This window comes from Thamnophis elegans, chromosome 4 (assembly GCF_009769535.1).
Source record: "Thamnophis elegans isolate rThaEle1 chromosome 4, rThaEle1.pri, whole genome shotgun sequence".
NCBI classification, from domain to species: domain Eukaryota; kingdom Metazoa; phylum Chordata; class Lepidosauria; order Squamata; family Colubridae; genus Thamnophis; species Thamnophis elegans.
Genome location: NC_045544.1, coordinates 127,144,431 through 127,651,177, shown reverse-complemented (window position 1 = coordinate 127,651,177; position 506,747 = coordinate 127,144,431). Strand labels below are relative to the sequence as shown.

Genomic DNA, 506,747 nt, shown 5'->3' with positions numbered 1-506,747 from the left:
CAGGAACAACTTGGTGATATGTGATAAGGAAAGGAAATTGTTCTAGAAGCAGGCGCCAGAATTTACCTAACATACTTTTCGTGTCCCCCCAGACTGTGTGGCTGAGATTGTAACTCATGTGACTTTCCTCTGATTAAGCTCCCTCAAATTGAATGAGGCTTCTTCTATCTGTTGGGGTTAAACCAAATTGATTGGAAATGAAGCAGAGGTGGGCCAATGTTAGAGTTGACCTCAGTTTATTTCTGGGGTGGTGTTGGGGGGGCATAATGTAATATGGAGACACAGCGTGTTTGACTAGTTTAGGAGACATACTGTACATTGTGTTTAGGAGACATATATTGTGTGAATTATCCATAATTCTATGAAATAAACTGTATGAACATAGTTCTCGGGGAGCCATACGCAAGAGTGTAGCTACAGTACTACTTCTCCCTTGTTTGCATTTCCCTTAACTTTCCTAGCACACATATGTGTGGTGGGAATGCACAGATGCATAAATTGGAGTGAATTCCACTGAGTGAATTCACTTGTATGAATTGGAAGGGACCTCATAAGTCATCCAGCCTGACTCCTTGCTCCGTGCAAGAAGCCACAAAATCCTTTATGCTAAGCTTCTCGTTTGAAATCTGCAGCAAGGAGTAGTCCATCATTGGTCTTGGTAGACCATTGGACCAATAAGCAGGTTGTACTGTGGGTGTGTATGTGTGTGGTCTGTGCGCATATAAAGTCAAGCTTAGTTTGTGGTGAGTTTGTGTATGTATATATAGAAAAAATAAAAAACCACCATGTAATTTTCCTGGCAACGCTGCAGAAATGGTTTTGCTGTTTGCCTTCTGTGTGTTCACATACACATATCTGCATATATAGAAAATGTTGTACTTCAAATTTTTCACATGAACTGTGAACCTGTGCTACCCTATTCAGAACACCCCAACTCTCCTTTAGGTAGCCAGATCATCAAAATAAATCTGTGTTATTTTTTTATTATTATTCTAGTTTTTAAATATAAGAGATTTCTATCGTTCTTTGCAGGGATGTGGTAGCTCAGCGGCTATGACGCTGAGCTTGTTGGTCAGAAAGGTCGGCAGTTCGGTGGTTTGAATCCCTCGTGCCGCATAACGGAGCGAGCTCCCGTTACTTGTCCCAGCTTCTGCCAACTTAGCAATTTGAAAGCACGTAAAAAATGCAAGTAGGGAAAATAGGGACCACCTTTGGTGGGAAGGTAACAGCGTTCTGTGTGCCTTTGGCATTTAGTCATGCTGGCCACATGACCATGGAGACATCTTCGGACAGCGCTGGCTCTTCGGCTTTGAAATGGAGATGAGCACCTCCCCCTAGAGTTGAGAATGACTAGTACATATGTGCGAGGGGAACTTTTACATTTACCTTTACCTTATCCTTCTCTGCACAACCACCTGAAAGTAGTTTAGAAAAACTTAGAGAATTTGTAGCGTGACTGCAGCAGCAAAAAAAAATAATAAAAAAAAATAGAAGTAATAAAGGTGAACAACAAAATAATAGCTTAATATAGCCAATTACCAACAGGTAGTCCTTACTTACCACATTTCATTTAATGACCATTTGAAGTTCCAACGGTTCCAACGGCCTTGAAAAACTGTATGACTGTTTTTCACACTTATGACGATTGCAGCCTCCCCGTGATCACGTGATTAAAAATTCAGAAACTTGGCAACTGACTCATATTTACGACGGTTGCTGTATCCTGGGCTCGCGCAATCCCCTTTTGCAAATCTTCTGACCAGCAAAAATCATTGGCGAAGCCAAATTCGCTTAGCAACTGGAGTGGTTTCCTTAACAGAGGTGGCAAGAAAGGTCGTGAAATGGGGCAAAATTCGCTTAACGACTCCATTGTGGTCGTAAGTCGAGGACTACCTGTAATAGAAATGATTTAATGTAGGGGCAACAACGTTTAAGGGATGAAGAGGGGTCCGAAAATGAAGACGATGCACCTGGCAAGCATTTTCCCCTTTTTATATTTAGAGATGAAAATTGAAGCATGTTGCAAACCCGGCTGAGAATCCTTAGCGTGTGTGTGTTTGCCTAGCAACTAAAATCCCACAAACTGGTGCCAATATTGGAGCACTCAAAAAAGCCTTTTGTGTTGTTTCAGAACAATTTGGCTCAGCAGGAAGGCATGAATTGACCAGTGGCCAGTCAAACATGCAAATTAGGCATCCAACATGAAGTTCTTGGATTATGTTGTTTGGCCAGCAATTACAAGCATCCTTCCTCCCAAAGGTGTTTTTTTTTCCCCCCAAAGAGGCCACTGGACTTTCTTGTTTTTCTTTGAAGACGTTTCGCTTCTCATCCAAGAAGCTTCTTCAGCTCTTGGACTAAAAAAGGTCAAGTTTGTTTTGCTTCTCATCCAAGCTGTGAGCCGAGGTGGCGCAGTGGTTAAATGCAGCACTGCAGGCTACTTCAGCTGACTGCAGTTCTGCAGTTCGGCTGTTTAAATCTCACCGGCTCAGGGTTGACTCAGCCTTCCATCCTTCCGAGGTGGGTAAAATGGGGACCCAGATTGTGGGGGCGATATGCTGACTCTGTAAACTGAAAGCCCTATGAAGCGGTATATAAGTCTAACTGCTATTGCTATTGCTAAGCTGCCCCCGGAGCTTCGTATAATCCCCGACCTCCAGTCCTTCCGACACTCCCTAAAAAGTTAGCTTTTCCAGCAAGCCAACCTGGCCTGAACAAAATAAAATAAATGATTGATTATTGTTAATTTTAATTGAATTTTTAAAATGTTATTGTTAATCTTAATTGGGTTTGTTTTTTGGATACTCTATCTAAAAATTTTTTAACTTTTGTAATATGTGGTTTTTTTTAATGTTGTACACTGCCCTGAGTCCTTTGGGAGAAGGGCGGCATATAAATCCAACAAACAAACAAACAAATAAACAAACAAACAAGAAGCTTCTTCGGTTCTGAAGTGAAGAGCTGGAGGAGCTTCTTGGATAAGAAGCAGAGTGTCTTCAAAGAAAAAACAAGAAAGTCTCCAGTTGCCCCCTGAAAAAAAACCCTTTGGGACAACCATGACCTGGATGACTGAGAATATCCAAGGACTATTACCTTGAATGAGCCAAGGTGGCGCAGTGGTTAAATGCAGCACTGCAGGCTACTGCTAGATCAGCAGGTCAGCGGTTCAAATCTCACCGGCTCAGGGTTGACTCAGCCTTCCATCCTTCCGAGGTGGGTAAAATGAGGACCCAGATTGTTGGGGGCAATATGCTGACTCTCTGTAAACCGCTTAGAGAGGCCTGAAAGGCCTATGAAGCGGTATATAAGTCTACTGCTATTGCTATTGCTATTGCTACCTTGTAATGTAATTCAGAAGGGGGAAGGCAAAAGACAGACAGGAGAATGATAGAACCAAATTTTAAGAAGGTGATGTAGCTGAGAGAAGTGCAATGAGAAAGTTGATGGAGTTCCTGCTCAGTTAGCTCTTCGGTTGATACCCACAATTCCTTTCACAGCAATAAAGATGTTTCCAAAAGATTTTAGGTAATGGGGTACATTTTATACAGAAAGAAGCTGATGTTGTTGGTCATAATCATAGTTATCATATTTGGTGGCATTTATCTACAAGCCTTCCATCAAGGCTTCCGGATGTTACAGTTTAAACTACTAACACAAATTGCTTGCTTTGCGCTGGGCTTTTCTGGAAACTCAGGATAATGTCTATTTCTGGGTTTCGTTCTGTTACAGGTCCCTCGGGGGAAATAACCTCTCTCATTTACCCTGGAGGAGAGGTGGTAGCTTATATCAAATTATCTGAAAAAGTGATTCTCTGAGTGATGGACTAATTACCAAGGGCTCCAAGTAATAGATCCACTGTAAGCAAGAACTCCGAGGCAGGTAGATTCCTCAGAGAGTAGCTTTATTGGAAATATCAAATTGGCACATATCTGGTAAAAAAACCAAGTTTGGGAGACCCTGTGGTTTTCACCTAATTAAAAATAAAAGTTTTCCCCCCTCAAACCAGAGGTGGCGTTCAGCCGGTTTGGAAAGGTTCGCCCGAACTGGTAGCGGAAATCCTGGGTGGGCTTCCCAGTGGTGGGATACGACTGGTACTCTCCAGTATGGGCGTACCGGTGCCTGCTGCGAACACCAGGTATCATTCCACCCTCCTTACCAGTATTTGAGGTTTTTGGGGTATTTGCACATGCAACTGGATCTGGAACCCACCACTGGCCTGCCCACACGCCCCAACTCTATGCTATCCTATTTAGGCACGTTTTTTCAGGCTGAGCACATACACAGAAGGCACAAAGAGAGCGTGGTGAACCAATGGTAACAAAATGTGAAACCTACCACTGCCTCAAACCCAAACAATCAGTCAAATGGGCCAATCAAGGCATCATCCACTGGTCTGGTGGCATCAATCCTCCTTCCAGGTGTGAGAACGTCCTTGGTTCCCAAGAGAAAGTATTTTGTTTTGACTACATAGCCCCAGCTATCTCTAATCCCCCCTCCCTAACCCTCACTCCAGTGTGGCAGCACTGAAGCTCCTCAAAGATGGCTTCAGCCAAGTCAGCTCCAAGGTTGACACTAACCTTCCTAAAGATATTAAAATAAAGGCTGTCAATTAAAGTTTAAATAAATGGCATTTTCCACACAGTGAGTCCATGCTTAATGATAGTAATTGGATTGGAATTTCCGTCACTGAGGGGTGCGGTTGTGAAATGCAATGTTCCTATGACCATGCCGCTGTGTGACAGCAATTCTGGTAGTCCCAACTGCCATCTTTAAGTGAGGACCACATGGGTCATTAAGGAAGGACTTTGTGTGATCATGACTTCTGACTTCCTGCGGGTTTCCCCAGTGACTTTGCTTATGGGAAGGTGGCAGGGTAGGTCACAAACCACAATGGCATGACTGTGGGATGCTCTGATGGCTAAAAATCCAGGCTTGTTGCCAAGTACCCAGATCATGATCACATGACTGTGGGGCACTGTGATGGCCAGGACTTCAAGGACTGGCTGTAAGTACCATTCAGCACTGTCATAAATTCAAATGGTTGTTGAATGAGTGCTCATTCAACCAGAATAACCTGCATCAGATTATACGCATGCAAAATAGGCAGGATTTAGATCACATCATAAGAAACCATCAGGTGGCTCAGTAGCTAAGACACTCAGCTTGTCAATCAGAAAGATCAGCGATTCGAATCCCTAGCGTTGCGTAACAGAGTGAGCTCCCGTTAGTTGTCCCAGCTTCTGCCAACCTAGCAGTTCGAAAACATGTAAAAATGCAAGTAGAAAAATAGGAACCACCTTTGGTGGGAAGGTAACAGCATTCCGTGCCCCTTAGGGGTTTAGTCATGCCAGCCACATGACCACAGAGATGTCTTCGGAGAGCACTGGCTCTTCGGCTTTGAAATGGAGATGAGCACCACCCCCTAGAGTTGGGAACGACTAGTACATATATGCAAGGGGAACCTCTACCTTTTATACCCAGTCTTGATTTTTGATGACCCACCACTGTAGATAGTGCTGAAGATCAGACAGATATTTTTCAAGCATAGTTGTATCCTACAGTGGATCTTCCAAACGTAGCTCTGAGTTGGAATAAAGGGCATATCCCTCCCCTCCAAAAAAGCATTTAGCATTTCAGTAGCATCCTGCAGTCTACATTCCAAAAAGCAGATGGGACCAATTGCAAATCTGATTTTCTGTGCAACTAAATTGAACATAAATCAAATTAATTAAATGCAATTTCCTTGATTACTTTGCATGCATTGGCTAATTTTTACCTGTTGGATTTAAGAACTACAATTTTAGGTGGCAACCTTTGGATCAGGTTGTGGAAGTCCGATGCTTTGGGGAGCCTTAAGCAACCAAGACCTCTTCTGGTTGTCTAGTTCTAAGTGACACCCAGAGAGGATGGAGGAAAGCCTCCCAAAATACATTCTTGGCATTTTTCTTAGCAGTATTTAAATTCCCCTTTCCACTCCCTGCCCTCTTCCTCCTCCAGAATAAATCCAGAGTGATAAATAAGGTCAGAACCACAACTCTGGACTGGGGAGTCAATTAACCTGAATCATTTGTGAATTGTGCCTTTTGGATTCACAAACGGAGAACTGGGTCTGCACAAGAAACTAGGTTAGCCTCAATATAGTATTGAGTATATCCTACGAACCAGGTTATCATCTTGGGATGCACTATAGTTTATTCATTTGGGCAGAACGTGTTATGTCAGGCTTGTCCCAAAGATGTTTTTTTCTTCTTCTTCAAAAGACAAACTCGACTGTTGTTGTTGTTTTAATTTTTATTTTTCAAGAAGACGATGCCATCCCACTTCCCATCCAGGAAACCTCATCAGTTGTGACTGGATGAACTTATCCATCCATCCCTGCACCATTTGAGTCACGGCTGATGAAGCTTCTTGAATGAGAAGAGAAACAACTTTTTAAAAAAAATTAGTTATTCATTTTAGTTTGTCAAACACGTAAAAGGCAACACGTAGTAAGTATAAGTGTAAATATGAACAAGTAAATGGGTACGAATAAATGGAGACAGTAGGACAGGGACGGTAGACACCCTGGTGCCCTTACAGACCTCTTAGGAATGGCAGGCAACTATTTATCTCCCTGCCAGTCTGGTGTGCGAGAGAGAGACTGTTTGTCGGGGCTGCTGGTGCTCCTAATAAAGGACTCATGGATTTAACTACAGAGGGTTTGTGGTGTTTGGAGAGCTGGGTCAGAACCAGTGGTGGGTTTCAAAATTTTTTAGAACCTCTTCTGTAGGGGTGGCCTGCTTTGTGGGAGTGGCTTGCTGGCCATGTGACTGGGTGGGAGTCGCTTGCCAGCCATGTGACCGAGTGGGAGTGGCTTGGCAGTCATGTGACTGGGTGGGCGTGGCCAACTTGTAAAATGTGGTGAAACTCACTTAACAACGCGCCTGCTTAGCAACCAAAATGTTGGCAGAAACTCTGGCATTTGAAGCACGCAAGTCTTAAAGCTGTCAAGTTACAAGACCCTTGCACCCCTAACCCTTTAGAAAAAAAACCCAGGGATGTTCAAACTTGACAGCTTTAAGACTTGTGTGCTTCAACTCCCAGAATTCCTCCTCTCGCTCTTCATCTTGATGATGTGCAGACGGGCGGGGGGAGGAAGCAGGAACCGGTCCTAAACAGCATGGTAGATTTGTGGAACCTCTTCTATAGAAGAGGTTAGAACTGGCAGGAACCCATCCCTGGTCAGAACAGACCATTGTGGATGCTGCAACCATCATAAGCACTGGGGTCGCTTGTAAGTCACCTTCTTCAGTGCTGTTGTAACTTCAGACAGTCACTAAATGAATGATTGTTAAGTTGAAAATTGCCCGTATTCCGAATCAGGTTTTTAGCAGTTACAGTACTCCCAGCGATTTTATGCCATTGCTAATGTTTACTTTAACATTAAAGTAATTGGATATCAAACCATCTTATGCTCATATAAACATAATCTTTGGTAGGGTCTTCTGTGTTTATCCTCAGTTTTCTACTTAGCACTCAGATGGATTGACAGTCCCTACCACCATTTCCTTGGTATTAAGGCTGCACCTAAGAATATTATGTCAGCTATCGGAGCACAATTGGAGAGGGAAATGTTTTCTAACTGTTCATTCAGCCCTGACCATTTCTAAATCGATCACAGGCTGACGAAGTTGAACCCCTTTGGGGAGAGGCGCTATTTTCACTAATAGGAGATAATCCTGGGTTGATGGAAACCATGCTTTAAATCAAGGCTCTCCAAAACTTGGCAACTTTGAGACTTGTAGACTTCAACTCCCAGAATTCCCCAGCCATCATTGTCAAGTTTGGAGACCCCCCTGCTTTAAGCTGAAGTAACCTCGTGTTTCTTTGCTTTACTTCCATCCAACCTCCCATTTAAATAAACAAACAAACAAACAAATCAATCAGTGAATAAATAGCCAGAGGTTTTTCAGCCGGTTCTCTCCAGTTCGGGTAAACTGGTAACGGCGGCTGCGGGAGATTAAGATTAAGATTTAATTTATTTGTATGCCGCCCTTCTCCGGGAGGGACTCAGGGCGGCGAACAACTCAAAAGGGGGAAAGGGGATACAAACACAATACACGTAATTAAAATACACAAGAGTCATACAGCCATACAAGTCGAGAGGGGAGGGGAACTCATCAACCCCAGGCCTGCCGGCACAGCCAGGTTTTGACGGCTTTCCGGAAGGCCTGGAGAGAGGTGAGGGTCCGAATCTCCGCGGGGAGTTCATTCCAAAGGGCCGGAGCTGCAACAGAGAAGGCCCTCCCCCGGGTAGTAGCCAGATGGCATTGGCTGGTAGACGGAACCCGGAGGAGGCCAACTCTGTGCGATCTAACGGGTCTGTGGGAGGTTCTGCCCACCCGACCTGACCTAATGCGTGAGCACTGCGCCTGCGCAGAAGGCGGTGTGCATGCGCAGACGCGGCGTGTGCAAGCAAAAATTAGCACTCCAAGGAAAACAGAGTAATAAAATAACTTATCATAGCACATTGGTTTTTCCCCCCCATTCTCTAGGATTTTAGAGTGCTATTTTGCCAGATATAGAAACTTGGGCAGGCCCCCAGGGTACCCTTTGTGCCTTAGTGCACTGAAAGAGTATTGTAGAGTTTTTATACGATGGGAAATTGTAGATTATATATTCTGAAGAATGTCATGATCAGTAGCCTCTGGTCAGTTTGTTACGCTTTAACCTTATAGTAATTCCGTGGTTGTTGGGTGTGTGATACGTTTCATTTTTCAGATGGCAGAGACTAGATGACAATGAGAAATTTCAACAATTCCTATAAGTTGATGAGACATAGCAGAAAAAAAAGAAAAGAAAATTGATTTGGGCTTGACTCTTGGTGATTACCGTATTTTTTGTAGTATAAGACGCAACTTTTTCCTCCAGAAAAGAGGGTGAAAATGTGGGTGCATCTTATACACTGAATACAGCATTTTTTGCCCCCTGAAACCACGCCCCCTTCACAAAAATGGATGTGCAGAGGATTTGAGAGGCCTGCAAATTGCTCCTGGGGGCTGAGGAGGGTAAAAACGAGCAAAAATGGACCGTTTTTTTGCTTGTTTTTGCCCCCCTAGTCCCCAAGAGCACTCTACAAGCCTCCTAAAGGCTATGCATGCCCTTTTATTGGCACAAAATGGACCCGCTTGTGTGAAAAAAGGGCCGGTTTTTGCTCATTTTTGCCCCCAGCCCCCAGGAGCTCTTTGCACACCTCTCAAACTCTCTGCATGCCCCATTTTTCACAAAAAATGAGGCGTGCAGAGAGTTTGGGAGATCTGCAGAGTGCAAAAAAAATGTTTTTAAAATTTACTTCTTCAAAATCTCGGTGTGTCTTATACTCCGGTGCATCTTATACACCGAAAAATATGGTACATTCAATCAAGAGATGTGTCTTTTTCCCCCCTCTTTTTTTTTTACTTCCAATTTTAGCAATTCTGGGATTCCCAGGCCATCTAAACATAACCAAAGTCAACCCTACCAAAACAAGAGAATATTTGTAGCTCAGAGTTGAAATGAGGAAATCCTTGGTGTTCTGTGAGTTGGATTGTTTCCCTGCAGATGTTTCATTACCAAACCAGGTTACATCATCAGGAGCACTGATGGTGTTACCTAGTTTGGTAAGGAAACACCTGCAAAAAAACAACAACCCACAACCTCTCTCAGAAGCTATCAAGGATCCCCTCTCAGAGTCAACCTTACTCAGCTTGAGTTTCCTGCACCTCCATGGGCTCCATGTCTTTGTGTTCTGCAGTGAAGCTTCAGGCCTATTTTCATATGTTCATGTTCTGTTGAATGTATGGAGGGGGGGGGGGAGAAATGGGAAACTGCCTTCTCTGTCATGCAGGAAGTTTTATCTCTGAATTAGCTTGTTCGAAGGTTCTAGCAGGGAACTCAGCTATTGTATACTTTTCTTGACCAAAGATTGGTACATTCTTTCTGTTTGGGATGGCCATCTTCCATTGAACATAGATCTTTTAGAGGGATAAAATAGTGGTGGGATTCAAACACTTTTACCACTGTTCTGTGGCGTGGTGTGGCTTGGTGGGCATGGCAGGGGAATGGAGATTTTACAGTGGTGTAAAATCTCCATTCCCTCCCCACTCCAGGGGATGGATACTGTAAAATCTCCATTCCCTTCCCACTCCAGGGGAAGGATACTGCAAAATTTCTATTCCCTCCCCACTCCAGGGGAAGGATACTGCAAAATCTCCATTCCCTCCTCACTCCAGGGGAAGGATACTGCAAAATCTCCATTCTTATCCCACTCCAAGGGAAGAGAATACTGTACAATCTCCATTTCTAACCCACTGCAGGGGAAGGATACTGTAAAATCTCCATTCCCTCCCCATCCGACTAACCTGCTTTCCAGCTCCGTTCTGGAAAGCAGGTTAGTGGGGTGAAGAAAAAGAAGACCCAGCTGATTAGCTGGGATTCCGATCAGCTGGGACTCGAGAGGCAGTGAATAGATGGGGGCGGAGCCAACCAGAGGTGGTATTTGCCGCTTCTCTGAACTACTCAAAATTTCTGCTGCCGGTGCACAAGAACCAGTCAGAACTGGCTGAATACCACTTCTGGACATAGTTGGAATGGTGAGGAAGGGGACACCTGCCTAGCCAGATAGATCAGCTGAATGGGATTTTTGAAGCCAGATCCCTCTTTATCTCCGGTAGATGTACCAATCTTCGATCCAAGGTATGCGGTAGCTGAAGTCTCCTGCTGGAACTTCCAAACAAGCTCAAGATCCTATCTCTGAATGAAATCTACAGACAACCCACACACATCTCCTTGTGGGTTTCTTCAACGTGAGGATAAAAGTTTGGAGATTGAATTCTTTGACAGGATGCGCTATCCTAGCCCTCTTCCTCTCCAAGAAAAGGCAACCAAAAGGGCTTTTATCATTTAAATTCTTTGATATATTTTTTTTGAGAAGATGCTCATTTCTTTCCATCTTGGCATTCTTTCAAATAAAAAAAAAGTTGCTTCACAGATAGACTTTGTGACAATCCCCAGTGCAAAGAAATCAATTCATAAAGGTGTAAATTTTAAAATTGCTACTGTCCCTTGCATGCTCCTTTTTTAATGAAAAAAATATTTTAATATATAAGACACATTCTATATTATTGCACTGTACAGAATATATAAAGGGAAGATACTGCCATATATCCTATTTAACCAAACAGCACTGTAAAGATCTTATCTGTATAAAATGAAGAGAAATACAAAAGTCTAATTTTAACCACTGTTTATGCAATAGTAATAAAGTTGCTTTCCTCTTTTGAGTTGGTGTCATGCTTTTTGCTCTCAGCAGCCGTTTCCAGTAAAGGCTGGAATAAGAGTTGGTCCCTAATGGCCTTTTGGAAGTTTTGGGATCTGAATTTTGCCAAGGAAAGGGGGGAAATCCAGCAATGTTTCAAGGGCAGGAAATCCCCTCACCAGTTGACAATTAGGCTACAATAAAAAAGAGAGAACGAAGAATATGAAAGTTTATATTTCTAATCCCCATCAGATGGAACAGTCATTCAGTCAGTCTGTCTGTCTATAACATCTATCTATCTATCTATCTATCTATCTATCTATCTATCTATCTATCTATCTATCTATCTATCTATCTATCTATCTATCTATCCATTTGTCTATAATCTTTCATCTATCTATCATCCATCTATCTATCTAACTCTCTATCTATGTATCTATCTATCCATCCATCCAGCCATCCAGCCAGCCAGCCAGCCATCCATCCATCCATCCATCCATCCATCCATCCATCCATCCATCTATCTATCTATCTATCTATCTATCTATCTATCTATCTACTTATCATCTATCATCTAGCTACTAATAATCTCTCTGTCTGCCTGTCTATCTAATCAATCTTCTGTCTGTCTGTCTCTCTGTCTCTCTGTCTGTCTACCTACCGACTCATCTGTCTGTCTGTCTCATCTGTCTATCATCTATCTATATATCTATCATCTATCTATCATCTGTCTGTCTGTCTGTCTGTCATTCTATCTATCTATCCATCCAATTATCTATTTTTCTATCTATCTATTTGTCTGTAATCTCTCATCTATCTATCTATCTGTCTCTCTCTCTCTCTCTCTCTCTCTCTCTGTCTGTCTGCCTACCTACCTACCTACCTATCATCTATCTATCTATCTATCTATCTATCTATCTATCTATCTATCTATCTATCTATCTATCTATCTATCTATCTATCTACTTATCATCTATCATCTAGCTACTAATAATCTCTCTGTCTGCCTGTCTATCTAATCAATCTTCTGTCTGTCTGTCTCTCTGTCTCTCTGTCTGTCTACCTACCGACTCATCTGTCTGTCTGTCTCATCTGTCTATCATCTATCTATATATCTATCATCTATCTATCATCTGTCTGTCTGTCTGTCATTCTATCTATCTATCCATCCAATTATCTATTTTTCTATCTATCTATTTGTCTGTAATCTCTCATCTATCTATCTATCTGTCTCTCTCTCTCTCTCTCTCTCTGTCTGTCTGTCTGCCTACCTACCTACCTACCTACCTATCATCTATCTATCTGTCTGTCTGTCTGTCTGTCTGTCTGTCTACCTACCTACCTACCTACCTACCTATCATCCATCCATCCATCCATCCATCCATCTATCTATCTATCTATCTATCTATCTATCTATCTATCTATCTATCTATCTATCTATCTATCATCTAGCTAACTAGATGTCTATCTACCTATCCATTTATCAATCTATTGATCTGTCCCCCCTATCATTCTTCCCATCTATCTATCCCATCCATCCATCTCTATCTTATCTATCATCTGTCTAAAATTCAAATTCAAATTCAAATTTAGTGAATTTATATGCCGTCCAATCCTGAAGGACTCCGGGCGGCTTAGAGAAATAAAACACTAAAACAATAAAAACTAAAAAATAGAGAAGAAAAGCAGATTAAAAAAGAAACACTTCATGCACTCAATCTAGTCAGGGCTGGACCTCATTCATGAGGTCAACAGCCCCAGGCCTGCCGGAATAGCCAGGTTTTAGTGGCCTTTTGGAAGGCTGAGAGAGTGGGAAGGGTCCGGATCTCTGGGGGTAGATCGTTCCATAGGGTCGGAGCAGCTACAGAGAAGGCCCTCTCCCGGGGAGTCGCCAGACGACATTGTCTGGTCGACGGCACCTGGAGAAGGCCCATCCTGTGTGATCTTATACGCCATTGGGAGGTATGTGGCAGAAGACAGTCTCGCAGATATCCGGGTCCTAGGCCATGTAGGGCTTTAAAGGTGATAACCAGCACCTTGAAGCGTGTTTGGAGACCAATGGGGAGCCAGTACAGCTCACGGAGGATAGGTGTAACATGGGTGTATCTCGGTATACCCAATATCACTCACGTGGCTGCATTCTGGACCAGTTGTAGTCTCCGAACACTTTTCAGGGGCAGCCCCATGTAGAGCACGTTGCAGTAGTCAAGTCTTGAGGTGACGAGGGTGTGAGTGACCATTTGAAGTGCTTCCCGGTCCAGGTAGGGCCGCAACTGGTGCACCATGCGAACCTGGGCAAAAGCCCCCCTGGTCACAGCTGACAAATGATGTTCTAGAGTCAGCTGCGGATCCAGGAGGACACCCAAGTTGCGGACCCTCTCTGAGGGGTGTAAAGTTTCACCCACCAGGCTTAGAGATGGAATATCTGGACTGTCCTTGGGGGGCAACATCCATAGCCACTCGGTCTTGTCAGGATTGAGTGCAAGCTTGTTCACTCCCATCCAGGCCCTGACAGCTTCCAGACACTGGCACATCACTTCCACCACTACACTGAGTTGGCACGGGGTGGATAGATACAGCTGGGTATCATCCACATATTGATGGTATTTAATCCCGTGCTGGGGAATGATCTCGCCCAGTGGCTTCATGTAGATATTAAATAGGAGGGGGGACAAGACCAAACCCTGCGGCACCCTATATTTAAGGGGCCTAGGGGTCGACCTCTGTCCTCCAACCAACACCGAGTGCGACCTGCCCGAGAGGTAAGAGGAGAACCACCATAAAACGGTGCCTCCCACTCCCACCTCTTCCAGCCGTCGCAGAAGGATACCATGGTCGATGGTATCGAAGGCCGCTGAGAGGTCAAGGAGCACCAGGATAGAGGAATGTCCTCTATCCCTGGCCCGCCAGAGATCATCGGTCAGTGCGACCAAAGTGGTTTTGGTGCAATAGCCAGGCCTGAAACCAGACTGAAAGGGATCTAGATAATCTGCTTCATCCAAGATCTGTCGGAGTTGAAAGGCCACCACCTTCTCAACAACCTTCCCTAAAAAAGGGAGGTTGGAGACTGGATGATAGTTTTTGAGGATAGCTGGGTCCAGAGAAAGCTTCTTAAGGAGGGGTCTTACCACCGCTTCCTTCAAAGGTTGCGGGAAAGATCCCTCCTGCAGAGAGGTGTTCGCGATCCTCTGGAGCCAGCCTCGTGTTACCTTCCTGCTGGTCGAGACCAACCAGGAGGGACACGGATCCAGCAAACAGGTGGACGCACTCATCGCTCCCATGGCCTTGTCCACTTCCTCAGGGGTGACAAGCTGGAACTCACTCCAAGAAATCTGATCAAGGCCCTCCCTCGGCATCTCCGCTGGTACTGTCCAAGTAGAGTCAAGGTCCTTCCGAATCTGAGTGACTTTGTCTGACAGAAACTGAACAAATTCCTCAGCCTTTCCCTACAAGGGTTCCCCCGCATCCCTCCCTTTCAGGAGGGAGCGGATTATCCTAAACAGGGCAGCTGGGCGAGATTCTGTGGACGCAATAAGAGCGGAAAAATGAATACATTTTGCCGCCCGTATCGCCACTAAATAAGTCCTAATAAAGGCTCTTAGTTGTGTTCGGTTGGATTCAGAGTTACTCGCCCTCCAGCGTTGCTCTAGGCGTCTCTTTTGGCGCTTCATGTCCCGGATTTCCTCGGTAAACCAAGGTGCCCTCCTGGATCCACTGCCACGAAGAGGCCGCAAAAGCGCAATCCGATCTAGTGCCTCAGCCGCCGCTGTATTACAAGCAGCGACCAAGGACTCTATGAGATTGTGGGCAAGGTAGTCAGGTATCTCTCCAAGCTCCGTCTGAAATCCCAATCGGTCCATCAGGCGCCTGGGGCAGAACCATTTAATAGGCTCCACCTCCCTGCAGTGGGGGAGTGGCTTCCGAAAATCAAGCCTCAGCAGGAAGTGATCTGACCATGACAAGGGCGAGATCTCTATACCCTTCAGTTCCAGATCACATCTCCACTGCCCTGAGAGAAACACAAGGTCGAGCGTGTGTCCTGCTGTATGAGTCGGACCCTGAATTACCTGGGTAAAGTCCATGGTTGTCATGGGAGCCATGAACTCCTCAGCCCCATCTGAGCGTTCGCCGAGAGATGGCAGGTTGAAGTCCCCCAGTACTTGAGTCTGGGGAACTCAACTGCCAGTCCGGCTACTGACTCTAGGAGCGCAGGCAGGGCTGTTGTGACGCAGCTCGAAGGTAGGTACGTCAAAAACAAGCCCACTTGACCACCTAGGTCCAACTTCACAAGAAGGGACTCACACCCGACAGTCTCTGAAGCAGGGATCCTGTGAGGAACTAATGACTCTCGGATAATAGCTGCCACTCCCCCACCCCTTTTCTAGTGTCACAGTTGGTGGAGCAGCCTGAAACCCTTCTGGCACATTTCTGAGAGGGGGACTCCTCCCTCGTGGCCCAGCCAGGTTTCAGTAATACATGCCAGGTCTGCCCCCTCGTCTAATATTAAGTCCCGGACGAGGGGAGCTTTATGAATCACAGACCTGGCATTTAGCAACAGCAACCTGAGACCAGGGCCCTGACTTCTCTTGTCACCAGGTCCTTGAGTTGAGCTTTCAGGGCCGGAACAAGGGATCGCTGTGACGTAGCGAACCCTCCTTCCCCGGTAATGGCTAGCCCTGTAGCTTCCGTCGTACCTGCCCCTCCTGGTTGTAACCGAGATGCTCAGGCCCGTCCCCGTCCCCGTAGGCCTCTCCTCCCCTCCTACGGCCCCTGTTCTTCTCGGCAGGCCATTCATACCATGCACTCTAGGACGAGAGGCGGATCCGGGGGCCCCACCCACTTCTGCTGCTTCACTCAGTGGAGGGGGCTCCAGGCCACGCTCTCAGTCCCCTCATATATACCAGACAGGCATTCTCCGCATACATACCCCACTATGACGTTAAAAGCATATAATAGTAGAATGAAACAAAGGTAGAAAATTTAAATTAAGTTAAAAAACGTGGGATCATTCATCTACATGCATACACACACACTCCACATACAGAAAGATTTGCGCAGATATTAATATCGTGCAAGCGGTTCATAAAGTTTGAATGGCTGGGAACCAGCGGTGGTATAGGGGGAGAGTGTCTCGTCTTCCCTCTTCTCCTGCGGACCTGGAACGGTTGTAGTAAAGGGGTCCAAAGTCTGGGGTGGCTGAGGTGAATTGAAAGGGGGTGGGATACATTGGTTGAAAAAGTGTTAAGTCCCCACCCGTATCTTCGCCATCTTCCGTCGCTCCCTTCCACTGAAAGAGTGTAACAGGGAGCAAGCTGCAGGCGTCGCCAACATGCCAAAGGACCCCCACACTCGCTGTAGGTGCCCCCGCCTATCCAAAATCCATAGCGCCAAAGTGAGGTGAGTTAAGTAATGGTGCTATCTGAGGTGATACTCCTGGGGCAGCAGCGGGTGGAAGTGGTCGTGATAGCTGGGGCTGAGATGGCAAGTCCAGGAGCCCAGAGGCCACGAATTGGAAAGAGCCAGATGTCACATAAAAGAAGTAAGAGGAGGCTCCATAGCAGTGAGGGCAAGGCGGAGGGGAGGCCACACCGAAGGGAAGGCCGAGTCGAATGGAGAGGAGGGGAGCGCCCGGAAGGGCCGCGGTGGCGGCAGGTAGAGCCAGCCATCCGATTCGCCCAGTACTAGCACAGGCTGACCTCCCCCTCCTTGAGGTGATGATAGTTCAGTATAGCTCCAGGGGCTCCCCATGGTTGAGAAAACGAGGTTGGAAGATGCCGAGACCGCCGAAAAATGCCAGAAAACGCCACCATCATTGCGACGCCACCATCCTTGCTGCCGAGCAATATGAGAGCCGCCGAGGGCGACCACATGAGCCGGGGGCCACCCAAAAGTGGTGACCCCCCAGGTGATTGCCTCTTCGGGTCCCCCAAATCGCAGTCTTCCACAGGAACCCCTTCCAGATTAGTTCGGTAAAGTTTCCAGCGCTTTTCGCCTTCCTAAGCCGGAGCGAAAAAGCCTGGCGGCCATTCTCATCTCGCACATGCGCCTATCTATGTATCTATCTATCTTCTATTTATCACTGACTTATTTGGCTACCTAGCTGTCTATCTATCATCTTTTATATCTGTCTATCTGCCTATCTATCTATCAATCTATTCATCTATCTGTCTATCCATCTACCCAGCTATCCGTCCGTCCGTCCGTCCATCCATCCATCCATCCATCCATCCAGCTAGCTAGCTAGCTAGCTAGCTAGCTATCTTCTATTTATAGGTCAAATCTATTTGTAAGCTCCCTGCCAATCAAATCCATCAAACAGACTGATGGGGTTGCCAGTTCTTGTATATCAAACAGTATTCAGCTGAGATGCAGCCCTCTAGGTATTTTTAAATATGTATTTTTTAAATAGGATTGTCAGGCACCCAACTACAAAAATAAAAACATAAATGTTCTCTAGGTTTTATTGAAGTCAGTCCCAGTTTGGAAAGAAATTCCCAAGGCATTTAAAACTACACCGTAAATGAGAACGATGGCATTGCTCACTCCTTCCACCTTCTGTCTTCCTGTTGGAAATGAGCACTTAATGTGACTTACGTCACCGAAGGAACAAAACCAAAATGCAAAAAGTACAAACGAGCAATTAAAATGCAAATTGCACGAACATTTATACTTAAAGGTTCAGCTAAAAAGATGTATCTTAATTGATTTCTAAAGACAGAGAAAGCAGGAGCTACCAAATGTGCACCAGCTAAACAAGAGAATTGCTTCCCATGGGCCCTGTAAGCAGTTCTGCATCATCAGCAACACTTCAGAGGGCTTCTCCTGCTATTTCAGAATTTGGTCTTAACCTTCGAATCCTTAAATAGCTTTGGACTTACCATAAATATACACTGACTGGGACTGGTTGGGAGAAACAGATGGCAAAATGTGTGTCATCCTTGCAAACCAATTCTGCCCCATGTGCTGTGTGTGTGTGTGTGTGTGTGTGTGTGTGTGTCTGTGTGTGTGTGTGTGTAGAATGAATTCATCAGCAATAGTAATAGCACTTAGCAATAGCACTTAGACTTATATACCGCTTTACAGCCCTCTCTAAGCGGTTTACAGAGTCAGCCTATTGTCCCCCAACAATTTCAGTCCTCATTTTACCCACCTTGGAAGGATGAAAGGCTGGGTCAACCTTGAGTCTAGTGAGATTTGAACTGCCAAATTGCAGGCAGCCGGCAGTCAGAAGAAGTAGCCTGCTGTGCTGCATTCTAACCACTCAGATGGGAATTTTTTTCCTCTTGGAATCTAAAGTTTTGCTGCTTCCTGGGAAAGATGATTAAAAGAAATGTTTGAGATCTTAGTGTAGGAGGAGAAGAAGAAGCAGAGCCTGGGGGTGGAGTCAAGAGAGGAATCAGCCTGGAATCACTACATTATGTCATAAGAAAATTCCAATAGGAAACAAAGACAACAACACAAGCAATAATTCTTACTTTAGGATTGGAGGTTTATTGTTTCTAGTAATTTGGAACATTAGAAATGAATAGATATAAAAGCAGTAATACTTTTATATTAACAATCCATTGCAATGGGATCCAATGACACATAGCAGATCCTACAAGGAGTGCTATAAATCAGAGGGCCCTGAGCTGATCTCGAACTCTATCCTTTATACTTTTCTTCTAACCACATACATGCTTCACATTCATTAACTGTCAATTTCTGTAAACACCTGTGTATATTTGGAGCTCTCAGCCATGTGTTACTTTCAGTTCCTCATTTCCAACAGTTTCATTCTTCCTGTTTTAAATGTATACATACAAGTGCATACTTTGCATAAAACATATTTCACAGTTAGCAATGGCCCAGCACATTGGTGGGATTCAGCCAGCTCGCATCTATTCGGGAGAACCGGTTCTTAACTTTCTAAGAGGTTCAGAGAACCGGTTGTTGGAAGAAATCTCATATTTTTTCCCCACTTTACAGGGCTAATCCTGTAAGGAAGGCAGGAAGGAAACATTCTAGTGTTGTTTCTAGCCTCATCTTTATTGACCTGCTTATAGAAACTGCCTCTCCAGTTAACCCTTATTACATTGTAACAGCTAAGACGAAGAGCCCATCGACCTGAGTAATGTTGAGTTGGCCATGCCCACACAGTCACATGACCACTAAGCCCCGCCTACCCACCTGGCCATTAGGACAGAGAACCGGTTGTTAAATTATTTGAATCCCACCACTGGCCCAGCAGGATTACAAATAGTTCGGGTACATTTTGAAACCATCCCAGCTGAAAACTTTGGTTCATATCTCTTTCTTCTGGGGCTTTCTACCACCCATAAGACTTAGTATTTTTCGGAGTATAAGACACACTTTTTTCCCTCAAAAAAGAGAGTGAAAATCTAGGTGTGTCTTAATACACTGAATGCAGCATTTTTAGCTTCCCGAAACACCACCCCCTTTGCAAAAATGGCCATGCATAGCCTTTAGGCTTCCAGAGTGCTCCTGGGGGATGGAGAGGGCAAAAAGGAGCTGTTTTTTTTTTGCCATTTTGCCCCCACCCCCACCCCCAGCCCCCAGGAGCACTCTACAAGCCTTCTAAAGGCTATTCATGCCCCTTTTTTGACCAAAAATGGTCCGGTTTTCATGAAAAATGGGCCATTTTGGAGAGGTCTGCAGAGTGCAAAAACTTTTTTAAAAAATTTGCCTCTTCAAAATCTTGGTGCATCTTATACTCCAGTGCATCTTATACTCTGAAAAATATGGTATTGAATCTAATAGATCAATAAGCTATATATTTTTACTCACACAGTTGCCACAAGCAATACATTCATTCCTTTGCATTCTGTTAACTCTTATCTAGTGCCAGTTAAGTGTTGACCATTAGTTGACTATGTTCATGTGCATAAGATATGAGCAATATATCGGCTTAACTGTAATTTAATGTGTGGTCCTGATTCTTTGGACCTGAGATTGAGTTTCATTGCTCTACTTTGGCCAAAGGAGTTCAGTTCCCCTCCATGCATGAACAGGGATTATTGCTCTGGTGGGCTGCAGGAATGTTGCTTGAGGTTCCAAGTTCCATTTCTTCATCCCACCAGAGGAATTCAGCTTTCCTTAATAGCCAGGACTTTCAATTAGCTCCCAGAGACAAGAGATCTTGGAAGGTAACAAAAGCTTGCAATCTTCCTAGCAGCTTTTTCATTGCCTTTTGGGCTAGGGGCTGTCTAACTCCCGGCCCATGAGCTGGATGCGTCATCCTCTGGCCATGACCACACCCGGTTCAGCAAATACGTCATGTGACAATGTGAGTTTGACACACTTTGTGATGACACGGGGCATGGTGTGAAGGCAACCCAGCCAGAGAACCGCTATGAGTCCAGTTCTCTCCCACAAACCTGCAGCAGCCTCTGGCTGCAGATATTCCAGTCCAATCCCTGTAAGCAGAATGACTGCAATCAATCACTCTGGCAGGGCAAGATAATGAGTCCCAGAAGCAAAGACTAATTCCAGCAAGACAAGATAAGTGCACAGAGGTACAGAAATAATTCAAACAGTCAGGAGGAATGCCAGAAATGCAGAAACTCTCAACACTAGATGAATTCAGTGTTAGTTCCCAACAAACAGATAGAGCCGAGGTGGCGCAGTGGTTAAATGCAGCACTGCAGGCTACTTCAGCTGACTGCAGTTCTGCAGTTCGGCTGTTCAAATCTCACCAACTCAGGGTTGACTCAGCCTTCCATCCTTCCGAGGTGGGTAAAATGAGGACCCGGATTGTTGTTGGGGACAATATGCTGACTCTGTAAACCGCTTAGAGAGGGCTGAAAGCCCTATGAAGCGGTATATAAGTCTAACTGCTATTGCTATTGCCAAACAGCACCCCTTTTAACTATCCTTTAAACTCCATCCCCAGGTGTGCCTTGTGAAGGGAATTGGGGCCCTTTTCTTTGTCGTAAGCCATGCAACCCATGTTGCCCTCTTCTGTGTTCTTCCCTAGGATGAGGAAGGGGTGGGCCTTGGTATTCATCTGAACCCCCTCTCCCTTATTCTACTTCTCCCCTGCTCTGCCCAGCCTGAGTTTGCCCTTCTACAGTTTCCTCCACAGCCAACGGAACCACTCTCCCGCTCTCTGTCAGCTGTTCATCTTCCATCTCAGAGTCAAACTCCAAGAACACACTTGTTCTAGGGAAACGATCAGAGAAAATTGCAAATATTGATCACATGATCACCAGGCATAAGTGTGAATAGATGGCCAAGCACCCAACTATCAATCTTGATTGTGAGGGCAGAGAAGAGGCAGGATTTTTTTTTTTATGATGGCTATAAAGCCTTCTTTCCAAGGCCATTGTAACCAAATGGTCATTTAACAACTGGCTGTAAGTTGAGCACTTCTTGTATTCAGCACTAGAAGCAGTTCATAGAAATGGGGGTTATCTCATTGGAATCCTGGAGAAATTAATCAGCTGCGAGAGAAAGAGACATCCTGGTGATTGCTTTTTTTATTTATTAAAAAAATAGAGTTATAAAGTTTATTTAAACCAGGGAGATATAACTTGAGCTTGCAACGGCTCTCAGAACTTTGATAACCATCCTTAGAGAACAACAAAAGTTGTTGCCAAACGGTATTTAATATATTTAGCCAAGAAATGAATTGTAGCTGTAATGCAAATTCTACCTCTGGCGTCATGACATTGCAAACAAATATTTCAAGGATGGGAGCTTCCATTACGATATCGCAAAACGTATTTTCTCATTCTGATGAAAACCCTGCTGCAGACCCCTATGTAGTATAAGAAGTCCTCAAGGTATGACCACAATCAGGAGCTCAGTTTCAGTTGCTAAACGGGGTGGCTGTTAAGTGAGTCACACCTGATTTCATGGTCTTTTATGCCATAATTGTTAAGTGAATCTCTGCAGTCATTAAATGAATCCCCTGGTTGTCAAGAGAATCCAACTTTTCTCACTGACTTCTTATCAGAAGGTGGCTGGGAAGCTGACAAGTTGGGACCATCTGACCCTGGGATGCTACATCCATCAAAGTCAATACATGCTGTTTGTAAAGCAGCCGAATCCTGATCCTGTGACAATGGGATGCTGCAATGGTTGTGGTGGGTTTCAAATGTTTTTAGAACCTATTCTGTAGACACCTATTTGTTTTCTAGGAGTGGCTTGGTGATCACGTGACCGGGTGGGAGTGGCTTGGCAGTCATGTGATGGGTGGGAGTGGCTTGGCAGTCATGTGACCGGGTGGGAATGGCCAAGTTGATGTCACTGAATTCTTTGCCCCAATGAATGACCTACAAAAAGAAGATATAAAAAAAGGAAATTTATTATTTTGTGCACTTACTACCATGAGGACCCAGACTGTGGGGGCGATATGCTGACTCTGTAAACCACTTAGAGAGGGCTGAAAGCCCTATGAAGCGGTATATAAGTCTAACTGCTATTGCTATGTTCCCCTGAAAATAAGACAGGGTCTTTGACCCCCGAAATAAGCACTTGGGCTTATTTTTGGGGAGGTCTTATTATTTTTGAGGTGCAGGAGGCAGCGAGCGTGGTCACCTCATGGCTGCTGCTGTGTTGCAATATTTTCGGGGAGGGCTTATTTTGGGGGGAGGGCTTATTTTAGTGCATGCGCTCAAAAGCCTAATTGGGCTTATTATCCAGGGAGGTCTTGTTTACAGGGAAATAGGGTACTTAAATAAGAATAAAATTAGTACACAAAACAATAAAACAGCTTCTTACAGAAGGAAGATGACTGTCCTTGCCGGTCTGCAACATCACCGACCATACTTGCTCCAATGAATGGCCTGCACAAAGAAGAGATACAGAAATGAACTCTTCAATTGCATGCACTTCATTAGGATGAAACCAGCACACAAAACAATAAAACAGTTTTTACAGAGGAAAGATGGCTGTCCTTGCCGGTCTTCAGCATCACTGACCACCTTACACATACTCTTTCAGCCTCTCTTTCTCTCTTCCCTCTTCCTGGATTCACTCCAAAGTTTTTAAAATTCCCAGTCTGTACACACACACACACACACACACACACACTTCCAGCCTCTCTCCCTCTACCCTCTTCCCCAATATTCTCCCCCGCCCAGCCACTCACTGGTTCTTTCTTCTTCTGGTTCTTCTTCTGAGAACTTTTTGGTAGCAAAGGAAGTGGGTGGGCGGGAAAAGCATGGTGCAGATGAGTGGGGCAAGTGAACGAGCAGTGACCAGGCAGGGGGGAGTGAGCGGGGGGGGCAGGCCAGGGGAGGGACTATTCCAGTCTCCGGAGGGGCCTCCAGAGACCCTGGTATGGGAACAGATGCAAAATTCTTTCAACTGGTACTAACGTAACGGACCGGACCGGCTGAAACCCACCTCTGTTTATAAAAACGAGGAGTGATTGTAAGTAATATTTTCCATGCTGTTGTAACTTTGAACAGTCACTAAATGCATGGTTGTAAGTTGAGGAGCACTTGCCTATCTTTTCTATAGCCACTTCCTTCCCCAATTGCACTTCCAATTAATGGAGCTCTGATTTTCCTTTACTTTCACCCCTGCTGTGCAATGATCTTCTCTATTTTTCTGTCTTTTTTTAATGCCTTAATAACTTTTTGATTACAATAATTGATGCCCTCTTTGCCTCACCACTGAATTGATGAATTTCCTTTCTTTTAGCTAGCACAATTTTCTCCTGCTAATGAATTTTGTTCTTATGGCAAAGCTGCCCAACCCATCCTCTTTAATTGGCAATCCAAGCCAGAGATTTGAAAGGGGAAAGAGCAATGGAGTTTGTGTTCAAGGAAAGATCATAGAATAACATGGTTGGGTGGGACCTTGGAGGTCTTCTAGTCTATCTAGCCCTCTGCTCAAGCAGGAGACTCTATTCATTCTAGACAAGTGTCGTCTCTTTTTGAAAACCTCAACTCGCCTACAACTTCTGAATGCAAGTTATTGCCATGACTGATCGTTCTCATTGTCAGAAAATTTCTCTTTTCTCAGAAACATTTGATATAGCACACACCAGGACACAAACATACACAAACTCAGGTCGGGAGGGGGAAGAGAGAGTTAAAAAGGGGTGAAAGAAAAAAAATATTTCTGACTTCCATACCGGTGCAAATATATAATAATCTCTTACTTGTTTCAATTTAGAAACGAAAATATCACATAGACAATACACCCTAAAAAAAAACCTTATGTCACATTCTGGCGTTCACGTTGCATACAAACAGAGATTCAATTTGTTTGGTGAAAAACTTTTATCTCTATCTAAGAAACTACGTGATAACCAGCACTAAATGACTATGATACAAAGGTAATCAAATCCAAGTCAGTTCTAACCAAGTTAACACCAACACATATTGGGTTTCTGTCTGGATGGTCTCTTGTGACGAGCCGATAGACAGAGAATGGAAACAGTAGGCTTCCTCCCATATTTGGGCATACCAGGGGTTATGACACTAAATATATACCTATTTCCCTGGCTCAGCTGATAAAGGAGGAGAACCTTGTGGCTTAGTGGTTAACACATCTGCCTAATATGTAATACAGCCCAGGTTCGAATCCCAGTAAGGGTATGGCTAGCTGATGAGAGCTAAATAGCTTGAAATAGATCTATACTAGTCTCTCTTTATTTATTTATCAGCACAAATACAACACACACACACATACACACACACACACACACAGAGATCATTACCCCGACCAGCTTCACGCACAACTCCACCCAGATGACACCCACCCACCATCACCAATCACCATGACCCACACCCTCAGCCACACCCCCACTCAGTGTCATCAAGCCTCTTTCCTGGTTAGCCGCATCCGAGCAAAAGAGTTACATCTGAGTAGGCAGTTGCACCCGAGTAGAAGAGCCACATTCATCTACAGGCTCAATCGACATCAGAGAGGCAACCTCAACGTGGCAGCGTTAGTGGCATGTAAGCATGGCGATAGATAGGGTCCCCCTGGATGGCAGCCTGAGGGCTGACACCTTAGAACTAAATGACAAAATAACATTTTAAATGTAAGCGTAAACAAGGGTTGAAATGCTCTGAAGTCTGGTATCAGTTCACTTCACAAGTGCATGCTCACTTCACATGCATGTGCCCCACAGGCGCTACCACACAGCGCTGGAAAAGGAGAATTAAGAAGCCATTTCTGAGTCTGCAAAGGTAAGTAGAACCATAAGGGGGGGGGGACAGCTGTGCCCCACAATTTAGGTTCGCCAGAAAGCAGGATTTTCTGCTTTCTGGCAAATATAAATCATGCGGCACAACTGATTGTTGCAGAGCTGATCGTCAGAACTTTAAAAAAATGCTACAGGTTTGGGCAAACCGGTAGCTCCAGTGATCAGCTGTGTGACAATCAGCTGTGCCGCGCGATTTCTAATCATGCTGCTTAGCTAATCGTCACACAGCTGATCGCCGGAGCTACCGCTTCGCCTGAATCTGTAGCATTTTTTTTACTACCAGTTCGGGCTAACCGTTCCGAACTGGTAGCATTTAACCCCCAGCATAAATCTAACAACCAGGCTAAAAGAACAGGATACTGGGAATTCTAGTTCTACTCTGTGCATAAAAAACAACTAGGTGATTTGGGGCCAGTTCTTCTCTCTCAATCCAAGTCACCTCACAAAGTTGTTGTGGGGAAAATAGGCAGAGGAAGATGTATTGGATATGTTTGCTACTGTTGGAAGGAAAACCCATCTGGTTCAGTTCCAAGCCAGGAGAAAGGTACTGGAAACAAAATGGAGGCTGGAGGCTGATTGGAAAGAAAGGTTCTCTTTATTGATGAACCACCATCCACATGTGATTCTGGGACAGCTGACAAAATAGAGTTTAGAGGGGAGGGTTTTTATACCTTCTGGATTCCTATGAGGGTCGTTTGGGGGTCATAGCTGGCTCTATAGGCAAAAGAAGAAATGCAAATCCTAGGTGTTTGTCTGAGCTAATTTTGTCCACCTTTTCTTTCCTCCTTATCTGAGTTTCTGTCTTGACCAAGTCTTTCTGAATGGATTGCCAAATCTGCATTTCTAAAAGCTGGCCTCCTCAGTCTCTGCTTGGGGCAGGGAAACTGCGGCTGGTTTCTGCCTCCTTTAAAAAAAAAATTCATTTCTTCTTTAGGGGAAATATAATAGTCTGCCTTTTTTATATATTTCCCAAACATTTCATTCTTCTGGGGGGGGGGGGGGGGGGGGCTTTCCACACCACCTTGAGTTATTTGTAAAAATAATAAAGGCAGGATACAAATAAATAAAATATACGATTATAGAAATATAACACAGAGACATAATTAAATGCATGCTATTTCTATAATCATAACAAATCTATCAAATCTTGAACCCAGAACTTAATTTTTACCTTTCTCAAACAAGAAGTCCAAAGTGGTCCTCATGGAGAAACAAAACAATTGCATGCAAATAACAAACTATACTATAGTCAGATCATCACCAAGCATAGACTGCAATCTCTTTCAAATAGAGAAGGACAGGATGAACCACCAGAGGGCAGAGTAAGTCCATCAATAGTCAACATGAGTTCCGTTAGAAAAAAAAGAGATACTATACATTCTTCCCACAAATGTTGAAAGAGGCTATATATGACCGAATCATTTTTGTTAATGTGATCCAAAATCATCCCATTTATTACTTTTAAATGTTTATATTCTGCATTCTCGGCGTTTATATTGTTGTACTCACTGATGTACAGAATGGAGAGGGATGAAGGAATCATAACAACTTATAACGATCTTGTGGTTTTCACAAGGACATCTCCCACTATTGTTGGTGTCCATCTTCTTTCTTTGCATGTTTCTTTTTTTATCCTATAAGCCAGTGGTCCCCAGCCTTTCTGGCATCAAAGACCAGTTTTGTGGAAGACATTTTTTCCACGGAGGGGAAGAGGAGGGAGAGGAGAAGCATGGAACTTAGATCTCTTTCGTGCACAATTTTGCTTATCCACCACTCACCTCCACCTTTGAGGCCTGGTTCCTAACAGGCCACAAACTGGTACCAGTCCATCAGTGGTGAGTTTCAAAAATTGTTCGAACCTACTCTGTGGGTGTGGCCTCCTTTGTGGGAGTGGCTTGCCACCCATGTGACCAGATGGGAGTGGCTTGCCGCCCATGTGACCGGATATGAAGATGCCGATGAGAAACCCACCCCTGGTCCCTACCCTATTTAATGTGTAAATCTGTAAACACAGACCCCTGCTATATGCCACTAGGATGAAGCTGGGAAATATTACCTTCAGTCTGATTTGGTTTCATTCTTCATCTCATTGTCTCAAAGCCAACTGAATGACAGCAGATCACAGAAAGCATGGTATACAATTATTGCCTTGGCCAAGAATATACACCAGTGGTTCCCAAACTTATTCAGTCCACTGCCTTCTTGGTGCTACAAACTGATCCTCAGTGCCCCCCCCCCCCGTGGTGGAATTCAATTTTTTTTACTACTAGTTCTGTGGGTGTGGCTTTGTGGGCGTGGCTGAGGGGGTCATGTGACTGGGTGGTTTGCACGACGGAAGGAAGATAGTAACAGTAAAATTCAAAACTAACAATTAGTTGCACATTTATTCAAAATCCAATTTAAAAACCTTTTTAGTTAGTGTTTATTCAACAAAATTGTTGAACATGATCCAGTGATACCAGGTTTTCAAAGTCTGATAGTCATTTATTAAGAATCTGCATAACAAGTAACTTAGTAAACGCAGTAAAATTTAGTAACTACTTCACTATTCAGTAAATTCTTAATGTGATTGATGGGCTTGATGAAGGGATACCAGAAAAAAAAAAAGTCTTTTCAAAGGAAGTGGCAATCAGCTATTTCCCAAACTGTAGGCAGAACTCCAGGATGTGGGACCCGGAGGATCCCCGTTTTTAAAAACCTGGTTACAGGCAGAGGAAGAGCTCAAGACTCTGATCCTCTCTTTGTCTGCACAAGCCACAGGGGGAACTTGTGGTACCCAAAACTAGAACTCCTGATTTCCAGATTTAAACCTTAAATATTGAAATGGCCCATTTCTTCCTGACTTCCAATGAAACCATTCCATTTACTGTCACGCAAATCTCCCTTGCGGCTACGGCGGATTCCTTCCCCCCCCCCCCATGTATTTCCCACCCGCCTCCTCAGCTTCCCTGCTGTATTTATGATTGGCAGGGCACTCTTCTCTCTTGCCAAGGACTGGGGCCAGGGAGCAGCCCAAGCACCGGCGGCAGGAAGGGCAGTGGCAGAAAAATCTGGGCCAGAGGTTTTGGGGGGGCGGAGGGAGGGAAGATGTGGTTTTAAAAGAGAATAAAGCTCTGTCACCATGGAGGAAGGCCTCTCCCTGCAGCCCCTTTGCATGCTTGCTTTCCCTCAAAACCTGCTCCGCCTCACCTTTGGCCTGCTCCGCACTTAATGAAACCGGCGGGGTCTGGGCCGAAGCAGCCGGGGATGCTGCAGGCTTGACATGCGGTGGGCCGAGGCGGGTGGGTGGGAGAGAAACAGAGGCTTGGAGAGGACAGGCGGTGCCCTCCTTCCACGCTGCGGGCTGGCAAGTGCTGCTGGTCCCGCGCAGGCCAACAGAGAAAGAGAGGCAGCCTGTCCTCTGCCTCCTCTTGCAAAGAGACTCAGCAGCCCTCCTCTCATTCTCCCCCCCTCTCTCTCTGTCTCTCTCTCCCTCTCTCTCTCTCTCTCCTTCCTGGGTTTAGGAGCCTGCCTCTCTGCTCTCCCACTTCCGGGCTGCAAAGCAGACGGGAGGCCGATAGGCTCGGGCTTTGGTGCCTCAACTCACCAAAGGAAGCTCGGCTCCTACAGGGACCCTGGATCGCTTTTTTCAAACTGGGTTTTAAAAAAATAAATAAATCAGGGAGGAGGGGCACAAAACGGAATAGCCAGGCAAAGCCCTTGCTTTGTGGGTAAGGATTTCGAGAGGAGCTCCCAAGCAGGAAGAAGGAGCCTTGGGAAAGAAACGAGTTGGCTTCTCTGCTTTGCTTTTAAATGCACCCATAGGTGTGCGTTTCTCCGTTTTCTTCCCTATCGCTGGTATGAGGCTCTCGCTGGAGGTTGGCTATCCCCTTCTATGGCCCTGTCATTCCAAGTAGAGTCTTGCGCCCTGCGAGGGGGTCACCCCCAGCACTCCTCTGCCACCTTCCTTGCCTCTTAGCGCCCCCTGCTGCCCCCCTTGCCTCTTAGTGCCCCTCTAAGTCATCACACCACCCCCAGGGGGCGGTACCGCCCACTTTGGGAACCACTGATATACACAGAAGGGTGTGGTGAGCAAGTGTGAAGATAATAGGAGATTATTAATCAGTTTAATGTGTTGATTCTAGGGATTTTGGTGGCTTGGAGAGAGATGTTACATTTAAGTACCGTATTTTTCGGAGTATAAGACGCACCTTTTCCCCCCAAAAAAGAGGCTGAAAATCTGGGGGCGTCTTATACACTGAATACAGCATTTTTTGTCTCCTGAGACTCCGCCCCTTTCACCAAAATGGCTGTGCAGGGCATGGATAGCTTTTAGGAAGCTTTTAGAGAGCTCCTGGGGGCTGGGAAGGGCAGAAATGACCAACAAACGGCCCATTTTTCGCTCAATTTTACACACACCCCAGCCCCCAGGAGCACTCTATAAGCTTCCTAAAGCTATCCATGCCATTTTCTTTTTTTCTTTTTTTTACAAAAAATGGCCCCATTTTCGCGAAAAATGGCCTGTTTTTTTGCTCGTTTTTGTCCCCCCCCCGGAGCACTCTGCAAGCCCCCTAAAGGCTATCCATGCCTTTTTTTGAGAAACAAATGGGCCTGTTTTTGCAAAAACGGGCCGTTTTGGGGAGGTTTGCAGAGTGCAAAAAATGTTTTTTAATTTGCCTTTTCAAAACCTTATACTCCGATGTGTCTTATGCTCCAAAAAATACAGTATTTGTATCTTGTACACATTTAGGTTCTAGCATAAAAGTTCCTGGAAACATGTTCCATCTATTTAAAGTAGTCATTCATGACTCTAGGGGGCGGTGCTCCTCTCCGTTTCAAAGCCAAAGAGCCAGTACTGTCCAAAGACGTCTCTGTGGTCATGTGGCCGGCATGACTAAATGCTGAAGGCCACAGAATGCTGTTACCTTCCCATCAAAGCTGGTCCCTATTTTTATACTTGCATTTTTACATGCTTTCGAAACGCTAGGTAGGCAGAAGCTGGGACAAATAATGGGAGCTCACTCTGTTACGCAGTGCTAGGGATTCGAACTGCCAAACTGCCAACCTTTCTGATCAACAAGCTCAGCATCTTAGCCATTGAGCCACCACATCCCTCTCATCTTTACCTTCATCTATTTACTACTGAAAATCTTCTATTGGTCCGTGTGTAACCTTTGTCGGGGCAAAATAGTGCATCATAAGGCAACAGTTTTTGAACCAAAGTAGCTCAGATGGACCAACTTAAAGAATGCATGCAAAATCAGGAACCCATGGAATTGAAATTTGGCAAATTTTATGAAACATGTTATGACATAAGCATTATCCAAAAACATTTGTAATAAAACATTTCCTGTGGTCAATTCCTGTGGCTACTTTCAAGCCAGAGACTGCTCAGAAAAATCTCCTTGCATTTTAAAGAACATTTTCAAGGAAAGAAATATATTTAGAAGTTCTGCCATTGGAGGCATTGAGAAATCTAGTAAAGAAGCAAATCTGAAACAATGGTCCAATGAGTCACACATTGTTTAGTTACAATTAATAAGTCCAGCTTCTCTAAACCCCCCAGCTCATAATCTAATGGACAACCATTTAAATATGAGCCAGCCATGTGCAGCAGCTGCCAAAAAAGCCAACACAGTTCTAGGCTTCATAAACAGAGGGATAGAATTAAGATCACGTGAAGAGTTAATACCACTTTACAATGCCTTGGTCAGGCCACACTTGGAATACTGCATTCAGTTTTGGTCACCACGATGTAGAAAAGATGTGGAGACTCTAGAAAGAGTGCAGAGAAGAGCAACAAAGATGATTAGGAGACTGGAGACTAAAATATATGAAGAACGGTTGCAGGAACTGGGTATGTCTAGTTTAATGAAAAGAAGGACTAGGGGAGACATGATAGCAGTGTTCCAATATCTCAGGGGTTGCCCCAAAGAAGAGGGAGTCAAACTATTCTCCAAGGCACCTGAGGGTAGGACAGGAAGCAATGGGTGGAAACTAATCAAGGAGAGAAGCAACTTAGAACTGAGAAATTTCCTGACAGTTAGAACAATTAATCAGTGAAACAGCTTGCCTCCAGAAGGTGTGAATTCCCCAACACTGGAAGTCTTTAAGAAGATGTTGGATAGCCATTTGTCTGGAACGGAATAGGGTTTCCTGCCTAGGCAGGGGGTTGGACTAGAAGACTTCCAAGGTCCCTTCCAAATCTGCTATTGTATTGTATTGTAATTTTCATTTAAATTCATAGTAGAAATTGGGTTGTCAGTATCTCACAGCCTGTGGTATATGAGTCACTGCACAATTTCTGGCTAATAGCCCTTGGAGCAACGGTTGCTACTGAATTAAATCTGATTTTTTCCTCCTCTTTTTTTCTTTTTTCTTTTTTTGAAACATAGAATAAATTTTCAGTGACTTGATGGAGGCACGAAGAGAGAAAACCTGTTTCACAGAGGCCAGTGAAATTAAGTAAGTGTGGGTGGATTCATGATAAGTGTACCTTAACCTAAAAAAATATATTCATCGGAAATAAATGTAATGCTGAAAGTTCTGAATTAAATCTTTCTTCGCAAGTTGGAAAACAACAAACTGACTCACCCTTTCCTTCCTTAAAGGTAAAGTTGGCCCTGTCCAGTCATGCTTGACTCTGGGGCAGGGGCCTCCAACCTTGGCAACTTCAAGACTTGTGGACTTCAACTGATACGATAACAGTCTTCCAATATCTCAGGGGTTGCCATAAAGAAGAGGGAGTCAAACTATTTTCCAAGGCACGTGAGGGTAGAACAAGAAGCAATGGGTGGAAACTAATCAAGGAGAGAAGCAACTTAGAACAGAGGAGAAATTTCCTGACAGTGAGAATAATTAATCAGTGGAACAGTTTGCCTCCAGAAGTTGTGAATGCCCCAACACTGGAAGTCTTTAAGAAGATGTTGGATAGCCATTTGTCTGAAATGGTATAGGGTTTCCTGCCTTGGCAGAGGGTTGGACTAGAAGACCTCCAAGGTCCCTTCCAACTCTGCTATTGTATTATTGTATTAACTCCCAGAGTTCCTCTGCCAGCTTTGCTGGCTCAGCAAAGCTGTCTGAGGAACTCTGGGAGTTGAAGTCCACAAGGTCCCACAAGGGCGTTTCCAACTGTGTTATTCTTTTTTCTGTTGTATCTTTACCTTTGTTTTGTCTTTCTTTCTTTATTTCTTTCTTTCTTTCTTTCTTTCTTTCTTTCTTTCTTTCTTGCTTGCTTGCTTGCTTGCTTGCTTGCTTGCTTGCTTGCTTGCTTGCTTGCTTGCTTGCTTGCCTGCCTGCCTGCCTGCTTGCTTTCTGTCGGTCTTCCTTTCTATCTATCTGTCTGTCTGTCTGTTTTTCTGTCTTTCTTTCTTTCTTTTGAATCCTTCCATTCAGAAATTAAGATTTGATTACATGGTTTCAAAGCCAAATCAGAGCAAGAGCAAAAGCTAGAACAGAGTGAGAGCTGTAGGCAGTGGCGGGATTCAACATTTTTACTACCAGTTCCGTGGGCATGGCTTTTTGGGTGTGGTGTGGCTTTGTGGGCGTGGCTTTGTGGACGTGGCAGGGGAAGGTTACTGCAAAATCCCCATTCCCTCCCGATCAACTGGAACTTGGGATGCAGAGAATAGATGGGGGTGGAGCCAGTCAGAGGTGGTATTTACCGCTTCTCCGAACTACTCAAAATTTCCGCTACCGGTTCTCCAGAACTGGTGGGAACCTGCTGAATATCACCTCTGGCTATAGGGTTTAATATTATAATTATAATAACATTATAATTTAAGGGAAAAGACCTCTCTTGATCCAAGAGCCGAGGTGGCGCAGTGGTTAAATGCAGCACTGCAGGCTACTGCTAGATCAGCAGTTCAGCGGTTCAAATCTCACCGGCTCAGGGTTGACTCAGCTTTCCATCCTTCCGAGGTGGGTAAAATGAGGACCCAGATTGTTGGGGGCAATATGCTGACTCTCTGTAAACCGCTTAGAGAGGGCTGAAAGCCCTATGAAGCGGTATATAAGTCTACTGCTATTGCTATTTTCTCCGCACTGTGCATAATTTTAGTTTTATCATCCACGTAGTCCCCTGTACATAGAATTTTTCCTAAAGATCTCAAAGGTTAAGGAATTTTTCCACATTATTCCAAATACAGTCAACGCATAGGTTTGTGTAAGGGCACCAGAACACTGAGCATAGAATAATTAAGGTTGTAATGGGCTTAGAGGTCTTCTAGTCCAATCCTCTAGTCAGGCAGGAAGCTTAATATAGCATACTTAATCCTCCAGAGAATGAAAGAATGCAAATGAGATCCAGGCAGAAGAACAACATCATGGCTTCAAACCTAAGGGATTGGTTTGGGCAAAACTCAGCCGCATTTTTCATGTGGCTGTTGACAAAAATAGGATTGCCAACATGATCGCCAACATCCGATGAAGGATATGCCAGAAGAAGGAGGAGCGGGAGGAGGGAGCATTTATCTTTTTCACACTAGATGCACAGTGATGTCCAAGACAAAAATCCAGGCCCTGTATTGACTGGGGATAATGGTATTTGCAGTCTAAGACTTGGGACAGCAGATCTACCTCTCCGTACCAATTTCTGGAAAACGTGAGTGGAAAATCAGAATGCCAAATTAGTGTGAGTCAGCCAAAAGGCTTGTTTTGTTCACAGAAAAAACTGTGCTAAATCCATGATTCCCCTCCCCCCATTTAGCTCTTCACTAGATCAGATGCAAGAGATAAAATGTGTGCTACTTTTCCATTCATCTCATAACCTTTTCTTTTCTCTCTCTCTCTGTGTTGAAAGAAATGTCCTTCTGGGTTCGGCTCCAAGTGTGGGAAAAGACACTGGAGACATGGAGGCTGCTTGGAAAGATGGTTTTAATGGTGGACAGGACCACATGGCTTGAGCCCTGAACAGAAAAGGGGATCACATGCTTCAATGTTGGTGGAGAAAAAGAGAAGGGAGGCTGAGATGCTGAAAGTTGCTGGTTTTATGCCCTCTCTGGCCTTTGATCTTGAGCTTGTATTCTGATTGTTTGTCAGATTCCCATGGGGCCATGCAGGGGCAACTCTCTAGGCTGTGTTTTGAATCCAGGTTTGGTTGAGTTCTCAGATGCCATGTGGTGAGTTGGGTAAAGGGCCAATATTATCATGCCTTAATCCCATTCCCTGGAGCTGAAAGGGAGAACTCTTTATTATGTAAAGGGACTGGCTTGAGTTTCTTAATGGCCCATTGACAAAGGGGGTGGGGACAGGAAGCTACAGGGAGCTATTCTGTCTTTAAAACATCTTTCTTCCCTTTCACATCCAGGGAAATATTCTGCCTTTTCAATATTTCCTAGGATATTTCATTTTTCTGGGAGAGGGATGGGTTTTAACTTCCTACAGATGTTTCAGATGTATGCACAAATGTAGAATCTGCAGACTATGTTCTTTTAGAGCAGACCAAGCAGGGATGGTGCCTTTTCCAGTTTAGGGATGTATCAATCTAAGAAAATCCACCTCATTTATTTCTCAGATTGCACGGCAGGGTTCAGTGGTATCTGATTTTAATATTTTTTTTAAAAAACCACCAGCCAAAATTCAGTGCTCCTTACCTGCCTTTCATATTTTGGACTCTGCACAAAGTTTCTTCCTTCCTCACTGAAAATGCTCACATGGTCAGTGTGATATAGATATCTAATATGGGTATTACGAGCCTTTATGATGGCACAATGGTTAGAATTGCATTATTGCAGGCTAACTCACTGCTAACAGTCAGGAGTTTGATCCTGACTGACTCAAGGTTGACTTAACCCTCCATCCTTCCGAGACTGGTAAAATGACGACCCACATTGTGGGTGGCAATAGCACTTAGACTTATATACTGCTTCATAGTGCTTTACAGAGAGTGGTGTGGTGGTCTAGAGGTATAGTTCTTGCCTCACAATCAGGAGGCTGTGAGTTCAATCCTAGGTAGAGTCAGATATTTCTTTCTCTGGGCACAATGAGAATATATCTGCTGAAAAAACTCCGCATTGACGACAGGAAGGGCATCCGGCCAGTAAACACTCAGCTCCATTCAGTTGCCCAAGACTCCACCCTGCAAGGGATTATGGGGTCTTTAAAAGAAGATGATGATAGCACATTACAGCCGTCTCTAAGGGAGAGGGCTGTAAAGCACTATAAAGTGGTATCTAAGTCTAAGTGCTATTGCTAAGTGCCATCGGTAAATTTGATTTTACAGACCTTCCTATACAACAGAGGTGGGTTCCTACCAGTTCGTACCTATTCGGTAGAACCAATTTGTCAAATCTACCGAACCAGTTAGAAGAGGTTCCACCAGTGGACCCGGAAAGCAGGCCACACCTACAGAAGAGGTTCCAAAATTTTTTGAAACCCACCACTGGTCCTTGGATATGATTATTCTACACTATCATGCTCCTATTTATAAAACTCAGTGCCTCTGTGAAAGGGAAGGATGACTACTGCGTTTGTGGTGCAATCAGAACATTGCGGGTGTTGAAGTTGTTTTAACGCAAACCAAAGAAGTTGGTTTTAAAAAAGAAGTTTACATCATATTCTTATGCATGCCAGGGCTGTGTGTGAGGTAATTTAAGGTGGTTCTGACAAGTGTCGTCGGCATCTTCATATCCGGTCACATGGGTGGCAAGCCACTCCCATCTGGTCACATGGGCGACAAGCCACTCCCACAAAGGAGGCCACATCCACAGAGTAGGTTTGAACAATTTTTGAAACCCACCACTGCTATACAGCATATAAATTCCTGCCTGTCTTGTACATTTGCCAGAGTGAATCAGAGGATCTCCTCCTCCTGAGGATCTGTTGAGAATCTCCTTGATCTAATCCTTCCATCTTCCCCAAGGCCCATCCTAAATTCATCTAGTAATCTACTGTCGGAACAGGATGGCTCGATCTTGCAAACTGATCCACTGGATATATACTTTTTTTTTTCCACAGGAGTGCAGCAAGTGGGTGAATGTTTCACTCACTGAATGGCACTCAGAATAAAACATCCAAAGTCAGCTTACACTCAGTTTCAGAGACCATGGATTTCAGTAGGTTTTCTGCAAGTACAAATGAGTTCAGCTCCAGCTTAACATTCAGCCCAGCTTTTGGGGGGTTGGACATCAGCTCTGGTTTGAAATGAAGAACTGAAATTCAAAGAGGGTGAGATTGAACCACAAATCAGTTCAGTTCTGGACATGTCAATATTGGATTTGAAGACAGATATCCTTGAGCTACGGGCCAACTATGACAGCAGAGCGGTGGTGGGATTCAGCCAGTCCGCACCTATTCGAGAGAACAGGTCGTTAACTTTCTAAGCAGTTCGGAGAACTGGTTGTTGGAAGAAATCTCCTTTTGTTCTTTTCCACTTTACAGGGCTAATCCTGTAAGGAAGGCAGGAGGGAAACATTCTGGTGTTGTTTCTAGCCTGATCTTTATTGCCCTGCTTACAGAAACTGCCTCTCCGGTTAACCCTCATTACATTGTAACAGCTAAGGTGAAGCGCCCATCGACTTGAGTGACCTTGACTTGGCCAAGCCCACCCAGTCACATGACCTCCGAACCCAGATGGTCATTAGGGCAGAGAACCAGATGTTAAATTATTTGAATCCCACCACTGCAGCAGAGGTGGAAAAAAGTAGCATCGTGGAAGCAATATTGAGATGCAATCTCCTCCTCTTTGGTAGATGCTTGTAGTCATACCGACAACATCTGCAAGGAAGCATCAAAATAAAATAGGATAAAATAAGAAAAAGGGGTAAACTTTTTAGAGAACATGCAAATGACCTATAGCCATGAAGTGGCGCACAGAGCCACCTCTCTGGGCACGCCAGCTGTTGCCCATTGCCCAGCGTCCATGTGTATGGTTCCAGCGCGCACAGACACACCAGCCAGCTGGTCTTCACACATGGAGGAGTGCCGGCCAGCTGGTCTTTGCGTGCGCATGCTCAATAGAAACTGGAAGACTGGGGAACGGCTCTTCTGCTTTCCGTCACTCCCATGCATGCATACCAGGGACCTGCTCTTCCAGTTTCCAGTGCTCCCTCTTCACCTATGCCCTGGCACATGTTCGTCAACATTGACCTATAGGCATTAATCATACAAATGAAAAAGCACTCATTTTATTTTAATATTTTATATTTTATTAGTTGTATCACCCACCCATTCCTTACTATTTTTAGAAATAACTCAAGGCAGCCGTGTCCAATTTCTGGCCAGAGGGGGGGGGGGGGTTCAGGGAGGCCTGCTAGGCCCAAAATGGGTCACATGCGAAGGTGCAGGGGGAGTGTGAGGGGCTGTGCACATGCCACAGGGGCAGGGCACATGGGGGGGTCGAACGTGCATTTCATTATGGGTGTGGGCCTGCGCGCATGCTCTGTTTTGCATGTGCATGTGCTCTCGACCCGCGACAACAAAAAGATTAGCCATCACTGGTATTGTTAAGTCCTTGACTTACAACCTAGCGGCTAGCAACAGCCAAGCCGCGTCCTGATTGGATAAGATTGGCTAAGCGCGCGCCGCTAGGGGCACTCCTATTGGCCTCCCTGCTTGACAGCTTCGTATAAATAGCTGTCAAGCAGGGAACGTGCTGAACTGCCTATGTACATAGTTATCTGTGCTGTTCTATGGAATAAAGAGCTGTTGGTTTACCTCAGTCTGCCTCCCGCCTTGTCCTTCGTCCGGACTGCTAAAGGTATATCCTATTCTGAAAAAAGAAAGAAGAAAATTACAAACTGTCAAAACCAGAATGCTCTATAGTTGCCAGTGTTAGGCATTCCCCCCCCCCCCTCTTGAAGTAGTTTGTAGGAAATTAGCTTACACTCTGGAGATTTTGCTCAAGTGCAGATAATTATCTTTCCCCCCCATGCTGGGATAAATTTGTGGGAAACAAACAAGCAGACATCTAATGGTCTTGACTGCTAAAAGCAATCATTTTCCTTCAGATGGATTAATATTGCTCTCCTACCAACATCGGGAATTGTTTTAAATCTCATTTATGTTATGCAAAGTCATTTTTGTCTCGACGTTTTAGAAATTGAAAAATTTTCTGCAATGCTGGTGTGTGTATGTGAGTGTGTTGACATATAGGCTATTGCTGGATTCCTCATAGCATGATGAATCACAATACGGTGTGCTTTACGTTTTATGCACTTTATGTGTGCGAGAAAGTATCTTCAAGTGTCTCAAGTATCTCCAAGTACCTCAACTACCCAGTCCATGTGGCTAGTGAATCCATGTGGCTAGGTTTTTCATGTTGTGTCAACTTGCTAGTTGTGGTTTATTTAATAAACCATGATTAATAAACCCCCAAAAATCTATGGTTTAGCATGTTGCCCAAAGATAGTTAGGATTACTAACAATAGCAATGGTACTTAGATTTATATACTGCTTCACAGTGATTTACAGCCCTAAGTGGTTTAAAGAGTCAGCCTATTCCCCCCAACAATCTGGGTCCTCATTTTACCAATCTCAGAAGGATGGAAGGCTGACTTTGAAAACTAATCAGGATCGAACTCCTGGCAGTGGGCAGAGTTACCTTGCAATACTGCATTCTAATCACTGTGCCATGAGGGCTCCTACTATCTGTCCTTACTTTCACTTTTCAAGAGCAATTATACATGGAGTTCTACATTGATAATGATTTTCAGTCAAAAAGGTGTAGTTGATGCTGTATGACGTTTGGGTAGTTTTTGGTAATAGTAGATTATGGCAAGAGTAAATTGTGGCATAAGTGGGTGTTTTCTCAATGAAAATCAGTGATTGGGCCTGTTGAAAATCTCTACTTTAACTCAAAGTAATCATCAACATTGAAAGTTAACCTCAAAACAAATCAGAGGTCTTCAGACCTACAATTGCATTGCAAAGTCTCCAAGAACCAATCCGCTCATTCCATTGAGGTAGTTTCACAAGACTGTACTTTAACTCACCATCCAAGCCTACTCAATGTGGCGAATACATACTGTGCGATCCCAGAAAACTAAGATTGAGGGATAATTTGAAGGATAGAATAGAATAACAGAGGGACTTAGAGGTCTCCTAGTCCAACCCCCTGCTCAAGCAGGGGACCCCCGTGCCATTCTGAACAAATGGCAGTCCAATCTCATCTTAAAATCCTCCAGTGATGGAGTTCCCACAAATTCTAGAAGCAAAGCATTCCACTGATAGTTTGTTCTCAGCATCGTATTAACAGAGTTGGAAAGGACCTTATAGGTCATCTAGTCCAATCCCAAGCCCAAGCAGGAGACCCTGTACCATTTCTGACAAATGGCAATCCAATCTCTTCTTGACAGTCTCAAGTGATGAAGCTCCCACAACTTCTGAAGTTGCCTTTCTCACTGTCAGAAAGTTCTTCCTTATGTCTAGGTCGAATCTCTCCTTGTTCAGTTTCCATCCATTATTCCTTGTCTGGCCTTCAGGTGTTTTGGAAAACAGCTTGACCCGCCCCCCTCCTCTCTGTGGCAGCACCTCAAATATTGGAAGACTGCTATCATGTCTCCCCTGGTCCTTCTCTTCACTAGACTAGCCATGCCCAGTTCCCTCAACTGTTCATTGTATGAATGAACTATGCAGAGGTCTCCAGAGGAAGAGGAGCCGAAGAAGCTTCTTGGATGAGAAGCGAAATGTCTTCTCACCCAAAAGTCCAGTTGCCTCTTGAAAAAGCAACTTTGAGATGTTTAAAGATAAATCAGCTAAATGTTGGAAATGCCACCAGATTCCTGGGTCATATTATCATATGCGATGGACATTTGTAGAAGCAAAAAATATTGAACAAAAATACACATGTGGTTGGAAAAGATGATAAAATGGCACATTGATTTAAAACCAGAAATATCTTTTGTTGGGGATTTTGCCTGAAACCTATAGTAAAGGAAATGCATATTTAATTATACATGTATTAACTGCAGCTAGAATTGTATTTGCACCAAATTGGAAAAGTGATGAGATCCCTACTGATGAGAATGTAATTAGGAAAATATTAGAATGTGCAGAAATGAACAGATTAACACTTGCTAGAAAGGAGAAAGAACAAACTGAATATTATATGGCATGGAAGCTATTTTATGGATGATTGGAGAATAAAAACAGAAGTGAGAAATAAATGGGGATCAGTGAAATAAAAAAATAGATGTTGATAGGGATGTAAACAATATGATGATTATATTGTATAGAATTATTATATTTTCATTAGTATATATGTTAAGAGGAGAAATGAATAGAGCTATAATGCTGATTATTATTATTGTCAACCCTGACTGCTCTTTAGAAGATTAGATCCTGAAGATGAAACTCAAATACTTTGGCCACCTAATGAGAAGGTAGGACTCACTGGAGAAGAGCCTAATGCTGGGAAAGATTGAGGGTAAAAGAAGAAGGGACGGCAGAGAATGAGGTGGCTGGATGGAGTCACTGAAGCAATAGGCATGAACTTAAATGGACTCCAGAGGATGGTAGAGGATAGGAAGGCCTGGAGGAACATTGTCCATGCGGTTCTGATGGATTGGACACGACTTTGCAACTAACAACAGCAACAAATTATTATTGTAAGATTAGAGAATTATTATCAATGTAAGGAATACTGTAAATTTTGACTAATTGCACAGAGACATTTGTACCCAGACAACGCACTGTTTAATGGAAGATGAAATGTTTAAATAAAAAAAAGCTTTAAAAAGAAAAAAGAAAAAGCATCTTTGGGACAACCATGACCTGGATGACTGACAATCTCCATAGACATTTGCTGTCATGTCAGCGAGTCACCTCTGTGTTTCTATGACTGTGCACATATTTAAAATGAAAGTTTGAAAAGGCTGAATTGAATCTGCTCCTGCCTTCTCCATCTCGGTATTGGCGCACTAAACCTGCACAAACATAAAATATTAATGCACTAGGACTAAATAATTAAAATTATATCTTTCCCTTCTTTTCTAAGGAGCATAAATTAAAAATAAAAATTGTCAATGGAGGCTGTCTGGAAAGCTTCCAGGCTGAGCATCTTGGTGGTGCAAAACCGTGGTGTTTCTTTGGAGTCCTTGGTGCTCTTTGATACTGGTTGTTGTCTAGCAGACGTTTCATTACCCAATTAGGTAACATCATCAGTGCTAGAAGGGAGTGGGGTTTACTCTCTATTTATATACATTATGCCTTGTTAGTATCAGTGGGAGTGTTCTTGGTGACTAATTGATTAGGCTGTTATTTACTGTTACCTTGTTTGTCTGAGTTTGTAGTTCCTTGATTAAGTGGCATAGTGGCGCAGTGGTTAGAATCCAGTATTGCAGGCTAGCTCTGCTCATATTGCCAGGAATTCGATTCCTTCAATCCTTACTCAGACTTCCATCCTTCCGAGGTCCGTAAAATGAGGACTCAGATTGTTGTGGGCAAATATGCTGACTATGTCAACTCCTTAGAAAGGACCATAAAGCACTGTGAAGCTGTATGTAAGTCTAAGTGCTATTGCTGTTATGGCATTGTTTACTGTTTGATGGTCTGGTATTAATCATGGTGCTAATCTCTGGTTATCTGGGTATTGACTGCAGTGATAGGATAGGATAGGATAGCATAGCATAGCATAGAATACAATATAATACAATACAATATAATAGTTGGAAGGGCCTTGGAGGTCTTCTAGTCCAACCCCCTACACCACTTCAGACAAATGGTATCCAAAATCTTCTTAAAAGCTTCCAGTGTTGGAACATTCACATCTTCTGGAGGCAAGCTGTTCCACTGATTAATTATTCTAAATGTCAGGAAATTTCTTCTTAATTCTAGATTGCTTCTCTCCTTGATTAGTTTCCATCCACGGCTTCTTGTCCTGCCCTCAGATGCCTTGGAGAATAGTTTGACTCCTTCTTCTTTGTGGCAGCCCCTGGGATATTGGAAGACTGCTATCGTGTCTCCCCTAGTCCTTCTTTTCATTAAACTAGACATACCCAGTTCCTGCAACCGTTCTTTATATGCTTCCTTTAATTGACACCACCACACAGCTTGTCAATGCAGTGCTCAAATGCTCCTTCACAGAACATTTCAAACTAGATTTTATTGAACCAACTTTCTGAATTGGCATAATATATAGAAGTATAAACTAAACAAGCAAGTTCAACCTATAAAACATACTGAGAGTGAGAGAGAGAAGGGGGGAGGGTGGAAAATAGCTTTACACTAACCCAGTTTAGCCTCCTTTGTGGTGAATGCAATTGATGGGTCTTTACCAGATCTGGTTAAGGACGCCTGTGTGAAATAGTGAAAGCCATTTTTCACTCGGTGCTGACAGTAGGGCTCCTCAGAGCAAACTGAGAATCAATGCCTCAGCAAAATAACTAATTTCCTCAAGCATTTCGCAATAAATCAATAGCTCATATTTTTGTCTGGTAAGATTAGTCGATTTGCTAGCAGGATTCTAATACAGTTATCCCAACTCAGCCCGTTCCATCATCTTTTTTCCTCCATCCACACACTTGTACATTTCTGCCCCAAAGCTCTGTGCTATTAGAATTATAGCAATTTCCAGAACTTTTTTCCCCAGAAGGCCTGCAGTTACTTTCAGCCAATGCATCTATCGTGACTAAAAATAATGGCTACCAACTTCTTATGATCTCCTGCATTGCTTGTGAAGTCTAAGAAGATGGCAGTGGTGAGGGGACAAATTTGTTCCATGCAAATTTTGTATATGGAGATTCTCATTCATCCAGGTCATGCTCCCTTTATGGCCCACCCCTGGCCACCTCCTTCCTGGGGACTACCTTAAAGGGACAGGCTGCAGCAGCTCCGCTGTGATTGGAGGGAGAAAACTTTGGATTCTTTCTCCTGCACTTGTTGAATTCTGTGGCAGAGAGAATCCAAACTTTTCTCCCTCCATTCACTGCGGAGCTGCTACAGCAGAGATGGGTTCCTACCAGTTTGCACCCGTTCGGTAGAATCGGTTCGTCAAATCTACCAAACCGGTTAGAAGAGGTTCCACCAGAAAGCAGGCCACACCTACAGAAGAGGTTCCAAAAAATTTTGAAACCCACCACACACACTCACTCACACACACACACACACACACACACACACACACACACACACAGACTCACACAGAGAGAGAAAGAAAAGAAAGGAAGAAAGAAATAAGTAAAAAAAGAAAAAAGAAAGAAAAAGTGAGAGAGAGAGATGAAAGAAAAAAAGGAAAAAGGGACAGAGAGACAAAAGGAAGGAGAGAGGGAGAGAGAGAGAAAAAAAACACATGGCTGGCAAGCCCCTCCCACCAGGTCACATGGCCGGCAAGCCACTCTCACAAAGGAGGCCACACACACAGAGTAGGTTCGAAATTTTTTTTGAAACCCACCACTGTGCTGCAGCCTGTCTCTTTAAGGTACTTTGACTCCCGGGAGGGAGGGGCCAGGGGGGACCATAAAGAGAGCAGCAGCTCCTCTGTGAATGGAGGGAGAAATGTTTGGCTTCTCTCTGCCACAGCATTCACCGTGAGTCTTTCTCATGCTCATACACACATTTTTTCCTACTGGGTTCTGTGGGCGTGACTTGGTGGTGGGAAGTCATGTGACTAAGTGGGCATGAGTGACATCGAGTTGGCCATGTCCACTCAGTCACAGGACACCCCCACACACACACGCACACCAAGCCACGGCCACAGAACGGATAGGGAAAAAAATTGAATGTCACCCCTGCTACACACCCCTAGGATTAAACCTGCTTTGCATCTGAAATCAGCAAAAATCACCCTCATGTTCTCATCTAGTTGATCTTATTTGGTTTTGGAAACTTCAGATCTGGCTTAATGACATCTGTCCCAACTTGGTCAATTAGAAAAGAAAGGCTCTCAAATCCATTGCTAATGAAAGTACACTTTACTAAAGTCAAGTGGTTATAGAGTAGCAAAGCCAGATCGGAAGTTTCGTACCCAAAGCAGCTGATTAAATTTTCCCTTCTCCCCACCTTTCCCCTCGTTATCCTTTAACTGTCCAATTACATTCAACCAAATTGCTTTCGTAACAGTATCTGGCTTGGGAGGCTGGATGGCTTCACATTTCATTCCATGACCTCAGAGAATAAATAGTTTTGATTTCCCCTTATCCTAGTCTCCCTTCTACCTCCCTGCAGCTCCCCCCCCCCCCCGGTTGTCAATGGCAGGCTGGCATCTGGCAAAGCATGAATAGTGTAGCAGCCTTGACATTGAGTGATTTCAGAGCTCATTAGTAATTGGATGAAGATGATCAGAGAATTCCAGAGCTGTAGTTACGGGGAAGATGAATAATATCCTGGACAAAAGCACTAGTAAATTCCTTTTGTAATACTGCCAAGATACAATCACTATCACACCAAATCACCTTGAAGATTTCTTTACTCCATAGTGTCCAGATTGCACAGTTAATAGATTTTGGTTCATAACTGTTTCTCATTGTAGGCACTTTATATGTACAAGCCTAAGCCATGGACAAGACAAATAACAAATAAGAGGGAGCAATATTTTCATAGCTAGGACATACACTTACTGATTTTGAAAAGGATGAAGATAGTGCAAAGTAGATTCATATATGGAGATAAATTGTTATTCCAAGGTTGAAATCCAATGCACACATCATTTAAATGGTGCTCTTCTGGGAAAAGCAACATTATGCAAAGTACAGAAAATTGAGATGTCACCATAAGGGTCCATAAACATTTAATTTGACACACACACACACACACACGCTTCCATCATATCTTTGGTCAATTTAAAGTTTCTCATAGTGTAATACATTTTGGTAATATCAGTGTAAAGAATACGCTGGTTTCCTTTATCTCTTTTGCAGAATGTCCTGAACATTTCTTAAATGGAGCAAGAAGTGATTATATTTACCTTATTAAATGCCTCAATGGAGCACTGAATCTCTCTTTTTCTCTTTTATGTTAAATGCATGCCTGGTGTACTTGTAATAGTACAACTTCTATTCTGCCAATTGTGGTGGATTCACCAAGTCAATGTTAACTCTTAGGGATCATATGGATAGATTTTCTCCAGGGTAAACTCTGCTCAAGCTGGTACCTCAGTGATGCACCTATCAATGCTATAACTACTGTAGGTCTATTCACATCATTGCTGCTTATTGAAATCCCTTTCCTTCCATCTTTCCAAGCATCAGAGTCTACTCCAGAGACCCAGGTCTTTGCAAAAGGGGTCCAAAGTAGGATCATTTGAACTTGGTCATTTGTGACAAGTGACAACTCAGGGTTGGTTTGTTCAATGATCCATTGATTTGTCCTTTTAGCTATCCATGATATTCTCAGGAATCTTATGCAACATTTGTTAGTTGTTTAGCCCTAACCCTAACCCAATCCTAAGAGCCAAGGTGGCGCAGTGGTTAGGGTGCAGTACTGCAGGCCACTTCAGCTGACTGTTCTCTGCAGTTCAGCGGTTCAAATCTCACCGGCTCAAGGTTGACTCAACCTTCCATCCTTCCGAGGTGGGTGAAATGAGGACCCAGACTGTGGGGGCGATATGCTGACTCTGTAAACCGCTTAGAGAGGGCTGAAAGCTCTATGAAGCGGTATATAAGTCTAACGGCTATTGCTATTGCTAACCCTCACAGTACCCTACCCTTACCCCTAACCCCAACCCCAACCCCAACCAAACCTACCCTACCCCTACCACTAACCCCAACCCCAACCAAACCTAACCCTAACCCCAACCCCAACCCTAACCGAACCCTAACCTAATCCCAACCCCAACCCAAACTAAACCTAACCCTAACTCAAGCCTAACCTAACTTAATCCAAACCCAAATCCAATTCCAATTCCCAATTCCAACTCCAAACCCAATCCCAATCCCAATCCTAACCTAAAACCAACCCCAACTCCAAACCTAATCCTAACCCAAACCCAACACTAACATAAATACTAATCCTACAAATAGCAGGTACTTTATTTAAAGGCATGTCTTACCTGCACATTCAGATTTCTTTCCTAACCTGATTTTTTTTTAAAAAAAAATATATTTTATTCAATTTTCACATTCCATTTGCAATCATTTATATACAGGGTATTTACTATAAGAAAAGAAAAAAAAGAAAAAGGGAATAAAACGAACAAGTAAAAAGGAAACACAACTCATCATTCACAACCCCACCTAACCTTTCATCCTCCATACACCCCATCTACCCCCTCCAACTTTCCTTTCTCCCTCTAACACTCCCCTCCTACTTCCCTTTCCCCTCAAACCTTCCTTCTCCCCTTACTCCCCGGACACCCTCCTTACATTCCCCTTACTCCTTCCTTACTCCTCCCTCTTCTTTCCCTCTACCTCCCTCCTTGGTGTATGCCTTTATTCGAGTGTTGTTTGATCTGATAAAAGTAAAATAAACCAAGGAAAAAAAAATTAAAAAAAGGAAAAAAAAAAAAAAAGAACCACCGTATATAAATACATTCTTGTTATTAAGACTATGTTAACACCCCCCCACCCCACCCCCCACAATCCCCATCCCTAATCCTCCCGACTTCCCAGGGCCCACACCTGGCACTACCTTCTGTCTAAAATATCTTGTATACATATGGATTAAAAAATAAAAGTAATATATCAAAAGAAAAAAAAAAAAGCAGAGAAAAAAAAGGAGAAAATAAAAGATAAAAGATAAAAAAAGGAAAAAAAAGAAAAAAAAAAACCACTCTTTGCGTTGATCTCAGCCCCCCATCTTTATCTATGCTTAAATAGTATAAATCATTCTATCTATATTTTATTCTCGTCTCTTACTTCTTTGCTATTTACCCCAACCTTCTGTAGATTCTCCCGTTCCTCTTCCTAAACCTTATGATCCCTTCCAATAAAATTTAAGCAACGTGGTTCATGCCATATATTCAAATATAACTTTACAGACAAGTAATCAAACTTTCCCTTCTAGTAAAATTTAAACAGCGTAAATGATCTTTCTTTACCCCCTTTTCAAACAGTAATTCAAAATAATCTAACCAAACTTCCCCTTCTTAGTAAAGTTAAGCAGCGTAGATCAGATATTACTTTACACAGGAATCAATTTCTATCTTAAGATAATTCCAACCGACTTCCTCTTCTAATAGGATTTAAATAACTTAGTTCATTCCACATGCATTTTACCCTCATCCCTCACTTGTCTGATATTTACCACTATCAAATTTATACTAGCATTTGTTTAAAATATAACTCAGAGCGATTTAAGTAGCATGGATCATTCCACATATTCAAATAATACTTTCAGCAAGAGTCAGTTAACCTTCTATTTTAAGGTAGTCCCTTCTAACAAAGTTTAAACAGCATAAATCATTCCGCATTCTTTTTACACTTATCTTAAGATAATCCCAAGCGGCTTTCTGTTCTAATAAGCTTTAAACAACGTAAATTTTACCCTCATCCCTTGCTTGTCTGATGTTTACCACAAATAACGTAGTTCATTCCACATGCATTTTACCCTCATCCCTTACTTGTCTGATATTTACCACTATCAAATTTATACTAGCATTTGTTTAAAATGTAACTCAGAGCGATTTCAACCAACTTTCCCTTCAAATAAAAGTTAAATAGCATGGATCATATTCAAATAATACTTTCAGCAAGAGTCAGTTAACCTTCTATTTTAAAATAGTCCCATCTAACAAAGTTTAAACAACATAAATCATTCCGCATTCTTTTTACATTTATCTTAAGATAATCCCAACCGGCTTTCTGTTCTAATAAGCTTTAAACAACGTAAATTTTACCCTCATCCCTTGCTTGCCTGATGTTTACCACTATCAAATTTATGCTAACGTTAATTTAAAATCTAGCTCAAAGTAGTTTCACCCAGCTTTCCCTTCTGATAAAAATTAGTCCGCTTTTTCTACCGGAGGTCTCAAAACCCCATTCAGTCCTCAACTTTAGCAAGCATTTTGAAGTGTCTAAATTCTCGATCTCCGTTTTTCTGCTTCTCCGAGGGAGGAGGGGCTACCCCCTCCATCTTGCAGCCACATGGCCAGCCGCTTGCCTTCTCCTTCCGCTTGTCTCTCCTCTCTTCCAAGCGCGTCAGGAAGTCCCGCCTTCAGAATCCTACAATAGAAATCTTGAGCCTCCGAAACAGAGTTAAGACGAAATCTTTGATTCTCAAATGTAACCGTGATACCGGCAGGGGCCTCCCATCTGTATCGAATCTGTTGACTCCTAAGCTCCTTAGTTAAAAAGGTGTAGTCCCTTCTTGCCTTCAGCATCTGAAAAGGAATATCTTTGAAAACAATCAGGTCCTGGCCGTCAACTCGGAAACTGTTATTATGAAACTTTTGCACAATCGCATTTCTAGATTCTTTTGTAGAGAAATGTATAATTATGTCCCTCGGGAGCTGTCGCTGTTCCGCTATCAATGAGTTCTGGCGATAGATTTTCCGAATCTGCCAATCAAAGTTAAGTCCCGGGCTTCCCAGCGCATGGCTGAAGGCTTCAGCAAAGGTCTGTTTCAAATTCTCTTGCTCCTTTTCACGGAATCCTCTGACTCTTATTGCAAATGCCTTCCTATTAAAATTTATCATCATAAGCTGTTCTTCGTTATCTCTAATTTTTTGTTGTAAAATTTGAATATTGGTAGTCAAATTAAAATTAGCCTTCTCCAGACTTTCCAATTTGTTCTCTATTTCAGCAGAGTAATCTGACAGGGCAGACACGGCTGCAAACGTATTCGCCTTCATTTGATTAACTTTAGATTTTAGATCATCATAAAGTTCCAATACAAATTCCTTAATTTCTTGCTTAAAGGCATTAAACATTTTAAAGAGATATTCCTGTGTTAAAAATTCTCCAGTAGAGGGCGTAGGAGACAAAGGCTGTGTTTCCAGAAAAAATTCTTTAAATTCTTTAGACACATTTGTAGCAAGACGCTTCTTTGATCTGGGTGCCATAATAAATAAACAAGTAAGCAGCGCTTCTCTCCCCTCTATTTCCAAAGAAGAAGAGTTTATTTTGTTAAGGAGCGGTCTGCAGGAAGATAAACCCGGCTAAGTACATCCAGTAATCATCCACGGAGAGAAATCGCCATTTTGAGGTCTATTTAGACAAAGAAGTCTCTAAGACGAATGGTGCTGGTATTTAAGATAGTAATAAAAGCATAAATCTCACAGGGGTGGTACCCTCCCGTATCAATTCTAGCTTGAAAAAACTTTGTTTTGTCCTGGGGGGGGCTAGCCTGTCTGGGGCTGCCCAAAAAAAAAGGCAGCTGAGAAGAAATGGCTGGAGATAAAAGCTCCGCTTCGGCTGGATCTAATCTCTTTCCACAGCCAAAAAAAGAAAAAGGCTGTGGCTTACGAATAGACCCTAGCCTACGGAGCTATCCTCCCTGCCCCTTTCTTAGCCAAAAAGGGGTGCTATCTATGATCTTATTTAGATATACAAACCAGATCTCTGAGGAGCTCGGTGGAGCCCTCCTCGGCAACAGGCCACGCCCCCAGGAAGTCCCCTAACCTGATTTTCTTAACAACTGCATTGAATAACTTTATTACTATGGTAAAAAGCTCACACAATTGGGCAAAACTCACTTAACAACTGCCTTGCTTAACTATGGAAATTTGGGACTCAACTGAGGTCATAAATTGAGGACTATCTGTGTAATACTGGTAAAAAAAGAAACCTGTGTGTGAAGCTTGGATATTCAGGTACACTCTTCTTTTTTGGGAAAACACCTTAAAGGGATCCTTACAGTGACATGGTCCATCTGTTTCAGAAATGTAATGTTTACAGTTAGCTTGTTTGTTTTCTTGCAGACATTTCATTACCCAAACTGAGTAACATCATCAGTGCTAGTGGCTAGAACTGACCAGTGAGTAGAACCGATGATGTTATTTAGTTTGGGTAATGAAACGCCTGCAAGAAAACACTCAAGTTCAGAAAGCGTGAAGGAGTCCTCATAAGGACTTGTGCCATCAGAATGCAACAGACACTGTTTCTATAAAATATAAAATATCAGATGAGCATGTGTATGATTCATCGGCAATTAGTAAGACAAATACAACTTGTTTCAGTCATGGCATTCGTTTGATACTACAGAGTCAAGTTTGAAGAAATGTAACTTACATACTTAACCAAGAATGCTTTTAAAGATTTTTTTTTCAAGAAACAGTTTTACAAATTCTGGAAGCATGCCAGAGCAAATGAGAACAAGATCTACAAGATATTTTGATGCACCTCTAAAAATTCTCCCTCAAGTGTTGAAGGACAGTTCTTCACCTAGCTTGATGACAATGCCGTAGTGTCTTTTATGGAAGGTAAAAGTCACATATGTGCCTAGACTCTAGGGGCCGGTGCTCATCTCCATTTCAAAGCCGAAGAGACAGCGCTGTCCAAAGACATCTCTGTGGTCATGTGGTCAGCATGACTAAATGCTGAAGGAACACAGAACACTGTTACCTTCCCACCAAAGGTGGTCCCTATTTTTCTACTTGCATTTTTGCGTACTTTCGAACTTCTAGGTTGGCAGAAGCTGGGACAAATAACAGGAGCTCACTCCATTACACGGTTCTAGGGATTCGAACCACCCAACTACCAACCTTCTGATCGACAAGCTCAGCATCTTAGCAACTGACCCATCTCTTTATGGAAAAGAGACAACAAAACACAACTAAAGTGCGCCATAGACAAACGATGATGCAACAAGGTGACAATTGTGCACTTCATCTCATTTCTTGCAGTCATTTCAAAAGAAAAATATATCCGCAACCACTGCAAAAACCTATTACTAGTTGGAGAAGTCCAGAACAAGGGGTGAAATTCATTAAAGGGTGAACAAAGGTTGCAGGAAATTTGATTGGAAAATAAATAGTTCAAGTATCATGAGTCAAATAAAGTTATTACTTGTCTGATGTAATTTATTTGATGATTGATAAACACTTGCCTAGCACCATTCAAGAGTTCATGGAAAAAAATCAGTGATAAATTCATCAAAGTCATTTTTAATTTCATTTGAGTGCAAGACTGGCAGTCAGTTAGCTTGTAGTTAGTCATCAGGTCTCCTAACTAAAGTGTTCTTTAGTTTGGAGAGCTAGTATGGTTGAGGAGCTGGCTTAGAAATCAGGAGACTCTGAGTTTTTTGGCTTCCTTACACATGAAAGCTGGGTGGGTGATTTTGGGACAGTCATTGCCTCTCACCCAACCCACCTCACAAGGTTTTTGTATGAAGATTCAGAATACTGCATTCAGTTTTGGTCACCATGATGTAGAAAAGATGTGGCGACTCTAGAAAGAGTGCAGAGAAGAGCAACAAAGATGATTAGGGGACTGGAGACTAAAACATATGAAGAACGGTTGCAGGAACTGGGTATGTCTAGTTTAATGAAAAGAAGGACTAGGGGAGACATGATCGCAGTGTTCCAATATCTCAGGGGCTGCCACAAAGAAGAGGGAATCAAACTATTCTCCAAAGCACCTGAAGGCAGAGCAAGAAGCAATGGGTGGAAACTAATCAAGGAGAGAAGCAACTTAGAATTGAGGAGAAATTTTCTGACAGTGAGAACAATTAATCAGTGGGACAGCTTGCCTCCAGAGGTTGTGAATGCTCCAATACTGGAAGTCTTTAAGAAGATGTTAGATAGCCATTTGTCTGAAACGGTATAGGGTTTCCTGCCCAGGTAGGGGGTTGGACTAGAAGACCTCCAAGGTCCCTTCCAACTCTGCTATTGTATTGTATTGTAATATCCACCACTTTGAGTTGACCAGACAATATTTTTTTTTAAGGTAGAATAAATAACACTACAAAGAGCTTCAAGTGAAAGTAAAATGACTTGGCAAAAGAAAACAAAGATAGTTACCAACAGTAATGGGCACCTTAGTTGCAATCCCAAAACATCTGGAGTACCACTTGAATACTACCGGCACTGACAAAATCACCATCAGTCAATTGCATAAGGAAGGCAGCTTTACTTGGAATGGCTTACGTTTTTGTCTGAAATGGTATAAGGTTTCTTGCCTAAGCAGGAGGTTGGGCTTGAAGACCTCCGAGGTACCTTCCAACTCTGTTGTTCTATTCTGTTCTACACCCTGTGATGATACTTTTAACAGCATCAAAGAACAACGATGTTATCCTACATCCTTGGGAAGGACTTAATCTTTCTTCTTCTATTATCTATTTAATTTTTAAAATCATATATATATATATATATGTGTTCCAGGATAACTCTGGAGTGCCTGGAGCAATTTCAACCAACTTGGTAAACAGATGACTTACCCACTGGAAACAAATACTGGCGGGGGGAGTAAGACGGGGGTGTATGTGTGCATGTGTCTCTGTGTGTCTGTGTGTGTACCAGCATAACTCTGGAATGCCTGGGCCGTTAAGGAGAGCAAGTGCAGTGTCCTAGAATGGCAATTCTTTCTGGTGTCAGTTCCTTCACAGCATTCTCTGAAAATCCAGCCGTGACGTTTGCCTTCCAGTGGACCAATGCGCCTAATGGATTTGGGGCAAAGTGCCAAGATTGTAGACAGGGTGGGAAAGAGGAGCACATGGGAGTGGGGAGGGAAAGGGCAGGAATGATGGGCATGGGAGTAGGGGAAAGAAAGGTCCCTCTTAATGGCACCCTGTCAGACAAATGCTTCGATGTCTATAAATACCCGGGCAATGCCAGGTTATCAACTAGTAGGTGGATTATAATGCCAAATACAGTCGAAACATCTGGCTGTCTGTGCAACCAACAATAATCATAAACTTTTGAAGATTGTCAGGGGAAGACCCATATGCTTTGGCTGGAATTGCACAAAATGCAATTTAACAATTTGTATGTGGTGTTTCCCTCTCTGTATTTAAGAGGCTAGGGTGACATCTTATCAGCAGAAACTCAAAGTAAATTTCATCTGAAATTGGAGGACCAAAGCCAAAATATGTCTCTCTGCCCTTAGGAAGGAATGTGAAGATCAAGCAGCATGAAGGGGAGAATTTCCCATAACCCAATTTACGAGTGGAGATCACACAATCTGCTTTAACCAACTTTATCTGAGCACTGCTGAGGACAACCATGAGATTCTGCCCATGAAGGCGGATACAAGCCACCTTTCTGAAGTCATATAATAAATGCTGATCAGTAATATATCAAATGCCCATCATCTTATTTTGGATAACATGGGCTAGATTTTCTGCTCATTGTGAAAAATACACAGTTAACAAAATAAAGGTCAGTGCATGTCAGCTTTGGGGTTGGTTACTTCTGAGCTCTCATTTAAAAATGCAAGCGCTGATTTACACCAGCATTTGCAAATACCTTCTATTAAGAAAGCTTATTCAATTTCAAGGGTCCTGATAGTTTGGCAGTCTTGGTTCAGGTATTTTTTCCTCTCCTTCATATGTCATCCTTCTCTTTAGGGCAGTGGTGGGTAACCTTTTTGTCATCACATGCAACCATAATGCAATATGCACGTGACACCCTCCCTGCATACGTCACGCCCCCCTGTGCATGTGATGCCCCTCATGCTCCATTTTGGGTCTAGTAGGCCTCCCTGCAGCCTCCTAGGAGCAAAAACTGGCCAAAGGGGGGAGCACCACGCCCTCTGTTAGGTAAGCTCCCTGTTGGAAGAGCGAGTACGTTCAGTGAAGCGTTGCGAGAGTATTGTTGGAGAACACACAAACCAGCCTACAGAGACACTGCAGTTTAAATAGGCTTTTACTTTCGTGGAAATAGAGATATCAAAGTCCATCAAACAGTCCAAGTCATACACAGATAAGACAGTCAGTCATCAATGTCCTTCAGTTAAGGGATAAACCAAATAACATAGTCCAGTATCATATAATCAGTTCAGCACTCAAAGTTTGCTAGCAGTTGCAAAACTTACAATAGCTCACGGCACTTTCTAACAGCCAGCTTCCAAAACACTCAGATCAGATCAGCCCAGCATCTAATAAAAACAGAGAGCTAACAGTCATTCTGGTTCCCTCTTATGGCCAATTGAGGAAAAACAGCAACCAATCACATTTTACAGTATGATTTAAAGAAACAGGTATAGCATTGTTACATGATTTATATATTGCCAACCCAACCATTAGATTATATTCCTAACACACACACCCACTCCACCCCAGCATATGCACGTCCAACCCTCCACCTTTGTACATGTGCACACAACCCCCTGGTCCACATGTGTGCGTGTATCCCGCATGCATCCCAAAAATCAGCTAGCTGGCAGGAGACACGTGCATGAGTGGTGGAGCTGATCTATAGCGATGGCTCGCATATCCACAGAGAGGGCTCTGCGTGCCACCTGTGGCACATGTGCCATAGGTTCGCCATAACGGCTTTAGAGTATTGTTGGAAGGATATTAAAAAAAAAATCAAGATGACATCTATGATCATACATAGCCCATTCCTCTTTAGCCTGCTGTCAGGCCTGCAGTCATATTCCTTTTAGGATCTTTGGCCTGCTACACTCTCTCTTATTTTTCTATGTTGTTTTATTAGTGGCGAATTGGGAGGGGGAATAGTAAGGAGTAGAATGTGTTGTTGTCAAAATAAAACATTCCTTTCAAAAAGCCCAAGGTCATCTTTTGTCTCTGCACCTCTGTGTCTGACGGGAACTAGATGGGTGGAAATGCCAGCGTGGCAGTGGAAGATTGGACCATGTGATGGACTTGTGGGTGTGGGGGCAAGATCATGAACTTTCAAATGGGTGGGGAAAGCCGAGAAGCTTTCAGATTCGGGTTTTCCACAGATGTCTTAAGACACCAACATGTCTTAATCTCTTAATAAATTGGAACTTTGAGGAAAGATCTGCCTTGAACTCCTTTGGGTGATATTTGGTACCCTGCGTTGTGAATGAGGCACACATATATATCAGTGACGTGCGGTCAGCTTTATGGGTAGTGAGGCACTTTTTAGACTTGTGGACTTCAATTCCCAGAATTCCACAGCCAGGCATGCTCAGTTCCGATTTAAAGTGACAGCATTTCCCCCCCTTGCAAAATAAGTTTTCCCTTTTTTCCCCTTCTCCATCCCCCTCCTTCCTCCCTCTCTCCCTCCCTCCCCCTCTCTCAAACAGACACAGGAACACAGAGAAATTGGATCCCTCTCTCACTCACTCTCAAACAAACACAAACACAGAAGTTGGATTGGATATATTTTCCAAAGGCTTGAAAGCAGCTCCTCTGCCATACCCCCCCTTCCCCTGCTGCCTTCCAATCAAACTTTTTGAATCCCTCCCCCCTCCCCACACATGCACCTTTTCCAGCTGTTTCAGAGATGATTTCAACTCTGCTTCTGCCTGCCCTGCCCTCATGAAAGGCCAGAGCACTGAGTCAGACTGAGCTAGTTGCTCCCAGAGAACGCTAAAAAGCCTCTAAAAATGCCCTCTACAGGAGGCGAAAGAACATGTGCTTCCTTTGCATACAAAAATTTTGCTTAACTCTTAAAAGGTGAAAAATTGCTTATGCACAGGAGGCCCCTATCTCTCTGGCCTCCTCCTATAGTTAACACTAAGCACTGTTCCAAGTCATTGTGTGGTAGCAACTACCTTGGCTTTAATTATTTTTAAAAAATTCTTTAAAATTCTTTCCTTTTCCTCATGATTGGTGAGGCCACACCTCCCCTGCCTCTAGTGACTGCACGTCCCTGATATATATCATTAGTCAGGGGTTCAATCACATGGCATGGCTGCCATCTTTCTTTTTTTCCGCTTTCCCAGGAGATACGATTGCTGGCTTCTCAGAGTAAACATGATGTCAGTCATTGATCAAAGGAAGAATGGCTTCTGGATATGTTGACGTGTGCGATTACAGACTATCAGAAGCTGCTTAGAAGAAAATTGGGTCAAAAATAAGATACAAATCTCCCAAGTAAACACAAGAGAAGCAGCAGAGAACTAACTGTGCATTAGGGAAAACAGATCAGCTGAAATCCATCTTGTTTTATGATCTACTGCTGAGTTTTTGCCTCGATTTTTAATTTTAAAAATCCATGAGGAATATCATGAGTGTCTTTAAAGGCAATGAGTGAAGTGACTGGGTTATTTTTCCCCCTTGCTACCTGCTTTTTTTAAAAAAAAAATTTTTTAGCCAAGTTATAATATACGACCGCATTGGCAGATAATGTCACATTTTTGCAACGGGTATTATAAGGTTGAACACATCAGGGACACGCTATTGCTCAAGAATGCAAGACCCCAGCTTAGCTATCTCATACAGAAAATAACATGAGATGTTACTTTATAGATTGTTGGAAGAAATATCCTTCTGGGTTCAGATGCAAGTGGAGGAAAAAAAACACTGGAAACACAGCAGCTGCTTGGAAAGATGGTTTTTAATGGCAGACAGGATCACATGGCTTGAGATGCTGGAGGGGAAAAGGGCAGAGATGCTGAGAGTGCCCTGGTTTTATGCCCTCTCTGGGCATTTGAATTTGAACTTGTATTCTGATTGGTTGTCAGATTCCCATGGGACCATGCAGAGGCAACTCTGTAGGCTGTCCTGAGTCCCAGGCTGGGTTGAGCCTTGCTGGATCATGATGCAATGAAAGGGCTTTGGGATTGCTATTATGGCTCTGCCTGAAGGAGATAGATCTTTGTTATGTAGAATAGACTGGCTCAGGCCTTAATGGGCCATTGACAAGGGGGAGGGGTGAGTTTATCCCTCCATTTTAGGGGAAATATTCTGCCCTTTAAATATTTCCTAAGATATCTTCACAGTTTTTATAGGCTGCATATGGCTGCCATTCATGCCTTGGAGAAGGTGGGGGGTGGAGGGGAGAGATAGATATTTGGAATGAAGGAGAAATAAGGAAAGATTATTTCAAGTAGAATTCCAAATACTGTCAATATTTGATATTTTTGAGAAGCTGCCATGATCCCAGTGCTAGAATAATTAAACTGTCCTGTTAAAAATTGAAATATTGGTGGAGGTTCTGAGCAGTACCCAACATGGGATTATTTCTGTTGGTGATGTAAATTATTTGAGAGGTCATTGATTTACGTAAAGGTATAGTAAAAGTTCCCTTCGCACATATATGCTAGTCGTTCCTGACTCTAGGGGGCAAAGCTCATCTCTGTTTCAAAGCCGAAGAGCCAGCGCTGTCCAAAGACGTCTCCATGGTCATGTGGCTGGCATGACTAAACGCCAAAGGCTCACGGAATGCTGTTACCTTCCCACCAAAGGTGGTTCCTATTTTCTACTTGCACTTTTTACATGCTTTTGAACTGGTATGGTTGGCAGAAGCTGGGACAAGTAACGGGAGCTCACTCCGTTACGCAGTGCTAGGGATTCGAACCGCCAAACTGTCAACCTTTCTGATCGACAAGCTCAGTGTCTTAGCCAGTAAACCACTGCGTCCCTATTGATTTATCATCCAATGCTATAAATCACTGACATTGTTTTGGGACAATATTTTAAGGTGCATAAATGGGGACATGCTTTAGTATTAAATATGCTAATTTCTTGTTAAATTATGTCCCAAATCTTTGGAATTTGACTATTTTTAAGCAGTTATGATTCTATCAGGCCTAGGGTATTGTTAAGAGAATTAGTTTGAGAAATTGGAGAAATAGTACCCTGTTTCCCCAAAAATTAGCCCTCTCCAGATTATAAACCCAATCGGGCTTTTGAGCGCATGCACTAAAATAAACCCTCCCCCCAAAATAAGTCCTCCCTGAAAATATTGCAACACAACAGCAGCAATGAAGTGATCATGCTTATCACCTCCTGGACCTCAAAAATAAAAGGACTTCCCTGAAAATAAGGCCAAGGGCTTATTTCGAGGGTCAAAAGAAAATAAGACCCTGTTTTATTTTTGAGGAAACACGGTAATATTCCTAATATTAAGGGTTAGATTCAAATGATATATAACATAAGCAGTATTTTTGCAAAGATAATTGTAGATAATAATCCAGAAATGACTCAAAATCTTTGGCACAAACATTTATGATATTTTATGTCATACAATAATTAATTATTATTTCTTCCCCTGCGATAGATTTAGAAATCTCTTGGGCATTTGATTAAGAGGTGACGGATCTCAATAATTATCCCTTTTAGTTTGTTTTATTATGGTTTTGTAGTTTTGGGTGGGTTTTTCCCTTCTTTTGGTACTCTTTCTATTTCTTTTCTATCTCTTTCTTTAAAAGTGGCTCAGAAATAAATATGAATAAATTAATAAAAGCATTTTAAAAATCTCTCCCCCACCCCACCCCAAACTCTTGCGGAATTTCCATCCAGCTTAGGAACAAATTCACATAGTTTGTCAACTTCTTAGTCAAAAAACCGACAGCCAGGCAAACAGGGGATGAGAGATAAGGCCTCAGGGCTATGTTTTGATGAGATACTTTGTCTAGACAAGCAATTTGTGTGTCACTGTGCTGACATGCTCTGCCTCAGGATAGCAACCCCTCAAAAGTTGGCTCTTGTGTGCCAAGTCAACCAGCAATGCTTCGAGGTGTGCACAGAAGCATTTTTCTCATTCTAAGACAAACAACACCCAGGGCTGCTCCATTTTCATATTTGGCAGCCGAGGGCCATTTCACTTCACCAAAGTACTTCAAAAGAGGAACTCTGACATTTCATCAAGGAAACATGGCCTGGTGAAGTTCCTCACATTCCAACTCCGAGCAGATCATTCTCACAGTGTTGCCTTCTCCCACAATCTTTTTAAAACCCAAACCATCAAATCTTTCCTTTTTTTGTTTTCTGAAGGTACGGGTAGTCCTCAACTTATGACCGTAATGGAGCTGCCCATTGTGGCCCTAAAGCAGGGGTGTCAAACTCGATTTCATTGAGGGCCACATCAGGGTTTTGTTTGACCTCGCAGGAGTGGGGGGGGCAGAGTGAGCATGGCCAGGGTGGGTGTGGCTAGCCTGATGTTACTCGTGTCAGAGGTGCCTGTGGGAGCCCAAGCGCTCTGCCAGAGGAAACGGGCTCTCGAGCTCCGTTTTCAGCTGTGACAGCCTCTTACAACTTCCGGCCAGCAAAATGGAGCCTGGAAGGGCTGCATATGATGCTCCTAAGTTCCATTTTCACTGGTAGAGGCACTTTGGGCCAGTCTTTTGCTGTTTCCAGGGTGGCCTCGCAAGCCCGATCTAAGCACTCCACAAGCCGATCATCCTCCCATATTTGGGCATACCAGGGGTTGTGACTTTAAATATATACCTTTCACCCTGGCCTGGCTGATAAGGAGTCGAGCTCTGTAGCTCAATGGTTAACACATCTGCCTAAGAGGCAATAGAGCACAGGTTCGATTCCCAGCAAGGGTATGGCTAGCTGATGAGAGCTAAATAGCTTGAAATAGATCTATACTAGTCCCCCTTTATTTATTTATCAGCACAAATATAACAAATGTAACAAAAAGGCAACAGTAAAAAATATTGGGTTTCTGTCTGGATGGTCTCTTGTGACGAGCTGAAGGACAGAGAATGGAAGTGTGATCTTCCTCCCATATTTGGGCATACCAGGGGTTGTGCCATAAAGAAGAGGAAGTCAAATTATTCTCCAAGGCACTTGAGGATAGAACAAGAAGCAATGGGTGGAAACTAATCAAAGAGAGAAGCAACTTAGAACTGAGGAGAAATTTCCTGACCGTTAGAACAATTAATCAGTGGAACAGCTTGTCTCCAGAAGTTGTGAATGCCCCAACAATGGAAGTCTTCAAGATGTTGGATAGCCATCTGTCTGAAACGATATAGGGTTTGCTGCCTAGGCAGGGGGTTGGACTAGAAGATCTCCAAGGTCCCTTCCAACTCTGCTATTGTGTTGTGTTGTATTGTATTGTATTGTATTGTATTGTATTGTATTGTATTGTATTGTAAATATATTTGACTTGATAATCTGTGATTTCATATAAATGGTAAGTGATGACTATGGAAAAGGATGCACAAAAACTTTGTAACCAATCGACACACTGTATGTAATTGAAGATTGTTTTATGTTTTGTTTGTCTATGTCTGTGTAAAAATAAAAACTTTTATTTTAAAAAAGAAGAAGTTTGGAATCAGGTCATAAGTCCCTTTTTCAGGTTCCATCATGACTTTGAATAGTCATTAAGCAGCACTAAGATCATAAGCCAAGGCCTGCCTGCATTTGCAAGTGTTCGAAGGCTCATGTAAACACAATAAATACCACAAAATTGTCAGCTGTTCCTGGGAGGTTTACAAAACAGGGTAGTGCTTCTATCTGAGTGAGTTCCCTTTATATTTTGATAAATGAAAAAGGTGAATTGGGTCCCCCTGTCAGATGAAAAACAAATTAGGAATTGGAGAACAAATCGGAATGTCATAGAGTTGCCAGAATTCTGGAGTTTGGCAGAAAATCGGTTCCTACTTCTGAATCCTTTCTCTTCTTTATTTTTAGCTTCTTGTATCTCATTTTGATTTTCCCTGCCGCTGCGTCTTCTAATTCCTCATCTGTTTCTTGGATATCACGTTCTTCTTTCCCCCTGAATTGTTGAGTGACTTCTTCTACACTCATTTCTCTGTCTTTAAACAATCCCCTTGTCTCCTTATTGTTCTTTAGAGATTCATGCACATTTTTTAACATCAAGACAGAAAATCAAAAGGTGAAAACAGTGAAACCGAATAAGTCATAGCCTAGTTAATTTATCTGTTGGTTGTTTTCAAGGGTGGGCTTCAAAAATTGTAGCAAGGGGTTGTCTTCCCGGTTGCTGGGTGGGCGGCACCATGGATAAGGTGACCAGATTTTCAGATTGGTAAAGAGGGACACCTTTCACCAGGGGAGGGGGGGGGGGCTTGATTAAAAATTTTATATGGAGCAACAAAAATTTTCATACAACGCAAAAATAGTATTGTAATATTTTTTTTATTTCAACATAACTACAATTTACAAATATAAATTGTAACTGTTGCCAAACATCAAAATTTTGATCACGTGACCATGAGGATGCTGCAATGGTCGCTAAGTGTGAAAATGGTCGCTGTGTGAAAATGGTTGCTAAGTGTGAAAAATGGTCATCAGTCACTTTTTTCAATGCCATTGTAACTTTGGTCACTAAGCCCATTATACCACCTTTCTTGCCACAGTTCTTAAGTGAATAACTGCAGCTGGTATTTTGTATTTTGGATAGAATCTTTTTTTAAATAGTCTAAGACAATTTAAAAAAAGAATCCACACAGAATGATTGAAGTAAAACTATTTTTAAAAATTCTATGCACAATATATTTCAAAGTATTGTGCATAGAATTTTTAAAAATGGTTTCACTTCAATTTATTTTGGATAGAATCTTTTTTTAAATAGTCTAAGACAATTTTAAAAAAAGAATCCACACAGAATAAAACCATTTTAAAAAATCCTATGCACAATAAATAAAATATTATTTTAAAATACATTAAAAAAATAAAAGAAAAAAACCCAGCTCACTTACCAGCAGGCAGGAACTCCAAGTCAATCCAGAATGATGTAGATGTTAATACAAAGAACTGAACAAATTAAAATGGTGAAATTAGTCAGGGAAATATTTTTCAAAGAAACTTTGCCACCATTTTTTCCACACAAGCTGACCTCCAACCTCTGTGCCCCTCCCCTCCAGAAAATCCAGGAAGGAACACTCGCGACTTCTCTAGCCAAGTATTTCCTGGAGCTCTATGGTACTGGGTCATTTTTTTTAATAAAAGGAGGTAAAAGGGGGGGGGGTTCGTTTTCTTGCTTTAATGTTTTATCTTCAATGAAAGTACTGAGACAGAGAGAGAGGTTAGACAGAGTGTCTTTTGTCTTGCCCCGGTTAGGATTTCTTAAGCAAATCCACTGGGCTTTCAACATGAAGCCAGAAAATCAGGACTTTTTTAAAACGCCCTGGAACACTGGACAAATTGTTATAAATCGTGACTGTCCTGCCAAAATCGGGACGTCTGGTCACCTTAGCCATGGTGGGCATGGCCTAGTCAGCCTCCTGCACCATGGTGGGGGGGATGCTTTTGCCCACTCCGGGCTCTGGAGGCTTTCCTTGAGCCTCTGGAAGGGCGAAAACAGCCTTCCCAGGTTCTGGTGGCTGAACTTCCAGTAGGCCCATTTTTTTGCCTTCACTGAGCCTTCTTGCGCGCCCTGCATTTACTTGCATCCAAAATGGGCCATGTGGGGACCCCTGGGAGGGGCGGGGTGGGCAGGGCAAGCCAGGAGTGGGGTTTGGGGGTTTTCCGAACTGCACAGAATCTTAGCTAGAGGTTCTCCCGAACCCCTGCCAACCCCCAGCAGACCACCCTGTTTTCAGATTATTATCAGGGGAAATTTTAGGGTGCTTTTATCAGCGGTTAGCCACCCAGAGTTGCTATAGTGAGGTAGGAAGCCACACCAACATAAATAAATAAATTCTACATTTGTGCTACTATCGGTTATCCTTGTTTAGCAACTTCCTTCTACAGCAACTATTCACAATTATAGTGGTGATGGCAACTTCGGGACCAATCTTGAATTTATGACCCACACAGGCTGTAAACCAAAGGAAAGCCAAAGTTAGCTCATCAGAACAGTCAGTTTCACTTAAGGATCACTTTGCTTAATGACCAGGTTGCTGGTGGTTGCTAAATGAGGACTACCTGTAATTTTTCCATGTTGCTCAGGAAAAGGGGGGAAAGGAGAGCTTGTCATTCATCCGTGAGAGCAGAAAACAATGGCGAGTTCAGCAAATCATGGCTCAAACAAGTTGTGGCTTAATCTGAGCTGTGAATCATTAGAGCAACTAAAGTTGCTAGTCCCTACTTCTAACTGGTCATTTTGTGGGGGACCCAAAAGACAGATTTGGAATAAATATGGAATATTTTCAAGTCGATTGTGAACATACCCCAAAAAAGTTGAGAACCTAGAAAGACTGCACAGGACAACCGCAAAGATGATAAGGAGTATGTAGTGCTAAACTATATGATGAATGACTGAGGGAAGTAGGTATACCTAGTTTCTAGGACTTGAGTAACATGATAGCAGTCTTCCAAGACTTGAGGGGCTGTCATAGAGAAAAGGGGGACAACCTATTCTTCAAAGCACCAGAAAATAGGACAAGAAGTAAGAGATTGAAGATTATTAAAGAGAGATCCAACCTACAACTATGGAGATATTTCCTGAGAATGAGGACAATTAATCAATTGAGTAGCACTTTACTGTGGGTGCTCCATCACTGCAAATAACCTGTTTTCCTGAATATAAGACCTCCCTGGATAATAAGCCCTATCAGGCTTTAGAGTGCATGCGCTAAAATAAGCCCTGCCTGGAAATATTGCAACACAGCAGCAGCCATGAAGTGACCACGCTCGCGGCCTCCCACACCTCAAAAATAATAAGACTTCCCCAAAAATAAGGCCGAGTGTTTATTTCAGGGGTCAAAAGAAAATAAGATCCTGTCTTATTTTGGGGAAAACATGGGTATGAAGAAGAGATTAGACAGCCGTTTGTTTGTCTGGAATGACATAGGGCAGAGGTGTCCAATCTCCTGCTCAAGCCGGAGACCCTATATCAGGGGTATCAAACTTGTGACCCGTGGGCTATATGCATCACGTCTTTCCCACCCCATTTTAACAAAAAAAAAGGGGGGGGAGTCTTGATACATTACATGATGACAATGTGACACTGCAAGTTTGACACCTCTGATATAGGGTCTCCTGCTTGAGCAGGAGATTAGACTAGAAGACCTCCAAAGACCCTTCCAATCCTATTATTCTATGTTCTATGTGTGGCCCAGAGCGAGACTCCCTATGCCACCCCTGACTAATAGGTGTCTAATCTTTGTTTGAAAACCCCTAGCAATGTCTCCACTGTTGTAGGAGGCCCTTTGTTCCATTTTGTAACATGGTTGGAAAATTCCTCTTTATTTACATCATGTCAGGTAATTGAGGATTTAATAGCTGCCAGCTGATGTACGCTTGTAATCTGTAAACTGATGCAATGAGGATGATTCAGCAATTCAGGCATAGCCTCTTTAAGACCCTGGCAGGTCTCTCTCTCTCTCTCTCTCTCTCTCTCTCTCTCTCTATATATATATATATATATATATATATATATATATATATGTGTGTGTGTGTGTGTGTGTGTGTGTGTGTGTGTGTGTGTGTGTGTGTGTACGTATATGTATATGTATATGTATATGTATATGTATATGTATATATATATGTAGCCATTAGAGGATGTTTCTGTCTCTCGTTGTGTATCTCATTTCTCTCCTTGTGTCTGAGCTGAGTGGTAAGGAATTTATCTATCACAAGTGTTTGCCTGTATATATATGTACATATAAACCACTATTAATTGTCTAAAGGCTCTGTGTGCTGTGTGCTGTGTGCTGTATTTTGCTCCTGGGTTTATCTCATAATAAAAGTCATGCTGCCAAAACTCTGACACATCAACAGAGTGTGTGTGTGTGTGTGTGTGTGTGTGTGTGTGTGTGTGTGTGTGTCTTTAAGCCCAAATGGCAAAAGTCAAAATGAGTATGAACTACAGTACCAATCTTGTAGTATGCATTCATCTCTGTGTAAGGGGAATGGACACAATCCAATTTCTGTAGGCAATTCTATTCTGCTCCCTTGTCACACTCATCCCTCTAAATTGATTATCTTTACAGCAACTACTCTTTTAAGTGTGTGACTTTGTGACCGGGGAGGCTAATAAGCTCACCAACATAACTCCTAATGGACTATATACCTAATCTATATTCCGGATTCATTTGTCGCATTGTAAATCAGGCTCATTTGTCTGAGATACAGTGCCAGAGAGCACTAAACACACATCACTGTTGTTTCATTGTTCTTATTAATTAGATTTATATTTTGCCTTTCCTCCTGGAATGCCAATTGGCATCCGTAGAACTCCTTTCTTCCCTCCTTCCCCCCCCCAAAAAAAAGTAATCCAGGAAGAAAGGTTGGGCTGAACCCAGGGATGGGTTCTAGCTGGCGTTACTGTCGGCTCGCTCATGTGTGCACTGGGTGCGCAGGTGCAGTTCAATGGAAATTGTTTTGCGCATGTGCAGAACTCCAAAAAAAAGATGGCGGCAGCAACAGCGGCAACTGGGGAACTGGTTTGGGGGCATGGCCAGCCTGGGTCACAGCTGGTTCTGTGACCCAGGCTGGCATATCACTACTAGTTCAGCTGAACTGGGCTGAACCGTAGGAACCCACCTCTGGCTGAACCAATGTTTCTGAACGATGGCAACTTTAAGACATGTGGACTTCTGCCTGCTGAGTGGGAGACTCTGGGAATTGAAGTCCACACATCCTCAAGTGGCCAAGGCTGAAAAAGACTGGACTGAACAATAGGAACTGATCCATGGTTTCCCAGTGAGCCTCCAGGTGTGATGGTGACTTCTCAGAAGCACCTGAGGGCAGGACAAGAAGCAACGGATGAAGCTAACCAAAGAGAGAAGTAACCTAGAACTAAGGAGAAACTTCATAATAGGACAATTACCCAGTAGAACATCTTGCTTTCAGAAGTTGTGGAGGCTCCATCGTAGGAGGTTTCTAAGAAGAGATTGGACAGCCATTTGTCCAGAATGGTATAGGACAGTGATGGCTAACCTTTTTTGTCCTTGCATGCTGAAAGCGCGTGCGAGCAGCAGAGCCCGCGTAGGTGCCCCCACACATAATGCAATGCGGGTGTGAAACCCCCATGCTCCACCCCCTGCGCATGCGGGTGTGACCCCCGTATTCCCCCTGTCCCCTTGCGCAAGCACACACAACCCCCCCATGACCTGTTTTGGGCCTAGCAGGCCTCCCTGAAGCCTCCTGGGACCAGAAATGGGGCACCGGGGGGTGCTGCAATCCCTGTGCTCCCCATGCATGTCTACACGTCTCCCACATACACCGTGCCCCCCCATGCATGCGCAGCAGAAACCTAAAAATCAGCTGGCCAGTGGGAGATACGCATGCATGCGCAGTGGAGCAGAGGTGGGGCGATGGCTCCACGTACCCACAGAGAATCTCTGTGTGCCATAGGTTTGCCATCATGGGTATAGGGCCTCCTGCCTGACAGTGGGTTGGACTAGAAGACCTCCAAGGTCCTTTCTAACTCTGCTATTCTGTTATACTCTTACCTTCAACGAAGTCTTCTCAGTCATTAACAGTATGCTCCAGTGGCTTTCAGCTCAGAGAAGCGTATACTTTTGAAGTAGAATCTCACAAATCATATCACTTGATCCCCATTTTTTAATGTGGCCTTTTGGCACACTTTGGTTTCTCCAGACGTAAGCTCCGTATGAATGAAACTGATTGGAATTTCTTCTCGAATCTCAAAGAAGATTCCAACTACAGCGAGGAAAAGAATTAGGAAAGAATTCCTAATTCCTCATTAGAAGCCCTGGTGGCACAGTGGTTAAAGTGTGGTATTTCAGACAAACTTTGCCCACAGTCTGGAGTTCAATCTTGATCAGTTCCCAGTTGACCCAGCCTTCCTTCCTTCAGAGGTCAGTAAAAAGAGGACCCAGATTGTTGAGGGCAATATGCAAACACTGCTTCTATTTTGTAAACCGCCCAGAAAGTTCTGTAAATCGCTATGGGGTAGTAAAAGTAAAGGTTCCCCTCACACATGTGTGCTAGTCATTCCCGACTCTAGGGGGTGGTGCTCATCTCTGTTTCAAAGCTGAAGAGCCAGCGCTGTCCAAAGACGTCTCCGTGGTCATGTGGCTGGCATGACTAAACTCCGAAGGCATACGGAACACTGTTACCTTCCCACCAAAGGCAGTTCCTATTTTTCTATATGTGTTTTTGCATGCTTTCGAACTGCTAGGTTGGCAGAAGCTGGGACAAGTAACAGGAGCTCACTCTGTTACGTGACACTAGGGATTCAAACTGCTGAACTGCTGACCTTTCTGATCGACAACCTCTGTGTCTTTGTCATTGAACCACCACATCCCTCATTATGGGGTAGTATATAAGCCTAAAATGTTACTGTTATTACTAATTCTTTCTGAGGCTCTGCCTTGGGCCAGATTAAGGCCAATTGATGACCTAATCACCTAGAATTGGTGTTCCTCAACCCAACGAAACTCTCTTTCTCCACCCCCATCTATATTTTGGACTCAAATTTAATTTATTAGACCATTGCAACACTTCCTCCTGTCCCCCTTCCCAAGGTTATTCTTACAGCCCATCAACCTCCCCACCATTTTAATTTTTATTTATGTGCATGTTGGATTGGTATTTGGAACACAGCCGTGTTAAGACTTCTTCATTTATATTTCATTTGTATTTTGTCTTTTGTTGTGGCGACATGCCTCAATGTCAAATAGATAGAAAGGTGGGGTGCAAAGACTATTATTATCATTATCATCATTACCATAATTAATATTCCTTATAACCTCTGAAATTGCCACTGAGGAGAGAGAGAGATTGGATTTCTTGTATCGTGAGCCATTATGTCAAATCCTTTTACGGCAGAGATGGTGGGAAATGGGTTTAGTTCACAGTCATGAATTTAGCTCATTTCAGTTCCTCAATAAATATACAAATTAAATCGCAATTATTCTTTCTTGTCATATTTTTCTGCATACTTTGATCCCAAAATGGAGATTTTAAGGGAATGTGTTTACATAAACACGTATGTTACTGCATTTATAAATGAAAAATAAAGTTCTTCTCTCTTTTTTACACACACACACACACACACACACACACACACACACTGATTTGGGGAGTGAGATATGTATGAATTTAGGGGAAAAAAATCAAAATAACTATGAAAATTGGTGGGATAAAGAAAGAAAAAATGAACAAGTTTAACTGGAGGGATTTGTCTCCTGTAACCACATCTAGGGCATTGGAGTAATATTTATCTACCGTATTTTCCAACGTATAAGATGACTTTTTAACCTCAAAAATTGTTTAAAAAATCAGAGGGTGACACATATGCCGTGTATAAGAAAGGCCATATCAAAAAACGAAAACAAAAGAAAAAGTAACATCGCCAAGCAAAAAGCCACGCCGCCACCAGCGCAGAGACCGGCCTTTCAATCGATAACCTCGGCGCTCCTCGCCTGGGCACGTGGATGGATGAGCACTGGGATGGCTTAGTAAGGTCTGGCTCCTTTTATGTCCTGTGGATTTCAACTCCCGAGTTGAGCAAGCTGGCTCATGGCTGGCCCAGCAGTTGAAGTCCACAGGTCACGAAGGGGGTCATAGTTGCCCACTCCTTCTTAAACTTGGCAACTTTTAAGATACATGGACTTCAGCTCCCAGAATTCCACATCCCAGCATGCTTTTGAATGAAAACCTCCTATAGCAGTGTTTCTCAACCTTAGCAACTTGAAGATGTCTGGACTTCAACTCCCAGAATTCCCCAGCCAGCGAATGCTGGCTGGGGAATTCTGGGAGTTGAAGTCCGGACATCTTCAAGTTGCCAAGGTTGAGAAACACTGTCCTATAGGAACCTTCACTTTTACTAAGCTTATTTCAGTAGCTTGCCTACAATTATCTGTAATTGAGCTTTTTCAGCTTCCTGCCCCTGTTCTCTAGCCTGCATTCCCTGAAACATTGGGAGCTTGACATCTTTATTAGCTTTATGAAGCACCTGCAAAATATCTTTTTATATGAGCTTTTAAAAGTTAATGGTGACATTTTAAACTTTTTTTAAAAAAAATGTTTTAATTGCTTCTCTTAAATGGAGGTTTTTGTGTGTTGGTTTTCAATCCGTTATCCCTATCATCTATTCAATGGCTTTGGTTGCTGGTGCTACAGGTATATCAAATCAGATAATATACAGGTACTCCGTGATTTACAGCTGAGGTAACTGAGCTTGAAATAATGGGTGTAAATTGTGTCGAGGGGTCACCACGCCCAATTTTACAACCTATTTTGCGACAGTCAATAATGAATGGGGCAGACATTAAGCAAACCCATTCTACTGCCTTCTCTCCCCCCTCCCCAGAAAACACAAGTAAATGGTGGTTTGTTGCCCAAAGCATTGTAAATTGTGGTCATGTGCAAACAACCGCAAATGCAGGCTAGTTGCCAAGTGACCAAAATATGTTCATGTGACCCTGTGGTATGTTTTCTTTGTTTGTATACTGTTTTTGAGTGTGGCCAGGTTGAAAGCAGGTTGTAAGTTGTTCTGGAGCGATTGGAAATAAGTCAAGAACTATCTATAAGGTAAAGTTTCCCCTGGCACATATGTGCTAGTCATTCCTGACTCTAGTGGGCAGTACTCATCTTCGTTTCAAAGCCAAAGAACCAGCGCTGTCCAAAGATGTCTCCGTGGTCATGTGGCCGGCATGACTAAATGCCAAAGGCACACAGAATGCTGTTACCTTCCCACCAAAAGGTGGTTCCTATTTTTCTACTTGCATTTTTGCATGCTTTCAAACTGCTAGGTTGGCAGAAGCTGGGACAAGTAATGGGAGCTCACTCCATTATGTGGCGCTAGGGATTCGAACCACCAAACTGCCAACATTTGTGATCGACAAGCTCAGCATCGTAGTCACTAAGCCACCATGTCCCTGTACTATCTCTAGTACAAGATAAAATGTTGAATTGTGCCAAAATGTTATCTTGTCTAATGCCCTGATTTCCTGTGCAACCAATAATGTATTAGAAATGTTTAGCAGTTAGCAGAATGTCTCCGTTGATGCTCTGTTTCCAATGGTATTTAACACAGTAAGTCATCTGAATATGGACATTCCTTTTACGCCATCAAAGCTAATAGCTCTTGATAGACCTTGAACATATCCTATGGTGATTGGTTTTGAAAATTAAAGAATTTAATTAAACAAATTGAACAACAGCTGCATTCACAGCCATTTAACCTGATTACTGAATTAACCCAGTTTTCTGAGTTTGTAGAATTCATTGCACAGAAATCAACCAAGCAGGATGCACATCGGGTTACGCCATAAAGAAACTAAAAAAGATCAATACAATCCATTCTTAGCATATTAAAAGGTAAAGGCTACCCTCGCACATATGTGCTAGTCATTCCCGACTCTAGGTGGTGGTGCTCATCTCCGTTTCAAAGCCAAAGATCCAGCACTGTCCAAAGATTTCTCCGTGGTCATGTGGCCGGCATGACTCAATGCCGAAGGGGCACAGAATGCTGTTACCTTCCCACCAAAGGTGGTATTTTTACGTGCTTTAGAACTGCTAGGTTGGCAGAAGCTGGGACAAGGAACAGGAGCTCATTCCGTTACGCGGCACTAGGGATTCAAACCCCTGAACTGCTGACCTTTCTGATTGACAAGCTCAGCGTCTTAGCCACTGGGTCACTGCATCCCTTCCTCTTAGCATATTATCCAGATGCAAACTCTTCAGTGTTTAAATATCCTGACTAAATACAGTATATCATGTGAAAACTCGCTTTCACCCAGAATTTTAGATCTTGGAGAAAGAAAGAAAAAATGTTTTAAAGAAGTTTTTTTTTCCGTTTCTTCCACCAACTGTGCTGAATTTAAATCAGCCAATGGTTAAGGAGGCCCATCAACACATGCCAAAATCATGACAAGGGATTGCGCTCCAAGTGAGAAACAGTGTGAGTTTTTGTTTGTTTCTAAGCACATTTTCATAGGATTTTTTTTCTTTAAATTAAGATTGCATATTTCACATTCTACATACACCGAAGCAAAAATAATCCCTTTGCTTATAGGGAACTTGGGAGAAATACAGTTCCTCATGAAAACATGAGGATCATCGACTAATAATTGGAAACAGTGTACTCTCTTTTTAAGAATGACAAAGGGCAGGGAATTTGATCCTTAGAAAGCACTAATTGCAATTCTGTTGGCTATAAAAATACACACACATATGTGTGTGTTTGTGTTTGTGTGTGTGTGTGTTGTGTCACAACCCCTGGTATGCCCAAATATGGGAGGGAGCATATTGCTTCTCTTTTCTGTCTATCAGCTCACTCTAGGAGCCATCCAGACAGAAAGCCATTTTTTTAATGTTGCCTTTGTTACATTTGTGTTGCAACTGTGCTGATAAATAAATAAAGGGAGACTAGTATAGATCTATTTCAAGCTATTCAGCTCTCATTAGCTAGCCATACCCTTACTGGGAATCGAACTTATAAAATCAGCTAACATCTGGCCCAGGATATGTTCTAGCAAGGCAGAACCTGTCTCATTTATCAATTTGTTAAAATCGATTATTTGCATAAATTTTCAAACATAACTTTCTGTAAATATTCAATATTATTACATACATTTTCTCCCGAAGTACCAGCTTTTTAATGGAAATTCCCTCAAAGATTTTTTTTTTTTTGGTAAACACAGGCTCTTTGTGATGAAAATTTTCCCCTTTCCACTCTTATTTTTTTAAAATCTACACTTCTCTACCATATTGACTGATTATGTACCATCAAAGTCATTTTGGACTCCTAGCATCCACACAAATAGAATTTTTTCCATAACCATCTTTTTTTTTTAAGCCTATTATTTAGGCTCTCATATTTCTTACACAACTCCACTGTGATGTATACAATTTCAGAAACGATCCTTCATAGCTGTATCTTTCACAAACAAATTGGTTTAATGTGTGTGGGGGAAATTTCCATGGGGGTAATACAGAGTTTAGGGTCCATTCGCTGCAATGGCAGAGTCCATGTTCTTGTGTTGCTGCATATCTCTTCTTTTAAAGCTCCCTGGTGGGTTGCATTGACATCCCTGGTACTCCATGACATTTCAGGAGCATTCTGGCTCTTCTTTGAATGAGTCACATGAAGTCGAGAACAACGTGGTGTGCTTGGTGTGAAGAACGCATTCTTCAAAAAGTTTATAAAATGTCCTTTCAGAACGCCAGAGCACTTGAAACTTCCAAAATGAGACTGTGATAGACATCTCATGCTACCTTCATGGAAGATGACTGGCTTTTTAAAACAAAAATCTTTTGACATGGTATTCCATATTCATATATTATCTCATTTCCCAAGATTGTGTGCATTCAAAAAGAAGAATATCAAAAGTTTCATCTCTGAACCTCAAATATAATTTGCTGGTCCTGCATATCTGGAGTGGGGATTTGCATTATTATTATTTTTTTAAATGTTTGTAAGTTTTCATTACTGTCCTTAAGTCATGATGCTCCTTGAGCCTCCAGGATAATGACAGCTGTAGATCAGGAATGTTTTCATTCTGTCCGTCAGTAAAGTTTGGCAGAGAGATAACCGAAGATCAAATAAATAAAATGTAAAAAAAAAGCCAACAACAACAACTCAAAACACCTTCCCTTATGAGTCTTCCCTGATATTGTGAATGAGAGTGGAAGGCTTGAATGTCACCCCTGGTGAGAACTCAGTCTGAAGAAATCTTGAACGTTGGATAAGAAGCTCTCTACTTGATGAAATGTTTAATTGTCCACCTTTGACCTGTGCAGCTGCGGAGAATAAGATCCATACCTGACGTGCCTTTATTTTCAACTTCCAAACAGCGTCCTGTCCCTTTGTTTAGGATTGCACCATGCTAGATTACGTTTAAGAGAGAGAGAGAGAGAGAAAGAGAGAAATAAATTAGTGTTTACATCCATCACCTTTTAATGGATCAGATTACAATTCTCATGCCAGTTGGGATTTTTTAATGATATTGTTCTATAGCTGTGGCAGAAAACCTATGGCACACATGCCACAGGTGGCACACAGTGCCCTCTCTGTGGGTATGTGAGCCAGTGCCCCAATTCAGTTTTGCCGCACATGCACGCATGCCTCCTGACAGCCGGCTGGTGATCTGGTCTCTGCCGTTCATGTGGGGGACACGGGCGGGAGTGGGTGGGATGCACATGCATGCGCAGGGGCATGCACCCCCCACATGCATGCACAGGGGGTGCATGTGGAAGCACATACATGCATGGGATGGGGTGCATGCCTGGGGCCCACACATGCATTGCATTTTGGGGGTTCTGGCACGTGCACTTTGGGCACTCGGTCCGGAAAAGGTTAGTCATCACTGTCCTATAGCTTCAGGCTAAAAACATACCAGGTTTGACTTGCTATAACTGGATTTACCATTAGATGGCAGCAAAGGGATATAACATTCTAATCCTTTGCTGCCACTAGAGGCAATTTTTGGTTTCGCAGCCAGACTTGCTAGCCCTAAGCAATGGCTGAATATCACTTCTGATCATCATCACCAACAACAAAATATGTCCCTGCATATGTTGTTATTTCATACTACAGCCAAATAATCTAGGCAGGACAGTTATACTGTATATCTGAGAGAAGGGAGGAGCACACCTGCTTTACTTTCAAATGTTTCAGCTTCAACCCTTGGCATGTTTGGTTAATGTTGGAAAATCTCTCCAATGCAAGCAAGGTAGGAAATTAGGAAGCTTCCAGAATTCTAACGTGTGTGTGTGTGTGTGTGAGAGAGAGAGAGAGAGAGAGAGGGAGAGGGAGAGGGAGAGGGAGAGGGAGAGGGAGAGAGATGCCCAAGCTTATTTTGCACCAAGGCAACAAAAGAGAATTCTCAGATTCCACATACTAACTGAAGATAGCCCGACTCCAAACAAGCTCCCATAGTATCATATAATGTACTTCATAATAATGCATTAGAATAGCTGGACCAGTGGTTTGATTTAGCGCAGGGCTGTTTCATATATTATGAAACAGCTATGGAAACATCACTGCATTAAAATTAAAATTAATACAGTCAAGACAGTTTGGAATCAGCTGAAATCCTCTGTTTAGTTTTAGGTAGGTGTAATTTCAGTGGCTTACAAGCATCAGTGCAGAAAAGATAACTGAAAATTGTTTGGTGCATATTCCATTCATTGTTAATTTTGGCTCTTCTCACAAAGTGGTGGCTGTTTGTTTTTGTTTTGAAATGTCATCTGTTTTAGCCTCACTTTTATCAAAACTAGGTAACAAAATGTGTATTCAAAACTGCCTCTTTACTGAATGTTGATAGGAGAGAATGGGAGATGGCTTTCAGCTCATTGCTAGAAAGGATCCAACATTTTAAGGAAGATATATAATTTTAATGAGATGGCCAGGTAGTCTTCCAGCCCTTTCTTCTCCTTTAAATTAAAACACCCTTTGCAATCAGTGATCAAACCCAGTTTGGAGATGATGAAGGACCAATTTGGCAACACTACTACTCCTGGGTCCATTGTCTCAAAGGTGCTTTAACAGATTAACAGAGTTTGAAGGAACCTTGTAGGTCATCTAATCCACCACCCCCGCCCCATCCAAGCAGGAAACCCTACACCATTTTTGACAGATGGCAGTCCAGTCTCTTCTTGAAAGCCTCCAGTGATGAAGCTCCAAAGGAAAGGTGTCCCATTGGTTGATTGTTCTCACGGTCAGAAGATTTCTTCTTATTTCCAGGTTGAATCTCTCCTTGATCAGTTTCCATCCATTATTCCTTGTGTGGCCTTCAGATTCTTTGGAGAATAGTTTGACCCCTTCCTCTCTGTGGCAGCCCCTCAAATATTAGAACATTGCTATCATGTCTTCCCTGGTCCTTCTCTTCACTAGACTATGCCCAGTTCCTGCAATCGTTCATCGTATATTTTAATCTCCAGTCTCCTAATCATCTTGGTTGCTCTTCTCTGTACTCTTTCTAGAGTCTCCACATCTTTTCTATAGTGTGGTGACCAAAACTGGATGCGGTATTCTAGGCATGGACTTATTAAGGCTTTATAGAGTGGTATATTAAGGCTTTTTTCAAAAGACAATTCAACTATGTTTTTGTCTTTGAGAAAGTAGACATCCAAGAAGCTTAATCAGTTCTGACGGGATGATGGGGTGGATGAAATAATTACTTCTGACATCCCAAATGTCCATCCAGTCAGAACTGATGAATCTTCCTGGATGGGAAGCGAAACCTCTTTTTCTTCCTCAAAGGGAAAAAAAAAACCCATAGCCCAATTGCCTTTAAAAAAAAACTTTTGAAATAACCATGCATTGGATGACTGAGAATCCCCATAGACACCAAGCCCCATTCTAAAAGTATTTCAGAAACAGTTGGCTGGAAAAAAAATGAAGATTAGAAAGCTTAGGGTATGGATCTTCTGAGAATAAGCATCATTATTTTTTTTTTAACAATCTTTGCAGAAAATCCGTAAAGGTCATCAAACCTTTCCTTGTGATTTTATTGGAAGAGGGCAGAGGTGGATTGTTCCCTGTTCTGCCCAGTTCAACTGAACCGATAGTGGAATTCAGGCCTGGGTTGCAGAACCGGTAGTGACCCAGGCCTGCCACGCCCCCAAACTGGTTCCTTCACCACTGCTGGGCTGCTGCCATTTTGAATTTTAGTGACTGCACATGCGCAGTTCACTGTAAATTGTTCACTTATAAAGCCCTTCATGGTATTGGACCTGGGTACTTGAGAGACCGCCTGCTGCCAATTACCTCCAATAGACCGATTAGATCCCACAGATTAGGCCTCCTCCGGATTCCATCCGCCGGCCAATGCTGACTGGCGACTACCCGGAGGAGAGCCTTCTCTGTGGCTGCTCCGACCCTCTGGAACGAGCTCCCCGTGGAGATTTGAACTCTCACCACCCTCCAGGCCTTCCGCAAAGCCCTTAAAACCTGGCTGTTCCGACAGGCCTGGGGCTAAAGAGCTTTTGCCCCCCCCTCGAATGGTATGATTGTTGTGTGCTTTTAAATTGTGTATTGTTTTGTTTGTCTTTTTATCCCTTATCTGTATCCCCTTCCCTGACTTGGATTGTGAGCCGCCCTGAGTCCCCTCCGGGGAAAAGGGCGGCATATAAGTGCAATAAATTCAATTCAATTCAATTCAATTTACATTGAACAGTGCACAGCAGGTTGTGAACTGGTAGTAAAACTGGCAGAAACCCACCACTGGAAGAGGATGACTTACAGAAGGGAAGATCTGGCTAGGGTTATAGTTATTCATATGCTCCAGCTGCAGGAGTGATTTTGAACACGGACTGTTGCTTTAAAAAAAAAAAAGGCTCACCACAAACAATTCATATGAAAATAATTGCAAAAAAAAAAGAAGCACGAACCTGTATAAAACTCCAACGCTTGTGGAGGCTGCTCTTGACTTTCTCGCAGTCAAGCAGCTGAGGGAGTTTACTCTTCACGTTATCCACCAGGCAGCGGGTATCTGGGAGCAAGATGGTGGTCCCAAGAGCTCCTAAATGCAGAAATCCTTCTTTGGTGTAGCGAGCAAGCTAGGGAAGGAAGAGGGAGAAAAAGCCAGGTTTAGAGAGATGAATGTTATCCACTGCAGAACCAAATACGGTCTGGTAGTGAAAGATAATATGGATTATTAGGATCTTAAATGATGTTTTGCTCTGGTGAAACACCATCTCAAGGAATACGCAAAGCTCTGGGCAAAGGTTCAGAGAAGCTGTGGAGAAGATCTAGAGAAAGACGATAAGGATAATCAGGGGATTGAGCCTTACAAAGAGTGATGGGTATGGTTAGACTTCAGTGTGTGGTGATTCAGTGTGTCTGATGATCCCTCCTTCAACATGAAAACTAGAGAGGCAGAAAGTTTGATTGTCCTTTCACTGAAAAACAGTGGAGAAACACCATTTCAAGGAATGGGACTCAAAAGAAAACTTCCATATATTGAAAGGAATATATAGTACAAGTATCTACCAAGTATCTAAACATTCCTGATCTACAGCTGTAATTATCCTGGAGGCTCAAGGAGCATCATGATTTAAGGACAGTAATGAAAACTTACAAACATTTCAAAATAATAATAATAATAATGCAAATCCCCACTCCAGATATACAGGACCAGCAAATTATATTTGAGGTTCAGAGATGAAACTTTTGATATTCTTCTTTTTGAATGCACACAATCTTGGTAGATACCCTTTCTCTCCCTAAAAGAACATGGAGATGTTGGTGCATTTTATGGACCCAATACAGCCATTTTTGGCCTCCTGAAGCCCCACCCCCACATCCCATTTTTGTTTTGGTGAAAAACGAGCGAAAAATGAGCCATTTTTCACCAAAACGGGGATGTTTTTGCCTTACCCCAGGTTTAGGTTTATTCGATTTATATGCCGCCCTTCTCCCAAGGACTCAGGGCGGCGTACAACATTAAAAGAAACACATAATACGAAAGTTAAAAAGAGATTAAATAGGATATCCCAAACCCAATTAAAATTGACAATGACATTTTTTTAAAAGAATTCAAATTAAAATTAACAGTAATCAATAATTTGTTTTGTTTTGTTCAGGCCAGGCTGGCCCAGCCCTGCTGAAGCCTACAGAGTGCTCCTGGGGATGGGGAGGACAAAACCTTTTTTTTTTTCTTATTTACCTCTTCAAAATCTTGGTGCGTCTTATAGTCCGAAAAATATGGTACTTTTTTTTTTTTTTAACAAATGTGGAATTCCATACAAAAGACATCCAGCACAGTGTTAAACCAGGGATGGGAAACTTGTATTGGCAGATACTGCTGAATTAAAATTCTCATTTTTTTTTCAACTTTGAATATGCTGATTGTGGTTATTGGGAGTTGTATACTGAAGGACTACTGGTTCGGGTTTTTTTTGACAATCAGTATGTAATAAAAGAGATAGAGAGTTAATCCAGTGATTCTTACCATGACAAATTCAGCATGTCCTTTTAGAAGTTGGGTTAATTAATGGAGAATGGAAGGACAGAGAGTTTCACAACTATAGGACATAGAACCCAACTTTTAAAAAAACACACACACACACATAAATTTAAGATCTGGGATTAATATCAGTCATTTGTCCCAGGAAAAAAAATGGTTGGAAAAGTCTTTAAAGTGCAAATATTAAGGATACAAGAATGGCTAACCAATGTTTAAAAAAGAGCTACAATTTCTGAAATACAGAGAATGCAAGAGTTGCCTTAACACAGATGGATGAAAGATCCTGTTTTGGAGAACCATAAAGAGCCTCGGTGGCACAGTGGTTAGAATGGAGTATTGCAGGCTACTTCTGCTGATCAACGGCTGCCAGCAGTTTGGCAGATCGAATCTCACCAGGCTCAAGGTTCACTCAGCCTTCCATCCTTCTGAGGTGGGTCAAATGAGGACCCAGATTGTTGGGGGCAATATGCTGACTCTGTAAACCGCATAGAGAGGGCTGTAAAGCACTGGGAAGCGGTATATAAGTCTAAGTGCTATTGCTATCTTCAGCCTTCCATCCTTCTGAGATTGGTAAAATGAGGGCCCAGATTGCTGGGGGCAATATGCTCATTAAACCGCTTAGAGAGAGCTGTAAAGCACTGTGAAGCGATACATGTCTAAATGCTATTGCTATTGCTATCTTCAGCCTTCCTTCTGAAGTGGGTAAAATGAGGACCCAGATTGTTGGGGGCAATATGCTGACTCTGTAAACCGCATAGAGAGGGCTGTAAAGCACTGGGAAGCGGTATATAAGTCTAAGTGCTATTGCTATCTTCAGCCTTCCTTCTGAGGTGGGTAAAATGAGGACCCAGATTGTTGGGGGCAATATGCTCATTAAACCGCTTAGAGAGGGCTGTAAAGCACTGTGAAGCGGTATATAAGTCTAAATGCTATTGCGATTGCTATCTTCAGCCTTCCATCCTTCTGAGGTCAGTAAAATGAGGACCCAGATTATTGGGGACAAGAGGCTGACTCTGTAAACCGCTTAGAGAGGGCTGTAAAGCACTGGGAACCAGTATATAAGTCTAAATGCTATTGCTATCTTTCTGAACTTTGTCTCAGCAATTTCCTGAGTTAGTTTCTAAGCAGGATAAAGTTTCTCAAACTTGGCAACTTTATGATATGTGTACCTCAGCTCCCAGAACCCCTCAGCTAAATGAGAGACCCAGGCCTAGATTAATCTCTCCTCTAACTTTCAAAACTCTTGTGAAGATTTCAATATAATGTATGGGATTTGGGGGACACAGTAGGTGGTATTGTATGAAATATTCTGCTTCTGTAGACTGCTAACTCAGCCAAGAGATAGCAGGGACAAGCTTGCCTTATCGTTTTTCAACTCTGCATCTATTATAGAGGAGCCCCTCTTCGTGCCCTAGAGAAATGCAATTAATCTTAATTAACGTTAAATTGACACCGGCTGGAAAATTCTGCGAAATACAAGAAGCTCAGAAATACAGTTGGCGCACTGCTAACTCCATTTGATCGCTTTTGCTGGAAATTAACACCGAACATCCATCTTCCTTCATTATGGTTTTGGTCGGGGTCTGTGTGCTCACAGTGGGAGAAAGTTAATTATATTCCCTCACTCTCATTTTTTTTCTTCTTCTTTAAGGCTTGCTAAGTGAGGAATGGCCTGTAGCAAGTCCGAACTAGAGAATATCGCTTTAGCATGGCTCCAAACCCTGTCGTTATAAAGTCACCGTAATTTAGAGTGCAGTTGGGTGCCCTGGAAAGGAATTTCTGAAATTAAGCTGTTGTATATTAACTTGCAATATTTTGATATGATTTATTTTTGTTTATTAATCAGGTTTACCTGGCAGCTCATCACGAGGAAAGTGGAAGACTCAATTATATGAGTTAAAAAATGCATTGCCAATTAGAGCTCTTTCCCCCCTCCCACTAAATATAAACACTGTGTGTGTTACTTTCCAAGAGACAATTAAGGTAAAGGTGTAGAAAGTAAAAATCCACTCTTCTCCTAGAAAAATATGGGAAATATTGAAAAGGCAGAATATTATATTTTCCTGGATAAGAAATGGAGAAATTTGTTTTTTGGCAGGAAACAGACTCACTCTTAATAGCCCCCACCTTTGTCAATGGGCCATTAAAATTCCTGAGCCAGTCTATTCTACATAACAAATATCTCTCCCTTCAGCTCCACGGTGATGGGATTAAGGCATGATAGTATTAGCCTTTTACCCATCTCACCAAAGGGCACCTGGGAAGAAGCAATGCTTAGCCAAGCTTGGGACTCAAAAGACACACAACCTACAAAGTTAGCTAAGCCCCTGGGAGTCTGACAACCAATCAGAATACCTTTCTTGGTATTACATGGGGCAGCCCATGAAGAGTGTTCGGAGACTCCAGCTGGTCCAGAATGCAGCCGTGCGAGCGATTGTGGATGCACCCCGGTACACCCACGTTACACCTATCCTCCGCGAGCTGCACTGGCTGCCTATTGGTCTCCGGATACGCTTCAGGGTGCTAGTTATTACTTATAAAGCCCTACATGGTATTGGACCTGGGTACTTGAGAGACCGCCTTCTGCCGATTACCTCCCACAGACCCATTTGATCCCACAGATTAGGCCTCCTCCGTATTCCATCTGCCAGCCAAAGTCGGCTGGCAACTACTTGGAGGAGGGCCTTCTCTGTGGCTGCCCCGGCCCTTTGGAACGAGCTCCCCGTGGAGATTCGGACCCTCTCCACCCTTCAGGCCTTCCGGACGGCCGTGAAGACCTGGCTGTCCCAGCAAGCCTGGGGTTGAGTTCCCCCCCCTACTCGAATTTGCTGTGTCTGTTGTGCTTTTAAATTGTTCGTATTGTCTGATTGTCTTTGTCTTACTTTTTGTAATTTCCCCTCCCTTGGCTTTGTTCAGCCACCCTGAGTCCCTTCAAAGAATAGGGCGGCCTACAAATTGAATAAACTCCAAACTCTTACACAGGAACAGGCAAAAGAGAGTTGGGCCCAATAGAGAGTATAAAAAACTCAGGAACTCTCAGCAAGCCCCTTTTTTCTTTCTTTTGTTCTTCACCCAACATCTGGAAGCATGGGATCCCCCTTTTCTGTTCAGGAATTCAAGCCATGCGATCCTATTCATCAACTAAACCCAGAAGAACATTTCTTCCAACAAATGTAAAGGTTCCCCTTGCACAAATGTGTTAGTTGTTCCTGACTCTAGGGAGCGGGGCTCATCTCCGTTTCAAAGCCGAAGAGCCAGCGCTGTCTGAAGACATCTCTGTGGTCATGTGGCTGGCATGACTAAATGCCGAAGGTGCACGGAACGCTGTTACCTTCCCATCAAAGGTGTTCTCTATTTTTCTACTTGCATTTTTACATGCTTTCGAACTGCTAGATTGGCAGAAGCTGGGACAAGTAACGGGAGCTCACTCCATTATGCGGCGCTTGGGATTCTGAAGAGACAATTAGCTGAATTTAAAGAAACAAATTGTATGTTTCCATAAAAACCCATGCACTTCACGTACAGTAGCACAATGTTGCAGATTCAATTCTGAAAAGAATGCAGAAAAGTATGAACGCAGCAACTCTTGTTGACTCATTAAGACAGATGGATTTATTTCTAGGAGCTACACAAAGCTGCATATGTGTGCTCTAATAAGACTTTGGCAGATTCTGCATTTTGCACTCTCTACACTGCAAAGCACTTTCCCCCCATCCAGAATTGAATCTCAAGAACTGTGCAGACCAAAACATTATCTAAATTAGAAAAGGCCGATGAGGCCAATGGGAACAATCAACTCAGAGATGGCTTCCCGTAGTGGTCAGGGCAGGTTTGTCCCCCCCCTTCCATGCTGCTTTCTGGATAGTGGAATGTGGAAAAGAACAAAACAGAATGGAGCAGAATGGAACAGAGTTGAAAGGGACCTTGATTGTCTTCTAATCCAACTGCCTGCTCAAGTATGAGACCCTATATCAGTGATGGCTAACCTTTTTCGTCACCGAGTGCCAACCTGTGTGTCAGAAATGGTACGCGAGACCATCCTACGAGGAATGCGTGGCCTCACTGGCCTTTGCACGCAAGGGAGCACTGAAATCAGGAAGAGCAGTGTTCTGTCGTGCATGCTTGCCCTGGCACCTGAACCTCTGGTTTCCAGCATGGGCGTGTGCCTGAAAACAGTTGCACAGGCGCTCAATGGAAACCCAGAAGTCTGGGTGCTTGTGCGCGCATGCACAAAGGAATGCTGCTCTTCTGGGTTTTGGTGCTCCTGCGCACATAAAGGCCAGCTGGCCGGCACACATGTGTGCACAGGAATGGGGAGAAGGGGCCAGCCAGGCCACGCATTCCTGCACGGGATGGCTCTGCGTGCTGTTTCCGGCACACGTGCCATAAGTTTGCCACCACGGCCCTATATCTTTCCAGACAAATAAATGGCTGTCCAATTTCTTCTTGAAAACTTCCAGTGTGAGCATCCACAGCTTCTGGAGGCAAACTGTTCCACAGATTAATTGTTCTCACTGGCAGGAAATTTCTCCTTAATTCTAGGTTAGATCTTTCTCTTTGACAATCTTCCATCTGTTACTTCTTGTCCTCAGGTGCTTTGGAGAAAAGGTCAAACCCTTTTCAAATATTGGAAGACTGCTGGCATTGCCACCCCTAATTCTTCTCTTTGTTAGACTAAACACGGGATGGCTAACCTTTTTTTTTTTTTTAAATGTATTTTATTCATTTTTCACATTCCATTTGCAATCACTTATATACAGGGTATTTACTATAAGAAAAGAAAAAAAGAAAAAGGGAATAAAACGAACAAATAAAAAGGAAACACAACTCATCATTCACAACCCCACCTAACCCTTCCATCCTCCATACACCCCATCTACCCCCTCCAACTTTCCTTTCTCCCTCTAACACTCCCCTCCTACTTCCCTTTCCCCACAAACCTTTCTCCCCTTACTCCCCAGACACCCTCCTTACATTCCCCTTACTCCTTCCTTACTCCTCCCTCTTCTTTCCCTCTACCTCCCTCCTTGGTGTATGCCTTTATTCGAGTGTTGTTTGATAAAATGAACCAAGGGAAAAAATAAAAATAAAAGAAAGAAAAAACCACCGTATATAAATACATTCTTATTCTTATTAAGACTATTTTAACACCCCCCACCCCCCCCCAGAAATCCCCATCCCCAATCCTCCCGACTTCCCAGGGCCCACACCTGGCACTACCTTCTGTCTAAAATATCTTGTATACATATGGATTAAAAAATAAAAGTAATATGTCAAAAGAAAGAAAAACAGAAAAAAAAAGAAGAGAGAAAAAAAAAGAGAAAAGAAAAAAGAAGAAAAAAAGAAAAAAAAGCCACTCTTTGTGTTGATCTCAGCCCCCCATCTTTATCTATGCTTAAATAGTATAAATCATTCTATCTATATTTTATTCTCGTCTCTTACTTCTTTGCTATTTACCCCAACCTTCTGTAGACTCTCGCGTTCCTCTTCCTAAACCTCATGATCCCTTCCGATAAGATTTAAGCAACGTGGTTCATGCCACATATTCAAATATGACTTTACAGAAGAGTAATCAAACTTTCCCTTCTAGTAAAATTTAAACAGCATAAGTGATCTTTCTTAACCTCCTTTTCAAACAGTAATTCAAAATAATCTAGCCAAGCTTCCCCTTCTTAGTAAAATTAAGCAGCGTAGATCAAATATTACTTTACACAGAAATCAATTTCTATCTTAAGATAATTCCAACCGACTTTCTCTTCTGATAGGATTTAAATAACGTAGTTCATTCCACATGCATTTTACCCTCATCCCTTACTTGTCTAATATTTACCACTATCAAATTTATACTAGCATTTGTTTAAAATCTAACTCAAAGCAATTTCAACCAACTTTCCCTTCTAATAAAAGTTAAATAGCATGGATCATTCCACATATTCAAACAATACTTTCAGCAAGAGTCAGTTAACCTTCTGTTTTAAAATAGTCCCTTCTAACAAAGTTTAAACAACATAAATCATTCCGCATTCTTTTTACACTTATCTTAAGATAATCCCAACCGGCTTTCTGTTCTAATAAGCCTTAAACAACGTAAATCATTCCACATATATTTTACCCTCATCCCTTGCTTGTCTGATGTTTACCACTATCAAATTTATGCTAATGTTAATTTAAAATCTAGCTCAAAGTAGTTTCACCCAGCTTTCCCTTCTAATAAGAATTAGTCTGCTTTTTCTACCGGAGAGAGGTCTCAAACCCCCATTCAGTCCTCAACTTTGGCGAGTATTTTAAAATGTCTAAATTCTCGATCTCCGTTTTTCTGCTTCTCCGAGGGAGGAAGGGCTACCCCCTCCATCTTGCAACCACATGGCCTGCCGTTTGCCTTCTCCTTCCGCTTGTCTCTCCTCTCTTCCAAGCGAGTCAGGAAGTCCCGCCTTCAGAATCCTGCAATAGAAATCTTGAGCCTCCGAAACAGAGTTAAGACGAAATCTTTGATTCTCAAATGTAACCGTGATGCCGGCATGGGCCTCCCATCTGTATCGAATCTGTTGACTCCTAAGCTCCTTAGTTAAAAAGGTGTAGTCCCTTCTTGCCTTTAACATCTGGAAAGGTATTTCTTTGAAGACAATCAAGTTCTGGCCATCAACTCGGAGACTGTTATTATAAAACTTTTGCACAATCGCATTTCTAGATTCTTTTGTAGAGAAATGTATAATTATGTCCCTCGGGAGCTGTCGCTGTTCCGCTATCAATGAGTTCTGGCGATAGATTTTCCGAATCTGCCAATCAAAGTTAAGTCCCGGGCTTCCCACCGCATAGCTGAAGGCTTCAGCAAAGGTCTGTTTCAAATTCTCTTGCTCCTTTTCACGGAATCCTCTGACTCTTATTGCAAATGCCTTCCTATTAAAATTTATCATCATGAGCTGTTCTTCATTGTCTCTAATTTTTTGTTGTAAAATTTGAATATTGGTAGTCAAATTAAAATTAGCCTTCTCCAAACTTTCCAATTTGTTCTCTATTTCAGCAGAGTAATCTGACAGGGCAGACACGGCTGCAAACGTATTCGCCTTCATTTGATTAACTTTAGACTTTAAATCATCATATAGTTCCAATACAAATTCCTTAATTTCTTGTTTAAAGGCATTAAACATTTTAAAGAAATATTCCTGTGTTAGAAATTCTCCAGTAGAGGGCATAGGAGACAAAGGCTGTGGTTCCAGTAAAAATTCTTTAAATTCTTTAGACACATTTGTAGCAAGACGCTTCTTTGACCTGGGTGCCATAATAAATAAACAAGTAAGCAGCGCTTTGCTCCCCTCTATTTCCAAAGAAGAAGAGTTTATTTTGTTAAGGAGCGGTCTGCAGGAAGGTAAAACCGGCTAAGTACATCCACTATCAATCATCCACGGAGAGAAATCGCCATTTTGAAGTCCATTTAGACAAAGAAGTCTCTAAGACAAATAGTGCTGGTATTTAAGATAGTAATAAAAGCATAAATCTCACAGGGGTGGGACCCGCCCGTATCAATTCTAGCTTGAAAAAACTTTGTTTTGTCCTGGGGGGGGCTAGCCTGTCTGGGGCTGCCAAAAAAAAAAGGCAGCTGAGAAGAACTGGCTGGAGATAAAAGCTCTGCTCCGGCTGGATCTAATCTCTGTCCACAGCCAAAAAAAAGAAAAAGGCTGTGGCTTACGAATAGACCCTCGCCTACAGAGCTACTCCCTGCCCCTTTTTTTGCCAAAAAGGGGTGCTATCTATGATCTTATTTAGATATACAGACCAGATCTCTGAGGAGCTCGGTGGAGCTTTCCTCGGCAACAGGCCACGCCCCCAGGAAGTCGGGATGGCTAACCTTTTTGTCGTTGCAGGCCGAACACGTGTGCGGGGCAGGCCCATAATGCAATATGCGTGCCCCATGCCCTGCGTATGCGTTTGTAAACCCGTCACATGTGTCTTGACCCCTAAGCATGCACACATGACCCCCCCGTGACCCCCGCTCTCTCCACCATACCCGCTGCACATTTGCACATGACCTCCATGTTTGCGGAGCCCCCCCTCACCCATTTTTTACTTCCAGGTTGGTGCAGGAGGCTCTCCAGGCTTAAAATGGGGCACCAAGGGCCCCGTTTTGGGTCTGGAAGTTATCCTGAACCAACCTGGAAACCAAAATGGGGTACGGGGGCACAGCGCAACGCCCCAAGATGCAATGTGAAGACCCGACCATATATGTGCCTCGTCACCCCGTACATGTGCACAGGCATCTCCCACATGCGCCCCGCTTCCCACATATGCACAGCAGAGACCTGAAAACCTGCTGGCCGGCAGGAGACACATTAAAAAGGAAAGCAGGCAAGATCTGATCTGAGTTCATGCTTGAAATTTCATCTTTTGTGCCAATATGTACTGAAGCTGGATGGAGTTCCAGCAAAGAAGATGCAATTCTCTAGTTTACTGTTTTGGGGCGAGTGTGTAAACATTTAGAGGGGAAAATGTTAAACCTATTTAAGATTTACACCAGGGGTCCCCAAACTTGGCAACTTTAAGACTTGTGGACTTCAACTCCCAGAATTCTCCAGCCAGCATAGTCCACGAGTCTTAAAGTTGCCAAGACCTCTTGAAGACCTCTGATTTACACTATTGAGTTTTTCTTTGAATTGTCAGCGAACTATGCTAATGATTTTTGGCACCGGCAGAAAAAATGTAAGTGGGTGGGTGTTGTCTACCCTTTGTTATTCTCACAAGGTTCTCTCAAAATGAAATTCAATGGAGAATAGAGTAAGGTTCTACATTTAGGCAAGAAAAACAAAATGCAGAGGTACAGTATAGGTGGTACCTTGCTCAATGTAACTGAGAATGGGACCTTGGAGTCCTAGTGAACAACCATTTAAATAGGAGCCAACAGTGTGCAGCAGCTGCCAAAAAAGCCAACACAGTTCTAGGCTGCATAAACAAAGGGATAGAATCAAGATCACATGAAGGGTTAATACTTTATAATGACTTGGTAAAGCCACACTTTGAATATTGCATTCAGTTTTGGTCGCCACAATGTAAGAAAGATGTGGAAACTAACTCTAGAAAGAGTGCAGAGAAGAGCAACAAAGAGGATTAGGGGACTGGAGGCTAAAACATGAAGAACAGTTGCAGGAACTGGATGTGTCTAGTTTAATGAAAAGAAGGACTAGGGGAGCCATGATAGCAGTGTTCTGATATCTCAGGGGCTGCCACAAAGAAGAGGGAGTCAAGCTATTCTCCAAAGCACCCAAGGGTAGGACAAGAAGCAATGAGTGGAAACTAATCAAGGAGAGAAGCAAGTTAGAACTAAGGAGAGTGTTCCTGACAGTTAGAACAATTAATCAATGGAATAACTTGCCTCCAAAAGTTGTGAATGCTCCAACACTGGAAGTTTTTAAGAATAGCAATAGCAGTTAGACTTATATACCGCTTCATAGGACTTTCAGCCCTCTCTAAGTGGTTTACAGAGTCAGCATATCGCCCCCACAGTCTGGGCCCTCATTTCCCCCACCTCGGAAGGATGGAAGACTGAGTCAACCTTGAGCCGGTGAGATTAGAACCGCTGAACTGCAGATAACAGTCAGCTGAAGTGGCCTGCAGTACTGCACCCTAACCACTGCGCCACCTCGGATTATCCAAGATGTTGGATAATCATTTGTCTGTAATAGTGTACGGTTTCCTGTTTGGGAGCGGGTTGGACTAGAAGACCTCCAAGGTTCCTTCCAACTCTGTTATTCTATTCTAGTCTAACAAAATGATTAGAATGCTCTTTGGCACCCTACTCAAGGTATGATTGAGAAAGTCAAAATGGCGGTCGTATCCGTGTGATGGAAACTTGGATCATGTTCTCCTGGGTACCACGTTCACCTTTTCTATCACAGACATTCATTTCCCTAAGGATTTGGAGATTTTTTTGGCTTTTCTTCAACATTTTTCATATTTGTTTAAGCCAGTGATAGGATTTTAACCGCCGGAGCGAGGCTAAGCATGCAAACCAGAATGCAATTTATAGCTCGAGATGGATGGCTCCAAGATTGAATATTCTTGTTAATCTCTCGTTTCATCGACAGGTATTTATTATAAGGAATCAAATTAAAATGGGTGAAATTTCTGCCTCTCCCCACCCCCCAGCCTATCTGTCAGAAGAACTTAGGTTTTTACAGCTTCTATGCAAATCAATACGCACCTTGATTTGCTGTTGTGTTTGTTTTTAAAGACACGATACAAATGAATAGAAGATAAGCGAGGCTGGGGGTTGGAGGGAGAAAATGATGCTTCATGCTATCTAACAATGAAAAGAAATGGAAAAAGAAGGTGGGAGGGAGAGGGGGGGACGACAGATCAGGGAAAGGGAAACAGCTTTGGGCTTCTTTGACAGATGGGTTGAAAGAAGCAAGGTGCAGCTCCAAATTTTAATTCAAGAAATCAAGCCGTAGAAGAAAAGTTGTTTTGTTAAAAACAGTGACTAGGGGCGGAGAGCGGGAGGAACTAACCATACAAACAGGCTCAGTATAACAAATAATTTCTTTGGGGCATTCAGCTACAAATGCAGAATAAGCAAACAGCATGGAAATTATTCTTATTTCCCTTTCAACCGAGATATTTCAAAGCTAGGATGCGAGGCTTCTGTGGCAGCCCTGTAGAGCTGGGTTAAGGCCCTCCCAGTCCCTGCTCTGTTCTCCATCTTCTCCAGCGGATGAATGAATTTAAGGGGAATGTTTCAATGGGTTCAGAAAAGCCCAAGTAATCGGGGCTTGATGGTAAGATTGTGTATGCGGTGGTGTGGTGTTGTTCTTCGGATTCCAAAGGGAAAAGATGGAAGGGCAGGCATGACACATCCATCCACAACTCCTTAAATGAATAACAGAATAACAGAGTTAGAAGCAGTGGTGGGATTCAATTTGGCATGGTTTGATGGGCGTGGCAGGGGAAGGATACTGTAAAATCTCCATTCCCTCCCCATTCCAGGGGAAGGATACTGCAAAATCTCCATTCTCTCCCCACTCCAGGGGAAGGATACTGTAAAATCTCCATTCCCTCCCCGTTACAGGGGAAGGATACTGTAAAATATCCATTCCCTCTCCACTCCAGGGGAAGGATACTGCAAAATCTCAATTCCATCTCCACTCCAAGGGAAGGATACTGTAAAATCTCCATTCCCTCCCCACTCCAGGGGAAAGATACTGCAAAATCTCCATTCCCTCCCTGTTCCAGGGGAAGGTTACTGCAAAATCCCCATTTCCTCCCGATCAGCTGGGACTCAGGAGGCAGAGAATAGATGGGGGCGGGGCTAGTCAGAGGTGATATTTACTGGTTCTCCGAACTACTCAAATTTTCTGGTATCAGTTCTCCAGAACTGATCAGAACCTGCTGAATACCACCTCTGGATGGAAGGGAACTTGAAGGTCTTCTAGTGCATCTTCTTACTGACCTGTCCTGAAGCTGTGGAAAGCAGCCATGTGATGCTAGGAAAAGACACAGTTGACCTGTGGACTGCAACTTCCAGAATTCCTCAGCCAACTATGCTGGCTGGGGAATTCTAGGAGATGAAGTCCACACGTCTTAAAGTTGCCAAGATTGGACATCCCTAGTGTAGTGGTTAAGGCACCAGAATAGAAACCAGGAGATGATCAGTTTTAATCCAGTCTTAGCCATGAAAGCCATCTGGGTGATCTTGGGTCAGTCACTCTCTCTCAACCCAATCCATCTCATACGTTTGTTGTGGGGAAAACAAGAGGAGGAAGGAGTATTATGTATGTTTGCCGCCTTGAGTTGTTTATAAAAATAATAATATTTTTTATTAATAAAAAAATTATTTATTTATTTATTTTTAATTAATAAATAAATAAAATTAAAATAAATAATACATTTGTTGACCATATTTGATAACTGGCCCAATCCTACAGCTCGGTGCTATGTACAGCAAAGTCCAAAACAACATGCCAACACCTCCAAATTTGTGCAAACAAATGTACAGATGAATACCCACAACTCATTCCATCAAGCCAAAGGCATGGTGGAAAAAGAAGCTTTTAATAATCTCTTGAAAAATAAGATGGGAAGGCATCAGCCAAGACCTTGAGGAAGACTGTAAGGTCAGCAGAGAGAAGATCTTCCATCTCTTCCAGATCCTATAAAGCTCACAAGGAGGAGAGATTTTCAGCAGGTCCACTTGAGATGAGCAGATCAATGTCATCATGGACCATGAATCTTTGAATTCAAAGAGCATCATGGACCTGTATTTCAAATAAACTTTCAAAGAGAAATCCAAAGATCTCAAATCGTATAAGGTCTCCTGCTTGAGCAGGGGGTTGGACTTAGCTCCATGGTCCCTTCCAACTCTATTCTGGTTGATTGATTGATTGAAACCACATGGATACTTCATGAAGACCTAAATGGGATTCAAGGAACCATGAAATTTGCTTCACTTTCCAATTTTTTCTCCTTAACGGTTAGGAGTCAATGACTTTTTAGGTGATCATCACTCAATTTCAAGTAGTATTCTAAATGCGAAAGTCAACACATTTCAATATTCCTGAACATGTGTTCTTATTTGAGCAGAGAGAGATCCTTCCAGACTTCTTAGAGTTTTAAATTGCTTTTAAATTAGATAGGCAGTGCTCAGCATGGACTATCATCTCATCTATTTTTGTGACCCCAGGATAACAAGAAAGGGAGCTGGAACTTATTCTGAGCTTCCTTCTTTGTTCCCAACTGTAACATTTGAAACAACAATTGCAATACTTAATCTCACTTGAATTTAGGACACAACTCTAGAACTCGACTGTCTTGTTCCGGGTAGGAGATTTTTTAAAAATACTGTATTTTTCAGAGTATAAAATGCTCCAAAGTATAAGATGCACTTAGATTTTGGGGAGGAAAACAAGGGGAAAATATCTGCCTCTGCCTCTCAGCAATTTACCTCCTTGCAACAAACAGTACAGACAATATACACAGTTTGCAGTGTTATGTTTCAGACTATACTTGTACAGATGCTGTTAAAATTGATGTGCTTTCTGGAAGTATAGTTATTCTATGCTATTTAAAAGAATAGCACTTTTTAAAAGAATAGCAGGGGGCCTCTTCAAATCAAGCATTTATTTTAAAAAGCTTCTTCCTTATTGGTAAGTTGTCTGGAATAATAATAAAGCAGTCTTTAAAAAATAAGTCTAATAATTTGAACATTCTATAGGTATTTATAGTTGTTGACTTACCTTCTTGAAGCAAACAGCCTGATTAGCACAAGAAAAAAAATATCTGTCTCCCAGCAATTTGCCACCTGGAGCAAACAGCAACTTTCACTTTCAATTCCTCCCAATCATCAGCTGTTACAGGCTGCAGGGATTGCTATAGCTTATTGAAGCCTCCACAAGCCCCCCCCCCTTTGCTGCAAAGAGGTAAATTGCTGGGAGGCAGAGGCCAAAGAGTTGGGGGTGGTGGGTGGGGCTACATTCAGTGTATAAGACGCACCCAAATTTTCACCCTCTTTGCGGGGGGGGGGGCGGAAAGGTGCATCTTATACTCCGAAAAATACGGTAGTCATTTTGAGTTTGCTACATTTCAAGCTTACAATGTTTTGTACATTTCTAATTACAGGGCTAAGGGATGCAATGGCTCAGTGGCTAAGATGGTGAGCTTGTTGATCAGAAAGGTCGGCAGTTGGGCGGTTCGAATCCCTAGCGCCGCGTAATGGAGTGAGCTCCCATTACTTTTCCCAGCTTCTGCCAACCTAGCAGTTCAAAAGCATGTAAAAATGCAAGTAGAAAAATAGGAACGACCTTTGGTGGGAAGGTCACAGCGTTCTGTGCACCTTCGCTGTTTAGTCATGCCAGCCACATGACCACAGAGATGTCTTTGAACAGTGCTGGCTCTTCGGCTTTGAAACAGAGATGAGCACCACCCCCTAGAGTCAGGAACAAGTAGCACATTGTGCGATGGGAACCTTTATCTTTTAATTACAGGGCTATGCAATTGCCAGCCTTGCTTGCAAGCAAATTTGAAGAAAGCTGTTAGTGTACTTCAGCATTTCTGAACCCCAGCAACTTTAAGATGTGTGGACTTCAATACCCAGAATTCTCCAGCCAGCATGTTGAAGTCCACACGTCTTAAATTGGTTGGGGTTCAGAAATACTGGTCTAGTTCATCAGCTACAGCTACTCCTCAACTTATGACAACAACCGGGACTAGAATTGCTATGGCTCTTAAGTGAGCCACACCCAATTTTGCAACCTTCTTTTTTGCCAGAGTTGTGAAGCAAATCACTGCAGATGTTAAATGAAATATGCAGTTGTTAAGGAAATCTGGTTCTCCCACTAACTTGTCAGAAGCTGTCTGAGAAGGTTGGCAATTGCAAGACGCAAGGATGCTGCAACCATCATAAATACGTGCTGCTTGCCAAGGGCCTGAATTTAATCACATGACTGTGCAGATGCTGTGATGGTCCTGAGTGCAAGAACCAGTTGTTAGTCTTTTTTTTTCCAGTGCCATTGTAACTTCAAATCAATCAATGGCCATAATTGGAAGGCTACCTGTCTTCCAGTCTTCCATTATTTCCAAGCTCTGTTCATTAAGGAACCAGAGGAAGAAGAAGACTTGTGAGGGATTAAAAGAGCTGGTTGACAGCCCCTTTGCAAATTACATCTCATCCATCAGTGCTCCCTATGGTGCTGGACTGGGAAGATTTTCATAACTGATACTATGTACCAAGGGTGGGTTCCTGCCAGTTCTAACCTCTTCTATAGAAGAGGTTCCACAAATCTACAGTGCCGTTTAGAACCGGTTTCAGCTCCCTCCCCCTGCCCGTCCGCACATCATCAAAATGAATAGTGAGGGGAGGAATTCTGGAGCTGTCAAGTTTGAACACCCCTGGGTTTTTTAACCTAAAGGTTTAGGGATGCAAGGGTCTTGTAATTTGACAGCTTTAAGACTTGTATGCTTCAAATGCCAGAGTTTTTGAGCCAACATTTTGGTTGCTAAGCAAGAGCGTTGTTAAGTGAGTTTCACCACATTTTACAAGTTGGCCATGCCCATCCAGTCATCTGCCTGGCAAGCCACTCACACCCAGTCACAGGGCCAGCAAGCCACGCCCACAAAGCAGGCCACACCTACAGAAGAGGTTCTAAAAAAATTTGAAACCCACCACTGCTATGTACGCTACATGGGGCTATCCTGAAAGGATGACTGGAAAAACCTCTATTGGAGCAAATTGTGGTGTCTGCTAAACTATCCTTGCCATTTCTTTCCCCAAGGTCCTCCCAAAACAGCAGCCGGCTGTCACTCTGAAGGGTCCTGGTGTGTGTGTGTGGGGGGGAAGCAATTCTTGGAATAATAATTCCCGTATGAAAGACCTACATAACTATAACACATTTATGGAAGAATTTCACTTTAGAAAAGTCACCAGGCAAAGGATCTGCCACATGAAGAAAGAAAAAGAGCAGAACACAAGCTGTATTCACGTGTAGAAACTACACAGTAGTTGCCCTTTGGGGGAAAGAGAGAGAAAACAAAACAGCCCCTTGGAGATAGAAGTGCAAACGCAGAAATACTTTTGACATTCCTGAATGTCAAACAGGAAAGAGCTCCATAAACGGAGATGCTTCTTTCCCAAAAACATCCTTGAAAGGGATGCACAAACCCCATATCAAAAAGGAACACTTTCCTTATTCCATTGAAGGAGATCGAGTTACTGATCCCAATTCTCCAGGTTCTTGTCTGGAGATTATGTCCATGGTTGCATCCTTCGATACCCACCATTTCCCTTTCCCCAGTCTACTTCTAATTTTTTGTTATTTAAATACAATGAAAAGGAAGCTGACATGCTATAACGTTAAAGGCTGAATCTGAAATATACTTAATGTACTCATCCTTAAGATCTGCGGTGGCGCAGTGGTTAGAATGCAGTATTACAGGCTAACTCTGCCATAGCCTGCCCATAGTCAGGAGTTCGATCCGGACCGCTCGAGATTGATTCAACCTTCCACCCTTCCTTTGGTAAAATGAGGACCCAGATTGTTGGGGGCAATATGCTGACTCTGTAAACTGCATAAAGGTAAAGGTTCCCCTCACACATATGTGATAGTTGTTCCCAACTCTAGGGGGCGATGCTCAGCTCTGTTTCAAAGCCGAAGAGCCAGTGCTGTCCGAAGACATCTCCATGGTCATGTGGCTGGCATGACTAAATGCTGAAGCTACATGGAACGCTCTTACCTTCCCACCAAAGGTGGTCCCTATTTTTCTACTTGCATTTTTACATGCTTTCAAACTGCTAGGTTGGCAGAAACTGGGACAAGTAATGGGAGCTCACTCCGTTACACGGCACTAGGGATTTGAACCGTCGAACTGCCAACCTTTCTGCTCGAAAAGCTCTGCATCTTAGTCACTGAGCTACCACGTCCATTGTAAACTGCATAGAGAGTGCTATAACGCACTATGGGGTAGTATATAAGTCTAAGTACTATTGCTACCTTCCATTTTGGTAATTCTGAATTTATTGATCCCTAGATCCCTAGGTTTGTCTATATTTTAGAAGTCAACTAGTCCAACTTCCTGCTCAGCGCAGAATTTACTAGGGCTTCTTCACTAGTACATTAGTACAATTACTAATGTACAATTAGTACATTACTTTTGCAGCATCTTTGTTGAAACCACACCACGATAACCAAGTTGAATTCTAACCTGTGGCCCCCAGCCATGGCATGGGTAGAGGATCGCTGTGTGATTTTCCTGTGGCCCTTGATCAAGGCAGACATCTTTTATCTTGTTGTTCCTCAGCTGTAAAAAAAAACCAAAAACCAAAACAGAATGAGTTTTTGCAAGGCTAAGATAAAGACATTTTGACAAGTGCTTTCTCACAAATATTTTATAATTCCCAGAAGATTTATTGATTTGAGATGTGTTCGAATATTAGTAGTTTGCATTGGTAGCTGGGCTGCTGGTTTGAGCGCCAAGCTTGGCAATTTGGTTGCAAACATTTCATCATCATGCGAGGAGATATTGTCAGTGAGCCTTGAATTATGCTTGTCTGCCAGAACACGGGCCTTTAAATACCTTTTTATGAGATGCAAATTTGTCTGAATGTTGTTTGTTACTTCTGAGTCATGGTTTGATTGTGGATTGGCTGTTGTGATGGTTTAAGTACCACCTGTGTGATGTAAGTAGTGTCTGTGTGATGTAAAACAAACAACACTAATTTACATCACACAGACGGTACTTAAAACCAAAGACCGACACAACAATGGGGATCAGGCTGGGGAGGGGAGTGGGGACACATGCAGTCTGAAAATCAATTCCCACTGTCCTAAAATATAATCCACACTGTTTACAAAAGTAGCAATGGAAAGAATCCCAGGTCAAACAAAGCTGGACTAACATTAAGAGTAACATATTTAATCCATTCTTTATCATAGCCAAACTTACTGTGGGCTTTCCTCCCCCCAAATTACTATTAATGTATCCACCAGATATCAAGAATTATCTACCCTGATACACAGGTAATAGAAAGAAATACATTATTGTTATCTTTACAGGAAGAGTCTCCTAGGAATCTTTCTCGTTTTCTCTCCTAGCATTTTTTTCTCCTCTCTGCCAAACATTTATCTTTTTAAAGAAGTGATGGGAGATTAAAAATGATTTTTTTTCTCTTTCTGAAATGGTAAAACCTAATACCTCATCCTCATCTTCCTCCTTCTCTAGGTAGAATGGAAACTTGATATACTGTAAAGAAATAGCCGAATGTTCATTCATAAGTGATTGGTTTGGTCCGGAATAGACTAGCAATTGAAAATGAATTACGGGTGAATTATTTCTGTCTGTTTCCTTAGGCCAGGGATGGGGAATCTTTTTGTAAAGGGGTGCCAAAATTATGCCCGCGTGTCCACACCCCAATTCAATGCGCCCCATCCACTTGTGCATGCACGTGTGACTCCCGCGTATGCATGCACAACATCCCCCCTCCCATGCAGTGTGGGAGTTTTCACCATCCCCAGGCAAAAACAGCTGGCTGGTTATGCACATGTGCGCCGGAGCTAATGGCTCATGTGCCAGCAAATATGGCTCCTCATGCCACCTGTGGCATGTGGGCCATAGGTTCACCATCACAGCCTTAGGCCCTCTGCCAGCTTGTCAAGCCAATGGCCAGCAAGTGAGGGCTTCTGCAAACTTCCCAGATGCTGCTATGCAATGGCTTTCCACTGCACATTGAAGAAGTGGAGATACCTGCCCTGTTCATATACAGAAAAGGCAGGAGTTTTCAATTAAGGAGAACATTGTGAATGTCCATCACCAACACTATTAAGATAGCCCACCCATAACTTACTTTTACTTTCGAGACCTATCAGATCTCATAGATTAGGCCTCCTCCGAGTGCCATCTGCCAGCCAGTGCTGGCTGGCCACTACGCGGAGGAGAGCCTTTTCAGTAGCAGCTCCGACCCTTTGGAACGATCTCCCCGTGGAGATTCGTACCCTCACCACCCTTCAGACCTTCCGCGCAGCCCTCAAGAGCTGGCTATCCCGTCAGGCCTGGGGGTAAAGATTTGATTCGCCCCCACCCGAATGCTGAATGAATGTTGTGTATTCTTTTAATTACATGTTATGTTATATGTTACTGTTTGTATCCCCTCCCATATAAGTTGTTAGCCGCCCTGAGTCCCCTCAGGGAAAAGGGCGGCCTATAAATAAACTTATTCCATTCCATTCCATTCCATTCCAACAGTTGTTTCCTAGAGCTGTTTCGCCTATTAAAATATATTAACAGAGTAACAGAATTGGTAGGGACCTTGTAGGTCATCCAGTCCAATCCCCTACTCAAGCAGGAGACCCGACATCATTTCTGACAAATGGCAGTCCAACCTCTTCTTGAAAGTCTCAAGGGATGAAGCTCCCACAACATTTGGAGGCAACTTCTGCTCCATTGGTTGATTGTTCTCACTGTCAGAAAATTTCTCCTTATTTCCAGGTTGAATCTCTCCTTGATCAATTTCCATCCATTATTCCTTGTCTAGCCTTCAGGTGCCTTGGAAAATGATCCCTTCCTCTCTGTGGTAGCCCCTCAAATACTGGAAGACTGCTATCATGTCTCCCCTGGTCCTTCTCTTCACTAGACTAGACTAGCCATGCCCAGTTCCTTCCTGTAACTGTTCTCCATATGTTTTAGTCTCCAGTCCTCTAATCATCCTGGTCACCAAAGCTCTATATAACTAAATTTAGGAAGTGACTGTTTAAAGTAGAATTGCGTAAAACCTAAATTTGGAAATTCAATGTGAAAATCACTTGGTTGAATGAAGAAGAATCAAAGCAACTTTCCAAATGGACTGAGAGCTGGAATCATTTAGATTGGCAAATCAATTTGAATGCTTAAATCAAATCAACCAGGCCATCCAACCTGAATTGAGATTAGAATTAGGCAGCACCCTATCCATACATCTAAAGCCAATTCAGATCATGCTGCCTAAAACCAATAGTAGACCAGGAATGGGAAACTCATGTCCCACCAGATGTGATTGGTCTATAATTCAAAGTACCTGAGGGTAGGACAAGAAGCAATGGGTGGAAAGTAATCAAGGAGAGAAGCAACTTAGAACTAAGGAGAACATTCTTGACAGAACAATTAATGAGTGGAACAACTTGCCTCCAGAAGTTGTGAATGCTCCAACACTGAAGGTTTTTAAGAAGATATTGGATAACCATTTGTCTGAAGTGGTGTAGGGTTTCCTGCCTAAGTAGGTGGTTGGATTAGAAGACCACCAAGGTCCCTTCCAATCTGTTATTCTATTCTATTTTGTTCTGTTCTGTTCTATTCTATTCCCTTCAGCCTTGGCTATGAAACTAATGTTAACAGTTGACAAGACATATAGCCTGATGAATATTGCAAATCAATAAAGGGCATAAAGCCTTCCTAATCAAATGAGAATCCAGAGGATTGGAAGACTAAACAAATACAAGAAATAGGAAAGAAACAACAGAAGACATCCACTCATCCTTCTATAATTAGGGCAGAAAAAATATAACACACATTTCATACCTGATGTGATTCATCATAAAGTAGAATGGATCAGGAATCAAAGTGCACTTATAGCCAACTGTTTTTTTGTTTTATTTTTTTGTGAATTCTACAACTAATTTCTCTCCACTCAATTTCTGGCAAAGGAGAATGTTCTCTCCTCATCAGGTCCAATGACTGACATTATTTAGAGAGGCAGAACAGGGACCAGGGTAAGGCTATCAGATGCTACCACCACTTTGATTTGATAACAATGAGATGGTAGATGGCCACCTATTTTGAGCCGTTTCTTCAAAGAGAGAGCCTCAAATGCAATTGTTACATTGGTGGTCCACGTTCACAATAAGGAGGACCTTACTATGCACGTAAGAAATGTGTTTTGCAAGCAAAGGACCCCAGCTTTAATCTTTCCATTGAAAAAAAAAAAGGATCACAATTAGCCCAGCTGGGAAATTGCTTAGGGCTCATTCTATTGCAGCCATAATGACCATGGCTGGTGGTAAAGAAGTTGCCAAGCTCAAAAAACAATTTGAAAATCACTTGCTTGAATGAAGAATCAAAACAATTTTCCAAATGGACTGACAGTTGAAATCAATTAGATTTCCAAATCAATTTGGGTGGTTAAATCAAATCAAGCAGGGCTGTCAGGGTTCCCACAGATGAGAGCCAAGCTTCAAAAGAAATCCAGTTATTTATTAGAAGCAACATGTCGGCAGGTACCCAAGTGAAGCCAGCTCTGACCCCCACATAATTTACAGCCCAATTATGACCCTGTTTTCCCCTCCCCCCCCAGGGTGTATCACAAATCACATTCTCCAATGGAGCACTTTCACGGCCTTCCTCCGGCTGCTGTGGGTAACCTGGGATAAAGAGCCAAGGTGACGCAGTGGTTAGGGTGCAGTACTGCAGGCCAGTTCAGCTGACTGTGATCTGCAGTTCAGCGGTTCAAATCTCACCGGCTTAAGGTCGACTCAGCCTTCCATCCTTCCGAGGTGGGTGAAATGAGGACCCAGACTGTGGGGGCAAGTTGCTGACTCAATTTGCTAAAAAATTTGTAAACCGCTTAGAGAGGGCTGAAAGCCCTATTAAGCGGTATAGAAGTCTAATAAATAAATAAATAAATAATAAATAAATAAATAAATAATAAATAAATAAATAAATAAATAAATAAATAAATAAATAAATAAATAAATAAATAAATAAATAAATAAATAAATAAATAAATCCTTAAGAGAGATAAGTCTGGAATGTGTGTCTGTCTTTTGCTGCTGTGCTATTTCATTGGGCGAGTTGACAAGGCCATCCAAATTGAACTGAGATTAGAAATAGATGGCACCTAGTCCCTATTATCTAAAACCAATTCAGATTTAGCTTGGGGGGTGCCTACACCAGGACCCACCAGATGTGATTAATCTATAAGTCCTATCAGTTCTGGCTATGATAACTAACGTTAAGAAATGACATCATCTTGATAAAGAGTCACGAAAGTTTCTCAAGTAGAAAGCTGAAGTGTACAGCAATGGTGCAAATCTTGATGGCATCTACTGCAACTGATAACCAACAAAGACAATATTCAAGAAGAATAGTAACTGAGCTCCCCAAACCCCCTGAAAGATACTAACTCTCCTGGTGTAGACTATTCTGGATTAAATGGAACATGACGAAATGAAACTGATTCCAGAGATATTTGTGATCTTCTGTTCTGAAGGCAAGAATTACATTGGATAGCCATTGGGGTTGGCTGAAGGAGTTTCAATTCCAGTTTGGAGTAAAACTGGCTGATTCTAGCTACTCCCTGCAGATCTCATTAGAAAATGGTTGGAGGAGAGACATAAAATGTACTCTAAATTCACAGTCAATCCCTACATATTCCATGTGGTAAGTTCCTTCTTAATTACCTCTCCATAGGCAATGGTGTTATTGTATCTTCTCATTTCTGGGTAAACGTGATCCAGGTACCACTGGAAACTCTTGCATTTCAAACTTTTTCTTAATGCTTTTCGCTCCGAAACATCCCCGATATCAATTCCTGGGTTCTGAAAGACAGGTATATGGTTACATCATCACTTTCCCTTGTTGCTATGCTCTGAATGTCAGGGTTACAAATAGCATCCTCAAACAAATCACATTCTAAGGCAAGCAGTTCCTCAAAGTTGCAATTTATTAAAAGAGCCATGTTGGCACATCTGGGAAAACCCGAATCTGGAAGCTTCCAGGTTTTCCCACTCAGTTGAAAGTTCAAGATCCTGCCCCAACACCCTCAAATCCATCACATTGTCCAATCTTCCACTGCCACGGTGACAGATTCTACCCATCCAGTTCCGGCCAGGTGCAGAGACAAAAGATGACCTTGAGTTTCTAAGAAGAATGTTATTATGGCTGCATATCACCCAATTCCAAATAATCCCCCCTCCCATTTTCCCACAGTAGAAAGTGTGCCAAGCCTGATGTCCAAAAAGAAAAGATCGCTTGCAGGCATGACACATAGCTTATGATGTCACCCTTGAGGCAGTGGTGGGATTCAATTTTTTTTATTACCAGTTCTGTGGGCGTTGCTTGGTGGGCATGGCGTGGCTTGGTGGGCGTGGCAGGGGAAGAGCCGAGGTGGCACAGTGGTTAGAGTGCAGTACTGCAGCCACTTCAGCTGACTGTTAGTTGCAGTTTGGCAGTTCAAATCTCACCGGCTCAAGGTTGACTCAGCCTTCCATCCTTCCGAGGTGGGTAAAATGAGGACCCAGACTGTGGGGGCAATATGCTGACTCTGTAAACCGCTTAGAGAGGGCTGAAAGCCCTATGAAGCGGTATATAAGTCAAACTGCTAGGACAGTGTAAAATCTCCATTCCCACCCCACTCCAGGGGAAGGTTATTGCATAATCCCCATTCCCTCTCAATCAGCTGGGATTTGGAGGCAGAGAATAGATTGGAGCGGGACCAGTCAGAGGTGGTAATTACCGGTTCTCCAAACTACTCAAAATTTCCGCTATCAGTTCTCCAGAACTAATCAGAACCTGCTGAATACCACCTCTGCCTTGAGGTCTCTCTCTTCTTTTCACATAGGAAATTCCTAAGAAACGTACAACAAGTTTGGCAATACATCTGGAGTTAGGCAGCCCAACAGCCTCTTTATAAAGTGTGAGTAATCTTTGGCCTAAAAATCACCCCCGGTATTAAATTCCCATTCATCCCAGCCAATACAGCTTGTCATGGTCGTTGTCATATTGGTGTCAGAAGATGCAACGAGGAACTTCCAGGTTGAAAGGATTAACTGGTGACATCACCATTGCCTGGGGGATGCCCAGTTGGGGACTCCTTTCACACCCCTATTAATAAGCCCACCAAAATGGTACCCATTTATCTGCTCGCATTTGCATACCTTTGAACTGCTAGGTCAGCAGGAGCAGGAGGAAATGATAGGAACTCACCCTACCACACAGCAGTACTCGAGTCTCAAACATGGGCTTGCTGATTGTCAACTCAGCATTCTAACCATGTGAGCCACTGCGCTCCTACCAATACAGCTAAGGATATGGAGTATAATTCATTGGCAAAGCCTCTGCTTTATATCTAGAACGGGGGTGTCAAAATGGCAGCCTGTGGGCTGGATGCACCATGCGCAGGCCACGCCCACCCCAGCTCCGTGAATGGGAAAAATGTTGCAAAATGTCATGTAACGGTAACGTGATGCAGCAAGTTTGACACCCGTGATCTAGACGTTCAAACCCCATCATCTCCAACTAAGAGTAGCAAAATGTTTTCCTGAAATCTTTATGAATGGTAATAGATGAAACATTCTGAAATCAGCACACTACCTTTTGATTTTCAAATCAAAGGAAAAGTCTGCTCTGATTTTTTCTGGAACTTGGGATAACTCAAAGCAACTTAGTCCTATGGTCAGAAGAGGTTATGATTCCAATCTCTGAAAGCCACCTTTTTCTGGAATGCAGGCTTGGGACATATAAAAAGGTAACCTTCTCAGCATTAATATCTGCTGATTTAATGAGATATCCAGAATGTTACATTTATAATTTTAAGAAGCCTGGTTAGCTTGTTCTTTAATGAGAGTTTGTGTCTCCAACCTGTCATCGTCATCATTGTCACCTTCAATGCCCTCATCGTCATCATCATGATCACTATTTTCATACATATATGCATACCGATCATGCTATTTTTTCAAAGTAAGCAAAGTTAGGCAAAGCAGAGAAAAGGATTAGGAAGTCATGAAGACAAACGATAAGAAAGAAGAAAGAGAACTCTAACTAAATTTATATCAATGCCATCACCGCATCCTTCTATATCTGTCTATCTTTGCAAGCAATCTTTGCTTCTGAAGAATGTTGGAGACTGCAAATTCCTCCTACTAGCTGTGATCTGGGCAACCAGATGTTGGCTTGAAAGATTAGAGTAGAGATTCTACCTTGCACACAAAATTATGGTATGCTTGGGGCAAAACGTACCCTTTAATTAAGGGTATTTAAAATAGCCTACCTCTTCTCTATCTAACAGAAATGCTGAAGAGTTATGCGAAAATCTTGATTGACTGAAGCCCTGATAGGCAGTGGAAGTCAATATTCATGGAAGCTTTTGCCGTTGATATTTTTTAATTGTTGTGGTAGTTACTATTGTTAAGGGAGATGACTGACGTGAGACCAAACTATTATGCTCCCATAAATTGCATTTTCATTCTTTCTACTGCCAGTGTTCAGAAACGAATGCCATGGAATGAATTTGCAGCCCCAAACAACACCATCTATCTAAATGTTTATGGAAATCTCATATTTCATAAGTGCAAGGGGGGAAAAATCTGAAAAGGGAAAAGAAAAACTCGGAAATTTTTGGAGGACTAAAATGTGAACAACAGAGACTGGGCCATCTCATACAATGAGAAATACTATGGAAAGAAGTAATTAAACACTTGATGGGGTGGAGAAAGTTTTAAAAATCCCTTATAAAGGGCAAAAGTTGGTTAAGGAGTTTTTCCACATTTAGCTGAAAGTCCCAGTTATAATTTTCTATTTTTCAATCACAATTACCTTTAACACATTTCTGAGACATTGGGTTCATATATATATATATATATATATATATATATATATATATATATATATGTGTGTGTGTGTGTGTGTGTGTGTGTGTGTGTGTGTGTGTGTGTGTGTGTGTGTGTGTTTTATTTGTGCTGATAAATAAATAAAGGGAGACTAGTATAGATCTATTTCAAGCTATTTAGCTCTCATCAGCTAGCCATACCCTTACTGGGATTCGAACCTGTGCTGTATCTTAGGCAAACGTCTTAGCCATTATGCCACAGGTCTCCTCCTTATCAGCTGAAGCCAGGGAAGAAGGTATATATTTAGTGTCACAACCCCTGGTAAGCCCCAATTATGGGAGGAAGCTAACTGCTTTCATCCTCCCATATTTGGGCATACCAGGGGTTGTGACACTAAATACATACATACATACATACATACATACATACATACATACATACACACACACACCCACACACACACACATATATATATATATACACACACACACACACATATATATATATATATATATTTTAAAAAGCAAAATAGGTTTTCTCAATTTTGATACTATCCATACTATCCAGTCTGAAAAGAAATATATTTCAGGGTAGTGAATGTTTGTGAATATTTGGAATTATAGCTTCTGTTGTCCGGGAGATTTGATTCGGGATCCACGTTTCTTTCTTTCTTTCTTTCTTTCTTTCTTTCTTTCTTTCTTTCTTTCTTTCTTTCTTTCTTTCTTTCTTTCTCCCCCTCCCTCTTTCTCTCTGTCTCTCTCTCTTTCTCTTTCCTTCTCTCTTCTTTCTTTCTTTCTTCATTTCTATTGAGTTCAACCTATGCTTGATTAGCAGCTTAAAAAACACACAAAGCTTATCTTTCAAGATGACAACTCTCAAGGCAAAGAACAAAGATAAAAGCAAAAAAAAATCAATAAAACACACCAAAGGAGATGATAACCAGAAAAACAAAGACCGAAATCAGTGAAACTAAGCGTGCCAGAGAAGAAAGAAATAAGTTTTTAAGCCCGATTAAAAGTCCAAGATCTCATTTCTAACAAGGCTGAATAAACAATTGGCTTCTGTATTGATGATGTATCTTCACTAGTAAAACTCTCCCCACTTCGCTATCAACCTGATAATTAAATTAGTATTGCTTTTTTTTAATGAAAAGGAATGTCACAATGGATGGCTTTAAAAGCTAAAGGTTCCCCTTGCACATATGTGCTAGTCATTCCCGACTCTAGGGGGCGGTGCTCATCTTCATTTCAAAGCCGAAGAGCCAGCGCTGTCCAAAGATGTCTCTGTTGTCATGTGGCCGGCATGACTAAACGTCGAAGGTGCACGGAACACTGTTACCTTCCCACCAAAGTGGTTCCTATTTTTCTACTTGCATTTTTTATGTGCTTTCGAATTGCTAGGTTGGCAGAAGCTGGAACAAGTAACGGGAGCTCACTCTGTTTGGCGGCAATAGGGATTTGAACTGCCAAACTGCCTTTCTGATCGACAAGCTCAGCATCTTAGCCACTGAGCCACCGCGCCCCTTCTAGCCTGCTTTAGCCAATCTCAAAAAACAAAAAACAAAAAACCAAATCCTGAGTAATGTTAGATCTGGTTAGAACTTGGAGGGAGAACATTAGGAAGTCCAGATCTGTAGCCCAGATGGTAAAGTGAAAATATCTGGAAAATTGAAAAAAAATGGCAATATTCTAGCCTACCGTAATTAAGAAAATAATATATATGGAAGTCAGCACCTAGATGACTTTGACTAAGCTTGGAAAGAGAAAACGGTGTTAGACTTTATTAGCATTAGAATGAGAGACCTTCAGGTGATACATTGGGAGGTTAAAAAGAAATCATTAAAAAGGCAATTGCGAAGCACTGTTCCACATTGTTTCCAAGAAAATAACACGGACATATCCATGAAATCCTCAGGAGCTGGAATTCAATTTAAGTTTTCCTTACTTACATTGAGAAAAAAAAGAAAGAAAATCATAGGGGTATGGATGGGTTTCCTCTTGTAACCAAGCACCACACTTCAGATATATTTGTTTGCTTTTAGGTTTTATTTCTCAAAATGTCGTTATTGGAATGAGGGTTGAGAAAAATAGCAATTTAAAGCCTGCCTGCAGATCCTGGGAGCATATTTAAAGCAAGAGATTTGTAAGAAGCCTTTCAGAGACTTAACCATTTAAAACCCAAAGGTGTTTTTTCAAAAAGCCACTGGACTTCCTTTGTTTTTCCTTGAAGATGTTTCACTTCTCATCCAAGAAGATTCTTCAGTTTCTGAAGAATCTTCTTGGATGTGAAGTGAAACGTCTTTTTTTTTTTTTATCATTCAAATGTTTTATTTTCATTTTTTCATTTTCATTTCATACAGTCACATATATACTGTGCATGATTGGGGCCATATAACATTGGGCAATAAACACAGCCATCCTTGTACTCCCCAAAATACAAAACCAATATACCACTTCAACCCTCCATACACCCTTTCTTACTCCCCCCTCCAACTTTCCTTTCTCCCCTCCAACATTCCCTTCTCCTACTTCCCCTCCCCCTCTATCACTCCTTTCTCCCCCTCCCTTCCATCTCACCCTCCTTCCGATCCTCTCTCCCACCCTCTCTACCCCTCCCTCTTCTTTCCCTCTGCTCCTCGCTTCGGTGTATTTCTACTATCTATCGATATATTCAGCTTCTTATTTTTATACTAAAATTAAAAAAAAGCAACAGTATACAAGTGCAATCATGTTACTTTAAAATCTGGTACATACTATATTTCCCCCCTCCCCCCCTCCCCCCTATGACCCCACCTCCCTTCCCCCTTCCCGACTTCCCAGAGCCCGTACACGGTATAGCTTTTTATCAAACACAGTCTAAGATGTATTAAAACCAAGAAAGTTGGGGGGAAAAAATAATAATAAAGAAAAAAAGGGGGGGAAAGAAAAAAGAAAGAGAAGAAAAAAAGTCAGTAAAATCTCTGCGTTGAACTCAGCTTCTTACCATTACACAAACTTTAAGCAGTTTACATTGTTCCTAATCTTAATTGTTTGATTACCTGCAGGATTTCCCCAGAAGTTATTTGTTGATTCAGCTTTTGCCTGTACTCTTCTCTAGCTAGGGGCCTTATCTCTTTATCTAAGTATCTGTCTGTTTCTGAACCCTTAATTTTGTCCCCTTTGTGCCTCCTTCCTCTATAACACAATTTAGATAGATTTCAAATTTTTCTTTTGGTATCCTCTTCCAACTCTTTTCGTTTTTACCCTTGTTTCTGTCTATATATTTTTTTTGTATTCATCAGTACTCCTCTCGTATATGCTTTACTTACATCTCCTACAAATTCCCTGAATATGAAGTGAAACGTCTTGAAGGGAAAAAAAACACCAAAGGAAGTCCAATTGCCTTTTGAAAAAACATCTGTGGGTTAACCATGACCTGAATGGCTGAGAATTTCCATAGACATAACCATTTTAGCATTCTTTAGGTGGGAGGCTGATAGTAAACAATTTCAGCCATCAAAATTCACTGGTATGAAGTAGCTTGGGCTCCAGAATCTGTATCAGGAGTGTCAAACTCAAGGCCTGCAGGCAGCACCCAGCCTGCGGGGTACTTTGATCTGGCGCATACGGCTACCTTGGAAACAACGAAATATTGTTCTGTGGTGCCTCTGCCAGCAAAAGCAGAACTTGGGAGGGTTGCACGCAGCCATCCGAGGCTCCATTTTCGGCTGGGACAGCCTCGTGTAGCCCTCTTCCAGCAGAAATGAAGCTCAGGGGGGCCACGCCCAGCTGCCCTGATCTCCATTTTTTGCTGGCAGATGCCTGCAGAAGGCTGTCCCAGCCGAAAACAGGGCCCAGGAGCCCATTTTCACTGGCAGAGCACTCGAGCCACCACCCTGATACGAGTGATGTCATGCTGGCCATGCCCACCCTAGCCACACCCACCCCAGCCTCTTGAAGTCAAATACAACCCTGATGCAGCCCTCAATGAAATTGAGTTTGATACCCCTGATCTATATGAATGGTCACTTATCTATATGAATGGTCACTTACGGCCAGTGGGGTCACATTGCTCATCTCTGTCAAAAATGGACCTTTCCAATTAAACGGGGAGAAAACTGGCACTCAGGTGGGTTCTGTCAGGTGCAAGAAACCAGGAGCCAGCATTGAGATCAAAAAGTACTGCAAGTTTATTCCATGCCACCTGTACACAAGAATCTGATCTACTAACGTCAAGGCGAATTGGCACCAGATGAGAGTCAATAGACTTAAAGGGGGCAGGATTTAAGTCTCTGATAGGGGTGTAGATTCCAAACGATGCATTTGACCCTGCCCTCAGGCTCCCTCTGGTCATCTCCTACAGGTTCCTGTAAAATGTTCATGTGGAAATTATGTACTTCCAAATGAAAAAGCAAAATCTGAAATTAAGCCGAGGTCCATTTTCCAGCCCATCACAGTTCCTAGAATTCGGTCCATATGAAACCACTGGCATTGTTATGACCTTATCTGGGAGCTTCCAATGTTACTTTAGCACCATAATAACCATGTTTGGAAACTTCCATCTCTGTACCTCCTCATCTTTTTGTCTTTTCCTTTTCCATTCAGAATGTAAACAAAGAAGAGAAAGGAATAAAAATCAGAGTGGCTTCTGGTGCATAAGCGCTAAGAGTTGGGTCGGGACAAATATTTCTTTTCTGACTGGAGCAAAGATCACACTTTCTTCACCCCATTTGACAAGTTGAAAGCAGGCAGATTGGCAACTTGTGATGAAATCACTTGTTCCAGCAATGTCTGAAGAGAAGGTCAAGGTCTCCTCCCTCTCATATAAGTGGGGAAAAGAAGAGCTGGAGCAGGAGTAATTCAAAAGAGGAGGAATTAGATTTCTCTAGCCTCTTTGTATGAGAGATCTACCGTGTGGTTTATGTAGTGTGTGTGTGTTTGTATGAATGGGATGCCAACAGAAGGCTGAAAGATTCTCTGCTATAGGCATTAGTCCCTCACGGATTCACATCAAGAACATTAGGAGAAAAGGGAGATGATTGAGACCTAAGTTCCGTATTTTACAGAGTATAAGACGGACCTTTCAACCCCCCCCCAAAAAGAGGATGAAAATCTGGGTGTGTCTTATACACTGAATACAGCATTTTTGCCTCACGAAACCCTGCCCCCTTTGCAAAAATTGACATGCAGAGGGTTTGGGAGGCCTGCAAAGTGCTCCTGGGGGCTGGGGAGGGCAAAAATGAGTGAAAAACAGGCCAGCTTTTGCTTGCTTTTGTCCCCCCCCCCAGCCCCCAGGAGCACTTTGCAGGCCTCTCAAACTCACTGCATGCCCCGTTTTTCACAAAAAAAATCAGGCATGCAGAGGGTTTGGGAGTTCTGCAGAATGCAAAAACTTTTTTTAAAATTTACCTCTTCAAAATCTTGGTGTGTCTTATACTCCAGTGCATCTTATAGTCTGAAAAATATGGTATATTGACTCACCTCCAATGGCAGGTTCCATGCGATGTATACATGGGACTTGTAATCATCCATCCAGACCTCGGCCACCCGCAGTGCATTCCTCTTGGTGTAGAAGCCAATGTTATTGTTGTACGGCTTTTTCTTGCGCTCAATGTGGGCCACTCGAGAGCAAGGGAGAACCTCCATGCTGCCACCACACAGCCATACCTGGGAAGATTGCAACAAGGGAGAAAAGACAACAACAGAAAGTCAGTAACTGGAAACAATCCATCTTCACACACATCCTAATCTCCGTCACTATCCTCCAAGGTGCTACCTTTCAGATCCATTTTATTTCCCTATGACAGGGTGTCAAACTCAAGGCCCGTGGGCTGGACACGACCTATGGGGTGCTTATATCTGGCCCGCAGGGCTGCCCTGGAAACAGCAAAGTACCGGCCCACAGTGAAAACGGAGGTTGGGAGGGGCGTGTGCAGCCTCCCTGGGCCCCATTTTCACTGGCAGAGGGCTACAGAAGGCCTCACAACCAAAAACAGAGATGGGAGGGGGCTGCATATGGTCCCCCCACTCTCCATTTTTGCTGGCAGAGGGCTGCAGAATGCCATTGCAGCTGGCCATGCCCTCTCCCCCCCAAGGTCAAATAGAACTCTGATGCAACCCTCTGTGAAATCGAGTTTGACACCCCTGCCCTAGGACAGGGGTCAGCAACCCATGGCTCTGGAGCCGCATGTGGGTCTTTCGTCCCTCTGCTGCAGCTCCCTGTCGCCGGACGGCTCCACAATTGATAGGGCTTTCGGTTAGGACAGGTAAAGGAGAAAAGATGCTGTGCTAGAAGGAGACTCTATGCTGAGGGAACCGGACTTCCGGTTGGCTCCAGAATTGAATGGGGGGCTTCTGGTTAGCACCTTTGCGGATCTTTGGGTGTTTAAGGTTGCCAACAGCTGCCTTAGGACATCTGGAAGATTTGCATTAAACAAGGTGTATCCAACAAGACACGGTGGCACAAAAAGGAGAAATATATATGGTGATTTCCTATCTGAGCTCTATTCTTTTGTACTTGCATTGGTTTATTTCCCCCAATAAATTTATCAAGGACTATATTGAACAAGTAAAACCAATGCAACAATGTAGTAGAGAAATACAGTGCATTAAAATTATTTAAAAATTTAAAAAGTGAAGAAGGGGAAAAAACATCAAATGTGTTAAGACACTGGACTAGAAACCAGAAGGAGCAGAGGAATGGGGTGCCTAAAGGTAGCGTATTGTCTCCAACATTGTATTAAATCTATAAGAATGATCAACATTCTTATAGAATGCTGTATCCCCAACAATGCACAACTATTCACCTGCAGCACAGCAGTGGCTGCACCAGGATCAGCTTTTGATGAATAGCTGGGGAACTCTGGTAGAACTTGAGGAATTAGGATGACATTGTACCATCAACCACTTGAAGCCCAACCCAAAGAAGTTCCAAGTGTCTGCTTTCCACCTTCAACATTGAGATTCAAGGGAAGAGTTGGATGTTATGTGGCATGGGGACCAATTACAGCACTGTTGAATACCAAACTATCACGGTGGAACACTGGATGGGATGCTCTCTATTAAGCAGCATTGCCAATAACCAAGTCTAAACTCAGCTTGAGATCATGTCAAGCCAGCCTCCCTCAGCAACTAAGAAAGAAACCACTTAACTCCATTTTGCAGAATTAAGAGTACTTTTACTGGTTATGAAAATATAGCAGCTAAGCAAAGCAAGATCTGAGGAAAAAGCGCGCAAAATCATACATATCAATATGTGACCAAACCCCCTCCCCTTGGTAACCCTGTCCCACTGTCCAATCAGCAAATCCCTTAGATGTCATGTGAGTTCCATCTTCAAGGAGCATCATCAGGTTAGTATGCAGGATGGTTGGCCTTGACCAACACCAAGCACTATCTCCAGCATGCGCAGTAGATGGTGAGAACAAAACTCCCTTTTTACAATCTTTCCTGTACTTAAAACTTCCCCTCCAAAATACCAGCCCCCCTCCCTGTTTCAATGGCAGCCGAAAGCAAATAGCGAAACAGAGGCTGACAGATCAGCTGTACATTGGGAGCTCAGCCATCCATGTTGCGCACATCAGTTTTGGTCCTAAGTGTCTCGATAGAAGGGCATGCTGTTGGTCTGCAAATAATAATTTTCTAGAGCCATGATGTCGAAGCTATGGCAGGCGTGGCATAGGTGTCATGCAGTGTCCTCTCTGCGGGCATGCCAGCCATTACCCCAGCCCAACTTCACCATGCATGCGGGTGCACCTCCCACCAGCCAGCTGGTCTTTGGGTCTCCATCACGCAAGCGCAGGGCACATGTGGGGGATGCATACACGGAGAGTACCTGCATTGCATTTTGGGGGTTTGCATACATGCACATCCCCATTCTGTTTTGTGCCTGGAAGGCTTCCTGCACCAACCTGGAAGCCAAAAATGGGCAAAGGGGGGGGGGGGGGGGTTCATGCGCAGGGGGTGTGCTCACATTGCATTTTGGTGGTTTGGGTGGGTGCTTTGGGCACTTGGCACCAATAAGGTTAATTATCACTGCTCTAGAGAGATTACAATTTTAGGGAGGGGGTCTTTTGGCCTTTCCTTCAATGCTGCTCCAGAGTGGGATGCATCTGCAAACACAAAACAAGTTGATGTTGCCATCAATAAAGCAGGACATTTAGTGAAATGCTGCCTCTAACGCAGGAGTTCGCAACTTGTGGGCCATGGCCTGTTGGCAACTGGGATGGATGAGTGGCTGGCCAGCGCACACTTGTGCAGGCACACTGGGCTAGTGTCGTGCGGGCACTAGTGTCACCATGAGCATTGCACGGGTGAAAGCATCACGTGGGTGCTAGCATCACCACACGCATCACACAGGTGTGCATGGCCTTGTTTGCATCACTAGCACACTCAGGGCCCCATTTGCGCAGGCGCACACAAAGGTGCCTACCCCTCGCCTCCTTCCTAGTCGCCAACCCGGAAAGGTTGGGGAACTCTGCTCTAACCTACACCAACTGAGAACTTATAGCCTCTCGTGGGAATTGCCCCACCTAAGATCAAGAAAGTAGTAACAGCAGACACCTAGAGAACAAAGCAAGAAAATGATGAAGTTGTACTTTATGGCAAGATTCCCAAGGGTACATAAGAGCAAAACAGAATTGAAAGCTGGAGGAAGGAGACCATTCTCCAAGGAGCAAGGAGGAGACGGCTGAAGAACCTGACCTCAGTTATATACTACCCTCCCTGAATAGGCTGAGGGTTGGAGAGCCTAAATGTAAGACTAATATGCTCAATTGGAGGCTGTCAGCAGATAACAATATGCTGTGTGAATGTGGAGAGGCTTACAGCCCAGCCCATCTTCTGCTATGTCAGTTACTGCCAAAAAGATGTACTGACAATGGTTTATTTTTGGCCAACGACAAAGGCAAGAAGGTGGCTTCATTTTGGCAATCTAAAGTTTAATCTGGATATCGAGAAGGAGGAGGAGGAGGACGGGAGGAGGAGGAGGAGATGGAGGTGGAGGAGGAAGAGGAGGAGGAGGAGGAGGAGGAGGAGGAGGAGGAGGAGAGGAAGAAGAAGAAGAAGAAGAAGAAGAAGAAGAAGAAGAAGAAGAAGAAGAAGAAAGAAGGGGAAGAAGAAGAAGAAGAAGAAGAGACAAGAAGAAGAAACAAGAAGAAACAAGAAACAGGGAGACTTTATTGGCTATGAAAACCTGCTGGATGACTCTGGAACAATCATGCTCTCTCTCAGCCCAGTTCACTTCACAGGGTTGTCATTGTGGAAGAAATAGGAGGAGGAAGGAGTATTAGGTATGTTTGTCAGTTTGAGTTATTTATAAAAATGATAGGGGTGACATAAAAAAAAATCTAAAAAAGAGACAAAAATAGAAATTTTCCTTTCATCCCCGCTAAGTATTATACACATCACAAATTATTAGGTCTTTTAAAATACAGTCAAACATTTCTGCATTCCATAGCTCAGCCAATTTTTTATAAGCCCACCTCTAAATCTTCATGTTTTCTCATTTATCAGTGAAAGCCCAGTAAAGGTTATCAAAAAATAACACCTTAAGTATTTATGATATATAAATACTTCTATTTAGATAAATTCCCCCTAACCCCTCTCTTTAAATAATCAAAGCCCAATTCATCATCTAGTCCCAATCAAAAGAATCCATTAAATATCAGCAGAAATAGCAACCCATTATTTATCTGAAAAAAGAACATAAGTATTACAAATTATATCCAATACCCCCAAGTAAACATTACCATAAATAATAATCATCATCCAATCTGTAAAAAAGAGACATCACCAGCAATAACAGTCCATTATTTTAACCATGATCAAATAAATCAGTGTTGTATTTTCCTTCTTTTTCCCACAAAAGAAGTTCTAACATGTTTCTCCTAGTTTCTTTATCGCTTCTTTCAAAATTCTTATCATCTTTCTGTAGTTCCAATATATTAACTCCAGCAAATCCTTTCTGTGCTTTTAAATCATCAGCAAATTACATTTGTAGATCCATTATTCCCACCTCTTTCTTATGGGTTATAATTCTCAAATCCTTAAAATCATTTCAGTTTTATTCAATGGAGCTTCTTCCTTTTCAGTAGCATATTTTAGTTCTATTATAAAGTTAAATAACTTAAAAACCTCTTATACCCAAATATCAAGCAATTCCTTTAGGGATGCCATCTGGTCCCCTCAAGTATTGAGCTTTCAAAGTCATCTTTTCCGCTTAAATATGTACAAAACAAATTTTCCCACAAGAAAGCATCCTTTTAATTAACAACAAAGTTCTTCTTTAATTCAAATCCAACTAACCTTTAGTCTGTTTAAAACTTTCCAAAATCAACACTATTATCACCTTCTTGCTGAACATTTTTGAAAAAATCCCTATTAGCACATTTAGTTACTTTCTTTCTAAATGGATTGAAGAACTCAACCAGTTAATGCCAAACTTATGATTATGAATGTTTCTCAATATTTAACATACAAAAAGTATTATAAAATTATCAAAGAGAAAGCAGAGACATCACTCTGCCAACAAAAGTGCCTATAGTCAAGGCGATGGTTTTCCCAGTTGTAATGTATAGCTGTGAAAGTTGGACCATAAGGAAGGCTGAGCGCCAAAGAATGGAGGCCTTTGAACTCTTGTGCTGGAGAGCCAAGGTGGCGCAGTGGTTAAATGCAGCACTGCAGGCTACTTCAGCTGACTGTAGTTCTACAGTTCAGCTGTTCAAATCTCACCGGCTCAGGGTTGACTCAGCCTTCCATCCTTCCGAGGTGGGTAAAATGAGGACCCGGATTGTTGTTGGGGGCAATATGCTGACTCTGTAAACCGCTTAGAGAGGGCTGAAAGCCCTATGAAGCGGTATATAAGTCTAACTGCTATTGCTATTACTCCTGCGAGTCCCTTGGACTGCAAGGTGATCAAACCGGTCAGTCCTAGAGATCAACCCTGACTGCTCTTTAGAAGGCCAGATCCTGAAGAGGAAACTCAAATACTTTGGCCACCTAATGAGAAGGACGGACTCCCTGGAGAAGAGCCTCATGCTGGGAAAGATGGAGGGCAAAAGAAGAAGGGGTTGACAGAATGAAGTGGCTGGATGCAGTCACCGAAGCAGTAGGCATAAGCTTAAATGGACTCCAGTGGATGGTTGAGGACAGGAAGGCCTGGAGTAACGTTGTCCATGGGGTCATGATGGGTCGGACATGACTTCACAACTAACAACAACAACAAAGTATTATAAATAAAACACAAAGGGATTGAAAAGATGAGGTATGGTCAAATATCAAGTCAAAAAGGGCTACGTTAACAGCTATGAGCATGAAGAAATCATGCTCCTGGCTGATTACAAGTTAGCTCAAAAACATCAGTTTCTGCTGTCTGCCCAAAAAATCCAGCTGTTTTATGTACATTTGGGTGATCTCAAGATCTCTCCTTGGTCCAGAGAGAATTTTTGGCAGCCTGGACCTAGCATCCAGGTTCCTTTTGGCTGTAATGTCTCCTATGATCCACAACAGATCAATTTCCCATTCATCACCAAAAGTGATTCCCTTTTCTACTTGGACTGAGACCACCTATGCAAGTATGTACAGTGCCGTGTTTTCATTGCAACACCAAATACCTAGTTTAAGTGACTTACACAGAGGGGATGAAAAAAGAGAAGAAATCATTCTCAGTAGAACATGGTCAGAATGCACAAAAGCTAATATGGCATTCCCGAGACCCCGTCAGACCGCCTGTTCAATGAGGGACCTACAAAATGAGATGTACCCCCGCTTAAATATTAGGGCTGTACAACACTTCAAATTCATGATCAAATAGAAAAGGGCACGGCAGATTTAAGGTGTTGCCAACAGGTGTGCCAAACCTCCAGTGAAATTCAATTGAGTGCAATATCTATGGAGATTGAATGTTGAATGTTGAATGTTGATTTTATTTATATGCTGCCCTTTTCCCCCGAAGGGGACTCAGGGCGGCTCACAACTCAACCAGGGAAGGGGGATACAAACAAAAAATTAAAAACGATTCTCAGTCATCCAGATCACGATTGTCCCAAAGTTGCTTTTTCAAGAGGCAATTGGACATTCTGGTTTTTCTTTGAAGACATTTTGCTTCTCATCCAAGAAGCTTCTTCAGCTCTTGAATAAGAAGCAAAATATCTTCAAAGAAAAACCAGAAAGTTCTGTTGCCCCTTGAAAAAGCACCTTTGGGACAACCAATTGAATCAAGTTACAAAGAATTTGCTTATACCTAGTAGACAAAATCTTACCAGATTACAGCTATAACCTTCTCACTCTAGGAGGTGGCCAGGTGAGCCTCAGGGAGGGGTCAAATGCATCATCAGTCACAAGTCTCTTTGTGCCCACAAGAGATCTAAGTCCAGGCATCTTGAATTCCTCTGATTCTTATCTCCCACTCATTTCCCTTGATTGTTAGTAGTTCAAATTCTTGTAAAGAGCATAAGCTTGCAATAAACCTTTATATTCATTTGAACTTCCTGGACTTCTGATATTCCCATGCTTGATACCTAATAGATATATCCTGGGAGATTCAGGCTACTCTGAACTTTTTCCTCCCTTCACCCCTCTCCTGCATAGTTCAGGACTATGCAGTCTCCTGTATGGGGCTCCTCTCTGGGAATGTGCAGTGACATTGATGACATTTCCCCTATCTCAGAAGTCCTCAACCCCTGAGCTGTGACCCAGTGCCATGCCGTGGCCTATTCAGAACTAGGCCATGGTGGGCCATGGTGGGCTGGCATCAGTGATGGGATTCAGCCAGTTCGTACCTATTCGGGAGAACCGGTTGGTAACTTTCTAAGTAGTTCAGAGAACCGATTGTTGGAAGAAATCTCCTTTTATTTTTTTCCACTTTACAGGGCTAATCCTGTAAGGAAGGCAGGAAGGAAACATTCTGGTGTTGTTTCTAGCCTCATCTTTGTTGACCTGCTTACAGAAATTGTCTCTCAGGTTAACCCTGATTACATTGTAACAGCTAAGGCGAAGTGCCCATTGACCTGAGTGACCTTGTGTTGGCCACACCCACCCAGTCACATGACCACTGAGCCTCCACCTACCCAGATGGTCATTAGGGCAGAGAACCGGTTGTTAAATTATTTGAAACCCACCACTGGCTGGCATGCACAGGTGTGTAAAGCTCAACCTGTGTGCACATGCACAGCTCAACGTGCACAAGTGGCAGGTTGGTGTGCAGATGCGTGCTGAGCTCGACTTGCAGTCCAGCTTCATGTGCATACACATGTACACCAGCCCACCGCTCACCCAAGTTGAGCTGCTTGCGTGTGCACGCCGTGCCTCCCACTTGCATGACCTGGTTCTTCTCTCTCCCCTAGCTAGGCCACCAAGCCACAAAGGTTGGGGACCACTGCCCTATCTCCTTCTTCAACCACACATTTCATTACAGGGTTTATGCTCCAAAGGGCCCTTTTGGAAATCAAATCAGGCACTGTGTGGCTCTATTAGCTCTCCTCCAAAAGAGAATGCATTGCTTTTAGACAGCATCTGCCCCACTATTGAACAGATGTGATCATTAAAGACCATTGCTTGATGTTACCCCCAACTCTGTCCCCCTGTGGTGTCCATCCTTTAATGGATCCTGAACAAATGAACAATGGAAAATAAATCTGCCCTTTCTTCCATCTGACAGCCCTTCAGATGTTTTAAGACAGCTCTCATAGCATCCCTTAATCCTGTCTTCTCAAGTGTAGTACAAAGCCAGCTCTTTCCACCATTCTCCCTTTGATTGATTTTAAACACTTTAGCATCCTGGATGCTTATCTCCGGACCTTCAGAAGTAATCACTGAACGTCACATCTTCAAGTAACTTTGATCCCTTAGCTAGTGACTAGCCCAGTTGAGGTAACAAACTACACCACTATAGCTGGGCCAATATTCATTTCAGAACTTCTGCTAGAAAGCGATTCCGTCAATATAATAATCTGGTCCAAAGCAAAGTTCTGAATGCAGCTGAAAAATAAAATTGAATCAGATGACTCCAGATTGAATTGAAATGCTACATGTCTTTGCTGTAGTGGCAAATATCTGCAGCTCAGGTATAAGATGTGGGTAAAAATTCATTCTCTGAGCTTCTGGATTGGTTTCTGAATGTTTCTTTACCAGGGGAAGTCCGTGTCAGTGCTCTGTTTATAAGGGCTTAGGTGCGGGTGTATCAAGTCCGTCCTGCACCTGAGCCCTTATAAACAGAGCACTGACACTCACATCCCCTAACCTCCACTGAAGATGTTCCTTAGCCTGGTAATGAAACGTTTGCAAACCAACCTACAAACTTGGAGAATGAACCTTTATCCAGGGGTGGGCTTCAAAAATTTCAGCAACAGGTCCTCTGCCCAGTTGCTGAGTGGGCGTGGCTATGGTGGGTGTGGCCTAGTCAGTCTCCTACACCATGGTGGGAGGGTTTATCTTCCCCAGGCTCCAGATGCTTTCCTTTAGCCTCTGGGAGGGCAAAAACTGCCTCCCCTGGGCTCCGGAAGCCCTCTGGAAGCCAGCCTTCCAGAACTTCCGGGAGGCCTGTTTTTATTTGTTTGTTGGTTTGTTTGTTTGTCCACAAGTACAAGGAAACAAGTATCAGTATAGAGATAGACAAGGACACATGAAAAATGGCACAAATAAATGAATATAAGCAAAACATAGCCATAAACACATAAAATTAGTACATATAAATGGGGACAATAGGACAGGGATGGTAGGCATGCTGGTGCACTTATGCACACCCCCTTAGGGACGTCTTAAGAAATGTGTAAGATCCACGGTAGACAGTTTAAGTTAATAGATATGGGTTTTTTTCCCCTGTTAGCTATGCGTTCTCCCGAATCCGGGCGAACCCGTAGCAGCCCATCCCTGCCTTTATCCTCATACTAAATACTCCTGTCATTATTTTGATGGACTCTTGTGTACACGCAAAAAAGAATCCAAGCAGAATTCTTGGAACTGACTTGCAAATCTGAACTGGACTGTCTGAATCAACAGGGAAATTTCAATTGGACTGATGTGATTTTTCAAATTGAGACACCAACGCAATTGTGGATGATTCACGCCTCCCCAATCTCCACCAGACATAATGGGAAGGAAGATAATCTTTTTCCTCACCTAGAATACCCCGAGACGCAACAGCACTCCTATTTTCGTCCGTGTAAGTGTGATTTGCAGCATGTATTATGAAAGGTGCCATCAGCCAGACAGTGTCGGCTAGCGACCCCCAGGGGGAGAGCCTTCTCTGTGGGAGCACCTTCCCTCTGGAATGAGCTGCCCCCAGAGCTTCGTATAATCCCCGACCTCCAGCCCTTCCGACACACCCTAAAAAGTTGGCTTTTCCAGCAAGCCAGCCTGGCCTGAACAAAACAAAATAAATTATTGATTATTGTTAATTTTAATTGAATTTTTTTTAAAAAAATGTTATTGTTAATCTTAATTGGGTTTGTTTTGGATATTCTATTTAATTTTTTTTAACTTTTGTAATATGTGTTTTTTTAATGTTGTACGCCACCCTGAGTCCTTGGGAGAAGGGCGGCATATAAATCCAATAAACCAAACCAACCAATGAAAGGTTTGTTTGCAACGACGTGGAACTAAACTGTGTTCTGTGATGCGGTCGGGAAGGAGGGGGCTTTGAGCAAAATATTCTGGAGAGGATCCATGCACACATCCATATGCACACATAAGTGGTCCTCGACTCACAACATTTTATTTAGTGACCATTCAAAGTTGCAACGGAACAGAAAAACAGTCACACGACCATTGCAGCATTTCCATCATCACATGATCAAAATCCAGATGCTTGACAATTGGTTCATATTTATGACGGTTGCAATGTCCCGGGGTCACTTTATCATCTTTTGTGACCTTCTGACAAACAGTCAGGGAAGCCAGATTCCTAACTTACTAACTTAACACCTGCAGTGTAGAGATGGGTTCCTACCGGTTCTGACTGGTTCAGCCAAGTAGGTAGTAACTCGGCCTGCTGTGCCCCCGAACTGCTTCTCTTGGTGGTGCTGTAGGCACCGACATCTTGTGTTTTGCTTCTGCCCATGAGCTGAAGCAATTTTTTAGTGCTGCACATACGCGCATCAGGTGCACGCACAGGCGCAAAGCGTGTCCCTGAGTGAACCAGCAATAGCAGCAGCCGGAACACACCCCTGCTGCAGTGATTAACTTAACAACGGTGGCAAGAAAAGTCATCAAATGGGGCAAAACTCACTTAACAAAAAACTCACTTAGCAACAAACTATTCTCCAAAGCACCAGAGGGTAGAACAAGAAACAATGGGTGGAAACTAATCAAGGAGAGAAGCAACTTAGAACTGAGGAGAAATTTCCTGACAGTCAGAACAATTAATCAGTGGAAGAGCTTGCCTCCAGAAGTTGTGAATGCCCCAACACTGGAAGTCTTTAAGAAGATGCTGGATAGCCATTTGTCTGAAACGGTATAGGGTTTCCTGTCTAGGCAGGGGGCTGGACTAGAAGACCTCCAAGGTCCCTTCCAACTCTGCTATTGTAATGTATTGTATAATTAATTTGGAGCCCGATCCATACACAAAAACACAGACTGGCTATTTTACCCATTTACCTCCATTTTATCTCCCCTGCCCATTTTCTCTTGCTAATGTTCATTTCTCTCTACACACTCTCCCCTACTTTTTTCCCCTTCTTTCTTGTTATCAGCTATGGACACAGGGCTCTTATAGTGCTATCTCTCCTCTTTAACTTTTTAAAAGGAATCGAACTCCAATACTCTTGAACTGACTGAGTGAACAAATTGTTTCTTGCAAAAGCCCACTCCCCATTCATTCCTCTTTTGTTTCCTCTGGGAGAGGCCAATCACCTCCAAGGTGTGGCTTTACTCTTACGCCGACCCTGCTTTCTTAGGTGTTCCTGTCTTCTGGCAGTTCTGCTCATGGGCACACTGGGAACAGGCTTCACTGTTCCTCTGCCTCACTGCTGTCTCACTCCCTCTCTGCCTCAGATGCAGAGCCCTCGTCTGATCTTTCCTCAACCCTCAGGACTGGCCCATGTTTCTCCCCAATCGCTTCACTCTCTGACTCTGCTGCTAGCTCCGCTGGCCACCAGAGGGCCAAAACAGTGGGGAAAAGAGTTGCAGGATTGCACACTGCATCCAAGCCTTCCACTCCTTCCCAAGAAATAAATTGCTGTCATTCCTTTAACTACAAAGCAGGAACAAAGAACTCACCTTTTGGATCCTGAAGGACTCAGCCTCAAGGTGTGTTGGTGGAAGATAAGAACAAGCAGGAACAAATACAGCCAAGCTGACTCTGACAATTACATGGCCTCAAATATGTATGAAATTAAATGCAGAAGTCACTGGGGAGATAACACAAATGCTATAAATGGGGGGGGGGAGGAGGAGGAGGAGGAGGAGGAGGAGGAGGAAGGACTGAATGTCCAATAAATTTGACTTGTTCAGATCAGGCCTATACAAGTGATGATATACGGGTATTCATTGACTTAGGACCTTAATGGAGTCTGCCCATTTCGGTCATAAATTGTGAGGGTCGTAAACCAGATTTTATTATTATTTTTTTGCAGCAGATGTTAAGCGATTCACCATGGGCATTAAAAGAATTTGCAGTTATTAAGCAAACTCATAGTTTGCCATGGAGTGATTTTGCTGAAAACCAGAAATAAAGGCCAGTTTTGGGTTGTTGTTTTTTAAATGAAAATAGTCAAGAAGAAAATTTGGAGATTCTCTACCCCAGTCCAGCTACAGGAACATAGGAAGTGTTCTAATAAAGTAAGATTTTAAGAAAGAAGATATTGAATATGTATCTTCCAACATAAGGTGGCTCAGTGGCTAAGACACTGAGCTTGTCAAGCAGAAAGGTCAGCAGTTTGAATCCCTAGTGCCATGTAACGGAGTGAGCTCCCGTTACTTGTCCCAGCTTCTGCCAACCTTGCAGTTCGAAAGCACATAAAAAATGCAAGTAGAAAAATAGGGACCACCTTTGGTAGGAAGGTAACAGCATTCTGTGCACATTCGGCATTTAGTCATGCCGGCCACATGACCACGGAGACATCTTCAGACAGCGCTGGCTCTTTGGCTTTGAAACGGAGCTGAGCACCGCCCCCTAGAGTTGGGAATGACTAGCACATACGTATGTACGAGGGGAACCTTTACCTTTATCTTCCAATATTAAAATTTCTACCCTGTCTATAATAACAGTGAATTGTAGCTCCCATCTTTCTAGCCTATGGCCATTTACCTAATGGCTAGTGTGCTCTGGATGAATCTGGACATAGATTTAATTCATTAAGACAGGTTACTCTACCCACAACATTCAAGGCTGACATCTCCATTCTACTCTCCATTTTATCAGTAAGAATATTACAAAATTGTCTGTCCTTGAAAAAAAAAACCCAAGAGATCTATTTCCTACCCACCATCCTTCTGCATAATCACATTCCCCCCCCCCTAGAAAATCCTAAGAATAGGAACTAAGACCTTGGGAGGCTTTTGTTATTGTTGTTAATTAGTTAGTTAATTAATTTTATAGCACCCTAAATTGAAGAAATGTGTAGAGCTAGGGTAGGAATAAGCATAGGAAAGAGAGATAGCTTTTGCATCTCCTTTAGTGAGAATCTCATCTTCTTCCACGCATAAAATGATAATTTCTTCTCATGAAGCAAAAGCCTTAAATTTGCCACAAACCAGGGGTGAAATGCTACCAGTTCGGATCAGTTCGCCTGAACCGGTAGTAAAAAAATACTACCGGTTCAGGTGAACCGGTATTTCCTATGATCAGCTGTGATGCACGATTTATATTAGCTGGAATCATCGGATTTCTGCTTTCTAGTTAATCTAAATCGCGTGGCACAGCGGATTCACCCCCCTCGCTGTTCTAGCACACTCGGTAGCTGGCTCCGCCCATCCGCCCAGACATCATCCTGTCCCACCCTCGCTGTTCTAGCGTGCTCGGTAGCAGGCTCCGCCCACCTACCCAGACATCATCATGTCCTGACTTTGATGTTCTGCGCATGCACAGAAGGTCCTGTGCATGCACGGTGACCCGTGTGAGCAAAGCGACCGTGCACACATTCACATTTGCGAACCGATAGCAAAGGTAAGTTGATTTCACCCCTGCCCCAAATCTTTCGTACAGGTGTCAGGGCCAAAAACCATTGGCCTAATTTGAAAAGTCTTTTCTCTCAGAAAAGCAAATTTTCCTGCCTGGTGGCGTCAGCAGATAAAAAACAGCAACGAAAGAGAGAAGATGGAAGTCAGTTTAAGAAATGGAAAGGACAGAGGAGGGGGGAATGAAGAATAGAGGGGGGGGAGAGAAAGAGTGTCAGGGATAATGGATAACCCCATCAGTGTGAGCAAGCAAATGGATATGTCAGAGACGGAGCGAATACTTAACAGATCTGCAGATGATATAAAATTGAGGGGAACAGCCCACACCACCCAAGACAGAAATAACATTGCAAATGACCCAGATAGAATACAGAAATGAGCAGGAAGAACAGAAGGACATTTTCACAGAAGGAAGTGCAAAGTTCTTCACTGACAGAAGAAAAGTGAAATGCACAGACATCAGATGGCTTAGTAAATGGGGTCCAAGGAAGAGGTCACGGACTAGTAGTTGATGATGTCATTGCAAAGCAAGCAAATTCATTTGGGCGGGGGGGGGGGGGAGATGGATCAACAGAAGTATGCTTTTCAGCTCACGGGAAGCAATCCAAGGAAATCCAGGACTTACGACCACAATTGAACCCAATGTAGGGCAGTGATCAAGTCAGCCTTGCCCCATTTTACGACCTTTCTTGCCACCCTTGTTAAGTGAATCGCTGCAGTTGTTAAGTTAGTAACATGGTGGTAAAGGGAACCTGGCTTCCCCATTGATTTTTGCTTGACAGAAGGTTGCAAAGAGGGATCACGTGATCTTGGGAAACATGTGCAACGGGGTGGGGAGAGCAAGGGGGTCGCATGCTCATTGCATTATGGATGCGCATGCATGTGCACTTTCAACATGCAATGACAAAAAGGTTAGCCATCGCTGATATAGGGCAGTGGTGGGTTCCGCGAGCCTCCACGATGCTCCAGCTGCTCGGTGGAGCATAACACAGGCACTGTATGTGCCATGTGCATGTGCAGAAGCTCTGAAGACTTTAAAGAAAGGTAAGGAGTGCGGGCGGGCGGGTGGGCCCTCTGGAGCAGTAACCGGTGCTCCGGGCAGTAACGCTCATACCGGGGCGTACTGCCTGCAACCCACCACTGCTATAGGGTTTCCTGCTTGATCAGGGGGTTGCACTAGAAGACCTCCAAAGTCCCTTCCAACTCTGTTATTCTTTCATTGATCTTGAAAGTGGATCCTGCACCTGCAGGGATAATGCTAGAAAGATGATGATGATGACGTAGCTGATTGAAATTTTTGTAGCCCAGATCTGATAGGCCTAAATGAAGTTGTCACGTGAAGTGAAATGTTCCCATGAAATGGGACCATTTAGGCCTGAGCAGACAAGTCGCAAAAGAGGTGCAGGGGTGTTTTTCAGGAACTGGAAAGGATGGCTCATAAAAGCCAATGTCTGGTCATAATTATTCCAGAAAATGGGACACCGACTAATGAGTTTTAAAGGGAAAGCGAAGTCCCACTGGGAATTAAAACCCAAACCCTTTGCTACCAAGTAAAAACGGTTCAACATTGCAACCAATTATCCAGCAAAGTAGTCAGCTCTTCATGTTCAGGTTGACACCAGGCACTTATCTGAATTGGATGCTTTGATTTAGATTTCCTCCCTGAGTAAAAGATGGGGCTCAATGGCTCTTAAACACCTCTCCTTTATCTCATGTTATTATCCAGCCACTGCTTTCCAGCCTTGGCTGACACATAGGTCTCTTTAGGTAAATCCCAAGGGAATGGATCATATTGTTGAACGGGATCTTGGAGGTCATTTACCCCAATCCAATGCTCTAAGTGGGATCCACAAGAGCAGCAGGCCTTATAGAAGACTAGCTGTCCTCCGTTTGACGGCCTCTAAGGGAAGAAAAAAAAATGCACCACTTCATTTGATAGTCGATTTCACTGGCTGATACAGATTGTCTTCAATTTACCATCACAATGAAGACCAGAATTTCTGATGATAAGCAAGGCAATTGTTAAGAGATGTTATTACCTTTTTTTTGCCATGGCTGTTAAGCAAATCCCCGCAGTTATTTAAATGAATATCATGGTCCTTAAGTGGATCTGGCTCCCCCCCCCCCCCCCGTTGACTTTGCCTGTCAGAAGCTGGCTGGGATGATCACAACTGGGGATCACAATTGATCCAGAGATGTTGGAATTGCTCTGAATATAGGCCAGTTGCCAAGAGCACAAATTTTGATCACGTGTCTGCGGGAATTTTGTAATTGTCATTAGTGTGAGGACTGCTCATAAATCACTTCTTTCGGTGCCACTATAAGCTTAAACAGTCGCTAAATGACTGTTATAAGTCAAGGACTATCTGTTGTTCATATAGTGCTGGCTTCTCTTGAGCTTGAACCTCCTTCTATTTTTTAACCCATTTATTCTGGCTGTGCTCCCTGGATCTGTAGAAAATGTCTACTCCCTTTCCTGAGCTGTGGTGGTGGAGTGGTAAGAATGCAGGGCTAACTCATTGCTCACGCCAACAGTTCGATCCTGATGAGCTCAAGGTTGACTCAGCCTTCCATCCTTCCGGGGTGGGTAAAATGAGGACCCAAATTGTTGGGTGCAATAGGCTGACTCTGTAAACCGCTTAGAGGAGGTTGCAAAGCACTGTGAAGTGGTATATAGGTCTAAGTGCTGATGCTATTGCTCTGTATGGAGAACTAGGCAGGCAGGAACTGAAGGGACGCAGGTTGCAGTAACAAACAACCTTTACTGTAACAGCTAACAATGCAAAGTGCAAGGCAACTCCCGAACCGGCAACAAACAATGTTGGCTATCTGACAGCTCTTTATCTAATAGCTGTGAGAAGGCTGAACCAATCAGAAGGCTGCATTTCCCTGCTGAAAGGCTGCTTGCATCTTAGCCAATCAGGGGAGTCCTGCAGCCGGCAATGCTTTTGACAGCGTCGTACGTCCAAGGACTTAACGCCTATTGCTGAGCAACGAGCTTTAAATGTTTGAAGAATGAAATCATACCTCCCATCAACCATCTTTTCTTTAAAGTAAAAGCTGTTTACATTCTTTCACTCTTTGTTCCTTGGTTCTCCAACCAAATGGCATCCTGGTTGTCCTACTCCAAAGTCCTCAATTTTGTCACTTCTCTTTTTGAACTCTAGTGACCAGCAGTGGACTTAAGTATTCTTAAGTTGAATCTGACCAGGCAGAATAGAATAATTACTTCTTATATTCTAGACCTGGGATGACATTTACCCTTTTAGCAGCTGGTTCACACTGGTGGCTCATGTCCAACATGACAAGAACACCTACAACCTTTACACAAGTCCTGCTGGCAAACCAAGTTTCTCCTTTTTTGTATTGTCATTTTTTTTCTACCTGGATAGCAACAAACAACGTTGGCTATCTGACAGCTCTTTATCTAATAGCTGTGAGAAGGCTGAACCAATCAGAAGGCTGCCTTTCCCTGATGAAAGGCTGCTTGCATCTTAGCCAATCAGGGGAGTCCTGCAATGCTTTTGACAGCGTCTTACGTCCAAGGACTTAACGCCTATTGCTGAGCAACTTTCTCCTATTGTATTTCATACTATTCAATTTAGCCTATTGTTCAAGCCTACTTAGATCTTTCTGAATCTTTTCTCTTTCTTTTAAAGCATTAACCACCAGCTTTGTATCATCTCCACATTCAATTGGCATTCCTCATCCAAACCACTGATTACAATGTTGAACAGCAAAGGACCCAGGATAGAGCCTTGTGGCACTCCATTCATCAGTTCCTGCCAAGTTGGTCAGATCACTAACAAGTATTCATTAGGTGTGATGATTGAGTAGTTGTGAGCCCATCCAACAGTAGCATCATCCAGCCCATTTTATACGGTGCTGGTGTAAATTATTGTGTATCCCATGGACAGCCAGAGCCACCAACAATGCCCATAGTTTACCATTTTATACGGTGCTGGTGTAAATTATTGTGTATCCCATGGACAGCCAGATCCACCTACAGAGAGATGCTGAATCATATAAAACCAGAATCATCACTAAAAGCCCAAATCACATGACCACATCTGATTGACTTTGGCCATGTCATGTGTGCAAATTCACTGGAGAAGTCAATAATGCTAAAAACGGTTAGGGAATCAAAAAAGAAGGGGCAAGCAAAGAACTCACTAGCTTGATACCATCAAAGCTAATACAAAGATGAACACCCAATAAGTGAAAGAAGCTATGCTTGATAGGATAACATGGGGAGCACTTACCTATAAAGTCATCAAGAGTCAGACACAACTGAACAGTTAAAACTGCTACCTATCTCCCCTCTTGTAGAATCATCTCTTGCCAAAAGTAAAATCACTATCTTTTGAGCATGGTCACTCAACAGCAAGACATGGTGAAGCGGGCACAGCAGGGTCTGCATTTTCTGTTTCATATGAGAAAAATACATCTCCCTTCCCCTGTCCTTACCACTTTCTATAGAGGGATGATCGAGAGCATCCTGTCATATGGCGCTACTGGTTTGGAAGCATTACTGCTTGAGATAAGAAGGTGGTGCAGAGAGTGGTGAGGACAGCAGAAAAGATCATTGGCAGTTTACTCCCTACCATCCAAGACATAGCATATAAGTGATGCTTGAGCGGGGTCTACAGGATTGTCTGGGATGCTGCACATCCTCTTCATGAGCTGTTTTCCTTGTTGCCTTCTGGGAGTGGGCTTCGTGGCATCCAAAGTAGAAGATCCAGATTCAGACACAATTTAGTTCCATATAATATCAACTTTGTGATCTGCTAAGCTTCCTCTTCTATGTATTCAAAATGGACAGTAATTAACATTTTTATATATGGGTGTAGGGATATATATGTATGTATATAGCATGTCTATATGTGTGCTATGTAAATGTACATAACGTGACAGCAGGCAACAGAATTTCATTTTTAATATGTGCCAGAGTGCCCACAGTTAAAAAAACATGACAATAATGGTTATCTTATCTTTTCTATTAATATTTGGAAAGTTTGTGAAAACTTCATGATGTAGGAAAACACTCAGAGACTGAGATGTTGATGGTGTGCCTATTTACTGGTAGTTGTGTGTTTTTATCCATCAGTGGAGAGGAATTCCCACCACAAGAGGAAAGTAGACTGTAGCATTGTTCCCCCTTTGGAACGAGCTCCCCATGGAGATTCGTACTCTCACCACCGTCCAGGCCTTCCGCATAGCCCTTAAGACCTGGCTAGCCCGTCAGGCCTGGGGACAAAGATAGCCGCCCCTCCCGAATGATGAATGAATGTTGCCTATTATTTTTACTTATGTGTGTCTACGTTATTGTTTGTATTCCCCTTCCTGATTTTATGTGAGCCGCCCTGAGTCCCCTCAGGGAAAAGGGCGGCCTATAAATGTTAATAAACTCAAACTCAAACTCAAAGGTGTTTTTTTCAAGAGGCAACTGGACTTCCTGGTTTTTCTTTGAAGATGTTTCGCTTCTCATCCAAGAAGCTTCTTCAGCTCTGACTGGATGGTGGGGAATGGAAGGATTTATACTCCTTGCAGATGGCTGGTCATTTGCATCCTTTTAGCAGATCGTTAAGGCCTCTTGGAGGTTTATCTGTGTCATCAGGATCATCTGAGTGGTATAAATGGATGTGGAGCCTTCTTGGAACTGCTGAAAGGACTGTGTTGTAGATTGGAGATAGATGATGTTGTATCCCTCTCCTTCTGTTGAGAAAGGGGTGTTCAATTTTGACATAGATGGCCTCTTTGACCCCTCTTTCAAACCAGTGGTCCTCTCTGTCCAAAATCTCCAATCTATCTCTAGCCTACAATACAGTCCTTTCAGCAGTTCCAAGAAGGGTCAACACCAATTTGCACCACTCAGGTGACCCTGATGAAACCAGAAAGCCCAGTTGCCATTTGAGAAAAAAAAGGAACCTTTGGGACAACCATGGCTTGGATTACTGAGAATCTCCACAGATGTTTAGCATTGCACTGTTTCGTCTCCATAGGATTTCTGTGCTAAGCTTTCCTCCTTCTTTCCTTTTTATCTATCACCTCCTCTAATGATATGTGAAAATGACCTTGGGAGACTGGAAGAAAAGCTGCACAGGAGACAAGCTCTCCACTGATGGTGTAGATCCCACTGATAGTTGTGTGTCCTTATCGTTATTGTGTACTTAGATTGTGTCTATCTATATGCTTCTTTTGTGTGGTTATCTATTTCTGCTTGTGTAAGCTGCTTAAACTCATTTTGAATTCAGTGGCAAGCAGGCAGGCAGGACTGATTCTCGGTAAGCTGCGCTCTACTCTCCCTTTGAAAACATCCAGTAAATGGGAACTCCCTACCTTTGTGGGTAATTGGCTCCACCATTCAATTGTTTGTTGATTTACTTATTTATCAAACTGATCAAAAGGGGATTCTGGGTGGTGTACATCAACTGTAACTTGTCAGGCCTGGAAGCCATATTGGGCATTGGATCTTCAGGCCTGCCACATTTAGTGTTGTGGGAAACTGGGAGGGGGGGGATTGTATGAAGCTGGGGAGATATATAGTCATGATAACACTCCTTTCTCTGAGAGTCAAGGCCACTCTGCCCTGCACCCGGAGGGGTGTGACTGGGAAGCATCTCCAGTTGGGATGGTGCATTGATTGTACCATGTGATGGACATGTGGTTGCTGAGGCAGGGAATTGGACTTTCTTTTGGGTGGGGAAAACCTGGAAGCTTTCAGATTCGGGTTTTCCCAGTTGTGCCAATATGGCATCTCTAATAAAATGGAACTTTGAGGAATGCCTAGCCTTGAAGGCTTCTTTTGTTGGGGGCATTACTTGGAACCCTGAGACAACTATTCGTATCATTAAGAATTTTTTTCCTAACTTTCAACCAGAATTTATAACTTAAATAAATTATTCCTTATCCTGTTCTCTGGGATGACAGGAATCTTGGTCTTCTTCTTTGCGTCTAGCTTTCAAATGTTCAAAGTGTTTTCAGGTGTTCAGGTACATTGCAATAAACAAGGACATACAGTACATTCAATTTTTCAGCTACTAAGATTGTTGGACGAACAGGCACAAAAACAGCCAGGGAAGTGATTGAAGCCTGGGAAACAGGATTCTCATCAGTCAACAGGAGTGCTGATTTACCACCGGCTTATCAAATACTTAGGAGGTGAAGTCTTGGCAGAACAAAGAAACAATGATGCAATAGCCAGCCATCAACACCTCAACCAGCATCTAAAAAGCCACACATAACAGGCATCATATAAATGCCACACATAGAATAGCCCAAAGCACACACTCTGCTAGAGAGAAGTTTCCTGAGGATGAATTGTGGAATTCAAATATTTTTACTCCTGGTTTTGTGGGTGTGGCTTGGTGGGCGTGGTAGGAGAAGGATACTGCAAAATCTTCATTCCCTCCCCACTCCAGGGGAAGGATATTACAAAATCTACATTCCCTTCCCACTCCTGGGAGAAGGATACTGCAGCATCCCCATTCCCTCCCCACCCCACTAACCTGCTTTCCAGTTCTGTTCTCCTGTGCAGGGCAACAAAAGAAGATCCAGGTAATCAGCTGGGACTCAGGAGGCATCGAATAGATGGGGGAAGAGCCAGCCAGAGGTGATATTTTCTGGTTCTCCGAACTACTCAAAATTTCCACTACCGGTTTGCCAGAACCGGTCAGAACCGGCTGAATATCATCTCTGCTAAGCATGTACTCCAGCACGAGGATGAAAGCTTGGAAGACTAATCCTCTAGTCCAGTGGTCTCCAACCTTGGCAACTTTAAGGCCTGTGGACTTCAATTCCTAGAGTTCCTCAGCCAGCAAAGCTGGCTGAGGAACTCTGGGAGTTGAGGTCCACAAGTCTTAAAGTTGCCAAGGTTGGAGACCACTGCTCTAGTCCACGTGAGTGAACCGGTTCGGATCGTATTCAAAGTGTGCTGTTATATTCCCCACAATCTGCTCTAGATTAAACCTAACCACTTATTTCAATATTTTTGATTTTCTTCCTGCCTTCCTCTAAAACTTGTTTGCCTGAATCCTTTTAAATGGATTTTTAAAAGAAATATACTCCCCCCCCCCCGCTTTTCTGTCTTTTCCATTCTGAATTCCCTTTCTTCCAAATAACAAATGAAAGAAATTTAAAAGAGTGGAATTATGGCCACGTCTGCCCTTTGAAGTCATCCTGACAAGAAGCACCTCCAGATATACTAGCTCTAACATTGTAAGGTTACATTAACCGAATCATGCAAATCTGAAAGTACATCTCTCCACTCTTGCCTCTACAGTCCAACAAATTAGAGATGGTCCTTCTAAGATACTTGTCAGCCCCCCCCCCCCCCGGTCCTTCTGCATACTTATCTGACCTTTGTTGTCTATTGTGCAGTTCTTTCTCCTGTCCCCCACAGCCATTTCCACATACCATTACAGGATGTGATAGACAGAAACAAGAGAAGGAAGGAAGCATAGCACAGAAAATCCTAGGTTGACTAAACAATAGTGGCACCAGAGGTTTTGTTCTGACCCAGCTCCCCAACCACGACAAACCCTCTGAAGCGAACTCAAAGATTTCTTTATTAGCAGTGTCAGCAGCTCCAGCAAAAAGTTTCTCTTTCAACACAGGCTAACCAGTCCATCCGTCTGGAAGATGAATAGTTGTCTGCCACTTCTATTCATCTCTGCCCGCTGTCTTATATCCTCAGAGCTAAGGTGGGGCTTCATTAGCAGCAGTGGCTCTTCCTTCCCAAGGATCGGCCCATAGATTTCCACTGCTCTCCTCTCCTCTGCCTTTGGCACATCTGCACAACAGGCTCTGGACCCAGCCGTTTTTCCTCTTCCTCACCAGGCTCTCTCTCTCTCTCTCTCTCTCTCTCTCTCTCTCTCTCTCTCTCTCTCTCTCTCTCTCTCCCTCTCTCCCTCCCCCTCCCTCCCTCCCTCTCTCTGCCAACAGTTAGACTTATATACTGCTTCATAGTGCTTTACAGCCCTCTCTATGTGGTTTACAGAGTCAGCCTATTGCCCCCAAAAATCTGGGTCCTCATTTTACCCACCTCAGAAGGATGGAAGGCTGAGTCAACCTTGAGCCTGGTGAGATTCGATTTGCCAAACTGCTGGCAGCAGTCAGTCAGCAGAAGTAGCCTGTGATACTGCACTTTAACCACTGCGCCACCGCGACTCTTAATCGCTGTGATTAACATAGCAATGCTATAATCTCCAGGTGATAGACCTTGACTTACAACAGTTCATTTAGTGACCATTCAAAATTACAATGGTACTGAAAAAAAATGACTTAACACCATTTTTCACACTTACGACCGTTGCAGCATCTCCGCAATCACGTGATCAAAATTCAGGTGCTTGACAACTGATTCATATTTATGACCGTTGCACTGTCCAGTGGCCGTGTGATCCCCTTTTGTGACCTTCTGACAAGCAAAGTCAATGGGGAAGCCAGATTCGCTTAACAACCGTGGTAATGTCTTAACAGCTGCAGTGATTCCCTTAACAAACGGTGGCACGAAAGGAAATGAATACAGAATGAGTTTGATCACAATTTTTTTCTTTACTTCTCAGTCAAAACGGGCACGCACAGAGAGACGTGACTTTGGGAAAATAAGTTGTCACAGTTCAAAGAAGAAAGTGTAAAAACTTATATGTAGATTTTGATCCACTTTCTGAAAAAGGGGGTAGAGAAAAGAATTAGAACAAATGTGTACGTGAAAGTCATTTTAAACACAATCTGAATGAGTTAAACAGATCTCATTTCTGTTATGCACATTTAAATAAATTATGCTCCAATATTATTTTTCTAATTTTTAGGGGAGGGGGGGAAACAACAAAAACAGGAGCACATCTGAGACACTTTTACATGTTCATTACGAAACATCGTTCCAGGCATTCTGTTTTCCTAAATAAGGCAAAGCAATTCTTTTGAAGTTCTTGTCTTAAAAAAAAATGTGGTTGAAACCTCTTAGTTATCTATTTTGGAATGCAAATTTATCCAGTTCATAATGCTTGGATGTATTATGGATTAAGCATAACTTCCCTGAAAACCCATCAGATCAGGATGATGGGGGGGGTGTCACCGCATTTCATTTTTAGTTGCCTTTCCTATCATGTATATTAAAAATGAACTCAGTTCGTCGAATGGCAAGTGATACATAGCCAAAGCAATTTGCTCAACCGTCAGTTATCAAATCTGTTTACCCTAATGCAGAATGTTGTGTGAACCCACTCTTGTTTCTAACTTTTGAAACGGCTGGTTAAAGAAAAAAAGCTTTCTGAAGCCATGCCTAGGAAGCCGGGAAAGAATACAAGTACAAATCCATTCTCTAAGTGAGGGGTGTCAAACTTAAGGCCTGCGGACTGGATCCAGCCGACGGGGTACCTAGATCTGGTCCACAGTGTCACTCTGGAAACACCGAAGCACCGACCCATAGTGCCTCTGCCAATGAAAACGGAGGTCGGGAGGGCGGCGCACGGCTCTCCCCTGCTCCGTTTTTGCTGGCAGAAGGCTGCAGGAAACTGTCATGTCCAGGGGTGGGATTCAGCTGGTTCTGGCCAGTTCGGGCGAACCGGATGTTAATTTTAATCTGGTTCGCTGAACCAGTAGTTGTAAGGACTGGCTAACTCTGCCCACCCTGCCCCGCCCCTCCTTCACACAGCCCATTTTGGATGAGAGGTAAGTACAGGGCCCGTGTGGAGGCTCGGGAGGGCAAAAAACGGGTCTACCGGAAGTACTGGAAGTCTGGAAATGGGCCTGTTTCCAGCCTCCGGAGAGCCTCCGGAGCCTGGGGGAAGCTGTTTTTGCCCTTCCGGTGGCTCAAGGAAAGCCTATGGAGCCCAGGGAAGGAAAAAATTCCTCCCACCACCATGGTGCAGGAAGCCAACTAGGCCATGTCCACCCAGCAACCGGGCAGAGAATCGGTTGCTAAAATTTTTCAATCCCACCCCTGGTCATGTCCCCCCAGCCCACCCAGGCCACCACAAGTAACCCTGAGACAAGTGATGTTGAGCTGGCCATGCCCATCCTGGCCATGCCCCTCCCCAGACCCCCAAGTTTAAACACAATCCTGATGTGGTTCTCAATGAAATCAAGTTTGACACCCCTGCTCTAAGTCTCTTCTGGACCATCCATAGTTAGAAGATTTTCAGAAGAAGCCAGGAGGCCTAATCTGTGGGATCTAATCGGTCTAGTGGAGGTAATTGGCAGCAGGGGGTCTCTCAAGTACCCAGGTCCAATACCATGAAGGGCTTTATAAGTGACGACTAGCGCCTTGAAGCATATCCGGAGACCAATAGGCAGCCAGTGCAGCTCGCGGAGGATAGGTGTTACGTGGGTGAACCGAGGTACACCCACGATCGCTCGTGCAGCTGCATTCTGGACAAGCTGAAGTCTCCGAATACTCTTCAAGGGCTGCCCCATGTAGAGCACGTTGCAGTAGTCCAGTCTAGAGGTCACTAGGGCACGAGTGACTGTTGTGAGGGCCTCCCGGTTCAGGTAGGGATGCAACTGGTGCACCAGGCGAACCTGGGCAAATGCCCCCCTGGTCACAGCCGACAAGTGGTGTTCAAAAGTCAGCTGTGGGTCCAGGAGGACTCCCAAATTGTGAACCCTGTCTGAGGGGCGTACTGTTTGACCCCCCAGCCTGAGAGATGGAACACTTGGCGAATTAGTAGGAGGGAAACACACCAGCCACTCGGTCTTATCTGGATTGAGTACAAGCTTGTTAAGCCCCATCCAGTCCCTAACAGCCTCGAGGCACTGGCACATCACGTCAACCGCTTCATTGAGTTGGCACGGGGCGGACAGATACAGTTGCGTATCGTCCGCATACTGATGGTATTTTATCCCATGCCGTCGAATGATCTCACCCAACGGCTTCATGTAGATATTAAACAGGAGGGGGGACAGGACCGAACCCTGCGGCACCCCATAATTCAGGGGCCTAGGGGTCGATCTCTGCCCTCCGACTAACACCGACTGCGACCTGTCCGAGAGGTAAGAGGAGAACCACCGTAGGACAGTGCCTCTCACCCCCACCTCCCGCAGTCGTCGCAGAAGGATACCATGGTCGATGGTATCGAAGGCCGCTGAGAGGTCAAGGAGCACTAGGACGGAGGCATGACCTCCATCCCTGGCTCTCCAGAGATCATCAATCAATGCGACCAAAGCGGTTTCCGTGCTGTAGCCAGGCCTAAATCCCTGATTGCTGATTTTTTAAATCAGGTCCAACCCCCAGTTAAGCCAAATGTATGTGTGTGTTTTTAAACTGTGTATGTTTCTTTCCCCTATGTGTTATTTTATTTTATTTCGTATTTGTAAGCCGCCCGGAGTCCTCCGGGATCGGGTGGCATATAAGCTCATTAAATTGCTAATTGCTAATTGGGTAGAACAAGTAGCCATGGATGGAAACTAATAAAGGAGAGAAGCAACCTAGAACTAAAACATATGAATAATGGTTGCAGGAACTGGGTATATCTAGTTTAATGAAAAGAAGGACTAGGGGAGACATGATAGCAGTCTTCCAATATCTCAGGGGCTGCGACAAAGAAGAGGGAGTCAAGCTATTCTCCAAAGCATTGGAGGGCAGAACAAGAAGCAATGGGTGGAAACTAATCAAGGAGAGAAGCAACTTAGAACTGAGGAGAAATTTCCTGACAGAACAATTAATCAGTGAGTGGAACGGCTTGCCTCCAGAAGTTGTGAATGCCCAACACTGGAAGTCTTTAAGAAGATGTTGGATAGCCATTTGTCTGAAACGGTATAGGGTTTCCTGCCTAGGCAAGGGGTTGGACTAGAAGATCTCCAAGATCCCTTCCAACTCTGCTATTGTATTGTATTGTATAGAACCAAGTAAAAATTTCCTGACAGTTAGAGCAACTAATCAATGGAACAACTTGCTTCCAGAAGTTGTAAATGTTCCAACACTGGATGTTTTCATGAACAGATTGGACAACCATTTGTCTGAAATGGTAGAGTTCCCTGTCTGAGCAGGAGGTTGGACTAGAAGACCTCCAAGATCCCTTTCAACTGTTATTCTATTCTATTCTAGTCTAGTCTAGTCTAATCTAATCTGAAGGTCTCAAAAGCTGATCATATGACCCCAGGACACTGCAACCATCATATATATGAGTCAGTTGCCTAGCGTCTGAATTTTGATTATGTGACCATGAAGATGATGGCCGTAAGTAAGAAAAATGATCACAAATCACTTTTTTCAGTGCCACTGTAACTTTGAACAGTCACTAAATGGATGGCTATAAATTAAGACTATCTATAATTGTGTTCCGAAAGAGAAAGGGAGAGCAGACTAGTTTGCATTGAATGCAAACTGAACAATTTAAGTATATAGGAGCTGTGCTGGCACAGTGGTTAGAATGTGTTATTGCAGGTTAACTCTGCTGACTGCCATCAGTTCAATTCTCACCAGGCTCAAGGTTGACTTAGCCTTCCATCATTCCGAGGTCAGTAAAAGAGGACTCAGATTATTGGGGCAATGCACTGACTCTGTAAACTGCTTAGAGAGGGCTGTAAAGCACTGTGAAGTGGTATATAAATCTAAATGCTATTGCTATATAAATATCAGTAAAGATAAAAAAATATTCACTGAGTTGAAAAAAATATCTAACTTCATAGTCAACTCCTTGTGGTTTTTACTTAGCAAGAGAATAAAGATGAATTCTTACTGCATTTTGGGAAGACATTATTTTCAGTTTCTGTAGCCCAAGTGTTTCCTGATTATTTCCCATCCAAATCCTAAACATGTTTGATCCTGCTTAGCTTTCTTAGATAATCAAGACTATCTATAGCCTATTGCCATGCAGCTAGACTGAATGTTTAAGCTTCGACTACTTAGCTGGTGTTTCTTCTCACCTGTACATTGAGGTGATAGGGGGCTTTTTAAAATAAAAGGGGGGGGGAGAAAAAAACGGGAATGTGAATGTGTATGTGTTTGTGTATTACAGCATGTTGTCCAAAAAATCAACTTGTCAAAATATTTTTAGCATATTCTCTGTGGCTTGTTAATTATACCAGATGTCTCTTGCAGAGAGCGAGATACACATATCACTTCCCTCCACACTTATTCCATGGCTGCAATAAGCAGACGCCTTTTTCTTCTAATCATCCATTAAGTATGAGCAAAATCAAGAGAGAAATCCAAAGTAACACCTGTTAAATATAGGAGACATTACGAAGGCCACAGCTATGAAACAATTGTTAAATCACAGGGCACAGGGCAAACAAACAGAAATTGTATCTGAGAAGGACGGGCATTTCAATTACTTTTTTCTCCTGGGTTTCAGAGGGTAATCTTGGAACAGATCTGCCATATTTGTCTAGCCTATTGTCTAACTGATTTGCACATCAAGGGCAAGAACAGGCTCTGATATACAAGAAGACACAAACATGTGGAGGTGACTCCTTGTCTTGATGGATTGATTAGCACTACTCATGTCCCTGGAATGGTAACACAAATAGACCAACAAAATACTCTTCTTCTAAGTTTGAAACAGCTTTACTTATTCAGAGTTGGTGCAGCAACCATCTGTTGCTGTGCAGCAACAGATGGAGACTGAAATATTTGAAGTGACCTGACCTTTAGATGAGGGGTCACCAACCTTTCGGACTTAAGGGACCACTAAATTCATAATTTTAAATCTCATGGACCATTGATATGATCTGCCTAATGACCGGCTGGGTGGGTATGGCTAGGTGGTCATGTGACTGGGTGGATGTGGCCAACTCAATGTCACTCATGTTGAAGGGCACCTTGCTGGCCTCTACTTGCTCCTCCCCTCCCAGCCACTCCTTGCCTCCCTGCCTGGGCTCCTTAGGGCCCCAACAGGAAGCAGCTGTTGGAGCTAAGCAGCCACCATGAGGAAGAGTTGGCACAACAGCTGGCTCAGTTCAAATTGGATCTGACTGAGAAGGAAGCTCAACAGAAGCACCTCACTGAGGACTACGAGCATAGGCTTTCTGAGCAGAGGGAAGACCTGAGGGAGTGCAAGACCAGGCACTGGCACCCGGAAGCTCAGCGGGCCGAGATAGTCAACAGTTCCAGTCCATGATGCATTCCCACCGGAACAAGGCCCTCCGGCTCTTTGCCACCAGCAGCACTTCCCTCCAGCCTTCGCGCAAAGCCCCACACCAGGAGGCTGAAGCAGACCCTGTCAGAATTTCTGCATACACAAAAAGATACAGAAGGGGGAGACTCTCTGCAGCAACACAAGCATTCATTGCATGGGTCTGTCCCAGAGGCCGTAGTTTGAGGACCCCTGATTTAGTGCAATATAAAAAATGCAAATAATTTTTCTGCGGACCACCAAAATTTTCTCACGGACCATCAGTGGTCCACGGACCCACCAGTTGATGACCACTGCTATAGATGATGGAGGTTTTGAAATGAATCCCTTGCTTCATTGCTTATTTATCTTGGGGACACAAAAATGTCTTGAGGAGGAGGAGGAGCAAAAGAAGGAGAAGAAGGAAGAGGAGAAGCAGAAGAAGAGAAGGAGAAGAAGGGGAAGGAGGAGGAGAAGGAGAATAATTCCATCATCATCTTCCCTTGTGTCAGAATGGAAGGGTGAGGGCTGCTACAGAAATGTGATCACAATTTGAGCACTTGGCAACTGATGGTTATAGCATGCTACAGTTACAAGATCACAAATTAAGACCTTCCCAACTGGCATCCAATGATGAGCAGATCCACTTAATGATTGCAATAGAAAAGGTCTGTAGAGATTCTCAGTCCTCCAGGTCATGGTTGTCCCGGTTCCACCACAAATGCGCGTACAACAAAAGCGCGCCTGACTAAACCGCGGTGTCTAAAGCGTGGTGACAAAACCGCGCGATGAATGAGCGACTAATTAGCCCTAAAGCGCGCCGACAAAAGCGCGCCGACAAAAGCGCGCCGACAAAAGCGCGCCGACAGAAGCGCGCTGTAACGTAACCCTCAACCTAACCCTCAACCTAACCCTCAACCTAACCCTAAACCTAACCCTAACCCTAACCCTAACCCTAAACCTAACCCTAAACCTAAATGTAAATCTTACCTTAAATGAAATTGTGCTTCTGTCGGCGCGCTGTTTTTGGCGCGCTGTTTTTGGTGCGCTTTTGAAATCGCGGTTTTAGCGCCACGGTGTTGTCGGCGCGCTTATGACGTTCGCGCTTTTGACGGGTCACGGGTTGTCCCAAAGATATTTTTTTTCCCCAGGAGGCAACTGGATTTTTTTTCTTTGAAGACCTTTCGCTTCTCATCCAAGAAGCTTCTTCAGCTCACTCAACCACTATCCTGTCAGAGCCGAAGAAGCTTCTTGGATGAGAAGCGAAAGGTCTTCAAAGAAAAAACAAGGAAGTCCAGTTGCCTCCTGAAAAAAACAAAGCATCTTTGGGACAACAGAAAATGGGTTTATAGTGTTCTTTTTTCAATTATCCCCTCTCAAAGCAAAATCCCTGTGGGGTAGGTTAATCTGAGAGACACTGACTGGTCAAACGTCATCTAGGGCAGTGTTTCTCAACCTTGGTGACTTTAAGTCCTATGGACTTCAACTCCCAGAATCCCCCAGCCAGCATAGCTGGCTGAGGAATTCTGGGAGTTGAAGTCCACAGGACTTAATGTTGCCAAGGTTGAGAAACACTGATCTAGGGCAGTGTTTCTCAACCTTGGGAACTTGAAGATGTCCAGACTTCAACTCCCAGAATTCCCCAGCCAGCATTCGCTGGCTGGGGAATTCTGGAAGTTGAAGTCCGGACATCTTCAAGTTCCCAAGGTTGAGAAACACTGATCTAGGGAGCTTCTATAACTGAGTGAGAACTACAGCCAGGCTGCCCCCAGTTCGAATCTAACACTACCAGTACACCAGGCTGGCTGTGTACTATAACCACAGATTTTTTTTTATTGCTTATTATTCTGCAATGAAAGACAAGATACTTTTATGCTGCCTCGTTAACCAAGTACATTGCAACAACATCACCCCTGTGGCATTTGATTTTCACCTGTGTTTTCTTCTCTGGGAAAGAAATTGAACTTTCTTCTCTTTCACACAAAGTGTGGATATTAAAAGAAAATGTGTTCAAGAATTTTGACACAGCTCTGATTTGAAAGCTACTGCTCCATCCTTTGATAGTTCTTTATCTTTTTGCCACTTTCATAATCCTCAAAACCTTTTCATGGGCCCTCAAGATGCTTCCAAACATTTTCACCAACTGAAGTTTATAATGCGCAGGAATGGAGAAATCATTAAACACCTCAGAAGCAGTTATTTAAGCTGCTCATTAATTTAATTACTTCAAAATTAAATAAACTTTCAAATGTATTAGGTCCTATAGTCTATCACCTTCCACTTTTTCAAGTGGATACTCAATAAGGACTAATATAAACTGGCTAAGTATAATTGTAAGAAGGTATGTGTAAAACCTACTGTTCCACAGAATGTTCTGGAAACCTCTGGGATTTTCCGGAACATTCCATTTTCCTCAGGCCTCATTAGTCTAGCCATTCCAGTTACAGTAATTAACATTTTGACCCGGGATAGAATACTTTGCAAAACTTTCAGTTCAGAAAATTAGCTTCACAAAAAATACTGGACCATCTCAGGATCATTTTGGTCTACAAGACAAATAGAAGATTGGAGATTGTCCTGCATGGCAGGAATTACAGATATTTAATCTTACTCTTTAAAAAGGCTGTATTTCTGATAAAGTATGCTCTCAAAGAGCAAATTATACCACGCTATAGGCTGAATTTGGGCTATAGGTTAAATTTGGAGGTTGAAAAGAATCCCTAAAGAAAGCAGTGGAAAATGTCTGCCAAGAAAACTTTGTGTTCATGAAATAATCAAGCTTGATCAGGATTACAAGTAGTCCTCAATGTATGACATTGTCCATTATGGTCATAAGTGGTGATGGTCATAAAATGGATCACCATGTAACTGGACCCATTTTTTCGCAATTTTTTTTTATTTTTAAACATAAAAAACAACATAAAAATGCTCATCCATTACATACAGCCTGTCATTTGGTTACAAGTGTTTTTGCGTCCATATTCTCAATTACATTTACAATCACAGATTTTCTGTCTAATATACCTAGATACCTCACTTTCATTATACAACATATATTCAATTACGACTAATATTTCTTTCTTTTCAATAAACCTAATTCCTTAACATTCTTGATTGTCTGTTTAATAACAATTTACCTTTATATAATCTCTTGTCCCAAGGGAGGTTTTCTAAGCCAAACCCCTGCTCAGGCAGGAGACCCTATACCCGTGATGGCGAACTTGTGGCATGCGGTGCCCGCTCTGGGGCACATGAGCTGTCACCCCAGCTCAGATCCACTGCACATGTACCTTCCGCCAGCCAGCAGATTTTCAGGTCTCTGCTGTACATGCACGGGGGGGGGGGGCATGTGGGAGATATGTGTGCATGCATGGAAAGCAGGTTGGTCACACACGCGTGTGTGGGGACAGGGTAAGCATGGGAGTGTAACGTTCCCCCTCACAGCCCATTTTTGGTCCCAGGAGGCTTCAGGGAGGCTTGCTAGGGGATGTTGCACGTACATGTATGGGAGGGTGTGGGAATGCAGGGGGGTCGTGCATGCATGCGCAGGGAGACGGGGTATACGGGGGCTGAGACACAAGCATTGCATTATGGGTGTGGGCTTGTACACGTGCGCTGTCACGCGCATGCCTTTGGCACACAACGACAAAAAGATTATCTATCACTGCCCTGTACGATTTCAGACAAGTGGCTGTCCAGTCTGTTCTTAAAAACCTCCAGTGTTGAAGCACCCTCAACTTCTGAAGGGAAGCTGTTGCACTGGTTTATTGTCCTCACTGTTAGGAAGTTTCTCCTTAACTCCAGGTTTCTTCTCTCCTTGATTAGTTTCCATCCATTGGTTCTTGTCTTGCCTTCTGGTGCTCTGGAAAATACGCTATATTGCCAAAATTATTCGCTCACCCATCCAAATAATCAGAATCAGGTGTTCCAATCACTTCCATGGCCACAAGTATATAAAATCAAGTACCTATCCATGCAGACTGTTTTTACAAACATTGGTGAAAGAATGGGTCGCTCTCAGGAGCTCAGTGAACTCCAGCATGGAATTGTGATAGGATGCCACCTGTGCAACAAATCCAGTCGTGAAATTCCCTCGCTCCTAAATATTCCACAGTCAACTGTCAGCTGTATTATAAGAAGGTGGAAGTGTTTGGGAATGACAGAAACTCAGCCATGAAGTGGAAGGCCACGTAAACTCATCCAACATCAGTGTGTGATCTCACAAATGCGCTTTTGGAAGAATGGTCAAAAATTCCCATAAACAGTGGTTAAAATCCAAAAAATCAAAGAGAAAAATGAATATAAAGAAATTAAAATTGATGATATTTATGGTGATTGGTTTGTTTCTGAAAACGGAAAGAGTGGAATACTGAAAGAGGAATTAAATGGGAAGATACAGAAGAGGAAAGAGGAAGAGGAAAAAATAAAAGAATTTATGGACTTAAAGAGAGAAATCTTATTAGCAATAGTTTTGATAACACCACCAATAATCAAAGATAAGGTGATTAAGGAAACAGAAGAAGGGCATCAAAATTACATGAGAGATTTTATAAGCAAAGAGTTGCTGAGAGAAGTCCATACAAAGTTGATTAAGGAGATGATTACAGGACTGATGCCACAAATGGCAGAAGATATTTTGTTACTGGAAAGATACAGGTTGATAGATGGAAGAGTATAATTTAAAACTAGCTAAACTTAGCGAAATTTAGTGATAATAGATATAGTTAAATAAATAATTGATAATGATAATAATGTATACAATGTGTGGTGTTATGATAAGTAATAACTGGATATGAATATTGAATGGTACCCATGAAAGGAAGATTAGAAACCCTTTTGGATTATATATAAAGGTTAATAATAATTTTAAAAAAAGAATTAAGATAGATTCAGTTAAGTCTCGATTACTAAGGGGAAAATGATATGATGCAGGATATAGTTAAATAAAGGAGGGATAATGATAATAACGTATATATACATATATACATATATACATATATACATATATACATATATACATATATACATATATACATATATACATATATACATATATACATATATACATATATACATATATACATATATACATATATACATATATACATATATACATATATACATATATACATATATACATATATACATATATACATATATACATATATACATATATACATATATACATATATACATATATACATACATACATACATACATATATATATATATATATATATATATGTTTTTTTTTATTTGTGCTGATAAATAAATAAAGGGAGACTAGTATAGATCTAGGGCGCAGTGGTTAAATGCAGCACTGCAGGCTACTGCTAGATCAGCAGTTCAGCGGTTCAAATCTCACCGGCTCAGGGTTGACTCAGCCTTCCATCCTTCCGAGGTGGGTAAAATGAGGACCCAGATTGTTGGGGGCAATATGCTGACTCTCTGTAAACCGCTTAGAGAGGGCTGAAAGCCCTATGAAGCGGTATATAAGTCTACTGCTATTGCTATTGCTATTTCAAGCTATTTAGCTCTCATCAGCTAGCCATACCCTTACTGGGATTTGAACCTGGGCTATATTGCATACTAGGCATACTAGGCAGAGATCTTAGCCATTAGGCCACAGGCTCTTATCCGTTATCAGCGAAGCCAGGGTGAAAGGTATCTATTAGATTTTTACAACCCCTGGTAAGCCCCAATTATGGGAGGAAGCTAACTGCTTCCATCATCTGTCAATCGGCTCGTCACAAGAGTCCATCACGACAGAAACCCAATATTTTTTTTACTGTTGCCTTTGTTATATTTGTGTTGTAACACTTGTGTTGTACTACTCCTGGAAACACCAAACCTGAAATAGTCAGCAGCAGCCTGAAGATGACGAATGTGACTTCGTCGAAACGTCGCCAAGACATCTCCAATTCTACGCGGGAGAAAACCCGAACAACTAGAGACCTACATATATATATATATATATATATATATATATATATATATATATATATATATATATATATATATATATATATATTGTGTGTGTGTGTGTGTGTGTGTATGTGTACAACATAAGGAAATGAGATGTAAATTGTAAACAGTGATTTGGAAAGAAGGATAGAAAACTTCGTTATTAAATATTATGGATATTTAGCTAGAATAGGACATAAGGATTTAGTGTCATTGGAGGATTTTAGAAATAGTAAATGAAATGCCAGTATGTGGTTATGTATTAAATCTTGATATATTTTATGATGAAGGATGTTTAAACTACTATAGTCAAATGAAAATGGAGGTATGATGACGGTAATATGTATAAATATCTGAGTTAAAATACTTGAGTTAATATGAATTATGCTTGATGACTGTGGAAGAGATGCACAAAAGTCTTTTGTAACCAACTGATACACTTTCTACGGTATGCAAAAAAGGAAGATTTTATGTATTGTGTTTGTTTTGAAAATTAAAAATTAAAAAAAACTTTTAAAAAAATTTCCCATAAACACACTCCTAAACCTTGTGGATAGCCTTCCCAGAAGAGTTTAAGCTTTTATAGCTGCAAAGGGTGGATTGACATCATATTGAACCATATGGATTAGGAATGGGATGTCACTTACAGTAAGTTCATATGCGAGTAAAGACAGGTGAGGGAATACTTTTGTCAGTAGAGTGTAAGTTGACCCCCTCCTCTTCTTTGTGGCAGCCCCTCAGATACTGGAATACTGCTATCATGCCCCCCCCCCCAGTCCTTCTTTTCTCTAGACTGGCCGTATCCAAATCCTGCAACCGTTCTAATCTTTTAATCCGCATGCCTTTAATCATTTTAGTTGCTCTTCTCTGCACTTCCAATTTCTCTAAAGTTGCTTGCCCTGACAAAGCACCTTCTCTTTCTCTTTCTCTTTTTACATTTTGGATTCCTTTACTGTTTCTCACAATGGTGTTGTACAACATGGTTTATTTTGGAAGGTGACTGGCTGTTCAAATTTCTCCAAGTACGCCACAGCAACAAGATATTGTCCCTCCTGCTGACCCTCCTTGAAGTGGAGAAAGCCAGAGGGGTGGAAACTGCTGGAGGAAGGCTTGTAAAATAAAAGAGACACGCCATTCACCGATTTATACCCTCTAACCACTTCTGTAACGAGGTAAGTGTAATGTAGCATAAACCCTATGCGGATGAAGATTTTAACTGCATTCTCCGGGAAAGGGGGGGGGGGGAGGCAAACCTATTGTCTTTTCATCAAATCGAATGAGAATGTTATGTACTGAAAAATAAACAAAAGGATGCCGTTAGAAACTAGTTACTTCAAATAGTGGAGTCCTTTGCGTGAAATAGAGCACGTGGCCACTGTAAATCCAACAGAGGCTACAAATATCTCGCCGGAAGGCTTTCTGGAGCGGTAGCAACAGACCTTCCATTTTCAAGAGAATGGAAATGCTTGCAGCAAGAAAGCATTCAATTAGAGGGTTCGAATTACATCTCCCTCCACCCCATATATCTGCATGCAGATTGCACTTTAATTTCCGCTTGCAATTAGCAGGGTATAACGACAAGGAGATTCAGATCCAGGTTTCTGAAAGCCTATCGCATTTTTTTTATAGAGAGAGCCTGTGTTCGCACCCTGCTTTGCGAGAAAGGGCAGCATCCATCCATCAGACAGCCCCTCTGCTTCAACGAAAGGACACCAACGGTGGCATTTAAACCTGAGAATTGCAAGGAAGGGTAGAAGAAAATGGGAATGCTCAGCAAGATATAATCAAGAGTCAGGGGGCGGTTTGGACAAGCAGAATGTTCTGGCTGACAGGACCAGAACGAATTGTTTTGATTGCGTGGAATTTATTTCCCTTCTTCTTATCTTGCAAAGTGGCAGAGCCAGAGTAAGAATTCCTCTTAGTACTAATTATCAGGCACGAGGTTTCTTATCAGCTCCATTTACTGTGTCATTTTTCCCCCCACCATCATGCAAATTTCTGAACTTATGAATGGGCTTTAGAAAGAGACTATATCCATGATGGCGAACCTATGGCACGCGTGCCACAGGTGGCATACGGAGCGATATTTCCTGCCACGGCAGCCCTCAGCTCCGGTGCACATGTGCATGCTGGCCAGCTGATTTTTGGCCTTCTGGAGGGCCGGTGGAGGCTGTTTTCACCCTCCCCGGGCTTCAGGAAAAACTCCGGAACCCGGGGAGGTCGAAAACCAGGCCCAGCGTGCCAATTTTCGGCCTTCCGGAGGGCTGTTGGGCCATTTTTCACCCTCCCCAGGCTTTGGAGGCTTTCCTGAAGCTTGGGGAGGGCGAAAACAGCCTCCCCGAGGGCAAGGGAGGCTGTTTTCACCCTCCCCAGGCTTCAAGAAAGACTCCGGAGCCCGGGGAGGTCAGAAACCAGGCCCAGCGTGCCAATTTTCAGCCTTCTGGAGGGCTGTTGGGCCATTTTTCACCGTCCCCAGGCTTCAGGAAAGCCTTCGGAGCCTGGGGAAGGCAAAAGCTCCCCCCCACGTGTGTGTGTCACGTGTGCATGTGCAGGCAGGTGGGCATGATACGTGCATGATAGTGTGTACAAACACAATTTTGGCTAACCTTTAGAAAAAGTTTAGCCATCACTGGCCTGTATTGTGCAATCGTTTTCCTTTAATGAAGGACAAAACAGGAAATGTTCCATAATGCAATTTTCATAGCCTCAAAGGTCTGAACCCACAGATATCTCCCCCTCCCCAAATTTGGCCATGCTAACCCTGCACCAAGCAACCTAGTTCAATGGCAGCTAGTCTTTTCCACAAAGAAGAGGAGGGCAAGAAACAATGGACGGAAACTAGTCAAGGAGAGAAGCAACCTAGAACTGAGGAGAAATTTGCTAACAGTGAGAACAATTAAATAGTGGAACAGCTTCCCTTCAGAAGCTGTGGCTGCTCCATCACTGGACACTTTTAAGAAGAAATTAGACAGCCAATTCTAGGGAATGTTATAGGGCAGTGTTAGTGAACCCTTTCGGTACTGAGTGAGGTAAAGGGAGCGCGGGCACGGTGCAGCACTGGAAACTGGAAGAGCAACTTCCTGATGTGCACATACAGGAGCGCCGGAAACTGGAAGAGTTGCTGGTGGCAAAGAGCCAGAGGGCTTTGTTCCAGTAGGACTGTATCATGACCTGGAACAGGCTGACCCTCTTAGCCCACTGAGCCTCCAGGCGTCAGTATCTGGCTTTGCACTCCCACAGGTCTTCCCTCTGCTTGGAAAGCCTATACTTGTAGTCCTCAGTGAGGTGCTTCTGCTGAGTGTCCTCCTCGGTCGGATCCAATTTGAACTGAGCCAGCTGTTTTGCCAACTCTTTCTCATGGTGGCTGCTTAGCTCCAACAACTGCTTCCTGTTGGGGTCCTAAGGAGCCCAGGCAGGAAGTCGAGGAAGGGCTGGCAGGGGAGGGGTGAGTAGAAGCCAGCGAGGTGTCCCTCAATGTGAGTGACATCAAGTAGGCCACCACCCAGCCAGTCATTAGGCAGATCATATTAGGGGTCAGCGGGATTTATAATTATGAATTTAGTGAATACATTCTCACAAAAGAAATAAAAGATAAAGGATAATCGATTATTATTTGGCATGGAATATGTGGTATAAATGGCTAGAGGAAAGATATAAGGAATAAGAAAGCATTAAGGAAAGAAAGATTAAGAAATCAGAAAACAATTACAAAGCCGCATAAATGAGCAAAATAGAAAATGTAAGATGCATTGTATATGAAATAGTACACTGAGGGATTAATATATATAAAAGAAATATATGTACACATAGATAGATATAAGATGTATTTTATATAAATTAGAACATTAGTAGACTAAGATATATACAGGAAGTATAAATACATATGTATGGCATAAGAGGTATTGTAGATAAATTAATATATTAATAGACTATCATGTATAAACAAAATATATGTACACATGTATGGACCAAAATGGTATAATGGAGGTATACTGATGTGGAAATGTTGCAAAGATGATAATTGTGTTAAAAAAACTGGAAAAAAAACCTGTTCAATAAATTTTAAAAAAATAAATAAATTATGAATTTAGTGGTCCCTGAGGTCCAAAAAGTTGGGGACCCCTGGTCTAAATAACCTCCAAAATCCCTTCCAACTCTGTTATTCTGTTAACTACTTGTATGCTTCCTTTTCTGCAAGTGAAAAGATTGGCGATTGGCTCTGCGCATTTCCTTAAGAAAGACCTTAGAATGTTGCTACAGAGATTTCTACTGTGGCTGAATGTAAGGAAAAAAAAACCCAGTGAGAATAGGAGATGAATATTGCATGTATTTTGAGGAGATTGATTTTCTCATTTTTCCTTCCCATTATTTCTACAACCGTTACCACCTGCTTGAACAATACATAAGAGCGGCTGATGTTGTGAAGGTTTATCTGGCTTCCCCACTATAATGGCTCTTGAGATATTAGGCACTTCCTCAAGAAAATTGACAAGACTCTGAGTCTTTTAACCTAGTTACTAAGTTTATATGCTGCCAGAGTAACAAGCAAAGAGATCTGAGTGGGATTGTGGTTGGCTGGGTTAAGAATCTCGGGGGAACAAAACTAAGGAGTAATAAAGGAGATGAATTAAGTGTCCAAGACTGATAATTCATTGGCTTAAAGAAATGAAATACATGCACAATGTAAGGAGAAGAAAGGAAGGAGAGAAGATATATTTTTTTTAAAAAAAGAAGAAAATTCTGCCCCTAATTCTAATAACATCAGTATATCACCCCCAGTACAACTTGAATTCTGTAAAAGCTTTTAAAAAGTTTTTTTTAAAAGCTCTCCACCATGTTTGAATTATATGAGGTCAGGCTTAGTTCAATCCAAAAGAGAGAAGATTGGGATTGCTTAGAAGAAAGAAAAAAAGAAAGAAAGAAAGAAAGAGGGAAGGAGGGAGAGGAGGGGAGAGGTGAGGAAGGAGAGAGGAGGGGGAGGGGAAGAGAAGGGGAGAAGGAAAGGAAAGGAAAAAGGAAAGGAAAGGAGAAAGGAAAGGAAAGGAAGGAAAGGAAAGGAAAGGAAAGGAAGGAAAGGAAAGGAAAGGAAAGGAAAGGAGAAAACAACAGCACCAACCCCAATATATTTCTTTTCTTTATTATAATAGTGTAGTGAACTATTAGTGAAAACCCTGAGATATTTCAGGGAAATCTTGAGATATTTCAGAAGGAACATTTCTGTCATTACAGTCCTTAATAAAATCAGATGAGAATTAAAGTGTAAAAGAGATTACAACTGATAAAGAATCATATCATGGTCCCCTACATAATCAAGTTTAACATACATCAACTGTTATCAAATCCTGTTGTGAGGACAGCTCAGAAGGATGTGAGGGCTGAGGGTTGGGGAAAGGAAGAATGGTACCCATCCAGGATACAGAGAGTAATATTTTGCTTTGTCATTGAAAAGTAAAATTGGGGAGTCACTGAAATTGGGAAGGCTTTGAAGAGCAAGAGGGGAGGGAAATTTTACAGGAGGAAGCTGCCCAGATTTCATTGGCATTTCCAACTAGTAGCATTGGCTGGATGTAGAGTTAGTCCTTGTTTAGCAATCATAATTGGGACCCGCAACTTGGTCATTAACCACCCATCTCTTTGAAGGTGATTCAGAAATGTGACACGTAAATAAATAAACAAAGTTAAGTTATTGCTGCATGAAACTGTGATTGTACTTCACGATCTGACTTCTTCCCTTTGATTACAGATCTGCAAATATTGTAAATGGGAGGATTGGTCGCAAAAATAGTTAAATACTTATAAAGGTATACTTCTTCATCACCATTGTAATTGTGAACGATTGCCAAACAAAGCAGTCACTAAATGAGAACTACCTGGGCAAGAGCGTGGCTGCAACTGTTGAACTGAAGCCTCATCATTATTTTTTATAACGCATAAAAATATATTATAATGTATAATATCCATGTTTTATAATGTATATTATTTTTACATGCATTGTAATGCATTTAAAAATGAAGTGGCACTTCAATAATTGACAAACATAAACACACACATCAACACAAATACACATGCACGGATGCGTCCGCGCACGCACACACACACACACACACACAAACACACAACAATCCCCTGTTTGCACCTCTAGCAGGAAATAGCCAGGTTTGAGCCAAGGAAGATAAGCAGAGGAAACAATTTTTTTATTATTATTTGAACAAAACGTGGAGTTGGATATTGGGCTGAAAATTTCAGCCTAGCTTTTTTTTCTATTTCGGCTCATTCATTATAGAGAATCCTTTTCTTTCTTTCTTTTTTCTATTGTTCTTTTCAAGCAGCATTGTGCAAGAGCCTGGGAAATAAAATGAATTTTGAATTTCATCAAGAACATTGGGATGAAAGTTGGACGTGATGATCAAGCATTTTAATTATGCCATATTTTTTTCCAGAGCCGAATGTGTGTGCGTGCGTGTGTGCGCATGTTCCTGAGCAATAAACCTAGTTGTGTATCTGTGTGTGCACAGAAACTGATTCCCTGACAAAGCATGCAGCTGTTCAAATACCCCCAGAGCATCACTAACAGAGTCTATGAAGGAACAAAATCAGCAATGGATATCGTGGGCAACATTGCTCACAGCAGTCATTAAACTATTTTATCTGGGAAAATGCAAAATACATGTTTACTTTATCTGGTCCTTAACTCAGATAATGTGCATCTGGAAAAATTACCAGCCCTGAATGCATGACAAATATTCTTCCTTGCTCCTCTTGAATCCCGTACTTCAGATGCTAATCTGTGGTTAGTTCCTGCTTAATAAGGAAGCAACCAGGGGTGGTATTCACTTACTTTCCTTACTGGTTTGCAAATGTGAGGGCACGCGCCCCGTCAATGCATGCGCATGGCCTTCCATGCATGTGCTTTGTTCGTGTGTGTGGCTTGCATGCATGCGCACGGCTTAAATACGTGCCTAAATAGGACGGCATAGAGATGGGGCAGGTGAGTGAGCCCACATGCGATTTCCACTATCCATTCGGGTGGAACCAGTCCAAACCAGCCGAATACCACCTCTGCATGCAATGATATGTGTGAATTTAAGAGAGAGACAGGGAGAGAAAAGGAGTGTTCACAAAGTCAAATAATACACTTAATTAAAGATCGATCAGATGACTTTATTCTTGTCTGGTTTGTGCTTAGGTTTCGGAGGTTGGTTTTGATGATTTAGGGCAAACCCAACCTTTGGAATTCGTTCATGGTTCAATATGGTATATTACACAAACCCAGAAAAAAACAGTTTTAGCATGCAAATTAAATGTTTATCCCCATGGAGCCAAAGAATTCTAAGCTGTAAAATGTAAGATGCATTTTCACAGCAGCATGCCAGACACCCCCATTGTTCGTACAATTATTATTGTTAATATCTGTTTTATAAAACTTTTAATGTGGAAGTTTTTAAACTTAAGGGCTCAGACTTAGAAGACTTACACTTAGAATAACTTTATTGTCACTTTGAATGTACACTAATTGGCATACATTAAAATGAAGGGCCACCAATTCTAATATATACTACATAAACATGACAAGATAGATCAATAGATAAAATAAATGCATACATACATAAATAAACACACACACATACGTAATTATGCATGTACCCACATATATTACATGACACAGAGAAATAACACAATCTAGTTTGGATGTATACATGTAGATGGCAAGAGAAACAAATCTTGCAAGTTTACCAGACGGATGGCATAGGGAACAGAGCTGTTACAGAATCTTGTTGTCCTGCTAGAAATACTTTGAACCCTTCTCCCAGAGGGAGCAATGGAAACAATAGCAATAGCAATAGCAGTTAGACTTATATACCGCTTCATAGGGCTTTCAGCCCTCTCTAAGCGGTTTACAGAGTCAGCATATTGCCCCCAACAACAATCCGGGTCCTCATTTTACCCACCTCGGAAGGATGGAAGGCTGAGTCAACCCTGAGCCGGTGAGATTTGAACAGCCGAACTGCAGAACTGCAGTCAGCTGAAGTAGCCTGCAGTGCTGCATTTAACCACAGACCATGAAATGTGTGTGTGGGGGTTTCTAACAATGCTTTGAGCTCTAAGTACATAGCACTTATAAGCAGTATCCCGAATAGCAGGAAGCAAACGTTCTATAATCTTCTCGGTTGTCCTTACCACTCTCTGTAGGGACTTTCTATCTGAGGCACGGCTGCCACCAAACCAAAAGTGATGCATTCGTTAAAACGCTCTCAATCGTGCCTCTTTAAAAAGTGGCCAGGAAAAAGTGGCAAGCTACAGGGCTACCAAAATAGTAATGCTTGATGATATCATGACACGAATGATCCCAAAATTACATCACAAGGTCTGATATCAGGTATCAAGTATCACTATCATGTGAAGTGAGGGATCTTGCAGTCTCAGCTAAATATGAGTCAGCAGTGTGCAGCAGCAGCCAAAAAAGCCAATGCAATCCTAAACTGCATCAACAGAGGGATACAATCATGATCTAGTGAGGTACTAATTCCACTCTATAAAGCCTTAGGAAGACTACACCTAGAATATTGCACCCAGTTTTGGTTACCACACTATAAAAAAGATATTGAGACTCTAGAAAAAGTGCAGAGAAGAGCAACCAGGATGATTAGGGGACTGGAGACTAAAACATATGAAGAATGATTACAGGAACTGGGCATGGCTAGTCTAGTGAAGAGAAGGACCAGGGGAAACATGATAGCAGTCTTCCAATATTTGAAGGGCTGCCACAGAGAGGAAGGGGTCAACCTTTTCTCCAAAGCATCTGAAGGCCAGACAAGGAATAATGGATGGAAACTGGCCAAGGAGAGAGTCAACCTAGAAATAAGGAGAAATTTTCTGACAGTGAGAACAATCAACCAAAGGAACAGAAGTTGCCTTCAGAGGTTGTGGGAGCTGCATCACTGGAGGCTTTCAAGAAGAGATTGGACTGCCATCTGTCAGAAATGGTGTGGAGTCCCTTGCTTGGGGGGTGGGTGGGTTGGACTAGGTGACCTACAAGATCCCTTCCAACTCTGTTAATCTAATGTAATCTAATCTAGTGTTAGTATTGCTTTATACTGCACTGTTAAGACCACACTTGGAATACTGCATCCAGTTTTGGTTGCCACAATGGGCAAGGAAAATGGCTTAGAAGAGACCCTTCCCAGTTTCTCAGACTGTGGGAGAAATTTTCTTTCAGACTTGCAAGAGAGTCTATTAATATGGCTTTGACAAATAAAGTAGACTTTGTTTATCTATTCACATTTCCCGTCTGGTCTACCTGGCAATGCTGACATCAGTCTTGCAAGTCTGAAAGTACAATTCTCCCACTTATTCTCCGAGAAAGAGAAAGAGAGGAAAGTGATTTTTGAATTCATAGTGTAAGTCATATTTAATGAAAGAAAATATATTCTATGAAGGATTAAAGTCTCAACGCAGGCTTAGCAACACAGCATTCTTCACACTGTTTAACAGTTTCCCATCTCCTATTGATTGCGGGGAAATGCTTCTAAGCATTTTTAAACTGTGAAATCTTGAGAGAGATTTGGCTGCGTTGCCTGACAGCACCAAAGGCCTCTCTGAACTCATGTGACAATTGCAAAATCGCCTTAGATTACTGTTGTGGGCTCAGTGGTGAGATTGTATGTGTCAGAGCCAGGGGAGAAAAAACTGTTCTAGTAAAATGGGATTTTTTGATTATTAGAAAGATTGAGCAAAATATAACAATATTTTTTCAAAAAATAAAATAATCATTTTTCTCTTGATTACTTCATTAGATATCTTATTTTTGTAATTCCTGTTACTTGCTGGCTGGGATTTCTGAGGGAGTTCTATCATCTTAAAGGTGTTGAGATTGAGAAACGGTGGACTAGACAGCAGAATAACAGAGTTGGAAGGGACTTTGAAGGTCTTCTAGTCCAACCCCCTGTTCGAGCAGGAGATCCTATACAAGTGATGGCTAACCTTTTTGTCGTCACACACTGAAAGCCCTCACACCCATAATGCAGTGCGTGCGCGCCCCACCCATGCGCCCCACCCCCTGGCTTGTGTATACGATACCCCTGCTTGCTCCCTGCTCTCTGCGCATGTGCTTCCCCCCACATGTGCATGTGACCACGCATGCATGCCCTGATCCCTGTGCATGAGCACATGCTCCCCTACTCCCATGCATGCCCTTGAATCTCCCGCATGCACAGCAGAGACCTAAATACCAGCTGGGTGGCAGGAGGTGCACAGTGGAGCTGAGCTGGGACAACGGCTCGCGTGCCTGCAGTGAGGCCTCTGCGTGCCACCTATGGCACACATTCCATAGGTTCGCTATCACGTCCCTATACCCTTCCAGGCAAATGGCTGTCCAAACTCTTCTTAAAAAACCCCAATGATGGAGCACCCACAACTTCTGGACGCAGGTTGTTACACTGGCTAATGGTTCTAACTGTATGGGCTCTTCTGAACTCTACAATTTGTTATTTCGTCTCATCCATTTGTCTGCTTGCTTGTGTATTTATTTATCTGAAGCACCTATATGCCCCTCCCCATACAAACAACATCACTCTGGGCAGTGTCCAGTGTCCAGTAATCACCAAAAATACAAAGGACAATCATCTACAACATTAAAGGTAAAGGTTCCCCTTGCACACATGTGCTTGTCGTTCCCAACTCTGGGGGGCGGTGCTCATCTCCCTTTCAAAGTTGAAGAGCCAGCGCTGTCCGAAGACGTCTCCGTGGTCATGTGCATTTTTACATGCTTTCAAACTGCTAGGTTGGCAGAAGCTGGGACAAGTAACGAGAGCTCACTCTGTTACAAGGCACTAGGGATTCGAACCGCCAAACTGTTGACCTTTCTGATCGACAAGCTCAGCGTCTTAGCCACTGAGCCACCGCGTCCCAATCTACAACATTAACCATTTGCTAAAACAATGAAATAGCTACCAGTTCTTTGGGGCCTGGTCAGCGGTGGGTTTCTCGCCCCGTTCCAACCGGTTCGGCTGGAATGGGGCCGGCGGCGTCCTCGCGCACATGCATGCATGCGCACGGTGCACGCATGCATACTAGCATCTGTGCGATGCTCCAGCTGCTCCTGGAGGATCGTGCAGGCGCTGTATGCGTCCTGCGCATGCGTGTAAGCGCAGAACTCGTCAAAACCGGGTAAGAAATGCGGGTGCGCTGGTGGGCCCTTCGCCGTTCCCGGAAGTTACTTACTTCCGGGTTCGCCGACCAACCGGTTCGCAGGGACCGCCACGAACTGGTTGAAACCCACCCCTGGGCCTGGTCTATTTGTTTCCAAGGGAAGGCTTCCAGTCTGAGGAGATGCTTACATTACAGACCAGAACACAATAAAGAAGTTATATTGAACTCTGCATGTGTGGCTTTGGTTGTTTGTGCCTGTCATATCTGTTTTTCACAATCGGGCTAAACAGCTGGCATCAAATTCCCTCCAGAATTTACATGGGAGACTGTGGGCTGAGACTGGCAAGAGTTTATTGAAGCAGCATCAAGGCATCTCGGAATAAGCAAATACTGCAAACCGAACCTCTGACATTTCCCGAGCTTTGGAGTGTGCTTTTTATTGTTAGTGATTCACAGTAACCTTTGAGATTGCACAGTAATATAACACTTTCCAACTGCTGGCAGAAAGATAGATAGTCTGCCTAAGATCTAACAAGAAAAGCCCTGTCTATCCCATAACATTTATTTTTCTTCTCTTCTTATAACTGCAGCTCAGCGAGATCTGTGCTAGTTGTACGTCTACACAACCCACACTTGAATTTGGCACATTTTAAAAATGAGTTTTCCATGCCTTCTTTTTGTAGCCAATTAAGGATCATAGAAAAAGCTTGTGCCGTTTCAGCTTGCCAAAGTTACTACAGCTTCATAACTGCCTTTCAGAGTGGGATATTCTTCCATGGATTTATTTGGTTTATACGTCCAAGTGGACTGATCTCACCTGTACTTACTGAGCTAATATGCAGCTTGGTTTGTTGTTCTATTTCAAATTTTGCATTTGCCTATATATTGCAATATACACTATATTGCCAAAAGTATTCGCTCACCCATCCAAATAATCAGAATCAGGTGTTCCAATCACTTCCATGGCCACAGGGGTATAGAATCAAGTACCTAGGCATGCAGACTGTTTTTACAAACATTGGTGAAAGAATGGGTCACTCTCAGGAGCTCAGTGAACTCCAGCGTGGAACTGTGATAGGATGCCACCTGTGCAACAAATCCAGTTGTGAAGTTCCCTCGCTCCTAAATATTCCACAGTCAACTGTCAGCTGTATTATAAGAACGTGGAGGTGTTTGGGAACGACAGCAACTCTGCCACGAAGTGGTAGGCCACGTAAACTCATCCAACATCAGTGTGTGACCTCACAAATGCGCTTCTGGAAGAATCGTCAAAAACTCCCATAAACACACTCCTAAACCTTGTGGACAGCCTTCCCAGAAGAGTTGAAGCTGTTATAGCTACAAAGGATGGACTGACGTCATATTGAACCCTATGGATTAGGAATGGGATGTCACTTACAGTAAGTTCATATGCGAGTAAAGGCAGGTGAGCGAATACTTTTGGAAATATAGTGTATGCGCCCAAACAACATACAAAGGGCAGGAATTTCAGAAGCATACAGTAGCTATATGGATCTGGATTGGATCTGATTCAGAGGTGAGTTGCTGCCGGTTTGGCCCGGTTCGGCCGAATCGGTAGTGGAAGTCAGGCCAGGGTCGCAGAATCGGCAGTGACGCAGGCCTACCATGACCCTCAACCGGTTCCCTCACTGGGCCACCGCCATTTTGGATTTCAGTGACTGCATGTGTGCAGGTCACTGTAAATTGCTCTGCGCATGCTTGCAGAACAAGTTACATTGAACAGCGCACGTGCTCACAAAGTGCGCGATTTGCGAACCGGTAGTAAAACCAGCATCAACCCACCCCTGATCTTATTAGTAGTTGGATAGGAGATCACCAGAAATTCCCAGGGCTGGGGATGCCCTGGGATCATCCTATGCTAAACTGTGAAATTTAAGGGAGAAATGTTGCCAAGAAAATTTCATGAATGGACCAATAAAAAATCAAGCTTGACTTATTAAAAAAAGGTACAGGAATCCCTGCAGATTTTACTCTGCAAGCCATTGCCAATTTAGGGGACAGTGCTTATCTTCATTTCAAGGGCATTGAGCCAGCACTGTCCAAAGAAATTTCTGTGGTCATGTGGTCAGTATGATATCACAGAGCCCTGTTACCTCCTCCCCCCCGGAAGTGGTGCCTATTTATCTACTCCAGTAGTGGGTTTCTGCCGGTTCACACCGGATTGGGAGAACTGGATGGTGAAATGGACCCAGAAGTAACTTCCAGAATGCCTGCCCGGAGTTTTCTCCTGGATTCCCCTCTGTCTTGCCTCCTCCGATCTCCCAAAGTTCTTTCCCCAGCGTGTGATAGCTTTCTACTGGATTCCCCTCTGTCGTGCCTTCTCCGATCTCCCTAACTTCGGCCCTTAATCCTCCAGTTGTCTATTTTTGGGAGGTTTTCCCCTCTCTTCCTCCCCGCCCTTTCATAGGAGTTCCAAAAATTGTTGCCACATGGCTTGGGGGTGGTGTTCATGTGACTGAGTGTGCATGAGTGATGTCAAGTTGGCCATACCTGCCCGGTCACATGACTGCCAAGCCACACCCACAAAGTAGGCCACACCCACAGAACAGGTTCTAAAAAAAACTGAAACCCACCACTGATCTACTCGCATCTGCATGTTTTTGAACTGCTAGGTTGCCAGGAGGTGAGGTGAAGATGGGAACTCACCCCATCTTGTGTTGCTTGGGTCTCGAACCTGAGCTGCAGGCTTTCTAACCGACAAGCCCAGCATTTTAACTGCTGAGCCATCACATCGCCCTAAGCTTGACTTACAGGAGACTTTATTTTCTACTCAAGAAAAATTAACCACCGACAACAAATGGACCTACAAATTAATGCATCTAGATTAAATATCTTTAGAAATACATAAAGATATATTAAGATGGACAGACAAACATAGTTTCAACTGGGAAACTGTCAGCATCCTAGATCAAGTTAAATCCAAAGATGCTCAGGAATTAATGGGAATATGGAGGTTAGGCAAATCAATCTTCAGTAGACACATAGAGATAAATGACGTTTACAGAGCATTCAGAAAGGCAATAAAAAAGCTAAGAAGGAAACAAAGGGATCACAACACCAAAACCCAGATAATCAGGGATAAACACCAGACAAACAATCAAGCAGAAAACAATATCCAAACCAAGGAGCTACCAAATAGAAAACTAGACATTCAGCAATTTTGGCAGGACAAGCCACATAAACAGGGGGCAAACCCCACATTCATTAGCACTGATGGTGTTACCTAGTTGTATAGCAAAACATCTGCAAGCAAACAACCAAGCTGAGAGAACTTCACAGAGAATATGTACAAAGTTTTATGAGGTTGCTCCCCTCCCCCTCCCCCGTAAACCAACACAAACCATTGCAGAACCAGAACTAGGCATGTTTAAGAATGAATGTAAGTCTAAAATCATCATGTCTAGCAAATATCTTGATTTGGCCTCCTTAGATTTCATTTTGCCTATTCATGAAGTAGCGATCTATCCATTGTCATCAGTTTAATGATAAACTGGAAGTTAAAAATAGCAAGTGCCATTTTGGAAATTCTTTTTTTTTCTTTTCTTGCTTGTTAGTTAAACTATTTCTAACATTTGGAGACTCTCAGAGGCTGATGGAAGAGGACTGAAAGTATTGCTACTCCATACAATTTTCTGCTTTGGAAAAGAGACCAAGTCAAGCTGAAAAATCTCCATCCTTTTTTTAAATTATTCATAAACATTTTGAACACAGTGTATTATTGTCAGGGTGTATCATTTACAAAAGACAAACAAAGAGAAAACACAAAATATTAACATATATACTGGTAAAAATAGTAATAATATAACAGAATAGTTTTGGCTCAATTTCTTCTTTAGCTTATTCATAATTAACAGAATTAACTATATTAGCATATTTATAATTATAAACCATCTTTATATTTAATTCTTACATAGCACTGATTTTTCTTCATCTAATTTCTACCTCTTATCTCTAACCATTTATAAAATCTATTCTATGTCAAGTAATATCCTGTGTCTTCTTTGTCTTTTATTTTTAAAGTCAATCTATCCATCTCTGCACAGTCTAATATTTTCTGAATTACATCCTCATCTGATAGACTGTTCTCATTTTTCCAATATTGTGCAAATACACTCCTTGCTGCTCTCAGTACTTGCAAAACTAAATATATAGTCCCTTTATCATAACCCCCTGGCATTATACCCAACAAAAATATTTCTGGTTTCAGATCTATATTTGCTTAATCATCTTTTCCAACAAAGTATGTATTTTCTTCCAATATTTTCTTGCTTTCATACAAGTCCACTACATATGATAATAAGTAGCTGGGGTCTGATTTCATTGCCAACATTTGGCAGACATATTGCTAGATATTTTTGCCAATCTTGCTGGTGGCAAATGCCACCTATAATATATATATTTGTTTTCGTAAATTTTCACGGGTACAGGTATGCAGGTTTTGGTGTATTCGGGTCTTTTCCCATGTAAGATTGAGATTGTCTTGGCAATGTTTCTCAATCTCAATCTCAATGTTACACGGGAAAAGACCCGAATACAACAAGACCAGCATACCTACACCCGTGAAAATCTACGAAAACCAATATAATTTAGATATGTAGGCAGGAGGTAATTATGGAAGCTATTGAAATAGAGAAACACCCCCACAATATGAATAAACATGATGATACCTCCCACCTACCAAACATCTGGAAACCAGCCCTAGTCAACAAACACACCCCACCTACCACCCAGGCTGTTACAACACGAAACAATAGACACACAGCCAGCACCAATCAGCACCAATCTACCAGTCATGATACAACCACACAACCAATCATTCCACTTACTGAAACAAAGCCAGCACTCCACACACACACACTTCACCAAGATTTATAGAAAGACGGCAGCTCCGATCACACTTTAAGCCCAAAACCCAGCCTGAAGATGGCGAGTGAGACCTCATTGCCAAGACAATCTCAATCTTACACGGGAAAAGACCCGAAAACAACAAGACCAGCGTGTGTGTATGTGTGTGTGTGTGTGTGTGTGTAAAAATCAGTTTTTCATCTGTCCCTAATAAAATCTTATCAAGTGTTGTTGGTTCTTCATAAAAAACCCATATTTTTACATCTTTGTTATATCTTGATTGTATTTGCAGATACGGCCACCAAGCTAAGTCCACCCTTTGGTTTTGTAATTGTTGCCTAGTTTTAAGTTCACCATTCTCATTTAAAATGTCTTTATAAAATACATTTTTTCCAAGTTAATAAGATTTGGGTATATCAAGGCTTCCATTGTGCAGAGCCAGACTGGTATTTTCATATAGTTTTGTAATTTAATATTTTCCCGTACATTAAGCAAAGCGTGTGTGTGAGGAATTGAACTAAATTGCATAGTGTCTTTGAAAATATCTATGTATCATACTACTTCCGTACCATAAAAAAGCATGCCATCCTAATTGAAGATCATGTCCCTCCATCCTAAGATCTCTTGCAGTGCAGCTCCTTTGCATTAAAGATATACGGGCATCCACCAAGTCTGAGCTCTTCGTTTATCTTGTTAACATTGATTGTTCTCTGTCTTTAATACCTTGATAAAATTTACACATCATGCTGAAGTCATGGTTAGCTTGACCCTAATGTATTAAAAATGGATTTGTCTCGCTTCACATCCTATACAAACAAGAATGACCAGGTACATAAAACACATTAAATCAAAACCAAATAAAATCACAACCGCCGTGTGCCCACAGCACACCAAAACCAACCAACCTCATCTCTCAATCTCTTCTCCTTGTAGCTTTTTATCCTGAATCCTCAACAGAAGCTGAAGAAGAACAGGAAGAGCAGAAAAGGAATAAAAAGGAAATTGATGGAAGACACACATACACACACCCATTGATGACATGCTCACCCGTGAGAAAGTGGAGCCTGGAATCAAGTATATCAGGTCCAACCAAGACATGGAAGGGTCTCTAGAAGCTTTCTCCACTCAACCTGGAGAGATGCCAGCATCTTAAGAGGCGGAAAGCCAAGGAAAAATCGTAACTGAGTTCTCAAAAAGCCTGGTGTCAGGCTTGGAAGACATATTTTACAATGGGCCTCAAGCCTGCCACATATTCTACTGTGGGAAATTGGGAGGGGGGATTGTATGGGGCATGAGAGCTGTGTAGTCATAACAACATTCTTTCTCAGAGAGTCAAGGTCATTTGCCTCTGCACTTGGAGGGGCATTGCTGGGATGAATCTCCTTGCGGAACAATGACTGATTCAGGGGTGGGTTTTGGCAGTCACTACTGCCAGTTTGCTCATGGATGCACCGTGCATGCTGCACATGCTTGATGCGCACTGTGCCCACATGCATAGTACAATAAAAGTTGCTCTGAGCATGCACCTGGAGAATGGCTTGTGACAATTCCTATTGTGAAACCTTAATTATTGTCAGGTTGCTTCCTAACACTGTACCCCACCTATCTGGACTTACAGCTAGTCCTTACTTAACAACTGCCTCAACCCTGAACTACTACGCAACCATTCGCAGTTATGATGGTGATGAAAAAGTTATGATGGTGATGACTGGTGATGCCACCAGTCCTTGCATTTACAACCTTTGCAGATCTGTAAAGCTGAAATGAGATTCTAAGTGCTCTCTGAGTTTGGTGGTTTTCTTGCAGACATTTCATTACCAAACTAGGTAACATCAACAGTACACACAGCGGTAATGAAATCTGCAAGAAAACCATCAAGCTCAGAGAGATCCCATAGCTCAACCCTGAACTATAAATATCTCTTCTATCAATAGGATCCTAAACACTGTCGCAGTTTCACTTATTGACTGCTTCACTTAATGACCAAGTTACCAGTCCCGAGTGTCGAGGATAAACAAGGACTACCAGTACTCTCTTCATTGCCTGGCCCTGTTCACAGCCTGCTTGGTAACAAAACTTAAATCTATGAACTTAAACTCGATTTATGACCTAGAAGATTAGCTTGACATTTTAATTGCTGTTAAAGACAGATAACCACTGTTGCTTGCAAGGCCTGAACTCATTTTCAGCCTGACGGGTGGGAGTAAGTTTGAGAGCAGAGGCTGGAAGTAGGTTGCATTCATTTTGCTTATTTTACGAGTGGGAAAAAATCAGTAAAACTCATGTCACTGAAGATGAATGTTTGCTGCATTGATAGCCTGATTGGGAAGCTTTTTTCCTGGGGTGCAAATGGGGTGTAATTAGCCACAGATCGCATTCAAGGGTACTGATTGTAACAGCGTAATCTAATGATATCAAATTGCAGAAGTGAAGGGCACAGGAGGCTATGGATGGCTATCAAGGAAGCTATTTCTATTATTGTTCTGACCTGGCTTTTAGTGTTGGGTTCCAACCAGTTCGGACTGGTTCGGCTGAACCGGTAGTGGTTTGGCGGCCAGGATCCCTGGAACCAGCAGCGACCCAGGCCTGCCACACCCCTGAACCAGTTCTCCAGGCACCACCATAGACGCCACCATCTTGGTTTTTGCTTCTGTGCATGCTCAGAGCAATTTTCATTGGGACCAAAAGCGGGATGTGGGGGCAATGCCATACCCCCCCGCACCTCATTTGGACCTAGTAGGTTTCCCTACAGCCTCATGGGACCAAAAACGGGCCATGAGGGGAGCTCTGCACCCTCCTCCCACTCCCCCTCCCCCCATGCATGCACGTGCTCCCCCTGCAACCCCACATGCATGTGTGTGCCTCTCCCACATGCGCACCCCCCACGCATGCGCAGCAGAGACCCAATAATCAGCTGGCCAGTGGGAGGTGCATGCATGTGCGGTAGAGCTGAGCTGGGGTGACAGCTTGCATGCCCGCAGAGAGGGCTCTGCGTGCCACCTGTGTCACGAGTGCCATAGGTTTGTTATCACGGCTCTGGTAATATGTCAGTCAAAGTACATCAGTCCCTAACAACAGACTGGAGAGAAGAAAGAGGGAGAAACAAGGACCAGTAAAGAAATGAAAACCATGATTGCAACAGGATCTGGGCAACAACATTATCTTGGCTGTGTTGGTAGAAGGTCAAGTAAGGATCTCACAGGAACAATCAAACAATAGATTAATCTTATACTGCTAACCTTAGTTAATTTGTTTGTGACTGAGAATGCAGACGGAGCTCATTTGTTTAACTTATGGTTCAATGACTTGAACCATAAATAATTTGAACAACCCCCCCCCCCAAAAAAATGAGTTACTCCCACATACTGCTTACAAGAGGTTCTCTGCATACTGCCACACTATTGCAGCCTGTTGCTGCCTACTGTCTTCAGGGATGGCGCACGACAGGTGAAGTAAAAACATTTGAAATGAAACAAATTTCTCATCTGTTTATTTCTCCTTGAGGTGTGCAAAAGGTCTCACCAATTGCTCACCAATATGTGGGGTGGAAGGGAGAGCGTACTTTCTAATCATACCCCTGAATGCTCAAGGAAATTTAATTGGGCTTTTCTGATTAGAAGAACACACAAATCTTGTAGAAGACCAAAGTGAACCTTAGATTCCGAGTGAAGGAAACTGTGAGCGTTTATTATCTTTTACTTCTTTGGAGTGCTAGCTAATTAATTCTTACGATTTAGAGAATGATACCGATTTGATCTCAGACAGAACTTGATACCAGCTAATATTTCTCTAGAGATGTTCACATGTATATCAACGATCTGTATTTATGCAGAGACACTATCAATTTCTTTGGGAAGTTTAGGACTTGTGACTCTTGAGAAGCAATCTAAAAAAAAATCCACTCTTTTTATTTTTAAAGATAGAGTAAACATTGAAGCACTAGGAGGCAAGACTTAATCGTAATATTTTTTTTACGGAAAGAAGCCACTTATTTACAGAAAGGACAGTCCAGGAGGAAGAATCAGATTTCAATTTGCAAGCTCTTACTAAGTTACCTCAGGAAGAAGAATCACTTTGTTTTAATCATCTCACCAACCTTAATTCCAAGCTCAATGTTCTCTCCACCATAAACGTCCATCCCTGGGTCGAGAAGACCAATTTCCCCAAAGAACTTCCGGTTCACCACAAAAGAACATCCAATCATAGCTGGCGTCCTGAGGAAGAAGTAGAAGAGAAGTAAGAAGTGCGTTGTTATTGTGGTCTGATTATATCTTGAGCAGGGGTGGGTTTCAACCGGTTCGCGGCGGTCCCTGCGAACCGGTTGGTCGGCGAACCCGGAAGTAAGTAATTTCCGGGAACAGCGAAGGGCGCACCCGCCCGTCCGCGCTCCTTACCCGGTTTTGACGAGTTCTGCACTTCCACGCATGCGCAGGACGCATATAGCGCCTGCGCAATCCTCCAGGAGCAGCTGGAGCATCGCACAGACACTAGTACGCATGCGTGCACCGCGCGCATGCACGAGAACACCGCCGGCCCGTTCCAACCGAACCGGTTGGAACGGGGCGAGAAACCCACCCCTGATCTTGAGCCACAGTGGCATGGTGGTTAGAGTGCAATACTTCAGGCTACTTCTGCTGACTGCCAGCTGCCTGCAATTTGGCAATTCAAGGTTGATTCAGCCTTCCATCCTTCCGAGGTAGGTAAAATAAGGACCCAAATTTCCAGGGAAAAAATGCTTACTCTGTAAATCGCTTAGAGAGGGCTGTAAAACACTGTAAAGCAGTATATAAGTCTAAGTGCTATTGCTACTGCTATCTTTCCCAAAAGATAGAGGTCTAATTGTTCTAGCAATAGACCTTAGACTTATATATTTCTTCACAGTGCTTTACAGCCTTCTCTAAGTGGTTTACAGAGTCAGCACATTGCCCCCAACAATCTGGGTCCTCATTTTACCAACCTCAAAAGGATGGAAGGCTGAGTCAAACCTTGAGCCGGTCAGGAACAAACTGCTGGCAGTCGGCAGAATTAGCCTGCAATGCTGCATTCTAACCACTGCCCCATCACAATATGGACACCTATTGTGATAGAAGTTTAAATCAGCATTAGACAATCTGATGGTTGTGAGCGTCGTTGTGCCTGCAGACCTCCTCCCTTGGTGCATAAGAAGCTCCCTGCTAATTTGGGAAAGATTCTTCTACTTAAGATTCTTTTAATTAATCTAATTACATTCTTCTAATTAAAAAAAAGGAATGGACAATGTGCCAGCTTTTAACAGTAGCTCTATTTGCTAGGATGCCTCTGGGGTTGATGGAGATGGCATGAGGACGCTCTGAGCACTTCGCAGAGCTCAACGCTCTGTTTTGAAAAGCATCCAACCCAAGAAAAGACAAAATTAAATTTGAATGGGGCAGTTCATTCCTGAAGGTCTTGTGGAGATGACAACATGTTGACCCGTTGGCCTTCAACTAACTACCGTGCTTTGTAACTGGCAGTCTCCATCAAATCAGCTATTTTGTGATTAGCGGTGATATGCCTACAAATTCCAAATTTACCCTCCCAGCTCCTCCACCACCACCACCACATTCTTTTAATCTACTCTGGGTAATTGATTCTTTTGTTCTACTGTTATCCTGAAAGTATTTCTTTTCATGCTCGGTGGATATCAAGCTTCCAGAAAACGAACGCTCATGTGCCCCGATTTTTGTCAAGGGTCTCTTTTGTTGTTCAAAGATTATCTTAGACACAGACACGTTAACAATTTACTAGGTCTGGATGAAGCTCTGATTCGCTCGAGTCATCCTTTTGAACTGGGCACCCCAATTAATTTGACGCATTGAATGGAACCGCCGAGCCAATACATTCTTCTGCACGCTCACAGGTGCGTCTTGTAATGGTATCAGGAGGATGTGGACTGAATCAAATTATTTGTTTGATTTCTCCCCTGCGTTTCCTTCAGAAGCACAGAGCCACCTCTACAGGTAGTCCTTGACTTAGAACAGTTCATTTAATGACCATTCAAAGTTACAGCGTCATTGGAAAAAAAGTGACTTATGACTGTTTTTCACGCTTAGGATCATTCTTCATGGTCACCTGACCAAAATTCAAATGCTTAGCAACCGACTCATATTTATGATGGTTCTGGTGTCCTAGGGTCATGTCACGTTTTACGACCTTGTGAAAAAGCAAAGCCATTGGGGAAGCCAGATTCACTTCACACCTATGTTACTAACTTAACAACTATAGTGATTCACTTAACAAGGGTGGCAAGAAAGGTCATAAAATGGGGCAAAACTCACTTAGCAACAAAAAGTATGGTCATAAGTTGAGGACTACCCATACACATTAGCACTCCCTACTTTTATTTTCCCCAACAACATTCCTCTGACATGGACAGGCCTAAAGAAATGCAACAGATCCAGCCATTGGTTGAACCTAAGTCTACCCATTCTTAATTTGACACCTTCAAAAGTGAGCCATATCAACTCTTAGAATAACAGAGTTGGAAGGGACCTTGGAGGTCTTCTAGTCCAACCCCCTGCTTAGGCAGGAAACCCTACACCACTTCAGACAAATGGTTATCCAACATCTTCTTTAAAACTTCCAGTGTTGGAGCATTCACAAATTCTGGAGGCAAGTTGTTCCACTGATTAATTGTTGCAACTGTCAGGAAATTTCTCCTTAGTTCTAGATTGTTTCTTGAGTTAAAACAGAGGGTGTCTGCTTCAACTCTTTTCCTAAGGCTGAATTAGAACCAGGAAAACTATTTGAGCACTATAGGTAGTCCTTGACTTGCAACCACAACCAGAACCAGAATTTCAGTTACTAAGCAAAGCATTTGTTTGCCACAATTAAGCAAAAATGGGTGGAGCTGCCCCACATGCCCCTTACCGGCTTACCTCAGGGCCCTGCAAACAGGGGCGTCCATTCCCCAACATGTGCCTTGCCTCGCAGCCGCAGTATCAACATACCGCTTGGCCTCCTGCTCCATTGAGGTTGATTTTTTTGTCAAAAAAAGGGTGTGGATAGCCTTTAAACTTATAGAGTGCTGCTGGGGGCTGCGGGGGGCAAAATGGGCCATTTTTTGCTCATTTCTGCCCTCCCCAGCCTCCAGGAGCTCTCTATGCACGGCCATTTTGGTAAAGCTATGCACAGCCATTTTGGTAAAGCTATGCATGGCCATTTTGGTAGCAATAGCAATAGCAGTTAGACTTATATACCACTTCATAGGGCTTTCAGCCCTCTCTAAGCGGTTTACAGAGTCAGCATATTGCCCCCAACAACAATCCGTGTCCTCATTTTACCCACCTCGGAAGGATGGAAGGCTGAGTCAACCCTGAGCCAGTGAGATTTGAACAGTGGAACTGCAGACCTGCAGTCAGCTGAAGTAGCCTGCAGTGCTGCATTTAACCACTGCGCCACCTCGGCTCTGGTAAAGCTATGCATGGCCATTTTGGTGAAGGGGGTGGAGTTTCAGCAGGCCAAAAATGCTGTATTTAGTGTATAAGACGCACCCAGATTTTCAGCCTCTTTTTTGGGGGAAAAAGGTATGTCTTATACTCCGAAAAATACAGTATGTATATTGGTAAATATATACTTTCTTTTGAGAGCAGGCAGCAGAATTTCATTTTTAATGTGGGCCAGTGTGCTCACAATAAAAAAAATGTCAATAAAGGTAATCTTATCTTAAACACATGCCAGTTGCCAAGCATCCAAATTTTGATCATCAGGATGCTGCAACTGTTCTATTGCGAGTACCGGCTGTAAGTCCCTTTTCTCAGTACCATTGCCTCGCAAAGAGTTGCTAAAGGAATTATTATAAGCCAAGGACTGCCTGCGCTGGGAATGGAAAAAAAACAAACCGAGTTTGCAACCGGCAGTATGATAACATCATACACCCGAAGCCCAGGCCTGGGAAGCAATGCATCAAGATCAGATCAGATAGAAATTTAAGGATTGCAACTAGTTTACAAGCATGTTCACGGTCAGTTGCCCTGCGGCAAAATCACATTTGTCCCAGCAACTGAATAGGTCAAAGAAAGGCTAAGATGACAGGGAAAAAAGAATGTATACTACTCGCTACTGGCAAAGGATAAAAGAATAAGTTCTTTTAAGGATATAAGTTCACAGTTCTTTGCTGGAAGACTCATCATCCAGTGTCTCAATTTGTTGTGACGTTGAGATTTTGGAAAAAGTGCAGAGAGGAGCAACTAAGATGATTAAGGGAATGGAGACCAAAACATATGAAGAATGGTTGCAGGAATTGGGTATGGCTAGTCTAGAGAAAAGAAGGACTAGGGGTGACGTAATAGCTGTGTACCAGTATTTGAGGGGCTGCCACAAAGAGGAAGGGGTCAACTTATTTTCCAAAGCACCGGAAGCCAAGACAAGAAACAATGGATGGAAACTGATCAAGGAGAGAATCAATCTGGAATTAAGGAGAAACTTCCTAACAGTGAGAACCATTAACCAGTGGGACAGCTTCCTTCAGAAGTTGTGGGTGCTTCATCACTGGAGGTTTTTAACAAGAGAGGTCTGAAATGCTATAGAGCATTTCCTGCTTGAGCAGGGGGCTGGACTAGAAGACCTCCAAGGTCCCTTCCAACTCTATTCTGATTCATTGATTGATTGAATCTGAAGATGAATTCTTCAGGCTCAATTCAGCTGAATAAACTATGGACAGGAGGGATGTCGGTTGGTATGATGCAGGTTTGTTTCAGATTTTGAAATTAATCAAGTTGCTACTCTCAAGTGTCTTGTGTTCCTCATTGCATAAGAATGGGCTACCTTTCCTGACATCAGCAGCACTCCTCAATATCACCAAGAACTCAGATGAAAGTGAAAGGAAGAGTTGTCCCCTTGGAGTCGAATTCCCATTCCCAACTCTTTTCACTGAAGCACAAATGGCTGATAAACTACTTAAGAATATATACTGATGAATCTCTCTTTGAAAAGCAGTAAAAGATAAACGTAAAGGTTCACCTCTCACATATGTGCTAGTCGTTCCTGACTCTAGGGGGCAGTGCTCATCCGTTTCAAAGACGGAGCCAGTGCTGTCCGAAGACATTTCCGTGGTCATGTGGCCAGCATGACTAAATGCCGAAGGCGTACAGAACGCTGTTACCTTCCCACCAAAGGTGCTTCCTTTGCATTTTTACGTGCTTTTGAACTGCTAGGTTGGCAGAAGCTGGGACACGTAACGGGAGCTCACTCAGTTACGTGGCACTAGGGATTTGAACCGCCAACCTTCTGTTCAACAAGCTCAGTGTCTTAGCCATTGAGCCACCACGTCCCCTAAAAGCAGTAACCGTATTAATTCAGGTAGGTTCTTTATTATTTTCAGATTTTAAGGACAAACCAGTTCATCCGGAATTTATATTGAATACAGTTATTGTAATGGTATATGAGAAAGACCTTGGCAGACAGGGCAAATATATGCTGTTTAGAACTAAGGAGACCTAGAACAACGTAAAACTAAGGAGAAATTTCCTGACAGTGAGAAGAATAAACCAGTGGAATGACTTGCCTCCAGAAGTTGTGGGTGCTCCAACACTGGAGGTTTTTCAAAAGTGATTGGACAACAACTTGCGTGAAATAGTGTAGGGTTTCCTGTCTGACCAGGGGGTTGGACTAGAAGAACTCCCAGATCTCTTTCAACTCTGTTATTCTGCTATTCTGCCTAAGGGAAGTCAGATAAGAGACAGCAGAGCCCAGAGCTGGATAAAGGGCAGGGCAGGGGACTCAGAAGACACCCTCCCTAGTTTCTTAAGCTGTATAGGAGACTTGTGGGAGAACCTTGAGGGTAGAGCAAGAAGCAATGGGTGGAAACTAATCAAGGAGAGAAGCAACTTAGAACTGAGGAGAAATTTCCTGACAGTTAAAACCATTAATCAGTGGAACAGCTTGCCTCCAGAGGTTGTGAATGCCCCAACACTGGAAGTCTTTAAGAAGGTGTTGGATAGCCATTTGTCTGAAATGGTAGAGGGTTTCCTGCCTAGGCAGGGGGTTGGACTAGAAGACCTCCAAGGTCCCTTCCAACTCTGCTATTGTAATGTATTGTATTAATTTTTCTTTCAAACTTCAAACTTCAAACTTCAAATTTTTTTAATGTGGCTTTACAATGATGTAGAATTAGCTTATCTGATAGGGTTTCCTATCTGGTCTACTTAGTAAGAATGACATCTATCTTGGTGTTTTCAAGGTCTTTTTCATAGTTACAGAGGTTTGTCATAACACCAATGAGTCACTAAGCGAGCGGTTGTAACTCGAGGACTAGCTGTACAAAGGACTTTTTTTTCAATCCATGTTTTTATTTTATTTTCCCTTTGGGATCAGAGGGCTTCATTCGGTGCCGCTAATATATTTGAGAAATATGTTCGTGGATACAAATCTGGAGCTTAGCTTCAGAGAGAAATATAAAAACCCTTGACTCATTTCCCAAACTCCGCCGTGTGCTATTTAAGAATTCCGCTTCACTGTTTATAAGTTGTAATGGCTAACAACCATTTAGCTGGTGCAATTCATCTCCGAAAGATAATAATGTTGAAAACGCCTGGTTCTTGAACAGCTCCATTATTTGTGATTACGAGGAAAAAGTAAGATAAAAGGGGAACGATACTTGCTTTCGGTTTAATACAGCTTTATTGAGAATTTTAAGCACGAGAAGGTGTCTAACCGAGACTAAAAAAACACAAAAAAGAGTAGCAATCACAATACCTTTTAGGCTTATAGAGCACCGTGTAGCACGTTGGAGCACTTTTTGAATGTTTATAATGTAAACATTCATTTTGGGTCCTTGTCTATGGAGATTCTCAATCATCCAGGTCATGGTTGTCCCAAAGATGCCTTTTTTTTTTCTCAAGAGGCAATGGGACTTTCTGGTTTTGCTTTGAAGATGTTTTGCTCAGAGCTGGTATTCAGCCGGATCAGACTAGTTCTACTGAACTGGTAGTAATGATTCTGTGCAGTTCAGAGAACCGGCAAATCGCACCGCCGGCTGGCCCAGCCCAGCCCACCCTATATATCTTGCCTGTCAGGCCTGCAGCTATTTTTTATTGTGGGTCTTTGGCCTGCCACACTTTCAATTATTCTACTATGCATTTTCTATTGTGGGAAAATCGGAGGGGGGATTGTATGGAGTGAGATGCTATGTAGCCATAACAAAATTCTTTCTAGAAAGCCAAGGTCATCCTTTGTCTCTGCACCTCTGCACCTGACCGGAACTGGGTGGGTGGAACTGCCAGGATGGCCATGGGAGATTGGATCATGTGATGGATTTGTGGGTGTGGGGGCAAGATCTTGAACTTTCAACTGGTTGGGGAAAACCGGGAAACTTTCAGATTCGGGTTTTCCCAGATGTGCCAACCTGGCTCTTTTAATAAATTGAAACTTTGAGCAATACTTTGCCTCGGACTCTGGTTTACTTTTGGATGCAATTTGGAACCCTGACATTGCCTTTCCCACACGGCCCAGCTAATCTCTGCACTTTGTCTCCGTGCCTCATCTGCTCTGTTCACCAATGGTTAGCATGCCTCCTGCTTGCCCTTCGCCTGGTTTCAGGGCACAAGGATGTGCCATTACCTGGCTCTGGCTTTGCTCCGGAGCATCTGCCCACTCACCATTCTCCTCAGCCTGGTTGGGGAATGTGCCATTCCCCCACTCCAGCCTTGCCCTGAATCTCCGTTCACATGCCACCACTCCCCTCTGGTCTCTATGGCTTCCCTCGCCTGAAGCAATTTATTCAGCTGTGACCTGCTGCGCTAGGCCGCAACACTGAGCTAAAGAGAGGCTCTGCAAACTTTCTTCTAAGTGATAGAAAGTCCAGATCAAAATAAACCCACCAGCGCAAAATATTGTGCACCTTCCTCCATTTCTCATTAACAGAATAACAGGGTTGGAAGGGACCTTTGAGGTCTTCTAGTCCAACTCCCTGCTCAAGCAGGAAATTCAATACCATTTCAGACAAATGGTTGTCCAGTCTCTTTTTAAAAACCTCCAGTGTTGGAACACCCACAACTTCTGGAGGCAAGTCATTCCGCTGGTTAATTGTTCTCACTGCCAGGAAAATTCTCCTTAATTCTAGGTTGCTTCTCTCCTTGATTCATTTCCATCCATTGCTTCCTGTCCTGACTTCAGGTGCTTTGGAGAATATGTTGGCCCTCTCTTCTTTGTGCCAGCCCCTTAGATTAGACCTTTCACAAAAGGGTCTGAGTCAGACTCAAAGCAGGTATCTATTTTAAACAGAGGAGAGATGGGGTGGGTGCAGGGGTGGGTTTCAACCGGTTCACGGCGGTCCCTGCGAACCGGTTGGTCGGCAAACCCGGAAGTAAGTAACTTCCGGGAACAGCGAAGGGCCCACCCGTCCGCGCTCCTTACCCAGTTTTGACGAGTTCTGCGCTTCCACGCATCCGCAGGACGCATACAGCGCCTGCGTGATCCTCCAGGAGCAGCTGGAGCATCGCACAGATGCTAGTACGCATGCGTGCACCGCGCGCGTGCACGAGGACACCACCGGCCCCGTTCCAACCAAACCGGTTGGAACGGGCGAGAAACCCACCCCTGGGTGGGTGGGAGGAGGCAGAGGAGAAGAGCTAAGTTTTATTATCATTTTCATTGCCCTTGATTCAAAGTCTCACCATCACAAGGAAGGAGGTGGGGAATTGAAAGGAAAGAAATTCTATTAAGACTTTGATGCTTAATGCCACATCTCTCCCACACGCACTCACATTTGCAAAAACACACTGGATGTATAAATCCTTGTTGCTGTGCTCCGATAACCTAGCTTAATTGTCTGTTTCAAATGGGCTTTCTTTTCTTACTCCCACCAACAGTTTAGGTATCTGAGAAACTAATTAAAAACGGGAGAGATTGCATAAAAAAGAGCCCGTTAGATTAAGTGTCTCTTCCACCCTCAATTCTGCAGGAGTTTAACAAGCCTTAAGAGCTTAAAAAAGGAAAAAAGAAAGAAAGCAAAGGATGAAACAGAAGCCTTTCAATCTAATGCTTACTGCTAAAATTATTATGTTTTTCTATATGAAGAAGCTTTCAAGCTCTTTAGATCCTCAGCTTGTTTATAAACCATATTTGAATATTGCTCTCCCAGAAGTCAAGATGCATTTGACCATGTATTTTCTAAAGTTCGGTTCTGGCACAAGCCAAGATCAAGCTGCAAAAAGATCGACCAGTTTCCAAGCAAGATGAAAACCTCCTTATTGGCTTCATGCTGAAAATCTAGATCAAGGGTGAGAAATTTATAGCTTCAGGGTTGTAAGCAGCCCTTGCATTAATGTTAATCTGCATTTCCTGCGTCGGATGTGGAGAGCACATCTTTCTCTTTCTCTCCTGGCCACTTTTTACAGAGGCACGATTGAAGGTGTTATAACAAACTGCATCACTGTTTTGTTTGGTGGCAGCAATGCCTCAGATAGAAAGTCCCTACAGAGAGTGAAGGACAGCCAAGGAGATTATAGGAAGCTCACTTCCTGTCATTCAGAATACTGCTTATAAGCACTATGTGCTTAGAGCTTGAAACGTTCTTAGAGATCCCACACACCCACTTTATGATCTGCTTATGTTTCTCCCCACTAGGAGGAGGTTTCAAACAGGGACGTGCAGTCAGGGGAGGCAGGGCCTCACCACTGTCATCCTGAAAATAAAAATAAAAATTAAAAGGAAAAAGTCTGAGGTAGTTGCTGCCAGAGTCACAGTGGATGACTCTGCTTAGTGCTTAACTGCAGGAGGAGGTGAGAGAACCACGTGCCTCCTTTACTCTATCTTTATGATCACTTGAGCAGAGTTAAGCAAGGGTTAAAAGGCGAAAAATTCCTTATGCAAAGGAGGCACGTGGTTCTCTCGCTTCCTCCTGCAGAGGGCACTTTTTTTAGAGGCTTTTTTAAACAGTTAAGCAGAGTCATCCATTGGAGGCTCTCGCAGCAGCTGCTGTTGCCTTTTTCTTTTTACATTTTTACATTTTCATCGTGGCAGACAAGAGGAGAGTTGAAATCCTCTGTGACACAGCTCGAAAAGGTATGTGGGCCGGACAGAGGGAGGGGGAGGAATTCAAAATTATTGTAATTTGTAAGTAATTTTTTATTGTAAGTAATTTGTCTGTGTGTGTGTGTGTGTGTGTGCGCATGTGTTTGTTTCTTCACTTCACTCAAACAAACTCTCTCAATTTGAGAGAGAATTTGTTTGAGAAGAGGGGGAAGGGGGAGAGGCAGGGAGGGCAGCCTTGTTTGAGAAGAGAGGGGCAGCCGCCTCTGCTGGTGGGCTGGCGCTTTCTTTCTTTTGCCTGCTGTGCTCCCACTCCCTTTCTCCTCTCTCCACCACCGGGAGCCCCATCATGCTCCCCTCTCCCTTTCCTCCTCCTCCTCTCCCCTTTCTTCGCCGGCTGCTGCCTCGCCCCCCGCCTCCTCCATCCCCACCGCTGTGTCCGACAGAGGCATCTCACATCTATGGCGGACATAAACGCGAGACGCCTTTGGCGGGGACAGCGGCGGGGACGCTGCTTCTTGCCACTGCCCCAATCCGCCGCCTCGCCCCCCCCGCCTCCTCTGTCCCTGCCGCTGTGTCCGACAGAGGCATCTCATGTCTATGGCGGACATAAACGTGAGACGCCTCTGTTGCGGACAGCAGGGTTTGTCAAAAACAGATCATGCCAGACTAATCTTATTGCATTCTTTGATAATGTGACAAAATTAGTGGACCAGAGGAATGCCGTCGATATAGTTTACTTGGACTTCAGTAAGGCATTTGATAAGGTAGACCATAACCTACTACTAGATAAAGTAGAAGAATATGAATTAGACAGCATCACCACCAGATGGATTCGTAACTGGCTGACCAATCGCACTCAACATGTAGTCCTCAATGGAACTGAATCTACATGTAGGGAAGTATGCAGTGGAGTACCCCAAGGCTCTGTTTTAGGCCCAGTACTCTTCAACATCTTCATCAATGATTTGGATGAGGGAATAAATGGAGAACTCATCAAATTTGCAGATGACACCAAACTGGCAGAAATAGCCAACACTCCAGAAGACAGGCTTAAGATACAGAAGGATCTTGACAAACTTGAACATTGGGCACTATCTAATAAAATGAAATTCAATGGTGAAAAGAGTAAGGTTCTACATTTAGGCAAGAAAAACGAAATCCACAGGTACAGTATAGGTGGTACCTTGCTCAGTAGTAGTAACTGTGAAAGGGATCTTGGAGTCCCAGTGGACAACCATTTAAATATGAGCCAGCCGTGTGCAGCAGCTGCGAAAAAAGCCAACACAGTTCTAGGCTGCATAAACAGAGGGATAGAATCAAGATCACGTGAAGTGTTAATACCACTTTATAATGCCTTGGTAAGACCACACTTGGAATACTGCATTCAGTTTTGGTCACCACGATGTAGAAAAGATGTGGAGACTCTAGAAAGAATGCAGAGAAGAGCAACAGAGATGATTAGGGGACTGGGGACTAAAACATATGAAGAACAGTTGCAGGAACTGGGTATGTCTAGTTTAATGAAAAGAAGGACTAGGGGAGACATGATAGCAGTCTTCCAATATCTCAGGGGCTGCCACAAAGAAGAGAGAGTCAAACTATTCTCCAAGGCACCTGAGGGTAGAACAAGAAGCAATGGGTGGAAACTAATCAAGGAGAGAAGCAACTTAGAACTGAGGAGAAATTTCCTGATTTTGTATTATTTATTTATTTATTTATTTTTATTTATTTTGTCATGTTTATGTAGTGTACATTGGGGGTGGCAACAAAATTTCATTTAAATGTATGCCAATTAGTGTACATTCCAAGTGACAGTAAAATTATTCTAGTCTAGTCTAAAAATAATCAAAATTCTTCAGCCTTAGGTCTATGCAGCATTTTGGATTCAATGTCAAAAAAAAAGTGCTTTGTATCATACATGTAGCCCTTGACTTATGACCACAATTGAGTCCCAAATTTCTGTTGTTAAGCAAGACAGCTGTTAAGCGATGTTGGCCCCGTTTTACGACCTTTTTGTAACCACAATTGTTAAGTGAATCACTGTAGTTGTTAAGTCACATGGTTGTTAAGTGAATCTGGCTTCCCTATTGACTTTGCTTGCCAGAAGGTTGCAAAAGGGGACAATAGCAATAGCAGTAGACTTATATACCGCTTCATAGGCCTTTCAGGCCTCTCTAAGCGGTTTACAGAGAGTCAGCATATTGCCCCCAACAATCTGGGTCCTCATTTTACCCACCTCGGAAGGATGGAAGGCTGAGTCAACCCTGAGCCGGTGAGATTTGAACCGCTGACCTGCTGATCTAGCAGTAGCCTGCAGTGCTGCATTTAACCACTGCACCACCTTGGCTCTAAGAACATTGCAACCACTGCGCCACCTTGGACCCCAGAACATTGCAACCGTCATAACGTGAGCTTGTTGCTACGTGTCTGGATTTTGATGATGTGACCATGGAGATGCTGCAACAGACATAAGTGTGAAAAAAAAATCATAAGTCATTTTTTTTCAGTGCCCTTGTGGCTTTGACTGGTCGCTAAATGAACGGTTGTAAGTTGAGAACTACCTGCATTGAGGTGCTCAGGTCACGCTTGTATGCAGCTCTATAAAACAGAGGTATTCCCCCCCCCCTGGGGTTTTACAGCTGATCTTTGCAGCTTCAGTGCAATTCTAGGAAAAGATGGGTTGCAGGTCATTGTACATGCCAAAGAACAATGTAGCCTTTGAATCTGACTTGCTGCCCAACCCACCTCTGCATCTCCCAATCTTGGCAAAAAAAACTCCAGTCCATTCCATTCTTTATGAAGGAAGAGGTGGAGGAAAGAAGGAAAAGAATCAAAGGAGGTCACAAAACAGCAGAGGGAAAAGGGATATCAGAAGAATCAGGAGCATTTTTGGCTCCACCCAGAGTGGTATTCAGCCGGTTTGGGCTGGTTTGAATGAACTGGTAGGTCCAACGATCAGCTGGCCCCACCCACCCACCCACTCCCACCCTATCCTGTTCTTTATTTCCAACTTTCTAGCTCATCTCAATGGCATGGCACAGTTGATTCCCCCATACCCAGTTGTTTCACTTACCTTTGCTGACTTGGAAGCTAAGCAGTTGAGCTTCTAAATGCTCCATTTTCAGCACTGCGCACAAGCACTTTAGGCACGCATAGTGTGCGTGTGTGTGCAAAGTGCACGCTCACTGAACCAGTTGTTAAACTGGCAGCATCTCACTACTGGCTCCACCCTTTTTTTTTTTTTTTTGCTTAAGCCCAGCCTTCCATTGCTCCTTACGGATATTTTCCGAGAATTGCAATTCTCAACAGAAAACAAAAAGAGAAAGCTGGGCCCATTGGTGGCCTAGATAATTCAAAGCAGGCTCAGAGGTCCAATTTTCTACTACGTAGTGCAATAAACAGCGCTGAGGGACACAAGATATTGCAAAACAAGTTTCAGATCAAAATGTGTTTCCTAGCCTTACTTCCACTTAACGTCCCTGATGCTATCACCCTTTGTAAGGATACAAATGCTCAGGAAGATGAAGAACCAGCATGGAGACATAAAATAAGTTTTTGGGGGTTGATCACGTGAGGCATTAGTGATCACGTGAAGTGTTAGTAGAAGAACAGTTGCAAGAACTGGACATGGCTAGTCTAGTGAAGAGAAGGACCAGGGGAGACACGATAGCAGTCTTCCAATATTTGAGGGAGGAGGGGGAGAGGGATAATATTGAGCCCCTTCTCTGCCAGCGTATGGGAAGATGGCAAAAACACAGGCTTTTCACTAAGCTTACCATAAGGTAAAGGTTCCCCTTACAAATATGTGTTAGTCGTTCCTGACTCTAGGGGGCGGTGCTCATCTCTGTTTCAAAGCTGAAAAGCCAGCACTGTCCGAAGACGTCTCCATGATCATGTGGCTGGCATGATTAAATGCCAAAGGCGCATGGAACGCTGTTACCTTCCCACCAAAGGTGGTCCCTATTTTTCTACTTGCATTTTCACAAGCTTTTGAACTGCTAGGTTGGCAGAAGCTGGGATAAGTAACAGGAGCTCACTCCATTACATGGCACTAGGGATTCGAACTGCTGAACTGCCAAACTTTCTGATCGACAAGCTCAGTGACTTAGCCACTGAGCCACCGCGTTCCAATAAGCTTACCATAATGGAGCTTATTTTAACTAACTTGGTTTTAACTGTCCTTACATGATGTTATCGGGCAGTTTTATTGTATTTATTGTTTCAAGCTAGCTTGACATCCAAAGATGGGGTGTCAACTTAAGAACAACCCCAATGCATTCTACCTTTCCCATTTCTTTTTCCCCATCATATTCTCTTCTTTTTCACTTGTAGTATTTATATTTCTTAACGTGTATAATATTCAGTTTGGCAGTTCACATCTAGCCTTAGATAGCATGTAAGAAAACCAGAGGACATTTTCTTTTCCAAACTATCTCTTCCTTGATCTCAGCATTCAGTTGCGTGACAAGGCAGGGAACATATGCCTCCTGTCGTCTGAGAGATGTTTGTGTGTGTCTGTGTCTGTTTGTGTATGTATTATTTCTCCCTACATACACACACAGAGTCCCACAGAGCTACTTATCTCAGCCTGCAGCTCAGGGGTGGGGGACAAAGCGAGAGGAAAAGGGACACATGTAACCTTCTCCAGCTTTGCACCCAGTTGGAAATCAGCAATTAATCACCTTTTGAACATTTGGAGACATATGAGTTTAATAAAAGCCAGGAGGGAGGGCAGGAGAGAGAAAATGTACCGGGCGCAGAGACCAATTACTCTGTGAGTCTCTTCCTTTCCTTCGTAATTCATATTAGAAGAAAAGTGCATTTTGGCACTAATTTCAGAACAGGCATTCAGAGCTATGATATAAAAGCCCACATCTTCCATTCAAAAGCCAAGATTGCTCTCCAGATGTTTTGGATGACCAATCCCATCATCCCTTGCCACCGGGATCGGAGTCTATGCAAAAGATTTTCAGTGGGGCCACAGAGCTCATCCTCCGATTACATCATCTAGAACAGGGGTGACAAACTCAAGGCCCGCGGGTCAGATCCGGCCTGTGGCGCCATCCTGAAAAATGTAAGGGACCAGCCTGCGTCACTTTGGCCAATGAGAAGAGGAAACATCGAGCAATGCCCAGTGAGTAATGTCAGGCTGGCCATGCCTACCCAATCAGCCACTCCTGTTCTGACCAAGGCTTCCCAAGAGCATGAAACAAACTCCTTGCCTCGACAAAAAACCCTTTTATTAATTTACTTTGAATTCTGCTCATTCACATCCAGCAAAGGAGGATTTACAGTCACAGACCTTATCTGGCTTGGAGAGCTGACAGGCCGATATCTGCAAAACTTGGCAAGGAGTCTCGGAGAGTCATGAACCAATTAAGCGAACTAATTGTCTCCTGCAAACTCCACTCCCATTTCGCTCCTCTTTTATTTCCTCTGGGAGGGGCCATTCATGGTCTGGCCTTACTTCCAAATAGACCCCTGTTCTTTAGTTGTTCCTTTCGTCTTGCAACTCTGCAAATGCACACACTGGGAAGAGGCTCCAGCTGTTCGTCTGCCTCACTGATGTCTGACTCTGAAGGCAACCAATAACTGGCATACGACTCTGTCCCCCTCTCTGCCTCTAATACAGAGCCCTTATCAGAGCCTTCCCCAGACTCCAGGACTGGCCCATGTTCCCCCCCAACCTCAATGCCCACCCGGCTCCCCAAGGTCAACCACGGCCCTGATGTGGCCCTCAATGTAATTGAGTTTGACACCCCTGAATTAAACTCTGCCTTTGCTTTTCTGAAATTTTCCACCCAAGTGCAAAACTTCGAATGCAGAGTTCTATTTCAATTCTTCACTTGAAAGAAGCCTCCTAAGGCTGCTGATCACAGGGTTGAGCTGCCTCTTCTACTTGATTCAGATTTAATGCTCCCCTCTCAGAGTGATTAAGATCATTCTCTCCTTGCCCATCTTCCCACATTTATCTTCTCAGCAAATCTATATTAAGATGTAGCTCGGTCTCATTTTATTATTGAAGTTTATGGATGAATAGGGATTTGGACTCATATATAGTATTCACATCACCAATTCAGCAATCACAGTGCTATTCTGCCCACTGCATTGGATTTATGACAATTTGCCATGGCCATTTTTGCTAATTTGGCCCGCAATACTTGCAGATAATTTTGCATACTCCAACTTTCTTTTCTGGGAATTCAACCTTCCAATCATGATTACGGTGGTGCAGTGGTTAGAGTGCAGTACTGCGGGCTTCTTCTACTGACTACCAGCTGCCTGAAATTTGGCAGTTCAAATCTCACCAAGTTCAGGGTTGACTCAGCCTTCCATCCTTCCGAGGTGGGTAAAATGAGGACCCAGATTGTTGGGGGCAATAGGCTGACTCTGTAAACCCCTTAGAGAGGACTGTAAAGCACTGTAAAATGATATATAAGTCTACATGCTATTGCTATGTTGCATTATTTTATGATATTTTGTTTATGGGCTATTATGTTTTGTATCAGCTTGTTCATCAACAAATGAGTAAGAACAGTGATATGAACAAAGCATCTCTCTCTTTAGGTTCTCAGACTCGAGAGACAAGGTGTGATATGTCATCCCCTTACACCTCTTACTATTGATCAACAAATGTCAAAAATGTTTCAGGAATATATTAGCGGTCCCTGTTTAATGACCACTCATCTATGGAGATTCTCAGTCATCCAGGTCATGGTTGTCCCAAAGGTGTTTTTTCAAGAGGCAACTGAACTTTCTGGTTTTTCTTTGAAGACGTTTTGCTTCTCATCCAAGAAGCTTCTTCAGCTCTGACTGGATGTTGGGGAATGGATTACAAACATAAATGTAAATCCTTCCATTCCTCACCATTCAATCAGAGCTAAAGAAGCTTCTTGGATGAGAAGTGAAACGTCTTCAAAAGAAAAACCAGAAAGTCCAATTGCCTCTTGGAAAAGCACCTAACACTCCTTTAGCAACTGCTCAACATTATGTCAATGTTGACCAAGTGTTTCCTATGATCTTTCCTTGTATATGAGTTGGTTGCAGTGTCCCAATTATGTGGTCCCTCTTTGTGAATTCTTTTCAGGCTTCCTATAAGCAACGATTGTATTACGGTATTGGCTGCTCTTAAAAGAAAAATTGGGTTCTGTAGGCATTCTTAGGCCATCCATCCAGGGTCAAAATTGAAAGCTACTCTAGGCAAAGAGGAAGAAAGGAAGACTTGACCTTTGCCTGCTCGTCAACTAACCAAGCTCCCAAAATTGTGTCGATAGCAATGATGCAAAAGCATAACACTGCAACATTAAACCTCAGGGTCAAATGCAAAGCAGGGTGTGATTCAGCCGGTTCGGACCAGTTTGGGTGAATCGGTTGTTCTGGTGAGCAGCTGGCCCCTCCCACCCGCCCCTGCCCTTTCCTGTCGTATATTTCCAAGTTTTTTTTTTAGCTCACCTGATTTGCATGGCACAGCGGATTGCCTCGCGTCAGCTGTTTTACTCACTGGCACTAACAAAGAAGGTAAGTTTTTAAGCTTAGAATGGGCAGTTTTTGAACGCTGTGCGCGTGTGCTCACTGAACCGGTTGTTAAACTGGTTGCATCCCACTACTGATGCAAAGAGTAGAGAGGGGCACGAGAAGAGAATGTTGACTGGAGGAATTCTGAGAGTTGAAATCTGCATGGATTAAAGTTGGTGAGATCACGAAACTCTGCAATCTAATCTCAGGAAGCTCAGATATTACTAGAGAGAACTATCCAGTGGTCTAGATTAGAACCAGAGGTGGTAATTCAGCAGGTTCTGACCAGTACTGGAGAACCGGTAGAGGAAAATTTGAGTAGTTTGGAGAATCGGTAAATACCACCTCTGACTGGCCCCGCTCCCATCTATTCTCTGCCTCCTGAGTCCCAGCTGATTGGGAGGGAATGGGGATTTTGCAGTATCCTTCCCCTGCTACGCCCATCAAGCCACGCCCACAGAACCGGTAGGTAAAAAAAAAAAGAATCCTACCACTGATTAGAACATGTGAAACTTTTCAGGAACAGCTTCAACCAAACATCCCAAAGATGCTTTTCAAAAGGCAGCTGAACTTCCTTGTTTTTTCCCCCCTTGAAAACATTTCGCTTCTCATCCAAGAAGCTTCTTCAGTTCTGTTACTGAACTGAAGTGACCGAAGAAGCTTCTTAGATGAGAAGCAAAATGTTTTCAAGAAAGAAAGAAAAACACCAAGAAAGTTCAGTTGCCTTTTGAAAAGCACCTTTGGGACACCATGACCTGAATCTCCATACATCTTCAACCCAATGCATTTTTCCCAGGACTGTGGAAATAATTATTATTCAATTGTATCACAGCGGACAGTTGTTTCGCCGGATTTGGCATTGGTTACTAGTCGGGCCCCACCCAGGGGCCTAGGACGTCGTAACGTATTTTCGTAATATGCGTGCAGATCCAAGCTTTTTGCATTTGACTGATGGTGATTTTGTCAATTTTTAACTGTTTTAAATGTAATTCCAGTGCTTTTGGAATAGCACCCCGTGTGCCAATTACCACTGGAATTACCACTGCTGGTTTGTGCCATAGTCATTGAATTTCGATTTTTAAGTCCTGGTATTTTGTGATTTTTTCATGTTCCTTCTCGGCAACCCAGCTATCACCTGGTATTGCGATGTCTATGATTGTGACCTTATTTTTCTCAACCAGTGTGATGTCTGGTGTATTATGCGCCAGTATTTTGTCCGTTTGTATACGGAAGTCCCACAAGATCTTGACCATCTGATTTTCGGTGACTTTTTCAGGCTGATATTCCCACCAGTTTGTTGCTGTTTTAATATTATAATTTTTGCACAAATTCCAATGGATCATTTGTGCTACTGAATTGTGCCGCAATTTATAATCAGTCTGCACGATTTTTTTACAGCAGCTGAGTATGTGATCAACAGTTTCATCAGCTTCTTTGCAAAGTCTGCATTTGGCATCATCAGAGGATTTTTCGACTTTGGCCTTAATGGCATTTGTGTGGATAGCTTGTTCTTGCGCAGCCAGGATTAGTGACTCTGTTTCTTTCTTTAATCTACCTGTTGTTAACCATAACCAAGTTTGTTCACTGTCCAATTTATCTTTTATTTTTTCCAGAAATTGGCCATGCAGTGCTTTCTTCTGCCAACTCTCCATTCTTGATTTTATCACATCTTTTCTGTATTCTTGTTTCGTCTGTTGGGCATTCAGTAGATTTTTGTTCTTTACTTCGATTAATAGATGTTCTTGACTTTCTTTTAAATAATCAGCCAGTGCATGTTTTTCTTCTTCAACTGTTTGCTTCACTTGTAATAATCCTCTGCCACCTGATTTTCGGGGCAGATATAGTCTATCAGTATCACCACGTGGATGTAAACTGTAGTGCATTGTCATTAGTTTCCTGGTTTTTCGGTCCAAAATGTCCAAATCAGCTTGTGTCCAGTTAACTATACCAGCTGTGTATCTTATAACTGGTATTGCCCAGGTATTTATGGCCTTGATTGTATTTCCACCATTCAATTTAGATTTCAAAATTTTCTTAACTCTGTTGGTGTACTTTCGCCTGACAATAGTTTTTACTTCTCCATGCTTGATGTTATCCAACTGCAGAATGCCTAAGTATTTGTAGGCTTCATTTTCTTTGCATTTAATTAATTGGCCATTGGGCATTTCAATTCCCTCACATGCAGTGATTTTGCCCCTTTTTATGGATACAGTGGCGCACTTTTCCATGCCAAACGGCATTGAAATATCTGTGCTGAATACTCGGACTGTGTTTGTCAATGATTGGATTTCTATTTCTGACTTTCCATAGAGTTTCAAATCATCCATATATAGTAAATGCGAAATTTTTTCAGCTTCTTTGGCTGTTTGGTAGCCTAATTTCATTTTTTTTTTTAAGATTACTGATAGTGGGATCATTGCGATGATGAAGAGAAGAGGTGAAAGTGAATCACCCTGGAAAATTCCTCGCTTGATATTAACCATTCCGTAGATCTCATTCCCTACTGCCAACTCAGTTCTCCATTATTTCATCGCCTTTTCAGTAAAGGATGTAATATTTTTGCTAATGCCAGTTGTTTGTAAGCATTTTATGATCCAACTATGTGGCAGTGAGTCAAATGCCTTTTTGTAATCAATCCAGACCATATTCAAGTTCGTTTTTCTGTTCTTACAATTTTCTAATATCATTTTATCAATTAGGAGCTGATCTTTTGTGCCCCTGCTCCTTCTTTTGTTGCCTTTTTGCTCTATTGGCAAGATGTTGTTTGTTTCCAAATAATCCATCATGTTATCTGCAATAATGCCTGTGAGTAAATTGAAGGTTGTTGGCAAGCATGTTATTGGTCTGTAGTTTTCAGGTGTTGTTCCTTTAGTTGCATCTTTCTGAATCAAGTATGTTTTTCCAGTTGTCAACCATTCATCAATTTGGCCTTTTTGTAAAATTTCATTCAGTTGCCTGGCCAATATTGCATGTAAACTGGTCAGATATTTGAGCCAGAAACCATGTAATTGGTCCCTTCCAGGTGATGTCCAATTCTTTACCTTTTTTACTCGATTTTTGACCATCTCAGTTGTTATTTCTAATACTTGCATTTGTTTGTTGCCAATGTTTTTCTCAAAGTCATGTATCCACTTTGCTTCCTTATTGTAGTCCTTTGCATTTTCCCACAATTCTTTCCAGAATTCAACTGTGGCCTGTTTTTCTGGTTTTTCACTTTTGGTGTCACCATTCACATTAAGACTTTGATAAAAACACCGTTGGTCTGATCGAAATTGCTGATTTGGACGATTTGTGCCTCATATCTTTCAATTTTTCTAGCTGTTGCTGTTATCTGCTGTTTTACAATCTCTACAGCTTCATTGATGTTTCTTGTATCCAATCTATATCTTTTGATTAGCTGATCTATGATTTTGTTGTTTTTAAGCTGTTGCTCATGCATAATTATTACATTATTTTATTTTACTGCCTTGAGGTTATTTTTGATTCCTATCTGGGTGATCACCTGGACAAGTCCCTGCAATTTTTTAGGCAAGATTTTAGAAATGGTTGGCTTCCTTCTTAGGATGGAGTGTGTTTGGCCCAATGTACCAGAAGTGGCTCTATGCCCAAGGCAGGATTGGAACTCATGGCCTTCCAATTTTTACCCTGGTGTATAACCACTACACCTAACTGGCTCCGTTCATCTCAATAAAAGCTTGCTAGAGAAAACTGTTTGAGACCCCTTCTTGGAAAATAATTACTTTTGATTTTAGCTACTTGCCAACAACCTGACAGTGAGATAATATCATTATTTGGATGTGGGTGTTTATACTTATGACCACAGTTGAGCTCAAAATTTCTGTTGCTAAGTGGGACACTTGTTAACTATGTTTTGCCTCCTTTTGCAACCTTTTTGGCCACCGTTGTTAAGTGAATCCTTGTTAAGTTAGTAGCACAGTTGTTTAGCGAATCTGGCTTCTCTATTGACTTTGCTTATCAGAAAGTCACAAAAAAAAAGTGATCCCATGATCCCATGACACTGCAACTCTCATAAATATGAGACAGTTGCCAAGCCTCCGAATTTTGATCACTTGACCATGGGGATGCTGTAGTGGTCATAAGTTTGAAAAATGGTCACAAGTCAGTTTTTTCAGTGCCGTTGTAACTTTGATTGGTCACTAAATGAACTGTCATAAATTGAGGTGTGTGTGTGTGTGTGTACACCTACGTAAGTAGGTAAATTATATGTTGGTGAGAGATAGTTCAGAATAGTAGTTAAAAGCACTGGGCTAAAAATTATTTATAATTGGTTATTATATATAATCTCTGGAACATTTATTATTCTGAGCACCAATTTTTGCACCTCTCTCTCTCTCCTTCCAACTTAGTGAAAGATATAGGTCGCCTTTGATATGCCCTTTGTAGAACATTATCAACCACTCCTCCAACATTTATTTTCTTCCTGAAATGCCACCTATATTTATAACTCTGGTTTGGTTCTGCAACCCAACAAGACAGACACAGACTTCAGAGGATAATTAGAACTGTAGAAAAAAACAGTTGCTACCAACCTGCCTTCCATCGAGGACCTGTATACTACACAAGTCAAAAAGAGGGCTGTGAAAATAACTACAGACCCCTCACATCCTGGACATAAATTGTCTCAATTCCTACCCTCAAAACAACTGCACACCAGAACAACTAGACACAATACATTTTTTCCTGAACGCCATCACTCTGCTAAACAAATAATTCCCTCACCACTGTCAAACTATTCACTACAGCTGTGTTGCTATTACTATAAGTCTTCTCATCGTTCCTATCACCCATCTCCTCCCATTTATGACTGCAGGACTAATTTTGTTGCTTGTATCCTTATGATTGATATTGATTGTTTCCTAGTATGATTTGATAGCTTATTAGTAACCTTGACTATCACTAAGTGTTGTTTTTATTCTTGATGAATGTATTTTATTCCTCTTATGCACCAAAGACAAATTCCTTGTGTGTCCAATCACACTTGGCCAATAAATAATTATATTCTATTCCATTCCACTCCACTCCACTCTACTCCACTCTACTCTATTCTATTTCAAATTGTGTCATCAGTAAATCTCGTTGCTGTTGTTATTCAAGAGAAAGCCATGAAGGTATTCTGGCACTTTGGAGAAAGGCACTCTTATTTCTGAGATCTTAGAAAATATGGAGCATTTAAACAACCTAAAGACTGAGGAGGCATGCTACGGCTTGAGATACTTTGGTTGGCACCATTTCCTTTATTCTTGAATCAACCATAGGCATCAATTATTGATGTTCCAAGCCAGAGTCATAACTGGGCATGTATGTCAGCAATCTTTGGTTTCTGTCTCTTTCCCTTTACATTCCTCTAGGGAGGAACCTCCATTGTCAGAGTGACAACTGATGCGATGATGATGAATTCCAACTGATCCATGCAAGGAACATATGTCTAGTCTAACAAAAAGAAAGGCTAGGGATGACATGATAGCAATCTTCCAGGACTTGAGGGGCTGTCATAGAGAAGAGGAGCTTGACCTATTCTCCAAAACACAAAGCCAGGACAAGAAGAGATGGAGGGAAACTGATCATCTACTTCGAAATAAGGTGAAATTTCCTGACAAGTGAGGACAATCCATCAGTGGGATGACTTGCCTGGAATTGTAGGTGCTCCATTGCTGGAAGGTTTCAAGAAGAGACATTTTTCTGAAATAGTGTAGGGTCTCCTGCTTGAGCGGTGGGGACTAGAAGCCTTCCAAGGGCCCTTCCAACCCTAATATTCTATGTTCTATGATGTCCATGTGGTACTATATTGTTCATGCTGCCAATTACCTCCCACAGACCCGTTAGATCGCACAGGGTCGGCCTCCTCCGGGTTCCGTCTACCAGCCAATGCCATCTGGCTACTACCCGGGGGAGGGCCTTCTCTGTTGCAGCTCCGGCCCTTTGGAATGAACTCCCCGCGGAGATTCGGACCCTCACCCCTCTCCAGGCCTTCCGGAAAGCCGTCAAAACCTGGCTGTGCCGGCAGGCCTGGGGTTGATGAGTTCCCCTCCCCTCTCGACTTGTATGGCCCGTATGACTCTTGTGTATTTTAATTATATGTATTGTGTTTGTATCCCCTTTCCCCTTTTGAGTTGTTCGCCGCCCTGAGTCCCTCCCGGAGAAGGGCGGCATACAAATAAATTAAATCTGAATCTGAATTGGAATCAGAGCTTTAGGAAGCCCATGCTGGTTTCCACAACGGAGCATGCTGTCTTTTCTATTTCTTTTGAGCCAAACTGGAAACCCAGCAGAGATATGCTGGGCAAGGCTAAACAGCAGAAGCAGATTGAGATGAAGGGAGAGAAGACATAAATCCTTTAATTATTTATTATGTCTTGTATGTCTAATTAAATGAAAAAAAGGACTAGGGGAGACATGTTCCGATATCTCAGGGGTTGCCACAAAGAAGAGGGAGTCAAGCTATTCTCCAAAGCGCAGGACAAGAAGTGATGGGTGGAAACTAATCAAGGAGAGAAGCAACTTAGAACTAAGGAGAAATTTCCTGACAGTTAGAACAATTAATCAGTGGAAAAACTTGCCTCCAGAAGTTGTGAATTCTCCAACACTGGAAGTCTTTAAGAAGATGTTGGATAACCATTTGTCTGAAGTGGTGTAGCATTTTCTGCCTAAGCAGAAGGTTGGACTAGAGGACCTCCAAGGTCCCTTCCAACTCTGTTATTCTAATTATTACTTTGGCATACATACTATCATGCAAAATCACCTTAAGAATTTGCCAATTCGGACATATTCTCTCCCTCCCTCCCTCCACCCACTCTCTCACCCTCCATCTATCCCTCCCTCTCCCCCCCGCTCCCTCTCTCTTTCTTCCCTTATCATGCCTTCCCTATTTTACATTTCTGGGAAGCAGTGCATTCATAATTCCTTTTCACGATTCCAGATTGTGATGCTTGGTTTCTATTCTTAGTAATGAATACAAACTGGAAAGAACTGGAGAAAGAGAGAAAGACTCCCACGGCCTCCAGAAATGAAGAAGCAAGTTATAGCTCTGTTTGTTTTTTTTCCTTCTCCAAAAGGTACAGTGGTGTGGCTGTTTTTTTGCCTTGGGCCCCCATGGATGATGTGGCACCTTTTGTTTCCTACCACAGTGCATTTGTGAATCTCTACTCCATGGTTTAAAATGAAGCCGCTCCAGATTACCTTGAGACAACAGAGTCAAAGTGATCTAGGAGTGTACTTGTAGACTAGGAGGCTTACAAAAAACAAGGAGAAGAAAATCACTTGTGAGCAGTGAGTTGTGGTTGTTCCAAAAATGGCACCCATTTCATTAGAGGTTCCATGCTCTGGAGCTTACCTTAGAGAAGTAGGGCAAGCGGTCCCACCCATCTGTGACCCTGAGCCACATGGCACCATCCCAGAAGCAAGTGCCATTTTTGGAATGGGGATCCCAAGGCACAGAAAGCAGAGTCCCAAAGGTGCTTAAACAAGGACTGCTAATATATTATCGGTCCTTGTTTAATAACCACTCGTCTATGGAGATTCTCAGTCATCCAGGCCATGGTTGTCCCAAAGCTGCTTTTCCAAGAGGCAACTGGACTTTCTGTTTTTTCTTTGAAGATGTTTCACTTCCCATCCAAGAAGCTTCTTCAGCTCTGATATGTGAGCTTCCAAATAAAACAGGGGTGTCCACGGGACAGGTGTGGAAATAGCAAAGGACCGGCCTGTGGTGCCCCTGCTAGTGAAAATGTTTTGGCTGGCAGGGTGCTGCAGGAGGTACCCATCCCACCTGCCATCCGTCCTGTCTCCTCCCCCACCCAGCTGGCCCTCAAAGGAGAACTACAATGCTGACCCGGCCCCTGCAGAAATCCAATTTGACAACCCTGATATATGAGACTCGATTTCAATTTGGATCTCTCCACTGCCAGCTCACTACATAATACAATACAATACAAGAGCAGAGTTGGACGGGGCCTTGGAGGTCTTCTAGTCCAACCCCCTGCCTAGGCAGCAAACCTTATACCATTTCAGACAGATGGCTATCCAACATCTTCTTAAAGACTTCCAGTGTTGGGGCATTCACAATTTCTGGAGGCAACTTCTGTTCCACTGATTAATTGTTCTATCTGTCAGGGAATATCTCTTCAGTTCTAAGTTGCTTCTCTCCTTGATTATTTTCCACCCATTCCTTCTTGTTCTACCCTCAGGTGTTTTGGAGAATAGTTTGACTCCCTCTTCTTTGTGGCAACCCCTGAGATATTGGAACACTGCTATCATGTCTCCCCTAGTCCTTCTTTTCATTAAACTAGACATACCCAGTTCCTGCAACCGTTCTTCATATGTTTTAGTCTCCAGTTCCCTAATCATCTTTGTTGCTCTTCTCTGCACTCTTTCTAAAGTCTCCACATCTTTTCTACATCGTGGTGACCAAAACTATATGCAGAATTCCAAGTGTGGCCTTACCAAGGCATTATAAAGTTGTATTAACACTTCATGTGATCTTGATTCTTAATTACTGATTCTTAAATACATCTTAATTACTGCATCACACTGGCTTGCCACTCCAAAATTGGGGAGCAGCTGAAAAAGTTTTTTGATGAGAAATGAAACGTCTTCAAAGAAAAACCAGAAAGTCCAAGTTGCCTCTTGAAAAAAAGAGAAAAAGCCCCTTTGGGACAACTGTGACCTGGATGGTTGAGAATCTCCATAGAAACAGAGCACAGGGTGCTTCGGGGGGGAGGGGGGGTTGTTGGATTCAGGGCTGGGCTTCAAAAATTGCAGCAACAGGTTCACTGTCCCATTGCTGGGTAGCCATGGCCTAGTTGGGCTCCTGCACTATGGTAGTTGGGAGTTTTTCACCTTCCCCAGGATCCAGACTGTGGGGGCGATATGCTGACTCTGTAAACCGCTTAGAGAGGGCTGAAAGCCCTATGAAGCGGTATATAAGTCTAACTGCTATTGCTATTGCTATTGCTATCCGGAGGTTTTTCTCGAGCCTCCGGGAGGGCAAAAACTGCTTCCCCCAGGCTCTGGAGGCCCTCTGGAGACTGGAAACAGGCCCGTTTCCAGACTTCCAGAACCAGAGGTGGGTTTCTGCCATTTCGGCCCAGATTGGGCAAACCGGTAGTGGCAGCGGTGCACACAAGCGAATTGTTAGTAACAAAAATGGAAAACCCACCACTGTCTAGAACCTCCGGTAGGCCTGTTTCTCCCCTCTCCGAGCCTCTGCGTGGGACATGCACTTACCTGGCATGATGAACGGGATGTCTGGAGACTCCTGGGTGGGGAAGGGCAGGAGGGGCATGGGGTCTCGGAGTGGACCTGGCCAGCCATGGGTGGCATTTGGGGGTTTGCTGAACTGGGCAGAATCCTAGCTAGACGGATCACCTGAACCTGTGCATACTACCAGCAGTCCACCCCTGGTTGGGTTGGGTCCTCTTAGCAAGTCCCACAACCTTCCAGGCATCAGGGACCACTTCTGTGGAGAGAGGTTTTTCTGCAAACTGGATGGGGTGTGTGTTTTTCCTGTGCTGCCTGCATCCCATGGATGGGGCTTTGCTTGTTTGTGAAGCCCAGTTTCTGGCATGCCACAGACTAGTGTTGCTCCACGGACCAGAAGTTCCCCCCCCCTCTGCTTTTAACAACCCACACAATCACTTAACAGTGGATCAAAGAGAGCAGTGGCAATCATGCTTAACCACCATAACAACTTGTGACTGAAACAGGCAGGCTCCATTATGGTTGTGGGTTGAGAAATATCGTTTCCCCCTGAAAATAAGACCCTGTTTGACAGGGTCTTATTTCCTTTTAACCCCTGAAATAAGCACTTGGCCTTATTTTCAGGGAGGTCTTATTATTTTTGAGGTGCAGGAGGCCCCTTAACCTTGGCCCACAGACCACAGATCAGCTGATCCAGAGAGGGACGGAAGTTTGGTCTCTGTTTCTGGCACACTCTTGGCAGCCCCAGTGTTGCTGGGCCTGCCCCTCTTTGACGGCCACCACTAAGAGAAGGGGCACAGTAGGTAGGGTTTACGGGAGTGGCCTCTGTGAGGCTGTTCCATGTGGATGGCAGTTGCATGTGGGGCATAAGGGGCATTTAAACACATGTGTTTACATATTTTAGTGGAGGGCTTATTTTCGGGGGTGGGCTTATTTTAGCACATGCGCTCAAAAGCCTGATTGGGCTTATTATCCAGGGAGGTCTTATTTTGGGGAAAACTGGGTACCTGTAAAAAATGTGGGATATTATGAAAATGTTAAACGTACTTTTCTTCTTTGTTTCCCTTCTTACCAAGCATCTCTCCAAATCTTCCTTGCCCTCTAATAACAGACTAATCTCCTGCACACCTCAGGCTTGAAATGATGCCTGTGAAATGCATGCAAATGTATGGATTAGGTATGCCAGGAGATGCGAAACCTACAATCCAAGAGCATTATGAGCTGCCTGGACCCCATTTTTGTGCTTCTGGCCTTTTTTGGCAAAATTTGTCAAGCTGACTGCAAACACTAGCGAAATGTTTTCCAACAGTTGGGAGTGTGAAAGATCTGAAAATAAATAAATTAAGTGCAATCCTTAACAAGAAAAAAAAAACAGTGTGCAGCTCTTTTTTAAAAAGGAAAACCTGGATGTATTTGTTTGACAAATGTATAGCCTAGTTTTAATTCAGGAGCTTAAAAAAGTAGAAGCTTTCTCAAGCTTGACAATTTTAAGTTGTGTGGACTTCAACTCCCAGAATTACCCGAGGCAGCCATATTGGCTGGGGTGTTCTGGGAATTGAAGTCCTCGCATCTTAAAGTTGGTAAGGTTGAGAATCACTGTAATAGACAGAATGCTCTTCTGCTATCTCTTATTTTTCCCCACAACAATTTTATGAGCCAGATTGAGGTGAAAGAAGGTAAAAGTTAGATGAGCTTCCATTTATAAGAATCAATTTGAATTTGGATCGCTCTATTGCCAACTCACTACAGCTTAATCACTGCATCACGCTGGCTTTCTCCGCCTCAAAATGGGGAAGGAAACAGAAAATCTTAATCCAAATTACACAGATGGTATTGCCAAGCTCCTTTGCATAATCCCGTACCAGGGGTGGGTTTCTCACCCCGTTCCAACCGGTTCGGTTGGAACAGGGCCAGTGGTGTCCTCGTGCACGCGCGTGGTGCATCCATGCGTACTAGCGTCTGTGCAAGGCTCCAGCTGCTCCTGGAGGATCACGCAGGCGCTGTATGCGTCCTGCGCATGCGTGGAAGCGCAGAACTCGTCAAAACCGGGTAAGGAGCGTGGGCGGGCGGGTGGGCCCTTCGCCGTTCCCGGAAGTTACTTACTTCCGGGTTCGCCGACCAACCGGTTCGCAGGGACCACCGCGAACCGGTTGAAACCCACCCCTGTCCCATACCCAGAGATGGTATTCAGCTGGTTCTCTCCGGTTTGGGTGAACCAATAGCGGTGGCTTCCGGAAGCTCTGCCCACCCATCATGATGTAATATCCGAGCACTGTGCATGCACAGAATGCAGTGTGCATACGCAGACGAGGCACGTGGGAGTGAAGCGAATTCGAGCTGAAGAAGCTTCTTCAGCCAAACGTCTTCAAGGATAAACAAAGAAAATCCAGTTGCCTTTTGAAAAAAAGCACCTTTGGAACAATTATGACCTGGGTGACCGAGAATCTCCATAAACATGAAACATCTGCAAGGGAAAAAAATCAAGCTCAGAGAGCACCAAGGACCCCACAATTCAACCCTGAGCCCCAAATATTATTTTCCATTGAAAGCATTCATGACAGATGCCCATCCATTGAAAGGAACTCATCTCTTCCTCATCCATTGGTTCCACTGTAGAATTGCATTTAATGTTATTTTTTTTCCCTTTCTGCCTTTCTGTAACTTCATTATTCCGCCGTTTGCCTTCAGGAATGATAAAGTGGACTCAACTTTCTTCTCGATGACCTGCTGGTCTTCTCTTCTCAAAGCTAAACATACCATTTCTCTCCATAAGATTTCATTTCTACTCCCCTGATAATTCTTATTGACCTTTGCTGAACCTGATTTCCCCCCCACTAAAACCTTCTTATGAATGCCCAGAACTGGACACATGACTCATAAAGGAGGGGGGGTGAGGTTCTGACCTCCTCAGCAGGAGCTGAGATATACATATCCACCCCCTGAAGCTGTCCAATTTATTCAAAAAGCTTTTTGTGCAACAATTTAAGTTTTCTCTTTAATAAGCTTATCCTCAAGGGAAAAAAATGTCGATTTTCAAACAGCCATCTGCATAATTTGAGTGCATGAATGCCTCAGTGGAGGCATCTTGTCAACTGGCTGGGGTTATGTGCCAAGGAGAGGAGAGAAAGCTGAACTTTTTTTTTTAAAAAAAGGTGGCTTTAAAAAGAAAACAGAGTAAAAAATAAGACCATTAGTGAATAAGTAAGGATAAGACCACTGTAAAAATAAAACTGTCTAAGGGATTCCCCCCCCCCAGATCAGATCAAAAGTTGATTTCATCCACTCTCGAATGTCTTCAATGCAGAGGTGGTATTCAGCAGGTTCTGACCAGTTCTGGAGAACCATTAGCAGAAATTTTGAGTAGTTCAGAGAATGGGTAAATACCACTTGTGGCTGGCCCCGTCTCCATCTGTTATCTGCCTCCCAAGTCCCAGCTGATTGGGAGGAAATAGGGATTTTGCAGTAACCTTCCCCTGCCATGCCCACCAAGCCACACCTACCAAGCCACGCCCACAGAACTGGTAATAAATTTTTTGCAATCCCACCACCGCTACAATGGTCAACCAGAATTTGATGGAAGCATCAGCAAGAAACAAAGACAATAAATTGTATCTCAGTCATGCATCACTGCAACTATGAATGTTACCACAGCAACTTGTGTGGAACACAGATTCCAATTTAATTTGATGGATTCCCATCAGAAAATCACTCTTGTTTGGTCTTTGGCATTATCATTCGAACCAAATCAGCAAGTTAGGTTGATGCAGGCAAAGCCTTCATCCAAACCCATCGGGAGGCTTCCAGTTTGATACAGATGATTCCCCTTTAAATTGAATCTCCAAATCAAATATCCACAAATGTCTGAAAATATGTAAAGATCACAACCTCGTCAGTTCCTTCTATCGTGATCTAGTGTGGTGCCTTTTTAAAGCATCAAGTTCTCATCCTGGGCCTCTGGTATGTAGACCTCGGTTGCATCCACAGAGGGATTTCATCAAGGTCATAGCAACTGATAGTACTGTTCCATACTGCACTGGTGAGGCACACTTGGAATACTGCATCCAACTCTGGCCACCATTATATAAAAAAGATGCTGAGGTTCTAGAAAGAATGCAGAGAAGACCAGCAAAGATGATAAGGGGACTGGAAGTTAAACCATCAGATGAATGGCTAAGGGAACTTGGTAGGTTTAGCCTAACAACGAGAATGCTTAGAGGTCACATGCAGGGCCGGATTTAGATGAAAAGAGGCCCTAGGCTATTCCACTTATGAGGCTCTTTCACCTCCCATTTTTAAGTTTGTAAATTACATGAGAGACAATAAAATACATCATTACTGTGATATATCAATATATATCAATATATATAGCTGGCCTCCCGACGGAGGGCGGCTCTGCTCTGCGGCAAAGGCAGCGAGGCCAGCCGCCTCCCCTGCTGCGCTCAGCTGCCCGGCTTGGTCCCCTCGCCCTCACCTGCCTGGCTGCTGGTGGGCTCCGTGTCGACGGGGAGGCTACTGGGAGCGGCCGCGCCTCTCGCCCGACTGCCGGTGCTGGGAACGTGGGCGGGCTCCCCAACTGCTGCAGCATTGGAACGAACTTAAACAATACATTTTTATGTTTGTTTATTAGTCATATGCATAGAATTTCTCCTTATTTTCGGTTCAGTGTTTTAGTGTTCACTGTTTTTAGAATAGTGTAATTTTAATTTTGCTAACAATTTGAATGTAGGCCCCTCTTGATCTTGAGGCCCTAGGCTGAAGCCTAGTTAGCCTATAGGAAAATCCGGCCCTGGTCACATGATAGCTGACTTCCAATGTTTGAAGGCCTGTCACAAGGAAGAGTGTGTCAATTTCAGGGGTGAAATCCAGCAGGTTCTGACAGGTTCTGGAGAACCGATAGCAGAAATTTTGAGTAGTTCGGAGAACCGGCAAATGCCACCTCTGGCTGGCCCCTGGAGTGGGGTGGGAATGGAGATTTTACAGTATCCTTCCCCTGGAATGGGGTGGGAATGGAGATTTTACAGTATCCTTCCCCTGGAGTGGGGTAGGAATGGAGATTTTACAGTAACCTTCCCCTGGAATGGGGAGGGAATGGAGATTTTACAGTATCCTTCTGCTGGAGTGGGGAGGGAATGGAGATTTTGCAGTGCCCACTAAGCCACACCCTCCAAGCGACACAACACCCACCAAGCCACGCCCACAGAATCAGTAGTAAAAAATATTGAATTTTACCACTGGTCAATTTATTCACAAAAGCCCCTGAGTGCAGGACAAGAAGAAATGGGTAGAAGGAGTGAGGGAGATCCAACCTGGAAATAAGAAGGAATTTCCTGACAGTGAGAATGATTAATAGCACTTAGCAATTGCACTTAGACTTATATACTGCTTTATAGTGCTTTATAGCCCTCTCTAAGCCCCCCAACAATCTGGGTCCTCATTTTACCCACCTCGGAAGGTGGGAAGGCTGAGTCAGCTTTGAGCCTGGTGGGATTCGAACTGCAGTGGATAGAGATTGAACAGCCTGCATTCCAGAGTTGTGGGTGCTCCATCGCTGGAAGTTTTCAAGGAAAGATTGAACAGCCACTTGTCCAGGATGGTGTAGAATCTCCTGCCTTGGGCAGGTCTTTGGAGTAGAAGGTCTCCAAGGTCCCCTCCAACCAGGGTTGCTAATTCTTATACTACTGTTTCGGGCACCCTCCCATGCTGGCTCTCACACATGTGTGATGCTTCTGCGCATGCACAGTAGCTTCTACGCAGGTGCAGAAGCATCCGGGTGGGTTGGTGGAACCTCCTGCCACTGCTACAACTTGTTTGGCAGCAATCCACCACTGCCTTCAACACGGTGATTCTATGATTCTAAGATGGTTTTCAGCATTACAGTTTTGGTTCTAGAGTTTCTCTGAATAATCAGAACTAAAATTATCAAGTCCTGGGTCTTTTTAATATGAAAGTGAAGGGAAAGTCTTTCCCCAATTTCTAGGCAGCTATGATACTTTTAAAAACTTCCAAACTGGTGCATATCAGGGGCTTTTGAAGAGTAACATGACTTCATGCAACCATCTCCAAACCCAAACTTCAAAAACCAGAAAAAAATCCATCTAGTGGATCATAGCAATAGCACTTAGACTTATATACCACTTCACAGTGCTTTACAGCCCTCTCTAAGCGGTTTACAGAGTCACCCTATTGCCCCCAATAAACAGGTTCCTCATTTTACTGACCTCAGAAGGATGGAAGGCTGAGTCAACCTTGAGCGAGTAAGAATCAAACTGCCGAACTGCAGACAGTCGGCAGTCAGCAGAAGTAGCCTGCAGTACTCCATTTTAACCACTGTGCCGCCATGGCTCATCAATGATAAGTCATATCACTCAGGGCTCAAAGTTAAAACAAACAAGCTCTTTATAATTCCCCAGAAGGAGAACAGACTTAGAGTTAATTCGCTGAGCAAAATTGAAGAGGGAAGCCAATCTTATCAAAACAGAGAAAGGGGATGAAAACCAGGGGATTTTTGTATAAAAGCATAGACGGATGAAAGTTCTCTGCCATCCCTACTTAATCCAGAATTTGATTAAAAAAAAAAACATTACTGCCAATTGTTATCACAGTGCTGCTGTTCCTTGCCAGGGAGGCTGGGAGAATTAGATAGGATGAAATTGGCTGAATGTGACCGAAAGAGAAGATGACCACATGTTTCCTACTCTGCTCAGAATAAATTAGTTATCGAGCTCCAGAATGGAAGACAAAGGCTGGACAAGGCATATATCCGTTTCAAAGTCCTGTTGTTTTTAAAAATATAAAACAATGTTATATAATATACTCATTGCAACTCTGGCAATTAGCTAGGGAAGAAATATCAATACATTTCATCTACTTGAGCAAATGTCTAATTTTGGAATTCAGTCTAGCACTATTTTGAACCACTACCTAACCAACACATACTTCATCCATAATGGACAAAGATACAAACAGATAGAAGGAACACCCATGGGATCACCACTCTCACCTGTCATCGCAAACTTATACATGGAACATTTTGAAACTAACGCCTTAGATAAATCTGAACACAAACCCAAACTCTGGCTTCGATATGGACAACTTCCTCACACATCTCAACAGCCTACAGCCCAAAATACAATTCACTATGGAAATAGAAGCAAACAACCAACTTCCCTTTCTGGACGTCCTAATCTAAAAAAAACCCAATGGCTCCCTAGGACACACCATCTACCGGAAAGAAACACACACCAACCGCTACTTAAATGCACAATCCCATCACCACCCTGCACAGATCAACTCTGTAGCCAAGACCCTCATCTTCAGAACCAAACGCCTAGATGGCAAAGACCATCTGAAAACTGAATTACACACTCTCACAAGCGTATTACTATCCAATGGATTCCAAAGAAAAACAATTACCAACCTAATCCAAAGGGAGATTCCCCCCAAAAACCAAGACATAGAACATGACAATGGCATCGCCCTCCTCCCTTACATCAAAGGCACCACAGATAAAATCAGCAAAATTCTCCACAAACACGATATCAAGAAAGCCTTCAACACTGACCAAAAAATAGCCAACATCTTAAGAAACCCCCAAGACAAAATCCAGCTAGAAAACCAAGGAGTCTATGAAATACCATGCAAAATCTGCCCTGCAACATACATAGGACAAACGAACAGGAAATAAATGCACGCATCGCAGAACACAAGAACGCAGTAAGAAAAAAAGAAAAAAACTTCCTCCCTTTTCCAGCACCTTAAAGCTACAGGACATGAAATTAATTTTGAAGGAATCAGGTTAATCTCCAAAACTGAACACTTTAACAAGAGAATAATTATGGAAGCCATTGAAATACAGAAACACCCCCACAACATGAATAAATATGACAATACCTCCCATCTACCAGACATCTGGAAACCAGTCCTAGTCAACAAATGAACCCCACCCACCATCCAGGTCGTTACAACACAAAAGAACAACGGACACACAGCCAGCACCTCAGCCACATAGGATGATACGAAACAGCCAACCAATCTACAAACATCAACTCCATCTACCAATCAGGATGCAACTACACAGCCAATCAACCACTTACAGCAACAAAGCCAGCACTCCACACACCCCCACCAAGATTTATAGAAAGACGGGAGTTCTGACCACGCCTTACTCGCACAAGTACGAAACTGAAAACAACAGCCTGAAGATGGCGAGTGGGGTCTCGCCGAAACGTTGCCAAGACAATCTCAATCTTACATGGGAAAAGGCCTGAATACAACAAGACCAGCATACCTATACCGGTGAAAATCTATGAATATATATCAGTGCATACACGTGCACACCTAAGTGCGCACACAGCTCTTGCGTGAGTGGGTAGGCTGGCACGCACACACACAACTCAACTTACACAAGCAGGAGACCTGCACACATGTGCAAGTGTCCAGCAGCCTGCCACTTGCACAACTTAGCCAGCCACTCACATGGCCCAATAGTTGAGGATCCCTGGAGTAGAAGACATACTTTGTCACACAATAATGACGCTGTGTGCTAGACTCACTGGCTCAAAATGAGCTAGTCTCCATGGTTGAGGCGAGAGTAAAATCTGTTAGAATGCAACAACTTAATTATTATATTTAAATTAGCTTTAAAATCTTAATCTGTGTAGTTTTACTAATAATTATTTTTCTACTTGTTTTGTAATTGGTAAGCCACCCAGGTTCAAGCTATAGAAGAGTTAGGTTGCATAAAAGTCTAATAAATAAATAAATACCACAGTGAATTAGAAGTATAGATTATTTTCCATGGTTTATTTTATTTATATATTTATCTAATTTATGGAGCCACCCATATCACGAAGAAATGACTCTGGATGGCACACAACAAAACATATAACTACGTAACGTCCCTCCATGCATCTGAATCCAGTGGTGGCACATTGGTTAGAATGCAGTATTATAGGCTACATTTCACTGCCAGGAGTTTGATCCTGATTGGCTCAAGGTTGACTCAGCCTTCCATCCTTCCGAGGTGGGTAAAATGATGACCCAGATTGTTGGGGGCAACAGGTTGACTCTGTCAACCACTTAGAGAGGGCTGTAAAGCATTGTGAAGCAGTATATAAGTCTAAGTGCCATTGCTAATACCTTGAAATATTTATAGCAGAACAGAATCTCATTTAGATAAACTATTCTACTCTTTTTCACTATGGATCAAAGGCAACATTTCCACCAGTCTAGAAATGCAACAGTCCTCAATACATTCATGGTGTACCTTATAATTGCAGATGGGAATTTACCTCCATTTGATGATTTCTGTTGAGAGCACAACATCCTAACCCATTAAAGCAATTGTCTGGAACAATTTATCAAAGTCACGGCATGAGTTTCTTGCTCAAGTATGAATTTTGCTACCATTATTTTCAGGGGGCAAAATCAAACAGGTTGGGTGAAACAAAAAAAGAAAGTTCCTCGAATAAAGGCTCATTTCCCCAAGAATTTTAGTTCGTGAAATATTGAATGAAACCCTTCTGCCCTATTGATTTATTTCAATACACAGAGGAGCAAGGAGGAAGACGAGATTGGATCATGGTACTTTCAGCAGTTTTAAAGCAATATTAACAACTGGCTCCATACTTGAACATGAATTTCTCCATTTTATTCCCCAACTGTGAAGTAAAAAGCCATTCTATTCTTCTGTTCCCTCAAGCCATCTTATGCGAAGCAAAACAAACTCTTTTTCAGTCTAGAGCACAGCGAGAAAAATGTTGTTTCATCAATAGCTAACCTCTAATTCAGCATCTTTTATTTTAATTTACTGTAAGAGCCGAGGTGGCGCAGTGGTTAAATGCAGCACTGCAGGCTACTTCAGCTGACTGTAGTTCTGCAGTTCGGCTGTTCAAATCTCACCGGCTCAGGGTTGACTCAGCCTTCCATCCTTCCGAGGTGGGTAAAATGAGGACCCGGATTGTTGTTGGGGGCAATATGCTGACTCTGTAAACCGCTTAGAGAGGGCTGAAAGCCCTATGAAGCGGTATATAAGTCTAACTGCTATTGCTATTGCTATTTTTCGTAATATATGACGCTATGAAGTATAAGACACACCTAGCTTTTGGGGAGGAAAACAAGAAAAAAAATCTGCCTCCCAACAATTTCTCTCCTTGCAGCAAACAGCAAACAGCCTGTTTCAGTTTCAGCACAGCCTGATGCGCTGTTTGCTGTTTTCTGCAAGGAGGCAAATTGCTGGGAGGCAGAGGCCAAAGGGTGGGGGTCGGCGGGTGAGCGAGACTGCCTTTGGTGAATAAGACGCACCCAAACTGCATATCTTAAGGACCATTCAAACGAGAGATATAAACTGGAGTGGAAAAGATGGATTGATAATACTCAAAACAAATACGGGACCAAGAAACTCCAGATAGCTTATGATTAGAGATCAGGAATTATAAATTATCTAGAGTTAGTCCAGCAAGGAGGAGCTAGAGTTCAATGGAAATACGTTGTTCACCACCTTTTTTGTTTGTTTTTTTTTCTTAAACTGTATTTTAGATTCTTTTTGCTAAAGATTTATACCCTGTATTGGTACTGGAACGAACTCCCCGTGGAGATTCGGACCCTCACCACCCTCCAGTCCTTCCGCGCTGCCTTAAAGATCTGGCTGTCCCGGCTGGCCTGGGGTTAAGATTCTAACCGCACTCGAATTGTGTGACTGTTGTGTTTTTTTTAATATGTTGTATTGCTTTTATGTTGGAAATTGTTTGTCCTCCCCCCCCCTTTTTGAACTGTGAGCCGCCCTGAGTCCCCCCAGGGAAAAGGGCGGCATACAAATAAAGGGAAATGAAATGAATGGTTCTGGGAAGTTGGGGGGGAGGGGGAAGGTTGGGGCGGTTTGGGTGGGGAGGGTGGGGGGTGGGAACTAAACACGTGTTTTTTTTCCCAAGAATGTTTAATAAAAAGATTTATTAAAAAAAATTAGCAAGATCAGAAGCATGCCATATTGCCACAATTCTAACTACTGCCCCCCCCTAAGAATGGGTCTCAGTGACACTTGGTTGCAAATAGCAAAATAAATAAATAAATCTGGTTGCTTAAAAAAGGGACGGATAAGGTAGCAATGTTTTAACAGAATAAAGCATTTTTCAGCAAAAAAGACGCACCCCAATTTTCACCCTCTTTTACTCCAAAAAATATTGATTGAAGGAATCAGACCTTCAAAGAACAAGAAAGGTGGACACCATCAAAGCGGACACCAGCCAGAACACAGAAGAACTCAAAGAAGTAGTGCAAGATTGGAAGATATGGGGAGACCTGGCCCACAGAATTGCTAAGAGTTGGACATGACTGAATGGATGATACCACCACCACCACCACCACCATCATCATCATCATCATCACCTTGATTAATTAAAGTTATATTCTGCCCATATCTCACAGTTACATGACTCTATGGATTTTATGAAGGATGTTGCACCTTGTCACTTCCTGACATTAGAACCATTATTCAGCACATGTATTCTTCTCACGAGTAGCTTGGAGTTATTTAAAATACTTACAGCTATCAGTTCTAGGCTAAGCATTAGATGGCAGCAATTTTTTTCTGTAACCTTTTTTTGCTGCTACCACATGAAATTTTGTTCCCCAAATCTCATAAGACTAGACATTTTGCTAATCAGGCATTGTGTCTCTGGCTCTGGATCAACCATATGATGTCATTTCTTGAGTGGGGCATTCTCTTTAGTAAAGTCCTAGGAGGGATTATGTCAGAGTGTACATAGTGTAACTACTATTTTTAGACAACCCAGGAGCAAAATACAGTACGCAGAGGCAATCAATCTATCTTCAACTATAACACAGAAGGAGACACGGAGGGAGATAGACGCCCTCACATGGCCTCCCTTATATAGACAACTTCTTAAAGTGGCAGTAACCCTGCTGACTCATTCTCATTTCTCATCTCGGTTTAAAGCCTTACAGCAGCTGGTCAGCTATTAAATCATCATTACCTTAACAAATTATAATATTATTATTAAATAATTTAATTTCATAGTCCTTCCACAATGATCCAGATAAAATCCCTTTCTTCTCTAATGTCTTATTCAGCTGAGGTTCAGCCCTACTATAAGAAGGGTGGGCAAAGTTTGAAGAATCAAGGCTGTAAGTCAACCTCCCACCTTTCTGATGGACCAGATGACAGATGTCACCAGAGATGTGGGAATATCTGGCTATCTTGGGATGTTGGGGGACATTTTCCAAGGGAAAAAAACATGCCAATGTTGCAATCACTCCATATAAGCAAAATTAGAACCAAATGAACAAACAAATTGCACAGCCAACTTTGAGTTTTGGCAGTACAATCACAGGATGCTTTGGAGAGCTATCAATGGGGTGTTATGGGATCAGGTTGACCTTGTATTTACCCCTGCACTAATGTCCTATGATTATTTCAGCACAAATGAATTTTGGAATTCCTGGCGCTCTCTGATCTTGGTTGATTGTTTGCAGACATTTCGTCAACTAATGAAGTACAGATAGTCCTCAACTTACAGCAGTCCATTTATAACATCACTGAAAAAAGCGACTTATGACCACCTTTCACACTTACGACCGTTGCAGCATCCCCGTGCTCACATGATCAAAATTCATACAGTCGGCAACAGACTCAAATTTACGACAATTGCAGTGTCCCAGGATCATGTGATCCTCTTTTGTGACCTTCTGACAAGCAAAGTCAATGGGGAAGCCAGATTCACTTAAGAACTGTGTTCCTAACTCAACAACTACAGTGATTCACTTAACAACGGTGGCAAGAAGAGTTGTAAAATGGAGCCAAACTCACTTAACAAATGTCTTAAGCAATATAAATTTTGGGCTCAATTGTAGTCATAGGTCGAGGGCTACCAGGGATGGTATTCACTTACTTTCCCTACTGGTTTGCAAATGTGAGTGCGCGTGCAAGCGCTCGACCTTCCTCGCATGCGCTTTGATCACGCTTGCAACTTGCATGCACGTGCATGGCTTGAAAATGTGCCTAAATAGGACGGCATCGAGCTGGGGCGGATGGGCCCACCTGCAATTTCCACTACTGGTTCGGGTGAACCGGTCCAAACCGGCTGAATATTCCCTATAACATTCCACATAACATCCTGAGGATGTTATTGCCCATCATGTTGGGTAATGAAACATCTTCAAGCAAACAACCAAATTCAAAGTACACCAAGACTTCCACGGCTTGAGATATTTTCTTCTATTGGAACAAATTAAGTTCTCCAGTAGCTCAGGCGGAATTCATAATAAATTATTCCTCCCACGAGGCTTTGATTTCCCAAAATTTTTTGCCTCCTGTCCTGATAAATCAGTGCCTCATCTTGTCAAATTATTGGCAATGTACTAGAAGCGTCTTACCATTTCAGAATGTTTCTTTTGTTTATGAATATAAACATGTTAGTTTCTTTATGTTCCTGTGTCTGGAATTCATTGCTTTAACCTCTGTTGCATTGGCTTTTCTTTCAACATGGAATAAGGCTCCTTGAGTTCACAATGGCAGCCTTACTACATCTGTTATGGAGAAGCTTAACACAACTTTAACACAACTTTAACACTCCAAAGGAGAAATGGAGAAAAATAGTAAAGCAGCTCCAACAGCCTCCAGCAGATGTCTGAAGTCTTTAGAAATTGATATTTCGTGCCCATTAAGAAATCCGGGCCACCTTCAGCTCCAGTTGATGGGATTAAGAAGGGCAGGACATGACATTAAGACATAACAGGATTAACCCACCACCAATCAAATAATAAACGCACACAAAGCAAAACTCAAAATTTCAAAATACTGTAAAGGGTATAAAAATACTTGCACTCCTCAAGCTAATTTGTCAGCTGTCCTGGAACAGCATGTTGCAGTTGGATTTGCTCATCAATAAACTTTCTTTCTTAAGCAGCCTCCATTTTATTCACAGCTTGGAACTGGAACTGGATTTCTCTTCCTACAGGCAGAGGTGGGATTCAGCCAGTTCGTGCGGGTTTGTGTGAACCGGATGTTAATTTTGCATCCAGTTCGTCGAACCAGTTGTTGAAAGGACTGGATGGCCCCACCCACCCTGCCCCGCACTCCCAGGAGTCTCCACATGGCCCGTTCATCATGCCAGGTAAATGCAGGGCCCACACGGAGGCTCTGGGAGAGGAAAAAAACAGGCCTCCTGGAAGTCCAGAAGCAGGCCTGTTTCCAACCTCTGGAGGGCCTCCAAAGGGCTTCCGGAGCCCGGGGAGGGCATTTTTGCCCTCCTAGAGGCTCAGGGAAAGCTTCCGGAGCCTGTGGAGCAGGGGTGGGTTTCAGGTGGTTCGCGGCGGTCCCCACGAACCGGTTGGTCGGCGAACCCGTAAGTAAGTAACTTCCGGGAATGCTGAAGGATCCACCCGCCCGCCCGCGTTTCTTACCCGGTTTTGACAAGTTCTGCGCTTCCACGCATGCGCAGAACGCATACAGCGCCTGCGCGATCCTCCAGGAGCAGCTGGAGCATCGCACAGGTGCTAGTACGCATGCGTGCACTGCGCACGTGCACGAGGACGCCGCCGGCCCCGTTCCAACCGAACCGGTTGGAATGGGGCGAGAAACCCACCCCTGCTGTGGAGGGTGAAAAATTGGCTTACCAGAAGTACGGAAATGGGCCCATTTCCAGCCTCTGGAGGAAAGCCTCCAGCGCTCTGGGAGGGTGAAAATGCCAACCCCCTCACCATGGTGCAGGAGGCTGGGTAGGCCACGCACACCATGACCACACCCACCCAGCTACCAGGCAGAGAACCGATTGCTAACATGTTTCATTCTCACCCCTGCCTATAGGTAATAACTGGCGAGGTGGTAAGACCTTGGACAAGGTGATCTAGCTGGGGTCTATTTATGAAACCATTTCCTGAATCCTTATCAGTCTGCAAACTGTAGAAACACCTGTATCTCAAAATAGGATAGCAATAGCAATAGCAGTTAGACTTATATACCGCTTCATAGGGCTTTCAGCCCTCTCTAAGCGGTTTACAGAGTCAGCATATCGCCCCCACAGTCTGGGTCCTCATTTCACCCACCTCGGAAGGATGGAAGGCTGAGTCAACCTTGAGCCGGTGAGATTAGAATCGCTGAACTGCAGATAACAGTCAGCTGAAGTGGCCTGCAGTACTGCACCCTAACCACTACGCCACCTTGGCTCCGTTTCATACCTGAAGCTCTGAAGATAATTAGGGGACTGGAGGCTAAAACATATAAAGAACGGTAGCTGGAATTGGGTATGTCTAGTTTAAAGAAAACTAGGGGAGACATGATAGCAGTGTTCCAACATCTCAGGGGTTGCCACAAAGAAGAGGGAGTCAAACTATTCTCCAAGGCACCTGAGGGTAGAACAAGAAGCAATGGGTGGAAACTAATCAAGGAGAGAAGCAACTTAGAACTAAGGAGAAATTCCCTGTCAGTTAGAACAATTAATCAGTGGAACAACTTGCCTCCAGAAATTGTGAATGCCCCAACACTGGAAGTCTTTAAGAAGATGTTGGATAACCATTTGTCTGAAACGGTATAGGGTTTCCTGCCTAGGCAGGCGGTTGGACTAGAAGACCTCCAATGTCCCTTCCAACTCTGCTATTGTATTGTATATAGCGGTCACAGGTTCTAATGCACCAGACTTCCAAACCACTGCCAGCTGCAATCTGAGTCTCACATTCCAACTGCAATGGTCCAAATAAGCCTACTCTGGAGCAAGAGAGAAATTTAGCTCCTGCTGGCAATCAGCAGAAGAGCTGTCTCAGATTAATGCATCTGCTTTAAGAATACAAATTTGAATCTCCCTGAATAACAGAATCCGTAGCCAACCTCCACACGTTTCCCTGCCCGAAAACCCAGGAGATCTGATTTTGAACTGACAAAAAGATGATTTTTTTAAAAAAAATATGGTCAGGAAAAAAAAAAATAAGCACAGTGACTCATGCATTATACATCACAAACAGCTTGTGCTTCTCTGTATTCATTACATTATTCCCAGTCATTCACACTCGTACTGAAGTTCGATCGAGCCTCAGATGGGGCCGTGCAACCTTCATTTATAAACTGATATGGGAGGGGACGCCAGGAAGCTAAGTTATAATTATGCGGTATTGTTCCTGACTGTATCTATGTCCATGTCTAAGAGAGTGGGTTCGTTGTATTTTCTCCATGGGAAAGAGGCTGCAGAGAAGCCAAGAATTACAGGAAGTCCTCGACCTTTGTGTTGTGTTGGCCGCCAGCCCCTCCAGCAGCTGAATGAGATGACGTGGAGGTGTGGGAGTCAGGGTCACCATCAAGGCAACCTGGGAGCTTGGGGAGGGGAAGAGGGAATGGAGCTGGCAGAGAGAGAGACAAAGGTGGAGCCCGGGCCATCCATCAGCCCTCGGATGGAGAGTCCAGCATTGCTATATTAATCACCGTAGTTAAGAGCTGAGAGAGCCGAGGTGGCGCAGTGGTTAAATGCAGCACTGCAGGCTACTTCAGCTGACTACAGTTCAGCAGCTCGGCTGTTCAAATCTCACCGGCTCAGGGTTGACTCAGCCTTCCATCCTTCCGAGGTGGGTAAAATGAGGACCCGGATTGTTGGGGGCAATATGCTGACTCTGTAAACCGCTTATAGAGGGCTGAAAGCTCTATGAAGCGGTATATAAGTCTAACTGCTATTGCTATTGCTATCACCAGCTGTCAGCAATTTGGCAGATCGAATCTCACCAGGTTCAAGGTTGACTCAGCCTTCCATCCTTCCGAGGTGGGTAAAATGAGGACTCAGACTATTAAGGGCAATATGTGGACTCTGTAAATCGTTTAGATTTGTGAAGCGGTATATAAATCTAAGTGCTATTGCTATTGCTACACAAAACTGGTGTGTCTGGCAGCTGCCAGCCCCTCCAGCAGCTGAATCAGAGGAGGAGGAATCGTGGGAATCAGGGTCAGCATCAAGGCAACCTGAGAGCTCCAAGGGAGGGAGAGGGAGAGGCAATGGAGCTGGCAAAGAGAGAGACAGGCAGAGCCTGGGCCATCTGTCAGCCCTCAAATGGAGAGTCAACAGCTCCCAGGTCTGGAGGTGGCTAATGAGAAAGAGGAGGAACAGCTGGTTCCAGTACCTGACACACAGATGCGCAGAAGGCAGAGGGGAGGAGAGCAGTGGAAATCTATGGGCCGATCCTTAGGATGGAAGAGCCACCGCTGCTAGTGAAGCTCCACTCTAGCTCTGGGGATAAAAGGCAGGGGTTGGAGATGAATAGGTGTGGCAGACAATTATTCATTTTCCAGCCAGCTGGACTTTTTTTAGCCTGGGGTGAGAGACAAACTTTTTGCCAGGGCTGCGGACGCTCCTAATAAAGGAATCGTTTGAGTTCAAGTCAGAGGGTTTGTCTTGTTTGGGGAGCTGGCTCAGAATATTATGACAATAATTGAGCCCAGAATTATGATTGTTAAGTCATTGTGGTGGTAAATTATTATTATTATTATTATTATTATTATTATTATTATTATTATTATTATACAATTGTATCACAGCGGCCAGTTGTTTCGCCGGATTTGGCATTGGTTACTAGTCGGGCCTCACCCAGGGGCCTAGGACGTCGTAACGTATTTTCTTAATATGCGTGCAGATCCAAGCAGTGCGGCTTTTTGCATTTGACTGATGGTGATTTTGTCAATTTTTAACTGTTTTAAATGTAATTCCAGTGCTTTTGGAATAGCACCCAGTGTGCCAATTACCACTGGAATTACCACTGCTGGTTTGTGCCATAGTCGTTGAATTTCGATTTTTAAGTCCTGGTATCTTGCGATTTTTTCATGTTCCTTCTCGGCGACCCTGCTATCACCTGGTATTGCGATGTCTATGATTGTGACCTTATTTTTCTCAACCAGTGTGATGTCTGGTGTATTATGCGCCAGTATTTTGTCAGTTTGTAATTATTATTATTATTATTATTATTATTATTATTATTATTATTATTTGTTTGTTTTGTATGCCGCCCACTCCCGGAGGACTCCGGGCGGCTTACAAAAGACAAGGGAAAGCGGGGAACAAGACAAAGACAACATATTAAAAACAAGCCAACATTCACAATTTCTATGGAGGTAGATGCTTCTCAGCTCCCCCCAGCCTGCTGGAACAGCCAGGACTTGGTGGCTTTGTGGAAGGCCGGGAGGGTAGTAAGGGTCCGGATCTCAACAGGGAGCTCGTTCCAGAGGGCCGGAGCTGCAACAGAGAAGGCTCTCCCCCGGGGAGTCGCCAGCCAACATTGGCTGGCAGATGGAATCCGGAGGAGACCCAACCTGTGCGATCTAATTGGTCTGAGAGAGGTAATCGGCAGGAGGCGGTCTCTCAGGTGCCCTACAGAGGTAGAGGCATTACATGACTGGACAGAATTTTCTGCATATTTTTCACGGGTTGTTAAGTGAACCCCGTGGTTGTTAAGCAAATCCATTTTACCCAATGGGCGTATTTTTTTTTTTTGCATGAAACTAAAAATAAATAACAGAAACCATCTCACAAAATGTTGAAAATCATGGTCATGTGATCACAGGACACTGCAAACAGCCATAAAAGTTAAGTCGGTTGCCAAGTGTCCAAAATAAAATTATGTGATTGGGGAGGGATGCAGCTTTTACAATGCTGAAATCGAGTCTTAAGTAGTTTTTAGTCTTAAGTCTTTCAAGGATTTTTTTCCCTTAGTGAATGATCACTAAGCAACTGGTAACAAACTGAGGACTACCTGTATTGAAACCTCCAGTTTGGCAGTTCAAATCTCACCAGGCTCAAGGTTGACTCAGCCTTCCATCCTTCTGAGGTCGGTGAAATGAGGACCCCGATTGTTGGGGGCAAGAGGCTGACTCTGCAAACCGCTTAAAGAGGGCTATAAAGCACTGTGAAGCAGTATATAAGTCTAAGTGCTATTGCTATTGCTAGCCACAACTTCTAGAGGCAACTCACTCCACTGATTAATAGTTCTTACTGTAAGGAAATCTCTCCTTAGTTTTGGAGAAACGTACCTTCTCTCCTTGATTAGTTTCCACCCATTGCTTCTTCTCCTACCGTCAGGTGCCTTGGGGAATAGTTTGATTCCCTCTTCTTTGTGGCAACCCCTGAGATATTGGAACACTGCTATAATATCTCCTTTATTTCCTTCTTTTCATTAAACTAGACATACCCAGTTCCTGCAACCGCTCTTCATATGTTTTAGCCTCCAGCCCCCTAATCATCCTTGTTGCTCTTCTCTGCACTCCTTCTAGAGCAATGTTGGTGAACCTTCTTGGCACCAAGTGCTGAAATGGGAGTACATGTGCTGGAAACCGGAAGAGCAGCCGCCTGGTGTGCATGCCCATGCTGGGAAGACAAACTTCCATTTTCCAGTGCACATATGTAAACCGGCCACCTGGTCTCCCGGTTTCTAGTGTGCATGCACATGTGAAGACCAGCTGCCTGGTGTGCATACATATGCTGGAAACCGGAAGAACATCTTCCCAGTGTGTGCATGCACACCAGGTGGCTGCTCTTCCGGTTTCCGGTGCTCCCGCCCACGTGAAGACCAGCTGCCTGGCGTGCCGGAACCCGGAAAAGCAATAGACAAGGACTCGCGTGCCCGGAGAGATGGCTCTGCGTGCCACTTCCGGCACGCATGCCATAGGTTCACCATCATGGTTCTAGAATCTCGACATCTTTTTTACATTGTGGGAACCAAAATTGGATACAGTATTCCAGGTGCAGCCTTACCAAGGCCTTATAAAGGGCTATTACGAGCCGAGGTGGCACAGTGGTTGGAGTGCAGTACTGCAGGCTACTTCAGCTGACTGCTAGCTGCAGTTTGGCAGTCCAAATCTCACCGGCTCAAGGTTGACTCAGCCTTCCATCCTTCCAAGGTGGGTAAAATGAATAGCCAGATTGTTGGGGGCAAATATGCTATCTCTGTACACCGCTTAGAGAGGGCTGTAAAAGCACTATGAAGTGGTATACATGTCTATTGTTAATAAGTGCTATTGCTATGTGTTATTGCTATTAACACGTGATTTTAATTCTATCCCGCTGTTAATGTAGCCTAGGACTGTGTTGGCTCTTATTGCAAGTTGCAACAAACTCCTGGCTCATATTTAAGTGATTGTCCACTTGGACTTTCTTTGATACTAAAGGGTGCACTCTACAGATTCTATAAAATGTGCTTTTCCCAATCATTAGAAAGAATAGGGCTCCTCTACAAGCATTATTACTTATTACTTTAAGTAAGCCGCAGTTTCAGCTGTAGTTATTATAAGCCATGTCAGGGACAAACATGTCTAAATCTTTGTAATGTAGTTTATATCTCACTTGGATGGGACCAGTATGTAAAGACCAGCGGGAGACGAAATGTTAAACACAACTTTAAGACATGTTTTATGTATATTGCAGCACTACTACCATCATGCCATATCTATTTCCATCTTATTATACAGTGTGAGCTCTCAAAAGATTTCATGAGGAAATTTAAGCTTATTGCACCTCGCAAAACGGAGCAAAAAAATATATGATAATGTTGCCTTATTTTCCGATAAAAATGCCACAAGTTATTTATCCAACCCCGGTATTATGCATGCATGGCCTCAGCTAAGAAGTAAATCTTTCAAAAAGGGGGACCAGAGAAAGAGGAGAGCGTGCATGCATGGAACAAAAGTAGATTAATTGAATCCCGAGAATGGGGAGCCTCATTTCAAGCCTTATTTACTATGCTAGCATAATAAATTGGGAGGTAATGTTAGCTCATCTGTCAGCATTTGTTTGCTGAAAAAGCTAAGGCCTCGCCATTCTAAAGGGGATTGGCTGGCAAACATTTCAAAATCCAGGAAGATTTTGGTGCCTTCTATGCAAGACACTCAATAAAACTCTGCCCATAATTTGGTGACAAACTGCCTATTTTTTAACAGTGCAATGAGAGAGAGAGAGAGAGAGAGAGAGAGAGAGAGAGACAGAGACAGAGACAGAGACAGAGACAGAGACAGAGAGACAGAGAGAGAGAGAGAGAGAGAGAGAGAGAGAGAGAGAGAAACAGAAAGACACATACACACAGAGAAAGAGAAAGAGAGAGAGAAAGAGAGAAGTAGAGAGATAGAGAAAGAGAGACAGAGATTTTACTGGAAGAAAAGAGAAAGGGGGAGGGGAAAGGGGAGATGGAGAGAAGAGAGGGAAAAGGGAGAGGGGGAGGGGAAAGGGAGACTTGGGAATAAGTCACAGGTGGAAGGTGAATGGCCCCTCCCAAAGGAAATAAAAGAGAAGCGAAAGGGGAATGGGCTTTTGTTCATCTAGTCGTTAGATTCATTTCAGGAGTGTGAAGATCTGTCCGTGAATCTCAGAGACTCTGTGCCCAGTCTTTCCTTCCACAGTACCTCATTTGGAAAATATTCATATGGCAGCTTTCCAAGATAGATAAGGTCCGTGGTCATAAATATTCCTTTGAAAGACTGTTTGCCTTGCTGAATGTGAATGGGAGGAATTCACATTAGTTTAATAAAAGGGTTTTTGTCAAGACCAGGACGCTGCCTTGTGCTTTTGGGGGAAGCTTAGGTCAGAACACCTGGTGCCTTAACCACTAGAGCAGTGGCCCCCCAACCTTTTGGGTACCAAGGACCAGTTCAATGAAGAGTAGTTTTTTCACAGACCAGGATGAGGTGGGGTGTAGTTTTGCTGGTCTACAGACCAGGGAATGTGGACCCCCCGCCCTGCAGTAAACTGGCTTTTCGAAGGCTGTAGGATAAAGTTTCTCAAACTTGTGCCAACTTTAAGACGTGTGGACTTCAACTCCCAGAATTCCCCAGCCAGCTTAGGAACACCAAAGAAGACATCAAATCCCCAGCATTTCTTATGGCAACCTGAGCAGTTCTTGGGCAGGGTTCAGAAATGCCTCTAATTATGTTGATGTTTACCTCTGCATGGGAAGCCTCTCAGAAATGTAACCAGTGTGCTAGCTGTATGTGTTCACTCATATGGGACGTTTACTTAGTGTGGCTCAAAATTCCTTGCCTCGAAATTTCCCTCTAGGTTTAGTGGTGCTGCTTGACTTCAGCACGATCGTGAGGCTGCAGAAACACATTTGATCTCTGCCATCATTACCAATTTAAGTTCCCCCGGTTTTATAAAGAACCTGACAACAACGGATATCAGTTGTGTTTCGGGATCTCACTTGAAACGTCTGTTTATCATCCTGGAATTCCCCGATGAGATTCTCTGGAGGTCATGGGCTCAAAAACAATTTTTCTTCCAATTTCCAGCCTACTAAATGTAAAAGTAAAGAAAGGGGGTGTTTTTTTGCATGGGAGGGGTGTGTGGAGACTATTTTTGTGCTCCCTAGGAAGAAAAAAGAAGGATGGCTTTAACTGGAAATTAAAGCTATGTACAAACAGGATCTGGAAGCAGGCAGATTTTATTAAGAAAACTTGCAAGAACTAATGCAGGCAGTGACCAGGCATCAACAACATGACTAGGGGAAGGAAGGAAGGAAGGAAGGAAGGAAGGAAGGAAGGAAGGAAGGAAGGAAGGAAGGAAGGAGAAAGGAAGAAAGAAAGAACAAAAGAAAGTGTGAGGGAGAGAGAAAAAGAAAGAAAGAGGGAGAGAGAAAGAAAGGAAAGAAGGAGGGAATGAGAGAAAGAAATAGAAAGAAAGAAAAGAGACAGAGAGAAAGTGTAGGAAGTTATCACCCAGCCCGCTCCCAGAAAAATGAAATATCCTAGGAAATTGTGAAAAGGCAGAATATAAATTTGTCTGGATGTAAAAAGGAAGAAACATGTTTCAAAAAGTCAAAGTAACTCTCCCTGCAGCTTCCTTCCCCCACCCACTTTGTCCATCAGCCATTAAAGCCTAAGCTGGTCCACTTTACATAATAAAGAGTTCTCCCCTTCAGCTCCAGAGAGATGAGATTAAGGCATGATAATATTGGCCCTTTACTCAACTGACCACATGGCACTCAATCAAACCTGGATTCAAAATTCAGCCTAGAGAGTTGCCCCTGCATGGCCCCATGTGAGTCTGACAACCAATCAGAATACATTTCTTGCACAGGAGCAGGAGGCAGATAGGTGGGGCCGAACAGATTATAAAAAGCCCTGCAAGCCCCTCCCTCAAGCCTTCTTCTTCTTCACCCAACACCTGGAAGCATGTGATCACCCTTTTTTCCCAGGACCTCAAGCCATGCGGTCCTGTCCACCATTAAAACCATCTTTCTAAGCAGCCTCCATGTTTCCAGTGTCTTTTTCCCCACTTGGAACTGAACCCAGAAGGACATTTCTTCCAACAAAAGAAAAAAGAGGAAGAGAAAGCAAGAGAAAAAAAGAAAAAGAAAGAAGGAAAGAAGGAAAAGAGACAGAGAGAAAGAAAGAAAAGAGACAAAGAGAGAGAGAAAAAAAGAGAGAGAAAAGAAAGAGGAAGAAAGAGGGCAAGAGAAAGAAAGAAAGAAAAAGAAAGAATGAAAGAAAGAAAAAACAGAGAGAGAGAAAGAAAGAAAGAAAGAAAGAAAGAAAGAAAGAAAGAAAGAAAGAAAGAAAGAGGCAGGGAGGGAGGGAAGGAGGGAGGGAGGGAAGAATTAACCATTAAGGAAAGACTTGGAAAAGAGTTTACAGATAGACCTCACATTATATGAATAATCACATAAACTTCACTGTTTGAAGTTACGACAGACACTCCCCTCCCGCAAAGATGTTCATTTTACTTTACTTTACACAGAGCTGGCTCGGGAATTCTGGGAGTTGAAGACCACAGATCATAACGGGGCCATAGCTGATCACCCCTGCACAGAAAGTCAGCAGTAAACTCCTTGTTTTCCCTGGATGAACCATGGAAAATAGCAAACATGATTACGTTCCTGTTTTATATATTTATTTTCCACGTCTCCTGAAATCTACTTTCATCTCCCGACGATCATGCTGGTAATTTTATTTTAAAAAGGTCATGCCAAAGTGAACTGCAGACTGACGGAAGAGAATTGTCTCAGTAATAATTCACCAACAGTAATAAAAAAGAATAAGAAATGTGGTAAGCCTATTCTTGGAAAAACAGATGTTTTGTCTTTAAAAAAATAATGGCCTCCCATCAGAATACTTGATACTAGGTCTGCGTGATTTCCATCAGGTTTTGATATAGCTTTTCTGCTAAAATGAGGAAAAAACCATAACCACTGTAATTCCCAGAACATCTTAACAACAACAACATTTAAGTATGGCTGGAATCTTATAGAACAGTGAGATCCTTGGTCCTGTTTGAGCTTGGCTGTTTCCTTGCAGGCATTTCAAGAAAATAGCTAAGTTCAGAGGGCACCAAAGACTCCACATTTCAACCCTGAGCTACAAATATTCTCTTCTATTGCAGAAGTGGTATTCAGCCAGTTCCGACAGGCTCTGGAGAACCGGTAACGGAAATTTTGAGTAGTTTAGAGCAGCGGTTCTTAACCTTTTTGAAAGAATCGCCCCCTTGAGCCATTGAGGAAGTTATCATCAACCCCCCCCCCAACATAACCTCTCAATCACAACACAAGGAAACAATTCTTCAATTTATGCAAACACATTTTTTGTCTTCTTTAAAATTGTCATCAGGACATATCGATGCAAATAATTTATTTCAAGTCTCTTTCCCATATCTCAACTGTGTGAAAAATCCTGATGCCACCTATCGCTTTACTCCCAAACTTTGTGATACATGTATTTCATTATTATCTTATTTATTCGATGACCACTGAAAACAAAATTCAATTGCAAGAAAATGAAATGCCTGGGGAAAAAAAAGATCTTTGAAATGAAAGGCACTAACTGCAAATTAAATTTTCGACTGCACTGGAACACTATAAAACACACGTGGATGCCGATAAACCTAGTTTCAACAGTTACGTTGACATTACAGCTGACATCACAGGGACAGCCACTCAGCAGGCGATGTTTCGAAAGAAGCGCTCCACCCCTCCATCACTGCCCATTCTGGCCAATGGCGCGCCACTGTATGGGTAGAGTGATGGAGGCTGCTGCCCAACGCGCATGAAGATGAGTGATGCGTATTCACATATGTACGGCGTTCTGTACTGAAGCTAGCTGGAGGAACATTTTAAAACACAGTTACATCCACTAATAGCGAGCGATCTGATGTTTTTGTACGACAGATATACAGTGGTTCACTGTACAAAAAAAAGTCTCAAAAGTGTCCCCAAAACTTCTCGCTCCATCGCCCCCATATCACCCCCCTTCCGTTCCCTCGCCCCCATGTCACCCCTTTTCGTTCCATCGCCCCCTGAAAAATGAAATCACCCCCTGGGGGGGGCGATATCGCCCAGTTTAAGAACCACTGGTTTAGAGAACTGGCAAATAGGTTGGTTCTGCCCACACTGCTTCTCAGCCTCCCAGCTGATCTTCTTTTGTTGCCCTGAATAGGAGAACAGAGCTGGAAAGCAGGTGATTGGGGTGGGGAGGAAATGGGGATTTTGCAGTATCCTTCCCCTGCCACACCCACCATGCCATGCCCACAAAGCCACACCCACAGAACTGGTAGTAAAAATAATTGAATCCCACCACTGTTCTCTTGGTATCTTATAGAACAGTGAATATTGTTCTGTCTTGTGTACACATATAAACACATATCAACTGGTTTAATAGCAGTAACTGTGGACTTCCGGGGGGCGTGGCCTGTTGCCGAGGAGGGCTCAACCGAGCTCCTCTCAGAGATCTGGTCTGTATATCTAAATAAGATCATAGATATCACCCCTTTTTGGCTAAGAAAGGGGCAGGGAGTAGCTCTGTATGCTAGGGTCTATTCGTAATCCACAGCCTTTCTCTTTTTTTTTGGCTGTGGACAGAGATTAGATCCAGCGGGAGCGGAGCTTTTATCTCCAGCCAGTTCTTCTCAGCTGCCTTTTTTGGCAGCCCCAGACAGGCGAGCCCCCCCCAGGACAAAGCAAAGTTTTTTCAAGCCAGGATTAATACGGGCGGGTCCCACTCCTGTGAGATTTATGCTTTTATTACTATCTTAAATACCAGCACCACTTGCCTTAGAGACTTCTTTGTCTAAACGGACTTCAAAATGGCGATTTCTCTCCGTTGGTGATTGATAGGGGATGTACTTAGCCGGTTTTACCTTCCTGCAGATCGCTCCTTAACAAAATAAATTCTTTTTCTTTGGAAACAGAGGGGAGCGAAAGCGCTGCTTATTTGCTTATTTATTATGGCACCCAGGTCAAAGAAGCGTCTTGCTACAAATGTGCCTAAAGAATCTAAAGAATTTATACTGGAATCACAGCCTTTGTCTCCTATGCCCTCTACTGGAGAATTTTTAACACAGGAATTTTTCTTTCAAATATTTAATGATTTTAAACAAGAAATCAAGGAATTTGTATTGGAATTATATGATGATTTAAAGTCTAAAATTGACCAAATGAAGGCGAATACGTTCGCAGCCGTGTCTGCCCTGTCAGATTATTCTGCTGAAATAGAGAATAAATTGGAAAGCTTGGAGAAGGCTAATTTTAATTTGACTACTAATACTCAAATATTACAACAAAAAATTAGAGACACCGAAGAACAGCTCGTGATGATAAATTTTAATAGGAAGGCATTTGCAATAAGAGTTAGAGGACTCCGCGAAAAGGAGCAAGAGAATCTGAAACAGACCTTTGCTGAAGCCTTTAGCCATGCGGTGGGAAGCCCGGGACTTAACTTTGATTGGCAGATTCGGAAAATTTATCGCCAGAACTCGTTGGTAGTAGAACAGCGACAGCTCCCGAGGGACATAATTATATATTTCTCCACAAAAGAATCCAGAAACGCGATCGTGCAAAAGCTTCATAATAACAGTCTCCGAGTTGATGACCAGGACCTGATTGTCTTCAAAGAAATCCCTTTCCAGATGTTGAGAGCAAGAAGAGACTATGCCTTTTTAACTAAAGAACTTAGAAATCAACAGATTCGGTACAGATGGGAGGCCCCAGCCGGCATTACTGTCACATTTGAGAATCAAAGATTTCGTCTTAACTCTGTTTCGGAGGCCCGAGATTTCTATTGTAGGACTTTGAAGGCGGGACTTCCTGACTCACTTGGAAAAGAGGAGAGACAAGCGGAAGGAGAAGGCAAGCGGCAGGCCGCGTGGCTGCAAGATGGAGGGGGTAGCCTTTCCTCCCTCGGAGAAGCAGAAAAGCGGAGATCGAGGATTTAGACATTTTAAAATATTTGCCAAAGTTGTGGACCGAATGGGGGTTTGCGACCTCTCTCCGGTAGAAAAAGCGGATTAATTCTTATTAGAAGGGAAAGTTTGGTGAAATTACTTTGAGCTAGATCTTAAACTGATGTCTGCATAAATTTGATAGTGGTAAATATCAGACAAGCAAGGGATGAGGGTAAAATATATGCGGAATGATTTACGTTGTTTAAACCCTATTAGAAGAGAAAGCCGGTTGGGATTATCTTAAGATAGATGTAAAATGAATGTGGAATGAATTATGTTGTTTAAATTTTGTTAGAAGGGACTACCTTAAAACAGAAGGTTAACTGACTTTTGTTGAAAGTATTATTTGAATATGTGGAATGATCCATGCTATTTAATTCTTATTAGAAGGGAAAGTTGGGTGAAATTACTTTGAGCTAGATCTTAAACTAATGTCTGCATAAATCTGATAGTGGTAAATATCAAACAAGCAAGGGATGATGGTAAAATGCATGCGGAATGATTTACGTTGTTTAAATCCTATTAGAAGAGAAAGTCGGTTGGGATTATCTTAAGATAGAATGTAAACTGATTTTTGTGTAAAGTAATACTTGACCCACGCTGCTTAAACTTTACTAAGAAGGGAAAGCTTGGTTAGATTATTTTGAATTATTGTTTGAAAATGAGGTTAAGAAAGATTATTTACGCTGTTTAAATTTTATTAGAAGGGAAAGTTTGATTATTCTTCTGTAAAGTAATATTTGAATATGTGGCATGAACCACGTTGCTTAAATTTTATCGGAAGGGATTATTTTTGGTTAGATTGTATATTGATGCCTACACAAATCTGTATAAATGTTTATCTGAATATAAGGTTTAGGAAGAGGAACGGGAGAGTCTACAGAAGGTTGGGGTAAATAACAAAGAAGTAAGAGACGAGAATAAAATATAGATAGAATGACTTATACTATTTAAGCATAGATAAAGATGGGGGGCTGAGCTCAACACAAAGAGTGGTTTTTTTTTTCTTTTCTCTTTTCTTTTCTTTCTTTTTTCTTGTTTTTCTTTCCTTTAATATATTATTTTTATTTTTAATCCATACGTACACAAGATACTTTAGACAGAAGGTAGTGCCAGGTGTGGGCCCTGGGAAGTCGGGAGGATTAGAGATGGGGATTTGTGGGGGGTGGGTGGGTGGGTGTTAATATAGTCTCAATAAGAACAAGAATGTACTTATATACGGTTGGTTTTTTGTTGTTGTTGTTGTTGTTGTTGTTTTCTTTTTTTCTTTTCTCTCTCTTTTCTTTCTTTATATTTTTTTTTCTTTCTCCTTGGTTTATTTTACTTTTTAACACTCGAATAAAGGCATACACCAAGGAGGGAGGTAGAGGGAAAGAAGAGGGAGGAGTAAGGAAGGAGTAAGGGGAATGCAAGGAGGGCGTGTGGGGAGTAAGGGGAGAAGGAAGGTTTGAGGGGAAAGGGAAGTAGGAGGGGAGTGTTAGAGGGAGAAGGGAAAGTTGGAGGGGGTAGATGGGGTGTATGGAGGATGGAAGTGTTAGGTGGGGTTGTGAATGATGAGTAGTGTTTTCTTTGTATTTTGTTTTATTTCATTTTTTTTCTTTTCTTATAGCAAATACCCTGTATATAAGTGATTGCAAAATGGATGTGAAAATGAATAAAATATATTTAAAAAAAAAATAGCAGTAACTGTGAAAGGATCTTGGAGTCTTATGGGACAAATATGCTAAATATGAGCAGCGGCAGCCCAAAAATCCAATGCAATTCTAAATTGCATTAACCAAGAGATACAATCAAGATCAAGTGAGGTACTAATACCACTCTATAAAGCCTTAATAAGACCACACCTAGAGTGCTGCATCCAGTTTTGGTCACCACACTATAAAAAGATGTCTAGAAAAAGTGCAGAGAAGAGCAACCAGGATGATTAGAGGACTGGAGACTGAAACATATGAAGAACGGTTGCAGGAACTGGGCATGGCTAGTCTAGTGAAGAGAAGGACCAGGGGAGACATGATAGCGGTCTTCCAATATTTGAATGGAGGTCACATAGAGGAAGGGGTCAAACTATTTTCCAAAGCACCCGAAGGCCAGACAAGGAATAATGGATGGAAGCTGACCAAGGAGAGATTCGACCTAGAAATAAAGAGGAACTTTCTGCCAGTGAGAGCAATCAACCCATGGAACAGAAGTTCCCTTCATACGTTGTGGGGGCTTCATCACTTGAGACTTTCAAGAAGAGATTGGACTGCCATTTGTCAAAAATGGTGTAGGGTCTCCTGCTTGAGTGGGGGGTTGGACTAGAAGACCTATAAGGTCTCTTCTAACTTGGTTAATCTTAATCTTAATCTATTAGATTTATAGGCCGCCCAATCCTGGAGGACTCTCTTAATCTGTGTCTTTTTTTAAAAAACCAAGCACAAAGTTCAACTGAATGGAAGTCTTAAGGGTTATTCACTTCTAGATCACCCCTCACCAGTCTAATACTAGAACTGCACACATGTAGTTCTTATTTCATCCAAATTCTTCCTCCTTTCTTTTGGCTTTGATGTTCGCAAACCCTTCCCAGGCTCAGTTGGAACAGTCATTCTGAGACGAGTAAAACTCCGGCCAAGCATCTGCTTTCTGAGTTTCGATATTTGTATGCCAGGACTTGTGTAATATTGATTGCAATCTGGCTTTTCTCCCATGGCCCTTTTACATACATGAATTATGAGCATCCCTTTTTCCCCTCCAGACAGTTATATGTAGTGGCATAATTCAGGGGGAAAGGATGCTGAGATTAGAAGGGAGGATTGCTCCCTTTGGTGTCACTTGTCTTGTTTTTGCAGCTTCCCATCATCACGCTGGCAGCTACCACTGTCTCCATGGACCTCTCTCTTGATCTCCAGCATGATTCCAGCCCCAACTGGCCATATAAAGGAATATTTAATTTTTAGCTTCATAGTTGTGTTCTGATTGTTTATTTATAAACCTCCCATTTCCCCTTGGAAAGACCCATAGGTGAACATATCCAGGGGTGGGCTTCAAAAATTGCATCGTCAGGTTCACTGCCTCTTGCTGGGTGAGTGTTAGAGGTGGGTTCCTACCAGTTTGGACCAGTTTGGCCGAGTAGGTAGCAACTTGGCCTGCCACGCCTCCTAACCGGTTCTCTCGGCGGCACCATGGGTGCCGCCATCTTGTTTTTTGCTTCTGCGCATGAGCATAAGCATTTTTAGTACTGCACATGTGTGCATAGCATGCATCAAGTGCTCCCCCCCACGTGTGCAGTGCGTCCCTTAGCGAACCAGCAGTAGCAGCAGCCAGAACCCACCCCTGGTGGGGGTGGCCATGGTGGGCGTGGAATAGTCAGCTTCCTGCACCACGGTGTGTGTGGGGCATTTTTCGCCCTCCCCAGGCTCCAGAGGCTTTCCTCGAGCATCCGGGAGGGTGAAAACTGCTTCCCCTGGGCTCCAGAGGCCCTCCGGAACTTCCGGGATGCCTGTTTTCCTCCCCTCCCCGAGCCTCCATGTGGGCCCTGCACTTATGTGGCCTGATGAATGGGCTGCGTGGAGACTCTGGAAGGGGTGGGGTCAAGTGGGATGGGCAGGGCAGGATGGGGTGAGAGGGTCCAGCCAGGCAGGATGGGCAGGGCAGGATGGGGTGGGAGGGTCCAGCCAGGCGTGGCATTGGGGGTTTGCCAAATTGGGTGGAATCCTAGCTAGAAGATTGCCCGAACCCATATGAACCCCCAGCAGCTCATCTCTGGATATATTTTAACTGGAACCCGGATATTTGTTAAACATTTAAACAAACACTTTATGAAATAGCATAAATTGCTAGGCAACAGGTCAGAATAATCTTAAAAACAATATAATCTACTATCCACATTCCTAAATGTTTCTGGAAGAACCCCAGGAACGAAAAAAGCACTCCTTTCTTTAGCTTCCCCATTTTAGCCTAGTGATTAAGGCCCAAAGCTAGGAACTAGAAGGCTCTGAGTTCTAATCTAGGCTTAGGTACAAAAGCCAGCTGGATGTCTTTGGGCCTGTCCTTTTCTCTCAGTTCAACTCACATGAGGAAAGAGCATTATGTATGTTCTCTGTCTTGCGTTATTTATAAACAATAAAAGTGGGATTTAAAAAAAGATTCAAATAAATGAATAATTTGGTATCAGCAGACATGGTGTCTCTCCATTATTGGAGATAATGTATAGTCTGCATGTCTGGTAGCCATCAATGTCTCCATAAATTTGCCCTTGTAGATCTGTCTTAATTCCCTTGTGACACCATCCCATTTGGAGCCGTAAACTAAGTAACGAGCTGGCCAAATTTTAGGGTGAAGCTCAACTACTCAGGGTGATGAAAACTAGAAACAACAGTGAATAATTTTTCAAAGCTCTCTTTAAGAAGCCAGTGGCTTAAAAGAGTTAGATAATTGATTCCCCATTGTTTCAGATGTTAGTGGGCTTTGATTACAAGAAAAAGATTGACTTCAACAGCACAATTGTTTTGGGCTACAAGCAGGTGGACAGTTGGGATATTTCAGTGATTGTGGACTCTCCATTGGAGATCATTAAACCTCCATTTTATCGACGTGAAGGTCAGTTAAACTGATTTGTGGCTACTCATGCCTATGCAGTGGGACGCGGTGGCTCAGTGGCTAAGACGCTGAGCTTGTCGATCAGAAAGGTCGGCAGTTTGGCGGTTCAAATCCCTAATGCCGCGTAACTGAGTGAGCTCCCGTTACTTGTCTCAGCTTCTGACAACTCAGCAGTTCCAAAGCATGTAAAGTAGAAAAATAGGTACCACCTTTGGTGGGAAGGTAACAGCGTTCTGTGCGCTTTCGGCGTTTAGTCATGCCGGCCATATGACCATGGAGAAGTCTTCAGACAGCTCTTCAGCTTTGAAATAGATATGAGCTCCACCCCCAGAGTAGGGAACGATTAGCACATATGTGCGAGGGGAACCTTTACCTTTTATGCCTATGCACAGGATAGTCTCAAGTAACAGTTAGCACCTGCTTGAGTTAGGTAAGGGTCAATAAAATTCAAGGAGAGTTGGGCCTATTGCACTAGAGCCGAGGTGGCGCAGTGGTTAAATGTAGCACTGCAGGCTACTTCAGCTGACTGCAGTTCTGCAGTTCGGCTGTTCAAATCTCACTGGCTCAGGGTTGACTCAGCCTTCCATCCTTCTGAGGTGGGTAAAATGAGGACCCAGAATGTGGGGGCGATATGCTGACTCTGTAAACTGCTTAGAGAGGGCTGAAAGCCCTATGAAGCGGTATATAAGTCTAACTGCTATTGCTATTGCTATTGTGGCTATGTAAGGATTTTAGGTTGATCCCTCGTTTGACTCTGCCCCTTGATTCCGCCAATCCTTTCCCTACACATTCAACATCATTAAGCATGGAATGGATGGCCACCTATCATTTCAACAATGCATGATCTGGTGATCTTTGAGGTTTTTTCCCCAACTTTGCGAATCATACTGATGGTCTCTAAGTCCTTTGCTTTTCTTCCCTGATCAGTACACAGATGTTCCTGATTATCCCACTTTCAATCTAGTTATTTTTATCCCAGTGATCAAGCAAGCAGTTTTCTAACCCCCACCTCAAGTTCACTTTTTCATGAAGCATTACAGTTTCATTTGATTCTGGGCAATGAGAGAGAGAGGGAGAGGGAGAGACAGCGACAGCGACAGAGACAGAGACAAAGACAGACAGAGAGAGGGAGGGAGGGAGGGAGATACACAGAGAGAGAGAGAAAGAGAGAGAGACGGAGGGAGGGAGGGAGGGAGACAGAGAGACAGAGAGAGGGAGGGAAAGTGGGAGGGAGAGAGAGAGGAGAGAGAGAAAAGAAGAGAAGAGAAGAGAAGAGAAGAGAAGAGAAGAGATGTCTGTCCTTCATTCAAAGAGAGCAGACTGTATGGACAGCAAGCCTGATGGAATGTCTTTCAAATATACCAAGCCTGTCTGGGGAGTTATTCTTCTATTTTCTACTATGACGATTTTGACTGCAAACCCAATTCTGCTCTGTGATATTATCTTGTCTCCTTCCAAGCTATGGCTTTGTAGATTTTATTTCATCCCCCTTCCTGCACTTTGGTGAAAGTCTACCGGGCTTCTGATCTAGTTCCAGTGACTTTTGGGAGGTCACTTCAGGTCAAGTTGGACATCTTTGCAACAATTTTTCTCCCACAAGACAATGATCAGTAACCTCTTTTGCTACAGGTGTGTATTATTCCTCTGCTGTGGCATCTATTTGCACAGGTGGAAAGGAAGATAATTTTAGGTGGAAATTAGAGGATGGGAAAATAATGGTCTTCTTAGAAATGTGGTGCCCAATATCCATCTTTAGGAGCAGATGTAGAATGGCACTTAGAAGTAAAGTCTCCTTCAAGTAAAGACGATGTAATGATGTAAAAAAAAGATATTCAGACTCTACGACCATGATGGTGAAACTATGGCACGCATGGCACAGATGGCATGTGGAGGCCTCTCTGTCGGCACACGAGCCGTCACCCCAGCTCAGCTCCACCGCACATGCATGTGCTCCTGCCAGCCAGCTGATTTACAGGTCTCTGCCACACATGCAGGAGAAGTGTGCACATGCGTGGGGGGGAGTGGGCAGTCACATGCACATGTGCAGAGGGAAGGCGGAGGTGCCTCCCCTGTGTGCCCATTTTTGATCTCAGGAGGCTTTGAGGATGCCTGCTAGGCCCAAAAAGGGGTGGGGTGGGGTGGTGCTGGGTGCCCCCCGGCGCCCCTTTTCTGGTCCCAGGAGGCTCCAAATAGGCCTGCTACAGGCATGGGTTCCTATCAGTTCTAACTTCTTCTATAGAAGAGGTTCCACAAATCTACAGTGCCATTTAGAACCAGTTCCAACTCCGTCCCCCCGCCCGTCTGCACATCATCAAGATGAAGAGCGAGAGGAGGGATTCTGGGAGTTGAAGTCCACAAGTCTTAAAGCTGTCAAGTTTGAACACCCCTGGGTTTTTTTTTTCCTAAAGGGTTAGGAGTGCAAGGGTCTTGTAACTTGACAGCTTTAAGACTTGCGTGCTTCAAATGCCAGAGTTCCTGAGCCAACATATTGGTTGTTAAGCAAGAGCATTGTTAAGTGAGTTTCACCACATTTTACAAGTTGGCCATGCCCACCCAGTCACATGGCTGCCAAGCCACTCCCACCCAGGCACATGGCTGGCAAGCCACTCCCATTCGGTCACATGGCCAGCAAGCCACTCCCACAAAGCAGGCCACACCTACAGAAGAGGTTCTAAAAAAATTTGAAACCCACCACTGGCCTGCTAGGCCGAAAATGGAGCACGAGGAAATTGTGCGACCATGCAGATTGGGGCAGGGCACGAAAGGGGTGGGGCTATTAGCATGCAAGGACAAAAAGGTTAGCCATCATTGCTCTAGAAAGAGTGTAGAGAAAAGCAACAAAGATGATTAGGGGACTGAAGGCTAAACATATAAAGAACGGTTGCTGAAATTGGGTGTGTATCAGACCTGGAAGCCATCTTTTGCATTGGGCCTTAAGGCCTGCCACATTTTTTTACTGTGGGAAAACAGGAGGGGGGGATTATATAGCATATAGGAGATATGTGGTCAAAATAACATTCTTTTCTCAGAGAGTCAAGGCCACCTTGCCCTGCAGCTGCGATGGCGTGACTGGGAGGCATCTCCAGTTGGGACGATGCCTGATTGGGCCATGTGACGACATGAGGGTGCTGGGCAGGGACTTGAACTTTCACTTGGGTGGGGAAAACTTGGAAACATCCAGATTCGGGTTTGCCCAGATGTGCCAATATGACACCTCTATTAAAATGGATCTGAGAAAACTCAAGTCTCGGCGTCTTCTTTCTTTAGGAGAACTCTGACAGTGTGTTTAGTTTAAGAAAAGAAGGACTAGGGGGTGACATGGTAACACTGTTCCAATATTTAAAGGGTTGCCACAAAGAAGAGGGAGTCAAGGTGTTATCCAAAGCACCTGAAGGCAGGACAAGAAGCAATGGGTGGAAGCTAATCAAGGAGAGAAGCAGCCTAGAACTAAGGAGAAATTTCCTGACAGTTAGAACAATTAATCGGTGGAACAACTTGCTTCCAGAAGTTGTGAATGCCCCAACACTGGAAGTTTTTAAGAAGATGTTGGACAATCATTTGTCTGAAATGTAGTTTCCTGTCTGAGCAAAGAGTTGGTCTAGAAGACCTCCAAGGTCCCTTCCAGCTGTGTTATTCTGTTAATTTATGCTCAGATTCAGCTTGATGGCTTTATGGAGAACCTTTCAAGGTCAACCAGACAGGGAAACCAAAAATTATGAAATGTTAATGCTACTTTTATTACAAAGTTACAGGAATGGAATCTTGCAAGTCTGAATGCCCGTCTTCCCTCCCTCCATCCCTTTATCCACAAGAGAAACAGGGAAGGTCAAGCTTGAGACATTTTCTCAAATTACGTTTCTGCCTCAGACTCAAATTTCTTTCCTCTACCCATTGTCTTGGTTGCAGCTCTTCCTTCAGTTCCTTAAAGTATTCTTTCTGCCCATTATCCCGCTGTGGTTTTATTAATAATACCACGGAGTGGTTTGCCAATCCATTTTTCAGGCATACAATTGTTCCCAACTTTCCAATTTTTTTATTCTAATAAAAAAGGGGAATTATGACACAAAGGACCAGAGAAAATCAACAACCACAAAATATAGGTAAAGTAAAAACCAATCAATGGCAATTAACACAATAAACCTATGGACAAATGCCTAAACGAAGAGCCATGTGAAAAGCTAAATGTAGCTAATGTACAAGATGTACCTTAGCTACATTTTATTCCAACGAGAATAAAATGGACAAAGGATCGGGGCCATTCATTAAGTCGCAGCACAAAATATTTTTTCAAGCCTATACTTAAGAATATAGTCAACCTTCATTCATCGAGTAGTAAATTGGGGCCAGATAAGGGTCAACTGAATTCAAGGGGGTTGGATTTGATGATGACAACCTATATATATGTATGGGTACAATATAAGGAAACTGGATGAAAATTGCCAACAGTGATCTGGAAAGGAGGATTAGAAAAGTTTGTTACTAAATATTATGGATGTTTAGCTAGAATAGGACATAAGGATTCAGTGTTATTGGAGGATTTTAGAAATAGTAATTGAAAGGCCAGTATGTGGTTATGTATTAAATTTCGGTATATTTTATGATGAAGGATGTTTAAATAATTATAGTCAAATTAAAAATGGAGGTATAAGGGTAACATGTATAAATATCTGAGTTAAAATACTTGAGTTAATATGAATTATGCTTGATGACTGAGGAAAAGATGCACGAAAGTCTTTTGTAACCAACTGATACACTTTCTACAGTATGTAAAGAAGGAAGATTATATGTGTTGTGTTTGTTTTGAAAATAAAAAATAAATACATTCTAAATTAAAAAAAGGTGGGTTGGATTTGGATTGTTTGTGGGAATGTAAGGTCTCTGAGCTGATGACATGCTTAACTCCAGCCCCTAACTCCGCCTGCTCTTCTACAAACACCCACATTTAAGTATCCACAATGCCTCTTGAGCAAGTTAAATATTTGTCTGAAGAGTTCTAGAAACATTTGACAATTTGCTTTACTTATGGTTTGTTATCCATAGCAGTCAAATGTCATTGGGTTTTTTTTTTCCTAACTCTTAAGACAAGGTATATTGATAAATTAATAAGAATACAACAGGAATGAGAAAGAGTAGTGTGGTGGCCTAACAATCAGGAGGCTGTGAGTTCGATCCTAGGTAATGGCAGAATTTCTCTCTCTGGGCGCAAAGAGAAAATATCTGTTGTGAACTCCACATAGGTGTCAAGAACGGCATCCTGCCAGTAAATGTTCAGCTCCATTCAGTCACCCCGGTTCCACCCGAATGCAAGGGATAACAGGGTTGTTAAGAGAAAACAAAAAGGCAAGATATAGACAATATTTTTGGACTGCTGGGTATCTTGAGAATTTTGAGAGAAATCCATGAACACTACAATACATTGCCTGCAATGGTGAACGTAAGGAGGCATGAAGCATCATTTCTTAAAATACAACATGATGACTTGGTTTTCTATCATCATTTCTAGCCTTCCAGTCTGTTATCTGGTGAAAAGTGGGAATATTTTCCCACCATAGGGCTTCAGTTGCCCACTATCTTTTATTTTTAATATATATATCTATATCTATGGGAGTATGTAGGATCTCTAGAGGCATTCTTGCAATGAATTTCTTTTTATGTTGGAGAAAAATCAATCAGACAAAAAAAAGTGAGAATATTGTAGATCCAATTACTAAGATTTAGTTTGTTTACAGTTAAAAATCAGAATAAGGAGGAGGAGGAAGAGGAAGTTTTGATGATTAGTGGGGATATGAAGACTATATAGAACCAAAGTAAATACCTAGCAACACCATATTGCTCACCCCTTTTATAAGAAAAGCCACCCAATAAATGCAATAAGAACAATCAAAAAATAAAAACTGGTGTCTCTTCTAGATATTTTCGTTTGTTTGTTTATTTCCAGTCAACAATTCAAAGTTCTGCTCACCGGTTCAGAAGGAGAGGCTTTTAATATGATAAATTGGCCAAGTTCTAATGCCAGCATCAGGTTAAGATGTTGATTTATGTGACATTATATTCCACTCTGAAAAAATCCTCCAAAAAGAAAAAGAAAACATTGTGAATGCCTAACATCTTGCAATTCAGAACCCACCTGATAGGTAAGGAAGGGTCTCCTGCATCCCACCAATCCTTTGGCGGACTAATATACATGCACCACAGCTCCCAGCTGTATCCATGGGCTGAATTTTCATAGCGCTGCACCTCAAAGGTGTCCTGCTTGATATTGTCAATGGATGGGAGGATGACCCTTTTTCGGTTCTCCTGGATTCTTGAAAGAACTGGCTCTGCCCTGGAAGAGAACAACCAAACCATTAGTTTGGAAAGATTCCAGGCAATTACATTCCAAGAAACACACAACTGATTAGATTGGTTTTCATAATTTGATACCTTGTGGTACATGCAATCTTTTTTTTATAAGGAATCAAAATTCTAGTCCACCTACCCATGTTTTCCCAAAAATAAGACAGGGTCGTATTTTCTTTTGACCCCCAAAATAAGCACTTGACCTTATTGTCGGGGAGGTCTTATTATTTTTGAGGTGCAGGAGGCAGCGAGCGTGGTCACCTCATGGCTGCTGCTGTGTTACAATATTTTCGGGGAGGGCTTATTTTCATGGGAGGGCTTATTTTAGCACATGTGCTCAAAAGCCCAAGTGGGATTGTTATCCAGGGTGATCTTATTTTTTTTTGGGGGGGGGGGATACCATACATTCTATGCTATTATAGTCGGTCGCACAGTTAGCCAGATGTTGAGACTGAATTTGGCATTTTTATCCACCTATCAAGCTCCCAAATCCTAATAAGTCTACTGCTACTGCTATTGCTATAATAAACTGTAAACTCCCAAGGATTTAAGAAAGATAGCTGATGTTGTTAAAGGTGCATTAAAGATGTAAGCTGCTCCAAGTAAAGCTGCCTTCTGCAATTGACTGATGATGATTATGTCAATGCCAATGGTGTTCAAGTGGTGCTCCAGTTGTTTTGGGATTGCACCCAAGGAGCCTATTACTATTGCTATTATTTCTATCCTCATCATCATTATCCTCCTCCTGATCACCATTTTATATCCTACCTTTTCATTGGACTCCTAACGTAACTTTCAAATATCTTCATTCGTTTTATGCTCACTGCAACAACACAGAGCATTGGATTGAGGGAGAGCGAGTCACCCAAAGACACCTGTGTTAAGGGTAGACTTGAACCTGGGTCTTCTCTATCTTATTCCAGCACTCTAACCGTTAGAACACATTGTCTCTCTATTCTATTATATTCCCGAGTAGAAGAAACTAGGGGTTGGATCAGGATCCAGCTTGTACTGTATCATTTAACTATTGGTTATTTCAATATATTTTCCCAAAGATAAAAAGCAAGCATCTTTAGGGGGGGGGGGGGGGGCGCTGAGAGCTTTGTGCGTGGAAATTACTGGCCTTTATAAAAATAAAGTGGAGTTAAAGCCCAATAAAATAAACCACTCCAGAAAACAGTATATGGATATTTATTCAGTCTTGGCTTATGTTAAGTCAATAAATCCTTTAACAATTGCACCGGCTTAGACAGCATCAAGGAACTTCACCTTGTGAAAAGAGCATGCAATGGCGAGGCAGCTATCTCAAGGTTATTCAAGTACGTCTTTCCTTATCCCCATTCAAAAGGCAGGAAAGATTTCACACAGGCTGACAACAAAGATTGTGGAAGGGAGGGAGATCAATTGAATCCATCAACGGGGATTTTAGGCTGCAATCCGAGGTAGATGCCTGAAGGTAAGTTTCCATTAAATTCTGTAGGACTTGCCTTTCAGTAGTCCTGGAAAGAAATTAACTGTACCTTTGCCAATCTGTGCTCCCACTTCTGACGCAGGTTGACTAAAACATTCCCTGAATGGGAAATTAGCACTGCGAGTGACACAGTTCCAATGTCATGCAAGCTTTCAAAATTTGGATGCTTCTCCTGACATTTAAATTGCAAACACTAATCACGGTCCCTTTATATTCTCCTCAGAATCAAGTATAATATGAGATTAGGAGTTTCTCTTTGAATCTCTAACATGCCAGCTTCCAAATGTGGCAATACAATGCTTCCTTTGCTTGTCTTGGAAGGGGGAACAAACATTTCCCTCAAAAAAATAAAATATATCACAGCATTGTTATGGTAATAGCATAGCAATAGCATAGAAATTTAGGGTTATATATTGCCCCATAGTGCTTTACAGCGCTCTCTGAGTGGTTTAAAATGTAGAAGCATTATTTGCATGTTGCATATTGCAATTTACTACATATTGCATTTCCTTGACCTCAGAAGGATGGAAGGCAGAGTCGACATTGAGCTGGTCAGGATCGAACTCCAGACTATGGGCAGAGTTGGCCCGCAATACGGCACTTTAACCACTGTGCCACCAAGATTATGTGAGTAACACGGTCTAATCTCTATCCATTGTGCTCAATCTCTATCCATTGAGCCACGGTGGTGCAGTGGTTAGAGTGCAGTACTGCAGGCTACTTCTGCTGACTGCCGGCTACCTGAAATTTGGCAGTTCAAATCTCACCAGGCTCAAGGTTGACTCAGCCTTCCATTCTTCCAAAGGTGGGATTAAAATGAAGACCCAAACTGTTGGGGCAAATAGGTTGACTCTGTAAACAGCTTAGAGAGGGCTGTGAAACTCTGTAAAGTGGTATATAAGTCGAAGTGCTATTGCTATTGTAATTCTCTACAACCTCCCACAGTATTAAATGCTATCTTCTTTGGTCAAAAGCCTGCCTGTGCCTAAATTCAATATGTCATCTTTATTTTATTTTTTTACCAATTTTTTATACCACCCATCACACTTGCATGCCTCTGGGCAATTTGCAGATAAAACAGTAAAATGATATAAATGCTATTGTTAAAAAAAGAAGTTAAAAACTCAATTAAAACAAAGTTAAAAGGGACAATTGTAAAATTAAAAGCCAGAAGGAGCTTTTTCATCCCTCCAACCAACCCCAGGGGTGCAAGGAATTCTGGGATTCTGAGGCCAGTCAGCAGAGCCAGGACAAAATGCTTTTCCAGAAGCCCAGGATGGTGAGGGCCTTTTGTCTCTGGGGTCAAGCAGAAAGCAAGTCACTGTGCAGCAGAAAGCAGAGAAATCTTTCTTTGTAGACCCCATCAATCAAAGTTCTTTAACCAATGGGCTCTATAATGTGCCTTCCCTGCCTGTTGGGGTGCAAAGGGTAGATGAAATTGCCTTAGCCATGAAAGCTGGCAGGCGACTTTGGGCCAGTCACCAGGAGACTATGAATTCTAGTCCCGCCTTCACCATGAAAGTTAGCTGGTGACTTTGGGCGAATCACCAGGAGACTGTGAGTTCTAGTCCTGCCTTTGGCATGAAAGCTAACTGGTGACTTTGGGCCAATCACCAAGAGACTGTGAGTTCTAGTCCCGCCTTTGGCATGAAAACTGGCAGGTGACTTTGGGCCAGTCACCAGGAGACTATGAATTCTAGTCCCGCCTTCACCATGAAAGTTAGCTGATGACTTTAGGCCAATCACCAGGAGACTGTGAGTTCTAGTCCCGCCTTTGGCATGAAAGCTAACTGGTGACTTTGGGCCAATCACCAGGAGACTGTGAGTTCTAGTCCCGCCTTTGGCATGAAAACTGGCAGGTGACTTTGGGCCAATCACCAGGAGACTATGAATTCTAGTCCCGCCTTCACCATGAAAGTTAGCTGGTGACTTTGGGCCAATCACCAGGAGACTGTGAGTTCTAGTCCCGCCTTTGGCATGAAAGCTAACTGGTGACTTTGGGCCAATTACCAGGAGACTGTGAGTTCTAGTCCCGCCTTTGGCATGAAAACTGGCAGGTGACTTTGGGCAGTCACCAGGAGACTATGAATTCTAGTCCCGCATTCACCATGAAAGTTAGCTGGTGACTTTGGGCCAATCACCAGTAGACTGTGAGTTCTAGTCCCGCCTTTGGCATGAAAGCTAACTGGTGACTTTGGGCCAATCACCAGGAGACTGTGAGTTCTAATCCCGCCTTTGGCATGAAAGCTAACTGGTAACTTTAGTTCAATCACCAGGAGACTGTGGGTTCTAGTCCCGCCTTTGGCATGAAAGCTGGCTGGTAATTTTGGGCCAATCAATAGCGGACTGTGAGTTCTAGTCCCTCCTTAGGCATGAAAGCCAGCTGGGCCAGCCACTCTCTCTCAGCCCAACCACATCAAATGGTTGTTGATGTGCAGAATATAGGAGGAGGAGGAAGGTGTGTTGGGTACGTTCCCGGCCTTGAGTTATTTGTAAAAATAACTAAGATGGGATTCATATAAAATAAAAGAATAAAAAATAATAAAATATTTTTTTTAAGAAAATGGGATGAGGGGGTTCCTTAGATAACCTGGTCCCATGCCATAAAGGACTTTAAAAGTGTGACCAACACTTTAAATTGGACCCATAAACAAATTGGAGCTCAATGTTCCAAAGGTGTTACATGTGCAACCCTAGGGGCACCCAAAATTGCTTCTGCCACCACATTCTGCACCGGCTGCAGCTTCTGAATATTCTTTCAAGGCTACCCCTATGTAGAGTGCATTTCAGTACAGGTGGTCCTTGATCTATGACCAAAACTGAGCCCAAGATTTCTTTTGTTAAACAAGATAGCTGTTTGATAAGTTTTGCCCTATCTTACAATTTTTCTTGCTGCCGTTGTTAAACGAACCGCTATGGTTATTAAGTTAGTAATGCCGTGGTTAAGTGAATTCAGCTTCCTGATTGATTTTGATGGTCAGAAGGTTGCAAAAGATGGTCACGTGGCCCCCAGGACACTGCAACCGTCATAAATAAGAGTCAGTTATCAAGTATTTGAATTTTGATCACTTAACGATGGGGTTGCTCAGTGGCTTAGTGGCCTAGAGGTGGAGCTCACAATTGCCTCACAATCTGGAGGCTGTGAGTTCGATCCTAGGTAGAGACAGATATTTCTCTCTCTGGGTACGATGAGAACATATCTGCCAAATATAACCCCACACTGGTGACAGGGAAGGGCATCTGGCCAGTAAACACTCAGCTCCATTCAGTTGCCCAGGCTCCACCTTATGGGATCATTAAAAGATGACAATGAACTATGGGGATGCTGCAAGAGTTGTGAAAAACAGTTGTAAGTTACATTTTTCAGTGATGTTGTAACTTTAATGGTCACGAAACGAAGGATTTTAAGTATCAGCTTTGAAAGCCATATTAGCTTCGGAAACTTCCATGCTGCCACATTCTTGTGCCTGGGAAAGTAGAAGGGGGGGGTGGGTTAGTAGAGGGAATGTAGTTAGACATAATAGCATTCTTCTTTTTGGTCAAGATCATGGTACTCCTGAATCTGGAGGGCTGGTTGAAATGATGTCTTGAGTTGGGACGGATTGTGATTGGACCATTGATGAACTGATGGGGGCAGGGGCTGGGTTTGGGCTTTTGACTTACTGAGGGAAAACCCAGAACTCTCAGATTTGGGTTTTAGCAATAGCAATAGCAGTAGACTTATATACCGCTTCATAGGCCTTTCAGGTCTCTCTAAGCGGTTTACAGAGAGTCAGCATATTGCCCCCAACAATCTGGGTCCTCATTTTACCCACCTCGGAAGGATGGAAGGCTGAGTCAACCCTGAGCCGGTGAGATTTGAACCGCTGACCTGCTGATCTAGCAGTAGCCTGCAGTGCTGCATTTAACCACTGTGCCACCTTTTCCCAGATATGCCAGTATAGCTACTCTAATAAAAGGGAAGTTTGAGAAAATGGTTGTCTCGGAGTTTTTAATTTGGAGTTGGGTTCTTCTGGCACACTGACAATAACTTGAGGATACGGGAGATGCCCAGAGCATGAGTGATTGAAAGTAGAGTTAATGCTATTGTCATAGGAAAATTCCAATAGGAAACAAAGGCAACAACACAAGCAAAAATTCTTACTTTAAAATCAGAGGTTTATTGTTTCTAATAATTTGGAACATTAGAAATGAATAGATATAAACGATATAATAGCAGTAATACACTGCATTAACATATTAATGCAGAGGGCCAATGAGATATAGCAAGTCCTACAAGGACTGCTACAAATGAAAAAAATGAAATTCAATGGTGAAAAGAGTAAGGTTCCACATTTAGGCAACAGAAACGAAATGCACAGGTACAGTATAGGTGGTACCTTGCTCATCAGTAGTAACTGTGAGAGGGATCTTGGAGTCCTAGTGGACAATCATTTAAATATGAGCCAGCCGTGTGCAGCAGCTGCCAAAAAAGCCAACACAGTTCTAGGCTGCATAAACAGAGGGATCGAATAAAGATCATGTGAAGTGTTAATAACACTTTATAATGCCTTGGTAAGGCCACACTTGGAATACAGCATTCAGTTTTGGTCACCATGATGTAGAAAAGATGTGGAGACTCTAGAAAGAGTACAGAGAAGAGCAACAAAGATGATTAGGGGACTGGAGACTAAAACATATGAAGAACGGTTGCAGGAACTGGGTATGTCTAGTTTAATAGAAAGAAGAAATAAGGGAGACATGATAGCAGTCTTCCAATATCTCAGGGGTTGCCACAAAGAAGAGGAAGTCAAACTATTTTCCAAGGCAGCTGAGGGTAGAACAAGAAGCAATGGGTGGAAACTAATCAAGGAGAGAAGCAACTTAGAACTGAGGAGAAATTTCCTGACAGTTAGAACAATTAATCAGTGGAACAACTTGCCTCCAGAAGTTGTGAATGCCCCAACACTGGAAGTCTTTAAGAAGATTTTGGATAGCCATTTGTCTGAAACGGTATAGGGTTTCCTGCCTAGGCAGAGGGTTGGACTAGAAGACCTCCAAGGTCCCTTCCAACTCTGCTATTGTATTGTAAATCAAAGAGTGCTGAGCCGATCTTGAACCCTATCTTTTACACTGTTCTTCTAACCACATACATGCTTCACAACCTCACTAACTGTCACTATCTGTGAACACCTGTGTAACATTACTTTCAATCCCTCATTTCCAACAGTTTCATTCTTCCTGTTTTAAACGAATCCAGACAAGGGCATATTTTGCAAAAAAAAAAAGAAAGAAAGAAAGAAAGAAAGAAAGAAAGAAAGAAAGAAAGAAAGAAAGAAAGAAAGAAAGAAAGAAACATATTTTGCAGTTAGCAACGGTTCAGCAGGATTACAAATATTTCTGGTAAATTTTGAAATCATCCTAGCTGAAAACTTTGGTTCATATCTCTTCTGGGGCTTTCTATCATCCACAGGACTTATTGAATCTAATAGCTCAATAAGCTATATTTCTTGATTCTCACACTATGAAATCATCCACATAATGTGATCCTGGTACCAACCTGCTTTCTTAAGCAACAGACTCTCAGCATAGTCAAAAGCAGAGACAACTGCTTAATACCTTCTCTGTTGAAGGTCTTTTCAGATGACCTTTTCGTAAACAGCAGTATATATGCAGCCTTTTCGGCTGCATATATAACACCCAGCTCTGAAGAATGAGCCACCCGAGAAGGATAAGAGCAGTTAAGCTCGACCTATAAATGCCAGGGTTGAAAAGATGCCTTTGAAACGTATCTTTGGGGTTCATTGTTCAAAAGGAAAACCCATAAACCCATTTGAAATCCATCCCCCCACTCCCATCTGTTTTGCAGATATTTCTACCATTTTCCTCCTGGGAGCAATAGCTTCTTCTTTCCATGGCACAGGATGAATTGTGCACGAGACTCTCCTGTCACATCTATATCAAGCAGAAAGCGGAAGAGCAACAAATTTTATTTCTAAAAAATAAAATCGAGTTTACCACGAGAGGAGGAAGAAATGGGAAAACCCATTAATTCTTAGTCCATTCACAGAATAGAATTTAACTCTACCGATACTCTTCCATAGATATCTTTGGCATAAAAGGAGCTTTTAAGAAGAGGAGTTTAAAGTGGTTTTGTTAAAAGTAATCATGGTTAATTGGATTCCTCCTGGGTTTAGAGCTGGCAAAAATAAAATTCAAGGCCCTACTCAGCCATAGGACTTTTGGGGTGACCTAGACCCAATCCATCTATTCCAGGCCAGGCTGCTTCACAAGGAAAAGTAAGAAGGAGAAATGTTAAATTCCTGGAAGCGTGGAAGGAAGGAACTACAACAGATAAATAAATGGCAAAATGAAGTCTATTTGTACTCTAAAGAATCAAAAGTGCTCTATAAGATCCACCTCAATGAAGGAGAGAAGAAAGGAGGGAAGGAAGGAGGGAATGTAGGAGAGAAGGAAGGGGGGAAGGAAGGAGGAAAGGAAGGGGGAAAGGAAGGAGAGGAGGAGAGAAGAAAGGAGGGAAGGAAGGAGGGAAGGAAGGAGGGAAGGAAGGAGGGAAGGAGGTGGGAAGGAGAGAAGGAGAGAAGAAAGGGGGAGGGAAGGAGGGAGGGAAGGAAGGAGGGAAGGAGAGTAGGAGAGAAGAAAGGAGGGAAGGAAGGAGGGAAGGAAGGAAGAAGAAGTAGGAATGTTGTAAGATAAGATGGAGTTATGGGATGGTAAGAAAGCAATTTCAAGTATATTGTCAACTGTAGGGGAAAAATTGTTATAAATACATATTATTAATAACAGTTATGAGATCATATAATTGTGAATGTATATATGAAATTAATAAAATTTTCAAAAAAAAAAGATCCACCTCAATCTTGCTTCCTTGCTACAGAACTTCTTTCAAATGACGTTAATAAAAATAAAAAGCATTTATTATAATCTCAGGAGAAAGGAAGAGATGCCCACACAAACTGTATGTAAGCCAATGCAAATTATTTTGAAAGGGAAGGAGTAGCAGACCCTAGGGTAGGAGTTAAAAGAGGGATCAGCCTAGGCTCCTTTATATAACCATAAGCAAACTAAGTGCAGGGATGTGATGGCTCAGTGGCTAAGATGCTGAGCTTGTCGATTAGAAAGGTTGGCAGTTCAGCGGTTCGAATCCCTAGCCCTGCGTAATGGAGTGAGCTCCCGTTACTTCTCCCAGCTTCTGCCAACCTAGCAGTTTGAAAGCATGTGAAAATGCAAGTAGAAAAAATAGGGACCACCTTTGGTGGGAAGATAACAACGTTCCGTGCGCCTTTGCCGTTTAGTCATGCCAGCCACATCCACGGAGACATCTTCGGACAGCGCTGGCTCTTCAGCTTTGAAACAGAGATGAACACCGCCCCCTAGAGTTGGGAACGACTAGCACACATGTGCGAGGGGATCCTTTACCTTGAAACTAAGTGCACCATCCCATACTTTTGACCCCTATTTAACCCCAAGCAAGTGTTAATTGTGAGTAATAAATTAGTTCAATGATTAATGACAGGCATGAAAGATCAGATCCACAACTGATGGTCCAATTAAACTGATTTATTACTAATCATGCCTATGCACAAGAATCTTCTCAATTAATAGTTAGCACCTGCTTGGAGTTAAATTAGTTAAGTTGAATTCAATGGAATTCAAAAGGAATTGGACTAAGTTCACTTGTGGCTATGTAGGGAGTCCAAACTGATCCCTCCTTTGACTCTGCCCCCAGGTTTTGCCTCTCCTTCTCCTACACATTTTCAACTGTTGGTGTTTAGTACCTTTGTAGGAGGCTGGTAAACCACCTACTGTATTTTTCGGGGTATAAGATGCACCTTTTCCCCCCAAAAAAGAGGGTGAAAAACTGGGTGCATCTTATACACTGAATACAGCATTTTTGGCCTCCTGAAACCCTGCCCCATACATTCCATTTTTTGCAAAAATGGATGCGCAGAGGGTTTGAGAGGCCTCTAGAGTGCTGCTGGGGGCTGGGGAGGGGAAAATGAGTGAAAGGGGGCAGTTTTTCACAAAATAGGGGTGTTTTTGCTCTCCCAAGCCACCAGGAGCACTCTGCAAGCCTTCCAAACTCTCTGCATGCCCCATTTTTTGCAATAAATGGGCCATTTTTTGCTCATTTTTTCCCTCCCCAGCACCCTGGAACACTCTACAGGCCGCCCAAACCTTCTGCAGACTCATTTCTTTCCTCCCAAACCCCCCACATGTCACGTTTTTGCGTGACCCGACAAATGCGCGAACGACAAAAGCGCGCCGGCAGAAGCGTGATTTAAGTTAAGGTAAGGTTTAGGTTTAGGTTTAGGGTTAGGGTTAGGGTTAGGGTTAGGTTTAGGGTTAGGGTTACAGCGCGCTTCTGTCGGCACGCTGTTGTTGGCGCGCTTCAGTGCTCATTCGTCGGCGTGGTTTTGTCAGCGTGGTTTTGTCACTGCGGTTTAGTCAGGCGCGCTTTTGTCGTTCGCACATTTGTGGTAGAACCACGTTTTTGCCCTCCCCAGTCCCCAGGTGCACTTTGCAGGGCTCCCAACATGAAAGCCCCATTTTTCATGTCCCATTTTTCACAAAAAAATGGCCATGCAGAGGGTTTGGGAGGCCTGCAAAGTGCTCCTGGGGTCAGGGAGGGAAAAAACTTTTTATTAAAAATGTACCTCTTCAAAATCTTGGTGCATCTTATAGTCTGAAAAATATGGCAGTTAGAATATTGGCAAGACATGATCTTTAGGTGATGTGAGAAGAAAAACCTCCATGGGACCTTGCCATCCATGCCACTCACTAAACCTGACCTTCTCTGACACATCAGTGAACCCCAAACAATAAAACCAAAAATTGCTTAAGACTTTCCACTGTTTCTGGCACCTAGGCTGAAATGAAGCATGCCTTTAGCTAGAAAATTGGAACACCCCAGCAACTGAATTAAAACTAAGGAAAATCCTTCAAGGTATGAAAATCTTTTGTAAACCCAACAGGCTCCCCTCAACTTCAAATCCGTCACTTCAGTAAAAGGAAAAAGATTGCAAAACCCCGCAGGGTGAGAATTTCCTCTCTACTGGACCCAGCATATTTCCAGATTGGGAGAACAGTCTACATTCACATATTGCTACAACAGAAGATGGAACTTTCCATAAATGTGGACCAAACTTTTGTTTCAATTTGTGGCCACCTTCAATTGCTAAGCTGTCTGTTTTGCTGTCAAATAAATGTCCCCTCTGCTTCAAGCAATTGTCCTGTTTTGTTTGAAAACCAGGCTCAGAATGGGTCATAATTTTTTTTCTAATAGTTACTTACGGTACTTATTTAGTTCTGCCCTTAAATCAGTCTTCCTTATTAGTGAGAGCTTGGACAATTCCAAGCAATTTTCTTGGCAACATTTTGGGAAGTGATTGCCAAGTGGTTGTCTTCTTCTTAGGATTGAGAGAGTGGGGTTGGCTCAAGTCACTAAGCTGGCATTGTGTCAAAGATAGGATTATAACTTGCAGCCTCCTGCAAACTGAAGACTAGTGCCTTTAACCACTACACCAAAACGGGGCATCTACTATTAATTATAAGAGTTACAGGTTGCTTCATGCAAACCCATAACTAAAATCTAAGCAGTTTAAATACTTCAATACTATGCATTGTATAACAGAAATATAAACACCAAATCAATATGTCAATCAATAGCCAATAACAGCAGCAACTTCCTCTCATCGACTAGGAAGAATATTCTCACAGTAGTAAAGTCCACCCTTGTTACCCAAAGAAAGAAAGAAGAAGAAGAAAGCATTTGTAAAGCACTTAAAGCTGATCTTGGTAAAGGTAAAGGTTCCCCTTGCATATATGTGCTAGTTGTTCCCGACTCTAGGGGGCAGTGCTCAGCTCCATTTCAAAGCCAAAGAGCCAGCGCTGTCCAAAGACATCTCTGTGATCATGTAGCTGGCATGGCTAAACGCTCATGGAACGCTGTTACCTTCCCATTAAAGGTGATCCCCATTTTTCTACTTGCATTTTTTACATGCTTTCCAAATGCTAGGTTGGCAAAAGCTGGGACAGGTAATGGGAGCTCATTCTGTTACGCGGTGCTAGGGATTTGAACCGCCGAACTGCCAACCTTTCTGATCAACAAGCTCAGCATCTTACCCACTGAGCCACCATATCCCCTGATCTTGGAGACAGAGTGAAATGAGCAAACCATTAAAGGGAGGACTTGCAAGACTTCTACACCGGGATCTGCTCATTGCTTGAACGCTGCCTATTGTTGAAGGCCCTTGTTCTTACTCAGAATACTAGCTGTGGTTAGGATACTGAGAGAAATGAGAGGGGGTGGCTGCCCATCATGGAACCCTTTATTTACTTGCTTAATTTACATGCTGCCCATGTCCCTGTCCAAGGTACTGAAACTGAAATATGATCTTGAAATTGAATCTTTTCCAAACTGTGATCAAGGGCAATAGGATTTCAAGGAATCAAGTATTCGAAACTCATAAGATTGGCCCTGGAATGCTGTTGGTCTAAGGCAGAGGTAAGCAACTCGTAGCTCTGAAGTCACGTGTGGCTCTTTCATCCCTCTGCGGCAGCTCCCTATCACTTGTCGGCTCCACAATTGATAGGGTTAGGGTTAGGGTTAGGGTTAGGGTTAGAGACTCTATTGTGGGGGAGCTGTCCATTCAGCTCCAGAATTGAAGGGGGGGGCTTTTGGTTAGGACCTTTGTGGCTCTTTGAGTGTTTAAAGTTGCTACCCCCTGGTCTAAGGAATTCATGAATCAAAGCAGTTTAATGCTGATGTTACCATGCCCACCATGAACTGAAATAGGCACAAGAGTCATTAAAATCCAAGCCAGGATATTTCTTAAAGCATCTCCATTCTCCTGGGAGTAAGCATTATTGAGATGTAATTTCCTCCTAGAATTTCTCTAACCATATTCTCTACGTCATATCTAATACCACATCTTTCCTAACAGAACAATTCATCAGTGGAACAACTTGCTTCAGAGGTTGTGGGTGCTCCAACACTGGAAGTTTTTAAGAAGAGATTGGACAACCACTTACCTGAAATGTTACAAAGTTTTTTGCTTGAGCAGGGGGTTGGGCTAGAAGACCTCCAAGTTCCCCTCCAACTCTGTTATTCGGGTATTCTGGCACATGCCTCTTATATGCTTCTCCATTATCTATTTTCTTTTCAAAACAGTGAAATATAAATGTTGGGGGTCACAGGCACCTTTGGAATTTTTAGTCAAGTGTGGGTGTTTTCGCAAAGTGGTTGCCATGGTGATTGTGCCCAGGAATAGAATGATATACAACAGGTAACCTGATGTATAACTATTTGGTGCTCCCTAAAAGCACGAGGCATCCAGTTTCTCCTTGATCCCGTAACTAAGTAGGATGGCACTCTGCTGAGTGCAGATGATTGGACCCAACACTTTCCCTTACAACCCTTGAGGAACAAATAAGGACATTTGAATGGCTTCTTCTTGTGTGCCAAGTACAACCTTACCTACAACAGGAACACAGACTAGAACACAGAATTACAGAATAGGAAGGGGCTTTGGAGATCTTTGCGTCCAACCCCTGTTTAAACAGGAGAACCTGCACCATTCAGGACAAATAACTGCCCAATCTCTTCTTAATAACCTCCCATGATGGATCACCCACAACTTCTGCAAGAAAGCCATTCCATTGATTAATTGTTCTTACTGTCAGGATATGTCTCCTTAATTCTAGATTGGATCGCTCTTTGATAAGCTTCCACCCATTACTTCTTGTTTTGCCCTCAGTTGCTTTGGAAAATTAGCTGAGTCCCTCTCCTCTGGGACAGTCCCTCACATATTGAAAGACTGCTAGCATGTCACACCTAGTTTTTCTCTTCATTGGACTAGACACACTCAATTCCTGTAGCCATTCATTGTATGCCTTAGCCTCCAGCCTCCTAATCATCTTTGTTTTTCCTCTTTGTACTCTTTCTAGGTTCTCAACATCTCTTTTTATATCATGATGGCCAACACTGGACAGAGTGTTTCAAGCATGGTCTTACTGGTGCAGTTGAAACAGTACTAAAATTTCATGTTGATACTTGATACCTGATATCAGATACTGTGGTGCAATTTTTTGATTTGTGTGATGATGTAATCAAATGTTATAATTTTGACAGCCCTGTAGCTTGCCACAGATGCTGCTGGGCTTGTTCTAATTTGAAAGTTAAAAGTCCAATCTCTTCTTAGGTAAAGGTTCCCCTTGCACATATGTGCTAGTCATTCCCGACTCTAGGGGGTGGTGCTCATCTCCGTTTCAAAGCCGAAGAGTCAGCATTGTCTGAAGACGTCTCCATGGTCATGTGGTCAGCATGACTAAATCTTGGAAGCTGCATTTCTTTCCCCAGCCCATACGCTTCATTATGAAATTGCTGTTAAAAAGGGGTGGGAAGTAGGGGGAGTCCAACTTTGTCCTGATCAATATGCAACATTTTTTTTTAGGTCAGGCACAGTGACTTGCTTCCATTTCAGTTGCTGCTTCCTTCCTGCCTCCTATTCCAGTCAACTGCACCCTCTTCCTCTAACAGCTTCTCCGAAAACGCTGGGATTCTCCGCTCTTGCATTAAATCCGATTTTACACATTTTATTGAATTGAATTGAATTGAATTGATTTTATTTGTAGGCCGCCCTTTTCCCTGAGGGGACTCAGGGCGGCTCACAGAAACCAGGGAGAGGGGAATACAATACAATACAGTACTAAGACAACAACACATAATAAAAATGATACACAACATGCATACAACATTCGGGCGGGGTAATGGTCCTTATCCCCAGGCCTGACGGGCGAGCCAGTTCTTCAAGGCTGTGCGGAAGGCCTGGACGGTGGAGAGGGTACGAATCTCTACGGGGAGCTCGTTCCAAAGGGTCGGGGCCGCTACTGAGAAGGCCCTCCTCCTTGTGGTTGCCAGCCGACATTGGCTGGCCGATGGGATGCGGAGGAGGCCTAACCTATGAGATCTTATAGGCCGTAGGGAGGTAATTGGCAGAAGGCGGTCTCTCAAGTATCCCGATCCACTGCCATGTAGGGCTTTATGGGTGGTCAATAGCACCTTGAAGCGCATCCGGAGATCGACAGGTAGCCAGCGCAGCTCGCGGAGGATAGGTGTAATGCGGGTGAATCGGGGTGCACCCGCAATCACTCGCGCGGCTGCGTTCTGCACTAGCTGAAGTCGCCGGATGCTCTTCAAGGGCAGCCCCATGTAGAGCACATTGCAGTATTCCAGCCTAGAAATCACGAGGGCCCGAGTGACTGTTGTGAGGGCCTCCCGGTTCAGGTAGGGTCGCAACTGGCGCACCAGGCGTACCTGGGCGAATGCCCCCCTGGTCACAGCCGCTATATGATGGTCGAATGACAGCTGTGAATCCAGGAGGACTCCCAAGTTGCGAACCCTCTCTGAGGGGTGTAGAATTTGACCCCCCAGCCTGAGTGTTGGATTAGTGGCCGAATTTTTGGGAGGAAAACACAACAGCCACTCGGTCTTTTCTGGGTTGAGCACAAGCTTGTTAATCCTCATCCAGTCCATGACGGCTTCGAGCCCCCGGTCCATCACGGCAACCGCTTCATTGATTTGGCACGGGGCGGACAGATACAATTGAGTATCGTCCGCATATTGATGGTATCTAATCCCGTGCCTACGGATGATCTCTCCCAGCGGTTTCATGTAGATGTTAAATAGTAGGGGGGATAAGACCGAACCCTGCGGCACCCCATATTTCAGGGGCCTTGGGGACGATCTCTGCCCTCCCACTAACACCGACTGCGACCTGTCCGAGAGGTAGGAGGAGAACCACCGTAACACGGTGCCTCCCACTCCCACCTCCCGCAGTCTTCGCAGAAGGATACCATGGTCGATGGTATCGAAAGCCGCTGAGAGGTCAAGGAGGACCAGGATGGAGGGATGTCCTTCATCTCTGGCTCTCCAGAGATCATCCATCAATGCGACCAAGGCGGTTTCAGTGCTGTAACCGGGTCTGAAGCCTGACTGGAAGGGGTCTAGGTAGTCTGCTTCCTCCAAGGACCGTTGGAGCTGGAAGGCCACCACCTTCTCAACAACCTTCCCCAGGAAGGGGAGGTTGGAGACCGGGCGGTAGTTATTAAGGACAGCTGGATCAAGAGATGGCTTCTTCAGGAGGGGTCTCACCACCGCCGCCTTCAGTGCGGCGGGGAAGTTCCCCTCCCGAAGGGAGGCGGTTACAACCGCCTGGATCCAGCCTCGTGTCACCTCACTACAGTTGGAAACCAGCCATGAGGGACACGGATCCAAAGCACAGGTGGAGGAACTCACAGCTCTCATGGCCTTGTCCACATCCCCGGGGGTAACCTCCTGAAACTCAACCCAGAGCTGTTGTACTTGGTCCCCCTGAGTCTCGGCTGGAACTGCAGATGTGGAGTCCAAGTCCGTCCGAAACCGAGCAATTTTGTCCGCTAAGAATTGGGCATATTCTTCAGCTCTGCCCTGCAAGGGTTCCCCCGCCTCCCTTTTGTTCAGCAGGGAGCGGGTTATCCTAAACAGGGCAGCTGGGCGGGACTCAGCGGACGCAACCAGGGAGGCTATATGTGATCTTTTAGCTGCCCTAAGTGCCCTAGTATATTCCCTGGTGCAGGTGGTTACCATTGCTCGGTTCGATGCGGACTTATCGGACCTCCAGCGGTGCTCCAGGCATCTCCTCCGGCGCTTCATCTCCCGGAGCTCCTCCTTTATGACTTGCCATAGTGAAAGAATCTAAAATAGTCAGGAAACCTATGATGGGCTTGAGATGAAAGCTTAAGGGGGCGGGGGGAGACGAAGGCTTTCTATTCAGAATCCTTGAACTGCTTTGTCAATGTCATTTTTGTGCCATTCTTAAACACCTCTCATTTGATTCATCGTTAGGCCAACTTTTTAAAGAAGGGGCATCTGCGATTCTCAAAATACAGAAGAAACTATGTCTAGCTTCCAAGAGTAATATTTTTCTTTCAGAGTCAAATTATTGCCATAGAGATCTGACCTGGGGTGCCAGCAGAGAGGGCTCTTGTGCCACTTCTGGTATGTGTGCCGTAGGTTTACCATCACAGGTATAGGGTTTCCTGTCAAAGCAGAGGTTGGACTAGAAGACCATCAAGGTCCCTTCCAGCTCTGTTATTCTATTCTATTCTAGCCTATCCTATCCCTATCCGATTCTTATCCTATCCTATTCCTATCCCTATCCCTATCCCTATCCCTATCCCTATCCTATCCTATCCTATCCTATCCTATCCTATCCTATCCTATCCTATCCTATCCTATCCTATCCATCTTATTCCTATTCTCTCTTATCTTATCCTATCCTATCCCTATCCTATCCTATCCCTATCCTATTCCTAGTCTATCTTATCCTATCCCTATCCCTATCCCTATCCCTATCCCTATCCCTATCCCTATCCCTATCCCTATCCCTATCCCTATCCCTATCCCTATCCTATTGATTGACTCCCTTTTCTTTTGGCAGCCTCTAAAATGATAAGTCTTCCAATATCTCAGGAGCTGCCACAAAGAAGAGGGAGTCAAGCTATTCTCCAAAGCACTTTAGGGCAGGACAAGAAGCAATGGACAGAAATTAATCAAGGAGAGAAGCAACTTAGAACTAAGGAGAAATTTCCTGATAGTTAGAACAATTAATCAGTGGAACACCTTGCCTCCAGAAGTTGTGAATGCTCCAACACTGAAAGTTTTTAAGAAGATGTTGCATAACCATTTGTCTGAAGTGGTGTAGGGTTTCCTACCCGAGCAGGGGGTTCGACTAGAAGAATGGAATAACAGTTATTCTATTCTATTCTATTCTATTCTAAATTGTAACCCTGCTATTGTTCCTTTCATTAAACTAGACATACCCAATTCCTGCAACCATTCTTTATTTATATATGTTTTAGCCTCAAATCCCCTAATTATCTTTGTTGCTCTTCTCTGCACTTTTTCTAGAGTCTCAGCATCTTTTTTTATATCATGACAGCCCAAATTGGATTCAGTATTACCAAATTTTAAACATTGGGGATTTTTTATTTTTATTTTGCTTTCTTTTGTTTTGTGCAATATTGCTCATTCCTTGCATTGGAAAGTCTTACAAACAGAGAAGGCAAAGCATAAACACAAGTAAACACACTCTACAGCGGTTACCTTTTGTCAAGATATTGTCTGGTCACATTTGAAAGATGGCCTGCTATTTGGCTTCCTTTTTGTCCCCTTCGATTAAATAAAAAAAAAAGAATTGTGAAATAGATGAGGCGCTTCTGTTGAACCAAAAACAGCCCAGCTGAAGGCAAGACAAGTAGAAACGACCTAAGGGTGAAGAATTAAAATTGCACATCTTACATGGTCACCTACCAGCCTGCGGTGAATTCCACATGAGCATCAAAGAAGCCCGTGATATGCCCTGAAGCCACTTTCCAGCCTTCAATGCGAGCTCGGATCAAGCCTTCCCTTTTCTGGTTACGGACTACCTTCACAAGGCCTGGATATCTCTTGTTGACATATTCTTCCAGTGGTGCCTTCAATTCTTCTAGAAGGAGAAGTGAAAACAATGAACAAATACAAGAAGCTTGGGTGCCTAGTTCACAGTATACAGCCAAAGATCTTCTCTCTTTTTTTGACATTTTCCAAATCCACTATGATAGCAATAGCACTTAGACTTATATACCACCCCATGGTGCTTTACAGGACTCACAAGGTGGTTTATAAATGCCAGCATATTGCCCACAACAATCTGGATCCTCCTTTTACCGACCTGGGAAAGATGGAAGGCTGAGTCAACCTTGAGTGTGTCAGGATCAAACTCCTGGCAGTGGGCAAAATTAGGCTGCGATACAGCATTCTAACCAATGCGCCACCTTGGCTCTCAACTAATATAAATCTATAGGATGGTTTCTTATCCTTTTGAGAAAGGAAACAAAGGAATCTGTTGGCATATATCCTTTAGATTTATATACGAGTGATCACTTTGGTAGACCCTGTGGCTCCCCTTGAGTTGATAACACATATACACCAGGGGTGGGTTCCTGAACCGGTTAGTACTGGTTTGCTGCACGCGTGCCGGTCGCGTGTTACTTGCACATGCACATTTGACTAAAAATTGCTCTGCGCATGCAGAGAACTATGCCAGCAATGGCAGAAGACAACGGAGAACCGGTTCTGGGGAGTGTCAAGCCTGAGTCACTGGCAGTTCTGCAACCCAGGCCTGAATTCCACTACCGGTTCGGACAAACTGGGCTGAACCAGCAGCAACCCACCTCTGATATACACACATTGTCCTCCCTAGTTGAATGCTGATTTATATATTACAACCAGTGGTGGGAATCAAAATATTTTATTACTAGTTGTGTGGGTGTGGCTTGGTGGGTGTGGCATGGCTTGGTGGGTGTGGCTTGGTGGACATGACAGCGGAAGGATACTGTAAAATCTCCATTCCCTCCCACTCCAGGGGAAAGTTACTGCAAAATCCCCATTCCCTCTCAATCAGCTGGGACTTGGGAAGCAGAGAATAGATGGGGACGGGGCCAGTCAGAAGTGGTATTTACTAGTTCTCCAAACTATTCAAAATTTCCACTACCAGTTCTCCAGAACAGGTCAGAACCTGCTGAATACCACCTCTGATTACAACAATATTAGCTTCCTGTCCCTTGCAAAACAGGCCCAAAGAATTTTAAATGCCCAAACTACTAATTCTATTGTTAACCTGTCATCTATATATTGTATTAATAACAAAATAGTTATCAGGAAAAACAGCAGCAATAAAAAAGATGAAATTAAAATCCCAAACCCTTCTGTTAAGAAACTGCTATTGTAATCAACTGGTTGAAAATTTATCATGGCTTTTTAACTATCCCAAAACATCCCCAAAATTAATTCTATTAATTTGTCCTGTATCAAATAGCCGTATTTGATTCTTAATATTGTCTCTTATCAGTTGTTGTTTGATTAAATGCAATGGGTCCAATCTCCAAGGTCAGGTTTAGGTTTAGGTTTAGGTTTAGGTTTTATTATTTATAGGCCGCCCTTTTCCCTGAGGGGACTCAGGGCGGCTTACAATATATAGGGAGGGGAGTACAAGACAGTAAGACATAAGACAATACATAAGTAAAAATAGTACACAACATTCATCATTCAGGTGGGGACGGATTACGATCTTTATCCCCAGGCCTGACGGGATAGCCAGGTCTTGAGGGCTGTGCGGAAGGTCTGGACGGTGATGAGGGTACGAATCTCCACGGGGAGATCGTTCCAAAGGGTCGGAGCTACTACTGAAAAGGCTCTCCTCCGTGTAGTTGCCAGTCGACACTGACTGGCGGATGGAACTCCGAGGAGGCCTAATTCGGAGGCAGTCTATCTTTCCAATTTGTTTTAATTGCACATCGAATGAAATGCTTCTCTCTTCTCATCTCTCTCCACACCTTTTTCCCCCCCATCATGCAACAATCTCAGGATACTGCTAGTGGCCAGCAGCTGCTGTCTAATGATTTAGACATCACATCAAATCCAATTTAATGGCACCGAGTTCTATTTATGATTTCTAGTTCTGGTTAGTTGCCCAGTGACATGCTTTGCTGATCTTGGACATACCATAGTTTGGAGCACTAATTCGATGAGATCACAATAGCTGTACTGAAATTTCTGAAATAAATTGAAATGTCATCTTCTTACAGGATTTGGACATCAATTTAGAAACATGTGAAGGCAACGAGGTAGAATACAGATAGCAACTTACAACAATCGGCTGGAAAAATAACACAGTGGTTGGCAAAATGTTAAATTAACAGATGACCTCGTTTGACACTAAATCAAAAGGATTTAACCTATACATATGTTGGATGAGTTAAAATTAATATATGGACTGAATATAATATCTACGAAATGTAAGGAGATTCCACCGTATTGCACATTAATGTGGAATTTACAAACATGACTTTTCTTGAACTTAGTAAAGTCTCATTCTGTTCAAAGATCAAGGATTTGATGAGCTGATCGTAATCAATTATAATAGTGATGTCCGTTTGATGTTGCAGCAAGAACGGCTGGAAAATAGCGGAAATCTGCTGAGCTTTGTGAAATCTAGCTGGCAACTGCTGTTGGGAGACCCTAAAGGGTCAAAACCACCTTGGAAGGGTGGTGAAGAAAGGAGAGGCACTTTGTTGACCTTGAGGAACTCACAATTTCCTCATTAGGTCCAAAGAAAGCTCTCCCCAACGGCAGCAGGGACAACAACCATTTTTGGCAAGTCACAAGCTGTGACAACCGGGACAATAACAAATAAGAAACAATAGCAATAGCACTTAGACTTATATACTTCTTCACAGTGCTTTACAGCCCTCTAAACAGCCCTACAGCTGTTTAGAAAGCATATACCCGAGTTGGTATCACAGCAATTGCAATAAAGTTGCCACATGGACCAAAACGTGATTTTCATTCAATAGCTTGGAAATATGTTTCTAATTTGAGAGAGTCTATAAATCAAAGGAAGCTTTTGTTCCAGGCATTCCACTCTTTTCATTCTTTGACTTTCTCTACATGTTGAACACTTCTCTCTTTTTTTGAGCTCCTAGTCGCAAAACTGGTATTCCAAAGACAACTGGACTACTTTCGATTTTCCTTGAAGATGGTTAGATGTTTTGCTTCTCATCCAAGAAACTTCTTCAGTTCTGAAGTGAAGAACTAAAGAAGCTTCTTGGATGAGAAGCTAAACATCCTCAAGGAAAAACAAAGGAAGTCCAGTTGCCTTTTGAGAAAGCACCTTTGGGGCAACTAAATGACTGAGAATCCTGATAGACATGAATCTGCTAGAAGAAAGAAGAGGGGTAAATGGATGGAGGATGAGAAGGGGAAAGGGAAATGGAAGAAGAGAGTGGGAGGATGGGAAGAAGAAAGGAAAGGGGCAAAGGAAATAAATCTCTTAGTTTGACATTAAATATGTGGGAAACATGATTTCCTAGCCATTTCTGATCCCTGCCCAAAGGAGAAACAAAGATCCTTAAATGTTCAGATGTAAAATATGGGAGAAATCACCATAGAACTAGTGACATTTAGATTCACATCATGGCAGACAGCCAGCTGCCATAAAGACTGTTCTGAAATGAGAAATAAAAAAATTGAAATGAGATTATTGGAGAAAGGCCATTAGAATGGAGGTTTTTTTTTTTAATGACTCAGATTCCACTGCCACACCTGGTCAAGTTAATTTCACTCCGGTTTTATGTTTTCCATCTTCCTTGGAATGCTAGGCTCAAGGTCAAAGGTTCCTCCAAGTTAAAAAGATTGGCTAGCATGGGACAGAAAACATCTCTGCTTGAGAAAGAGGACAACTCTTTCAGTTTAACACCTGAGTTTCCACACTGCACTATGTATCATGGTTTGCTTAAGCATGGTTGATTAGTAGACATTAGAAAGACATCCTCGGCTTCGGGGGGAGGAGCCTGCCGCCGTCGGGAGCTCAACGAAGCTCCTGTCAGGATTCTGGTTCGTATATCTTATAAGATCTATAGATATCTCCCCTTTCTGGCAGAAAGGGGCAGGGAGAAGGTCAGTCGTTAGGATCTCTTTGTAATTCATAGCTTTTTTTTGCTGTGAATGGAGAAGAGGTTCAACATTAGCTGAGCCTTTACTCCGGCCAGTTTTCCGCGCTGCCTTTTTTGCAGCCCTAGGCAGATTGCCCCCCCCCCCCCCAGGACAAAGCTAAGCTATTTAAAAGTCAATCCGGGCGGGGACCATTCCTGAGGAATTTCTTCTATTACTATCTAAAATACCAGCTTCAATTTCGCAAAAGGCTCCCTTTCTTTTTTAGCTGCGTCACAAGATGGCGATCTCGTAGCTTTTGTGTTTGATGTGACGTACTTAGTCAGCCCTACCCTCCTGAAGGCTTCTCCGTACTAATTGCTAAAAGATTAACTGAGGGGAGCAGAGACTTTGATTTTTGGCTCGCTTGATTGCTTGTCTTTTATTTTTACTCTGGAATGGCTCCCAAATCTAAACAGAAGCGCTTCCTTAATAACATATCTCCAAAAACTGCTATGAAGCCGCTACCCTTGCCTCCTACACCCTCCACGGGAGATTTGTTAACACAAGAATTTCTTCTCAAAACGCTTAATGATTTCAAACAGGAAATTAATCAACTGATATCGGATTTATATGATCAATTTGATGCTAAAATTGCTCAGGCAAAGAAGGATATGATCGGAGTAATGACAGTCATGACAGATTATATTGCTGAAACGGAGGACAAATTGGAACTTTTGGAAGAAACTAATCTTAATTTGATATCCAAAATTCAAACGTTACAACAGGAAATTGAAAATGCTCAAAAACAACTTGTCATGATAAATTATAATAAGACTGCCTTTGCAATTAGAGTTAGAGGATTGCGTGAAAACCAACAGGAGAATTTGAAACAGATCTTCTTTGAGGCTATCAGCCGCTTGGTGGGAAGTCCGGGATTTAACTTTGATTGGCAGATTCAAAGAATTTACCGCCAGAATTCGTGGGTAGCAAAACAGCGACAGCTTCCGAGGGACATAATTATATACTTTACCACAAGGGAATCCAGAAATGAGATAATACAGAGGCTTTACAGCAAGAGGTTGAGAATTGATGGACAGGACTTGATTGTTTTTAAAGAGATACCATCTCAAATATTAAGAACAAGGAGAGAGTACGCTTTCTTAACCGAAGAACTCAGAAATTCTCAGATTCCATACAAATGGGAAGTCCCAGCTGGTATTACAGTTACATTTGGCAACCAAAAACACCGCATTAATTCTGTCTGTGAAGCCCGAGAATTTTACTACGAGACCCTGAAGGCGGGACTTCCTGATTCATCCGGACCTGGAGAGAGACAAGGAGAAGGAGAAGACAAACAGCGAGACACGTGGCTACAAGGCGGAGGGTGTTGCTTTCCTCTTCCGGAAGGGCAGAAGACTAAAGAATAAAGACTTAGTGATGTTCTTAAAGCTTTATGATTTCCGTCTGGGATAAAATGGGAAAGTTGTATATCGATGATGAGACATGGAGACTGAAAGAAGCGTTGCTGATTGTGGACACATATTGTATATAAGATTTGTCTGAACTCTAACTCAAATTGCACATGAATTATTTTCCTAGGCGAGGAGAGCGGAGATTGCGATCTTTTTGAGTTGTGGTCTGGGACGAACGGAGTTGGGAGGCGCGTGGGAGAGGGAAGGGTAGCGAAAGCTTAATTAGACTACCTGGGGCTAGAATGCAAGCTGATGTTTGTTTGAGTTGCTATTTCAATATAAGGTCAAGAAAGATTGGTCGGAGAGTCTTCAGGAAAGTGGAGTAAATATGGGAGGAGCAATGGATGCGGATAAAATATATATGTGGATATGGATAAAGGCAGGGTGGAAGGTAAAAAAATTTACATGTGGAGGTGGGTAAGGATAGAAAGGGAGGTGTTGGAAATGAAAAATGAAAGAAGTACTTGAGTTTAATGGTTTTATAGAAAGGTTTGGATATTCGGATAAAAAGAGATAAATTAAAGGTCTGAATAGATAGACAAAGCAATGAGACTTTTAGTTGGGGAATCCTAATTGATCAACTTACCTGGCTCTAATACAGTTTGAAACCCTGCAAGTAGTAAAATAACCGAAATTTGGAATGAGCTACATTGTTTAAGATTTACAGATAATGGGAAGCTGTGTTAACGTAGTGGGTTTATTGACCCTTCTTGTTTCTCCTTTCTTTTTGTGTGTGTGTGTGTTTTTTTTTTTATTTTGTATTTTTTACTATTCTCTTTTTTTTTCTTTGGCTTTACTTTTATTTTATTTTTTTAATTTTAAAGTTAGCTGGCCTTATTATACTCAAATGCTTGTTAAAGAATTATGCCGGGTATGGGACCTGCGAAGCCGTAAGGGGGTTAGGGAGGGGGGATTATAGGGGGGAGGGGGGAGGGTGGAATTACAGTTTCAATTCTTAGAACAATAAGAATTCACTTGTATACTGTGGCTCGTTTTTCTTTTTTCTTTTTTTCTTTTTCTCTTTTTTTTTTTTTTTTTTTTTAAAAAAACAAACTGAAATGTATGGATACACCAAAGCGAGGAGAAGAGGGAAAGAGGAGGGAGAAGTAAAGAGGGAGTGAGAGGGAATGTAAGGAGGGTGAGATGGAGGGAGGGGGAGATGTCTGAGGGGGAAGGGAAGTAGAAGAGGGGAATGCTGGAGGGGTGAAATGAAAGTTGGAGGGGGAGAAGAGAGGGTGTATGGGGGAATGAAGTGTCATGTTGGGGTTTTTTTTTTCTCTTTTTTTTTACGCACAGTATATAAGTGATTGTATAAAATGAAAATGAAATGAAATAAATAAAATGTATTGAAAAAAAAAAAAAGAAAGACATCCTCAAGTCAATTTCAACTCCTGGGAGTTACATGGATGTGTTGATATAGTTGTCTTGACAATAACATGGAAGTGGTTTGATATTGCCATTTTCTTATATTTATATTTATAAAAGGGAAGCAGTATGCTCCCTCCCATATTTGGGCATACCAGGTGCCTTGACAAAACATCTAATCATTCCCCTGGCTCAGCTGATAAGGGAGTAGAGCTTGTGGCTTAGAGGTTATTATAACTGCCTAACATGTAAAATAGCCCAAGTTCAAATCCCAGTAAGGGTATGGCTATGCATGCATGCATGCATGCATACATACATACATACATACATACATACATACATACATACATACATACATTTTTGATTTTTTTCTACACCCCAAGAATTTCCTAGTGGTCTTCCTTCCAAGGAAGCATCCAACCCTTTTTACCTTCTGAGCCCAAGCAGGTGAGCCAAATGCTTTTACCTGATAAAATGTAAAAAAATCTACCCAATGTTTATGGGAATTCTCAGATTCTATTTGTTTGCACGATGTAAGACATTATATCCCTTCTACTTCCGTGAGCAGAACCACAGGGGAATCACCTCCACATGGCTATCTCCAAGTTCATACATAATAAAAACCATTACAGCATTTCTTGCTATAAAGCCTTACCATTCTTGAATAATCTGTCTGCCCCCGCTCTCCCTCCCTCCCTCCTCCCCCCCTTTCTAAATGTCTATGGAGATTCTCATCATCCAGGTCCTGGGTGTCTCAAAAGTGCTTTTTCAAGAGGCAACTGGACTGTCTTGTTTTGCCTTGAAGATGTTTCACTTCTCATCCAAGAAGCTTCTTCAGGTCTGAGTGGATGGTAGAATCCTTCCATTCCCCACCATCCCACTGGAGCTGAAGAAACATCTTGGCTGAGAAGTGAAATTTCTTCAAAGAAAAACAGTCCAGTTGCCTCTTGAAAAAGCACCATTGGGACTCCAGTTATGGACCATTCACAACTTCTAAAAGCAAGCCATTCCCATGGTTAATTGTTCTAACTCTCAGGAAATTTCTCCTTAGTTCTAGATTGCTTTTCTCCTTGGCTAGTTTCCATCCATTGCTTATTATGCCCCTTTCCTAGTTTTCCCAGTAATAAAATATGACAGTGAGAGTTGGACCTTAAGGAAGGCTGAGAGCCAAAAAAAACTTGATGCTTTCAAATTGTGGTGCTGGAGAAGACTCTCGAGAGTCTCTTGGACTTCAAGGAGATCAAATCAGTCAATCCTAAAGGACATCAAACAAAACCTGAAGCTGAAGCTCAAATACTTTGGCCACCTAAGGAGAAGGGAGGACTCATTGGAAAAGACCCTGATGTTGAGAAAGATGGAAGACAAAAGGAGAAATAGACAGCAGAAAATGAGATGGTTAGATAGGGTCATTGATACAATGAACATGAATTTGAGAAAACACCAGGAGACAGTGGAGGACAATGGGGCCTGGTCTATTGTCGTCCATGGGGTCGCAAAGAGTCAGACATTACTTTTAGCAAATGAAGAACAACAAATTCCCCTTTCCTGTTCCACTCTGTCCAAATTGAGGTGGAGTGGGGGCGGGGAATGATCTGGGATTCAGCTTTTCAGAAAATGTACAAGCACGCATCCATTTTTGCCATTTCATTAAAATTCAATTAAGTTTCAGTAAAGTGGAGAAGAAAAGGAGGAAAAGACTCTTATTATAGTCATTTTATGAGAGCCGTCGCCAATAAAAGAAATCTCACTCGTGTGTTTCAAATGAGTTTAATTGATTGTTTTGTGAAACCTGAACACATTTACAAAGGAATAAAATGAGAAATATATAGCAGTCTCCTTCAGAGTTCAGGTGGAATTCCGGTCATTAACTTGCTTAAATGATGAGATCTTTTCTCTTCCTTTCATCAGATGGGATCCACAAGCCAGCAGTGGATCAGATTTGGATCAGAGGTTCAGTACAAAACAAGAACAAAAGCAATTGGCATTGCGGAAAGGCTGACAAAATGGCTGTCATGGGAAAGGAGTCCAGTTAGAAAATGGCTGCCTTATGGAGTGTCATATCCCTATTGATCAGGAGACAAACACTTGATCATAAGGATGTTTTTCACCAACTGAGTACATTTCGGAACTTTTAATTCAGTGGAAAATACTTTTCCCCCCCTTTCACACCATTTTCCTTTTACTTTCTACCATCCCAGCGGGGTGACTTCATGGAGACCAGATACGCTGCAGGATGCTATGAAGGCTTGACAAGATGTCAGCTTCTATTTAATTTTACATGTCTTTAAAAAAAACATGATTCAAAAAAGACTAATTAGAAGAATATTAAAAAGTTAGGAGGGGAGCCTGTCAGTGGGCATATAAGGCACATTGCCTATCTAAACATTTCCTGTCTTCAAACCTCATGTTTGTGTACAATGCAGTGAATTAAGCCACAATGGTACAGTGCAGGGTTGGGTTCTAGCCATTGTTACTGCTGGTTCTCTCGTGGGCAGGCTTTGCGTGCATGCGCAGTTCAACAAAACTTGTTCTGCGCATGCTCGGAACTCAAAAACAAGATGGCAGTGGCGACTGCAGCAGCTGGGAAACCGGCTCGGAGATATTGCCAACCTGGGTTGCTGCCGGTTCTGTGACCCAGGCCACCATGCCACTACCAGTTCAGCCAAACCGGTTGAAACCCACCACTGGTACAGTGGTTAAAATGCAGTTCTGCAGACTAACTCACTGCTTACTCGATCCTGACCAGCTCAAGGTTGACTCAGCCTTCCATCCTTCCAAGGTCAATAAAATGAGGAGCTAGATTATTGGAGGCAAATATGCTGACTATGTAAACTGCTTAGAGAGGGCTGTAAAAGCACTATGAAGGGGCATATAAGTCTAAGTGTTATTGCTGATGCATTGTAAATTGTAAATATTTTCTTTATCAAATTTAGATATATGTAGACGTTGCAATTATGCAACACAATGCATATAAAGTCAAGCTAAAGCTGGTTGGAACCCATATTCCAATATGGATCTTATATTTTCCACTTCTACTTCATATGTCAGAGAAAGAAAATCTATAAAATTGCAGGGCAATACAGGAAGCCCTTGACTTATGACCACATTTGAGCCCAAAACATCTATTGCTAAGCAAGACACTTGTTGAGTTGGGCCATCTTAACCATCCTCCTTGCCACAGTGGTTAAATGAATCACTATTGCCATGTTAGTAACATGGTCGTTAAGTGAATCGGGCTTCCCTGTTGACTTTGCTTGTCAGATGGCAACCAAGGGTGATCGTGTGACCCTAGGACACTGCAGCCATCATAAATGCATGCCAGTTGCCAAGTGTCCAAATTTAGATCACAAGACCACAGGGATGCTGTGAAAAATGGTCATAAGCAGAGGTGGTATTCTACAAGTTAGGGCTGGCTTGCCAGAACCAGCAGTGAAAATTACTAGTGGCTCCACCCACCTGCCCCAGCTCTATGGCATCCCATTTGGGCCATTTTTTTGCCAAAAGCGCATGCGTGCATGCTCACATTTGCAAACCGGTAGGGAAGGTATACCACCCCTGTTTTCAATGCTGTTGTAACTTTGAATAGTCCCTAAATTAATGGCCATAAGTCTAGGATTACCTGTATATTCCATCCCGGAAGGTATACTCTAAGAAAAATAAAAAAAACTCTGAAGCCGCCTAGATTTGTGTTCTGATCCCCCAGCCTGTGAATAAACTAGAACATAGGCTTGGCTGTTTGCCACTGTTCAATTCACTGTTCAAGAGCCGAGGTGGCGCAGTGGTTAGGGTGCAGTACTGCAGCCCACTTCAGCTGACTGTTATCTGCAGTTCGGCGGTTCTAATCTCACCGGCTCAAGGTTGACTCAGCCTTCCATCCTTCCGAGGTGGGTGAAATGAGGACCCAGACTGTGGGGGTGATATGCTGACTCTGTAAACCACTTAGAGAGGGCTGAAAGCCCCATGAAGCAGTATATAAGTCTAACTGCTATTGCTAATTACTGAGATAATGAATCCTTTGGCTGAGGGCCCAGGCAACTCACGTTCAGTAGAGTAGCTCTGCAGCAACCCAGATAGTTCAAACGAACAGACACGGCTAGAATACACAGATAGATTTTCTTAACTACTAATTCGAACAGTTGTTTCCTGCAAAAGTCCCCTCCCAATGCCTCACTTATAAACTCTCTTGGGAGGGGCCAATCAACAACCACCTGTGCTTAATCATCTTCTGTGAGTCTGCCTACGGAGTTGCTGCTTCCGTTTCTCAGCCCTTCTCAATCTAGCATCAGGGACAAACTGCCTTTGATCCTCCCCATTGCTCCATGCCTCAGGCGCCTCCTGGTGGCTAACCAGCCTCTCTGGTCCCTGCTCTGAGTCTGAAACCCTAAACCCTGCCCAGGGTCCTCCACATCGTCCAGGGCAGACTCATATGGTTCCTCGCTATCCGAGTCCATCAGCAGCTCAACCGGATCCTGCTGGGCCACAACAGATTTGTATCTGACATTTCATACAAATCAGAATTTCCATCCATGGAAAATGGGGGAAAAGAGGTTTTTAACTTGTTTGTCAACCCTGAAGCGAGCCTGGCTGAAGTCAACTTGGAGGCTTCATGGCTGCCACAAAGCAGAGGGGAAGAAACGGAGGGGGGGGATTTTAGATAGCTCGGCTTGGCTATCAAAATAAAAAACAATATTTCTTGTGGGAACCAAGGTCATTCCAACAGGGGTCCGAGAAGAGGAGGAGTCGGTTTTCACCAGTTGTGCCAACATGATGTATCCAATAAATTGTTCTTTGAGGATTCTATCTGCCTTGGAGTTCCGCTTTCAATGGGTGCATTACTTGGAACATTGACACTGATCTTAATAGAAACCATAAGTACTTGTCTGTGGAACAGTTGTGTTTCCCTGGAAATATTTTAACTAGGTCGCATCTGTTAGGGAAGTAACAATCAGCACAAGACTGAATTCAATTAATTTAGAATTCCTTACTCTTTTTATCCCTGTGCATATGTTTAGGATATAAGGAGCTTGGAGGATATTAATGTTCAAAAATATTTCTGCTTTACCAAGAAGTTCTAAAATAGGGTATGATCAGCCAAAAGCTCATGTAAGACGTTTGTATCAAATTCAAAAACTGTTTTGTAATGATTGCTGTCCTCTAAGTACAGTATGGGATGCGGTGGCTCAGTGCCTAAGATGCTGAGCTTGTCGATCAGAAAGGTCAGCAGTTTGGCGGTTTGAATCCCTAGCACCGCATAACAGAATGAGCTCCCATTACATCCCAGCTTCTGCCAACCTAGCTGTTCAAAAGCACTTAAAATGCAAGTAGAAAAATAGGAACCACCTTTGGTGGGAAGGTAACAGCCGGCCACATGACCATGGAGGCTTCTTCGGACAGTGCTGGCTCTTTGGCTTTGAAACGGAGATGAGCACCGCCCCCTAGAGTCAGGAATGACTAGCACATATGTGTGAGGGGAACCTTTACCTTTTTAAGTACAGTATGTATCATTTCCTTGTACTCTATTCCTTTTTTGCTCTTCTTGCCTGGCTCAATAGTAGTAACTGCAAGATGGATCTTGGAGTTCTAGTGGACAGTCACTTAAGTAAGAGCCACCAGTGTGCTGCAGCAGCCAAAAAAGCCAATGCAATCCTAGGTTGCATTAACAGAGGGATAGAATTAAGATCACATAAAGTGTTAATATCACTTTATAAAACCACACATGAACAGAAACAAAATTATGTCTGGTTTTGCTCACCATGATGCAAAAAAAGATGTTGAAACTGTAAAAAGAGTGCAGAGAAGAGCAACCAAGATGATTAGAGGCTGAACATACGAAGAACGGTTGCAAGAACTGGGTATGTCTAGTTTAACAAAAAGAAGGATTAGGAGTGACATGATAGCAGTGTTCTAAGAGGCTGCCACAAAGAAGAGGGGGTAACCTATTCTCCAATGCACCAGAAGGCAGGACAAGAAGCAATGGATGGAGAGAACCAATCTAGAACTAAGGAGGAATTTCCTGACAGTTTGAACAATTAATCAACTTCAGAAGTTGTGAATGCTCCAACACTGGAGGTTTTTAAGAAGAGATTGGACAACAATTTGTCTGGAGGGATATAGGCCTGGTTCAGCTGAACTGGTAGTGGAATTCAGGCCTAGGTCGCAGAACCGGCAGCGATCCAGGCCTGCCGTGCCTCTGAACCATTTCCCTCGCCACTGCTGGGCCACTGCCATTTTTGTTTTTAGTGACTGTGCTTGCAGGAGTTTGCTTCCAGGCTGGCCCCATGGTCCAGATCTAAGCACCCAGTGGGCTGGATCCAACCCCCAGGCCATGAGTTCAACAGCCCTGGTCTGTCATATTTATAGCAGTACTAATCTCTTGCCTATGGTTTTCATTCCTTCTACAAGGTTTCTTTGATTTCCTCTGGAAAAATTTAGCATCTTGTAGTCAGAAGTGCCGGGTTTTTTTGTGTGAATTTCACATTTCTTACCCATATTCTTTCCCATGTGTCCAACATTATTGGTTCTTCAATATTTTGAGCCCACTTTATCATACAATATTTAACTAGTTCAGAAGTGCTGGGGTTTTTTAATGGCTAAGCAAACGAATTGTCTCCTGCAAACACCCCTCCCCTTTCGCTCCTCTTTTATTTCCTCTGGGAGAGGCCATTCATTGTTCACCTGTGGCCTTACTGCCAAATCAACCCCTGTTCCTTAGCTGTTCCCTTTGTCTGACAACTCTGCACATGCACACACTGGGAACAGGCTCCAGCTGTTCTTCTGCCTCACTGATGTTTGATTCTGAAGGCAGCTGATAACTGGCATACCGATCTGGGTCCCTCTCTGCCTCCGACACAGAGCCCTCATCAGAGCCTTCCCCAGACTCCAGGACTGGCCCATGTTCCTCCCCAACATCCTCACTCTCCAAATCTGCTGCCAGCTCCACTGGCCTCTGGCGGGCCACAACAACTGCCAACTTTGGCTAATAAATATGCTTGCAAGAGTCACCTGCTTTTGACATAAGCAGCAAAACAGCTACACGAAAAAAAAAAAAAGATGTTTTGAGGTGAGACTGAGAAAATGTCAGGTATAAAAGACTGAACAGCTACTGCTTCTGCTTTGTATGTCTCTTCTTCAGAATACACATCCAGTTCTCTTTGGGGCAAGTTGTGTTTTCATCATACCCAGGGATAGGCATACTGCATTTTGAAATGGAAAGAGAAGAGCTGAATGTGATGTATTTTTTATACTTTAGAAGATCTAATTCTGGCAGAATTAGGCATGTACCTTTGAGATGCATTGAAGAGATTGAGGCTTAATACTAGGCAGAACTTCAAAATGCTCAGCGAGATCAAACCCGACCTTCTGTTGGGATGGGAGACTATCGGCAAATCTCAGGGCGGTAAACTAGACTGGAAGGTTTCAGAAGAAAAAACTCTTAAGAAGGCAACATCTTATAGAGATTCTCGGTCAGCCAGGTCATGTTTGTCCCAAAGCTGCTTTTTCAAAAGGCAACTGTACTTTGCTTTTCCTTGAAGACATTTTGCTTTTCATCCAAGAAGCTTCTGACTTAATAGTAGAGGACGGAAGGATTTATATTGCTTACAGTCATCGGGTCATCACACAGGGGTGGGCTGTGGGGATTCACAGGGGTTCGGGAGAACCTCTAGCTAAGATTCTGTGCAGTTCAGAGAACTTCCAAGTCCCACCCCTCATTGGCCCCACCCACCCCACCCCTCCCAGGAATCCAGTGGCGGGATTCAGCCAGCCCACATCTATTCGGGAGAACCGGTTCTTAACTTTCTAAGAGGTTCAGAGAACTGGTTGTTGGAAGAAACCTTCTTTTGGTTTTTCCCCACTTTGTAGGGCTAACACTGTAAAGAAGGCAGGAAGGAAACATTCTGGTGTTGTTTCTAGCCTAATCTTTCTTGCCCTGCTTACAGAAACTGTCTCTCCGGTTAACCCTTATTACATTGTAACAGCTAAGACGAAGAGCCCATCGACCTGAGTGATGTTGAGTTGGCCACGCCCACATGGTCACATGACCACTAAGCCCCACCCACCCACCTGATCATTAGGACAGAGAACTGGTCATTAAATTATTTGAATCCCACCACTGCAGGAATCCCCACGCGGCCCATTTTGGATGCAGGTAAGTGCAGGGTGCACATGGAGGTTGGGGGAGGGTGAAAAATGGGCCGACCGGAAGTTTGGGAAAATGCGCTCACTTCCGGCCTCCAGAGGGCCTCCAGAGCCTGGGGAAGCCATTTTCGCCCTCCCAGAGGCTAAAGGAAAGCCTCCAAAGCCCAGGGAGGGCAACCCCCCCCCTATCGTGGTGCAGGAGGCCAACTAGGCCATGCCCATCTAGCAACCAGGCAGAGAACCCATTGCTAAAATTTTTGAAGCCCACCCCTGGTCATTAGCACTCTTTCTGAGAGTCGTTTAGGCCACCTGGAGGTTTATCTGTGCACTCGGGGTTACCTGAATAGTGCAAATGGGTGTGGAGCCTTCTTGGAACTGCTGAAAGGACTGTGTTGTAAGCAGAAGATAGTGGTGGTGGGGGGGGGGGTCATTGCCTGAGAAGGCAATGACAAATCTCTTCCATGGCTGCCAGTAAAATGAGCCAGGTGTTTCCCATGAAGCCATCCGATACCATCTTAACCAGACCACTGGTCAACCTTTCCTTCTCATTAAGCTATTGCTGGTTTCCTATTGATATAAGACAATCCCTATAATGTTTGAGAGAGCAGGCATGTAGGAGAGGCTGAAGCGCTGGTGTGCTGATAAATATTTAACAGCCTGGCCCCCTCTGTGGATGCCGCAGTGCTAGTTGCCAAGCATGTGCTTTGCGTTTGCAGCTCAACTCTGCTGTTGGCTGCTCAAAAACTTCCAAAAACACTCGGCTCACACCAGCTGATTCCAGCACACCATTGGGCTGCAGACTTCAGGGGCTTCTAAAACATAATTTGCCTTCCTCAAGAAACAAGGAGAACATCTACAATTGCAGAGACCAGAGCAAAAAAAGAGGGCTGTGAAAATATTTTAGAGACCCCTCACATCCTGGACATAAATTGTTTCAACTCCTACCCTTAAAACGACGCTATAGGGCATTGCACACCAGAACAACTAGACACAAGGACACTTTTCCCCCCAAATGCCATCACTCTGCTAAACAAATAATTCCCTCACCACTGTCAAACCATTCACTAAGGCTGCATTATTATTACTAATAGTCTTCTCATTGTTCCTATCACCCATCTCCTCCCACTTATGACTGCAGGACTGTAACATTGTTGTAACATTGTTGCTTGTATCCTTACGATTTATATTGATATTGTTTCCTGATTGGATCACCTCCTCTCGACCCATAAGATCGCATAGATTAGGCCTCCTCCGAGTGCCATCTGCCAGCCAGTGCCGGCTGGCAACTACGCGGAGGAGAGCCTTTTCAGTAGCAGCTCCGACCCTTTGGAACGATCTCCCCGTGGAGATTCGTACCCTCACCACCCTTCAGACCTTCCGCACAGCCCTCAAGATCTGGCTATCCCGCCAGGCCTGGGGGTAAAGACCATAGTCCGCCCCCACCCGAATGTTGTATGAATGTTGCTTGGTTTTAATTATATATTGTGTTTTTATGTTATTGTATGTCTTCCCCTCCCATACAAGTTGTTAGCCGCCCTGAGTCCCCTCAGGGAAAAGGGCGGCCTATAAATAAACTCAACTGAACTGAACTGAACTGAACTATTTGTACCCTGTGACTATCATTAAGTGTTGCACCTTTATGATTCTTGATGAATGTATGTTTTCTTTTTATGTATACTGAGAGCATCCGCACCAAAGACAAATTCCTTGTGTGTTCAATCACACTTGGCCAATAAAGAATTCTATTCTATTCTAGTCTAAAATATATATATATAGCAGCTACCTATCAAACAGCTTTGACTGTTATCTTATCACAGCTGACTGTTTTTCATTCAAGCTTTTCCAAGCATCAAAGTCAAGTGATTGGAAACTCTCTTCTAGAGTAGCAAGAAGCTGCAAAGAGGGGAGATGGGCGGCATAAAAAATTAATAAATACTTACATAAGACTATAACAGGAGTGTAAAAAGTAAAACCAAGTGAAGCGATAGACCCTTGTCTATTCCAAGCTGGAACTTGTCAGAAAAGGGTTTTTTTTTCTCCTAGAAAAGAAAAGATATTGGGTTCCCACCCCCCGCCCTTAGTCGGCTTCATTCCAGGAAAAGATGGCCATTTTGCAGAATTTTCTCCTAATTTGTCTCCCTTCCCTTTTCATTTCCCTCCTATTTTCTCCTTTCCTGATAGAATCAAGATCACATGAAGTGTTAATACCACTTTATAATAATGCCTTGGTAAGACCCCACTTGGACTACTATATCCAGTTCTGTTAACCACAATATAAAAAAATGTTGAGACTCTAGGAAGAGTGCAGAGAAGAGCAACAAGGATGATTAAGGGGCTGGAGGATAAAACATGAAGAATGCTTACAAAAATTAGATCTGTCTAGTCTAATGAAAAGAAGGAGGAGAGGAGACATAGCAATAGCACTTAGACTTATATAGCAATAGCAATAGCAGTTAGACTTATATACCGCTTCATAGGGCTTTCAGTCCTCTCTAAGCGGTTTACAGAGTCAGCATATTGCCCCCAACAACAATCTGGGTCCTCATTTTACCCACCTCGGAAGGATGGAAGGCTGAGTCAACCCTGAGCCGGTGCGATTTGAACAGCCGAACTGCTGGCAGCTGGTGATCAGCGGAAGTAGTCTGCATTTGACCACTGCACCACTTCGGCTCTTACATGATAGCAGTGTTCCAATATTTGGGGGTTCCTTACAAAGGCGAGATGGGTCAAACTATTTTCCAAAGCACCAAAAAGCAAGATAAGAAACAATACATAGAAATTTACCAAGGAGAGAACCTAGAACTTAGAAGAAAATTCCTAATGGTGAGAGCAGTCAACCAATGGAATAGTTTCCCTTCAGAAGCTGTAGATGCTCCATCACTGGAGGCTTTCAAAAAGAGTCTGGACAACTATTTGTCTGAAATGGTACAGGGTGTCCTGCTTGAGTATGGGGTTGGACTAGAAGACCTCCAAGGTCCCTTCCCGATTCTTTATTCTATATTATATGTTCTATCTGATTCCTGGCAAAAAATAAAAAACCTGCTTAAAAGGTAAAGGTTCCTCTTGCACATATGTGCTAGTCATTCCCGACTCTAGGGGGCGTTGCTCATCACCGTTTTAAACAGCCAGCGTTATCTGAAGACATCTCCATGGTCATGTGGCCGGCATGACTAAACGCCAAAGGTGCACAGAATGCTGTTACCATCCCACCAAAGGCGGTTCCTATTTTTCTACTTGCATTTTTACGTGCTTTCCAACTGCTAGGTTGGCAGAAGCTAGGACAAGTAGTGGGAGATCACTCCGTTACGTGGCACTAGGGATTCAAACCACCGAACTGCTGACCTTTCTGATCGACAAGCTCAGCGTCCTAGCCACTGAACCATCCTACCACGTCCCTACAAAACCCAGCTTAGGCTGATGCAAAGCTTTCATTCAAAGGTTTCATTTGAAGGCAATTTAATTGTCTTTTCCAATGGAATCTTCATCTGAAATGCCTTAATCAATTCAATGCATTGAGCAGAACCAGTTGCCAAGAAATGTTCTTAAAGGCTCAATGCTTGCACTGAACTGAGGCTTTCAATAGAATCAGTTAAAAGTGTTCAAAGCAAAGATTCCGATTACTATAATTATAATTTAAGTAATGATAATTTTGCCATTCTTCTATTGAAGGTGGTGGGACCAATTTCTCCATCAAATTGAACATGAATAGCAAAAGCAAGAAATGTTGTGTGCTTCCTCATCTAGGGAAGATCTATTGAGAATTGTTCCCCTTGGGGAGAACATGGAAATAGACTAGAGACAGAATCGAATTCACATGAAGTACTAGTGCCACTTTATAAAGCCTTAGTAAGACCATACTTGGAATACTGCATCCAGTTTTGGTCACCATGTTATAAAAAAGATATGGAGACCAGTAGTGGGTTTCAATTTATTTTATTACCAGTTTGCTTGTGTGCGCGCATGCGCAGAAGTGTCCGGGCAGGTGGGTGGAGCCTCCCGCCAACGCGACTACTGGTTCGCCCTATCCAGGCTGAACCAGCAGAAACGCACTTCTGGTGGAGACTCTAGAAAGAGTGCAGAGAAGAGCATCAAAGATGATTAGGGGGCTGGAGGCTAAAACATATGAAGAACAATTACAGGAACTGGGCATGTCTAGCCTAGTGAAAAGAAGGACTAGAAATGTTCCAATATTTAAGAGGCTGCCACAAAGAAGAGGGGTCAACCTATTTTCCAAAGCGCCAAAAGGCAAGACAAGAAGCAATGGATGGAAATTAATCAAAGAGAGCAACAACCTAAGGAGAAGTTTCCTAACCGTGAGAACAGTTAACCAGTGGAACTAGCTTCCCTTCAGAAGTTGTGGGAGCTCCATCACTGGAGACTTTCAAAGAAGAGACTGGATAGCCACTTGCCTGGAATGGTATAAGGCAGTGATGGTAAGCCTTTTTGGCACCAAGTGCCCAAACTGGAATGGGTGTGCATGCACGTTCGTGCGTATGCCGGAATGCCAGTAACTCAAAGACCAGCAGGCCTGTGCGCATGCACACACCTTCCAGCTGGTCTTCAGGTTTCCGCCAGGCACATGTGCACCAACCAGCTGGTCTTACTTGTGCACCGGAGCACCAGAAACGCAAAGACCAGCTGGACGGAGCATTCATGCCTGGTTTTGGCTGTTTTCCAGCGCTCCAGCGCCCATGAAGACCAGCTAGCCAGCACCCTGGAAAGCAGAAGAGCAGCTGGTGATGGTGCTCGTGCCCACAGAGAGAGTTCTGTGTGCCACCTCTGGTACCTGTACCGTAGACTTGTCATCCCAGGTATACGGTCTCCTACAATTCTTGAGTGGGGAGTTGGGCTAGAAGACCTCCAAGGCCTCTGTTATTCTGTTATATGTGGTTATTACTTTCTCTGTGGTGGCTCACTCGTATCATGAAACACATTTCCTGCAGAGATAAGTGCTCACATCCCTCCTTACATGCCACGAGCAAGTAAAATTGGTGCAATGCCACCATGCTTTTGGTATTAGTTTACTGTGGTTAGTTGACTGTGGTATTAGTTGACTTAGTACAGGACGTTTGATTATAGTACTCCAGCAAGCTAAAGATATTGTTCAAATAAATAAACATTGAGCATTTTGTAAGTCTCCTGCCTGCTTGGTCTTCCCCTGACCTAAAAAATTGAGCTCCATACCTTCATCGCTGTTGTCATCTACAAGGATGATCTCTTTCAAGAGGTGAGCTGGAGTGTGATTTAAAGCGCTGTGAACTGAACGCAGGATGACGGAAAGCGCCTCGTTGACAAAGATAAAAATAATAGAAATCTGTGGGAGATCCTTTGCATACTTCAGCTCTTTACACCTAGAGAGACAGAGGGAGGAAGAAAGATTAGCCGAAAACTTACAAAAATTACAAAAACAAAGAAGTAGGATCCATAGTAACCATACCTGCCTCACTTGGAGGGGAGGAGGAGGAGGAGAAGAAGGAAGAGCTGGAGCAGGAGGAACAGGAGTGGAGGAGCAGGAATGGAGGAGCAGGGAGAAACAGGAGAAAGAGCAGGGAAGGGGAAGGAGCAGCAGCAGCAAGAGGTGGAGGAGGAGGAAAAGGAGGAGGAGGGGGAGGGGGAGGAAGAGCAAGAGCAAAAGGAGGGGAGTAGGGGGAGGAGCTGCAACAGCAAGAGGAGGAGGAGGAGGGGAGGAGGAGAGGAGGGGGAGAAGCAGCAGCAAGAGGAGGAAGAAGAGGGGGGAGGGGAGGAAGAGGTGGAGGAGGAAGAGCAAGAGCAGGAGGAAAAGGAGGAGGAGGGGGAAGAGGAGGAAAAGCAGGAGGACAAGGAGGGGATCAGCAGCAGCAAGAGGAGGAGGAGGAAGGAAGGAGGAGGAGAAAGAGGGGGAGGAGGAGCAAGAGCAGGAGGACAAGGAAGAGGAGGAGGAGGATGGAAGGAGGGGAGGGGGAGAGGAGGAGCAGGGGAGGGAGAGCAGGAGGAGGAGGGAGAGCAGGAGGAGGAGGGGAGGGGGAGAGGAGGAGCAGGGGAGGGAGAGCAGGAGGAGGAGCAGGAGACTGAATTGAAACACAAGTAATCCTTGTTTTACAGCAATTCATTTAGTGCCCATTTGAAGTTACAACAGGATTGAAAAAAGTGACTTATTAGCCTTTTTTCATACTTACAACCACTACAGCATCCCCAGAGTCATGTCATCATAATTCAGATACTTGTCAACTGACTTGTATTTATGACGGTTGCAGTGTCTCAGGGTCATGTGATCCCCTTTTGTGACCTTCTGACAAGCAAAGTCAAGGAGGAAGCCAGATTCACTTAACAACTCTGTTACTAACTGATCAACTGCAGTGATTCACTTAACAACTGTGGCAAAAAAGTTTGTAAAATGAGAAAAGCAAACTTAACAACTGCCTTGCTTAGCAACAGAAATTTTGGGCTCAATTGTGGTTGTAAGTTGAGGACTACCTCCATTCCAATTCAATCCGTGACATACAACCGGTGTCCCAAACCCTTAGGAAGATTTGCAACCATCAAAGTATCAAATTCAGTCAGAACTATCTGGTAGACAATGCATAAATAACAATAGTATTAATAGAACAAAAGAATCCCAGGCCTGAAATAGACATATTTAAATTTGGAAATATTACGCGGCTGCCAAAAAGTTATTATAAAACTGCTCACTATGCTTGGGTGTTTACTACAGGTTTTCTAAGCCAGTGTAATTGACAGTGGAAAGGGAACTTCAAGTCAACATCCTCCCATCTTATGTAACTTTGTTTCTGAACCAGCCCTGCACTGGTCAGGCCTTCATATAACAAAGACTTTCTCTTCAAAGGACACAATCCAGTATACAACTGCTGAAGAAAAAGTAAATTCTATGTTTGGAATAATCAAGAACAGAAGGGAATAGCAATTACATTTAGACTTACATAGACTTTTTATGGAAGGCTGAGTCAACCTTGAGCCTGGTGAGATTCAAACTGCCAAATTGCAGGCAGCCGAAAGTCAGCAGAAATAGCCTGCAGTACCACATTCTCACCACTGCGCCACCATGGAAAGGTGGAATTATCACTATAATTATGTCCTTATACATATCAGTAATGAGACCACCCTAGCATTCTGTCCAATGTACCCCCAGAAAGATATTTTAGAGGAAAAAGATCATGTGATCATCTTTTGTGATTTTCTGACAAAGTCAAAGGGGAAGCCAGATTAACTTGACCATGTTACTAACTAAATCATTGCAGGGATTCACAGGGAAGGATGGTAAAACGAGGTAAAACTCCCTTAACTCCCTTAATCCCTACTGGATCAAAAAATGAACAAACAATCTCAATACATAATCATACACATACTCCCTGCAGCCAGGATTGCCTTCGCACAAAACTGAAAAAAAAAATCAATACACCCTCAGATGAAACTACAATCAGGAAAATACTCAAATGAGCAGAAATGGATAAAATGACAATAGAACTAAAAGAAAGAGAAGAATCGGATTTCTATAAAGTATGGAATAAAATGTACAAGTGGCTAGAAATCGGAAGCCAAGACAGAAAATAGAGAATACAAATATATGGAGATATAAATAATGAATACTATTATAAGTGTTAATATTATGTTTGTTACATTATAGGACAGGGTTATAGCGAGAGGAAGGCAATGCAGAAGGGAGAATTATAAAAGCTAAGAAGGAAAGCCAATATAGAAAGCTGTAAAATTACTGTATATTGTTATGTATGTTCTGTGTTTTGTCTTATTGTGGTTTTTTTTCTTTGCTGCGGCTTTCCTATTGTTTTTAAAAATCAAAACATTTAATAAAAAATTTTTTTAAAAAAAACCTCTTGCTTATGGCAGCAGAAATTTGAGCTAATTGTGGTCATAAGTTGAAGACGGCCTATAATTGTAAGACAATAAACAGTCAAGTATCAGCAAGGTACAAAGCAGTGATGGGTTTCAAAAATTGTTCGAACCTATTCTGTGGGTGTGGCCTCCTTTGTGGGAGTGGCTTGCCACCCATGTGACTGGATGGGAGTGGCTTGCCGCCCATGTGACCGGATATGAAGATGCCGACGACACTTGTCAGAACCACCTTAAATTACCTCACACACAGCACTGGCATGCATAGGAATATGATGTAAACTTCTTTTTTAAAAGGCATCTTTGGTTTGCGTTAAAACAACTTCAACACACGCAATGTTCTGATTGCACCACAAACGCAGTAGTCATCCTTACCTTTCACAGAGGCACTGAGTTTTATAAATAGGAGCGTGATAGTGTAGAATAATCATATCCAAGGACCAGTGGTGGGTTTCAAAAAAATTTGGAACCTCTTCTGTAGGCCTGCTTTCCGGGTCCACTGGTGGAACCTCTTCCAACCGGTTCGGTAGATTTGACGAACCGGTTCTACCGAATAGGTGCGAACTGGTAGGAACCCACCTCTGCTGTCCACCATGAATTTGGCTGGTCCCCTTTCATAATCAGTTCAATTGGTGACATCAATGTTTTCATTTTAAAATGGCCATAGCAAAAATCCTATTATTTATTCCTGGACTGAATTCTCTGCAGTCTATTCTATTTCCATATTAATCTCCATCAAGGGGGAAAAAAAACCCACTTGGATGGAATTCTAAAAAGCATTTTAAAAGCATTTTCCTTTTAAGATACGCACTTTTAAAATGCATTTCGCTGCTCTGTTTCAACCAAGAGTGGCATCAAAATATCCACGTGTGAAAAGCCCAATGGGGAACTAAGTTTCTTTCTGCACATTAATCCATGAAGAACAGATCAGGACAATTCACATTGGAATTCGCATTATAGGTTATTCTTCAAGCATCCTTCTTTTGCACTTCAGTGGCAAGGAACAAAGAAAGTTATCCAGCCAACTGATATTTTATTTATTTTTCTGAACTGCAAGCCAAGGTGATCTTGTTAGATTGCAATCTCAAAATAAATTCTTAGATCCAAATGCAGATACAGTTATGTCCACTCCATCATACATGCTCCATTGGAATAAACAGGAATAGCCATAAGCAGAGACAAGGAATTTATCTATAAGGTAAAGGTAAAGGTAAAGGTTCCCCTCACTCATTAGGATTTTAGGATTTGGATTTATTTCATTTATATGCCACCCTTTTCCCCAAAGGGGACTCAGGGCAGCTCACAACTCAGTCAAGGGAAAGGAGGTACAAACAGGGGATAAAAAAGACAAACAAACAATACACAATTTAAAACACACAACAACCATACCATACGAGAAGGGGGGCAGAAGTTCTTTAGCCCCAGGCCTGATGGAATAGCCAGGTTTTAAGGGCTTTGCGGAAGGCCTGGAGGGTGGTGAGGGTTCGAATCTCCACGGGGAGTTCGTTCCAGAGAATTGGAGCAGCCACAGAGAAGGCTCTCCTCCGGGTAGTCGCCAGTCGGCATTGGCCGGCGGATGGAATTCGGAGGAAGCCTAATCTGTGGGATCTGATCGGTCTATTGGAGGTAATTGGCAGCAGGCGGTCTCTCAAGTACCCAGGTCCAATACCATGAAGGGCTTTATAAGTGACGACTAGCGCCTTGAAGCGTATCCGAAGACCAATAGGCAGCCAATGCAGCTTGCGGAGGATAGGTGTTACGTGGGTGAACCGAGGTGCACCCACGATCACTCGCGCAGCTGCATTCTCGACAAGCTGAAGTCTCCGAATGCTCTTCAAGGGCTGCCCCATGTAGAGCACGTTGCAGTAGTCCAATCTAGAGGTCACAAGGGCACGAGTGACTGTTGTGAGGGCCTCCCGGTTCAGGTAGGGCGCACCAGGCGAACCTGGGCAAATGCCCCCCTCGTCACAGCCGACAAGTGGTGTTCAAAAGTCAGCTGTGGGTCCAGGAGGACTCCCAAATTGTGAACCCTGTCTGAGGGGCATACTGTTTGACCCCCCAGCCTGAGAGATGGAAAACTTGGCCAATTAGTAGGAGGGAAACACACCAGCCACTCGGTCTTATCCGGATTGAGTACAAGCTTGTTAACCCCCATCCAGACCCTAACAGCCTCGAGGCACTGGCACATCACGTCAACTGCTTCACTGAGTTGGCACGGGGCGGACAGATACAACTGTGCATCATCCGCATACTGATGGTATTTTACCCCGTGCCGTCGAATGATCTCACCCAGCAGCTTCATGTAGATATTAAACAGGAGGGGGGAGAGGACCGAACCCTGCAACACCCCATAGTTCAGGGGCCTAGGGGTCGATCTCTGCCCTCCAACCAACACCGACTGCGACCTGTCCGAGAGGTAAGAGGAGAACCACCGTAGAACAGTGCCTCTCACCCCCACCTCCCGCAGTCGTCGCAGAAGGATACCATGGTCAATGGTATCGAAGGCCGCTGAGAGGTCAAGGAGCACTAGGACGGAGGCATGACCTCCATCCCTGGCTCTCCAGAGATCATCGATCAGCGCGACCAAAGCGGTTTCCGTGCTGTAGCCAGGCCTAAATCCCGACTGGAAGGGATCTAGTGCTAGTCGTTCATATGTGCTAGTCGTTCCCAGTTCTAGGAGGCGGTACTCCTTTCCATTTCGAAGCCGAAGAACCGGCACTGTCCAAAGACTTCTCCGTGGTCATGTGACCGGCATGACCGAAGGTGTGCGGAACGCTGTTACCTTCCCACCAAAGGTGGTTCCTATTTTTCTACTTGCATTTTTATATGCTTTCAAACTGCTAGGTTGGCAGAAGGTGGGACAAGTAATGGGAGCTCACTCCGCTATGCGGTGCTAGGGATTTGAACCATCCAACTGCTGACCTTTCTGATCGACAAGCTCAGCGTCTTAGCGAATGAGCCACCATGTCCCTTCTATATATTTATATATTTATCTGTACTGCATTCTAAAGCAGGGATGGATAATCCACAGAAGACCATTTATGGCATCCAACTGACTTCACGCTGGGAATAAATTTAGAATGGCATGGCCTTGGTTTAGGGAACTAGGAAGATGACCTTGGAGAACTTATTCAGAAATCAGGTCAAAAATGAAGGCAAAATGTGCAGAACCACGTCCTGAGCTGACGGAGAAGGGAAAATAACAGCACTAGCTCTTCGCTGATTCCCTGGGTTATGAGAGGGAGGGGTGGAAAAACACAACCAGGTTTGCAAGCTTCTGATATTATAGGCAATCTCAGTGAAATCTGGTTCTTGTTTTCTTGAGAAGTCTGTTTTCTGATCTGGACAAACTTGAGAGGCTGACATGAGGAGAGAAAGGTTGCTTGAAGCTTGCAGAGACATTGAACTCATTAAACACACACACATATATACAAAGACAAATGCCAAATGGCAATAGCATTAAGTCCTATTATAGCTACAGCACAGATTATATACTGCTTCACAGTGCTTTACAGCCCTCTCTGAATAGTTTTACCCAGTCAGTATATTGCCCCCAACCATATAGGTCAGTGATGGCAAAACTTTATTTTTCCTCGGGTGCCAAAAGTACAGGTGCACACGATAGTGTATGCCAACACCCATAATGCAATGACCCCCACAGGCTCCACTTCCATGCATACATGCACAACACACCCCATGCTCCCCCCCGCACATGTGCACACAACCCCCATTTTGGTGCTAGCAGGACTCCCTGAAGCCTCCTGGAATCAAAAATGTGGGCGTCCCGCCAACCTCCATGTATGCGCACACAATCCCCCACTCTCCCAAGTGTCTCCCAGCAGAGACCCAAAAATCAGCTGGCCATCAGGAGGCACGCACATGTGAGTGGAGATGACCTGGGCGACAACTCACGTGCCCACAGAAATGGCTCCACATGCCACCTGTGGCACACATGCCATAGGTTCGTAATCAAAGATATAGGTCCTCATTTTACCAACCTCGGAAGGCTGGCAGGCTGAGTCAACCTTGAGCCACTGAACATTGAGCTGGCTGGGGAATTTTCGGAGTTGCAGTCCACCAGGCTTAAAGTTGCCAAGGTTGGAGACCCCTGGTTTAGATAATGTTTTCTTCATCAGTCTAGGAACCACTTATTTACAGTACCAATAGCTGTGTGTGAGAAGTGGAATGATGTCTATTAAGTTAGCCCTTGCAGCAACATTCATCCCAAATGTTCCCCTGGTTTTGAAATCAAATTAGTACCAAAATCAGTGTGCCCACTCAAACAGAGCTACGTGAGTTGGTCAATAGGAAGGGCATCAATAAACAAACAAAAAAACATACACTGTACTACATGCATGAATATTTCATTGATTGATTGATCAAATTTGCTTGCCAGCCATCTCATTGCAAGGCGATGCATTCACTGCTGCAAAATTTACTCTTATTTAGATATATGGCCTGCCCTTCAGATATTTCATAAGAGCCGATTGCCACAAACGGTTAGAAGAGCTATCAATCAAATAATAGAAGTAGCTTGAAGCAGAAAGGACTTCTGAGGAAGAATGGTGAAGACAGCGTTGTGAAAATCAGGGCTGATGCTTGTGGCTAAGGACAGGGAACTGACGAGTAGATTAGATCTTTTGACCCTCACTGGACAAAGAGAGGATACTAGATTACCAAGATGTGCTCTTTATAGCAATAGCACTTAAGACATATATACCACCCCATAGTGCTTTACATCGTTTTCAGGGTGGTTTACAATGTCAGCGTATTGCCCCCAAAAATCTGGGTCCTCATTTTACTGACCTCAGAAGATTGAGTCAACCTTGAGCCTGTCAGGATCAAACTTCAGGCTGTAGACCAGTGGTGGGATTCAGCCAGTTTGCACCTATTCGGGAGAACCGGTTGGTAACTTTCTAAGCAGTTTGGAGAACCGATTGTTGAAAGAAATCTCCTTTTGTTTTTTCTCACTTTACAGGGATAATCCTGTAAGGAAGGCAGGAAGGAAACATTCTAGTGTTGTTTCTAGCCTAATCTTTATTGCCCTTCTTACAGAAATTGCCTCTCTGGTTAACCCTTATTACATTGTCACAGCTAAGGTGAAGCGCCCATCAACGTGAGTGATGTTGAGTTGGCCATGCCCACCCAGTAACATGACCACCAAGCCCCACCTATCCTGCTGGTCATTAGGGCAGAGAACTGGTTGTTAAATTATTTGAATCCCACCACTGCTGTAGACAGACACTTGCCACAGCCACAAACAGAACCTTCCAAAAGTTTACACTTCCCTTGCTAATCACTTTCATAAACCATCTATTAATTGCTTTAAAGAAGTTAGATACCTGCAAAATGACAAGGCTGAGTGGGTGCCTTCAGTCCTGGATGCAAGAAAATGAAGGTGTATCTTCAAAACAATTAAGAATTTAAAAATAATAGCACAAAGCAAGACAAAGTTCTGGCTACAGAAAATTTTAAACAGATTAATGGCTCAGAAAATATTCAAATATTGGGTGAGATATTGAATATCTCTGAGAACGAGATGGATGATATCTAAAGTTGATAAATAACTTTGAATATGAAGTCTTTGAAATTAATCGTAAAGAAGAAGTGCATTCTTGTGGGAAAGAAAAACAGTTTTTTGATACTGGAGACATAAGATAAGCAATTTATAAAGGCATTATAAGACATTTTTGAGGAACTGCACTGGGACTTTGAATCAATAATGTCAGCTGTGTTCCCAGAAGAGGTTGTTACAGAAAAAGCATATTGGAGAGCAACATGGAAAAGAATCGAAACAAGAATTTGTCATTAAACATTTTTTTAAAAAAATGGATGAGGTTTTAAAGATTGAGAAGGAAATAAAAAATGACAATTGCAGACAGCAATTGGAATAATTTCTTCTTGCTGGACTTAACGAAAGATGCTGTTTAAGTTTTGGAGAGAGAAAAATGAAGGAAGGATCCGCAATCATCTGAATAGATTAAGAGCAAGATTGTTTTACGTCAAAAGAAGAAACCCAAAACTGATTTATGCGATTAGGGTAAAAATGGGATGTCATTTGGGATGGTTCTTTCTGTCTTAGCTGACATCTGGCCTGGGATAAAAAATGTACACTGGATTTGCTTAACATAGTGTTTACTTTAGAGATCCTAATCTGATAGCATTGAAATTGGCTTTGTATCTAATTAAATCTTTCCACTTAAAGTAAAGGGTATTTGTCAGCTTGTTCTCTTGAAAGGAGGAAATGTCCTTCTATCATATTACATTTAATCTTTTGTTCATGCTAGGATGCTGGAACCACTTCTTGCCTTCTAATTGTGGATTTGCTTAGACTGTAGTTAAGAGTTGAGATGTGAAATGCTGAGCTTTATGTTTGTTAATTGCGGTTATTATTTTAGGGCTCTGGACTTTTTGCTGACACCTGGAGTGGAGAGGATGCTACTGATTGGATTTGCCTACAGTTAAGAGATGAGTTAAGGGATCAAGAGCTTAATATCTGTTAATTAAGAGACAATAAAGAGATAGCGGAATTGTTTTTTATTTGTTGTAATGACTGGGTAGTTGCTTTCCTGGGTATTTTTCCCTTTGATTTTGTTTTCTGGTGACTTTTTTACTTCTTTTGTTACTTAGTTTGCATTATCTTTTATTATTTAATGAAAATTTTAAATAGAATTATTTTTTTAACACTTGTAAATTACCAGGTGATGCTAGGATTCTGTCTGTCTATCTATCTATCTGTCTGACTATCTATATCAAAAGCTGGACAATTAACCGTCTGGTCAGTAGTTGTCATAATACAATTAATCTGAATTAGTTTAGTCTAGTCCTGTATTTTACAGGAATTAATGAATTGAATAAGAGAATCTGCACAACTCCCCTTGCCAACCAGATCCGGTTAACTGTGGTTAAAAGTAGAATTTAGGTCTTGCTTCAACTTGCTTCACTTTCCGAAAATTCACTTCAAGAGATTCCAAAAGACCTGCAAAATACCAGGCCACAGGCAATCCATGTCCTAAAGGTCAGAGGAATCCCCTAAGAGACAATAACAACCACAGAATCCTCTTAAAATGAAAAAAAAAACTTTTTAAATGTCAGGAAGAACTGAAGAGAGCTGCAGCTCTCTTTGATATCTTTATATCTTTGATAGCCCTTTACCTGGGAAGAGGGAAGAATTCATGTTTGGCTATTCGGATATATGGCAGTGAGGCAGGGGCTCAAAAATGTCAGCAACGTGTTCTCTACCTGGTTGCTGGATGGGCGTGGCCATGATGGGTGTGGCCTAGTCAGCCTCCTGCACCATGGTGGGGGGAGTTACCTTCCCCAGGCTCCGGAGGCTTTCCTTGAACCTCTGGGAGGGTAAAAACTGTCTCCCCTGGGCTCCAGAGGCCCTCACGGAGGCTTGGGGAGGGAGGAAAATGGGCCTCCCAGAAGTTCCAGAAAACATCTCCGGCTGTCAGGTCTGCAGTTATATCCCTTTTAGGATCTTTGGCCTGCCACACTTTCTCTTATTTCATTATGCTGTTTCATTAGTGTAGTAGTTGGGAGGGGGGAATAGAAAGGAGTAGAATTGTGGAATGTGTTGTTGTCATTCTTTTCTAGAAGCCCAAGGTCATCTTTTGTCTCCGCACCTCCGCACCTGATCGGAACCAGCTGGGAGGAGATGCCAGCATGGAAGAAGAAGATTGGACCATGTGATGAATTTGTGGGTGTGGGGACAAGATCATGAACTTTCAATTGGGTGGGAATCCTAGGTAACTTCCAAAATTGGGATTCCACAGATGTGCTAAGATGTCTGACTTATTAAATTGGAACTTTAAGGATCATTTTGCCTTGGACTCTGATTTAATTCTGCATGATACTTGGAACACTGATACCGGACTTCTGGCAAGCCCGTTTTCCCACTCCCCGAGTCTCTAGGTGGGCCCTGCACTTATATTACATCCAAAATGGACCATATGGAGAGTCCTGGGAGGAGAGGGGAGGAGTTGGGGAGGTGGGGAAGGGCAGGGTATGTGGGGCCAGCTAGGGGTGGGATTTGGAGGTTCTCCAAAGTGGCCATAACATTAGCTATGGGTTTTCCCAAACCCGTAGCAGCCCACCCCTGCAGTGAGGGAGAGAGGGTTGATAAGAAAATATTGTATTTTTCACTAGCCAAAACTACCCCAGTTCCATTAAAGGACCGTAGAGGGGACTCAGCCTGGAAAATGGGTCAAGTACTAGAAAATAAGAGACAGTCCATACAAATAAATCATCAGTCTAGAGGGGTCCACTCTACGACACCGTCTTCTGCCGCATACCTCCCTAAGACCGATAAGATCGCACAGGATGGGCCTTCTCCAGGTGCCATCAGCTGGACAATGCCGGCTGGCGATGCCTCGGAGTAGGGCCTTCTCTGTTGCCGCTCCGGCCCTATGGAATGAGCTACCCCAGAGATCCAGACCCTACCGACTCTCTTGGCCTTCCGTAAAGCTATCAAAACCTGGCTTTTCCGGCAGGCCTGGGGCTGTTGACCTCTTGATTGAGGTCCAGCCCTGCTTAGACTGGGTGCATGTTGTGTTTCTTTTAATTTGTTGTGTCTTATTTGTTTTAATCCTTTTTAATATTTCTTATTCCTGTAAGCCGCCCGGAGTCCTCCGGGATTGGGCGGCCTATAAATTCAAGAAATGGAAATGGAAATGGAATGGGGTAGAGTTTTACCTGGATGAACTGAAATGTTGTAATAATTATGAAGGGTTGGATTATTCAAGGCTCTGCATCTGGCTAGATATTATAAAAAGCAAGAAAAGAAGGACATTTTAAAATGTTAAAGCTAAGCATTTGAAACTTTGAAACCTCAAAGGAATGCGAGGGCATTTCAAGAAACGCAGGCTGATAAATTAGTCAAACTGGATATAGGCAGGTTTGACAATCTGAAGTCATGAATAACCAGAACTGCAAACTGTAATTCATTCTTCGCCAGAATAACACACAAAACCTGGCAAATGTAGATACAAGGAAGACCATTTTATATAAAAGCAAGAAACAAAATAAGCAAACAAAAAAACCAGGAACGTTCCTAATAAATAGGCAAACATGATGTAGATAACACAATAATATATCATTTTCCCCCCACACATTTTTCCCCCAGCAGTTTTTCTTTGTAACCTGACAGCTTCAATATTTGGCTAATGAATGATGATAACTGTACTGAAATCTCAGCGACAGTATTGTTCCATCAATGCTTTCTCCTTGACACTCGGCACATTTCAAGAACTTGTGGGCTTAAATTTCAAAGCAACTTGCCTTCCTCTGAAAAGCAACAAAGATGGTTGGGGATGGGAGTCTAAAACATATTTTTTTAAAAAATGGTTCCTGGAATTGGGTATGTCTAATTTAATGAAAAGAAGGAATAGGGGAGGCATGATAGCAATGTTCCAATATCTCAGGGACTTCCACAAAGAAGAGGGAGTCAACTTATTCTCCAAAGCAGTGGTCTCCAACCTTGGCAACTTTGAGACTTGTCCACAGGTCTTAAAGTTGCCAAGGTTGGAGACCACTGCTCCAAAGCACCTGAGGGCAGGACAAGAAGTGACAGATGGAAACTAATCAAGAAGAAAAGCAACCTAGAATTAAGCAGACATTTTCTGACACCTAGAACAATTAATCAGTGGAATGACTTGCTTCTAAAAGTTGTGGGTGCTCCAACACTGGAGGTTTTTAAGAAGAGATTGGACAACCAGTTGCCTGAAATAGTATTGGGCCCCCTTCCTGAGGGGTGGGTTGGACTAGAAGATCTCCAAGGTCCCTCCCAACCAGAAGTGGTATTCAGCAGGTTCTGATCAGTTCTGGAGAACCAGTAGTGGAAATTCTGAGTAGTTCGGAGAACCAGTAAATACCACCTCTGGCTGGCCATGCCCCCATCTATTCTCTGCCTCCCAAGTCCCAGCTGATCGGGAGGGAATGGAGATTTTACAGTATCCTTCCCCTGCCACGCCCACCAAGCCACACCTACAGAACCAGTAGTAAAAAAAATTGAATCCCACCACTGCTTCCAACTCTGTTATTCTGCTAAAGAATACTAGACACTTATATGTGTATATGAAGGAAATGCTCCTTTGAGCCCAGTTGGAACCTTCAAATCATAGATATGTCTATATAATCTTTGACAACAATGGGGTTTGTCATTTCCTTCTTCCATTTATGTATTTGGTTGTGTGTGTGTGTGTGTGTGTGTGTGTGTATTTGTATCTACATCTATTCTTAGTTTTCAATCCAGATTTCAGGTGAACTCCTATTCAAGTTCTAGGATCTCCCAGTAGTCTCCCATCCGAAAATAAATCGCTCAGAATCAGCTTCCTGCCTGAGAAGGGGGTTGGACTAGAAGACCTTCAAGGACCCTTTCAACTCTCTTATTCTGGTCCCAGAGATAGATGCACAGCCACTGGTGGTATGCTGCCAGTTTAACAACCAATTCAGTGAGTGTGCGCTTTGTATGCACATGCGCCTAAAACGTTTGTGCGCAGTGCGGAAAATGGAGCATTTAGAAGCTCAGCTGCTTACCTTCCAAGTCAGCAAGAGTAAGTAAAACAGTGAGGAGGGGAAGTCAGGTGTGCCGCATGATTGAGATGAGCTAGAAAGCAGGAAATACGAAACAGGATAGGTCAGGGGTGGGCGGGCGGGGCCAGCTGATCGTTGGCGCTACCAGTTTACCCGAACTGGTTCCTCCCCCGAGGAACCGTCTGGCGGCTCCTCGGGGGAGAGCTTCTCTGTAGCTGCCCCGACCCTATGGAACGATCTATCCCCTGAGATCCGGACCCTCCCCACTCTCTCAGCCTTCTGAAAGTCTGTTAAGACCTGGCTGTTCCGGCAGGCCTGGGGCTGCTGATCTCTGATTGAGCTTCAGCCCCATTAAGATCGAGTGCATGGTATGTCTTTTTAATCTGCTTTGTTTTGTATTTTTAAAATTTTTTAAATATTTTTTAACTGTTTTTATGTAAGCCGCCCGGAGTCCTTCGGGATTGGGCAGCATACAAATCCATTAAAATTGAAATTGGACTGGTCCGAACCGGCTGAATACAACCTCTCGGCATAGCAGGCCTGAACTGGGTCTCTTTTCAAAATGGTTTAAGCTGATGGAAAGACTCTAGAGCACTTACTTACGTGCTGAGGCTTCCCTCCCTTCCACTTCCACTAAAGCTAGCCAGGCTATTTCACCCCCAATGCCAGCAGCAGAGACAGCTCTGTTTTAGTAAGTTAATAAATTTCTTTAATGCCTCCCTCTTGCAGTGCTCTCTGGTAGTAACATTGAGGGGGATGAAGGGCACAAAGGCGTGAGCTGAGAATTCTTAAGTACTTGCCATTTGAAGAGAGAGGTGTTTTACTGTCTTAACTCCCTACTTCCTTCCCGCAAGTGGCTTAGAAAAGAGAAGAAACCCTTTTTATCAATACAGGTAGTCCTCAGTTTATGACTGTCAATTTCAAAGTGTGGTTTTGCTTGCAGCCACTGCCAGTTTTCAGCTTGCCACAACAATAAGAGGGGGGGAAGAGCCACCTCTGGAATGCCAGTTCCAGACAGCAGCAAGAAATCGTCTTGTGGGTACCAAGGTCATTTAACATCTAAAGACTTAGACCATTTCCATAACAATACCTGGCTGTCTAATTGGACAATGTGACCTATACTAATAGAGGGAGGAAGAGTCTATTCTTTAATTGGAAGAGCCGAGGTGGCGCAGTGGTTAGGGTGCAGTACTGCAGGCCACTTCAGCTGACTGTTATCTGCAGTTCAGCGGTTCAAAACTCACCGGCTCAAGGTTGACTCAGCCTTCCATCCTTCCGAGGTGGGTGAAATGAGGACCCAGACTGTGGGGGCAATATGCTGACTCTGTAAACTGCTTAGAGAGGGCTGAAAGCCCTATGAAGCGGTATATAAGTCTAACTGCTATTGCTATTGCTAATTATATGAAAACCGCAAGAATTAGTTAGAGCTGGTTTTGCTTTCAATCTGTGCTGATATAATGTACTCAATAAAGTTTTGGATTCAGAGGTGATAAGCCGCCAGGGAAAGCCAAGGGAAATCATCAAAACTTTAAAGAAGCGAAAGTTAGAAAATTTTGGGCATGTGATGCGACATCCGGAAAAATATGACATATTAAACTTAATCCTGCAAGGAAAGATTGAAGGCGAATGAGGTCCAGGCAGAAGAAGAGCATCATGGCTTCAAAATCTAAGGGATTGGTTTGAACAAAACAACAGCACTTTTTCGTGTGGCTGTTGATAAAAATAGGATCACCAACATGATCGCCAACATCCGATGATGGATATGGCACAAGAAAAAGAATTCAGAGATTGGAACGTTCTTGACACCGACATTTCTGTTGCTAAACGAAACATTTCATTTTGCCTCATTTCACGACTTCACTTGCCTCAATTGTTAAGTTAATCACTGCAATTGTTAAGTGAATCACATGGTTGTTAAGTGAATCTGGCTTCCCCATGGACTTTGCTTGTCAGAAGGTCACATAGGGTGATCCCATGACACAACAGCTGCCATAAATATGAAGCAGTTCCCAAGTATCTGAATTTTGATCACGCGGCCATGGGGATACTGCAATGGTCGTAAGTGTGAAAGACAGCCATAAGTCCATTTTTTTCAGTGCCGGTGTAACTTTGAACGATCACTAAATGAAAGGTTGTAAGTCAAGGTCTATCTGCAGGGTGACAAAATCAGAGAGCCAGTTTGGTGTAGCGGGTAAGGCATCATGCTAGAAAATGGGATAATGTGACTTTGAGTTCTGCTTTAAGCATGAAGCCATCTTGGTGACCTTGGCCCATCCGTCTTACTCAGTCCTAGGAAGGAGCAGGCAAGGCCAAACCAATGGTGGGTTCCTATCAGTATGGACCGGTTCAGCCGAACCGGTAGTAACTTGGTGCGCTGGGTCGTTGGAACCAGCAGCAACCCAGGGCTGTCATGCCCATAAACCAGTTCTCCCACATCGTGACCATCTTGAATTTTGGTTCTGCGCATGCGCAGAACAAATTTCACTGCAGAAATGTAATTTTTCCCCTTTTCTAATGTTTTGGCTCATGTGCAGACCTTTTTAGTTGCAAATGCACACGCACACAGAGCAATTTTTTTCATGCGCTGAACCAGCAGTAATGCCGGCAGCAACCTACCCATGGGCCAAACTACTTCTGAAACCTTGCCAAGAAAAGTGCAGGGACCTGTGCAGGCAATTGTCAAGTTAACACTCATTTGAAGCTACCAAAAAACAAAACAAGTGTGCTTGGGAGAAGCTCAGTGCCCCAAAACAGGGGTCCCCAACCTTTCAGACCTCAGGGACCACTAAATTCATAATTTTAAATCCCACGGACCATTAATATGATCTGCCTAATGACCGGCTGGGTGGGTGTGTCAAGGTGGTCATCTGACTGGGTGGGTGTGGCTAACTCGATGTCACTCACGTCAAGGGTTGCCATGCCGGCCTCTACCAGCCACTCCTCGCCTGTCCGCCTGGGTTCCTTAGGGCCCCAACAGGAATCAGTTGCTGGAGCTAAGCAGCCACCATGAGAAAGAGTTGGCAAAACAGCTGGCTCAGTTCCAATTGGATCTGACCAAGAAGGATGCTCAGCAGAAGCACCTCACTGAGAAAGTCCAAGGCCAGGTGCCAGCGCCTGGAGGCTCAGTGGGCTGAATTGATCAGCCAGTTCCAGACCACGATGCAGTCCCACTGGAACTAGGCTCTTTGGCTCTTCACCACCAGCTGTGCTTCCCTCCAGCTTTCGCCCAAAGCCCTGCACCAGGAGGCTGAAGCAGACCCCTAGTCAGAATTCCTCCCCCCCTCCAACCCACACCAAGGACCCCAAATGGGTAGAGTTTTTGCAGCAACACAAGTGTTCATTGCATGTATCCAGCCATGGGGTTGTAATTTGAGGAGCCCTGATTCAGTGCATTATAAAAAATGCAAATATTTTTTTCTGCAGACCACCAAAATTTTCTCATGGACCACCGGTTGAGGACCGCTGCCCTATAATGTTGATGATTCATTCGTCCACAGAGATATCTCTCTTACAATCATTGCAAGGATATCCCGCTCCTTATAATGTCAACCTCGTTGTAATAAAATTTTCATCGTCATGCTTGATGATGAGCTTGCTCTGCATTTGGACTGCTAATTCTGTGCACAGAGCTTTCTCTGCAATCTGTTTCTTCAGAAGATCAACATATTGGGACACCGAGAAAGGCTTGAAGTGCCACCTAGGGGTGGGGGCCATTGCACAACTTTATCATTTTCTTTTTTAATTCAGAATGTCTGGTCCACAATTGGATGCTCTTTTATATTCTAGCTTACTAGTAGAACATATGCCTTCAGAGCTAAAAGTTAACAGAGTAACAGAATTGGAAGGGACCTTGGAGGCCTTTTAATCCAATCATCTGCTCAAGCAGGAGACCCTGTACCATTTGAGACAAGTGGTGGTCCAATCTCTCCTTAAAAACCTTCAGTGATGGATGTCTATGGAGATTCTCAGTCATCCAGGTCATGGTTGTCCCAATGATGCTTTTTCAAGAGGCAACTGGACTTTCTAGTCTTTCTTTGAAACGTTTCACTTCTCAGCCAAGAAGTTTCTTGGCTAAGAAGTGAAATGTCTTCAAAGAAAAACTAGAAAGTCCAGTTGCCTCTTGAAAAAGCATCATTGGGACTCCAGTGATGGAACATTCACAACTTCTGAAAGCAAGCCATTCCAATAGTTAATTGTTCTAACTCTCAGGAAATTTCTCCTTAGTTCTAGATTGCTTTTCTCCTTGTTAGTTTCCATCCATTGCTTCTTGTTCTGCTTTCAATTGTTTTGGAGAATAAGTTGACCCCCTTTTCTTTATGGCAGTCTCTCAAATATTTAATAGTTCAATTCCCACATCTCATGTAAAATTGGGAAAGGCCCAATTTAAGTTAGAACTGACAACATCAAGATTCCAATCAAGGTCAGTAGTTTAGAGCTCAGCCACCCACTTAATTCTGGCATTTCTCTTTAGAACATGAAGACTAGAAGCTTGTTTTGTCCTCTGGGTAGAAAAGCAAAAGATTATAAGCAGGGAAAAAAAATTCTACCTGGAACTGCCCATCAGAGACATGATCTAGAACTGTCATACGAATATAGGTTAGCAGCATAAACTAGCAATCAATTCTTTAGGTATAGTTTTTCTGTAGTTTTCACTTTAAAATGGTGAAATTGAAAGTGATTGATGACAGTTGTGGTTAAATGGGGAAAGCCCGAGAAACAGAACTTGCAGTCTGCATGGTGGAAAATATAGGTTGCCTAGCCTTAGCCTGAAAGTTGGACCATAAGAAAGGCTGAGCATCAAAGATTTGAAGCCTTTGAACTATGGTGCTGAAGAAGACTCTTGCACGACCCTTGGATTGCAAGGTGAACAAACAAGTCAGTCCTAGAGGAGATCAACCCTGACTACCCTTTAGAAGGCCAGAGCATGAAGAGGAAACTCAAGTACTTTGGCCACCTAATGAGAAGGAAGGACTCACTGCAGAAGAGCCTCATGCTGGGAAAGATTGAGGGCAAAAAAAGAAGAGAATGACAGAGAATGAAGTGGCTGGATGGAATCATCGATGCAATAGGCGTGAGCTTAAATGGACTCCAGGGAATGGTAGAGGACAGGAAGGCCTGGAGGAACATTGTCCATGGGGTCGCCAGGGGTCGGACACGACTTCACAACTAACAACAACAAGCCTTAGACTGAGCAATTCTGAAGTACCTTAATATATGTTCACATAACATATAATACCACGTTATTCAAAAAACAACCCCTAAAATAACCAAATAGCATGGATTCCCACAGCATGCTGTTATCAAAATATAAATTTTATAAGCAACTAAGTAGAAGCCCCCTTCCTATGTTCCAATCTTGCATGTTAGATTAAGAGCTATAATGGAATGAATGGTGTCTATCACCCTAGAATGGGCACCCATTTCCAACTCATAATCTATTAATCCCTCATTAGAAGCAAAAATACCCATAATTCAAAACCAAATGCAGGATACAAATGTACATAAAAATTCTAGCCTATTAGTCCCAGAGGTGCTTTTTCAGGAGGCAACTGGATTTTCTTGTTTTACTTTTTGAAGACGTTTCACTTCTCATCCAAGAAGCTGCTTCAGCTCTGACAGGATAGTGGGGAATGGAAGGATTTATATTCCTTGCAGACAGCTGGTCATTTGCATCCTTTTACATCTTCAAAGAAAAAAAAACAAGAAAGTCCAGTTGCCTCCTGAAAAAGCACCTTTGGGACAACCTTGACCTGGATGACTGAGAATCTCTACAGACTTTTAGCCCTACAATTTGGGATGAACACCCTTTGAATGGTATGGGAGCAGGAATGGATTTCCAGAGAAAAAAAATGCAGATTACAGGAACCAGGAGTACTACTCAGATGAACCTGAGGACACAGATCAACCTCCAAGTGGCCTCAATGACCCTCTAAAAGGATGCAAATGACCAGCTGTCTCCAAGGAATATAAATCCTTCCATTCCTCTCTATCCTGTCAGAGCTGAAGAAGCTTCTTGGATGAGAAGTGAAATGTCTTCAAAAGAAAAAAACAAGAAAGTCCAGTTGCCTCCTGAAAAAGCATCTTTGAGACAACCATGACTTGGATGACTGAGAATCTCTACAGACCTCTAGCCTAATGAACAATAATAATAATAATAATAATAATAATAATAATAATAATAATAATAATAATAAATCTTTACTTCTGGGATTTGACTAAGGGTTAACATCATCAAATGTTGAATGTATTACTGATCACAGTGGTAGAATTGGAACTGCCAAACTAGCTAAGAGTAAACAACAGTCCAATCAAGGAACCACCAACACCACTCCTATAACACTGACAAGGCAAGTCGCTAGTATATAAAATGAAAGCAAACCCACTTCTTACTAGCACTGATCAAGAAAACCACCAAGGTCAGAGAGCACCAAAGACTCCGCAGTTGGCATACTTAATTATTTGAGTGAAAGACCTAATGAGTTGCCTTCATTCTTCCTAAGTCTGGTTAGAGATGGAAGAGGAGAGGGCACCTTAATCCATTTTGCATGTTTTGCTGTTTTGTTGGGTTATGATACAATGTACTGTAAGGTAAAGGTAAAGGTTCCCCCACACATGCATGTTAGTTGTTTCCGGTTCTAGGGGTGGTGCTCATCTCCATTTCTAAGCTGAAGAGACATCTCGTGGTCATCTGGCCAACATGAATCAATGTCGAAGGCACGCTGTTACCTTCCCACCAAAGGTGGCCCCTATTATTCTACTTGCATTTTTACATGCTTCCGAACTGCTAGGTTGGAAGAAGTTGGGACAAATAATGGGAGCTCACCCTGCTATGCAGCACTAGGGATTTGAACCGCTTAACTGCTGACCTTCTGATTGACAGGTTCAGCAACTTAGCCAATGAGCCACCATGTCTCCTAATGTACTGTAACAACAACAGAAACATAGGAACAAATTTCAAGTTTGTAAGCTTTACAGTTCTAGAGATTTGTGATGAATGAGTGGTATTTTCCTTTGATAGATAGATAGATAGATAGATAGATAGATAGATAGATAGATAGATAGATAGATAGATAGATAGATAGATGATGATAGATGATAGATAGATAGATAGATAGATAGATAGATAGATAGATAGATAGATAGATAGATAGATAGATAGATGATAGATGATAGATAGATAGATAGATAGATAGATAGATAGATAGATAGATAGATAGATAGATAGATAGATGATGATAGATGATAGATAGATAGATAGATAGATAGATAGATAGATAGATAGATAGATAGATAGATAGGTAGGTAGGTAGGTAGGTAGGTAGGTAGGTAGGTAGGTAGGTAGATAGATGATAGATAGATGATAGGTAGGTAGGTAGGTAGGTAGGTAGATGATAGATAGATAGATAGATAGATAGATAGATAGATAGATGATGATAGATATAGATAGATAGATAGATAGATAGATAGATAGATAGATAGATGATAGATAGATAGATAGATAGATAGATAGATAGATAGATAGATAGATAGATAGATAGATAGATAGAAGATTGTATAGCAAGAATGATCAGAGAGAGATGTTTCAGGACCCTGGACAGGTCCCATGGAAAAAACCAATTGGCCCCAAGTGGAAACTGTTAATAGTCTCCAGATGGCTCCTAACAGATAACTTATTTCAGCTCATCATTCACTCAGTAACAAAACCTCTCTATGCAAGTTGCAAAATAATTTTAAGAAATTCTTTTAAAGAGCCCTCTAACATATGATCTATACTTACATCTGATAATGTTCTAGTTTGTTAATGAAACATCTGCAAGAAAACAATCGAGCTCAAAGAGCACCAGGGACCTCACAGTTCAATCCTGAACTACACACATTCTTTTCTATCAGTACAGATGTCAAACCTGTGGCCCACCTCAATCAACCTCTTTGCTTCAATAACAGGGAAACATCTACACATGTGCTGAGGCTCTGTTGCAGTGGGGAACCAAATGAAGCAGCTGCTACTTTCCATTGAATCAAAGGAAGGTGTGGCTGTATTTCACTTTACTGATTCATTTTGAAGGAATGTTTTCAGTCAAAGTTCAAGTGAAACGATGTGCCCCTCCATAGATTTTCCAAAACTGGAGATTTCAGCCATTATGTTAATTACCTCCTCTAGACTGATTAGATCCCACAGATTAGGCCTCCTCCGAATTCCATCCGCCGGCCAGTGTTGACTGGCGACTACCCAGAGGAGGGCCTTCTCTGTGGCCGCTCCGACCCTCTGGAACGAACTCCCTGTGGAGATTCGAACCCTTACCACCCTCCAGGCCTTCTGCAAAGCCTTTAAAACCTGGCTGTTCCAACAGGCCTGGGGCTAAAGAACTGTTGCCCCCGTCTCGAATGGTATGACTGTTGTGTGTTTTAAATTATGTATTGTTGCGTGTTGCTTTAATTTTTGTCTGTATCCCCCTCCCTTGGTTGAGTTGTGAGCCGCCCTGAGTCCCCTTGGGGGGGGGGAAAGGGCGGCATATAAATAAAATAAACATTCAACATTCAACATTCAATTGGCTTTCAGCAATTGGAAAAACTTTTCTATAGGAAAATGGAGAAAAAAAGGGAAAAAGGGGAGGGGGGAAGGAAAACAACTCACAGCTGTAGAGCATTCAATGGAAGTAGTAATCTTTCCATTCCCCACTATCCTATCACAAGCTTCTTGGATGAGAAATGAAGCGTCTTCAAAAACAACAAGAAGAAAGTCCAGTTGCCTCCTTAAAAACCACCTTTGGGACAGTTGTAGAGCACTTTTCTAGAGAAATATTTTCCACTTCACAACATTGTCTCCCATAGAAGCATGCCTTAGCATCAGAAAATGCCCAAACTCGGCAACAAATAAAACACACAGAACAAGAAATAGTGGTGAATATATATGTAGCTCAGGTGTAGGATGAAGGTGAAGCTTTGTTCTCCAAACTTGTGGGTTGGTTTCTGAATGTAGCAATAGCAATAGCAGTTAGACATATAGTGCTTCATAGGGCTTTCAGCCCTCTCTAAGCGGTTTACAGAGTCAGCATTTTGCCCCCAACAACAATCCGGGTCCTCATTTTACCCACCTCGGAAGGATGGAAGGCTGAGTCAACCCTGAGCCGGTGAGATTTGAACAGCCGAACTGCAGAACTGCAGTCAGCTGAAGTAGCCTGCAGTGCTGCATTTAACCACTGCGCACCTCGCAACCTGTTTCAGGATGTTGGCAAGGTAGGTAATGCCACAATCCCAAATCCTTAATCTCTACCCACACCAACACCAAACAGCACCAGTTTGATTGGAGAAACACAACAATCATTGGCTACTCTACCACCCGTCATGCTTGTGAGTTCATCGAAGCCCGGCACTCCACAACCAATTCTACCAACAGACACATTGGCCTACAACCAGCCTACAAAACCCTCAGAATCCAAATCAACCTCACAGCCAACCAGAGACGACACCAACCCTCCACCAAGTCATGCAAACCACCACCCCCACAACCACCACTTCACCTCCCAATGACCCTCACCTGATGTGAAAAAAATGAAGAACGGTTGCAGGGACTGGGGATGTCTAGTTTAATGAAAAGAAGGACCAGGGGAGACATGATAGCAGTGTTCCAATATCTCAGGGGTTGCCACAAAGAAGAGGGAGTCAAACTATTCTCCAAAAGCACCTGAGGGTAAGTCTAGAAGCAATGGGTGGAAACTAATGAAGGAGAGAAGCAACCTAGAACTAAGGAGGAATTTCCTGACAGTTAGAACAATTAATCAGTGGAACAGCTTGCCTCCAGAAGTTGTGAATGCTCCAACACTGGAAGTTTTTAAGAAGATGTTGGATAACCATCTGTCTGAAGTGGTGTAGGGTTTCCTGCCTGATCAGGGGGTTGGACTAGAAGACCTCCAATTCTGCTATTCTATTCTATTCTATTCTATTCTATTCTATTTTAACCTCCCTATCACAAGACCCATCACAAGACTCATGGAAGATGCACACCTGACCCATCCCAAGACCCATCCCAAGACCCTCACTTGACACACCCACACACAATCCATTGTAAGACCTACTAGCCACACAAAGCCCTTATAAAGAAAAGAACACTGACACCGACATCCCCTAAACTCCACTAAAGATGTCACCTAACCTGGTAACAAAACGTTCAGAAACCAACCCACAAACTCAGAAAACGAACAGTCACCCTTGCACAAGCCTTTGGTTTCTCTTACTCGGTAGAAAATGACCTTTTTCAATCTTCCAATTCCCCCTGAGAGTATAAGTTATTGCCCTGATTAGAGCAGATTAGTTGAAGAATGCTTGATTAGATCCCTTTGAAACAAACCCTACGATCAAGCAGAAAATTAATTGAGCTGCATGTGATTATGTGGGACTTCGGAGAAGGTATTACCCACAGCAGAGAGACAAAGACAGGGGAGATCTTGCAAGCTGCATGAATTCCGCTCCTCCCTTCTGCTCCCCCAAACTTTCGAAAGAACAACAAGCTTTGATTTAGGTGCGTATTTTTTTCCCCCTTTGTGCTTTGCTTCCTTTTTTTTTTTTTTTTTTTTTTTACATCTGCAGTCCTTCAAAGAGATTTATCAATAGGAAGTCAGTTTATGCCTAATTTATGAAGCACTAGGCAAGCAACCTTCTGGCTGAGCAAATACGGTCCTTTCTGAAAATACCTGTTCGTAGAAATCTTTGATCCAGCAGACGTAAAGCGGAGGGGATTTCACTGTTTATGCTGGGCATTATTAATTTATTTCCCCATGAGTAGTAAAATAGCACGACCAGAAGAACACAACTTTTTTAGGCCAAGGCTTGTACTTGGCCTTCGACTGTTGCACACGGTCTACTTTCTCCAAAGTGAGGTGGGGAGCCAAGAAAACAGGTGGGCCAAGAGCTTAGTTTGACCAATCTTTGATTCGCTTTACGGGAACTCAATCTGGATGACATTTCTTGACTTTATACATAGACACCCTTCAGATATCTGAAAGCAGCTGCTATATAGTACTAGTAGTAAAGTAGAGATCAGTGATGGGATTCAGCCAGTTCGCAACTATTCGGGAGAACTGGTTGCTAACTTTCTAAGCAGGCTAGAGAACTGGCTGTTGAAAGAAATATCCTTTTGTTTTTTCCCACTTTACAGGGCTAACAGTGTAAAGAAGGCAGGAAGGAAACATTCTGGTGTTGTTTCTAGCCTGATCTGTATTGCTCTACTTACAGAAACTGCCTCTCCGGTTAACCCTCATTACATTGTAACAGCTCAGGCGAAGCGCCCATCGACCTAAGTGATGTTGAGTTGGCCACGCCCACACAGTCACATGACCACCAAGCCACGCCTACCCAGCTGGTCATTAGGGCAGAGAACCGGTTGTTAAATTATTTGAATCCCACCACTGGTAGAGATAGTCCTTGACATGACCATAATGGAGCCTGTCCACTATAATAATAAGTTCAGTGGTGGGATTGAAAAATTTTAGCAACCAATTCTCTGCCCAGTTGCTGGGTGGGTATGGACGTGGAGGCGTGGCCTAGTCGGCTTCCTGCATCACAATGAGGGGGGATGTTTTCACCCTCCCCAGGCTCTGGAGGCTTTCTTTGAGCCTCCAGGAGGGCGAAAATAGCCACATCCTGACTCCAGAGGCTAGAAACAGGCCCATTTCCAAACTTCTGGAACTTCCAGGAGGTCCGTTTTCCTCCCTCCCAGAGCAATAGCAATAGCAGTTAGACTTATATACCGCTTAATAGGGCTTTCAGCCCTCTCTAAGCAGTTTACAGAGTCAGCATATCGCCCCCACAGTCTGGGTCCTCATTTCACCCACCTCGGAAGGATGGAAGGCTGAGTCAACCTTGAGCCGGTGAGATTTGAACCGCTGAACTGCAGATAGCAGTCAGCTGAAGTGGCCTGCAGTACTGCACTCTAACCACTGCGCCACCTTGGCTCTATAAAGCATCTGTGCAGGCTGCTTGGAGACTCCTGGGAAGGACGGGGTGGGTGGGCGGGGTCAGCCATTCCTTGCAACTACCAGTTCAGCAAACCAGATTAAAATTAACATCGGGTTGGCTCGAATCGGTCCGAACTGGCTGAATCCCACCCCTGTATAAGTCATAATGGTCATAAAACGTATGACCATAATGGGACCTTTCCAATATAATCATAAGTCATAATGGTCATAAAACATATCTTCACAGGACTGACATGGTAATATTTTTTTTTGGCAGTTGTTAAATTAATTGCCATAATTTTTAGGTTTGACATCATTAAGTGAAAACCATGGTCATTATTGTAACTTAAGAATGAAGACAGAGGCTCTGGTTCGGTAACGCTGTAACCAATTTAATATAACAGTAACTATTAACAAATTATCTAAGGAAGACCGGCTGTGAGCACGGTAGAAACAATTGTAACAAAGATTAGACCGGTAGTCTGTGGAGAAGAAGCAGCGAAGCAGTTCCAGGTAGACTGGTATGTTCGGCTGCCAGTTGAAGAATCAGTTGACAGTTGGAAGAGCCTGCCTTTATATACCAGCAGCTCGGCAACTGACAGGCGCGTCTGATTGGCTAAGACGCGCCTGGCTGCTACCGAGCTGTCCTTCGTAACTGCGAGGACTTTCTTTCAGTATACAACAGTCATTAATGAATCTATTCTTTGCTATGGGGCATTTTTGCTAAAACCTGGAAATAAATGTTGGTTTTAGGAAAGAAAATGTTGTAAATGTTGGTCATATGACTAAATATGAGCAGCCAGAATTGGATGCAGTTTTCTCGGTAGATCTGGTAGACAGTGAGTTCAAGTCCTGCCTTACCTATGGAAACCACCTAGGTAACTTTGGGCCAGTCAACTCTCTCTCTCTCTCAACGTAACCCACATCATGTTGTGGGGAAAAATAGGGGGAGGAAGGTGGGTTAGGTATGCTCACAGCCTTGAGTTCAGGGATGAAATGCTACCGTTCACCTGAACTGGTAGTAAAAAAATGCTTTAAAAAGTAAAAAAAAAGTTCCAACGATCAACTGTATGACAACTAGCTGTGTCTGATTATCTGTGAGGTTCCTGCTTGTTGTAGGGGCCATTTTGTGTGAAGTCCAGCCGCTTTTACATTGTGTGTCAGTCAGTTGTGCAGCTTTTGTGTTATTTTTGTGTAAAGTGTGATAGTTGGTTTTTGAGCTCTCTGTGACTCTGTGAGGTTCCTGCTTGTTGCAGGGGCCATTTTGTGTGAAGTCTGGCTGCTTTTACATTGTGTGTGAGTCAGTTGTGCAGCCACGTCCACCCGGTCACATGACCACTAAGCCACACCCACCCAGCCATATGACAACCAAGCCACGCCAAAGCCACGCTCACAGAACCAGTAGGGAAAATTTTTGAATTTCACCACTGCTTGAGTTATTTGTAAAAATAATAAAGGCAGGATACAAATGAAGAAATACATTTTTAAAAGTCTTGAATCTGTTTGTGAATTGCCTAGTGTGCCCATTACTGAAAGTAATTCTGGATCCCCTGCTAATTCAGCGATCCAAAACCCCATTAGATTAAATTCCTTTGACTTGTCTCCATTTTAATCAGAAGCTAAAGCACTTCAGTTAATTGTTGTCATTGCTGTTGTCTTCTGCTTCCATAAAATCCACAATCAGAAATCCTAGTTGCTTTTTGCCAAATAGCAAAAACTGGCATTCTGAAGGTGGACAGCAAAAGAGAGCCAAACGAATAGATTGGAAAGAAAATAAACTATTAAGTGTGCTAGAGACTTTTGCTCCCTCCAGAGACTCCTGTAGGAGAAAGGGGGGGGGGGGGTAAAAGACAAGTCAAAATTATGATTGCCACTGTACAAAATCCTGTCTTTTCTTTAATGAATATTGCATGCGCAAAATGTTAATGAATATTGTATGTGCAAAATGCAAGATGTTAAAAAAAAAGAGGAAAGGGTGGGTGGTTTAATCTTGGAATTGCAACTGCTAGGTTGACTTTTTAAATTTCACCCCTCCCCCACCCCTGGAATGCCTCCAACTTGAACAGTGATGTCAGATGAAGTGTTCTGACCAAGGCTTCCCAAGAACATGTAGCAAACTGCTGGTCCCCTTTTATTAATTTACTGTGAATTCTACTCATTCACATCCAGCAAAGTCTTTCAAGGAAAGATTTACAATCACAGACCTTATCTGGCTTGGAGAGCTGATAGGCCGATATCTGCAAAACCTGGCAAGGAGTCTCACAAACCAATTAAGCGAACTAATTGTCTCCTGCAAACTCCACTCCCCTTTCGCGCCTCTTTTATTTCCTCTGGGAGGGGCCATTCATCGTCCACCTGTTGCTTTACTCCCAAGTCAATCCCTGTTCTTTAGCTATTCCCTTTGTCTGGCAACTCTGCGCATGTGCACACTGGGAACAGGTGCCAGCTGTCCCTCTGCCTCACTGATGTGTGACTCTGAAGGCAGCTGATAATTGGCATACGGCACTGGCTCCCTCTCTGCCTCCGACACAGAGCCCCCATCAGAGCCTTCCCCAGACTCCAGGACTTGCCCATGTTCCTCTCTCCCAACCTCTTCACTGTCCGAATCTGCTGCCAGCTCCTCTGGCCACTGGCAGGCCACAACATGAAGCTTCAAGATGGAAAAGACTGCGTTTATGAACAGATTTTGATAAAGAGTGTTATTCAAGTTGAGGCTACAGAAAATGTTGACGACAGGCAGAGGTGGGAAAGACGCAAATGGCAGCAGGGGAAAAATCCTTAAGTGTGTTCCCCTATCAGGCTAGAGTAGGTTTAACTGGATTCAGCATGGTGTGAGAACCAGGGGTATTTACAAAGAAGATACAAAAGAAAGGCAAGATGAGTGCACAAAATCCCTATCCAAACTCCACGCTTGTGATTTGATAGCAATAGCACTTTGACTTATACACCACTTCACAGTGCTTTTACAGCCCTCTTTAAGCAGTTTACAGTCAGCCTATTGCCCCCAGCAATCTGGGTCCTCATTTTACCCACCTCCCACCGTCCAGTGTGGTCCCACAGAGTTGGCCTCCTCAGGGTGCCGTTGGCCAGTCAGTGTCGGCTAGCGACCCCCAGGGGAAGAGCCTTCTCTGTGGGAGCGCCTTCCCTCTGGAATGAGCTGCCCCCGGAGCTTCGTATTATCCCTGACCTCTGGTCCTTCCGACGCACCCTAAAAAGTTGGCTTTTCCAACAAGCCAGTCTGGCCTGAATAGAATAAAATATAGGATTAATTTGGTTCTTAATTTTAATTTAATTTTTAAATTTTTATTGTAAATATCAATTGGTTTTTTTTTTTGATACTTTATTTAATGTCCCTTTTAATTTTTGTAATATGTGTTTTCTTTTATGTTGTACGCCACCCTGAGTCCTTGGGAGAAAGGCGGCATATAAATCCAACAAGCCTAAACCTAAACCTCAGAAGGATGGAAAGCTGAGTCAACCTTGAGCCTGGTGAGATTTGAACTGCCAAATTGCAGGCAGCCAGAAGTCAGCAGAGGTAGCCTGCAGTACTGCATTCTAACCACTGTGTCACTGTGGCTCAATGATGTTGCAGCCACCATCTTGCCTATGTGTCGTCAGGTACAAACAATCAGAGCTGTCAGATTGCAGCACAGATGGTCCAACTTCAACCCCTCCTGAATTCTGTTGACTGAACCTTGGGTGCTTGGCAACCAGGCTACATTTACAGTTGTTTGTAGCATCCCACAATCATGTGACTGTGTTTTGCAACTGTTTTGCCAGAAAAAAACAGTTTTCTTCTAGTTTTCAGCAAAACAACACCCATAATGAACACCCATTGGTTCACTTAACATGGCATTTCTTTAACAGCCACCACAAAAAAAAAGATAGTAAAATTGGATAGGTCATCGGTTTTACAACCATCACAACATATGGCCATAGGGGAGTAGTGCTGTGGCCTAGAGGTGGATCTCTCGCCTCACAATTGGGAGGCTGTGAGTTCAATCCTAGGTAGAGGCAGATATTTCTCTCTCTGGGCACACTGAGAATATATCTGCTGAAAAAACTCTGCATTGGCAACAGGAAGGGCAGTAAACACTTTGCTAGCTCCATTCAGCTGCCCAGGCTCCACCCTGCAAGGGATTATGGGGTCACTGAACAATGGTGATGATGATGACAACATATGGCCATAATGGGCAAGTTCTACTACGGTCATAAATCAAGGCTAATCTATATTTATGTAGCGTATATGCTGAATATACACCGTGGGAGCCTGGGTTGGAAGAAGTGGGACATGTTTTTTTTAATAAATGATGGAGGAAAAAAACCATCAATATTCTGTGTTATGCTGATGACACTACTTTGGTAGCTGAAAATACAAATGATCTGCAAACTCTAATAATGGAAGTCAAGGAGCACAGCAAAAAGAGTGACTGTGATTAAATATAAGGAAGATCAAATTTATAACAACAGGGACAGCAACTAGAACTCATAATGAAGATCTTGAAATGATGGATAGGTTTTGCTTTGGGAGGAATCCGCTATCATCACTAAACCTGCAATCAAGAAAGAGGTTGCAGACTAATACTTCAGTTGTAAAAGTCTTGAAAGATACTCAGGTACCACGACAGATATATACAGTATGTATGTATGTATGTATGTATGTATGTATGTATGTATGTATGTATGTACGTACGTACGTACGTACGTATGTACGTACATACCCTGTTTCCATGAAAATAAGACCTCCACGGATAATAATCCCAATCGGGCTTTTGGATGCATACGCTAAAATTAGCCCTCCCCACAGAAAATAAGCCCTCCCCCAAAATATTGCCACACAGCAGCAGCCATGAGGTGACCATGCTCACCGCCTCCTGCACCCTAAAAATAATAGGACCTTCCTGAAAATAAGGCCAAGCGCTTATTTTGGAGGTCAAAAAAAAGTAAGACTCTGTCTATAGATATAGATATAGATATATAGATATAGATATAGATATAGATATAGATATAGATATAGATATAGATATAGATATAGATATAGATATAGATATAGATATAGATATAGATATAGATATAGATATAGATATAGATATAGATATAGATATAGATATAGATAGATATAGTATGTATGTAGGTATGTAGGTATGTATATGTATATCTATCTATCATCCATCCATCCATCATCCATCCATCCATCCATCCATCCATCCATCCATCCATCCATCCATCCATCCATCCATCCATCTATCTATCTATCTATCTATCTATCTATCTATCTATCTATCTATGGCATCTGAGTATTATACATAAGAAAAAAGAAAAAACTTCCTTCCTTTTCTAGCACCTTAAAGCTACAGGACATGAAATTAATTTTGAAGGAACCAGGTTAATCTCCAAAACTGAACACTTCAACAAGAGAATAATTATGGAAGCTATCGAAATAGAGAAACACCCCCACAACATGAATAAATATGACGATACCTCCCACCTACCAGACATCTGGAAACCAGCCCTAGTCGACAAACAAGCCCCACCCACCACCCAGGCCTACAACACAAAACAACAACGGACATACAGCCAGCACCAATCAGCACCAATCTACCAATCATGATACAACCACACAACCAATCATTCCACTTACTGAAACAACGCCAGCACTCCACACACCCCATCCAAGTTATATAGAAAGATGGCAGCTCCGACCACGCTTTAAGCCCAAAACCCAGCCTGAAGATGGCGAGTGAGACCTCGCCGAAATGTTGCAAAGCCAATCTCAATCTTACACGTGTAGATCCTTAGTGACTAGTGTTGTGGCCCACCAGCTGCCAGCAGAGCTGACATCAAACTCTAGACAATGAGGAGGTTGGGGAGGAATGTGGACCAGTTCTGGAGTCTGGGGAAGGCTCCAATGGATGCTCTGTATCAGATGTAGAGATAGAGCCAGGGCCATCCGACATTTCCTAGCCACCGGAGAGGCAACTGCCTTTGGAGCTTGATATGAGTGAGGAGGAAGAACAGCTGGGGCCTGTTCCAGATGCACATATGTGCAGAGTAGTTAGAAGAGGTGAGCAATGGAGGACAAGGGGTCAATTCAGGAAGCAAAGCACATGTGGATACTGAATGGCCCTTCCCTGGCTAGGGAATAAATAGAAGGAAAAGGGAGTGGTGTCATGGGAGACAACAGTTCATATTTCTGAAGATTTTGCTCATTGTGTTTCATGCCACAAAGATTGCTTGCCAGAACTTAATCTGCAGCCTTTCAGCTGGGAGCTCACGACCTTGAAATTATTGCAAGGATCTGATAAGGTCTGTTACCGCAGTTAACTTCTTGAAGGACTATTGCCTGGACTTTTCGGTGGGTGAATGCAATTAATTCACAAGAGGTGAATAAAGAGAGGTTTTTTGTAACAAGGAGTCTGTTTCTTGCTTCTTCTAAGACTGGGTCAGAACAACTAGATAGACTTTCTCTAGGATGATGTGTCTCGAAAGTGGCCCTTAAGGTTCCCCAAAAGTGCAGCCATTGCAGCTGCATTTGGGTCCATCTATCTTGCTCTTGGTTCTTCTCTTTCATTCTAAGATAAATATGAGCCAACAGTTTGTGGCAGTAGCCAAAAAAAGGTCAATGAAACCCTAGGCTGCATTAATAGAGGGATAGAATCAAGATCACATGAAGTTTTAGTGCTGCTTCACAAAGCCTTAGTAAGACCACACTTGGAATACTACATCCAGTTCTGGTCATTACAAAATAAAAAAGATGTGAAAATTCTGGAAAGAGTATAAAGAGTTTGGTGCAAAATCAGTACATCAGTTACTCAGTCTAGCTTTAATCTTTGGTTCACATTTTGGACACATCACATTGTGAACATCAGAGACTGAGCAGCATATGCGAACAAGGCAAGAGGGTTTGATTAGGAAAAAATGAATATTGCTTCACATGTGGAAAATATGAAAGGTGTGTTGGATACGTTTTTCTTCCACTGTATTTATTTGTAAAAATAATAAAGGCAGAATACAAATAAGTAAAAATGTGTTTAGAAGAAAACCCAGATCTAAATCATTTACTACTTTGTAGTATTTATTAATTAAATTTATATAGGATAGGATAGGATAGAATAGGATGGAATAGAATAGAATAGAATAGAATAGTTGGAAGGGACCAGGAGGTCCAACCCCCTGCTTAGGCAGGAAATCCTGTACCATTTCACACAAATGGGTGTCCAATATCTTCTTAAAAACTCCAATGTTGGAGCATTCAAAACTTCTGGAGGCAAGCTGTTCCACTGATTAATTGTTCTAATTGTCAGGAAATTTCTCCTTAGTTCTAAGTTGCTTCTCTCCTTGATTAGTTTCCACCCATTGCTTCTTCTTGTCCTGCCCTCAAGTGCTTTGGAGAATAGCTTGACTCCCTCTTCTTTGTGGCAACCCCTGAGATATCGGAAGACTGCTATCATGTCTCCCCTAGTCCTTCTTTTCATTAAACTAGACATACCCAGTTCCTGCAATCGTTCTTCATATGTTTTAGCCTCCAGTCCCCTAATATACTACCCACCATGCTATCAAGCAACTATTTTGTAATATCCTTCATATTTGTTTTCGTTATATAAAGTTACCTTCCCCACATAATTCAGTCTCCCTGTGATAAATTGCATTGCTGTACAACTGCTCGCTTTCCTATTTGAAAACCTATTTCAACCTATTTCCTTCTCGATGAAAGAAAAGCCATTCATGTCTTCCCACTATATTGAAATTGCCAATTCAATATATGCCAGCTGCATCAGAGCAGAATGTGCATCCCACACACGGCTGGAATCAACACAGAGGCCTTCCCAGAATGTAGAGATGAGATGCATATCCGAAAAGGGATAAAATAAAGTGGAGAGGGAGACTTTGAGACAGATAAATATCCCTGCATATCAACCACCAGGCCAATTACACCGAAACAGTTGTGTGCCATACTACCCACCTAGAACAATCAAAACTCAAAGACCCATTTGCTTCAAACATCTGTCTCCAAAGCAGAGATGCACCTGCTACAGTATAAGCAGGACCGGTGATGAAATGGATTATTTTTCAAGTTAGGCAGTTATGCCCTTTCCTAGGGAATTTCACTGCATTTCCTTCCCTCCTACCAGTTCATGACTCACTTTCCCCATAATCTGTTCATATATACCGTGATTCCTAATCGCCCACAATTGTCTGAGGATTGCTTTGGAGTCTCCAACGGGCGTTGCTTTACATGTCTATTTTACAAACTACGTTATCATTTTATTTTTTACAAACTGTCATAAAAATATCCCGATAAAAAACAAAGGGAAACCACAAACAATCACAAACAATAACTCTTACTTTCAGATCAGAGGTTGATTGTTTCATGAGGAATTTGGAACATGACTAGCCAACATAACATTACTTACTGTATTTTTTGGAGTATAAGACGCACCGGAGTATAAGACACACCAAGATTTTAAAGAGTTTTTTAAAAAACAGTTTTTGCACTCTGTAGACCTCCCCAAAACAGCCCGTTTTTCATGAGAACGGGCCCATTTTTTTTAAAAAAAGGGCATGCATAGCCTTTAGGAGGCTTGTAGAGTGCTCCAAGGGTGGCAAAAATGAGCAAAAAATGGCCCATTTTTCATGAAAACAGGCCCATTTTTGACAAAAACGGGCATGCATTGCCCTTAGGAGGCTTATAGAGTGCTCCTGGGGGCTAGGGGAGGCAAAATTGAGCAGAAAATGGCGCATTTTTCACTCATTTCTGCCCTCCCCAGCCCCCAGGAGCACTCTATAAACATGCTAACCTCCTAAAGCAGTGGGTCTCAACCTTCCTAATGTCGCTACCCTTTAATACAGTTCCTCATGTTGTGGTGACCCCAACCATAAGATTATTTTATGTTTTCCATATTTTTTCAAAAATATGTGTTTTCCAATGGTCTTAGGCGACTCCTGTGAAAGGGTTGTTCGATCCCCAAAGGGGTCCCGGCCCACATGTTGAGAACCACTGTCCTAAAGGTTATGGATGGCCATTTTGGTGAAGGGGGCGGGGTTTGGGGAGGCAACAAATGCTGCATTCAGTGTATAAGACGCACCCAGATTTTTAGCCTCTTTTTTGAGGGAAAAAATGCATCTTATACTCCGAAAAATACGGTATATTAACAATGTATTGCAATAAGGTCTATTGACATAGCTGAATCCAGCAAGGATTAGCTATGGCCAGTGGCCCTGAACTCTTCCCAAGACATTCTTTTTATACTTTTCTGTATACATTTCACAACTTACTACCCTGTTCTGTCTTACCAACAGATAGTCTCCACATACACCCATGTACATTTGAAGTTCTCAGACCCTTGTTACTTTTAGGTCCTCATTTCCCACCATCTCATTCTTCCTGCTCTAAATATATCCATACAAGTACAAACTTTGCAGAAAAAAGCAGCACAAAATCCATTTAGCACATTTGAAATACATCTGGTACATTTTGCAATTATGTTAGCTTAAAACTTTGGTTCAGTGAGGCCTGCAAGTTCACTCCTCGGCCTTATTACCTGCAACTTTCCAATTGATATTCCCCCCCCCCCTCACAAAAACCTTCACATTCTCCCAATCCTCACACACACAACGGATGCCATTTCGGATGCGTTACCAATGGTACTCATGTTATGAACGCTTGAAACTGAAAGGATGAGATCGGCTGTTAAGCACAGCACCGATTCAAACAATGAGATGTGCCTGTGCATTAATCTCACCTTTGGGGAGATGATCGACACAGGGAAAAGGGGAAAAAAAAGACCAGAATGACAGCCACTCAAGACTCAGCTTGAAGGAGAAGAGAGGCTGCCGGTGTCATTTTAAAACATTCATGAGGTTAGACAAAATTTCTTCTTTTCCCACTTTTGAAGGAAAGAAATTGTGATTCAAGGCCCATGTTGTTATGCTAAGATGAAGTATTTAGATGCCTGGAGCAAAGTACTTCTCTTGATCAATCAGCAACGTTAAGATCCACTGGTAAGACTGTTTGACATCCTTGGATAGGTTGTTGAGACTGGGGCTCTCCAAGGACATCTCAACCGGTTTTTCTGAGACCCAGTAGACACTTCCTTCAGGAGCCTTTACCCTGTTTCACTTTGAGAGAAGCTTCTGAACTACCAAAAGCCACACCAAGAAGCTGCGGATGCTCCTTCTGCATCTAATGATCTTTGTGTCAGGCCTGCAACCAGGGTTCGTTTTCGGATCTTTGTCCTGCCACACTTCTATCTACTATGCTGTTTCTGTAGTGGGGAAATGGGAGGGGGGATTGTATGGAGTGAGATGCTATGTAGCCATAACAAAATACTTTCTAGAAAGCCAAGATCATCCTTTGTCTTTGCAACTCTGCACCTGACTGGAACTGGATGGGTGGGACTGCCAGCATGACAGTGGAAGATTGGGCCATGTGATGGAATTATGGGTGTGGGAGACAAGATCTTGAACTTTCAACTGGGTGAGGAAAAACGGGAAGCTTTCAGATTCAGGTTTCCCCAAATGTTCCAACATGTCTCTCTTATTAAATTGGAACTTTGAGCAATGCTTTGCCTTGGACTCTGATTTAATTTTGGATGTTATCTGGGACTGTCATGCCTTTGTGCCCATTGCTATAGATCAGTGATGGCAAACCTTTTTAGCACTGAGTGCCGAAAAGATTGTGCGAAAACGTCATGTGCATGCTCGCTCATCGGGGCCGACTTCCCGGGTTCTAGCGCACATGCACATCCAATTATTAGCTGGCTGGCATGCATGCACAGACCAGCTTTCAGCACTGCTGCGTGCACAGAGGGATCACACTCCAGAAAAGCCAAACTTCTGGGTTCTGTCATTCATGTGTACACAATATTCAGTTGGCCGGGACGCATGTAAACACCGGTTTTCAGCACTGCCGTGCACACAAAGAACAGCTGATTGTTGCATGTGCATGCATGCCAGAAGCCCGGAAGGCAAAAAGGCAAGGCCGCACATGCTGGGCATCATGGTTTCGCATGCCACTTTGGGTATGCGTGCTTTAGGTCCAGCTTCATAGCTATAGAGACTAACTACTACTAATGTGGATTTTCCAAAAATGCACTAGATTGGGAAGCCACAAAGCAGATGTGACTCTCTTCAGTTACTTTACTGATTTGTAATACTTATATCCAGTTCCTATCCCAGCTGTCAGTTCCCCATGATGAGAGCAGGAGAGGGGGGGCTTACTTACTTAGTTGGACGATAATCTGGTATGGTGCGGTCCAACGATATTTTCTCACTGAGATAGGAATTGTATCCATATTTTTCGTGGGGTCCCTTGGCTTTTTCTTCCTCCTCTGGAGAAAGAGTGGCAGGCAAGCCACCTTTGCCACGACCACCGTAGCCTTCAATAAGCCCCAAGGATTTTGACAGACCTAGAAGAAGAAAAAAACAAGGAAGAGACACACAAGAGTCAGTCTTGATAGATTTAAAACCAGAACTGTTCCTATTAGGAATAATAAAAGAAAAAATATAGTAAAGGAGTGACATATTTAATGCTGCATGTGATAACCACAGCAAGATTGGTGTACGTGCAAAACTGGAAAAATTTTGAGATGCCCCCCACCGAAGAAGTCATAAAGAAAAATGTGATCTGTGCAGAAATGGACTGACTGACACTAGAAATCAAAAATGGAGCTACTCCCAAGCGTCAGGAACAATTACGCAATTACAGGAGGTAATTACACTCAGCTGGTGGTCATTAGGCTCCTCTCCAGACTATAAAAAGGCTACTTGTGCACACGCCCCTCTTTGCAGAAGTCAACACAGAATCGAATGTCAGAGAACTTTGTATGAGCTTGGCAGGCTGGATTGCTGCCAAGCCTTATCTGTGTTTATTGCTGCCCAAGCTTGTCTGTGTTGAGTTGCTGCCTGTTTGGACCTGTTTGTCTGGACCTGTTTGTCTGTTAATTAAATGCTGTAATTTATCTCTGGCTCGGAGTGTGCTTTGGTGTGGAATGAGGGGGGTCAGAACAGATAAATATATAAAGGAGGATCAAGGATATGTTAATAAGTTTAACGTAGCTATGTACGATAAGTAGAAACTGTATTTGTTGTTATGTTAAAATAAAATGACAAAGCCAGAAAGGTCGCTCCATGTCCAATGTTTTTAATGTTTATTCAATAAAATAATTTTTAAAAAAAGAGTCTTGAAAGGAGACGTTAGAAGCTATGATTTCCATCTTGCCTTGAAACACATCAACAGATATAGAAAATCACCATCAACGTATCCTGGCTGTACTGCTAGTGCATCCAAAAAGGAAGGAAAGAGATACTAGTCTACCCATCTTTTAAATGAATGAACAGAATATTGAAGATAGAATACTGTTGGAAGGGACCTTGAAGGTCTTCTAATCCACCCTCCTGCTCAAACACGAGATCCTATACCTTTCCAGATAAATGACTGTCCAATCTCTTCCTGAAAACTTCCAGTGATGGAGAACCCACAACTTCTGAAGAAAAGCCATCCCACTGATTAATTGTTCTCACTGTTGGGAAGTTTCTCCTTAGTTCTAGATTGGATTTTCTCTTTAATGATCTTCCACCTATTACTTCGTGTCCTGCCTTCAGATGCTGACCAGGTATGTATGGTCTTTATTTCTTTCTTTTTTAATTTTAATATATTTTATTCAGAATTTTTGAATAAGCTAAAAACAAATGCAAGCGATAATTACTATTTAGTTTCTCATGAAATGGAACAAGCAGTATCACTGTAAATATTGTACACAGAATTCATTCTTGATCTAATCTGACAGAGCTTTTCATAAACCCTAACATTAGGGTTAGAGCCGAGGTGGCTCAGTGGTTAAATGCAGCACCGCAGGCTACTTCAGCTGACTGCAGTTCTGCAGTTCGGCTGTTCAAATCTCACCGGCTCAGGGTTGACTCAGCCTTCCATCCTTCCGAGGTGGGTAAAATGAGGACCCGGATTGTTGTTGGGGGCAATATGCTGACTCTGTAAACCGCTTAGAGAGGGCTGAAAGCCCTATGAAGCGGTATATAAATCTAACTGCTATTGCTATTGCTATTGCTATTGCTATTGCTATTGCTATTGCTAATACAATACAATACAATACAATACAATACAATACCAGAGTTGGAAGGGACCTTGGAGGTCTTCTAGTCCAATCCTCTACCTAGGCAGGAAACCCTATACCGTTCCAGACAAGAATCGAGCTATTGTTACATTTGGAACAATGGTGGGTTTCCATTTTTTTTTTTACTACTGATTTGCGCTCGTGATGCTTCTGCGTATGCGCAGAAGTGTCCGGGTAGGTGGGCGGAACCTCCTGTTGCCACCACTACCGGTTTGCCTGATCCAGGATGAAACAGCAGAAATTCACCTCTGATTTGGAAACGGCTCAAGAATAAAAATGGAAATGCACTTTAACATTTAAAAGTAAAACTTTAAGGAAGGCACACTTATCAGAAGAATCCAATGCTCTTCCCTTATAAGGTAAAGGTTCCCTCTCGCACATATGTGCTAGTCATTCCCGACTCTAGGGGGCAGTGCTTATCTCCGTTTCAAAGCCAAAGAGCCAGCACTGTCCAAAGACATCTCGATAGTCATGTGTCCGGCATGACTAAACGCAGAAGAGGCACAGAACACTGTTACTTTCCCACCAAAGGTGGTCCCTATTTTTCTACTTTCATTTTTACATGCTTTTGAACAGCTAGGTTGGCAGAAGCTGGGACAAGTAATGGGAGCTCACTCCATTACACGGCGCTAGGGATTCGAACCGCCGAACTGTTGACCTTTCTGATCGACAAGCTCAGAGTCATAGCCATTGAGCCACTATAGATATATGCCTTTTCCTGAAAGGAAAAAAAAACAAGAAAAAAATGGTCTATTTCTGAGTTCTAGTCCTCCAGACCGTATCAATTTTACATAGTGTTTTCTATTGCCGCTGAAAAGATTCTCTACAACAGTGTTTCTCAACCTTGGCAACTTGAAGATGTCCGGACTTCAACTCCCAGAATTCCCCAGCCAGCGAATGCATTCGCTGGCTGGGTAATTCTGGGAGTTGAAGTCCGGACATCTTCAAGTTGCCAAGGTTGAGAAACACTGCTCTACAAACAACAACAGGAAAAGGGAAGTGTCTATTAGCTTTGCTTCTAAGATAAGTTTACTTGGAAATTATAAGAAGTGAACAAGGGACCTTTATCTATGCATTATTAAACTATATTCCTGCAGAGTGACATTCAGGGGAACGTTGAAAGTCTAAGGCTAACATGACATCTCAAGATGGCACAGTGGGAAGGATTTATTCTATGAATCATTAATAAACCTAATTCCTCCTTTCGATCTTGTGTCTGAGTCACAGGTAAGCCGAATTTTATTTAGCCTCTGTATCACCACCAGTTAAATTTCCCACTACACCTTACCATTGGAATCACAGTAAGACAAATTCCATCTAGGCCGACTCACAAATAAGTCAAGTTCCCACCTAAACTCTCCATCATTAGCAGGCCAAATTTCCCCATGCCCATTTAGCTACTCGATCATGGAGCTGCCAGATCCTGCCCCCTTGCCAAACACGGGCCAATTGACTTTTTATTCTAAAGAAAAAAATAAGTAGGTAGCTGCCAAGTAAATATCCATTTTCTCAATCTGAACGGTGAATAAGCTAAATTGAATGCCGATTTAAAGGCCAATTTCGGCTTCCATTAAAGCACACACGCACATTCAGGCACAGTGCTAGTCTCAGGCCTTCTGGAAATGAAACGAATTTTCCTTTCACCTCTTAAAAGCCAAGCCGCAAGAGTGAATACCCCCATCCAGAAGAGGGAGAGAGAGAAAAAAAATCTTAACCCAAGCATGTCAGGAAAAGAGAGACAAAGTAATTTTTATGGCATGCTTCACTGTGCATTATAGAAAGCTGTAGCACCTGACATTTTTACATTTATTTTTAGGAGGGATTCACACCTCTCTCATTGTCAGGCGCTACCGAGCTCTTTGATGGATGATTTTTATTCCTAGCCGTGATATTTATTTTCCCACCTTTATGGTTCAAGAGATTCAGACACCCCCTAGGCAGGCCTTTTGTGTAGATGCTTCATTTGAGTAGACGGTGACCAAGAAACAAAAGAGCTTGACAAAACAAAACAACTTAATTCGATGAGCCATCGGTTCCATGCTCCCAAATCCAGTTCCCAAAGTTTCTCTTCTCCATCAAGATATGGATTGGAAAGCATTCTACAGTATCATCTTGGCTGACCAACCGCACTCAACGTGTAGTCCTCACTGGAACTGCATCTACATGGAGGGAAGTATGCAGTGGAGTACCCCAAGGCTGTTTTAGGCCCAGTACACTTCAACATCTTCATCAATGATCTGGATGTGGGGATAAATGGGGAACTCATCAAATATGCAGATGACACCAAACTGGCAGGAATAGCCAACACTCCAAAGACAGGCTTAAGATATAGAAGGATCTTGACAGACTTGAACTTTGGGCGCTATCTAATAAAATGAAATTCAATGGTGAAAAGAGTAAGGTTCTACATTTAGGCAAGGAAAACAAAATGCACAAGTACCGTATGTGTGGTACCTTGCTCAATAGTAGTAACTGTGAGAGGGATCTTGGAATCCTAGTGGACAACCATTTAAATATGAGCCAGCCGTGCACAGCAGCTGCCAAAAAAGTCAACACTAGGCTGCATAAACAGAGGGATAGAATCAAGATCACGTGAAGTGTTAATACCATTTTATAATGCTTTGGTAAGGCCACACATGGAATGCTGCATTCAGTTTTGGTCGCCACGATGTAAAAAAGATGTGGAGACTCTAAAAAAAAGTGCAGAGAAGAGCAACAAAGATGATTAGGGGACTGGAGGCCAAAACATATGAAGAATGGTTGCAGGAACTGGGTATGTCTAGTTTAATGAAAAGAAGGATCAGGGGAGACATGTTAGCAGTGTTCCAATATCTCAGGGGCTGAGATATTGGAAAGAAAGAAGAGGGAGTCAAGCTATTCTCCAAGGCACCTGAGGGTAGAACAAGAAGCAATGGGTGGAAACTAATCAAGGAGAGAAGCAACTTAGAACTGAGGAGATATTTCATGACGGTTAGAACAATTAATCAGTAGAACAACTTGCCTCCAACACTGAATGCTCCAACATTGGAAGTTTTTAAGAAGATGTTGGATAACCATTTGTCTGAAATGGTATAGGGTTTCCTACCTAAGCAGGGGTTTGGACTAAAAGACCACCAAGGTCCCTTCCAACTCTGTTATTCTATTCTATTCTATTCTATTCTATCCAGGGAGACAGGTGAGACTTCCTAATGATGCTCACATAGAAAAACAAGGGAGCTTCTAAATAAAAGATAAGTTGGAGAGATGGAGTTTTAATAGATGGAGAGAAATATTCTTTAATAATTTAGTTTGTGCGTGTCACAGATTCTAGAAGTCAAGAATACAGTATCTCTTTTGCATGGTCTATAGATATTGCTAATGTCTAAGTGTCTATGGAAGGCTGAATTGTCAGAGTGCCAGGCTTCTAGAAAATTCCCTGGCGTTTTTGGACTTGTCCTAGTCTAGGACTGTCACATTTTCCCAATTGAAACGATGGTTAAATCTGTCTATGTGTTGCAAAATTAAACAATTTTCCTCATGTTTCTGACTGCCACTTGGTGTTCATGAATGCGTTTTGCCAGTCTTCTGTCTGTTTCTCCTACATATAAAAGATTTATCCAAGGAATGGTCTATTGTAGAAAATGAAGTCTAGCTAATTACACATGGATGGGACACAGTGACTCAGTGGCTAAGATGCTGAGCTTGTCGATCAGAAAAGTTGGCAATTCAGCGGTTCGAATCCCTAGCGCCGCATAACAGAGTGAGCTCCCATTACTTGTCCCAGCTTCTGCCAACCTAGCAGTTCGAAAGCATGTAAAAATGCAAGTAAAGAAATAGGGACCACCTTTTGGTGGGAAGGTAACAGTGTTCTGTGCATCTTCGGTATTTAGTCATGCTGGCCACATGACCGTGTAGACGTCTTTGGACAGTGCTGGCTCTTTGGCTTTGAAACGGAGATGAGCACTGCCCCCTAGAGTCAGGAACGACTAGCACATACGTGTGAGGGGAACTTTTACTTTAATTACACATCCACAATTCCTTAGGACAGTGGTCCCCAGCCTGGCACAGATGAGGGGGTATATGAGTGGCAAATGCCTCTCACACATGCACAGCTCTATTTGCACATGAAGCTCACATTGAAGTTCCACTCACATGAGTGGAGAGCATTTCAGCAGAGGGCACTTGTGGTAACCTGTGGGCTGCTGGCCTCCAGCAGCTGAATCAGAGGAGGGAAGGGAGGCGTGGGAGTCAGGGTCAGCATCAGGGCAATCTGGGAGCTCCGAGGGGGAAGATGGAATGGAGTTGGCAGAGAGAGAGAGACAGAGGCAGATCCTGGGCCTTCAATCAGCCCTCAGATGGAGAGTCAACAGCCCCCAGATCTTGAGGTGGCTGAAGAAGAGGAGCAGGAACAGCTGGGTCCAGTGCCTGACACGCAGATGTGCAGAAGGCAGAGGAGAGGAGAGCAGTGGAAATCTATGGGCCGATCCTGGGGAAGGAAGAGCCACCGCTGCTAATAAGGCCCCACCGTAGCTCTGGGTATAAAAGGCAGGGGGCGGAGATGAATAGATTCTATCATCTAGCAACTGATATTCAAAGGTATATTATTTTGAATATTAGAGGGAGTGGCACAGTGGCCTAGAGGTGGAGCTCTCACCTCACCATCAGGAGGCTGTGAGTTTGATCCTAGGTAGAGGCAGATATTTCTCTCTCTGGGTACACTGAGAATATATCTGCTGAACAAAACTCCGCGCTGGCAACAGGAAAGGCATCTGGCCATTAAGTCAATCTGCTAGCTCCATTCAGTTGCCCATAATCCACCCCACAAGGGATTATGGAATCATTAAATTAAGAAGGTTATTACTTTGAATATTAGAGGAAATATTATTGCCATCCTAGCTAGTAATCATTTATGCTCCACCTACTCCTTCTTCAATGCAATATCCCGCATATAATTTGTACAAATATGGACATATAAAGCGGGAAAGTGCGCAAACAATAGTATATTCATTAAAAATAATAAGAATGACATTATAACTGAAAATATTGCTTGCAAAAAATATGCAGGAAAAGAGTGCTCAGTGTCTTTTTAAAAGTATTTGGGGGGGGGGATTTCTGTTGATGTATCCAAGGGTTCAATACCATGTACATACATGCTATTCCTAAGAGAAATTAATGGAGAAAGAACAGAGAAAAGGAAAGAAGGAAGAGATTGAGGGAGGGAGAAAGATAACTGTAGATGACTTGCCTCCAGAAATTGTGGATATTCCAACACTGGAAGGTTTTAAGAAGAGATTGAACAACCATTTGCCTGAAACGGTATAGGACAGGGGTATCTACCTCCAAGGCCCGCAGGCCAGATCCAGCTAATAGGGTGCTTAGATCTGGCCTGTGGGCCCACTCTGAAACAGAGAAGGACCAGCCTGTGGTGCCTCTGCCAGTGAAAACAGGCCACACACAGCCTCCTCAAGTTCCATTTTTGCTGGCAAAGGGCTGCAGGAGGTCGTCATGGCTGAAAACAGAGCCCAGGCAGGCCGTGTGCAGCTTCCCCGAGCTCCATTTTTGCTGGCAAAGGGCTGCAGGAGGCCATTGTGGCCGAAAACAGAGCCCAGGGGGGCCGTGTGCAGTCTCCCCCGAGCTCCATATTTGCTGGCAAAAGTCTGCAGGAGGCTGTCACAGCCAAAAACAGAGCCCAGGCGGGCCGTGTGCAGCCTCCCCGAGCACGGTTTTCATTGGCAGAGGGCTGCAGGAGGCTCTCATGGTTAAAAATGGAGCCTCGATGAGTGACATAGAGCTGGCCATGCCCCCTGGTCATGCCCCCCCCCCAGGTCAAACACAACCCTGATGCAACCCTCAACGAAATTGAGTTTGACACCCCTGGTATAGGTTTCCTGCCTGAACAGGAGGTTGAACTAAAGACCTCCAAGGTCCCTTCCATCTCTGTTTTTCTGTTACAAACAAAACAAGGAACAGTTAAGTTTAATAATTTAAAAAAATCTTCTGGAAGTGAGTAAAAAAAAAGGGGGGGAAGTTCCAGCAGTGTGGAGGAAATTAAAAATGGGAATGATAATGATATTTTGATGATTAGAATGGAAATGAATGCCATAAATAGTAATGTTTTTTTTAAAAATTATGAAATGGAAGTCACAGATGCGGTGAGAACATTGGGAAATGGGATAGGACCACCATGTAGATGTTGAAACTGGGGAAATATTAAAATATAAATGAGGCTTCATAGGGAGACTGTATGGCTTGCTTATAATATCAGCATGAAAATGGCATCTTTGTTTGACAATTGAAAGAACACTACTATTTTCTCCCTATGAAAGGGAGAAGATTATAAGAAGGTGAATATGAAAACCAAAGAATTGTTAAGTTGTTTAGTGCACCTGGGAAGACTGATACAACTGGGATTGGAACAGTATGAAAGTGACAATGAACAAAATTTGGGAAATAAAGCTTTATGCTTTGGTGGGGTGTGGGTGGATCCTGCTTTTTTCCTCTCCAGTTGGTCACTGGGAAATGTATAAAAATGAGAAACAATTTGTTCATCTTTGATTTAAAGGAAGCATATAATAAAGTGAATAGGTATGAATCATGGGGTGTTTTACATGACGACTGAGGTATCTGATGAAAATAATATGCTGTAAGAAATCCTGTAGAAAAACAAGGAGATTCTCAGTCAATGGTTACAGTTCAGGCAGGGAATAGCAGGATTGGAAGGCAATTAGCAATTAGCAATTTAATAAAGTTATATGCTGCCCAATCCCGTAGGACTCTGGGCGGCTTACAGGAGCAAAAATAAAAGTTAAAGTTAAAATAAAGAAGAGCTACAATTTAAAAAACAACACACCAGACATTCTGTTTAAGTGGGGCTGGACCTTGATCAACAGCCCCAAGCCTGCCGGAACAGCCAGGTTTTCGTGGCTTTTTGGAAGGCCGAGAGAGTGGGAAGGGTCCGGATATCTACGGGTAAATCGTTCTACAGGGCCAGAGAAGCTACAGAGAAGGCCCTCCCCTGAGGGGCCGCCAGCCGGCATTGTCCGGTCGACGGCACCCGGAGAAGGCCCAACCTGTGAGATCTTATTGGTCGTTGGGAGGTATGTGGCAGGAGGCGATCTCTCAAATATCCAGATCCTAAGCCACGTAGGGCTTTAAAAGTAATGACTAGCACCTTGAAGCACGTTCGGAGACCAATAGGGACCTTGGAGATCTTCTAGCTCAACATCTGCTCAGATTTGGCTCAGATTTGGCCCATGATGTGATTGGATCCGGCCTACAGGGCCGTCCTGGAAAATGTAAGGGGGCGTGTCATTACCCAATGCAAAGAAGAAACATCGGGTCAGCGTGGCTTCAGCCCGGTCTACCCAATGCAAAGAGGAAACATGCCAGCAGTTTGGGGAGTGCTGTCAAGCTGTCCACGCCCAACCAGTCAGCCATGCCCAACCAGTCAGCCATGCCTGCCTGGCCCCCCAAGGACAACCACAGCCCTGATATGGCCCTCAATGAAATTGTTGTGGCCCGCCAGTGGCCATCGGAGCTGGTGGCAGACTTAGACAGTGGGGAGGTTGGGGAGGAACATGGGCCAGTCCTGGAGTCTGGGGAAGGCTCTGATGAGGGCTCTGCATCGGAAACAGAGATGAGGCCAGGGCCGTCCAACAGTTATCAGCTGCCTTTGGAGTTGGAGATCCGTGGGACAGAAGAACAGCTGGAATCTGTTCCCAATGTGTGCATGTACAGAGCTGCCAGGAGAAGGGAACAGTTAAGGAACAAGGGCCGACTCAGGAGTAAAGGCACAGGTGGACGGTGAATGGCCCCTACAAGACGGAATAAAGAAGAGTGAAAGGGGAGTGGAGTTTGCAGGATACAATTTGTCTGTTTCATTAGAGAGAAGATTTGTTTGTGACTCTCAGAGACTCCTTGCCAATTATTTTCTTCTACAGTGTTGGGAAGATATCGGCCTGGCAGCTCTCCAAGCCCGATAAGGTCTGTGGTTGTAAATTCGCCCTTGAAAGACTGTTTGTCGGGACTTTGCTGGATGTGAATGAGAGGAATTCACATTAGCTTAATAAAAAGGGGTTTTGTTGGGACAAGGAGTCTGCTTCGTGATTTTGTGAAGCCTAGGTCAGAAGGTCAGAACAGAAATTGCGTTTGACACCCCTGTGCTATACCATACCAGACAACTGGTGATCCAGTCTCTTCTTAAAAGCATCCAGTGATATTAAACTTTAAACTTTAATAAAATTTGTATGCTGTCCACTCCCTAGGGACTCTGGGCGGCTCACAACAAGTAAAAAGCATTTAAAACATTTAAAAAATACAAAATTAAAATCAGTCCAACATCCATTCCATCAGTGGGGCTGGGATTTCATCAACAGCCCCAGGCCTGCCGGAACAGCCAGGTCTTAGTCACTTTATGGAAGGCTGGGAGAGTAGTGAGGGTCCGGATCTCAGCAGGTAGCTTGTTCCACAAGGCCGGTGCAGCGACTGAGAAGGCCCTCCCTTGGGGAGCCGCCAGCCGGCATTGTCCGGTCGACGGCACCCGGAGGAGGCCCAACCTGTGTGATCTTATTGGTCGTTGGGAGATAAATGGCAGGAGGTGGTCTCTCAGGTAGCCAGGTCCAATACCATGTAGGGCTTTAAAAGTAACGACTAGCACCTTGAAGTGGGTCCGGAGACCAATAGGAAGCCAGTGCAGCTTGCGGAGGATAGGTATAACATGGGTGTACACCCATTATCACTCGCGCGGCTGCATTCTGGACCAGTTGAAGTCTTCGGACACTCTTCAGGGGCAGCCCCATGTAGAGTGTGTTACAGTAATCCAGTCTTGGGGTGACGAGGGCGTGGGTGACCATTCGAAGTGCCTCCCGGTCCAAATAGGGCCGCAACTGGTGCACCAGGCGAACCTGGGCAAAGGGCCCCCCTGGTCACAGCCGACAAATGATGTTCTAATGTCAGCTGTGGATCCAGGAGGACACCCAGATTGTGGACCCTCTCCAAGGGGTGAATGATTTCACCCCCCAGGCTGAGAGGTGGAATGTCACAACCATCTTTGGGAGGCAGCATCAATAGCCACTCGGTTTTGTCTGGATTGAGTGCAAGCTTGTTCACTCCCATCCAGACCCTGACAGCCTCCAGGCACTGGCACATCACTATAGCAAGCTAAGGAAGTGTAATATTCCCTTAGAAATCCAGTGGGTATAGTAGTTCAAGGTGTTAGACTCAAGCTGAAAGATTATAAGCTTCAATCTTTTCTTTAACATAGAGGCCTTAGTTAAGCAACTTTTGACCAGTCACTCTCAGGACAGTTGCAATGGTAAAACACTTCCAAAAGAAAAAAAGAAAAGAAAATTATATACTTGCCAGGAGTCAAGGCTGATCTGAAGTACTGCCCATCAAATCTTTAGATATGCAATGCAGTTATAGTAAATACATGAGGTATTGTTACATGAAGGGACATGGTGGCTCAGTGGCTATGAGGCTGAGCTTGTCAGTCGAAAGGTCGGCAGTTCAGCGGTTCTAATCCCTAGTGCCCCATAATGGAGTGAGCTCCTGTTACTTGTCCCAGCTTCTGCCAATTGAGCAGTTCAAAAGCGTGTAAAGATGCAAGTAGAAAAATAGGAACCACCTTTGGTGGGAAGGTAACAGCATTCCATGCGTCGTTGGCATTTAGTCATGCCAGCCACATGACCATGGAGACGTCTTCGGACAGCACTGGCTCTTCAGCTTTCAAATGGAGATGAGCACCTCCCCCTAGAGTCGGGAATGACTAGCACATATGTGCGAGGGAAACCTTTACCTATTGTTACACTTGTGGTAAAACAAGAGGAAGTCAGGTAAAAAACATGTATAGTTACTGAATGAATAATGGGCTGAATCCAAAGAGATGGATTCAGTATGCTTACGTAGTTTAGTCTTATAGAGTTTAGCAGTAGGCACCCTCCATACAGATGAGAGCTGCATTCACTATGAGATTTCCCCCTCCCCCACGGGATCATCCTCCCGCCCCCACAAATGATTTAACTAATGCAAACCTTGGCATTTTATGGCTGGTGAGCCACATCCAGCTCTTTGGCTGTCTCTGTCCAGCCCACAGCATTGGCAGTATCAGCACTGGGGGAGGAGGGGGTGTTGGTCATTGGATGGTGTCAGCAGGATGTGGTGCAGCATCAGTGTGGGGTGGCAGAGCAATGGAAGCCCTGCACAACAGTTCTAGTTTCTCAAGTGGCCTCTTGGGAAAATTAATTGCCCACCTCTGGATAATGTGTCCTTGTAAGAAAACATTCATAGCAAGCTTGAATTGACCCTGAGTAGCAACAAGGACAAGAATCGGTAAACCAGATTGTTTCTATTTACTGATGATATCTCAAAGACAGTATAGCATGCCGACCTAGTGGAAAGGGATAAATAACAAGAAGGTCACCCTGATGGATTTATCTGAAACTGTCCAATGTCATGCTGTAATTCATACTGGCTCTATCTTCTCTTTGTCTTGGTTTTGCAATATAGTGAGCCAAAGGTATATAATGGCACTTACAGCAATAGCACCTATATGTCAACCAAAGTCATGTCAGGCCTGCAACCATCTTTTCTTTTGGATCTTTGGCCTACCACACTTTCTATATCTATATATTCTATTATTCTACTATGCATTTTCTATTGTGGGGAAATGGAAGGTTGTTTTTTTTTTTTTTACGAAGTTAGATGATACATAGCCATAACAAAATTCTTTCTAGAAAGCCAAGGCCATCCTTTGTCTCTGCACCTCTGCACCTGACCAGAACTGGATGGGTGGAAGATTGGACCACGTGATGGACTTATGGGTGTGGGGGCAAGATCTTGAACTTTCAACTGGGTGGGGGAAACTGGGAAGCTTTCAGATTCGGGTTTTCCCAGATGTGCCAACATGGCTCTCTTAATAAATTGGAACTTTGAGCAATACTTTGCCTCGGACTCTGATTTAATTTTGGATACTATTTGGAACCCCGAGAGCTGTACAGGACTCTGGGATGGTTTATTGTGTCAGCAGACTGTCCCCAACTATCTGAGTCCTCATTTTACTCACTTCAGAAGGATGGAAGGCTGAATCAACTTTGAAGGATCAAACTCCAGGCCGTGGGCAGAGTTTGCCTGCAATGCTGCGTTCTCACCACTGTGCCTACAGTGGTTAGAATGCAGTATTGTGGGCAAACTCTGCCATTTACACTGTTTATATTGCAGGCATATACAGTGTACACTGCAGGCAAAGTTGGCAGCCACCAGGACTCTTCTAAGCCATGGTTATACTTTTGCTCAGGGCTGCTCAGCAAGCTGCCACTGCTTTGCTGAAAACTCAGTGTACGCTGTCTTTGTTTGCATGTTTAATACATTCACATGTGGTATCTTCAAAGTGATGTGGTTGCTTTAGGGTTTCACCGCAACAAAAGAAATAATAAATGAGAGAGTCAAACTTCAAAATCAGTTTATGAAGGAAGAGGGAAGGTGTCCAGAGGAACTTGAAAATTAAGAAAACCATAACTGATTAGATTCTGGGTAGAATCTGACACAGAGCTGAAAAACTGACTGTCAGCCTCTGTTTTGCTGCTTGCTTCCGGCTGCCATTGAAACGGGGAGGAGCGGGGCATGGTATTTGGGTGGGGAAATTGTTCAGTGCTGGAGTGACTGTAAAAAGGGAGTTGTTCTCACCATCTACTGCGCATGCTGCAGATAGAGGAGTTGCCGCCAAGGCCAACTGTCCGGCATACCAACCTGATGATGATTTTTGAAGATGTCTCCCACAGGACACCTGTGGAGTGTATGGATTGGACAATGGGCTGGGGTTACCAGGGGGAGGGGATTGGGTCACATAATGATATCTATGATTACCCGCGCTTTTGCCTCAGATCTTGCTTTGCCTAGCTACTATCTACTCAGGACCAATAAAAGTACTCTTAATTCTGCAAAATGGAGTTGAGTGGTTTCTTTCTTGGTTACTGAGGGAAGCAGCCCTAACACTGACAGAACAAAAAGTCAATGCATGAAGCAATAGATAGACTCAAGTAAACAAGAATGGTTTACAACAGGGGTGTCAAACTTGACTTCACTGAGGGCCACATCAGGGTTGTGTTAGACCTCCGGGTGACCGGGAGGGGCATGGCCAGGATGGGCATGGTGTGGCCATCTTGACATCACTCGTGTCAGGAACACCTGTGGTGTCCCAGGCAGTGCTGGGGGAACACGACGGCTTCCTGCAGCCCCCTGCCAGCGGAAATGGAGCATGCAGCCCTCCTGAGCTCCATTTTTGCTGGCAGAGGCACTGTGAGGCGATCCGTCACTGTTTCCAGGGCCACACCGCGGGCCCGTGACCCGACAAAAGGGCAAATGTCAAAACTGCGCCCGACTGAACCGCGTTGCTAAAACCACGATGTCATCAACGCGGCGACAACAGCGCGGCGATAACAGCGCGGAGGCAGAAGGGTGCTTTACAACAGCACTTATAACTTAAGGTAAAGGTTAAGTTTAGGTTTAGGGTTAGGTTTAGGGTTAGGTTAAGGGTTAGGTTTAGGGTTAGGTTTAGGTTTAGGTTAAGGGTTAGGTTTAGGGTTAGTTTAAGGGTTAGATTAAGGGTTAGGTTTAGGGTTAGGTTAAGGGTTAGATTAAGGGTTAGGTTTAGGCTTAGGTTTAGCGTTACGTTTAGGGTTACGTTTAGGGTTAGGGGTTAGGTTTAGGGTTAGGGTTAGGTTTAGTTTTACAGTGAGCTTCTGTCGCCACGCTGTTGTCGGTGCGATTCAGCGCTCATTTATCGGAGCGCTTTAGAACACACGGTTTTGTCACCGCGGTTTAGTCGGGCGCGGTTTTGTCATTCGCCCTTTTGTCGGTGAACCCCGTGGGCTAGATCTAAGCACCCTGTGGGCTGGATCCAGCCACAGGCCTTGGGTTTGACACCCCTGGTTTATAAGGAAAAATATCTGAAGAAATATAACGAATAGTGATGGACAGTATTTGCAAGCTAGGGTCATTATATTTGTTTCCTTTTTCCTTATCTCATGCCTTTAAATATTTGTCTTATTGTTTCTTACATTTTAATGCACTTGGCATAACATTCTTTGCACCCCAAAAAGAGAGTAGCATGATGAGAAGGTATGTATGTAAAATTGTTTACTTGTAGGGGATTTTGGAAATTTGACCAAGGTCAGAATTCAGCCCTAAGATGACTGGTTGCCTTCACCATCCTATGGATTACTGTGTGTGAGTTGGAAGGCCATATAAATTTAATAAATAAATAAAATAAATCAGTACTTGAGCCCATTCATCGCCCTCCTTTATCTCTGTAACGTTTTTTCCATAGCCTACTTTAAGGTAAAGATAAAAGTTCCCTCGAACATGTGTGCTTGTCATTTCTGGCTCTAGGGGGTGGTGCTCATCTCCGTTTCAAAACTGAAGTGCCAGCACTGTCCAAAGATGCCTCCGGGGTCATGTGGCCAGCATGACTAAACACCAAAGGCGCATGGAGTGCTGTTACCTTCCCACCAAAGGTGGTTCCTATTTTTCTACTTGCATCTTTGCATGCTTTCAAACTGCTAGGTTGGCAGAAGCTGGGACAAGTAACAGGAGCTCACTCCACTACATGGCGCTAGGGATTCGAACCGCCAAACTGCTGACCTTCTGATTGACAAGCTCAGCATCTTAGCCACTGAGCTCCCACGTGCTATAGCCTACTTGACATTTGTTCAGAATGAAGCCACCTACTAACTCTTGAAATACCTGCTCTACATTTAATCAATTATGCCAAACGAGTAATCTCGCTTTAGAGGAAACAGCCGCAATGCATCACGTACAATGCAGTGATGTGCATCACATATGATTCAAAGGAAGCCTATCATGAAGTGGTCCCTTTAAAGAGAGCCCCCCTCCTCTCTTTCTCTCTCCCCCCACCCCCCATTATCTCCATGTCACCTAAAGCGACTGTCATAAAAATGAAAGCTATCTCATGCACGATGTGACAACTCAGCTCGACAAATTTCCATTCTTTGCAGCCCGTCTTCATTCCTTCTTTGCAGGTCTCCTAACTCACTCACCGCTAGCGCAGCTTGTCAGAAAGGATCTGCCAAGACTGCAAAGTAAGGATAGTACGTTTAACTGCCCAACTTTAAGTTTGACTGAAGCCCCCTCAAAAAAGCAGGTTTGAAACCAACTGACAAGTTGCCTTTGCAGAACCAGCTTTGAGAAGGAGAACTGATCATTAAGTCTGGCCTGCAGGAAAATATCTGAAGCACCAGTAACTTCACCCATTCAGGTGTGAAGTCATGCGAACTCCTTGCCTTTCCGCTTCCTGGAATGATCTGAACATCTAGGGAAGCTTTTAAGAATGCTTTTGAAACATCTTCAGCACACAGAAGGAAATAAGGCCAAGGTTGATGGCTTGATAATAGACACTTGTCTTCTTCTACCAAAATAAAGGGAAAGAGGAGGGGTTTTTTTTTGCAAAGAGAACAGGCAGACCAACAACACAGAACGGACTCTGCTAAAAACAGCACAGTTGGAAAGTGTTGCTTTTGTTGAGTTACTTATTAGAAGCATTTTTTTTTGGGGGGGGGGGAGTTAACATTCTTCAGAAGGGGAGTGCCATGAATCATTTCTTCCTAGAGGTGAGATGGAATGATGGCCCAAAGTCACCTACCAGCAACTGGCACTTTTGTGGGTAACATTCTTCACAAGTAATTTTCCATTAATGCTTCAACACTGGAAGTTTTTAAGAAGAGATTGGATAACCTGAAATTGTCTGAAAGGGTATAGGGCAGTGATGGCTAACCTTTTTTCTAAAGTTGTGCCAAAACTGTGCACGAGTGACCCCTGTTTGTGTGTGTGGGATTTTCGCTCTCCCCAGGCTGAGTAGGTGGAAACTGCCTCTCCCGACCCTCCAGAAGACTGAAAATCAGCTGGCCGATGTGCTTGTGCATACCAGAGCTGAGGGTTACCATGCCAGCAAATATGGCTCCGCGTGCCACCTGTGGCACACGTGCCATAGGCTTGCCATCATGGGTATAGGGTTTCCTGCTGAGTAGGGCATTGGACTAAAAAGCCTCCAAGGTACCTTCCAACTGTTCTATTCTATTCTATTCCATTCCATTCCATTCCATTCTACTCTATCCCTATCCCATCCCTATTCTAGAAGACCTCCAAGGTCCCTTCCAACTATTAGTCTATTCTATTCTACTCTACTCTACTCTACCCTACCCTACCCTACCCTACCCTACTCTACTCATTCTATTTTATTCCTAGAGGTGAGACAAAATGATCACCTACCTACCTGGCTATATACCTAAGGCAGGACCAGAATTCACAACCTTTCCACTTGTAGTCCAGCACCTTGGTCACTAAACCAAAATATTTTTTGGTTCCTCCAGTCAGTGTTGACTGCTAGTAACTGCCTAGACAACTCCTTGAAGTTTTCTTAGCAAGTGGTTTACCATTATCTCTTTCCTAGGGGGGAGGGGGGAGGGAGGGAGGGAGGGAGAGAGATTGGCCCAAAGTCATCCAGATGGCTTCATGCCTAAGGCAGCTCTAGAATTCACGTTCTCCCAGCTTCTCTGCCCACAGCACCAAACTGCCTCTCGAGGTTCTGATACACTACACAAAACACATCTATGACAAATTGAATAGAAAATAAAGAAGTGAACATTTTGGATTCAAAGGCAAAAAGCTGCTTCACACATAGCTGTTCCTGTGGAGCATTCATGGGTGTTTTGTGGCCAGAAACTCAATAAAGCGGCAGTGCCATTCCTGGGTTCATGTCAAATAACCTCAAAAATGATACACCTGCTTTAATGAGTTGCCAGCAAGCCAACAAGTGTGAACTTTATGAGTGCTCTGAAACACCATTTTCCCTTTAACTACAAAATTCTGCACAAACCTAAGAGAAAACATTTGGGAGGAATGAAGAATCACAATATATGAGTACCACGTCTTGGTGAATTGTTATTCTTTTTTTCCTAAAAGAAAATACTTCATTTGGGCTTTGCTTTTAAAGCCGTACGTTTCCAATCCCATTTATTATTATTATTTATTAGTTATTAGTTTGTCCAACATGTACGAGATAGCAGGGATAAGTATGAACATGGACATGAACAAGGAAATGGGCACAAATAAATGGGACAGTAGGACAGGGATGGTAGGCATACTGGTGCGCTTATGCACGCCCCCTTTATGGACCTCTTAGGAATGGTTGCAGGGTAGACAGAAGCTGTGGGGAGTTTGAGGATGTAACAATGGAGTCAGGTAGAGCATTCCAGGCATTGACCACTCTGTTGCTGAAGTCGTATTTTCTGCAATCGAGTTTGGAATGGTTTTACTTTGAGTTTGTATCAATTGTTTTTTCCATAAACAAAGCAGTAGTGAAATCCTTGGAAAATTAAAAGAGCCAAGGTGGCGCAGTGGTTAGGGTGCAGTACTGCAGGCCACTTCAGCTGACTGTTATCTGCAGTTCAGCAGTTCTAATCTCACCGGCTCAAGGTTGACTCAGCCTTCCATCCTTCTGAGGTGGGTAAAATGAGGACCCAGACTGTGGGGGCGATATGCTGACCCTGTAAAATGTTTAGAGAGGGCTGAAAGCCCTATGAAGCGGTATATAAGTCTAACTGCTATTGCTATTGCTAAAATAAAATTTTGGGGGTCAAAGAGCCAAGGTGGCGCAGTGGTTAAATGCAGCACTGCAGGCTACTGCTAGATCAGCAGGTCAGCGGTTCAAATCTCACCGGCTCAGGGTTGACTCAGCCTTCCTATCCTTCCGAGGTGGGTAAAATGAGGACCCAGATTGTTGGGGGCAATATGCTGACTCTCTGTAAACCGCTTAGAGAGGCCTGAAAGGCCTATGAAGCAGTATATAAGTCTACTGCTATTTTTCCTGCAGAAGAAAAAAAATAGGACCCATCCTACAACCTACAATGTAAGGACTGTAACAACCACTGTGTAGGACAAACATACCAAGATTAACACTAGACCAACAATCGAGAAGTTAAGAAACTGCCAATGAAGAAATGACCAATGCAGACAAACAAGATAACAATAAAAACAGCCTAATCAAGGAAGCACCAAGAGATCTCCCGCCAACTCTGAAAGGGCAAGGCACTAGTGCAGTGACAACCTTTTCTGGACCGAATGCCCAAAGTGTGTGAACCCCCCAAAATGCAATGTGCGTGCAGGCCCCACACATGTGCCCCGCTGCATTCATACGCGATCCCCAGTGATGGGTTTCCAATTTTGTTACTACCGGTTTGGGCATGCTCGCGCACGGGCAATACTTCTGCAGATTTGTAGAAGCATCCGGGCGGGTGGGCAGAGCCTTCCGCTGCCGCTACTACCTGTTCGGCAAATCTGGGCCAAACCGGCAGCAACCCACCTCTGGAGATTCCCCATGCATGCATGATCCCTGCATGTGCCCCATCTCCCCATGTGTGTGTGTGCCCCCCCACATGTGCCCTGACCCCCCCATATGTGCCCTGCCCCCTGTCAGTGGTGGTTATAAACAGTACGCCCCGGTACGGGTGCTCCCAAGGGCCCACCCGCCCACCCGTGGTCCATATCAGTATTTGAGGTTTTTGGGGCTTCCGCGCATGCACATGGAGCGTACGGTATCTGCACGACAGTCCGCTCAGCAGCTGGAGCATCGCAGAGGCATCACGGAGCATCGCAGGCGGTAAGTACGCACTGCCCCCTGTGCATGCACGGCAAAGTACCCCCCACTGCCCCCTGCGCATACACGGCAGAGACCCGAAGACCAGTTGGCCGGCAGGGGGCATGTGTACATGTGCGGTGGAGCTGACCTGGGGCAACGGCTTACGTGCCCACAGAGAGGGCGCTGCGTGCCACTTCTGGCATGTGTTTCATAGGTTCGCCATCATAGCACTAGAGTATAAAAATAAGAGCAAACCCTGCTCCCTTCTAGCACTTATGATATTACCTAGTCAGATAATGAGATGCCTGCAAGAAAATCACCAAGCTCAGAAAAGCTCCGGGCCCCACCAAATACTTATTTTTCTTTTTATACTGCCAGTTTTTATGTATTGAGTTTTCACACCTCCATATTGCCACTGATTCATAGAAAAATGTTCTGTTTAGTAACGTTGGCCAACGTCTATCTTATCCAGCTGAGACATTCTTCAGCCTTTGTTTCTCCTGCAGCGCAGATTAAGATGTACCCATCCTTGAACCCCTTAAGCTAAGACTGTTTGCAGAGGAGCTTAGGCAAAAAAGTACCCTAGCTTTCCAGTCTGCACACGTTCGCTCATAAAATGCTGATCAAGTCAGTTCAGCTACCAAATGTGGATCGAATGGAGTCCTCGGGCATCTACCCATCACTTGTGGATGAACTGTGGATGAACTGTGGCAAAATGGGAAGCTGGGAGGCTGTGTTTATTTCAACATGGGCTAATTGCAAGGATCTGAAAAACTGCTGGAAGTGAAAAAGGGAATTTTTGTTTTTTAAAAAAATCAAATGTATGTTTTCCAACAGCTGAACTGCCACCAGGGAAATGTAAATTAAAAAGAAACCATCTGCCTTGCCCTGTTGTTTTGGGCCAAAGTGAAAAAGAAGGGTTCTAACTTGGCCCAAATATTTTGGCCACCTAAGGAGAAGGAAGGACTCCCTGGAGAAGAGCCTGATGCTGGGAAAAATTGAGGGCAAAAGAAGAAGGGGACGACAGAGGATGAGGTGGCTGGATGGAGTCACAGAAGCAGTCGGCGTGAGCTTAAATGGACTCCAGAGGATGGTAGAGGGCAGGAAGCAGAGGTGGGATTCAGCAGGTTCTGACCAGTTCTGGAGAACCAGTAGTGGAAATTTTGAGTAGTTTGGAGAACTGGTAAATACCACCTCTGGCTGGGCCCACCCCCATCTATTCTCTGCCTCCCGAGTCCCAGCTGATCAGGAGGGAATGGAGATTTTGTAATAACCTTCCCCGGAGTAGGGAGGAAATGGGGATTTTGCAATATTTTTCTCCTGCCACGCCTACCAAGCCACGCCCACCAAGCCACGCCCACAGAACCGGTAGTAAAATAATTTGAATCCCACTACTGACAGGAAGGCCTGGAGGAATATTATCGATGGGGTCACGATGGGTCGGAAATGACTTGGCAACATACAAGAACAACTTGGTGAGTTTTCAGACTGCTATATCAAAAGTCTGGTTTTATATTTCCCAGGTTGTTGTTGTTGTTTTTAAGCTGGGAGTTCTCTTGAAACCAAATGATCAAGGTAGGAACAGTTTCTCTCCAAAAGCTTTTTAGCAACGATGCTTGAAAAGTTCTTTGCAAATAAATAGCTCATACAGTATAACGCAGACGCGAAGAGCTTTTGCAGAACAGAGCAGGTATCGTTTACCCCCATTATGGAAAGTGCACAAGATAAGCTTGGGGAAGAAGCATTTAAATTTTGTTCTGTCAGTGCACTGACCTACCGAAGCTATTGCGAAGGGAAATGGAATAGTGCATTGAGTTGGATGAATGTCAGCACCTAGTCGAAGGCATTTGAGAATCAGCAGAAGGTGAAGCGAGAGCATTCATAGGAAGGACCAGAGACCAAATTGGATTCTGAGCATCTACGTCAAGTATTACACTTTGGGTCAAGGAAGGTTAATGTTGTATTGAACTTTTCATTTGCATTTTACTCCTTTTTTTTTGCCAGTTCCATGGAAAAGAATATTTTGGGTTTTTTAAAGAGAATTTTGTTGAGGTTTTCAAGGACTGGAGTGGGTTGTTCTTCCATTTCTTGAAGTGTAAAGCCACCAGAGACTTCATAACATGTAAATATGTAAAACCTGTTCTCCAGCATTCTGCAGCTTTCCTGGTTTCTCACAAATCCATTCATTATAAGGAGAACTAGATGAAAGGGGACATTTCCTCCTATTGTACTTGAAAATTTTGTTGGATAAGTTCTCCTTCTCCTGGAGAAATTGATCATCTTTTCTACAAAAAAAAAACTTGGGACAAAATTTTAGAAGACCATGTGTCACAAATGAAGGCAAATATACATGAGCCAGGATAATGTTGCAGGATCTCAGGGGCGGTAACAAAGAAGAAGAAGTCAAGCACCCGAGGGCAGGATAAGAAGCAATGGGTGGAAACTAATCAAGGTAATTAGAACATCTAATTCTAGAGAACCTAGAACTAAGGGGAAATTTTCTGACAGTTACAACAATTAATAATTAGTGGAACAGCTTGCCTCCAGAAGTTGTGAATGCCCCAACACTGGAAGTCTTTAAAAAGATGTTGGATAGCCATTTGTCTGAAACGGTATAGGATTTCCTACCTAAGCAGGAGGTTGGACTAGAAGACCTCCAAGATCCCTTCCAACTCTGCTATTGTACTCTATTCAATCTGGGTGGCTCACTGGAACCAGAGGTTTAATCTTCTAAGCTGTCGGACTTGTGCTGGAGCTGAGCTTCAGGAAGGCACAGTCTGGAAAGAGAGAGAATTTGACTGAGGATGGGCTCCAGCATGAGTTTAAAAGCTCAGAAGACTAAACCTCTTGTCCTGTTGGCTGATCCAGATTGGATTCTGCAAAATTATGTGCATCCACATTCAATCCTAAGGGGAAGAGATAGTGGGAGATGTTTTCCCCATTGGGCTTTTTAGATGAGAAAGTATAAGCAACTAGGGAGTAATGGTATGTGAGTGTGACCTTGGGAGACAGAGCCAAAGACTGGACAACAGCATATAAGAAATATATCGAGCTCCCCGTGGAGATTCGAACCCTCACCACCCTCCAGGCCTTCCGCAAAGCCCTTAAAACCTGGCTGTTCCGACAGGCCTGGGGCTGAAGAGTTTTTGCCCCCCTTCTCGAATGGTATGGTTGTTGTGTGTTTTTAAATTTTGTATTGTTATGTCTTGTCTTTTTTATTCCCCTGTCTGTACCCCCTTCCCTGATTGAATTGTGAGCCGCCCTGAGTCCCCTTCGGGGAAAAGGGCAGCATATAAATGAAATAAATCCAATCCAAAATCCAATATCAGCTCACAGAAGAAGGGGAAACATCTCAGAAAGGACTCTTCTAGTTTTCTAGAATGGAAAGGAGGAATATTTTCAACCTTACATAATTTTGTTAAGGTAACCTTACAATATACTTGGTTTCCCTGAAAATAATACCACCCCGAATAATAAGCCCAATCAGGTTTTTGAGTGCATGCGTTCCAAAATAAAATATTGCAACACAGCAGCAGCCATGAGGTGACCACGCTCGCCACCTCCTGCACCTCAAGAATAATAAGACCTCCCCAAAAATAAGGCGAAGCACTTATTTCGGGGGGTCAAAAGAAAATAAGATCCTGTCTTATTTTCGGTGAAACACAGAAGGTAATCTTCATCTTGCAACAATTTGTTTAGTGACTGTTCAAAATTACCATGGCATTGACAAAAGTGACTTATATGAACATTTTTCACACTTATACCTGTTGTAGCATCCCCATAGTCACATTATCAAAATTCAGATGCTTGGCAATTGACTCATATTTATGATGATTGTAGTGATCCGGGGTGATGTGATCATTTTTTGCACACTTCTAAAAAGCAAAGTCAATGGGGAAGCCAGATTCACTTAACAACCTGTTACTAACTTAACAACTGCAGTGATTCATTTAACAACTGTGGCAAGAAAGGTGGTAAATTGGAGCAAATCTCACTTAGTAACTGTCTCACTTAGCAGCAGACATTTTGAGCTCAATTTTGGTCATACGTCAAGGACTACCTGTAAAGTAATAGCAATAGCAATAGCAGTTAGACTTATATACCGCTTCATAGGGCCTTCAGCCCTCTCTAAGCGGTTTACAGAGTCAGCATATTGCCCCCAACAACAATCCGGGTCCTCATTTTACTCACTTCGGAAGGATGGAAGGCTGAGTCAACCCTGAGCCGGTGAGATTTGAACAGCCGAACTGCAGAACTGCAGTCAGCTGAAGTAGCCTGCAGTGCTGCATTTAACCACTGCGCCACCTCGGCTCAGCCCTAACTAGTTAGAGCTAGTTACCCCACTTTTAATGTTACCCCTGGTAGCATGGATTATCCCTAGTGATCCCTCATCCCCATGGACTACCTCATAGGGCTAACACAGGAAGAGTACAGAATGAAGGGAAGGTATTTCTGAGTAACAAGCACCAATAAAACATCATGTCTAAATTCACAGAAGTTCATAAACATCAGTTCAAATGAAATGCTCAAGCATTTTGAATTAAATGGAAAACAGAATGTTTATTGGTGGGAAAGACAATTTGCAGAAACTGTAAGGCAGATTTTAGCATCATATGTAGCTGGACTGTTAATGAGATTAACTTTTTCAGAACAGGAAGTACAAACAGCCAGAGTGGGTCTGGTAGGCTTACTCTTTGGAGGAGAAAGGAGTGAGAGAGAAAGAGAGAGAGAGACAGAGAGACAGAGACAGACAGACAGAGACAGACAGACAGACAGAGAGACTAAAATGTTCATAACAGAATATTCAACAGAAAAGTGGAGGGCTGGGCAACTATAGCACTTTCTGGAAACTTGTAACAAGTGAGAAAGGTTTTTTTAATCCCCCCCCCCCCAAAAAAATCTAATGGATAAAATAGGAAAACAAAATGTGTTTTCCAAGAAAACTCTAGAGAAATTGAAGAGCTATTCATGGACTCTAACCAGATAATTGTCACACACACACAAAACCAAGAAGTGAATCTTCCAAGCAATTCCAAGTTTCTTTATTGTTCCAAACCTATAGACAGAATCTTGCCCAACTCAAGCAAACAACGGCCCACATTAAACCTACACTCTGAGAACTTTTAGGGAAGGGCTGCCTTCATCCTCTTTCTCTCCCACAAACTATCTGAACTGAATTGTCACTCCTCTCGAATGCAGCCCCTCCCTCCTGGGAATCTACTTCCTTACTACCGCCCAACACAAAATATACAGAACCAACACTTACGCTTCTCAACTTGAAAGCCCTCTACGTCCTTCTCCGATTTATCCCTCCATTTTTATGCTCTTTTACATGCTTGATCAAGAGCTTTACTCTTGCAGCCTAAGAGACAAATTTGCCCAAGGCATGCATGTGTGTATTTGTGTGCACATACACGCACCTAATATTGTTTTCATGTGTTGCCTTTAAAGACTTCATGTTAATTTAACCATCTCTGGAGTATAGATAAAACCCTCTCCTTTTTCCAGGTGGCAGAATTCCCTTATTTGCTGTTTTCTTAAAGAGATAATCTTGTAGTTGTGAAATTAATTAAGGCTGGTTGTCTTTGAAAGCTATTACCTAATTTCTCAACCTCAGCAATTTTAAGATACATGGACTTCCGCCACTTGGAGCATTCAGTTTTGGTCGCCACGATGTAGAAAAGATGTGGAGATTCTAGAACGAGTGCAGAGAAGAGCAACAAAGATGATTAGGGGACTGGAGACTAAAACATATGAAGAACGTTTGCAGGAATTGGGTATGTCTAGTTTAATAGAAAGAAGGACTAGGGGAGACATGATAGGAGAGTTCCAATATCTCAGGAGTTGCCACAAAGAAGAGGAAGTCAAACTATTCTCCAAGGCACCTGAGGGTAGAACAAGAAGCAATGGGTGGAAACTAATCAAGGAGAGAAGCAACTTAGAACTGAGGAGAAATTTCCTGACAGTGAGAACAATTAATCAGTGGAACAAGTTGCCTCCAGAAGTTGTGAATGCCCCAACACTGGAAGTCTTTAAGAAGATGTTGGATAACCATTGTCTGAAACAGTATAGGGTTTCCTGCCTGGGCAAGGGGTTGGACTAGAAAACCTCCAAGGTCCCTTCCAACTCTGCTATTGTATTGTATTGTATTGTATTGTATTGTATTGTATTGTATTGTATTGTATTGTATTGTATTGTATTGTATTGTATTGTATTGTAGCATTTGGGATATGAATGAGCATCTGGAAGAGTAAAGACATCAGCTTCACAACCCAAGGCAAATTAGTTAATGCAATAATTTTCCCCAATTGTTATTTATGGCTGTGAAATTTGGACTCTGAAAAAGGCAGCTAGGAAGAGGTTGGGCACCTTTGAACTGTGGTGCTGGAGGTGATTATTATGCATCCCAAAGACAAAAGGCTTGTAGTGATTCACAGTCATCCATGTCATGGTTGTCCCAAAGGTGCTTTTTCAGGAGGCAACTCGACGATCTTGTTTTTCTTTGAAGAACTTTCGCTTCTCATCCAGGAAGCTTCTTCAGCTTTGAAGAACTGGATCCCCACCATTCAGTCAGAGCTGAAGAAGCTTCTTGGATGAAAATGAAACGTCTTCAAAGAAAAACAAGAAAGTCCAGTTGCCTCCTGAAAAAGCACCGTTGGGACATCCCATAGATAGCAAAAATAATAAAGAAGTCCTAGACCAAACCTCATCAAAAGTATCCCTCGAAGCCAAGATCACGAAACAGAGGCTGTCATATATGTCATAAGAGCTGACTCTACAAAGAAAAGTTTATAGCAAACATTGTTGTGGCCTGCAGATTCGGACAGTGAGGAGGTTGGAGAGGAACATGGACCTGGAGTCTGGGGAAGGCTCTGATGAGGCCTCTGTGTCAGGAGCAGAGAGAAGGCCAGAGTCGTATACCAGGTATCGGCTGCCTTCAGAGTCAGACATCAGTGAAACAGACAGCCTGTTCCCAGTGTGTGCATGCGCAGAATTGCCAGACAAAGGGAACATCTAAAGAACAGGGGTCGGCTTGGGAGTAAGGCCACAGGTGGACGATGAATGGCCCCTCCGAAAGGAAATAAAAGAGGAGCGAAAGGTGAGTGGAGTTTTCAGGAGACAATTAGTTCATTTAATTAGTTCGTGACTCTCCGAGACTCCTTGCAAAGTTTTGCAGATATCGGCCTGGCAGCTCTCCAAACCAGATAAGGTCTGTGACTGTAAATCCTCCTTTGAAAGACTTTGTCTGATGTGAATGAGAAGAATTCATAGTAAATTAATAAAAGGAGTTTTTGTCGGGACAAGGAATCTGCTTCATGGTCTTAGGAAGCCTCGGTCAAAACAAATATCTTGTTGTAAAGCTGTGATGGCACAGTAGTTAGAATGCAGTATTGCAGGCTAATTCCGTCCACATTGCCAGGAGTTCGATTCCTTCGGTCCAGACTGAGGTTGACTCAGCCTTCCATCCTTCCAAGGTCAGTAAAATAAGGAACAAAATTGTTGCGGACAATATGCTGACTCTGTAAACTGCTTAGAGGGGGCTTTAAAACACTGCGAATTGCTATATAAGTCTAAGTGCTATTATAACTATAGCACAGACTTTTATACTGCTTCAGTGCTTTACAGCCCTCTCTAAGCAGTTTATAGAGTCAGCATATTGCCCCCAACAATGTGGGTCCTCATTTTACCCACCCGGAAGGATGGAAGCAGTGGTGGGATTCAGCCAGTTCACACCTATTCGGGAGAACCGGTTGTTAACTTTTTAAGCAGTTCGGAGAACTGGTTGTTGGAAGAAACCGCATTTTGTTTTTTTCCACTTTAGCAATAGCAGTTAGACTTATATACCACTTCATAGGGCTTTCAGCCCTCTCTAAGCGGTTTACAGAGTCAGCATATTGCCCCCAACAACAATCCGGGTCCTCATTTTACCCACCTCGGAAGGATGGAAGGCTGAGTCAACCCTGAGCCGGTGAGATTTGAACAGCCGAACTGCAGAAGTGCAGTCAGCTGAAGTAGCCTGCAGTGCTGCATTTAACCACTGCACCACCTCGGCTCTTTACAGGGCTAATCCTATAAGGAAGGCAGGAAGGAAACATTCTGGTGTGGTTTCTAGCCTAATCTTTATTGCCCTGCTTACAAGAAACTGCCTCTCCGGTTAACCCTCATTACACTGTAACAGCTAAGGCGAAGTGCCCATCGACGTGAGTGACGTTGAGTTGGCCACGCCCACCCAGTCACATGACCACCGAGCCCCGCCTACCCAGCCGGTCATTAGGGCAGAGAACCAGTTGTTAAATTATTTTAATCCCATCACTGGATGGAAGGCTGAGTCAACCTTGAGCCTGGTGAGTTTCGGTCTGCCAAATTGCAGGCAGCGGGCAGTCGCAGAAGTAGCCTGCAGTACTGAACTCTAACCACTGCGCCACCACAGCTCCTTGATATTGCTATAATCTGCTTGCTGTTTATTACATTTACATTTCTTCCTTCGTGCACGAAGCTCAGGATGACATTCTCCTTCACAGTAAAGCACGGGGAAGCGATTAAGTGCTATTGCTTTTGCTTTTAGCGAAGTAGAAGATGTCTCTAGACATTGCGAACATAAACAGATGAACAACATTAAAATGAACTTGATTTTATTTTCGGCAAGCAAAAGTAGGTGAAGTCTATTCAGTCAGCACAAACAAGACCTGGCATTGACTTCCACTCAGAATAGGAGGTTTTCCTTCCAAAACAGTAATTTAAAGAAAAGAAATAAAATCACCAGACTAACAAAATACAGCCTCAGCATTATTTCCTAGGGTTATGTGGTGAAGTAAATAATAGATTTAATGGGTTAGATTTGATAAATGGAGTGCTTAAGTAACTCTGGTATAAAATGTGTGGACAATATTAAAAGAAGAAGCAAACAAAAAAATATATATCCTCAAATGCAAAGAACAGAAGAAAGCAAAATGTTTCTTTGCTGATCTGCTGAAAATAATGAAAAAAAAAAAAAACACTGAAAAGTAGAAGGCAACAGAGCCTGAGGTAAAATTGCTAATTAAGTACTGAATTTTAGAAAAATAGTAAGAAAAGGAACACCCTCTGAATAAAGAACATAAGGATAACAGTGACAATAATAGAAGGATGACGGACAGGAGAAAGAGATTTATTTCAGAAATTTATGGACATTAAGGGTGAGTCGTGTGGTGGGCTAGAGGACAGATGGTGCGCTCACCTCACAATCAGAAAGCTGTGAGTTTGATCCTAGGTAAGGGCAGATATTTCTCTCTCTGGGTGCAATGAGTAATTGTCTGCTATGAACTCCTAATAGGCGCCAGGAAGGGCATCCGGCCAGTAAACACTCAGCTCCAGTCAGTTACCCCAAGTCCACCCTAATGACGGAATTACAGGGTTGATAAAAGAAAAAGGGAAATAGAAATCAAGGGTGTGAAGAAGAGTATTATAAATGTTAGGCAAGGCAAAGAAGCACCAGACAAGGAAGAGAAGATATAGATAGATAGATAGATAGATAGATAGATAGATAGATAGATAGATAGATAGATAGATGGATGGATGGATGGATGGATGGATGGATGGATGGATGGATGGATGGATGGATGGATGGATGGATGGATGGATAGATAGATAAAGATAGAGAGATAGAGATAGAGAGATAGAGATAGAGAGATAGATAGAGAGAGGGGGGGGAGGTATTCAGCTGGTTCAGACCAGTTCAAATGAATCAGTAGTGGAAATTTTCAGTAATTCGGAAAACCTGCAAATACCACCTTTGGTTGGCCCCGCCCTCCCGCCACCGCCATTCCCTTTCCTTATTACCTTGTTTTTTAGCTCAGTTGATTCACGTAGCAGAGCAGATTGCCATGCCTCCGCTGAGCTAAAAAACAACTCAGCTCACCAGCACTGACACCAGGGGGAGGGGGGTGTCTTTGAGTACTGTCCATGCACACAAAACACGCTTTAGGCGTGCGCACAAGTGAGCACGGGCACAAAGTGCTCTCTCATAGAACCGGTGGGAAAAGATATGGAATCCCACCACTGGGTGGGTGGGTGGGTGGGTGGGTAGGCAGGTAGGTAGGTAGGTAGGTGGATAGATGATAGATAGATAGATAGATAGATAGATAGATAGATAGATAGATAGATAGATAGATAGACAGACAGACAGACAGACAGACAGACAGACAGACAGACAGACAGACATGGATGGATGGATGGATGGATGGATGGATGGATGGATGGATGGATATAGATATAGAGATATAGAGATATAGAGATATAGAGATAGAGATAGAGATAGAGATAGAGATAGAGATAGAGATAGAGATAGAGATAGAGATGATAGAGATAGAGATAGAGATAGAGATAGAGATAGAGATAGAGATAGAGATAGAGATAGAGATAGAGATAGATATGATCTGTACATTAAAAACCCCAAAATTCCTGATAGGCATGAAGGCTTGATCATGGAACTAGAGTCAGGTATTGTGGAAACTACAATTAAATGCATTCTAAAACATATTGCTAGCAACAAAGAAATAGAAGTTGATGAAAATATCAATGAAACCGTTTAAAATCTTGCACAATGATGTGATTAAAGTGATACATGTGGTTTGTACTAGACAAAACATTAAAGGGCAGAATATATGTATGTATGTATGTATGTATGTATGTACGTACGTACGTACGTACGTACGTACGCACGCACACACACACACACACACACACCTTTGACAGCCAAAGTGGATCATGTCAAGGCCGTAGTTTTTCCAGCTGTAACAGAGGGATGTGAAAGCTGAATCATCAAAAGGATGAAAAAAAAAGAAAAAAAGGACACAAGGCTATGACTTGTGAAAGTAGAGAAAATTGCTGAGACATCCTTAGACTACTAGAACAACAAGTCATTCAGTGCTGGAGGAAGTAAAATCAGACTGCTAACTGGAACCACTAATAAAACAAAAGCTGAGATATTTGGGACATTTAATCAAAGGGCCAGTGTGATCAGAGATGATCTTGGTGTTTGAAAAATATCAAAGGCAATCAAAGATAAGGGGTCAAAGAAGATAGCAAGATCCTAACTACTGATTCAGGCAAGAGTTTGCAAGGATTCAGTGACTGACCAGTGGTAAAGGTAATACTCATCCGATCAAAGAGATTTCAAATCCTTAAATGTCTGAACAAAAATAATGGCAATCACAACAGTGAAGGGATTATCCAGATTTGGTGCCCCAGTAGGTAGGTTTAGTTTCAGGAACTGTAAGAAGTTAGCACCCAGCCCTCTCCTAGAAAAATGAAATATCCTGGGAAATATGAAAAAGGCAGAATATTATATTTCCCTGGATCAGAAATGGAGAAACATGGTTTTAGGTAGGAAACAGACTCACTCTTAATAGTCCCCACCTTTCTCAATGGGCCATTAGGGGCCCTGAGCTAGTTTACTCTACATAACAAAGATAAGATTAGCCTTCTACAGAAACTCACCACATGGCATCTGGGAACTCAACCAAACCTGGACTCAAAACACAGCCTAGAGAGTTGCTCCTGCATAGCCCCATGGGAGTCTGACAACCAATCAGAATACATTTCTTACACAGGAACAGGAAACAGAGAGGTGGAGCCGAACAGAGAGTATAAAGCCAGGAACTTTCAGTCCTTCTCTCCCTTTTTTCTTCTTCACCCAACATCTTGAAACATGCAATCCCCTTTTCCCCCAGGACCTCAAACTATGTGATCCTGTCCAACATTAAACCATCTTTCCAAGCAGCCTCTATGTTTCCAGTCTCTTTTTCCCCACTTGGAACTGAACCCAGAAGGACATTTCTTCCAACAGAACTAAAGGTACTTCAGTGAAAAAGATATCACATGCAATTCAGTGGATCATCAGAAGGCAGAGCTGGAACAGGAAGCCCTCTTGACGTTTTTCTATCCAACAACTTTTCTATTAATGCCAAAGTTGACTCACAAGGCACGTCTTTCTCCTTGCAACTTGACAAAAAACTAAGTGAGGGCAAGAATGAGGATGACTGAGATGCATGGGAGGGAAAAAAAAAGGAATTTACGTGAGCCATTTGCAGCTTGAGAAGATCTTGCAAAACTTCAAGGTCATATGCTGAAGGCTTTCGAAAGGCACAGACTGTTTTCCCAAAACAAAATATTTAACCTGGATTGGTGGACAGTTGACCATGGGCAGCCTGGAGGAAGAAAAGGGTTGGGTTTTTTTTTATTACTATGCTGCATTTTGTGCCAAATGTTTAGAATTATCTGCTTCTGTCCCTATATGGATCTATCAGTAAAGTTTTACTCTTGGTAACAAAAAATGTCTCAGGAGTTTCTTTTGCTGCACATGCCAACGGGACGCTTGACAATTAAAGTCAGAGGAAAATTGATCATAGCAGATCCTGAAGGGAGCATTAAGGTCTGCGCTATTGAGAAGGTGTGACATTTCTTTCATTCTGCTTTAACTCTGAAGTGTCAAGAAACTCTTAAACATTAAAGGAAATGGAAAACACCTTACTTACCTCTTGGAATTTAGAAATTTCCATCTGAGCCTCTATGGATTTTTCCTCCCCTAGACAGAACATATTAATTGGTTGACTGGTTTTTTTTCTCTCCTAAGTAAATTTTATTTCCTTCCTTCCTTCCTTCCTTCCTTCCTTCCTTCCTTCCTTCCTTCCTTCCTTCCTTATTTTTTACTTACTTGTATCCTAGAGCCATGGTGGCACAGTGGTTAGAATGCAGTACTGCAGATTACTCCTGATGACTGCCGGTGGCCTGCGATTTGGCATTTTGAATCTCACCAGGCTCAAGGTTGTCTCAGCCTTCCATCCTTCCAAGGGGGGTAAAATGAGGACTCAAATTTTGGGGGGCAATATGTTGACTCTGTAAACCGCTTAGAGAGGGCTGTAAAGCACTGTAAAGTGGTATTATAAGTCTAAGTGCTATTGCTATCCTGCCTTTATTATTTTTATAAATAACTCAAAGTGGCAAACATATCCAACACACCTTCTGCCTTCTGTGGTTCCCCACTACAACAACCCTGTGAGGTGAGTTGGGCTGTGAGATAGAAGGACTGCCCCAAAAGTCACCCACCTGGCTTTCCTCGCTAAGGTTGGACTTGAACTCCCACTTTCTAGCTCGGCGCCTTAACCACTAAACCAAACTGGCTGTAAATATCATTTCCTGTTGCATTCATCCACCCGAGATCTCCTGGGAGGAAAACGTCAATATTTGCTCCCACCAGAGTTTGTTGCCCATGTCTTTTTTCACCCTGGTTGGGTTTCATTTCCTTTTCAATGCGGGAACGTTTTTGATACTCTTTGTAAAAGCTACTACATGCATGAAGGTGACTTTGGCAAAGGTTATTTGGAAATTACTGCAATTCAAGAAAAAAAGAAAAAAAAAAACAATTGCTACCAACCTCCCTTCCATTGAGGACCTGTACACTGCACGAGTCAAAAAGAGGGCTGTGAAAATATCTGCAGACCCTTCGCATCCTGGACATAAATTATTTCAACTCCTACCCTCAAAACGACGCTATAGAGCACTGCACACCAAGACAACTAGGCACAAGGACAGTTTTCCCCTGAATGCCATCACTCTGCTAAACATATAATTCCCTCACCACTGTCAAACCATTCGCTAAGGCTGCATTACTATTACTATTAGTCTTCTCATTGTGTTGCAGCAGATTGAGGTTTGTAATCTACTTACGAAAGACCAGGACTCGATTCCACGAAGGTGAGAGAAACAGGTTTATTTGCTGCATCGAGTTCAGCGTGTTCACACACCAAAATCTGAACTGCCTGGGCTCTGCCCAGGATGCTACTTTTATGCCGTGTTCCACACTGTGCATTCTCAAAGCGTTTCCATACACGAGACAAGCATGACATTTCGAAAAGGAGAAGTTCATTTGGAATGTTACAGAGAAGTACATAGGAAAAATACAAAAAAGAGAAGTTTCTATAATGTCTTAAGCTGTCAGCAGTTTTTACCTCTGTTCTATCTCTCACCCACGCCTGGCTTCCTGTGCCCCTCCTTTACAGGGTCTTGCCGCACTGTTCAGCCCTATTTTTAATACTTATGAGGAAGTTGGAGAGAAAGTTCACTCCAGCTAAAAGTCAACTTTGGAACTCCAGGGCACTAGAATGAAAAGCCAAGCTAATATGAATTTATAAGGTCCATTCTATTAAGACCACCTAACCTGGCCAGCCACTGGTGGGTTTACCTGTGCACCCCCTCCTGCATCAATTGTTCCTATCACCCATCTCCTTCCACTTATGATTGCAGGACTGTAACTTTGTTGCTTGTATCCTTATGATTTATATTAATATTGATGGTTCCGATTGCTTATTTGTACCTATGGCTATCATTAAGTGTTGTACCTTATGATTCTTGACAAATGTATCTTGTCTTTTTATGTACACTGAGACCATTTGCATCAAAGACAAATTCCTTGTGTGTCCGATCACACCAATAAAGAATTCTATTCTATTCAACCTAAGCCACCAAAAAGCAGAGGGGGGAGGGGGAGGGAGGGGGAGAGAGAGAGTGGGGGAGGGAGTAAGTCCTTCCCCCAGATGACGCAATATCTCTCCCCTTAAACCACACTTCTGAAAGACAGCCTGATAACTAGAGGTTAAAGAAAGAAAGAAAATTATCATCAATCAATCAATCAATCTACTCATAACGCTGCTTTACCCACACAATTCTTCTCTCTCCACTACCTGTAACAAATTAATTCACAGAAAAGGAATCTCAATCTCCTTTAAGGCAAAGGAAAGACTTACTGCTCATGGAAGGAATGGGCTTTGAAGCAGTGAATCTACCACTATCAAAAAACAAGGACCTCTGCCAGGATATACCAGTACAATGCCTCGATAAACAAGCCCTGGTGGCACAGGGGTTAGAATGCAGTATTACAGGCTGACTCTGCCCACAGCCAGAAGTTCAATCCTGACCAGCTCAAGTTGGACTCAACCTTCCATCCTTCCGAGGTTGGTTAAATGCGGACCAGTGGTGGGTTGCAGGCGGTATGTCCCAGTATGGGCATACCGATGCCTGCCAAGAGCACTGGGGACCGTTCCAGTATGGTGCTCTGGAGGGCCTACCTGCTCAGCCAAACTCCTTACCTGTATTTGAGCTCTTCAGCACTTCAGTGCATGCGCACGGGGCATACGGCGCCTGCACAATGCTCCGCACAGCAGCTGGAGTGTCACGGAGGCGTTGCGGAGTTGTCGCAGAGGCGTCATGGAGGTAGGGATGCATGCATGCACTGCACATGGGTGTGTGTATGCTGCACATGTGCATGTGGGAGACGCTGGGCCCCGTTGCACAGTATCGGTTGCACCGCACTCCAGAACCCACCACTGATGCGGACCCAGATTGTTGGAGGCAATAGGGTGACTCTATAAACTGCTATGAAGCGGCATATAAGTTTAAGTACTATTTCTATATTCGGCTTCAGTGGTGGGATTCCATTTTTTTACATCGGTTCTGTGGGCGTGGCTTTGTGGGTATGGTGTGGGTTTGTGGCCGTGGGTTTGTGGGGGTGGCAGGGGAAGGATACTGCAAAATCCCCATTCCCTTCCTACCCCACTAACCTGTTTTCCCACTCCGTTCTCCTGTTCAGGGGAACAAAAGAAGATCAGCTGGGAGGCAGCAGGAGTGGGGCCAGCCTATTTGCCAGTTCTCCAAACTACTCAAAATTTCCGCTACCGGTTTTCCAGAACCTGTCAGAATTGACTGAATACCACCTCTATTCTGCTTGCCTTTTACCAACGTTATATTTTTCCGTTCAGGCACAAAGCTCAGGATGACTTTTTCCTCTCCCTTTGCCCCCTTGATTCTCATAATACCCCTGTAATTTAGGTTGGGCTGAAAAATTGTGACTGGACCTGGACCTCCTGGGGAGTTTCATAATTCATGGAGGATTATCAAGATTGTGTATGGAGTGAATTGACCCAGACAATGTATTGTTCACCAAGTGTTTTGAAGGAAAATGTAAAAATAATAATAATTCATGGAGGATCTCACTCCAAAGAGATGGACCATGCACATGTGGCTCCCAGCCATTTTTGTGACCTCAGTTTCCCTTCCAGTGCGTCAAATTGCATCTGTTAAATTTTTGCCTTTGTTTCTGTAAAGCTATTTTTCTCCAGGTTTTGGTCATGCTCACTCCTTCTAAAAAAAATGATGTGTCTTTCTCTAGTGTCATTGAGTCACTGGTAACATTCTGTGATGGGCTGTGGGAATGCAGATAAAAGGAGATAGACAGAAACAAGAAGCACAGTCTAGACCAGTGTTGGCAAACCTTTTTGGCAGTGAGTGCCGAAATGGGAGTGCACAGGTCAGAAACCGAAAGAGCAGTGTGCATGCACATGCCAGGAAGATGCTCTTCTGGTTTCCGACACATGCATGTACACGGCCACCTGGTTTTCTGGTTTCAGGCATGGATGTGCATGCAAAGACCAGCTGGCCAGCGTGCATGTGCATGCCGGAAACTGGAAGAGCAGCCACCTGGCGCTCATGTGTGCGCTGGGAAGATGATCTTTCAGTTTCCAGCATGTGCATACACACCGGCCACATGGTCTTTTGGTTTCTGGTGCATATGCACACACCGGAAACCAGAAGATCATCTTCCTGGCATACGCATTAACCCCGGGTGGCTGCTTTTCCAGTTTTCGGCATTCCTGCACAAGTGAAGACCAGCTGTCCGACACACCGGAACCCAGAAGAGCAACAGGCAACGGCTCGCATGCCTGGAGAGATGGCTCTGCATTCCATTTCCAGCATGCATGCCATAGGTTCACCATCATGGGCTTAGATAATAGTCAGAGAAGAGCTATCTCTGCTCACAAATGGAATGTGAATGGAAAACAAATCTCAACAAGAACTCTCCCTAGCTCTCTGGGATGTGAAGGTGGGGAGAGGGGAAGAGCTTTCAGACTTGCAAGATTCTCTTACTGAAACCTTATGATAAAGGTAACAGTAATACTTATTGTTTGGGTTTCATGATGTGGACTACCTAGAAAATCTGAGATACTCCTTATGATTCCTGGAGGTCTATAACAATTCACCATGATCAACTCGCCATGGCCAACCTGCCATGGCCAACTCACCACAGCCAACTTGCCATGGCCAACTCATTGCAGGACAACTCACCATGGCCAACTTGCCATGGCCAACTCACCATGGCCAACTCACCATGGTCAACTCACCATGGCTAACACCATGGCCAACTCACCACAGCCAACTCATTGCAGCACAACTCACCATGGCCAACTCACCATGGCCAACTCACCACAGCCAACTTGCCATGGCCAACTCATTGCAGGACAACTCACCATGGCCAACTTGCCATTGCCAACTTATTGCAGGACAATTCACCATGGCCAACTCACCATGGCCAACTCACCATGGCCAACTCACCATGGCCAACTCACCATGGCCAACTCACCATGGCCAACTCACCATGGCCAACTCACCACAGCCAACTTGCCATGGCCAACTCATTGCAGGACAACTCACCATGGCCAACTCGCCATGGCCAACTTGCCATGGCCAACTTGCCATTGTCAACGTATTGCAGGACAACTCACCATGGCCAACTCACCATGGCCAACTCACCATGGCCAACTCACCACAGCCAACTTGCCATGGCCAACTCACCACAGCCAACTTGCCATGGCCAACTCATTGCAGGACAACTCACTATGGCCAATTCTCCATGGCCAACTCACTATGGCCACTTGCCATGGCCAACTCCTTGCAGGACAACTCACCATGGCCAACTCTCCATGGTGGCCAACTCACTATGGCCACTTGCCATGGCCAACTCCTTGCAGGACAACTCACCATGGCCAACTCTCCATGGCCAACTCACTATGGCCACTTGCCATGGCCAACTCCTTGCAGGACAACTCATCATGGCCATCACGCCATAGGACAACTCCCCCTTCAGGACAGAATGAATTCTGAATGGCACAAATTAAAATAGTTTTTAATTGTTTAAAATCAGGTTCCATGGAGAGAGGGTTTTCCACGGACTGGAGGGGGCATAGTTTCACATGCTGCCTTCATTCCGTAGATGTGGCTTCGCTTGTTTGGGGACCTGGTTACTGACATGCCACGGACCAGTGCCGGACCACAGCCCCTGTACTATAGCCAGCAGTGGGTTGGTGCCAGCAGTACTTCTGGTTCAGCGTGCAAAAAATGTGCTTGTTTTGCTCGGTGTACGGCAAACACGCACCTGCACATTTCCAACTAAAAATGTCTGTGCATGCGTAAAACATTAGAAAATGAAAAAAAATACATTGTTCTGCAGTGAAAATTGTTCTGGAGATGCACAGAACCATAAATCAAGACGGTGCCACTGTAGGAGAACCGGTTCAGGGGTGTGGCAGGCCTAGGTCGCTGCCAGTTCCAGTGACTCAGGTTGCCAAGTTACTACAGGTTGGGCCGAACAGGCCCAAACTGGTAGGAACCCACCTCTGACTATAGCTCCCGGTTCCCATCTTGGCTGCTACAGTTGCACCACCCAGTTGAAATGAAATGTTCTGTACATAAAATAGAAAACAATTTTATCCCATTGTGATTAAGCAGCATGCGGAAATGGGTAAAAATGAGAAGGCGCCTTCATGCACACATTTAATCTATCCCTTTTAAAAAAAAAAAAAAATCCCTACCCAAAATAAGGAGTACATTCAATCACATAAGCTTTTAGGACAGACAGATCTGGCCTCTAATTTCAAACCACTTTGGTGTGTTTCCGCGGCTCTCTTATTTTGTTTAACCCACAAACATCTACTCTTTGTATATCTGTACTTTGATCCTAAATGGTTCTTTTTAAGTTGCTTGTAAGCCATATTCCTCTGAAATTTCACTCTGAAGCTTCTGCTGGTTTCTCTTGGCCACTGACTCCTTTTAATTACACAGCAGACGTTTCTCGAATTAAAAGCCATTGATCTTGCCAACGTCTATATCCATTCAACAGCAGGGAAATGAGATTGGGATGGGAGCATTTTCTGATTCCAGCAAGAATTATTGGATAGTTTCTTACCGATTCAAGCCTACTGCAGTCCTTGGCATCAATTCCACTGGCTCATTAACCATGGTTACAACCTATTGTTTTGGAACTGACAGGTAACGCTAACAGGATGATTTTTTTAAACAAACAAACAAAAAAAAACAACCAGTATATGAAGGAACATGAAATCCTTCTCACTTCTTAAAGTCCTTCCTGGTATCCCATGATGCCTTGCGCTTGAAGATAATTGGTGAGGCTTTATTACATCAATGGCCCTGGGTTGAAGGGGAAACAGCAACCTTCTTGTAAGTAAGCCCTAGCTCCTGAGAGCATGTAACTCTGATATCTCAGGGCTGCTAAGCTCAAAAGCTGCTCTTTTGAGAGGGTAGATGTGAAGCTTGGAGAAAAAGGTGGAGAAAGAGATGGTAGAGAGGACGATGACCAAGTGAAGCCTCAAGAGGAAGCACCAGCTGGAAGTACCCTTACAAGGCCTGTATAAGCAGATTTCCCCCATCCTTCTGGAGTGTTTATCTGGGACCCAGTTCATCTTTCAGGCCCAGAATAGAGCAGGTCCTTCATCCTGGAAAGCGTTACTTACAAGAAAAGAAGGAGCTAGAGATTTCCCAAGCAAGGATTTGCCTTTACGCCAAGGCTAGAACACCCATTGAATCTCCCGATGCAAAGGAGGAATAACAAGCCTCAGATCACTCTGCTGCTTTTCCTGTTTTCTCTCTTGGTGTTTTGAGTTCTTGGTTTGGACCGCTGACACTCCGAAGAGGCTTTGAGGTCAACTCCTGACCCTCAATTCTGAAGAGTCTGGAGAGAATACACTACATCAGGTTTTCTACATAGTTAGGGTCCAGTGTTTGCTTGTTTATATTACTCCCAAGTCAGCTCCACACCTCTCTGCCTGCGAGGGACTTTGCCACACTGGTATCAGAAGTGAGCTGCAGAAGAGGCCTGGTTAGTGCAATCAACTGACCGTCGGAAAGAATGCCAGAGAGAATCCCTCCGGATGCTAAATTAGGACATTGTGTACCAGGTGACCAAACCCCAGCTTACTCTAAATTAGTTCAGGAACAGAATCTTGCCACGAGTGAGAAGATGGACAGAGAAGATGTAGCAGTTAACTCAAATCAGGATGACGTCTTCTCTGATGAGTCAACTCAAGGTCCACTTTTAAAGGAGTCGGCACCTACAGACCAGGCTATAGGCATAATAGATCCCATCACAGCCATTCTGGATGCCCTGAACTACCAGAAACAAGCTCTGGATGATGCAGAACAGCACTGGCAGGAGCGAGCAGGCCAAGATCAGCCGGAGAGGGAAAGATATGCCCGAGAGGAAGGGGACCACCATGAGCAAAGGTACCCGAAAGAGATGTCAGCTAGTTCAGAGCCCTGCAGATGGGATGCTTCTTCCTTAACCCTTCCTACTGTTCCTCTTCCACAGCCCCACAGAGAAATAAGGCTAGTGAAGATGAGGGAGAATGAGGATGTGAACTCTTATTTAGCAAAGTTTGAAAGAGTAGCTACTGCATGTCACTGGCCAAAAGATGAATGGGTGTCACGTCTGGTTCCCTATCTGACTAAGAAGGCCTTGAAATCTTTTAAACATCTTTCACCCCAAGAATCTGCTGACTATAATCTGGTTCAGGCTACAATTCAACAGCGGGTTCATCTCCACTCTGCGGCCTACTGGAAACTGTTTCGAACATACAGATTCAAAGAAGAGGAAGGACCTCAAGAAGCCTTGAATCAGCTCACAGAGTTTGCCAGGAGGTGGCTGTCTCCTGAAATGAGGACCTCCCAAGAGGTTTTTGACCGTGTAGTTTTAGAGCAGTTTGTTTCCATCCTTCCCGAAGCAGTACAGCACTGGGTTCTAGAACACCAACCAGACAATTGTAATCAAGCTTTAGAACTGGCAGAGAACTATTTACTGGCTCACCACATTTCCAGATACCCTGAAACTAGGAAAAGAAACAAGGGCTTCCCAAAAGAGAAAGCCCCACTTGAGAAGATAGCTGGCTACTGGCTAAAAAGCAGGCAGAAAGTCCAGCCAGCCAGAACTACCAAATACCATCCTGGTGGTAAGGAGGGGCCCTGGGCCATAAACTGTGCAACCTGGTTGACCAAGGGCCTTCCTAAAAGCAGTACAGCGAAAGATATTGGTGGTCATACTTTAATGACTGCTGAAGAGGACCCTAAAAGCAGTAGACCAAGAGTAGGAGAGCCACAGGAGTGTTCTCATTGTCATACAGGAGGACATCAGCCTAAGCAGTGTCCCCTGGCCACATATGAAGTGGTGGAGGAGATGCCTGGAGTTACCATAACTAAACTACAACTGACAACTGCAGTGGTCAATGGCCAATCACTGAAAGCAGTCCTTGATACAGGATGTTCCCACAGTTTGATTAAAAGTGCACATGTATGCCCCCAGATGTATATCCCAAGTCAACAACTCTTTGTTTTGGGAGCTGATGGTGAATCCAAACCTCTTGCTGTGGCTAAGATCCCAATAGAAGTTGGAGGGAGAGCTTTTTCTCTCCGTGTGGGAGTGAATCCCATATTACCTTATGACATGATCCTGGGGCAAGACGTCCCGAACCTGAAGGAACTCTTGGAGGCAAACCCTGCTCTCGTCACTCAGGATCAATCTCAAATGCAACAGTTGTGGGAAAGGCCACCTGATCCTCAGGGGACCCTGAGTGAGGCCCCAGGGAAAACTAAGAAACCTAACGTTCAAAAGAAGAAGAAGAAGAAGAAAGAGGAGAGTCTGTGTATGGAGACCCAAGTCAACTATCCTAAAGAAAGAACAGAAGCTGAGTGGGAACTTCCTGAAAATATAGGACAGCTTCAGGCATCTGATCCTTCTCTACGGAAGATACTTTCACAAATGGGGAGTCTATTGCCAGGTGGTAAAAGGGTCACCCAAAGGAATGACATCCTGTATGTCACTGACAAATGTGGTTCTAGATTAGTTGTGCCCGTGGCATGCAGATCTCTAATCATGAGAATCAGCCACACTATACCCTGGACCGGACACCAGGAACATCAGCAAACATATGCCAGAATTGCACGTGTCTTTTGGTGGCCAGGAATGTATGCCGATACTCGCCAGTTTTGTGCATGTTGTAAAGAATGCCAAAAGTTAGATCTGCTCAAGGATCCAAAGAACAGTCCATTGTTCCCTCCTCCCATGGTGGGTATTCCCTTCAGCACGATAGCTATGGACATAATAGGTCCGTTAGCAAAAAGTCAACGAGGCCATAGATTTATCCTTGTAGCGTGTGACTATGCCACAAGTTACCCTGAAGCATTTGCCCTCAGAACAAATACCAGCCAGGAGATTGCCTCAGCCTTAGTAGAATTGTTCTCTAGAATCGGAATCCCTGGTGAGATAGTTATAGATCATGAGAAAAGCATTACAAGACAAGCTATGAATCTCCTTTATAAAAAATTGGGAATTAAGAGAATCAAATTTTTTCCTTATCACCCTCAATCTGATGGTTTAATGGAACGATTCAACCAAACCCTGAAACAAATGCTGAGAAAATACATTTCAGAGACAGGTTCTGACTGGGATAGGTGGCTCCTGGTCTTATTGTTTGCTTATCGGGAGCTATCTCAGGCGTCTATGGAATTCTCTCCTTATGAGTTGTTATGTGGTCCAAAAGTCAGAAGACCCCTTCAAATGGTTAGGGATATTTGGGAAGGAAAGGCCAATTCTCTTTCAAGAAACATTAGTTATATCCTGCAACTGGGGGACAAGCTAAACCAAATAAGGGAGCTGGCTTCAGACAACATTAGGCACTCTCGAGTGCATAAAAAAGTATACTATGACCAGCGCACTATCTTGCGAGAATTTCATCCAGGACAGAGAGTGTTACTCTTCCTCCCTTCCACTGCAAGCAATTTGCTCGCTCAGTGGCAAGGGCCTTTTTCAGTGCTTCGACGCATAGGACTGGTCAGTTACGAAATCCTGATGCCTGGACACTGTCCCTCAAAGCAAATCTGGCATATCAATCTGGTTAAAAAATGGACGGAGCCTGCAAGCCAACCTGGTTCCAGTTTGATGACTCATCAGATTCCTGAGCAGGTTGAAGAGGATGATGGAGTGCTCTCCGTTCCTACAGAGGCAGGTGATCAGTTCACATCACTGGAAAAAATCTATTCTTCTCCAACACAAGCTAAAAGCAAGCCAGATGCTGGAGAAGAGACTTCCCCCAGGCCCTGTGCTTTACTTCAAGCAGGAGATGAAGTGATCCAAGCAACCGAAAAACAAGGATGGCTGGTGCCTGCCTATCCAAGGAGATGAAGTGATCCAAGCAACCCAAAAACAAAAGGATGGCTGGTGCCTGCCTATCCAAGGAGATGAAGTGATCCAAGCAACCCAAAAACAAAAGGATGGCTGGTGCCTGCCTATCCAAGGAGATGAAGTGATCCAAGCAACCCAAAAACAAAAGGATGGCTGGTGCCTGCCTACCCAATGGAGGATCTGAAGCCCTAGAAAGCCCGTTCCAAAAGGCTACCTGAGGCCCAAGTAGGATGAAATATGGTGAAGGGAAAACACCAGCATCCTCATCACTAAGCCACAGCTCCTGATTGACAAGTGCCTATGGATGCAGGGCTGGCTAAACTTAAAGTTTTCTCTGTTGAAAAAGCAGATGTGGTGATTTGCTGGAACCCAGCTTGTCTTTCAGGCCCGTAAGCAGATCCCTCCTATTGGAGAGCCTTATTAGAAGAAAAGAAAAAGGCAGAGACTTCCCAAGAAGGGAATTGCCTTTATTCTGAGGCTGAAATATGCAGAGAGTCTCCTGGTACAAAGGAAGAATAGCATCCTTCAAACTGCTGCCACCTGCCCTATTTTCTCCCTTGGTTTAATATTGCTCTATATTTTGAGAAATTACTTTTGAGTTCTTGGTTTGGACTGCTGACCTTCTCCAAAGTGTCTTTGTGTTCATCTTCTGACCCTGAAGGCTTAAGAGTCTGAAGGGAATAAACTACAGCAGTTTTTTCCATATATTTCGGATTCGATGTTTCTTTTCTATTGCTCCCAAGTTAGATCGCCACCACTTGGTCCACAAGGGATTTTGCCACAGGGCCCTTCTGTATCATTTAGGCATGCATCAGTTAGCACAGTGTAGGATGTACAGCCAATAAGAGTTTGGGAAGCATATTCTCTATTGCTTCAACTTGGCAGTGGGTACGGTAATCAAATTCTTTACATTTTCAACCACCCTGTGCCCCTTTTTCATTTCTCTGACTGGACAAGATTTGGCAACTACACCATTGTTTGGACAACATGGCCAATTAGGGAGGAGTAATTTGACTTACAATTGCCCCGGTATCATTTTGGATTAGTGGATTCAAAAAAACGGACTGGGCCAGTTAAGTAACCAAATGAATCATGTTCTATGGATTGATCAATAAGTACTGTATTTTTCAGAGTATAAGACGCACCATTTTCCCTCAAAAAAGAGGCTGAAAATCTGGGTGCATCTTATACACTGAATACAGCATTTTTGGCCTCCTGAAACCCTGCCCTCCTTGCAAAAATGGCCATGCATAGCCTTTAGAAGGCTTCCAGAGTGTTCCTGAGGGCTGGGGGGGGGGGGCAGAAATGACCAAAAAACAGGCCATATTTTTGCTCATTTTTGCCCCACCCCCAGCCCCCAGGAGCACTCTACAAGCCTCCTAAAGGCTATGCATGCCTCTCTTTTTTTGACAAAAAAACGGGCCCGTTTTTGCGAAAAATGGGCCATTTTTGGGAGGCCTGCAGAGTGCAAAAACTTTTTTTTTTAATTTGCCTCTTCAAAATCTTGGTGCGTCTTATACCTCTGGTGTGTCTTAAACTCCGAAAAATATGGTAATCGAGAAAAGATTTCCTCCGATTTCCTTAATCTTGGGATGAAGATAAGAATGAGCTTCTTGAATCCAAAGAACCAAATTCTGGCCCTGATTCCTATTGAAAGCCTTATTTTCAGATGGGAGGGCTTCGTTTCCCAGAATTCCTAGCTATCAGAAACATTACTGAGATTTCTGGATAGTAAAGTCATATGAAAAGCATTGGAAGGCCACAATTAGCTATTTCAGTGTAACCTTCCAATAGCCCCTTGTCCTAATTGGGCTACTTCACGCTGAGTGGACTTAGGTGAAACCTCAGCCTTTTTTCTATAAATGCCTGTGCCAAAAAATAGATAGATGTTAGAACTATGTTTGCGACAGTAGTACCTTCAAATTTCACCATTACTGAAAACACTTCTATGCCCTTAGAATCTGACTCTTGGTTCCTAACAGATTTTCTTGGTTGAAAACCTGTTTACCTCCTTCACTTCAATGTGATGCAAAGTTGTGCTATAAAAACACCATCATCAATACGTTCTGTCATCTCCCATCATAAAATAATATCAAAAACATGACTCCAGAAAGCCAGGATTAAGTGACAGGACTTTGAAAACAGAATCCTCTTTCATGGGATCATAATCTCTCTCTCTCTCACTCTCTCTCTCACTTTCTCTCTCTCTCTCTCTCTCTCCCTCCCTCCCTCCCTCTCTGTCAGCACATCTTCATTAGGTAATTAGGAAAGAAGACCACGAGACTCCATAGATAGAAATCAAGTGTACTTTTACTAATTATAAATGATTAAAGGCATAGCGAAGCGAAGACTGATTATTTAGGCGCGAAAGCAATTGATATATAGAATAGCCCATTCCCCACCCTTGGCATCACAGTTACAGTCCAATCATAATTCTCCCAAGTGTCAGGTGTGAGATAACTTCAAAAGGCATCACGAAGATGGAATGTCGGTGCCGTTAGTCTTGGCGGGAACCTCCTATGCATGCGTAGTCCGTCAGGCAGCTGAGCTCCAGAATCTTCCTCCAGCACAATTAGTAAACCCCTCCCAAATACCATGCCCTCCCTCCCCATTTCATGGCAGCCGAAGCAGCAGCAAAGCAGAAGCTGACATCCTCTCTCTCCCTCCCTCCCTCTCTCTCTCCCCCTCCCTGTCCCCCTCCCTGTCCCCCTCCCTCCCTCCCTGCCTACACACACACACACACATATATACACACGTATGTATGTATGTATGTATGTATGTATGTATGTATGTATGTATATGCAGATATGCTCATCCATAGATAAATGCTCCTGAATTTCTGAAATTACATTTCTGCCCTGGACTCAGATTTCATTTAGTTGATCATTTGCCTTGGTTGCAGCTCTTCCTCCTGTTCCTCAAAGCTGCCCCAATTCTCCATTATAAATACAGGGGAACCTGTATCAACTGCTTTCCAACTCATTGAATTGGGTACTCAACACATTTATAACAGAATAATGGAGTTGGAAGGAATCTTGGAGGTTTTCTAGTCCAACCCCTTGCTCAAGTGGGAAATCCTATACCAGTGATGGCTAACCTTTTTTTGGCTCATGTGCCAAAAGCACAGGGAGGGGGGAAGGGGTTATACATGGGTGTGCCACACCCATAATGCTATGTGTGTGACCCAGCATACTTTTTTCGCCCTCCCCAGGCTCCAAAGGCTTTCTAGGAATCTGGGGAGGGCAAAATCAGCCTCCTCTGCCCCACCAAGGTCCCCTGGGGGCTTCAGGAGCTTCTCTGAAGGCTCCGGAGGATGAAAAACGGCCCTACGAGCAAACTGGAAGTCTGTTCCTGAACTTCCGGTTTGCCCATAGGACCAGTTTTTTGCGTTCTGGAAGGTGAAAAACAGTCTCAAAAGAAGGCTGAAGTCAGCTGGCCAGCATGTGCATGCGCACTGGAGCTGATAGGGCAATGCCTCGCATGCCCTAACAAATGGCTACGGGTGCAACAGGTTCACCATCCTGGCCCTATACCATTTCAGACAAACGGTTGTCCAATCTTTTTGCATTTTGATGTGAAAATTTTATCCCAGGACTCATTGTTTGTTTAGTACTTAATGCACAAGCTAGAACATGTCCACGTTGGCTGCCTTTTGACTCACTACATTATTTCTTAAGGGAAAAATTGTTTGGTACTCACCATTTTTGATATTCATAGCACCTCCCGGAACCAATTAACGATGAGTACCAAGGTACCACTGTAGGCATTTACGGGGCACCGAATAGGCATAAAGCTATTTCTTATATATTGCAGTTATTGATATTTTTTCCTTGGGTTGTTGAGTGCTGGGAATCGGTCATGTTTCAGTCCTAGCTGAAACAATATGAGAAGAAGAGAAGGCTATTTGAAACCAATAGATGACATTTTGTGACAGTGGAGGTTCATTCTCTGAGCTGTTTTATGAATGTTTCATTACTAGGCTAGTTATCATCTCCAGCGGAATTTAGGGAATATCAGTGTTGGTGTTTTTCTGCTCATAAAGGGTTCCATGTGGTCAGAAGCTGTTGCGATGGGAGGTGAGGCTGTAGTGATGGATTTTGTGATGGCATTTTGTCTAAATATACAGTATTTTTCAGAGTAAAAGACACACTTTTCCTCCCCCAAAGAGTGGGTGGAAATGTCTGTGTGTCTTATACTCAAATATTGCAGGGGGTGGTGGTTGGTGTGGCCCCCAATCAGCTGTTCTAGAATGGGCTGCGGTGACAGCGAATTGGCGAGTGGCAGAGAAGCAGCGGCGGCAGTGGTGGCGGCAGAAGTGAATGGGCCGCGGTAAACAGGTGGAATGGAATGGAATGGAATTTTATTATTTATATGCCGCCCTTCTCCGGGAGGACTCAGGGCGGCAAACAATTCAGAAGGGGAAAAGGGGGAACATAAAAAATGAAATACAAATAATAAAAATAAGCAACAGCCGCACAACCATACATGTCGAGAGGGGAGGGAACTCATCACCCCCAGGCCTGCCGGCAAAGCCAGGTTTTGACGGCTTTTCGGAAGGCCTGGAGAGAGGTGAGGGTCCGAATCCCTGCGGGGAGTTCATTCCAGAGGGCCAGAGCTGCCACAGAGAAGGCCCTCCCCCGGGTAATAGCCAGGTGGCATTGGCTGGTAGATGGCACCCGGAGGAGGCCAACCCTGTGAGATCTAATGGGTCTGTGGGAGGTAATTGGCAGCAGGCAGTCTCTCAAGTACCCAGATCCAATACCATGAAGGGCTTTATAAGTTACGACTAGCACCTTGAAGCTTATCCAGAGACTGATCGGTAACCAGTGCAGCTCGCGGAGGATAGGTGTAACGTGGGTGTACCGAGGTGCACCCACAATCGCTCGCGCGGCTGCGTTCTGGACGAGTTGAAGTCTCCGAATACTCTTCAAGGGCTGCCCCATGTAGAGCGCTGCCCCAGGTGGTGCTGAATGGGCAGCAGCGAATGGCCCATGGCAAATGGGCTGTGCCAAATGGGCCGTGGCAAACAGGCCACTGTAAATGGCTGGTGGTGGCAGTGAATGGGCTATGGCGAAAGGGAATGGGCTGCAGTGAATGGCCCGCGGGGGCAGCGAAGGGACCACGGGGGCAGCGAATGGGCCATGGCAAATAGGCCATGATGAATACCGGATGTTTGCTGGGAGGCAGAGGCAGATTTTCTCCTTGTTTTCCTCTCCAAAAGCTAGGTCTGTCTTATAGTCCAGAGCATCTTATAGTCCAGAAAATATGGTATCTCAAATGATGGAAGCTCCATTATTATTCTAGTAAAAGAAATGTCTGTGTATCTTATACTCTGAATATTGCAGGGGGTGGGGTTTGTGTGGCACCAATCAGCTCTTCTAGAATGGGCTGCGGCGACAACGAATGGGCAGTGGCAGCAAACAGGTGGTGGTGGTGGCAGTGAATGCGCCGTGCCGAACAGGTGGTGCTGAACAGGCAGTGGCGAATGAACCATGGCAAATTGGCTGCACCGAACGGGCCGCAACAAACAGGGCATTGTGAACAGGTGGTGGTGGTGGTGGTGAATGGGCTGCAGCGAAAGGGATGCGATAAACGAGCTGCGGCGGCAGCAAATGGGCTGTGGCAAATAAGCCATGATGAATACTGGATGTATGCTGGGAAGCAGAAGCAGATTTTTTTTCCCCTGTTTTCCTCCTCAAAAGCTAGTATTTTATAGTCCAAAAGATATGGTATTTCAAATGATGGAAGTTCCATTGTTGTTCTAGTAAAAAAAAATACTCTCATTGAGCAAACTGAAGCCATAAGAGTTAACAGCTTAAGAAAACTTTACTGACTGTTCTTGATGGATGCCAAATTCAGATCACTTTGTTGAATTGTCTGTTATGCAAACATTTCAATCAGTAGAGAGAAGCAGAGCACTTTATATATTTTCTGAACATGGCTCCTTGTGGTTTCTATCGTATTCTCTTCCACTGAGCTGTTACAGATGATGCCCTGAGGTTAAGAAAATCCATTTGACTAGATTTTATCCAGCATATCATTTAATTGTTTTGTTTTGCCTCCTTCAGAGGCATCCTCTGATTATTAAATTGGATGTTTTACACTACTGGAAACCTAAACAACATATGTTGTATATTTGATGGCAAGGAAGATACACATGGAACACACTGGATAATGTTTTCAATTATTTCTCCCGCTCTCATTTTGGTTGGCTTTACACCCTATGAGGCAAACTTGGTTTGACTTGATCTGTACAGGTTGTCCTTCACTTATGACCATAATGGGTGCTGCCCAACAGGGTTGTAACTCATGACAGTCATAAAACAGATGGGTCATTGTGATGAGTCATGTTCAAAAAATTTTGAAGTGGTCATTAAGCAAATCACCTGGGTTATTAAGGAAATCCACAGTTATTAAATGAACTGATGGCTTGCTATCAGTGTGGTTTGCCAAAACCCAGAAGTCAATGCTAGTTTTTTTTGTAAAACCGTTGTAAAACAAAGGCAGGTTGGATGTGTTCGTCACCTTGAGTGACTTGTAAAAATAATAATGATGGGACACAAATCTCTCTCTCTCTCTCTCTCTCTCTCTCTCTCTCTCTCTCTCTCTCCCTCCCTCCCTCTCTCTCTCCCTCCCTCCCTCCCTCTCTCTCCATACATACATACACACACACATACACACACACATACACGCATACATGCAAACTTGAAATTCAGCATGTATGTTCCTCTTGGCTTCTAGGTGCTTGCTAAGAAAGCATTTTTCGAAATGACCATCAGATCATCAGTATTTCTTATACAGTATTATATTAACACACATCGATGCTAAGGAGTGAGACGTTCTACTCCCTCTACCCACCTGAAAGGAACTCTGTTCCAAATGCCAGTTGCCTAATATGGGTGTGGCCAGTATGTGACTCATCCGGCCTGCGGGCTGGAAGTTTAGACATCCTACTCCCTCTCCCCATCTGAAAAAAAAAACTGTTCCAGCTGCCAGTTGCCTTATATTAACATGCTCTGATGCTAAGCAGTTGCACATTCTACACTAACGTTCAAGCTTTAAGTGTCAATGTATCAAGCCCCCATCACATAGTTTTGTAGTGAAGCATGGATATCCAGATAGTCAATAGATAAAGCACAGCTACCTAATCATGAGACACTGTGAACATCCATACGTGCTGTCCGGTTGAGAGGTGCTCCATATGCAGTCATGTAACCATGAGTGGGGAAAAGGATTCTCAGAACTTCAAATCCTGAGAGTCAAAGAAATGAGTGGTATAATGAAATTTGGAGTACGGCAACAAATGATAAATTAACAACAGAAATTAAATTTTAAAAAGGGATGATTAAGGTAAACAATTATAATGAAATATGGGGGGATTTTATAAAATCAGTGTTGGTGGAAGGCAAAGGGAATAAACCTACTCAAGAATATGTGTTGTTTTGGAGGGGATAAGGGCACAATTGGAATATATTGTATATCTTTTATTTGTTTTAGAAGAAGATATATAAGTAGGGGGGGGGCTCTGTAATATTTGTATTTTTTTTGTTTCTTCTCTTTTTTGTGTATATTATGTTTGTGTTATTTAGCAATAACAATAGCACTTAGACCTATATACTGCTTTATAGTCCTCTCTAAGTGGTTTACAGAGTCAGGATATCACCCCTAACAATCTGGGTCCTCATTTTACCCACCTTGGAAGAATGAAAGGCTGAATCAACCTTGAGCCTGGTGGGATTTGAACTACCAAATTGAAGGCAGCCGGCAGTCAGCAGAAGTAGCCTGCAGTACTCCACTCTAACCACTGCGCCATCACAGCTCAGTATTCAAAATAAAAAAAATATTTTTTTTAAAAAAAGAACTTCAAATCCTGATTATAAGTACCGCTGGCAAGTCTGCCAGAACCTCAAACAGTCACTAAGCAACTGGTTGTAAGTTGAGACTATCTGTAATAGCAATAGCAATAGCAGTAGACTTATATACCGCTTCATAGGGCTTTCAGCCCTCTCTAAGCAGTTTACAGAGAGTCAGCATATTGCCCCCAACAATCTGGGTCCTCATTTTACCCACCTCGGAAGGATGGAAGGCTGAGTCAACCCTGAGCCGGTGAGATTTGAACCGCTGAACTGCTGATCTAGCAGTAGCCTGCAGTGCTGCATTTAACCACTGCGCCACCTCGGCTCTTACAATGTGAACCCAGCCAATATATTTTGTAAATCATGGGATACATTTTAACATTGAACTTAATGTATGAACCAGTGGTGGGATTCAAATAATTTAACAACCAGTTCTCTGCCCTTAAAACCAGCTGGGTAGGCAGGGCTCAGTGGTCATGTGACTGGGTGGGCGTGGTCAACTCAACATCACTCACGTCTATGGGCGCTTCACCTTAGCTGTTACAATGTAATAAGGGTTAGCTGGAGAGGCAGTTTCTGTAAGCAGGGCAACAAAGATTAGGCTAGAAACAACACCAGAATGTTTCCTTCCTGCCTTCCTTACAGGATTAGCCTGTAAAGTGGAGAAAAACAAAAGGCGATTTCTTCCAACAACCGGTTCTCCAAACTGCTTAGAAAGTTAACAACTGGTTCTCCCGAATAGGTGCAAACTGGCTGAATCCCACCACTGGTATGAACCCAAAATCTTGTGGCTTCTTTGATAACCAAGGGTTGAAAAAGCCAAGGTATATAAACTCAGCTCCTCTAAGCTTTTACATAGGTTGTGAAAATATTCTTTCTAAATACATTTATATGAATTTATCTATTGGCATCTCATAAACAGATTAAGACTAATTCACCCTCACCCTTCAGTAATTGGGAGTTTAATATTTTTGGGATGGTGAAGATCACCGTGGAGAGAGCGCAATTGGGTGGGGAACTAATACAAAGATATTTATCACTCCTTCTGCTTTCTGTATTTCTAGCCCAGTGATGGAGAATGTTTTTCTGCTTGGGTGTCAAAAGGGCGCATGTGTGTGTGCATGAGTGCCCACACCCATAATGCAATGCCCCCAGCGCATGCACACAAGCTTCACTGAAGCCTCTGGTCATTCGGTAGGTTTTTCACCATCCACAGGCTCTGGAGGCATCCCTGAAGCCTGGGGAGGGCGAAAATAGCCTCCCCCCCACCAGAGGTGGGTTGCTAATTCTTTTACTACCAGTTCGGGCGTGCTCCCGTGCTTGCTCCCACACGTGCATGACACTTCTGTGCATGTGTAGAAGCTTCTGTGCATGCTCAGAAGCGTCCAAGTGTGTCGGCGGAGCCTCCCGCCACCACTACGACACGATCTGGGCCAGACCAGGAGCAACCCTTCTCTGCCCCGGCCCTCCTAAGGGCCGAAAATCAGCTGGCCAGCACACATATGTGCGCTGGAGCTGATATAGGGCAAACCCTCAGATATGGCTCAATGTGCCACATGTGGCATGCGTGCCATAGGTTCGCCATCACGATTCTACCCTATCTTGGCTCAATATCCCTTCAGACAAAGGGCCTTCTTCTGTCTATAGAGCTCAGCCTTTCATCCATTCTTCCTTTTGGATGTTAGGACGCCACATAATACGGTTATTGTTTCCGCATTCCTTCAGCTTCTATTGTGACTGCAAAGGCAGGTCAGGAAGACAAACTAGAACACAATTCATGATTTTCTTCATATCCATTTGCTGAGAAGATGCTGACTTCTGCTGCCTCTTTGTTACTGTAGCTTCTCTGATGTTTCTAATCAAAGGGAATGACTGATGAGAAGAAGAAAGCAGCCAGGGATGGTGGTAAGCAGTAGCACCATCAGCTACTGATGATAGTGACAACCTTCTCTCTCTTTCCTCTTTATCTTATTAGGAAAGTTCTTTGAAAGAACATCAGTTCATAAGGAATTTGAAATGCTGGTACACCCTCCTCAAACAAGTCAGGCAGTACCTAAAAATTGCACAAGTGGTGAAAAATGTGAATTAACTAAGTGTCAGGCCTGGAAACCATCTTTTCCATTTGGACCTCCAGGCCTGCCACAATTTTCTACTGCGGGAAAATGGGAGGGAGGATTATGCAGAGCGTGGGTGATATATAGTCAAAATAAGATTCTTTCTTAGAAAGTCAAGGCCATCTTGCCCTGAAGCTGAGATGACGTGACTGGGAGGCATCTCCATTAGGACGGTGCCTGATTGGATCATGTGGCGGACATGTGAGTGCTGGGAAGGGACTTGAACTTTCTTTTGGGTGGGGAAAACCTGGAAACTTTCAGATTCTAGAGCTGAGGTGGCGCAGTGGTTAAATGCAGCACTGCAGGCTACTTCAGCTGACTGCAGTTCAGCAGTTCAGCTGTTCAAATCCCACCAGGCTCAAGGTTGACTCAGCCTTCCATCCTTCCGAGGTGGGTAAAATGAGGACCCGGATTGTTGTTGGGGGCAACATGCTGACTCTGTAAACCGCTTAGAGAGGGCTGAAAGCCCTATGAAGCGGTATATAAGTCTAACTGCCATTGCTATTGCTAGATTCGGGTTTTCCCAGATGTGCCAATATGACATCTCTAATAAAATGGAACTTTGAGGAAACTCAGGCTTCGGAGTCTTATTTTGTTGGGGGTGTTACTTGGAAAAAGTTGGCTTTTTCAGCAAGCCGGCCTGGCCTGAATAGAATAAATTAAATTAACAACTTTAAATTGTTAATTTTAATTTAATCCTAGATTTGATTTAAATTGTCAATTGAAGGTTATTCGATTTCCTATTTAATCTTTTTTAACTTTTGTCATATGTGTTTTTATGTTGTAAGCCGCCCTGAGCCCTTTGGGAGAAGGGCAGCATATAAGTCCAATGAAACCTAACCAAATCCGTGGCACGACATAACCGCGGTAGACTAAAACGCGCCGACAACACCGCGGCGCTAAAACCGCGATGTCAAAAGCACGCCCACAACAGCACGCCTACAACAGCGCGCCGACAGAAGCGCGATTTAACTTAAGGTAAGGTTTAGGGTTAGGTTTAGGGTTAGGTTTAGGGTTAGGTTTAGGGTTAGGTTTAGGGTTAGGTTTAGGGTAGGTTTAGGGTTAGGTTTAGGGTAGGTTTAGGGTTAGGTTTAGGGTTAGGTTAAGGGTTAGGGTTAGGTTTAGGGTTAGGTTTAGGGTTAGGTTAAGGGTTAGGGTTAGGTTTAGGGTTAGGTTTAGGGTTAGGTTTAGGGTTAGGTTTAGGGTTAGGTTTAGGGTTAGGTTTAGGGTAGGTTTAGCGTTAGGTTTAGGCATAGGTTTAGGGTTATTTTTAGGGTTATGTTACAGCGCGCTTCTATCGGCGCGCTGTTGTCGGCGCGCTGTTGTCGCGCGGTTTTGACGGTGCGGTTTTGTCACCGCGCTTTAGTCACACGCATTTTAGTCTACCATGGTTTTGTGGTGGAACCACCAAATCAAACCCTGACATTAAGCCGAATTTCCTTTAAGAGCTATATCTGCTCCCCCAAACTCCAGGGTGCTGTCCGGAGTCGTGAGCTCCAGCGTCGACCCTACCCCGGGTGACGCAAAGACTCAGGGAACATGGGAGGGGGAGAAGACACTAAGAATATTCCAATTCACCCTTTTGTAGCAAAAAAATAAGAATTTGGCCTATGTGACATTTCCACTTGAAGATTCAGGGGGAAGATGACCCAGCTGAATCATTCCTTTGAGTCAAGTCTTTGATGACTCCATTCAGCTCAGTTGCCTTGGAAATGATCCAACAATTTGATGGACTTCCAATATGGATATGGTGGTGGCTCCTTGGTATGGAGTTAGGGAGTTGAGTTGAGTTGATTTGTCAAATCAGGCGCTTGAATTGGATCTTCAAGGATCCTCACAGCCATCCTGAGAATATGAGATATTTATTATCTACCATTCAAATGATAGTTAGCCTTTTAAGTAGGTGACATCTTCAACGGAACAAGTCTCAACAGCAGATGGCAAGGGAACTTTGGCAAAGAAGCTTAGGTGAGACCACTAAGGAATACTAACTGGAGGTCAAAACATAGTCCAGATGAAGGCAATGGGTAACCCTCTATTTTTTGACAAGAAAACTGTAAGGACAGGTTCTGAAGATGAGCTTACCCTTTATCTCAACAGGGTGGGGGGATGTGCTGCTATTTTTACCTGGAAAAAAATATGACTTGGCTTTTGAGTCACATGACTTTAGGGTGAAGCTGCAGGAAAGAAACATGGATCTAAGTGAGCACTGATTTAATTAAAAATGAATGGGTTGAGCGTATTTAGTTCCTGTGAGTTGAATAGTTTGCACTGACATACAACTTTTCAATAACTCGTGGAGATATGTTCTATGTGCCACATTCAAACACAAGAACACTGGCTAGAGTCACTGCCACAAAGAAGAAAGGGGGAGGGGTTTCAACCTCCAAAGCACCCAAGGACAGGTCAAGAAGCAATGGATGGAAACTAATCAAGGAGAAGCAACTTGGAATTAAGGAGAAACCTCCTAACAGTGAGAACCATTAACCAGTGAAACAAGCTTGCCTTGAGAAGTTGTGGGTGTCATCACTGGAGGCTTTTAAGAAAAGCCTAGAGAGCCACTTGTCTGGAATGATATGTTTCCCTGCTTGAGCAAGACATTGGACTAGAAGAACTCTGAAGTCCCTACTAACTCTGTTATTTTATGAAGGTCCTAATTTGTGAATCTCTGCAATAAAGACCTGTTCTTCAGTATCATTTCAAATAGATTACCCATCCTCTGCAAACTATCTAGATATTCCAAGGCCTAAATGTCTAGATATTCAAAAGTCTATGAACCGCAATGGTGCAGTGGTTATCATGCAGTACTGCAGGCTACTTCTGCTGCCTGCACGCTGCCTGCAATTTGGCAGTTCAAATCTCACCAGGCTCAAGGTTGACTCAGCCTTCCATCCTTCCGAGTTGGGTAAAATGAGGACTCAGATTGTTGGGAGCAATATGCTGACTCTGTAAGCCACTTAGAGGGGGCTTAAAGCGCTATATAAGTCTAAGTGCTATTGCTATTTGGATCGGGCATAAGGGTTTATAGAGGCAAAACATGGCAGAATTCACAAAGAAATTGAGAAAATATGTATTGCATTGCTTCTTAAGGACTCCAAGTCTTCTATCAGCTTTCCAGGTTTTTGGGGGGCTCTCTGACCAATCAAATAATTTGGGCAAAATTCCCTGACTTGTTTGTCTGTGACAAGGATGACAGATCCAACAAAAAGGGCATGTTGTCAGTCCCATTTTTGAATGAATGTCAATCAGGCGAGAGAGAAATTCTCTGATGATGGGCACCATGACAACCCCAAAAGCTTGGAAGAATAAACCTTTGGTCCCAGTGACTGACTCAGATTGGATCCTGCAACGTTATCCTAGAACAGTGATAGCTAACTTTTTTGTCGAGGCATGCCAAAAGCAGGGGGAGCATAGGGGGGGCACGCAGGAGTGTGCCCACAGCCATAATGCAATGCCCTTCCACACACACATGCATGCACAACCCCCTGGAAAGCCTCCTGAAGCCTCCGGAGAACAAAAAAACAACCCAACACACAAACTGGAAATCCGTTCCCAAACTTCCGCTTTGTGCATTGGGCTGTTTTTCACCCTCCGGAGGCTTCAGGGAATCCTCTGGAGGGCAAAAAAATGGTCAAAAATCAAGGCAGAAGATCAGCTGGCCAGCACGTGCTGGAGCTAACAGGGCAATGCCTTGCATGCCCTCAGAAATGGATCCACGTGCCACCTGTGGTGCGCGTGCCACAGGTTCACTATCATGGTCGTAGAACATGTATATTGTTGATCTCTTCCCCGAAGTCAGATTGATCCCAATATTTTTGGCCTTCTGGAAGAGTCTGAAGACGTGTCTTTGCCTTGTGACCTGGAGATACAGTGAAGATGTCAGAGATTCTGCTAAGTGGTTATATAGTTAATAAAATGAATAGTGTTTTCCTACAGATTCATATTTTTAAGGTTTTGTGCTTGTGTTTTTACGATTTTGTGGTTTATATTAGCAGTAGCAATAGCACTTAGACTTATAAACCACTTCACAGTATTTTACACCCCTCTCTAAGCAATTTACAAAGTCAGTATATTCCCCCAAACAATTTGGGTCCTTGTTTTTCTGCAATTTCCGCAGAAATTGCTGGCAAGCTGAGTTCAGCCTTTTTTAAAGCAATTTTTTGCCTTCCCCAGGCTCCAGAGGCTTTATAGAAAGACTCCCCACCCAGAGGTCCCCCCAGAGGCTTCAGGAGCTTCCCTGAAGCCTCCAGAGCACAAAAAATCGGCCCTACGGGCAAACTGGAAGTTTGGGAACGGACTTCCAGTTTGCTTGTAGGACCGGTTTAAGCCCTCCTGAACCCTCAGGAGCCTTCCAGAGGCTTCCTTGAAGGCTCCGGAGGACTAAAAACAGCCCTACAAGCAAACTGGAAGTGACTTCTGGTTTGCTCATAAGGTCGTTTTACCCTCTGGAGACTTCAAGGAAGGCTCCTGAAGGTTCAGGAGGGCTTAAACAAGTCCTACGAGCAAACTGGAAGTCCATTCCCAAACTTGCGATTTGCTCGTAGGGCCAGTTTTTTTGTGCTCTGGAGGCTTCAGGGAAGCTCCTGAAGCCTCCGGAGGGCTTCCAGGGGGTGGGGGAGGCTGTTTTCACCCTCCCCAGGCTCCTATAAAGCCTCTGAAGCCTGGGAAGGGTGAAAAAAGCATGCAAAAAATGAGGGGCCGTGCCTGTCATGCGCGCATGTGCACTGGGGTGTGTGTCATACATTGCATTATGGGTGCAACATGCCCATGCACGACATCCCCTGGGTGCCCCTTGCTTAGGGCATGCGAACCGAAAAAGATTTGCCATCGCTGTTTTACAATATCCTTCCCCTGCCACGCCCATGCCCACAACACCACACCACACCCACCAAGCCCACAGAACCGGTAATAAAACATTTTTGAATCCCACCACTGCGTTGGAAGGCTGAGTCAACCTTGAGCCATGAGAATCAAACTGTTGGCAGTCGGCAGAATTAGCCTGCAATACTGCATTGTAACTACTGAGGATATATATATGTCCTGGACTTTAGTGGGGGTTTCTTTTTGGATTAGGTTGGTGATCTTATTTCTTTGGAATCCATTGGATGTCAGTACGTTGGTGAGAGTGTGTAGTTCGGTTTTTAGGTGTTGTTCATCAGCTAGGCGTTTTGTTCTGGAGATGAGTGTCTTGGCTACGGAATTGATCTGGGCTGGGTGGTGGTGTGAGAGTGCGTGCAGATAGCGGTTAGTGTGTGTTTTCTTCTGGTAGATGGTGTGTCCTAGGGAGCCGTTAGATTTCCTGTAGACTAAGACGTCCAGGAAGGGGAGTTGGTTGTTTACTTCTGTTTCCATGGTGAACTGTATTTTGGGGTGTAGGCTGTTGAGGTGTGTAAGGAAGATGTCCAGTTGTTCTTTCCCATGTGGCCAGATTATGAAAGTGTCGTCTACATATCTGAGCCAGAGTTTAGGTTTGTGATCAGATTTTTCTAGAGCTTGGGTTTCAAAGTTTTCTATGTAGAGGTCGGCAATGACAGGTGAGAGGGGTGATCCCATGGGTGCTCCTTCAACACTTCAACAACCGTATAATCAGGGAAGCAATCGAAATAGAAAAATACCCACATAGCATGAACAGGCGAGACGACACCTCCCGCCTGCCAGCCCTTTGGAAACCCGCCCTCATCAACAAACGAATCCCAAACATGAAGAATGAGACCAGGCCCACACTCACAATAGCCACACAGAACACTACCAAAAAACATCCACAAAGAAAACAACCAAAAACACAAACTGATGAGGAGGCACGACCCAGAACCAGAAGCCAGACTGCTAAAGCACAATCAGCCTCTTCAAAACCCCTCCTACCCTCACAGGAAACACAACCCCCCAAACAATCAGAACAGAACACCCCTCCACCAAATAAGGACACACTTCCACCTAATCAAGACACACCCAAGCCCCCATTCAATCAGTTTTAATCCCCTACTGGCAGTTAAAACTTAATCCCCTACTGGCAGTTAAAATTTAATCCCCTACCAGCAGTTATAAGGAACAAAACAGCCAAGATCCCACACTACTCCTGGAAACACCAAACCTGAAGTAGTCAGCAGCAGCCTGAAGATGACGAATGTGACTTCGTCGAAACGTCGCCAAGACATCTCCAATTCTACGCGGGAGAAAACCCGAACAACTAGAGACCTACATACTAACACCCGCGAAAACCTCAGAAAACAAATATCGAACCTCTACGGGGAGGAAACCCACCATCTGACCAGGACCTATGAAAAACGTGAAGTCCAAAGAGCTTCCATTCTATGTGACCTCACATTCCTACGCAACTGCCGGGATGAAAACCTAATCCCCACACAATTCCAATTGAAATCCCACTCCAACTCTGCAGCCACCAAACGCATCCTGAAAAGAACAGAATTGGCCCTAATCAGAAATGAACTTCACAGGAAAAGATTCCTCCTAGACCGAATCAACAAAGATCTCCTCACTCTCCACCTCGAACTCAGCAACCAGATCCACCCCACACTTTGGGACAAATCGAAACAACTCGCCACCTGGAGAGCTGAAACAAAGACCACCCTCAAGACAGAAACACACACCAACAAACTCCGAAGACTAAAAGAACGCCAGAAACCAACCCCCCCGCACACACAACCACACATGAAACAAACAGTGCATAACATCTCAGATAGGACCCTCACCAAAGCCGAAACCAATGTCCTTTCAAAAGGATTCAACTTTGCAGTCGCCCCCAAATACATCCCCACTGAAACCATTATATGCGGAGTTGAAACCAGCCTGACCAAAATCAACCCTGACGACGCTAACAGAATCAGATCCGAAATCACCAACATCCTCTGCACCAGCAAGCCACCCAAAAGCAACTTACCCAAAGAAGAACAGACAGCACTACATAATCTGAAAGAAGACACCAGCATAATAATCTTACCAGCAGACAAGGGCAATGCCACGGTGGTTATGAACACTTCTGACTACCAAACCAAATTAACCAACCTACTCCAAGACTCCATATACAAACCCCTAAACACGGACCCCACCACCTACCTGGAAAAAACCACTAGAACCAAAATAAAAGCCTCCCCCATCAGTGAAGAGATCCAGCAAAGAATCATTCCCAGAGAAAAATCATCCAGATGTCCCAAGCTCTATGGTCTACCCAAGATACACAAAGAAGGAACTCCACTTAGACCAATAGTCAGCTCCATAGGCTCACCTTTACAAAATCTAGCCAAATTTCTTGCCAAACAACTACAGCCCTATGCAGATTCCATCACCTCACATGTAAAAAACTCTTTCCACTTCATAGAAATCATAAAAAAAAACAAAAGTTACAGCCCAGTGACCTACTCGTGAGCTTTGATGTCGTATCACTCTTCACCCAAGTACCAATCAAAGAAGCCTTAGCAGCCATCCAAAACAAATACAACCCCCCCAAACACATCCTGGATCTAACCAACCACTGCCTATCTAACACATACTTTATTCACAATGGACAAAGATACAAACAGATGGAAGGAGCACCCATGGGATCACCCCTCTCACCTGTCATTGCCGACCTCTACATGGAAAACTTTGAAACCCAAGCTCTAGAAAAATCTGATCACAAACCTAAACTCTGGCTCAGATATGTAGACGACACTTTCATAATCTGGCCACATGGGAAAGAACAACTGGACATCTTCCTTACACACCTCAACAGCCTACACCCCAAAATACAGTTCACCATGGAAACAGAAGTAAACAACCAACTCCCCTTCCTGGACGTCTTAGTCTACAGGAAATCTAATGGCTCCCTAGGACACACCATCTACCAGAAGAAAACACACACTAACCGCTATCTGCACGCACTCTCACACCACCACCCAGCCCAGATCAATTCCGTAGCCAAGACACTCATCTCCAGAACAAAACGCCTAGCTGATGAACAACACCTAAAAACCGAACTACACACTCTCACCAACGTACTGACATCCAATGGATTCCAAAGAAATAAGATCACCAACCTAATCCAAAAAGAAACCCCCACTAAAGTCCAGGACAGAGAACAAGAAAATGGAAAAGCCCTCCTCCCATACATAAAAGGCACCACAGACAAAATCAGCAAAATCCTCCGCAAACACAACATCAAGACAGCATTCTGCACAGACCGGAAAATATCCACCATCCTAAGAAACCCCAAAGACAAAATTGAATTAGAAAATCAAGGAGTATATGAAATCCCATGGACTACTTGCCCCGCCACATACATCGGACAGACCAACAGAAGAATAAGTGCACGCATTGAAGAACACAAAAATGCAATCAAAAAAGAAGAACCAACTTCTTCCCTGGTCCAACACCTCAAAGCCACAGGACATAAAATTGACTTCAATAAGACAAGAACCATCGCCAAGGCCAAACACTTCAACAACCGTATAATCAGGGAAGCAATCGAAATAGAAAAACACCCACATAGCATGAACAGGCGAGACGACACCTCCCGCCTGCCAGCCCTTTGGAAACCCGCCCTCATCAACAAACGAATCCCAAACATGAAGAATGAGACCAGGCCCACACTCACAATAGCCACACAGAACACTACCAAAAAACATCCACAAAGAAAACAACCAAAAACACAAACTGATGAGGAGGCACGACCCAGAACCAGAAGCCAGACTGCTAAAGCACAATCAGCCTCTTCAAAACCCCTCCTACCCTCACAGGAAACACAACCCCCCAAACAATCAGAACAGAACACCCCTCCACCAAATAAGGACACACTTCCACCTAATCAAGACACACCCAAGCCCCCATTCAATCAGTTTTAATCCCCTACTGGCAGTTAAAACTTAATCCCCTACTGGCAGTTAAAATTTAATCCCCTACCAGCAGTTATAAGGAACAAAACAGCCAAGATCCCACACTACTCCTGGAAACACCAAACCTGAAGTAGTCAGCAGCAGCCTGAAGATGACGAATGTGACTTCGTCGAAACGTCGCCAAGACATCTCCAATTCTACGCGGGAGAAAACCCGAACAACTAGAGACCTACATACATACATACATACATACATACATACATACATACATACATACATACATACATATATATATATGTTGTATTTGTGCTGATAAATAAATAAAGGCTAAAATAAAGGATAAATAAATAAAAATAAAATAAATAAATAAAAATCAGCACAAATACAACAAATGTAACAAAAAGGCAAAAGGTGACAAGCCGAAGGACAGAGAATGGAAGTAGTGATCTTCCTCCCATATTTGGGCATACCGGGGGTTGTAAATATCTATATCTATATCTATATCTATATCTATATCTGCATCTGCATCTGCATCTGCATCTGCATCTGCATCTGCATCTGCATCTGCATCTGCATCTATATCTATATCTATATCTATTATATCTATATCTATATCTATCTGTATATGTGTATTTATATCTATATCTATATCTATATCTATATCTATATCTACTATATCTATATCTATATCTATATCTATATCTATATCTATATCTATATCTATATCTATATCTATATCTATATCTATATCTATATCTATATCTATATCTATATCTATATCTATATCTATCTATATCTATATCTATATCTATATCTATATCTATATCTATATCTATATCTATATCTATATCTATATCTATATCTATATCTATATCTATATCTATATCTAATCTATATCATCTATCTATCTATCTATCTATCTATCTATCTATCTATCTATCTATCTATCTATCTATCTATCTATCTATCTATCTATCTATCTATCTATATATATATATATATATATATATATATATATATATATATATTTGGGGGGGGGTGGAGCTTTTTTCCAGAATTCAAATTTTTTGAATTTTGTAAGCCACCCATAGTCACAATAGGTTTCCTTGGTGGTAGCCCCTTCTCTATGACACATCATTTTCCCTGAGGTATAATTGGGCCCCAGCCTGTTTCTTTTCCGAAAGATCATCGTAAGTGGAGGGCTACCTGCAATGGGATGTAATGGGACACAGTGGCACAGTGGCTAAGATGCTGAGCTTGTTGATCAGAAGGTCAGCAGTTCAGCGGTTCGAATCCCTAGTGCCACATAACAGAGTGCGCTCCCGTTACTTGTCCCAGCTTCTGCCAACCTAGCAGTTCGAAAGCATGTAAAAATGCAAGTAGAAAAATAGAGACCACCTTTGGTGGGAAGGTATCAGCGTTCTGCTCGCCTTCAGCATTTAGTCATGCCAGTCACATGACCACGGAGACGTCTTCAGAGAGCGCTGGCTCTTCAGCTTTGAAACAAGTATGAGCACCACCCTCTAGAGTCAGGAACGACTAGCACGCCTGTATGAGGGGAACCTTTACCTACAATGGAAGTGATTTGAATGCAGTGATAATCCCTGAGCCTTGTGTCATCCCCTCAGCACAAAGCAAAAGGATAAGAAAGAGACCCAAGGCATTGAGTCAAATTTATTACACAAACTTAGCATTCAGCAACCTGTAAGCAGTGATTTTGCTGTCAAGAGAGCTCTTAACACATCCCCTGCTTGCCTGCATCCAAAGAATATTCAATTTGAGTGAATAACAGAACATTCCGTAATAGTGTTAACATGCATCTCTACTTTCCCAGAAATGCTATTTATTAAAACCTTCTTTAATCTACAAAATGCCCACTAGTCGCATTTTATTTCATAAAATGATCCACCACTCCAACAGCATTTGATTTATAAATCACAGTGGTGCTGCTGCCTAATAAGGATAAGCATCGTCACGGCATTCCTCAGAATCCCACCCCCACTATCCAACTTTAAAATAAGTTTTCAATTTTTTAGAATGGAATAGAATAGAGCTGGTGATGGCGAACCATTTCAGCATTGACTGTCATCAATCTTCTTCATTCCCGCAAGAGATCTAAGTTCAGTCCACCTTTTAATTCTGTTGATTCTTATCCACCACCAATTTGCCTTGACTGTTAGTAGTTCAGGTTCTTGTAGAGAGTGTTAGCATGCAATCAACCTGTTTTCCTTTGAACCATTTTGACTCCTGATGTTCTACACTTGACAAGTCACATACAATAGAACCCCACATTTATGACTGTTGCAGCATCTCTGTGGTCATGTGATCAAAATTCAGGTGCTTGGCAACCAGCATCTGATCCCCATTTGCGACCTTCTTGGTGGGCTTCCAACACACAAAATCAGCAGGAACCCCGGACTTCCATAATGCATGATTTGCTTAAGGACTGCAGGGATTTTTGCTTAACAACCATAGCACAAAAGGTCTTAAAACCAGGCACGAGTCACTTAGCTACCATCTTGCTTAGCAACAGAAGGTATGGTCCCAATTGTGGTTATAAATTGAGGGCTAACTGTACACTGCTAAAGAATAAAGATATGCAATGTTTTAGCTTCCATTCCAAAAAAGGTCCTTCAAAACTTGTGGGAGTGCGAACATAGCAACTCTTCAAAACAGCTTTTCCCCTCTGGGTTTGTGCACAGACTCTTTTAAAAATTGCAGACAAGTGATATGTTTGCACACCCACACTCTCTAATACATCTTTTTGCACAATTCTGCTACAGAACTTGTGGGAACTTGATTCCAGATTATGGAACAAGCAGAAAAGCAACATATTTATGGAGTATAAGATGCACCTTCCTCCCCCAAAGAGGGTGAAAATTTGGGTGCATCTTTTACACTGAATATAGTATTTTTGACCTTCCCAAACTCTACCCCCCTTTACAAAAATGGATGTGCAGAAGGTTTGGGAGGCCTGCAAAGTGCTCCTGGGGGCTGGGGAGGACATAAACAAGCAAAAAACAGGCCATTTTTTGCTCATTTTTGCCCCCTCCCCCCAGCCTCCAGGAACACTCTACAAGCCTCCTAAAAGCTAAGCATGCCCTTTTTGTTTGCAAATAACAGACCCATTTTCATGAAAAATTGAGCATTTTGTGCTTGTTTTTGTCCCCCCAGTCCCCAGGAGCACTTTGCAGGCCTCTCAAACTCTCTGCATGCCAATTGTGAGGTGAGAGCCCCACCTCTAAGCCACCGCACCACTCTGATTCCTGCAATACTATCCTAGGACACCTATAGAAGCCTTTATTTGTAATACCAACCTACTTCTTATTTGTTATTTTTCAGTCAATCTTTTCATTTCCTTTTTACAGCAGATGCAGTTTCATTGAGAACATGAATACGTTGAGTAGATCATTGCTTAAGCTAACCCACAATCTGCCTCTGGCAAGCCCACGAGCAAGGTTTATCTTCCCCTTTCTCGGAACTAACATTACCTTTGAACACTGTGAAGTCTTTTAAGTCTCTAGACCAAATGTCCCAGAAAAAGTGTTCCCTCCACAAATATTCCTCCAAACTAAGTCTATCTTTGAACGAGATAATACCCTATCTAGCAATAACTATGGAGCATTGATACTTCAAGTGAATATGTGCAATCCTCTTGTGAAGCCCATCTACATCAATGGACTCTGACATATTCTACCAAAAGGAATATCTCCAAAAAATGCCATCTGCAAAAGGAAAGTGAAAGGAATGGCTGTGGCAGAACATTACTGAACTACAAACTATAAAGCCACATTATGCTCTAACCTGCCATGCAAATCTGGTCCTGTTCTTAGTTTATGACTGTTTGTTATGAGAAAGCAGAAATGGAGTACACCAAGTAAATATGTCAAGCTGAATTTACTTATTACCGACAGCTATTTGTGCAGCGGTAGGCAGTGTGCAATAGACAGAGATAAAATTATCCATAAAAGCAATCTAACTTTAAAACAGAACATGTTCTTGCTGTACTTGAAATCCTCCTGTCTAAATGCCCTACAAATGAAAACTGTCTCCAGTTTTCCAGAGGTTAACGAGCCAACCTGATCAACAACAGCGCTTGTACTTTCTCCATTGAGCTCTCCAAGGTCCTGAACTCTTCCTCCCCATTCCCCCTCCCTCCTCTTGTGCTTTCCCCCATGTTAGCAAATCATAAAACCAGACAATCATAGAATTGCAGAATTGAATGAATTACAAGGGTCTTCTCTAAGGCAGTGTTTCCCAACCTTCTGGGAGTCGGGAATTCTGGGAGTTGAAGTCCACATCTCTTAAAGATGCCACAATTGAGAAACACTGGTCCAAGCCAATCCTCTGTGATCTGTAGGTGGTTATCCAGTTCTTCTCATTAAAAAAATATCCAGAGATGAAGAAACCACAATTTCTGACTCTTCTACTGTTGTACTAAACTTGTAATCATGAAGTTTTCCTTATCCGTTTCCTTATCTGTGATATTTAAACTGATATGGCTAAGGGGTGTTTTTTAAAAAATAGTATAAGACTATTTTGAAGGCTGTTCATGGCATAACTGTCAGGCTTCGAAATAATACACCCATAACAAGCAAAACTTCAGGGCAGATGGATTCCTCAAATAATAGTTTGATTGGGTATATCATATTGGCACAGTTCTGGTGAAAACTGAAGGTTCCCGTGGTTTTCACCTAATTAAAGTAAAAGTTTTTCCCCTTCCCCAAACAAGCAGTCACATGGTCGAATCAAAGTGCTGTCCGGTTGCCTGGTAACATCACTCCTCTTCTCTCAGGCCATGTGTTAGAATGTCCTTGGTTCCCAGGGGAAAGCATTTTATTTTGGCTACAACACCCCAGCTATCTCTATTCTTCTGTCCCTATCCCTCAGCTCCAGTGCGGCAACACTGCAGCTTCAAAATGACTTCAGTCAGGTCAGCTTCAGTGTTGACAATAACTGTTCAAAAATCCACAACTGCAGATTTCATTTTGATCATGGCAGTGTTCCCGGTCCCTATTACGGTGGATGAAATGTGGCTCTCAAGATATCAGTAAGTTACAACTCCCCAAGTTCCCAGCAAGCCTGGCCAAGAATTAGGATTTCCCTAAGGATGTAGAACCTACCACAATTAACTTGGAGGAAATAATGCTTCACAGCTACACAGTGTTGCACATCACATCTGCCTCCATCAGAGAGGCTGAAATGTATTGGTCAGCTTAAATGTTTCATAATATTTATCTTCCTAAACTGGAGGGAAATAAAACCGTTCATGACTGAGAGGCTGAGAGATCAAGTTTCTCTCTCCAGTCAAGAAAATTAACATCATAAAAGATCTCAACCATCATGTTTGTTACTATAACAAAAACACATTGCTAAGCTGGTGGAAGTTAGGAAACTGTCAGCAGTTTTTATTATTATTTTTTTCATCGCTTTTTTTTTTTAAGCCAAAACAATTAGATTTGCTGGGAGTGGAAATCAGGCATGTGCGACATCCCACCAGAGAATAAATGGTGTGCTACATGCACACAAATGCACAAGAGGGCATAAATGCAAAAATGTTTTTGCCATGGCATAAAAAATTAAAGAAAATAAAAATGAAGGTTATAATAAGTATAGCCTTTTTTTGAAAATACTGATTGCAATAGGAATATCACTTTTTAATAGAGGAAATCCAGATCTTTTCATAAACGAATTCATTGTTGCAATTAAAGGCCTGGAGATTAAAACACACGAAGAACAGTTGCAGGATTTGGGTTTGGCTAGTCTAGAGAAAAGAAGGACAAAGTGGGAACATGATAACAGTATTCCAGTATTTGAGGGACTGCCACAAAGAGGGGATCAACTTATTTTCCAAGAAAGTATCAGAAGGCAGGACAAGAAACAACGAATGGAAACTAATCAAGGAGAGAAACAACGTGGAATTAAGGAGAAACTTCCTAACAGGGAGAATAATTAACCAATGGAACATCTTGCCTTCAGAAATTGTGGGTGCTTCATCACTGGAAGATTTTAAGAAGAGACTGGACAGTCACTTGTCTGAAATAGTATAGGGTCTCCTGATTGAGCAGGGGGCTGGCCTAGAAGACCTTCAAGGTCCCTTCCAGCTGTATTCTAAAACATATGAAGAACAATTGTAGGATTTGGGTTTGGCTAGTCTAGAGAAAAGGAGGAGTAGGGTAGACATGATAGCAGTATTCCAGGATTTGAGAGGCTGCCACAAAGAAGAGGGAGTCAATTTATTTTCCAAAGCATCAGAAGGCAAGACAAGAACCAATAGATGGAAACTAAATCAAGGAGAGAAGCAACTTGGAATTAAGGAGAAACTTCCTAACAGGGAGAACAATTAACCAGTGGAATATCTAGCCTTCAGAAGTTGTGGGTGCTTCATCACTGGAGGTTTTTAAGAAGAGACTAGACAGCCATTTGTCTGAAATGATATAGGGTCTCTTTCTTGAGCAGAGGGCTGGACTGGAAGACCTTGAAGGTCCCTTCCAGCTCTATTCTATTTTTACATCTGTACAAGTCATTTCAACACAGGTCAGAGATGCTAAATACTGTATATTGCATAGGCCAATGCGATCACCACATTCTTAGAATTGAGATTAGAAATGGCCAGGCTGGACAGTCCAGGAACCTCATGCTATAATTCCCACAAGCTTCAGCATGGTGATGTTATGTGAAGGAAACTAGAGGAGGAGATTTCTTAGATTATTTATTTATCCCCATCCCCCAATAGAAAAGAACCATCACAAGTTGGACAAGAGTCATGGCTGATCTATTATGGTGCAGAGGGAGGTATGCATAGTCCTCAACTTCACAATCACAGTTGAACCCAAAATTTCTGTGGCTAAGCAAGACGGAGGTTAAGTGAGCTTTGCCCCATTTTACGACCTTTCTTGCCACCTCTGTTGAGTGAATCGCTACTGTTGTTAAGTTTGCAACATGGTTGTTAAGTGAACCTGGTTTCCTGATTGATTTTGCTTGTCAGAAGGTCACAAAATGTGACCGCATGACCCTGTGACAACTGCAATCGTCACAAATGTGAGCCAATTGCCAAACGTCTGAATTTTGATCACACCAGTATGTGTTATGTCAATTGCAGTGACTCACTTAACCAGGAAAACTCACCAATTGCCTCACAGCAACAGAAATGTTGGACTCTTTTTGCCTTAAAAAGGATAAGGATAACAACGATTTTATGTATACTTGATAGAGGACTGGTGATATAATGTATAACCTTAAGAACATATTACAATGATATCTTGTTGTTGATAAATAATTTTAATAAGGGAAGAACTAAAAATGGGTATATATATATATATATTCAGCGACTATTTAGAATATTTTGTTGAAAAATGAAGGAATAAGATTTCCGTTTGAAGGTATGAGGTACAAGGATAACAATGAACATAAGCACACCTGATAGTTGATTGGTGGAATTATGTATAATGGAAAATAGTGATATATAAATATAAATGGTTGGTAAAAAAAAATCTTTTCTTTCACGTGGGGATTATATAAAGGTATAGTGTTATCAAATAGATAATCAAGAATGATTTATTGGGAAAAAAATAATACTAATCATAATTGAATATACACTGTACAATGAAAGTGACGTATTTAGTTATACTAGATGAAAAATCTGAGATGGTAAATGTTATTCGAGAATATGGCTGTTAAAACACCTATAACCAAAAGACATGCTGTATGTGATGATGCTTTTTTTTGTTGTTGTTTTGTTTTTTTATTTTTATGTATGTGTTGTCTATGTAATAAAAATAAAAATTTATATATATAAAAAAAGAAATGTTGGACTCAATTTTGGTCATAAATCAAGGATTACTGTATTTTTGGACTATAAGATGCACCTTTTTCCCTCAAAAAAAGGGGGGTGAAAATTTGGGTGCATCTTATACACTGAATACAGCATTTTTCGGCCTCCCAAAACCCTGCCCCCTTTGCAAAAATGGCTGTGCATTTCCTTTAGGAGGCTTCCAGAGTGCTGCTGGGGCTGGGGAGGGCCAAAATAAGAGAAAAACATGCTGGTTTTGCTCATGTTTGCCCCCCCCCAGCCCCCAGGAGCACTCTACAAGCCTCCTAAAGGCTGTTCGTGCCCCTTTTCTGACAAAAAACAGACCCATTTTTTGTGAAAAACAGGACATTTTGGGGAGGTCTGCAGAGTGCAAAAACTTTTTTTTTTATTTGCCTCTTCAAAATCTTGGTGTGTCTTATACTCCAGTGCGTCTTATATCCGAAAAATACGGTAATAAGTATAAACATGATTTTGAATACATGAAATGGATAGAAAAACAAGGGAACATTAGGACAGGGACGGTAGGCACCTTGGTGCGCTTATGCACGTCCCCTTACTTTATTTTATTTTATTTATTTTGAGTAAAAATAAATAAATCAACTCCTGGGAGGCAAAGACATGAAAAGCAATATAGCTAATTTCAGTTAAATGTACAGATGGTTTCAGACCAAATATAATTTTTAATATGAAGGCTGAGTTTGGGTATTGGGTATACAGTGGATAATCCTAATATCAATCTAATAAATAGCTTTTTGATAGATTTAGCCATTCCTGGTGATCATCGGAACATAAAATACTAAATGGTCCAACAGTTAGCTTGAGAAGTTCTTGAAGCAATAAAAGGTTTATGATCAATGTCTCTTAGACCAAGCAGTTTTAATACCAGAATTTCATAAAAATGTCTTTTTGCAGAAAATTTTTCACACCAGACAGTTTTTTTTTAAATCTAATTTTTGTCTCATAAAGATGATGGAGCTTTTCTTTTTAATTAAAGAAAGCTTAAAATCTGGAGAAATATGGTACTGTAGTCAGGAAGCAGAGGAGACCTGCCTTGAATGGGAAAATATCATTTGTGGGTCTTTACATAGGCCAGGCTATCATGAAATCTGTCTTCCAATGTCTCAAAGTTTTCTTCCCATCTGGAAAAAAAGCTCTCTTATTCAAGAGCCAATATTTGTAGCTCAGGGTTGAATTGAGTAGCTTTTGGTACTCTCTAAGCCTGGTGGTTGTTCTTGATTAGTAAAAAAAAAATACCCCAGTCAAGGAACTGCCAACTCAGCCAAACAATCTTCTTCTTTCTATATATATGAATGTATGTTTCAGCATAACTCTGGAGCGCCTCGAGCAATTTCAACCAAACTTGGTACACAGATTACTTCTTACCTCTGGAAACAAATACTATGGAGGTAAGACGCCCCTAGAATCCCTCAGTTTGTGTGTTTTGCTAAGATACACCCTGTTGTGCCTTAAAATGGCTTCTACTGTACTGCCTTAAAATGGCTTCTACTGTACAACGCTGTGGAGTTGCCATGATAACGGTTTCACTGAATTCCACAAGGGGGTTCCCTCTGGTAAGGGGGAAAATCCAGCGTTAGAAATTGCGGTGACGTTCGTGGAAGGAGGGTTGGGATAAATAAATACCCTGGCAGCACCGGGTTATCAGCTACACAAACAATAAACAACAGCCTAATCAAAGAACCACCACTCCCACTAACAGGGTGTGGAGCCTTCTTGGAACTGTTGAAAGGACTGTTTTAGATTGGAGATAGATGATCTTGTATTCTCCCCCACCCCTCTGTTAACAGAGGGCTGTTCAATTTTGACATAAGTGGCCTCTTTGACCCGTCTTTCAAAGCAGCAATATGCCGTCCAAAATATGGGCATTGTTGTCTTCAAAAGAGTGGCCTGTGCCATACAACACAGTCCTTTCAACAGTTCCAAGAATGCTCTACACCAGTGATGGTGACCCTTTTCGGCACCAAGAGCCAAAAAGGTCACATGTGAAACATCACATTCGTCAGGGCCACGCTCCGGAAAAGCTGAACTTCCATGTTCTAGTGCGCATGTGTCCCCGACAATCCGCTGGCTGACACGCATGCACAGGGCAATTTTCGGCACTACTGCACGCACGAAGAGTCCATGCTCCGTAAAAGCCGAGGTTCCAGGTTTTGGCCTGCATGCTCACCTGACAATCAGCTGGCCAGCGTGCAAGCACTCGCAAGTCTTCAGCACTGCCACATGCACGAAGGACAGCTGATCATCGCAAACTAGAAACCCAGAAGACAAACAGGCAAGGTTGCACGTGCCGGGCGACATTGCTTCATGTGCCATTTTGGGTATGCGTGCCATAGGTTCACCATCACGGCTCAACACCAATTTGCACCACTCAGGTAACCCTGAGGACACAGATAAGGTCCAGGTGACCTTAAGGACCAACTAAAAGGATGCAAATGACCAGCTGTCTGCAAGGAGTATAAATCCTTCCATTCTCCACCATCCAGTCAGAGCCGAAGAAGCTTCTTGGATGAGAAGTGAAATGTCTTCAAAGAAAAACCTGAAAGTCCAGTTGCCTCTTGAAAAAAAACACGTTGGGGACAACCATGACCTGAATGACTGAGGATCTCCATAGACATTTAGCCTTGATGATGGTACCTAGTTAACATAATGAAACCTCTTTAAGAAAACAATGAAGCTCAGAGAGCATCAAGGACCCAGCTATTCTTAGAATGCTTGAGAATTTCTTTAAATTTTTTTCCTGGTGCAGGAATGGCATTTGAGATGACTTGCGTTGCCAAAGTTGATTTTAAAAAGGAGCTACAGCTGGAAATGTATTTTTTCTGTGACATGATTGTTTATTATTCTGTCATTTCATTGAATAGTTGCACTTTCTAGATGGGAAAAAAAAACGGTGGGAAGTGTTCCCTCACGAGCAACTCTATTGGGATGTAGGAAGCCAGCAGCTGGAAACTGCTGGAGAGAATATTGTACAATGCGAAACAAGATGTGCACATATTTACTCTTCCTTTCTGTGAAGGTGGTAGACTTAGATGTCTCTCAGGCATTTGTTGCTTCCTGAGGATTTTCTGAGGGAGTGTGGGGAATTTCTGGTGAGGCACGGAGGAGTCATGGTATGATTGCTAAGATCTTTTGAGCTTGTGGAATCCAAAGATATTCTTATCATAGAATAACAGAGGAAGGAACTTTGGAGGTCTTCTAGTCCAACCTGCTGCCTAGGCAGGAAACCCTACACCATTTCAGACAAAAGGTTATCCAACATCTTCTTTAAAAATTCCAGTGTTCACAACTTCTGGGGGAAAGTTGTTCCACTGACTGATTGTTCTAACTGTCAGAAAATTTCTTCTAAATTCTAGGCTGGTTCTTTCCTTGATTAGTTTCCACCCATTGCTTCTTGTCCTTCCCTCTGGTGCTTTGGAGAATAGCTTGACTCCCTCTTCTTTGTGGCAACCCCTGAGATATTGGAACACTGCTATCCTGTCTCCCTTAATCCTTCTTTTCATCAAACTAGACATACCCAATTCTTGTAGATAGATACTTTGGAGTATGAGCTCTGTTAGTTGAGAACTTGGGTCCATATTCTAACCCTAATAAATGGTTATGAGGACATGAGTTATCACTGTCAGGGCATCTGGATCAGGGGTGGGTTCCTGCCCGCATTACTACTGGTTTGGCACACAAAAAAGTTTCATGGTGGAAAGGGACCAAATAAAGAGTGAGTTTCCCCTCTCTTATGGGCCTTTGTGTGAAAGAAGTAAGGGCTTCCTCAGTGTTTAGAGAAATGCTTAGCATTCATCAAGGAGGACATCTGGACAAAGTGCAGCTGGCTTGTGGCCAAACCAACAATGGGGAAATAAGCAGATATAGATGATGCATTGCTGTGAGGTTCGCTTCAGCAGGTAGCTACTGTGACCTACTTCCTGCAGAATAGGGTATCTTTTTCCCCAAATTAAAACAGAGAAGCTTGGTCAATGGAAGAAACTTCAGGCAATTAATTTTCTTCTAGGAAACATTGGTTCACTTGTGTACAGCAAGCCTAGTGCCCTGCAATTCTTCTGTATTACAAGCCCGATGATATCTGTTTACGCACATGCTATATTTGGGCAGCTTCACAAGCTGACTTTTTGAAATAAAACAGTCGGTTCTTGATGGTTTCAAGTTGACGTGAGTGGTTCTTTCTCTGAAATGAACGTTGAAATTTCAGTTTAGTTGCTGACACTCTGTTTCATCACACGCCCATGACTGTTTTTACAGAGTAATCCAATTATAGAGCCTATCTCCACCTAAACCTCACATCAAAAATCTCTTTGAAATGAGAAAATATCTCTGCCTGTTGATGATAAAGCCATGAGCTCCTGCTATTCAAAGGGGAGAGGAAAATATTGTGTTGAGTGGGCATCTCACACTTGTAGTTTGGATTGGAAACATTTAGACGTGAGACTCCAGGAGCTCAAATTAATAGTTTTTATTGAAAAGGAAGCTAACTTCTTAATACAAGCATTCCAGCAAATACCTTACAGGTAGTCCTAAACTAAGAGATGGCTAAGATGCTGAGTTTGTCAATCAGAAAGGTCGACAGTTCGAATCCCTAGTACCGCGTAATGGAGTGAGCTCCCATTACTTATCCCAGCTTCTGCAAACCTAGCAGTTCAAAAGCATGTAAAAAGAAAAATAGGAACCACCTTTGGTAGAACGTAGCAGCATTCTGTGTGCCTTTAGCATTTAGTCATGCTGGCCACATGACCTTGGAGATGTCTTTGGACAACGTTGGCTCTTCGACTTTGAAATAGAGATGAGCACCTTCCCCTAGAATCAGGAACAACTAACACAAATGTGCAAGGGGAACCTTTACCTGTACCTTTTTTAGTCCTCAACTTACAACTAAAATTGGAATAAGAATTTCCATTGCTAAACAAGGCAGTTATTGAATCATCCCCAATTTTTGGTCCTTCTTTGTCATGATTCTTAAGCAAACTATTGCAGTTTTAAGTGAATTATTCAATCATTAAGTGAATAATTAATTCACTTCATTGACTTTTGTTAGGTAAGCTCCCCGTTGGGAGAGCGAGTGCGTTCAGAGAAGCATTGTGAGAGTTGTGTTGGAAAACACACAAACCAGCATACAAAGACCCTGCAGTTTAAATAGGCTTTTACTTTCATGGAAATAGAGGTATCAGAGTCCATCAAACAGTCCAAGTCATACACGGATAAGACAGTCAGTCATCAATGTCTTTCAGTTAAGGGATAATCCAAATAACATAGTCCATAAACCTACTAACAGTCCAGTATTCAAAGTTTGCTAGCAGTGGCAAAACTTACAATAGCACTTTCTAACAGCCAGCTTCCAAAACACTCAGATCAGATCAGCCCAGCATCTAACAAAAACAGAGAGCTAACAGTCATTCTGGCTTCTTCTTATGGCCGATTGAGGAAAACAGCAACCAATTACATTTTACAGTATGATTTAAAGAAACAGGTACAACATTGTTACATGATTTATATATTGCCAACCCAACCGTTAGATTATATTCCTAACAACTTTGTTTGTCCAAAAATGGTTGGATAAGTTGCAAATGGTGAGCATGTGATCTCAGGATCTACAACCTTTGTAAATACATGTCAGTTACCAAGTGCCTGAATTTTAATCATGTAACCATGAGAATGCTGTGATGTGTAAGGACTGATTACACACACACACACACACACACACACACACACACACAAAATTAGCAGAACTCCTTTCAGTTTTCTCCTGTTATTTTTGTCTAAATGGCAGAGAAAACGTATGATCTGCATATTTCCTGTTTTGAGAACAATCACTTCAATCAGTAGAACAGGGGTGTCCAACCTTTGCAACTTTAAGATCTGTGGACTTCAACTCAGATACCCAGATTAAGTCTAGTGTAAGAGCCAGTGCAGAAAGTTGTTTGTCAAGGGTGTTGTCTGCTTTGTGCATACTGTCATTGATGACTGCTGATCACTTGGTTGGACCCTGGGGGATCAAACTGGTTTGCTTTGGCCCACATATTGGGGCAAAGGAACACCATAGCACGCTCTTGTGTTCGCTGTCTCCAAGAAGACTGCCTCTTCTGCCTCGACTCCTTAGATACGTTGGTGTGAACTTCACTTTCCATAATTCCCAAACTAATATGGCATTTCTAAGAATTCTGGAAGTTATTCAGTAAGTACAAAATACAGAATAAGGGAGTTGGAAGAGGCCTTTGAGGTCTTGAAATGAAATTTCATTAATGAAATTAATGAAACTATCTGAGATGGCAAAACTGAACAGAGTGGAGTGGAGTGGAGTGGAGTGGAGTGGAGTGGAGTGGAGTGGAGTGGAGTGGAGTGGAGTAGAGTAGAGTAGAGTAGAGTAAAGTGGAACGGAACAGAATAGAATAGAATAGAATAGAATAACAGAGTTGGAAAGGATCTTGGAAGTTTTCTAGTCCAACCCTCACCTCAAGTAGGAGAACCTATACTGTTCCAGACAAATGGCTGTCTAATGTCATCTTCAAACCTTCACTAGCACCTACAACTTCTGAAGGCAAACCGTTCCACTGATTAATGGTTCTCATTGTCAGGCAATTTCTCTCTAGTTCTAGCTTACATCTCTCTTTGTTAAGCTTCCATCCATTGCTTCCTGTCCTGCCCTCAGGTGCTTTGGAGAATAAGTCATCCCCCTCTTTTCTGTAACAGCCCCTCAGGTACTGGAAGACTGCTATCATAACAGCCCTGGTCCTTCTCTTTGTTAAACTAGACATACCCAATTCCTGCAACCGTTCATCATACAGTTTAGCCTCCAGTCCCCTAATCATCTTTCTTGCTCTTCTCTGCACTCTTTCTACAGTTTCAACATCTTTTTTGTATCGTGGTAATAAAGCTGGATGCAGCATTAGCCTTCCATCTTATATCAAACTCCAGGCCAGGGATGGCTAACCTTTTCCAGACTGAATGCCAAAGCGCGCATGCGCAAATGTGTGCATGTGCCCAAAGCCCCAAATTCAATGCATGCATGGCACCTGTTAATGCACCCCATCTCCCGCACACGCTCCCCCTGCACCCAACCCCCTCTTACATGTGTGAATCTATGGCATGCGTGCCAGGGACAAGCTGGCTGGCGGGAGGCATGCGTGCATGTGTGGCAGAGCTGAACTGGGTGACAGCTCATGTGCCATGAGAGAAGGTGCCACATGCCACCTCTGGCACGCATGCCATAGATTCACCATCTAGTCTCTAGGCAGAGGTGGGTTCCAGCAGCCGCTACTGCCAGTTTGCTCATGGCTGTGCAGCACGCACATGTATGCGCAGTACTATAAAAATGCTTCTGCGCATCTGCAAAAGCCAAAAACAAGATGGGGAGAACCAGTTCATGGGCGTGGCAGGCCTGGGTCGCCGCTGGTTACAGCGACCCAGGCCGCCAAATCATTACCAGTTCAACTGAACCGATAGGAACCCACCACTGCTCTAGGCGGCTCCCAACCAAATTGTAAACCCCATAGCCATTCTGTTTCCCACCTCTTGCCAGTTCATTTCTGTCCGGGATCAACCATTCAGTGGTTGATTGTTCCCAAACAGAAAGACTTATTAGCCGTTGCTAAATTTATCTAATTTAGCGGCTGCGTCAATATTGTGAAGTTTTTTGTTTTTCTAGAGGGTGGTATATTTTACTGTGATTATTAAAATAGTCAAACCTCCCTCTCTACCAAACACTGCAGAAATGTTGATTGTTTGAGAAGAGGAGGGAGGGAAATTAGAAGCAAAGTGGCCGGAGGTGGTTGTTTTGAACATTTTATTCAGGCACAAGAAAGAGCAGAAAACAAAAGAGGGAAGAATGGAGCACATCCCATTTCCAGCAAAATGATAGCGTGGAAGGAATGGATTTACTCAAAACCCATTAGCAGTCCATTTATAGCACATTTTTCTTCCAGTTCCTAAATGTTCAGATTGCCAGTTATTAGCAGACATTGTGGAAAGTAAAGAGAGTTGAGAGTAAACATATTTATTCTTGGGTAACTTTAAACCACGCCGGTCCTGCCTTCCCATCATCCATACCCTGAACATTTCCAGCGTGCAGGACCAGAAGGTTCAGGCATTTCTCACCACTAAAAGCATCACACTGACAGATAAGTGATAATAATGACCGAATAATAGAACTAAATAGAAGCGAAATGCAATCAGGTTCGGCCGTTAAGATCAACCCATTGACCGCTGTCACCCCCGAGATTTGCCTGTGAAATCCAAATCACGTGGACCAATGCAGATCACTTAAGTGCTGATTTTGCATGGGCTTGCACGGGCTTATAATATGATGCTCCCTGAAGTCCAATTAAGAGCATGAGCTAGTATCACAGGTGAACCAATTTTCTCCTCCTTGGCCAAATATAAATCAAGATCCCTATTTTGTTTTACTGCTAACGCTTTGTGTTTATTTGTTTGTTTGTTTTTCCCATTCCTGTTGCTGTTGCGATCGGGAAAAAAATACTTCTTGTGGCCTTCTAGCAGCCATCGGAGCTGGCAATATAGTCAGACAGTGAGGAGGTTGGGGAGGAGCATGGGCCACTCCTGGAGGCTGGGGAAGGCTCGGACAAGGGCTCTGCATCGGAGGCAGAGAGAGGCCAGACCATCTGGCAGTTATCAGGTGCCTACGGAGCTAGAAAGCAATGAAGCAGAGGAACAGCTGGAGCCTGTTTCCAGTGTGTGCATGCACAGAGTTGCCAGAAGAAAAGAACAGCTAAGAAATCAGGATTGACTTGGGAGTAAAGCCACAGGTGGACAGTCAATGGCCCCTCCCATAGGAAATAAAAGAGGAGTGAAAGGGGAGTGGGCTTTTTCAGGAAACAATTCGTTTGTTCCTTCATTCATTTCAGGAGTGTGAAGATCTGTCCATGAATCTCAGAGACTCTGTGCCAAGTCTTTCCTTGCACAGCAGTGCCTTTGGAAAATATTTACATGGCAGCTTTCCAAGCTAGAGAAGGTCCATGGTCATAAATTCACCTTTGAAGAGTGTTTGCCAGGACTTTGCTGAATGTGAATAAGAGGAATTCACATTCGTTTAATAAAAGGTGTTTTGTGGGGAACCAGGAATCTGCTTCCTGCTTTTTGGGGAAGCCTAGGTCAGAACAATACTTTCCAAAGCAAGTGGGAGGCCTTGCGACATCAAAGACATTATAAACATGCCATCTGCCAAAAGAAAATCAACTCCTTAATCCTGTGATTGCCACTTAAAATAAGTCTCTTGACTTCAACAGGACTTGCTCCCAGCTAAAGGAAAATAGAAGACAGCTTTCATGTACTAATGGAGACAGAATCATGCATCCAGGCAAGCTTGTCCACCAATAATGATGAATGGCACTTTGTAAGATTGTACCCAATTTTGGAATCCGTTTGTAAAAGAACCTTTGGATAACAAAGGGGTGCAAATATAGCTTTAAATACATAAAGCATCTGCGTCTTCTCCTGATGTTACACATTTTCACAGAACAAAGGAAGGGCTGTTTTAAGATGTGCTATTGAAGCAGAAAGAATAGCAGAGCCTGGGGGCAGAGTCAAGAGAGGTATCAGCCTAGAGTCTCTAAGTTCCCATAAGTGGCCTAAGAACATCCCCTCTTGAATTCTGTTAAAAACTCCCCCCCATGTAGGGAGGGTCATGCATGCATGTGCAGGGTGGGTCGGGCCCGCATGGACAGGGGGGTGGGCATGCATGCGTGCATGTGTGATAGCGCACACACAATTTTGGCACACCTTTAGAAAAAGGTTAGCCATCACTGTCCTATATTGTTATGAGCTCTTACTCATAGGACTGCAGCCAAGAAATTAAAAGACGCTTGCTCCTGGGGAGAAAAGCTATGGTAAATCTAGACAGCATACTAAAAAGCAGAGACATCACCCTGCCAACAAAAGTGTGTATAGTCAAGACTATGGTTTTCCCAGTTGCAATGTATGGCTGTGAAAGTTGGACCATAAGGAAGGTCCAACCTTCCAAAGGTTCCAACCTTTGGAAGGTTGGAGCACCAAAGAATGGAGGCCTTTGAACTATGGTGCTGCAGAAGACTCATGCGGGTCCCTTGGACTGCAAGGTGATCAAACCAGTCAGTCCTAGAGGAGATCAACCCTGACTGCTCTTTAGAAGGCCAGATCCTGAAGAGGAAACTCAAATACGTTGGCCACCTAATGAGAAGGAAGGACTCACTGGAGAAGAGCCTCATGCTGGGAAAGATTGAGGGCAGAAAAAGAAAAGGACGACAGAGAATGAGGTGGCTTGATGGGGTCACCAAAGCAGTAGGCATGAGCTTAAATTGACTCCAGAGGATGGTAGAGGATAGGAAGGCTGGAGGAACATTGTCCATGGGGTCGTGATGGGTCAGACATGACTTCGCAACTAACAACAACAACTTTAATCTGTAAAGGTCACAGTACGATATATATCACTTTCATTAACATTCCTATGTAACCTTTCTGGAGATATGTCATCCATAATCTTGTTTATTGTAGTGTTTTTTCCCATTCTTTTGGCCAAGAACCCTGTAATCCCTGAAGTTGTTCATGCCAATAATAGTGACTTCATATTATCTGTTTCCAACAACTTTGGTTTCTTATATAAAGTGGGCACTTTCCCAGAACATGTGCAAAAGCCAAGGCAAGCTAATAAAAACAAGCATATGATAACAAAAGCAATTATCTCTGTAAGGAAGAGCAAATGATAATAGCACAGATCTTCTTCTAGTTTCTTGATCACTGCAGGCCTTTTAGAAAAGCCGCATTTTAACTATTCATCAGAAGACTAAACGAGAACTATCTGCACTTCATGATGTTTTCCTAGGTAGGGGTGATTTTCAGTAAACTCCCTAATTTCTCTGAAGCAAGCAGGCAGACATGACTTAAGATAAATCATGATTTCTCAGCCTCAACTATTTTAAGATGCATGGATTTCAACTTCCAAAATTCATGCTAGCTAAGGAATCTTAGAAGTTGGTCCACACATCTTAAAGATGCTAAGGTTGAGAAAAACTGAGATTAGATGAGCTATAAACTATCCAAGTCACAAGTTTCTGTATATAGAGTTTGTTTCAGAAATCAAATCCAGAAAGCACACACAGGTAACTGATTCAGCAGGATTCCTTAACTTCTCTTTATATATAATGTAAAACATGAGACATATATACAATACCAAGTGTGGTTCTTCCAATGTGGTTGAAGGCAGAAATTGGTTTCAGTTCCAGTAGCAGACCAGTATATTAAGCTTTAGCACAGACTCAGAGCTACAGAGCTAAGCCACAACTAGACTCCTAGCTGTCTCCAGCAAATACTATTTCAGTTTCCAAACAGTCCCCATTGGCTGATCTGTTACCATGTCTATCCAAACAGTCCCCATTGGATGACCTGTTGTCATGTCTCTGTTCCAGTTCATGAATAGACACTGATATGTACCCGTATGGTGAATGATGGAAGGAACTAGATATGTCTAGTCTAATGAAGAGAAGGACCATGGTTGATATAATAGCAGTCTTCCAGTATCTGAGGGCCTGTCCCATAAAAGAGGGGTTGACTTATTCTCCAAAGCATCAAAGGCCAGCACAAGAAATAACAGGTGGAAGTTTATGTAAGAAAGATCCAACCTAGAACTAAGGAGAAATTTCTTGACAGTGGGAACCATTAATCGATGGAACAGCCTACCCCCAGAAATTGTAATGTTCCATCACTGGAGGTTTTCAAGAAGAGACTAGACAGCCCCAAAGTGCTGTTCTAAAGGGCAACTGGACTTTCTTGGTATTTTCTTTGAAAACAATTCGCTTCTCATCCAAGAAGTTTCTCATCCAAAAACTAAAGAAGCTTCTTAGGCCCGTAGCGGAACATGAACAGCTATTTGTCTGGAATAAGAGAGGGTCTCCGGCTTGAGCAGGGGGTTGGACTAGACTAGGAAAAAAATCTGCCTACCAGGTATTCACCTGGCTAGTGTCATTAGTCTGGTCAGCTTCAGCACATAAGTTTGCTGGTTTTGAGCATGCGCACAAGTGCACTTTTTATCCCTAGTTGAGGATAAAAAACAGCTTCTAAAGCACAGCTGATCGTTGGAGAGAGAAGCAATGAGAAAAGCAGACAAAGCATGGAAGATCCCTTCACTCATTAGTGCCTCATTAGGGCTGGGAAAAAAGCTTCAAAAAAGCAACCAGATTTTTCGGAGTATAAGACGCTCCAGAATATAAGACTTACCTTAGTTTTGGGGGAGAAAAATAATAATAAGAAAAATTCTGCCTCTGCCTACCAGCAACTATGGTATTCAGCTGACACATGGTAACAAGGTCAGCCAATGAATAGACATAGGAACTAAGTCAGCCAATGTGGGCTATTTGGACTCTGAAACAGTATTTGTTGTGTTAGCAACAAGAAGATGGGAAGGAGCCTGGCTTAGCTGAGAACTGAAAGTGAAACTGCTTGTGTTTTGCTTGTATTTACTGCTACCTTGGAAAACCTGCTTTTGGTAATGTATTGCACATTATTATTGTACAATTGTATCACAGCGGCCAGTTGTTTCGCCGGATTTGGCATTGGTTACTAGTCGGGCCCCACCCAGGGGCCTAGGACGTCGTAACGTATTTTCGTAATATGCGTGCAGATCCAAGCAGTGCGGCTTTTTGCATTTGACTGATGGTGATTTTGTCAATTTTTAACTGTTTTAAATGTAATTCCAGGGCTTTTGGAATAGCACCCAGTGTGCCAATTACCACTGGAATTACCACTGCTGGTTTGTGCCATAGTCGTTGAATTTCGATTTTTAAGTCCTGGTATCTTGCGATTTTTTCATGTTCCTTCTCGGCGACCCTGCTATCACCTGGTATTGCGATGTCTATGATTGTGACCTTATTTTTCTCAACCAGTGTGATGTCTGGTGTATTATGCGCCAGTATTTTGTCGGTCTCAATGTATTGCACATTATTATTATTATTATTATTATTATTATTATTATTATTATTATTATTATTATTATTATTATTATTATACAATTGTATCACAGCGGCCAGTTGTTTCGCCGGATTTGGCATTGGTTACTAGTCGGGCCCCACCCAGGGGCCTAGGACGTCGTAATGTATTTTCGTAATATGCGTGCAGATCCAAGCAGTGCGGCTTTTTGCATTTGACTGATGGTGATTTTGTCAATTTTTAACTGTTTTAAATGTAATTCCAGTGCTTTTGGAATAGCACCCTTATTATTATTATTATTATTATTATTATTATTATTATTATTATTATTATTATTATTATTTTGAATCCTGCTGAATCAGTAACTGTGCTTTCTGAATGTGATTGCTGCTACAAACTCGGACCAGCCAGGTCAGCTTTAGCACTTATTGCAGCCTGATTCAGTACAGCTGATTGGCAGGTAGATCAGATTGCCAGAATACCCCCAATCAGCTGTTCCAGACTGCAGGGATTGCCTCAGACCATCCCTGCTTTCATGCCTCACATTTTTGGCCTCTGCTGGAGGTGGGTGGAGCTACATTCAGTGTATAAGACACATCCAAATTTACATCCGCTTTTTGAGTGGAAAAAGATGTGTCTTATACTCCGAAAAATATGGTACATTTGGAGTATAAGACGCATCCAAATTTTCAGCCTCATTTAGGGGGAGGAGTGCATCTTGTACTCTGAAAAATACGGTAAGTTGATTTCACCCCTGTGTGAATGGTCACTAAATGAACTATCGTAAGTGGGGGAACTACCTATATAAGTATTATTAAAGCCAAGATTGGGTGACACATACATTTAAGAAGTATAAATAAATTAATAAATTAATTAGTAAGTAAAATAAGTAAAGTAAAATAAGTAAAATAAGTAAAATAAGTAAAAAAGTAAATAAATAATACACACGTTAGAACTCTAGAGTTTTGGGATACAATTGTGAGCCATCTGAAGCCCAGGTTCACATTCAGTGAAGTGGTAGTAATACTACTCGCAGCAGCTGGGATTAAACTACACCTTCTATTTTATTCCTGACAATGTACTTATGCATTTTTAAAGCTACTTGCATTACCTTTAAAATATGCATACCTCAGAGAACAATGATAATAAAAGTGGTGCCAACAGCATTGTAAACACATAATAACAGAAGCCTTTATTTAAGCAATATAAATGCAGATTACTCCAGTCCATGTTTACTGTCCATATGAGTAGAACTACAGTGTACTTTGAACCGTTCTTCCCATTTTAAATGCAGACTTGGGGGAAAAATATTTTAAAAATCCACATCCGTTTTCACTCATAAATATCCCTGGCTTTTTTTATATATACCTTTTGCATTAATATATGTGGATTAAAAATAACTTGTTCCATGACTTTATTTCTTTCCTTTCTTTATATTCTCCTGAAATCACTTTTGTTTATTTTTGTTTATATCTGACTCAGTGCAGGTTAGAATAGAATATAATAGAATATAATAGAATAGAATAGAATAGAATAGAATAGAATGGAATAGAATAGAATAGAATAGAATAGAATAGCAGAGTTGGAAAGGACCTTGGAGATCTTCTAGTCCAACCCCCTGCCTAGGCAGGAAACCTACACCACTTCAGACAAATGGTTATCCAACATCTTCTTAAAAACCTCCAGTGTTGGAGCATTCACAACTTCTGGAGGAAAGTTGTTCCACTGATTAATTGTTCTAATGGTCCAGAAATTTCTTCTCAGTTCTAGGTTGCTTCTCTCCTTGATTAGTTTCCACCCATTGCTTCTTCTCCTGCCCTCTGGTGCTTTGGAGAATAGCTTGACTTCCCTCTTCTCCCAACAGGCCTGGGAATAAGCTTCTAATTTGCCCCACCCGAGTGTTGAGTGTTGAATGCAAGTTGTGTTTTTATTATTTTACTTTGTTCACATACTGTTTATTTTTGAATTGCACCCCCTCCCTAATGATTGTAAGCCGCCCTGAGTCCCCTCAGGGAAAAGGGCGGCCTATAAATCCTAATAAATACTAAAATACTAAAATACTTTGTGGCAGTCCGTCAAATATTGGAACACTGCCATCATGTCACCCTTAGTCCTTCTTTTCATTAAACTAGACATATCCAGTTCCTGCACCCGTTCTTCATATGTTTTAGCCTCCAGTCCCCTAATCATCTTTGTTGCTCTTCTCTGCACTCTTTCCAGAGTCTCCACATCTTTTCTACATTGTGGCAACCAAAACTGAATTCAGGATTCTAAGTGTGGCCTTACCAAGGCATTATAAAGTGGTATTAACACTTCACGTGATCTTGATGTGAGACAGTTCAGTCAATTTTGCCCCGTTTTACAACCTTTCTTGCCACAGTTCTTAAGCGAATCCTTGCAGTTGTTAAATTAGTACCGTGATGGCTGTTAAGTGAACCTGGCTTCCCCACTAACTTGTCTTGTCAGAAGGTCGCAAAAGGGGATCACATGACCATGGACAAAGCCAAGGTCATAAATGCGAGTCAGTTGCCAAGCATCTGAACTTCGATCACATGACCATGGGGATGCTGCAACAGTTGTAAGAGTGACAATTCACTTGAGTGTCTCACTTAGCGACAGAAATTTTGGGCTCAGTTGTGGTCATAAGTCAAGGACGCATACGCATCTCTGAATACCAAGTGCCTGTTTCTTGGTCTTTCCTTCCAATTTTTTTGCCATAAGATTTATCCAGATGAATGGATTAGAATAGCCATCATTCCATATTAGATCCATTAGCAATGAGATGAGTGCATTTATTCGTAGTACATTTACAGAGTATTATTTATGGCATGCGTAAATAGACAGGTTTATATAGGCTATTCAATCTCTAGGCTAGATCTGACATTCCAGGGAAGGAGAAATTTCATTGGCCCCTGATTATCCCATCCCAGCTCAATCCTTATTCTGGAGTGTTGTTTAAACAAAACTGGAGTTCTGAATCTTTTTAAAAAATAATTCCCGTTGCATCATTTTTCTTTTAAGGATAGAATTCATTTCTTATAATTCTTTATACATTTCTTTTCTCTGCTCCTTGATTGAGAATTCAGTACCGGTAGTGCTCAACTGACTACCCCCAATTGGGAGCAGAGTTTCTGCTGCTAACAACATGGTTGTTAAGTGAGCCATTCCCGATTTTATGCCATTGTTGTTGTAAAGACGATCAATGAAAGATGAGCCAGCCATGGGAGGCAGCAGCCATAAATGCTAATACAATCCTTGGTTGTATAAACAGAGGCATAGAATCAAAATCATGTGAAGTATTAGCACAGCTTTATAAAGCCTTACTAAGATCACTCCTGGAATACTGCATCCAGCTTTGGTCACCACACTGCAAAAAAAGATGTTGAGACTTTGGAAAAAGTTCAGGGCAGAGCAACTAAGACAATTAAAGGTCTGGAGACTAAAACATATGAGGAACGGTTGTAAGAATTGGGTACGGCTAGTCTAGAGAATAGGACTAGCGGTGACATGATAGCAGTATTCCAGTACATGAGAAGTTGCCATAAAGAGAGGAGGTCAAATTATTTTCCAAAGAACCAAAGGGCAGGACAAGAAACAATGGTTGGAAACTAATCAAGCAGAGAAACAAGCTGGAATTAAGGAGAAACTTGCTAACAGTGAGGACAATTAACCAGTGGAACAGCTTGCCTCCAGAAGTTGCAGATGTTCCATCACTGGAGGTTTTTTAGAAGAGACTGGGCAGCCACTTGTCTGAAATTGTGATGGCGAACCTATGGCATGCCTGCAACAGGTAGCATGCAGAGCCCTCTCTGCGGGCATGCAAACCATCGCCCCAGCACAGCTCTACCGCACATGTGCGCACACCTCCTGCTGGCTAGCTGGTTTTGGGGTCTCTACCACACACCCACAGGGTGCATTCAGGGTGCCACGTGCATGCACAGGGGGCCACAGGGTCGTACATGCATTGCATTATGAGTGCAGGTGCAAATGCATGCTTTCGGCACACAACGACAAAAAAAGGTTAGCCATCCCTGGTGTAGGGTATCCTGCTTGAGCAGGGGGTTGGATTGGAAGACCTCCAAAGTCCCTTCCAGCTCTATTCTGATTGATTGATTGAATCATTGCAGTTGTTAAGTAAATTGTGCAGCTATTGAAATAATCTGACTTCCCCTCATTGTCTTCACTTGTTGGAAGCTGGCTGAGGAGGTCACAAATAGTGATCACATGAGCCCAGGATGCTGCAACTCTTGTTGCAGATACATGGGAATTGCCAAGTACATGAATTTTGATCATGTGACCATGGGAATGCTCAAGTGGTTGGAAGTGCAAGGACTGGTCCTAAGTTACTTTTTTTCAGTGTCCTGGTAACTCTGAATGGTCAGTAAATGAATGGTTGTAAACAGTGGTGGGTTTCAAAAATTTTTAGAACCTCTTCTGCAAGTGTGGCCTGCTTTGTGGGAGTGGCTTGCCAGCCATGTGACTGGGTGGGAGTGGCTTGCCGGCCATGTGACTGGGTGGGAGTGGCCTGCCGGCCATGTGACTGGGTGGGAGTAGTTTGTGGCCATGTGACTGGGTGGGCATGGCCAACTTGTAAAATGTGGTGAAAGTCACTTAACAACACTCTTGCTTAGCAACCAAAATGTTGGCTCAGAAACTCTGGCATTTGAAGCATGCAAGACTTAAAGCTGTCAAGTTACAAGACCCTTGCACCCCTTAACCTTTAGAAAAAAAAACCCAGGGGAGTTCAAACTTGACAGCTTTCAGACTTGTGGACTTCAACTCCCAGAATTCCTCCTCTCGCACTTCATCTTGATGATGTGTGGATGGGCGGGGGGAGGGAGCTGGAATCGGTTCTAAACGGCACGGTAGATTTGTGGAACCTCTTCTATAATTTAGAACTGGCAGGAACCCGCCCCTGGTTGTAAATGACAGACTAGCTTGTAGAGTCTCTCACTGCAATGCAGATGGATTTCCTTTCATCTTTCATCTTCTGGTTAGCCAACATTTTAGAATTTTTCTAAAGGAACTCAGCGCCTTTAGAATGGGGTCACATAGTTCGCTGGGAAGAACTACTATTTCTGAGACTTCTAAAACAGAACTTTTTTATTTTTCTTTAAAAAAAACACAAATATGTCATTTGTCAATCATTAAAACATTGAAGTACAATTTATTTTTGGTTGTGTGTACCCCTCCCTCCCTCCACCCCCCACCCCCCCTCCTCCTTCCCCCCCCCCGACTTCCCAGAACCCGTACCCGGTATGGATTTTTAACTAACACAGTCTAAAATCTATTGAGAAAAAGGAAATAAAGAAATTAATGACATTCTAGATTGACCTTAGCTTCTTCTTACTGAACTAACTTTTAACAGTTTAAATCATTTCTGATCTTAAGCATAGGCTAACTGGAATTTCTTAGTCCCGTATTAATTTTGTATATAGTCAATCCATTTTTTCCAGTCTCGTTTATATCTCTCATTTGAATGATCTTTGAGATATGCCGATATTTTAGCCATTTCAGCTAAGTTTGTTACTTTCAATGTCCATTCTTGGATTGTAGGCAAGTCTTCCTTCTTCCAATATTGCGCCACCAACAGTCTTGCTGCAGTTATCAGGTGCAAAGTCAAATTGGTCTCTACCACTGTAAAGTCAGTACATATACCTAGTAAAAATAACTGAGGACTAAACTTTATCCTTCTTTTAAAAACATTTTGCATGACCCACCATATTTTTATCCAAAATGCCTTAACCTTTTGGCAAGTCCACCATATATGATAATATGTAGCATCGAGAGAACCACACCTCCAACATTTAGGCTGTACATTCGGATACATAGAAGCCAACTTTTTAGGATCTAAATGCCATCTATAGAACATCTTGTAAAAATTTTCTCTCAGATTTTGAGCTTGTGTAAATTTCACATTTCTTACCCAGATTCTTTCCCATGTATCCAACATTATTGGTTCCTCAATATTTTGAGCCCATTTTATCATACAATCTTTAACTAATTCTGTTTCTGAATCCATCTGTATTAATACATTATATATCCTCTTTATATGCATTAAGCTTTGATCTCTTATTTGTTTAAACAGATTATCCTCAACTTGAATAAAACCAATTTTTTGATCTATTTTCCACCTAGCCTGTAATTGCCCATACTGGAACCATGTTTGAACTACCTTCTCCTCTTTTAATACCTCTAAAGATTTTAATTGTAATACCCCCCTTTCCGAGGTAAGAAGCTGTCTGTAAGTAATTCTGTCCTGTTTTTGTGCTGTATTCATATTTTCAATTGCGTGTCTAGGAATTGCCCACATGGGTATCTTGTCATTTAATTTATATTGGTATTTCTTCCAGACCCGCAATAAAGCATTTCTTAAAATATGACTTTTAAAGTTCTTATCCAATTTTTTGTTGAATAACAGGTAAGCATGCCAACCAAATAGCAGATCGTGTCCCTCAATGTTCAATATTCTATCATTGGTTAAGTGAATCCAATCACTAATTACAGATAATGCCACTGCATCATAATATAGTTTTAAATTAGGTAGTTTCAATCCTCCTCTCTCACGTGCATCTTGCATTATTTTCATCTTTACCCTCGGCTTCTTTCCTGCCCACACAAATTTGTTAATACCCTTCTGCCATTCTAAAAGGTTCGCATCTTTTTTTAGTATAGGTAACATTTGGAAGAGAAATAAAAATTTTGGTAGAATGTTCATTTTCACTGCCGCTATCCTACCCAGCAAAGATAGGTGCAATTTCTCCCATTTTTTCATCTCTGTCTGTATGCTATGCCAAAGTGGTTCATAATTATGCTTATATAATTTCCCATTTGAAGTTAAAATGTTAACTCCAAGATATTTGACTTTTTTAACTACCTCACATCCTAGCATCACTCCTAATTCTTCCTTTTGTTTAATATTCATATTTATAGCTAATATTTTGGTTTTTCCTAAGTTTATTTTAAAGCCCGACACTTGACCATATTGATTAATCATATTCATTAAAACCATACTGGATTCCTGCGGTTGTTCCAATATTATAACCAAATCATCCGCAAAAGCGCGGACTCTATATTCTTGCTGCCTAATCTTGATCCCTTTTAAACCATCCAAGCCCCGTATTTTATTCAACAATACTTCCAAAGTTATAATAAACAATAATGGGGACAAAGGACAGCCCTGTCTTGTACCTTTTCCAATTTGAAAAGAGTCTGTTAGACTTCCATTGACTATGATTTGTGCTGTTTGCTGTTGGTATATTGCTTTAATTGACTGTAAAAAATTATCTCCTATCTGCATTTTTTGCAATATCATCAACAGAAATTGCCAGTTAACTCGATCAAAGGCCTTCTCAGCATCCAAAAATATAAACGCAGCAGGGATCTGGTTGTTCTTTCCCAAATATTCTAATGCATTAATAATTAATCTAACATTACTTTTCATCTGTCTCCCTTGTATAAAACCTGTTTGGTCCGTATGTATCAATTGTTGAGTGACCAACATTAACCTATTTGCTAATATTTTAGTAAAAATTTTATAATCTACATTCAGTAATGAAATAGGTCTATAATTTTTGGGTTGAGTAGTATCCTGATCTTCTTTGGGTATCAAAGATATAAACGCTGTCTTCCAAGATGGAGGGACTTTACCTTCCGTTTGAATCATATTAAATAATTCTCTAAGAGGTTCTACCATTTCTAACTGTAAGTTTTTATAGTAAACCGCTGTCAAGCCATCTGTACCTGGTGCTTTCCCTGACTTTAATTGCTTAATTACCTGCAGGATTTCCCCCGAGGTTATTGGTTGATTCAATTTTTGCCTGTGTTCTTCTCTAACTGAAGGTATTTTCTCTTTGTCTAAATATTTATCTATGTCTAAACCATTAATTTTATCCCCTTTATACAGTTCTGTAAAAAATTCCCAGAAAGCCTTTTGAATCTCTTCCTGTTGAAACACCTCCTTCCCTCTGTAAATCAGTTTAGATATATTTCGAGTTTTCCTTTTTTTCCTAATCTGATAAGCTAACCATCTGCCAGGTTTGTTTGCATTACAAAAAGTATTGTGTTTTGCATATAATAGATTAGTAGCCACCTGGTCAGAGATCAACATGTCAAATTGAGATTTTAATATGTTAATAGCTTCCTTAACCTTTGTATCATCTGGGTTCATTGTTAACTCCAGCTCTTTTCTCTTAATTTCCTCTTCCAGTTCTGTTCGTTTTAACCCTTGCTTATTTCTATGTGTTTTATTTATATTCATCAAAACTCCTCTCATATACGCTTTGCTTGCGTCCCATACAAATTCCATAGATGTACCCTTATTCATATTCAAAACAAAATATTCAGATAATAATTTTTTACAATCATTAATATACTTTTCATATCTAAATAAGTTTTCATTCAATCTCCAAGACCTTCTTGCCTGCACTACCCTTCCCAACTCCATCCAAACTGGGTTGTGGTCCGAAAGGACCCTAGCTGCAATCTTTGTTTTCTTGACCCTAGAAAGCAAATCATTAGTGGTTAGGATAAAATCAATCCTTGAAAGGGATTGATGCCTGTCCGAGAAGAAAGTGAAGTCATATTCCTCTGCATTTCTTTCTCGCCAAATGTCTCTCAATTCAAAATCATCCATAATGTCAAAGAAAGATTTGGGTAACTTTGCTCGCATCTTGGTATTTAGGCGGGAAATCTTCTTATCTCTCTTAGTATCTATCACTCCATTCCAGTCACCCAATAGTATACAGGAACTATAGTCCCACTGTACTAATTTAGCATGAAGATTTCTATAGAATCTATCTTGCTGTTGATTGGGAGCATAAATTCCCAAAAGTAATGTCTTTTTCCCTTCTAAGATTAAGTCTAAAGCAATATATCTTCCGAAGGGATCTGCTTCTATTAATTCAGCTTTCATATCTTTTCTTAAGTATACAACTATACCATTCTTCTTTTCCATAGCAGAAGCTGCAAAATGTTGACCAAGTTTTGAGTTGATCAAATATTTTTGATCAGTTGACTTGATATGAGTTTCTTGCAAACAAATTACATCGTTCTTAAACTGTTTGAGATAATGAAATATTTTCTTCCTCTTCTGTGGAGAGTTCAGTCCGTTGACATTCCATGTTAAAATCTTAGTTGTCATCTTTGGTTGGTTGAAGCATTTTTAGAGCTTCCTGCACAGCCTGTTTAACCTTAGGTCTAGCTCCTCCCATTGCTTCCAGATTTGTTGTTGTAGATCCTTGATCGATGGCCGATGATTGTTGATGCTGTTGCTTTTTAGCTTGTTTCTCCATACGTCTAGTAGTCATGCGGCTAGGTCTTGGTTCCATAGCACCTTGCACTTCTAGAGAAGAGAGATGCTCCATCTTGTCTGGTGGTTGTGTAGTTTGCTGTCTATCCTGTCCTTCTTGTGGTCTTTCTCTAGGTCCAGATGGTGCAGGGTGTCCGGCCTTCAATATATTATAATAAAAATCTTGGGCTTTCCATACAGAGTTGAGGCGGTATCTTTGCTTATCAAATGTAAATATGATGCCAAATGGTGCATCCCATCTATACTGTATCTGACGATTTCTGAGTTCTTCGACCAAAAAAGTGTAGTCCCTCCTGGCTCTTAACATTTGAGGTGGTATCTCTTTCAAAACAGCCAGGTCTTGACCGCCAATTTGAAGCTTAGTATTATAAGATGCTTGCAGTACCATATTTCTAAACTCTCTTGTAGTAAAATATATAACGATGTCTCGAGGAAGCTGCTTCTGCTTTGCCAGCCAGGAGTTAACGCGGTAAGCTTTGTCAATTCGCCAGTCTTGATTGGTCCCTGGTCTTCCCATCAGGCGGTCAAAGGCTTCCAATAGGATCTGTTTCAGGTTCTCCTGTTTCTCCTCACGCAGCCCCCTTACTCTTAATGCGAACTCCATTTGTCGGTACTGTATCATAATAATTTCTTTTTCAGCTTTTTCCACTTTTTGTTCCACCACCTCTGTTTTCAATGTCAAGTTAGCATTGGCATCATTAAGAACCTCTAGAGTATCTTCCACTCCAGAAATATGTTCTGTTAATACAGTTACAAGACTCAGCACGTCATCTCTAATTTTATCAATCTTAGCATCAAATTTCTCATACAGCTCCTGTTTAAGTCCATTTATTTCACTTTGAAAATGACAGACTAGCTTGTAGAGTCTCTCACTGCAATGCAGATGGATTTCCTTTCATCTTTCATCTTCTGGTTAGCCAACATTTTAGAATTTTTCTAAAGGAACTCAGCGCCTTTAGAATGGGGTCACATAGTTCGCTGGGAAGAACTACTATTTCTGAGACTTCTACAAGTAGTGGAATAGGGTGGTTATTTGTATGTGGATGTAGAAAAATGTGATATTCCTTGTTCAAGATACATATGACCACTTGTTCTGGTGTGGCTTATCCTGTGGTCTCCCAAGCAAAATTCCAATCCTTCGATTGAGTCTTGCACCACCCATCATGGACATCTCTTGTCCATAGTCCTGTCCCCCCATATCTTGCCACATGTCCAAGTGGCAGTAAAGTTCTATGATTTAGGAATGGGATGGGATAGTATGGAGTGGAGTGGAGTGGAATGGAATGGAATAGAATAGAATAGAATAGAATAGAATAGAATATGGAAATGATCCTGGAGGTCTTCTAGTCCACCCCCCTGTTCAAGGAGGAGACCCTATACTATTTCAGACAAGTGGCCATCCAGTCTCTTCTTAAAAACCTCCAGTGATGGAGCACCCATGATTTCTGAAGGCAAGATGTTCCACTGGTTAATTGTCCTCACTGTTAGGAAGTTTCTCCTTCATTCCAGGTTGCTTCTCTGCTTGATTAGTTTCCAACCATTGTTTCTTGTCCTGCCCTCTGGTGCTTTGAAGAATAATTTGACCCCCTCTTATTTGTGGCAGCCATTCATTTCTAGCATTCAACATGTTGGGGCTGGAATGCTACTTTCACAATTGGACAGGGACAATGTTTAAATATAGTTCGCCACCCTGAGGACCAGATCCTCCAGGGTTCCAGCCAGGGTGGGCTACTATGGGTTCACCTGGGATTGGGAGAACTCATAGCTAACATTATGGCTGGTTCGGAGAACCTATAAATCCCACCCCTGGCTGGCCCCGCTCACCCCACACCTCCCCTCACAGGAGTTTTGGATGCGAGGTAAGTGCAGGGCCAATGCAGAGGCTTGGAGAGGGGGAAAAACAGGCTCCCTGGAAGTTCTGGAAGGCCAGAAACAGGCCCATTTCTGGCCTCTGGAGGGCCTCTGGAGCCCAAGAAGGCAGTTTTCACCCTCCCAGAGACTTGAGGAAAGCCTCTGCAGCCTGGGGAAGGCAAAAAGCCCCCCCACTGCTATGGTGCAGGAGGTTGACTAGGCCATGCCCCCCAGCAACTGAGCAGAGAACCTGTTGCTGAAATTTTGGAAGCCCATCCCTGGTTCTCAAGTAATACGTCTCCCTCCCTTGCTGTCTACATTAGTCAGCGGTGCGTTTGAGCATCGCGCTGTGTCCTGGATACCCCACCTCAGGAAAAATGCAGACGAACTGGAGCAGCTTCAAGGATAACAAGGAGGATGAAAATAAAGCAGAAAGCAAAGGAAAAGAGCATGAAATAATTGGAAGTTTTTAATGTTGGGAAGATACGACCGATGGGGAGATGACAGCACTTGTCAATCCTGAAAGCAAGTGGCACAGGAGAAGGTCAGGACCTGTTCTCCTTTGTGACAAACCACAGGACACAAAATAATGAACACGAGTAACAGAAGTCAGATTCTGATTGAACGTCAGAAAAGCCTTCCTAATAATAAGCGCTGTTCATCGGTGGAACCTGTTACCCATTGTGACGCTGTTTCTCCTTCACTATATTCAAAGGGAGGCTTGGGCAGCCGGGTACCACAAATGCTTTAATTTGGTTTCCTGCGTAGAAGGAGATTGGACTCAGTAGCCCATAGGGTTCTTTCCAACTTAAAGATTCTGCGCTACACACATCAAAAGAGCTGGCTCCCGTTGCATAAATCCATTGAAGGCGATACGCTTAACCAGAAGAGGTCAGAATGGGAGTCTTCATTCACATTATTATAGGATGCCAGTGGCTTCCTTTCTTGTTCAACTTGGCACAACATTATTCAATGATGCTTTTATGCCAAACGGTGCCAGTAAATCAAGAATTCTTTTTTCCTGTTATAGTGCCAGGAGGCTGTTCTTCTTTAACCACCTGGAAGAAGGGGTCGAATGGCAGAGCGGAAAAAAAAAAGACTAACGTCGCTCAGAGGCTTATCCTACAATGCAGCCCAGAGCCAAGCATTCAGCCAATGGATTTGAGGCATTGTTTTTTTCCCTTCACTCCCACTGCATCCGCCTGCCAGCTTCATCAAAATTGCTCTCCTTTGGCATCAAAGAGGTCACGGCGTTCATATTTTGTTAAAAAGGGAAACATGAAAAATGTCCAACCCAACAGTGCCCTCAATCTGCAATGCTTAATTAATAATGTGGAGGAGAGAAAACTTTAAAGGGAATTAAATTGAGGCCAAACTGAAGCTGAGGAGGTGGGGGGGGAGTGGAGCTATTCAGATGCTGCCATTAAACATTAAAAATAATGTAAAGGAAGCTATATATATATATGCAGCTAAGCTCCGAGACATTAAAAGGTCCAAATGCATCCTTGAGGAATCTGGCATGCTGTGTTTAATATGTCAAAGATTGACGAATGAATTTACAGCGTTCTTCTGCATCACTTGGAGGGGGGGAAAGCTTCCTTGCTTATTTAGAAAGGTTGCAAAATTCCCCTGGAAGCATCTGTGCCCAGGCCAGTTCAGCTGATGAAGAGCCACAATTTTCAGAGCCAGTAGATACCAATAGCTGAGCTCTACCTTGCTCTGCATTTCTTACCACAGGGCATCTGGGATGATAAACTGTTTATAACTATCCAGGTTCTTTCCCAGACTTTTTTTAGAATAAGATATCAATGCCAGAACCTGGAACTGTTTGGTTTAAAAACCTTGTAGTCTAACAACATCCACCTGGAGCTGTCTATGGTGCTGAATGAAGTTTTGGTCTTTCTGTAACCACGTTGGGACCATCATCTAAAATAGCAATAGCAATAGTGCTTATGTTTACTGTATTTTTCCATGTATAAGATGCTAGTTTTTCTTTAAAATATTTACTTGAAAATGGAATTATACACAGGATGCAGGATGAGCCTCTATCTTATATGCAGCTCTATCATTCCTCTCTCTATTGTAGTCATTTCCTGTATCACATTGCCACTCTAGGTTTCATCTCTATTGTTCCTATGGTGCATTTCCTGCTCTTGTGTATTACTCACTCTAACAAAATGGCTTCTGCACAGTGATGGCTGGTAGTGTGCTTACTACAAGAGGCTATATGAAACATAGGGGCGTCTTATACAGGAGGGGGCATTTTATAGATGGAAAAATATAGTACATACTACTTATAGCGTGTTACTGCCCTCTCTAAGCTGTTTACAAAGTCAGCATATTCTCTCTGACAATAATTTTACCAATCTCGGAAGGCTAAGTGAACCTTGAGTTGAAGAAGCTTCTGGGATGAAGAGCGAAACGTCTTTAAAGAAAAAAGCAGAAAGTCCAGTTGCCTCTTGAAAAAGCACCTTTGGGACAACCATGACCTGGATGACTGAGAATCTCCATAGACATTCAAGTTTGAGCTGCTCAGGATCGAACTGCTGTTTCTGGTGTAGTTCCTACTGCTCAGTATTTTTATAGAGATAAGTGAACTGGTGGTAAAACATATCTACCATGCTGAGTTTTTAAAATTAAAAATAGAATAAAATAGTGTCAACATACTCAGGGAATCTGTCTGTCTGTCTGTCCATCTGTCTGTCCATCCATCCATCCATCCACCCACCCACCCACCCACCCACCCACCTACCTACCTACCTACCTACCTACCTCTATCTGTCTAATCTCATCACCTAAATGATACCCTTGCTCCCAACATGTTTAATCCTTGTATGGTCCCAGGGTCTTCATTCTCTTTCATATTTAGATGCAGTATTTGGGGAAAATGCATCTGAATTATTCCATCAATATCCACAGCCATCACTTTATCAAATAAATTTATCAAATATAAAATTAGCACAAGAGGAACTGTGTTCATTTGGCTTTGTCTTCTTTTGAGTACAAGAGTACTTCAGAAAAAGGGTCAGGAAGAGCAACTTGGATTAGCATACATCTTTAAACAAATACAGTGTAAAAGTAGTCCAACTTTTATGTAGGTTGCCTGGTTCTGATAATCAGTCCTCTTTTCAAAGGTGACTTAGTTTTTGTTCCTTCCTTTATTTCCTTAAAGCTAGAGAAATGTAGAAATGTCCCATTTGTAGGTGTTTTAGATGTGGAGCAACCTACAATTTTGAAATATATAGGCTAAGTTTTGTTTATTAATTTATGAAAGGAGTTTTGTTTTATTTGGTGCTGTAGCACATTTTGCACTTACAGCAAAAAAAAAACTACATTGAAATAGAATCACATTTTTAAAAAAAAAAATCCTGCAGTGATGAAGAATCCACAACCACCAATAGACTATTTCATTGTTGCTAACATCAGGAATGCTTTTCCTTAAATGAAATCCAGGTAGCTGTAGCTACAATTACATCTCTTATCTCACAGTCTACAGGAGTAGATTTCTCCCTGTGCCGTCACCTCTTCCTTCCCAGATTTCAGGCTTTTGATTCATTTCACAGGTGTGAAGAGCTTGCTTGGAATTTTGAGAGATGCTTGGACCTTCTCGCAAATTGCCTACCATGTGAGCTTCCTCATGGCAACCACAAGGGACCAAACTAATCGCAAACACTGATTTGTACGGTTGTTCTCTTCCAGTCTATTTTTCCCCCTCCTCATCTGGATCTATGTCTTCAAAACAAAGACCAGAGAAATTCAGATTTACAGGTTAACAGAGTTGTAGGTCATCTAATCTAACCCCTCATCCAAGCAGGAGACCCTACACCATTTCCGACAAATGGCAGTCCAATCTCTTCTTGATAGCCTGCAGTGATGAAGCTCCCACAACTTCCGAAGGCAACTTCTATCCCATCGGTTGATTGTTCTCACTCACTCTTTCAAACAACATATCAGATTCTAGTCACCCATCCATCATTTTATTTCCAAGAACAGCCTTAAGGGATCTACTGGAGTTTCAAAACAATAAAGGCAGGGCTAAAAGCCAGAATCTTGCATTCCTGGACAGCCTCCCAATTTTTAAAAATTAGAATGATTTTTTTTTTATGTGAAAAGATCGGTGATACACAAAGGCTGGTAGGAAGAAGCAAGGTGCTTGGGGGAATAGTGCTGCCTATGATCGATATATTGAAATCCAACTACTAACATTGGTGTGTGCGGGTTTTTTTTTTACAAAAAGTATGAGAAGCAGGATTAGTCTTTGAGAAAAAGCAAAACACGCATTAGCTTTATGGGATTGATTCAAATGTGACAATGTGAGCGAAATTTCAACATCTCCTGAGGTTTTTATCAGGCCGGAGCAGTGATTCACAGCCTTGGCAAATTTAAGATGTGTGAACTTGGACTCCCAGAATTCCCCAGCTGGCATGAGAAATTGGTAGGGTTGAGGATAAAGAAAAAGAGAGAGGGAAAACAGGAGTTGTAGGCTTCAATTTCATATGGATGTATTTGGAGATACAGCTCCAGGAAGTCAAAGGGATGAATTTCCAAGGTGACATGTACAGGTTGTAACTGGAGAGTGGCTTTAAAACTGAAAATATATTCTATGAGAAAACACTGTCTGGTGGCTATCACATTAAGCCATAATAAAGAGTTCATTTTGGGGTTAGTTTAACCTGGTGAGTGAAAACCAGAATTTACAGTTTAACAGGCTGTACGAAAGCATCCACTTTAAATGTATTTCATAAACCACATTTGTAAAAGCCACGGCTTGACACCACAAGTGAACCCAGCCAAGCTCACTTTTCAAGAGGACAGCATAGCATTTTATGCAAAATTCAGTCCTGTAGATGCATTTCTAAGTCGGAAAAGATGTAGCCAGAGGGTTTTAAAGCGATCCTTAGGGAAATTGTTTGTATGGGATTCCACTTTCCCTTTGATGGGCAAAGCTGAACAGCACTAAAGAATATGAAATAATATTTACTGGCAAGCAGAAGGAGTCCATTATGAAAAAGAATGACAAGGACATCATAAGAAAAATCAGTAATTAAAATGCAGATTTGGTTTGTTTGAAGTCCTGGGTGTTGTAGAGAGTGCTTTAGACAGACAATAGTGCTTTTAAAAAGATGGTTTGTAAGCAGAGTGTGAATGACAATAAGAAATGTGTATATAAATATGATTTCAAGACATCTTGTGTGAATGAGATCTGTGAGAGAATTCAATCCTTTTCTTCTGGTAGATGTGGTTGGCAATTTCAAGTGCCCTCAAAAGAAGGAAATGGGACCAAAAAAGGAGATGAGAGGAAGATGAAAAATTCCATACATGTAACTGTACGTAGCTATGGGTACAGATGTAAAAATGAGAGTGATAATGCAGTGGTCAGCAATCCTTTTTGTCTTTATCCAACAATCTCCCTCAATGGCCAAATATGCCACTCCTCTTCCACACAGATGTTGAGACTCTAGAAAGAGTGCAGAGAAGAGCAACAAAGATAATTGGAGGACTGGAAGCTAAAACAAATGAAGAACGGTTGCAGGAACTGGGTATGTCTAGTTTAATGGAAAGAAGGGTTAGGGGAGACATGATAGCAGTGTCCCAATATCTCAGGGGTTGCCACAAAGAAGAGGGAGTCAAACTATTCTCTAAGGCATCTGAGGGTAGAACAAGAAGCAATGGGTGGAAACTAATCAAAGAGAGAAGCAACCTAGAACTAAGGAGAAATTTCCTGACAATTAGAACAATTAATCATTGGAACAACTTGTCCCCAGAAGTTGTAAATACTCCAACACTGGAAGTTTTTAAGAAGAGATTGGATAACCATTTGTCTGAAGTAATGTAGGGTTTCCTGCCTAGGCAGGGGATTGAACTAGAAGACCACTTATTCTATTTTATTCTCTTCTATTCTACTCTCACCAAAGAGCATGAGCTGTCAATGCTCACCTCTTTTATGCAATTGCAAAATCACTCAAAAATGTAGTATTTAATAACTTTGCAATTTCACATAAATTACAGAAAGGCACCCTTGTGTTTGACACTTGGTGACAGTGTAGTAGAAATGGCTGGCTTCCTTTCTTTTAAGATTTTTTATTAACTTTATTATTTTCCACTCTGGTCAATCAGTCCTATGCTCTTACATGATCTCCATCCTAAAACTAATGTGCTAATGGTCTAGGTGCTATTGCTATTGGCCCATTAAGCTTCTGAGATCAATCAAGGTTGGCTAGTTAGTACCACCTATTGAGGCAAAAACTACATATAGGTAGTCCTCAACTTACAACAGCAATTGAGACCAGAATTTCCATTGCTAAGTGATGCAATCGTAAAGTGAGGTATGCAAGAGGCACTAATCATGAAGGGAATTCCAAACACCAACATTCAGTGCCATTGCAACATCAAACAGTTTGCTGGTTTGCTTATAAATCTATCTGCATTTAAGGTCAGTAATCATTTTGGGCTATAAGAAACACCACATTGTCAACCCTTGCTATTGTCTAAACAGAAGTGGAAGACAATGAATGGAAAGCAAGTCAAAAAGAAAAAAACCATAGCAATTAAAGTATTGAAGCGTGCAAGAGATGACGGATAGATGATTTCTCTTTTTTGTTGTTATTTTGGTTTGCTTTGCTTTTCCTCTCTCTCTCTCTCTCCTTTCTTTTTTTTTAGGTAGGTAACATCACTAGAAGTTAGATAGGATGGAAAGAAAATGTTTATTAACAAAGGGTGACATGATGAAAAGTTAGTATAAGAGATGGAAATAAGAGAAAAGGGGAATATTAGTGTATATACCCTGTTTCCCTGAAAATAAGACCTCTCCAGATAATAATTCCAATCGGGCTTTCGAGTGCATGTGCTAAAATAAGTCCTCCCCTAAAATAATAGCAATAGCAATACAGTTAGACTTATATACTGCTTCATAGGGCTTTCAGCCCTCTCTAAGCGGTTTACAGAGTCAGCATATTGCCCCCAACAACAATCTGGGTTCTCATTTTACCCACCTCGGAAGGATGGAAGGCTGAGTCAACCCTGAGCTGGTGAGATTTGAATAGCCGAACTGCAGAACTGCAGTCAGCTGAAGTAGCCCGCAGTGCTGCATTTAACCACTGCGCCACCTCGACTCTTCTAAGCCCTCCCCTAAAATATTTAAATACATGTGCAGCCAGTTTCCGCCATTTCTTGGTGGAGGGAAAGGGGGGAACATGCCCCATGCACCCCACATGCAACTGCCATCCACATGGAATGGCCTTATGGCTGTTCCTCCAAATCCTAGCTGGTGCGCCCCTGCTCTTAGTGGTAGCCGCAAAAAGAGTGGCAGGCCCAGAAACGCTAGTGCTGGCAAGAGCGTGCCAGAAACAGAGACAGAATTTCCGTCCCTCTCTGGATCAGCTGATCTGCGCGCTGCAGGCCGAGGTAAGGGGCCTCTTGCACCACAAAAGTAATAAGACCTCCCCAAATATAAGGCCAAGCGCTTACTTTGTCTTATTTTGGGGGAAACACGGTACTTTTATATCATAAAATAAGAGTAATAATGAGAGAAAACATGGAATAAATGAATGACAAACTGTAACTTAATATAAATAAGTATTATTATTATTATTATTGTACAATTGTATCACAGCGGCCAGTTGTTTCGCCGGATTTGGCATTGGTTACTAGTTGGGCCCCACCCAGGGGCCTAGGACGTCGTAACGTATTTTCGTAATATGCGTGCAGATCCAAGCAGTGCGGCTTTTTGCATTTGACTGATGGTGATTTTGTCAATTTTTAACTGTTTTAAATGTAATTCCAGTGCTTTTGGAATAGCACCCAGTGTGCCAATTACCACTGGAATTACCACTGATGGTTTGTGCCATAGTCGTTGAATTTCGATTTTTAAGTCCTGGTATCTTGCGATTTTTTCATGTTCCTTCTCGGCGACCCTGCTATCACCTGGTATTGCGATGTCTATGATTGTGACCTTATTTTTCTCAACCAGTGTGATGTCTGGTGTATTATGCGCCAGTATTTTGTCGGTTTGTATACGGAAATCCCACAAGATCTTGACCATCTGATTTTCGGTGACTTTTTCAGGCTGATGTTCCCACCAGTTTGTTGCTGTTTTAATATTATAATTTTTGCACAAATTCCAATGGATCATTTGTGCTACTGAATTGTGCCGCAATTTATAATCAGTCTGCGTGATTTTTTTACAGCAGCTGAGTATGTGATCAACAGTTTCATCAGCTTCTTTGCAAAGTCTGCATTTGGCATCATCAGAGGATTTTTCGATTTTGGCCTTAATGGCATTTGTGCGGATAGCTTGTTCTTGCGCAGCCAGGATTAGTGACTCTGTTTCTTTCTTTAATGTACCTGTTTTTAACCATAACCAAGTTTGTTCACTGTCCACTTTATCTTTTATTTTTTCCAGAAATTGACCATGCAGTGCTTTGTTCTGCCAACTCTCCATTCTTGATTTTATCACATCTTTTCTGTATTCTTGTTTTGTCTGTTGGGCCTTCAGTAGATTTTTGTTCTTTACTTCGATTAATAGATGTTCTTGAGTGTCTTTTAAATAATCAGCCAGTGCATGTTTTTCTTCTTCAACTGTTTGCTTCACTTGTAATAATCCTCTGCCACCTGATTTTCGGGGCAGATATAGTCTATCAGTATCACCACGTGGATGTAAACTGTAGTGCATTGTCATTAGTTTCCTGGTTTTTCGGTCCAAAAGGTCCAAATCAGCTTGTGTCCAGTTAACTATGCCAGCTGTGTATCTTATAACTGGTATTGCCCAGGTATTTATGGCCTTGATTGTATTTCCACCATTCAATTTAGATTTCAAAATTTTCCTAACTCTGTTGGTGTACTCTCGCCTGACAATAGTTTTTACTTCTCCATGCTTGATGTTATCCAACTGCAGAATGCCTAAGTATTTGTAGGCTTCATTTTCTTTGCATTTAATTAATTGGCCATTGGGCATTTCAATTCCCTCAGATGCAGTGATTTTGCCCCTTTTTATGGATACAGTGGCGCATTTTTCCATGCCAAACTGCATTGAAATATCGGTGCTGAATACTCGGACTGTATTTGTCAATGATTGGATTTCTATTTCTGACTTTCCATAGAGTTTCAAATCATCCATATATAGTAAATGCGAAATTTTTTCAGCTTTTTTGGCTGTTTGGTAGCCTAATTTCATTTTTTTTAAGATTACTGATAGTGGGATCATTGCGATGATGAAGAGAAGAGGTGAAAGTGAATCACCCTGGAAAATTCCTCGCTTGATATTAACCATTCCGTAGCTCTCATTCCCTACTGCCAACTCAGTTCTCCATTGTTTCATTGCCTTTTCAGTAAAGGATGTAATATTTTTGCTAATGCCAGTTGTTTCTAAGCATTTTATGATCCAACTATGTGGCAGTGAGTCAAATGCCTTTTTGTAATCAATCCAGACCATATTCAAGTTCGTTTTTCTGTTCTTACAATTTTCTAATATCATTTTATCAATTAGAAGCTGATCTTTTGTGCCCCTGCTCCTTCTTTTGTTGCCTTTTTGCTCTACTGGCAAGATGTTGTTTGTTTCCAAATAATCCATCATGTTATCTGCAATAATGCCTGTGAGTAATTTGAAGGTTGTTGGTAAGCATGTTATTGGTCTATAGTTTTCAGGTGTTGTTCCTTTAGTTGGATCTTTCTGAATCAAGTATGTTTTTCCAGTTGTCAACCATTCATCAATTTGGCCCTTTTGTAAAATTTCATTCAGTTGCCTGGCCAATATTGCATGTAAACTGGTCAGATATTTGAGCCAGAAACCATGTAATTGGTCCTTTCCAGGTGATGTCCAATTCTTTACCTTTTTAACTCGATTTTTGATCATCTCAGTTGTTATTTCTAATACTTGCATTTGTTTGTTGCCAATGCTTTTCTCAAAGTCATGTATCCACTTTGCTTCCTTGTTGTAGTCCTTTGCATTTTCCCACAATTCTTTCCAGAATTCAACTGTGGCCTGCTTTTCTGGTTTTTCACTTTTGGTGTCACCATTCACATTAAGACTTTGATAAAAACGCCGTTGGTCTGATCGAAATTGCTGATTTTGTTTATATTGGATGATTCGTGCCTCATATCTTTCAATTTTTCTAGCTGTTGCTGTTATCTGCTGTTTTACAATCTCTACAGCTTCATTGATGTTTCTTGTATCCAATCTATATCTTCTGATTAGCCGATCTATGATTTTGTTGTTTTTAAGCCGTTGCTCATGCATGTTCTTTAAGTTACTAGCATCTGCCCTTAATTTTTTGATTTTTTGTTCTAGACGGATTTTCCACTTTGGCTTTGATGCTTTTTCTGTTGTGTGACTAGGTAGTTTAATTTTAATGCCTAGTTCGTTAGTGACTATTACAGCTGCGCTGTACATTAACTGGTTTGTTTCCAAGATGGATCCCGGTTCAATTGTTGAAAACACTGCATTAACCATTTTCATGATAGGGGCCAAAATTTTCTTAGGCACAGTTTTTAGTGATGGTAAACGTTGCCTTTCCTCATTAAGCAGAAAATGCTCCATGATCTTATCCTTCAATTCTTTTTGTTTTTGAGTTAGTTCATCAGTTGGTTCAGTGATAACTGGTTCTAGTGGTGGTGATGTTATTTCCTCCCTGAGAGCTTCTTCTGGGAGTTCTACTATAGTGTCTTTAGTTGTGTCTTGAATATCAGTTATTTCCGCTTGTGATATTGTTTTTTGGGTTTTGCAATTTGCCTGAATTTCCTCATGTTCAACTTCACTAAACACTTTATTCCGTATAATAAATCGCCTTTGATCTGCTAGTCGTTGTTCACTAACATTTGAATCTGGATATTGTTGTTTCCATAATTCATACATTCGCTTTAAATATCCTCTTTTTTCTGGCTCTGAGTTGTAGTAACAGGCCATTATGGCACGGTTTTCATCTGCACTATATTTTTGTCGTTTTGTTGGCTGGTCCACTTGTAGCCCACTTGTCGACGGATGTCCAGGGACCCCAACATCCGCCGCGGCCCTTGTTAACCCGCGCGACGACCGATGCGGTATGGAATTCTTATTCGTTTTTTTCACCATATTGTATGGGTTGGCGGGGTTTTTTTTACGGGACCAGATGCCAACCTGACCCCAACCCTCTTCCTTTCTCATCCGGGCTTGGGACCGGCAACGGCAGAGTTGTTGTTGTTGTTGTTGTTGTTGTTGTTGTTGTTATTATTATTATTATTATTATTATTATTATTATTATTATTAATATATAAGTTGGTTGAAAGTAATAACTATGACTAATGTTACTAGTTTTATTTGTATTAGAATGTATGACACCCAGGTGCCACATTGTTCACACATTGATAAGTTTGTAAAAAAAAAAACAACTTAAAAATAGTGGGAAACAATATCAACACAAAAAGGTTCACTGTCCCATCCAGGTACAAAGGCTTCTAATTCCATTCCTGAAGAAGATTAAGACTTTGGCATTTCCTTCAAAGGAAAAGAGACATTCAAATGAATTCTTAGAAATGGAAATGAAGGCAATGTTGTCTTTCCAGCCTTAAATTACAAAGGGCCAAGGGATTTATATGAAAGTTGAGTATTTCACTACGTAAGCCTCTCCCCAGGGATCTGCAAACAGACTGTCTGGCTTCCTATATTTCCACTGAATTCCCAGAAAAGAATTCTGGTCAGGAGACAAACCCTCTCACAACACTTTCTCAGAGGTTGTATTCAGCCAGTTTTGACAGGTTCTGGAGAACTGGTAGCGGAAATTTTGAGTAGTTCAGAGAACCAGCAAATAGGCTGGCCACGCCCTCGCTGCCTCCTAGCCTCCCAGCTGTTCTTCTTTTCTTGCCCCGAACTGGAGAACAGAGCTGGAAAACAAGTTAGTAGGGAGGAGAGGGAATGGTGATTTTACAATAACCTTGCCCTGGAGTGGAGAGGGAATGGAGATTTTGCAGTATCCTTCCCCTGTCACACCCACCAAACCATTCCACACCCACAGAACCAGTAGTAAAAAAAATTTGAATCCCACCACTGAATACTGATTTCACTTCCAAGCGGAAAGACTCTTTTTTTGAGAAATTGCCGAAGAATTCCACCTTTCCCCTGAAATTGAGGAAAAAAACATCCACTTAACATCTCTTTTTTTCTTTCCTTTTTCTTCTTGCGTTTTTAAATTATGTTTCTGAAACATAGTACAGGTAGTCCTCAACCTATGACCACAATTGAGCCCAAACTCTCTGTTCTTAAGTGAGACCTTTGTTAAGGGAGTTTTGTCTCATTTTGCAACCTTTCTTGCCACAGTTATTAAGTGAATCAATGCAGTTAGTAACTCAGTTGGGAAGTGAATCTGGCTTCCCAACTGACTTTCCTTGTCAAAAAGTTGCAAAAGGTGATCATATGACTTTGGGACACAGCTATGGTCATAAATATGAGCCCCGGTGGCACAGTGGTTAGAGTGCAGTACTGCAGGCTGCTTCAGCTGACTGCCGGCTGCAGTTTAGCAGTTCGAATCTCAACAGGCTCAAGGTTGACTCAGCCTTCCATCCTTCTGAGGTGGGTAAAATGAGGACCCAGATTGTTGGGGGCAATAGGTTGACTCTGTAAACTGCTTAGGGAGGGCTGTAAAAGCACTGTGAAGCAGTATATAAGTCTAAGTGCTAGTGCTATTGCTAAGTATGAACCAGCTGCCAAGCATCTGAATTTTGTTCACATGATCTTGAGGATGCTACAAAGGTTGTAACTATGAAAAATGGTCATAAGTCACTTTTGTTGGTGCCATTGTAACTTTGAACAGTCACTAAATGAACTGCTGTAAGTCAAGGAGTACCTGTACAGTACTGGAATATTTTGTACAACACCACAATGTCATAATATTTTATGTACACTAATAACAATATTATGCTTATGGATTAGAGAAGAAGTAAAATTATATGATATCATCGAGACTAAAAGAATTTCAATGGAAATGGGTTGGTCACAGAGCAAGACGTACTGATGCCAGGTGGACCAAGGCAGTCATAAAATGGATCCCACTTGATAAAAAGGGTCCAGGAAAGAGACCTAAAAGAAGATGGATCATTAGCAAGTATTGTGGTCCCAATTAGCAAAAGAATGCTCAAGACTGTATTGGTTGGAAACATGACCATGGAAACCCCATGGACAACATTCCTCCCGGCCTTCCTGTCCTCTACCATCCTCTGGAGTCCATTTACTCTCACGTCTACTGCTTCAGGGATTCCATCCAGCCACCTCATTCTCTGTCGTCCTCTTCTTCTTTTGCCCTCAATTGTTCCCAGCATTAGGCTCTTCTCCAGTGAGTCCTTCCTTCTCATTAGGTGGCCAAAGTACTTGAGTTTCATCTTCAGGATCTGGCCTTCAGTCAGGGTTGATCTCCTCTAGGACTGACTGGCTGGATCGCCTTGCAGTCCAAGGGACTCGCAGGAGTCTTTTCCAGCACCATAGTCCAAATGACTCAATTCTTTGGTGCTCAGCCTTTCTTATGGTCCAACCTTCACAGCCATACATTGCAACTTGGAAAGCCATAGCCTTGACTATACACACTTTTGTTGGCAGGGTGATGTCTCTGCTTTTTAGTAGGCTGTCTAGATTTAGTATGCTGTCTAGAAATTATGCCAAGCTTTCCTAAAGAAGGCAAAAGGAAAACATAACAGAACCACCTCTCTAGAAGCAAAACAAGATAGGACAACTAAAGAAACTTAACAACTCAACAAAGAATCAAACCAATTTCATGACTAAACTATATCTACAGGTAGCCATTGACTTACAGCTATTTGAACATTTAATGACCTTTGAAGCTTTAATGGCCTCAGAAAGGATGCCATATGGCCTATAAAGCAGTCATCATAAAATGTCATGCTATCCCCTGTGGTTACATGATCGGATTTCAGGTGCTTGGCAACCTAGCATTTACAACTGGTTGCAGTGTCCCATGGCCACATGACTGTGATTTGCAATGACTGTAGCCAGTTTATTTATTTTTTTTGCCAGTTCAGGAGAATGGATTTCAGAAGTGGTATTCAGCCAGTTCTGACCAGTTCTGGTGAACTGGTAGCAGAAACTTTGAGTAGTCTGGAGAACCGGGAAATACCACCTCTGGCTGGCCCTGCCCCCATCTATTTGGTGCCTCCTGAGTCCCACTGATCGGCTGGGTCTTCTTCTGTTGTCTTGGACAGGAGAATGGAGCTGAAAAGCAGGTTAGATGGGTGGGGAGGAAATGGGGATTTTACCGTATCCTTCCCCTGGAGTGGGGTGGAAATGGAGATCTTACGGTATCCTTGCCCCGGGGAGGAGTGGGAAGACAATGGGAATTTTGAAGTATCCTTCCCCTGCCACGCCCACCAAGCCAGACCCACCAAGCCATGCCATGCCCATAGAACTGATAGTAATACTTTTTCAATCCTACCACTGATGGATTTGTTTATTGATCATATGATTCAGACTTACAACCACATGAATTGCTTAATAATTACCATAAAAAGATTGAAAAATCAGGGCCAGTCCCAGGAATGCCTTGACCTTCATCCACAACAACTGGTGACTGAAATTCTGGTCCTAATTGTGGTCAATTGAGGATTACCTATAGTTCTATTTATCTCAATCTCTTAAACAGTCCAACTATCTTCATTTGCAACACTATTTTTACACAAAGAATTAAACAAGGGTTCACACACTCATGCTGTCTAGTCTAGCCTCTCACTTAAAAGGTGAGGTAAAGGTTCCTCTCACACATATGTGCTAGTTGTTCCCAACTCTAGGGGACGGTGCTCATCTCCGTTTCAAAGCCAAAGAGCCCCAGCGCTTTCCAAAGACATCTCTGTGGTCATGTGGCCAGCATGACTAAAGGCGCACAGAACACTGTTACCTTCCCACCAAAGGTGGTTCCTATTTTTCTACTTGCATTTTTACGTGCTTTCGAACTGCTGGGATGGCAGAAGCTGGGACAAGTAACAGGAGCTCACTCCGTTACATGGTGCTAGGGATTCGAACCGCCGAACTGCCAACCTTTCTGATCGACAATCTCAGCATCTTAGCCACTGAGCCCCCGCATCCCTCTCACTTAGCACAAAGCTAATTCAAAGAGTCAACTTGTCTGCAGAAAGATTTCAAACGGCTACTTATCCAGATTTTTAGCTGGCTGTCCCTTCAGGTTGCAAACTGGCCCAGAAATGGATGACATCGCCAGATCTCGCTGCTTTAGCAGAGTAAGGAAGATACTCAGAGATGATTCACACCTTGGTCACTGTCTCTTTGCACTTCTACCGTCAGGCAGAAGACATCAAAGTATAGCCAGCCGAACAAACAGGTTTAAAGATAGTTTTTATCCCTGGGCTGTGAGACTTTTAAATACAACCACAATTACTCTATGCACTCCACTTTTTTTGTTTCTGTTATAATTATAATTTTGTTGTATTTTTTTTTTGTTATAATTTTGCACCAGTGAGGTTAAAACCAATTTCGTTGTATTTAAGTACAATAAAGATTATATACTTAAGTACAGAAGACGACATTTGAGCCTCTTTTGGCTGCAGAGTTTTCTGCAATAGCCTTGAAGTATCATTTTAAATTACCTCAAATGTCTGGGGAGCAATTCTGTGGCAGCCTCTTTATCATACCGTCAGGAAGCTCCCTCTGTAGATTCCAATAATAAACACAATGGGTGGACTTTTTCAGCAGGTTCAGATACAGTGAGGGCGGGGGGGGGGGGGGAAAGGCTGTGGAAAATAAAAGAGCTTAGCACAGCACGATTCGGTTCCCTTACAATGGACAGCAATTTGTTCAGTTGGAAATTCTTTTTCCTATTTTTTTTTTCATTTTGGTGGCTTCATTATTCTCGTCCGTAAGAATCTGGCATGAAAGATTTTTGGATCCTTGGACACAGATTTTTTTTTTTTTGAGAGGCCTGAGAACAAATTTGCACTTCTCCAAAAGTTGTTGGCAAATCTGAAATTATTCTCTCTTTCGGAGAGAATAATCTGCAAAAATGACACTCCCTCACCTCTCCACTCGTGATCAGAGGGAAGAATTTTGTGAAGGGCTATATAGAGAACTATAGATGGATGGGTAGGTAATAGAATGGAATAACAGAGTTGGGAGGGACCTTGGAGGTCTTCTAGTCCAACCCACTGCTTAGGCAAGAAACCCGACACCACTTCAGACAAATGGTTGTCCAATATATTCTTAAAACTTCCAGTGTTGGAGCATTCACAACTTCTGGAGGCAATGTCAGGCCTGCAGCCATCTTTTTTTTTTGGGGGGGGGGATCTTTGGCCTGCCACACTTTATATTATTCTACTATGCATTTTCTATTGTGGGAAAATCGGAGGGGGGATTGTAAGGAGTGAGATGCGATGCAGCCATAACAACATTCTTTCTAGAAAGCCAAGGTCATCCTTTGTCTCTGCACCTCTGCACCTGACCGGAACTTGATGGGTGAAACTCCCAGCATGGCAGTGGGAGATTGGACCATGTGATGGACTTGTGCGTGTGAGGGGCAAGATCTTGAACTTTCAACTGGGTGGGAAAACCGGGAAGCTTTCAGATTCGGGTTTTCCCAGATGTGCCAACATGGCCCTCTTAATAAATTGGAACTTTGAGGAATACTTTGCCTTGATTTACTTTTGGATGCTATTTGGAACCCTGACAGGCAAGTTGTTCCACTGATTAATTGTTCTAACTGTCAGGAAATTTCTCCTTAGCTCTAAGTTGCTCCTCTCTTTGATTGGTTTCCATAGGAACTAATCTTTCCATAGACAGACAGACTGACTGACAGACACAGGTCGTTCTCAACGTACAACAGTTCATTTAGTGACTCTTTGAAATTACCACAGAACTGAACAAAGTGACTTATGACCGTTTTTCACACTTAAGACTGTTGTAGCATCCTCATAACCATGTGATCAAAATTTGGATGCTTAGCAAATGACTCATATTTGTGACGGTTGCGGTGTCCCAGCGTCACACGATCCTCTTTTGCGACCTTCTGACAAGCAAAGTCAAGGGGGAAGTCAGATTCACTTAACAACCATGTTACTAACTTAACAATGGCAGTGATTCATTTAACAACTGGGCAAGTAAGGTTGTAAAATGGGGCAAAATTTACTTAACTGTCTCGCTTAGCAACAGAAATTTTGAGCTTAACTGTGGTCATAAGTTAAGGACTCTCTGTAGATAGATAGGATCCCCTAACAATTTAATATTATTGGAAAAAATATGTTATTTATTTATCAAATTAGGTACCTCCCATTTCCCACTCAGATATATTCCTCCTTTTCTCTTCTGAGTCTTTGTTTCCATTAAACACCAAACTATTAACAAAATTATATACGTTGTCGAGTTTGAAGGTCTACTAGCCATAGAATAGTTGATCAGCTGATTCATATAAGAGAAAAAAAATAACATTACGGGGAAAAAATGTTAGCCATGGCAAGAGGATAACTATCTTAGTTTTGATAGCCAAAATTATGAGTCCAGTGTCACATTTTCCAAATAAGAAATTTGCTAAAAGACATAAGCTTTTGTAATCTACAGGTCACTTCAACAGATGAAGAGACTGGCTAAAGAATATCAGGGTCATAATCTCACTGTAGATAGTGGAGAACCCAATGAAGTTAAAATTGAAATTGTTTTTGCAAGTGCCTAATACCCATCTAAGTAGAAGTAGAGTTTTTAGAGATGGAAGCAGGGGTGAAATCCAACAGGTTCTGACATGTTCTGAAGAACCGGTAGTGGAAATTATGAGTAGTTCAGAGAACTGGTAGTAGAAATCATGAGTAGTTCAGAGAACTGGTAGTGGAAATTATGAGTAGTTTTGAGAACCAGTAGCAGAAATTTTGAGGAGTTTGAAGAACTGGCAAATGCCACCTCTAGTTGGTCCCAGAGTGGGGTTGGAATTGAGATTTTGCAGTATCCTTCCCCTGCCATGCCCACCAAGCCATGTCCACAGAACCGGTAGCAAAAAAAAAATGATTTTCACCACTGGATGGAAACTTATTTTTTACCAAAGTTTTGGTCACCACAATACAAAAAAAATATCGAGACTCAAGAAAGAGTGTAGAGAAGAGCAACAAAGATGATTAGGAGACTGGAGGCTAAAACATATGAAGAATAGTATCTCAGGGGCTGCTATCCTATCCTATTCCTATTATATCTTATCCTATCCTATCCCTATCCTATCCTATTCTATCCTATTGATTGACTCCCTTTTCTTTTGGCAGCCTCTAAAATATGATAAGTCTTCCAATATCTCAGGGGCCGCCACAAAGAAGAGGGAGTCAAACTATTCTCCAAAGCACCTCAGGGTAGGAGAAGAAGCAATGGGTGGAAACTAATCAAGGAGAAAAGCAACTTAGAACTAAGGAGAAATTTCCTGACAGTTAGAACAATTTATCAGTGGAACAACTTGTCCCCAGAAGTTGTGAATGCTCCAACACTGGAAGTTGGAAGAAATATTGGAACACTGTCATCATGTCATCCCTAGTCATCCCTTTCATTAGACTAGACATACCCAGTTCATTGTCTGTCCCCATTGCAAATAGTAAGTAAGGACCACCTGCATTGAGTTTCAGCAGTAATACATACCTTCACAGACATTTCTAGAGTTCACAGATTTTTTTTTTTAAAATAAGGCATCAGTTCTGAGATATCATTATGTCGATAACACAGTTCCTGTTCCTATTACTGTGCTATATACTTGAGAGCAGTTTTGCTTCAAGATAATTTAAAATCAGTTTCAACAAACCATAACATGCAGCGGAATTATTCTCAAATCAACCCAGGGTTTTCATTCAAGGCACAAATGATCAGGCTCAAATTATCCTGCTTCAGACATATTATATAAAGACCCAGCTCTCTGGAGAAGGCTCTAATGCTGGAATAGATGGAGAAGAAGAGAATGACTAGGGACAAAGAGGAGAGATTGAGCTACAATGGAGACAGTAGCACCCTTGAAAGACCGGATTAGGACAAATGGTCATAGGGAAGGTCTACCTATGTGGTCCATAAGAGTCATCACCAACTTGATGGCACATACTGTATTTTTCGGAGTATAAGACGCACATTTTTCCCTCAAAAAAGAGGGTGAAAATCTGGGTGCGTCTTATACACTGAATACAGCATTTTATGGTATTGGACCTGGGTAGTTGAGAGACCACCTGCTGCCAATTACCTCCCAAAGACCCATTAGATCACACAGATTAGGCCTCCTCCGGGTTCCGTGTACTAGCCAATGTCATCTGGCTACTACCCGGGGGAGGGCCTTCTCTGTGGCGGCTCCAGCCCTTTGGAACGAGCTCCCCGCAGAGATTAGGACCCTCACCTCGGTGTTAGTCGGAGGGCAGAGATCGACCCCTAGGCCCCTAACATATGGGGTGCCGCAGGGTTCGGTCTTGTCCCCCCTACTTTTTAACATCTACATGAAACCGCTGGGCGAGATCATTCGGCGGCACGGGATAAAATACCACCAGTATGCGGACGATACTCAGTTGTATCTGTCCGCCCCGTGCCAACTCAATGAAGCGGTGGATGTGATGAACCAGGGCCTTGAAGCTGTTAGGGACCGCATGAGGGCTAACAAGCTTGTGCTCAACCCAGATAAGACCGAGTGGCTGTTGTGTTTCCCTCCCACTAATTCGGCAAGTATTCCATCTCTCAGGCTGGGGGGTCAAACACTACGCCCCTCAGACAGGGTCCGCAACTTGGGAGTCCTCCTGGACCCACAGCTGACTTTTGAACACCATTTGTCAGCTGTGACCAGGGGGGCATTTGCCCAGGTTCGCCTGGTGCACCAGTTGCGCCCCTACCTGAACCGGGAGGCTCTCACAACAGTCACTCGTGCCCTTGTGACCTCTAGGCTGGAGTACTGCAATGTGCTCTACATGGGGCTGCCCTTGAAGAGTATTCGGCGACTTCAGCTAGTCCAGAATGCGGCCGCGCGAGCGATTGTGGGTGCACCTCGTTTCACCCACATAACACCTATCCTCCGCGAGCTGCACTGGCTACCTGTCGATCTCCGGGTACGCTTCAAGGTGCTACTTGTCACCTACAAAGCCCTTCATGGTAGTGGATCTGGGTACTTGAGAGACCGCCTACTGCCAATCACCTCCACTCGACCAATTAGATCTCATAGATTAGGCCTCCTCCGAGTGCCATCTGCCGGTCAATGTCGACTGGCAACCACGCGGAGGAGAGCCTTCTCGGTGGCAGCTCCGACGCTATGGAACGATCTCCCCGTGGAGATTCGTACCCTCACCACCCTCCAGACCTTCCACACAGCCCTTAAAATCTGGCTATCCCATCAGGCCTGGGGTTAAAGACCGTAACCCACCCGAATAGTATGAATGTTGTGCTTTTAATGATGTACTGTCTTATGTGTTAATTGTTTGTTTCCCCCCCCCTTTTTTGAGTTGTGAGCCGCCCTGAGTCCCCCCAGGGAAAAGGGCGGCATATAAATAAACTACTAAGACTAAGACTAAGACCTCTCTCCAGGCCTTCCGAAAAGCCGTTAAAACCTGGCTGTGTCAGCAGGCCTGGGGTCGATGAGTTTCCCTTCCCCTCTCAAAGCGTGTGGCTGTTGGTTGTTTTAAATTCCCCTGTACTTTTTGTTGTAGTTTTTGTCTTTCCCTTCCCCTCCTTTGGGTTTGTACGCCGCCCTGAGTCCCGCTGGGAATAGGGCAGCATATAAATAAAATGAACCTTAAACCTTAAACCTTTATGCCTCCCGAAACCCCGCACTCTTTGTAAAAATGGCTCTGCATAGCCTTTAGGAGGCTTCCAGAGTGCTCCTGAGGGCTGGGGAGAGCAAAAATGAGTGGAAAATGGGCTGTTTTTTGTTTGTTTTTGCCCCCCCCCCCAGGCCCTAGGAGCACTCTATAAGACTCCTAAAGGCTACACATGCCCCTTTTTGACAAAAATGGGGCTGTTTTCACAAAAACAGGCCATTTTTTGCTTGTTTCCCTGCCCCCATCTCCAGGAGCACTCTACAAGCCTCCTAAAGGCTATCCATGCCATTTTTTGGCAAAAAACAAGCCATTTTTGGGAGGTCTGCAGAGTGCAAAAACTTTTTTTTAATTTGCCTCTTCAAAATCTTGGTGCATCTTATACTCTGAAAAATATGGTATTCATTCAGTGTAAAGAAGAAGGAGGACAAGCACCAAGGTGGATAGACTTAGTTACAGTGGTGATGTGCATGACTAGAAATCCTGAACGACCCGAAGAAACCAGAACAGAATAACAGGGTTGAAAGGGACCTTTGAGGTCCTCTAGTCCAACCTCATGCTCAAGCAGGAAACCCTATAACATATGACAAATGACTGTCAAACTCTTAAAAAATCTTGAGGGAACACCCACAATTTTTGAATAATTAATCTTTCCACCATTTAATTGTTCTTACTGTTGATAAATATCTCTTTAGTTTTAGCTTGATTGTTTAGTTTCCAACCATTGCTTCTTGCCCTGCCCCTCTGATGCTTTGAAGAATAGCTTCACTCCCCCTTCTTTGTGGCAGCCCCTCAAATATTGGAAGACTGCTATCATGTAAATCCTAGTCTTTCTTTTCATTAAACTAGACATACTCAGTTCCTGCAACCATTCTTCATCGGTTTTAATCTCCAGTCCCCTAGTCATCTATGTTGATCTTATCTACCCCTTTCTAGAATTCAAATGAGGGTTATAAGTCTATGGAGATTCTCAGTCATCTAGACCATGGTTGTCTAAAGAGCAGTAAGGGTTGATTTCCTTACTGCAAAGATGAAGAGCCTCCAAATGGTGTGGAAGTATGAATAGATTTCCAGGGGTAAAAATTGCAAACTACAGGAATCATTTGGACTATTCTGGTGACTCTGAAAACACAGATAAACCTCTACATGCCTCAATGACCCTCTAAAACTGTGTTTCTCAACCTTGGCCACTTGAAGATGTCCGGACTTCAACTCCCAGAATTCCCCAGCCAGCATTCGCTGGCTGGGGAATTCTGGGAGTTGAAGTCCGGACATCTTCAAGTGGCCAAGGTTGAGAAACACTGCTCTAAAAGGATGCAAATGACCAGCTGTCTGCAAGGAATATTAATCCTTCCATTCTCCACCATCCAGTCAGAGCTGAAGAAACTTCTTGGATAAGAAGGGAAATGTCTTCAAAAGAAAAAAAAATAGGAAAGTCCAGTTAAAACACCTTTAAGTGTGGGTTATATTGTCATGGAGAAAATCTATATGATCATTAAGAATTGATACCAGCTTGATGGCATATAACCAAACCACTGATTAATTAGTTAATTAATTCAATTGAAACAGATGAGAGCCAGTGTGGTTAGGGTTTAAGGTATCATCCCAGCACTGGTGAGGCCTGGGTACAAATACACCTTCAGTCCCAGAAACCTCTGAGGTGGGTTGGGCTCAGAAGGAGCGACTGGCCCAAAGTCACTCAGCTGGATGCATTTCTAGAAGTCAGAGTCTCCTGGTTCTTAAGACAGCACCAGCGGTGGGATTCAAAACATTTTATTACCAGTTCTGTGGACGTGGAGTGGTGGGCATGGCGTGGCTTGGTGGGCGTGGCAGGGGAAGGATGCTGTAAAATCCCCATTCCCTCCCAATCAGCTGGGACTCGGGAGGCAGCAAAGAGATGGGGCGGGGCCAGCCAGAGGTGACATTTACCGGTTCTCCGAACTACTCAAAATTTCCACTACCGGTCCTCCAGAACTGGTCAGAACCTGCTGAATGCCACCTCTGAACAGCACCTTAAGCACTACACCAGGCTGGCTCTTCTCTACTTTTAATTCACCATTTTTTTAAAAACCTTTCAAACTGCTCTGTGCATTTGAATTTTTCCTCACGACTTTGAATGGGTGACTGAATAGAAAATGGGATAGAAATCAAACGAATGCTGCTTCCCTATCAGGTTTGTTTATTGGCAAGAATAGAAAATGGAAATGTTAGGGCAAAATGGGTTTCTTACTTATGATTTCTTACTTTTGACTAATTGGAAATTGCCACCAGCAATGTTCTCTTTAAGCCACACAATGATCAGGACTGCTCTCCAATAAACAAACCTCAATGCTCCTATCCATGGAAGATTCTGGAAATGTTCAAGATATTTGAACAGCATGAAATGCTTGCCATGGGTCTTAAGTGGCTCTCCATTTTGATAAGCAGATGGTTTTCACTGGGTCAAAAAGCCTGATTGATACCTGAGCAAAAGGACCCTTTGATAAACATTTCCTAGATAGTAGATCTCTTATTTATTTATTTATTTATTTATTTATTTGTTGATAACCTGGCATTGCCCGGGTATTTATTTATAGGGGGAAAATGTCTGGATCAAACATAATTTCTTATGTTGAATTTTCCCCCTTACCAGAGGGAGCCCCCTTGTGGAGTACGGTGAAGCCATTACCATGGCAACTCTACTGTGCTGTACAGTAGAAGCCATTTTATGGCACAACAGGCTGTATCTTAACAGAACACACACTCCGAGGGGTTTTAGGGGTGTCTTACCCCCACAGTATTTGTTTCCAGATAGTAAGTCATCTGTGTATCAAGTTTGGTTGAAATTGCTCGAGGCGTTCCAGAGGCTAGAACATATACAAACACACACACAATTAGATAGATAGATGATTGATAGATAGATAGATAGATAGATAGATAGATAGATAGATAGATAGATAGATTTGTTTGTTTGTTTGTTTGTTTGTTTGTTTGTTTGTTTACTTATTTAATATGCTGCCCATGTCACTACTCAAAGTGATTTTGGGGCACCATGTTTCTGAGGGAGGTTTTCTATCCCAATTGAAAAGAAAAGATAAGTCTAAAAAAATTCATCAGGCAAGGCAAAGACAGAGAAAGAAACTAAAAAAGAAGCTATCATTGTGAGGTGGACCGAAATTATTTTATGCGACCTACTTCTTAAAGCACAGAGGTCCAAAAGATTGGTCAAACACTCTTTAGTCTTCATTCTGCACTTTCCTCTGTATTTTCCAGTGCTGAATTTATAAAATATCAATATACTGGAGGAAATAAATATGTTTCCAGAGAGAATGCATATCTACCCATCCCTCTAAACCCTCAGAGCATTGTTTCTCAACCTTAGTAACTTTTAAGATAAATGGACTTCAACTCCCAGAATTCCCCAGCCACCCTTACTGGTTATAGAAGTTGAATTCCACTCATCCTAAAGTTGCTAAGGTCAAGAAACATGGCTTTAGAGGAAAATACTGAGAGGGGAAAAAAGAAAAGTTTATTGGAGAAAAGGGGACACAGTGGCATGGAGGCTTAGTGACACTGGGACTGCTGGCCAGAAATGGTCTTCATCCATGGGAGATGGAGTGAGCCTATTCTTCCCCCAAGAGTGAGGAGGGAATGGGGATTTTGCAGTATCCTTCCCCCAGGAGTGGAGAGGGAATGGAAATTTTACAGTATCCTTTCCCTCCCATGTCCACTAAGCCACACCCACAGAAACAGTAGTAAAAAATTATGAATTTCACCACTGCTTTAACAGAGGCGGAGATGAGTCCTTAAAGCTTAGCCTTTCCAAATTAAACAATGACTTCAAAATGGAAAACAATCTCATCACAAGATACAACCTATAGAAATTTTCTTGTACTAGATATCTGCAGACTTTCAATCAAGTCGCAAAGACAGCTTGTAAGACCCAAGTCGAATCCCATATAAGCCAATTTATTTCCCCAACAATTGTGTCCTTGGAGGTTTTGAAATGAAGCCAAGCAGAGCCAGCCAATTTTCCAGAAAGGGCTCCTTCGTAAGGGTCTGAGAAGCTCTTAGACAGATAACAGTCCCTGGAGGACTTTAAAAACAGTTTTTATATAGCACAATATACCCATTTGGGTTGACAAAATGCCACCGATGTAGCTATAATATATTCCGTGACTCAAAAAGTAAAATATATGACAATTTAACATGATGGTCTTGCTCACAAAACAGTGATGGCAATGACTCAATTCCCACAACATGCTGACTAGACTAGCTAATACTATCTGGCTTTAGCCTAACATGTAAAATAAGCCTTTAAGTCTTGCCTTGCCTTGCCTTGCCTTGCCTTCTCTTCTCTTGTCATTCCTCCGAGTCACCCCATTGGGCTTCTGCCTAAGGCAGGACTAGAACTCACGGTCTCCTGGTTTCTAGCATGATGCTTTAACCACTAACTACACCAAGATGGCTCCCTAGTGGTCTTACCACATCTCTCAAAAACCAAGCTGTGCTTGCAAGAATTCCCATACTGGGAATAAAACATTCTGATATTCTACAAAACCTTCTGGTTCTCTTCTGGAATACATCCATCGAGCCATTCTGGAGCTGGCTTGGTAGTTTTCTGGAATTAAAATTTCCAAAAAATGGAGAATTCTTCAGTGCTACAGCCATGTTCCAACCTCAAAACTGAATGCTCTAGAACAGTGTTTTTCAAATGCATGTTGGCAGGAAATTCTGGGAGTTAACGTCCGCCATGTTTAAAGTTGCTAAGGCTGAGAAATTCTGCCCCAGAGAATTGTCAAATGCAGGAAATTAGGCAGTTCAAATGAATAGGGGTTTATGCTAATACTCTCTAGAAGAATCTGAACTACTAATGGTCAAAGCAAATTGGCGGTAGATAAGAATCAACAGAACTCAAGCAGGGCTAGACTTAAAATTGGGCTTTATGCCTTGTGGGCACAAGGTGACTCAAGACTGATGATGCACTTGACCCCTCCCTCAGGTTCAGCCTAGTCATCTCCTATAACAGTGATGGCAAACCTTTTCAGGCACACAAGTGCCGAAAAGGGAGCACTTTGGGCGCACTTGTCTGTGCGCGACCAGAAAGAAGAGCTGCCCAGGGGGGAATTTACATGCCAGAAAATGAACTTTCAGTTACTGCTGTGCATGCGCACATGTCAATCAGCTGGCCGGCACCCATGCACACTTCGGAAAATGGAAGACCAGCTGTTCCAGTTTCCAGCACTGCTGCACAAAGACCAGATGATCATCATGTGTCCGTGCACACCAGAAACCCAGAAGAGGAACAGGTGATGCCACGCATACCAAGTGACATGTGTCTGCGTGCCACTTCAGGCACATGTGCCATAAGTTTGCCATCATGGTCCTGTAAGAACATTGGAATGTACCATCCCCATAATTGTCAGTTTTGCACACAATTAATGGCTAATGAGGTGCCAGATTTTTTGGAGAAATATGCTGACACTGTAAACTGTTTAGAGAGGGTTGTAAAGGACTCTGAAGCGGTATATAAGTCTAAGTGCTATTGCTATCATCCTAATTAGTCTATTTTGGGACTTCATCTTTTACAATCTATATACTTTTCTAAGGATATTATTTTTTTTAGAAAGGTAAACCTTGGAACTTTGGAAACCCATATGATATTTGCCTCCTATATAAGTGTTTACCGCTCAAGCACCAGAAATAAAAGGAAAGAACCATTCCCAACACTACAGGTATTAATTCATCCCAGATTAAAGAAAGAAAAAGCTGCCTACAAGTTATTATTCACAGTTCAAATAGAATCTTTTCAGCCAACAAAAGGTGTACTGAAGTAATCTGTGCCTAAGTAAGTCCTTCAGTTTCCTGCAGAGTCTTCCTCTGAGAAACAGAATTCTGTTTTTTGTCTTGATTATGAACCTGTTTTAAAATTTCTTTTAACGTGTCTTAATGCAATAATTCAAACATATACAGGTAAAGGTTCCTGTCACACATATGTGCCAGTCATTCCCAACTCTAGGGGACAGTGTGGTCATCTCTGTTTCAAAGCTGAAGAGCCAGCACTGTCCAAAGATGTCTCTGGGGTCATGTGGCCAGCATGACTAAACGCCAAAGACGCACGGAACGCTGTTACCTTCCCACCAAAGGTGGTTCCTATTTTTCTACTTGCATTTTTACGTGCTTTTGAACTGCTAGGTTGGCAGAAGCTGGGACAAGTAACGGGAGCTCATGCCGTTAGGCAGCGCTAGGGATTCGAACCTCCAAACTGCCAACTTTTCTGATCGACAAGCTCAGCGTCTTAGTCACTGAGCCACTGCGTCCCAATTCAAACATATGCTAGATAACAAAAAAGAAACGTGGAAAACATTGATTCTCTTCCACTCTCTAATAGTTGTCCATATTTTTGCAATATATAAGTCTAAGTGTAAGTGCAAAACTTCAAGCAAACCTAGCCCAGACAAACTCCTAGGATTTGCACATGGCCCAATGGCAGTCTGACAACAGCCAATAGAATACATGTTCTTGCCCAGGAACCCTTATTGCATTGTAACAGCTAAGGCGAAGCGCCCATCGACCTGAGTGATGTCGTGTTGGCCATGTCCACACGGTCACATGACCACTGAGCCAAGCCTTCCCAGCTGGTCATTAGGGCAGAGAACCAGTTGTTACATTATTTGAATCTCACCACTGCACGCCCCCAAAAGTTTCCTAAATCCATAGGATCTGGCAGCCTATAAATCCAAATAAATACATCAAAGTACAATAGGATTGGTAATAAACGGAGTAAATAAATAAATAAAATCTATATGTTAAGCTTGGGAAGTCTGATATGTTCCTTTTTGGCAACTCCAGGCTTCATTTTTATTTTAATTGTATTTTGCTGCAGCTGTCCATTTCTTTATTCCTCTCCCCTGGATGTCATAATAAATATGACAGCGTACGGAAAAAATATCAAATTAGTGAACTGCAGTCCACCTGACCTCACCTGCACTGGGCCAAATTTTTATGGTGTTTTGCACGATGCGTTTTAATGCAAATTTGCATCGCAGATGCAACAGCATCGACACGCCAATTAGGCAAAGGATGGAAATGTCATCTCTTGTGTCCTTTGCAACATGACACCATCACGCTAATGACATAAATCTGAATATGCAATGCTGCCATGATTTTATGGCTAGCCCCTTGTGTTCCCCCCCATCTCAAATCATCTTATAATTGAAAATGGGGTTGCTTTGATCTGTTTGCATTGTGTTATTCTCCTCTTTGACCTTGTTGGGCCGGCAACAAGAAAGTCTTGAAAAAGGGAGTCTTCTATAAGAGCAGGTTTTATAGCTGCCATTTCTTGTGTTCAGACTGAGGTTTAATTATTGTTATAAAATCCAGAAGGGATGTAAGTGTAGGTCAAAAAGTGGTTGGCATTTTATTCTACCTCACAGGGCTTTAGATACCTTCTATCAGGTGTGAAAGAATCAGGACCACGTTAAATGTCAGTTAAGTTCATTTACAGCTCATGATTATACACAAGAATCTTGCAAACTAACACAGCTAAATTGGCACTAGATAAGAGTTAATGAAATAGAAGATGGGTTGGACTCAGAGGTGGGTTCCTACCAGTTCGCACCTATTCGGTAGAACTGGTTCGTCAAATCTACCGAACCGGTTAGAAGAGGTTCCACCAGTGGACCCGGAAAGCAGGCCACACCTACAGAAGAGGTTCCAAAATTTTTTGAAACCCACCACTGGTCCTTGGATATGATTATTCTACACTATCATGCTCCTATTTATAAAACTCACTGCCTCTGTGAAAGGTAAGGATGACGACTGTGTTTGTGGTGCAATCAGAACATTGCGTGTGTTGAAGTTGTTTTAACGCAAACCAAAGAAGTTGGTTTTAAAAAACAAGTATACATCATATTCTTATGCATGCCAGTGCTGTGTGTGAGGTAATTTAAGGTGGTTCTGACAAGTGTCGTCGGCATCTTCATATCCGGTCACATGGGTGGCAAGCCACTCCCATCCGGTCACATGGGCAGCAAGCCAGTCCCACAAAGGAGGCCACACCCACAGAGTAGGTTCGAACAATTTTTGAAACCCACCACTGGTTGGACTAGACTAGGGGTGTCAAACTCAAGGCCTGCAGGCTGGATCCAGCCTGCGGGGTGCTTAAATCTAGCCTGCGGGGCTGGCCTAGAAAGAGCAAAGGACCAGCCTACGGTGCCTCTGGTAGCCAAAATGGGGCATAGGGGGTGCACATGGCTCCCTCGTGCCCTGTTTCTGGCCTGGACAGCCTCCTGCAGCATTCTGCCAGCTAAAACGGGGCACGGGGGGAATGCACAGGCCTCCTGCAGCCTGTTTTTGCTGCCAAAGTTCTGCAGGAGACCTTCTAGGTCAAAAACGCGAGCAGCCCCTCCATGCCCCATTTTTGCCGGCAGAGTGCTGCAGAAGGATGTCCAGGCCAAAAACGGGGCATGGGAGGGCCATGCACAGCCCACTTTTTGGCCAGCAGGGTGCTGCAGGAGGCGGTCATCCCATCTCCCCCCACCCCCAGGCCGGCCTGTGGAAGGGAAGTACAATGCTGATCTGGCCCTCAAAGAAATTCAGTTTGATACCTCTGGACTAAACCAGTTTGTGGGAACACAATGACTCCAGGCTGATTTCCCTCTTGACTCCACCTGTCGGTTCTGCCTGTCCTTCTCCTAATCCCTTCCTCCATTACTCACAGCCTGGGCTGAGTATATTTTTACTTGCCTCTCACTTTGTCATGTTGATAGCGTTTTTGCTTCCTGATCTGAAAATAAGCAAAACATAGGGGAATTTCTCTAAGGATTCATTTGAAACGTAGCGAAGAAAGCTGCAAATCTCTGGAGAGACCAAGGGTATCTCATTACCGTGGCACAGGCAAGATTTCTTTGCCCTTATTTTGACGTTTCCACTTTCAAGGAAGAAGAAATCAGAAGCCGTTCCTTTTCGGTTCAGTTCATATGGTAAAACCAGGGGAAGAATTAATTTAATGCACAGCATTAGTATCGTCACTTAATCCAAGACTTGACATACAGAGAGCCACAATTACAACTGTTGCATCTTCCACTGGATGCATCCAAATTTAGCCCCTGTTTTACAAAGGGGTGCCTTTCAGTGAGTGTTGACTACTTAACAATTGCCTGGACAAGTCCCTGCAGTTTCCTTGGCAAGGTTTCAGACATGGTTTGCCACTGCTTGCTTCCTAAGGCTGAGAGAGTCTCACCCAGTGCTCTTCATGTCAAAGGCAGGAACTGAACAGAAATGCATAATGAATCTCACACCTACAGAGAGTGTGCTGAACGTGCAAGAATCTGGGCTGGGGACGGCTGGTTATGGAACAATTTATACCTGGGTAAGCCAGCAGATGCTTATTCAGCTGGCTTGTTTGCTTGTATGCATTTTTTACCAGTTTTCCTCCTAATCGGAAGAGAAAATATGGGATAAGATTCCATCTGTGCATGCCTTTGCCCTTTATTCAATACAGAACAGAGCAGAGCGGAACAGAACAGAACAAAAGAATTGGAAGGGACCCTGGAGGCCTTCTAGTCCAACCCCCTACTCAGGCAGGAAGCCATACACCCTTTCAGACAAATGGTTGTCCAACATCTTCTTAAAAACCTCCAGTGTTGGAACATTCACAACTTCTGGAGGCAAGTAGTTCCACTGATTATTTGTTCTAACTGTCAGGAAATTAGTTCTAGGCTGATTCTCTCCTTGATTAGTTTCCATCCATTGCCTCTTGTCCTGCCTTCTGGAGAATAAGTTGACTTCTTTGTCCCTTAGCTATCAGAATACTGTTATTATGTCATCCTGGTCCATCTTTTCATTAAACTAAACATACCCAATTCCTGCAGCTGTTCTTTATATGTCCCCTAATCATCTTTGTTGCTCTTCTCTGCACTCTTTCTAGAGTCTCAATATCTTTTTTACATCATGGTGACCAAAACTGGACGCAGTATTTCAAGTGTGGTTTTACCAAGGCATTATAAAGGTAAAGGTTCCCCTTGCACATATGTGCTAGTTGTTCCCGATAGTTGTTGCACATGCATGCTTGTCATTTCTAGCTCTAGGAGGGCAGTGCTCATCTCTGTTTCAAAGCCAAAGAGCCAGTGCTGTCTGAAGACGTCTCTGTGGTTATGTGGCCAGCATGACTAAATGCCAATGACCCAAGGAACGCTGTTATCTTCCCACCAAAGGTGGTTCCTACTTTTCTACTTCCACTTTTACATGCTTTTGAACTGCTAGGTTGGCAGAAGCTGGAACAAGTAATGGGAGCTCACTCCGTTATGCAGATTTTACATAGATACCAAGACATTATAGAGTGGTATTAACACTTCACGTGATCTTGAACTGGGTGGGACTAGATTACTTAGGTTTTTCCAGCCCAACTTTCCTCACAGTGTTGGGATACCTTATATGTTTCAGCTCAGAGAAAAAAGTTTTCATGAAGTGTTTGGACGGCTGCTATTACAAAACAGAAAGCTCTTAGAGGATGTTCCGAGGATGCATTTCTAAAAAAAATTTATGCAACGATACACCCTTTTTTAGAGTGTAGGATGAACATTTCCTTCTCACCTTCTCTTCTAAACTTTTCACTTACAGCCAGGAATGAATATTTTCTTTTAAAAACAACATGCAACAATTACCCACCGAAAAATATTTGGGGAGAGGTAGGGGTTGGAGTTCAGTTGATTCCTGATGACTGTTGGACTGGTCTTTGCAAGATTTCAGAAGTTGTTTGCCATTGCCTGCTTCCCAGGGTTGAGAGAAAGTGACTGGCCCCAAATCACCCACCAGGCTTTATGCCTAAAGTAGGACTAGAACTCACAGACTCCCAGTTTCTAACCTGGTGCCTTAACCACTACACCAATCTGTCTCTCACTTCTATTGTAATAGGACCATTTTCCCATTTGATTGTAGATCACTCCCTTTTTTTTTTAGTTGCCTGAGAAAACGAATACAGTTAGTCATCAACTTACAGACATAATTGAACCCAAAATTTCTGTTGCTAAGTGAGAAATTTGTTAAGTGAGTTTTGCCCCATTTTATGATTTTTCTTGCCATGTTTGTTAAGAGAATCACTGCAGTCGTTAACTTACTAACATGGTTGTTAAGTGAATCTGTTTTCCCCATTGACTTAGCTTGTCAGAAGGTCACAAAAGGGGATCACATCACCCCGAGACACTGCAACCGTCATAAATGTGAGTCCAACTGTAAATCACATAACCAGTCCCAATGTTCAGTACATTGGCTTTGTTTTGAATTCATGTTTTGATTTTTCTCTGTGAGCTCAAAATATCGTATAAGGTATCTCAACTCTGTTGGCTCATTAAGTTGGGCTGAAAAAAGTGAGTGGCCCAGATGCTGCAATGGTCATAAGTGTTAAAAATGGTCATAAATCACTTTTTTCACTGCCTTTGTAACTTTGAGCCAAGGTGGCGCAGTGGTTAAATGCAGCACTGCAGGCTGACTGCTAGATCAGCAGTTCAGCGGTTCAAATCTCACCGGCTCAGGGTTGACTCAGCCTTCCATCCTTCCGAGGTGGGTAAAATGAGGACCCGGATTGTTGTTGGGGGCAATATGCTGACTCTGTAAACCGCTTAGAGTGGCCTGAAAGGCCTATGAAGCGGTATATAAGTCTACTGTTATTATTATTATTATTATTATTTGAGCAGTCACTAAGCGAACTGTTGTAAGTCAAGGACTACCTGTACAGTCATACCTCAGTACTTGAATTCTGAAGTTTGTCGAATTTGGTACTCCATTTATTTTGATGTGAAAAGGTTGCCTTGGTACTCGTCATTTGTTTGGTACTTTATGCACAAGCTAGAACATATTGGTGTTGGCTGCCAAATGACTCACTACTCTTTTCAGCCAAAATGAAGAATGATGCATGTTTGGTACTTGTAGGTTTTAGTGCTCATCGAACCTCCCAGAACCAAAGTACCACTGTATAGTTAATCTTCAATTTTATGCACTGTTTTTGAACAAAACTCCATTCAATTAAGAATATATGGTTTTGAACTACATATGTTTCAGATTGGATTGGCAAACACCTAAAACCAGTGTAATAGGATTCTTAATTGTGTTAAATTGCTGCTTGACATCACCATTACAACTACTGCCATTACTACTTGTTAGATTTATATCCTGTTTTTGCTTGAAGAGTTTAAGGTGGTTTACAATAAGATGCCCCTACATTGTATCCCCAAAACAATTCTAATAGGCAGACTGAGATTAAATCACCTGGCATATTTTGATGATTGGTGTAGAACAGGGAGAGTGGGGACATATGTGGGTAATTGACCATTGTTTGCTACCACTTTGAAATGAGATAAGGAAAAGGAGCACCTAGCCCACTGCCCAAACCAATAGAGGGAAAGAGAGAGAGAGAGATTTTATTGGATGGATGGATGGATGGATGGATGGATGGATGGATGGGACGGGATGGGACGGGACGGGACAGACAGACAGACAGATAAATAGATAATGATGAGAAAGACAGAGACAAAGACAGAGAGACAGGGATGAGAAGAGAGAGAGAGAGGGAGGGAGAGAGAGAGAGATTTTATTGGATGGATGGATGGATGGATGGATGGATGGATGGATGGGGTGGGAGGGATGGGATGGGACGAATGGGATGGGATGGGATGGATAGTTAGACAGACAGACAGACAGATAAAGAGAGACAGAGACGAGAAGAGAGATAGAGAAAGAGAAAGAGAGCGATATATATATATATTTTATTGGATGGATGGATGGATGGATGGATGGATGGATGGATGGGGTGGGAGGGATGGGATGGGATGGATGGGATGGGATGGATAGACAGACAGACAGACAGATAATGATGAGAGAGACAGAGACAAAGACAGAGAGACAGAGATGAGGCAGAGAAAATGAGAGAGAGAGAGAGAGAGAGAGAGAATGATGATGAGAGACAGAGACAGATACAAAGACAGAGAGACAGAGACGAGAAGAGAGAGAGAGGGGGGGAGACAGACAGACAGACATAGGCTTAGAAAATAATACATTCTAGCAGGAGTCCAGTTCCCATTAGGGCTCATCCTTGCCCAGATCTTCTGTTGGATCAACTTTGTACCCATTCAAAGAGGAATTTGTAGTGGAATTATTTAACAGCTGTGAAAGGGACTGTTCAGTACATTGACTTTGTTTTGAATTCATGTTTTGATTTTTCTCTGTGAGCTCAAAATATCGTATAAGGTGTCTCAACTCTGTTGGCTCATTAAGTTGGGCTGAAAAAAGTGAGTGGCCCAGTCCCACCCACTTAGCTTGAGTCCACATCCAACATCTTAACCAGCAGTTCATTCCAATAATTGCAAGCAAGAGCAAGCTGTTCTAACGACGCATGGAGTGAAAAACTGAAAACATTCTAACAGGTTCAGGAAAATGCCATCTTATCTATTTTTAAATACATAATCCGAGCCCTCCGAAACCTGAGCGGGCGTATTCTATTCCCATTTGTCTAGACAGTCATTTTAGAAAATACATTAAGTTCAGGGCACAGCTAGTTGACAGTCCCAACTGCTGCATTAACGAGCTTGAACGGCTGTTCGTTTATTTATTTCCTCCCCCCCCCATCCCTCTCTCTCTCTCTCTCCCAAAATGTCATTTATAGAACATTATTGCTGATAAAAAAAAATATTAAACCTCTTGGCATGCTGCCATTGTCAGCTGAAAATAACGTTCATCCCTTCCATTTAGCAAGGATAATTGGAAAGTTGTGGGTTCCAGTTGTGTTTTAGGGAGACCAAAATGGGAGCAGGGGAAGAACTCATAAGCCCAACCCTACTGTAGGATTGTGAGAGCGATAAAGCTGTTAAACAGTGGGTGACTAAACTTTTCTCATTTCACAATGTCAGGCTTCCAACTAACACCCACAACCAATGAAGACTCCGAAGCCAACAGTTCCTCAAAGTTCCATTTTTTTAGAGATGTCATCTTGGCACAGCCCTTGTCACCTCAAGGCTGGATTATTGCAACGCGCTCTACATGGGGCTACCCTTGAAAAGCGTTCAGAGACTGCAGTTAGTCAAATCTACCGAATCGGTTAGAAGAGGAAAGCAGGCCACACCTATAGAAGAAAGAAAGAAAGAAAGAAAGAAAGAAAGAAAGAAAGAAAGAAAGAAAGAAAGAAAGAAAGAAAAAAAGAAAGAAAGAGGGGGAAGAAAGAAAGAAAGAAAGAAAGAAAGAAAGAAAGAAAGAAAGAAAGAAAGAAACAGGAAGGAAGGAAGGAAGGAAGGATGGACAAACGAACGAACGAACGAACGAAAAAATGAACAGGCTATGTATGGTCATAATTTCCTATCCTTGAATTAGGGATGTATTGTAGTTACTACTCTCTGGATCAGAAAAGACTAACTAACACTTTGAGAGTATGTGATTAAAACATACAAATTTTTTTGTAAACCTGGGACCAGGAGCATTTCATGAGATAAGAATCCAAAGGACTTATTATCAAAACATAAAAACAAAAGGACATTTTCCTGCAACGTTCTCTCCTGAGTCTGATTTTTATGGTACAGTTCTCTGAACATTTCCTAAACTAAGTATATTAAGATGCAACAAATGGAGGGGGGAAGAAACACCCTGCATGCAGTAATAAGAAAGAAATTGTACCTTTGCATTGTATAAAGCAACACTGTTTTTTTAAAAAGTATTTTTGAACATCTTTCTTTTTCTTTCTTTCTCTCTCCTTTCTTTTTCTTTCTTTCTCTCTCTCTCTCTTTCTTTCTTTCTTTCTTTCTTCTGTCTCTTTCTATCTACCAGTATCTGTCTGTCTGTCTTTCTGTCTACCTATCATCTACTACTAAAGTTCTACATTAGAAAAATATTAGAGAGATTGTTTCTTTTGTAGACAAAAGAAACCTATGCAAAATCTATGCAAAAGTAATAAAAATGAAATAAGTAGGGGGGGGGGGGAAGCGAAAAACAAGAGAAGTTAAAATTTGGCCTTGGAGTAGAGGCATGCATCCAAAAATCATAGAACTGCACATGGACAAAAACTGCACTTAATTTTGGTTTAATGAGTGCAATTGTCTTTTAATCTAATACAATTAAAATAACTCTGTGTGCATTTCAGAATCCTAGTCTGTTTATTCCCAGGCTTTTTCCACTGAAAGAATAATAATTCTGCATCCTTGTATTTTGTGTTTCACGTGGAATTCCCATGGATGATGTACTTGTACTCTGGGATCTAACTCAATTGTTTGCTGCAATTGCTATGCCACAGCATGGAGAAAATTGAACTATAGATGCATTGCAATACAATGGATATATTCATTGGAATCATCCGTAAATAACTTTGAAAGTCCAGGACTTAGCAATAGCAATAACAATAGCAATAGCAGTTAGACTTATATACCGCTTCATAGGGCTTTCAACCCTCTCTAAGCGGTTTACAGAGTCAGCATATCACCCCCAACAATCCGGGTCCTCATTTTACCCACCTCAGAAGGATGGAAGGCTGAGTCAACCTTTTTTTAAAAAAAAATTTATTTTATTTTATTTTATCAATTTCATATATACATTCACAATTATATGATCTCATAACTGTTATTAATAATATGTATTTATAACAATTTTTCCCTACTGTTGACAATATACTTGAAGATTGCTTTTTTATCATTCCATAGATCCATCTTATCTTACAACGGTCCTACTTCTTCCCTCCCTCTTTCCTTCCCTCGTTTCTTCTCTCCTACTCCCCTTCCTTCCCTCCCTCCTTCCCCTTCCCTCCTTCTCTCCTTCCCTCCTTCCTTCCCTCCTTCCTTCCTTCCCTCCTTTCTTTTCTCCTTCTCTCCTTCCTTTCCCCCTTCCTTTCCTCCTTCCTTCCCCCCTTCCTTCTCTCCTACATTCCCTCCTTCCTTCCCTCCTTCCTTCCCTCCTTTCTTCTCTCCTTCCTTCCTTCCCTCCTTTCTTCTCTCCTTCTCTCCTTCCTTCCCTCCTTCCTTCCCTCCTTGCTTCCCTCCCTCCTTCCCTCCCTCCTTCCTACCCCCCTTTCTTCTCTTTCTTCTCTCCTGGCTGAGTCAACCTTGAGCCGGTGAGATTTGAACAGCTGAACTGCAGAACTGCAGTCAGCTGAAGTAGCCTGCAGTGCTGCACTCTAACCACTGTGCCACCTCGGCTGTAGGCCTTAGTGTCTATGGAGATTCTCAGTCATCCAAGTCATGGTTGTCCCAAAGGTGCTTTTTCAAAAGGCAACGAGACTTTCTTAGTTTTGCTTGAAGACATTTTGCTTCTCATCCAAGAAGCTTCTTCAATTTAGATAGCTGGCTGCTGGATGGACGGACGGACGGACGGACTTCTTGGATGACAAGCCAAACGTCTTCAAGGAAAACCAAGAAAGTCCAGTTGCCTCTTGAAAAAAGCACCTTTGGGACTTAGGACTTAGATATTTTGCTGGCAGGCTCTTTTCAGCACTGTCCATTGCAGGATATCTGTGGACAGCTCCCTAATCTTCAGCTGTTGCCAAGATTTTCAGCTGATCTTCAACCTGGAGCCCCCGGGTTCCAATGACACCTCTATTAATTCTTGCTAGGATTTCTGTCCTACTTAATATTAATGGTTTTTTTGGGGTGGGGGGGTTGCAAGCAAAACATGTGAAGCAAACAAAATAAGTTGGAGGCAATCTAACACTTATTCTAGTAAGGTAGACCTCGACTTAACAAGAACACGGCTCTCCAAAATGTTTAAAAATCTGGCCCCAAATTGTTGGAAGTGTAAAAAAACACCAGGCACTTTTTATCATATGTGGTGGACGTGCAATGAGGCAAAAAAATATTGGAAAATGATTCAATCATGGTTAGAACAAATGGTGGGAGTCCAAATCTTGTTTAAATCGGAAATTTTTCTCCTAGGTATAATACTGGAGGGGTTTAAGAAAGATACACTTTATTTAATTATACATGTACTAACTGCAACATGCATAACTTATGCACAATATTGGAAAAAAGAAAATAGACCATCAGAGCTAGATATAATCAGAAAAGTGTTGGCCTGTGCGGAAGCAAATAGGCTCACTCTTGAACTTAAAAATAAAGGGGAATCAGAATATTTTGAAGTCTGGAACAGATTTTATGACTGGTATAAGACAAGGTGGCAAGAGTGGAACAAACTGTATATATTGTGATTGGACAGAAAGATAGACAATGTATTAAGTAGGCTAATTGTTAATGGTTGAGACTAGCTGTATATAATGTGAATGTATGGTCACTTTGACTTCACGGTACTGCATTGTTTTAAATGTAAAAATAATAAAAAAATATATTGGGGAAAAAAGAGTTCATTTAATGACTGTTCGACGATTCAGCAGCACTGAAAAAAGCAAAATATGACCATTGTTCACACTTATGACCACTTCAGCCTCCCCCAAGGTCACATGATCAAAATTCAGAGCCTTGGCAACTGTCTCATATTTATGATGGTTGCAGTGTCCCAGGATTAGATTCCCTTTTTGCAAAGTCAATGGGGAAGCCAGATTCACTTAACAACCAGGTTACTAACATCTCAACTGCAGTGATTCACTTAACGACTATGGTAAGAAAGGTCATAAAATGGGCCAAAACTCATTTATCAAATGTCTCACTTAATAGCTGAAATTTTGGGCTCAATGGTGCTCATACATTGAGGAATACCTGTACCACACAATGACCAAAAACAACCATCTTGCTAGATTCTTGGTCTATCCTAATTATGACTTAATAAGTCATCATAAGTTATTTTCCCCCCAATACACAACTGTAAACTGTAGGCTCTGGATGTATGTTGCCATATCCAATGTACAACTGTGTAACTAACTTAACAATTGCAGTAATTTACTGAACAACTGTGACAAGAAAGGTTGTAAAATGGGGCAAAGCTCACTTAACAATTGTCTTACTTAACAACAGAAATGTTGGGGTTAATTAAGATTGTAAGTTGAGGACTACTTGCAATGCCTTTGAGTCCTACATTAACGTCCTTAATTTTTTTTTTTTTTGCTTTATTTTTAACGATAGATAGTTGCAACAACACAATGTTTTGTTGAAACATATATCCATCTGCCCAGAAAAAAATGAGAATTCTTAAGTTGGCAGAGAGCATTCTGGACACAAGGGAAGAAATATGAGACAAGGGAAGGATTTCCCAATTTCTCTTCTAGTAAATAAGCTATTTTCTACTAGTCAAGGCCACCATGGTAACAATTTTTATAACTGGGCAAGCTATCACCCATGCTGCCCATTTTGTGAAAGCGCCCCATGTTATTATTTTGCAAATTTACAGTGTGTCAACCCACCATAAAAGTTTGCTGAGTTTGGATCAGAATGAAATTTATTCTGCATACCTCTCTTGTAGCTGTACAGCTCTCACTGTCGCCCCACTGATCAAAATCACTTTATAGGAAAGATGAGTAGTTTAAAATTTTAATCAATTAATAAACAATAGGAACAGTTTTCTGTTGCACCTATAGCTAAGCAGGGTGCAATGATAAGATGAGAAAAACCCACTATTGTAATATTCTATATTCAACATTAAAAACAAGCTCATAGACTAAGAACACTTAAACTTATATATCGCTTCATAGTGCTTTTACTACCCTCTCCAAGCAATTTACAGAGTCAGCCTATTGCCCCCAATAATCTGGGTCCTCATTTTACCAACCTCGGAAGGATGGAAGGCTGAGTCAACCTTGAGCCGCTCAGAATCGAACTCCAGGTTGTGGGCAGAGTTAGCCTGCAATACTGTATCCTTACAACTCTCTAAGCAATTTACAGAGTCAGCCTATTGCCCCCAATAATCTGGGTCCTCATTTTACCGACCTCGGAAGGATGGAAGGCTGAGTCAACCTTGAGCCGCTCAGAATCGAACTCCAGGTTGTGGGCAGAGTTAGCCTGCAATACTGTATCCTTACAACTCTCTAAGCAATTTACAGAGTCAGCCTATTGCCCCCAATAATCTGGGTCCTCATTTTACCGACCTCGGAAGGATGGAAGGCTGAGTCAACCTTGAGCCGCTCAGAATCGAACTCCAGGTTGTGGGCAGAGTTAGCCTGCAATACTGTATCCTTACAACCTAACACTATCCTGAGTGTTATTAGTGAGTCCTGACAGTGAGTAGTGAGTTAGCCTGCAATACTGCATTTTAACCGCTGTGCCACTACAAAACCAAGTGTCATTCTAGGCAATCAATCCTGAAGAACCAGAGTCAGGTTAGAAAAAAACAAAATTCTCAACCATGGCCTGGATATTCTCATAGGCAACTAAATCAATCAATCCTGTCCCAGTAATTGAATCCAATGCACAGGCTGATGAGTCACCAGCAGGTCTTTCAAATAATTGTATAAGCACTTACAGAGTACAATGTGTCAACCCTTGCAATTTATAATGGCATCTTTCATTAATACTCAACCAATGCACAGCAATAAAGAGAGAGATACGGTAGGAGGGAAATAATCACAAGAGACATAAAATCATAGCATTGGAAGGGAGGTTGGAGGTCTTCCAGTCCAACCCTCTTTCCAGGGCTGGAATCCTCAGAACATCCCAGAGATCTATGTCTATGCAGATTCTCAGTCACGGTGGTCCCAAAGGTGCTTCTTCAAGAGGCAACTGGACTCTCTTATTATTCTTTGAAGATGTTTCGCTTCTCATCCAAGAAGCTTCTTGGATGAGAAGCGAAACTTCTTCAAAGGACGTCAAGAAGTCCAGTTGCCTTTTGAAAAAGCACCTTTGGGATCCCCAAGAAATGTTACCCAACCCATCGCTTGAGAATCTCCAGTGATGAAGCATCGGAACTCTAGAAGGCAAATTGTTTCACGGCTTAATGGTTCTCAGGGTCAGGAAATTCTTTCTTGTTTTGATTTTGAATCCCTCTTTATCCAATTTTCATCCATTGCTGCTCTCAGGTTGACTAAATTTTCTTGAGATTCTTCTTGCTGTTTCTGTAGCAGTTATGATTGCTATCGGATGCATGATGCCAAACGATCAGAGGTCACCCTCAAAATATATGCAAAGACCATTCACAGACGACTAAAAGACTTTAAACATTATTTTTAATTGTAAAAACTGATGCACAAAAGTTTGTAACCAAATGACATGCTTGACGAAATTGAAGAAAGTTTTTTATATGTGTTGTTTTGTTTTTGTTAGTTTTAAAAATAAAAAATATATATTTAAAAAAACAAAAGACTTTCAAAACATCAGATGGGGAGATGCTGACGTACTCGCCCCAAACCTGAAAATGCTGGAGATCCCTTCCAGCCCTCTAGTCTACATGGCAGGAGAGGATCTAATATCAATGCTAAACTGCTACTCTCAGGAACTATGGAAAATAAATCCACTTCCTGTCTTTGTTTTAAGTGATGAAAGACTAACTGATGAAAGAATGCCTACCTCAGCCTTCCTTAGGGTAAATATATCCAGTTCCTTTCATTCTTTTTGGTTATTAGACAGAGATCTCCAACTTTGATGGCTTTAAGACCTGTGGACTTCAGTGTTGGCTGGGGAATTCTGGGCGTTGTAGTCCACAGGTCTTAAAATTGCCATTGTTGCACACCCTTGGCCTAGACATTTATGTAGAATTGTATTATACAATCAAATGATAATATGAAGTAGTCAGGCCACAGCAGAGGTGGGTTGCTGCTGATTCAGCCCAGATCGGCCAAACTGGTAGTAGTGGTGGCAGGAGGCTCCACCCACCCGCTTCTGTGCATGCGCAGAAGCGTCGTGCACAAGGAAGCGTGCCTGAACCAGTAGTAAAAAAATTAGCAACCCACCTCTGGGCCACAGCCAGTTACAACAATCCAAGCAAGACACAACCACAGTGTGAACCAACTGCTTAGCCATTTCACTACTGAGGAACCAACAGATCTTACACATCTGTCTTAAATAATGGAAGTTAGATTTTGATTGTTTCCTCCTATCATCAATTTAGATTCATGGGTTCATCACATCCAAGGAACTGTGTTTCTCTTATCATCCAGTGCTCAAGCTCTATAAGTGTATATAACATTAAAAAAAATTGAGAAAAGGCCCATGGTTTTTAAAAAATGACTCCTCCTGTTTCATAAGCCATAAGCATTTTTCTTTTGATACAATTTCTTTCTACAACTCAACTCTCTGCAAGACAATCATTAATTTTACATCAGGCCTGGCAACATAGCACATCAACCTTTTGGCTGACAACTTAACTTCTTTTATCCCTAGAATCTGGAGTCTCTACAATATCTACAGAATTGATTTCATCTGCCTTCAGGCTCTTTTCAGCCTGCCTTGTATATTTATATATATAAATAAAATTATCTCTCTTCTCTTCTTCCTCATCTCCCATTCCTTAGCTAATCAAGAGAAAAATCATAGGATTTCTCCCCGCCCACACACACACACACTTCTCTCTCATTCTGGCTTTAGTGATGACTTGATTCTCCATCCTATATTTTGAGTGTCTTTTTTCCAAGTTTGCACACCATCTTTTCTGCTCTTGTGAAGATTTGCGAGACGCTCCCTCTTAAACTGTTCAGGAAATTGTTAAAGACATGGCCCTTCTCCCAAGTCTTGGAGACAGTGTGATTCTATTGTCTCCTCTTAGTTACAGCTGGCTTACAGCTGGCATTCTGTTCCTCCAATCGGTTGCATCTTTTCTTATATCTATATGCTGGCCTAGAAAGCATGTCTCAACATTCCGACTGACAAACCCAATGAAAGCAGGCAGGGTGGAGACGATCCTATCTCTGAAGGCAAAACTTTAATGAGTACACCATTTCGGCGCTGATGAGGGCAAAACCAGATCTAGCTGATTCCTGTGCAAACCCACGTAATTAAAGTATAGGATTCTCCATTTCCCTATTAGAGCAGGTCACATTGTCCAATTGAGTCTCACTGTACTGTTATGAGAAAAGGTCTTTGGCTTTGGCAAACACCTGCCAGAGTGTCCTTGGCTCTCAAAGTTGTTGTCTTGATGTCTGGAGTCTACATTCCATCTCTCCCTTCCCTCCCCCCTGGTTCGTTGGCAAGCAGAAAAGTGATAATGGTTGCAACAACAAAAGCACACTTGGAACATGATAGCAGGAGTCTGTGAGTTCTAGTTCTACCAATAAAGGAGAATATTTGTAGCTCAGGGTTGAAATGTAAGGTCTGCAAGAAATAAAAACAAGCTCAGAGAGCACCAAGAACTCCTCAGTTCGAGTCTTGCCAGCTGAGTGATCTTGGGTCAGTCACTCCCTCTCAGCCCAACCCACCTCACAAGGTCATGGTGAGAAAAGGAGGAAGAGGAAGGAATATTAAGTACGTTTGCCACTTTGAGTTACTTACAAAGTAATAAAAGTTGGATAAAAATCTCATACGAAATTAAAAATAAAATCCCAAGGGGGAAAAAAGAATGGATCTCAGTAAGACAAGTAAGTGAATCATTCAGTTTCATTTCCATATTATATTTATTTATACCAATGACATTTCATTTTTACTTATTTTTTGTTGCTTTTTAAATGAGATTATTGTGAAGCTTTTTGGGAAACGGTGGGAATGTTGCTTATGAAGCAGCACATCTAAACAGATGCTCTCCGTGTTACAATGTTTTGATGAAAGTTTAATTTGTAGCATGTTTTTCCATATTTTAGTCAGCCTTCTGACATATTTATTTAGTTACTTGTTATAATCTTATTCTGACTCATTTTAAAAGGACACTAATTCTTAAAGGAGAGGTGTCAAAAATAAAGAAATCTAACCCTAGCTTCAGTTTAACCTATAAGTGGCATTCATTTTTGCTCTTACGTGGAAAAGACAATAATTAGGCATCACCATAACAGCATAATAGGCAGGCGGTGAGTCAGTGGCTAAGATGCTGAGCTTATCAATTAGAAAGATCAGCAGTTCAGCGGTTCGAATTCCTAGCACCACGTAATGGAGTGAGCTCCCGTTACTTGTCCCAGCTTCTGTCAACCTAGCAGTTTGAAAGCATGTAAAAATGCAAGTAGAAAAATAGGAACCAATTTTAGTGGGAAGGTAACCGTGTTCCGTGTACCTTCAGTGTTTAATCATGCTGGCCACATGACCACGGAGACACTGGCTCTTCGACTTTGAAACTGAGATGAGCATCGCCCCCTAGAGTTAGGAATGACTAGCACATATGTGCGAGGGGAACTGTTACCTTTACCTTAAAATAGCAAGAGATGTTAAGTATGTCAGCTGATTCTTCCATTCATCCTCAAGAATCTAAGTTTAGCCCTTAACACACCCGGATGAACCAAGCATCCATCTTGTTCTGCTAGACCTCATGGTTTTGCTGACTAGAAGCAACATGAAATCTTAACAGTATTTCAACCACAATAAATAGGTTTAGGAAGCATGGAAGTAGCAAAACGGAAACATTTTCAAGATTAGTATAATTGTCTCCCAGAGCATCAAAGTAACCGATCGACTTTGCTTCCTCTGATAAAGGAAAACTGATAGAGTGTACAGATAGTCCTCAAGTTATGACTGTAATGGAGCCTGCCTATCAGAGGTTCTACAGGTTCTGACCAGTTCTGGAGAACCAGTAGTGGAAATTTTGAGTAGTTCGGAAAACCATTAAATACCACCTCTGACTGGCATCACCCCCATCTATTCTCTGCCTCCTGGATCCCAGCTGATCAGGAAGGAATAGAGATTTTACAGTATCCTTCCCCTGCCATGCCCACCAAGCCATGCCACGCCCACCAAGCCACAGAACCAGTAGTAAAAAAAAATTGAATCCCACCACTGCTGCCTATCGTGGTTGAAACTAATGACAGTCATAAAATCGGTTGGTCATGTACAGAATAATAAATAACAGAGTTGGAAGAGACCGTGGAAGTCTTCTAATCCAAAACTCTATTCAGGCAGGAAACCTTACATCATTTCAGACAAATGGCTGTCCAGTTTCTTTTTAAAAACTTCCAGTGTTGGAGCATTTACAACTTCCGGAGGAAAGTTTTTCCACTGATTAATTGTTCTAACTGTCAGGAAATTTCTCCTCAGTTCTAGGTTGCTTCTCTCCTTGATTACTTTCCATCCATTGCCCCTTGTCCTGCCCTCAGGTGCTTTGCAGAATAGCTTCACTCCCTCTTCTTTGTGGTAGCCCCTTAGACTGTGACTGAATCATTGTTATGATCTTCTTCTTTGGCAGGCATTAAGTGAACCCAGGGCCATTAAGTGAATTAAATGAACCAATGGTTTGCTAGGGATGCAGTTTTGCTGAAAAACCAGAAATAGCTGCCAGTTCCCACTAAAGTTAAATATTTATAGCTCGGGATGAAATGAGGACTCCTTGGTGCTCTCTGAGTTTGGTTATTTTCTTGCAGATGTTTCATTACTCAAAGTAGATAATGGCTGACACTCATGATGTTATCAAGCTTGGGTAATTAAACATCTACAAGGAAACAACCAAGCTCAAGAGACCATCAAGGACTACCACCACCCCCAGACAGGGTTTTTTTTCCTGCAAAAACTCTGTAAAATGCGTGTCCATGAGACACTGAAAATGGTCAGAAAGGCCAAGTGCCTGAAATGTGGTCATGTGACTGCAATCCCAACAACAACAACAACAACAACAGCCATCAGACCTACCCCTTAAGCAGGGGTGAAAACTTTATTTATTTGTCTGAAACGGTATAGGGTTTCCTGCCTAGGCAGGGGGTTGAACTAGAAGACCTCCAAGGTCCCTTCCAACTCTGGTATTGTATTGTATTGTGTTGTGTTGTGTTGTGTTGTGTTGTGTTGTAAAAGAAAGGGAAAACAAGCAGAGCTTCTACCAAACTCTAGATTCCTTCTTCACTTTTTTAACCATATCCTATGGACATCCTGTATCAAAAGAGAGGGGGGGGCTCAATGGATATGTATGGAGATGAGAGAGAGGGGTTAGGAGAGAGAGACAGAGAGGAAGAGATAGGGAGATGAGAGAGAGAGATAGTGACAGAGACCGAGAAAGAGATGAGAGAGACGGAGAGATAGATGAAAGAGACAGAGAGATAGAGAGATGAGACAGAGAAAAAGGTGAGAGAGATGAGAGATGAGAGAGAGATCAGAGACAGAGAAACAGAGAGAGTAAAAGGTGAGAGAGATGAGAGAGAGGAAGAGATAGAGAGATCAGAGAGAGAGAGAGAGAGAGACAGAGACAGAGGTGAGAGAGATGAGAGAGAAACACAGACAGACAGACAGAGAGGGAGGGATGGAGAGAGATGAGAGAGATGAGAGAAAGAGATAGTGACAGAGACAGAGAAAGAGGTGAGAGAGAGGGGGTGGGGAGGCAGGCAGGTAGGCAGGCCTCTGATTGATAAACTAGCCTTTGAGCCGGTTAAGGCACCAGGCTAGAAAGCAGGAGACTGTGAGTTCAAGTCCCATCTTATCCATGAAAGCCAGCTGAGTGACTTTGGGCCAATCATTCTCTTTCAGTCCAACCCACCTCACAGAGTTGTTGTTGTGGAGAACATAGTAGGAGGTAGATGTATTGGGCAAATTTGTCACCTTGAATTATTTGTAAAAAAAATAATAAAGGCATGATACAAACATTATACACTGTGTATAATGTGGGAGTATGAAGAAGTCAAAGAATAATCAGGATAAAGCAAGGGAAATGGTTTGCTACTTTAAGTAAAAGCCAGGCCCTGCATTTCAGGCTGAATATCTTTTATTAAATCCCTGTACTGTACATTCACCAGGTTGAACCCCAACCTCTTCTCGTTTCAATGGAGATTGTTCCCCGCTTTTTCCTCAAAAACGTAATTGTGACATTTTTATTAAGGCTTCGCTTTGTTTGGTTGCCAGGGTTTAACAACGGTGTTCCAGAGTGGAGTATTAGCTCCTTTGAATATAAAACAAATAAAAGCAAGATAGAAATATATGCAGTGGTGAAAAACGGGGGCTGGGGAGGGGATGGCAATTTATTCTTCATCAGGCATGTCTTGGGGTAACTCAAGTGAGGTTTTGTACTTCAGAAATAAAGCAGATGCTTAAAAAAAAAAGCAGGAGCTCAAGGCCAACTACCCAGTTTTTTAAATGGAGCAGGATTCCCTGGGGGAGGGGAAAAACCAGCTATAAAGCATACAGTTTAATCAAAAGCTTCATTACGGTCATAGACCAGTATAAGAAAAATAAAATGCAATTAGTAATTTTAAAAATTATAAAATACACCAGGTTAAAAAGCATTTTAAAAACAAAAACAGATATACAAATATTATATATATATATGTGTATGTGTGTGTGTGTGTGTGTTGTATTTGTGCTGATAAATAAATAAAGGGAGACTAGTATAGATCTATTTCAAGCTATTTAGCTCTCATCAGCTAGCCATACCCTTACTGGGATTAGAACCTGTGCTGTATTGCATTTTAGATAGATGTGTTAACCACTAAGCCACAGGGTTCTTCTCCTTATCAGCTGAGCCAGGGAATAGGTATGAATTTAGAGTCACAAACCCTGGTATGCCCAAATATGGGAGGAAGTTTACTATATTTATAAAAATATAGGGTTTCTGTCTGGATGGTCTCTTGTGACGAGCCGATAGACAGAGAATGGAAGCAGTAAACTTACCGGGGTTGTGATTATATATACATATATACATATACATATACATATACATATACATATACATATACATATACATATACATATACATATACATATACATATACATATACATACATACATACATACATACATACATACATACATATATATATATATATATATATTTGTGTGTGTGTGTGTGTATGAAAAAGAGTAAAAGCATTAATTAAGTAGAAGAACATATAAAAGTTAATACATGGCTATCTAATCTATCACAGCATAAGGCACTCTTAAGTAACAAATTAGTTGCCTGTTGAGACAAGTTTGAAGCACAGGTCATCCATCATCTGATGGATTTTAATTGCTGCTGTGCAGAATTGCTAGCAGGATTGTATGTTGTAGCAGGTTTAATGTCTGCAAGCATCAGGGAGACATAACATTGTCCTGCATGCCCTGAGTATTGGTGAGATAAGGCTAGTATGAATATCTTTGTGATACACACACTTGTTCTATTGGTTCTGTATGAACAGAATCATGGGGGCATTGCCTCTCTGAGTAGCGAATTTTTATATGTCAGCCTTCAAGATCATATGGCATCCTCTTTTGGTACCACACAAATCCAACTATTCATAACTCATATATCTGAATTGGGTGGATAGATGGGATAGATAAATGATAAGTAGAAGAATTTTTGATAGAGGAGAAGAGAAGGGAAGGGAAGGGAAGGGAAGGGAAGGGAAAAGAAGAGAAGAGAAGAGAAGAGAAGAGAAGAGAAGAGAAGAGAAGAGAAGAGAAAGAAGAGAGGAAAAACTCTGAATGCTGGAGGTAGTTAGCTAATAAGGGCACATACATATTCCATCTAGACTTCTATTAGAAGCCAATTCAACTGAAGGTCCAAACAAGATTAATTGTTAATTTAAATCCAACCTGCCCAAATGGATATATTCAATTCAAGTTGAACTTCTTCAGACTTCTTTTGGAGTATCCATTTATTTTTTATAATCCAGCATGATTCATAGAATCATAGTGATGTGAAGATTCCAATCAAAGTAATTTTGAGAATCCCACTTGAAACAATTGGATAGTTCAGATCAGAATGACCCCTATTAGTAACTCCACCTCTATTAAACAATTAATCAAATAGAATTGGAAGGGACCTTAGAGGTCTTCCAGTCCAACCCCCATCTTATGTTAAATCCCATCTCGATTACCTTCAATAAGAGAATGGAAAAATAGTTCACTTTTTAAAACAAAAACAAAAACAGCTGCCTTATAAGTTGCCACAATATAGGTCAACCATCAGTTGTGAGTCCACTGTTTCCTGCCTTTGCAGTTCTAAGTCTATTTTTCCTTTGCAAAAAGATTTCCAGAAAACAAAATTGCAAAATCAGAAGAAACTTTCCCGAGATGCTGATTTGACTCTTTAGCCAGTCAATTCTTTCATTGCAACAATCATATATTATGCTCACAGGATGTTTTTTTTTTTTTAATTTAAGGCACAAGTCATTGGTGTTGATTGTGTCACTCGAAGCCGCATTACCTTTAAGTTCTACAAAGAAAAAGCTATCAAGAGAACACATGGAGGTCCACACATCAATGTGCAAATTTGTTGGGAACACTTAAAATGTACTTTGTGTCTTTTCAAGTCAACTTTTCAATTAGAATTTTCACCCAGAGGCTTGATAACTTCCAACCATGCTCCAACCCAAATGGCAGATTTAAAACTCCTTCTTTACACCTCAGAAGTGGTATACTGCTTGAGATTTCAGTAGACAATAGTAGGTGTACCAAACGAAAAAAGATGTGTGATTTGAGGAGCTGATTAACAAATCCGTGCAAAAAAAATGCACCTCAATTCAATAGAATTTCTGAATTCACCTCCTTGAATCAGATTCTAGATTTACATCAAGTTGTTTGTTCAAACTAAATGTCTCCAAAACAATCCTGTGATTGAATAGTCTTTGGTGGATGGAGACAGACAGACAAGTATTCCATCTCACCCCTATGGGTGGTCTTGACTTCCTCAATCTTGGGTCCTCTACCACAGACCTGGGAGTTTGAGGGTTCTGTGTAGGACCTTAGCTCAGTGATGGCAAGCCATTTTTGCCTTGGGTACATACCATAGGTGGGTTCCCAGCAGTTTGCACTATTTGGTAGAACTAGTTCATCAAATCTACAAAACTGGTTAGAAGAGGTTCGACCAGTGGACCCGGAAAGCAGGCCACACCTACAGAAGAGGTTCCAAAATTTTTTGAAAACCACCACTGGTCCTTGGATATGATTATTCTACACTATCATGGTCATATTTATAAAACTCAGTGCCTCTGTGAAAGGTAAGGATGACTACTGCGTTTGTGGTGCAATCAGAACATTGCGTGTGTCGAAGTTGTTTTAACACAAACCAAAGATGCCTTTTAAAAAACAAGTATACATCATATTCTTATGCATGCCAGTGCTGTGTGTGAGGTAATTTAAGGTGGTTCTGACAAGTGTCGTCGGCATCTTCATATCCGGTCACATGGGCGGCAAGCCACTCCCATCTGGTCACATGGGCAGCAAGCCACTCCCACAAAGGAGGTCACTCCCACAGAGTAGGTTTGAACAATTTTTGAAACCCACCACTGGTACATACCCTCATAATTTAATACCCCTCGCACCGTGCCCCCTGTGTGCACAGCTTTCTTGGAGCCTGGGGAGGGCGAAAACAGCCTTCCCCTCCCCTCCGGAGGCCGAAAATGGCCCGTTTTCTGACTTCTGGTGAGTCCTATAGGTCTATTTTTCGCCTTCCCCAGGCTCCAGAGGCTTTCTAGGAGCCTAGGGAGGGCGAAAAACAGCCCAACACACAAACCAGAAGTTTAGGAACAGACTTCCAATTTGCATGTTGGGCCATTTTTCTCTCTCTGGTGGCTTCAGGAGGCTTCCCTGAAGCCTTCAGAGGGCAAAAAACAGCCCAACGCACAAATCAGAAGTCAGTTCCCAAACGTCCGGTTTGCACGTTGGGCGGGAGATTTTTTGCCCTCCAGAGGGTTTAGGGAAGCCTCCGGAAGGAGAAAAATGGCCAAAAATCAGTTGGCCATGTGCACTGGAGCTGACCAGGGCAATGCCTTGCATGCCCTCAGAAATGTCTCTGCATGCTACCTGTGGCACACATATCATAGGTTGATCATTATGGCCTTAGCTGGTCCTAGTATTGCATTCATCTAGACAGGGTTCTGAAATTGTTCTTGGGACCTGTTGGAGCCCCTTTCCCAGTTTAGGAGTCATAGATTCAACCACTGGGACCACTTTGGCCTTGACTTTCCACATCTTCTCTAGTTCCTCCTTCAGGGCCTTGTACTTCACTAGCTTCTCAGACACCTTCTTGAGGCTGCTGTCACTTGGCACCATTACATCTAGACCCACAGCTGTCTTCTGGTTCTTGTCTACTAACCACGATGTCCAGTTGACTGGCCAGTACTTACGTGTTTGTTTGGATCTGGAATCCCTACAGGATCTTAGCCCCATTGTTCTCCCTAACCTTCTGTGGAACCTTCCAGCTGTACTTGGGAAGGTCTAGCCCATATTCTATGCAGATGTTCCTGTATATCATTCAATGTTATGCTATTGATGCCTGGATCTTACACCCCACTAATTGGTTGTGCTATATGTCTGTGTGTGTTTATGTGTGTGCGTGTACATGTATATGTGTATGTACAGGTAGTTGTTGTGGCCCGCCAGCAGCCAGCAGAACTGGCAGCAGAGTCGGACAGTGAGGTGGTTGGGGAGGGGCATGGGCCAGTCCTGGAGGATGGGGAAGGCTGAGACGAGAGCTCTGCATCAGAGGCAGAGACAGGGCCAAGGCCGTCTGGCAGTGATCAGGTGCCTATGGAATTAGACAGCCAGGGGTGAGTTGCTACCAGCATCGGCATGCAAAAAATGCTCCGCACGCATGTGTATTTGCACCTAAAAAGGTTCTGTGCATGTGCACAACATTAGAAAAGGAGGGGAAATTAAATTTTTGTAATGAAGATTGTTCTGTGCATTCGAAGAACCAAAAACCAAAATGGCCTCTCCGCTGATGGAACCGACCTACTTGGCTGAAGCAGTCCAAACCAGTAGAAACCCACCTCTGTAGACAGCAGTGAGGCAGAGGAACAGCTAGAGTCTGTTCCCAGTGTGCATATGTGCAGGTCTTCCAGAAGAAAAGAACAACTCAGAAATCAGGATAGACTTCAGAGTAAAGCCACAGGTGGAAGGTGAATGGCCCCTCCCATAGGAAATAAAAGAGGAGCGGAAGGGGAGTGGGCTTTTGCAGGAAACAATTCATTCATTCGTTTCAGGAGTGGGAAGATCTGTCCGTGAATCCCAGAGACTCTGTGCCAAGTCTTTCCTTGCGCTGCACTGCTTTTGGAAAATATTTACCTGGCAGATTTCCAAGCTAGATAAGTCCTGTAGTCATAAATATTCCTTTGAAAGACTGTTTGCCAGGCCTTTGCTGAATGTGAATGAGGGGAATTCACATTCATTTAATAAAAGTGATTTTGTCGGGACCAGTACTCTGCCTCATGCTTTTTTGGGAAGCCTAGGTCAGAACAGTAGTCTCCAACTTACAACCATTCATTTACTGACCAAAGTTACAATAGCATTGGAAATATGACCATTTTTCCCACTTACGACCATTGCAGCATCCCCATGGTTACGTGATCAAAATTTGGACTTTGGGCAACTGACACATATTTATGATGGTTGCAGTGTCCTGGGGTCAGGAGATTCCCCTTTGTGATCTTCTGACAAGTAAAATCAATGGGGAAGCTCAACTCATATAATGACCATGTTTATTAACTTAACAACTGCGGCAAGAAAGATCATAAAATAGGGCAAAATTCTTTAACACCTGTCTCATTTCAGCCATAAAACTTTGGGGCTCCATTGTGATCACAAGTAAAGGACTTCCTGTCCAAGGAAGGCTTTTTAATTCTCTAACTGAATTGTTTTCCCAAATCAAATTAAGCCATTGATTTTGAAAGTCTGAATCAAATCAATTCTTACAATCAAATCACACCAATTTGTACGTCTCTAGGAAACAGCAGCTTCAACAGTGCAACTTTGGAAGAACCAAAATCTTTAGCTAACTTATTTACAAATATGTAGTGACTACATAAAAGGGACGAAGTGGCTCAGTTGGCTAAGATGCTGAGCTTGTTGATCAGAAAGGTCGGCAGCTCAGCGGTTCGAATCCCTAGCGCCGCGTAACAGAGTGAGCTCCCTTGCTTCTCCCAGTTTCTACCAATGTAGCAGATCGAAAGCACATAAAAAATGCAAGTAGAAAAATAGGAACCACCTTTGGTGGGAAGGTAACAGCATTCTGTGCACCTTCAGCATTGAGTCATGCCAGCCACATGACCACGCAGACGTCTTCGGACAGCGCTGGCTCTTTGGCTTTGAAACGGGGATGAGCACTGTTCCCTAGAGCCGGGAACGACTAGCACATATGTGTGAGGCAATGGTGGGTTGCCAATTTTTTTACTACCAGTTCAGGCGCACTCAAAACTCTTCTGCTCATGCGCAGAAGCATCCAGTGGGAGGGCAGTGCCTCCTGCCACCACTACTACCGGTTCGACCGATCCGGGCCAGAGCAACCCGCCTCTGGTGCCAGGGAACCAGGGGTGGGTTCCTGCTAGTTCTAACCTCTTCTATAGAAGAGGTTCCACAAATCTATAGTGCCATTTAGAACTGGTTCCAGCTCCCTCCCCCCGCCCGTCCACACATCATCAAGATAAAGAGTGAGAGGAGGAATTCTGGGAGTTGAAGTCCACAAGTCTTAAAGCTGTCAAGTTTGAACACCCCCGGGTTTTTTTTTTCTAAAGGTTAAGGGGTGCAAGGGTCTTGTAACTTGACAGCTTTAAGACTTGCCTGCTTCAAATGCCAGAGTTTCTGAACCAACATTTTGGTTGCTAAGCAAGAGCGTTAAGTGAGTTTCACCACATTTTACAAGTTGGCCACGCCCACCCAGTCACATTGCTGACAAGCCACTCCCACCCGGTCACATGGCTGGCAAGCCACTCCCACAAAGCAGGCCACATCTACAGAAGAGGCTCTAAAAATTTTGAAACCCACCACTGCAGGGAACCTAACCTAACCTAAAGTGACTGCATACGGATGAGAATGGAGGCTTAGAGCTTTTCCATTCCTGCCCAATACTTCTGCCTACAGCCGTATTTGGGCGCACTTGTGCTATGATCGCCTCATTCTCTGGCTTAATCTTCCAAATTACTTGATCATTGAGGTCTGACTACTCAAACCTTATTTAAACAAATAGAAGCTGTAGGCTTTCGGCCATTGACTTTATAGTTATAGCTCAGCTAATTCAATGGCCTTGAGGCATCTTCCATAAAAAGCAAACATCAGAAGCTCATGAGGAGAGAAGGAGATGGAGGATGTGGAGAGAGGCATGTCTGTCGTATGGAGAGAAGACTACAATACGGCCCTGAAGAAAGTTTTGCTGGAGAAGGTCATTTCTAAATCCTGGAGTTTGCAAGGCCAGCCATCGCAACGTAGAAACCAAATCATATGTAACCTCAAGGTAGGCCCAGTGAACGGTCACTAAACAAACTGTTGTACGTCGAGGACTACCTGCATTAATAGCCTGTGTAGGAAGTTAGCACCCACCCCTCTCCTAGGGAAATGAAATATTTTATGAAATATTAAAAGGGCAGAATATTTTCCTAAAAGGGAGGCAGAAACTTAGCCCCCCACACACACACACACCTCTGTCAATGAACCATTAAGGTCTGGGCCAGTCTAGTCTACATGTTCTGACCCCCCCCCCCTCCGTACGGTGAGTCACGATGACACAAGATAACCGCTAGACAATTTATTCACAGTAAATTAACACACCGACAAGACTTTGGCAGCAACCCAGTCTTCCACAGATAAGAAATACACACAAGAGCTTCTCCAGCTTTAGTATAATAGTTGTGTCCTGCAAACAGCCTCCTCCCAAAGGTTGTTAACTTTCTAAGCAGTTCGGAGAACCGGTTGTTGGAAGAATTCTCATTTTGTTTTTTCCCCACTTTACAGGGCTAATCCTGTAAGGAAGGCAGGAAGGAAACGTTCTGGTGTTGTTTCTAGCCTGATCTTTATTTCCCTGCTTATAGAAACTGCCTCTCCAGTTAACCCTTATTACCATTGTAACAGCTAAGGTGAAGCGCCCATCGACCTGAGTGACCTTGACTTGGCCACACCCACATGGTCACATGACCACCGAGCCCTGCCTACCTAACTGGTCATTAAGTCAGAGAACCGGCTGTTAAATTATTTGAATCCCACCACTGCTACAGACCCTCTGAGATGGTTTGCTTTTCAAGCCAAAAGATGAAGGTTATAGTTCAGCTCTGAAGATGGTTGTCTAAAACGTGGGTTGCTTTTCCAAGTTGACCCTACACAACCTGGGGAAAAAAGCCAGCACTGTGTTTTATAGGCCTTAGGCCGGAACACGATGTGTAGATTTAAAGCCATGCCCTGTCAATTTAACAGAGAGATCTTTATTACCGGTCTGAGGCCTATTATGATGAGTTTCTCCATCTCAAAACTGCACCACTCAGCACGCTACATAATTTAGGTAAATGCAGCGTGTACCTTTCTAACTCTCACCAAAGGATGTCGGTTATGCTTGCCTTCTTTCCTCTCTGCAAGTCACCTCCTGTAAATAAATAAATAAATAAAAGCTGCGGCTGCACACAGAATCGCCCACAAGCAAGACACCTCTGGATTAAATAGCTCGCCTTTCCCCCAAACCAGGGATCAGCAACCTGCGGCTCTGGAGGCTCTTTCGTTCCTCTGCTGCGGCTCCCACCACAATTTTGAGAGGAGCTTCCAGTTAGAGGGGAGGGGAAGTAGGGTACGCCAGGAGGAGACTCTATGGCAAGGGGTGGGTTTTCCGGTCAGCTCCACAATTGATAGGGCTTTCGATTAGGAGAGGTAGAGGGAAAAAGAACGCCGGGCTAGGAGAAGATTATGGTGGGGAAACCGGACTTCCGGCCGGCCGTGACCCGTCAAAACTGCGCTTGACTAAGCCGCGCCTGATTAAACCGCATCGCTGATGTCATCAACAGGGCGACAACAGCCAGCGCGGAGAAAGAAGGGCGCTTTAAATAGCGCTTTGAAAGCAAGCCGATTCAACTTAAGGTAAGGGTTAGGTTTAGGGTTAGCTTTAGGGTTAGCTTTAGGATTAGGTTAAGAGTTAGGGTTAGGTTTAGGGTTAGGTTAAGGGTTAGGTTTAGGGTTAAGTTAAGGGTTAGGATTAGGTTTAGGGTTAGGTTAAGGGTTAGGTTTAGGGTTAGGTTTAGGGTTAGGTTTAGGGTTAGGTTAAGGGTTAGGTTTAGGGTTAGGTTTAGGATTAGGTTTAGGGGGGTTAGGTTTAGGTTTAGGGGTTAATTTTAGGTTTAGGGTTTACAGCGTGCTTCTGTCTCCGTGCTGTTGTCACCCTGTTGATGACATCAGCGACGCGGTTTAGTCGGGCGCGGTTTAGTCGAGCGCGGTTTTGTGGTGGAACCCCGGCTGGCTCTGGAATTGAATGAGGGGCTTCCGGTTAGGACCTTTGTGGCTCTTTGAGTGTTTAAGGTTGTCAACCCCTGCCCCAAACAATGGTTTTTTGTCCCCCACTAACCTGAGTGAAGTCAATTTGCAAGGTATACAACCCATCAGATGTTTATGCTGAGGGAGACACCATAGGTCAGGGGTGTCAAACTCGATTTCATTGAGGGCCCATCAGGGTTATGTTTGACCCCAGAGGGCGGGGGGGGTCATCGCCAGGAGGCATGGCCATGGTGGGCGTGGTCAACTCGACGTCACTTATGTTGGGGGTACCTCCAGTGGCCAAGTGCTAAGGCAGGATTTCCCCCAGACCCTCACTCATTCTCATTATAATCTCCTTCCTTCCTTCCTTTTCTTCTTTTTCCTTCCCTCTTCATTTTTTCTCTTCTTTCTTCCCCTCTTTCCTTATTTTTTTCCTTCCTTGCTCTCTTTCCATCTTCCTTCTTTTTCTTTGCCTTTCTTCTTTCCCTTCTCTTTTCCCGCTCCTTCTTGCATGCTCAAATTCAAAAGGGGAAGCATTCATCCTCTTGTTTTGTTTTTAAGCCTGTTTTTGCTGGCAGAGTCACCGCAGGCTGGTCCTTTGCTGTTTTCGAGGCAGGTCCCGAGAGTCAGATCTAAGCACCCCATGGGCCGGATCTCGCCCAGGGGCCTTAGGTTTGACACACCTGCTGTAGGTGATTTAAAGGCATGCTCCTATGTTGAATCAGAGAAGAGTCTATTAAAAGTCAGAAAATAAATGTTCTTCAAGTCACATTCCACACCTGATGATGTCATGAAGTTTTCTTGGCAACAGTATGAAACTGCATTCTTTCAGGGTTTGTTTATTTTTGTCAACTTCCCACTTTATGCTATAGTCCAAAATTTCCTTAGGTCTACCATCCAACAATTAATTATTGAAGTCCAAAGCTGCTTGACTGTTCAGCCCAGTTCAACTAGAGTTGCCACTTGCTATCAGCAAAATCTCAAGACTGCCCACTATAGGCATAGGCTAGGAATAGCAATAGCAGTTAGACTTATATACCACTTCGTAGCACTTTGCATCCCTCTCTGGACAGTTTTACAATGTCAGTTTATTGCCCCCAACAATCTGGATCCTCATTTTACCGACCTTGGAAGGATGGGAGGCTGAATCAACCTTGAGCTGGTCAGAATCGAACTGCTGGCAGTGAGCTGAGTCAGTCTGCAATACTGCATTCTAACCAATGTGCCACCATGGCTCCTACATGGGCAAAAGCTTATACTTTCAAGTTAGTTGGGTATTAAATCATTATTAGTCCAGCAATCTGGGCCAATGACAAAGTAATCCTCAACTTATAACTGTTTGTTTAGCAACCGTTCAATCTTACAATGTCACTGAAAAAGATTACTTATGAGAGGTATTTACACTGAGGACTGTGGTAGAATCCCTCAGTGTTCTCATTTAAAGCCAAATTTGAAAAGTCCTAAGTTTTCACAGACAGTGTGATGATAAAAGAAACAGACATTGTGATCTCCGGAACTTTAAAACTTTCAAATATACTGCTCGCTAAATTTTCGTTCGCCATTGCTAACAGCGTAAAAGCCATTAAAGAGATACCTGCCTTTATACGATCTTAATCAATTTGGCCATTGCGCAAGTGATAGGCCCTAACGAAAGCTTAGTGGGCAATAAATTTTTAAGTTCCGGAGATCACAACGTCTGTTTCTTTTATAACTACACCTGGAACTCGTATTTTTAGGACAATTCACACACTGGATCTGCACACACTGATACCAGGGGTGGATTGCTGCCAGCATTACTGCTGGTTCAGTGCTCAAAAAATGCTCCCCACACGTGCACTTTTGCACCTAAAAAGGTCTGTGCATGCGTACGTTAGAAAGAGAGAAAAAAAATACATTTTTGCAACGAATATTGTTCTGTGCATGCGCAGAACTGAAAATCAAGATGGCGGCACTGACAATAGAACAGGTTCAGGGGCACGGCAGGCCGAGTTACTATCTACTCAGCCGAACCGGTCCAAAGTGGTAGTAACTCACCTCTGGCTTATACATTACAACAGTGTTTCTCAACCTTGGCAACTTGAAGATGTCCGGACTTCAACTCCCAGCATTCGCTGGCTGGGGAATTCTGGGAGTTGAAGTCCAGACATCTTCAAGTTGCCAAGGTTGAGAAACACTGCATTACAACATCCTCATTCTTGGGAGGAGCTCAATACGTACAAAGGCCAACACTAGCTAAATAACTGGCAACATATATAATTGATATGATAATATCATCACCTGAATTGGTAGGACCAGAAAATAGACAATGTACAGGTAATCCTCAACTTACGGCCACAATTAAGCCCAACATTTCTGTGGTTGGGTGAGACATGTGTTAAGTGAGTTTTGCCCCATTTTACAACTTTTCTTGCCACTGTTGTTAAGCGAATCACTGCAGTTGATAAGTTAGTCACCCGGTTGTTAAGTGAATCTGGCTTCCCCGTTGACTTTGCTTGTCAGAAGGTCGCAAAAAGGGGATCACCTAACCCTTGGGACACAGCAAAGGTCACAAATATGAACCAGTTGCCAAGTGTCTGAATTTTGATCACAGGACCAAGGGGATGCTGCAACGGTTGTAAGTGTGAAAAAATGGTCATAAGTCACATTTTCAGTGCCGTTGTGTCTTTGAATGGTCACTAAACAAACTTTTGTAAGTCAAGGACTGCCTGTAATAGAAAATGGAGAAGCTAAAATGCTCCAGGACTTTAGAATTTAAACAGACAAGCATTAGCCACACAACACTCCAGATTTAATCATTGTTGATGAGAAAGAGGCAAAATAAACCTGGATGGTGGACATTGAAATAGCTGGAGACAGAGGAAGAGGAGAGGAAGAACCGGAGAAAATCACAAGACGTAAAATCACAAATCACAAACCCTGCAAATAGAAGTGTGGCAAATGAAAGCAAGGTTAGTCCAAATAGTACTAACTCGAGTGCAATCCCAAAATATTTGGAGCACCATTTGAACATTATTGGGGATTGACCAAATCACCAAAAGCCAATTGCGAAACACAACTTTATTTGAAACAGTTTACAACCTGTGGCAGCACCTTTAACACCATCAAAAAGCAACATTTTCCTATCTCAGGTCCTTGGGAAGGATTGGAATAAAAATCGCTGTGTGTGTGTGTGTTTCTGTGTGTGTGTTTCTCTCTCTCTGTGTGTGTGTGTGTGTGTCTGGAATGCCTTGAGCAATTTCAACCAAACTTGGTACATAGATGACTTACTCTCTGGGAAAAAAAATACTGTAGGGGTAAGACACCCCTAACACCCCTCGGGGTGTGTGTTCTGTTAAGATACAACCTGTTGTGCCTTAAAATGGATTCTACTGTACTGCCATAAAATGGCTTCTACTATAGCAATAGCAATAGCAATAGCAGTTAGACTTATATACCGCTTCATAGGGCTTTCAGCCCTCTCTAAGCGGTTTACAGAGTCAGCATATTGCCCCCAACAATCCGGGTCCTCACTGTCCTACTATACAGTGCAGTGGAGTTGCCATGGTAACGGCTTCACAGTACTCCCCAAGGGGGCTCCCTCTGGTAAGGGGGAAAATCCAACACTAGAAATTACGTTTGGTCCGGACATTTTCCCCCCTTTAAATAAATACCTAGGCAACACCGAATTATCATCTAGTACAGTGGTAGTCAACCTGGTCCCTACTGCCCACTAGTGGGCGTTCCAGCTGTCATGGTGGGCGGTAGGGGTTTGCTGTAACTCTGCTTTATAAATTTTATAAAGTAAAGTTACTTCCCTACTTTATAAATCATCATTTCTGTGGAACCGGTGGGCGGTTAGAAAATTTTACTACTAACAGAGACACAAAAGTGGGCGGTAGGTATAAAAAGGTTGATTACCCCTGGTTTAGTAGGTGAATAAAAATGCCAAATATAATCTGGCTGACTTTGCGATCAACCAATAATAATTTAACCTGTATGCTACCTCACAAGAATCAAACTAAGTGATCACAATAAAGTCAACCCAAATAAAGCACGAAGTGAGGAGCCTTACTCTCCCTCACCAAAGGTCTGGGTGAATGCAGTCATAATGCCCTTTGCAGATTATACGATTTAAGGACTTGTTCCAGCAATTTCATCCTGCACCCTCACAACCAAGGTATGACGTGGCTAATGTGGATCATAAGATTGCAGCCACTAGAAATCTAATGGTCCATGGGGTAAATAATTTTTGTGCCTCATTGTGGAGATGAATAGTGGCCACATCATGCAAGATCAGACTGCTGTAACAACGTCTTAAGTTTAAGTCATTTAACCAGCACGGGGGATTTTGCTGTTTGGGGAAAAGCTTATCTATACCATTTTCATGCTGTAGAAAGTTGTCACCTACTCAGAGTTTAACAGTTTAACAACCGGTTCATTGAGCGCGCGCTTTGCACCACACACTTGCTTCACTTGCGCATGCGTCTGGATGCGCACTGTGCGCAGTTTAGAGAAGACGTATCTTCCGGATAACTGCTTGGGAAGGAAAACAGTTGAGGCGCATTATTCTAGTCTGCTGCGCGACTCAGTTGAGCAGATAAAGGTAGGTGAAGCGCAGGGGCAGGCAGGTGGACCCACCTGCTCGTGGGAGCAAACTGGTTCGCTCCCAGCTGATCTTCGGAGCTACTGGTTCGCCCGAACTGGTCCGAACTGTTAGAATCTGCCCCCTGCACCCACCCCTCTCCTAGAAGAATGAAATATTTTGAGAAATATTAAAAAGGCAAAATATTATAATTCTCTGAATGAGAAATGGAGAAACATGCTCTTGGAAAGCAGCCTCACCTTCCTTAATAGCCCACAGCAGATGTGAGCCCTTAAGAGATAAAGAGATAGGTAGCTCTATTCATAGGCAAAAATTCCCTGCAGCAAGATCTGAACAAAGGTAGGATTAGCCATTAAGCCCACAATAGTTATTGCACAACAAGCCCCTTCATTGCATCAGGCAAATATCAAACAAGCTTAGGCCAGACAAACTCCTGGGATTTGTACATGGCGTCATGGGAGTATGACAACAAGCAATAGAATACATGTTCTTGCACAGGAACAGGAAGTTCAAGTGCAGAGCCCAAGACAGGGTATAAAAACGTTTCACTCTAAACTCCATCTAGTCAGCTGCCCAGAACCGTGTGCTTGGTGGTTCTGCTTCATCTTTAAACCATCTTTCCAATCAGCCTCCATGTATCCAGTGCCTTTCTCCCAGCTTGGAACTGAATCAGATGGATATTTCTTCCAACAACTGGAAGGGCTCCACAGTTGCACCTCATAAAATACATCTCTTGGCTTTAGGTGCAAAAGTCCCCCCCCCCCCCCCAATGTCGTTTATAGGGATACTGTGGCTCAGTGGCTAAGACACTGAGCTTGTCGATCAGAAAGGTCGTAAAATGGTTTTAAAAGCATGTAAAAATGCAAGTAGAAAAATAGGAACCACCTTTGGTGGGAAGGTAACAGCGTTCCGTGCACCTTCGGTGTTTAATCATGCCAGCCACATGACCACAGAGATGTCTTCGGACAGCACTGGCTCTTCAGCTTTGTAACAGAGATGAGCACCGCCCCCTAGAGTCGGGAACAACTAGCACATAGGTGTGAGGGGAACCCTTACCTTTATTCATTTATTAGCAGGTTTCAATGGTTAGGGCCATGTCATCTAGCTAGACAGGGCTGCATCAATTTAATTGGCTACGATTAGGATGGGTTTCTGTGTTTGTGTGTGTGTGTGTATGTGTGTGTGTGTGTGTGTGTGTACAGTCAAAGTCAACATATTCTAAACTTAAAATAGTAAAAGCAAGCGTGAAAAGATAGAGGGTTGTGCTACTTGATAGTTAACAGGATGAGCATTAATACTCAAATTTCAGCATCACAATGAAAGTAAATTCTGGGAGTCCCAAAGGTGCTTTTTCAAAAGGCTAGTGAACTTTCTTGGTTTTCACTGATGACGTTTCGCTTCTCATCCTAAGAAGCTTCTTCAGTTTTGATGGAAGAAGTCAGAGCTGAAGAAACTTCTTGGATGAGAAGCGTAATATCTTCAAGGGAAAACAAAGTCCATTTGCCTTTTGAAAAAGCACCTTTGGGACAACCATGACCTGGAGGACTGAGAATCTCCGTAGATATTTCTGCAACTAAAGGCATCCCCACTGATCTAATACTCACTAGCTGTATTTTATTTCCAAGCTCAGAAGGATATAGGAAGTGGCCCTAGACAAAGCACACCATCCATATTTAATGGCTGCATTCACACAATACATTTGCCCTGATTAGCCCTTTTTGGGGTTCACCCAAAGGACAAAACAGGTTAAGGTCATCTAACATATTAAATCTGTGTGTGTGTGTGTGTGTGTGTGTGTCTGTCTGTCTCCCGCCCCATACACACACAAAGCAACCTTAAACACGCTTAGTATTAATCAAACAAATCAGCCCAAGCTGGATATGCAAATGCAGCAATTAGATTTTTACCTGACTTGGTTAAGCAAATTGTGTAAACACAGCCAATGGGAAAGTCGGTGATTCAACCTCTTAGAATCTTGCAGCTTATTACAATGTCTATTTACTTAGACTGAATCTCATCACGGTCAGGCTGCAGCTTTAGCATTTTAAAATATGCTTCGCTCAAGTCAATACCCTTATGCTGAAAGTCGGGCAGAGGAAATCGCTTCTCAGAACTAACTTCTCCTTCATCTCCAACTTGGTGAAGGGACAGAACGCAATTACCTCCTAACATATTCTTCCTACTCTTATTTTTTCACCCATAGATGACATCTAGGCTAGCTATTAACTTTCTCCTGCCGGGTATCCGGATCCTAAAAGCTTGCAACACTTGAAATAACAGGGAGCTTTGAAGATGGAGATAAATGCTTTTTTAAGCTCCATGGGAAAAGCAGGCAACATCCTGATATTTTCCCCCCATGTCACAGCGCGCACAAACACACATCAGAATCATCGTATACACAGAGTACCCTGCCAAATGTTGGCCAGGTGTGAAAGGTAGGAGAAGTGCAATGAAAAAACAGCCACCATCATCTTGCAAAAACAGATGGTGCCAACATGCAGGAATTCACACGATGAAATTCAGACTTTAAAATATCTTTAGGAGCACATGGAGGGCAGCAAAGTGCCTGATCTTACACGATAAGACCGCCACATTTAATTCAGGGAGTACATTCCCACAAGCAACTTTAACTAGATCAATTAAATATCATCCGTTGGTTGCATTTTTTTTAAATCAAAGGACAGGATGTGTGTATCTTACTTAGTATATGGTGCAAACCTTGCCTACGCGATGATATAATGCTACGATATATTGTGCACACCAGAAGAAGAGTTAATTTAGTAACTAGATTTGGCAGGTGTGGGAATTCAACCAGAGAGAAACTATAGTATCTATTCAGAGGACTGATCATACTAATTCTGTATTGTCCAAACTAAATGGGCAAATGTTTCCAAGTTCCTTCCCTACCTCATATCTTCTCTCTATAAGATATGTGTTAACCAATAAGCCTCAATCTTAAATGAATTGGACATTGCCTTAAATCAAATCCAAGTAGTTCTCCAGGGAATCAGTATTTTACACCATTCCTTTCTAACTGGAGAAGTCAGTCGTGGTTTTCGAGACCTTCTCCATTCTTGCCACTAGTTGTAGGACTTTTCGACCCAGATTCCTCATCACATGCAATCCAGTCGCTTCTTACAAAGCCACCCGAAATAAAACAACTGGACCTGCAAGAGAGTTACTAAAGGAATGAAGCCCTAAGAGAAACAGTAGACCTACCGTTTAGTTGTCGGTAGACAATGTCCTCAAGAAGGGACAACCGCTTCAGCACGGCATCTTGAATGGGGTTAGCCGGGTGGGCTGTCAAGTTGGCCACTTCTGCCCTGGGATGAATTTCATGGAAAGCATCTCCATTCTTCATCGCAATGGGCCTGCACTTGGCCAAGAAGAGGACAAAGCCAGCCACGGCAATCAAGTTTAAGATCAGCAAGACTTTCACTCTCCTTAGAGAAGCCATCAAGAACTTCCCAATGTGGGACACGTGCAACTGGAACTTCTTCTTCTTCTTTGACAATTACCGGAAGAAGAGCAGGGAAGCTTGGAGGAAGATAACCCGGGATGGAGCCAGTTCAGGAAGAGGCTGATGGTGATGAGGACACCTTCCCCATCCTTGCATCTTTGGCAAGTCTCCCTCAGTTTGCACAGTTGGGTTATTTAAAGCGACAAGTGCTGGCAGGTGGCAGGCAAGGGGAAAAGCAGACTAAATGGGAGATTCCCACTCCAGAGATAAAGGTTTGCAAGGCTGGGAAGCAAGACTGTCATGACTCTCTGGAAGAGCCAGAAAGGAAGTTAAACAGGGAGCATCCTTTGCAGCAGAAAAAGGGAACAAGTCCCAGAAAGCTCTTCTCTGTGCCAAACCTCCTCCAGACCTTCTTAGAGGCTACTAGTCTTTGGGAAAAACCAACACCCCCCTTATGTTGGGGGAGGAAGGGAATTGACTTTGCACACTGCAGAAGACCAAGTTCTACAATGTTGCTGTGTGTTCCAGTCTGACCGGCTTGCCGGAGGATAATCCAGATGAAATTCCAAAATCCTGGGGTAGCAAAAATAAAAATAATAATTTAAAATTTAAAAAAGAAAGGAGGAGGGGGGTAAAGGGCATCAGAGGACGAGGAGGCTGCTGGATTCTGAATAAATACTCCAGGTCCTTTTTCAATAATAAAAAGAGTTGACCTAGAGAAATCCTGGGACGCAGCCACGTTTTCCCGGGATTTCTCTTTAAGCCGTGCAAAGGGGAAGGTGGGGAGCCGAGCAAGGCATGCAGAAAGAGAGAAGAGGAAAAAGGACGTGGCTAGAAATTCAAAAAGGATAACTTTTATTTCTTGGCAGAGGGACGGAGAGAGAGTGGGGGGGGGGAGAGAATGTTTCCTTAATAAGAGGAGTTATCTGCAAACTTCTAAATGATTATGATTGGGCGGGGGAGGGGAGTGGAAAGTAAGGAACGGGTGCTTTTTGCTTCCCCCCACGGGAGGATGCCGGGCCAAAGCACAAAGCCCGCCAAGCCGCGGCTGGAGAGATGCTTGCTTTTAGGTGACAAAGCGAGGGAGGGGGAATACTGGCAAAGAGAGAACGAGATGGGGGAGACGGGGGACGGAGAGAGGGGGGGGAGGGAGGGAGGGAGAGAGAGAAAGAGAGATCCGAACAAACGAAAGAGAAGACCGAAAGGGGGAAAAAATCTACCGAGCGATCAAAGAAGAGAAAGCTCCCCCCCCAACTCTAAAGGGAGAGAGAGAAAGGGAGAAAGGAAGAGAGAAAGGGAGAGAGAAAGGAGAGAGAAAGGGAAAGAAAGGGAGAGGAGAGAAGGAGAAGGAGAGAAGGAGAGAGAGAGAGAGAGAGAGAGAGAGAGAGAGAGAGAGAGAGAGAGAGAGAGAGAGAGAGAGAGAGATCCGAACAAATGAAGGAGAAGACCGGAGGGGGGAAATAAAATCTACCGAGAGATCAAAGAAGAGAGAACCTCTACCCCAACTTGAAAGGGAGAGAGAGAAAGGGAGAGAGAAGGAGGGAGAGAAAGGAAGAGGAGAGAGAGGGGGGAGGGAGGGAGAGAGGGAGAGAGAGAGAGAAGGAGAGAAGGAGAGAGAGAGAGATCCGAACAAATGAAGGAGAAGACCGGAGGGGGAAAATCTACCGAGCGATCAAAGAAGAGAGAAACCCCCCCTCAACTCGAAAGGGGGAGAGAGAGAGAAAGAGAGAGCGCGCGCAAAAAAGGCAACGAGGCGGTCGCTGGAAGGAGATGCTCTTCGCCGTTCTCGTTTTCTTTTTCAAAGTCTGTAGGTTGCAGCAGCTGGGAGGCGCGAGAGTGGATGGGGAGAAAGGGGAGGCGCAGGTGCTGCTAAGAGGCCCCCCTCGCTTCTTTCTTCTTCCCTCTTCAGCCCCCCTCCGGATGACGCTCCGTCTGCCAGGCGCGCATTCCTCTCCGGAGCGCTCGGGGCGGCGCAGGTCTCTGCGGGCTCTCCAAGGGATGCCGGGTGGATGCGCTGGAGAGCAAGCCGGGCGAAGGACCCGGGAGAGGCAGCGGGCACCCCAGGAAATCAGGTCATCGTGGCCTCTGCGGAGCGCGGCCGAGAAGTCTTCCGGAGCGCAAGGCGAGAGGAGGAGGAGGAGGAGGAGGAGGAGGAGCGGAGGCCGCCGGTCCCGCGGCTGCTGTGCTTGCTCCCCGGCTCGGACTTCCCATCGCCGCCGCTCCTTCAGCTGCCGAGGCTGGAGCCATCCGCTTTCGCTGAGTCTGGAAGAGGAGGGGGGGGAAGCCTCCCCTTTGCATGGCAGGGAGGCGGCGTTGCATAGAAAACCCGGGCTGGAGACCAGGAGGGGAATGGGGGCGGGGGTGGGTGGGAGCCACCGGAGCCCACCAGAAGAGAGTGGGGTGAGAAACCAGGACCAGTGATGGTTAACCTTTTTGGTGGCAAGTGCCCAAAGCGCCCACCAGAAACCCCAAAATACAATGTGCAATGTGAGCGCTCCCCCCCCCCGCCCATTTATGGCTTCCAGGTTGGTGCAGGAGGCCTTCCAAGCCCAAAACAGTGTGAAGCAGGGGGGCATCACGCGGCAGCCCCATGCCCAGTTTTGGCTTCCAGGTTGGTTCAGGAGGCTTTATAGGTCCAAAACGGAGGGGGGAGAAAGGGGGCTGCACACATGTGCGAACCCCCAAAATGCAATGCAAGTGCCCCCCCTGTACATGCGTCCCCCCATATGCACCTGCTCCCACACACAAATGCAGGCAGAGACCCGAAGACCAGCTGGCTGGCAGGAGGCGTGCCCACATGTGTAGTGGAGCTGGGCTGGGGTGACGGCTGGCATGCCCACAGAGAGGGCTCTGCGTGGCACCTGTGGCATGCATGCCATAGGTTTGTCATTGCTAAGCGAAAAGGCCTGGGGAGGCCCCATTCCAGCTTACCCTGGTTCACTGAAACAGAGCCAAGGCAAAGGGTGTGGTTGGCAGGGATGCCCTAACTAAATCAATGCATCTGTGGCAGCTGCTGGGTATATAGAGCCCGGTTTGGCTTGAAGGTGGTTAGCTGGTTTTAACTTGGTTGAGTTGTGGTAAAGCATGGTTCAGTGGCCCATCAGGGATGTGCCACAGGACGTCTCTAGGATAGCAATAGCAATAGCAATAGCAATAGCAGTTAGACTTATATACCGCTTCATAGGGCTTTCAGCCCTCTCTAAGCGGTTTACAGAGTCAGCATATTGCCCCCAACAACAATCCGGGTCCTCATTTTACCCACCTCGGAAGGATGGAAGGCTGAGTCAACCCTCAGCCGGTGAGATTTGAACAGCCGAACTGCAGAACTGCAGTCAGCTGAAATAGCCTGCAGTGCTGCATTTAAGCACTAGTTAATAGCACTAGTGCTTAGACGTATATACAGCTTATATACTACTTCACAGTGCTTTACAGCCCTCTCTAAGTGGTTTATAGAGTCAGCATTTTGCCCCACCCCACCCCAACAATCTGGGTCCACATTTTACTAACCTGGGGAGGATGGAAGGCTGTGTCAACCATGAGCCCCGTCAAGATTGAACTCCAGGCAGTGGGTAGAGTTAGCCTGCAACACTGCATTCGATAAGGGTTCGATAATAATGAAGTTAGATATAATAACAAGAGCACTTAGACATATACCGCTTCACAGTGCTTTTACAGCACTCTCTAAGTGGTTTTAACAGTCCTCTCTAAGTGGTTTATTGCCCTCAACAATCTGTGTCCTTATCTTACCCACTTCGGAAGGATGGAAGGCTGTGTCAACCTTGAGCCAGTCAGGATCGAACTGCTGGCAGTGGGCAGAGTTAGCCTGCAATGCTGCATTATAACCACTGCACCACTACGGCTTTTCTACTAATAAGCAGACCTCATTGCTCTCAGTTTTAATAGCCCATTAGCTTGCTGCTTTCACAGAAGATTTGATCCTCTTCAGAATTATGTCAGAATTGCAGTCCTCTAACTGTGCTTCTGATGGCCTTTCTCTGTTGTCCTAATTTGGCTCACCATATTCTTCTTCTTCTTCAAAATGACCTCTCTCTTCCAGAAATCAGCCAGTTCAGGAAGTCAACACGTGTCCAAGAACTTGCTTTGTATGCAACATCTGGTTTTAGTTTGAGCCCCACATGCGTTTCTGCTTTCCTATCCCGAATCTGTAGCCTTGAGACAGATGTTCTGCACGTAGATAATTCTTGACTTACAACCACATTTGGGACCAGAATTTCCATTGCTAAGCAAGGTGGTTGTTAAATGAGTCGCACCTGATTTTATGATTCTTTTTTTGGCAGGGTGGTTAAATGAATCACGGCAGCTAAGTGAATCATATGGTCATTAAGCAAATCTGTCTTCCCCCAATGACTTTGCTTAGCCAGCTGGGAAGGTCACATGAGATAAGACACTGCAACCGTCGTAAACAGAGGTGGTATTCAGCAGGTTCTGACAGGTCCTGGTGAACCGGTAGCAGAAATTTTGAGTAGTTTGGAGAACCAGTAAATACCACCTCTGGCTGGCCCCACCCCATCTCTTCTCTTCCTCCCAAGTCCCAGCTGATTGGGAGGGAATGGGGATTTTGCAGTATCCTTCCCCTGCCATGCCTACCAACCCACGCCCACAGAACCAGTAGTAAAAAAAAAACTTAATGCCACCACTGGTTGTAAATATATCAATCAGAATGGAGCAAGAACTGTACATTTTTTGGAGTATAGGAGGAGAGCCACTAAGATGATCAAAGGCCTAGAGACCTATGAAGAACAGCTGCAGGATTTGGGTTTGTCTAGTCTAAAGAAAAGAAGAATTAGGGGTGACATGATAGCAGTATTCCAACATTTGAGGGACTTCCAGAAAAAGGGGGGATCAAATTATTCTCCAAAGCACCGAAGGGCAGGACAAGAAACAATGGTTGGAAACTAATCAAGGAGAGAAGCAACCTGGAATTAAGGAGAAACTTCCTAACAGTGAGGACAATTAACCTGTGGAACAGCTTGCCTCCAGAAATCGTGGGTGCTCCATCACAGGAGGTTTTTAAGAAGAGACTAGACAGCCACTTATCTGAAATAGTATCAGTTCTCCTGCTTGAACAGGAGTTGGACTAGAAGACCTCCAAGGTCCCTTCCAGATTCTATTCTATTCTATTCTATTCTGTTTCCAATTCCAATTCTTATTCCAATTCCATTCTATTCTATTTATTCTGTTCTATTCTATTCCTATTCCTATTTAGGTTTATTGAGACCCATTTTAAATTCGATCCTATTGCTTGTCCACAATTGATCCCAGAATTTACCTTGCTAAGTGGGAAACATGTTAAGTGAGTTTTGCACTGGGTAGTCTAGTGAAAAGAAAGAAAAGGGGAGACATGATACCATTGGTTAAGTATTTAAGGGAATACCACAAAGAAGAGGAAGTCAAGCTATTTTCCAAAGAACCTGAGGGCAGGACAAGAAGCAATGAATGGAAACTAATCAAGGAGAGAAACAACCTAGAACTAAGGAGAAATTTCCTGACAGTGAGAACAATTAACCAGCTTGCCTTCAAATGTTATGGGTCTCCATCACTGGAGGCTTTTAAGAAGGGACTGGACAGTCATTGGTTCAGAAAGGTATAGGGCTGGGATGGCGAATCTATGGCACACATAGAGCCCTCTCCGTGGGCATGCCAGCCGTCGCCCCAGCCCAGCTCCACCGCATATGCACCTCCCACTGGTCTTCAGCTCTCAGGGTGTGCATGCATGTGGGACACACACACACATGCATGGGAGACACATTGCATTTTAAGATTGCACATGCACTGGGCACTCGACACCAAAAAGGTTAACCATCACTGGTAAACCTCCAATGTTCTTTCCAACTCGGTTATTCTATATTCTGAAACATTTATTATTGCTTTTTAGGATCAAGTGTTTGTGTAGTATTATTACTGTGTTTCCCAGAAAATAAGACAGAGTCTTATTTTCTTTTGACCCCCCAAAATAAGCGCTTGGCCTTATTTTCGGGGAGGTCTTATTATTTTTCAGGTGCAGGAGGCGGCAAGCGTGGTCACCTCATGGCTGCTGCTGTGTTGCAGTATTTTCGGGGGGGGGGGGGTATTTTAGTGCAGGCACTCAAAAGCCCAATTGGGCTTATTATCCAGAGAGGTCTTATTTTTAGGGAAACAGGGTATCTAGATTCTTATCCCATCTTTCATTCAGGAGTTCAGGACAGCATACATAGCGCACTCTCATTTCATTTTTTTTTAAATCCAAATATCATATTTTGTTAATTATTTAAAAACCAAGAAGAAAAACAGAAAAAAAGGGGAAAGGGTTATGAATTGCAGTTGTAATAAGATTAAATAAAAATGTCAAAGTAACATTAATTCTACATATTAAAAGACCTCAGATCACTTTAGAACTTAAGATCTTTTTAAAAGAATGAGTTGATATCTAATAATTCGTGACATTAAACAGTGCAATATGAATTTTGCATCAGATAGAGAAATTCCAATAATTTTTGCGAGATGAGTTGGGGAGGAGATGGAGAGAGAGATGGAGTGAGAGAGAGAGAGGGAGGGAGGGAGGGAGGCTGATCCAAAATCATCCTGTGAATTTCCATGGTCAAGAGGAGACTTGATGACAAGTTTCTCCAGTCTTAGTCCAACATTTTAACCACTATATTGCACTGCTCTCTATCAAAACAAAGTGTTACCCTAAAAATGTTTTATCACAGCAGAAATTTGTTGTTGTTGTTAGTTGCAAAGCTGTGTCCAACCTATCGCAACCCCATGGACAATGTTCCTCCAGGCCTTCCTGTCCTCTACAATCCCCGGGAGTCCATTTAAGCTCATACTGACGGCTTCAGTGACTCCATCCAGCCACTTTATTCTCTATCATCCCCTTCTTCTTTTGCCCTCCATCTTTTCCAGCATTAGCTCTTCTCCAGTGAGTCCTTCCTTCTCCTTAGGTGGCCAAAGTATTTGAGTTTCATCTTCAGGATCTGGCCTTCTAAAGAGCAGTCAGGGTTGATCTCCTCTAGGACTGACCGGTTTGATCGCCTTGCAGTCCAAGGGACTCGCAGGAGTCTTCTCCAGCACCATAGTTCAAAGGGCTCAATTCTTTGGCGCTCAGCCTTCCTTATGGTCCAACTTTCACAACCATACATTGCAACTGGAACAGTTGCAATGTATGGAAAGCAGAAATGTAGGTGGATGCTATACCTTGTAAAAGAAAGAAAGATTTATTAACTGTCTATAGCACTGGAGTTTTGAAAGGAAAACAAATGTCCATAGTAATTCTATAAAGCAGATACATCTTTGCTTGGAATCAAGTAGTTACCCTCCACAACACTGTTATATTCAGGAAAAGACATTCATTCATTCATTCATTCATTTATTCATTCATTCATTCATTCATTTCATATGTCACAATCGAGCAACTCTGGGCAGCTTATAGCAAAGCCATAGTTGATTCAAAGTTTCACGTGCTCTCTGGAGCACAGGTAGTCCTCGACTTACAACCATAATTGAGCTCAAACATTTTGTTGCTAAGTGGGACATTTGTTAAGTAAATTTTGCCCCATGTTATGATCTTTCCTGCCACAATTGTTAAGTGAATCATCGCAGTTGTTACATTAGTGATCCGGTTGTTAAATGAATCTGGATTCCCCATGAACTTTGCTTGTCAGAAGGTCGCTAAAGGGGATCACATGACCCTGGGACACTGCAACGGTCATAAATATGAGTCAGTTGCCAAGCGCCTGAATTTTGATCACGTGACTGTGAGGATGCTGCAATGGTCGTAAGTGTGAAAAATGGTCATGAGTCACTTTTTTCAGTGCCATTGCAACTTTGAATGGTCACTAAATGAATTGATATAAGTCAAGGACTACTGGTAGAATTTTACCTTTAATTCTGAAACATTGTCTTTTTGTACTAAGCTGTTACTTGTGGGGGAGTGGGGGTTGCAACAAGGATTTAATATGGACTCATACCTAGAGAAAAAGGGACGTGGTGGCTCACTGGCTGAGACGCTGACCTTGTCGATCAGAAAGGTCGGCAGTTTGGCGGTTCAAATACCTAGCGTCGCATAATGGAGTGAGCTCCCGTTACTTCTCCCAGATTCTGCCCACCTAGCAGTTCAAAAGCATGTAAAAATGCAAGTAGAAAAATAGGAACTATCTTTGGTGGGAAGCTAACAACGTTCTGTGCACCTTTGGCATTTAGTCATGCCAGCCACATGACCACAGAGATGTCTTCAGACAGCGCTGGCTCTTTGACTTTGAAACGGAGATGAACACCGCCCCCTAGTGTCCAGAACAACTAGAACATATGTGCGAGGGGAACCTTTACCTTTTCCTTTACATACCCAGAGAAATGGAAATTATTGAAAATTGATGGACCAACTTTGTTGTAAGTGAGTGGGTTGCATTAAAACACGGTTCTTTCTCTCTCTCTTTTTTCCTTATCGCCTTGTAATAGATCTCTTGATATTTTCTGACCTTGGTTGTGCTCTTCCAGATGTTTATGGCCAGGTTAGATAACATCACCAGTGCACTAATGAAACATCTGGAGGAGAATCGCCAAGCTTAGACAACACCAAAAACACGATGATTCTGCTCCGTTCAGCTGAGCTATATACACTATGTTCTCTCCTATTTCCTGATATTTTTAAAGATCCATCTTGTCTCTTTCCCATAGAAAGCAAGAACGGAAACATTGCTGGTACAAGCCTCTTTGCGCAGCTTATGATGAACACTTATTGCATCACTGAGTCACGACGCTGAGATTTCAGCAAATAACACTTGCTGAATCCTTCCCTCTTTGAAATTTCACTTCAGATCCCAGGAGGAAAGAAAAAGGAGAATTAAAAATAGCACTTAAAAATTAAGCACTAATAACCATCTGGGATTGCCGTTTGCAGAGTTTTATACTATATCAGATAGTTCTTTCTCCCTCCAATTTTTTTTTCTGGAATCTCTGCCAAATCTCACTGCCAAAATTCAGTGGCTCAGTTTGCTGCTGGAATCCACAGGACGTCATAAATATCTTTTCATGCTTTTCAATGTATCTTTCAAGCATGGGGATACATAATCCTGCTTGGATGGTTCAAAAGTTCTGGCTTTTGCCTCGTCCACTCTTTCATTAGAGTGGAATTCAGCATTTGCTTCCTAGAGGGGAGAGAGAGCCCCTCAACCCAGTGGTGGGTTTCAAAAATTTTTAGAACCTCTTCTGTAGGTGTGGCCTGTTTTGTGGGAGTGGCTTGCTGGCCATGTGACTGGGTGGGAGTGGCTTGCTGGCCATGTGACTGGGTGGGCATGGCCAACTTGTAAAATGTGGTGAAACTCACTTAACAACGCTCTTGCTTGCAGGAACCCACCCCTGCCTCAGCCCCACCCAAGGCGAATGTCTGCAGTGACTTGAAGTGTAAATAAACAAGTAAGACTTAAGTGGTCTTCTGACTCATCATACTAAAGTTTAAGCAACCAAACAGCAGATGACAATCAATTTATATTTTTGAAGAAAGAGCGAGGGAAGAGACTACCACCTCAGGAACCATTCGTCCTGACTCTGCACTAATCAAACACATTTATAAAATAAAAAATAATTACTTCCAGATTGAACAATCTCCCCAAAGGGTCCACGTGGCGATTAGAGAGTCAGGAAACAGTTGAGACTATCGCTGGAGCAGTTCCTCATGTGGAAAAGTGCTGAAGTTGGATCGCTGTGCTTTAGTTGGATGGCCGTGCTTTGTATCCTTCCAGGTTTCTTGTTTGGACAGCAATTCTTTTGCTGGAGTGGTGCTGTATTAAAGATTACTGGGGGGGGGGGGGGGGCAGGAGCTACAGAAAAGTGATCTATCCAATCCAAAAGCCAAGTGAGTAATCGTGCACATTCTTCAACTCAACGTTCAGCTGATGTACGTGCCAAGCTTTTCCCTTTTTTTTTTGTGATGACTTAAAAATGTATTATTATGATTAGAATTACATGCACAGTCATCTAGATGTTTAGACTGGATTTGACATTATTGCCTGCCTCTTGAGTCCTTCCCAAGGACCTGCGATAGGCAGGATGTTTTGATGCTATTCAAGATATTGCCGCAGGATGTAAGCTGTTCCAAGTAAAGCTGCCTTTTGCAATTGACTGATGGTGATTTTTGTCAATGCCAATGGTGTTCAAGTGGTGCTCCAGTTTTTTTGGGGGGGGATTGTACCCAAGGCACCTGTTGGTATTAACTTCGCTCTCTTTTGCCACAGTCGTCCTATTTCTGTTTGCAGGCCTTTGTATTTTGTTATCTTCTCTAGTTCTTTCTCTTCTACGTATTCTCTTGTCTCCAGTCACGGCCACATCTGCTATCCAGATCTCTTTGACTTTCTCATCAAGAATTGATCAAGCACAGAATTGATCAATCTTGATTTACGACCACAATTGAACCCAACATTTCTGTTGCTAACAACAGCAAGCCTGTTGTTAAGTGAATTTTGCCCCATTTACAATCTTTCATGCCATAATTGTTAAGTGAATCACTATGGTTGTTAAATTAGTGGCATGGTTGTTCAGTGAATCTGGCTTCTCCATTGCCTTGCTCTTCAGAAGGTCACAAAAAGTGATCTTCATGACCGTGGATGCCTGCAACCATCATAAATGCAGATAAATAAATGCAAGCCAATTGTTAAGTGTCTGAATTTGAATCATGTGACCATGGTGATGCTTCAGTGATCATAAGTATAAACAGTCACTAATAAGTCACTATTGCAGGTCAATGACAACCTGTCTCATTTTTCCTTCAAATCAATCTTGACTCCTACTGACTACTTCGACAAATCCATGTAGTTTTCTTGCCAAGATTTTGATAAGTATAGAATAGAATAACAGAGTTGGAAGGGACCTTGAGGTCTTCTACTCCAACTCCCTGCTTAGGCAGGAAAATCGGTTCCACCACAAAACCGCGGTAAACTAAAGCGCGCTCGACAAAAGCGTGTACCTGACGTCATCACAGCGCGACGAAAACATCACACTATGAGCGGTAAAGTTAAAATTAACGCGAAAACCTTACCCTAACCCCCCCAAACCTAACCCTAAACCTAACCCTAAACCTAACCCTAAACCTAACCCTAACGCTTAACATAACCCTAAACCTAACCCTAACCCTTAACCTAACCCTTACCTTTACGTGAATCGGCTTGCTTTAAAAGCGCTTTTTAAAGCGCCCTTTTTTCTCCGCGGTCGTATTTGTCGCGCTGCTGATGACGTCAGGTACGCGCTATAATCGGGCGCGCTTTAGTGGACCGCGGTTTTGTCGTGCCACGGGAAAATCTACATCACTTCAGACAAATGGATATCCAACATCTTTTTTAAAATTCCCAGTGTTGAAGCATTCACAACCTCTGGAGGCAAGTTGTTCCACTGATTAATTGTTCTAACTGTCAGGAAATTTCTCCTTAATTCTAGGTCACTTCTCTTCTTGATTAGTTTTCACCCATTGCTTCTTATCCTGACCTCGGGTGCTTTGGAAAATAGCTTGACTCCCTCTTCTTTGTGGCAGCCCCTGAGATATCGGAACACTGCTATCATGTCTCCCTTAGTCCTTCTTTTCATCTATCTAGACATACCCAGTTTCTGCAACCGTTCTTCATTTGTTTTAGCCTCCAGTCCCCTAATCATCTTTGTTGCTCTTCTCTGTACTCTTTCTAAAGTGATTTGCTATTTCTTTCTTCCTGGGGTTGAGAGAAAGTGACTGGCCTGAGACCAGCCAGCAGACCTCTGTCCCAAAGGCAGGACTAGAACTCTTGGTATCCTTATTTCTAGCCCATTGACCTTTAACCCCCTACACCAAACTGGCACTCAAGACAAGGGTATGCGCACTCTTTCAAAGCCAGGGCGATATTTGGCTTTTGAATAGCATGCTAGAGATCACACGGGAGGTACAAAAATAATTTAAATTAAAGCAATCTCTTAATTTAACACAATCAATACGGTTACCAGCTCTCTATTTATATAGTACTTTGGAATTATTCCCAATTTGGAATAAAGCCCAAATCTAAATTTTTACTGACAAGCAATTGGGTGGACATCTCTAACTCATTCAATTTGGAAAAAAAATTCAATTTTTTTTCTTAAAGTAGGAATGGCAGTTTCACTAAAACTTCTTTTTTTAAAAAAATATATATTGACCCTTCTTTTCATTGAGCAGCTGGGGAAAGACTATTGGTGATCTCTTATCTAAGCACCATCCAAAGCTAACCTAGCTTTGCTTATGAATTTAGATAAAGTCAGCTGGAAAAAAATACAGGTCTGGTTTTGCTTATAAAATGTTAAAGACAAGGAAAATAATACATTTTGTTTTCCCCACATTCCACCCCAATCATCCAAATACTATATTATTTTTTTGAGGAATCTTGATCAGCTAGGCTTTTATTTCAAATTTTCACACTACCCCTAAATAATTTATCCTGCTCTTCTCTCTCACACCCACAAATGAAAACACTGAGCTTGTCAACTACAAAGGTGATAGCCCAAGTTTGAGACCCGAGCGCTGTATGATGGGGTGAGGTCACGTTAACTTGATCCTGCTCCTGCCAACTTAGCAGAAGGAAAGCATACAAATGCGAGTAGATAAATAGATACCACTTCAGTGCGAAAGTAGCAGCATTCCATGCACCTCAGCATACCATCATGCTGGCCACATGACCATGGAAATTGTCTTTGTACAAGATTGGCTCCCTCGGCTAAGAAACGAAAATGAGCATCACCCAGTGGTGAAATTCAAAATTTTTCCCTACCGGTTCTGTGGGTGTGACTTGATAGGCAAGGCTTGGTGGTCATGTGACCGGGTAGGCATGGCTTGGTGGTCATGTGACTTGGGTGGGCATGGCCAAGTTGACGTCACAATGTGAAAGCAGCTGGACTTCACCCAAAATGCCCCCTGCAACAAGCAGGACCCTCACAGAGTCACAGAAACCTCAAAAACCAACTGTCACACTTTACACAAAAATAATAGAAAAGCTGCACAACTGACTCGCACACAATGAAAAAGCAGCTGGACTTCACACAAAATGGCCGCTGCAAGAAGCAGGGATCTCACAGACAATCAGGCGCAGCTGATTGTTGCACAGCTGATCTTTGGAACTTTTAAAAAACTTTTTAAAGCATTTTTTACTACCGGTTCAGGCGAACCAGCCCAAACTGCTAGCATTTCACCCTTGGCATCACCCCATAGAGTTAGACATCACTGAGCAGGGAAAACCTTTATCTTTATTTTGGGAAGACTTATTGAGTCTAAGCTGAATCAACAGGCCACTCTGGGGCCAGAGTTCACGCACCTTTCATTTAACAGGTCATAGCAGTGTTGAGCGTTTTCAGGTGCCATGAAAAGATTCACTGGCCAGTAACTTAACCTCAATCAGGGAGCTGGAGAAAGTAAGATGAAGGAGTTCTTCTCCCAATCAACCTCCACTTTCTTTGCTTCCAAAGTCACCTTTGGTTTCGCCCTTAGCGTTTGCCTTGCTGATTCTCTTCTTTTCAAAATGACCTTAGTTCTATTGGAGGTGATGCAAAATGAATCCAGAACTCTTTGGATATGACAACTGAAAAACAAAAATGGCCTGAGCATATCAACCTAACAACTCCTGAACTCAATAAATGAAACCATAACTTCTTGTGTACCTTTCACTTCTTCTTGATTTTCAAAAGAATTGGAATTGCTGTGCAGGTGGCATAGCTTGGATGGACAAATGCATCTATTCCAACCTTAGTCCCCAACTGAGGACTAAGTTCACCCATCTTGCTAGATCTTGGTTTATCCTAATTACGGTTTAATAAGCCATCGTGGGTGATTTCCACCCCCACCCCCCAATACACAACTGTAAACCATAGGCTCTGTATAGTTGCATATCCAGTATGTATAATAGCCATGGTGGTGCAATGGTTAGAATTCAGTATTGCAGGCTAATTCTGCTGACTGCCAGCAGTTCGATTCTTACCCACTCAAGGTTGACTCAGTCTTCCATCCTTCTGAGGTCAGTAAAATGAGGAGCCAGATTGTTGGGGGCAGTATGCTGACTCTGTAAACAGCTTAGAGAGGGCTGTAAAGCAGTATGAAGTGGTATGTAAGTCTAAGAGCTATTGGTATTGATATGTATATATGTATGTACATATGTATGTGCCAGCAGAGTGCTGAAGTTGCCAAAAAAGCCAATGCAATCTTGGGCTGCATCAACAGAAAGAGTGTGTCAAGCTCATGTGATATATTAGTACCACTTTATATTGCTTTGGTAAAGGGACACGGTGGCTCAGTAGCTAAGATGCTGAGCTTGTCGACCAGAAAGTCAGCCATTCGGTGGTTCGAATCCCTAGCACCACATAATGGAGTGAGTTCCCATTACTTGTGCCAGCTTCTACCAACCTAGCAGTTTAAAAGCATGTAAAAATGCAAGTAGAAAAATAGAAACCACCTTTGGTGGGAAGGTAATAGTGCTCTGTGTGCCTTTTGTGTTTAGTCATACTGGCCAAATGACAACAGAGACGTCTTCGAACAGTGCTGGCACTTCAGCTTTGAAATGGAGATGAGCACCATCCTCTAGAGTCAGGAACAACTAGCACATATGTGTGAGGGGAACCTTTACCTTTACTTTGCTATTTCTTTGGTAAGACCACATTTGGAATACTGTGTATAATTTTGGTCACCATGATACAAAAAAGATGTTGAGCCTCTAGATCAGGGGTGTCAAACTCACGTTGTCACTGTAGTGTCACATGACGTATCAGGATTCCCCCCTCTTTGCTAAACCAGGCATGGGCGTGGCCAGCATGTGACGCATCCAGTCCATGGGCTGGGAGTTTGACAGTCTTGCTCTATATAGATTGTAGGGAAGAGCAACAAAGATTATTAGGGGTTGGAGACTAAAACATACAGTATGATTGTTGCAGAGACTACAGATGCCTAGTCTATTGAAGAGAAGGACTGTGGCAGCAATCACATCCAGAAAGCAAACACAGTTAACTGATTCAGCAGGATTCAATAACTTCTTTATATACATACTAACACATGAGGCATATATACTATACCCAGGCTGGTTCTTCCAACGTGGTAGCAAATACAAGCAAACACAAGCAGAGGAAAGTACACTTTCAGTTTCAGTTCAGAGCAGCAGACTAATGTAGAGCTCAGCACAGACTCAGAGCTTTAGTGCAGAAGAGTTGAGCTAAGCCACACCCAGGCTCCTTGCTGTCTCCTTGTTGCTCACACAGCAAATACTGTTTCCAAACGGCCCTCATTGGCTGACCCAGTCTATTCATTGGCTGACCTTGTTACCATGTCTCTGCCAAGTCAGGAATTCTCATACAGACTGACAACGACATGATAACAGTCTTCCAATATTTGAGGCTCTGTCACAAAGAAGGGGGGCTTGACTTATTCTCCAAAGCACCCAAGGGCAGGACAAGAAGTAAGGGATGGAAACCTATCAAAGAGAGATCCAGCCTAGTACTAAGGAGAAATTTCCTGACAGTGAGAACGATTAATCAGTGGGATGGCTTGCCTCCAGAAGTTCTGAGTGCTTCAACACTGGGGATTTTTAAGAAGTGGTTGGACAGACATTTGTTTGGAATGGTATAGTATAGTATATTATAGTCTTTATTGTCATTGTACAAAATAAATACAACAAAATTGGTTTTAGCCTCACTGGTGCAATCCATGACAACAAATACAAACAACATAAATAGTATAAGGAATAATCCGAATGCAAGTAATTAGGGGAAAAGAAAAAAGAAAAAGAAAGAAAAAGAAAAAAAAACTAGTCCTATGTGTTATGTAAGCTCCCCGTTGGGAGAGCAAGTACGTTCCAAGAAGCGTTGTGAGAGTTATGTTGGAGAACACACAAACCAGCATACGGAGACACTGCAGTTTAAGTGGGCTTTTACTTTTGTGGAAATAGAGGTATCAGAGTCCATCAAACAGTCCAAGTCATACACGGATAAGACAGTCCGTCATCAATGTCTTTCAGTTAAGGGATAATCCAAATAACATAGTCCAGTTTCATATAATCAGTTCGGTACTCAAAGTTTGCTAACAGTTGCAAAACTTACAATAGCTCACGGCACTTCCAGCTTCCAAAACCACTCAGATCAGATCAGCCCAGCATCTAACGAACAGAGAGAACTAACAGTCGTTCTGGCTCCCTCTTCTGGCCGATTGAGGAAAACAGCAACCAATCACATTTTACAGTATGCTTTAAAGAAACAGGGACAACATTGTTACATGATTTATATATTGCCAACCCAACTGTTAGATTATATTCATAACACTACGTTTCCATGTGTGCATGGAGTGATTGTGGGTGTGTTTAAGACAGCCCAAGGATAGAAACTATTTTTTAACTTATTTGTTCGGCTGGCTATGCTTTGATGTCTTCTGCCCAATGGTAGAAGTACGAAGAGACACCGACCAGGGTGTAAATCATCTCTGAGTATCTTCCTTACTCTGCTTAAACAGCGAGACCTGCCAATGTTACCCAGCGGTGTTAGAGGGCAACCAATGGTTACTTGTGCTCTACATGGGGCAGCCCTGGAAGAGCATTCGGAGACTTCAGCTTGTCCGCATTCGGAGACTTCAGCGAGCGATTGTGGGTGTACCTCGGTACACCCAGGTTACACCTCTCCTCGGCGAGCTGCACTGGCTGCCTATTGGTCTTCGGATACGCTTCAAGGCGCTAGTCGTCACTTATAAAGCCCTTCATGGTATTGGACCTGGGTACTTGAGAGACCACCTACTGCCAATTACCTCCAATAGACCGATTAGTTCCCACAGATTAGGCCTCCTCCAAATTCCATCTACTGGCCAATGCCGACTGGTGACCACCTGGAGGAGGGCCTTCTCTGTGGCTGCTCCGGCCCTTTGGAACGAGCTCCCCGTGGAGATTTGGACCCTCACCACCCTCCAGGCCTTCCGCAAAGCCCTTAAAACCTGGCTGTTCCGACAGGCTTGGGGGCTAATGAGTTTTTTGTCCCCCCTCGAATGGTATGGTTGTTGAGTGTTTTAAATTGTGGTATTGTTTTGTTCGTGCTCTTTTTCTTTTTGTACCCCCCCCCCCCTTGACTTGGTTGTGAGCCGCCCTGAGTCCCCTCCGGGGAATAGGGCGGCATAGAAATATAATAAACTCAACTCAACTCAACTCGTGCCGAATTGATCACTCTCTGTATTGCCTTCCTGTCCGCAGCAGTTAAACCAGGGTACCATTCTATAAGGCAAGAACTATAGGTTCTCCTGCTTGAGCGGGGGGGGGGGGTGTGTGACTAGAGCACCTCCATGGTCCCTTCCAAACTCTGTCATTCTGTATAATACATTGCTCTAAGTTGTCATGGGATTTAGGGCTGTGTGTGGGAAACCTAACCCCTAGTGGCATGGAGCATTTTTATTTTATTGGTTTTTATATAATGGAATTGATTTACTGGCAGTTTAGAAAGAATATGTGATCACATCTGCCTTAATTGGTTTTGCTCTTTCAGGGACTGTAAATTGATTGGTTTTTATTAGGTTGTTGACACACTTTTCTAATTTCATGTTCTAAAGGTCTGTAATTATTGGCTTTCTTTGATGTTCCGACATGTTCATTGTCTTTTGAAGAGGTGGCCCTTGGTTGAAAGGTGCACTAGAAATGAATACATGATTATTAAACAAATCATTGATAAGCAAATCATGCCTTAATACTATGAATGAACCGGGCCATTTGAAGACCAGGAAAAATACATTTGTCCTTTATTTGAAATATGCCATAGATTGTTCCTCCTCTCCTCCAATTTTCAGCCTCTCCTGTCCAGAGCTGAGCTGGCTCATTTTGCAACTAAAACTGTACACAAATGGAGATCAGTCATTGTAGGGAAACATAGCTGCCAAAACAGCCTTGCCTAGGAGATTAACATTAGAAAAGCTTCGCTTCGCTGGGCGATCCTGATGTAAGAGATAAAGCAAAAGGCAATGGTTCTCAGATGTCAATTATGCCAACAATTGACACCCTCAGCTTTAAGGTGGAGAGAAAACGTGGAAAAGGAAAGGGCCCCCAAAATACAAATTGTTCTTTCCTATCCACCATAGATACAGATATAGATTAACAAAGTTGGAAGGGACCTTGTAGGTCATCTAACCCAAGCCCCCTACACCGTTTCTGACAAATGGCAGCCCAGTTTCTTTTTGAAAGCTTCCAGTGATGAAGCTCCCACAACTTCTGATGGCAAGCTCTTCCATTGGTTGATTGTTCTCACTATCAGATCTCGAAGGTACCAAAAATAATAATTATAACACCAGCACAGCTCTTCTTATGCTGTTACTAGGGATGAATTCATTTTTTGTTTCAGGGATTTTTTTTGCTTTTCTTTTTCTTAATTCAATGACATGGGAAAAAATGCTTCAAATGCTTTCCCAGGGGGGGGAAAAAGTTCATTGCATTAGCCCAGAAAACATTAAAAAGGAAAAATCAATTTGCTAAATTTGTAACAATTAATGAACTCAAAAGAGTTATCTCACTTTTTTTTTTCACATATGAATTAGAAGTTAACAAATTGAATAAAAGGCACCAGACGCTCTCAAAATATTCTTATAATGATGATTGACTCAACCACACAGAATTATATGGTCATTTTTTTCACAAACCCAAATGTCCCAAATTTTAAGATAGCAAATTTACATGAAATATAGATGTGGCTGCTGGGGGTTTGCAGGGGTTCGGGAGAACCTCTAGCTAAGATTCTGTGCATTGAAGAACCCCCAAATCCCACCCCTGGTTGGCCCTGCCCACCCAGCCCCACACCTACCAGGAGTCCCCACACAGCCCGTTTTGGATGCAGGTAAGTGTGTGGCTCATGCGGAGGCTCGGGGAGGGCAAAAAACAGGCTTACCGGAAGTTCAGGAAAGACAGAACACAGGCCTGTTTCTGGCCTCCAGAGAGCCACCGTAGCATGAGGAGGCTGTTTTCGCCCTCCCGGAGGCTTGAGGAAGGCCTCCAGAGCCCAGGGAGGACAAAAAATGCCCCTCCCCCATGGTGCAGGAGATTGACTAGACCACGCCCACCATGGCCACGCCCACCCAGCAACCGGGGCAAAGAACCTCTTTCTAAAATTTTTGAAGCCCACCCCTGATGGAGAAGACATCTGAATTAGAAAGTTATAGATAGAGGTTGTCCTTTATTTATTTATAAGAGCCGAGGTGGCGCAGTGGTTAAATGCAGCACTGCAGGCTACTTCAGCTGACTGCAGTTCGGCTGTTCAAATCTCACCAGCTCAAGGTTGACTCAGCCTTCCATCTTTCCGAGGTGGGTAAAATGAGGACCCGGATTGTTGTTGGGGGCAATATGCTGACTCTGTAAACCACTTAGAGAGGGCTGAAAGCCCTATGAAGCGGTATATAAGTCTAACTGCTATTGCTATTGCTATTTGTTCATATCTTTGTTGGAGCATATTCGTACTGAACTACTAAGTGGATGCAGAGATATTTTGGAATTTATCTCCTTGGCTGCATCTCTCTCTCTCTCTCTCTCTCTCTCTCTCTCTCTCTCTCTCTCTCTCTCTCTCTCTCTCCCTCCCTCCCTCCCTCCCTCCCTCCCTCTCTCTCTCTCTCTTTAAAGGAGCTTATGCAGCAGTTCATCAGAAGTAATTGATTTATTTTCCATTATTGCCACACAACGATATGAGTGTGTCACGTTGCAGTTCTGTGGAGAAGAAGCATTTCAGACTGATGGCCTTTATTATCCGTGTAATTTATAAAAAGAATAACGCACTTGTTTTTCTGGTGCAAGGCAACATTAGGTTGTGTCTGGAGGTCTTGTAAGTCATCCTTAGATGGACCAAACCTGAAATCCAAACAGATGTAAGCTAATACTATTTTTATTATGTTATATTTTCTTTATTTGTTTGTTTGCTAAATTTATATGCTGCCTCTGTCCATGATAAAGCGACTCTTATAGTCAGTCTATGGGGAAGATGGGTGGCTTCTATATATGATCAATCAATCAATAAAAAGGTAAAGATTTCCCCTGTCCACTCATGTCTGACTCTAGAGGGTAGTGCACATCTCTGTTTCCTAGCCAAGGGTGTTGTGGAACATGGGCCAGTCCTAGAGTCTGGGGAAGGCTCTGACGAGTGCTCTGAGTCGGAGGCAGAAATGGCAGAGTTATCAGCTGCCTTCGGAGTTGGATATCAGTGGGGCAGAAGAACAGCTGGAGCCTGTTCCCGTTGTGCACATGCGCAAAGCTGCCAGGAGATTTTCTTTATCTGACCATTGCCTTGCTTAAGATTCTTCCTCCTGTCCCTCAAGGTTATTCCTTCTTCCCATGAAAAGCTCTTGATTCTGATCTACCAGCTGGATTAAATGGTCCCTGTGCACCCGATATTACTATCATGTGCAGATCGTATCCTCAGTGGTCTTGTTGTAGGATGCTTCCCACCGAGATAGTGGTTCTCAAAGAAAACAAGAACAGCTGTTATATCATTCACAAAGCAGGAAGGCGGATAACTTATTTCCTCCTATTTGCTGACCTACTTATCTCCCTTTCAAGCTTTCCTCTCCTTTTTTTTTTCTTTTTGCTGCATTATAGTCTTCTTTACATTTCCAAAAGCATTATCTATAAAGCCTCTTCTTTGAAACGTACTTGCAGTTCTTTGCACATGAAAAGGGACTCTGTGTTCTTCAGCCAATCCCACTGATATCAGCTTTCGCATTGCCTGTTTTATTTTATTTTTTAAAAAGGGGGGGGAGGGTTTGGAGTTCATTGTTCAGATTAAAAAAATACGATGTATTCCACATCAAGGTTAAAATACATTAATTCCTTTATTCCATGTCGTCGTCAAAGAGAGACCTGTTTTACAGACTGAGCGGGCTAGAAGTATTTATTCGTTTAGGGCAGTCCTTCCCCCAGGACAATCTGTGTCTTCGCTTCGCTTAATCTAAAGAGTGAGAGGTGAATACAACTCAAAAGAAAGAGATGCAGCAGGAGAAAGTGGACACACCTAAAGTCTGACCCTCCCACCGGTCCAAGGAATTACTCCTGATTTTTCAGGAATGACCATGGAACCACCTAACTATTAAATTACATGGGCAATTCTAGAAGTGTCAAATTGAGAGGAGGGGGGAAATCCTTCTATGAAATAAATCATAAGCACTAGGTGCTTAGAGCTCGAAGCGTTGTTAGAGACCCCACACACCCACTTTATGATCTCCCCTCTGGGAAGAGTTTTTGAAGCATCTATAGCAGGACTATCAGTTTCTGTAACTGCTTTGTTCCCTACCTAGATCCTCGACAGATTGTTAGGGGCAATATAAACCACTAAGAGGGGGTTGCAAACTGCTTAGAGAGGGCTGTAGAGCACTGTGAAGCAGTATATAAGTCTAAGTGCTACCGCTATTGCTATTAAGCCACATACTATGAATATACATGAATCCTTCACATATGACTGGTTCCTTAGTGGCCGTTCAAAGCTACAACAGATCTCCCAGACTCTACTTACAACCCGCTTTCAAAGTTCTGACAATGGTCATGTGAACAGGTTTTATGATGCTTTTCCCCAAACCTGCATGTACTAACAGCCCATACGAAGTGGCCCATAACAAACAATGGCTCCACTTCATGATCAGGGCGTGTGCTTTATGTTTGACATATCCGCTTTACAACAGTGGTGGTCATTTTATGACTACTCTATTTGCTTTATGACCATCCCGAAAAAGGTCATAAAATTGGGTCAGTCACGCGGCTAACAACCATCACAATTTACAACCGAAATGGACAGGCTCCAATATGGACATAAGTTGAGGACTAGTTGTGATAACAATAGAATCGTAGGGTTGGAAGGGATCTCAGAAGTCTTCTAATCCAATCCATTGTTCAAGACAGGAGCCTTATACCATCCCAAACAAATAAATAAGTGAATTTAAAAAAAAAAAACCTTGGTTGAAATGACTTGAAAAACATCTTAGACAAATTCATGGGATTGTTTTTACAATTAATGTTAATTGTTTTCCTTTGTGGTAGGGATCACTCTGAGAAAAGCCAGTGATCCCTTTCTCTTTCTTTCTTTCTTTCTTTCTTTCTTTCTTTCTTTCTTTCTTTCTTTCTTTCTTTCTTTCTTTTCTTTGTTTATTTTTCATTCATTCACTCACTCTTTCTTTTCTTTCTTTCTTTCTTTCTTTCTTTCTTTCTTCCTTTCTCTCTCTCCCCCTCCCCTTTTTCTTTCTTTCTTCCTTACTTCCACCTTTCTTTTTCTTTCTTTCTTCCTTCCTTCCATCCATCCTTTCTCTTCCTCCTCTTCTTCCTTCTTTCCATTCCTTCCTTCCTTTCTTTTTTATTTCTTTATTTCTTTTCTTTCTTCCTTCCTCTCTCTCCCTCCCTCCCTTTTTTCTTCCTTCCTTTCTTTCTTTCCTTTTTTTCTTCCCTTCTCTCCCTCCCTTTCTTTTTTCTTCCTTTCTTTCTTCCTTCCTTCCTTCTGCCTTTCTTTCTTTCTTCTTTCTTTCTTTCTTTTGTTTCTTTTTCATTCATTCATTCACTCTTTCTTTTCTTTCTTTCTTTCTTTCTTCCTTTCTCTCTTCCCCCTTTTTCTTTCTTTCTTCCTTACTTCCACCTTTCTTTTTCTTCCTTCCTTCCTTCCTTCCTTCCTTCCATCCATCCTTTCTCTTCCTCCTCTTCTTCCTTCTTTCCATTCCTTCCTTCCTTCCTTCCTTCCTTTCTTTTTTATTTCTTTATTTCTTTTCTTTCTTCCTTCCTCTCTCTCCCTCCCTTTCTTTTTTCTTCCTTTCTTTCTTCCTTCCTTCCTTCTGCCTTTCTTTCTTTCTTCTTTCTTTCCTCTTCCTTCCTTCCTTCCTTTCTTCCTTCCATCCTTCTTCCTTCTCCTCCTCTTCTTCTTCCTTCCTTCTTTCCTTCCTTATTCTCTCTCTCTCTCTCTCTTTCCATCCCTTCCTTTTTACTTTTTGTTAATTTCTGTCTTTCTTCTTTGAAAATTGAATAAAGTTATCAAAAAAAAGGAAAAAACTCAGTGAAGGTTGAAAAATTCGTGGCTTTTCTTTTTCCACCGTTAGAGAGGCCACTGACACGCATGTCCTCGTACTTTGCTTAACCTCACCTGGAACCCCTTCGCCGCATCCAGTGAAAAGGCAGACGGTTGGGCTCCATTCCCTCCCTTAACAAGGCAGCAGGAGATGGAGAGACACAGCAATCTCCAGACAATCTGAGTGGGGAAACAAATCACTTACAAAAACCTTTTAAAATGCCTCATACCTTTTAGATCACCACGGGGCTGCCAAATATTCCCATTTTTTTTTTGTTTTTTGCATGTGTGAGAGGAGGAGAAGCTGAGCCATCCCTGTTTTTCAAGCAAAAGCAGCCCAGAATTTCATTTGTAAAGCTGGAGAGCCTGCGAGGTCTCAAATATTGGAATTTATTTGCAAACTATCCACACAAAGTGGGAGGACAACTGTCGGAATGAAGTTGGCAGTTGTTTGGGGTTCAGTATTTCTGTCAGCATTACTTGGGCCAATGCATGCAAATACACACACACACACACTCACACACGCAATATACCCACTTTTAAGTATCACACACTGATACACACACACACACACATTTTACATGGTAAACACATCTGTTTTGTGCCCTTATGGGGTCTTTTCCCAATATGGATTGCTAAATTATTGGACTCCTTTCAGGCAGTGAGTCAGATTAACAAAATGTCTGCTTCGTATCTCTCCCTCTGCACCTTAAAACCTTCAGAGCACCCCGCAAAACCAAAAAATGGATGGAAAATTCAGGATGTCTATGGGAGGCATCTGTGGGAGGGAGTGGGGAAAAAAAGGCAAAAGTTGCTGGCTACAGCTGCACAATTAAAGCCCTGTCTCTTTTTCATGTGTCCCGGCTTCTCCCTCCCTCCCTACGAGACACCCCTGCTATCCACACCAGTGACATCAGGATTATGAGACATTCACACCCCTCCCTTAAAACACAGCCACCCCCTACCCCCCAGCCGAAAGGAATTACAGAAAAGGCAGCATGATAAGTAGGGGGTTTAGCTTCAGCGGCTAATTTATAGTCAAGGATGAGTTGCCCGACTGACAAGCTAAGCCTGCCTTGGCATAAATCATGAGAGACACCCACAACTGTTGTGCTAGATAATGCATCCACCAATGGTTATTTGCCCTTTTCATTGGCTCCTATCCCAGACATTTTTTGCAGCAGCTGGTCAAGTGATATTTCCTGTTCCTTCCACCTTCAGGCACACATTCCACTGGATATCAAAGCAGCCACGCAGGGGGTGAAGAAGGGATTGGGCAAAGCTGGTCCTGCCCAGTGGTGGGTTTCAAAAATTGTTCGAACCTACTCTGTGGGTGTGGCCTCCTTTGTGGGAGTGGCTTGCTGCCCATGTGACTGGATGGGAGTGGCTTGCTGCCCATGTGACCGGATAGATGTGGCTTGCTGCCCATGTGACTGGATAGGTGTGGCTTGCCACCCATGTGACCGGATATGAAGATGCCGACGACACTTGTCAGAACCGCCTTAAATTACCTCACACACAGCACTGGCATGCATAAGAATATGATGTAAACTTGTTTTGTAAAAGGCATCTTTGGTTTGCATTAAAACAACTTCAACACACGCAATGTTCTGATTGCACCACAAATGCAGTAGTCATCCTTACCTTTCACAGAGGCACTGAGTTTTATAAATATGAGCATGATAGTGTAGAATAATCATATCCAAGGACCAGTGGTGGGTTTCAAAAAAATTTGGAACTTCTTCTGTAGGTGTGGCCTGCTTTCCAGGTCCACTGATGGAAACTCTTCTAACCGGTTCGGTAGATTTGACAAACCGGTTCTACCGAATAGGTGCGAACTGGTAGGAACCCACCTCTGGTCCTGCCCTACCCTCTTGTTGCTATCCTAGAGTAATTCTGTGGTTGCAATGGTTCCTTTACATCAGTGGTGGGATTCAAGATATTTTACTACCAGTTCTTTGAGCGTGGCTTGGTGGGTGTGGCAGGGGAAGGATACTGCAAAATCCCCATTCCCTCCTGATCAGCTGGAACAGAGAATAGATGGGGGAGGGGCCAGTCAAAAGCGGTATTTACCAGTTCTCCAAACTATTCAAAATTTCCGCACCAGGTACTCCAGAACTGGTCAGAACTGGCTGAATACCATCTCTGCTTTACATACACTCCCACTTCCAGATCTATGGTGAGGCTGAAAGGGAGATATACCCATCTCAAATGTGCTTTCTCAAAAAGCAACTGGACTGTTTTTCTCCTTGAGGAAAAAGAAGGAAACGTTTCGATTCTCATCCAAGAAACAGAATAACAGAGTTGGAAGGGACCTTGGAGGTCTTCTAGACTAACCTCCTGCTTAGGCAGGAAACCCTACACCACTTCAGACAAATGGTTATCCAACATCTTAAAAACTCCCAGTGTTGGAGCATTCACAACTTCTGGAGGCAAGTTGTTTCACTGACTGATTGTTATAACTGTCTGGGAATTTTTTCTTAATTCTAGGCTGGTTCTCTCCTTGATTAGTTTCCACTCATTGCTTCTTATTCTGCCTTCAGGTGTTTATCTTGTTAAAAGTTTGTAGATGCTTTGGAGAAATAAAGTCACCTCTTTTTTTCAGTAAGCATAGGAGGGTCTCCTTCCTTTCTGGGCTTTTCCTGCTGATAAATAATTTGTAGAAACACACTTTTAAGACCCATTTCTCAAGCCAACAACTCTCAGAGCTGTCCTCAAATTCGTGAAGCTCGGTCAGGCCGAAAACAGACTTCTTTTTCATCTCAGCTGACCCAACTTAACTCAACCTTGAACCAATTAGGAGAAACAAAAGAGATGCTGACTGTGGCTAATAGCAGCAGACTGCCTTAAAAGATGGAGGACAGTCACTCTTGCAGGGAGAATGCAAATGTGAGAATCCTACACTAAGAATGTTGTTCTAAATAACTTTCCTCAATATTGTTGTGGTCCCCCGGCAGTAGTTATGTGCTGCCTCTGGAGCCTCTAGAGCCTGACATCAGCGAGGCAGAAGAACAGTGTGAGCCTGTTCCCACTGTGCGCATGCGCAGAGCTTCCAGAAGGCAAGAGCAATTAAGACAGAAAGGTCGACTCGGGAGTAAGGCTTGGAGATGATTGGCCCCTCCCATAAGACACAAAAGAGAAGCAAATGGACGCTATCCTTTGTAGGAAGAAATTTTGTTCATTCTGGTCGGTTCAAACTCTGAGAAGCTCTGTTTGACTCTGTGCACCTTTTGGCCTTGCAAAACTAATTGGCAGTTAGGTCTCTGGCAGCGTTTCAAGGGAGATAAAGTTGGGTGCTTATCAGCAATACCCTGAAAGACTGTGGCAGACATCTGTCGGACTCTTCACAGACTGTTTGTGAATCATTATGGGCTGTGAATGACCATCATTCACAGCCGTTTAAATAAAAGAGGGTTTTGGGGGGCTAAGTCAGAACAAATATGACCATCCTTGAGGCAAATATGTCCAGTTGCCAAAATTATTAGCCTGGTCATCAGGGCTGGAGAATGGTGGGGAATGAAACCTTGAACATCTAACAACACCTATCCCCAGACTTGAGAGGTAAACGTAGGCATCTTTTGATAGCAACATCTATATTTAAAGTTTGGGGAGGAGGGTGAGAACTACAGTAGGCGAACCATTGATGCAAGATAGGCAGACCCCTATTACATATATAGGCAAGGCTTAATTTTTCTTCTTCCTTTCTGAATTTGGTCTTTTTCTTGCTTTTCAGCCTACTTTAAGGTAGTTGAATGGCAATTTTTGATGTCCAGAAAACATGTACGTGATTTTTTGACCCTTCAAGTTGGAGGTCGCTCCAAAGGCACACAAAACAATTTGAGATTCAGATGAAGCCTGATTTCTCTCCCTATCTTTGACTTAGGGGCAGGGCAATGGCTCGGCAGTTAAAACCCTGGTCTTGTCGACTGGGAAGCCAGCAGCCCAGGTTTGAGGCTCGTGGTCCATGTGACAGGGTGAGCTCCCATCCTTGACCAGCTCTTACCAGCCTAGCAATTGAAAAGCACACAAATGCAAGTAGATAAATAGGTGTCACTTTGGTGGAAAGGTAAACAGTGCTCTGTGCTGTGTTGTGGCCTGCCAGAGGACAGTGAGGAGGTTGGGAAGGAACATGGGCCAGTCCTGGAGTCTGGGGAAGGCTCTGATGAGAGCTCTGTGTCGGAGGCAGACAGGTGGCCAAAGCCGTATGCCACTTATCAGTTGCCTGCGGAGTCAGACATCAGTGAGGCAGACGAACAGCTGGAGCCTGTTCTCAGTATGCACATGCACAGAGTTGCCAGACAAAAGGAACAGCTAAAGAACAAGGGTTGACTTGGGAGTAAGGCCACAGGTGGACGATGAATGGCTCCTCCCATAGGAAATAAAAGAAGAGCGAAAGGGGAGTGGAGTTTGCAGGAGACAATTAGTTCCCTTAATTGGTTTGCGATTCTCTATGACTCCTTTTGTAGATATCAGCCTGTCAGCTCTCCACGCCAGATAAGGTCTGTGAGTGTACATCCTCCCTTGAAAGACTTTGCTGGATATGAATTAGCAGAATTCACAATCAATTAATAAAAGGGGCTTTTGTTGGGACAAGGAGTTTGCTTCATGCTTTTGGGAAGCCTCGGTCAGAAGATACTGGTCCCATGACAGCAGAATCATCTTCGGAGGGCACTGGCTCAATGGCCTTGAAAGGGAGATGAGTACTGGCCCAGCAACAATTAGCAGAGTAAAATCTGCAGAGACTCCCTTACTGGTTTTTTTAACCTACCTTTGGCTTAAAAGGCTGCTAAGATGCCTTCCAGTTCCCTAGTTCCATGGCTTCCATTCTATCCACTGCATGCTGCCTTCACTTATTCTGCAACAGCTGTTTCCCACCATTTAAAACCCCCAAGGATATTTGTTTATTCAGTTAAATATATACTTGGAGAGGGGAGGGGGAGCATAATGGTCCTAAAATAGTTCAAAATGTAACTCAGCAGCTGCAAGATGAAATGTGGCAAACTCTGCTTCACATCTATCCATGTACAGTTCAGTACTGAACACGGGTTGCCTCTCAGCTCCATGCTATGCTTTGAGACTTAATGGCTAGATAGTAAGGTGTGAATCCTTAGGTTCTACCATTTTGCAATGAAAGGAGGCAGAAGTGGAAGAGAAAGTTGTTTGATTTCCATTTAGTCCTTTCTTTTGAAACCTAAGGAGGTGGCAACACTTCAGGGGTGGGTTCCTGCCAGTTCTAACCTCTTCTATAGAAGAGGTTCCACAAATCTACCATGCCGTTTTGAACTGGTTCCAGCTCCCTCCCGCCACCCGTCCGCACATCATCAAGATGAAGAGCGAGAGGAGGAATTCTGGGAGTTGAAGTCCACAAGTCTTAAAGCTGTCAAGTTTGAACACCCCTGGGGTTTTTTTCTAAAGGGTTAGGGGTGCAAGGGTCTTGTAACTTGACAGCTTTAAGACTTGTGTGCTTCAAATGCCAGAGTTTCTGAGCCAACATTTTGCAAGAGCATTGTTAAGTGAGTTTCACCACATTTTACAAGTTGGCCACGCCCACTCAGTCACATGACTGCTAAGCCACTCCCACCAAGTCACATGACTGGCAAACCACTTCCACCCAGTCACATGGCTGGTAAGCCACTCCCCCAAAGCAGGCCACACCTACAGAAGAGGTTCTAAAAAATTTTGAAACCCACCATTGCAACACCTAGCTGAATTTGGTTGATGCTGAAGCGTGTCCGGTTTTATTTCCACACTACAAAAAAGAAGGCGAGGCTTTGGAAAAAGTGCAGAGAAGAGCAACTACGATGATTAAAGGCCTGGAGACTAAAACATATGAAGAACGATTGTGGGATTTGGGTTTGGCCAGTTTAGAGGAAAGGAAAACTAGGGGTCGCATGGTAACAGTGTTTCAGTATTTGAGGGACCGCCACAAAGAAGAGGGGATCAAATTATTCTCCAGAGCACTGAAGGGCAGGACAAGAAACAGCGGATGGAAACTAATCAGGGAGAGACACAACCTGGAATTAGGGAGAAACTTCCTAACAGAACAAATTAACCAATGGAACAGCTTGTCTTCAAAGGTTGTGAGTGCTTCAACACTGGAGGTTTTTAAGAAAAGACTGAACAGCCACTTGTCTGAAATCGTACAGGGCAGTGATGGATAATCTTTGTCCCATCACATGCCAAAAGTGGGGGGAGAGGAGGGGGGGCATGTGTGGGCGTGCCCACACCTATAATTCTAGGCATGTGACGCACACACCGCACGCATATGTGCCTGACCTCTGCCCTCCCCCTGCTTTTGGCACCCGATGGAGCCATTTTTCACCCTCCCCAGGTTCCAGAGGCTTTCTAGGAACCTGGGGAGGGTGGAAACGCCCTCCTCCTCCCCAAGGCCTGTTAGAGGCTTCAGGAGGCTTCCCCGGAGCCTCCAGAGGGGAAAAAACAGCCCAACATGCAAACTGGAAGTCTGTTCCTGAACTTTTGTTTTGCGCATTGGATCCTTTTTCACCCTACGGAGGTGGGTGGAAAATGGTTGAAAATGAAGGGCGAAATCAGCTGGAGCTGACAGGGCAATGCCTCGCGTGCCATAGGTTCGCCATCACAGGAATTGGGTTTCCTGCTAGAGAAGGGGGTTGTACTAGAACACCTCCAAGGTCCCTTCCGCTCTATTTTGATTGATTGAAAACACAGTCATATTGCATATTTATTCATTGTGATGAATAATAGTTTTAGAAAACCATTAGGCAGGGTGGATTTTAAAATCTTTATATCTTTGTTAACATTTTGAGTTCTGTGTTTACGTGACTCTTTCCAGCTCCTATTCTATTCTATTCCATTCCATTCCATATTTTCTTTTCCTATTCTATTCTATTCCATTCCATATTTTCTTTTCCTATTCTATTCTATTCCATTCCATTCCATTCTATTCTATAATATTATATTCCTTATTCCATTCCATATGTTCTGTTCTGTTCTAGTCTAGTCTTTATTCCATTCCATATTTTCTATTCTATTCTATTCTATTCTATTCTATTCTATTCTATTCTATTCTACTCTACTCTACTCTACTCTATTCTTTATTCCATTCCATATTTTCTATTCTATTCTATTCTATTTTATTCTACTCTACTCTACTCTACTCTATTCTTTATTCCATTCCATATTTTCTAATCTATTTTATTCTATTCTTTTCCGTTCTGTTCTGTTCTACTCTACTCTACTCTACGGCGCAGTGGTTAGGGTGCAGTACTGCAGGCCACTTTAGCTGACTGTGATCTGCAATTCAGCGGTTCAAATCTCACCGGCTCAAGGTCGACTCAGCCTTCCATCCTTCCGAGGTGGGTGAAATGAGGACCCGGACTGTGGGGGCAAGTTGCTGACTCAATTTGCTAAAAAATTTGTAAACCGCTTAGAGAGGGCTGAAAGCCCTATGAAGCGGTATGTAAGTCTAATAAATAAATAAATAAATAAATAAATAGATAAATAAATAAATAAATAAATAAATATTCTATTCTTTTTTTCTATTTCACGTCTGCTGTCCAACCTGACTCTTGGGACCTTCATATACGGGTTTTTTTGGAAATAATATAGAAGCAGTATGATATCATTTCTGTTCCCAGTTTAGCCAGGAATTCTAGAATTTCCGAGTGGCCCCTGATCAAATTGCTAATTGCCGACCCCGGTGAGCTTTTGCAGGCATCACCAAAAGTCACCTAGATTTATGCTGCCATCTGCTTGGGGGGGAAAAAACCCCTGGGGTATAAAAGTAGCTGGTATGGAAGAACAGATGCTCAAAACACAGTAATGCCAACCTAGTCAAAAATAGTTGCAATCATATTGGGGATTTTTTTTTTAAAATCCCATTTACGCCTTCAGCAACATTCCTTCTGTTTGGGAGGAACACAGCACTGACTCACTCACAATGAAATAACTGCTGCTTTAATAAACATTTCAAGTCAAGGGATGATGGGATGGAGGGTTTCTGCCTAGGGAATTCTCAGGGTGACCCATACATGCTTAGTAAACAAAATGCCGTATCTGAAAAATCAAATGGAAGCAGCTGACAAGTTTATCAGTGTGTCTGTTCCTCGGTATGAATTAGTCTGCCTCTTTTAGCAAACTCTAGGGGGGGGGGGGACCAGCATCTTGCAGTTCAACATTTGATTTATTAGTTGGTGCAGATCTGGAAAGCATGGATCTTTTCCGCAGCTGCCATTAGTCCAAATTGTTTCCTAAACAGTTGTAGGGAATGGAGGGATTACAGACTTGTGCAATTTATGGTGGTACTGATAAAAGGGAATATTTGTAGCTCAGGGCTGAAATGAGGCCTTGCAGACATTTCATTACCCTAGTAGATAACATCATCAGTGCTGGATGATGAGTGGGGTTTGCTCCCTGTTTGCTTTGTAAGCATCGGTTTTTCGAGTGATGCTGAATGATATTCAAAAGTTGTTAGAATATTATGGACTAGATTTGATAATATGAGAATGAATGATATATTATCCCCTGCACAGTGGTGGGTTTCAACATTTTTTAGAACCTCTTCTGTAGGTGTGGCCTGCTTTGTGGGAGTGGCTTGCTGGCCATGTGACTGGGTGGGAGTGGCTTGCCAGCCATGTGACTGGGTGGGAGTGGCTTGCCAGCCAGGTGACTGGGTGGGTGCAGCCAACTTGTAAAATTTGGTGAAACTCACTTAACAACACTTTTGCTTAGCAACCAAAATGTTGGCTCAGGAACTCTGACATTGAAGTGTAGAAGTCTTAAAGCTGTCAAGTTACAAGACCCTTGCACCCCTAACCCTTTAGGGGAAAAAACCCAGGGGTGTTCAAACTTGACAGCTTTAAGACTTGTGGACTTCAACTCCCAGAATTCCTCCTCTCGCTCTTCATTTTGATGATGTGAGGACGGGCTGTGAGAGGGAGCTGCAACCGGTTCTAAACGGCACTGTAGATTTGTGGAACCTCTTTTATAGGTTAGAACTGGCAGGAGCCCACCCCTGCCCCCACAGCAAAGAGAGGCAGAGATGTTTAAACTGATTCTTTTATCCAAATCTGAGATTATATCTAACTTTGTCTCTGTTTTGAAATTGCTTCTGGATTTTGTGTTTTGGGCAATAAGGGGGAAAAAAGAAACTTTGATTCTGTTTTTGTAAAGTAGGCAGATTTATTGTTATAGAAATGGCTCGTACATACTGTTGCGTAAAAGCAAAACGTTGTGGCTACAATGTTGTTGCCTTTTACTGTGCTAAAGAGTGTCGGAAGTTGGTGCCTTTTTCTTTTCTTTTTCTCCCATTAAATTATACTCCCTCTTTCTCCCTCCCTCCCTCTCTTCTCGCTTTCTTGTAAATTTTTTCCTTTGTATCTTATATTTCAATAAATGAACAAAAAAAAGTTAAATTGTAAGCATTGGTGAGCATGTTCTTGATGGCTCTTTCATTAGGCCATTGTTTATTGCTTGATTGTTGGTCAAGGTGTTCATCTCTAGTTATCTGGGTAGTAAGATTGCTGGTAAGGAGATATTTTGGAATTGTGTTTCTTTTTTTATTTTTTTATTTTTCCATTGTCTCTTTGGAATGGTAGGTAGATGTTGATTATCTCTATGTGCCTGTTGATGGTTGCTTTGTCTGAGTGCCAAGCTTCCAGAAATTCTCTAGGGTTTTTAGATTTGGCTTAGCTTACTATGTTCACAATTTCTCAGTTGAAATTACTGCGAAGTCTGTCCATGTGTTGTGAAACTAACAAGTTTTCATCAAGTCTCCTGACTGTGGATTGGTGTTCACATATGTGCTCCGCTAGCCTTCTGTCTATTTGTCCTGCATAGTGGCTGTTTCAGTCCCTTGCACTATATAGAATAGAATGACAGAGTTGGAAGGGACCTTGGAGGTTTTCTAGTCCAACCCCCTGCCTAGGCAGGAAACCCTACACCACTTCAAACAAATGGTTGTCCAACATCTTCTTAAAGACTCCCAGTGTTGGGGCATTCACAACTTCTGAAGGCCAGCTGTTCCACTGATTAATTGTTCTAACAGTCAAGAAATTTCTCCTTAGTTCTAAGTTGCTTCTCTCCTTGATTAGTTTCCACCCATTGCTTCTTGTTCTATCCTCAGGTGCTTTTGAGAATAGTTTGACTCCCTCTTCTTTGTGGCAGCCCCTGAGATATTGGAATGCTGCTATTTGTCTCCCCTAGTCCTTCTTTTCATTAAACTAGACATACCAAGTTCCTGCAACCGTTCTTCATATGTTTCAGCCTCTAGTCCCCTAATCATCTTTGTTGTTCTTCTCTGCACTCTTTCTAGAGTCTCCACATCTTTTTTACATCATGGTGACCAAAACTGGGTGCAGTATTCCAAGTGTGGCCTTACAAAGGCCTTATAAAATGGTATTAACAATTCATGTGTGCATCTGTTATATATTTTATAGATGACTCTTGCCTTTTTGTTTTTTATTGTTCTGGGGCTCCTGGATCATTGTTTCTGCAACAAACTTTTTTTCAAACAATTTTTTTGCGAACAATTTTTTTTCTGCAAAAAAGGACCTAATGGCAAATGTACCAATGAAGTCATTAAAGCCAACCTCTTTAACACATTCTTCGACTCTGTCTTTGTAAACAACAATGTCGCATACCCAATATTTCCTAATTGTACCACAAACAATGACAATGATCTACCCTGTTTCCCTGAAAATAAGACCTCCCCAGATAATAAGCCCAATTGGGCTTTTGAGCGCGTGCACTAAAATAAGCCCTCCTCACAAAATAAGCCCTCCCCAAAAATATTGCAACACAGCAGCAGCCATGAGCTGACCACACTCGCCACCTCCTGCACCTCAAAAATAATAAGACCTCCCTGAAAATAAGGCCAAGTGCTTATTTCAAATGTCAAAAGAAAATAAGACCCTGTCTTATTTTCGGGAAAACAAGGTAACACAAATCAATTTGATTTGAAGATAATGTTGAAAAGGCACTACGCAGCCTAAAACCATCTCTATCTATTGGATCTGATGGACTATCTGTCTACTTCTTAAAAAAGCTTTCCACTGCCATAGCAGAACCTCTAAGAATAATCTTTGAAATCTTTCAGGACAAGCTCCTTGCCTAGCTTAGGGTCACTAGCCATGGTCATCTCTTATCTTCAAAAAGGGAGAGCCCAGTCTAGTTGAAAATTACGGAATCAATCATAAACCAATATATTACCCTCCACTTAGTAATGAACAACCTACTCTCTAACAAACAATTTGGTTTCAGGAAAAAAAATATCCTCAAACTCCTACACTGCAAAAACATATGGACTACACAACTCCATCAAGGCAAAGCAATAGACGCAATTTACATAGACTTCTGTAAAGCTCTGATTCAATGGTACATGATAAACTACTTCTAAATCTAAAATCTTATGGCATCTCTGGACCCTTGCATAATTGGATAGCTGCATTCCTGTCAAACAGTCAACAAGTGGTCAAAATAGGGAGTGCCCTATCAAATACTACACCTGTTAACAGTGGTGTCCCCCAAGGCAGCATTTTAGGGCCCAATATTCTTTATACTTTACACAAATGACCTTTGCAATCATATTACAAGCAACTGCGTTCTCTTCGCTGATGATGTGAAACTATTTAACACCACCGACATAATGCTGCTACCCTTCAAAAAGACTTTGACTATGTGTCAGAATAGTCAAACAATTGGCAACTTCAAATCTTAACAAACAAATGCTCTGTCTTACACATTGGCAAAAAAAATCAGAACACAAAATACAAGCTGGGTGGACACGACCTTGTAGATGACCTTCACTCTGTCAAGGACCTTGGAGTACTCATATCTAATTATCTAAGTGCCAGAGCCCACTGTAATAACATTGTCAAAAAGGCATTAAGAGTTGTTAACCTAATAATGAGTAGCTTCTAATCTGGTAATATTGTACTGCTAACCGGAGCATGCAAAACTTTTGCTAGACCAATTCTCGAACACAGCTCATCTGTCTGGAATCCGCACTGCATATCAGACATTAATACAATAGAGCGAGTCCAGAGATATTTCATGAGAAGAGTCCTCTGCTCTTCTGCTCGCAACAGAATACCTTATGCCACCAGACTTGAAATTTTGTCTTAGACAACTTAGAACTCTGCCGCCTTTGGTCTGACCTAAGCATAGTACTTAAAATTATCTGCTACAATGTCCTACCTGTTAAGACTACTTCAGCCTCAACCACAACAATATACGAGCACACAATTGATACAAACTTAAGGTAAACTGCTCCAAACTCGATTGCAGAAAATACGACTTCAGCAACAGAGTGATCAATGTCTGGAATGTGTTACCTGATACAGTGGTTTCTTCCCCAAACCCCCAAAACTTTAACCTTAGACTGTCTACTGTCAACCTCACCCCATTCCTAAGAGGTCTGTAAAGGGGATGCATAAGTGCACCAACATGCCTATCGTCCCTGTTCTAATGTTTCTTTTTATTCGTATCCATTCCGTGTATCCAAAATCATGTTTATAGTTATATATGTTATTTAATACATGCTTGATGAAATAAATAAATAAATAAATAAATAAATAAATAAATAAATAAATAAAAATAAATAAATAAATATAAATAAATAAAAAACATGGGGATTCTATGCAAGTTGCAGAATCAGTATTGGGGGGGCATATTGATTTGTAAGTCATGGAATGTTTGCCCCTTCTCTGTATCCTCCCCGCTTGGTCTCCCTGCACCCTAAACTGACATTCATAATGTGCAAACATGTAGTTTCACACCAGACAGTTTAAGGACTTGTTTTGGTTCTCTATGCTGAAATTTCTCCTTTACTTCTTTTCAGTCATTCACTGGAGGATAATGCAATAAAAAAGAACTTCATGAGAAAATTGGGGAATACATGGAAGAGAAAATGTGGCAGCATATAATGATGATGTAGATCAGGGCAAAAACTGGATTGTTTTTACACTGACATTGACTTATTATTAAATAGGTTTCATGGCATCATTTCCTACATATAGATTCAGTATGTTGTCTTTTTCATAATCGTTAGAACTTTGTTTCAAAAACAATTTGGTTGTTCCCAAGACTTTAGGGAGCCAGATGTTGCTTTGGGACAGGAGCATCCTTAGGGAGGTGTAAAAAAAAATCTAGATGATGGCCATGATTGTATGATTACACACCTGCCCTTTTAGACATGTGTTGTATGTCTAAATCAGTGTTTCCCAATCTTGACAACTTGAAGACATGTAGACTTCAACTCCCAGAATTCCCCAGCCAACCATGCAATTTTGGGAGTTGAAGTCCAGTTGTCATAAAGTTGCCAAAAGTTGGGAATCCCTGGTCTAAAAAGATGGCCAAGGAGTGTGTGTGTGTGAATTGCGCTAGTATGTCCATTTGATTATCCTGCATATTTTCCAGTGTTTTCCATTTGGCTGTTATGATGAGCTTCTCTCTTGGGTCTTCAGAGCTGCTTCTTCTTCCGTGCACATTTTAAAAAATTCAGCCCAAGGATTTCAGAGAGTGACGCCATCATTTTAAATCTTTAAAAAGCACTGCTCTGCAATTTCCTTGAGTAACCTCTATAGGTATCTTAATTTGAATGTGGGTGTAATTAGCACACTCCAGATTCATCTTTTATAGCACCTCATTACAGTCCAGGGATGTGCTATTGCCACATCTTGGCAATCCAGCATGTTTTCAAGACAGTCCCCACCCTCATAGATAAAGAGATTGGGGGTGGGAGGCAGGGGTGGGTTCCGGCAGGCATACTGCCGATTCGCTTGTATGTGAGCCACATGCACATGTGCAGTGCAATAAAAATTGTTCTACACATGCGCAAAAGCAAAAAATAAGATGGTGGAGCCTATGTCGCCGCTTGGAGAACGGGTTTGAGGGCATGACAGGCCTGGTCGCTGCTGGTTCCAGTGACCCAGGCCTCCAAACCACTACCAGTTTGGCCGAACCAGTCCAAACTGGTAGGAACTCACCACTAGGTGGGGGGAATATCCGCTACAAAGAACCAGACCCACACCTGAAGAATTCAATTAGTTACTTTATTGCTGATGTCTATTTCACAAGAATCTTCCTGGGCCAGTCTAGATAAAGTTCAATGGCATTCAATGAGAGTCTGGCCTTGTTCTCTTATGCCTTTGTAACGATTCCAGACTAATTCCCCACTTGACTCCTCCCCCGGGCTCAGCCAGTCTCTCTCCAACAAATTGGAACTTTGTTATAGTATTTGTTGGCTGCGGCAAGGCTTCTTTATGCACAAAAATGGAAAGATATATTAATTTCCATAATGGAAGAATGGGTGGGGAAAGTGGCAAAATTAACTGTTTTAATCAAAGAAAAGAATATATCCAGTTTCGCTTCTACCCGGAATCTACTTCTAGATTTTGTGGTTAAGACAGACCAAAAAAAAAATTGACTTTGGGTTTTACTGATTAGATTAGTATAGCAATAGCAATAGCAGTTAGACTTATATACCGCTTCATAGGGCTTTCAGTCCTCTCTAAGCGGTTTACAGAGTCAGCATATTGCCCCCAACAACAATCCGGGTCCTCATTTCACCCACCTCGGAAGGATGGAAGGCTGAGTCAACCTTGAGCCGGTGAGATTTGAACCGCTGAACTGCAGATAACAGTCAGCTGTAGTGGCCTGCAGTACTGCACCCTAACCACTGCGCCACCTCGGCAGTATGCTATTGCAGGAACGACTAATGCCTACTAAGTACTTTATGTAAAAGTAAAAGTTCAGGCTGCAATTTTATGTTGTATTTTAGTGTGCTGATATATATTGGAAGCCAATGTTTTTTTTTCTATTCCCCTTTATCGCACACTTTCTTTTTCCTTTTCCTTTTCCCAGTTACCTTCGCTTTCATTTGTATTTTTTAGGTAGCTCTCAACTTACAACCATTCATTTAGTGACGGGTTGGAGTTATAACGGCCCTGAAAAAAGTGACCGATGACCATTTTTCACACTTACAACTGTTGCACCATCTCCACATAATCAAAATGCATACGCTTGACAACCAATTCATATTTATGACGGTTGCGGTGTCCCGGGTTCATGTGATTCCCTTCTGCGACCTTCTGTCAAGCAAAATCAATGGGGAAGCCAAATTCACTTAACAACCATGTTAATAACTTAACAACTGCAGTGATTCATTTAACGACAGTGATAAGAAAGGTCATAAAGTGGGACAAAACTTACTTAACAACTGCCCTTCTTAGCAGAAACTTTGAGCTCCATTGTGGTCGTAAGTCGAGGGCTACCTGTATATCATGATAATCTCAATAAAATTTCTAGTTAAAAGAAGAAAAGAGATAGAAAACAGGTGAGAGGTTTATGGAAAGCAGGGTGTTTTTTTCTAATATCCTTTCTCCCCATTTCTCCCATTTTAGGAGTGACTCACATGCCTGGGCCTTTTCCCAAATATACAAAAACTGGAAACTGTTTTATTTCTGTCTAGTATTATTTTAGTGTCAGGGTTCCGACGGATGCCCTAATTAATAAGGCAATGCCCTATTTAATGCAATGAGGCGGTCAGCCCCAATGTTCCTACTTTTTACCCAAGATGCCTCTGATAAGGGGTAGCCCCTCCATTTGATTAGGTATTGGAGTTTTCTTCTGTGCCACCTCGAGTCAAGGATTCACTACACCTCATAATGGGTTTGGCCCCCTATGAACACGAGGTCCAGGGGATCACGCAGTAATGGCCTCAGGGTCGATCTGACCATGGGTTTTAAGCAATGATGGGATTCATTTTTTTTTACTACCGGTTCTGTGGGCATGGCTTGGTGGGTGTGGCAGGAGAAGGAAAATGTAAAATCGCCATTCCCTCCCCACTCGAGGGAAAGGATACTGTAAAATCTCTATTCCCTCCCCACTCCAGCGAAAGGATACTGTAAAATCTCTATTCCCTCCCCACTCCAGGGAAAGGATACTGTAAAATCTCTATTCCCTCCCCCACTCCTGGGGGAAAGATACTGTAATATCTCAATTCCCTCCCCCACTCCTGGGGGAAGGATACTGTAAAATCTCCATTCCCTCCCCACTCCAGGGAAAGGATACTGTAAAATCTCCATTCCCTCCCCCACTCCTGGGGGAAGTATACTGTAAAATCTCTATTCCCTCCCCACTCCAGGGAAAGGATACTGTAAAATCTCTATTCCCTCCCCACTCCAGGGGAAGGATACTGTAAAATCTCCATTCCCTCCACACTCCAGGGAAAGGATACTGTAAAATCTCTATTCCCTCCCCACTCCAGGGAAAGGATACTGTAAAATCTCTATTCCCTCCCCATTGCAGAGAAAAGATACTGTAAAATCTCTATTCCCTCTCCACTCCAGGGGAAGGATACTGTAAAATCTCCATTCCCTCCCCCACTCCTGGGGGAAGGATACTGTAAAATCCCCATTCCCTCCCGATCAGCTGGGATTTGGGAGGTAGAGAATAGATGGAGGCGGGGGCCAGTCAGTGGTGGTAATTATCGGTTCTCTGAACTACTCAAAATTTCCACTATTGGTTCTCCAAAATTGCTCAGAACCTGCTGAATACCCCCTCTGGGTTTAAGAAGCTACTATGAAATACCGGGTGTATCTTCCCTAGCAGTCAGGAAATTTTAATTGCACCGTGACTGGGTTGATTATTTTTACTATGAGGATGGACCCCCCTTTCCTATGGCAACTTGAGAGCAGGCCAGGCATCCTGTCAGGCCTGCAGTTATATCCCTTTTAGGATCTTTGGCCTGCCACACTCTCTCTTATTTCATTATGCTGTTTCATTAGTGTAGTTGATGGGAGGGGGGAATAGAAAGGAATAGAATGGTGGAATGTGTTGTTATCATTCTTTTCTAGAAGCCCAAGGTCATCTTTTGTCTCTGCACATCTGACCGGAACCAGCTGGGTGGAGATGCCAGCATGGAAGAAGAAGATTGGACCATGTGATGGATTTGTGGGTGTGGGGACAAGATCATGAACTTTCAACTGGGTGGGAATCCTAGGTAACTTCCAGAATATGTGCCAATATGTCTGACTTATTAAATTGGAACTTTAAGGATCGTTTTGCCTTGGACTCTGATTTAATTCTGCATGATACTTGGAATGCTGACATTCCTTTTTCTCCTCCGAGGCCTCCCCCTTGGTAGGACTCTTCGTCACCTTAAGTTGGGGATCCTCTTCCAGAGGTTGTTGGCCCAGATGACTCTTTTCTGGTGACATCTGGGGCCTTCTCTTTACCGCCGTGGTGGTTGGTGCACATGTTTGTGACATTGGGGCTGGAGCCAAGTACTCTGATGCTTTGTGGCCAAGTTGACAGCAATGGTGGCATTTTATTGGTCGCCACAAGGACAGGAACCTACTTACATCTCTAAACTTAGGAACCACCTCATCACATTGTTCCACTATCCATTCTGTAGCTTCCCCCTTGGTAATCCCTTCTTCCATTGTTGAGAACCTGCATGATACTTGGAACACTGACACATTCTTTGCAAGTTGACATTTAGTTGCAGAATGAAAATGACTACTGATGAAAGGAAGGTTGCCTTAAAACCTCGACCACTCTGTGATCTGATGTTTTCTTAACAATGTAATTAGACAAATGGAGTAGTTGGATAAAAGGTCTTAATACAAATAGGGATTATATATATTTTTCTTTCAGGTTCACTTCCATCCCCTTAAAAGTAGTATTCAAAAGCTGCAGATGTTCAACCTTCAGCTAATGATAGGACCTGTCTCACATTTCTTTCCTTTACAGTTGCTCTGGTTAAGCTCTGTTACTACCCTCATGCTGAATGGCTGATTAAATGTCAGAATCTCAGGGAATCATTGATTAAATTGATTAAATCTCAGAATTGTTAATGAAATGTCGGAATAGATTTGAGAAGATAAGGATGGTGCCTCCATTGGTCATCTTCTTCTAGACATATGCTCAAAGGCATCTGAAGATGAGAAATTGCCTCACTTGGGCATAGCCAGAACCTGCACAATATGCCAACACTTTAGAACATAGAAAAACAGAGCTGGAAGGGACCTTGGAGGTCTTCTAGTCCAACCCCCTGCTCAAGCAGGAGACCTTATACTATGTCAGACAAGTGGTTGTCCAGTCTCTTCTTGAACGCCTCCGGTGATGGGACACCCCCAACTTCTGAAGGCAGGTTGTTCCACTGGTTAATTGTTCTCACTGTTAGGAAATTTCTTCTTAGTTTCCTAATGGTGTGAATTAGCTTCCTAATTTTAGCTTCTTCTAAGCCATGTTTAATAGTTAAAGTGATGGATTGGGGTCCAGGAGACCAAAGTTTAAGTCACCATTAAACAAAGTCTTTGGGCCAATCACTAGTTAATCCCCAATAGCATTTTAGAGAGAGACTCATCCAAACATTGTGCCAAAATAAAGCTAATTAGGATAGGTTTACAGGAAGTTCTTGACTTACAACAGCTCATTTAGTTTGAAGTTTCAATGGCACCAAAAAAAGTGACTTATGACTGTTTTACACATTTGTGACCATGACCCCATGTTCAAGTGATCAAAATTTTGACATGCAAGTGGCATGCGCCAACCCTGAAGCTGACCTCACTGAAGCGATCTTGATAGCTTCCGTGTTGCCACAGTGGAGCTTAGGGATAGAGAGTGGGGGATTAGAGATAGTTGGGGTTTTGTAGCCAAAACAAAATACTTTCTCTTGGGAACCAAGGTCATTCTAACACCTGGTAAGAGGAAGGAGGAGTGATGTTGCCAGGCAACCAGATAGCACAGTGATTGGACCATGTGACTGATTGTTTAGGGAGGGGAAAAATGTTTACTTTTAATTAGGTGAAAACCACAAGGAACCTTCAAATCTGGTTTTCACCAGCCTGTGCCAATATGACATATCCAATAAAACTATTCTTTGAGGAATCTACCTGCCTCAGAGTTTTGCTTGCTGTTGATATGTTACTTGTAACCCTGGCAGCACGTATTTATGACAATTGCACTGTCCCAGGGTCATGTGATCATCATTTGTTACCTTCCAACAAGTGAAGTCAATGGGGGAAGCCAGATTTGCTGAACAACCCCATGATTCGCTTGTTGGAAGGTAACAAATGGTGATCACATGACCCCAGGGCAGTGCAATTGTCATAAATACCATATTTTTCGGAGTATAAGACGCACCGGGGTATAAGACGCACCAAGATTTTGAAGAGGCAAGTTAAAAAAAAAAGTTTTTTTACTCTGCAGATCTCCCAAAAATGGCCCATTTTTCACAAAAACGGGCCCATTTTTTTTTCAAAAACAGGGCATGAATAGCCTTTAGGAGGCTTATGGAGTGCTCCTGAGGGCAAGGGGGGCAAAATTGAGCACAAAATGACCCATTTTTTCTCTTATTTCTGCCTTCCCCAGCACCCAGGAGCACTCTGAAAGCCTCCTAAAGGCTATGCACGTCCATTTTGGTGAAAGGGGCGGGGTTTCTGGAGGCAGAAAATGCGGTATTCAGTGTATAAGATGCACCCAGATTTTCACCCTCTTTTTTGAGGGGAAAAAGGTGCGTCTTATACTCCGAAAAATATGGTGCATGCTGTTGGGGTTCCAAGTAACCTTATCAAGGTTCCAAATAATCTTACAAAAAAAAGATTGTAAGGAGCAAATGTTGCGCCCTTAATAACCGCCTTGCTTAGCAGCAGAAACTTTGGGCTCAATTGTGGTTGTAAGTGGTGGACTAACTGCTTATCATTTCAACAATAGCTGAATGGTGCTACAGGTTACTAGTAAAGAAATGCTTCCTATCAGTCACACTATCCTATTTCACCTAGAACCGTGGTGGCAAACGTATAGCACACATGCCACAGGTGGCACATGGAACCATTTCTGAGGCATGTGAAGCGTTGCCCTGTCAGCTCCAGCTTGTGCGTTGGGCCATTTTTCACCCTCTGGAGGCTTCAGGGTACTTCCCGTTCCCGAACTTCCGGTTTGCGCATTGGGCTATTTTTCGCCCTCCAGAGGCTTCAGGAAAGGGCCTCCGGGGAGGCACAGGAGGCTGTTTTCACCCTCCCCAGGCTCCAAGAAAGCCGTGCGCACATGCACAGGGCTGCAGGAGTGTTTGTCACATGCACATGTACAGGGGACACAACGTGGGGGGCATTAAATTATGAGGGTGGGCATGCAAGCATGTGCGATAGCATGCACACCTGTCCTTTTGGTGAAAAAGGTTCACCATCACTGACCTAGAAGGTGGTGGTGGAAAAATATGGGGGAAAAGAATTATGCAGTCAGGAGCCCTTGAAGTTGAGCTATAAATAAAACAAATAAAAAATGAATTCATAACTGAAGAAATACCTGCCAAGTTGGAAATCTTTTCCTGATCCAAGAAAAGGGGTGGAGGATTCAGTTATATTCAGTTCTTGGAAGCCTGCACAAGCTTGCAAAATCTCACTTGTTCTGAAAAGAATTTGGGGATTTAATTGGAATGGTTGAGTAGCACCACGCATGAATATTATTATCATACAGAATATATTCTGGTTGTTCCATATTTATTATGTGCGGCACTGACTTTGTTCTAGACTATAGCTCCTCCCTACTACCTTGAGCCCTTGAGATTGTGGTGGTGTATAAATTTCCCAATTAAATATATAATACTAAATAATAACTAAATATAGTAGTACTTAGCTTGCGCTTGTTCACCTCTGATGCTCTGATTCAGGGGAGAAATCCATATGGTCCCTAAGGCTTCATACATTAGAAAATCATTGGAAATTAGATGCCAGGAATCATCTGCCCCGCCTGATTTTAATTTTTTTTTAATCTAAAAAAAAACGAATAAGGTGAGTGTTTATGGAAATTCTCATAAATCCTGTAACGGTGAAATTGGAGTTGCCGAAAAACCTTAGCAGAATTTATCCCGTGTTTCATGTGAACCTGTTAAAACCAGAGCACACCTCTTCATTTCGTCCACTTCAAGCTTCACCTCCAGTCCCTATTCTTATCGAGGGAGAGCAACGTTTTGAAGTTAAAGAAATCTTGGACTCCAGAAAACATAGAGGTCGCATTCAATATTTGGTCTCCTGGAAGCATTTCCCCCCTTCCCAAGCTGAATGGCTTGACAAATCTCAGGTTAGGGCTCCCGGACTTTTGCGGAAGTTCTACACCCGCTATCCTGATAAGTCTTGATTTTATGATAGATGTATATACTATGTTGTTATTTTGTATTGTTTTCCCTCTCTCTTTTCCTGCAGGGGTGATATCTCTTTCTGAAGGAGGGCTGGATGTCAGCCTCTGTTTTGCTTGCTACGCTTGCTTGCTATCGGCTGCCATAGGAATGGGGGGGAGCATTGCATAGTATTAGGGAAGGGAATTATATTGTACTGGAGAAGTCTTGTCCTCACCATCTTCTGCGCATGCTGGTGACTGATGTTTGGACTTGGTCAAGGCCAACCGTTCCACATACCAACTTGATGAGGCTGTTTGAAGATGCACCCCACATGACACCTTAGGGAGTTGCAGATTGGACAATGGGTTGGGGAATTGGGTGGGGGAGGGTGCTGGGTAAACGTTTGATATGTATATGTTCCCGCCTTTCTGGCTCAGATCTTGCTTTTCTTTAGCTGTTTTCACTTCATAGCTAGTAAAAGCACTTTATCTCTATTAAAATGGAGTTGAGGTTTTCCTTTCTTGGATATTGAAGGAGGCATGCTTGACAGGAGCTCTCACCTCCCGGTCAGAATGTTGTGAGTTTGATCCCAGGTAGCAGCAGATATTTCTCTCTCTGGGCACAATCTGCTGCAAACCGTGCACTGGTGGCAGGAAGGGCATCCGGCCAGTAAACACTCACTCCACCCCGATGTAAGGGACAAAAGACAAAGAATAAATTCAAGAAGCTTCTTCTTGGATGAGAAGCTTCTTGGATGACATTTTCAAAGAAAAATCAGAAAGTCCAGTTGCCTCTTGGGGAAAAAAAAGCATCTTTGGGACAACCACGAGCCGGATGACTGAGAATCTCCAGAGATATTTAGCTATGCAGAGCTGAAGAAGCTTCTTTGATGAGAAGAGAAATGGAAAGAAAGATAGATAGATAGAAAGAAAGAAAGAAAGAAAGAAAGAAGAAAGAAAGAAGAAAGAAAGAAGAAAGAGAAAGAAAGAAAGAAAGAAAGAGAAAGAAAGAAAGAAAGAAAGAAAGAAAGAAAGAAAGAAAGAAAAAAAATAGATAGATGTCAGGATTCCAAGCAACACCCACAATGAAATAAGATTCCGAGGCTAGCGATTCCTCAAAGTTCAATTTTATTAGGTCATATTGGCATATCTGGGAAAACCTAAACCTGAGAGTTCAAAAAGAATGTCAAAGATCCATCCCCTGCACCCACAAGTCCATCACATGGTCCAATCATCTCAACATCCCAGCTGGAGACAACTCCCAGTCACTCCCATCCAGGTGCAGGCTGAGTGTCCTTGACTCCCATAGAAAAGAATGTTGCAATGGCTAAACCTCCCACCTGCTCCTTGCAATCACCCCTCCCATTTTCCCAGGCACTAAAATATATATATTTTCAGACAGAGTTTGGGTTGGATGATTTTCCAAATTTCCTTTTTGATGGTGGTGCTTCCAACCATTTTTTTTTAAAATTCTACGTTCTCTGTTTTTACGATCATGTTTAATTTTACGTCTGTTTGACTTTATTGCACTAAGCCATCTTGAATGCCGGCTGTAATAGAAAAATGGTACGGAGACTTAATAGCTACTTTCTTTTGTATCCTCAAAGAAAACTGCAAAAAGGCAGATAGGTGAAATGTGGTGACCTCATTTGCCACCTCTTACCTGAAAATTCACAACAATTGATACCAGGCTGTGAGGCTGTGTTTGCTGGATAAATTCTGCAATGAAATGCATGTCCAGGGTAGCATATTTAAATGCCTCTCTTTCACTTCAGCAGATTCTGAAATTACAATCACTTGTAATATGCCAGCCTATTTCATTTTTCCCCCCCTTTGGAAGGACAGACATGGAAGCTGAAGCTCCAATACCTTGGCCACCTAATGAGGAGATGACTCATTGGAAAAGTTCCTGACCTTGGGAAAGATGGAAGTGTTGTAGCCCGCCGTAGTGGAGATAGTGGCAGACTCAGACAGTGAGGAGGTTGGAGTGGAACATGGGTCAGTCCTGGAGTCTAGAGAAGGCTCTGATCAGTGCTCTGCATTGGAGGCAGAGAGAGGGCCAGGGCCGTCTGGCAGTTATCAGCTGTCTTCAGAATCAGAGATCAGCGGGGCAGACAAACAGCTGGAGCCTGTTCCTGATATGCTCATGCCCAGAGCTTCCAGGAGAAGGGAACACTTAAGGAACAAGGGCAGAGATGGGTTTCTACTGGTTTGCACCGGTTCAGGCAAACTAGCACTGGTGATTTGGCCTGGTTCGTAGAACCGGCAGTGACCCAGGCTGGCCACACCCATGAACTAGTTCCCTGATCTCTGCTGCAATTTACAGCGAACTGCACACACATGTGCACAAAACGAACTGGTATCAGTGCAGATAGGAACCCAACCCTGAACAAGGGCCAACTCAGGAGTAAAGGCACAGGTGGACGGTGAATGGCCCCTCCCATAGAGAATAAAGCGGAGCGAAACAGGAGTGGAGTCAGTTCTGCCATCCCAGTTCCATATGTTCCCAGTGAGTGGGAATCAGAAGGTTACAACTCTGGCAAACGATGGCATGTGGCTTTCAAGCCAAGCACTTGTAATTGTCCAAGAAGAGTGGGGGAAATCAGTTGTGTGTGTTTTTTCCCTGCATGGGCAAGTTTTAATAAAGAAGAATACTGACTAAGGCTTTTGTGAAATGCCTTACTGATGGAATAGGAGCAGAGAGGCGGTGAGCAGAGAAGGCCTCATTTGCACATAAAGCTCATGCTGTCGGACAGAGTTATGAATGAGGTTATGGAATAGGAATGTAAATATCAACTGCAATATTCTAAGGCAGGGATGCATAGCCTGAAGCTCTTGGCTGAACTGGAGCTTGTGAGCTTTGGATGTGGCCTCAGATCCCCTCTAAAAATTGGCCAGCCATTTGCAATTTTTATGCTGGCAGAAGGGAGGAACGTTC

The 506,747-nt window shown here is 43.0% G+C and overlaps 1 protein-coding gene across 1 annotated transcript; it reads right to left on the bottom strand.

The window, feature by feature from the left end:
- Nucleotides 1-72,574: 72,574 nt before the first annotated feature.
- On the bottom strand, nucleotides 72,575-459,706 carry GALNT17 (polypeptide N-acetylgalactosaminyltransferase 17). The gene is made up of 11 exons (XM_032216602.1): nucleotides 459,469-459,706; nucleotides 302,297-302,480; nucleotides 265,922-266,088; nucleotides 245,604-245,778; nucleotides 227,567-227,764; nucleotides 163,062-163,179; nucleotides 108,297-108,482; nucleotides 99,691-99,828; nucleotides 94,469-94,564; nucleotides 76,212-76,379; nucleotides 72,575-72,703 (listed from the first exon to the last, which is right to left on the bottom strand). The coding sequence occupies exons 1-11, from the start codon at nucleotides 459,704-459,706 to the stop codon at nucleotides 72,575-72,577; spliced, it is 1,797 nt and encodes a 598-aa protein (XP_032072493.1).
- Between the last annotated feature and the right edge of the window lie 47,041 nt (nucleotides 459,707-506,747).

Excerpts from the sequence above, each read along its gene's own strand:
- GALNT17 (XM_032216602.1), bottom strand. The coding sequence starts at position 459,706 with ATGGCTTCTCTAAGGAGAGTGAAAGTCTTGCTGATCTTAAACTTGATT. Across the intron at positions 245,779-265,921 it reads AGATGACAACAGCGATGAAG|AAGAATTGAAGGCACCACTG; the intron begins GTATGGAGCTCA and ends TTCTCCTTCTAG. Across the intron at positions 94,565-99,690 it reads ACACCATTGCCTATGGAGAG|CTGAGGAACAACAAGATAAA; the intron begins GTAATTAAGAAG and ends TTTTTTTTACAG.